The sequence below is a fragment of the Aedes aegypti genome, chromosome 2 (assembly GCF_002204515.2).
Source record: "Aedes aegypti strain LVP_AGWG chromosome 2, AaegL5.0 Primary Assembly, whole genome shotgun sequence".
NCBI classification, from domain to species: Eukaryota; Metazoa; Arthropoda; class Insecta; order Diptera; family Culicidae; genus Aedes; species Aedes aegypti.
The window spans coordinates 29,538,508-30,115,223 of NC_035108.1; the positions used below are offsets into that span (position 1 = coordinate 29,538,508).

The 576,716-nt window shown below is 38.1% G+C and overlaps 4 protein-coding genes across 8 annotated transcripts; 2 read left to right on the plus strand and 2 right to left on the minus strand.

Moving 5' to 3' along the window:
- Positions 1 to 19,147: 19,147 nt before the first annotated feature.
- Positions 19,148 to 32,836, plus strand: LOC5574113. Its single transcript, XM_001661135.2, has 3 exons — positions 19,148 to 19,374; positions 19,434 to 20,672; positions 32,460 to 32,836. The coding sequence occupies exons 1-3, from the start codon at positions 19,283 to 19,285 to the stop codon at positions 32,794 to 32,796; spliced, it is 1,668 nt and encodes a 555-aa protein (XP_001661185.1). The 5' UTR covers positions 19,148 to 19,282; the 3' UTR covers positions 32,797 to 32,836.
- A 70-nt stretch (positions 32,837 to 32,906) lies between these two features.
- Positions 32,907 to 440,755, minus strand: LOC5574115 (fringe glycosyltransferase). The gene is made up of 8 exons (XM_021840394.1): positions 439,784 to 440,755; positions 410,126 to 410,479; positions 301,920 to 301,968; positions 292,918 to 293,020; positions 65,064 to 65,202; positions 40,652 to 40,832; positions 33,844 to 33,938; positions 32,907 to 33,779 (listed from the first exon to the last, which is right to left on the minus strand). Exons 1-8 carry the CDS (start codon positions 439,937 to 439,939, stop codon positions 33,627 to 33,629), a joined length of 1,230 nt encoding a protein of 409 aa, XP_021696086.1. The 5' UTR covers positions 439,940 to 440,755; the 3' UTR covers positions 32,907 to 33,626.
- On the plus strand, positions 354,884 to 356,874 carry LOC5574111 (coagulation factor XI). The gene is made up of 2 exons (XM_001661133.2): positions 354,884 to 355,806; positions 355,865 to 356,874. The coding sequence occupies exons 1-2, from the start codon at positions 355,113 to 355,115 to the stop codon at positions 356,086 to 356,088; spliced, it is 918 nt and encodes a 305-aa protein (XP_001661183.2). The 5' UTR covers positions 354,884 to 355,112; the 3' UTR covers positions 356,089 to 356,874.
- A 51,525-nt stretch (positions 440,756 to 492,280) lies between the features above and the next one.
- LOC5574112 (GTP cyclohydrolase 1) lies at positions 492,281 to 563,632 on the minus strand. Of its 5 annotated transcripts, none has more exons than XM_021840397.1 (7): positions 544,307 to 544,535; positions 533,447 to 533,836; positions 520,583 to 520,716; positions 520,434 to 520,509; positions 501,168 to 501,333; positions 493,121 to 493,237; positions 492,281 to 493,060 (listed from the first exon to the last, which is right to left on the minus strand). In XM_021840397.1, the coding sequence occupies exons 2-7, from the start codon at positions 533,769 to 533,771 to the stop codon at positions 492,931 to 492,933; spliced, it is 948 nt and encodes a 315-aa protein (XP_021696089.1). In that variant the 5' UTR covers positions 533,772 to 533,836; positions 544,307 to 544,535; the 3' UTR covers positions 492,281 to 492,930. The 5 variants fall into 5 exon arrangements, with proteins under 5 accessions (XP_021696089.1, XP_021696090.1, XP_021696091.1 ...); XM_021840398.1 differs by having other exon boundaries at positions 544,353 to 544,532; XM_021840399.1 differs by lacking the exons at positions 533,447 to 533,836; positions 544,307 to 544,535 and adding an exon at positions 562,940 to 563,632.
- Positions 563,633 to 576,716: the final 13,084 nt, after the last annotated feature.

Consider the following 576,716-nt stretch of genomic DNA (forward strand, 5'->3'; position numbering starts at 1 on the left):
TGGTTCGGTGACGACGTCGGCTGGTGTCGGCGAAGGCTCGGTAAAATGCATTGACGGTGAAGGAAAAGTAGTGAACATTCTTTTCAAAGAAGTGCTTTTCATTCCGGCCTTGGAAGGCGGACTGCTATCAGTGCGAAAGCTTACCCAGAAGGGGTTGAGTGTGAACTTTGAAGCGTCACAGTGCAGTGTTGTGAATGAAGAGGGAAAAGTGGTCGCTACGGCTGAGCTGTGTGGCAATTTGTACATCCTGAAGACGGCAGCGGATGCGCGGATGAGCAAGGAGGTTCGGCATCTGCCGGATTGCCAGCATACGTGGCATCGCCGGTTTGGCCACCGGGATCCGGCGGTTTTGGATCGCATTCAGGAGGAGAAACTCTGCGAGGGTTTCAGTATGCACGATTGCGGGATCAGGCATGTATGCGAGCATTGCCTAGCAGGTAAATTATCTAGAATTCCTTTTCCTAAGCAAGCACAGAACCGTGCTGCTCGTATATTGGACGTAGTTCATACGGACGTATGCGGTCCAATGAAGAACGTCACGCCGGGAGGGTGCAGGTACCTGATGACCCTCATTGACGACTACAGTCGCTACACTGTGGTCTGCCTGCTCAGGCAGAAATCGGACGCTGCGGGCTGTATCAAGCGTTATGTGGCCCACGTGAAAACGCGATTCGGTCGAGCGCCCGGTGCTATACGTTCTGATGGTGGGGGCGAATACGCTAATAAGGAGTTGAAGGAGTTTATGAGCGAGAGGGCATCCAGGCCCAATTTACGACCGCGTATTCCCCACAACAAAATGGCGTGGCGGAACGTAAAAACCGATCCCTCCAGGAGATGGCAACGTGCATGTTGTTGGACGCAGGACTTCCCAAGAAGTACTGGGGCGAGGCGATTATGACCGCGGGATATCTCCAGAACCGGTTGCCGTCGCGATCTGTCGATTCGACACCGTTTGAGAAATGGTTCGGCAGAAAGCCTTCGTTGAAGAATCTGCGTGTATTCGGAAGTCCGGCGTACGTCCACGTCCCCGACGTGAAGCGAAGCAAGTTCGACCATAAGGCTCGAAAGTTGTTGTTCGTTGGCTATTGCGATGATAGGAAGGCGTTTCGTTTCCTGAACCCGGAAAATGATGAAATCACGATCAGCCGGGATGCTAGATTCATCGAGTTGGGAGATGGTTCGCTGAACCAGCGTGATCCAGTATCCGACGGTAGCGAACAGTTTGTGGAGCTCGATGTTGACAGCGGTGAAGAGCCAACAGCAGAGGAAGATTCGGCCGAACTGGAGTCACAGGAAGATGAAGCAACACTTCAGGAGGAGTCGTGTTCGGACTATTACGATCCGGATGAGGAAGAAGGTGCAGTCGGCGGAGAACTGCCGGTGCCGAAGCGAAGCACCCGCGGAGTACTTCCGAAGCGATTCGAAGATTACGAAGTGGATGCAGCCATAGCAGTTGAAGGAGAACCGGATACCTACGAAGAGGCAGTGAACAGTTCCGAACTGGATTTGTGGAAGGCCGCAATGGCTGAAGAATACGATGCGTTGATGCGGAATGACACCTGGTCGCTGGTTCAGCTGCCGTCCGGCCGTGTTCCCATCGGCTGTAAGTGGATATATAAGAAGAAGGAAGACAGTTCCGGCAATGTATCGCGATTCAAAGCTCGCCTTGTAGCCCAGGGCTTTTCGCAGCGTTATGGGGTCGATTACGACGCTGTATTCGCCCCGGTTGCCAGCCAGGCAACGTTGCGGATTCTCTTGACAGTGGCTGGGTACAAGAAGATGGCGGTACGTCACTTAGACGTGAAGTCAGCATACCTTCACGGAAAGCTGCAGGACGAAATTTATATGCAGCAGCCGAAGGGGTTTGTGGTGCCTGGAAAAGAGAAGTTCGTATGTCGGTTGAAGCGGAGCCTATACGGCTTGAAGCAGGCTGCAAGGATTTGGAACACCACGATTAGCGAGTTGCTGAAAGGATTGGGCTTCGATCAGTCCCGATCAGATCCTTGTTTGTTCATCAAACGTTCGCCAGGAGGAGGTTTCGTCTACCTGATGTTGCATGTCGATGATATGATTGTCGCCGGCATGACCGAGAAGGAGATTGATGCTGTCGAGTTTGAGCTGCGGAAGAAGATTACCTTGTCGTCGTTGGGAGAGATTGGCCATTTTCTGGGCATCCGGATTACGAAGGACAAGAACGGATTCTACTGTCTGGATCAGGAGAATTACATCAAGAAGGTGGCGTCGCGATTCGGACTCGAACACGCCAAAGGTTCGAGCGTGCCGATCGACGTTGGTTACTTCAGAAGTCGTGAGGGAAGTAAGGAGCAGCCAGACAATGAAAGATATCGTAGCCTTGCCGGTGCGCTACTCTACGTCGCTGTCAATACACGTCCCGACGTAGCAGCAAGTGTGTCGCTATTGTGCAGGAGGATCAGCCAGCCGACAGAGGTGGATTGGAACGAGCTGAAGCGTGTGGTGAAATATCTCATGAAGACCAGCAATAGAAAGCTGCGACTGTGTGCAGAACGTGGCAAACCGCTGCGTTTGAGTGGATACTGTGATGCTGACTGGGGCGGAGACACGGCGGATCGCAAGTCCAACACGGGATACCTGTTCTTACTTGGTGAAGCGTCTGTTAGTTGGGCGAGTCGGAAGCAATCTAGCGTTTCGCTCTCCAGTATGGAAGCGGAGTATATCGCAGTGTCAGAGGCGTGCAAAGAACTTGTGTGGCTACGCCGTATGTTGGATGAGATGGGAGCTGAGCAATGCGGCCCCACCGTGCTGTTTGAAGATAACCGAAGCTGTATGGAGTTTGTCGAGATGGAGCGCGTCTCGCGCAGGTCGAAACACATAGACACTCGTATGTTCTACACGAAGGACATGTGTGAGAAAGGTTTGGTGGAACTACGATTCTGCCCTTCGGAGAACATGACGGCCGATCTTCTCACGAAGCCGTTGGGTCCCGTGAAGCAGAAGAAGTTTGCAGAAGCCATGGGGTTGACGGAAGTTGAGAGTTGGGCCGGAAGAAGAGAAAAATATTGAGGAGGAGTGTTAGCAGTGTATAAGTGGGGGCAATATTTTTACCCGGCGCCACTACACTGCAATCATTACTGCAGTAGAGAAAAAGTGCAATCAAAACTCCTGTGAATTTTCATTCCCGTGTAACAGTCCGATCATTAAACACGTTCTAGAGTAGTCGGTACGAGTTGCGTTTTATTTCCTCGTTATCGCAAGTTCCCCGGGTTAATTCCGTCCGCTTTCGGTGTTGGCCTGTCCACTTCGCTACCTGCTGGGTGTCCGCCGGTGAATCCCACACTTTTAACCAACATCGATAGACGTGTGACCGAAAGCGAAATAATCAGCTTGGTATCCCAGCGTCTCTCTGCTCCTGAGTCTGAATGTATGGATGTAACTAAATTGGTCCCGCTTTGGAAAAACTATGATCATCTGGATTACATCTCAATAGTGCTGGCTCAACGATTAAAACTATTAGCCATGACTGCTGGTTGGAGGGTTCTGTAGGTTACGCTTTCGCTTCATAAGCGGAAGGTCATGGATTCGATTCCCAACCCCTCCACAAAAAAAAACCCGTCCAGCCACCAGAAGACGCCTCACGGAGGACTGTGCTTTGGAGAGCACATCGATCCTCCGTCAGTATCAGATGGTGACTGAGACAAACTGACCCTCTTCGCAGGCAGCAAGCCTCACTAACAGCAGAGCTCTCTCCTATCTGCTCGGTGTGAGAGTAAAAGAGTAGGAGAGAGTGAAAGTATTCGTCATCAAACGTCAACATCCCACCGCAAAATCGCTAGTGTTTAGATGGGAATTTAACCACCAAATTGCCAAATGCGTCGATCTTCGCAAGTTTATCGTTAAACAGTCAATATGTAAATATTGACTGTTTAACGATAAACTTGCGACGATCGACGCGCCACCATATTTCATATAACGGAGGATATTAGAACTAACTTGGAGGTGATGACTTGAAGGTTATTTGGAAATTTGGAGGTTAAAATCCCCTCCAAACACTAGCGATTTTGCGGTGGGATGTTGACGTTTGATGACGAATAGATAAGTTGAAAATACATCTGTATCGGTCAAGAAGCTACAGATCAACTGATTCCGGCACAGTAGTGGCCACGAGCACAGAGTGCCTTAAAAAAAATGACTGCTGGTCCCTGACCGCGTGGGATAACTTTTCGTGAAATTATCAATAGATATTGCGACGGTATATCGACATTTTCAGATAATCGCATTACGTGGATTTATATTGCAGAGCACAATACAAGAATCTGTGGAAACCTTCATCGATGAGAAATGAGACAGTGTAGATCCTAAGAGATACTACCCAAGTAACCACAAGCATTATACCATTGCATTAATTTGGTCGAAAGTCAACATTTTTGCATTAATAATGTTATCATGCATTTATTCAATAACTGTCAAGCAATGATGCATTTGATTAACATTGTAAATGCTTTGTAGCATTATTTTAGTATAGCATTATGCTAAGCGTTTAGAGTGAATATACAGTTATGCTGTCATACAAGATAACATAACCTCATTAAACGCACTCGAATCTGTAATAAATAAGTAAGACGATCGAGCACGTTCGCACTCGCTCATTACGTTTTGTGGAATATGGAAGAATAATGAAATGACTTTCTTTCATCTCGAACTCCCATTTCATGATCTAAGCATATAAGTATTCATTCAAAATTGTTGTATTTTATCTATGAGACTCTTTTATTCATAAGGAGCGAGAAGAAATGTCGATCAATTTCTCTCCCCCGAAATCTGTTTAATGCGCTACGGCTTTGTTTTGTGGATTAAGTTCTGTTATTTCCTCTACGAGAAAGAATGGTGATCAAATTATTTCTATTGTGTTTCATTTGGTGAGGAAAGGAAATTAATCGCCGAAGAGAATTCTTTCTAATCGTAATAACTGGGCGAATAGTAATGTTGACACACACAATGGCTTCCTTTATAAGGAACTTTTATCCTACCTTATTACATCAGCAGCTTTAGCACAGGACACCAACGCGCCAGGCATCCAGCACACCATCATCCTAGTTGTGGGTTCGAATCCTGATTCCAACAAAAAAAAATCATTAAGCTGGTAAAGAAACCCAAAGGTAGTCAATGGATTCATTGTTTTGTTTATTTTTAACGCAAGCCCTAAACATACATTGTTTTAAGCTAATATACATCATGAACCCTAAATATACAAACATAAATGCTTTAGTAGGGCTTGTGCATTAAAACTGCTTTACCAAGTATTGCATTAATTTGGTTTTTGTGGGGCCCTTTCCCACTTTAATTATGCTTTATAAAGCTCTTAAAGGTTATGTCTCTTTAAAACAAAATCTGATAGCATACTATAGAGCAAACATAAAGTATTCATATACAGCTTCTTGGTTACTTGGGTATTTTCTTTGTAATAATTTGTTATAGCTATATGTAATGATATTGTATTTGAGCCTGTTTAGTTTGTTATGTATGTTTTTGTATTTTTTTTTGAATATTGTTTTGAGCGCATCCGCACGAACGAATTTGTCCAATGTTTTTTATGTTTTTGTAATGAATTTTAGTTTTAAGTAAAAGCAGTCTGTACAGTATAACTGAAGACGGTGTAACAAGTATCTAAATAAATAAATGTGTGGGCATTTTTTTCCACTTGCGAGGCCAAAAGCAAAAACCGTTTAACCTTAGTGTTTTTTTTACAAATTCCAATTGTTGACATATATTGGGGGAAAAAATGAGGATATCAATTAATGAAGATAAAGAAAGTACAAGTGTGGACATGAACCCTTCCCAAGTAACCAAGAAGCTGTATATGAATACTTTATGTTTGCTCTATAGTATGCTATCAGATTTTGTTTTAAAGAGACATAACCTTTAAGAGCTTTATAAAGCATAATTAAAGTGGGAAAGGGCCCCACAAAAACCAAATTAATGCAATACTTGGTAAAGCAGTTTTAATGCACAAGCCCTACTAAAGCATTTATGTTTGTATATTTAGGGTTCATGATGTATATTAGCTTAAAACAATGTATGTTTAGGGCTTGCGTTAAAAATAAACAAAACAATGAATCCATTGACTACCTTTGGGTTTCTTTACCAGCTTAATGATTTTTTTTTGTTGGAATCAGGATTCGAACCCACAACTAGGATGATGGTGTGCTGGATGCCTGGCGCGTTGGTGTCCTGTGCTAAAGCTGCTGATGTAATAAGGTAGGATAAAAGTTCCTTATAAAGGAAGCCATTGTGTGTGTCAACATTACTATTCGCCCAGTTATTACGATTAGAAAGAATTCTCTTCGGCGATTAATTTCCTTTCCTCACCAAATGAAACACAATAGAAATAATTTGATCACCATTCTTTCTCGTAGAGGAAATAACAGAACTTAATCCACAAAACAAAGCCGTAGCGCATTAAACAGATTTCGGGGGAGAGAAATTGATCGACATTTCTTCTCGCTCCTTATGAATAAAAGAGTCTCATAGATAAAATACAACAATTTTGAATGAATACTTATATGCTTAGATCATGAAATGGGAGTTCGAGATGAAAGAAAGTCATTTCATTATTCTTCCATATTCCACAAAACGTAATGAGCGAGTGCGAACGTGCTCGATCGTCTTACTTATTTATTACAGATTCGAGTGCGTTTAATGAGGTTATGTTATCTTGTATGACAGCATAACTGTATATTCACTCTAAACGCTTAGCATAATGCTATACTAAAATAATGCTACAAAGCATTTACAATGTTAATCAAATGCATCATTGCTTGACAGTTATTGAATAAATGCATGATAACATTATTAATGCAAAAATGTTGACTTTCGACCAAATTAATGCAATGGTATAATGCTTGTGGTTACTTGGGTTATTTCTGTTTCATATAATTTTAATACAAACTTACCTTCCTTTTTCCTGCATTACTATAAACAAACTTTGGATAGTGCGACATAATGAATGTCGGCTTACTGGATAGTGAGTTTATTATTAATAATAGTAAGGATAGTTTTTTTTATTATTAATGAATATTTGATTTGAATGAATTTAATTTCAATGCATGTTGATGGTACACAAATTATGTCACGCTAAATTTCCACTTTTTAAATGTATATTCTAGAAATATCTCGTTATCCTCCGAATTCGGAAGTATTCACCAACCATTCAAAAATAATCTTGCAAATTCAAAGGTTATTTTGAAGTTCTCTGTAATCCTTAATCAGTTCAGAAACAACTAAGGAATTTCGTTATCATTCCAAATTTGTCCAGCCATTCTACGATGTATCTTTAGATCTTACAATAAACGTTTAATTTTTTTTGCACAAATTTGCTGATTCTCAAGTTAGAGTTATTTGAATAATTCAATATTTTACATTGATTTTGACGCAGCATTCCCAATTGGGTCCTAAAATTTGTAATGAAATCTTGTTTTTATTTAATAACACGAAAAAGCATGTTACTGTAATTACTTTAGCAATTTTTCCCGCTCAAATAATGGCTATATCATGTTTAAACTTTAATTTAAAAATTTAGTCCATAAATGAACCTTGACACTTTTGATCATGTTTGACGTTCGCTTAGTCGACAAAAACACCACAGGGGTTTTAGTTCGACCACTGGGGTTGTTCCTATCTGACATTTCGTAAGGGACACGGAAAACAAAATACACCCAAAATTTGAGTTTAAGCCAAAAGATGTGACAAAATCTAAAAAAAATATTTTTGGGCTTAAACCAATGGAAAACATTAGAAAATTGAGTAAACATGTGTTTTTGGCCTAAACTTAAGCGTTTGGCACTAAAATTGGGACAGGGCTTTAGGACCCAATTTATCCAAAATTTCTTCCAGAGTTCCTTAGTTAATGAACAACAGTTCAGAGTTCTTTGTGAACCTCAATTTCAGAAATATATAATGGAAATTTTTCTTTATCAGCAACATACCATATCTGCCTAGAAATTCTTGCAGAATTTAAAAGTATTTACTAACAATTCAGAAATTATCTCAGAGATTTCTGTAATTCTAAATTAGCTTATAAATATTCTAGATATTCTGATAATTCTAAAATATTCCCAAAATTATTCAGACATTCTCTCAGGATCCCAAAGTATTCATCAGAAATTCAGAAATAATCTTTATTTTTGTGATTTTTAATAAATTTTCAAATATTATAGGAATTTTCAGTACTACTCCAAAATTTGTAATTTGTTCAGATATCTAATTCCAAAATGGTCATCAAAAATTGAAAAATAATCTTGCAAATACAAAAATAATTTTAGAATTCTCTGCTTAGTTCAGAATCAAGTTCCGAATCGTCAACATTTCAAATTCCAGGCATTTTCCATGAATTTAAAAATATTTCAGAAAAAAAAACTTATGGAAAGGATAAAGGAATTTTTGTCCATCCTTCAATATATCAAATTTGTTCAGATTTTTTTTCTCAGAATTCAAAGTATCGTAAAATGGGGTATCTTTGATAATGCGGGTAACTTTGATATTGCGTTACCCATCACATACTAAACAAAATATCATAATTTATGCTGATCGGTTAAGCAAAACGAATGCAAAACTGAAGAATATTAGTATGACACTTCATGTAAGAGCTGTTTTCATTTGAATCGAGAACATTTGAGACTTTATATACGGATATTAAAAATCGATACGATTTTAGCATTTTCGAAACGCTTGCAAACAATCCGGTCTACGATCACTATTTGATGTAGTTTTGAATAGTTGGTCACTTGTATTTGACAGCTTAGTTATCAGAGAACTAGAATATACTTTAAAATAGCTTAGCGAAAAGCATTTTCACAAACTGGGACCATTTTTGTGATCTAAGTCAGAAATTTCCGTATAACGTCAAACGCCTAGAGGTATGCAATGCCCTATAAATGTTGCGTAATTCATTCAATGCTGTTCGATTTATACTCCATTATCAAAGTTACCCCAAAACAGAAAAACGATCTTCGATTCTGTTCCGACGGTAGCTCAGGGAATTTGGGTTTTCTCCGGATTGGATTTAAATTGCACTGTGAACGCGTGGGTTGATTTTCCGAATAACTTTAACTTTATTGACTTGATATCTTCGTGAGAACATAACTGTCGTATCCTGTTGAGGAAGTCAAGCTTCCTCAACCAAACCGTTGCAACGTCTGTTGCTTTCAACTATAACCGATTGACTAACTCATTTTTTTTCCTGTGATCGTTACATAGTCAAACTTCAGATCGGCTCTCTGAGATCGTGACTCGCGCACACACTATCTCGCTCTGTTCTTTACCGAGTGAGAGAGACGGCTTCTTCCAACCTAATGTCTACACAGATTTAAATAACTCTCCCGCTGAAGCCTTTATCTAACGTGATGCTCAACCGAACGCAGCCCAGAGCGTTACTTTTGAAAAGGTCCTACTTTTCAAATGGTGATCATCGATATAATTTATTTAAAGTCAAATTTAAATGTTTATTTATAAATCCATTACCACAATTCCTCTCACCTCTACTCTTAAAAAACGAGTTACTAAAAATTTTGCGATTTTTTTTATGCTCAAAATATCGATTATTTTTCTTTTGCAACTATCTGAACCATGCACTTCCAAATTATAATATTTTTGTTTACTTTTCTGATCCTATGTCTTTACATTGATGCATATCACAAATACAGGAAAAATGTAGTCTTTACCTAAAAAAAAAACTATTAAGTTTCGTCTTATTGCGTTTAAAGGTATGCAAATTGCGCTAATTTCAAGACATGTTGACATTACAAGAAAAAAGGCATTGAGAAATAACATTTAAAAGTTTGACAAATTATCTTTGAAGACACAGAACATTTTACAAATTATATAAGCATTACTATTGCGATGAGTATTTAAAAAACAACTTATTAAAGTAACACTATCGAATCTAAATCCAAATCCCAATCCAAATCCAATACAAATTTAGTCCAAATCCAATCCAAATTTAATGAAAATGTTATCTAAATCAAATTTAAGTCCAACTCAATTCAAATCCAATTCAAATGCAATCCAAATCCAATTCAAATCCAATCCAAAACCAATCCATATCCAATCCAAATCCAATGCAAATCCGAATCGAAATCCAATCCATATACAATCCAAATTTAGTCCAAATACAATCTAAATTCAATGAAAATGCAATCCAAGTCCAACTCAATTCAAACCCAATTCAAATCTAATCCAAATTCAATCCAAATGCAATCCAAATTTAGTCCAAATCAAATTCACCTCCAATAAAATTCAAATCTAATCCAAACCCAATCCAGTTCCAATTCAAATTTAGCCCAAATCCAATCCAAATTCTATGGAAATGCAATCCAAATCCAAATCCAATCCAATCTAAATATAACCCAAATCTCATCCAAATCCAATTCAAATCCAATCCAAATTTAGTCCAAATCCAATTCAATATCTAATTTAAATCCAATCCAAATCCAATGCAAATCCAAATCGAAATCCAATCAAAATTTAGTCCAAATCAAAATCACCTCCATTAAAATCCAAATCCAATCCAAATTTAGTCCAAATCAAATTCACCTTCAATAAAATTCAAATCTAATCCAAACCCAATCCAAATCCAATCCAAAATTAGCCCAAATCCAATCCAAATTCTATGGAAATGCAATTCAAATTCAACTCAATTCAAATCTAATCCAAGGCCAATCTAAATCCAATCTAAATTCAATCCAAATCCAATTCAAATTTAGTCCAAATCTAAACCAATCCAAATCCAATCCAAATCCAATCCAAATCTAATCCAAATCCAATCAAATCTTAATATAACCCAAATCCAATCCAAATTTAGTCCAATTCCAATTCAATATCTAATTTAAATCCAATGCAAATCCAAATCGAAATCCAATCCATATCCAATCCAAATTAAGTCCAAATACAATCTAAATTTAAATGAAAATGCAATCTACGTCCAACTCAATTCAAACCCAATTGCAATCTAATCCAAATCCAATCCAATTTTAGTCCAAATCAAATTCACCTCCAATAAAACCCAAATCCAATCCAAATTTAGTCCAAATTTAATAAAAATGTAATCCAAATCCAACTTAATTCAAAGCCAATTCAAATCTAACTCAAATCCAATTCAAATGCAATCCAAATCCAATTCAAATTCAATCCAAATTCAATTTAAATCTAATCCAAATCCAATGCAAATCCAATTCACATCCAATCCAAATCCAATCCAAATCTAATCCAAATTTAGTCCAAATCCAATTCATATCTAATCCAATCCAAAACCAATCCAAATCCAATCCAAATCCAATTCAAATCCAAATCGAAATCCAATCCATCTTCTTCTTCTTAGCATTTACGTCCTCACTGGGACAGAGCCTGCTTCTCAGCTTAGTGTTCTTATGATCACTTCCACAGTTATTTACTGAGAGCTTTCTTTGCCAAAGTTGCCTTTTTCCCATTCGTATATCGTGTGGCAGGCACGATGATACTCTATGCCCAAGGAAGTCAAGGAAATTTCCATTAGGAAAAGATCCTGGACCGACCGGGATTCGAACCCAGACACCTTCAGCATGGCTTTGCTTTGTAGCCGCGGACTCTAACCACTCGGCTAAGGAAGGCCCTATCCAATCCATATGCAATCCAAATTCAGTCCAAATATTGAAAATTCAATGAAAAAGCAATCCAAGTCTAAATCAATTCAAACCGAATTCAAATCTAATCCAAATTCAATCCAAATGCAATTAAAATACAATCCAAATTTAGTCCACATCAAATTCACCTCCAATAAAATTCAAATTTCATTCAAACCCAATCCAAATCCAATTCAAATTTAGTCCAAATCCAACCCAAATTCTATGGAAATGCAATTCAAATTCAACTCAATTCAAATCTAATCCAAATCCAATCTAAATTCAATCCAAATCCAATTCAAATCCAATTCAAATATAATCCAAATCCAATCCAAATCCAAATCCAAATCCAAATCCAAATCCAATCCAAATCCAATCCAATCCAAATCCAATGAAAATGCAATCCAAATCCAACTCAATTCAAACCCAATTCAAATCTAATCCAAATCCAATCCAAATCCAATCCACATACAATCCGAATTTAATCCAAATCCGATCAAAATCCAATTCAAATCAAATCCAAATCCAATTCAATCCAAACTCCATTATTTTTGGAACATTAAGAACCCAATCCTAATTAAATTCAAACCCATTCTAAATCTAATCCATATCCAAACCAAGTCCAATTCAAATAAAATCCATATCCAATCAAAATCTAAATTCAAATCCAATCTAAATCAAGTACAATCCCCATCTTAGTTCAATCAAATTCTTAGACTACTCCAACGCAAATCAAATCCAAATTTAATATGAATCTTAATCTTATCTTCTTGAATCCAACTGAAATCCAAATCTAGTGCATATCCAATCCAATCCAATTTCAATGCAAATCCAATCCAACTCCAATTCAAATCCAATCTAAATTCAATTGAATACAATCGAAGCCAAATCCAATTCAATTAAAATATGATGCAAACTCAATTCTATTCCCATTCTTTTTAAGCTTCACTAACTCCAATCAAAATTCAACTCAATCAAATTTCAAACCATTTCATATCAAATCCAATCCTCAACCAATTCAAATTCAATCCAAGTCATATCCAGATGTTCTGCCGAATGTCCAAAAGCTCAGTTTACTCCAATAATTATAGACAACTTCGAAGAAACTGTGCTGTTATTATTATTCATAATTATATTTGAGTTCGCAATGTCGTATTTATTTGTGACTTGCATTCCTTGATCGATTCTCGTTTCAAGCTCCTTTTATATTGAATCAAATTTCCGAAGAACCGAATTTTCAACTCGTATTCACGGTTATCTCTCTTTTTTCCATTGCAATTTGTTTCAGCCTCATCATTTATTTAGCACCACAATGTCTGTATTCCCAATTCTTTTTGTTCAGTCACATTTTTTTTTGGCTTCGTATCATGTCTGTTTCGCTCATCCTTTTATTATTTATTTTTTAGCCACATCTATTTTTTTGGCTTCATATCATGTTCGTTCTCATCCTTTTTTCTGTTTGGGCCACATCTGTTTTTTTATTATGTCCGTTTTCATCTATTTTTTTTTAGCCACATTTATTTTTTTCAAGCTCCATATCCATATCAAGCCACCTTTATTTTTTGACTTTTTTTTCTTATCCGTTCTCCTTTTTCTTTTCATAGCCACATATATTTTTTATATTATGTCCGTCTCGATAAGGTTTTTTTTTGGCCAAATCTATTTTTTTTTCTCTCCATCTCATCGATTTGCAAATTTCTAACTATCAAAAAATATACTGGTTCACAGCTACCGGCTGCACCATGTCGTATCCTGTTGAGGAAGTCAAGCTTCCTCAACCAAACCGTTGCAACGTCTGTTGCTTTCAACTATAACCGATTGACTAACTCATTTTTTTTCCTGTGATCGTTACATAGTCAAACTTCAGATCGGCTCTCTGAGATCGTGACTCGCGCACACACTATCTCGCTCTGTTCTTTACCGAGTGAGAGAGACGGCTTCTTCCAACCTAATGTCTACACAGATTTAAATAACTCTCCCGCTGAAGCCTTTATCTAACGTGATGCTCAACCGAACGCAGCCCAGAGCGTTACTTTTGAAAAGGTCCTACTTTTCAAATGGTGATCATCGATATAATTTATTTAAAGTCAAATTTAAATGTTTATTTATAAATCCATTACCACAATAACTTCACGAAGCCTGTTAGTGGACTGTTGCCTGTTCATTCATGCTTGCTCTTCAGTTCCCTTTTTCTTGAATGGACTGTACTTTCACTCTTCTACACATCTTCTGATTAGCTTTCAGCCTAGGCGCGCAAACACTCTACACAGAAAAAGCTCCTACCTATGCCTTCTTGCAATCATGCGGTGCGCCGATACAAAAATGTTCTAATAAAGATCAATGACGGCATCTCAATAACATAATTTATCCTCAGTAATTGCACATCGTTACATTTTTTCGCAAACATACACCCCCCGTTGAGCCCTTTGGCTCAACAAAACAGTAACTACTTCACTCTTGATCGATCGTCCAGGCTGAAGTCGCTCACTCATCCTCGTTACAGTACCTGCCGATGCTGGAAACGGACTATCTTCTACCAACACATTTCGCTTCTCTCGAACCATTTCGTTCATTAATTGTTGCTCTTGTAAATCCCTTCGCGTCACTCCATCTTCAACTAACAACGTTTTCGATTTTGCTGCATCATACGGATTAGCCTTGAATTCATTACACCATATTCGTTTTCCAGGTGATGAAGAGATTGATGGTTCGCAACGGTTCCTCGTCATAACGAAAGAATCACCAAGCTGATACTTTTTGCCGTTGAATGAGAGTTGTTGTACACCACGTCTTCGTCCATTTCTCGCACGCTTTTTGACAGCTGAATCGACCGCTGCTGATTTAATACCGAGAGGATCGTTCTCGATTTCGGAAAACTTTTCCATGATCTTGCCAACTTGTGTGCGATAATTTAGTTGGCACTGTACTGCACGTGGTGCATCCTTTTTCAACTGCGCTGATCCTCCAGCAATCCATCCAAACTCTGTTTCAGCCAACGTAATCGCAGTGTTCTCTATTTTCAGGCGTCCAGCCTTCACCAAGTCGAAGAATATCTCGTTGCCGATAATCATATCCACTTCTCCTGGTACATGGAACGATGGATCTGCTAACTGCAAACCTGTCGGTACCCTGCAAGAACCGGATTTCGGACCTGTGGAAGCCTTGCTGAGATTCTTGGTACGACCAAGAAATTCAAATCACTCGTCGCATACGTATTGATTCTGGAGCGAATTTTCGTCGATACCAGATACTTCACTCTGGTCTGGATGTCGTTGAGACCGCTAATCGGAAAGTCGACGCGTTTCATCTTTAGCCTTAATTTGTTGGCCAATCTCTCCGTAAGAATATGGCTATCGGATCCTGAATCCAACAAGGCACGGCACTTGATGGTGAAACCTCCATGTCCGACCACCAAGACATCTGCCGTTGATAGCAGCACTTGCCGCTTCGTTTTATCAATCCGCGCGCACATCGTTATCGCACGCCGACCATCTGGCTTCTGTTGATTTGACTCGTAATCTTTATCAACTTCTGGCGTCGGAGACCTCTCTACACTATTTTGCCATATCTCAGCCTCGGGATGCAAAAGGCTATGATGCTTACGACCGCAACCTTGCACCTTGCACCGTTGATTGGATTGGCAGTCATTGACTCGATGATTCAATTTCAAACAGTTGTAACACAAGCTCATCCTTGCGGCAACGGACTTGCGCTCCGAGAAATTCATGTCCTGAAATTTCATACATCTGTAGATGGCGTGCTCTTCCGGACAGCATGGACACGCTTCGCTACCCGTTTGCATGAACGATTTCAATGCTTGTGTTGGCGCTTTGATACCAGCAATACGCTGTTTCACTTGGACCGTTGACTGCTGTACCTGCTGCTGTGAGCGGTCCGTACGCTGCAGAACGCGTCCTCGTTCACGAAGGAACTCCATAAACGTTTCGTATTCTGATACCTCTCCTCTGGGTATCTTCATTTCCCATTGCTCTTGCGTCTCCTTGTCAAGCTTTTTGTAGAGGATGTTAAGCAGAATCAACTCCCCTAAACCTTCGACGGGATAGCTGTGACCATCCAAAGCATCAACATGCTTCGAACAAGTTTCAACCAATTGTGAAATCGATTTCCCACGGTTGTCACTGCTGATGACGGCGCAATCCAGAATAGCGTCAATATGCGTATCCATTATCAGCCGCTTATCCTCGTACGCGTCCTCGAGAATCTTCCAGGCCCTCTCGTAATCGTTGTTATTCACGACGTCTTGGTCGATCTTGCACTTCGCATCGCCTTCGAGAGAATTGCGCAAGTGCAAAATCTTCATCGCTGAAGTCTCGTTTGGGTACTTCGCCATAATGCTCTTGAAGAGGCTCTTAAAGCTGTACCAATTCTCCGGTGTCCCATCGAATTTTGGGAACGGAGCGTGTAGTTGCGGGGCAGCTGCTTGCACTACTATCGGTTGCTGGAAACCTGGAATGCTTAAACTACTTGACGTACCTGAAGTTACGCGACATGCTTCTTGCGTTCGTGCAATTCTTGTCTGCAAGTCTACGTAAAGTTTTTTGTGGATATCCTCGAATACCGCGTACTCCTGACGTACTAAGGTTCGCTGTTCTTTCGGCAACAATGCCGAGATTTCGCTATGAATCCTGTCGAATTCATCCGCACATCGTCGCAGTGTTTCAAAGTGAAGGTTGAGCAAATGTATGCTCACACCTTCCCCTCGCAAAGACTCCTTCATTCGTATCAGCTTCTCCGTTATCAGATCTCGCCGGTCTGTCAACATTTCCAACTTGGACTCAATCATCTTCTTCTGCTCGAGTATTTGCTTCGTAATCTTTTGATCTGCCACCGACGGAACTGGCAGCACGTTGTCACTACTCGATTCCGTTAGCTCTTCCAATATGTTTCTTTGCGATACACCTTTTAACACACCACGTGGTGTTTCATTATCGCTCATGTTCTAACTTGTTCACTCCTGTTCAATCGAGCTCGCAAAGCGTCACGGACACATCCACACTCACCACGCGTGTCACGAACCCGATAAACGTTTTGGAACAGTTTCTTCTTTGGCTTCAGCCGAAATACGCAACCGGTGCGCACGAATGTTCACTTACTCGTGTGCCACGGGCACAATCAATTCTTAAACTCAGCCACGGGCTGCACGAAGCACTCGCCGGGCAACACCACGCCACGTACACGCTCACTTATTGTCTTTGGCCACGAGCCACTCCATACAGTGTTTGCTAATAGCCACGGGCTATTCCACTGCACACGGTGCAATTAACTTCCGGAAATTGGTACTACACACACGTAGGATCATGCCACGGACACGATCTCACCCAATCATCGATCACGGATCGATGTAAATTACGAAGGAAATGCGATCATAATCAAAAACGCAATTTGATCACGGGCTACGCTACTGCACACAATACAGTCAATTTTTTCGAACACGCACTATGCCACGGACATGATCGTCTTGTGTCTTTCGGTCACGGACCGCACTTGTGCACTTGGTGCTCTTCTTCCACACACGAAACAGCAACAAAACAACTTCCGGACACAACATCCGGGAAAACCCTCACAACATCCGGCTCGAAGGACCAAAATGTTCCGACGGTAGCTCAGGGGATTTGGTTTTTCTCCGGATTGGATTTAACTTGCACTGAAACGCGTGGGTTGATTTTCAAGATAACTTTAACTTTATTAACTTTGATTTTTCCGCGAGAATATCACTCCGCGAAGTCTGCTAGTGGACTGTTGCCTGTTCATTCATGCTTGCTCTTCAGTTCCCTTTTTCTTGAATGGACTGTACTTTCACTCTTCTACACATCTTCTGATTAGCTTTCAGCTTAGGCGCGCAAACACTCTACACAGAAAAAGCTCCTACCTATGCCTTCTTGCAATCATGCGGTGCGCCGATACAAAAATGTTCTAATAAAGATCAATGACGGCATCTCAATAACATAATTTATCCTCAGTAATTGCACATCGTTACATTTTTTCGCAAACAGATTCTATGAAAAATTATACATCCATTCAAAATATTTTTAAGGCGATCTTTCAACTGCAATCGATAGCTAGGATACTTGTTTTATAATGTTATAATGGATCATTGAAGGTAGTTTTTGCAAGTGTTCACCGCGTCAAAACAAAGGCGCCACTGTATATGGGATTTAACATTGTGACAGCATTGCTGTTCTGTCAAACACACAAGGCTACGGTGGCGCTATCTATGCTTTCCATAGCGGCCGTTTTGGTTATTTTAATGATCCATTCTATGAAACAGCATGTATAAATATTCAAGTTTTCGAAAAAATCTATCAAAGTTACCCCGTTTTACGGTATTCAATAACAATTCAAAAGGAAAATCTTTAAAATAAAAAAAATATAATCTTAGAGTTTCCTGTGATCCTTAATTCTAGTTAATTTTAATTAATTTAATTAATCCTTAATAATTAGTTCAGAATCAACCTAGGAATCTCTAGTTATCCGCCATCATGCCATTTTTTTCTAAGCATTCTCCAAGAATTTTTAAAATACTCACCAATAATTCAGAAATAATCTTATAGTTTTCCGTAATCCTCAATTAACTGCATGAGCAGTTCGTTGTATTCATCGCCATATCTCAGTAATTGTAATTGTCAATTATTTTCATGATTATGAATAAAATCATCATTCTGCAACTTGTTCCGTAAACTACTATTAGATTACATCGGTTTCCTAGTGCATCGCTTAGATTACATCGTCGAATTTATTACATCACACCCAGAAGCTCGACAGTTCATCGCGCTGTGTAAAATGACATAGCTGATGGAATGACTTGGTTGAAGCGGTTTAGATGTAATATTCAACAACTTTTTTTGCTGTGTAGCGTTGATCAACAAAATTGGCTCAAACTTTGGAAGAATTGGGTCCTAAAATGTTTAATAAAATCTTGTTTTTATTTAATAACACGAGAAAGCATGTTACTGTAACTATTTTAGCAATTTTTCCCCGCTCAAATAATGGCTATGTCATGTTTAAACTTTAATTCAAAAATTTGGTCCATAAATGAACCTTGACACTTTTGCTCATGTTTGACGTTCGCTTAGTCGACAAAAACACCACAGGGGTTTTAGTTCGACCACTGGGGTTGTTCTTATCTGACATTTCGTAAGGGACACGGAAAACAAAATACACCCAAAATTTGAGTTTAAGCCAAAGGATGTGACAAAATCTAAAAAAAATGTTTTTTGGGCTTTAACCAACGGAAAACATTAGAAAATTGAGTAAACATGTGTTTTTGGCCTAAACTTAAGCGTTTGGCACTAAAATTGGGACAGGGCTTTAGGACCCTATTATTGTGATGTACGGATTTTGATTCAAAATTCCACGCTTGCACGATGAGAATGTTTTGACCCACCCTAAAGTTTAAGAGTTTCTGCTATCATTCACCAGATAGCGCCTCGTGAATTATCTGTCATCAATCTCTTTGCTTTGTTCTCATTTCTCGCGTTCTCCTCGCGTCATCCCGTTGTTCGCGTGGTGCGCGAGTTCAATTCACGTGCGTGTTGGCAGCGGTTTGAAACGTTAATTTTTGTACATTATTGATTGTAATTTTTGTATATTAGCTTCAATAATTGTGATTCTTCAGTTTTGAACCTTAAATCATGAACGTCGACAACGTGCCGCAGGAATTTCCTCCGAGTGATATCGATTGCAAGCGCAAAGGAATCACCCACATTTCAGCATGGGCAGACAAGTAAGTTCTATTAGTTTGAATGTAGAAACATTGTTAATTAATTCTACGCACAACTCTAGAGATGAATTCCTCACCGTATTCAATCGAATCTTCCAAATGGGTAAATCGCCACTAGAAGCGAAAACGGCCGCTCTCCAAACGCTCAAAGTGTGGAAGATCCGACAGGGCAAGCATACCCCGATCAGTATCCTCTGTACGATTACCATTCTGGAGGCTCAGCTGTACGACGAAAAGAACCGGAACCAGGATGGGACGACGGACATTGCCAATGAGGTGAAGAGCATGTACGCGGGAGCATTCACTCGATTCATCAATCACTTGTCGGAGTATCGTCAGCAGACTGGTGCTGGACGGAAAGGCAGTATGGCCAATCGCGTGAAAGAGATCGGAATCGAAGGATTTTTGGTCGAGCTGCGTCATCTTTGCGCACACAGTTCGATGTCCATCGCTGTGGACGTATTTCGCCGATCAGCGGAATATTGCATGAATTGGCTAAAGGCCAGCTACTGGAAGCGGGAACTGGAACAGATGCAGAGCTGCGAAAAGCAGCAGATCAAAGGGGTGGGATTGGGTGATAAGTTTCGAAACGAGTTGGAGTACATTGCGAAAGTGTACGATATAACGACCAAGGCCATCCACAAGGGAGCCAAGTCTGTGAGTGGGGCTGAAAAGGAACTGACACCTACCCAGTTCCAGATGCTTCAGGAGCACATTCGTGCGAACAAGGTCGATCAGTTGCGAACGGTAGTTTTCGATGTGTGCCGATACCTCTCAGACACAATTCAATTGCCCAAGCATCCTGAAACGGTGCCCACAGTTTGCAACGTGTTTTTGGAATGTTGCCAATACATGTTTGAGGCTCCCGTTACCGGAATCACCCAAGGCCTGGCGAACATCCATCAGCAGTTCTTCCAAACGCTAGTCGCAAAGGGTTACATACAACAGTACTGGGAAAAACTGATGGAAATTTGCGAAGACGAACAGGAGACGCCCGAAAGACGCCAGGGAGCTAAGTTTTGGGCCACGGAAGTTGCACTGGCGTTCCGGTTGTTGAAAAAATTTAAAAAGTTGCTACAGAAGGCGCCAGAACGAACGCTTCAGTTCAATCAGAAGGAACATACGAGGAAGATGAGCAAAACGGTACGGGCAATCTATCAGAACAAATTGAGGGTGGATTTGCACAATACGATTGTGCTGGGGATGTCCGCCAATTGTCCGTGGCATTTGCAGCTTTCGAGGACTTACCTGATGGCAAGGATTATGAACGTCAATGCGTACACCAAGGAAATTTTACCTATGTAAGTATTTTTTGTACATTCTGTTGTAAACAAATTTAAGATTTTATAAGCATTTTGTTAACAACGTATTACGGTAGGGTTCAAGGGTAATTCTTAGGAATCAAGATCCTGGCCAATTCTCCGGAATAAAAGACAGTATTTCTGTGTGACCGTTCACCAGTACGGTAAGAGTAGGAATGCTCACCTAGTTTGTTTATTCATCGTTGCTAAGTACTACATTAAAACATAGCTTACTATATAATATCAATCTCTACAATCCTTCCTTGTTTTTATAGAAATTATATTTCGTTCAGAATTCATTATATTAAAAAATTACAGTTTAGATAATTATTATGTTAATATGGTACATAGTCTTTGAAATGATGTGGCTCCTTGCGTGTTCTGTTTGTTCTATTCTGTTCTGTTAGTGCTTCGTTATTATTTACATTACTTTCGCCTTCTTCATTGCCATACTGTGACACAGATCCCTCATTACTTGTAGTTTTTTCTATTTTCTTAAGATGAGCAACATTACGCCTATATTCTCTTCCGGTTTTGATGGATTTTAATGTGCAGTCTGCTTCCTGTTTCCGCACCACAACAAATTCCTCGTTGATATAGTCTGTATCCAATTTATTATTTTTCTTCATTCTTTTTATCAGTACTTCATCGCCAACTTCAATCTTACTGTGATTTGCTTTCCGTTTCTTATCACTGTACTCTCTTTCTTTTTCCTTTTGTAATCGATCCATATCTCTAACTTCTTCATCATTTGAGTGGTATACTGGAACTTGTGGTAACTTACTTCGGATACGTCTTCCAAACATCAACTCGGATGGTGATTTTCCAGTCGTGGGATGATTAGTTGAATGATATACAAGCAAATACTGACTCAATTCCTTCCTCCAACTTTTTCCTAATTCCTGAGCAATCCGCAATCTTTTAAGTATTGTTCTATTTTGCCGTTCCACTTCTCCATTTTGCTGAGGCCAATATGGTATGGTATTGACCAATTTGATTCCATTCTCCAAACAAAATGTTTTCAATTCATTGCAGTTCTCGCTCAACTGGGGTCCATTATCGGCTCTGAGAGATACTGGAAGCCCATAACGTCCAAAAATGACGCTTAATTCTTCAATCACAGCTTGGACATTGATAGAGATCATCTCCTTTACTTCAACATAGCGACTATAATAGTCAACTACTAATAATAAATATAAACCATCTGGCAATGGACCAAGGAAATCAACTGCAACATCTTCCCAAGGCGCTGAAGGCATCTTTTTTCTTACCATTGGTTCCGGAGCTTCAGGTGCAGATACCAAACAACAACCTCGACAGCTTTTCACAAATCTATCTACATCTTGATCAAGTTTCGGCCACCATACATGTGTTCGTAAATGCGTTTTCATCATTCTGCTACCCGGATGCCCTTCATGCGCCAATGACAGAACCCGATTTCTAAGCCTTCCAGGAATAACTAGACGATCTGTTCGAAGTAGTACATTTCCAACTTGACACAACTCTTTGGCTATAACTCTGTATGTCAACGGAAGTTCCAATTGCTGATCTGTTCTGATCAATTCTTGTACGTTTTGAATTTCTTCATCTTCTATAGACTCCTTTTCAATTTCTTCCCAATTTAACGCCATCGAATTAGCTGCGGATGTCACTATTTCTCGAATTAACAACTCTTCATGAATATCGAAAGGCTTGGGGTCCAACACAGCTAATCTGGACAAAGCATCAGCTGCATTATTTTCGCCAGAAATATGAACCACATTATACTCATACGCTTGTAAACGGAGTACCCATCTTTCTATCCGAGCGCATGGCTTAGAAACAGAAACTGCAATGCTTTGCAATCTGTCACTAGATCAAATGGTTTTCCCAATAGGTACACTTGAAACCTTTCAACTGCCCAGACAAGAGCAAGTGCTTCTTTTTCTGTCTGACAGTATCGTGATTCCGTATCAGTCAATGATTTCGAAGCATAACTAATTATACGTACTTGCCCTTTGCTATCATATTGAGCGAGAATGGCTCCTAGACCAACTGGACTAGCATTCGCCATTACAGCAGTGCGATCGTTTACGTCGTAATACCCCAGCTGTCCAACTCTACTCATAATCTTCTTAATTTCTTCAAAAGCTTCTGCGTGTTGCGGTTTCCACTCGAAAAAGATTCCTTTCTGAGTTAATTTTCGAAGAGGTTCATCGATAGTCGCTAGATTAGGAATAAACTTGTTCATGTAATTAGCGAGACCCAGAAAGCTCCGTATCTCGGCTTCATTCTTTGGATCGCGAAACGAAAGAATAGCGTCTGTCTTAACTTTTGAAGGATGTATACCATCCGCCGTGACATTATGTCCGAGAAATTCCAATTCTTTGACCTTAAACATGCATTTATCCCAATTCAATTCCACATTACGTTCCTTCAAACGGTTAAGAACCTAAATACGACAAATTGATTTATTTAATTATTATTTTCGATTATTAAAAACAAAATAAAAAAACTCAAATAGTACTAAACATTAAACTACCTTATTCACGCGACGATCATGCTCTTCCTCAGTGGATCCTTCAATGATAACATCGTCCAAATACCAATACGTTCCTTCACAGCCAGTGAGTATTTCATCCATGGTTCGTTGAAAAGCTTCAGGGGCAGTAACTAAACCAAACGGTAATCGCTTGAATCTGAATAGCCCTTGACTTGTTATGAAGGTTGTAATATCTCTTGAATCAGGTTCAAGTTCTACTTGCAAAAATGCTTCACGGATGTCTAATTTGCTGCGTATCATATCTTTTCCCAGACGAGCCAAATACTCGTCTACTATTGGCATCGGATGACGCTCCCTCAATACCGCTTCATTAACTCGACGCAGATCCAAGCACAGCCTAACATCGCCGTTTGCCTTCCCCACAACTACCAGTGGAGATACCCAGCTCGTTGGTCCAGTCTTGACTTCGATTATGTCTCTTGCAAGCAATTGTTCCAATTTTGTCTTTACATCAGATTCTAGTGGTATCGGGACCCTTCTCAGTGGTTGGAAAACTGGTTTGACCTCCGGATCGGTGTGAATTTTGATTTGAACTCCAGAAATTTTTGAAAATGGCTTCACTTCTTCCGTTACTTTATTCACATCTAATCCAATCTTGAGTATACCCAACTGCTTAGAGGTTTCATCTCCCAACAAACATTGTTGGCCACCAGTTACCACGAAAAATTCAGCTTCTACACTTTTGTGACCTACTTGAATGTCAGCAACAAATGTACCGGAAACATTCAACAAATTCTCACTTCCATAAGCCTTCAGTTTCCGTGTGCAACCTTTCGTTGAAGAATGAACTTTGATACCAACTTCTTTAAACTTATTCCATGCTTCGGCTGTTATTAAATTGCAATCAGCTCCCGAATCCACCAACATATCCCAGTTGACTCCGCCGATACAACAGGTCATCATGTTTGACTTGTTACCAGAGTAAAATGCATAATAAGTTTTATCTGCCTCAGTTGTCTCTTTTGCTTGATTTTCCAATGGCGTCTCTGTAGATTCAATTAGTCGTATTTTCTTCACTGGCTTGGATTCATTCTCATATGCAGCACGCTTCCTTCCTTTTCGGCACACCGTCTCAAAATGACCCCGCATTTTGCAATTTCTGCATTCCTGGTTACGCGCAGGACAATGTGGAGAATTGGAGAAGTGACCATGCCTTCCACAACTAAAACATGCAGCACGATCTCGCGTATTTTGATTGTTACCGGTACGATTAATCTTTTCAACAGAATCTTAGGTAATTAATAGATACTATCCTAGGAATTTCTTCCGGAATGCTTTTTTGGACTTTCTACGTGTACTGGTATGTTCCGTTTTCATCAACACGATCGGCAATTTTCAGATGACAAAAACGGAACAAAATACTTCACAAATTTGAAAAGAAAATTGCAGTTTTGTTCGGGAAATACACATTTTCATCATATAAATGCACAGTATTGATACTGTGGAGCGTTAAGATTGTTCATTTTTATAGGTTTGTAATCAAAGTTGATTGCGGACTCCTATCAATCAGTATGATTTTGTAATGTACCATTAATAGTTTTAGTTTTCTTAATTAGAATTACAATAGGTAAATGTAATTTAGAATATTAAAACGATAATCACATAAATGTCCTTTGCATCATACAGGTTGCGTCATATTTTTAAAAATAACTAAAAGGACGTGGGTCCAGCTGACCTCTTTTTAAAGATTATTCAAGAAACAATTTTTTTCTACTGTTCATCCACATCCTTCTGCTTATTCTTCTTATGACATTACATCCCAATTGAGAAAAAGCCTTCTTCTAAGCTTAGTGTTTTTATAAACACTTTCGCAGTTATCAACTGAGTGCTTTTTTGCCGCATATTAGTTGGGATTCTTCAAATTCTAGTGATTTTAAATTAAAACAAATGAGGTCGTGTATATTTTTTAGCTTGATTCCCAAGAAATATGAGGAGTATGCTGAAATTGATTTTTATGTAAAATTTAAGAAAAAAGTAAGGTACCGCGGGGTAAGTGGGTAAATGGGGTAAGTGAAAACAATTGATATATTTTACTGAATATTTGAATTAACGTTTTAGACTCATGCGTAAACCTTTGAGGCCATTGAGAACATTACGATAGGTAACAGATTTCTGAGATTTTTCAGCCATTTTTACATAATAGAGCAAAAAATTGTTAACCTGTCAACAGTTACTCCGTAACAAGTTGGCGGCGCACAATCTTATTCTAATATTTTCAGAGGAAAAAAATAGCGGAAAATAATTTCCTGTACCACTTCTTAGTTGTCCTCTGTGACAGTTTCAAACTGCAATAAAAAAGTTTTAGATATAATTCGACGTAGACCTAAAAATAACTAAATTTAAACACCGTGGATTTTCTTATCAGGTGGGGCAAGTGAAAAGTTTATCATTAGAGATTGAATTTGAGTTTTCTCTTTAAGTAGCCATAAGTAAACATGGTTCGCAATTATCATAGAAAAACATAACGTGCTGATAATTCAAGAAACACTATACTCAAGCGTTAAAAGCTATTAGAAATCATGGAACTTCTCTAAAAGATGTTGCTAAACATTACAATATTAATATGTCTACTTCGGGCAGCCATTGACTGAAAAGTTGCAATATTAGCCGTTGACTGAAAAGTTGCAATATTAGAGAACACACGGAAATCTCGTGGAATGTCTATGTAAGCTAGTTCAAAACATAAAAATGGGGTATAGGTCTATCCACATAAAAAAAGATTCTAACTACGTTATTGAAGGATTCCGTTTGATTTCTCCAGAAGAGTTATCCGACGTCATATTCGACTTTCTCAAGAACAAATAACGAGCGGTGGAAATTCTACCGAGCAGAAATGCATTTGCTGTCCTATAATGTAAGAACTAACATTGGAAATGTTGCAGTTATAATGTTGTCGAATCATTTCAACTAACATAACTGAACAGAAGAAAAGACAAGTGAAAAGAATAACATTTTCTTTGTTTACATTTTACTTATGTTATTGTTCATTGGGAAGCCTTAACAAATGTTAAAGCTAATAGAAATCGTGAATATAACTGTTTGTTTTTGAAATTATTGTTCAAAACGGTAAACTTTTCACTTGCCCCACTTTTGGGGCAAGTGAAAAGTAAGGAGACATTTTTCAAAAATTTTTTCTGTATTTTTTTCTTTAATTTTTCACAAAAATCAATTTCAGCATGCTGCTTATATTTGGTGCGAGTCAAGCTAAAAATATACACAACCTCATTTGATTCAATTTAAAGTCTCTAGAATTGGAAGAATCTCAACTATGCGAATTCCATTACCCACTTCAACTTTTCATTTTTTTCAACTGTCAGAGGGGACAACTTAGAAGTGGTATAGAAAATTATTTTCCGCTGAAAATATTAAAGTAAGATGGCATGCCGCCAACTTGTTACGCAGTTATATTTAACAGGTTAACAATCTTTCGCTCTATTATGCAATAATGGTTGAAAAATCTCACGAATATCCCCATCGCAATGTTCTGAATGGCCTCGAAGGTTTACGCATGAGTTTAAAACGTTAATTCACATATTTAGTAAAATATGCAAATTATTTTCACTTACCTCATTTATCCATTTGCCCCGCGGTACCTTACATTTTTTTTGTATTTTGGTCACACCCGATTATCGATTAATGTAGAGTTATGTTGCAAAAGTTTTGTAAACTGAAATTAATATTTTGTGGGCTTCGTGGTCGTGCGGTTAATGTTACCAAGCATTTAGCCACATCGTGTCAAGGAGTGTGGGTTCGATTCCCGCTTCAGTCCGGAAACCTTCCGTTAGGAATGTATTTCGACTGTACCACTGGGCGTTGCATGCTAGTCAATTGTCTAGTGTGGTGCTTCCTTCAAAGGGCAAATCGTCCACTGGAAGCATTAACGTATCTGTGTCTTAATAAAAAAACATTCACGGTTTCCTGTGCTTTGAATTGCCAAAATCTTATCAGTAAAATGATTGTGGTGATCTTTCTTAAAAAGTTATTACTACCAACTTCGACAGGGATGCACTAATCACCAATCTAGAACAGTGCCACGATCGACTTTGAGCTTTACTTTAGATCACGAACAGACTGGCAATAAACTTATCTAAAGTTCTAGTTTTTTGTTAAGTAAAAATAATATAAAATACTAGTGGTTCCGTCAAACTTCGTTTTGCCATCAAGGAGGTTGCTGAAAAATGGCATGCAATCTCCCTTACAAAACGACAGATTTGTTTTCAGTTGTTTTTCCAGTTATTCCAGAGAATTTACCAAATTATTTCCTTAACTCAAACACCTCGGAACACTTGACCAATGCAACATTGAAATAATCGTGTAAGTCTATTAATCCGGTTTTAAGCCATTTCGTGACATACAAACACCATTCGATTTTTATTTATATAGAAGTTTATAAAAAAACACAAAAGTGTACAAACTCTAGAACATCCATCACCAAACTAAAACTTTTTGGCAACAAACTCTTTTGTAAAGTTTTATAAATAAGCGTATGGCTGTTGGTGTAAGACTCATAATTTACCTTTTAATTTCCATGTGGGGAAGAAGTTCATGTCTGCTCCAAGATCGAGATCCCAGCAAATTTTGGATGTCAACGTGCGTGATGTGGGAACGCCCAGTATCAACAGTTTCTCAAAGTGTTCAGCCCTTTACCCTCTTCCTCGATGCAAACTTATTATATTGACACGGTATACCCACTAAGGTAAGCTATATCTGCGTGTATACAACAATTGGTCGGCGTTAAGTCAGAGTGGACCAAGTGACATTTTTCATATTTTGAGAAAAATGGGTTTAAAGTCTAAAGCTCAGTAATTTTTAAACTCGTTAAAATATTGGTTCAATATTTTTACACCTCTTTGTGTTACTTTCAAACAATATAATGTGAAGTGATAATCATGAAAAATCATAATTCAAACCTCTTGTAGAACGATTTTTTGATGGACTATGTGTACTTGGTCCACTCTGACTGAACTAAAGACCACCGTTCAGTGAGTTGGTTCACTCTGACTGAACAATTTCTAGAAAAATAACAATCATTGAATGCTTGCATGGTCAAACTGAGTGCATATCTCTAAGATAAACAGATTATCAAGACCCTTCGACACCAGTATCGTAAATTCTTCAATAATCCATGTAGTCAATACCGCAATCAGTGGCACTACGATAGCTTGAAAATTAAGGTTTTGGAGAGTCAGGGCATTGATGATCATATATATATATATTCAAATATACGTTCAATCAGAGAGGACCAAGTGAAAATCTTGAGTACCGACCAAAATATACTGGTCCAATAAGTGGGTCCTAGGACATTCCATGCATACACCATAGAACTACCTTAACATTCTATAGGGCTCTGAAATTGACTCAAAAAATGCAATAATCAATCAGTTTATTGCTTTTCAACACCTGGTCCGCTCTGTCTGCACAGAAATTGTTGCAATTTCTGACCACCCATCCAAATATGGTAAATGGTCAAAAATCAAAATCAAATGCATCAACCCGCATAAACCAGAACCTTAAAAGAACCACAAGAATAACGGTGTAAATTTCTTTTATAACCGTAATAGGTATGGTACTGTGAACCATAAAAGGAAATTACTGGGATAAAGTTTCGACCTTAGTGAATACAGTTTTCAGACACTCGACCATACGAGAAACGGGTTGTTAAGAATGTTTACCGTTTCAAATTCGTCATTCTCCCATAGTACTTTTGCGTGCTGAGCAAATTAAGAATGTACCTAATACGGTTGTCATGCCAGCATAAGAAATGTATAATATATGGTTGCCAAATATTTTAACCGTAATGAGTAAGAGGAGCGTTTGGGGTGATTGGTATGATTTTTTTTTTATTTAAATCGATATTTCGTAATGGAATATGAACACAATTGAACAAAATGATGATGCACGTCAATTTATTTAGTTCATAAACATTCACCATCTTGATGTTCTCTGTATGTTCATTAATTAGACGTTCCGATGATGATTCCGGTGGTTGATAACCCATTTTGGAGGCCAACTACGCTGATCTGAAAGGTACTGCAAAAGTAGTCTTTAGTCGGTTTTCCATTTGCGCTCAGTAATCAGAACAAGCAAGAACACTTACCTTCATAATTCTAGTATCTGCTGCAAACACTATACGATTATCCTATAGGTGTAGTACACCATTATTTGCGGGATGATAAAGTATTTCAGCATCCTGTAATTCCGACCTAATGATAATAATTCTCTCTCATATTAGAATACTTCGAAAAGAAGCTCAACTTCATGTCGTCTGTATAGCTTTTACCAGCTGATCCTTCATTGCCATCACGAGACAGGGTATCCGAATTTAGGAAGAAAACACCGACAGACGGGAGTGATATCAAAATTATTCAGGTCAAATTGAACGATTCTCTGACGACAATTCTCTTCATATTGGTGCATTTGGTAGGAAACCAATGGAAAAAAAAACACATCTTAGAATCCTATTTTTCTATCAATGGTAATAAGTTCTTATAAAGCTATATTAACGCTCATGGAACTGTATTTTTACCAAGACAATTCGTCACTTTTTTATTTTATGTGTGAGTGGAATATGTTTTAGGAAAACTATTTTATAGCTTTAATATTACAAAAGCTGTTATGGATTTCACCTATAATTCTCCTGTAAAACATTATCTTCTACCTGTTGCGTAGGAAGATGTTTTTGGTGTTACTTGGGTACATTTTTAATCGAGTAAAAACGTTATTACGAACAGACATTTGCGAAATCTGTTTTTGCTTTCAGGTTTGCTGCCAGACTTGAAGTGGGGACGAACATCAATGACTATGGTTCAACTAAGGTTTGTTAATTTCTGCTCATAGTGGGAACATTTCAAATAATAGATGGACAACACTTTTTAAAGTGACAATAATTTCAACTAGACTTTTGATGTTTTATCATATCAAATGAACCATACATGAAATGTATAATAAATAGGTGACAGAAATAGCATTGGTGGCAGTACGGTTTGAACCGTTTCAACTACGGTAAATTTCTATGCGGGAAATTAGGCAATATTTATAAATTTCTATTGATGAATAAGTAGAAGAATCATTCGATGTCGAAAAATCTGATAAATCTCTTGAAAAACATTTCATTTTCTCGCATTCCTCGGCGCGCTGATCGTTTTCGATGTTATGGTAATAAGCTGACTGCACACTTTTACCGGTTTTTATTGATCATACAAAGAAAATTTATTACATCTCTCTCGCAGTATTCATCAAATCTGATCAAAGTGTAACGGAGGTAAGGTAATTTCACATCTAATGAGAGAATAATCCGATTTTCCCAAGTTTTGTACTTGGTCCCCTCTGACTTAACGCCGACCAATTTTGAATCAAAACATGTGTCGTCATTCCTATCGTCAAGTATGAGGCTTGAATTAAAATTAAAAGAGAGCAGGCCTTGCTGTCTCTTGTACTCGTTCGAGTTAACGATAAAAATGATGTCACTACCAAATGTAGCTGATGCTGTGTACGTTAAGCGAGGTTTTTTTATATCACTGTTGTACAAAATACAACAGCGCGACGACTAAAGTGTTAATCATGAAACGACCACCTACTAACAATGATATTCTACACTAATACGCTTTTGCATTTGTTGCCGATTGTGCAGAATCTTTTATAACCAACAATTACGGTATTACGCATACCTCTTTCAAAAATCATCCACAGCAACAAAACTTGTTACTAATTAATCACTCTCAGTTAGCCATTTTTGACAAATTTAATCATCTTTCTTGTGTTGTTTCAAACGGAATCAAAGCCTTTGATCAGCATCGTCTAAGATAGTGGTCCTCAGCCCAAGTGATAAGGCCATACCTCGAAGCTTTTAAAACATGGCGCAGGCCATAAGATACGCAAGAGGTTTTTAACGAATCTTAATTTGATGGTAAGCATCATTCAGATGACATGTCTGAGTTTTTCAAGAAGATCATCTTCGTTAAAAAATCCAGGATTGATTAAAAAAGATTGTCAGAGTAATATCAATCTACACTAGGATTTACATAAATTCCAGTGATAACATGAACTTAGAAAAACTTTTAATATAAAATCAGAAAAACTCTAATATGATAATAAATAGTATCCATTGGAATGGAATTGACAAGACTCTTCACAAGACAAGGACGCTGCTTCTCCAGAACTTAAAATATATCAGCAATGTGGGGCAAGAGATTCTTTTTTAAATTAAGTGAGCTAGATTACCCCTTATAGGTCTGAGTGGAAAGAAAAACAACTAAAACTCTCATCGCTTATCGTATACATAACGAATTTGAAATGTTTTTTGTCTGTATATCGGTACACAGAAAAAAGTGGCTAGAGGATCTCGATAATGTTCCTGTGGCCTGAGTTTTTTCGGTGCGTTTAGGCCCCTGGCCAATTTATATCTGTGCCAATCTTATGGGAACGCATTTCAGTGAACTATTATGTGTATACTTTACTAAGAATTGAAACGGTATAGTATCCAACAAATCTATAGCCGCTCCTTCCGGGCATTACTTAGGCCCGAGTGGCCACATCTGGTACATTCTAAACGGTGCAAAAGAGAATTCTAAACGGTGCGAGAAATTAGTTCATGTGGGCCACATCACATTGATATTCAAATTCCGTTCGCGGCCCCACAAAACAGGGCCGCAATTTGGTGATCACTAGTCTGAAATGTCTTCAGGGTCAAAATCTGTTTTTTTTAACTCAAATAAAAAATGGCCTATTCTGCCCCGTTTGCCTCTTTTCAGATATAAAGAAGGAGCTCCAGAAATGAAGCTTTAAGCAAGAAATGTCCAGAGAAGCTATTTTCAGTATGATTCGAGGAAAATCTAGGTTACTGTCAGGGGCAATTATTTAACCTCAAATCTACTTATTCAATGAGAAAAAAAATATGAATCTTCACATCAAATGCGCAGTAGTGAGTAGAGAATGGTTCATACTTTCCAGATAAGCTTCAAAATAACATTCAACGAAGCTCAGAAAACTGCTAAAAAATTGGAATGAACTGCTCCGTGGAATTTTCGGCAAAACTTTCGAAAAAGCTAGGGTCAGCTTACGCCTTTATTATTAGATTCTGAAGTTACTATGAATCATCTTGCAGAAAAGCTTCAAGAAGTACCAAAAATCATCCAGAGAAGTTTTGTAAGAGCTATCAAATTTGTTCTATTTTTTAGATGACACAACTCCAACTTAAAAATTTGATGAGTTTAGGAAATTAAATTAAATTGTCACTGTCTCTCCAGCATTCTAGCCCTGGCCGAACCCCACCTCAAACTGTCCCAGCGGGAAACGATCGAAGCCGCTGCTGAGAAGTACACCATGAACTATCTGGCCGCGCTGGAGGATGGGGAGCAGGATGCTTCGGCAACTTCTACACCGAAGCGACCCGGTACAGGCGCTGCCGGTCGCCGTCATGACAAGATTTACACCTTGGACGACATTCTTCGGAAGAGGAATACGAACGGTGCGGATGAGGCTACCAGTGCCAAGAAACCGAAACAGCTGGGCGTGTGGAAAACGACGGACAATGAGGACCTCGATTGGGGTAAGTGCCCTCTGGGGAAGCTAGTGTGGGATTGAGAAATGCTGGAATTGTGGCAATAAATGGGCAAACTCTAAATAGTTTTCAAGAAGTTACTGAAACAATCCAAAAATCCTTGATTTCGAAGAAAATATAATACGGGGACATCATTTTTCACATTTAAGATTTATTAACACAATTTCGCTTTATCATTGCTTAAAACAATAGTCAAATTTTTACGTACAACTAACTTGATAAAAACAACTATTTTCATCTTTTCAATATTCTACAATTACACTTGTTCGTCATTTTGCACATATTTACACCCTAAAAGTGATTTGTCTAACGGAAGAACTATACATTATTGCCTTTTTTGTTGCACTATTTCAAGAGCACACTTTTGTTTAGTACGTTACATAACTGTTGAACTATGTTAAGATAGGAAGAACTAATTTTTCGTTACGAACAAATCCTTATTCAGCTGCACATAAGGGACTAGATGGGCTCCTCCAAGGTAGGCCCGCATTACTTCTTCTCGATTTTCGCTTGTTTTCCTAAAACTTATTCGATTCTTCTAGCTGCTGCTTTACAATTAGCTCACGTTAACATTACTGTTGACTGCTCTAACTGCGCTTCTAACACAATTTATTACAAAACAAAATTCAATAGGTTCAATCACAGACAGTGTTGTAGTTTGTTTGCTTCCGCTGTTTCCGGGTTCCCGGTGAAAGCAACGGATTATTGTCAATCATTCACATATTTTTTTTTCAGAGTACTGCTCTCTCTCGCTTTCATCCACGGTGTCGTCTTCGTCGTCGTCATCTTCGGTTTTGGTTTGGTGCTCCTTAGCTGTGTTACAGGTCCTAGTCTCGGAACTAGGGTGCGGTCATCATCTCCGCTTGATCGTCTTGGGGCATATGCTGAAGAACGGATACAAATAGCAGTGCAGCGAGTAGATCCGCTTGGGGTCCGTCTTGAGATCGAACCCGTCCACCTTGACCACGTTCCATTCGTTCTTCATGCGCGCGTAGCTGAAGGAGACCTGTGGGAGAACGGGGACATCGCTTAGGATTCCAGTTGAATTTGGATGATTTTCTGAAATTTACCTGATCGTGGAACGTTTCTGGTCGGATGAATTCCATTGGTTCGAGGTGCGAGTGGAACGCGTCTACCACAGTCAAAGGAACATTGAGGATGTGTTCTGTAATTTGAATAAAAAGAATGATGAGGATAATTACTCATTTTGATGCAAAGTTTGTTTAGCTCTGATTTCATAGAATAATCAGTAAAATGTATTCGTCAGAAAAAGCTTCAAAGAAGATTTTGCAAAAGCATAGAATGAGAAATTTTTAAAAAAGTTCTGGAAAAGTTTCTGAAAAAACTTGAAAAGATTTGGAAAAAAAATTAGAGATGTTTCCAGAAAAGCTTTTATCAGAAGTTCTTAAATGTCTTACTACGAAGCTTCCGAAGTCATCTTTCTGAAAAGATTTAAGGGATGCTCTGCATGAGCTTCTGGAGAGGTTCCGAAAAAGCTTTCAGGAAAGTCTTTATAATAACTTGCCTGAGAAGATTCTAGAGTCTAGACGCTTGAGATTTTCCGAAAAAATAACGAATCTAGTTCAGTTTTTCGTTTTTCAAAGAAGCTTTAAACAGGTTCTTGGAGATGCTCCAGAATGCTTCCAAAAGGCACTGAACATTCTGGAGAAACTGTAAGAGATGCTTCAAAAAATCTCCACGACAAGCTGGGAATAACCTTCACGAGAAGTTTCTGATAACTTCAGATGTGCTTCAGAAAACTTTCTGGATATGCTTCCAGTAAAGCTTCGATGTTTTCTCACAAAATGCAAGAGACAATTCAAGATTAGCTCTGATGGAACTTCTAAAATGGCGTCGAGAAAGCTTCCTGAGAATATCCGGAAATTTCCATGGAAATAATAAAACAACATACAGAAAGCTTTCAGAGAAGCTATGAAAAAAATACATAGAACCCCTGAATATTTCCAGAGAAGCGTTCCTGGAAAGTCTTTAGTGAATATGAGCCAATAAAAGAGAAGAAGTGCTCCGGAAATACCTACATACAGAGAAGCCATGACAATTTTCTTAAGAAAATTCAAGTCTCTAGCATCAGCATCAGATCAGCTTCTGAAGAAATTCCGGAAAATTTATTCCGAAGGACCTTCCACTGAACCTTTGCATAAGTTTCTGTAGATGCTTTGAACTTTCCTGAAGCTTCCAAAGAAGTTACGGTAAAGCTTGTGGAAAGCTGTGACGTAGATTTCTGAAAACCCTCCTTGAGAAACTTTGAAAAAGTCTTCAAGAGAAGCTTTACAAAAAATTCCAGATATGCTCATGAGCAAGTTCAAATTATTTTCCCTGTGAACATGTAAGAGAAACTTTCAAAGAAGTGTCGCAAAAGCTACCTTAAACGCTTCAAACACCTCCACGAGAAGCTTTTGAGCTGCTTGAGGAAAGCCTCTGAAAATTCTTCCCGAATAGATCCGAATGTTGTCTCACAAATGAAAGACTTGCTCCAAATTCAGTAAAGTACATATAATAAAACCTTTTTGAAAGGTTCGGAAAACCTCAGGAGAAAAGCTCCTGATAGCTTCCAGATGTGCTTCTCTGAATGCTCCAAGATATCTTGAGATTCTTTAGAGAATATGAACAAAGAAAAGAGTAGAAATGCTCTGGAAATACATACAGAGAAGTCTTCATGACAATTTTCCTGAGAAGATTACAGACTGTAGAGATGCTACCGAGGAGCTTCTGGAGAAATTCGGGAAACATACTCAGGAAAATTTTCCAGTGAATCTTTAAATAAGCTTCCAAAGATGCATCGAACTTTCCTGAGCGAAGATGCAGCTTTCAGAGAAATTACGGAGAAGCTGTGGCGCAGATTTCTGAAAACCCTTCCTGGATGCTTAGAAAAATTCGAAGCCTTAAAAAAGTTTCCAGATATGCTTGCACATTAGAAAATTAAAAAGTAAGGCTGATACAAATATTAAATTTCTTTTATGTCCGAGACCACTTGGAAGGTACGAGGGGGGGATAAAAATAAATAAGGAACAAAAAAACAAAAATGAAAAAATAAGTATTTTTTCGAATTTTTATTTTTAATGATAGTTGTTAAACTTTTTTTAATCCTCGTCTGAATCATTATTTTACTTGGTTTTTTACTTTACAAATTGAAAAAACCTAACTGATGTCAAAAAAACGGTGAATCTTTTTTTTTTCTCCCCTTCAAAATTTTCGGATTTTCGAAGGGGGGGGGGGTGACATAAAAGAAAATTAATATTTGTATCAGCCTAATTTTCCTGAGAAAATGTGATACTTAGATGAAACTTTGAAAGTGTCGGAAAAGCTTAAAATGCTTCAACGAGAAGTTTTTGGTAGCTCCAGAGGTGCTTCAGGAAAGCTTCTAAAAATTCTTCCCGAATAGCTCAGAATGTTTTCTCCCAAAATGCAAGACATGCTTCAAACCCAGTAAAGTACATTTAAGAAAATCTGCTTGAAAGCTCTAGAAAACCTATCGGTAAAGCTCCTGATAACTTCTAGTGATGTGCTTCAGAAAACTATCTGGAGAAGCTCCTAAAAAAACTATACGTCGAAAAATCATTAAGCTTCATAATTTAGCTTAATAACTCCCATAGAAGTTCCAGAATATCATTCAGAAAGCCACAGTGAGGATACCGAAAAAGCTTTCAGAGAAGCTACGAAAAAAAATGCCTAGCAGCCCTAGAAGATTTCCAGAGAAGGTCTCATAAAAAGTCTCCAGAGAATATGAGCTAGTAAAGAGTAGTCTTCCTTCTCCGAGAATATCTAAAGAGAAGTCTTCATGACAGTCTTCTGGAGAAATTCTGGATAACTTGCTCAGAAAAATTTTCCAGCGAAGCTTTGCATAAGCTTCCAGAGATGCTTCGAACTTCCCTGAGTAAAGATGAAGTTTCCAAAGAAGTTACGGAAACAGTTCTGGAAAGCTGTGGCACAGATTTCTAAAAGAAACATTAGAAGATGTTTCGGAAAAGTCTCCAAGAGAAGCTTCAAAGACGTTTCCAGATGTGCTCATAAGCTAATTAAAAAGTATTTTTTTTTCTGAGAAAATGTAAGAGATACTTCGATGAATCTTTCAGCTTCATAAACCTCCACGAGCAGCTTTTGGTATGTTGAATGTGCTTCAGGAAAGCTTCTTGAGATGCTTCCAGAATAGCTCCGAATGTTTTCTCACAAAATGCAAGATATGCTCCAAATCCAGTAAAGTATAGGAAAACCTTCTTAAAAGCTTATTAGAGAAGTTCCTGATAGCTTCTTGATGTGCTTCTGAAAAGTTTCTGGAGAAGCTCCCGGAAACTTCGAAAATGCCTTCAAAAGAAGCTTTAAAAAGTTTACAGATATACTCATGAGCAAATTTAAAAGTAATTTTCCTGAGAAAATTCTAGAGCTCCGAAAAATCTTTCAGAGAAGTATTCATGCGAACTTGCCTGAGAAGAGTCTAGACTCTAAAGATACTATGGAAAAGCTTCGGGAGGAGTTCCAGGTAATTCTAGTTTAAAACTTTTCAGAAAAACTCCCAGAGATGATCCAGAAACTTCCAAAAACTTAGGTTTTTCAGAAAATATTCGAAATCCTTCCAGATCTGCTTCAGAAAAGTTTCTGGAGAAGCTTTGATAAACTCAAAAGAAAAGAAAAGCGTTAAAAAAGTTGCGGCAAAGCTTCCATATATACTCCAGATTTCGCTTCAGGAAACTTCAAAAACTAACAAGCTCCCAGCTATGTTCCAAAAAACATTCAGAGAAGACCCTTCTAAAGAAACTTCTTTTAGCTTTCAGATTGTGTTTCAAAAACGTATTTGGAGAAGATTTCAGAATGCTCCGATAAAGCTTTTAGAGATGAATAGAGTCCTGAGAAGCTCCGAAAAAGCTTCAAGAGAAGTTACAGACCAGCTTTTGGAAAGCTGTGGCGTGGATTTCTGAAAAGCTTTCAGAGAAGCTTGGAAAATGCTTCCAAATATGCTCCATAACTTGCAAAGCATACAAATAGCTTCCAGAAAAGCCTTCCTGAGATGTTTACACAGAACCCTTCAAGAGTAAAGACGTTACGAAAAAAAAAACATAAGTGTAGAACAGAAAAATCTACCAGAAATTTTTGAAAAAGCTTCCAGGGATGCACCACACATATCCCAAAAAGTTTATTTTTCCTTGAGAAAATGCAAGCAAAGAAGCTTCCAAAGTAGTATCGGAAAAGCTTCCTGAAATGCTTTTAAAATCCATCTAGATAAGTTACAGTACAGCTTCTGGGAAAGCCTTCCTTGAAAGCTTTGGAAAAGTTTTCAGATTTGCTGAATGGTTTAGAGAAATCCTTATAAAAACCTTGAAAGAAGTCCCGGAAAGCTTACGAATAGCTTCCGGATATATGGCTTAGAAAATTTTAGCTTGTAGAATCTTCAGAATCTGAAACGATCACTCTAGATCAGAAAAATCTTCCAGGAGAACTTTGAAAGAGCTTTCACAGAGGCTCCGGAAATGCTTCCAAATAAATTTCAGGAAAATATCCATAGTAGTTCAGTACCAACTTTTCAGAAGCTCTGTAAAAGCATCTGAAAGGATCCGGGAAAGAACTCTGATGGCGATTTCAGAAGCTTCTGAAGATGGTTACGTAGATAGATTCTAGTTTCTAGTTTCCATATATTGGAAGTTTCACTAGATTCACTAGACTTGAATAAGATTAGGATGAAATTGGATTAGATATGAATTGGGTTTGGAATAGATTAGGTTTGTATTGAATTCGGTTGGGACTTTATTTCGATTGGAATAGAATTGGATTTGGATTGTTTTTTGGTTTGGATTTCTATAAGATTTTAAATTGAAAAATTCTCAAAAGCATTCGAAGAAGCTTCTAAATGTTGTACAGAAATGCTGTCTGAGAAGCTTCTGAAAGATTTGGCGAAACTTTCAGAGATAATCCGAAAAAGCTTTTAGTGAACTTGTGAAAAACTTCCATGAAAGGTAGTCCTCCTCGTATTCTCCAGAAAGTTTTACAAGATTCAATATACTTGGATTACATTTGGATGGAATTGGACTGGATTCAATTTGTATTGGGTTTGTTTTGAAATCGGATTGGATTTTGTTTAGATTTTTACAGGATTGGATTTTGATTGTTTTTTGGTTTGGATTTGTATAAAATTTGAAATGTAAAATTCCAGGAAAAATCTTCCTAAGAGGATTTGAAAGAGCTGCTGAGAAAACTTGCTTAGAAAAACCCTTCCCGAGATATTTCGGAAAAGCTTAGGAGCTTTTTCTAAGAAGTTTTGCTTGTGAAGCTTTGGAAAACATTTGGTGAAAGATTTTGGTGAAACTTCCAAAGATAATTCAAAAAATTCAAAAAAGCTTTCAGTGAACTTGTGGAAAACTTCCAGGAAAGGTATCGTTCTCACAAGCTATGGGAAGTTTCTTAAAATTCATCGAGGCTTTCGAATTCAATCCAGAGAATTCTCTCTGAAAAATATCTAGGGTAAGTGTACCAGGAATCACTATGGCCATAACTGGTACACTTTCCCTATAATATTTCAGAGACGGCTACATCAACGTCAGCGAAGTCGCCATGGGAACTTTTCTAAGAATTCTTTAGACTTTAGAGATTCTAGTTAGAATCTTATAGAAAAGTATCGGACACATTTCCTCTAGCTCTAGGGAAATCTCCCAAAAAAGCTTCAAACAAGTCTCCAGAGATGCTCGAGTAAGCCCCGAGCTTTCTTGAGAAAATACAAGAGATGTTCCGATGAAGTTTACAGAAAAGATTTGAAAATCTTTATGAGAAGCTTAGAGAAAACATTCAAAAGAAGCTCCGGCAATCTTCTTGATATGAACTTTCCTAAAGAAGCTGATATGAACTTTCCTAAGAACTTTCCTGAAAAAGCTTCAAAATATGCTCCATAAAGCCATCCAAGAGAAGATTCGGGAAATTTACAAATCACTTTTGGAGAAGCTCCCACGAGAAGTTTCCATCATACCTTTTATAAGCAAATTGAAGAGTAGCCTTCTTAAGCTTTCATTACTTTTTATGAGAGAAGATTCAAGACTGATATGTAGAATGAGGAAGTTATTAGAAAAAGCGTGCTTCTAGCTTATACAAATATTACAAAGAACTTTCATGAGAAGATGCAAAAGAAGCTTCGATGAAGCATTGAAATGCATTTCAGAAGAGCTTCAAAACACGTCCAAATATATTTCAGAAAAGTTTTTAGAAAAACATTCGAGAACCTTCCAAGAGAAAGCTGCAGCGCAAATTCTGGAGCAACCTCCCTTAAAGCTTCCAGAAATGCTCCAGACAGTTTCAGAGCAATCTTGAGAGTTTTCCAGAAAACCCTTATTGAGCTTCCAGAGGAACTTAGGAAAACTTCCAGAAAGGCTCCTGAGAAAATGCAAGACATGAACATATGCAACATGCAAGACAAAGAAATATCGGAAAAGCTCCATGAGAAGCTCCGGAATTCCTCCGTAAATCTTCCGAAGCTTTCAAAGAAGCTTTAGCGAAGAATCCGAAAAAGGTTTTCTGATATGCTTTTTGAAAAACTTCCAGAGAAGCGTTGTTTAGCGGACTCTATCGAACCATCCTGAGAAAATTTTAGATAGGTTCCGAATAAACTTTCTAAGGAGATTTCTAAGAATATCTTTCACTGGAAAATTCCAAAGATATTCTACCTCAGATGATTTCTAAATACAGTCGAATTTCGTTCGTTGCACTACCTTTAGGTGGGCTTCGTTTTAATTGGGCTCCCGTTAGGTGGGCTATAGCCCACTTAAAACTTTAAGTGTTACTAACGAAAAAAGCTTCGGAAAAGAACAGAACTTCCACAGAACACTTATAAGACTTTCGAACAAAATATGACATACTGATGATGGTCCTTCCCAAACTTACCGATGATGAATCCCATCGTCACGTCATCCGGGAAGCGAATCTTATCGCCTATGGCCACAAATTTGCCGCTGCTCGCAATCGGCAGCATTCGGAGCGCCAGCGCCCGGCTAATGCAGAACCCGGCTCCACCGGTGGCGAACCAGAAGGTCACCTTCTTGTTCACCTCGGTCGATGATTTGGTCTGAAAGAAAAGAATGAAGAGAAGAAGAATGGGTAAGCGATTTGGCAACACTGCGCAAAAAGTCCATCGACTTTTGGGGCAAATACGGTGATGGAGACGAAGATCATTTGATTGTCAAGCTAGGTAACTGTCGTTCCATTCAATCAATTGCTGCAGGGATATACAAAGATGGTATCGCGATCGATCACGATTGCCTTTTTCGGGACCTCCGCGGAGATCCTTCCGAGCGTGAAAGCCATCCATGTACAGTATTGGTCAACTTTTTTGATTTTTCATACAAAATGGTCAACTTTAGAGGATTAGATCTGAGTTACTTATGGACCGATTTGAATGAAATTCACACAGCACATCAGACATATCTTGAATTTTAACATATATTTTTGAGTGATTTTTCCAACCAAGAGTTCAAAAGTAATAATGGTTTGACTAAAGTGAAATTTACCTGGAAATATGAGAACTTTACACAAAAAAAACTGTCTTCAAATAACATGTTCAAATCGATCCATAAATAACTCAGACCGTCTAAAGTTGGGCATTTGGAAAATCGATAAAGTTGCAATTGTATTGCCCCATACTGTATATGCGCGATCGAACGGTATCGATCGGTCCGAGTCCAAGTTTGGACATTTTTGCGATAGAGAGATAACGGAAGAGAGTCCATCTTTTGGGTGCCCAAATTCCGGTTTGGAGATGCGTCTTCCTGAATAATTCATCAGTTCGATTCGAAGGACCCCTCGTTCCTCCGTCTCAGCCCCACAAGTATTATTTCGACTGAAAATTTAGTTTATTCATCATATTCGACCGTTCTTGATTTGGACTTTGTTTATTTATTGCTCTGCGATCGGGATGCTGACATAATGTGGTTCACCTTTATTTGGCAATTATATTGCAGTTTTCTGCCGTATTCACGAAACACGACAATGTCGCCGTTGTCATGGCATCTCGCCGGGAAGCCTGGCAGCTGCCCCGTTTTGGCCAGCTTTGATTGGTCAGGCGTTTGGGTCCGAATCTTCGGCATGAATAAATTTCGGATTTGAAAGATTATCGCGAGATCTCCCGCTGCGGTAGACTCTCTCAATCTTTGGGGCGTTTCGTGCAATCCACCGGCCGGCGTTTGACGCCAAAGACACTTTTACTGCTTTTTATGGTGTGACTTTAATTATATTCATAATAGATCAATTAAGGCATCGCACGCGGTTCGACTGCGGCGGCATCTTCTAAAGAAACAATATTTTATTGAAGTTCAACGTAATTTATCAAAAAATCACATGGAAATACAGTCTAATTTCTAAAACTCGATGTTGAAGGAACCATCGAGTTCCAGAGATATTGAGTTGTAGAACACGAAATCAGTGCATCAAACTCGAAACAGATCTATTTTTTGTCTATGACAGCCTGGATGGATAATAATAAAGGAAGAAAGTGCAACTGCGGTTTAAGGGGCCATCAAGGTAGCCACGAAAACCAACTTTTAACATGGTTCTATGAGCCAATGCACGAGTCCACTATTTGACGTTTTAGCGGTGCCGTGTTATTTACGTGACCATGGCAACGAGTGAATTCGGCACCGCTCAAACGTCAAATTAGTGAACTCGTGCATTGGTCCATTGGTGATCTTACGCAAAGCTAAAATGCGTAGATGGCGCTCTTCTAGGATAGGGATTAGACTGGCCCAGCTCAGTATGGGAGAAGAAATTGTACTATTCCACGGGGCACCCCCTAGGATTATTTCTTAGGGTTAGAGGAAAACTTCCTGAAAATTTCAGCTCATTTGGTCGTTTCACGAGCTGGCGTAGTTAAATTGAAGTTAATATGAGATTTTCAGCTCAAACATATGGGAAACAGCACATCATCTCCTGTTTGGGTCAGGGAAATTATTGATCGCGTTCAATTGAACCCAGAATGTCAAAAACACTACTTGATACCATAGCGAACAATATTGTAGAAGGTTGTATGATGCTTAAAATTGAGAAAGTTGGTGTTTTAACTATCTGAAGTAGATTTGCGATGATGCTTAGTATTTCTTCAACATAGTTGGGTGGTAGCCACTAAGCGCATCATAGCCATTTATGACGCTGGGCGAGCTGCGGTACAAGCTGCATGTATATCCCTTTCGGGACGAACCAGCACAATTGTGCTGTTCGGCACCCATGACATTGAATGATTGTTTTAGCCAGTAAATCATTGTTTTACTAAACTTTTTTGATTTCGATTATTGAATTATCATTGATACTTGTAATTAAGCACAAAGGCTTTTGTTTACATCGTGTTTAGAAAACACCAGCTTAGGGTAAACAAAATGTAAACAAACACCATAAGAATTGAAAAAGTTTTATCTGCCGCAACTTTTCAACTATTCGTTTTTTCTAGGTATGCACAGATACGAATCGAAAGTGAAAGAGTCATTCTTTGACATGGCAAAGTCCAAATGTAAATTGATTCACACAGCAAAGATTTCTGGAGGGATAAAGTGGGACCAGCACAATTGTGCTGGTGCCGGCACTTACCCGGCCGATGTTCGTTGTGGGTTACCAATTTTCATTTTCAGTATTTTGATCAAGTTAAGTGGCTGAATCTGGTTCTAATGTCCAAAATAGTGTATCATATTGCATTAAAACATGAATGAGTGATTACATACGAATCAGAAAAAAATATGTAGCGCAAAAAAACTATGTAACAGAAACCCATAGCTTTGGTTTAAAACCTTCTTTTTATAAGTCCATATCTATATAAATAAAAATGGAATGGTGTTCGTATGTCACGAAATGGCTCGAGCACGGATCAACGGATTTGTACAATTCTTTCACTGTCGTATTCATCAGGGGTTCCGATGTGATCGTGCGAAGGAAAAGTTTAGTAAAGTCTCCGGAATAGTCGCAAGAACGGCATTGAAATAATCTGTCATTTTGTATGAGGAGAGTTCATGCCATTTAACAACAGCCTACTTGATGGCAGGACGAAGTTTGCCGGGGCCACTAGTTTGAAATAGATTGGAAATAACATTTATTGTCTTAAATCTCCTATACAAAAGTATAAGAAACAGTAAAATTTTTGGAGAACGTTCAAAAATTACATCAATCAATCATTTACGGGAGTGGGGGTGTACGAAAATGTGACAGTGCATGTACTAGGAGCTTGGAAAAAAGCGTGATAGTGAGCATAAGAAGGATTTAGATAGACTTGAATACAATGGACGTAATATTTGAATGCCCCCTTGCTTTTCATGTTAAACCGATAATCCATTTTGGAGTTCTCCAATGTATGCTGGTTCAATATCTGCTATAATATTTATGAAGTTGGACAACTGGAGCGGAAAACCTTTACTTACTATTTGCTTCTGAACTGCAGAGTCTTTTAAATGACATATTATTGATGTGTGCAGCCCATGCTGGTATTACTCGCAAAAATGTTGTTTATTATGTTGATCTACGAAATGCGTTTTAAACTGAGAAACTTTAAATTTTTGTAATACTACGAAATACTCAACTAAACTATTAAGCAATGTATGAAGTTCTAAAGTCTTTATCATATAAAATCATATAAAAAAAGAAATTGTCGTTTCGTTTCTTTTACCTTAAAAAATATATTGTCCAAATCTTAAATTTTCAGACTGATATTTTAAAAATTTAAATCTGGACTTCATTGCCTTGCGCATTGTGTTGCAAAGTAGCTAGCTGTATCGATCAAAGAAGTGTAGGTTCAATTCCCGCTGCAGGGTTTTTTTTATCGTCATGAACGTATTACGACTATGCCATTTGGCGTTGCATATTATTCCGTTGATTCGTGTGATGCTCCCTCCAAAGGTTATAATCGTACATAATGTTTTCCAGGAAACTTTCCACGGTAGGATTGACAGCTAAAAGTGCCCATGCAACCGAAACGAAATGGGAAACAAATTTATCATTTAGGGGAGAAGCGGGGGGTGGGGGTGGTGGTTCAATGAAAGTGTGACAATGCATGTATTAGGTATTAGAAAAAGCGAGACCGAGGGGGAGGCGGGGTATGGACGTCATATTTGAATCGTCTCTCAGAGCTTTATATTTTCCTTTGTAATCTAACGGTCATACCGATTGCGAAACTTTTTTTTATGGATTGTCTTATTAGAAACATTGTCAGTGTCTTTATTTTCAAATATGAATGTTTTCAAATATTTTAATACATTCGAAAAAAATGATTGTTTTATGTATTTTTTTAAATCGCTGGAATATATGTAACAATTTCAAAAAGCAAATTCATGCTTTAAAATGATAAATGACCTGATTTTGACAATCCGTTTTTGAAAGGGTTTTTAAATTCTCTGTAATATGTAAGTTATCCGTCTAAGTTCTTTCAGTCCTACAAACTACTAAAAAACAATATTATAATGACGTAAATTAAATTTAAAGCAAAATACTCGATGTAAAAAATAAAATAAGGTAAATTTGATATTGGGGGCCAGATAGCCATAACGGTAAACGTGCAGAAGACCACACTGAGGGACGTAAGTTAGAGTCCAGCCGGTTGACTTTTTTCTCGACTTCCCTAAGCGTAGAGTATGATCGTACCTGTCACACGATAAACACATGCAAAATTGGCCGATTGACAAAGAGAGCTCTCAGTTAATAACTATGGAAGTGCTCATGAGAAGTTGAGAAGCAGGCTTCTGTAGCGTCAGAAAGAAGAAGAAGAAATTTGGTGGTAATTATTTGCACTTAAAAATGCGTCATTCCTGGTAATTAACGTCCAAGCTGTCGGGCACATATTAATTTACATTTAAATTTACATGAATTGTAAAGCTGCACACATACGCAAACTGAATGTTTTGACGTTTTCATTTAAATTCTAGGAATAAAATGAATGATTCCAGTTATTGAAAATTATTCAGTTCCATGTTACCAACCTTTACAAAAACATCGTTAAAGTATCATTTGAAAGATGGCTATGTGATTTCAAAAGTGATAATGAATATGTTAGGTAAAGTGAGCGAAAGAGGTTGGAGGGGTCCCTAAAAAATTAACTTAATTTTCGAGTCTATCACATGACTCTGATAACGACTTTATAGTGGAGGTCGAATTACGCGTATCTGTCAAAGGATACAAACTCTAGTGCAAATAAATGGTACAGTACTAATTTCGGTTTTCATTTATTTATGGAATACTTATTAACTTATAAACAATTCGAAGGTTTATTATTATTTTCAATTTTAATTTTATTACATAAATTATTTTGGAGAAAAAATTTTTTATATATTTTTTGAGGATATAAACAAACGTAGCAAAACCAAGATGGTTTGGTTGAGACAATTAGCTTTCAAGTTATTCACACATGTTATTTACCAAATTTTCTATGACGTAGACTAGTTATTAAATTATAGCGATAAACGTCATCGTCACCTAATGCTTTGAATCTAAAAGAGAATAATAAGTAATCTCATCTCTCGTACATTGTTTTCAATACATTTAAAAAAAAAATCATGTATATTAAAGTATATTATAATTTTTGATTCTAATGTACATTAAAAACAAAATTCTGAATTTTTGGGCCATTCTATTCCACGAAAGAGCACCCTAATGACGAAATAAAAAATACGGGTCGAATTTTTTTTAAAAAGGTGTGACTGGAACAATTTTCTAAAAAAAATTAAAAAATATATTTTTTTTTCGAACATCGGCCGCCTTGGGGACGGACCAGTACAATTGTGCTGGTCTGAATTTGACCCTAAAAAGTTCATGGATTGATAGAACAGCCAAAAGAAAGAAAGTTTTGTTCTACGAGATGATAAGTTTATAAGATAAAATTTTTAAATAATCACTCAAATATGGACCGTCCCGAAAGGGATATATGTGATTGTACGGGAGTGCTGATCTAAGCCTAACTTTCAACTACTGAAAGATCAATGAAAATTAGCTTAGAACCAGATACAACCTTCTGCAACTATGTTCATTAGGGTATCAACTAGTGAATTTGTCATTCTGGGCTCAATTGAACGCGATCAACTAGTGTACTGAACGAAACAGTAACATAGGGTCGATTTTCAATATATTTGAAACAAATATTCCATATAAACTTCGAATTGAATACGCCAGCTAGGGGAGCAACCAAATGAGCTGAAATTTTAAGAATCTTTTGTTTTACCCTAAGGCACATATCTAAGGGGTGTTCAGTTTTTGTTTAAGGGCCAGTCTAATAGGGATTAATGCATCGTAATCGAGATTTCTAGTGATAACTTTGGAAGAAAAATCATCACAATAATTTAACTGACAAGATTTTTGAAATTTAAGGCACGGGAAACCGTAAATATTAATTTCAATTTGAAAAACTTTCGCAACTTAACCTCACTTTTGATCGCCAATAACTCGATATTGATTCAAGGAAAGTTGACTGCATGACAAACGTTTATCTAGCTCATTTGGCTCGAATGACAAGGTACAAAATTGGAAAGCAACATAACCTCCAACAAAGTGAAACAAACATGCATGGCGTGGAAGAAAGGACAGATAATTTGTTCGCACGTTCCTCATGTTCTCTCGTTAACCCATCAGAGTAGTGTTTCCAGAACACGTGTTCGGCCTCGTTGTCTCCGATCCAAGGAGGCCCGAATGTGACAACGACCGACTCCATGGCGGTAGCTGATTGCTCACACGCAAATTTTTCAGGCTAAACACGCCCCTACTGTCACGAAGGTATTGTAATTCACCCCGTACGGACGACGGAGAACAGGACAGATCCAAGCTTTTGACAAACGTATAATTTGCCTGCCTTCTCTCGGGTTGTCGTTGCGCCGGTCGTCGGTGCATGCAAACATTCACCCACCACACAGATCCAAGCCAAAACCGTTGTTTATATCTACATTTGGAGATCTTAAACCTACCTCCGTTTTTGGACGGTTTTGCCAAACGGCGGTGGGATCATTTATAATAACTTTTGGTGCAATGTGTGGTGACCAAATGTGATAATCATGCAGCAGCATCGATGCTTTCCCCGCTTCTCAGGGCACTCGTTTGGCCTCTCATTTGGGGATTTCTTGTCTTCATCATCTAGAAGGCCGCGTCATCGACGCGTTTTTTTTTGCTTTCGTTGTTCGGCACGGGTAACAACGGACAACGGAAAAACATGTGTCCACCCAAGTAGCTACATTTTTCATTTTGCGTATTAATATTATTTTTTGTCGCCGAGTGATTCGCGGTTTTTTTGTTCTGCTTGGCGCGACTTGACGGACGCGGTAGCACAAAAAAAAACAGAGAAAACGGGTATCTTTTTTGGCGATTTGTAATTTTGCGTTACAATTTTGATACAGTCAACTCTCTCTTACTCGATATTCCGTATCTCGATATCGAGTTAGAGAACCATAGTAAAAGTTGGCTCTCATGGCTAACTCGATGATCCCTTGGGTCGCAGTTACACTGGTTTTGTGTTATGTAATTGGATACCTCCCCAACTCGATGATCCCTTCAATGTCGAGTTTTGAAGAGTTGAATGTACTACTGACAACACGTGTTTCACATGTCACAAGTGTTTCAGATGTCACAAGTTTTCCAAAGTAATAGGTACATTATTCATGAACTTTAAATACATCTCCATTAGAAACTACCAGAGTATGTTAACTAGGCTTGCATCTGTCTCTTCCTACTACCATGTAGAATAAGAAGATCAGAAACGTTTGCCAACTATTTCTCTAGTTTAGTGCCTTTGAAAATGGCCATTGCCCCGGCCATCTTCGGATTCCAAGATGTTTCACTTTGATTCTTCTGTAAATCGATTCCCTTCTAACTCGATGCAATCTGTTTGAGTTTCCTGTGCAAGTTTACCTCTCTATCAAGATATTTTCACAAACATTTTTAAATATCCTCCGAATAGTAATAAGTTTCATAAATTTGAAGGTTTTGATTACCCATTTCAGAGTGAAACAAATTGCAATATTTTAAGAATATTCACAAACTGCTGCTTTGTTAAATGTGTTAAAATTTTACCGTTTTGTACGTTAAAATTACTGTTTCGAATGTATTTTGTCTAATTAATAAAAAATTCAAAAATATATAGAGTCAGTCTTGTAAACGACACTGAAGATACCATTACGGTTACAGGATACAACGTCTAGTAGAATTAAATTGTATAGTACTGAATTATATATATAATATAATTTTCATTTATTTATAAGTATTCCACTAAACAACTCGAAGATTTATTATGAAAAATATATGTTCTATATCTCGATACCTCCCTTACTCGATACTCCTTGCAATGTCGTATTAGGCAGAGTTGACTGTACTTCGTTTTGGTTAAATGGAGATCAAACCACTTTTCGCTATCTGCCTCTTTAGAAGAACGAATGCCTGCGATTGATTACTATAGGGTCTATATCGCTTGCAAAGTGTCGGTAAATGAACTTTCCTTTCTTGTATCTTCTTCAGAAGCTTTACTGGAGAACCAGTGAATACTATTTGAAGCTTCTCTGAAAGATTTTTGAAGCGGCTCAAAAATATTCTTAGGAGTCATCTTAGCAAAAGCATCTATAGAATATCCTCGAAAAAAATCTGTTCCTTTTTTGCGACAAAAATCTGTGCAACTTTTTCGGAACATTTAATTTTCTTGAATCTTCTTGACTCAGTGGAGTCTAGCCATAAACGTTTCTGCAATTTTCTCATGAAGGTTTTTCAAAGTTTTTCTTGGTTCTTTGGAAACTTTCTGAAGTGTCTCCAGAGCTTTTCAAAGTATCTGTGGATCATGGTAGTTTTCATTAGGCTTTGCTTTTCCGCAGCTTCTCCAGTAAGCTTGTTCTGGAGAATTTCATGGAAGTTTCTCCCGAGTTTCTTAAAGGTTTCTCCGGAGCTTTTTCAGAAGCCCTTTGGACTTGCCAAGTTGGTAGTTCCATGGAGTATCTTTCAAATAGTTTCATAGCTTCTCTAGAATATTTTCTTATCCTAGAATAGCCTTTTTTGGAACTTCTCGAGAAGCCTCTCCGTAGCATCTCCAGACATTGGAATCTTCTCAACAAAATTCTCATCAAAACTTCTTTGAAATTCCTGTACATAGGGCCGGATCCTCGAGTCGTACTGAAGCACTGCTCATTGCAAAGTTTTAGAAAATTCGGTCGAGAAAAACCCCCCATGCCAAAGTGAATCATGGAAGTGCCCAAGTGGTTCTGCACCCTATCTACATTTTTCCAGGAAGGCTCACGATGGGTTCTGTGGAAACCTCCAGAAGTCATTATTTGTAACCATCTCTGAATCTATCTGGAGCTTTCCACTTTCCTGGAAAATTTTCAAGAACTTCTCCAGACTCAACGAGCTTCGCTAAAAGTTTCTCCCGAGTTTCTCCAGAGATTCCTTTGATCAGAAAAAAGCTATGCATTCTTTATAATATTTCCGTAAACTACAATAAGCTTTTCCGGAACTTACGGATATCATCTAACTTTTTCCAGGAAGGCTTATTATGGGTTCTATGGAAACTTCAGGAACTTTTCTCCGGAAGCATTATTTATAAGCTTCTCTGAAATATTCTGGAGCATATGTGGAAGCTTTTTCAAAGCTTCTCAGAAAATCTTTCTCCTCTTCTGGCAAATTTTAGAGAGCTTCTTCAGGCACATTTCTGAAGCTTCCCGAAGGTATTTCCAAGCTGCTTATGAAGATCTTCCAGACATACTTCATCCGAGCATTTCTTGTATTTTATCAGGAAAGCTCTGAGCTTCTTTGAGAGCCTCTAAGTAGCTCTTTGAAAAAATCTTTTGAAGATTTTTTAAGCAGTCTTTTTTGGAACATTTCTAGAGTCTAGTATATAGAAATATATTAACTCATTTGCTTTGGAGGGGTCCCTGGAGATTTCTCTGGTAGCTATATTGAGGCGTTTTTGAATTATTAGCAAATAATTCTGAAGCTTTTATAAAATCTTTCAAGAAGTCTTTTCTCGAAGATTTAGCCGCAGCTTTCCAAAGTTTTAAGTTTTTGAAGCATATCTCGAAGCTCTCTGGAATTCCCGTGGAAAGGTTCTCAAAGCTTTCCAGGAAACTTTTTGGGACCTTCTCTGAACGCTTTATCGAAGCGTCTATTGCAGTTTGTTACTACTTTGTTATCTTTCTGAAGTATCTCTGGAAGCTGAAGATTTCAAATTCACTGAAAGGTTTTGGAGACCTTCTCTAGAATTATTAGTGATGCATGCAGGGGTTTAATTCTGAGAAAGTTAAGAGTATCTCTCACTTTTCGCTACCTGTAACAATCATGATCCGCTACACATCATGAGCGTATGTTCAGCGTCTACTGCTCTTGCTCTGATTATATCGAGTGGGGATTCTACATATTGATGTTCAAAGATTGTTTATCATGCCAGTAAATAAAACACCTTCCCCACATCTTCTAGATGGACGACCAGAAGCTATTTGCGGAAGTTTGGTATTGACAAATACCCATCAACTCATCTACGTCGGGGTCAAGTTATGGATGTTAGCTGTTTCCGCATCAATGAGCAGGAGGAGATTCGGAATATGGATGAGTGCGAAACGAATCAATACCTCGGATTCCTGCAACTTAGATGTATTCGTGTAGATCAAGAAGGAGCTGCAGGAAATGTTCTTGTCTTGTATCAACTGTATTTTGAAGAGCTTTCTGTCTGCCGGCAACAAGGTGAAGGCGATCAACACGTTTGCTGTGCTCTTGTTGACGTTTAGTTTCGGGGTGGTAAAGTGACTTGGAGGCGATAGAACGAGCAGTACGAGTGGCGTTCACCATGCACCGAGAGAGTCACCCTGCCACGTGCAGCAGAAGGAAGAGGCGTCACCGATATCCAGGCACTATGTGTCTCCCAGATCCAGCAGCTACGGGCATATTTCGTAGAAAACCAGAACTGCTACGAAATTCACCGCACTGTATGCGAAGCTGACTACGGTTTCAGCGCCCTGTATCTGGCGCAGCTGAACTGCGACATCAAAACCGTCGATGAGATCGCAACGTGGAAGCAGAAGGAGTTGCATGGAACGCACCATCTACTGAAGCTCGAGTACATCGATAAGGTGGCTGGTGCGGAGTGACCTTTTCACAGAAACAGAAGGTTTCATGGTAGTCATCCAGGACCGGGTAATTGCGACGAAAAACTATTGGCACTACATATTGCACGAAGATGTAGAGGACCGCTGTGGGAAGTGCAATTCAGTAGGAGAGACTATCGAGCATGTCGTTTTCGGTTGCCGGTACTAGCTGGATCAGCCCACCACGATCGTCACAACGAAGTTGTGCACCAATAGCCTGCTCTTAAGCAAAAGCTTGCTCTTAAGTCTACGACAAAAGAATGAAACGAGTTACACTCATCGACATCGCTGTACCAGGTCTGTCACACTTGGGCTCAGATTGGGTACCACTTCTAGTACTGCATTTCGTCCCTCGGTAGTGCAAAAGGTACCCAAGTTTGACAGATCGCAGTACACTTTTCACGGCATTCTAGATTACCTTATGAGCCATAAAATTTTGGGCAACTGCAAGGGACATGGAGGTCTTTAATTTGTCTTTGGCTGTACCGCTGGACCACAATGTTCAATCAACGTTCTCATACAGGATGGTAAAGTGCCATGACTTGGCGGAGGAGTTGAAGCAGATGTGGCACCTAGAGGACGTTCGTATAGTTCCGGTAGTAGGAATTGTCGCGAAATCTCTTCTAAGGTCCCTAAACGAGCTGGAATTGAAGAAGAACCTAGAAGAACCATCCGAAAAGCGGTGATGCTTGGAAGCTGTAGTATAGTGAGACGGTTCCTGAACCACCACAACTGAGAAGCTGATCCAGCAGTCTCATTCACCCCTATTCTTGTTTACGTTCGAATGCGCTTTCGATCGAAAACCGTTTTGCATTCTCGTTTACGCCAGCAAAATCAAATGGGCCATGGATTTGAACGAATAGGATTCGATCGAAAGTTGGATCCGCCGTAAACAAGAATGAGGGTGATTATGATAATTAAAATCGACAAATGAGATCCACAGAGCCTAATGCTAAAGCATTTTTCTGCTGAGAAGTGTCAAAACTCTATACTAAAAATAATAATAGCTTGGAAGTCAATAAAAACTTGCAAATAGCACAAAAAAAATCATCAAAACATTCCATTTCAATTAATATTTTCTAAAATATCATCAACAAAAATGATATTTCTAATGTGCAGAATAGATCATAAGAGTATTCAAAATGAAGATTTTTTGTGTTGGATTGTGTGATAAATCTATAAGCCAATGGACTCATGAATATCGATTTATGGAGAGTCAGTCGGCTATGACTTGCTTGTTCCATTTTTCCACAAGTCCTCTATAATATTTTCTATTTTCAGAGTTTAGGCTAGTTTGCTACTGACAGGAAAAGGAATCGCCTAGCTCGATGCGTGGACAATTTCTTCCCAGGAATAACCCAGAAAATAACATTTTTTTGATCGCAGTACGTAGTTGAGTAGAAATGTCATTTCAAAGGGGGCTCTCTGTAGGAAATTTCTTGACTCATTCAGGCAAGGTATTTCTTTATTTTTCTTAAGTGAAACGGCATACTTAGCTTTTATGTGCAATTTCATAATTGTGTCATCTGGTTTTGGAATTATTCCAATGTTTCTTAAGGGATCTCTAGTCCTCATTCCAAATTTCTGCGACCGGCATTTAGTTGTTAGTTAATTTCACAAGAAACTAAAGTGTTAGCTATACAATGTTGGATATTAGTATGTTTCTCTAAAAAAAACCACGCAAATCGAATGAGTTATACGCAAAAAATCTCGGCTAGAGTGATAGGTACTAGAAACCGAGATGTTCATTAATTAAAAACGCTTGCACCGATTTGCTTTTTTTACAACAGACTCTTACATATTGCCACACAAGGCAAATACCTAAGAAAGACAAATTTTGAAGCCTAAGGTCTATACATTGGTTAATATCCAAGTGGCAGTCCTCTAAGAAACATTGGAATTTTTCTGGAACCAGATGACCTGATGGCAAATTCTGAAAGTAGAGCAGTTTTCGGTAACTCGTTAAAAAATGATGAAAAAACTTAATGTTTAAGGATCTGTCATCGTAATCATCGTCATCATCGAAACTTCAGCAGCAGTTTGTCGGTTCAAAATGTGTTCACTGAGTTTCGGCTGGAGAATAGAATACAGTGAACATATTTTCATGTAAACTCTTATGACTATGAACGAAAAAACGACTTTTGAGAATTCTCAAATTGATGATGAAAACAAGGAAGTTATTTCGGTTTAGTTTATTTTTGAGTAAAAAACAGTAGTTTAGTGTGTAGCCAGTCGATGGTTTGCATAAACAGGCCGTAAGATTTCTAACTTTCAATTCACATATTACTTGGAATACTTGAACAAATCTCAAGTGCCACTCAAAAGATCTGATCTTGCCTCTCAACGTTTTTATTGCCAACGATGTCGTCGTCGGCACCATTCAACATTCATTAAGCCCACCATAAGCCGCTTCCCGTTCACACCAACAGATGTCAACACGATCGATCAACTGACGGCGGCGCCGGCCGACTCAATAAGCAGAATTGGCTCAAAATCTCTGCGTCCGCTCGAGGCCCCAAACCTCCCGAAATCAATTCAACGACTGATGGACAATAAATCTTCTTACCAACCGCACACTACAGATCGTTTCTCCGTTGTTTTTTTTGGAGATCGAGATTTTGGACTTTGGCGGTCACTAATCAGTCACGAACGACGACCCTCCCAATAAATGCCACGCAGCATTAATAGGCTTATATACACGTTTACAATGCGCCAAATCAGTCATTTCCTTTTGCTTCTTTTATTTTTAGTGCCTAGATAGCGCGGCTATTGTGAGAGTCGATTGATTCTTGGAAAGAGGATGCCGCGATCCGCGGGATTTATTTCGTTAATTAGAGAACGATCACCTGACCTGGCCATCACTAATGAGTTCTACGCGCTAGTCACGTCGGCAGGTTCCAAGCTGCATAATTAGATCGACCTACTAGCAGGGTGTCTGATACGAACGGAAGCTAAAATTTGAGCATTTTTCTTTCACATGGACATGATTGAAGAACTCTGAACGAAATAGAGAATCACACACTAGCCGTGCGTCGATGATGAAAAGATCGCAGGTTCCAAAAGCAGGTTGAGGACAAGGCTGTGGATGGCCGGGGAGGAACGGAGGCAATCACGTACAATGACCGAGCGGAAAAGTCGTGAGGAAGGGTCCCAGCAAGCAAGTGACCATAATTTTACCTCGACTTCTGCTGACAATAAGTGACCTCGTGCGCCGCGGTGAATTGGCGAAGGAGGTGGTAGCAATGAGAAAACGATTAAACCTTTTTTCCCTATGCCTTGGAGCAACTAATAATCGTCAACGGGCAACAGCAGTCCAGCAATTGGACAACGGGAATAATGTGGCCGCAGGCCGAGATGAGAAGATTTCTTTAATTCGTCATCGATAATAATCGCTAACTGTCTGCCACCGAATCGAGATGTAGTCACCAAGCGAATAATTCCAATGTTGTTTCCAATTGTCATCATTGCCTTGGGTGAGAGGGGAATTTTTAGGCAATTTTGAATTCCCGTTTATGGGAGACTCGGGTGTGAATCGAACGGTCGTCGTGCAGCAAAGTCACGCGTAGCAATTTGACGATTCTTCAGCACGTCACCGAACGATTTGCCGAACACATACAAATTGATTCACCTCGCGCGATGGGACGCAAACATCTATCAACGAACAACAATTACCGAGCGGAAACGGTTCACTTCAGGTGAATCTGGAATTTCAAGCCATCACCACCGACGTATAATCCTGATTTGGAATCCAAAGTCACCCTCCCTTTCAGCAATAGGCAACGAGCGAGCGGCCACAATCGTAGGAACCTGTCTTTTCTTCTACGCTGAACAAAAGCCGAGCAGCATCTTTCCCCGGTCGCGCAGTAGGCATTGAAATGGTCTGTGGTGACGCAGCTACTTCTCCAAGACGAAGGAGACGACGGTTTAGACCCATTTAAATGAAAATGGCTTCATTTTTCCATTCATTCTGGATCAAGATCTGCTCAGGCGTTCACGAAGGCGCGCAGATGAGCAACGATCTCTGGTTTTCCTAGATAAAACATAAACATGATGATGATGATTGTAGAAAACCACTTTGTCATTGTTATTAGCGACCAAGACGTGCCGGTTGCTCAGATTCCGACATCGATTGCAAAACGGGAGAGATTATTACAGAAATAGGTCGGTTTGCGGAGAATGGCTAAAATGATAAGGGCTCTAAATAGAAGAGTGACAAAACCATGGTCGGTGACAAACGGAAAGCTTGCTTCCATTGAAGGGACGGTCGTCGACACTGCACTGCGGGGGACTCTGGTTTGTTGTTCCGTTATTCTAAGATTCCACAAGAATGGGATGAGGTGGAACCCGGGAACGAAAGCTGATACGATGGCGGTCATAATCGATATATCATCAGAAATTAGGGACCAGTCGGCACGGTGCTGGGCAACTATCATTTCCGATGCAGATGTGTTGGTTGTTTGTGAGTTGGAAAGTATTTGATAGTCAGTTGATTATAACGCACAGGATACAGGAATCCGAAAAATACAAATCAGTATGTCCATTCATCAGTTTCTCAATTCCCTGATTTTCCCGGATACTCAAATATATCGGCATGAAATTTTTACATAATGGTCAGACTTTTATGAATTATTTTGATTTAATACAGAATGCAGTGAGCTTAAAAGGGTTTAAATGTCAAAAGAGTTTTGCCCAAAACTAATATCTCAACCTAGGAGGGAAAAACCGATACGGAACTTATGTACGTCAAGATGAACCGAGATTTTGCTGTCACAAACTGTCACTTTGAGCCCGGATGTTAAGCTAAATATGATAAAAGAGCGTAATTGATCAAAACTAATTTTTACAGAGAAATATTAAAGTGGATATGAGTAACTGACACTAAAGAAGACTACTACAAGTGGTAATCGGAACATGCGTATCTGTCAAAAATAAGCATTTACGGCGGATTCAAAGGGTGCAAGGTATTCCAATCTACTTTTTTGTTTCTCTATTGAGATTCTGAGAGAAATCTATTGCCTTTTTTTCATGTGTCAAAGTTTAATAGCCAACTTATAACATTCTAGGAATGCCTTCGGAACAGAGTTGGGAAAAGTCATGAGATTCACACTACAGTAGCAAAGCCAGTCAGCGAAGCCGCTTATTGTTGCTGTAGAAAAAATGCCTTGAAACACCCGTTTCTAAGGTCAACATAAAATTAGTGTAAAAAAATAATCTATTTTCCGCATTTACAGCGACACTACTAATTTAGTAAATTCATGCTCCCAACAGAGGCTCCTTGATGGGATTCACGTTTTTAAATTACTGTAGTTAGGAGATCCACGTAAGTTTCGCGAAATTCATGCCTACTCTATTATCATTCCCAGCCCTGCTTTGGAATTATGCATTCGAAATGGCTGGTTCCTGGAAAAAAAATCTTGATTTGCTGAAACTCATATTGGATCCAAGGAGAGAACTCTTTAACAGAAACGATACCTCGCCACAAAACATTTTATTGGTCTCCTGTGAAGATGGTTAACATTTTAAATATAACCCAAAAAAAGCAATTAATCGAATACACCCGATTCTGTTTTTGCACGGATTTTTTTTACACGGTCGTGCAAAAAAGTTTCCATGTATTATTTTTTCGCCAAAACCTTATTTTTGCATGAAACATCGAGAAATGTTGTTACTTTTTTGCACGGTTTTTGAAATTTTGAACTGATCTTTGAGGATCGTTTCGTAATCTTGTGAGGGGTTCCATAAGAACTTTGTCATAGATCAAATATTTAGGAAAGGCTTCACCAAGACTCAGTAGCATCAGTAACTCCAGATATCCGTCAAACGAAATTCCAGGATTCTAGTAGATCTTCCAAGAAATTTGCCAAATATGATTTTGGTTCAGCTTTTCGCCGACCTCTACAAATCAACAAAGAATCTCAAGAAAAATCAACCGAGAATCTTTTCTAGAAACCACCAAAAACCTTATTGGCAATTTACTAATAACCTTTTCATTGATCCCTTAAAAAATTGCCCAAAACGATAGAAAGCACAATAGGAATCTGCCAAGATTCTCACATGGAATTGATCAAAGATTTAGATAGAAATTATACTCATCTGCAATCTCAAATAGATTTCACCAAACAATCCGTCGAATCTTATCATCAATCCGCCTAATAATATAGGCCAGGAGAAGTGGATGAACTTGTCATTCATTTTCCTTTCAATTTTCATACAAAATCTACTTTTTCTCTGCTATAAATTCACTCTGGGTGAAACACTTTCCCTGGCCTATTGGTGGATGCGCCAAGCAATTCTCGCTGAACATTACTGAAGGCCCTATGTACTAATGAGAGATTCTCTCCTCTCTCGCTCTCTTTCGATTATAACAATGGAATACTAAAGCTTTTGGGAAATTTTTCACTATAGATCGAAAGGCAATTTCCTTTACTAGCGTTTCATACAAAAATGCAACACAAGAGGTTAATGTGACTTAGTTATTGATTAAAGAGAAAGTAAACAAAGAGAGCCTCTCAATGTTCGATAGGTTCTTTTGTAACGTTGCGCAAGAATTATACAGTTTTGTCCAGTTAGAACAGGGGACTGACACGGCTGTCATCCTGCATACATTTCAGCTCTTCCTCACATCGTTTTGGTACTTCGCGTTTTGGTAGCCACTTTCTGGTCGGTTTTCCCTAACCTTGCTCCTGATTTTCGAGCATACGGCGCATACGCTGCTAGTGCTAGATTCTGGCAATTAAACATATCGCACTGATTCGTCGTATTTGATGACGCTTTTCATTCGTTCATCCTTTTGTTTAATGTTTTACGCATCAGCGAGGTAATATTGATGTCTCCTACCCATAAAACATATGTTTTGTCCCTCCCAAAACAATAAAAACAAGAACACTGGACGCCATGTTGAATTGATGTTGGGATATTTACATATTTGCACATGCCACCCCCGTGAGTTAGAATCAGGAATTATTTATTGTGTTGCAGCGGCACAGAAAGTAACCGCTGTAGGAATTATTTTATAGCGGTTTGCTTACCTAGGCGTCCACTTTCTGTGGTGTAAATTTCACGGTGTTTCGTGCAGTGAGTCAAAAGTTATTCCAGGCAATAAGGCTATCCATGAGGACTTTCCGCGATAGGACTGACAGCTAAAAGTGTGCAAGCAACCGAAACAAAAGGTTAAACCAGGCTATCGACATAATGGAGACACCATCTCCTATGGTGGCAGAGGGCTCGATTGGCTTGTCAGATAGATCGGGCCCGGGACATCATGTCTACTGCAAATCGCTGCAGTTGATATAGGGCATGTCCATTGCCTGAGTTAAACAAAACATGCGAGTGTTACCAGAGCTTTACATTTTCCTTTGTAATTGAACGGTCACTCCGATCGCGAAACGTCAAAATTTCATGATAAACAAAAAACCAGCTGATCGCACCTGTCTCTTGGATTGCCTTATACAAATCGCAAAAACATTGGAAATCGTCAAATCAACCGTGTCTGATGTGCTCAGACGTTACAAGGAGTGAAAGAGTGTGGATCGAGTGCCTCAAAGTAAGCGTCGTAGTGGCACATATGACCGCATGCTGAACCAGAAGGTGTTGGACTATCAGATAATGAAATCGCTGCTGCTCACAGTATCGTCCAAAGAATTCGATTGCGAGCAAGATATAATTCCAGGGTGGCCACCAAATTTCGATTTTGAAATTCCCGCTTTTTTCCCGATTTTCCCGATATTTTTTACATAATTTTCCCGGTGTTTAATCCATCCTTTTCAACAACTTCAATTGACTTTTTTATATGAAGCATCGGTTTAATTTTTTTTCCATAGTATTTTGATTGTTTATCAATAGTTTGGAACAATAAGTTGACTATTAGATTGTTCTAACTATACAGAATCTTATTCTGAAAACTATATAGAATAGTATTCATATGAATCGATTTGTCTCGCGTTCATCGAAAACAAGCTCTGGAGCTCTGGAGCTATCTATCGTGGGAAAGAGATGATTAATTGTGCTAATAAAACAAATCGTACTTTTGACACGACAGGGGTTTAATTTGAATGCTATTTGAACCATATTTACCAGCAATATGCCCTTTAAGCCAAACTTCGAATTAACAAGTTCAACCGTTCGCTTTAAAAATTTGATGGAGTTATACTCTGGTGATGAGAAAACGATCAAAATTTTAGCTCAGAGCTCAGCTTGGTTTTCAAGACTCCTGCTCTTGAAATTTCGAGGTTTGGCTTTGGTTTATAATCATCTTAAGCGCATCTTAATGCTGAATTTCAGATAATTTAGCCGACAAAAGCCCCAGGTGCCTAAGTAAATCATCAAGATGCCAAAGAAGTTCTTCACCGTAATTGAAATTATTTCAATTCTCATTCCTTTGAATTTTCTTCATAAAAATAAAGAGTTCTCTGAAGCAAATAAGTTCAAGGTATGGATGAAACAAGGCCACACATGTAGAAGCACTTACTTAGGGCTCAGTCACAATTTTAATAACATCGAAATATATTATTTTTGACATCCACCCACCCTCTCGTAATGCCTTTTTGTATAGATATTCTACACATTTTATATAAGCTGTAACTTTTTCGTTTAAATAACTAGTGACATATTAAAAGCGTTTATTAATAAAATCTTCTTTTCAAGATTAGTTGTGATATTCAATTAAATTGCTAAACCAATCTGTAATAAATAATTAAACTTTGATTCAAAACGTCGAGTAAAAAAAGCTAGAGAAAAGTTCAAGAAATATTAGCCCTGACAGTGCGAGAACGAAAAATCAAAATAATATTTCGAAACATTGCTAAGAAGAGAGTGAAACAATTTTAAGAAATATGATGTAGCATAGTAGAAATTAAATCATTAATGCTTGAAAGAAATTTCTTCAAAATGGCGGATGCCTCATGGCCATATCGTTAAACATAACTACTTTCTATAACTTATTTTGGAGATTGGTTTGTAGATTTATAGCTTTATGATGTTCGTTCAACTCGATTTTCCCGGTGATCTTCTCAAATTCCCGGGTTTTCCCGTCTTTTTCCCTGTGGATTCAAATTCCCGTCTTTTTCCCGCTTTTCCCGTTTTTCCCGGTTCGGTGGCCACCCTGTAATTCATATCGAGCCAGCAAGTAACCAAACAGAACGTTGAAGCCAAGTTTCGACACAAAAATTCGAGCTTGCAAATTGTACTACCAGGTTTTGACGAAGTACCAAGGATGCCTAGTAGGATTGCCTACTCATCGACTATGAATCCTACGTCAAAATGGATTTCGGACAGCTTTCTGGCCAAAAATTCTACACGGCGACGGCACGAAGAGATGTTCCTGCGAAGTTAAAGTTAGGTTTTATGGACAAATTTTCCTAAAAAAAAACTGATGATTTGGCAAGGGATATGCAGCTGCGGAGCAAAGACCAAAGTGTTCAAAATGAATAAGACGTTGGACTCGAAGCTGTACAGGGAAGAATGCCTCAAAAACCGCGTATTACACAGCGTAACAAAAATGACACTTTTGCGTGTCTCAAGGATCAAATTATGTGTCTCTAGTAAATTTTGGGTCGCTGAATCTGATGCCGTTCTCAGAAATGTTCCAGCACGTCACAATTTTTAGCTACAGGTCGCCAAAGTTGTATAAAACACTGGTTTTATTGATGTTTACATGAAATTTAAAGTATGATTTATCAAACTTTTTTGTAATATAATCTACCAAACATGCTAATTATTTAAACTTAGGACTTGAACCTTCAATTTAGATGCAAATCAGTGGAAATTATACGAGAAAATTTAGGTTAAATCGATTTTTTTCAACATGCTTGCAGTCTTCATATATAATTCTTTATTTCTTTTATATGGCATAATACAATACTTTTCTGAACCACCAAAAAATGACATTTTACCATTGAAAATATTATGAACTTCGTTGATAATTATTGTTCTATACATGAAGTTTGAATTCTGTGACAAATTGAGCAAATCAATTGCCGTACAAGTTGGAAAACTTGCATGCAAGTTGACTGAAACAGTCAAATTTAGCATTTTCAACAGTCAATATCTCAAAAACTAGACTTGCCATGATATTTCTGAAAACGGCAATGGACTCAGCAACCCTTAATTTAATAAATAGCGGTATTTTGGTTCTTTAGACAAAATCGTGTTCCGCAGTGTTACCTTTCATTGAATCCCATAAATTGCCCATATTCACATAACAGTCCAATGTTCTATGGGATTTCCTATAAACATGAGACTGTTATTCAAATATGGGCAGTAAAGGTCCTGTAATGTTTCGGCCAGATTTGGCGAGTTGTCACTACAGCCGGGTAGCCATCCAATGGTACCGAGATAATAACGTAGATTTCATCGATAAAAACACAAATCCACCCAATCGCTAGCAGTTCCGGCCTATCGAGAGATTTTGGGCAGTAATAAAGTGGAAGCTTAAGAATAGTGGAAAAACGGCTCGGTACGCGACTCAGATGACCAAAATGTGGAACAAATGTGCCAAGGTAGTTGACTCTGGAGCTGTACAGCGTTTGATGGGAGGAATAAAGAAGAAAGTGCTAATTTTCATTAGAAACGAGGAGAAATGCATGGATATTTTTTCCTTAAAGTACAATGAATCACCTTGGTTTTGTATTAATTGTATTTGTACTTCAATCCGTTACCGATATACAGATGATTTTATTATTCCGGATTCTAAATGGCTGAAAAAAAAATCGACTAGTATTTCATGAAAAACCTGAGTAATCTGAAAGAATTTTTCAAGAATCCCGAAAGAAATATTTGTTAATGATCTTGAAATTAACTTGTTAAATTATATCACACTTCGAAGAGGGGGGCCATAAGGAAAAATCGGAAAGCATGGAAAGCATTGGGAAATCTCCAGAAATTCCATACAAAAAAGTATGAGTGGGCGTAACGTCATTAGTGTACTACTCTAAAGTACCTCGTCAGAAATCTTGATCGCAATTTGCCTATGAATTCGCAGTAGGAAACCATCAGTGTTTTCTATAGATTATTATTACTATTATTATTATTATTATTATTATTATTATTATTATTATTATTATTATTATTATTATTATTATTATTATTATTATTATTATTATTATTATTATTATTATTATTATTATTATTATTATTATTATTATTATTATTATTATTATAATAGTAGTAGTTATTTATCAAGTCGTCAACTGGAATATGATTTAAATAATCAGTAGCATCAAGTGAAGAACTCAGTATCTGTCAAGTGAAGAACTATTACAAGAGTAATTGTTCATTTAACAGATTGAAATATATTGATCTGTTTGAAAACCCTACTCCGTAATATGCTCAAATACCACAATTCTTAATAAATATTCAATCAAGAAATATTGAACCTTCAATAGGTTATGGGCTCAGCCTTGCACACTGAAGCCACTGAAACAACCAAATTGAAGAACCAAGATCTGACTGATTTGAAGCAGTTTCTCTACCCTGGAGAATTTAAGAAACTTTCAACGAAATAGTGAATCGCAGTTTTCTAGCAGGTTGACCACCAGTGTGAAAATGCCTGGAGTCGTCCAGTTTTCTGGAGTAGTGTTCGATACGTGGAAAAATTAACCACTCGATGCGGAAACCGAAGCTGTGGAAAAGGCGTTCATGGCCAAGAATTTCGACTATTTCTTGAGATTGTGTGGCAACTGAAGAGGGCTGATGCAACTGTGATTAAACTGGATCAAGGTGAGTCAACTTAGGGGAGTCTAGTGTCATGTGTCGAAAAATTCTCACTTTAAATTGATTCATGAAACAGCAGAAGAGAAGCTTAACTTAAGGGTCTATTCTCATTTTGGAAAATATCAATCTGTCCAAATCAATAAGGTCAACTTCATTTCGGTTTTTAATGAAAAGGTCCACTAATTTACTTATAATTTACTGTCGTTCTCCACGCCATGCTCTTTTCCCAATCCCACTCAACAATAGATGGGCGATTCCTCCATTGTGTTCCCCAATTTATTCAATCTCACCGTAATAGGTGTATTCAACGTAAAACAGTTAAAAACCTGACGGGGGTCTCCGGCGACTCGATTACGGGACTGTCCGTCCAGCAGCTCTAAACCAAAAGCCTTTCCCGATAAGCATCTGTTAACTATCATAGTTGGTTGGACACACCCAACCAATAGAGCAGAAACGCAGGGAACACGGCACGGAACGCAAAGATCCGATTACACATGTCCGTTCCGTATACGTTTGTTCCACCTCAGACACGCTCGGGTCATTTTAACGATAATCAAATTATTAATATTGACCGCCAAGCTGATCCCGTTTCTTTTTGTTTATAAGCTCAGCTGGACGTCTGCGGGCTCGGGCGAATTAATTGATGATTGCGACCCGAAATTGACGGAGATTTTGACGCATGGCGACCGGTCTGATCCAGGTCTGATGGGATTGGCCAAACTATCGATAAGGCTTCATTAAAAGGACGTTTCTGGCGATCGTTTTGGTTTTTGCAAAGCTAATGAGGAATGCGACACCCAGCGACACATAAACCCAGCGGGTGGTGCTTGATCGCTTCGTTTCAACCTGAACGGAACACTGCTCATAAAAGTATAACTGTCCCATGTAGACATAGTAGCCATAACACTGAATATTTAATGTTTGTCTTCTCATACAAATATACGTCGTAAGTGTATAATAAAAAATGTATTGATTCGAAAATTCACATGAGACACTCATGCTTTTATTAGCAGAACAGGTTCCACCGGACTTGGGCGACCATAGCTACTTAATAATGATTATTTTAATTATTGTGATTATTCAAATCTTCAACCAGATACGGCGCAAGACGCAGCAACCAACCAGCGATGGAACAAAAAAGTCTCAGCCTTATCTGGGAAACACTTGTCTTAGGTTGTTGCCCCAGGCAACGTAGCCGAGCAACGCCTACTTAGCTGCTGATCATAGAGTCGCTTGCGGACGGACGTGATGAAGATGGTCAAACCAGATCATCTTGCAAGCAGCAGCATCCACCTAATTGATGATAATGCAGACCGAATGTGACACTGCGCAGCGCAGATCCTACACTTGCTGATACGGCCACAGGCGAGAATGTCAAAATTCGATACCTTCGATCATAAATCCCGGCAAGTCGGTAATAAATGACTCATATGGCTGGTTTTGATGATGAAAAGTGGCTTGCAAGGGCCCTTCGTCGAAGGGTGAAAAAAAGCCTAGCTGTGTCTGGCTGGATGATATCAACTTACATTGTCTAGAAAGATCTCCAGCGGCGAGGAGATGCTCGGCTTCCCCAGGTACCAGTCCTGCGTGGGGCTGTATTCGTCCAGCAGTCGCACCAGCCGCGGTACGTTGACGTAGTTGTCGTCGTCGAAATGGCACCACCATCTGGAAGAAAGAAAAAATCAAAATTAGTTACTCTGAATCAGGTTTGTGATATTTAATTGCTTCCCTATCGAAAAATTGATTTCTATCTCTAACAGTCATTCTTGGCGCCTTATTGCTGAACTCGTAAAAATTAACTCTAGATTCAGAACATTCTCATGCCCAAAGGTGATTTATGTCCCGTTGCGTTTCCCGACACGATCGTCGTCATCTAATCATCCAAACCAATAGAGAACTTGCTCGTAATTTCCCAAGAACACTAATCCGGTCCAACTATCTAGATCGGTCCGCGATTATGATGGAGAATATATGTCGAAGCAGGCCGTGACGACGCGGTGTTTTATTGGGGTTGAATGGCGTGCGCGCACGCTCACGGCCTGCTGTACAGTAATTTGACACGTCTCAAAAAACGATAAAAGTAACACGCTTGTTATGCGGTTGTTTTAGGGTTATGTACATGGCCCGGCTTAAGACTTGTGGATTAATTGCTAAAGCGCGCTTCCCACCGTGGAAGCTAGTGGATAAAACTAGTTTTACGTACCATTTTTTTGTGGCAAAGCGTTTTGTAATCTGGGTAGTTTGTTCTCGGGCCTCTCTAACAAGTCGAACATTCAACATCTGAAGATTTGGCCAAGCAGGGCCTTACCATGGTTCTCGGTCCGGGAAAAGCAATAAACTTAATTTGGGTTTATTCTTCCTTCTCAAGTGTAGAGGAGACTTGTGACTAATGAAAAAAGAGAACGCAAAATGCTTCTCAGTAGGATTTTTATTTCCATGGCTAACCACAACTCTTTGGGAACGCACAGAGGCTTAATTTCGGAACGACTGATTTTATTAGTTTTACAGACGTTTATGGGTTAAAGTGTGAGGCATTTACATTGTGCGTACACGCATTTTCAGCTCTTGTTCAGAAATGTTCTCAAGCAATTGGTTCTACATGATTTTTTGTTTCAAATTAAAGCTTTTCAAGCATTATAGTAACGTCCGTGGCTATGGAGCAATGCCATTCTGAAAGTGTGATCGGTGAAGGTGAAAGGAATCGGTCAACAATTCGATTTTTATCACAGTGATCAATTTTCTTAGTAGATCTACCAAAAATTCCTTCTTGCATTCAATAAATTTTGTTCAATCCATCAATAATTATAGAAATTGAAATGAAAATTTTACAAAAGTATCCTTTATAAAGTTTAAAGACTACGTATTCCAAGAGTATTAAAAGAAAATTGATCGGTGAATGTGCCAAATATTCCGCCACTTTTTATATGAAAAAGAAATTACACAATGAGCTGCCATTTTCGGAAAAAAATATCACTTCCAACAGTTTACATTTTCCTCATCTGTAGAGCCTTTTAACCACTGCTTCCATTATTTAGGAATATTGTGGTATGACCCATATTTTATTTGGTGCTCATCAAATATCCTTTCATAATTGAGATCTGATAGATATTGGTTAATGTGTCACACTGTCCCAACTGGGCACAACTCGTTTAATAAAGTCTATTACCCTATTAGGACTACCTTGCCAAATTTTCAAGAGCTCTAATAACCCTTTTCCAAATGTTAACATTCTTTGATCAAGCAATGCTCCGCAGTTGCAGAGTAAATACTCAGCAGTTTCGTTTTCAGCTTGACAAAAATGACACTCAGATGATTAGATTTTTCCTATCTTTTTAAGATGATACCTACTTGGGCAGTGACCAGTCATCAGGCCAGTTATTACCCTAAGATTTCCTTTATTAAGATCCAGTGTAGCCCGGGCTTTAGCTTGACTGAGCTTTATGAATCTTTTCGCTTGCTTGGATGTAGTGGCGTTCCAATTGAACTCATACAATTAGTATGGAATAAAAAATTGCTTTAAAAAACTAAAAGTCAATGTTGTTGAAACTAGGTTTGCTTCTAATCCCCTTACTTGTGCCAATAGGACGGTTTATATTCATGACACTTTTGATTCCCCTGACAGGGTTTGTTTTAAAGCTATCAAGCTCATATTTATCGGTAACTAGCCGTCCCGGTAAACATTGGATTTTCAAAAATATTATTCCACACAAACACGTCGGAGCCTTTGAGAAAACAAACGTGAAAGAATTGTTTAAATCGGTTGTCCCGTTTTCAAGCCAACCGTGACATACAAACATCATTAAATTTTCACTTCTTTTTTGTTGATCTTACAATCTCTTTGGAAGTACCGTAAGTGCATCAGATTCCGCTCATTTAAGGTGAAGATGAATCGAAGCCAAACCTCAAATTTTCAAGAGCACGAATCTGGAGAACCGAACATCCATTTGAGCTGAAAACTTAAGGAAAGTTATACGTGCAAGTGGTTATTACAAAACAACTATGGAGTCGATTAATACCATTTTTATATCACGACGGGGAATTTATTTGAAAAACTTTCAAACAAATAATTGAATTGCGCTTGTTACTGCATCTAAGTGTGCATATTTCCGCTCATGGTTAAAAGATTTCTTGTCGAACATACTAGAAAATGCATTATTTCGAATTTCGTTATTTATCTTGATATATTTTATGGTCAAACCATGGTTGCCATATCAATAAAGAAGATATCCGTGCGGCATTTTATACGTAAAAATCAGTTTTTACACTAGTGAGCGGTAATTGCCCATTGCACGGTGACGTCATCAGAAAATCGCTCTCTTTATCTTCTTTGAGAAATCTGAAAAAAACAACTTTGATAGGTACTGGCAACATTGTTTTCGCTGGCTACAGAGGACAATGCACACACCTTGAAAGAAACTATAGACCAGTTTAAATATAGTTTAATGAATTCTTTAAGGAGAATCTTCAGAGATTCCATCATAGGATTTCACCAGGAATTTCTTCTGTGATTCTGGCACAAATTATTCCAGGGTTATTATTTTGATTTTCCTTGAAGAATTCTTCCAGAGATCTTGGAGATATCTCTGAGAAAATCGCTTCGTGATTCACTCCAAAAAATTCAAGATAATCCTCCAGGAATTCCCCGAGAAAAATTTCCAGAGATTCATTACTGGAAATTTTACTTACAGGAAAAATTCTTCTAGAGATTCCCTCATGAATTCCTCCAAGGATTTAATAAAAAAATACTGTAAGAGTGGCTCCAGGGATTCTTTCAAGATTTTTTTCCAGGAATCAAGTTGTTCAGTGAAGGAAAATTCACGGTTTTTTGTAGCTTAATCGAAAGAGTACAATTTTCTAAGTATAGCACTTCAATATCTCAATGTTGAACAGTTTGAAAAGATTTTAATCTGTTGACTCACTGACATTTCAATTTACACAATGACAGCTCGTCCCGATGTTAGATTTGTCGAGGGTTGATTCAAAAGTGATTTCCATACTAATTTAAAACATCTTTTAAAAATAGTTCCAGGTCACAAAAAATTGTGAAATTTTGGATAATAGTTCATTTTTCAACGTACCAATAAACAAGCCAATTGCTCAAGAAACTCCATAACTGAGAAATTTTTAAAGCTCCTGGAGAAATTCTTGAGGAATCTTCGAGCCATTTCTCGGAGGAATGCTTGCCTAATTCCTGAAGATTCCTTGGAAAATCCTTAGAAACAATGTTTGCTGGAGTTTCTGGATGAATACCCGAGGAAATTTCTGGAGGAATTCCAGAAGAAATCTCTTGGACAATTTTTAGAGGAACCCATGTACAGATTTTATTTGAGTAATTCTTGGAGAAATTCCTGAAGAAATTGCTGGGCAAATCTCTGCAGGAATCCTTGCAGAGATTTTCCTGGAAGATTCCTTGGAAGAGTCTCTGGAGAAATTCCTGTACGAATCTCTGAAGGATCACGTAGTTAAATTTCTGAAGGAATCCCTGGAAACATGTCAGGACGAATCCCTAAAAAAAATCCTGGAAGAATCATTGTGAAGATTATGTGGTAGGAATCCCTGGAGAAATCTCTGCAGATATTTCTGGAGAAATACCTGAATAATCCTTAGAAGAATCCATTGAGAAATATCTGGAGGAATCCATGAAGGGCTTTTTTCCGACAGGAATCTGGGTAGAGATTTTCCTAAGAGAAATTCATAGAGAATTTTTTTATGAAATTCCTGTAGGATGATTCCATAGTCAATCTTTGGAGGAATTTCTACAGAAATTCTTCAAGAGATCCCCGGAGGAATTTTTAGAGAGCCAGCACTAACCTCTGACGAATCTGAGGGAATCTGAAAATTCCTTGGATTAATTCGCGTAGCGATTAACTAGGAGGTATTCCTTAAGAAATTGCTGGAATAATCTTTCAAAACCTTCGTGAAGTATTTTTTTTAGAATACCTGGAGGAATTCCTGGTGGAATCCCAGGAGCGAATCATAGGGGAATCCCTGGAGCGATTCATACAGGAATCCATGGAGCCCTGAAAAGAACTATCTGAGGATATCCCTGCTCCTGATGAAATATCTGGAATAATCTTTCAAGAGGTTGTTCTAGTGTAATCCTTGGAGAAAGACTAGGAGACATCTCTGCAAGGATCCCTGTAGAGTTTTTCCTGGATGAATACTCGAAGGAGTCTGTGGACGTTCTCTGAAAGAATATCAGGATGAATCGCTAAAGAATTCCTAGTGTAATATCTGCAAGGATTACTGGAAAAAAACCCTTGGATAAATTCCTGGATTTTACTTGAGGAATCTATGAAGAATTCATTTGAGGCATTCCTGCAGAAATTCCTTGCGAAATACCTGGAAAAGAATCAATGGAGAAATTTCTGGAGAAATATCTGGAAGAATCCATGGAGGGTTTTTTTCCGAGAGAAATCTAGGTAGAGTTTTTCCAAATGTGATCCCTGGAGGCTTTTTTTCAGGGGAATTCCTCAAGGAATCCCCGGAGGAATTTTTAGAGAGCCAGAGCTTATCTCTGAAGAAACATCTAAGGGAATCGCGAAAATTCCTTGAATTAGTTCACGTAGCGATGAACTAGCAATTTATTAAAAAAATCGTAAAATAGTTTCTTCTAGAATTCCTGCAGGAATTCCTGGATCGATCCATAGAGGAATCCCTGGAGCTCTGAAGAGGACTACCTGATGATATCCCTACATGTATCCTTGGAGGAATCCGTGGAGGAATTTCTGATGAAATATCTGGAATAATTCTTTAACACTTCAGTCGTCGCGCTGTTGTATTTTGTACAACACAGGTGAAAAAAGCTCGCTTTACGCTCACAACAGCAGCGTTGTGGTTCTGACGGTGGCGAACCGCGCGACGACTGAAAGGTTAAGAGGTTGTTCTAGCGTAAACCCTGGAGAAAGACTCGGAGACAGCTCCTGTGGGAACTCCTTGCGAAAGTTCTAGAAGAATCCCTGTAGAGATTTACTACTACTTTCTGGGCATCACAGGGCCTTGGGGTCTGCCTCAGTTACAATTTTCTATAGAGAGATTCTTAGAATTTGTGGATATACTTCAGGATGGCACTCTTCAGCCTTGAATTTTGATAGAAACCTTATCTTGAAGGTCGAAAATTTTGTCCAGGATAATACTTTAGGTGCCTTCCATACTTCTGTTTTTTCTTCCTCTTAGACTTCTCTCTTGCTTATCCTTGCTATCTTCCTTTCTCTCTATTTCAACATTTTAGTCAAATCGCCATTCGTACAGAAATTTCAAATAAAATGAAAGAATAGTTAGAGAAAGTATAAAAGTATCACCACAATGCTTTATAATTGTGAGTTGTAGACGTCAACACTTTTCCATGATTTTAAGTTGATCAGAGGTTCGGTTTAAGGAATAGTACATATAGAACAGGAATTGAATTTTGAGAAAATCTAGAGTATCTCTCACTCTCAGTAACAACCATGACCCACTGCACATCATGAGTACCTGTTTAAACAGTGTTTATCTTCTGCTGCTACAGCTTTGATAAGATCTGAGGATAACCGTGCATGATGAAAGCCATCTAAACAAGCTGCTGGACGACACTATTGCTATCAGAGGTTCGGTCATTGTTTATCATGTCAGTAAAATAAGACGCCTACCCCCCATACCGGTCGGACTCGATTATTCGGAGTATCGATTTTTTTTCACTCCGGATAATCGAATCACTAAAATAAAAATTAAAATCTGCGATAAAAGAACTTAAATATTATCTTTGTTCGTTGTTTTATTTATATGATGCAGTGGCGTAGCCAGAAATTATTTGTAGGAACATTGGAGGTCTTGAGAAGAAAAATAAATGTTTGATCGGCATACACAAAAACCCCTTTTACGAACCCCCCTTTTCTTACCTACGTCCAAAAACTGCTAAACCATTCATATTGTATATTGCAATACTGATTTATCTCAAGATGATGCATACAAACTGAAAAACAAGAGTATCAAAAAATATATATTCCGGATAATCGAGTCTAAAATTCCGGATAATCGAATCCCGGATAATCGAGTCACCGGATAACCGGATAATCGAGTCCGACCTGTAGTAATAAGCGGAGTGGTGAACTCGCCAACGGCGAAAAGCCACTCTAATAAAGATAAATAATAATAATAATAATAAGCGAGAAAATAAGTTTTATCAACGCTCTTTTTGGGGCTCTCGTTCACTGCTGCTATCATGGACCGATACAGATAGGATGTTTTTCTTCACTTGCTTTGATCGTAAAGATTGGACTCGGAAAAAATGCGACACATTGTTTTGGGTGTCGCTTTTTGTCACGTGGGTAAAAATTAATGATATTTTGGGTAATATTGGTTTAGAGTGTTATGTTTATGAGTGCAAAATTTTATCGCGAACTGTCAAGTAGTTTTCAAGATGCATCCGAAACAAGAAGAGCTACGCCAGCAAATTTTGGGCGCGGAAATCGCGTTGTGAAGATGTTCCAGGAGACGAAAACCATCGAGCGGCGCGCTGGAAGCAGGTGTAAACCGAAAACGGAATACCCAGAGAAGTAAGGCAGTACTATAAGAATAAGGCAGTACTATAAGAATAAACCGAACCTTTCCACCCGAGACGTGGCCAAAAAGGTCAATTCGGCGAAGTGGTTCATCCAGAAGACTACGGAGCGGGCTGGACTACGTGTTTACGTAAGGTCAGGAAGGTGCCAAACCGGACTGACAGGAAAAACACGGTGGCCAAATCTCGTGCGCGGAAGCTGTACCGTGAGTGGATGGACAAGCCAGGTTGTCTCGTCATGGACGACGAGACATACATCAAACAGATCCCCGGCTTCGATTTTTTTTGTCGGTACGTCTCGCAGGGAGGTTCCGGAAGAGAAATATGGACAAATTCGCGAAGAAGTACCTGTTGTGGCAGGCGTTCTGCGAGTGCGGACGGTATAGCAAGCCGTTCGTAACAACCGGCACCATAAACGGGCAGAATTATCAAGAAGAATGCTTGCAGAAGCGCTTACAGCTTTTCCTCTGCTCTCGCCGTGGTCCCACGCTGTTCTGGCCGGATCTCGCTTATGGCACGAAGCTACGCCAAGGATTGGTACGAAGCGAAGGTCGTTAATGTGGTCCCGAAGTAGGCGAACCCGCCAAATACACCAGATCTTCACCCAATCGAAAAGTTTTGGGCGATAATCAAGAAGAAGTTGAAGAAAAGCGGAAAAATATTCAAAACTGATGAAGGTTTGAAGAAAAACTGGGAGAAATTGTGTAAGAAAGATGGGCAAAGCCTCGCCTCAAGGTCTCCTGAGCAGTGTTAAGAGAAATGAACGAGCATTCAGCATGAGTGAGGAAATTCAATAAATAAATTATGCCAGAACATAGCTAATACATAGGTTTTGTAATCCCTGAAAATTTGGGAGGTATCCGATTTAAAATTAATTTTCGGTAATCAATTTTGAGGTCAACCGGTAAAATTCATGTCTATTTTTTATGTTCTCTTTTGGATCACAATTCAAAGATGCACAAAAGAATCTGTTTCCGAAATATGTAAAATTTATCTAGAAGAATTGCTTGTAGTGATTTCTTTGTAGAAAGAATGGATGATTTCATTCTTAAATAATGAATTTCCGAACTCCTATAACTCATGGAGAAGTTTTCGACATTTATTTGTAGAAACAATTAAAAAATACATACTGCGATAGATGCCTCAAAACATGAATTAGAAGAAATCGAAGAATATTGTAGTTGCATCTGATTTTTTTTTTTAAGATTTACAGGAGGCTTTAAGTGAAGTGGATTACAAAAACATATTGTCAGGCATTGAACCGATTGAAGAACAACACTTCAACATTTCGACGGCATAGTTTTTACTATGATAACATCTTTTCTCGTGAAACCCTTACGTCGCATTATCCAAGGTAGGTATCTAGAAGATACCTTGGCACTAAATATACTTTATGAGCGCACATCTAACTTGAACTACTTTTTTACTCTATTTTTCTTTTGCCAATGAATCTTCTCCAAATTCGTGTAACCTTTGTCACTACGGTCAATAGGGTCCAAAAGTCCTGTCCCAATTTTAGTACCAAACGCTTAAGTTTAGGTCATAAACACATGTTTACAAAATTTTTAAATGATCATCTTTGGTTTAAGTCCAAAATACTATTTTTTGCGTTTTTTTTTTGAAATTTTGTCACACCCCTTGGTTTAAACTCAAATTTTGGGTATATTTTGTTTTCCGTGTCCCTTCCGAAACGTCAGATAGGAACAACCCCAGTGTTAAAACTAAAAGCCCTGTAGCATTTTTGTCGACAAAGTGAACGTCAAACATGATCAAAAGTAGTGATCCTTTATATGAGAGACAAGCGGAAGTAAAATGGAATGATTTGGCAACAGACCAGCAGTGCTAAGTTTCCTCGGCGTGGAAAATAATATTGTAACACGGATATTACTTCTTCATTGCTAAAAAGTGTATTTTGTTTCGTTATGGATCTTTGAGCTACATTCCCAAACTAATAAACAGTAGAAAAAAATCAACAACTACATTTTGCATTGACAAAAATTCAAAAAAGGAAAATATTTCATATATTTTGCTTCAGGAAAAACAACTTTTACCGAAATAATTTCAAGCGAATTACATTACTTCTCAAGCATGTTCGTTTGGCTCACGCTTTGACAGCTTTCGCTGCTCGATTGGCTCACACTTTGACAGAAATGACAGCTTTCACGTATCTCTCTTATGAAGGATCACTAATCAAAAGTGTCCAGGTTCATATTTGCAACCATTTTTTAAATTGCAATTTAAATATGTTACAGACGTTATTTGAGCTGGAAAAATTGCTGAAGTAGTTATAAGAACATGCTTTTTCGTATTATCAAACAGAAACAAAAAATCATCAAACATTTTAGGACCCAATTATAACAAGGTTGGGGCATTGGGGCAAGATGTTCTACAGCAATGAACTGATCAAGGATGTAGGTATGAACAAAACTGCTTCCATACCGTAACTAATAATGGATTATGAAAAGCGTTGCGTGATCTGCAAGCACACAAAAATCCAATGATGTCGTTTCACGTAACTTCTACTGTCTAATCTATCAGAGGAATTAATTCATATTATTCGAATAGCCTGGGAGCTGACACTTCGCACCATCATCAGTCAGCCATAAATAGAATGAGAACGCAAACGGAGGCAAATTTGAAGCGCAGTCTTGCTCACACTCTCAGCGGATTAGCTTCGAAAAGTATAACATAAAAAAACGGCCAAATGACACTTGGAAGGGAAACGGTGAGACAAGAACCGAGATCCCAGATCAACGTTCTGTCCGGTTCCAGCCTGAGTCAGTTTAAGACAAACATGACATATCGCTTTAATGAACGCACAACAGGAATGGAACGGCTCAATGTTGTTCGACTTTAACACTCCATCGGGTTTGAGTATCAAAATAATGCAGGAGATTTGAATATTTGATTGGTACACTTTTGATGTTCATCATTGATCTAGGTGTCTAGTGAGGGAACCTCGAAAAGTTTGCCGATCGCACTCCAATCAAAACAAGTGGCGCTGTCAATCAAAACACTTCAATATCAATGCCGCCATTTTTTTTTCTTGATTTGTTTGATGGAGATATTAACACAGATAAAGAGACATAACAGTTAAAAACAATTATCTATTTGAAATATAGTACCGCGAACACTACTTCCCAATGCTGTAATTCTGATCTTCGTCTTAAGGAATCTAGGTGGTGGTAGTGCGTAAACGTCAAATTTGAACAAAAGCGATACGAGCGCCGCGAGTGAAAATCTGACACTCTACCCAGTATTAAAATCTAGTGCTATTTTGCTGTACGATAAAATTAATTCAAGTGTTGTCTGCTTATCTGTGATATTAGTTTAAAAAGGTCTTTGTGGAACAACGCCTATTGCCTATTTTTCTACTTACGCACAGACGCACAATTTTGACAATTTTAATCCGCTCATGTCTCGCCGAAGCACACGCACAACCGTCGCAACCCGACGATGGCCTTTTGTTTCGCGACTGCTCGCTCAGTTCCCGTACGGTTTTGTGAGGTCGACAAAGGCGTTGCTCACGAGTTGAGGAGAACGCGAAGGAAATCCCTTCTGTTAAGCAAACATAATAACCTAAGAAGCTTAAATTTTGACTCTCAAGAAGAGTAAAAGAATGTCGATTCAAAAACGGATTTTTTTCTCTAAAGTGACTGGAGGTAAAGCCAGAAGCGCGCAATGTAGTCACAATAACGGCTAACAACATTATTATCACACGTTTCCGTGGCCTCAGCTCGCGCGAGTGTCGTAATCTGCGTCCGCTCACTTTGTCATAGTTTTTTTTTTTGTCAACCAATCTTAGTAGGCGACTATAGTTGGGGTGTTATCTCGAAGAAACGTCGAAATTGGTGTGCTCATTTACCATTATTCAACCGATGAGCGAAACGCAGCAAGCCGAAGGTTATTCAACAGAGATCCTAAGATAAGAAGAGTGTTCACCGCGTGGAAGACTCCCACTCGGTTCGAAATGGGTGATTAATTGAGTTATGATCGTTTATGACGATTAGTTTTCCATAAATACATATTATACATTTGTGAGGGAGATTGAAGAGAGAAAAAAAATGTATCAAGTTTCCCCACACCTTGGCGCGGATCAGATTGAGATTGAACTAAGGTGATGGGACATGAGAAATGACATGGGCATGGCTGCCCGAGAATGTCCCAGGTTGTCTACGGTGTACGGATGATTTATTGATTTGTATTTGTTTGACGTTAATGATCACAGTCGAGTAAGTCCAGTGAAACGGAGGTGTTGTCCTGCTCTGCTAGACTGTCTCTTATTATTTGTTATTTTCTAGTCGTGAGATGTAACACTTTATGATTGAGGTTACAGCGTTGAGGAACAACTTCTGTAAAAGAGTTTAGCAAATGTTAACCTTCAAGGACTGCCATCTCAATTTCAACTCTCCGTATCTAGATATTGAAGGGACTACCGCAATATAGGATATGCACACAGTGCAAATGCGGTTGAAGGGACCATCGAAGCAGCCATGAACTCCAATTTTACTATGATAGTCAGCTCTTCATAACTCGATAGTTGTAGTAGTTGGTTTTCATGGCTACCTTGATGGTACCTTGAATCGCAGCAACACTGATTTTGTGTTGCATAACTCGATATCTTTCTGACTTGATGATCACTTCAATTTCTAGTTATATGGACCATGAATTGATCGAAATGTCTTTGAAAAGCTGTTTTGAGGGGTTCATAGTAACTAGCCGTATTTTTATGATAAAAAGAAGTTAATTATGATTCCATCGATAAATGCACAATTTTCAGATTGGATATCCGCCTTCCTACGTAAACTTTCAATTTGGGCTACTGAGCGGAGATTGTGCAGTGCATATAGGAACGCAAAACTGTTCCCAGCTTCTGGGATCATGTGCTGTAAATTCACTTTCTGCCTTCGATCGAACTCCGTTCGCTCGCCCGTAAGAAGTGTGCACAATGTTTGTGTTTTCGTCACGTTCGCGCGGGAATATAATTTATGAGCGTTAGCCACTGGCAGCGCCATACAAACGAATCCCGCCACATGGGTCTGATTAGGTCCTCGGGGGACCGCTGCAGGAGCATTAGAAAGGCGCTAGATACGAGGAAGCGAACAAAGTTGCGTTGCAAACCGCTCCGAGCTGAAGGCGAAGGTGTTGCTTTTATTTATGGAGGGCCACTTTTTCAAATCCCTTCTCGTGTTTTGACTTGAGTCCCGCGGCTGTTCGGAGGCCGTAAGGTGACGAAAACCAGAAACGTTCCGTGCAGTGAAGGTGCTTGTTTTGGGTTTTGCCTATAGTTTGCAAGTAGCAATCGGGTGTTGAAGAAATCGCGATTGGTGATTGAAACTGGACATAGCTCTACCAAACGGAAAACTACATTATTTTGAAATTATCAAGTTGTTTTCAAGGATCTCTCTATCAATATCTAGAAAAATTGGAAAGAATCCTAGAAAACTTATTGCAAGGATCAGTGGAAGTCCAAAAAACAATTATTCTTACAAACCTCTTCAAGAACTTATAGAAAAAATAGGATTCATTAACATCAATTCAACATGAATCGTTTCGACTTGTCCTTTGACTCTAAATGGCTGAAGTGACCTAATCAAACCTTGCTAGTTTACTAATTAGATCATTGGTTGATTTCTAGTTCTATTTCATTCCAAAGCTAAGTAAAGCAATGTAAAGGGAGAGATGAGAGGGAAATCGCATGAGCCAAATGAGAGCATGTACTTCCACACCACAGCGCCCTAAAAAGGTGCACAAAACGCGCAAAGAGAAGTTCCAGCTCTATACTTCAGCGGGTTAAGAACAACAATCTGGAGATTTAGTCTCCTGAACCATCCGGGAATCAAACCCAGATATGTTCAGCATGACTTTCTTTTGAAGACGCGGACCAGATAGGTGAAAATGGGTGTCAAACTGCCTCGTTACACTGGAAGGTATGCCAAAGGAAGATCTCTCTAATCCTATACCGGAGGCGATCCTTCCAGATCCTTCAATCGAAACTTTGGAATCGACTTGGATTCATTACCATTTGGAATCGACTTGGATACGTGGTACGCTCACACTGAGATTCCACTTCCCATTTCCGTCCTTTGTGTCTGGAAAACCACTCCTCATACGCACCAACCACACCTCTTCTCTGGATGAGGAATTCCAGTTTATTTATCAACAGATTCAACCAGAAATTCCTCAGGGGAAAATCCTTGAAGCATACCTTCAGGTTGCATTCTCCAATAAATTCTTTCAAACGTACCTCTACAAATTATTCAGGATTTCCTCCACTGATTCCTTCAAAAATCAATTCAAAAAATTCCTCAAGTAATCCCAGACAACCAAAATGAACGTATAACGAACTCACCTGGAGGCTTTGTATGTGCAAAATTGCACCTATAGGCCTCTGCACTATTTTGATTTTGTATGGGATTTTGACTTTTACTGGCCTTGTTGTTTACAAATTTCATGAAAGAGTGAAAAGGAGAGGTACATTTTTGTGCAGAGCCCCATAAGATGTCGCGAAAAGGCCTACTATGTACAAAAGTGGAGGCGATATACGTGATTATGTGATGAATAATAGCATACAATGCGAGAGTGTAAATTTTCTACCGAACTAACTTGTGATCTTATGCGACGAATCGTATGATAACAAATGTTGATTTGACAGCTGCTACGGATTGATCCGAATTACTTTGTACGAGTGTACGGGACGAAAACAAAATGTACAAATGAACTCAGAAAAAAAGCGTTTTATGCGAGTAAACTCATCAATCTGACGATTTTATCTACCGTGTTTTTTCCGTTTTGATGTAGTTTGCATGAATAAACGAGTTATTACGTAAACTTTCATGCGACTTCTGATTGTCTGGGATTTCTTCAATAATTCTTCAGGGCTATCATTCTCCAACATAACCGCAAGAATATGTTCGACCCTGGGAGGGAAGCACAGATACTACACACGAAATATAGAACAACGTTTGTTTGAACTGCAAGATAACTCCAGCTTGCCAACAACAATCAAGGCAGGCTTGGGTAAAATCGCTAATTTTCTTTTGTTGTGTACTTTCGATCTTTCCTGACAAACATGGAAAAAGGGCGGCAGTTTTCTATGCACTAAATATTCATTTTCATTGGAAAAAGTAAAACGATGCGTTTCTCAATGCTTTATATTCAATCAGATTGAAAGGTGCTCACGTGACATTACTTGCATTGTGTGCATGAATTGATTTTCATTCGATTTGTGTCACTTTTGATGAAATGCGAAAATGTGTTTTAATCAGTTACGCGCTTTTTCCATGTTAGTCCAATGTTTGAGATCTGGGCTCACAGTGACAGTTTGTGACAGCGGAATTCCGGCTCACTATGACGTACATACATTTTGTATTGGTTTCTCCAAAGACAAATTAAAGACCCCCATGTCCCTTGCAGTTGCCCAAAATTTAATGGCTCATAAGGTAATCTAGAATGCCGTGAAAAGTGTACTGCGATCTGTCAAACTTGGGTACCTTTTGCACTAGCGAGGCACCAAATGCAGTACTAGAAGTGGTACCCAATCTGAGCCCGAGTGGGACGGACCTGGTTTCTCCCTCCCAGGTTCGACCTATCAACTTAACCAGTTGTCCGTTTGACTCTGAGTGGCTGAAGTGTCCTAGTCGAACTTTGCTGGTTTACTAATACAGTCAAACTTCATGAGTCGATATTTGAAGGGACCATCGACTCATGGAAATATCGAAGCATGGAACAGAGATGCTTTGGAAAGCTGTATGAAGGGATCATCATACTGCCTATATTCGCATAGTCGACGTAAGCCCCAACATGACCAAAATGTATTCTTTCATCAATATGCATTCTTTTCCTAGTAATACACTGGTTGGACATGCGATCAGCGCTTATTTGTTGTGATATATATGAACTATAAGAGGAAAAAAGGATTGACATGAGCACATACACCAACTTATCCAAAGAAACACTCGGTTTTCAGAGTATTTATTCGAATAGCTTGGCGTATGAACCAGGTTGCTATGGCAGTATTTGCGTTAATTCAACCATACAAACACTTATCAAACTTTTTGATTGGACGGACAAAACGACGTATGCGTTTGCAAATTACAAAACTAAGAAATTAAAAGTCTTCCCCAGTCAACTTTTGAGTTTAAATCTTTAGCAAATGCACAGATTATTTGACCGAAATTGTGGAAAAATTCTAGAATGCATCTGGGAACATAAAAACGCATTTGCCCAACACGCTCGTTTAAATCTACTCAAAAGAGAGTAACTGTGACTCACTTTTGAACTTTCATACTAGCTGTCAAAAGTGATTAGCTTTATTTTATCAAAGTGAGTAACTTATTACTCAATCTTGAAAGAAAACGACCTCACTCACATTTGAGTAAACACTAACATATTTGACTCACTTTGGAATTGTCAAATACTTTTGAAAATTTCGGCATCCATTAGGAGTAAACATCGTTGTAAGAATATGTAGTTAGTAGTAGCTGCTTAAAATCTGTAGAATTAACTAAAACGAATCATGCAAGTTGTGCAATAGATTGATTAATTGTTACTGTTATTATTAATCCTGGATATCAAATGAAGCGAGATCGGAATTTTTGAAAGTATATACAGTAAGTTTTACCGTCATTTTTTTTTATTGAACTTATCATCAATTCTTTACAGTTTTTCCGGAAATGCTACTGGCTCGGTCAAACATCCGGATCAAAATCCAGTGAATGAATGTTCACCGGATGAACATTGAGTGGAAGAATGCACAGCAAAATTGTTTTTTTTTTTTCCGCTAAACACAGTCCGCTGTTTACTGCGAACCCTTAGGTTTTCTTCCCGCTGGAAGTTGCCGCGTGACGCCATCGTAAATTGATCCCCCAGAGATTTATATCCTCCGGGGATCCATTCCAGAGAAGCGGAAGTTTAGACACAAATATCACAATTTTATTACTTGTAATGTCATGTAGTATTCATATATTTATTCAACAGATTGAGACCGCTTCGTCCTGGCTTCCTTAAGGGCCGATAAACAACAGATCAAATGTTTACCTTGCGACAAATCCTTGATAAGATCCGGGAATACAACTTGCAGCCTCATCATCTGTTTATTGATTTCAAGGCGGCGTACGATTCAGTGGAGAGAAATGAGTTATGGCAGATAATGATAGAACATGGTTTTCCGACGAAACTGATTAGACTGATTCGTGTAACGGTAGATGGATCGAAATCAAGTACCGTTTTGATTCATATTACGGACAGCTTCAAATTCCGGACACTCTACTTTATATGGGAAACATTTCACGCGAAATGTTTCAATTATTGCTGTTCAAAAGTTCTCAATTTCAAGGCTCGTTTTAGTAAACTTTTTCCATAAATATCTTTGAAAATTTATAATGCCCAACTACCTCAGATGTCTCTTTGGTGGTTTAACGATTTCGAATGATGATTTGACTGTTCCATTAATGAGTATCATGAGCTGTCCGGAATTCGATTCAAAGTGTCCGGAATATGAGGCAAAAGTGAGGAAGCGTCCGTAATAAGAATCATGAAAAAGCCACACATTTTGATTTATTTAAAATTATTGAAGTTGCGGAAGCGTATTCTTCACCCACCGTTCGAAAGTAAAGGGCTTCCGACGCTCGATAGCGCTAAGGAATCATACAGAATGATTTATTTTGTATACTCTATGCTGGGTTATATTTCCCTGAGTCCTTAAGTGTCCGTAATATGAATCAAAACGGTATGCGGGTTGCGGATGAGATTTTGACCTCCTTCGTAACCTTAGCTGATCAACATCGCGCTAGAAGGTATCATGCGGAGAGCCGGGTTTAATAACCGAGGTACGATTTTCACAAGATCCAGCCAATTTGTTTGCTTCGCGGATGATATGGATATTGTCGGCAGAACATTTGGAACGGTGGCAGACCTGTACACCCGCCTGAAACGTGAAGCGACAAAAGTCGGCCTGGTGGTGAATGCGTCAAAAACAAAGTACAAGCTGATAGGCGAAATCGAGCGCGACAGAGCCCGCCTGGGAAGCAGTGTTACGATAGATGGGGATACTTTTGAGGTGGTTGATGATTTCGTCCACCTCGGACCCTTGTTAACGGCTGATAACAACGTTAGTCGTGAAATAAGGAGACGCATCATTAGTGGAAGTCGCGCCTACTATGGGCTCCAGAAGAAGCTGCGGTCGAGAAAGATTCACCCCCACACCGAATGTACCATGTACAAAACGCTTATAAGACCGGTGGTTCTCTATGGACATGAAGCATGGACCATGCTGGAAGAGGACCTGCAAGCACTTGGAGTGTTCGAACGAAGGATGCTTAGAACGATCTTTGGCGGAGTGCAGGAGAACGGTGCGAAAGCCGGAAGGGTGCGCTGGGCAGGGCATGTTGCAAGACTACCGGACAACAATCCTGCAAAGATGGTGTTCGCGTCGAATCCGGTTGGCACAAGAAGGCGGGGAGCACAGCGAGCGAGGTGGCTTGATCAGGTGCAACAAGATCTGGAGAACGTGGGCCAAAATCGAAGTTGGAGAAACACAGCCATGGACCGAGTAAATTAACGTAACATCGTTAACGAGGTTTTATCAAATTAATTGATGTAACACCAACTAAATAAATAATAAATAAATAATAATCGTAACCTTGGATTGGAGCAAGGAGATACGCTTTTGAAGCTTTTGTTCAATATTACCTTCGAAGGAGCTATTAGGAGAGCAGGCGTGCAAAGAAGCGGTACTATTTGTCACGCGGTCGCTTATGCTCCTAGGTTTTGTGGACGATATCGATAATAAATATGTGTAGACAAATAAAATTTGAGCCATTTGTAAAGCGTTAGAACACGTAAATGAGATGATTTTTAGGATACTGTTGTACATTTTTTTAATTTTGCTGCTAGAGGATGCTTCGACTGTACTGTTGTCCCCCTGATATAATCTGAGCTGTAGCAGTAGACGATAAATATACTCTCATGATGTGTTGCGGATTATGATTATTACAGAGATCAAGAAGATATGCTCAATTTTCTTAAAATTCAACCCCTGGTTATGAGTAGTTCCCTAAATGGCTAAAACGAATATTTTTAGGACACTGTCGTATCCGGCCGATATGCAAAAGGACAATAAGCGTCCTCAACTACGTTTTGCAACACGTCTGTTGCTCGTGACTATATCCGATAATCTCACGAGACCTTTGTTACATCAATTGCTGCTTAGTCGGATTTCCGATCAGCTCTCTTGCTCACATTCACTCTGTCTCTCTCTAGTCGTTGAGAGAATGACAGTTAGTTTCCGAGACTCGAAAAGTCTACACAAATTCAAATCATTCCAACCCGGTGCTAGGCAGCCATGTTTTCGTGGTCAGCATCAAACTCAAGAGCAACATCGTACATTGGCCTAATCATATTAGGGAATTTTTCCTCCAATACTAAAATGTGTTTAAGCTAATCACATCAACCCAAATTGACTTGCTATACTGCAATCCAATAGTTTGCAACCGTTTGTTTGTGCAAATAACTGTTGTCATGCGAGAAAAGAAATTTTGCGGAGAAAAAGATTTCGCCATCATCGATTGTTATTCCGCAAACGGTTACTTGTTTACAAACATTGAGCTGTCAGTGGGAACCCAACCCCCCGCGAAGTGACAGATAACGCAATTTTCACGTACCTACTTGCAACGTAAACAATGGGGCCATCCACCGCTGCCGGCATGATTTTTCACTATGGCAGATCGGAATTTTGTTTCGTTGTTGACGGATGCAAAACAACGAATGGAATGAAATGAAATAAGGGCAAGTCTGATATTTTCGTCTGCCAATGGAAATGAATTTAATAAATCACCAAGTTTAAGTATCAAATGAACATAAGAGCGCATCAATTCGTTCGGTGAAAAGATTAAATGACCTGTTAGCAGGTTTGATAGAAACTCCTTTCCGATGCAAAGAGGAGGCAATTTTGCCGTATTTCTGAGGAGAAAAAATTGACTCGAAGGATTTGAATGAGAGTGCAAAAAATGCGATGAATTTTTCTGGTACTCTCTTTCTCTTGTTGCGATGCTCACCTTTATTCACGCTTCAAAAGTACTCTTGAGCATCCAGCCCGAACAAGGCAGTCCTACATCTTCCTCGCTCAATTTTCGTTGCCTCTCTGCTTAGCATTTTTTCGCTCCCTCGCAAAGAGGCAAAGGGAGCACGCTACACTAGAGTATGTCACCAAACTCTGATGATGTTGAGTAGTATTATCAAGCCTGCCTGTTAGTGCTTTGTTTAGCCGCTGGAGAATGCTTGTCCGTTGTCTAGTGTTAAATTACAGTTTGTGCAGCTAAATGGTTGAAGACGGTGTCCTTGTCTTTTTATTTGAACGGCTTTCAATAAGATCGAATCAAGTCGAAAAGTGATAATTTTTTTTCTAAGCGGATTTGAATACTTTTCCTCATACTCACCACCAGAGGTCTAAATTTCAATCAAATAATCCTATGAACTTATATACGATGACGTCACGCTGCAACTTCCAGCAAGAAGAAAACCTTTACTGCGGGCGATGTATACAGAAAAATAAACGATTTCGTTGCACATTCATCCACGCATTGTTCATTCGGTGAACATTCGTGTTGGTGCGGATGTCATTTTATGTAAACATATTTAGATCGGAAAAAAATCGACAAGAAAAGAAAACCGTGGATAAGTCCATTTGATGAACTATCCAGCTCTTTTAAAGCGGTAATGGCCGCCAAAAGTTAGCTTACTTTCTGGTAGGGATCCAACATATTGACGTTTGGATTGGGTCTAGTGAATTGACTTGTCCACTGTGTGATAAATTCACTCGGTCCAAGAATGTTGACACTTTAGCGGGTCACGCTTCTCAATGCTCCCCACGTGTTTCAATCAAGTCAATTCTTGGACTAAGTAAATTTAATGCACCGGTGGATAAGTCCATTTCAAGCGACCCAAGTCAAACGTCAGATAGTGAGATTCCTTTTTTGTACAAGTGGGCTAATTTTTGGTGATACTAGCGCTCGTAAAAAGCTATCCAGCTCCATCCAATAAGCTTATCTGATTGAAACTTAGAAATCTGGTGGAGAGTGTGAGAAAAAAAGTGTTCAAATTCGCAAAAGAAAATGTACTGCTAGTTAAAAGCTGAATATGATCTCAGATTGATTTCAAGCTTATAACTACAGTCAATTTCGCATAAGTTAATGATCATCGCAAATATCTAAGGGATGGTTCAAATATTACTGAACGAAGAAATTTGCCAATTTAAACCCCCTCCCTCCCTGAAGTATGGGAAATTTAAAATTATTGTATGGACGGTAACACTACAAAAGACCCCTTCCCTTCCATGTTGTGTTATGTTATATTTGAACGATCCCTAACAAATTTGTCCTGCTTTGAATTGACAAGTGGTCACAACATGATTTCTTAAACAGTCGGTTACTATAAGCAACTTACAGCATGCGGACCACATCACACCATTTTTCAAAACTCGCTCGTGGGCCATACAAAATCTTCCCGATGACCGTACAAATCCTTTCAGAGAATCGCAATTTGGTGATCACTCGTTCATAATGATATTACAAATGCCAAACAAAAATTGTAAAATTTTTCATGTCCGTCAAGCATAATTATAGTTTACGCCCTATTTTGAGCACACTCAATGATTTCATTGAGTTTGACAGTACCACGGACCAAAATTTTTCGGTACACTGACGTTGTACTGCAGCTGTCATGATGCTCCCGGGTTGTGGGAACCAGAGATGTTTGCTCGTTATTTTTCAATGGGGTTGTATAGGCGGTGCCACGAGGTTGAATCATTCAAATTCAAACAACGTTGCGAATCCTCAAGCACAGTACGCAGCCCAATGAGTTAGTTCAGCAAAGGGCCTAAACTGCGAATGGCTTAAATATCAATTTTAATAGGGTAACGACTGTTTATTTCGTTCTTAATCGCAAACAGTTGGCGCCAGCGGCAAAAAATACAGGCAACAACCTTTCGAACATTCAGTTTCTGTCAAAGGCCGCCGAGCGACGACACTGTTGTTTGTATCCCTCTCACTGATCGCGATACGCTGGATTCTCAAGTTTCTCAAACTTTCAACACAAGCGCATGGAAGAATGGTAGTCGGAGAGCTGTCAAAACATATGGAAAATAATGAAAAACGTTAATTACTTGCAATTTGGAAACTGGATCAAAAAAGTAGATATTAGAAATCAAGTGTAAAGTGAATACACAACTTTTTGTGTTTAGTTCATCTTCCGTAGAGCTTTCTTTGCTTCAGGATTTCGTTTTTACTACCACTGAAAAAGAGCCATCTATTGCCTTTTCAGTTTTGAATATCGCCCTATTCTCTACAATTACCAAATATTTTTCACCTCTCATATTGATATCTTGGAAGTTATGCTTATTTAGGATTATCAAGTATCTATCTCCACAGACACCAAAATCAAAATAAAAGAATATGGAATGAAATACGATTGGTCTCGAATTTTAACCATCCAATCATATTACTCGTACTAAAACAACTTACCCAGTAGCTAAACATAACACTCGTGCAAAAAGCTCTATTTTACAACTTTCAAATCTTGTACCCAGAAACCTTACAGCCTTCATCGAGAAATAATAGCAAAAGGGTGTGGTTTTCTAGTTGCCGTTCAGTGTTGAACATTTCAGTATTTGATGAGATCCATAGTAGCTCCCACTAGCAGCAGAGCAAATACAATCGTTGGAGTTGAATTTTCCCGCTCGAACTCCGGAGATTAATTAGTGCTGCGCAAGCAATCGACCGGCTGCAACTCACGCCCAGGGCAGGGCACTTCATAATGTGCTCCCCCGCGAAAGCCAGTTCTTGTTCCAGCGCCCGCGAAGACCTTGCTTTGCTTTGCCTTGCTGACTTCAGAGGAGCATTTGAAATTCAATCTGCGCACCCGTTCTCTTTTTTGCACTCTCCCTGACCAAAGCCACCTCTATCTAGCCGGGTAAATCTCTTGGCTCGGATTTTTTTAGTTATTAAAACAAATATAATCATGCTGCACCCCGGCGCGGATTCCCCTTCTAGTTGTGCCCTTGGCATGAGTGCATGAGCGAGCGATAATTAAACAAAAACTGACTGCCGGCAGAAAGCTGATGCAATATTCCTTGCAGAACTAGATCGACCGGGTTCGATACAGAAGGGGCATAGGAACATCATCCGGACAGCGAAAGGAACCCACCAGAGACCAGAGAAAGAGCCCTTATCGCGATCGCTTCGAACTCGGGAGCTGGCATGCATGTGCATAAAGTACGCATAAATTTAAGCTTTGAGAGCCGGTACAGCTACTCGTATCGGGATGGCCTCTTTATCGGGAGGAATCTCCTCTTCCTTCCACCACCGGCTGGCTATTGGTCAGTTCAGTAGATTCCCAGTGCACCGCCGCTCGGGTTTGCTTTTTATTATAATGTGAGTTTTAACTTTTTGCACGATCTTATGTTTATTGATGTGGACTAATTAGTGGCGCAGAGCTTGTCCGATTCGATAAGCGGTAGATAAGAGCGAAATAAGGGAAAACTGCAAGTCGGTAAGAAATTGAAATTCCAATGAGACGGGATGTGGTACCTATACCGAAGGTAATGGAGCAATATAACTCTGTTTTTTTGTTAAATATCTAGAAACAACATTCAAAAGCGTTCTTCGTTTCAAAGTTGATTCCATTTCAGAGTTTTCAGAAATTTTGAAACTCAGTTTGTCACAATGGCTCCATTGCTTTTTTTTATTTTCTTCAGTATTATGATTTCAAACATTACCTTCATATATCCCTAGTAGCACACATGTTATAATTGAAACAGAATAACTCTTATATAACCAGATCTAGTCATATAAGAGTTATTCTGTATCAATTATTGACAATTCGAGTGACAATTAGAAGTTCGGCAGTCAAAACTTCGGCGAAGTTCGGCGTCGGCATTCTAATTTAGTGCTTCGCCGACGCATAAGGATTGCCTTTGTCGGCGTAGAACTTCGGCGAACTTTCGGTGATATTTAGGGTGCAGAGCTACTTGGGCACTTCCATGATTCACTTTGGCATGTGTGGTTTTTCACGTCCGAATTATCTGAAACTTGGCAAAAAGAAGCACTTCAATACGACGCATATAGTAGCCAAATATGAGCTCAGTGGCTTTCAAAAAACCCCACTGCCGAAGTGAATCAAAAGTGCCAAGAATAGGATCCAGCTCCTAATATCTCTTATGAACTTCGGTCTAAAGATAATCTGAATGCACAATATAACATGTGTGCTACTCGGGATTCTTTTGGAATTTGATTAACGTTAGGAGATCAGTATTCATGAACTCATTTGAAATTTGATCTATATGTTGCCCCAGTAGGCTTCGCGTTCCACGTTATTTTGATCGATAATTTGTCAATTTTTTTTTACGCGCGTATTCAAAATCCTACTCATGGCTTCAAATATGTCCGTTGAAGATCTGGCCCGTCTGGTGGATCTCTCGATCGGAGTTCCGGATGGGATCATCAACTGCAACCAGCTGTACAAGCTGCTGCATCTTCTGGCCGGCGGGGTCCACGACATTCAGGAAGCCCTCGGAGCCAGCGATGAAACGGTGGATGACGCCGATAATCCACTGAATGAACCCGAACAGCTGGAGCAAATCTGCGACACTTTCCGGAGACATTCCACGGCGTTGGAAAACCTGGATGCGCAAATGCAGGCGTTGGCCGATCGTCTTACAAAGTGCTGCGAAGAACGTCAAACCGCGGAAGAACTGACAGATCGGCTAGCTGCCACTGAGGAGCAGACGAAAGCAGCGATCGCCGGATTGGAGGAGCAGATGAAGGCCAACCAGGAAGCGATAGATGAACGGCTGAAGCTACTGGAAGAAATGCTTGCAAATCTCCAACGAACGGTTGACGAAGTCAAGTCGAAAACCGATGGGGTCGATTTGGAACGCTTGCATGAAATGGAGACCAGCTCTCAGGCGCAAAATGAGCTGGCCCAAGATATGGACGCATTGAAGGCGCAAATCGCGGAACTTCTGCGAGAACGCGACGAGATGAACAATATCATCAAGGAGCTTGTCAACGAAAAGGACGAAATGAGCGCAATGATGACCAAATTGTGCTCGGAAAAAGACCAACTGAACGCCATGGTTGACAAACTGGCTGCCAAGGCCGGTCTTGCGGGAGCGATCGAATCAGCCGGCACAACTCATCAAATGATCACGGATTTGAGCTGTATTGCGTGCGACACACCGGTCGTTCAGCGGGATCGAGACGACTTGCCGGTGGCAACGCCCGGTAAGGGTAAACCCAAGAAGGTAGTCCGGAAGCTGCCGAAAAGTGAAGCCTTGACGCGGATCAAAGCACGTCGAGCTGTCGGCGGGTCATTCACGATCACCAAACCGGAAGAACGCATCCTTCGTCCGGTAGCGATGAGCAAAGATCCCTGCGCGTCGTCAACCACCTCATCTAGTAGTCATAGGGATTAGGTGGTGAGCGGCGCTGACAGATTGATTTGTATCGCAGACGAGCAAGATGAGTGGCGTTCGCTTCTCGAATGTTCCGGGGTCCAAGAAGCCGTCAAAAAAGAAAGGAAATCTCAAGGAAACTAATACTAGGGTTCTGCTGGACGGACCGAGCGTGGACATACGAGCCGGAAGATCCTGCGGTGGAATGCACACCGTCGTACAGCCGGGAGAGAAGGTTTTCCGCAACCAGAAGCTTCTCCAGACGCCATTTTTTGTGCCGAAGCAGTTGATGAAGAAACGATAAATTATTTGTGAATAAAATTATCTGTTGAAAACCTTGTGTATCGCTATCTTATTCATTAAAGTGGACGTTATGAAGCCTCAGTAATAATTCATGTCATCAATTTCGACTCATCATGAGCTCTTTGAATTCTTATTGACCCGCTTTCAGTGACCTCTTGCTTGAAAAAAGAGTCACAAATACAAACGCAGAAAAAAACTAAGCCAAATCGAGCGCGTTTTATATTGAACGGACCCAAGCTAAACGTCAAATTGCCCGATCCCTATCAGCAAGGGATCAAACTTTTGGCAGGCATTAGCGCTTACAAAAAGCTGGATTTGGCTGTAAAAAACTGGCTTAGTTGTTGTTTTCTGCGTTAACTCTTGACTCTGTTTTCAAGGAAGAGGTCTCTAAAGCTCTTGGTTTGAAGACACTGTATAGGAACGAGGAGATGAGAGTTTCCTCATACAGGCAAACCTCCATGAGTCAATATGTGAAGGGACCATCGACTCAAAAAAATATATAATTACTGGGAAAGCAGTATGAGCGAAACATCATAGTAAACGTGGAATTTTGATTTTATGACCTTATTTTATAAGTCGAGTCGATTAAAATGACTCGACTGGAGTTACTGTAAACCTAAGACAAGACGTGACAGGTCAAAGTACAAAAATGAAACCAATTGCCTGTCAAAAAAGACCACTTCTCATTGGTCGTTTTGGCAAAGGCCTACTTCCACATCGTTGTGTTTGATTGCAACGTCCTAGATTGCAACAGGGCACTTTGTTGCTAGCCGGACCGTGTTGCTAGTTCATATATTAGAGTTTTTATCAAAAGTTTTGAAATTTTTCATTAAATCTTTTTGTTTCAAATCAATTTATATTTGATGTTGAGTTCAAAGTTTGTGCTTCTACAATGATAAAATAAATAAAAAATACCTAATTGAGGCCAATATGACTGAATTTGTGTCAATTCTTTCTTAAAATATCGTCGGTTTTGAATTTTAACCTGAGTTTCAACAAATATAGCATCCTCTATTGCACTAATGAATGAATGAAGCGTGCACGAAACAATCAAATTACGAGCCTTGATTTTTGATTTTGTTAACAAGATTTGCTTTAAAAGGATGCTGGTAACACTAGCTTTTGTATCGTCAAGGTTATCGACTGAAAAACAACGGGGCAGTCTTAATTGAGCTGTCACGTCCTGTCCCAGCTGTAAATCACTATGGACTCCAGGTGGCATCTGAAATATTTTTAGCATATTATGCATGCTTAATTTGATCGACAGTGACTATAGACGAGTCACATGAATCTGCATGATTTACAAAATAGACCCCTTAAATTATTTCACCGACCTTGGAATCGCCGAGAGCCCAACTAAGAATTCGTTATTTTACAAAAAAAAAACGAATCTCGGTACTCATTTTACTGAAATTTCGAAAATCCAAATATTTTACCGAGTAAAAATATTACCGAGATTTTGCAAATAATAATCGATATATCAGCTTTCAGGTTCTCAGCGAATACGTTTACCGAGGTCGATTTTCAAAATTAAGAGAGGAAGACTGTACCTAAGGTTTTTTTTTTGAAATTCTTCGTTTCTTTCTGCTTAGATTACTGCTAGTATTTTTTCATGATTTTCTCCATGAATTTGATTGCGTCCCCTTCACACTTGAATTCAGAAATCGTTTTTGCTCAACGGATTTTCGAGAATCCAACAACTGAGATGTCGGTAAACAATTGCCGAAACTTGGTTAGACTTTTACCAGGATCTCGGTTAATGTGAACCAAATCTCGGTAACATTCGTCGAGATCTCGGTAAAAAATTTGAATTGAATTGAAATTCTTATTGAAAATTGCCGAATTTTCAGCTGTTTGATTCTCGACGAAAAGTACGGCTGAAGGCGGTGAAATAATTTAAGTTTGTTCATCAGAAATTCAGATATTTGCCCAAAGCTTCGTTCAGATGTTACACGCTATGTCTAAACCAGCAGGTTATGCAAACCAAATGTGCCTTGGATGTTTCATCACTAGAGTTCAGTATTTGGTCTATAATTTCATGATCGGAAGGTTACAAAATATTGTATCGGTGAATTTTTTCCCATACATTTTGGATGGGCTGAAATGTGTAAGAAAACGTGATTTTCATTGATTTCCTACAGACTATGAAAAAATAGCTGAAAAGTAAAAAAAAACATAATTTCACCGATGGAATATTTTAAAACCTTCCGATTGTTAAAATATAACCCAATTACTGAACTCTAGCGAAAAAAAAATCCGAGGTTCATTCGATTTGCATAATCTGCTGGTTTAGACATAGCTTGTGTTACTTAAGTAGAAGATTTCTTCATGAGCTAGATGACCAGAATAATCAAAATTGCACAAGGAAGCAATAGATGTAACAAAATTAAAACCGAATTCAGTACTTGGTGTGGTATCCTGTACCCCACTATGCCGTAACGTAATATATGGTTATACCTGAGGAGAGAAAGAACATTGAGTGTGGAGAGTACGGAGGGCGTGGAGAGAGAGATGAAAAGGGACTTGAAAAAGAAACGTGGACGTGATCGGAGGTAGAAAAGTTACGGCGGAGTTGAAATCGAAATAAAGAAGTTATGAAGTGTGAATAAGTTGTTTTTACTGTTGCATCCAGATATTACAAATTGGCGACGAGCGAGAAAAGTGAAGGTGAGTGATAATGGTGGATAATTTCCGAAAGATATGTTTTGAAAGCGTAATTTCGTGGACGGTCGATTACGCTTGAACCTGAAGAGACATGTTTTGCGCAGTGAGAAAATGGCGTCATGCTTCGTGAAAACGCTTGTATTGGTGCTGCTGTTTTGTTGGGAGTTATTGATTTTCTTCGATAAAGTTCTCTGATAAGATTTCCATTGTTTGTATGTGTATGCTTAATCAAATTGGGATCATCATCATCAATTATGGTTCTGGTGAAGTGAAGTGACGAAAAACCGAGATTAGGTTGCGGTTGCTGCTATCTAACAGCTGTTTGCGATGTGTTTGGGATGTTCAATTTTTGTAGGCAAGTGCAGCAGTCTGGAATGTTGATGCAAAATGTGTGAAAATAAATGGTTTAAACGAATGCTTCAGGCTTAGAGACAGGTAGGAGCTGATTATGGCTCGGGTGGTGTATGAACTGTAGTGTCAGTTTTATATTTGTTTTGTTTTGTGACGTCGATGTAAATGGAATGTCTTCGAAGTCAGTTTGGGAGCTGGCTGGTAGTTTGAACATCGATTTGGGAATCGATACTGTGCACGTCAGTTTGGGAACTGATTAGTTTTCGATTTGGGAATCGACGAAAAAAGCCAGTTTGGGAACTGGATAAAGTATGGTAGTGCATCAGTTGGGGAACTGTTATTATTTTTTTCTCGATTTGGGAATCGAAATCAGTTTGGGAACTGAGTTTTTTTTTCGATTTGGGAGTCGAAAATTACTGGAATAGATTAAATGTCAGTTTGGGAACTGACCAAGTTCTAAGAGTGTAGATCGATTTGGGAATCGACAGTAGTTACATCAATTAGTGAACTGATTAGATTTCGATTTGGGAATCGACAAAAAAAAGCCAGTTTGGGAACTGGATAAAGTATTGTAATGCATCAGTTGGAGAACTGATATTTTTTTTTCCGATTTGGGAATCGAAATCAGTTTGGGAACTGAGTTTTTTTTTCGATTTAGTGAATCGATAATTACTAGAATAGATAAAAAACATCAATTTGGTAACTGATTATGTTTTGAGGGCAATGGACGATTGGGGAATCATTAGTCGCCGTATCAGTATGGTAACTGAATATTACGTAATTGCGTGCGCACAGGAAATATAGAACCACTAAATTTTAGTGCTATATGATTGAATAAAGAGGTACCTATTATTATAGATACTTATGGTGGTTCTTTGTCTCTATTTTTTTTTCTAGATGAATGATTACAGGCCGATCGTCCAGTTCAAATGTAATGAGATTGAAACTGGAAAACTTCATAAAGAATGGGAAATATGGAAGCAATCGCTTGAATGTTACTTTGAGGCAGAAGAGATTACAGATCAGAAGAAAAAACGGGCGAAATTGTTGCACCTAGGCGGGCCACAGTTGCAGACACTCTTCAAAAGTTTGCCCAACAGCGAGAAGTTTTCTTACGTGACACCAGAACGACAGTTTTATGACGTAGCGATCGAAGCGTTCGATCAGTTTTTTAAACCCGGTCGTCAGGATGTTCTGGAACGTCACAAATTGCGCCACTTGAAACAAAGTCAGGGAGAAAGGTTTGCTGAATTTGTCATTCGGGTTCGTCAGTAGATCAAGGAATGTGGATTAGATCGATACCCCGAAGAATGTGGTAAAATGTTGGCAGATATCATGTTGATAGATGCCATCGTTGAGGGTTGTCTTTCAAACGAGCTACGTCGGCAAATACTGCAGAAAGACCGTAATGTAGAGGAAATTGAGGAGATCGGCAAAATGCTGGAGGGCGTAGAAAGGCAAGTCAAGGATTTCGATACAAAGTCCGGTGAAGAAAACAGATATGGTGAGGTTAACAAGATCACACGAAGACCGGCCAGAATGAATTCGTCACCGGTCAGTTCATGGGTACCCCGACTGTCTAAAATGGGAAAAGGTCAAGGAAAGGATGATGTTCGATGTTTCAAATGTGGTTTCAAAGGGCATATTTCGTCCGATGTTAAATGTCCTGCTCGTGGCAAAAAGTGCAACAACTGTAATCGCATTGGGCATTTTGAATCGCAGTGCAGGATTCGGAAATTTCAAGGACAAGATCGTTTTGTAGCACCGGCGGTAGTTAAGAAGGTAAGAGCTGTGCAGGAAATAGAGGAAGTTAAACGTAATACACTAGGACAGCAGGATACTGAGGAAACCGCAAACCAGCAGAATAAGAAGACCTACTACGCCTTCTACGGTGGTAATGAAACGAACATCATGAAGTGCAAAGTGGGCGGCGTTGATTTGGACCTGCTGGTGGACTCTGGTGCGGATGCAAATCTAATTCCGCAAGCGACATGGGAGGATTTGAAGCAGAAAGGGATAACTGTGAAGCATTCCGAAAAAGGCAGCTCGAAGATTTTGAAAGGCTATGCCAGTGAGCAACCTTTGGTTATACTGGGAACATTCATCGCGAATATTGAGGTCGCCGGTAAGACCGAAGAAGCTACATTTTTCGTTGTTCAAGGAGGGCAGCGCTGTCTGTTGGGAGATTTCACAGCCAAACGGCTCGGAGTCCTGAGAGTTGGCGTGAATATCGACCAAGTGGTTTCGAAGACTGAGCCCTTAACAAAAATAAAGGGACTCCAGGTTCACATCCGAATGGACCCGTACGCCAAGCCGGTGTTCCAACCGATGCGACGCCTGCCGGTTGCTCTGGAGAGTGCTGTGAATAGTAAGTTGCAGGATCTGTTGGCTAGAGATGTGATCGAGGAAAAGAAAGGGCCGGCTACGTGGGTTTCACCGCTAGTAGTTGTTGGCAAGGCCAACGGTGAACCCCGTATATGTCTAGATTTGCGCAGAGTGAATGAAGCAGTACAACGTGAACGACACCCGATGCCCCTCATAGACGATTTCTTGGCTCGGGTTGGCAGAGGTATGATCAGAAGCAAGCTCGATATCATGGACTCATTTTTGCAGTTAGAACTAGATGAAGAATCAAGAGACGTTATGGTTTTCATCACGAATCGTGGCATGTTTCGATTCAAAAGAATGCCGTTTGGGCTAGTAACAGCGCCGGAGGTGTTCCAAAGGACCATGGATGAAACATTAGCAGGCTGTGAGGGAACGTGGTGGTACATCGACGATATCTACGTCGAGGGAAAGGATCAAACTGAGCACGATGCTCGCCTAGCAAAGGTAGGCTGAAATGAACAGTTGTTTATTTACGAAACAACTGGTTTTTCATCGTTGTGCAACAATCTTTTCTGAATAAAGGATTTTCAAATTACTTTGTAAAAGTTTGGTTTCATTTTTTTTCTCCTTTGTTTTATTTTTTATTTAGGTTCTAGCAAGACTGAAGGAGCGAAACATTAAACTGAATTGGAAAAAGTGTGTTATAGGGGTAACGGATTTAGAATTTCTGGGTCATTGCATCACTTCAGATGGAATAGTTCCATCCAAAGATAAGGTGGAAGCGTTAATGTCTTTCAGAAAACCGGAAACCTCCAATGAAGTTCGCAGTTTTTTGGGTTTGGCAAATTATCTAAATAGATTTTTGCCAAATTTGTCGACCATGGATGAGCCTTTAAGAGCGCTTACGAAAAAGGGAGCACCTTTCAAATGGACGGCGGAGCATGATCAAGCTTTCGAAGAGATCAAATCTAAAATGGCGAAACCTACGGTTCTGGGGTTCTTTAAGATGGGTGACAGGACACTTTTGATGGCGGATGCTAGTCCTTCTGGCTTAGGAGCTATTTTGATCCAAGTCGACACAAATGGAGATTATCGAATGATCAGTTACGCATCAAAATCGCTAACAGACACAGAAAAACGCTACTGCCAGACAGAGAAGGAGGCACTTTCTCTTGTGTGGGCGGTTGAGAAGTTTTATGTGTATCTCTATGGAAACGAATTTGAGCTGTTGACCGATTGCAAAGCGTTGATCTATCTCTTTACTCATCGCTCTAGGCCTTGCGCCAGAATCGAAAGGTGGGTATTGCGCCTGCAGAGTTTCGACTACAAAATTACACACGTGCCTGGCGACGAAAATCTGGCGGACGTGTTTTCAAGGTTATCGGTGATGCGTCCTATACCATTCGATGAGTTTGAGGAAATGACCATCAGGGAAATAGCATCTTCTTCGGCAAATGCAGTGGCTATTACTTGGGATGAGTTGGTAGAAGCCTCTTTGAATGACACGGAAATCTAACAAATTCTTCAATCTCTACACCAGGGTAAAATTCTACAGCTGCCATTGGAATTCAGAGCCTTCGCAAACGAGCTCTGTGAAGTTGCAGATATCCTTCTACGTACCGACCGTATTGTTGTTCCTGTTAAACTGCGTGACAGAGTACTGCAAATAGCACACGAGGGGCACTTGGGCATGCAGATGATGAAAGCATCATTACGTTCTTCTGTTTGGTGGCCTAAAATTGACAGGGCGGTCGAGGAATTTGTCAAAAAGTGTCGTGGCTGCTCTTTGGTTGCGGCTCCAGATGCTCCGGAGCCAATGACAAGAAAACGTATGCCGACTGGTCCCTGGGAAGATATAGCTGTAGACTTTCTGGGACCTTTGCCAGAGGGTCAGTGGCTTTTTGTAGTTGTGGATTACTATAGTCGATTCATGGAAGTTGTAGAGATGGACAGGATTACAGCAAAGGACACGATTGGGGAATTAGCAACAATTTTCGGTCGTTTTGGTATTCCAAGAACCATGAGAGCAGACAATGGTCCACAGTTGCGGGCAAATTGTGAAGAAATTCAGGATTATTGTCGAGAGCTGGGCATTGAGTTAGTGAACGTTACCCCATATTGGCCCCAGGCTAATGGGGAAGTGGAACGGCAAAACCGGACCATACTGAAGCGACTACGAATAGCACATGAGCTAGGGAAGGATTGGCGACTGGAGCTACGAGCATTCCTGTTGTCGTATCATGCCACGAATCATTCAGTAACTGGGAAATCGCCGTCGGAATTGATGTTTGGGAGGCGAATCAGAGGCAAGCTGCCGGAAGTTCCACGACTAATATATCACGATGGAGAGGAGAGAGATCGAGACAAATTATCAAAAGAAAAGGGGAAGGAATACGCGGACCTGAAGAGGAAAGCTTGTCGAAGCGAGGTGAAAGTAGGAGACAAGGTGTTAATGAAGCGGACAAAGAAGGAGCATAAGCTATCAACGAATTTCTCGCCAGAGTTATTTGTCGTAGTAGAAAGAATAGGATCAGAAGTAACGATCAAATCTTTGACAACGGGGAAGCAGTTTAAGCGCAATGTTAGCCACCTTAAGAAAACGGACTTGGAGAAGCAGATGGAATCGGATACTTCATCTACGGAAGTAAGCACGGATGTTGACAACTCGCTTGATGAAGACAAACAAGAGGATAAATTCTCGGATGATCCCCCAAATATCGACAGACCAGTCGCAGCTAAGCGGAAGCGCACGGAACCAACAAGATATCGCGATTTTGTTCCATATTAATTTGTGTTCATTTAAAAGAAGGGAGGGATGTGGTATCCTGTACCCCACTATGCCGTAACGTAATATATGGTTATACCTGAGGAGAGAAAGAACATTGAGTGTGGAGAGTACGGAGGGCGTGGAGAGAGAGATGAAAAGGGACTTGAAAAAGAAACGTGGACGTGATCGGAGGTAGAAAAGTTACGGCGGAGTTGAAATCGAAATAAAGAAGTTATGAAGTGTGAATAAGTTGTTTTTACTGTTGCATCCAGATATTACACTTGGTGTCTTTTCACAGATAAGCGTATTTCGAATTCAAAAAGGTCATGTTTTTTGATAAGAAAGGATTTATGCCGACGCTTGTAGTAACGAACCATTCATATCTAGTTTAATAAATACCCGAACGTAACGTTGCACAATAAAATGTTATCATAATCGTGAAACGAGCTCACCAGTTGGTAGGCCGCAGAGCTATTTGGGCACTTCCACGATTCACTGTGACATGGGGTTTTTATCTTGGCTGAATTGTCTGAAACTTTACAGTAAGAAGCTTTTCGATACGACGAATATTGTATACCCATATGTTAATGTGCTAAAATTCACCTTAATAAAGAAACAGAAAAAAAAAATATATATAGAAGCTCAGTAGCTTTAAAAAAAAACACTGCCGAAGTGAATCAAAAGTGCCAAGAATAGGATCCGGCTCTCTAATTTATTTTAGCTGTCGCAACTTCATTATCAGCACCCTCAATTCACAATGGTTGGTACATGTACAAAAGCACTTCGATGACATCCCAGAAAACCAGAAGTCGCATAACAACATAACAGATTACAAGCCGTTTATTTTTACAAATTGCATCACATGGACGAAATCACGTATATCATCTCCACCTTTGTACGTATAAGGTTTTTTCGCGACATCTTATACGTGAAACTTTACACATGCTTTGGCCTTCTCAAAGCCCTCATGTTACTCAGAAGATTTCTTCAGGTCACAATTAGTAAGTTTGACTTGCTAGGTAATCGGTTCAAGAATTCAACCTGGAATTTATCTAAGCATAACCACAAAAATCATACAAATTCAAATTCCACCATGATTCCTCCAAAATTCTTTAAATTTTTTTTCAAGTAGGACCTAAGTCTTCTAGGAATTTATTCAGTGATTCTTCTATCGATTTCCCTCTAGATTTATCTTGAAATACCTCCAGGGATTGGAAAAAGGATGCAATGCTAAGGCATTGCCTTCAAAATTGATGTTCAGAATTTATTTGAGATTTAAGTAAGGAAGTTGTCTAAGGATACCTTAAGGAATTACTTGAGTGATTCCTCCTGAGTTGCACTCAGGAATTCATTCAGAAATTATTTGAGAAAGATCCCAAAAGAAGTCTCGATGTTTCCAAGATTCTTCCAGAGATGTTTGCAATAATATCCCAAGGAACTTTAAGAAATTTATTGTTTTTTTTTTAAAGAAGATGTTTTTGAAGAAGATTGTAAAATTAACTCTAATGAAGTTTGTGTAAATTCTAAAGTAACCCTTGATTAACTCCTACAAGGATTTCTGAAAGAAATCTTGGACTCTCGAGGAAGTCTTAGAGGATTTTATACAATATCTCGATGATTTAATGCAGGATTTTTTTTGAAGAAATTTCTTGGAAAACAACGGACAGAATCACTTCAAAAAAATTGGGTTGGAATTACAGAAATAATTTATGTACTCGTAAGGCAACCCAAATGAACTTTGGAAGAATCCAAGGAGATTTTATTTCAAAAAATACATGAGAAATGTTCGACAGAACTGCTGGAGCAGTCCCTGGATGCAATGCTGAAAAAAAAATCGAATTTGAGAAACTTCATCCCAGAATGAATTTATTGAGGAATAGATTGAGGATGGAATTTTAATAGATTTTCTCAAATAATCGTTAGAGGATTTTTGGAGTAATCCCTAGGAGTAACCGTGGACGATTTCTTGGAGGAATCCAATTGAAAATGCATGGAAGGATAACTGAAAAAAATGTGAGACTGTGTAATAACTGTGGAAGTGCTCTTAGAACACTACGCTGAGAGGCAGGCTCTGTCACAGTGAGGAGGTAATTCCAAGAAGAAAAACACAATTTCGGTTAAAATAGAAACTTTAGATACCTTCCATTCTAAATGGAAACTTTTTAGAGACTTGCATTGAACGAGTGACCAAGTCTCTTAAGGTGAAGATGAATCGAAGCCAAAGTTCAAATTTTCAAGAGCACGGATCTGGAGATCCAATCATCCGTTTAAGCTGAAAACTTAATCGATTGGTCACTAGCTGGTGGTGACCAATCGATTAGGTTTTCAGCTCAAACGGATGTTTGGTTCTCCAGATCCGTGCTCTTGAAAATTTGAACTTTGGCTTCGATTCATCTTCACCTTAAAAAGAGAACCTCTACCAGCTCAGCTCGCGCAAACACAGCTCACACGATTAGTGTCCCCGCGAATCCGAAAGCCATCACACAGTATGAAATTTCATACGTATATTTTAAATTGTAGCACCACTCCAAGGAATAAATTACCTTCACCATCCGTCCCGAAGAGCGGACCGCTGCTGGATCGCCATGTAATGCGAATTTAAAATTCATATTTTATAATCTCTGACACATTAAAATGAAACCACCGCCGCCGAAGAGGAGGACGACGGTTCCCATTGCGTTTTTCCTCGACTCGACCGACGTTCGTTCCCTGGAGGGTTCGCCGTAGTCCAGCAGGCTACTGGTCCGTCATAATCACACGAGTCACTCGCTCTCGCTACTAGCTACTGATCATGGCATCTGTCTACTAAACCAAACCCATGCTAGCAGAAACAACCATCTGTTCGTGTGAATGTCGACGGACGGCTTCGGTTTGCTGCACTGCTGAATTGTTAGGGGAACTGGGGGTAATTTACCCATAAGGGGTAAAACGCGCCACCAGAACGGTACATAAAATGGGCATTTTTCTCATTTTACATCACAAAAGTCACGGAAAGTCTAAAAAGGTTTTAAACACGCATTTTTTGAAAACATGTTTGTCTATCAGATCTTGGATTAAAAAGAGCATATAATAAAATATTTCACAGCGAAAATCGCTTTTTTCCTTAAGATGGCCGTTATGCCCCCAGTTCCCCCACTTGGTTGTAACGAGAGTGTGATAGCAATCCCTCGCATCTCGCATGTAATGCGAAAGTGTTTTTGAATGATGACGACGACGACGCACATGCTGATATGGTTGAGAAGGAAAAACCGATGGAAATTATGCATCGTTGCACCGGTAATTTGCGCCTTAATTGCATTCCAAAGAGGAACAACAACAAAGCGTTCCACAATGTGGAATAATTTTGCATTTTGCATTGCGCGCTCGGCCAAACCACATGGGTGTAACGCTAGAGTGGTTCAAAAAATCGTTTTTACTCCACACCGCTCATTCGATTCTAGATCAAATTCTGATTGTCCTCCCAAAATTTGAGCTCATTTGGATGAAAACTGAGACTGCACAAGCCCTTTAAAGTTTATATGGGAATTACTATGAGAAAAGCAACCGATTTATTCAATCGGTCATAGTGTTTGCCCATGTGCTCTTGGGGATTAGAACTATGTTGATACTGTGAGATACAAATATCAGCTACAACTTTGCCAAAGACCGTTTCTAAATCGGACGCCCCATTAATTAGTTATTGATTTTTGAATGAGTTGTAAAACTTTGGATATAATTATTTGGCTGTTCTGCAGGCATCACTGGATATATGCAGTAAAACATAGTAGCCATGATTTGTGCGTGCTATCTTTCGCGCCAGGTGCACCAATGTTGCCTGTTCAGAAGTTAAATGAGCACTGCTGAATAATTTGTGACTGGATATAAATCAGTAACTAATTACTGAGGCGTCCGATTTGAAAACGGTCTTCGGCAAAGTTGTAGCTGATGAATGTATCTCACAGTATCAACGTATTTCAAATCCCCAAGAGCACATGGACAAACACTATGACCGATTGGATGAATTGGTTGCTTTTCTCATAGTAATTCCCATATAAACTTTAAAGGGCTTGTGCAGTCTCAGTTTTCATCCAAATGAGCTCAAATTTTGGGAGGGCACTCAGAATTTGATCTAGAATCGAATGAGCGGTGTGGAGTAAAAACGATTTTTTGAACCACTCTAGTGTAACGCCATGTTATCTTACATATGTACATGGTAGGGGCTGTACCCAGGGCCAAGCTCGGGAAAGCTGACCTAGGTCAGTGTCCAGATCAAGTTCGTTTGTAATGGCTGCCTGGAAAGAAGTATATCAAACAGATTGATTAACAGAACAATATAGAACGGGGTGCAAGATGAACAAGGGATCCACTGACGAATTTCGCACCCCCCCCCCGATAATATCGACCACGGCATAAAAATTAACAAGGCAGGCTCTTTACTGCCGTGAATCGCAAGTCAGTCCCATCTGCACTTTCGTCATAATTTAGTTGAGTTCAGTTTTTAGCATATCTTCCGATGCTCTTTCAGCTGCACTAATGAGATAATATGGTTTGTTCGGAAAAATAAGGAAAAAACAGCAAGTCAAATTGTCCCATAATGAAGAGTAATCGCATATCAGTCCCACTACAGATTTCCGCACAGTGTACCACAAAAATAAACCGTGTTTGATTATCTTTACATTTGATTTGAACATGTTCCAATCCTCTGGATTTTTTTTAAATATTCGTATGGAAAATAAATTTGGAAACTTTTTCTCAATGCCTACTTTTTACAGTTTTTTTACAGATATGAATAATCGTTGCTAGGTATCCTTTGATGAGTTACTCAGGAGTTCGAAAATATTCTCAATCAAGAGAAAGTTTTCGAAAATGCCTGGGAGACTGATTTGGAAGAAGTGAGAACTATTATTAAAAAATTCAAAAATATGAAAGCTCCTGGCGATGATGGAATTTTCTACATCCTCATCAAGAAACTTCCAGAAAGTAGCTTATCATTTTTAGTTGATATATTTAACAAATGTTTTCAATTAGCATATTTTCCTGACAAATGGAAAAAATGCTAAGGTTATCGACAAATGGAAAAATGCTAAGGCTATCGTCCAATCAGTTTGCTTTCCTCCATCAGTAAACTTTTTGAAAAGGTTATTTTGAACAGAATGATGGCCCACATCAACGAAAATTCAATTTTTGCCAATGAACAATTCGGATTCCGCCATGGACATTCGACCACTCATCAACTTTTACGTGTAACAAATTTGATCCGTTCCAACAAATCTGAAGGCTACTCTACTGGTCTTGCTCTTCTAGACATAGAAAAAGCATTCGACAGTGTTTGGCATGAAGGTTTGATTGTAAAATTGAAAAACTTTAATTATCCAACATACATTGTTAGCATAATTCAAAGTTATCTGTCAAATCGTACACTTCAGGTTAATTATCAGAACTCCAGATCTGAAAGACTTCCTGTAAGAGCTGGTGTTCCCCAAGGCAGCATTTTGGGACCAATATTATACAATATTTTCACATCTGACTTACCTGAGTTACCTCAGGGATGTCAAAAATCTTTGTTTGCGGATGACACAGGCCTCTCCGCCAAAGGACGAAGCCTGCGTGTCATCTGTAGTCGATTGCAAAAAAGTTTGGATATTTTTTCTTCATACTTGCAAAAATGGAAGATTTCTCCTAATGCTTCCAAAACTCAACTAATAATATTCCCACATAAACCAAAAGCTCTTTATTTGAAACCTTCAAGTAGACATGTTGTCACGATGTGAGGGGTTCCAATAAATTGGTCAGATGAAGTTAAGTATCTAGGGCTCATGCTAGATAAGAATTTAACTTTCAAAAATCACATTGAGGGCATTCAAGCCAAATGTAATAAATATGTAAAATGTCTCTATCCCCTTATTAATAGAAAATCAAAACTTTGTCTTAAGAACAAGCTGTTGATATTCAAACAAATTTTCAGGCCAGCCATGTTGTATGCTGTACCAATATGGACTAGCTGTTGTAATACCAGGAAGAAAGCTCTGCAGAGAATTCAAAATAAAATTTTGAAAATGATTCTGAGGCTTCCTCCCTGGTATAGTACCAATGAGTTACATAGAATATCCAATGTTGAAACATTGGAACAAATGTCAAATAAAATAATCAATAATTTCAGGCAAAAATCGTTACAATCTTCTATTGCCACGATTAATGCGTTATATTTTTAGGTTAAGTTAGGTTAAATATATTCAAAGCGTTTTTTTTTTCTCTTATAAGCAGGTGAAATCAACTTACCTGTAAAAAATCTGAACTGCTACGGCAAATGAAATGTAATATGTTATTAACAAAATGTTAATAAAATCTTAGATTTGTTTTACCAAATTAGGATGATAGTGTTGTCTAACACAGAACACCTAGATATAAGAAATGAATGTAATGTTTGGAATGATACTAATAAAGAAATTAAAAAAAAGGTATCCTTTGATTGTTTTGTTCTACCGCATTTGACGGACTTTTAGTGAACATTTGCACCTCAAAAGCAAACAGCAATATTTTTCGGACCACTAGATCATTTTTTTAGTAAATTTGTTCGAGGTGGATAGGAATGACGTCGACAAATAGCTGTATGTTTTCGGAATATATCACCTTCTTAATATAGTACACCGTGATATCGACGAGTGTTGCAAAAATCGAGTTCTTCAACCAGTTGTGTACAACATTTTGGCTGTTTTGAATCACGCCAATCTTTCATAAAACGGCTTACTTTCCTGCACTGAATTATGCCGAGTCGTAATAATCATTACGTTACTGATATCTGTTGCATTATGGCTTTTACGCAATACTTTTTCATTACAGTTTGAGTTGTGTAATGAATCATCATGCAACAATTTTCAGAATTTGCAAAATAATGTTGAATGCATCTTGAACAAATGTCTGATACTCTCAAGTGGCCTTTCAGGGAATTGCTAAAATGTTGTATGCAACTCGTTACAGAACTTGATTTTTACAGCACTCATCATAGTACGACTCGTGTTGTAAAAACCATCATTCTGAAATAAGTTGCAAGTGTAAACTACCAATAGTACGTCTAGTGTATGAGCTATTAGGTGTTGAAAATGCATTTTGTAACGATTTCTGCCAAATTTCATGCAAGTTTATCTGCTGTATAGTGATTTATTTGCTTAATTCATCACAGAATTCAAAGTTAATGTGTCAAAGAATACATATCAACATAGTTTATAGTACTTTCGTTGCTCAAAGTTATTTATTGATGCTTTAGAAATGCATTATATCCTTCCATATATAAGAAATGAAGAATTTTGTTTGCTGACTGCAGTCATGTTGAAAAAAATAGGTGTGATCGAAATTTAATCGTACAATGTTAACCAAAAAAATAAATTGTTTTTGGCTCTATTCTGCATGCTTGGTGGATAAGATCACTAAAAAGTTCGATCAATCATAGTTGAAAATTCATGTGAACAATAGAAAAACATTAAATTTGGCAACTTAAAGCACACAATTGTGACGTTCTGGAACATTTCTGGGAGCGGCATCGGATTCAGCAACCCCAAATTTACTAGAGACACATGATTTGATCTTTGAGACACGCAAGAATGTTATTTTTGTTATGCTATATTAAGGATGGTACACATATTATGTCAACTTTTTTGAACCCCTCCCCTCCTTTGTCACGTTTTTTGTATGAGTCCTCTGAAATTTTTGTAAGGCTTGTCACGCTTGTCTTGACCCCCTCCCCCCTCATAGCGTGACGTAATTTGTGCATGACCTCTTATGTTGAAAATCATGTTTACTCTGTAGTCTACTGGAAAAGATTTCTATATTTCACAAGAAGCTTCTAGAAAAAGGGTTGGGCTGCAAAAGTAAAACAATTTGGAGACCTGCTAAAACAGTTCAAGAAATCGTTTCTTTTCATCCTCAATGCTTAAGATGGATATAAAAAAAATCCGATTTGAACAACATATTTTCCCTCAGCGTAGATTTCAATGAGCACTTCCACAGTTATGAACTGAGAGCTTTCTTTGCCTAAAGTGCCATTTTCGCATTCGTATATCGTGTGGCAGGTACGATGATACTTTCTGCCCAGGGAAGTCAAGGAAATTTCCATTACGAAAAGATTCTGGACCGACGGGGATTCGAACCCAGACACCTTCAGCATGGCTTTGCTTTGTAGCCACGGACTATAACCACTCGGCTAAGGAAGGTCCAAACACTTCTGTTCTATCGATACCGTTTTCCAACTCGTGCCTTATGGTTATACTGATACAAATATAATAATGAAATCATGATGCCACATTCCCCCTTTACTTATTATTAGACGCTACTGTTTTAACATAGTCTTGCAAATAGCTGGGAACCCTGAGGTCTCTGCGTTCTCTAGAGTTTATCACCCGATTAGACGATGACAAGTTTCCAGTTGCCACAGTTGATGCACAGACAAACAGACTTATCACTTAGAACAAATCTCGATCAAAATCATAGTCACGAGGACACCCCCAGGAACACACATGTCATAATTGTGTATTATCAACCGATATATGACCAAAATTAGTCATATATTAGTTGATAATACACAATTATAACATGTGTGTTCCTCGGGACATACGCCCAATGCTAAAATCGGTGTGTTTGGCAGACAGGCCAACAGATGGCGGTAGTGTGTAAACGTCAAACACGAACAAAAACGACGCGAGCACTGCAGGTGGCGGATTGGCCACCTACAATTTAAAAGGTGGGCGATGGACAATGATAAGAGTGTGACGTCTGTTTGTCTGTGGTTGATGTTTCTTCACCAGTCGTGCTTTCTCCGTGAGGCTCTGTATCTTCGCTGATTCGTTTTAAATGTGCTACATTCCTTTGATACGTCCGACCTGTTTCCATTGACTTCAGTTCAACCTCCGTACCTGATCTCTTGAGTATCTGGAATCGTTCGTGGTCAAAATTGCCGGAAAGTTTGTTTTCTTTTAGAATCTTTCTAGCAACTACAGTGTCTCCTTCTTTCAGTTCATTCGGTTTTGCTCGACGTTTCCTGTTCTCCGATTCTGCTGCTGTAACTTTTTTAGTCCAGTCACGATCCCTGATGCTTTCTGTTAATTTTTCTGTTGTTTCCTGTGCGCTCGGTAGTTTGTCCCGCAGTACACGTCCAAACATCAACGCCGAAGGAGCAACGCCAGTGATTGCATGGGGCGTCGAATTATACATGAGCAAGAAGTTCCTCAAGTCCCACTTCCAATCAGACGATTCGGGATCCTGGCTTATACGAAGGCGTTTCAAGATTGTATTGTTCATCCTTTCAACTTCTCCGCTGGCTTGCGGCCATTACGGGGTAGTTTTCTGCTGTGTAATACCATATTCACTACAAAACGTTCCGAGGATTCCACTAATGAACTGAGGGCCGTTATCTAACCGCAATACTTCCGGAATACCAAAACGACTGAATGTTTCAAATAATGCTTCAATAGTGCGTCCTGCTGTGAATTGCTTCATCACTACTACCTCAGCAAATCGACTGAAATAATCGATCATCACCAATAATCGATCATCGACTGAAATAATAGATCATGACCACTTGGCAGAGGCCCAAGAACATCTATTGCCACATCCGACCTCGCTCTTGTTGGCATTCTCGACCGCATCATAGACTCTGGAGGTCCTGTTGTTGATACTATTGTGCAGGCGTTGCAGTCTTTAACGTATTTTTCAACTTGCTCGTCGATTTTAGGCCACCATACCTTTTGTCGGAGCCTTCTTTATTTTATACTTTAACTTTTTATTATTTGTCAGCCGAGTTACTTAAAAGCACGTTTACTCCGGCAGCGTACTTCAACACTTCTGTTCTATCGATACCGTTTTCCAACTCGTCCCTTATGTTTACACTGATACAAATATAATCATGAAACTCAGATGCCACAAAGTCTTCCAGGTATTATTTCACGAAATCTATTAGGTACTCTTTCAGGGATCAAAAGAAGTTTCTCCAAGAATTTCCTTTAAAGATTTTTCCAGTATCTCATCCAAGGATTAGCTCAAATATTCATCTCGCGTTTTACATTAGAAAATGCTACAACAATTATTCCTGCAATTCATCCAATAATTGCTACACCAATTTTTTTTCAAGGGTTTATTATATTCATTATAATAAAATTTCATCATTCAAGTTATAGCAGTGTTTATGCAGAGCAAATAATCCCTTTCTATAACATTTTTTTTTTGAATATGATAGACGAGGACCTCTAGGAGGTCGCGATCCACAATTTTTACAACTATGCTTTAGACAAAAATTGATCAGGAAGCGTTTAGTAAAAAGATGCGTGTTCCAATATTGTCTGTTGCATGAGCAACAAAACGCGCCGCCAACTTTCAAACAGACCGAAAAAATCGTCGAAAGCAAACGAATCAAAGGAGGTGATTTGCTTTTGTAACACTGGTGAAATTCACAGCGGCTAGTTGGCTGACGACGATTTTGGCAACCGCACGGTGCTCCAATTACCGTTATTATCAAATAAAATATACCATCCAAACGGCAGTCGGCAATTGATTCCTGATGTTGTTATGACCCCTCTGGGCCGAATTTGAAAAAATCCTTAGTCAGAATTTTCAGTTACAACAAACAACAAACAAATAGATTATAATAAAATTTTGTAGTTTTAATTTTTTAATCTGGTTTCAGATATTGAAAAATACATTTTTCTAAAAAAGTTCTAGACCGACATTTGAAAAGGGCCAATGTTATGTTTAGTTATTACTAATCAGCTAATTCACGAAAAATTATATATACCGTTCTAACGCCTGATAGTGATTTTAGGAAATTGTCCAAAGCATTCAAATGTGTATGAATAATTCTTGGACAGGATATGTAGATACGCCCTTTTGAAAGTTGGATCCACCGTAAACAAGAATGGGGATGATAATGTTGTTTCAATGTAGGGTGGTCCACAATTTCACGGAAATAAAAAATAAACTGTTTTATTTGTGGAAATTATGGTAAGGTGAAAAATTACTTGGGCACTTTCATGATTCACTTTGGCATGAGGGGTTTTCCACTAACTGAGTTCATATTGTGTCCAAATATGAGCTCAGTGTATTGCAATTTTAGAGATAACTTTCCGTTCTATGGATGAACAGAAAGCTACCGCAACTGTCACATTACTGATTTTCACAAAGCATCATCGATCGGCTGCGTTGATACCTTGGAAACCACGATGATGTCTGTTGCTTCCTAATGTTTTTAAAGCTTTGGACTCTACTAGCTGTAGTATGGATCGATGCACGAGTTCACTATCTGACGTTTGAGCGGTGCCGTGTTATTTACGTGGCCATGGCAACTAATGAATTCGGCACCGCTCAGACGTCAAATCAGTGGGCTCGTGCGTTGATCCATAGTGTTGTGTCATGAGATAGAGTAGGCCATGCCCGAGAGATGTGACAGGAGGATTGGTGAATAATAAAGTATTGTGAATGAGTACTGCGTAATAAACTGTTGGTTTATATACTCTGCTACATTGGCGACGAAGATTAAAAAAAGTGTTCCTCGATTTACTTTCATGCGGAAATTGTTGATGAAAAGTACAGGAAACGATGGTAAAAGTGTATACAGTACTACGGGAAGATGTATCCTAATTTAAAGAACAATCAAGAGGACGGTTTTATGGAGAAGAAGGATCAAGCTATGATCGAGTTTAAGTTTTATATCTCGGTTTAAATGGTTCAACAGATCGAACCAAGTGAATCTACAGTTTTGATTAGTTGGAGAGAAGCGTAAGGATTCTGGTAAGATAATGTCAATACAATATGAAGAGAAAATCGTGACAGTACGGAATACAGAAAAACAGAAAAAAAATGGACGCGAGGTTTGATAAAAATGATCTGTTATCCAGCAAGATTTTCATTGACGATATTTAATTAGTAATTTTTAACTAGTGGTCAGCCTAAATTGATTGAATGGATGCTAAATTGTATAATTTATAAGTTGTGTATGAAAAGTCTATACTTTTTGGGCATTATTTATTATCGTGCGTGTCATACATTATCCATATTTATGCAATAGCAGACAAATAGAGCACTGCACTTGCCTAATAAATGAATGTCATTAAGTTGAAGAGACAGGTCAAAGTTAATTGGGAATGCAGAATCACAAATAAGAGTACACAGTAAATCGACTTGTTTGTGATATATTGATAATAATAATTTGTAAATGTCATGGATTTAAAAGCTTTGTAGTCTAACGGACAGATCTCAAATCTTTTATCTTAAATCAAACATTTCAGTTTTTAGGTTTAGTTTTCCTCAGGTATCTGTAGTTTTTGGACTTATAAAATATAAATTTTCTGGAAAGTGGAATAAATGTTTAAAGTTTATTTATTTATTTATTTATTGCCCAATGATGTACAAGCGGAACAAACATTGTATTCTAATGAATTTATGCAAACACATATGTTAAACAAAATTAAATATTAAATCTGAATAGAAAATACAGTGATTCACGGCAGATAAGTCGGATTTAAATGAACAATCTCAAGTTGATCAAAGGAACTATGAAGACAGAGTAGAAAAAGAACATTCGGTCCATTTTTAGAATGAAATGAAGGAATATAATGAACAGTCAACACCTAGAATAATCAACAAGTAATAATTGGTAAAATCCATATGTTTTGGATAGATAAGCGTAGTTCCAGAACCTTGTTGATAAGTAGATAGTAAAGGGAATACATCAAGTAATTCCGGTCTACTTCTCCGTAAGAAACGAAGAGGATAGAAAACCTGGTACGTTTCTGTAACAAGAACGAAGGGAGATTGTGGAAATTCGGCCCATTTCTGAAATGAAATGAAGGAGTAATACAAATCGTCCGGTCCGCTCTTAGAAAAAAGTAGAGAGTAAAGAGAACATTAAAAATGATTCTGGTCTACTTCTCCATAAGAAATGAAGAGGATAAAATAATCCTGGTCCATTTCTGTAAAAAGAACGTAGGGATGTCGTTGAAATTCGGACCTGTTCAAAAGATGACAGAAGGAATAAAACGAATCATCCGGTCCGTTTCTAGAAAAACACGATTGTGTGATAGAGAACGTGGCTCTCAATTAAAATATTATTGGTTCAAATCCTGACGGATATTCAAAGGAAACAAAATGTTTCAGTCTGTTCTATGAAAGACCAGATGTAGGAGATCCATCTCAGTCCATTTGGCAATCCAGTCTACTATGAGATGTAGGAAGAATGTCTTCGGTCCATCTATGGTAAAGGGATGTGCAATGAAAACAAAAGGTTTCATTATACAATAGAAAAGTCCAATTGTAGGTGGCTTGCCTTGGTTCATTTGAAAGTCCAGTATACCACGAAATGAATGAAACTCTTAGTTTTGCAATTTTTAGAAAAAAAAAAAAACCTTGTGATCCTATGGTAGTAGAACTACAGCCACATCCACTATGTCTTTTAACATCATATTTATATCTTTAAATTGTTTTTCTTTAGTTCCTGAAGTTGAATGGAGCATGAAATGTTTAACTTCAATTGAAAGGAATATCATAATATTCAAGAAAGAATAATGGACGAACGCTCAAGAAAGAATCATAGACAGATTGAAGGAAACGTTTGTTTGGTAATATTGATGGTGAATACAATAAGTAAGTTTCACTATTGAATATTTTAAGAAAAAAAGAGATGTCAGAATGTAGCTAAGTATGCTATTGATAACTTAAATATTATTTGAAAACAAATTTTAATGTATTTTTATTTAGGTATCGAACAAACATGAACCGTGTTAAGATACGCCTTAGAAATCAAAGACGATGGAAATATAAGGAAACAGATGAGGATGGTATGATAAGATGTTTCTGGCGGAGATCAACAGTCATTCGAACAACAAATCTTCAAACACAATTCATTACGGATTTTTGTACATTATGAAGAAAATATCACTGAGGACTATTGAAGCTAGCTTGTTCCCATTTTTATCTATTACGTTTTGCTATTGTTTTCAAATTATAGAGAAAAGGAAAGATGTAGTATAGTGTTGTGTCATGAGATAGAGTAGGCCATGCCCGAGAGATGTGACAGGAGGATTGGTGAATAATAAAGTATGGACCGATGCACGAGTTCATTATTTGACGTTTGAGCGGTGCCGTGTTATTTACGTGACCATGGCAACGAGTGAATTCGGCACCGCTCAAACGTCATATAAGTGAACTCGTGCACTGGTCCATGGACCAATGCACGTGTTCACTAATCTGACGTTTGAGCGGTGCCGAATTCACTGGTTTCCATGGTCACATAAATAACACGGCACTGCTCAAACGTCAAATAGTGAACCCGTGCATAGGTCCATTGTGAATGAGTACTGCGTAATAAACTGTTGGTTTCTATACTCTGCTACACTAGCATACTTTGATTAGACGGTTTCGTTCAATGATACAATGATTCTCAAGCCTGCGATAGAACTTTGACAGCTGCGGTAGAACTTGGCGGCTACCGGAGAAAGGAAAATTTTCTAAATAACCGCATTATTAAAAAAAAAAAACAGTTTATTTTGTTGAAATAAGCTGTAACAGCATTTTAGCTGATTCCCAAATTCCCAAACTAATGTAGGGGTGATAGGTTTTCTTGTTTCAGTGTTTCAGATTCTAAAATATCATAAAAATAGCCTATGAATCCCCTTTTAGAAATTTTTTGAGCAAGGAGTATATAAAGCACTGAGAGAAGCATATCCGAATTGGTATGATAGACTGTTTTAGAATCGTTGCAATGCTAACGCTAAAGAACTACAATATCCAGACTTAATTTTGTACAAAGCATTTTATTTCTTCTTCAGGTTCATTTTCGACGATGCATTTCTCATCTTCCGTTTGATGACGCACATACAATCTTGACTGGACACCTGGTTGGCGCTAGTTCCGGCCACGGCCGCATTCTGACAACTCAGACACAGCGGCAACATAGTGCCCGCACTCGAGGCTCCTTTCTGTTCCTTGTACGCACTGCTGATCATAGTCTCGATCATTTTCTGCATATCCGGCACCACGGTGGACTTCATCTTGTCCTTCACCAACTGGTTTATCCGCTCTAGCATTTCGTTGTCCACGTACGGAAGGTCTCGAACCTTCTGATCAACCCATCGCTTCAACTCCGGAATAGGGATGGCCGTTGATTTGGCGGTGCCCGGTTTTGGACGGACATCCATCGTAGACCGTTTTAGTTGCTTTGCATTCCCTGCAGGTGGTCCTTTTCCAGGATGTTTAAAGGTGGTCCATTCGCCTGAGCTTTTTGGACGTCCCATGCAGGATCGTGATCTTGCACTGGTCAGAGACTTTTTCGAACTGCTGCGGCTCGTTGGACGGCTTTTGGATCGTGATCGTGATCGAGATCGCCCTCGACCAGCGGAAGCCTTCTCCAGGCTTTGAACTTTGAGGTGCAACTCGGATATAAGCTTCCGTTGCATTTCTACCATGTTTCTTAGTTCTTTAACCATTTCAGATACGTTTTCTTCCGATGATTTCGTGCCAACGGTGCATTTGAAGTCTGATTTTGGTGGCGTCGGGCAGGCCAGATTCGAAACGATCATGTGCAGAAGTTTGTGTAAAGTCTCGCAGTTGACTGTTCCTCCAGGAGGCACGGCTCTGTCTACTAGCTCTTGCAGTTGGGTGTTATTTACTGCCATTTGTGAAACAGGGCAATTTTGCAGGGCAGGTAAAAAAATCAAAACATTTCAAATCCTGATCTCGGAAGTTCGGTTGACAGATGTTTCCATCGCGGCCTACTTCGATCTTTTGAAGGGGTGTTCAAATTTCCTAATCACTCTATTTTTTCTTAACGGTTGTCTTTCCCAGGGTACCGGTCATCATCTCTTGTTGGCATTGTACACATCGAGGCAACGGAATTGAATCTTTGGCAAGGCTATGCATGGAACGGACATTCATCGTGGATAATTGTGTCTGCTTCGGTTTATCTGCAGTTGGGACCTTTCCAGGGTGCTCAATAACCGTCCATTCGCCCGAACTTTTCGACGGTCCCATGCCAGATCGGGATCTCACGCTGATTAGCGATTTTTTCGAGGTCCCACGACCATTTGAGGTTTTCTCCAAGCTTTGCACTTTCAGGTGTAGCTCGGATATCAGCTTCCGCTGCATATCTACCATATCTCTAAGTTCTTTAACCTTCTCGGAGACGGATTCCACTTTCTGATCAAAGACGCCAGCCGTTTTGGTCCCAATGGTGCATTTGAAGTCCGTTTTTGGCGGATTTGGGCAGTCCAGATTCGAGACGATCACATGGAGCAATTTATGTAAAGCCTCGCAATTGACCATTCCGCCAGGAGGCACGGCCCTGTCCACTAACTCGTGTAGCAGAATGTTATTTAAAGCCATTTTGAAGACGAAGAATTTTGAAGAAAGGCCAAAAATCAAAACATTTCAAGTTCCAATTTGGGAGATCGGTTGACAGATGGTCACACCATGGCCTTCTTCGATCGCTTCGGGTGCCTCCGACGGATCAGCTATCTCATTCCTTCCCGATATTGATTGATTAACTACGATGATCATGCAAAAATGTGCCCCCGAATTATACGGCCTAAGCTGCGAGGCGAATTCCGGGGCTCAAGCCATGGTATAGAATTAATCTAATAATCGACTACTGGAGGGGGTCTCCGCTAGGGAGAAACCGTATCACGGAGAAAATCTCCCAAATTAATTGCCATTACATTGGATTAGAAGCGATTTTTATGGCTTTCGGCGTCTCGCTTCAACCCTCTGCAGCCTTTCCGGGTCTAAGCTAGTTTTCAATAACAGTGATCGATCGACCACATTCGAGGTCTCTCCCTGTCTCCTCGAAGAGGTGAGAATTGTATCGCTGCGTGGAGAATCGATAAATCAAGCCCGGGATCCGGCGGACACCTCTGGATCCGTTTCGCTTCAAGCCCGGACGACGTCGACGACGATCAAGATTTATGCGGGTGTCGTGTTTGGAAGCGATCGAGATTTTTTTGGGGAGGGCAGCCATTGATCGACCCCTGCGACAACTAGTGCTGGTGGGGATGTCCGTGACATTCTGCGGGGACGCGAACTCGGCGTCAATTAAGCCAGCAACCACGCCAGAAGAAATGTTTTAGTTAATCAAAAACACGCTGCTGCTGATCGCGCGGAATGATCGGAGGACGAGTGCCGAAACAAAGAGAAGGCGAAAAATTTGCATTAATTAAAACGAATTTATTCGCGATCCGGACCCAAGCGGCGCACAGTGGCCGCGCTCCGTACAAATGCTGGTCAAAACTCAAACCGTTGAAAACTTCAGGTGACATGAATATGACATGAAAAGGTTTTATGACGGAGAAAAGAGAAGATTTGACCAATGGACGAGTTCACTAATTTGACGTTTGAGTGGTGCCGAATTCACTGGTTTCCATGGCCACATAAATAACACGGCACCGCTAAAACGTCAGATAAGGACTGTTCATTTTCTAAAGTGGACACTTTGGACATGCAATATCTTTTTAATTTATCATTGAAATCGAAATCGGTTTTCTGTACATCGTTCGAATAATATTGTACAATGCTGTGGTAATAAAAAAGTTACCAAAATAATATGATTTCACACTAATAAGGCACAACGTTTATAAACGGTCGATTTTTGGAGGTTATCAAAATCAAGGATTATTAAAAATCGGCAGGAAAATTCGACAATTTATATTTTTTATTTTCAAAAAATGGTTGTATTTAGAAAGCATCATCAATTAGAAGCTTGCTAAAAAATATCAAGTTATTTTTGGAGAAGCAATTTTGCAGATATCATAAAATCATTTTTCATCAATTTTTTTTAAAGAAAAATATCTTAAATTTAAATGGAACTGATATGAGTAGAATTTTAAGGTTTAAAGTACGTCCAGACGGAAGTAATAATATAGTATTTATAATAAAAATAACTTACGCCTTCATAGAGTTGCTGATCTAGTCCTCACGTCATATTTTAAGCACAATAGAAAAACAAATAATTTATTTTCAAAAGACCACTCAAAGCACAATGACAATCATCAAGATTGGGAACACTGCTTGAATTAAATCAAATTTATTTTGCATGTATTGTTTTCAGAATGTGTTATTCTGAGACTACCTATCAACATATTTTGAGAAAAACGCTTACAGTTTGCTCTAGATCGATAAACATGCGTATATAATTTTAAAAGTATGGGATTTTTCAATAAAACGACCATAAAGAGTAAATTTGGTACCCAAGAATGCGGTTAAAACTCAAGATTTTGCTGTTTTTTTATACATATATAGTTTCTGTAGTAATCTAAACCAGTTTTGAACACGCTTATTACTTTACTTTTTTGCTGGTAGTAAAAAGATGGTGTATCAGCAAATTTGACCATAAGGAATAGATCACTAAAGTGACTCAGCGTCAGGAACTGATGGAATATTATTGATGTTTTTAAAAGCTCTACCTTAAGTTGAATAGTAAAGGATACCAACATAATACAATTTGTTCATTAAATTTAGGATTTTTTTCATGCGAAAAATAATGCTTAAACTTGACGAACAGTTTTTCTTAGGAGTTTTTGCAAAAACTATTTAGTTCTTCAACCGAAAGCATTTTGTAAGTTTCTGTATTTTCATAACATTGTAGAATAATAGTTGAACGATACACAGAAAACCGTTTACGATTTCATCAATAAATAAAAAAGATATAGCATAAACAAGGTGTCCACTTTATAAAATGAACAGTCCTTAATGAATTCCTGCATTGGTCCATTCCCAAAAACCGGACGAAAACAACTGACGTTTCTCACGTGGTCTTATATCAGCATCAGTGGTGCAGAGAAGTACGGTTATATCATCACTTTATAATGGCACGTTATTTTGCCTTTTCTGACATTATAATAGCATTGCATATATAAAGCTGACATGCATCAAAAGACTACCCTATATGCGCATATAATGCTGTTAACAAGCCACATCATCGTGCTTACTGATAACTTTGGTAGGTACTCTCCTATTTCTTTCAGAATGAGAAAAGTGGAACCCGTATAGCGTCTTGGTTCAATTTGTTGTTAAGTAATATGTTCATTTGACGCCTAGGAAAATTTCAGATTGAAGAAAAACTGAAGATTCGATTGGTAGATTTCCTTTTCATAGCAATTTTAGTCCAGTCACCCGTAAGAAAATGTCAAGATATGCCTGAGTTTTTTTCATTGCTCCTCCGATTAATTTTCACCCACAGAAATCCTGCCATTATTTCCTCGATGTATTCTATCAAATAGATTGCTATAAATTGAATTCCATCAGGAATTCCATTTGGAAATTTTCTAAGAATTGATTTAAGGATACTGTCAATAGATTTTCAGGAGTAAATTCAAGGTTTTTTAAGCAATTAGTTTAAATTTCATCTATCTTTTTTTACTATTTTCTTCAAGATATTCCTGAGGACATTACTCCGGGTAATTTTTCTGGGACTCTGGCATACATTTTGCATGAATTTCATCTCCCTTATGAGGAATTTTCCAGTAAGTTCCTAATTAACCCGTATAGGCCTGAGTGAGAGCAAAAATTCGAAAATCCTCGCCGCTCAGCGAATTCTAAATAGATTCAAATGATTTTTTGTCAGTATACTGGCACACATATCTAGTTTCTAGAAGTGGACAGAGGAACACAGAAATATTCCTGTGGCCGGAGTTATTCTGGTGGATCAATGGGTCAGGTCGGATGAGAAGAGTACTGTGCGTTTGTGCCCCTGAAGGTAGGCAAATTTCAAGTCACAGATAGTTTCCGGAATCGGCTATAATGTAGCCACTAATTGGCGGAATTTTGAGAAAATTGCATAAGTGTAAATCTTTTAAGAAACGATTGAATTGGATAACTATGAGTTTTGCATTTAATTAATCCTACAAATGACCATTTTCGGGTCCCATGACGCCTCAAATTTACGATAAAGTGGCAAATTTGTATCTGAACATCTGTGCCAAGCTTATGGGAACGCATTTCAGTGCACAATTATGTTTGATTTCTACTTTTAGAGAATTGAAACGGTTTAGTATCCAACAAATCTATAGCCGGTTCTTCCGGGTATTACGTCCAATTGGCCACATCCGGAATATTTCAAACGATGCAAAACTCTTAATTTATAATGTTGAATATCAAATTTTAATGATATATGCAAATTTAAATGATTGTCATTGCAAATATATAAAGGTAACTTGGCATGTCCCAAAACATAGCCCTTTTTTACCCGACTTGACCCAGTGACCCACCGGAATAACTCAAGCCACAGAAATATTTCCGAGTTCCTCTGGCCACTTCTAGAAACATGATATGTGGGCCAGTGAACTGACCAAAAATCATTTGAATCCGTTAAGAATTCGCTGAGCGCTGAGGGTTTCAGTATTTTAGCTTTCACTCAGGCATATACGGGTTAAATTAATACAAGGCACAATGGTCCGAATCGACATTTTAGCCGGAAAAAAAGTATTTTCTTTGTTCTCGTTGATTTTAGACGTTTGATGGCTTCAGAGAGAGTAATTGAGTAATTGAGTTGTGCATCTTCTAAGAAAAAAGTTGAATAGGGTGGCCCTTATTTAAGTTTAAATTTTAATTCAAACTTTTTTGTTTGATGAAATTTGTGGCTGTGCTCTTCTGCAAACTTTTATAAAATGTTGTTTTGAACAACTTTGTTGAAAAAACTTTTGATCTTCATTTGAGCTAAGTAAATTGATTTTGAAAGTTTTAACTTAGGGTGGACCCAAAAAATTAGTTATTTTGTTTAACTTTTTATTTTCAGTTTGACGTGAAGAAGAGTTGCAAAGAAAGTAAAGATACACGGATAAAAATCTGATCCTCACACCATGATTTACAAATCATGAAATTCATAAATTGATTAGTTCATGATATCAGGATCATAAATCATGGTTCCTGGAGTCATAATCATGATTCCTCATAAGCGTAACATCCAGTGTGAAAACACTAAGCGGCGCACTTTGCTTCGTCTCATTCGTATTGATCACTCCTAATTCAAAATGACGAAGCGGTTACGTGGTACAGTACGTGGCTTACAATCGGAAGGTTCTTGGCTCGAATCTCAATATATGCTATTTTTAACTTTTTTTTTATTTTGTCGATCATAAACAGATGCGCGACTCAGCATTTTTGGCATTTGAATCATGATTCCGAGCAATCAGCTACAAAAACCTAACGCGTGTGTTGCGTTACGGCAATCTGATTCATGATATCATGAGTCCAAATCATGGTGTATTTTCATAAGATGAAAACATACTAGAATCATGATATCATGAGTCATAATCTTGTTTTTGGATTCTGATTTCTACCCGTGTACACATTTTTGCTGAACATCGCAAGTTTGTAATTCTTGTGATTTTGAAATTTTAAGCAAATTTAAGTGAAAAACTATGAAATATTTAGATGCCCATCACTCATGGAGTTGGTTCGATAAAATTTTTCTTCGACCGGCATCCGAAAGGCCATATCATAGGTAACCTTCGCTGCAGAAACTGTGAGAAAAATTGAGAAAATTCACTTCAAACATACACTTAAAAAACTCGAAATTCGCCTGTAACTCACAAGATTTTTAAGTTAACGGCGTGCTGTCTTCAACAAAGTTTTAGGCTAGATCTACAACTTTTTCATATCGAACCTTGAGGAGAAATGAACAGAGAAAATACTTTTTTTTTGGCTGAATTGCCGATTCGGACCATTGTGCAAGGGTTTTATCGAAAGTTCTAAAAAATTAGAAGCAGGTTAACGTAGTTTTACATGCAGAAATGCCTAGAAAGTCAGAAGCAATTTCTAAAAATAAATATTCTGAGAAACACTTTAAAAAATTTTGAGGAGTTTTTCAAGGAATAATAGAAACAAAAAATTCTTCATGTGATTTCTATGGATGTATAATTCCTAAAGCGATTTCAGAGTGTAACTCCTGACCGAGTGTAGCTCCTGCGGATGAATTTCAGAAGGTGCAATCCTAGACGAATACTTGGAGAATTCCCTATGAACTTCTTAGTAAATTCTGTGCTAGAGCTCTTGAATTCAGTAGATTTTTGTATTTAAAGAAATGCTTCGTTGAAGAAATTCGTGATTTTTCGAGTAACGATTTCTGGAAATAAACCTTCAATAACACAGCGTAACAAAAATGACATTTTTGCGTGTCTCAAGGATCAAATTATGTGTCACTAGTAGATTTGGGGTCGCTGAATCTGATGCCGTTTTCGGAAATGTCCCTGCACGTCACAATTTTTAGCTACAGGTCTCCAAACTTCTATACAACACTAGTTTATTTGATGTTTGCATAAAATTAAAAGTATGATTTATCAAACTTTTTAGTGATCTAATTCAGCAAACATGCAAAATAGGACTTCAACTTTCATTTCAGATAAAATTTGGTTGAAATTGCACGATAAAATTTAGATTAAATCGATTTTTACAACATGCTTGCAGTCTCCATACAAAACATTTCGTTTCTCTTATATGGCAAAGTACAATACGTTTCTAATACACAAAAAAAAAAATACTTTTGAGCATTGATAATATTATGAACTTTGCTGATAAGTATTCTTACACACATAAAGTTTGGAATCTGTAGCAAATTAAGCAAATAAATTGCCTTACAAGTTGGCAAACTTGAAAATATCTTTAACAAGAGTTGGATTGGAAAAAAAAAATCATGACGTTATTTTGTATAAATATGAATGCTAAAAACAATTTTTGAAAAATCTTGAACAATATATTAACCTTTAACTTATAATGTGCCAGGTCCGTCTTCGCATTTATCTACATCGGTGGAGCACCGGCGCAAGCACGGAGCTGTCATCCCGATAGAAGAACTGTCAAAGTGCTTCAAAATCAGCTGATTTGAAACATCTCGTGAAAAGCCTATCAGAAGAAAATTGCTTTTTCAGTTTTGACAAAAAGTTCGATGTTTACTAGATCCTTAAAAAGTAGATTTTGTATCCGGCGACGGACCTCGTGTAGCGGTTAGAACACATGTCTCTCACGCTGAGGACCTGGGATCGAAAACCATCCCCGAAATAGTCACTTAAAAATGTTATAGAGACCGTTTCCTTCGAAAGGGAAGTAAAGCCGTTGGTCCCGAGATGAGCCTAGCCCAGGGCTTAAAATCTCGTTAATAAAGACAGAAAAAAAATGTATCCATATAGTTTATGGATAAATATCAAAATCAAATTGTACTGAAATGTAATTATTTATGGTATCAATCGAAGAAGAGCATCGTGCGTAAAAAGTTTCCGATTCTTGAATTTGTTTATTCCTGTTATCAGGTACGAGTAACTGACACTGAAGAAGACTGCAAGTGGTAGTCGAAATACGCGTATCTGTCAAAGATAAGCATTTAGGGGTGGAATTAAAAGGTACAAGGTACTCCATCTACTTTTAAGATTCTCAATTTTTCCTGTTTAAAGGCCGGTTTGCTACTGACAAGAAAAGGAATCGCCTATCTCGATGCGTGGAAAATTTCTCCCAAGAAATGGTCAAGAAAATCACTTTTTTCTGATCGCAGTACGCAGTTGAGAAGAAATGTCACTTCAAAGGGGGCTCTCTGTAGGAAATTTCTTGACCCTTTCAGTCAAGGAATTTCTTTACTTTTCTTGAGCGAAACAGCATACTTAGCTTAAATCAGAAAGTTCGCATATAATTTGAATAGATAGGAATATTTTACACTTGCATCAACCATTTGTGAATGGGAAAAGTCTTTATTCTGACTGAAATCAATAAAATTTAATCGATTGATCCATGCAACCATTACAACGTACGCAAAAATTTAAGCCACCCCAATTTTTTCGAATGTAAAGCTAAGTATGCTGTTTCGCTGAAGAAAAGTAAAGAAATTCCTTGACTGAAAGGGTCAAGAAATTTCCTACAGAGAGCCCCCTTTGAAGTGACATTTCTTCTCAACTGCGTACTGCGATCAGAAAAAAGTGATTTTCTTGACCATTTCTTGGGAGAAATTTTCCACGCATCGAGATAGGCGATTCCTTTTCTTGTCAGTAGCAAACCGGCCTTAAACAAAAACTTTTTTAAATTTTCTTCGGTTTTCCATTTTACGCCTGATTTGCTGCTGACAAGTAATTTCTTGGCCTATCTTGATGCATGGGAAATTCCTGTAGGGAATCGATCAAGGAAGCGCTTTTTTCTGATCGCAGTACGCAGTTGAAAAGAAATGTCAGTTCAAATGGGAGTCGCTGTAGAAAATTTATGCAAGGAATTTCTTTAGCGATTCCTTTTCAGTAGCAAATCAGGCTTTAATTGATTATTTGGACCATGTGGAAGCATATTAAACATAGAGTATCTCAGGTTTCGTCTCCAATCGATTGTAAATGGCGGGGGTCCATTTTGGCATGTTGCACCAATCTTTGGAGAGTTACTAATCAATACTGAATAAAGCAAACAAAAATATCAGTAAAAGGATTGGAAAGTATTATTTTTATTTTATTTTGCAAACTTTGAGCCACTGTGCGGCGGCGCGGAAACGGAGACGTCGCCGCGCACAAATTTTGCGCTTTTAATTGGGTGTACGTACGCAGACACTCTTTATTCCCTGGATTTTCATTTGGCGATTATGGGGGTGGTCGATGGCGCGGAGGATTTGTGTGTGCTGCTGATCGTGTAGTTTCTTGCATATTTTAACGCGTTCCAGTGGAGGTCTCCGTCGCTGAGGATGAAGTAACATATGGACGGACGGAGCGTTATCATCAGAGCCCTGAGGTCGCAAGGGACAAAGAACAACGCTTCTTCCCGGTAGCTCGGAAAAGGCTTAGTCAGCGAATTGTGTGTCTACTGGCAACGGCATGGACAGGAATTTGCGGTATTCACTAATTAAGATCAATTTAATCCATTAGGCGATGAAGTTGGGTCGGGATTGGTTGCGAGAAAGTGACTGTGTTTTCGATGGAAATCTTGGTTTCTTGGAAATTTGCATCGATGGAATGAGATATTTGTTATAAGAAATGAAATGAAGTATGGATCTGATTTATCAATCTCTTCTTGTAATGGTCTTATTGTTGCCATTACTTCACAATCAAACTGTCTGCAAAAATATTTTATTTTTTGCGATTTTCTTTGGTGAAAATGCCTTGGATGTAAAACGAATTTAATAAACCTGTAGAAAATGTGTAAAATAACTTGACGAAACGTTACAATATTTCCTGGTGAAATTTTTGAAACAAAAATCCAAGATTTCTGGTGTTTCTCGACAAATTCTAGAGGGTTTCGTAGAGAACGAACCCTCAAGAATTCGTTGAGAAATTGTACCAGAGATCTTGGGTTTTTTGTTTCAAAAATTTTACTAGGATATTTTGTAACGTTTCTTCAAGATATTTTACAGAATTAAATTCAGCAGCTCCACTAAGGAAGCTATTAAGCAAAGAATTTCTTTTCGAATTACTTCAAGGATTATTTCAGGCTTGGGTATTTCTCTAATGTTTATCCAGATTTTTAGTGGAATGCCCACATATTGGGTCTTGCACGATTGTTTAGATTTCTGTGATAATTTCGACATCACTCCAAGCACGATTTCGCTGCGACATTTTCTTCTGATTAGACTCAACGATTACCACAGTAAGATTTATTGCGCACAAATCACACAATCGCGCACAGCAAAATCTGTTTAACTAGGTAGGCCAACTGTCCAGCTGTCAAAAAGCTGAAACAACCTATCTCATGACAGACCTTGCTTGTATACATTTGCACTGCAAAATTTTATGCGAGATTCGACTGTGATAATAAGAAATTTGGGGTAAGTCTAAATGGGTGCAAAAGTAGCAATATTATCCTAAAAATGCTGTCTTGCAGGCTAACTACCAACCTGAACTCCAGCGCGATTATCATAACTGTGGCTTACCTGTAAAGAAAAAAGCAGAAGAATGAAAGATTAGTAAAAATTATTTATTTTATTTATTTCATGTCGTCAATCAGAAGAAGACCATTTTATTACAATTTTACACTTAATATTATATAGTTTGAAAACGTTATTTTCTTAATCTAGTTCGAATTTTGATATGACATAAATTTTTGTTTTAGTTCCGATTTCGTCATAGTAAAGTAAATGGTTTCGCAATGTTTATTGTATACAGACATTATTTGATTTAAAGGTTCAAATTTGGCATAATTTGTGCGGTGATGGTTTGTATAAAAAATACTACGACTTCGCAGTTGTCTTGAAGGAGCATAAAAATTTAATTTTGATAAAAGTGTCATCGAGTCAATACGATGCGAAACTATATCGTTTTGCAAATTCGCGACGTTTCTTCAATGTTTGAATATTAATGAGCATGCATCGTGCTTCATAAGATGGCAGAGGTAACCTTGTCCAACCTAATTTTCGAAGTGCGAACAACAGAAATTGTTTTTGAACTGATTCTATACGATTTTCATGGGTTGATGAAAAAGGTGACCAAACTATGCTACAGTATTCTAAAATTGAACGCACATAGGTTATGTATAATGTTTTTATAGTGTATGGATCGTGAAAATTATAGCTAAATTGTTTTATAAATGCTAACATCTTGTTTGCCTTGTTGATAATTGTATTATAGTGATCTATAAAAGTAACTTTGGAATCTAAAATCACTCCTAAATCTCTTATTCTTACGCATTTTTCTACTAGTTGATTCAATAGGTAGACTGTTGTGTTAGGTATACTACGCTTTCTGCTAAAGGATATTGAATTACATTTTTTCACGTTCAATTGAAGAAAGCTTTTATTGCACCATTTGTAAAGTATGTATATCTTCATCGTTTACTATTTCAAGAAACAGTTTCATGTCATCAGCATATATGAGAGCTTTCACTTTTTTCAAAATGAAGGAAATGTCGTTAACGTATAAAATAAAGAATAATGGCCCTAAATGAGACCCTTGAGGAACTCCCGATGTAACTTTAATTGGAATAGATTTTACTCCTTTGTATCTAACTATTTGTTGACGATTAGTAAGATAAGACTCTACCCATTTAAGAAGGTCCGGTTGAAATCCTATTTTTACTAACTTAAAAAGCAACATTGGTATGTCAATGCGATCGAAAGCTTTACTGAAATCTGTATATAGAGCTTCCACGTGATTACCATTATCCATGGCTGTCAAAGAATAATGAATGAACTCCAGCAAGTTTGTGCATGTTGAGCGTCCCTTAAAAAAACCATGCTGAGTATGAGTTATTCTGTTTTTAACCATATCGAATAAAATTTTATTTATTATTGCCTCGAAAATCTTAGGAATACAAGAGATAATGGATGTCCCACGATAATTACGTATGTCAGATTTTTTGCCACTTTTAAAGATCGGCACTAAAAATGAGCTTTTCCATGTTTCAGGGAAACTACCTGATTGCAGAGACATATTGTAGAGCCAAAATAGCGGAGATGCAAGTTCGATTGATAACATTTTCAAAAATACAGGTGGAATCCCGTCAGGTCCAGCACCTTTGGAGACATCTAGACTTTTTAGTGCATCTACAATATCATGTACTTTGATTTGATTGACGCAAATGTCATTTGGGATTTCCGGAAGAAATGAGAAATATTCACGATCTCGATTATGTTCCGAATAAGTAGTGTAAACGTCTTGAAAAAATGTTGCAAACAGATTGCAGTTTTCTTCAGGGTTCACACCAATTTTATCATCAAGGTGCATTTCAGATGAAAAATTGTTAGATTTGGTTTTTGTTTTAACGTAATTAAAGAAATTTTTAGGACATGATTTCAATTCACGCTCAGTTCGTTCATTATACTCTTCAAATGCGGTATCAATGGCAAGATTTAATTGATCGCAAATATTTAAATAGTTAATTAAATTTGCATCATTTTTACATTTTTTGTATATTTTATGTGCCTTTTGCTTACGATTCTTTAAATTTTTGATTTCTTTACTAAACCATATAGGATACTTTGAGTTATGATTCCTTCTTCTTTTTATTAAGGGTATATCGTCGTGTATTATGTCGTTTAAAATTTTGTAAAACATTTTAACGGCAGATTCAATATTTTCTTCGTTTCTTAACACATTTTGCCAACTTACTTGATTGATTTTCTGTCTTATATTGTCATAATTTGCTGAACGATAATCATGAACTTCTTCAAAGTCGCAATCTTTAGGTCTGTTATTTCCATGCACGAATAAAGAAAACTCAATAGCTGTATGAAAAAGTTCGTTTTTCCATAAGGGAGTCAATGATTCTACCACACAGAAATCTTCATCAGTATTCGTCATTAAGAGATCTAAATAACAGTTCTGCTGATTTTTAACGTGGTTAATATGATTTAGACCTAGACTTGCCGATGTATCACATATAAATTGCAAAGCCTCATTTTCTCCAAATATTGGCAGCAGGATGCTCTCGTTGTCGACGTCTGGGAAGAAATCAATATCACGTTGATTGAAATCTCCATATATATGCACTTTTGTTTCGGGAGGAAATCCGCCAATAACATGTTCAACAATATTGTAAAATTTCTCATAAACTATTTTACGAGCGTTTTTCGGCGGAAAATACACAGACACAAACACATGCGTTTCGCCTGTTATGTGTACTTTCACCCATACATGCTCGAACTCTTTAAATTTAGTGGTTTCTATGATTTCTGCACTAAACAATGTAGAAACAGCAATTAAGACTCCTCCTCCTGACTTCTTCTCAGACGTTTGACAGTCACGATCATTCCTAAAAACATCATAATTATTTCCAAAAACTTCTTCACTATTCACAGTTTCATCCCAGCTAGTTTCTGTTGCCAAAATAACTGTGTAAGGACATGTTAAAATTCTACTATGGATTTCTTTCATCTTAGAAGCGCTTTTCATACGGTTAAAGTTTTGGCAATAAACCAAAACTTCTGTACCTAACTGTGAAGAAGTTTTAAAAGTAGTAGAACAATCTGATTTACTTAGATTAGTTACCTCTTCATCTTGCAATTCGATACTTGTTAAATTTGAAGATATATTTAGATCTAACACGTCATTGTTGTTTTTTTCATCTAGGGAGAGCGTCAGTTTCGTTGAAAACACGAGTACCTAGTACATCCACACGATTTGCATGATGCAATTGATGTTGAAGGACAGCTCGGCTCCATCCAGTTTGTTGGTTGGTTGGTGGCGGGAACGTGACGTTGTTGGCCATTGCAGATTGGAAAGGGGTTTAGAGTTTCCCCCCTTTGGAATTGTATAGGTGGGTAGTTTGTTGGCGGTCTCGAGTATCGATCCTTTGCTACAGCCAGAAGCTCCCTGTCAGGTGGAAGGAAATTGTTTCCTTTTCGACATCTGTTTATGAACACCTTTGGTTTTTGGCTGTTGTCATGATCACATTTTCCGTTACTTCTGCCCCTGAAGTGACTGTCGTTATAGTTCATTAAGTTTGGTAAAACATTTAATGGCTTTTCTTTGTTGTTCATATTAGTATTTGTGGTGCTCTTAGAAGTGTTGAAGCTTTTCTTTGCTTTCTTCCGCTTTTGAGCCTTTTCTTTGGCTTTTTGCTGTAGTTCACGGCGTTTCTGACATTTGTCATATTCCGTCCAGTCCGAACGCCAAACTTTTTTAGTTCCAAGTAAACGCCAACCTGCGGTACCAGAGTTCAAATCAGCAGTATCAGCCAACTCTTGTAATAGGCTTGGCGGTGACTCATTTTCCACAAATCGGGCAGTACCAATGCTAGCGTTATGCTCATTGCAATGAGCAGCCATTTCAATGGTTAGGCTGCTCAACGACTGATCCTCGGTACAGATCTTTTTCAATTCATCAGTCAGATCCACCGTTAACGCCTCAACAAAATCTTCAATATGTTGTTTTGAAGATTTCATTGAAATATCTAAAAGGCCAGTTAAATGGTTTTTTAGAGCAATCAAATCGTTGCTGGGCATATCATTTGTATTTCCTGAATATTTTTCGGCCACACGCGATAATGCCGATACAGCATTTGATACGCTCGACGATGTGCTGCTGTTAATGCACAGCACCGATTGCTTGAGCTGAAGCTCAATTTGGTCAAATAATTCACCCATTGCGCTGAGCTTTTTCAGATCAGCAGCTATTCGAAGATTGGCGTCAGTTTGCGCCCTAATTGAATTAATTAGCTGCTGCTGTTGATGCAGCACTTTGCGGGTGTCAATGCCGGTTTTCAAATTATGTTGACAATCGTCACATAGAGGTACCATGTAGGACAAGATAAAACACTCTTGGTGCCGTTGTACTCCAATGCACGCCACGTGGTAGTTTTTAGAGTAAAACTCGCACTTCCATAGGAACCGATCGTCACTGATATTACAGGTTTTCACACTACACTAAATTTTTGCCGGTCGCGCGCGATGTTTGTCAATAAAAAAAAATAAGTAAAAATAATTACGGAGAACTTAAAAAACGCGTCTACCTCCGACGAATAACTAACTAAACTGTTATGTTATAATAATATTCATATGTTTAACTGAAGGTATGCTGCTTAATTTCGAAATAAATGATAAGAGCTGATACAAAGGTAGGCACAGGAACTATGGAGTAAGAATAATGTTAAGATTTTGGTAACAATTTACAGTCAATAGTAAACAGTTTTCTGATGACTTTCAGCGTATTTCAAACATTGGCATTCAACAAAACCTCAACATTCCCACCACACAGTCGCTTGGCCTCATTCCCATTGATTTCTCAACTGTCACGTACGACCAATTTACTCACGCGTTCTACCTCAGCGTGGAATGCGCAATGTGCGTCTGGACGATCGCATCTCTGCAAATACCTGTGCCGTCAAATCAAGACCAAACCATTTCGAAGAAAGCAGTTTACTGCAAATGACGAGCGGCTCCCCATTCGCATAGGTAGACAGAAATCTGCTCATTGCACCATGCGTGAATGAAAAGTAATTAGTTCAGCCCTGTGCGATGCAATTATGTTCCGCTCACCACACGCGGCGGTCAAGGGCCTGACATAACCTCTTCCTGTTGCCCGTTGTCCGTCGTCATAAAGCAACGAACGAGCAAGCATCACTTCTTGAACCGTGCACGGATTGCTGCGATCAGGGATGCCAAGTTATTTTTCTCAAGAATCAGAATGAAAAAACAAATCTTGGAAACGTTTGTATCCTTACAAATTTACTTCAAAGTTTTATCTGGATCTTCCAGATTTTGTAGAATGGTGCCTCAATTCCAGACAAATCTGGAAGGTTGGCAACGCTGGCTACGATTGTGCACGAATCTTCCACACTGTAGCGAAGTAGGCCTTGTTTGTTTTGATTTCCACGCTTCTTCCTACGCAGGCATGTGGATGACGGACCCTGTCAAGCCAATCGGTTGCTTGGATATGTGCAACTGCTGCAAGGTCTCTTGTAAGATCGCCCCTCGAAAAAGGCGAGCGTTGCAGCAGAAGGTGCCTTTTTTATCAAATGATTGGGGTCAACTTCGGACTTCGGTAACGGAGCGCAAAAGAGAGTCCGCAAAAAATGATTAAATGATTGCAATAAGCCATTTTACGAGACGTTCGAATGACGTTTTCTGGCGGGCCGCTCATTGTTGTTGTTCAAAAAACTAGCCTGATATCTGAATGGCGCTGGTCACATTTTTGTTGGCGATGACGTCCCCGTCTCTTTCAGCGCATGTTTCTATTCGGTTTACATGTATTATGTTACCTGTAAATGACAAATATTTTCTCTGCCTGCTGATTTTAATTTTACATGCGAAAATTAAAAACTTTGTTACACTGCCACCAGCGCCATTGTTGAATCAGCTCCTTCCAAATGTAGCGCTAGAAGAAACGTAAATAAATCGGCCCGCCAGAAACTTTCAAAGCTGGTAAACAAACGGAAACCATATGATTCGAAACGTCTCATAAAATGGCTTATTTCGTCGATAATGATAGAGAGCGTTTGCGGAGTGGACCTAGGGTCGTATGTATGCAACCGAGGGCGGATCGTAGCAGCGAAAGTGATGATCAGGTTTGCCGAAGGAGTTGTATTGATCACATGGTTCATCATTGGTTCGATGTTCGATGCGTCGTCGTCTCGCCAGGGGTGAATATGGGTTAGCGAAAGCTTGATTACGGGGTCCCCTCGGCAGGTCCTCACATACGACCGTTTAACGGTCCTTCGGGCTTCGAGGAAAGCTATTTTGATTTTCAGTTTCACCGGAATAGCAAGGCAGTGATTGCAAAACTTCCACCTTCTTCTCAATCGATGTTAGTGCCACACCAATTCTCGGTACCTGCTTTGAAGTGGAGTCTTATCCAAACGCACTAATTACTGCTCATCACGCGATAAAAAAATGCGATCGTCCGGTTTATCGACGAGCGACGCAGATAAGCGACAGGTATAACAGCGATGCGAAACAGCGGTTTCCACATAGTGCTCCCCGGAGCACATGGTAACTGTTTCGTAACTATAATTCTATCGCTTGACATTCAGAGGTCCACCGCGTAACAAGTTAACTAAAAACAGTGCTCTTAGTATCAAAGAGTCTGAAGACCCCTGCGATAGAAGACAAGCGGATTACCAATGCAGATCATGGTGCATCGATAACAGGTTGTCGCTTGCGTTGATCACGCACAACAAGTCGTAAAAACGCAAACTACAAGTTCGATAATTAACGAACTTCGGTGGCACTTGCAAAAATGCGAGATGGGAATAACGATCGCTTATATTAACGATGGCCACGGCGGCGATCCGGTTAGATCATCACTGATAGCCGATACTTGGAAATGGGGCAACTATCGGAGCAATGGTAAACTGACCTCCGAATGCTGTGTGATTGACATTTTGGATTATCCAAGCCATGTAAAGGCGTCCGGTGGTCGCACAGCTGCCATTATGTTTCAACCGGGACCGCCGTCGCCGAAGAAAAAGATTGGGTAACCGAAAAACGCAATCGAGCGTGCAAAACGGTCCGACACTCCAACTCCATTCCGTCGCTCGTCTAATCTAATCCGACAAGAACATGCATGCACAATTTTTATGAACCCGACCACCACCGACTGCTGCTCCGAGAAAGGGGAACGACACACACAAACGAAATCAAAGTCAATAGATCACCACATGCGGCGCGACGTTGCATGCTTGTTTTTTCTCCAGTCGCCAGTCACCACTGACAGATCGCCGGTCGCCATGTTGGGTAACTTGGTAGAAGGCGAGGTGAACAGGAAAGCAATTTACTCCGCGTGCAATTTGATCGGGTTTTCTTGGTCCGCCCGCGCCCAGAAATCCGATAGTGTCTTTTCCATCTGGGGGCTGCGTCTTGCCTCTCGGTGTGCCCCTTCCGAATCTTGAGCTGACTACTCTTTAATGTCAAAACTGCGTCGTTCTAGAGTCGGCTGCAACCCGGATGGACTCCGCTGACGGACAGCCGCGAAACACAAGAAGCTGTTGAGTGGTTGCCCGGCAACCATAACGGCAGCGATGCCAGATTTTTGCAACATTGATCCCGTAGATTTGATATACATGATTGAAAAAATATTATAAAGAATGAGACGCTACACAAAAATATTGCTCTCTCTTCTATTCTCACATGAAATGTTTAAGCAACAAGGTCAGTAAAAGTCAAAATCCCATATAAAATCAAAAGTGTGATGCCCTATACTGCCGTTATACGCATAATTGTCCCATGTTCCAAAATATGCAATCGAAAAAACGCGTTTAAAGATTTCAACACATTTAGGCCTCGTATTGACCAGGTGTGTGGTAAGTTAAATTAAAATCTTCACAATAGTATAAAGAATAGCGTGTTTATTAGAGTCAAGTTACACGTCTTCTCGGTGAGAATCGAACTCACGACTCCCTGATCTCTAGTTGAGACGTGTAACTTTTTCGCAAATCTTCACATCAATTTGTCCATCTAATCCAATTGCAAATTATATGTAATGTTTAGCTTTTCGGTAGTTGTTATCACAAATTAAGTTTTACAACCACCAACATATTTGCAACTTGCAACGAAGAGCCAACTATGCGGAATAATCCAGTATTAGAGTGGTTCAAAAAATCGTTTTTGCTCTACACCGCTCATTCGATTTTAGATCAAATTCTGAGTGTCCTCCTGAAATTTGAGCTCATTTGGATGAAAACTGAGACTGCACAAGCCCTTTAAAGTTTATATGGGATATACTATTGGAAAAGTAAGCAATTCATTCAATCGGTCATAGTGTTTGCCCATGTGCTCTTGAGGATTAGAACTATGTTGATACTGTGAGATATAATAATCAGCTACAACTTTGCCGAAGACCGTTTTTAAATCGGACGCTCCAGTAATAAGTTATTGATTTTTGAATGAGTTGTAAAACTTTGGCTATAATTAATGGGCTGTTCTGCAGGCATCACTGGATATATGCAGTCAAACATAGTAGCCATGATTTGCGCGTGCTATCTTTCGCGCCAGGTGCAGCAATGCTGCCTGTTCAGAAGTTAAATGAGCACTGCTGAATAATTTGTGACTGGATATAAATCAGTAACTAATTACTGAGGCGTCCGATTTGAAAACGGTCTTAGGCAAAGTTGTAGCTGATAAATGTATCTCACAGTATCAACGTAGCTTTAATCCCCAAGAGCACATGGGCAAACACTATGACCGATTGAATGAATTGGTTGCTTTTCTCATAATAATTCCCATATAAACTTTAAAGAGCTTGTGCAGTCTCAGTTTCCATCCAAATGAGCTCATACTTTGGGAGGACACTCTGAATTTGATCTAGAATCGAATGAGCGGTGTGGAGCAAAAACGATTTTTTGAACCAATCTACCCAGTATGTGGCCAGGTCATCCTATTCTTCTTTTGACTTCATCAAGTTTGATATGTCGCAAGATAGGTCTCAAGACTGCCAATATAATGGCCACTTCCTCTGGGCAACAGGGTATCCAAAACAACAAGTCATCCAGGAACCTTTGAATTACCCTTCTTTGTGAATTTAGGAAGTTTGGTGTTGCCAGCTAGGTTTCAGAACCGACAGTTTAGAGGCCATTTCACTCAGGAAACCGGGAATTCAGAACAATCCGACATGTGGTCAAGTCATTCAAATACATTTGAACCACCTGTAGACTTGATTTGCAAATTCATGAAAATTGATATGTCGCAAGCCAGGTTTTAGATTCACCAATATAATGGCCACTTCCACCAGTGAACCGGTATTCGGAACAACCCAGTATATGGCGAAGTCATCCAAAAACGATCGAACTACTTTTATTTGGATTTACTTTGCTAAATCATGAAGTTGATTTGTCGCAAGCCATGGACTCGAAATTATAGTGGTTACTGATTCTTCAAGTGGGATTATTTCAGTACTCTTCGTATGGGAATAATAGAATGATATTGAAAATTTCAATCAAATTTGACGTCAGACTCGCATGAATGACGAATGCATCCCGATAATACTAACGCATAAAACAGGTTGTGTTTCACATGGGATGTAAAGCCAAGATAAGAAAATGTTCAAAACGGTTTCCCAAACACCAGCTCATTCAAAACTGACAACTGAATATTCTGTTCAAAATTAGTGCAGCGAATTGTATAGTGTGACAGTTATGCGTAGAAATACAGTAGTGGGACAGTTATGCGTGGAAATTCAACAATGGGACAAATTGACTTGGCTTGCCTTTCATTGAGTTTCCGAACAAAGTTAATTTTTGGTTAGTGTTTTCTAAAACTATACTTAAAAATAAACTGTTTGATGGCAAAAAGTCAAAATGCACAAAAAGTAACATGGGACAATTATGCGTATAACGGCAGTATAGTGTACAGTGAATAGTAGTGGATAACCTACAAATATGGATTAGTGCTATATTAAATTTGTGACCAAACAGAATTCTAATCACGCAAAAAGAATATTTTATGTATGTGAATTATTCCTTTACAGCTTCGCAATCAATGATAATGGGATTTGTTTTACCTTTTTCTGTCATTAGAAAATTCAACCATAGTTTTAGTAAAGTTGATTCAAAGACACATTTGTGGGGTACGGAATACCAAGAAACGCCAAAACGAGTTACTAATGCATTGTTCATTCATCTCACACAGATAAAATGCTATTGCAGTGTTCCCATCCATCAGAATATGGGTCGATTTATTTCATAATAAGGGTCTTCCTCTATCATCATGGGAAGGGCAAATTATCTTAAATTTTCATTCACGAATTCCACTCAAAACCATTACTACACACAACTTCTGCATTCTTTCAGCATGAAACGTTAACATATTATGGACATTAACAGTGGGAGGGGTGAAATAAAATTGCCTGAATTCAGATTGCAGGAATTCCAAAGATTTTATTGGTATAGTTCCTATTGATCGGCAATTGCAGCCTAACCAGTTATTGAAACGGGATATAAGAATTTTATTCTGAGAAGAACACCACAAATTTCTACAAATATCTAGCAGGTAGTACTCCAAGCTCTTTCAAGAACTAAACAATGCGTTCTATCAAATTTATGGCTCTAAATACACAATGCACGAGTTATCACTTATTGTAGACATTTCTTTGTAAACTACTCCAAAGATTCATAATTTTCCTATATATGACACATTTTTTTTTTTAAAAGTGCTACTAATGATGCATCAAATTTCTCAACATTCCTTTTGAACTTCTTCAAAAATTACTATCGTAATTCCTCTAATGATTGATTCAGGAATACTTTAAATGTATTTGCAGGAATCAAACCAAGTTTGTTTTAGGAAGTCTTTCAATTTACATTTAACTTTCTTCTGGAGATACTCTCACGATATTTTTTTGGAAATGGTAAAAACTTGAGAAAATTCGTGATATTACGATATTGATATAAGTACTCATCTAGGAGCTTATTCAGCGATACCTTCAGAAATTCTCAGAGGATTTTTTCTCAAATTATTGGAAATTCTGCATTACTCAACACAACAAAGTCCTATCTTTAAAGGAATAAATAGATTTGTGATCATTTCAGCGTTTTCTCTGTGGAAATCAAAATCAACCCATCCAAAAATATCCCCATGCAATAATTCAGCAATTTATTTTTGAATTCCTACTACCAAAGTTTCTCCAAGAATTTCTTCATAATTTTACTCAGGAAATCGTTAAGAACTTCTTTCAAAAAATTGTACTGGACATCGTCAAGGGTTTTTCCCAGAGATTTATTCGTAGATCTCTCCAGGAAATTCCTCCGAAAATTGCGTGGGTTCCTTTAGAATTTTCCTTGAGTATTAATGTGAATGAGTCCTTCTTTACTATGATATATAGGAATATTTCCAAAAACTTTCAACTGCATACTGACGACTGTTTGAAAGAATAAGCTAATGCCGAATCTTTGAGAGTATCCACGTATTATTCCTTGCAGTAAAAGATCCATGGATAAAATTAGAATACTTGAAATAATTCCTGGTAGATCCCTAAAGAATTTATTGGATAACTATCTGAAAAAAAAGATATTCGGTCAGATTATAGGATATCTCTGAATAATTCTCAGGGTGATTTTATGGAGAAGTTCTTAAAGGTGATGTGGAAATCTTCGTGGATTTTTTTTGAAAAAAAAAAATATATCAATGCTCCTTGGAGTAATTTTAATAATAATTCTTGAAGAACTCTTTAGGTCAATTTTTTGGAAGGTTCTTGATGCAATATCTAGAAAATTATTTTCAATCTTCTTCTATAAATATAAAAGAATCTTGCATAGAGGAATTGATGTTTTTTTTGTACAAAATTTCGACGACAAATTGAAATAGTGAGAATTTAAATAGGAATCCCAGGAAAAATACTGCTGGAATTGAAAAAATCGATGGTGTTCCTGCAAGATTCCAAAGAAAATCCTTAAGAGAACCATGGCTTTTGTTTTTAAGAATATCCTTTGAGAAACCCTCAGAAAATTGATAATTGAATGTTTGGTGAAAACATGGATGAATTCGAGAAACAAAACAAGAAGATTAGAGTACCTTGTACCTTTCGATTCCGCCCTAACTGCTTATCTTTGACATATATGCGTATTTCGACTACGAGTAGCAGTCTTCTTCAGTGTCAGTTACTCGTATCCACAGGGATGGATGAATTCGTGAAAAATGTGTATGAACTCCTGGAGGATTTCGTAGACGGTTTTTAAATAAGTGTTTTATACGGTTAACTCTCCCTTAAGCCTGATTTGCTACTGAAAAGGAATCGCTAAAGAAATTTCGCCGATTCCTTGCAGAAATTTTCTACAGCGACTCCCATTTGAACTGGCATTTATTTCAACTGCGTACTGCGATCAGAAAAAAGCGCATTCTTGATGTACTCTTTGCAGAAATTTCCCATGCATCAAGATAGGCCGAGAAATTACTTGTCAGCATCGAATTAGGCTTTACTCGATATTCCGTATCTCGATATCGAGTTAGAGAACCATAGTTAAAGTTGGTTTTCATGGCTAACTCGATGGTGCCTTGGATCGCAGTTGCATTGGTTTTGTGTTCTGTAACTCGATACCTCCCTAACTCGATAGTCTCTTCAATATCGAGTAAGTGAGAGTTGACTGTAGAATACTTTGAAAAGTTCTCAGAGGAATCTTAGTTCATGACAGAATTATTAGGGAATGTATAGATGAAACTGTAGCAAACTATAAGTAGGTTTCCGTCGTTTTGTCTACGCAATCCGTAAATCCGTAGAAAATCCTCTTCCGTAGATCTACAAACATTTCCCATAGATCTGGCATCGCTGCATGACGGCAACCGCAGCCCGCCCTCAATTGACAGCTAGAGCTGGCTGCGTGCCGTATGCATACGTTCACGGTGCATTCGCGCGCATTGTGGTCCTACTAAATCACAATCAGGCGGTGCTTAATCCCCATTTTGCACGGATGTCGCGACGACGTCTGAGCCGCACCGCAGCCCAGCTCACGGCCAATCCATGTGACATAATAAATTCCATTGACCTCGTCGGCTGATACGGAGGAGCTGGATGTCAGCGAACCGCATGATTCATCCGGAATTAATGCTCATTAAAACTGACATGACTTACAATTACAAATTGTCTTCGATAAATCTCTTCCCGCTGGAACGCGCATTCGTGGTTCGGAGAGCGATCCGCGCCCGAATCGAAAAGGATCACGATCGATTTCCGAACCGGCTCCTGCCGCACTACACACTGAAATTATTTTACTGATCTCAGCCAAAATCTCATGTATCAAGATATTGGCAGACTAAATGTTTTAACGAGATTTCTGCGAATATTATCGAGATTAGGTTAATATTTACCGAGATCTCGGTAAAAAGCTTACCGAAAATCGGTAACATACTTACCGAGAATTTTTTCAATTCAATTCAATTCGTTTACCGAGATCGATCACAGAATTTTAGTGTGTACCTGTGCAGCGTGCAGAGTGGGAAGCTCGCCCATACAATAGGCCGGCCAACAGATTGATGAAACCCGATAATTGTGAATGAGATTGATGAGCGCTGGGTGGAGAAATAAACAAACCTTCCGTAAGGAGAACCCATTTCGCTCGATCAGCAGCGGATGTCACGCGGGATGATCTTCAAGAGCCGATAAGTGTGTCGCCAGCTACAATGGGATCCGACGGACTCTAGGCCTTTGCCTTTGCGTCGGCAAAATCCCTCAAGGGATGCTCATAATTACATCAATGAATGACGTCTCAGTCTTCCAAGACGACGGATGGCGAGGTGATTTCTGAGCGAGTCTGCCCATCGGTAGCTGTACCGCCGTAAGCAGACCGTGATTTACGATTAGCCTCGGGGGGTCCACCAATGGGATAGTGGTTGAGTGTTCTGCGATGGCGAAATGTTGGGGCTCGTTAATTAGCAAGAGACTGGCTGGTTAAAGATTTGTATGTTTGTGTCATAATCTGGAATGCAGAAAACTCGGTTTTGCAAAAAACGAATTGCATGGTTAAGCCTTGCTAGTTGATCTGGATCGTTCAAGAGTATGATGAGCCTCAATAGTGTGGCATTTTTGCACAACAGATTTCTCCAAACTTTTGAGAAGCCTTTCAAGGATATAAGCTTCTCAATAAGACACACATAAGCTTGTGGGAAGCTTCCAAAAGACTTGCGGGAAGCTTCCGAAAGGCTTGCGGGAAGATTTCGAGAAGCTTGTAGAATGCTTACCAGAAGCTTGCGGAAGCTTCCCTGGAGCTTGCGTAAAGCTTCTTAGAAGCCTACGGAAAGCTTCTCAGAAGGTTACGAAAAGCATAATAGAAGCTTGCGGAAAGCTTCCTTGGAAGCCTTTCCAAGATTTCTTTGCATGCTTTTATTAAGCTTCTCTCCGAGCTTTTCCAAAGCTTTCTTCCAAGCTTTTTTAAAACTATATCTTTATCCTTCTGGAGAAGCCTTTTCAAAACTTCTGGAGGAACCTGTCCGAAGTTCCTATTCCAACCTTTCCAAAGCTTTTAGTGAAGTCTTTCCCATGCTTCTGGTGATGACTTTCTAATGGTGAAGCCTTTCCAAAGCTTCTGGTGAAGCCTTTCCAAAGCTTCTAGTGAAGCCTTTCCAAACCTTCTGGTGAAGCCTTTCCAAAGCTTCTGGTGAAACCTTTCCAAAGCTTCTGTTGAAGCCTTTCCAAAGCTTCTGTTGAAGCCTTTCCAAAGCTTCTGGTGAAGCCTTTCCAAAGCTTCTGGTGAAGCCTTCCAAAGCTTCTGGTGAAGCCTTTCCAAAGCTTCTGTTGAAGCCTTTCCAAAGCTTCTGGTGAAGCCTTTCCAAAGCTTCTGATGAAGCCTTTCCAAAGCTTCTGGTGAAGCCTTTCCAAAGCTTCTGGTGAAGCCTTTCCAAAGCTTCTGTTGAAGCCTTTCCAAAGCTTCTGGTGAAGCCTTTCCAAAGCTTCTGGTGAAGCCTTTCCAAAGCTTCTGGTGAAGCCTTTCCAAAGCTTCTGGTGAAGCCTTTCCAAAGCTTCTGGTGAAGCCTTTCCAAAGCTTCTGGTGAAGCCTTTCCAAAGCTTCTGGTGAAGCCTTTCCAAAGCTTCTGGTGAAGCCTTTCCAAAGCTTCTGGTGAAGCCTTTCCAAAGCTTCTGGTGAAGCCTTTCCAAAGCTTCTGGTGAAGCTTTTCCAAAGCTTCTGTTGAAGCCTTTCCAATGCTTCTGGTGAAGCCTTCCAAAGCTTCTGTTGAAGCCTTGCCACAGCTACTGTTGAAGCCTTGCCAAAGCTTCTGGTGAAGCCTTTCCAAAGCTTCTGGTGAAGCCTTTCCAAAGCTTCTGGTGAAGCTTTTCCAAAGCTTCTGTTGAAGCCTTTCCAATGCTTCTGGTGAAGCCTTCCAAAGCTTCTGTTGAAGCCTTGCCACAGCTACTGTTGAAGCCTTGTCAAAGGATCTGTTGAAGCCTTGCCAAAGCTTCTGTTGAAGCCTTTCTAAAGCTTTTGGTGAAGCCTTTTTTAAGCTTCATGTGAAGCCTTTCCAAAGCTTCTGGTGAAGCCTTTCCAAAGCTTCTGTTGAAGCCTTTCTGGGGAAACCGTTCCAAAGCTTCTGGTGAAGCCTTTCCAAAGCTTCTTGTGAAGCCTTTCCAAAGCTTCTGGTGAAGCCTTTCCAAAGCTTCTTGTGAAGCCATTCCAAAGCTTCTTGTGAAGCATTTCCAAATCTTCTTGTGAAGCCTTTCCAAAGTTTCTTAAGCTTCTGGTGAAGTCTTTCCAAAGATTCTGGCGAAGCCTTCCTATAGCTTCTGTTGAAGCCTTTCTATAGCTTCTGGTGAAGCCGTTCCAAAGCTTCAGGTGAAGCCTTTCCTAAGCTAAACCTGGTTTTAAAAATATTAAGGTAGGAACATCAGATTTATGTTTGAAGACATGAAATCATCGGAATATAAGTCCAATGCTACCCAAAGTTATCCTAATACTGTTAATTTATGTTTGAATTACAAGTTGATTTTGAAACTTAAACACTCAGTATTTTGAAAGACTCTGTATAATAATTTTTACGAAAATTCAGCGGAAAGACTACTTTTCTTGCCGGGTGCTTTGCTAAAAATCTCAATTTAACACTGTTTCCCATGATTGCAGTCCCTCAATCGATGATCCTGTTTCGAACCCTTAAAATTACGCCTCACTTTGAGTATCCATCAAATTTAATTTAGAACAACGAACCAAATCGGCCGTTCTGTGATAGCCATCAATTTCCAGGTCTTAATTTGATGATTGTCATTTGGTGATCGGTTGCGCCGCCACCCGAACATTCGAAATTCAAATGAGATTTTTTTTACCCTTTGGTTCCAGAATTCATCCTCGATTTAATCGAATTTTATACCAATCGATTCGAAGGGAGTGAGAAAAGGATTCCAGGAACACACGGACATGATTGAACGACCCCGATCATCAATTGATCGTTTTGGGAAATCGGTTGATCGGTAGTCGCGGCGCAGCGGATGGGACTGCTAGGGAGCATAAAAATTGATTGGAACTGTTCGAATCCTGTTTGGAATTTGCTGTTAAGATTTTAGGGCTTCGGACTGGCAGGCACTTTACTTCGTAATGATACACCTTCCGAATTTGTTTTATAAGCCATTTTCCGCAATTTATGCAAATTCTGAGTCATTTCGAAGCTGCAGGTCTGCCAAAAGGCTTACGGAGGGTATTTTTTTACGATCAAATACGGCCGTTTTGAATGCATTGAATATTCATCAGACAGAGACACAGAAGCGGTCCAAATGCGTCGATCCAAATCTTGTTGGGACTCTGCTCCAGATCTACCTGGAAAGAGAGGAACGACGATCGTTTCGTTCGGGACCTCGCACTTGAACTCGAAAATGGGAATAGATTTGTTTGTTCTGGACTAGAGCTTGAACAAACAAATCGCAAGCTCCGTGTTTTTGTTTACTTTGCTGAGACTCTTTTGGAATGGCAAGCGATCGAGGCGAGAAGGCTCTCGCTAGAAGTGGGAAGTGGATCACTCCAGCTTGTAGAACTACGATCAACATGGGCGACTCAGGCGACCTAAGATGACGGTTATAAAGTTCCACTTGAACTCTGGCGGCCACGAGGTGATGATTAAACTTTTGGATAATAATGTTTTCTCTGCGGTGATTGTTGTTCTTGTTGCGATCCAGGAGGTAGCTCTCGATCTAGGCCGGGCGATTATGAAAGGAAGTCATTTTTCTATTGACGCTTACCTTGCGCCTAGGTACAACTTAAGCAAGCAAGCAAGCAGCTTATAACGAACCAACAGAATGGAAAGAAGATCATCAGACCAGAAATGGGATCAGCCAAGCCGAAGACGAAGACAGACGTTGTTCTGTGTGCTTTTGATTGATCGAAATGTGTTTACTTTTCCGCGTTGATTGGAGCAAGAAAGGGCACTGGGGTTCAAGTATCCGGGGTGCGGTCAAGAGGGTGAACACTTGGAAGCGGTCTTTCCGGGGAACTTTTTGAATGATTCGCCTATTCAGTAATATGAAAATAGTCGATCAGTCTGTTTGAGTTACTTTTATGTAAAATTAAGAAACGAACGAAAAGTGGTGCCCAAAATGGTTATTTTGGTGACAAGGTTTGAGAAAATAGTGACCAAATAATGGCTTACGGTTTCAAAAAAGGTGACTAAAAGTGATTTGAAAGTCTTGACGAAATCAGATTAATTTCGCTATATTGTATTCTCAACATTTCAAAGCATTGCTTATTAATTGCTTATAATGTGGGGTGGAAACAAAACTGAAATCCAGTACCTCAAATGCCATTAACCCGTATGCTATGACTCCGAATTTGATTTCCCCGAATGTAACATTACCCCAAACTACATAAACTTGAAACCTGAACCCGGGGAAATATCATGCGAAATAATTGTGCATCTTTAGTAACAGCTTTCGGGGTTATAAAATTCGGGGTAATGATACATTCAAGACGATTAACTTAATGTATTTAGGTGTGAATTTTGGTTGTATGACATTTGCCAGAAAACCACTTGCCAGAAAGTCGTTTGCCAGAATCAATTTGCCAGAATGGATCACTTGCCAGAAAACCATTTGCCAGAATGGACCATTCCCCAGAAAGACCATTTCCCAGAAAAAAAAAAAATACTTCATTACCATTACCATTAGCAATACTTAGGCGTGTCAAATCCTTCGAATGATTATGCTTTTGAGTATACGATATATATGGAAATTGTTGTTATATATTTTGCCTTATATAGAAAATAATTGTGTTCTTAGATGAGTTTTTCGTTTAAAAACATATTTTTAACTAATAGTATTATAGACTACGGGGGGCAGATACAGTATTGGACAAAACATTTGCAACTTTTTCGATTTTCCATACAAAATGACCAACTTTGGTAAGCTAGATCTCAGTTATTTATGGACCGATTCGAATGAAACTTTCACAGAACATCAGATATAACTTGAGTTTTAACATATATTTTTGAATAATTTTTCCAATCACAAGTTTAAAAGTAATAACGGTTTGACTAAAGTGTAATTTTCGACGAAAAATTCAAAACTTTTTATCTCAAATTCTGATAGCCCTACACAAAAACTGTCTTCAGCAAACTTATTCATCTCGTCAAAATCTACAACTTTGCTGAAGATACCATGAAGCTATTCCTTCAATATATTAAGTTATGTCAATTATAAAAAATCGTCAAAAAATACACTTTAGTCAAACCGTTACTGCTTTTCAACTTATGATTGGAAAAATATATGTTAAAATTCAAGTTATGTCTGATGTTCTGTGAAAATTTCATTCAAATCGGTCCATAAATAACTGAGATATAATTAATCAAAGTTGGTCATTTTGTATGGAAAACCGAAAAAGTTGCAAATGTTTTGTCCAATACTGTAGCTGTAGCGGTAAACTAACAGCTATTCAACAAGACCAAGCTTTGGGAAGTAGGTTCGAATCTCGTCGGTCAAAGATCTTTTCGGATTGGAAATTTTCTTGATTCCCATTCGAAGTATCTTCGTACCTGCAATACGATAAGCACATGAAAAATGATTAATTGGCAATAAAAGTTCAGTTAATAACTGTGGAAGTGCTCATAGGAACACTTAGCTGAGAAGTAGGCTCTGTCCCAGTTGGGACGTAACGCCAGGTAAGAAGTTTAACTTCTGAAGTGTTCATAGTTTCTAAGAAATAACTATTTTTACAATGTTCTGATGATCATCTTCCAGACTATTTTATTCAAGCTATTATAGGCAACTGTATTTTCAACATTTTCATAATGATTTTCCCTTCTTTAAATGTTAAGCTATTCTTCAGGGCTAACAAATACAAGGACTTACCCTTCTTTATATCATTGGCTGTTCTTCATAATTGTACTGAAAAGGTGTTTTGCTGCATGCAACTAACAAAAGCAATGGAAGTTATATTAACAATACTGTCTCATTTCAATTTTCAATAATAAGAGTATTCAGGAACAAATCAGAAATAGACTGGTAACAATGAACAAAGAGAATTTAAGTGAAATGAAAAAAAAAAAAAATGCAAAAATCGGAAAAAAGAGTCACTGACAATCCTAAAAAAGGAGCTGTATTGAAAGTGAGTCGATCATGGAATGCTAACAATGACCTTTATCCAATCTGTAATCTTCAATGGCTCAAGTCATTTCTAAAAAATCAATCTTCATAACCAACTTGTTTCGTACAGAAAGTGACTGAATATAAAAAAAATCTATGAGTTTTTCGGTTTCCACCGTGTATCATGTCCACGCGGCAGTCCTCCAAGGGATTTCTAAATATCTCTGGTACCAGATAGCAGAAACAAAAAATCAGGGTCAATACTGAATATTGAAGAGTTTTTCGGTAGCCTGTCACAAATTGTGTAAAATTATTTTAAAACAAAAAAACACGTTTTTCAAATTTAAGACTTAAATAATGTTTATAAATTTATTATCATTATAGTTATACTGTTAAAATAATTATTCGCGCTAAACTTATCATATTTCAAGCATAATTTTCCCTTCTTTCAATGAAAGATTGTTCTTTTTAAATGTTAAATGTGTTCTTTTTAAATGTTCGCAAAAATATACTATTCAGCAATAAATCCATTCAACTAAACTAATTCGTGCCAAACGTCTCAGCTTTTTTTCCTCAGGTCAGCTATATAGCAAAAAAAGTTAATCTTACGCCAGTTCTGCCACACATCTTTCACGTTGAAAATTGTTTGCGAAGGAATGTAACAAAATAGCCTAAATTACACGGATCGATCAATTGCTTTGTTTTATATGCTTTTATGTAGTGCTAATAGTCCAATTCTCTTGATGAAATAATCTGAAAGTTGGCTTTACAATGTTTTATGATCTAAGTACAAATAATATGAGTAAATTCAAGATACTAACATAGCAAGTATCGGAAAATTGGGTAGCCTTAAATTTTCTATAAGTTTGTCGATCAATAGATATAAAGGTTAAAAATAAATTACAAAAAAATGATTCTGGGGAATGGTTTTCTGGCAAATGGTCCATTCTGGGGAATGGCTTTCTGGCGAATAGTACATTCTGGGGAATGGTTTTCTGGCAAAAATCATTCTGGCGAATTGATTCTGGCAAATGGTTTTCTGGCAAATGTCATACAATCGTGAATTTTAATTGCTTTTGAACTTTTTGAACATATGAGAAGATGAAAGAAGTACAAGTTGATAAAAAACTAAGACTTGGAATAAGATAGCGTTCTATTGAAATTCAACCAATCATTCAATTCAATTCACAGGAGAAAATAAACGCGTACTGCAAATGCCGACAAATGGATAACAGACGGCTGACTTATGTCTAAGTGAAATTGAAAGTTTCCTTCAGTAGATTCTATAAATAATCACATTTTTTTAAATAAGACAGATACATTTCCGGTTGTTCATTTGAAATAAAACGCATGATATAACCTATTTTCGAATTTGGTGTAAATTATCTGGAAACAATGCTTTTAACTTTTGCAAATTAAGCTCAAGTTTCGTAATTTTGGTTTATTATTGCACTAAATATTTTGCGCTTCACGCTTAAAAATTGATCAACACTTTTTTCCCATACATTCCACTAACGCTCATTAATTTACAGCCAATCAATACTAATCTCTATCAAATATATAAGTTTAAGATAAGATTTGGAAAAAGTTTGTATGATTTCATGAGCGTTGAAATAAATACGTAGCATTTTTTGCATTTTGCTGTGACTAACTACAAATTACATCAATTTTTGATAACTATTGACAAAGTTGAGTGAAAACTATTGATTCAGAAGGTTGAGTTTTGACAAAAAAATGCACCAAGACACAAGGTGATGTAGTAAAATAACTACGATCCCAATCATCGTGATGCCTTCAGTGCATTTGATCATCGAGTGATTAGGACCAAATGTGCTGAAGATATCCAAATGATAGGACGTGTAGTTTGTTTGCTACATCAATTTTTGTCTAGGTGCATTTTTTTTTGCAAAATTCCACCTATCTGTAACTTCTAAATCTACAGTTTTTACACAACTATTTTATAGTTTTGAAAAATTTAGGTAATTTTTACTTCGTCACAGCAAAAATAAAAAAATCGGTTAAGAATCGGCGGAGATATAAGCTTTCTGAAGTTAACCATTTCGTATGGGGAAGCGCCTTTGCTGCATTTTATATGTCCTATACTGTATATTATACCAAAAACTTAATAACTCATGAATATAGTTTTTGGAATCATTCTCAAAATGATTTAGAAAATATTTTTCGCAATTTATTTTTGGAAACTATTGATAAAATATATTATTTCTATGATTCACACTATTACTCCAAAAGCCATTACCCCGGATGGATCATTACCCTGAACGCCTCTACCCGAGAGCAGACCGTTAGGCCGTATGCCATTCGGCCAAAGTCGTTAGGCCAAAGGACATAAGGTCGAAGGCCCAAAGGGTCGTAAGGCCGAAAGGGTCGTAAGGCCGAAAGGGTCGTAAGGCCGAAAGGGTCGTTAGGCCGATATTATATTTGGCCATTTAACGTGAGAAATACTTACTACTATTTCAAATGGCTTCTGTAAAACACAGTCATCAGTGTTATCCCTTCTTTTGAACAAATACCCCAAATAATCACCAAGCTATATATGAATGCTTTATGTTTGCTCTATAATGTGCTACCAGATTTTGTTTTAAAGTGACATAATCTTTAAGAGCTTTATAAAGCATAATTAAAGTGGGAAAGGGCCCCACAACAACTAAATTAATGCAATACTTGGTAAAGCAGTTTTAATGCACAAGCCCTACTAAAGCAATTTAGGGTTCATGATGTATATTAGCTTAAATAATGTATATTTAGGGCTTGCGTCAAAAATAAACAAAACAATGAGTCAATTGGATTTGAACCCACAACTAGGATGATGGTTTGCTGGATGCCTGGCGAGTTGGTTTCCTGTGCTAAAGCTGCTGATGTGATACGGTAGGATAAAAGTTCTTTATAAACGAAGACAATGTGTGCGTGAACCATTACTATTCGCCCAGTTATTACGAATAGGAGGAATTCTGTTCGGCGATTGCACAACAGTGATTTCCTTTCCACAAAAAATGAAACATCAATAGAAATAATTTGATTCTTTCTCGTAGAGGAAGTAATAGAACTTAACGCACAAAACAATGCCCTAGCGCATTGAAAATATTTCAGGGAAGAGAAATTGATCGACATTTCTTCTCGCTCCATATGAATAAAAGAGTCTCGTCATAGATAAAAATACAATATAATTCTGAATGAATAGATATATTTTTAGATCATGAAAACGGGGTTCGAGATGGAAGAAAGTAACGTTCGCACTCGCTCGATTGTCTTACTTATTTATTACAGATTCAAGTGCGTTTAATGAGGTTACGTAATCTTGTATGACAGCATAACTGTATATTCACACTAAACGCTTAGCATAATGCTGAATTAACCCCTCTACCGGCAGCTTCATTTTTTACCGCAAGAAAAAAATTCAAATCGCGATAACTTTTTTGTTTCTCGGTATTTTTGCACCATTTTTTCACAAGTTCTCAAAAAACTCTTCTAGTTTGAGGATCCGTGTCGATATTGATGATTGGTGATCTGGTTTTAAAGATATTCCAATGTTCCTTGGGGGACCGACATTTTCCATACAAAATGTCTTAGGCGGCCATTTTTTTTACGTCAACTTATCGAAAAAGTAAAATGTGGGCTATACAATGCCATGTAATAAGGAGCTACTCTGAAAAAATCATACATATTGGTTATGGATTCTTAGAGATATCTGAAACTCATATCGTAAGAGTTTTTTTTGAAGTTTTCAAGATCTTTTTTTGGTCAGCTTGGTACCAGCAACAAAAATGCTCATTACTCAAAGACGGCTGCTCCAAATTGCTTCATTTTTTCACAACATACTCTCATTAATGTATTGTTCCAAAGAGTGAACATCTGAATACGTTAAAAAATCTGTAGCCTAAGATATATACGTGGGTTATGATTAAGCGTCGGTCCCCCAAGGAATTTTGGAATATCTCTGGATCCAGATGACCAATGATCAATATCGACACGGATCCTCAAACTAGAAGAGTTTTTTGGTAACTTGTGAAAAAATGGTGCAAAAATACCGAGAAACAAAAAAGTTATCGCGATTTGAATTTTTTTCCTGCGGTAAAAAATGAAGCTGCCGGTAGAGGGGTTAAAATAATGCTTGTGGTTTTTTGGGACTGTTCTTTTTAGTTATATTTCACAGTGGATATTATGGGCTTTTAAGTAATGCAAATTATCCTGAACTAACGAATAACAACCCAATCAATCTAAAAATGCTTTCGGCGGCTTCTAGCTAATGCAAACTATCCTAAACTAACAACAAATAACCCGTCATATGTAAAAGTTCATGCGCCTTACGATCCATCAGAATTATCGGCCATTTTCGGTGAAATGACCCTTTCGGCCTAACGGCATTCGGCCTAATGGCATTCGACCTAACGGGATAGAACCCCTCGAATGTCATCACACCGAAAGGCATTACTCAGAATGCCATTACTCTGAATGGGTCATTATTCCAAACGCCACTACCCCGAACGCCATTTTCTCGAATGAATAACATTTCGAGATTTACTCTGATTAGAAGTTGAGAAGATAATTGTACGGATCCTTATGAGTATCAAACGGCTTTTGCTTAACAATGTTTTTGTCAAATATCTGATGCGGCATTCCAAGCACAAGGCAGTTTTTCAAAAACTTTGAAGATTTTGAAAATTTTTCTGGAAAAGTCTACATTTCCTATGTCGTAAATAGAGAAGCTTGCAAATTAATTACAAAACCTTACAAATTCATTACAAATTTTATCTAAATCTTCCAGATTTTGTAAAATTGGGCCTCAAAATCTGGAATATTCCAGGCAAATCTGGAAGGTTGGCAACGCTGATTCGAAGCCAAAAGATATTGTTACTTTGCAAAGAATTTCAAGAAATATGAACGCATGGCCCACTTAGTAAAGGAACAAACTTTTTAGTTTACTACAGCGCTCTGGACGGTTTTAGAAGCTTTTTACGTTTATTTGTTGACAATTGGCTGTCTAACGATAAACTTACGACGATCGACGCGCCAGCGTATTTCATATAACGGAGGGTATTAGAACTAACTTGGAGGTGATGATTTGGAGGTTATTTGGCAATTTGGAGGTTAAAATCCCCTCCAAACACTGGCGTGGGATGTTGACGTTTGATGACGAATAACAATAGCAATAACAGTGATTTTTTCCTGTTCATAAAACGCTCTTGCTTCGGAGGCAACCACCATGCAAGAGGAGCGCAGAAATAAAATAGTGTGCATTGCACTCACCTGGAAAATCCAAAGCGTTAAGGCTAAGTAGCTCGTCAATCGTTTTGGCAACAATGATGACTTTTCAGCTTGCATTTCAAAGTGATAAAACTCAATTTTGATAGTTTATATTGACTTGAAAAAGTATCACTGTACGTGCTTACATGCATAAAGTATGCTGATACTTTTCCAGCTGTGTCAGTGCAAAACCAACTGATTTTCTTTGATTAGAAATCGTGAGATGAATTAGCAACAATCATCAACGACGCGTACAAATTTCAATGACGGCCTACTTCGCCTAAAATTTTCCTAGAAACACGGGTGCGGGCCTCGAAGTAAACGCCGAACGAGAATTAGCTGTTCCATATGAACATATAAGTGACTAGCAACGATAACTCGAAAAAAAAACAGCCAAAACAGTAAAAAGGACAAATTTCTTATAAAATGCTTGCAGCTATAACGTGAATAATCACTGTATCAACGTGATTCTATGACACAATCTATGTTCATATGAAGGGAAAATCTTTTTTTTTTGAAAAATAATCACTACCATGGAGCCCAAATAGTGGTGAACGCGCAAGACCATATTGTAGTTGTAAGTGATCTGTAACCGTAGAGTATCCCCCACCGAGCAGGAGCACTGCCTCTCGGTGAAGGCAATAAATCAGTAATTATCGTAAAACTTACTGTCGTTCATTCGTCTGCCCCTTCGGGACCACATCAAATAACACAACGTAGGGCCTAGTCAACCCTGGACGAAACATTGAATTGAATGAAACTTTAGAACTCTTCCGGTCTTTGGTCTTATTGCTTCTGCAATTGTGTTGAATTCCTTGGACATAGAGTCCCAAAAAATCTTCAATTGATAAGGAAGGCTCTTAGTCAATGACTCCCAAAGTGCTTACATGATGATGCTCACATTTTTTTAGTGCCCGCAAAACAATATACTGCACTATATCTCATACTGTTCGGGGTAATGGGATAGAGCCTCTTTATATGATGACTCAACACATATTTTAAGAAAAATGTAGTAAGTTGTAGGTCTATCCGACCATTTTTGAAGATTATTTTGGAGGTAATCTAAAATGAAACTTTGCTCAACTCCAATAATTATCTATCGAAATTTTTGCCCAAAATTGTTGAATGTAGTGATTTATTGTCGAATGCATAAAAACCAAATGCCTTCAGAAATGAAATTTATAGTGAATGGCTTCAAAAAAGTCACCAAATCACTAAAAAGTGACTCGCTACCAGCCCTGGTCGATGCTTCAAAAGTTTCCTCAGATGCGTTGAAGAAAGTCTTTCCAAAAGCATTGAAAAACCTCAATTGTTTTAAATAGGCTCCCAAGAAGCCTGGGAAAGGCTTTTTTGTCAGTGATTCGCAGAATCTTTACCGAGGTTTGGAACTTGCTTTGTAAAGGCTTCATATAGAAGCTTTGGAAAGGTTTTACTGGTGTTTTTAAAATGCTTCTCAAATAAGCCTCAAATGCTTTGAAAAGTTCATAGGAAGCTTTTAAAAGTTTCATAAGAAGAATAGTGACGTTTTTTAGGATTATCAGAATATACAGATGTTTTTGAAAATATTCTCCAGTGGTTAGTGAAGGCTTTTCAAAAGCTTTGGAAGGCTACTCAGAACATTTGGAAAGGTCAGGTAATTGACAAAGCTTTCTTTAAACTTTGTCAGAGCTTTATGAAAGTGTTACATAAGATTTCCAGAAATTCTGAAAGTAGTCAAATGAGGAATTTATAAGAGCTTTGTATTTCAGAAAGCTTGTTTGACAAAAAGACAGATGAAAACCTCGAAAAAGACTTATTAAAATAGAATCTGAAAGTCCAATAAATTGCCCAGTCCATAACGCTGTGCTCCCTGTGTCTCATTAGGTATACACTCACCATTACATGGCTTAAGCATCTTCATCCAATCGATCGCAATCTCGCTGAAGCCAGCAGCCCCTACTACTGCACCCAGGAAACGGGAGGTGGCTCTCGTAAAACAAAATTATGGCATTTGGTTTTTATGCCCTCACTCACCTGCGTAGAGTTGCGGACCGTAATGGACTTGCAATACACCCCGAAGGACTCCACTTACTGCTCCTCAGTGAACACTGGACACTCCGGTGTACGGGAAGGATAATTTATGGGCTTCGCGCAGTGCAGCTTAAGTTAACCTGTTGCATCTCGCATTAAGCTTTACGTCTACGGATTCGCTCCAGAAAAAAACACTAACGATTGCTGGTGGTACCACCGTTGCCACCGTACCTCTCGTCGTCCATATTATGGCATTCGGTGCTGATGAGGTTGGAAAGATATTCCAGTGCACAGGACGATCGATAAGAATCCAGAATCATTCATTTTTTTTTTTGCTGTTTGGGAAGTAGAAATTGAACTTTGAAAAAATGAGACGAATGATGTGAAGCGAACAAATGAAGGAAGGGATAGTTTTTGGTAGATGGCTTTTCGAAATAACGGTTGCAAGCAGATGTGCTACCGTGACCTTAATGGCAGTGCTGATGGGAAACTCGATTCTAAAGCTGGGAAAAAGCTTTCCTGATGCTTCCTAGGAAGCTCTCCGTATATTCCAGTAGGTCGTTATGAAATGGTCTACAATGATTACTGAGTTCAGTTTCAAATGCTGCTTCCTCTGATTCGCTTATCGAGTTATGGAAGATAACTGTACCTCGAAAATCCAATTCACAATCGTTCTCCATAAAAACCTGCACCTGTTTCCAGCTCTCATTGTGCCCAACGATCTTTCCATATCGGAAAATGTGACCCGGAAATTGCAAACATTTCACGCTTTCATCGTTTGTTGGGCAGAGTTTCTTTCTGGATTGCAGCTGCAACACCTTGAGTATAAGACCTCGTCGTCTCAGCCGTCGACGCCCCAGTCGCAACCATTCGAAACTCGCCGCACTAGGAGCTGTTCTGGGATGAAATAATGCGCCATTGTGCAAAGTGCGCGGTGTCTCGAATGCAATTAATTCCAAACAGAGCGCGCGCGAACAGTTGCCCCATTGCTTAAACGGGGATTGCGTTGTTACCTTTAGGGGGAGATGGGGTAATATGAACCTCCTAAGGAAAAACTCAATTTTAATGGGGAAATTGGTAGAAAACGTTATTCGAAATGGGTTTAAAAGATGCTCACTTAAATAAGCTTGCAATTACTAAAATGTATGGTGCATTTTGCCCCACGTCATTTTGCTACAATGATTGCCAAAATCGTTTTTAATTTTTATTCATCTATATTAGGGTGCCAATGGAATGCATGGGAAAAATTTTACCATCGAATTTCAAAAAATGGTAGGGCTCAAAAGTTTTGTCTCCTCGAAAAAAGTCCCCATGCAAAATTTGAGGTCAATCGGACTTCATTAAGTGGACCCCCAAAGCGGTGAAAGTTTGGCTTTTTTGACCCATGAAAAATTTCCGAAATCGAAATTTTTTTTTGATGCCAGATGTCTTAGAAATGCATGAAACGTCGAGATCCGGTGTTATTTAGAAATTTTTTTTTTGAAAAAATCGACCTTTTGGGACTTAGTAATTTTTTTAGTTGGGGGAGTGAATTGAATTTGAAATGAACGATTTGAATTCAATTGCTGAGAAATTCAAGGCAATAGTATTGAAACATATCCTATATCATTGTTGACAACTGAAAGCATATTATATATGATATTTCATTAGGGTGGTTCATTTACTTTCCATTAGGGTGGTCCTTTTTGTTAAAAAATAAAAAAAAAATAAAAAATAGAATTTTAATTGAATATTGAAGACAATAGAATTGAAACATCTCTCACATTATCTTAAGCCATTTTCTACATTTAATATGCGGTACTTTATTAGAGTGGTTCCCTTATTTTCCATTACGGTGGGCCTTTCTGTCGAAAAATCACAATTTGAATGGGATATTAAAAACAATAGTATTTTATCACCTCTTCTATCATCGTAGGCCATTTCTTTCATTAGATTCGTGATATTTCACTGGGAAGGCTTGAGAATTTGAATGGAATAGAAAATACAAGAGTAATTAAACATCTCCTATGTCATCGTAGGCCACTGTTAACATATAATATGTGATATTCCATTGCGGCTATTGTCCTCAGTTTTGCATAAGGGTGATCATTTAATTTGTAAATTAAAAAAAAATCTCAACAGATCTAAAAAATCAACTTTGTTTGTATAGTTTTGAATCATGATTCTTCATTGGCATGCAACTCTTCGTTAAGATATTTTCATTGAGGTTTTCTTTTGAATAGTTAAAATAAAACGTTCCAATAACAATAATCAGTGAATTCAGTGAAGCACAACTCTAACTGCCATAATCAAAATACAGATAAAAAAGGAATAAAATAATTTTTGACACATTCAAATAAGCTCGACAATAGCTTGATGGGCGACGATGAAGGGCAACAAAAGTGTTTAGTTTATATTTTCAAAAGAGATTCTCAGCCTTGGGCTCCTTCATTCCCGAAACAAAAGTACGTTGCCTTCTGCTTGCTATAGTACACGCAATTCGGTTGTGACAACGTAGGCAATTCCAGTTTTAACAATCATTTCTCGTTTATTCTTCAAAGATGTAACAAACTTCCTTATAGAAATTTCGTTGGAATTTCATATGGATTTTTTCGTTGGAGTTTTCAACGGAACTTTCTTTGGAATTTTAATAGGAATTTCCTTCGAAATTCCTTTTAAAAAATTTTATTGGACTTTTCTACGAAATTTCCTTTGAAATTTTCTACGGAATTTTCATCACATTTGGAAATTTATCCTGAATTTGCTTCAGAATATCCTGTGGAATTTTCTTCGGTATCTTTCGAAGTGCCCTTTTGAATTTTCTGTGGTATTTCCTTCGAAATTTCCTATGAAGTGTCCTTCGGAATTTCATTCTGAACTTTTCATTGGAATTTTATTCGGAGTTTCTTTTTGAGTTTCCTTTGAAATTTGCTTTGGAATTTTCTTTGGAGTTTCCTTCCGAATTTCTTCTAGAGTTTGTTTCGGAATTTCCTGTGTAATTATCTTTGGAGCTTCCTTCAGAATTGTATTCGAAATATTATTTGGAATTTCTTTCGAAGCATTGGAATTTACTTTGGAATTTCCTTCGATATTTTCTTTGGAGCTTTCTTCGGAATTTCATTTGGGATTTCTTTTGGACCTTTGAAATTTAATGCGGAATATTCTTAGAAATTTCCTTTACAATTTTCTTTGGAATTTCTACAGAGTTTTCTTGAGAATTTCCTTACAAATTTGCTTTGGATATTCCATAGAAAATTCCTTAGAAATTTTCTACGAAATTTCCTTTTAACTTCCTTTTTTCATTGCAATTTGCTTCGGGATTTGCTTGGAATTTTGTTTGGAATTTCCTTAGAAATTCCCTTTTGAATATGCTTTGGATATTTTTCAGAATTGTCGTCGGAATGTCCTTTGAAATGTGCTTCAGAATTTCTTTTAGAATTTTATTCAGTTAGTTTTTTTTTTTCGGGATTTTCCTTATATTTTGAAAGTTTCCATCGAAGTTTCCTTTGAAATTTCTTCAGGAGCTGTGATTTTTTCTTCGAAATTCCTTTTTGAATTCCATTCGGAATTTGTTTTAAATTTTTTTTATGGAATTTCCTATGGAGTTTTCGGAATTACCTTTGGAATTTTCCACGGAATTTTCTTCGGAATTTCCTTTGGATTTTTTTCGGAATTTGCTTTGGAATTTTCTACGCAATTTTCGTCAGAATTTCCTCTGAAATTTGCTTCGGAAATTCCGTTGGATTTTTTTTTAGTTTCCTTCGGAATTAACTTTGGAATTTCCGTATACTTTAAAATTCTTTTGCAGTTTTCTTTGAGGCTACTTATCAAATTTTCTTCAGAATTTCCTTTGGAATTCCTTTATTACTTCCTTCAAAATTCTCTTTGAAATTTCTTTCGGAATTTCGTTTGAAATGTACTTCCAAATTTGTTATAGAGTTTCCTCGGAATTTCCTTTGGAATAACCTTTGAAATTTCCTTTGGAGATTTCCTTTGGAATTTGTTCATGAATTTCTTTCAGTAAGTTGCTTCAGGAAGTTATTTTGGATTTCTTTGGAATTACTTTCGGAATTTCCTTCTTCAGTTTTTCAAAAAAAATTTCGGCGTTTCCTTTGGAATTTCTTTCGGAATTTCTTCTGGAATTGCCTTCGGAATTTCCTTTGGAATTCGCTTCGGAAGTGCCTTTGAAATTTCTTATGGAATTTCCTTTGCAATTTCTTTTAGAGCTGGCTTCGGAATTATATTTGGAATTTTCTGCTCAATTTTCTTCCGAGTTTTCTTTGGAATTTGCTTCGAAACATCCTTCAAAAATTTATTCGGCTTTATTTTTATGGAATTTCCTTTTGAATTTGCTTTGGAATTTCTTTCGGGATTTGCTTTGGAATTTCGTTTGGAATTTCTTTTGAAGCTACCTTCGGGATTGGATTTGGATTTCGTCGAAATTTACTTTGCAATTTGCTTCGGAATTTCTTCTGGAGTTTCCTTCGGAATTCCTTTTGGAGCTTCATGCTAAATTTGATTCGGAATTTTATTTGGAATTTCTTTTGAAGCTTTGATATTATTTCGGAATTTTCTTCGGAAGTACCTCTATAATTTTCGTTTCCTCTGGAATTTCCTTCGGTATTTCCTTCGGAATTTTCTCTGGAATTTCCTTCGGAATTTTCTCTGGAATTTCCTTCGGAATATGTTCTGGAATTTCCTTCTGAATTTCCTTCGGAACTTCCTCTGGAATTTCATTCGGAATTTCCTTTGGAATTTCATTCGGAATTTCCTTTGGAATTTCCTTCCGTATTTCCCCTAGAATTTTCTTCGAAATTATCTCTGAAATTTCCTTTGGAATTTCCTCTGGAATTTCTTTCGGGATTTTCTCTGGAATTTCCTTCCGAATTTTCTCTGGAATTTCCTTCAGAATTTTCTCTAGAATTTCCTCTGGAATTTCTTTCGGAATTTCCTCTAGAATTTCCTGCGAAATTTCCTCTGGAATTTCCTGAGAAATTTCGTCTGGAATTTCCGTTGGAATTTTCTCTGGAATTTCTTTTGGAATTTCCATTGGAATTTCCTTCAGAATTTCCACTGGAATTTCCTTCAGAATTTCCACTGGAATTTCCTTCAGAATTTCCACTGGAATTTCCTTCGCAATTCCCTCTGGAATTTCCTTTGGAATTTCCTTCGGTATTTCCTCTAGAATTTCCTTCAGAATTTTCTCTACAATTTCCTTCAGAATTTTCTCTACAATTTCCTTCGGAATTTGCAAAACTAAATTGGAAAGGTCATTGAGACTCAATGCTTGATCTCTGAGATGAGTGCATCTGAAATCACGAAGTAGCAAGCGGATTTTGTATGAGACGAGGACTCCGAACTGGTTCAGCTTAGTGAAGTGTTGCATTCCGAATGAAAATCACGCAAAACTTTTCAAAATGACCTTTCTAACAATGAGAGGCTTTCTAGAAAAGTCTTTTGTTGTTAACTAAGTTACCTTTACATTTTTCGTCGAACATTACGCAAATATTATGTAGTAGTCCACACCATAATCTTTCGGTCTGTAGATATTAAGGTTGAAATTTTTACAATGACACCTTAATTAAGGAAAGTGGACGAGACTTTTGCGAGAAATCATGGTTTCAAACTATACGAAAAATGATGCACCCTAATGGAAAATGAGACAAACTCCCTAATGAAATATGTCAACAGTGTCCAAATGGAACTAGAGGCGCATGAATTCAGAGGAATTTAAAGCCTCTCAAAATAAAAATGAAGACAATGGCCTACGATTATAAAAGAGGTGTTAAAATACTATTGTGCTAAAAATAAAGGATCAAATTCAAAATTTCTTGATTTTTTTTTAATTTTCGGCAAACACCAATGGAAAATAAGTGAGCCACCCTAATAAAATATCACGAATGTAATGAAGGAAATGCCCTACGATGATGAAAGAGGTGAAAATGGTGAAAATACTATTGTTTTTAATATCCCATTCAAATTATGATTTTTCGACAGAAAGGCCCACCCTAATGGAAAATAAGTGAACCACCCTAATAAAGTACCACATATTTAATGTACAAAATGGCTTGCGATAATGTGAGAGATGTTCCAATACTATTGTCTTCAATATTCAATTAAAACTCTATTTTTTATTTTTTAACAAAAGGACCACCCTAATGGAAAGTAAATGAACCACCCTAATGAAATATCACATATAATGGGGGTCCACTTAATGAAGTCCAATTGAGCTCAAATTTTGCCTGGGGACTTTTTTCGAGGAGACAAAACTTTTAAGCACTACCATTTTTTGAAATTCGAAAAATCGATTTTCATTGGCACCCTAATCTATATAAATAAAAATGGAGTGGTGTTTGTATGTCACGAAATGGCTCACGAACGGGTCAACGCATTTGAATGATTCTTTTTCCGTTTCATTCGTCAAGGGTTACGACGTGTTCGTGTGTATTAAAATCCCAGGATATTCACCGGGAAAGTTTAAAAAACGAGAGTGCACGGAACTGTCATTTTGTATGGGACGATCCTTAGCGTTTTTCAACAGCCTACTTGATGGCAAGACGAAGTTTGCCGGGACCACTAGTTATTTATATTTTTTAATGTGTTAATTGGATTTTTTCCCTAAGAGGCGGAAATGGTCGAATTTGACTAGAATATATTGGATACTAGTGGCCCCGGCAAACTTCGTCTTGCCATCAAGTAGGCTGTTAAAAAACGCTATGGATAGTCCCATTCAAAATGACAGTTCCGTTTACTCTCATTTTTCACGATTTCCCGGTGAATTGCCTGGGAGTTTTATACATACAAACACGTCGCAACCCTTGAGGAACAAAACGGAGGAATAATCATTCAAATATGTTGACCCGTTAGTAAATTATTTCGTGACATACAAACACCATTCCATTTTTATTTATATAGATATTGCAATGGCGCGTTTTACCCCGAAGGCGCATTTTATACCAAGTTCCCCTACTACCGAAGGAAAGGGTGATTAAATATATGAACCTAGGCTAACCGAGTTGTGGCGAGCTCAGCCCCACTGATAAACACACTGCACCGCGAGAGCACTTTTAATGGGTCGTTTCAAGCCGAGCCGAGACTTCAAGAGACAGATTGAGGTATGGGTAATTTGCCGGAGAGCTAGGTTGTTATTGGGGCCGCTGATCCTGTTGTAACAACTAGGGGCTGGTACCGTTCCATTCAGTGGTGACTTTGCTGCGTTGAAAAGGGTAAGGTTGCAGAAATATGAACTGGACGGGCTGCTAATTGCTACCGCATTTATAATCAGTTGTCAAGTTGCGAAGACAACTGTTGGGGGTCAACTTGGAGCGATTACCATTCGTGGAAGTGGCTATTGAAAGATAGGTGAATTACAGAACAACTTGAGCGGTTTTACTAAGAATATTTCCTTTTTGATCCTGGACGAAAACGAATTGAAAATAGAAGGAATGTGGTTGGTGGGATTTGAACCCACTACGCATCGGTAGCAACCTGCACCTCTAACCACAGAACCATTACTGCAATTGATGAAAAAGCGCTTTTTCGTTTTTTTTATTCTCGAACTGAAACATTGTCCAGAAATTATCCACAATTTTCTCTTTTTCATGCTACATTAGCTGACATCCAATTTCCGTACATAATCTGCGGAATTTGGCATCAACACCACGTCGCATTGTGCTCGCACAATTTAACGGCAATCAAAACTCGATTCCCTGGCTCGTTTCTAACCGAATTTTCCTGCTCCTACAACAAAAGCCCACAAAGTGTTTACCCAACCGCGCCAAATGGCCAACAATCAAAAGAAGATTTCCCCCACTTATGACTGCCAAGTGGTTCTAAATCATACGTTTTAAGAAACTGACTTGGCCCAGCCGAAAAAAGTGAATGCTCACATACCTTAATTAATTAAGGCAAACTTCGCGAAGCTCGTCATTTGCTTGATGGAATCAGATCGCCGTCATCGCGCATCGAATTGCAAGTCAAAGATGTCTTTGAACCCGGCAAGAAAAGGGCAAAATGTTGCGAACGATGGAAAAAAGTGGTCTCAATTTCGCGTTGGTTGCAATACACCAACCATTAAGCGATCTCCCACTCTCTTTTCTGCATTCATTTGGGCCGTTTTCCTCCGGGAATGGCTCAATCTCGAGCGAGCGTTGACACTGAGGTGATAAAATGAAACTTTCGCCCGTTGTTGTCCAGAAAAATTAAAATTCATCTCAGCGCAAATGCGCTGCTCGACCGGAGATAAAACTGTAGAGAGTAGTCAACCCCTCAAGCCAGCATCTGCAGCAAATCCCGACTGAAAGAATAAAATATGCATTTAATGACGGTGGGATTATGTGATTGAAATTTTTATGGTTTCGGACGCTGGATGCGATACTGTGGCGTCGCGGATTCGATGCATTTAGTTCGTGGGTTGCGCGGATTTTCGGTGCAATAAAAGGTGCGTGGGTGACGACGCGAATCGACAGGTCTTTGAACGCGGGAAACATGTGTTTTCGATGGCATTAAGCGGCGAATCGATGCAGTTTGGCCAAAACGATTCGAATTTATGGGTTTTGCTTTCATATATTACAACAAAATTCTACAGAAAAACTTTAGCATGGCTTCAAACATGAGCTAGTTTATTAGAATATTTTATGTAATGGTTTCGCAGTTTTGGAAAGGTTTCACCAGAAGCTCTGGAAAGGCTTCATTAAGAAAGACCGCGGCATGGAACTGCTTATCTGAAGCTATTATAAGGCTATCCAAAAGCTAGGAAAAGGCCTTCCAGTCGTTCGTCTAGTATCGTCTAGTTTGAAGGTGCATTGTGCTAAGAAATTTGGGTTCGATTCCTACCTTAGTCTAGATGGACTTTTCGTAAGATAAGTGGTGCTACCTATACTAGTCGTTTTCTAGTGTGATAGTTCCTTAAAAAGACAAAACGTTCACTGGAATCATCAACGTGCCAAAAATCGAATTCATAGCCATCTTGTAATAAAGACTGTGTGACAAAATTTAACGTGTGATTCTTCAACTAAATCTCCGATCAGTTCATTCCATGAATTATACTGGGTTTAGGGAAAATTATCGACAGACAAAGCGTCGAAAAGACAAATTTCTTTACAGTTTACTCAACCAGGATAATTTTAACTTTTGAAATTGTCACTGTTTTATTGTGAAACAAAACGATACCCAGATAAACATTATTCAAAAAATATGGTGAGCTCGTTTTATAGTATTATTTTACGTATTCTACGATTCTCGCATAACAAGCAAAACAAAATTACGGATATTTTTTTCTTTTTCCGTGAATAAACATTAATTTTCAATACCCACTACATGCATGCTTCTGCGGAAAAGCTACTCACTGCACATTGCAGTTGTGCCAGTTTTCTTGGGGCGATTGCCATTTGATAGCCCACTTTCTTCGCATCGTCTCAGCGCCATTAGGACGATATAGGTACCTAAGTGGTATGGTACTGTTGCGCTCAAAGAAAAGCGCAATCCAGACGAAATGGAGCAACCAAGATGAAATAAATTTAATTCAAATCAATCTAGATAAGGCGGCAAAATTGGAAGCCTGTTGCACTTTTCACCGGCATAGGAAACGAATCGAGTGCTTCCGAGCGCATGTTTGCAGATATCGCTTATCTACGGAAAAGAGTAATTAAATTCTAGCGGCTTCACACCTTGCCCCAGCAAGGAATGTTTTAATTAGGCTCCGTTCAGGGCGATTCGGATTTAACGTCACTTTGATTGCATTTGTTTCCTAACAACCAATAAAGAAAACTTCCATTCTTCCGAGAATCCAGTCCGCCTTGAGCTTCGGGCCACGCCCTCTGCTTGCTCGCTTCGAAATCTTTACCTTCGATTTGGTTCCAGTGATTCATTTGCATGGTTCGCTCGATTGGAGATTTTGCATAAATTTACAATCATCTGCGATCTGCGCTCTGTTCACGCGCGCGCGCCTTCGGATACTGCAGAAATCAATCGGATTAAAAAAAAATAATTTGTATCCGCCACGCTGGCCATAGAAGCATAATTGTCCTATTTGGAAAAGTAGACTTTGAGGAAATAATGCTGAAAAAATTGAAGTTTGTGGCCTATATTTTTAATAAAATCTTGTTTTTATTTAATAACACGATAAAGCATGTTCTTACAAATACGTTGCCTATTTTTCTTGCTCAAATAACAGCTAATTCAAAATTAAATTTCAATTTAAAAATGTGATGAAACTTCAACTTTGGAACTTTTGATCATCTTTGAAGTTCATTTCGATGATAAAATCCACTGGGTTTTGCTTTTTAACACTGGGGTTGTTCCTATCTGACATTTCGGAAGATACACGGAAAACATACTCCACTCAAAATCTGCGTTAAAATCTAGGAGTGCGGCATGGGCTCCAAAACAATTTTTTTTTTTTTAAATTAAAGTAGAAAATTGAGTAAACATGTATTTCTGAGATACGCTCAAGCGTTCAGTACAAAACTTGAGATAGGACTTTGGTATCCTATTTTTCAGTACATCTACATTGCTTCTATCGATCAGCTAAAACATAACTTTGAACACAATTTACATTTTGCGCTGAAAGTTCATATAGAAACTGTTACGTCTTTATCTTTTAACATGGATCAGTTTCGTATTTTCCCACAATATTTTCAAGTAGAGTGTGTTTATTTCTATATGCGTAGTAAAGTTATATGAATGTTGCGATAAAAAAAGGTGTTGGTTCGAAAATTCATATGGGCCACTTGTGCTTTTATGGGCAGCGCAATTCGAAGAGTAAACCAATTACCTCCACCGTGTTGTTCTGGTAGTGCGCAATTGAATTGTTTCGCAATTGAACTGCGCACAAACCTTTCTGGCTAAGGCGGGGACGACCGTCAGAGATTGCGGATTACTGATAAGCATCAAGTTTTATGCTCAGGTGACGGTTTGGCGGGGTTTGTTTCGGGATTCTGTGGGGAGATCTCTCAATCGAACGGTTACTCAGAAAAAGAGGGCGGTTTTTGGAATGTCACGTTGAACGTCGATCGATAGCGGTAGAAGCAGAATCGAGCGATCGAGGTTTGTTCGGATTCCGTGTATCTTGATCGGAAAACAGGAGATTTGAATACTTTTATGAAAATGAACTGAATCGAACGTTTTTGTTGTGGTGGATATTTTTTGTGGCCCTCTCTTAAGGTATTCCCAGATTTTGAACAGTTCTGTAGTAATTTTCGAATTCCAAATCGTTGGTAGAGTTCTGATGAGACCTTTGGACCTTTGGATTTTCAGCAAGATATATACTTAAATACTACTATAATTACCCTAAAAAAACGAAGGCTCCGGAATTTCTACCGTCATGGAAATCAACCTGATATATTCGAGGCTGAAGAGATCTTCAAACAATCTTAGTCTCTTAAACAGGAAACAGAAATGCAGAGCGCGTTTGATTTCCGTCAAATATCTTGGTAGATTCCATAGCGATTGCACAAGATTTGCCAATGCATTCGTTGAAATGCTTGGAAGTTCGGGCAATTGTCTCAGATTTAAAAGAAAATCTCGTTAGAAATCGTTTGAGGATGTCATCCGGAACCGACAGGGAATCTTTCAAGCAGGCATTGCAGAATTCGTTCAATTTGGAAGCTGCTTTGATCGTAGCAGGCGAAGAAAAACATCCAATCTGTACCGGCCCATGATCGGCAGTGTATCGCAAGTTGTAACAAGTTTGATAAGTGAGAGCATCGAAGAGAGCCCCAAAGAGAGAGCGGTGATATATTGATTAACATGGGCGCTGGCCAAATCCATACATTCAGTTGGGATGGGACCGAAAATACCTCTGCATCTCCACAATCACAACGGGAAGGGTGTTTGTTAATGAGGGAGGAAAAAAGTCCGGGTTGGTGATGCGATCCATGGATAAGAAGGAAATATATTACTCTTACTTGAAACTAGTTTTGAATTGTTGTATCGCAGTGAAAGGATTTTGGAAAAAGATTGAAACTAATCATAACAAATGGGAAAAACGATTGAGTTAGTAAGCGAGCATTGATACACTCAACAACAGTTTCTTAGCTGTATAATAAATTTTCCGTGTTATTTTTAGAAATATTAAACTATTCGTTTCAATAGTACACTCCAACCTCTTTTTACGATGTTTTTTACGATCACTTTTTTTACGACCGAAATTTAGAATAACGACCGTTTTTATGAATGATCAATATCTTGAAAAGTAATCGAAATAGAAGGTCATGAAGTTCAGCAAAATCGTACAGTAGATTAAGGGCTAACATTCGGCTAACCAGGCGATGCTACTGGGCATCGAAATTTTGGATTTCTGATATCTCAGGATCCTGACCACTTAGAAAGATGGTGTTTTTGACAAAGTTGTTCAGTATAGTAGTCACTTTTGTTGCATTTGTTTCATAGACAACTAGAAAAACTTATATTTGACTGAAAATAAACATAATTTGTTTATTCAGAACATGTTTGAAAAGAGTATATCCCTTTCGGGACGAACCAGCACAATTGTGCTGTTCGGCACCCTTGACATCGAATGACTATTTCAGCCAATAAATCATTGTTTTACTAAACTTTTTCGATTTCGATTACTGATTTATCATTAATACTTGTAATCAAGCACAACAGCTTTTTTTACATCGTGTTTAGAAAACACCAGCTCAGGGTAAACAAAAAGTAAACAAACACCGTAAGAATTGAAAAAGTTTTATCTGTCGCAACTTTTCAACTATTCGTTATTTCTAGGTATGCACAGATACGAATCGAGAGTGAAAGAGTCATTCTTTGAAATGGTGAAGACCAAATGAGAATTGATTCACACAGCAAATATTTCTGGAGGGACAAAGTGGGACCAGCACAATTGTGCTGGTGCCGGCACTTACCCGGTCGATGTTCGTTGTAGACTACCAATTTTCATTTTCAGTATTTTGATCGAATTAAGTGGCTGAATCTGGTTCTAATGTCCACAATAGTGCATAATATTGGCATTAAAACATGAATGAGTGATTTCATACGAATCATAAGGATGATGTACCGTTCGAAAACTATGTAACAGAAACTCATAGCTTTGGTTTAAAAACTTTTATTTTTTATACGTCCATATTTGAAATAGATTGGGAATCACATTTAATGTTTAAATCTCCTTTAGCAAAGTTTAAGACAAAGTAAAAGTTTAGGGGAACGTTCAAAAATTACGTCATTAATTTAGGGGAGTAGAGGTGTATGAAAGTGCGACAGTGCATGTGGGCTAAAGCGTGATAGTGGACATGGGAGGATTTAGATTGGCTTAAAAACAATGGACGTAATTTTTGAATTTTCCCTTGCTTTGATAATTGATCAATACCATGTTGACGCGATAATCCATTTTGGTGTTCTACAATGTATGCCGGTTCAATTTCTGCCATAATATTTATGAAATTTGACAACTGAAGCTGAAAACGTGTTTGAGGTTATGGCTTTCAGTCTTAAATAAAACTCAAAAACGGATTTTTGCTTACATCCGACGTTTCGGACACATGTATTGTGCCTTTTTCAAGGATTAGCTGTAATCCTTGAAAAAGGCACAATACATGTGTCCGAAAACGTCGGATGTAAGCAAAAATCCGTTTTTGAGTTTTATTTAAGACTGAAAGCCCATAACCTCAAACATCAACATAACAGTCGTACCTCCAAGGAAGCTGAAAAACCTTTACTTACTATTTGCTTCCAAACCACAGAGTCCTTTGAATGGCATACTATTGATGTATGCAGCCCATGCTAGTCTTCTTCTTCTTGGCATTACATCCTCACTGGGACAGAGCCTGCTTCTCAGCTTAGTGTTCAATGAGCACTTCCATAGTTATTACCTGAGAGCTTCCATTGCCAAAGTTGCCATTTTCACATTCGTATATTATGTGGCAAGTACGATGAAACTCTATGCCCAGGGAAGTCAAAAAAATTTCCATTACGAAAAGATCCTGGACTGACCGGGAATCGAACCCAGACATCTTCAGCATGGCTTTGCTTTTTAGTCGTGGACTCTAATCACTCGGCTAAGAAAGGCCCCTGCTGGTATTACTCGCAAATATGTTGTTTATGATGTATGAAATGCGTTTGAAATAGTTTACTTAACTATTAAACAATGTATGATGTTATGGAGTCTAGATTATCCGCTCATATAAAAAATATCGTTTCATTCCTTTTACGTTTAAAAATATATTGTCTAAATCTGGAATTTTGAGACTTAGATAAGCTGATGTATTAAAAATAAAAATCTGTACTTTATTGCCGTGCGTATAGTGTTGCAAAGTAACTAGCAGTATCGATCAAAGAAGTTTAGGTTCAATTCCCGCTGCAGTATTTTTTTCGTCAGATCCGTATTACGATTGTGCCATTTAGCGTTGCATGCTAGTCCGTTGATTCGTGTGATGCTTCCTTTAACAGCCATAGTCGTACATAATGCTTTCAAGGAAACTTTCCACGGTAGGATTGACAGCTAAAAAATGTACATGCAACCGAAACGAAAGGGAAAACAAAACTTACGAGTATGGTCGAGCTTTACATTTTCCTTAGTAATCTAACGGTCACACCGATTGCGAAACTTTAAAAGCTCATGAAAAATCAAAAAAGTCTACTGTTTGCAGCTGTCTAGCTGTAAGAAAAATGCTTAGATAATTCAACGGTTAGGTAGAACTAAGATTCAGATTGATGCCGGTTGTATTACAGGCCAGAGCAAAATTGCCGATCAAAGGGATCCTTTGGCGTGAAATTTGAGAATGAAATTGTGAGGGCCGCTTTTCTCCCCTGATAAACAAAAAAAAAAACCTGACTACGCACATGTCCCTCGCCCCCTTTAAAAGCTTTGTAGGTCGTAAGCGTAGTTCATAAGCAAATATTAACATGTTAAAATTTGAAAAAAAACAGAAACAAAACATATGTCCCGATTTTGTCAGGTTCCCCATTTTGTCAGCCTAAAATTCATCGGGGGGCTGACAAAATCACTAAACAATTCGAAGGTTTATTATTATTTTCAATTTTAATTTTTATTGCATAATTATTTTTGAGGAAAAATCCCACATAATTTGGGTAGATATAAACAAACATAGCAAAACAAAGACGATTTGATTGAGCCAATTAGTTTTCAAGTTATTCACACATGTATTTTTACCTTTATATGACGTAGACTAGTTCTTGAATAATCTCGATAAACGTCATCGTCACGTGATGCTTTGAATCTTAGAGAGAATATGAAGTATTTTTATCTCTCGTACATTGTTCTCGTTCCATTTATAAAAAAATCATATTAATTAAAATACATTATTTTTTTTTAAATTTCAATGTGCATAAAAAAAAACATAATTATTTCTGAATTTTTGGGTCACCCTATCTCACGAAAGAGCACCCTAATGACGAAATAAAAAAATACGAGTCCAAAATTTTTTAAAAAGGCATGACTTAAACAACTTTCTAAAAAAATAAAAAAATTTTTTTTTTTCGAACATCGACCGCCTTGGGGACGGACCAGCACAATTGTGCTGGTCTGAATTTGACCCTAAAAAGTTCATGGAGTGATAGAATAGCCAAAATAAAGAATGTTTTGTTCTACGAGATGATGAGTTTATAAGGTAAATTTTGAAATAATCACTCAAATATGGTCCGTCCCGAAATGGATATATTAAGACATATGTAACATGAATAGGACATATTGAGACTGTTTATTTGTCGTACATGTCTTAAACAACCGAAATAAGACATAAAACCAAACACATGTTTTGATAAACATAAGAAGACAAATATAAAACATAATATGGTTGATACATAGTAAACATAATTAGAACATTTTCAGCAAAATGGTAAATTTGTATTGCAAAACAAATTATATGCTTTAGTAGAACATCTCCTCCATTCAAGTTCAATATTGAAAGGTTCAACACAACAAAATAGCGACTTACGTGAGGAGGACAAACTGTGTATTTTTAAATTTGGATTTATGTTTTCGGTGTTACTTGGGTAGCTCAAAGGCAATCTTTATTTGAGCCAAAACGTTCGAGATTTATCCAGCAGTTGGCGGTTGTGAGCAGAAAACTGTTTTTTTTCGCGGATATTTCAGGATCCTTACTGTGTGAAAACGTGGCGTTTTTGGTGGAGTTGTTAAGTTGGCTATAAACTATCTTTATTTTAGCCAGTAGATTTGAAAAACACAAGAGATATCCGCAAAACAAAAAATCCATGCTCAATAGTGCCACCTCTTGAAAAAATCTCGAATCTCTTGACTAGAATAATGTAGTCCTGAACAACTTTGTCGAAGACGTCTTCTTTCTAAGTGGTCTGGATTCTAAGATATCGGAAAAACAAAAATATCATGCACACTAGTATTACCTGGTTACCGAATCCCGTTGCTCAATGGATCATTGAATGTAATTTTTGCATGTGTTCACCGCATCAAAACAAAGGCGCCACTGTATATGGGATTTAACATTGTGACAGCATTGCTGTTCTGTCAAACACACGAGGCTACGGTGGCGCTATCTATGCTTTCCATAGCGGCCGTTTTGGTTATTTTAATGATCCATTATCACCGTATGTAAGCTCTTTAGCTATTGAACAACTTTTCTCAAGATACCAACCTTCCAAATCATCAGGATCTAGAGATATCATATGTTCCAAAGGTTACATTCTCATACCTTAAGCACAGACAAACAGACGTAACACTTAGAACAAATTTCTTCAAAATCCATCGCCCAGTGGTGCAATCATCAACTGGTGAGCATGGCGGTAGTGTGAAACGTCAAATGCGAAGAAAAAACGATACGCGCGCCTCTGGTTGTGAGATTTGTAACATAACTAATTTGCAATCATCGTTAAATGAGTGGTCGATGAAAATTTCGTCAGTGTTGCGCCTGTTTGTCTGCGCCGCAAAGTTCATGTAGTGCAAATTCAAAAAAGCGCCCCTACCGGCCCAGTTTTCAACTAAAAGGATGATGCTCAACTCCTAAAATAGATCGTAATGAGTACTGAAACTGTGCTATCTAACATACGAAATATTCAACAACACCCCCAAATTAATGAAATCTTAAAAGCTCTGTGTCTCTTATAACGTCCCTCATCCCTGTGTCTTATAGGAGACCTGACTGTATTTAGCTTATTCGAACCATTTTATCAGTGCTGCCAGCGTAAAAAAAACTGATTGTATTTCGCTTTCCCGAACGCAATGTGTAACACAAAATACATACCTAAACTTTGCTTAAGATTCGACTTAAAAAACATATATGATATATTGAGTTTTATAAATTTCACTTGAGCAGTCTTGCCAACCACGACGAAATTTTGAACTCTTCATGAAAAACATGATTTCAGTTGAAGAGTATTCCTATGTAGCTAAGCATTATATTTTTATATTCTGCTTAAGTTTTATGATATTGATCTTTTCTCAATTCTTCTTAAACAGTGTTGTCAGCCACATGAACATTTTTGCTTCGGCCAACTGTATGGCATGCAGCACTTTTTTTTAACTTTGGTGAACATTCGGTATCGACTTTTAGTACATAACAAAATTATATCACTTTTAGTACATAACAAGATTTATCGAAAATAGGTTGATACTATTTTGATGCAGGATGTGTTAAAATAACTAAAATTATAACAAAAAAATATATGAGTTGTATAATAAATATAATTAAATGTGTTCTAAATCTATGAAAAACATATCATTCTCGGTTATATTTGTTTATAATTATAATACTGTGTAACATACGGGGTAACTCATTTAGTTACGAGTTTCATCAATTATAAGAAAGTTCTAATAAAACATGATGAAAAACGCGCAATAAACACAAAAAAATGATGTTTTGCTATAAAACAAGCAATTTAATATTGGAATTGTGTAGTTAGTTTTTAATCACTTGCAATTAGTCAATTATTAAATGATGATCATAAAATTTTGTTAACAAATTCAAGAGATTCTTCCTTTATTCTCCCCAAATGAAAACAAAGTAACTCATTTTTATCATAAGTTAGTTTATATTTACAAAAAAATGATATGATTAATTACACATTTTGTTTAAATGTTGAAACTATAAAGAATAGGATTGAAATGAAATGGTTGAAAAAACTTAAAACCAAACAATCGTAAGTCTAGAAAAAGAAGTAAATTTACAAATATTATAACTTATTGTCTCAACTAACGTCTTAAGTATCAAATTATGTGTCTCTAGTAGATTTGGGGCTGCTGAATCTGATGACTTTCTCAGAAATGCTCCTGCACGTCACAATTTTTAGCTACATGTCATTAAAGTTGCATAAAACACTGGTTTTGTTAATGTTTACATGAAATTCAAACAATGATTAATAAAAAAAGATTGTAATCTTATCCACCAAGCATGCAAAATAGGACTTTAACTTTCATTTTAGATATAATTTGGTTGAAATTGTACGGTTAAATTTGGGTTAAATCGGTTTTTTCAACATGCTTGCAGTCTCCACACAGAGTTCTTCATTTCTTTTATATGGCAAAATACAATACTTTTCTAAACCAACAAAAAATACTTTTAAACATCGGAAGTATTATGGTAAGTATTGTTATACACATGAAGTTTGAGTTCTGAGACAAATTAAGCGAATAAATTGCCACATAAGTTGGAAAACTTGCATGCAAGTTGGCTGACATAGTGAAATTTAACATTTTCAACAGCCAATATCTCATAGACTAGACGTGCTATGATTTTTTCTGAGAATGGCAATGGATTCAGCAACACCTAGTTTAGTAAATAGCGGTATTTTGGTGCTTGAGACAAGACCGTGTTCCACAGTGTTATCAGCAGAGGCGCATCCACGTTCGAAACCATGGGTAGGACAAACGTTGGCAAACATTTTGTCCACAATGAAGCTAAGAAACTTTTAAACCCTATGGAATCCTAGGCTGGAAATTAAAGGTGATTGTATTTGAGGGGCCCAAAAGTGGTGTAAGTAACATTTTGATCGGTTTTCAGTTGAATATACTATAACAATACATTTTCTAAGTTTTCCAACGGTATTTTCAGCTGATTTTTCTGTCCGTTTTTTTGGCTCTCATACATTTTGATGGAATGATATAGCTGAAAAAAAAAATGCAAAATCAATTTTCTCGAAACAGATTTTTGTCGCTTACACCTCTTTGCTTCTAATGCTTATTTTAATGTCACGTCACAACCACATGCACCGAAGTGATAGAGTTCAGAGTTGGGAAGATATGAAAGCTTCCATTGCCAGCCACGCCCATCTTCTCCGTTACTGAGATATATCTTCCTATAGGAAAGGATCATGATGATATTATATCTACTTAGCAAGAGACCAGCGACTCATCCACGCCCTCATAGATATGAAGGATTAGAAGTCAGTGATACGACCGGAATATGACTGTTGGAGGTGGTATTACTAGGAATTGTTATATTCACTTGATAGTTATCCGATGGTCTAGGGATTGAAACATCGAATTTCTCCCTAGAGTTCTAGTTCTTATTAAAGCCAAGGCTTAAGCGCCACTACTCGCTCTCTGGAACGATAATATGAAAAGAGGGATAGTTTTATATAAAATTGTAACCCTCAATACTTATTATCATTTAACATCATTCCGATAGTTTATATACGATATAAGAATATTGTTCTTTAGGTATCATCGTATACAGCAAGAAGTCAATGACTCTATGACACCAATATCTATATAAAACGTAAGATAAGTGAGGAGGTATTGGCTAGTATACGTTATTATCGAGTGATAATTTTAGATCACAATCTTCGAGGGTGAAGTTGTTTCTACTTAATGATTTTTCGATGATCCTTGATCAAATCATTTTTCAGGAATCAACTAAGAACTAGTTCCATAAATTCCTACGCAATTCCGAATTAGCCAAGAACTTCTAGGAAGTGTGCGGTGGGAGCTCTATAGCAATTGTTCTAAAAATCGTCAAGTGATTGAGCAATGCTTGGGTAGATTATATAAGGAGTGATCGCTCGTTTGAAATTGCTAGCACCACCACACACATGGCGTGTATACTACGATGCAATCGGTCTTAGATTAATCCATTACTTCTTCTAATCTTCAGATGATTCTTTAAGGATGTTCCAGATATTTATCAAGAATTACTTCCTTAGCAATCCTTTCAATTTATTGCAATTAATTTCAGAACATATACAAGGTTGATCGTAGATTTTTTTTAGAAACCATACATTGATTCATTCAGAAATGTCATAGAGAATGATTGCATTATGTAGTATTTCTAACGGTTTAAGAAGTTTCGTGTAACAATTCTTACAGTTAGTTTCCCAGGATTTTCACTATAGATATTCTCAAGCCTTCTTCAAACTTGTGAGAACTTTAGGGGTCATGCACAAACCATGTCACGCTTCAAGTATATTGAACAGATGATAAATAGTTTCTAATGATCTTTGTTTTTTTTGTTTGGTGAATCATGGGTAGGACAATCCTTTGACTGTCCTACCCAATTATTTTTGTGCGTAGTACATGTCCTGATTATCATCATATGAAAACTTAAATGGCCACATTAAAAAGACCTCAATCCATGCTTCAACTTTGCCGAATATCTCTGATCAGTATTTCCACATCTAGACGTTGCATTCAGTGATAGTTTTTAACCTACATAAATTCATTTGAGCCATAACAACAACCATAACTTTTATTTCTGAACAAAAAATCTCAAAAAGATACTTTTGTTTCACATTAACGCATCTAAGCCAAAATTTGTACAAAACGAGCTTGTTAAGTAAGTCTTATAAAGAACTAAAAAACAACGAAGTATAAGTGGACTTTCATCTGCTGGATTCATTAAGTTTCAATGATTATTTTGGAAGTTAGATCAAAATTAACGATTTTCCCGTCAAGAACATGCAAATAGCGATAATTTTTTTCTAAATCCCAATCGATTCCTATAACTGTTGAAGTTATCGATCTTTAAGTATAGCATAGCATTAACGACTGTACAAATCGTGGGTGGCTGTACAATGCTCAACTCTATCGGTTTTGAGAAATCTATATGTGGTGTCGCAAAAAAAAAACTTCTGGGTTGAACTCTTTTTCTACAAAACAGAAATAAACGAAACAAGCATCACATTGTACACCTGGCCACGTCTTTAAAATCGCTAGGGGAAGGGAAGAAATGTTAGTTCTATGTCTACTTAAGAAGATAGATGGAACCCAAACTATCTTCATAGAAGTAACGGGATAGGGAGATTGTGTTAATAGGGTAGGGTGTATAAGAGGATAAGCTCAATTCGACAATTTAGAGCATTATTGGTAATAAAAAAAATAATATGTATTACAATTGATTTGAAATTTACCTGATCACTTCCGAAAAAAACATTTGTCTCGCATAACTCTAAGCCGAAATTTGCATAATACGAGACTGTTAAGTTAAACTTATTGAAGAACTTAATAATCATCAAAACATTGTTTTCCCTAACATTGAATTTGTCAATAAATATTGAACAAGAAATTGGGACAAAATAGACATAATTTGAAGTTGTTCAAATGATATGCTTAAAGCAATTATCATGAAGATGTTGTCTAAAAGACCAGTAATTAATGATGGCTATCTCCTGAAGCAAAATTATCCCCATCAGATTCGCAAAATCAATTAAACCAAAATAAACCAACAAACAAAAACATATCTTAAGATGACTTTTATGACGTGCTCCACTTACAAAACACAATATTATTAGTTGTTCCAAATGAATCAAAAATCACATGTCGCCCTCGGGGCAACATGCAGCAACGACCCCCCTTCTCATCTGTCAATGGCGACCCTCGATCGATCGGATCACACGCGGAATGTCCGATGACTGATCACTTTTCTCGAGCTGAAGTTTTACGACTCGGGAACTCTTCTTCTACCGAGTCTTTCATTGCGGTGCTCCACTTGTTCAATGATTATTGACTTTTGTTTCGGCTTCTCTTCATCCGTCGTCGTCGTCGTCATCGTCTTTTTAAGGAGGTCCTAATGAGCGAACAAAGTTTGAAAATCTATTAAAAAATAACCACCGATCGGCGACGCCATCTTGACGGGACCAAAATCAATTTCCGTTCGTTCGTAAAGCGGATTGATTGGTTTTTAATTGTTATTCAAATCCTCCGATCGCCGATCATCGTCTTATAAGCGTCATTAATTTCTTTCTCCTCCGCCTGGGGAGGTGATTAATCGGCTTTGGGCTAAGCTAATAGATTAATGGGCCACCTACGAGTGGATAAAGGTCGGCTTCCGTTCAAAGAAATGTCACATCTCGCTAGGTTGTCTGCGGTTCTCTGCACGCGATTTGTCCAAGTGACAGCTTTCGAGCGGTTTTACGACGATTCAAATGCCGCTTTCGCAGTCGGTAGCGCTATTTAGTGCGTAATTTCAGCTATTTATTCTAATTTGTCCAACCGATTGGAGTTCTTTCCACGCTCATCCCGCTAGGCTAATTATCTTATAGTTTTGCGCTATGCCTCTTGTTGGGCTCGTTCGGCGGACTTTTGCAATGTGTCCCTTGAAGACAACTTCTGCCCATAACGAGCTAATAGTGGAGCAAAATGGACTAAAGCAGTAGTTTCAGACGAAGCGGAAAGCACTCACGACAAGAGCTGAACGTCTTTTTATTTTAAATTATATCGCTGAGATGTATTTATTTGCGCTACGGTTGGGGTCTCGAATGCACGGACGGACGAGGCATTCATAAATTTTGCAGCAACTTGCATTTATGTTGTCGGGCTTCCGCTGGCTGGTTCCAGTGCAGAAGCCGAGATTAAGTGCAATAAGACATCTTTCTCGGTGCATCAGCCGTAGCGCGAGCAGTACATGAACAACCTGCTGTTTTACCTGTTGTTGCCGATGCTGCTCCGGATTGGGGACCATGGGATGAGCCATATTTTATCGGAACGAGGGGTTCGGGGCGATGTCCAAGAGGGTGAGATGGAATTTCGCTTCGAAAGCATCAGTAACTTTGACTTAGGCATTGGTTTATGCTTCATGCTGAGACGGGAGGTTATTGCAGTAAATCTAATGTCTGCAGACGTGCAGAGAAAATTCAATGGACAGGGCATAGAACGGTGCACTATTCAATCATTTTCTTTTGTCTCGAATTGCTGATGCAGAATACGGACGCTTTCAAAAGCACTGCGCTAGATTTAGACAAGCTTCATAGAGTTTCCAGGTATTTTTCAGAAGCTTGCAAGAAGCTTCCCAGTAGCTTGAGAGAAGTACTCCAGCAGTGCACGGGAAACTTTTGTACAGCTTCCCAGAAGCTAGCTAGAAGCTTGCGAGTAGCTTTCCACAAACTTGCAAGAAGTTTCCCAGAAGCTTGCCAGAAGTTTGATGGACTTTTATTAGAAGTTTTTAAGAAGGCTGTGAGTGTAAAACATTCATTTAAAAAAAAAATATTGGCAATCATTTTCATTCGTGTTCGTTAGTAAATGTCACTGAAAGAGCTTCACCAGCACACAAACCATCCATCAATCAGCGAGGCCATTGGAAATGCCATTATTCTTCATTTACCCTGCACTCACTACGCATAGTCATTTCCAATCGAATCCACCAGAACCAGACCATTTCCACTCTAGGCAAGTCCCGAATGATTAAGGATCTCGCTATTTTTCAGTTTAGGCCACTGCCATGGTCGTGGCACCCTTCGAAGGCAATTTCCTCTTTCATTATCCGGCCAGTGAGGGGGTAGGGTGTTATCGATTTCCATGCGTAGGAATCAAGGTGGCGGACTCTCGAACCTGGTGCCAGAAGCAGTGCGCGCTTCATTTGCGCTGTCGATGCCAAGATTTATGGTCAGCAGCCACCATCAGGTACATCGTCGTCGCCGTCTTCGTCATCAGTGGGTCCAAGACCTGTGGCTCTCTGAGCTGGAAAAGAGTTTGATGCTTCTCGATCGGTTTGCGACGGAAGACGGCTTGTGGGTAATTTAACACCTGCAATTCTGCTCAAGTTCCGATGAACGGCAAGCGATGCCATTTAGTCGTTGGGCGGCGGCTGCTGGTAAGAGTTGGAAGTGATGGAATCCTGTCCGTTTTTTCTACTTTCGTTTTTTTTTAATTTTTTTGCCTTTATTATTATTTTTAGAAAAGTTTCCTTAATTTCACAATTTTAAAGTTTCTTTAATTTCTATTTTTTACAATTTTTAAATGAAATATTTTTGAAATTTTAAAGTTTTATAATTATAATGGCTCTATATTAATATGAAATATTGTTGATATGATATGAATATTGAAAGTATTTTAAAATATTGCAGATCGGATTGTATAGGTCCAAAACATTCATTCGTCAAAACGTAGAAATAATATTGAGAAATTTATGCAAGTCACGTAGCAGATAAGTATATTTGGTTTAGATCCTCAGGCAGACACAAAATTTTGGTAGTTTTATCTAAGTTTTGATTTCCAATTATTTTTTATGGGAAATGTCTCTTTTACTAAGGGGTTTTAAGTAGAGCTGGGTAGAACGGTTCTTTTTGGTGAACGGATCTTTTGAACGGTTCAGTGGCTCAGCGGCTCGCAAAAGAAGAGCGAACTGAACCGAGTGAACGGAAGGAGGGTGGTTCACTCCATGTAGCGCGACAAGTGTCAAACCTTTCATATCTTTCACTCTCTCATTCTTCGTACATTCTTCCCCAAAAACTCTCGATTACTCGGCTGATTTCCCCTACCCGCACCAAAAGGAAGAAGCAAAATGTGCTTTTCTATTCAAGTGAGGAATTTTTCTCTTCATCGTTCATCTGCCTGTATGCCTGTATGGGTGGGGCAAAGTAGTTGTTTGGCAGTGTATGTGAGAGTGCGGAGAATGCATGCGTGCCGTGGCGCGCAAAGCAGGGCACGTGTCAAGCGTTTTAATGAAGACGAGAAACGAACGAACGAGAATAGAGGGAAACAAATTAACCAACTCACGCCAAAAAAGAGCCTCGGATAACTCGTTCTTTTGAGTGATCCGGATCTTTTGAACGGCTCTGATTCTTTTCGCTCATCTCTAGTTTTAACGGATTTTCTCGGTGACTTTTTCTAAGTTATTAAACTCATTCGATCTTTGCCGTCAATGTCTATTATCAATCTGCTTTTGGCTTGTTCCGTTAAGTCGAACTGCATTATGAAAGATAAGGCCTTTAATTTGTGAGTCACTGAAAATACCTCAATTATTCGAAAAGGCGGCGACATGACGCGACAAGTTAAAAATAATTCAAATTACATAAGTATAATATTGAATAGTACTAAATATATTTTTTTCCATCCTCATGCTCGATAAAACCATAAGCTTTCAGATAGTTCATAACAATAGGGAAATATTGCTTTCCTAAAATATGAATTTTGTGCTTTATTTTATTATTTTATTTTTCAATTTTTAGACTTCAGCCAATTTGACGGCATAAAAGTCCAAGGAATTTAAATTTTAGTTGAATCCCAATCAATGATCATAATAATATGAAGCATTAGGTATATTTTAAAATGATAAAAAGCATAAAAATCTCAGAATCATTTTAGTAGTTTTGGCCGCTTTCGAAGTTCAACCATTGTGTACCTTGAACAAGTTTGGGTTCACCCTCTAAATAACATACAAAAATGTTTTGTCCATATCTTTCTGATTGCACGTCTAATTGGAACTCTCTATGGCTTATTCCAAAGTCAATGAGTTAATCATATTTCGTAGGTACCTATTTTAATAAGAACATTTTTCGAAATTTGTTTACTAAATTTATACCTGAAGTTGTGACATTTTCCGAAAATTACATTCAAACATGAATTATTTTTTCAGCATTGGATCGACCAATATTTTGAACCGGTAATGTATTAGAATTGAAATCTAATAATCATTGAAAAAACTTGCAAAATTTTGACGGAAAAAAATAAAACTTTACCCAATCATAAAAACAGACATTGAAATCATCGTGCAAAAGTTGGGGTTCACCCCTCAGTCCAAATTTTTGAGGTCACTATAACTTTCCTAAGGTGAAAATGAACCAAACCTCAAATTTTCAAGAGCACAAATCTGGAGAACCGAACATCCGTTTGAGCTGAAAACTTGATCAATTGGTCATCACCTACTAGTGCCCAACCGATAAATGTTTTAGCTTGGACGGATGTTTTGTTCTCAGATTTGTGCTCTTGAAAATTTGAGGTTTGGCTTCAAATCATCTTCACTTTGACCCTTAAAATCTCGGGACAAATCTTGAATTTTCAAATGGCTACCATTTAGAAACATTAGAAAAATTAGTTTGAAATATTTTTTTGTAGTAAATGCGGTTAGTAGGTCTTACAATTTTTGAGTAAGTCACCCTGCCAGATGCCACCTCCTTTTCTGGGAAGCGAAAAAAGTGTGGATACGACGGATCCAAAACTATTCATTATCATCAGTTCAAGGGATATCGCAAGATCTAGAAAAGATAGAAGGTTGATATCTCCGAAAAAGCTGTTCAGCAGATCAGAAACTATGTATCTCGCAAAGATCGTGATCAGCTAGAAGGTTTCCAACCAGTGGATTACAACAAAATGTTATCACAGATATTTCAAGGTTTGTTACAATCAACAAGTTTTATTCTATTTTGTTAGAAGCAATTTGAGTTGATAGAGAAACTAATAACACAATTAAAATGAAATCAGTTATAATAACAAAGACTGTTATCAATTTGCTTTAATTTGATACATGATTGTAACAAAATTGGTTATAAAAATCTGTGAGGCTTTATTTCAGGTAAAGAAAATAACAAATTTCGTTATAATTCAGTAAAGAAAAATAACAGTATGAGTTGTATTTCTGTTAGATTTGAAACATAATGAGTTATATTCTTGTTTAAATTATAACATATTTTGTTTCAATATTGCTTAGAGTAGTGGAAATTGTGTAAAATTTTAGTTATTTTAGCTATTAACCAGCCAAAATTATAACAAATTTTGTTAGAAAAAGCTTGCAAACTGAGTAACAAAATCTGTTACAACTCTGATGTAATTCACTTGTCGGGTTTTTTTTTATCTAGTAGGCTCAATCGCGTTTAACGCTTTACGGAGCCGAAATCCCTTTTTTTTGTATTATTTACAAATAATTCTCTTTTTCATACCAAAATTAGTATGGGATGGAGCCAGGGTACTCGTGGCAACTCGAGGTTAATGGTCACAATTTTTGGAAGGAAGGACATGGTGAGGATTGGGTTTAGGGTTTTCTGCAGCTCATCCGGGAGGTATATCGTGGTAACTCGTGGTAACGTGTAATGGCGTTGGTACCAATTTCTTGCCGGTATTCGTCTGCCGGATGGCCAGGATCCTCAATCCAACATAAAGGGGACAAAACACAGAGAAAAAAAAAACTGGAGAAGAGAACACAAGAGAATTAAACTTTTATACAGGACAAGCGAAGAAAATCGTAAATTGCGACCATATAAATGAGATCGCGAGTGCCCAACACATCTCTAACAGGAACATAGGGTTGTCTACCTCGGGCCGCAAGGGTATCCAAAAGTTGCGCTCTGGAGGCGTCCATATCCGGGCATTTCCAAACTACGTGATCGATGTCATCATAACCATAACCACACCTATTACAAATATTGCTCAGCGCGAGGTTAATCCTGTGCAAATGTGCATCTAGCGAGTAATGGTTGGACATAAGTCTTGACATCACGCGAATGAAATCTCGACTTAGATCCAAACCTTTCCACCACGCTCGCAAGGAAACTCTAGGAATTATGGAATGTAACCACCGTCCCAGTTGGCCATTCAGCCAATCGCTTTGCCAACCGTGAAGAGAACTTTGACGTACTAAATGAAACAATTCATCGTGTGAAATTCTTCTATCATATATCTCACCTTCCTCAGCGCCCACCTTTGCGAGAGAGTCCGCCTTCTCATTGCCATAAATTAAGCAATGTGAGGGGACCCATACAAAGGTAATCTTATATGATCTTTCGACCAGTGCACACATCTGCTCTCTTATTTTTGTAAGAAAGTAAGATGCATGCTTTACAGGTTTCATCGATCGGAGTGCCTCAATAGAACTGAGGCTATCCGAGAAGATGAAGAAGTGGTCTGTGGGCATGTTTGAGATCATCCCCAAAGCGAAGTTGATTGCTGCCAGCTCAGCAACGTAAACCGTGCAAGGTTCCTGAAGTTTTCGGAAGGCGGAAGAGTTTTCATTGAAGACACCGAAGCCAGTGGATCCATTGATACGGGACCCGTCTGTGAAATATCTCCTGTAGGAATCGACATTTTGGTACTTTGCGTTAAAAATACGTGGAATAGTTAAACATCGAAGTTGATCTGGAATTCCATGAACAGCTAGTTTCATGGTCAGATCGTATTCAACAGAGGAACTGTCATTGGTGAAGCGTACACGTGGAGGTTTATAACATGAAAGACTTATGTCAGATGACATGTAGTAGAGATAAACTCTCATGAATTTTGACTGAGTATTCAGTTTGAGCAATTCTTCGAAGTTTTCAATGACGAGTGTGTTGCTCACTCCACACTTAATAAGTATTCTTAGCGAGAGCTCCCAGAATCGGTTCTGTAGCGGTAAAACCCCTGCCAGTACCTCCAGGCTCGCATTATGTGTTGAGTGCATACACCCTAAGGCGATACGCAAGCAACGATATTGAATTCGTTCCAATTTAATCAAGTGGCAGTTTGCTGCTGAGAGAAAACAGAAAGAGCCATACTCTAGAACAGAGAGAATGGTTGTTTTATAGAGTTTTATGAGGTCTTCCGGATGAGCACCCCACCATGTTCCGGTAATTGTTCGTAAGAAATTGATCCTTTGTTGGCATTTTTCCATTAAACACTTGTCGGGTTGGAGTCTTCGGCAAAGTGTGCACTAGATCAGGGGTTTTCAGCCTTTTCGGCTTATAAAAAGAATGTTGCGCGGAGCACCTGTTTTTCTTCTCAACTCAGTTTGAAATCTAGACTTTTTACATGCTTAAATCGACCTTATAATTCGTATGAAAATCGCGAAGTAAGATGTTTATTGGGCAATCATTCATTAACCCTCTAATACCTAAAATTTTCGATCTTAACACATTTTGTACAATGATTTATTTTTATTCGCAAATTTATCAATTTTGGTTTTTAATTTTTCTTATTTTTTTGAGCATCCCAAAATGCAAAAGTTCATTTTTTATTGAAGCCTTCTCTGGGTACCGATTTTAAACAATAATGAAAATTTGATTTTTGGTAGTACTTCTGAAAATATAAAATTTCTTATTTTTTCAGCCACATAGTTTGTTTTCCGTGTAACTAACGGAAAAATGGATTTGATATTATTTAATTTCCACCAGGCTCTTCTTCTGTAGTTGATGGTAGAAAAACATAAAATGTACAAATTTTTGTATTTCACGTTGAATTAGACCCAGGCATTTGTACATTATAAATTACTAATATTTTTCAAACATTTTACAAAAATACAAAAATGTTTCAAAAGACGTATACAATTCTCGTAATATGCTTGTTATGACCTATGGTATAAGTCAAAAATAACATCATTTTGATTTCAGAGCTAAGAAAAAATACACAAATTTCCAAAGTGTACCCCGTCTAAAGGTGGTGTAGAGGGCTAAGATGAAGATGATTCGAAGCCAAACCTGAAAACTCAAGTCAGGAGAACCAAACTTCCATTTCTGCAGAAAGCTTGATCGATTGATGAATATAAATTGAATCGAGAAAACTTGAGGTTAGGCTTTGATCCATCTTCACTTTAGTTTATATTTTTTTGAACTTTTAATTCTAGTCTAAAAAGATTTATTTTACTTGGTTGAGGACATGTTTTTGCTTCAGGCTTAAACTGTAACAATTAGGCGTCTAAATATAATTTAATTTAGTTTTTCTTCAAATATTATAAAAATTGTGGTTTGAAAACGGCAGAATTGCTTTGGTTGAGAAATTTTCAAACTTTAGTTGTTAGTTTGAACTTTCCTGCAATGCAAAAATGAGGCTAATTTGAGGGTTTTCTGAGGAGTAAAAATTTACTAAATACAACATTTGCTTTTATGCTCACTGTTACTCACACTTTAAAAGAACTCTGAAGTGACCCGTCTGAACAAAACAAGCCTCGCAGCGTTGAGATGACACTCTTTTTTGATGGATTTTTTTTCCGTTGTGTTTTGTGTCGCATCTTCTTTGCTCATTTTTCGTTGCCTCTCTGCCTAGTATTTTTTCGCTTCCTCATAAAAAGGCAGATTAAGCTACCGAACTTTGGTGATGTTAAGGAGTACTTTCAAGCCTGGTTTGAACAACAGTGCGAGTTTTTCTAGCGAAATGTTTTCTTTTTTAAATCTATGTTGTGTTGTGTTCGAGGAAGACCACGAATACGCTGGCTGTACGCAGTGGAAGAGAATTTGGCGAACTTAAACGTTCGGGGCAACTGGAGAAGTTTTGCCTGCATCTTCATGGTTGTCACGGGAAGGAGTTTTGTTAGGGGGTGGGCTTGAAAGCTACATAATCAGGATTCTCCTTGGTAAGTGATGCGATTCATGTAACCTCTGTTTAAAAAGTTATCTATCAATGCGTCGACATCTTAAACAACACTTTAAGTGTCGAACCATCCATAGTTTGTTCAACAAACACATAAAAAATACATGTCATGATACAAATGTGCTATTACAAGCATGAAACGAGCTCACCAGTTGGTAATCTATCCTCGACTGAACGGTCACACTCTCAGCGTCAACACTTGCAGTGATACAAAGTCACTCCGTTGCACAGTGCGCCATAGACAAAAATCAAATGCCAAGTTATTTTATCCGACGATAATAAGTATCCACAAATGTTTATAGATAACATCCGTTATTGAAACAAGTATTTATTAGCTATACAAAGCACTAACACTACTACAACAAGCGTCGAAAGTGACAGTTGTCGGAGTAGCAGAAAAACTAATCTTTGTCGCATGTTTCCAGCATTCTCTTCAACTCGTACGGAGAGTTTCGAAACAAATCTATTCAATCAAAATGTATAAAAGAACATGGTTGAAGGTTGGTAAAGTATATTTGATGGGATAACAACACCCATATCAACTTTGAATATGATAAATCGGCACGTTAAGTAGGCTATGAAATCAAACTTATGAAATACTAACATGTAACTTTGATTATCGATTCTAAAAAAGTTCCACCGAGTTCCGCCCTAAATCACGCACATACATATTCCTTAGAGCAGTGGTCACCAAACTGCGGCCCGCGGGCCGCATGCGGCCCTCGAGAGCGTTTTGTGCGGCCCGCGAACAAATTTTGAATGGCAATGTGAAGTGGCCCGCAAGCAGTGAATTATTGATGACAACGGTTAAATTCTTAAGTTCTTGCAAATGATTACAAAAATTACGGGCTTTTTGCCTGCTTCTCTACATGACCAACAATTGAATGCCTAACAAGAAATAATGAGGTATAAACTGTGTTTAGTTCTTCAGAAATAGCTTGTCATCCCAAGGTTCCCCAAATCTTACAGTTATTTCGATTCCAAAAAAAAAATGTACCGGCAGACTAGTGGCATCAAAATTTCCTCATGCTTTCAAAAATGTCTTCACTCCTCAGTAACGTTCAGCGTTCATGGTCATAAAATGTGTTCAAGTCTTCAAAGAAAGACCGGATACCTCAGAATTTTTTCATAAATGTATTTTGAATTTTTACTTGGTTGAAAATATTTCAAAGATTTACAAATTTAAATGTACATGTAAATCTAGATATTTCATGTCATCAACGTTTCTTTAAATTCCATAAATCTCATCTTCAAAAAGAGATCTTTGTAGTCAAATGAAAAGTCGTTAAAATGAATCCTCACGAAGGCTGATAATCGTGACGAAATAAAAAAAATCGTCATCCAGAATAGTTACTCCTATTTTTGTTTATGTTCGAATTATCTTCGATCGAATACCGTTTAGCATTTACGTTTACGCCAGCAAAATAAAGTGGACCATGGAGTCTAACGAATAGGATTCAACCGAAAGTTGTATCCACGGTAAACAAGAATAAGTGTGTTCAACTCAGGCAGGTCGGTGACACCGACTCTGTGTTTCGTCATCATCGACGAAAGATTCCATGACTAACTTCAATCCAAAATAGTTAACGAAGTTTGTTTCTTTTAATATTATTTCTTAAAAAAGGGGTTGTATGTTGTATATTTGCTTGTTAAGCATCAAACGACGAATACCATCACAGAATTGCTTGTATTGGCTATTGAACCCGCTTTCCACATTGTTCTCTCCTCATTTCTCTCTTTGTTTGTGCTTTATTTATATATTTTTTTATTTTTTTTCAAAGCCCGTAATCTGTGGCCTACACGATTGATATTTTGGTCAGCTCAGAGATCCCGAACGAAGATTCTACCAATGCGAAAGAAGCTTATTAGTTCGTCATGACGCAGAGCCTATGTGACGGATCACTATAGGTTTTTGCCTCAGTATACAGCAAATAGTTATACAACGGTTGACTATTCTTTCGTTAGTTTCGTTGCTGACATTTTCCATTTGACGACGAAGATTGTCTACCCTGATCCTCACATAACTTGCGGCCCGTGTCATGCTTTGAAACCATTGAAGTGGCCCGTACAAGCAGTTAGGCTGAGGACCACTGCCTTAGAGTGTCCTCTAAAATGTCTGAAAGATTCAGCTGCAACTCCCTGCAACTCTTCAAGATTTTTGTTTTAGGTATACTCCTTAACCAGCACAAATATGAAAATGAATTGTTTGTAATAAAAAATCCGAAAATCTTGCAATGCTATGTAATCTTGGCTCATCCAGATATTGAAACAGAGCAAGTTTATGCTTATAATTATATAGTTTAGTTGTAGTTTACAAGATTTTATTCAAAATTAAAAACTGAAGAATTAGGAAAAAATGCGATTTTTTTTTGCATAAAGGCGTATAAGTCACTTTTGCAGCTACGAGTGAGAAGAGACATATATGCAAATGACTTCTTACATTATTATGGGCAGTACAAGTACAAATTGCAAAGATTTCCTGGGAAAATAATGAAAATGGTGCCTGGGACTGTTTTGCGGTTATGCGTATATTATATGTAATTTGAGCAAATTGTAGCTCTTTTGACCAGAAACAACTTTCCCTTCTATACCAAGGTGCTCAAATGACTTGATCTTCCAGATTTGATTTATGTCCCGCATCCCCATACATTCAACGCACTGTGCGATGACACGCGAATGAAGTGCTAACTGGAAAAAAATCACTTCGAGCGCGCGAAAACTGAATCTGACAGCTTGGGCCTTCGCAAAGCACTACCCTAGCGAACGAAGCCAACCGAAAAAACATTCCGAGCGCGAAAACTGAATCGGAAAGCCTGTGCCTTCGCAAAGCACTTATAACGCTAAAAACAACATATAGTGAAGATGAATTAAGATCACCTCTAAATTTTCAGAAGCACAAATCCATGAACCAAAATAGTAGTCTTAAATGAAAATTTGATCTCGGGTTGGTATAATTAAAATCGTATTTGAAAGCAAAAAGTTAAGATATTTCAGGGTATTAGTACTAATTTTCAAAAACTGTCGCGGAGCACGACATGAAAACCGCTGCACTAGATGAAGGGCTATCTGGCGATGAGGAGTCTGATTGAGAATTCATTCGCTAGGTAGCGCTAGTAACAAGTTCTTTTAAATCGCCTATATCTCAAGGTTCTCATCAGCTGGAAGGTTGTTGTCTTCGGCAAGGATGTTCAGCTCAATAGGTGTTGACTTCGGCAAAGTCGTTCAGCAGATTAAGAGCTATTAGCTAGAATGCAGAGCTGTCCAGCTATCTGGCGGCTAAAAATGTAATTGAGAATTCAGCCACTAGGTGACACTAGAACATTTTGTTTCAATCATTTGTATCTCCAGATCCTGAACAGCCGGAACGTTGGTGTTTTCGGCAAAGATGTACAGTAAATCAAGAGCTATCGGGAGGTAGAAAATCTAATCGAAAATTCATCCACAAGGTGATGCCGATAGCATTTATTTCAACATTCTGTATTTCAAGATCTTTATGTGTCTCAAGCAGGGTTTGAATTCTGGGAAAATTGAGAGCATCTTTTCATTATCGCTCTCTGTAACAGTTATGATCCGCAACACACCAGGAGAGTCTGTTTATTGTCTACTGGTAAAGCTCTGATAAAACCCACCTAAATATGGTCCAAACCTGAAGGGCACTATTGCTGTAGGATGTTCGGGGATTGTTTATCATGCCAGCAAACAACTCCTACACTAAAAACAAGCAAAAAAAAGGTTTTATCATCCTCTCTCTTTGAGGCTCTCCTTTGCAGCTGCTATTTATCATGCTTGTTACAACTTGCGAAACATTGCTGATCATGGACTTATACAAACGGGATGTTTTTCTTCACTTGCTTTGACCGTGCTTCGAAATAAATTCTTCATTGCCTGATCGCAAGACAAAATTAAAAAAAAAAATGCCTAATTTCATAAATCTTCGAAACTTGTAAATTTTTAAAAACTTATTTTACTCGATAAATTTTATTAATTCTTAAAATTTCCTTATTCTTTGAAAGATTTTAAATGTTGAATATGATTTAAATTTTGTAACTTCGGTGTGGATTTTTGGCAGCACTGCATCCGTGCAAAAGACTGAACGGCTACGGGGACGACGACGACGTTGAACTAATAAATCGTAAATCCACGCGCGGTCACTAGCCTGGTGTCCACCAATGCAATGGTAGGGGGATTCGAAGGAAAGGGGGATCCAGTTTTTACTTCTCTTCAAATCCAAGATGGAAGGAAGAGGGAGTAAATGAAGGTAGTACTTACGGTCTAATCGATATTGAGCTACTTCTACCGTTAGCCATGGAAGCACTCCTGATATCGAGAGGCAAACATATCGCAGCGAGATGAAATGTGACCACTTACCTGGAAAAATAGAGAAGAAGAAAAACGGATCGAATTAGATTAGGGTGATCTTTGGTCATGGGGGATGTAAGGGGAGCGGGGTCTACTAAGTTATCATTTTGCAATACGAACAGACTCCGGCAGCCACCTCTGGATCCGAAGTGAGCATAAATTAATTGTACATTTATGATGATAATTCCGAACTCGGCCAACCGGTACTATTAGTGTTAAATTGCAAAATGTTCCCGAGCGCTATTTAAACTGTTCCCTGGCAAATGTAGTCCAGTCAGCAGCAGTTGGTGTGCGATTGGGGTCTGGTTTGCTTGCGTGGGGCTTCCTTCGGCTTTGGAACTCGACCCCTGCGCTCCGTTATGATGCATTGATGCCAGGGTTTGGTTGGATGTCGAGTGAGAATCCAGGACGTTCAGCAGTACCGAACGCACAGTGGCGGGCTTTCATATGAAAGTAGGATGATGAATCAATTTTTGTTCAATTGAGTTGAAAAATTGGCTTTTTCTTAGTTGAAGTATTTGAAAAACAAGAAAAATATTTTGAGTATAAAATTTCCATATCAATTTTTGAGGTTTTGTCCGGTTTTTCGCCACTGTGGAACGGTTTGGATTTAATATTTTTGCGCCTGGACGTCGTCGTCCGCAATCGAAAGATGCTGAATCGTTGGAAACTGTTGTAATCTGCTCCAATGTATACACCGACAGGGGGTTAAAGCTTGTCCGTTCTCCGAGCCGAGCATATCGGGTTGGTCGGGTGTGAAGGACGGAATGGACCACCCGGGAAGTGGAAATTATTGCACGCCCTGGATTGAGTTCGTTATGAATCGGAGAAAGGAAGATGCGATTGCAAGTTCAGCGTTCCGGAGAAGTCTGTGGTGGAATATCGTCCGGGCAGTGCGCGATCTGATACAATTTGGAAAGTGCACGGTGAAAGTAATGTTTTTTTTTTCGAAAGAATTCTGAGGCGGTGCTTCTGGGGTCAAACTTGTCAATCAACGCCAGAATTTATGTTTATGTTGAATACTTTTCTGCTTTTGATAATTAGGAGAAGCTTAAAAAATCTGGTATGATGTGAACCATATCAAGACCAACAAATCAAAAGCACGGAACAACCTTTGCGAATCAATTCACATATTCCTTTATCAATCAGTCACGTAGGTATTTCTTCATCATTAGTAAGGGAAGCAGATTGATCGAACTGATGGGAATACTTATGTGGTAAACCTTTAGTTGTTCGACCTTTTCCTTCGACCACCTTCCTTACAAATTTCTCTCTGACATTAGAAGCATTCACTATCAGTCTTAATCTTGCGCGGCTGTGTCATTTCGCATACCGGAATTTAACATAATGATAATTTGAAATATGTTGAAGAAGTTGAAGAATATCAAGCGTATAAAACACGGCAAGCACTGCAGAAGAATAATCTATTCGACGTAGATTACATGAAGCCATGAGATCCTTCAAGTACCGAGTTGATATTTCAAGTGCTTTAGCTACTTACTTAGTCACGTTGTGAAATAATCAATATCTGAGTAATAACACATTTATATCTTAAGAAAGATCTGAAGTTCTTGGTTGTTCTGATATTTGTACGGCTTATATAACGAGCTTCAAATCAACCAATAATGTAGGTACCAAAGCATGAATACTTCTTCAGAGTACATATTGAATGCCCTCCAGACGATCGCATATGTGCATGATTTGTAACAGCGATCCATGCTATGATATATGATCGTAACCCTACAAGCCCATATATCTTGAAACTAGTCGCAGTGCGAATGAGTCATGAGTCTCGCCTCGAACGGGAAATTCACACCCGATCAATTGAATTCGAACCGCACTTTGACCGCGGCGAACACAATCCGCCTATTTCGCGACCAAATGGTGATTAATGGTCGCGCTTGCCCAACTGATCCCGTACCTATATCTACTGGCCCAAGTCGGTCACCACCCGTGTTCCAACCGCATGTATCGCTGTTCTGACAGTCATGTTCTCCTATTCGGGCTCTCTAGGAGGTTGTTTGCCAGTTTCAACATGCCTTCATATTGAAATATCCCTTTCGCCGGATCGAGCCACATTTGTACCATATGACCGCGCGGATCGAGCGCCCGAATTCGTCATTAGATATGCAACACGACGACAATTCCCTTTCCACCTTGTGTGGCTGGTTGGTGCCGGGTTGAGCCGGGTCGCAGTTTTGTCCGGCTGCTCGCGACTTAGCATAATTGTTATCGCGATCTGGGGCCATTCGCGGCTGCTGCTGCTGCTGCTGCTGGATGTCTCGGTGAAACATGGGCCATGTGGCGTACAAGCACTAGACCAGAGCACGAAACCTCACGGTCTCCCGTCATGGGCGTAGCCAGAGTTTTTACATCAACAGACTTCAAAAGACAAAAACCCTGAAATTCCCTAGGCATCTCTTGAAGATTTTTTTTTTTCGAAATATTCCTTCAATAAATCCAATAGAAATTCCCCTAGAAGTTTGTTTCGAAATTTCTGTACATCTGTTCCTCCGAAATTTTTTCAGTTATTCCTTTGGGTATTTTATACTCTTTATGGATTTTTTCGGGAGATTTTTTTTAAACAAGCTGACATCTGCGTCTGATTTTCCCGTCTCGTCGGTCTACTTCTCCACCTTGCGTCCCCATGAAAACCGTCTTGTTGTATCGTTTCAAGTTGTCATTGTTCACCGTTCGACCAGCAGCTGAGCAAACATGTCACAACTGAATGCTGCTGAACGTCAACGAAAAGATTCCATTATCCTATCCCATCCTTTAAAAATATTATTACCCCTAACCTCGACCAAACCGCGAGTTTTACAGTTCCCCAATATAGAACACTAAGAAGTTAACAAGAATTTCTTAAAGCACTTGAATCTGGATTCATATCTTATATTTTGTGTATGTCTAATAACGATAATATTCACTGATCCGTACACTACCCACCAAAAGTAAAAAATCGCATCACCTAGTATTGCAAAAACCTATTAGAATCCTCAAAAAAGCTTAGCATCATCTAAAAACTATAATATTCATGATTAGGCTGACCATAAACCAATCGGATAAAAACGGGACAAATGAGATAAAAAAACGGGACAACCTTAAAAGACTTTATTAAGGTGAAGATGAGGGGGGCAGATAGCCGTAGCGGTAAACGCACAGCTATTCAGCATGACCAAGCTGAGGGTCGTGGGTTCGAATCCCACCGGTCGAGGATCTTTTCGGGTTGGAAATTTTCTCGACTTCCCAGGGCATAGAGTATCTTCGTACCTGCCACACGATATACACATGCAAAAATGGTCATTGGCATAGTAAGCTCTCAGTGAATAACTGTGGAAGTGCTCATAAAAACACTAAGCTGAGAAGCAGGCTCTGTCCCAGTGAGGACGTAATGCCAGAAAGAAGAAGAAGGTGAAGATGAATCGAAGCCAAACTTCAAATTTTCAAGAGCACGGATCTGGAGAACCAAACACCCGTTTGAGCTGAAAACTTAATCGATTGGGCACCACCAGCGAGTGAGGTTTATATGATATTTTTATGTAATACACCATACAGATGAATGACCTCGTAATTTAAACGAAAGCTGGATAAGAAGTTTTTATTAGTTTCGTTTATTTCAAATACGGAAGGAGATTGAATGTAGGCTCAATTGCTGGTTTCATCTCCGAAATTGGTCTAGTTAAGTTCGAGAAAACCATCATATTTTTTAGGAAAATATTGCGATTTCATATAACACTTCAATCCTCGCGCTGTTGTATTTTGTACAACACTGTTGAAAAAACCTCGCTTTTCGTTCACAACAGCAGCGTGGTGGTTCTAATGGTGGCAAACCGCGCGACGACTGGAAGGTTAAAATTCTCATTAACAATGTTTTTCAAAAATATTTCAATTGAATCTGGATTATTTCAGCTACCATATGAAGTTTTTATCTGTCTTTTTCGATGAGATTTTACCCCTCCGCTAGGTCACCATGCAACCAACTGTTTTACTTCCCTTCCGAAGGTGGTTGTTACCATAACGTTAAGATTATATATTATTTTCAATAGAAAGGGATTCGATTCCAGGTCCTCAAAGTAAGAGGAATTTGTTTTATCTACTCACCTGGCCAATCCCCTAAAATCCATAAAAATATATTTAAAAAAGGCCTAAATTTTGAAAAAAATGATAACAAATTTCATAAATATGGGTTTAAAATCAAAAAAAGATTATCAGAAACATATGCAATATCTATGCATCAAACTCAGATCTGAATGATGAATTGATAGCTAGAAAAAATATGAGAAAGATATTAAAATTCATTAACAACTGTTCACTAGACTGATTTGTTTGTATTTTTATTGTATATGCAGTGCCTATTCTCCATTTCCAAAATTACGGGACAATTTGAGCATGTTTAATGAAACAACGGGACAGCTCGTCAAGGTTGTAAAAACGGTACTGTCCCGTTAAATACGGTACGTATGTTCAGCCTATTCATGATGTAATATCTCAGGACCCATACTATCTACAAAGTTGCGATCTTCATCGGAATTGTTCAGCAGCTTTATGGCGTTCATGGGGTGAAAATTACAATACGCAATTCAGCACTAGTGAGACTGTGATATGATCATATTTTACCAGGCTCTATCTCATTATTCTGGCCATCTAGAAAGTTCATGTCTTCAGCAAAGTTGTTCAGAAGCTTGAAAGCAACACTGAGGCGACCACTTAGGAAATTCGTGACTTCAGCAAACTTGTTCCGAATCTTGGAAGCAATTCGAAGTATCGGTGTGTGGATAGAATTTGTGTCGCTACTTGGTGCTACTAATGCGGGTAAATTTGGTCATGATTCCAAAAACCTAGGAAGTTTGAGACTTCAACATAATTGTTCAGAAGCTTGAAACAATTTGAGCAAACAATTCTATTATTATTTTGTAGTAGGTTAAATTCTATTATATTCCAAAAAGTTTTGTGTTTAGTCTAAATAAACAATCATGTATATTTTGCTAAAACTTCTGAACAACTTTGCTGAAGACTCGAACTTTCTAGGTGGTCAGGATCATAGGCTAGAGCCTGTTTGATTATGACCATTAAAGTGGTTAAAAAAACGTTTTTTTTTTTTCAAACATCTCATTCGATTCGACTGAGACTAAGACTGCTCAATTTGAAGGGATTTGTACGAGAATTACTAAGGAAAAGCCAAAAAATTACTGAGGCGTCCGATTTGAAAACGGTCTCAAAGTCAGAGCTGATGAATGTATCTAGTATCAGCGTTGCTCTAATCTACAAAAGCACATAGGCAAACACAAAAGAACTGTCTTGATTTTCTCAACGACGTGTTCCATTAGACTGTGTGAGTCTAGTGTTGAGTAAAATTGATTTTTTTTTGTATATTGGATGATCATGGTTCGCTAAATTATCTGAAAGTTCATGTTTAGCGATCTGATATATCAATCAGGAATTTGATGATGTCCTGAATCATAGTAAATGTTTAATTGGTCGGTGTTCAGACAGATCGAACCAAGTGTTTTTTGGTACTTTCATAAAATTTTTAGTTTTAGTTTAGTTTTTTTTAGTCTTCATAGATGTACACACATTGGGGTGTGGCTTATTATTCGAAATGTCTCAAAACCTAAAATTCGTGTGCTCTTCTGAATTCAAATCACATAAAATGGAAAATCTCCAATTTTGAGCCAAAAATATTAAGATTTAGAGGTGGCACAAGCGACTTGAAGGTGAGTTTTCAAGTTTTGAAATACGACCTCTAGTGAAGTCGTTATAACTTTGTTATTTCCCAACCAATTGTGAAGCTCTCAGCATCATTCTATTCAAAAATAATTTTTTGAAAATTTTGTAGAATATCAAATTTGTCGAAAACCAAAGTCTTAGTAAAAAGTAGTTTTCTCTCATTTTTTTCTCTTTTTATCAATAAAATATTTTTTGTTTGACCATAACTTCTTGAATACTCATCCGATTCCAGATCTTTTCACATGCTTTTGAAGCTAAGTTAGTTGTTTTTATACTGCGTATACAACGAATTTGATTATAAAATGTTTTGACTTAGATATTTAAAAAAAAAACTACTCAAAAACGTGATTTTTTAATGAAAAAAATCACATTTTCCTAATTGTTGATTATTTTTCGCCGGAAATTACATTCTTACTGATTAACAAAAGTTTATAGAGCATCTTGTTATAACTTCAAGTTGAAATATGCGCATTTTTAAAAATTTCAACAATATTTTTTGTTAAAAAATTTGTGAAAAATTGTTTCTAAGACCTTTTTTATGGTTTGACAAATAAGAAAACCCAGTTTCAGCTTAAGTATTGACGTTTAACTGGCAAAAATTGAAACATATAATATTTTCCGTTTAAAATTCATGTTTTTGTTAAATATGTAAGTCAAAATAATTTTTAAATTAATTTACGCATTTTTAATTAACCTACTTAATTTGCTTCAAAAGCATGGAAAAGATTTCGAATCGGTTAAGTGTTCACTTACTAAGTTTGCTTCAAAAGCATGTTCATGCAGCTTGGTAAAAATGGCTTTCTTAGTAAAAAAAGGAAAAATTTGGAGCACACTACTTTCAACTAAGACTGGTTGTGATTTTAGACAAGTTTGATATTCCACATATATTTTTATAAATTTAATTTTAAATAGAATGATGCTAAGAGCTTCCCAATTAGTTGGAAAATAACAAAGTTATGACGACTTCACTAATGGTCGTATATCATAACTTGAAAATTCACCTTCTAGTCGCTTGCGCCACATCTGAATCTTAATATTTTTGGCTTAAAATTGGAGGTTTCCCTTTTTATGTGATTTGAATTCAGAAGAGCACACGAATTTTTGGAACTTTCGTAGAATAAGCCGCACCTTGATACACATATATGTTGCATTGGTTCACGAAGTTCTTAGTGTAATAAATCATCTAAGAATTAAAAATTAAACAATTAACATTAACATCCAGGCTTCTCTTTAAAATAAAGCACATGCAACTAAGCTATATATACCACCTACACTCCGTCCAGTTAGGTTAAGGTGAAGATGAATCGAAGCCAAACTTCAAATTTTCAAGAGCACGGATCTGGAGAACCAAACACCCGTTTAAGCTGAAAACTTAATCGATTGGTCACCATCAGCTAGTGACCAATCGATTAAGTTTTCAGCTTAAACGGATGTTTGGTTCTCCAGATCCGTGCTCTTGAAAATTTGAAGTTTGGCTTCGATTCATCTTCACCTTAACTTACGACCATTCGTGTTTTTCTTAAGTTTCAAGTTTTTTGTTCACCAATCGATCATTATGTCGAAGGGAAAATCTCTTTTAGATAAAGAGAAAAGCCAAATTGAAGCCAAATTTCGTCGAAAAAACGCAGGGATCTCAACAATAGCACGCCGTATTGGTCGATCCCATCAAGTTGTGTGATCGTACTTGAAGAATCCCGCAGAATATGGCAAGAAATTGACTAAACCACGTACCGTTTTGACTCATATTCCGAACACTTAAGGCCAACAGTGACTTTGAATGTATCTGATAGGCATAAATTAGCTGATATCTGTGAAAATTATGTTGGGTGTACCGATAATAATGTGGATTTAATTAATTTTAGCATTGTTTTTACGTAAAAGCATCTAACAACATTTAAATTCAAATGCCGAACACTGTGCTAATTCTGTCTCATATTCCGAACACCTTGATTCAAATTCCGAACAGCATGAATAAATCGAATTCAAGTGAATAATTTCGTAAACAAAATTATCTGAGCTGATTGATTTTACTGGTCTCGAACTAGGGAACCATCACTACTCCCGAAGTATAAAATCGATTGGAATAAGTTATAATTGAATTGAAATTGACTGCCATTTCCTTGTAATTTGATGACATATTTCAGTGAAACATTTCAGTCAAACCGCCATACAAAAATCGAGTGTTCAGAATATGAGTCTGTTCGGAATTTGAGACAAAACGGTAAATCTAAGCTTTCCGCTCGTGACAAACATGAAGTTGTTAGAATTGCTTCACATTCCATGACATCCTTGAAGCAGATGAAACAGTAACTCAATTTGGAGGTTAGTCGGGAGGCAGCTCGTCAGGTTTTGGTCAAAAGTCCGCGCATCAAATGGGTCAAGAAGGTGAACACTCTAAACTTGACTGCTTCTCACTTTGAGAGTCGGCTAAACTTGCAAAATTAACATCAATCGGCAGTGGGATACCGTAAGTTACACTGCGGGATATGTTTTTGTGTCAAGCACCAAAATACCGCTATAGAGGAACTGGGTGTAAAATACGCCTTTGAGGTAAAACGCGCCACCATTGTTTTGAACGAACGACGTGCTTTGGTACGCTGTTTTTCACCCAAGTTAATAGAAAATTCGTTGTAATTTTGTGTTAATTTCTAGATCGTTTTTCAGGTCGATAAACAACAAAACTTTTGAAACTATCACCGAGAATCGGCTTGTGCACATCCATAGTGCGAAAAAATTGTTGAATTTATCCTTAAGAAGCGTATTGAAGGACTTGAACTTTAATCAACTCGTGGAGCAAAACGGCCAATCCTATTTCAAAACATAAAACAGCAAACATGCAAATTCCAGCAAAAGTAATACCAAGCCGATGTGGGGTATTTAGAGGTGCGAGCGAACATCAAATCAGTATTTGTGATAACATCAGTTTTGAAGTGGTAGTTGTGCAATGCCAACTTCGGCGAGCCGAAGGTTCACGAAGCAGCCGAAGATGACGTCACGTTGAGGAAACTGCGAACAAAATTTTTCGCAGCCTTGTCGTCACCACCAGCTGATCGTTTATTTACATCTTTTTCGTGACTAATACAAGCAAACACATACTAAGAGCCGGACCTGTTATATATGACATTGATACCAAGCTGTAGTTACGAGCCAATTTGAACCTTACAAATGCACATTTATCGAATTTGCAATTTATACTTTGACTTAACAATAACATCTGATCAAATGCCTTTATGTATGCAACGTATATGCAAGCATGATTGCGCAGGCGCACATGCTTACGGCTAACGCCGCAAAAAATAGAAATGCAGATAAGCAAGCATTTTATAAAAAATGATTTATTAACTCCAGAAATAAGAAAATGGATGGCTGTTTCTACTATTTGATAGAAAACATGTTTGTCTATGAGATAATGATTAAAAAAGAGCTTATAATAATGTCCTTCATAGCTAAAAACACTTCCTTCCTTAGAGGGCGCGTTTAGCCTTTAGTTACCCTGCACTCAATTAAGGGGTGCTGAATCTATTGCCGTTTCCAAAAATGTCATAGCACGTCTATTTTTTGAGGTATTGGCTGTTGAAAATGCAAAATTTGACTATTTTAGCCAACTTGCATGACAGTTTGTCTGCTTGTAAGGCAATTTATTTGCATAATTTGCCACAGTATTTAAACTTTATGTGTAAAATAATACTAATCATCAAAGTTTATACTACTTTCGGTAGTTTGAAAAAGTATTGTATTTTCCCATATTGGAGAAACGAAGAATTTTTTATGAAGACAGCAAGCATGTTAAAAATATCGGTTAAATCTAAATTTAATCGAGCAATTTCAACCAATCTTATCTTAGATTAAATTTATAGTCCTATCATGCATGCTTGTTGGATTAGATGACAAAAAAGTTTGGCAAATTATACTATAAATTTTAATAAACATCAATAAAATCAGTGTTTATTGCAACTTTGGCGACCTGTAGGAAAAAATTGTGACGTGCTAGAACATTTCTGGGAATGGCATCAGATTCAGCAACCTCGAATCTACAAGAGACATAATTTGATCCTTGAGACATGCAAACATGTCATTTTTGTTATGTGTGTTACGCTGTGTTACTAGAAGTCACTAATATGGTCCAATATCCATGCAGACGATTTTCAGCGATGAAAAGATGTTCAAGCTGGATGACTCCCATGGATTTACTGGATATTGGCGTAATTTGAGGAAAGACGAGCAATACTTCACGACTCGAAACTTTGGTGGAGGCTCTTGCATGGTGTGGGCGCAAGATTTCGTGTATCTGGGAAACTAGACCTCGCATTCACGTAGTTCAAAATGATAAAGGCTGAATAAAACAACCGAAAACGTCGGATGTAAAGGCAAACTTGTTTTCGCCGTTATTCAAGACTGCTAAGGCCGAAAAATATCCTCAGATAGCTAAATTGTCCAGTCGAAAAACTACCATTCCGCAAATATATATCTTTAATGGGGTTTATGGCAAAAGGTCGAAAGACAAAACGTCAAAATGATAGAAGGTCGAAAGACAAAAGGTCGAAAGGACAAAATGTCGAAAATGATTTGCACGATGGGATTTTTTCCTTCTTTAGAAATAGATTTTAGACCTTTTGCCCACCCCCTCTTTTTGTTCTCCGACCTTTTCTCTTTTCGACCGTTTGTCTTTTAGACGTTTTGTCTTTTAGACCTTTTGTCTTTCGACCTTCTGTGCTTTCGACCTTTTGTCATAGATTCCTGTATTGGTTATCGTACATCCCATTTTGTTGTTTTTTTTTTTTTAATTTTATTACTTTTAGTAGTAGCGTAAAACCTATTTGTTGTGTCTAGGAAGTTTGAGGCCACCTTCACGTCATCGATGCCTACTGTTTGCTCGTGCCCAAACTGGGGCCAGACGTTTCGCATAAGGACATTTGGCATAATCAGACTTATATGCCTTTTTTGCAAAACTACCTGTTCTTGTATGAAACTGCTTTAAGCGAAACGACCATTATGCCAAATGTCATTATTTGAAATGGGTCAGCGCCGGCCCAAGCCATCTGACAAGCTGATTTGGGTCATCTGGTGTGTCTACATTTATTTTGATAGCATGGGCCCCTTGGACATTATAGATTGTTTTCAAAACTTCACAACAGCTTCTGGAAATTCAGAAAATTGTTCTCAAGTGTAATGAACTTTGTATGCTTCCTGAAGTAAGGTTCAATCAATGGGTATTATAGCGAGAACAATTCTAAAAATCGCTTTTTGGACAATTTGCGGCAAAGCAACATATATTTCAAACCATGAACAGAAGCTTTATGTAAATTTTTATATTTCAATTTATATTCATCCAGCGACTTTTGAAACAGTTCTATCAAAACCAAATTCGGTTGATCACAAAGTCCTCCAGGCTTTGGAATCCAAACCAAGCTTACTGTAATTCCGGATATATTGCGGAGACTAAAAGGGAAATCGTCTCCCTCCTCCTAACAGATTCAGTAGCTTTTTTTAATGTCGTGTCCTATATATGGCTTTTTAGGTATCAAATTTAATGTTTATTGAAAAAAAAAATTGATGCTTCAAGAGATTTTAGATAATATTGACCCAGTTTAAGGTGAAGATGAATCGAAGCCAAAGTTCAAATTTTCAAGGTCACGGATCTGGAGAACCAAACATCCGTTTGAGATGAAAACCTGATCGATTGTTCACCACCAGCTAGTGACCAATCGATTAGGTTTTCAGCTTAAACGGAAGTTTGGTTCTCCAGATTCGTGCTCTTTAAAATTTGAAGTTTGTAAAAATTATAAAAATAATGAAATTTGTTTCTATCAATTTCGAAGTAAACTAAGATAAACTAAGCCAATATACACTGGAAAAGTAGTTTTTTAGACCTGATAGACCTACTTAGACATATTTATTATGATTCAATGGAATATCTTTTAAGTCTTGGTTGCGCTGGTAGATTGATTTCTAGGACCGTTACAGTATTACAGGTCGTATAATGACATAATGATATTCAATAACATTGTTTTTCAACTAGACACAAACCTTTGTTTTTCTGCTAGAAATATAACACATTTTTCTAATGTAAACAATAATATTGGGTTTTGACCAGTGATTCAATTGTCATCCAACATGCAGCAACAAAAACATTGTCACCTCCTATTCTTCCTTCAATATTATTCCACAACATCAGTTTATCATCACTTGAACAGAATATGACAAAGATTGATCACCACGTGGATTTTCTAGGCTTCGCAGCGATTTTCTAGGCTTCGCATTGCAATTTTCGAGTACTTTCTCCGTGTTGGTAAACATTGACACATTATAAAACAGCATCCATAAAACAAATTTGGTTTTGTGTTTAAAATAACTGATTAATCGCGAGTTGAAAAGGTTGCAACAATGTTGCGCTCTGTGATTGTCATGACAATTTTGCTTTTGATTGTGTCTTTATCCGCAACAGTTGCGACAAACGGTTGTGAGCGAGCTTGCTTTGTTGTTTGTTTTTCGTCTTTTTTATGACAATTTGATTCACTGGTTTTGACACATTTTCGATAAGTTTTATGATTGAATCATTTTTGACGACCATGCCCTTAAGCAAGTGATTTTGTTTCAAAATTTCATGGATGAGTTTGCTTTAGCGGGAGAACTCAATGAATGAGCTTTGAGTGTGAGTCTACCAACACTGCTCTAGCTACGCCCATGCCTCCCGTTGCTATCGGGGTCCAACTCAGACCCTGGGCCCAGCCCTCTGTTTAATATTCAAATATGATATTGTTTTCGCGACGTCGACACAGCCGACTGGATTCGGAACGCGAGCACGAGCGAGTGCCCCAAAGCGGGAAGCGGTCGATTCTTATCTGGATCCGTTTTCTCGTAAAAAAAAGACCCGAGTCTTGCATTTCCGCGCAGCGTTTACTTTCCGATAAAAGTTATTGTCGTCGTAGTCGTCTTGGCGTTATGACAATTGTTTGCATTTCGCCGCGTGGGTTCACCCGCAAGGGCATCAATCCGGTGCACGCCGAACAAATTTTCCGCGTATTTTCATTCGGGAGTGATAGCTATCTTGGGTTGAAATTCACGTCGGGGCGCAAAGGTGAAGAAATATTGGTGTTTCGTAGCGCCCTCTGAATTTCAGGGCTGGTAATAGGTCTCTTTTCTGAGACTTGGTCACTATTCTAGCAAGTTTTTAAAAAGTCTCTATTTTGATTTTTTTTCCTAAAGCTAAAGCTCATCTTAGGCTTTCCTACACTATTTTTCCAACAATTTCTCAGGTTTTCAATCTAGGAGATCTTGATTCCTATTTCATCTGTTTGGCTTTTTTACAAACCAAAAACCTATAAAGTTCCTATTTTCACGTTACTAAATCGCCACCGCCCCTGCTATTCACATCACAAATCGCAAAACAGGCAATCAGTGCCTCAAATTCGGTCCCATTTAGGCGGTTAAACGTTTCCCATTTGTCCAGGATGGGGCGCTCAATTTCGCGGAGAGGTTCGAGAGAAGCGCAGCGATCAAGACATTTGTAATTCAAAAGGTTCCGACTCCGGGGAGGAAAAACGAAATCATTCGTCACAACGTCGGAGAACTGATTCCCTCGAGGACCGGACAAGGCTCGTTTTGCGTTGATGGCGGCAGCGGCAGCGACGATGATGTGTAGCAAAAGAGGCAAAAATTAAATCAAACTTGATATACTTCATTAAGGTGCACACACTGCCGCCGCTGCCAGCGATTGACGGACGAACGGATCGACAGTTAGCACACAGCGGAGACTGGGCGAGATCGATATCTGCCGCGGGCTTCGAGACTTTGACAGAGAAAGAGTGTTTGTTTGCGTTGAATGGGATCTTCCGGCGATAAATTCGACAGGAGAAAATGGTAAACGGGCACTGATAGTTTTCTGATACATTCGAAATCAATGAATGAGACATAAGTAGCATTAATGTTGGGAGGAACCTGTGTCTATACCCTGAGATCTTTTGCTATTGCTGAATGTTAAAAAAATCATTCAGGAAAATATTGAACAAGTTTGCGCGCGCTTCTGAAAAACTTTTCTGAGAGAGATTTCACAAGCTTCTGTGATGCTTTCGACATGCTTTTAAGAAGCCTTCTGACAAATTCTTCGTTATCTTCTGAGAAGCATTTAGTTAGCTTCTGAAAAGCTTTCAACAAGCTACTGAATAGTCATCCCGAGCACCTAAGACGCTTATCCTTAGCTTCAGGGATGCTATTTCTCAGATTCAGGGAAGCTTTCTTTAAGCTTTTTGTTAGCTTTCCTGAGCTTCTGGGAAGATTTTTACAAGTAATTGGGAAATTTTTTCACATTTTTTTTGCTCCAATGCAGGGTTTTGATAACTCCACTATTTTGTTATGATTTTTCTATATTAGTGAATTTTTTGAAAGAATATGACCTTTGAGAAATTTTAATTGTATGAATCTCTTTAGGAGCTTATGAGAGAGTTCTTTGGTCCCAAAGAGATTTTCCAGAGCTTTTGACATTTCTCGGACATCTTTTCTTCTTCTTCGGAAGGTTTTTTCTGGGATGCTTTTCAAATTCTCAGAGGAGTTTTGTGATACTCAATGTTTTTGAAATGTTTTGGAAAGCTTTTTGCTTTCTAAAATTCCTTAAAAAAATTCCAAGGCTTTCTAAAGTCGGTTTTGAAATTTCAAAGCAGCTTTTACCATGAGTGCATACCAATGGATTACTTTAAAGTGTATGAGAAGTTTCTCTTATTAAACCTTGCGACTCTTCGTCAGCCGAAACCTCTTACTGAATGAAGTACAGTCAAGTTTGATCATTTCAAACTATACAGTCAAACATCGTGCTCTTCGAACCTACCAATGGCGCACTGATCATGTTGAGAGCGCAGAGGAGCCGGCGCGGAGCAAACTCCAAACCATAAACCAATATTATTATTTACCAACAAAGTGATCATAATTCCTCCTGTCAACGGTCGATACGTGTCCGCACTTTCAATCAACTTCCCCGCTTCAGTGAGCCAAAGACCCGTGCGGTCATCGTGTTTGTTCTTCGCGCCACTTCCACCGCCTCCCAGTGCCCATCTTGGAGGACTTTTCGCTTTCGACAAACACACAAAGCTCCAAACTGCGTTCTGCATTACGATCACGTGTCGCATATTAACTAAACAATGACCGCGCGCGATCGCCGCTGCCTTTGACCAATCGATCGTCAACCGAACCGATGTTGAGTGGCCGACCGGAGACAACTTCGGTAAACAGAGCCCGGACGCTTCCGAACCGTCGACATCGAGTGGTTTTCTAATGAGCGCTCGATTGTCGTCGTGTGAGTAACTGGGTCGGAAGTCCTTCTCCGGAAGAATTACCTGAATCGGTTGTCAGTTTTTCGGCTTGATTGGCTTCGGACTGCCGAGTGGTTGAAATTAATTGGGAAACTTTTCTCCAGTCGTCAATCGACGGGGACCGGAAATGATCGATCCGTTCGCTGCGATCGCCACCGAGTATGTCTTGTTCGGTCGGTCGGTGAAGATCAAGTGCTGGAGATCGCGTCGCGTTGTAAATTAACTTTTCCACACAGCCTTTCGCTCGGTTTGTACGAGAAGGTTTCTTGGTGCTAGATTACAGCTTCCCATAGCATCACGTTTTGCCGGAGTTGCGCACCAATCAACAGCGCGAGGTCCGGGAGTTCGATCGCAGTCGGTAGTAGATTCACGTCCACACGATCGCGTCTTGGTCGGTAGAAGTACCTGTCGATTCGGCCGGCGAAGGGCCGACCAACAACTGAAGGCTTCCCATCCGTGACGGTTGGCTCGAAAAGATCGTTTAAGAAAGATGTGTTTTTGTTTCGCTGTGTTGTTTTGCTGAGTTCCCTCCCTTGCTCCCCCTGCGCCTTCGATGTACGTGAGGGAGGGGAACTCGAAGAAAGAAGCCAACCGTTTTCATGGATCGAACGCGATCGTAATTGAAATTTTAAAATTAAAAACGTGTTTGCCCGAACACTTGGCCGTCGTCGTCGTAGTCGTCGGCTTCGGTGCCCATTCGAAGCCGGCTCGGTTGAAGGTAATTTAGGCCTCGATTAAATCGCAATTTTCTGGAAGTCACACAGCGGCCACCTTTTGCCGTACAATGGAACCTCAACTTGCGTAACTTCAACTTTTGCGCTGCAGCTTGTGCAAAACCAAAGAAATATCCTAATGGTAACTTTATCCTCCGTGATGATCTAAGGTATGTCTTCTTGAACTCACTAATTCTTTAGAGTAAAGGTATATAAACGTAACCGGTGATCATTGGGAGTTTTTTCATTGTAGTTCTACTCACGCAGGATCAAACAACTGTAATTAATGTGTTATGAGTTCAAAGCTAATCTAAGGTTAGTCAAGTACTCATTTTGGACATAGGACTTCAGATTTCCACGAATAACCAGTAACCTTTCTGACTGTTCATGAAATCGATTTACACTCAAACAGGCTCAATAGAATATGTACTATCAAATTTCGAATTCAATAACGTTTGCGGTGATCCAAAAACTACTTCGAGTACTTAAAGGCCTTCAAATCTACAAGGCTAATCAGAGATCTGTCGGAGGTTTATGAATGAGGTACAGACTCAAGCAAACATAATCTATCCAGTTTTGAGTCCAACGGCTGACTAGAGTTATTCAAGAACTCCGTTGAATACAGTACTTCGGATCAGCAAACGTAGCTAGTGATCTCTTGAAGATAAATAGATAAGGTTTAAATTCATGTGGGTGAATACCATCATGTTGGATCAGGTTTTATTTCCGACTACGCTTATTGGTTGTTATTGAACTCCTTTGAGTAAAGTTGAAGGCCTTTCCTACAAGCATAACTGATGATGATCTCTGTTTTGTTGAGTATTGAATAATGATTTATTGATTATTGAATAATGTCCATACTCAAGTAAGCTCAATTAAACATAATTATGATAGTTTTGAGTCAAATGAATGTGGTCAAACTGATGATACTGAATATGATTTACATCCAAATAGGCTCAACAAATTATGTCATATCATGTTTTGAATTTACGCTTATTCAAAAACTCTTTTGGGTTTAGGCCTTCAAATCTGCAGGCGGAAGCAAAAACCTCCTGGAAATTAAAGAATGAGCATTATACTCGAGTAGGGCCCAAATGGATTTACATGTTGTTCATAACCCTTAGAAGACATATGGATGGAGTCATTGCATCTCCTTAAGGTGGAACACTTCGGAAGATGGCCGACTGGTGCACCTACTCTCGTTTTCAATGACACTAAGTCTGTCAGTGGGCAAACGTTCCTTAAGTTTTCTGCAATGTACAAAAACAAAATGAAAAGCTGAACTGTTGTTGAATGTTTCCTTCGCGAGATTAGTGCCTTTGAATATTTTAGTACAATCTTGAAAGTTGGATTCTAAGCTGTTGCTCGTAACCTATCGTTTGTTTGTTCATAAGTAAGTTGCTTAAATAGAATGATGTTTACCATAAAGTAGAGAAAAAGTCCGACTCAAACTTGTGCTGAACTTTCTAGTTGTTGATAAGTAATTATACTTTGGAGAATCAAGTTCTGATAGTATCCGTTATGTTCTCTTATTCAGCGATATATTTTCAATTGGAATACTAGAGGAGATTTTAATATTAGAAATGAACTTGAGTTCACTGCTTAAGTAAAGTCCAATTTTTTGATGGTTTCGCTTGTGGATCTGAAGGCATAGACTAAAAACTGAACTACTTGTTGACCCCAAAGCGTGATAGAATATATTTTCATGAGCCTATACAGATACATATGTTATTCATAAAGCTTTGGGAGATCACTGGTTACCAGAGGTGCGTCCACGTTCCAAACCATTGCTAAGACAAACGTTGGAAAATGTTTTAAGAACAGTGAAGCTAAGAAAACTTGTGGACTGGAAATTGAAAGTTACAACTTTAAAAAATAACATAATTCTTAGAAGACTGGCTTGTTTTTTGACTCCCTTACGATTTTCATAGAATGAAAAATTGCTGATAAAACTTCAAAGTCGATTGTCTACGTTTTTGTCACTGACATCCCTACTACCTCATTTTCGTCGCAGTCGATATCACAAGACTAAGAAAGCTCTACAGGGCTGGTAGCGACCGCTTTACTACTTTAAAAAAGGAAATTAAAGCTCTCTTGCTAAAAATAGACCTAAAAGGAACCAAAAGAAAGCCGAAATAAGACCAAATAGGAAACAAAACGAAACCTAAGGGATGGTACACAAATTATGTCACGTCAAATTTTAATTTTTTCGACCCCCTCCCCCCCCCCTTTGTCACACTTTTTGTATGAGTCCTCCGAAAATTTTGTAGGGCTTGTCACACTTGGCTTGACCTCCTCCCCCCCTTGGAGCGTGACGTAATTTGTGCATGACCCCTAAGAGGAGCCAAGAGATAAGAGTTTGATTCTTCATAGCATCAGAGCAGACTATTTTCTAAGATCTAAGACTTTTTTTGAGAATTCCTCGTAACATCACGATACATGTTTGTGTTTTTCTATAATTTTCTCTAGAAATTTCATCATAAGTTTATTCGGGTATTTACCCAGGTATTACTACGGAAATTTTTGAAGGAGTTCTTTTAGTTATTATTTCCCAAGGAATTTCTCCACAAATTTTCCTAGGGAATTCCTCCAAGAAATTTCAAGAATTCAACCTCCAAGAAACCTCAAGAATTCAACCTGGATTTTCCAAAGGATAACCGTATAAATGGAATTTTCCAGAAATCCAAAAATCCCTACTAAGATTCTACGGATATTCCTCCAGTAATTCTTTGAGATTCTCTCAAGTAAGCCTTGAAAGTTTTTTTTTTACGGAAATTCTTCCAGCAATGTCTCCAGAAAAATGGCAAGGAATTTTTTTTTCTGAAAAATAAAATTCTGAAAAATAAACATCTAAATTTCTAAAAAACATCCTAAAACTTTGGGTAAGTTTTAAAGTCACCCTTAACGAACAAGCATCTCCCTTCTCTTTACAGTCACCCTCAATGAACAAGCAATCTCCTGAACTCTCGAGGAAGTTCGAAAAGACTTCCTAGATAATTTGCTAAGATAATCGAAAAAAATCAATCAAATCTCAAGATAGTATTCCGCAGGAGTCTCTAAAGATTTTTTTTTCGAAAAACATTGGACAGAACCTTCATAGAAATTTGTGTAGAAATGATAGGAGAAATTGTTGGAAAAAATGATATAGTATAAACTGGTGTGAAAACCTAAGTAAACTTTTGAATATTGGATGGGATTTTTTAAGAAACTTTTTTAGAAATTTTTTTCTGCTCAACGATGCCTCAAAACGCGCAGGAATGGAGTTTTTACTACGGACCGAAAATGAAACGTGACCGTCGTGAATAATGCCTTTTTATTAACTGACTTTTTCTCGATACAGTGCACTATGGTCCAGGAATCGTCAAAGCGGTCTATGAACGACTTTAAGAACTTAACAAAACACAAATTTTCATGAAAAAATATTTATGATATCTATTTTAGTTTAAAAGTTATTAAAGTTTTTCTGCTTAAAATCCTTTGTTTTTCAGGACATTTTATTATAGTTACAAAAATAACACATCTGTAATTTTTTAATATAATAAATAATTTTATTTTGTCTTTCGAATGCCGTCAAAAGATATTTTTTATGTTTGCCACAATCAGAGATATTCACAATCAAAGTTGGCATGTTTTTGAGATAAAAACAACATTAACTCCCAAACGAAAAGAGATAGCGAATTTCTTCACTCACCAAACTACGCATTTTTCATAGCTCTAAAAGTGTTTCATAGACTACTTTGATGAGAAATTTGAATTGAAAACTCTAGAGCCAGAAAACCAGTTTTGTTCGGACCACCCTATGTCACCGTAGGAAAATAGCACTAAATCGATCAATTTAAGAGCTTAGCTTAGCTTAGATTGACTACACATATCAATGGTTGCTATTCCGTGATTGACCGAAGTCAGTGAAAATGCACAAAGAATCAACTAGAAGTTCAGCTGGGATTGGCCATAATCTTCTTCAGTGTGCATAATTCAGTGCCTCTATTTATACAAGGTCAATAACGGCGCCGGCCACGTCCTTGCAGTCAGGTGGGATTGAGGGAAGGAATGTTAGTGTGTAACCTTTGCTATTTGGAGACCGTGTTTGCCTCTGCATCTCCACAAAGGTTACTGGGAGGGATGTTTGTTAATGGGGAGGATCGTTGGGTCAAAGGATTCACTTTGATAAGCGATTAGACCATGATAAACAATGATTTGTGAGATATATACATGCTTATACGTAAATATAATTGTTCATATAATTTCTATGTAGAGGAAAATTATGCCGACACTTGAGGTGACGAACCATTCAAAGTTTGTTGAACAAATACCTAAATGTAACATTCCTACAGCTGTCAGTACGAAAGCATGTGTTATTATATTTTACTCATTTGAAAAGAAACTAAAGACTCAATTGGTTGGGACATCATAGAACACTCTTATTCTTATGCCGACACTTACAGTGGCGAATCATCCAAAGTTTGTTGAATAAAGTGAACCTTTTGCAAGTCTACACTTGTAGTGTCGAACCATTCAAAGTTTTTTTAATTACAAAAATAAAGGTATATAAGGGGTGTTCTGAAAAAAAATGTTAAACATAAATAAATCATGAATCAGAGTTTGTGTCGACACTCACAGTGACGAACCATCCATAGTTTGTTGAAACATCATATTTACATCCCACCATTGTAACGATTAAATGTGCAGTCATACATATTTTATAGATTAGAAATAGTAGCATGAAACGAGCTCACCAATTGATCCGTTATCCTTGACTGAGCAGCCACAATCCACTTTCAGCTTCACTCGTTTGCTCGGCTAGCACTCAGAACAAAAAAATAGGCGCGCGACCCGAAAAAAAAACACGGACGACAGCTCGGGCTTTCTTGACGCACTGCCCAGGAGCAAGCGTCAAGGTCGTCGAAAGATCAAAAAGAACGAACCGATCGCGGCACTTTTTAACTTACTCCAACCGAACTCCCCGATCACGCCACTTTTTCACTTACGAGATCGACGCGTGACATGTTTGATCCTACCCTCGTCGCTCGCTCCGGCAAAAGCAAGCGTCAAGGTCGAAAGATCAAACAGAACTCCACTAAATCGATCAATTTAAGAGATACAAAAACACTTTTTTTGGCAAAGTTGATTCAAATCGAATTGTCCACAGTTTTGCTGAAGCATGTATTTTATAATTTCTACCAATAAGAAAGTTAGTTACACAATTTCTATGAAAATGTGGCCCACCTAAATTTTCAATAACACCAAACAAAGGGCTTAACTAATACAAACAATTTTTTAAAAGACCGTTTGCGTCTAATGTTTCATTCTAAAGCTCAAAATGCATCATGCCGCGTAAAACTGATTCCTGGACCACTGTGCAGTGGGGCCAAGATTATTACCTTACTACACTGAGGCAAATGCTAATTCTAATAACAGTGATTTATTTTGATATTATCCTCAGGTGTTCAAAAACAAATCAAATCGTTTAAATTGTTTGGTAAAACTAATGCTTGGATGAAATGCTGGAAAAAATAATAGAAAAAAATGGATGTGTGCAAAAAAACAAGGATTTTTTTATTTCTGGGAGAACACGAGGATGAGTTCTTGAAGAAATCCACATTAACATACGGAGAAGTTCTTGCTGGGTTTCTTAAAAAAAAACCCTTAATATATATTTTCAATACTCTGGAACAATCCTTTGTGGATTTACTCGGAGCAAATTCTGTAGAAATCATTGGATGATCTCCTAGAGTAACAACTGGAGAATTCGGTTGCATATTAGGATTAGGGAAACATATCTGGAGGAATTTTAAGGATAGGTTTGGAAATAAAAATCGAAGTAATACCTGTAAATAAATTGCTGGAGGTAGCAACTTTGGAGTTCTCAAGGATTTCCTGGAACAAAATTTAAGGAAATTCTTTTAGGCGTCCTTTGAAAAATCACTGGAAGGATTTCTGGGAAATTTGGTTGAGAAATCTCTAGAAGAATTTCTGAAGAGATTCATGTAGGAGACCCTGAGGGTATTCTTAATAAATTTTACTATGATAATTCTTGAAGGTTGCTTAAAAAGTATTGATTAGATGCTTGAAAAAGGTTTCATCGCGCAGAAACTCCATCAAATATTTCGCTGGAATTTCTTAAACAATTCTGCCAAAAAAAAAACTTTGCAGAAACCGTCTTTGCATATTTTCCTGAATGATGTCACAAAATATCAGTAGCAATTTGATGAAATATTTTTCCAGGAATTAAACGAGAACTTCTTCCAGAAATTTCTACGGCAATTCTAATTCAGCCTGTACCGTGGGAGAATAGCTCTGAAAATTGCGAAGAGATTCAGAAATGCTGTTATAGATTTTATCAAAATTGATCGCACGTTCAGAAATCGTTAGCACTACGTTGTGTGTATAACATAATGCGACTGGTATTAAACTTATCTCTCACTTCATCCAAAGACTCTTCAATAATCATCTGATAATGCACGATGGATGTTCCAAAAACTTCTCAAAAATTACTTCAAGAAATGCTCACGGCAATTTGTCCCAAAACATATACAAGGTTGGCTGAAGAAACAATCTATTAATTCATTCAGAAATGCCATAGAGGTTTGCTCAATTTGTTTAACTAACGATAGAAAAAGTTTCTTGTTTCCATTATTTTCACTATAGACATTCTCAATCGTTCTTTTCCAGATCCAGAACTTTTGGGAGTCATGCACAAATTATGTTACACTTTACTAGGCACCCTCCATAAGAGTAATAACGACGTTGGTCGAGTTTGTAAGTACAGTGAACAGATAATGAATAGTTTAATTAATTTTCAGGCTTTCTGCCAACCTGGTTTCTTCTTTTGATCATGGTTACAATCCTTTGACTGAGACATCGCAGCAGGCCATGCGCGTGTATGGCTGCTTTTTCTCGTTTGCTGTCACGTTCATATCGAATCCGCGTAATTTGGCCGGCGAAATTTTTCCAACGGCTGGTGGTGCTGTACCACCCAGAAGATACTGAAAAAACAATGAAGTGATTCCTGTGATTCAGTTGTGAAATTTCGGGAAATTGACATTAGTCTAGGTGCCAAAATTGACTGTGAATTATTCAATTTCGAAACAAAGAATACTCAGTTTTACGATTTGTTCGTGTGGAAATGTGAAGAAAAGAAGTGCTATTTGAATGAATTGACAGGAAAAGAAAAACGCAACGTGTGTACAGCAGAAAAAAAAACGTAAAAGATAAAAATTCTACCAGTTGTGCTCGATATAGTGTTGGATATATTATCAAAGTGCGACAATCATCAATCAACGGTATCTGAACACACAGGAATAAGAAATTTGCACGCATTAGAGAAACGGGTAAGATCCCTCCGAAATAGATACTAATTTAAAATTTAATTTGAATAGCTGTGTACAAATTTGATGCACATTGATGTATTCAAGGGGGTAAATATTTGCTGCGCAACGGGCGAGGGATCCATTTCTTTTCGTTTCAGAGAGCGAGCAATGGCGCTATAGCCAAAGCTTTTTTAGCCAGGACATGAGGGGTAAACCTATGTCCCATCATTTGAAAGAAGCAAAAAAGAAGTGTGCATTAACATTAGCAACGCCACTTCCAACGATTTTACTCACCTCCCCTTAAATGAAACTGTTGGTACGATTGTCCCCGTTTCTTCTCTCATACAAATTCAAAATTTTCGTGTATCACGTAATTCATACGTCTTCAAACCCAAGTCTGCACAGTGGGCCTGGCCATTTTAATATTTGTAACATATTGACGATATGCTGCAAATATTAATTTTGACCAGAAAATACTAGAATAATTTTCGGTATTTCCAGGATGCTTTTCGATATTGGCTGTGCAAGGGCTTAATAGAATAGAATAGAATAGAATAGAATAGAATGGTTAGGACAATCCTTTGACTATCCTACCCAGTTGTTTTTGTGCGTAGTACATGTAAGACAGGTTACCTGTTCCCGCGTCACTAGTGGTTACGCTTGTAGATCTGAGGAACTGTATTCCAAGGATATATTGGATAAACTTAAATAGCCGTTGAACTAAACACATGATAGAACTAGATTATATGAGCATGTACGGGTATAATCAATGTTTGCAATGTACGGAAAGGTCACTCAATAGCTTGTAGGTCTCCAAACCCGTTTTCCAGAGAATTATTGGAGTATCTTGAATAGTAGTAGTGCCTAAATCTTGGTACAATGTTATTAAAGAAGTCCGTATGCGTATCAAACTTGTTCATAGTCCTTTAAAAGACCACTGGTTAAGCTTGTAGATATGAAGGTCTATACTCAAAAGTATAGATATGGAAGTCTAACTCCGGTCGTTCAACTCAAAACATGACAGTATATGTTTTCATTCGCCTACATGTGTATAAAAGTTGATCGGAAACCTTAAAGAGATCACTGGACACGCTTGTAGACCTGAAGGCCTGTTTGCCAAGAAGTATATGGCTGATCTAAAATACCAAGGCAAATCAGCATATATCTTACAAATTTTGTTACACAAGTCTCATGTTTAATCTATATGATGTTAACTTACAAAAGTATGTATGAAAACTGAATTTCGAGGATGAGAGTTCGATTTAAGTGAAACAAAACAAACAAAACTACTTATGTATCCCCGACCCATCACGTGAATGGAGATTCCAGTGTACTGAATCACAATCAGCAATTCAAGGAGGGTTCCTAAAGTGCGATCCCCACTGCCATTATTCGGTTGGGATTCAATCTCGGTGTGCGAGGCGGAAAATGGTGAAAACGAACAAATGTGCATTCTCGGTGAGTCTTGTTTCAATTTTCCCGATACAAGCTTTTAATTTAAATGAAACGATAGGGTTACCATGGCGATGGATTGCAAACGTTCCCAAAAATGGTCGTATCGAAGCCATTAGCATTAACAAAACGATTTTCGGGACCGTTGGCGCCCGACGTTTTTTTTTTGGTTAGATCATGATTCGAGGATCGAAAACATAAATGATCTACATATCGACTGGTACGGAAACATCGTGTTCTGGCGATTTGCTCGTTTGAGCTCGCGGTCATTAATCTTGTGTCGTGCGTGTCCCAAACACGATCCTCGGCTATTTGCACGCTCTCATCGATCGTCACTGACGGTTGGTGGCTGCGAACAGGTTGCTCGCAAATTTGTTATCCGCCACACAGTCCACGATCCACGGTTGCTCCGGAAAGGACGCCAAAATTGCATGATCCAAGGTGATACATTTGCCATTTGTCTTCGAGTCGGTTGGTGGAATTCGCGTCTCCGGCGAAGACGATCACCCAAGTGCTGCCGATCCTTTAGTTGGTTAATTCCAGTTCCAAGATTGCGTGCCTAAGACACCAGATTTGAACACCTTGCAGCAAAAGCGGTAGCAGCAGCAGTAACAGCAATGGCAACAACATCCCGTGCTTGTACTCACCGACTGGCCAGTCGGTGTTTGCATGCAGGCAATGAATGTTTTCGGAGGGATAGAACCCAATTCCGTGCCTCATGAATCGATGTTCGATTGGGGATGGTAAAGTGAAACGCAGGAGAAAAAAAAATGATTAAGTGAATTTGATTTCAGAAACACGATCACAACGGCAGCTGCCTTTCGAGATTTAGGGTTACCAAAGTATTTTTAAGCAACTTGCAACCTGCTCTCGCGAAACCTCCTCGTAAGCTTAGACAAGCTTAGAAAGCTTCCCAGAAGTTTGCAATAAGCTTCTCTGAGGCTTACGGAAACCATCTAGTGAAATCCTTCCTATAAGGTTCCGAAATAGTTTCCTAAAGATAGCATAACCCTTCAAAATAGCTCCTCAGGAAGCTTCGATGATTTTTTAAAGAACATTTCAGGTTGAAACAAGTTTTTTAAGGAGTAGTTTTGAAAGCGTCATCACCGGAGACGATAAAAGCTTTTCAAAAGTTCTAAAAATCTTGTGTAAGCTTTGGGTGTTCTGGAGCTCCAAAATAGCTTTCCAAAAAGAACTACCTGGAAAACTTTACTCAAGAACTTGGGAGTGCAGATACTCATGAATAGCTTGGAAACAGTTAGGCAAAAGCTTTTAAAAAGTTTGACAAACGCCTCTCATAAACTTGTGGAGAAATTAGATACTGGGGATAAGATTTGTAGAACGTTGTAGAAATCAAGCGATGATTCTTTTAAAACTTTGCAGTGAATACTGAGCGGTTCCACGCCAAATCGGTAAACGATGAAACTCGACTACCTTGGATTCAAATGGAATTTTGCACATAGTTTCGATATAACAGAATAAGTTTTTTCCACTGGTGGAGAGACCATTTAAAATCAAGAGTAATTTCTGATAAGGGCGTAAGTATTTTTAGCATTTAAAAAAAATGTACCTCGGAAACCGTTTGTTATAGAGAAAAAGTGTCTGAGGAGGGATGGTAGATGGCTTTGTAAAAAAAATATACACTGAAAAAAATACTTTTATTTTCATGAAAAAAATCGAAATTAAACCTTAAAACACAAATTGCAAAAAATAGGTATCTTCGATTTTTTTCAAATTTTTTCTGTAAAATTTCAATGTAAAACCAGATGTTTTAAGCACAGTTTCAACATGGTGCAATCTAAAATAAAAAAGTTTTTCTAAGAGCAACTTTTGGTGCATTTCTGAAAATTCAATTTCTGGCCGTAGAAAAGACGTTTTAATGCTGTAATATGATTCTTCATCCAAAAACAATTCAAAATGCTGATAACAATTATCTTCCTAAAGCTAGCCGTTTTCAAGATATTTAGGATTCAATTATATTAATATCATAAAACTTAAGAAAATACGCCCGTTTCATAAGTTACTCCAGATGCTCCACCAACAATGTTACGTTTATCTCTTTCCACATTAATATCCCATGTTTTAAGGGCAGTTTCAACATGGTGCAATTTAAAATAAAAAAGTTTTTCTAAGGGCAATTTTTGGTGTATTTCTGAAAATTCAATTTCTGGTTATAGAAAAGGCGTTTTGATGCTGCAATATGATTCTTTATCCAAAAACAATTCAAAATTCTAATATTCTAATGATCTTCCTATAAGTAACCGCTTCAAGATATTTGGGATTGAATTATATTAATATCATAAAACTTAAGAAAATACGCCCGTTTCTTGCATTATTCCAGATGCTCCATCAACAATGTTACGTTAATCTCTTCCCACATTATTGGGTATTTCGTTCACCACTGGACTGCGCAGTCAGTTTTTATAAGTGCGTGAATGTAAATAAAAGTGCGATCCTGCATCAAATCTTGTTGGTGTCTTCAGCGCACTTATTCTACGATTTATAATGAATGAGTGCGCTGAAGACATCAACAAGATTGGATGCAGAATCGCACTTTTATTTTCCTTCCCTCACTTATAAAAACTAACTGGGGAGTTCAGTGGTGAATGAAATGCACAATAATATCCCATCAACTTTATCTTTGACACTTACACAAATAAACGAATTGTTGAGAAGTAACAATAACAATGTGTAACAATATTATTAGCCGCCACCAATCCCTCCAAAATGATCCGTCAAACAAACCAAGACAAATACGGAGGCAATGAAAACAATAGTTGATCAAGCGCTCGGCTCGCTCGGGGCACTTTCTCTGTTTCGCTCGAAACACTAGCGGGTACATAGCGATACATACATACTTCAACGAATTCTTTGTTCTCTTAGTGCTTGAACTAGATTTTTTATATGCGTTTCCTATCTAGGTGTCGTGACCGTACGTCACATCTCGACCACAATCTACACAAGAATGCCCAGAGCCTGATCGTTCCCTTTTATAGCGAATTCTATCGAACTTTTCTATCTATCCACTCTCAATTTTCTCTTACCCATTTTGCTTACCCGTACAAGCGTATACCTGGCCATGCTGGCAAATCACGACCGTACAAATTTACAAATATTCCCTACACTAGGTACCTAGTTATAGCATATAGAAGCCATTAACAGTTAAACAGAAAAACAGTTAACGTTCAATATTAGAGCAAAATGGATCTCACAAAAGTGTACAAGTGCTGTAGACCGTTCCCGAAGAGTAACAAAAATGTTCATCATCGAAACGTTTTTTAATTGAAGAAATGATTCAAAAACTACAGTCACCCCACGCAGTTGAATCACCCACAATTTATGAATCAGCTGACTTCATAAGACAAAATTATTATCAAACTCGTCACAAAACATCACAGAATTATTTTTACTGATAATAAACTATGTGTAAAAATAATTCTATGATGTTTTGTGACAAGTTTGATAATAATTTTGTCTTTTGAAATCAGCTGATTCATAAATTGTGGGTGATTCAACTGCGTGGGGTCACTGTAGGTGCCATGCAATGTGAAGTTCCTCTTAATACGTCGTTGAAGATTTGCGGCTCATGCCGTGTGTCTATGTATCGTTTTAATCCGCAAATCAACAATCGTGAGGACCAACCTGCAACGTCGAATGTTAATCAACCGTTACCATCACAGGATGGTTTAGAGGAGATACCATCAGCAAGCTCGATAGTGTCAGCATCATCTAAAAACAGTGATGTACCAGACTACTCCAGAATTCATAACATCGAGCTCTTCAACATGGGAATTTCTGGTATCAGCGTGTCACCGGTTTCGTTGAGAAAAATCGAACAGATCAGTTACCCCCAACAAAAATTCAAGGAAATCACAAACGGTATGCGAAGAAGCATTTTCAACTTTCCTGAGGAAGAAGATGAGGCAGCAGTCCGCGAACAAAAATCCAAGGATTATGACGAGATGATCAACCAACTGAAGGAAAAATTTTCCGACGCTGAGACAACAAGGCCCGAGAAGTTCCGTATTTTGACAGTTTTGCCGAAGTCGTGGTCTGTCCAAAAATGGTTACAGAGTTTGGCATCAACAAGTACATGGCGATGGAAGCCAAAAAATTGGCTGAACAAAAAGGAGTATTGTCTACACCAGATAGCAAATGTGGACAAAGTTTGAATAATGAAGTCAAACATAAAGTTCTTGAATAATTTAACGACGAAACCCGGCGAAAGAGACTTTGTTTCCATGGTAAAGGATGGTAAGCGTCAGCGTATCCAAAAAAGATTATTAATGATGACACTGCGAGAAACTTACTTCAGATTTATTGAAATCAATCCTAATTCAAAAATTGGATTTAGTTCGTTTGCATCCCTCAGCCCCAAAAATTGTAAATCATTGAGTACCTCTGGTTCACATAACGTGTGCGTTTGCACATTTCACGAAAATGTGAATTTAATGCTTCACAGGCTGAAGAAATATTCGTTGGACTTTGAATACGATAATTACATGGAAAAAATTGTATGTAGCTTATCAACCAGATCAAAATATTGCTTTCTTCGTGAATGCAATAAATGTCCAAAATTAGATGATTTTGAAAAATGGATTTTAGACGAACTAGAAAAACGCAATTTGATTGAAATTAGTTTTGAACAGTGGATTTCTACAGATAGATGCGATTTGGAAGCATAAGTAAAACCAGTGGATGAATTTGTGTCATATTTTAGTGAAAAATTAGAGAAATTAGTAACTCACGATTACATTAAAAAGCAACAATCTTTATTTCTTAAAGATAGAAAAGCAACATTGCAAGAAAATGAAGTTGTCGTCATATTTGACTTTTCTCGGAAACCGTTTGTCTATTTCTCTATAACAAACGGTTTCCGAGGTACATTTTTTTTAAATGGTGGTGCCAAAAATACATACGCCCTTATCAGAAGTTACTCTCGATTCTAAACGATCCCCAATTATATGAGATAATTTTCGTCTCATATACTTAATACATCTGCGCAGTTTTATCCAAATCGGAATGGTACATGTCAGATTTCAGCATTTTATGGACGATTTCGCGTGGAACCGCTCTACTCTCTCAAGTACAAACTTGGTAAATTATGAGAATATATTCAAAAGATATTGAGGAAATTTTATTGAACATCTGGAAAAATATCAACATCAAGAGCTTATGAAAAGTCCCAAATAAGTTTGCTACCTGGAAACATTAGTAAAACTTTTCCGAAGCTGTTCTCACCAGACAAGTGAAAAGCTCCCAAAAAGTTTGTCCAGAAGCTCGATGAATGTTTTCAAGAACCATGACGAAAGCTTTCCAAGAAGCTTTGTAAAGCTTCACCAACGCTTGGAAGCAGCTTTCCAGATGCTCAAGAATAGCTTTCGAGAAACTAAAAGTAGCATTCCAATGGCTTGGCAAAAGCTTCTTGGCAACTCACTGAAAGCTTGTTGAAAGTTTTCATACATTCCGTAGTAAAGCTGATTCCATATAACTTACAGAAAATGGCAATAAAGCCACAAACAGTTGGATGAAGTTTCCTAAAAGTTTTTGAAATGCTTCCTAAAACCTTGGCAAGGGAAATCTCAGAATCGTGCCGAAACCTTGGCTAGGAGTATTCGAAGTTTCCCAAATTTGCGAGAAAATTTTTCAGAACATGTGAACAACTTTTCACGATCCCATAGAAAGCTTAATAAAAGCATGTAGAAGTTTCCTATAGGTACTATAGAAAAATGCTTTATAGTTATGAAAAGCTTTATCAAAAGATTTCAGAAAAGTTTGCTAAATCTCCTAATTGACGGATTTCACGCCAACTCGACAAAGGGATTGGCAGCACCCCTTCAGAATTCAATGAAACTTTCTGGGTGTGAAGACTATGTGAAACTAAGATACTTTGCATACTGAGCGGTTCCACAGAAAATGACGACTTTTTTCCCAAATTTCATTTTTATATTTTTTGATTTGGATGAAATTTTGCACATGCTTTCTTTATGCCCAAAAATGCCTTTTTGCATCATCGGCTCGCCATTTTGACTCTAGCCTTACTTTTGAGAAGGGCTTAAGAAAAAAATCCTTAATAATTTTCAAAAAATTATAACTTAGAAACGGTTTGTCCGATCAGGTTGGTGTCTTCCCTAATCTAAAACAACTGATCGGATAAACCGTTTCTAAGTTATATTATAATGATCGAAAATTGAAAATTATATCATAATTTTGTATTAAAAGCGCTGTATCTTTAAAACGGTAAAAGTTAGCCTGATTTTTCCGTATACCTTTTTTGTTGTAAATTTTGCGTACTTTCATAAAATCGAGTTTAAAAATATTTAAAAAGTTTATTATGACCATTTTCAAAAATTCACCTTTTTTCAAAAAATCATAACTTTTTTGTCCATGATTTCTCCATCTTGACTCACTGTGCAAAAGACTTCATATTTTGTCTAATTTAACATATAAAAAAATAAAAAAAATCAAAAATACGATTTTTGAGAAAAATGATTTTTAAGCTTTATTTTCGATATATAAAATATTACAACATTTTTTTTACAGTGTATATTTTTTTCCAGATAGTCCCAACAATAACCTAAAACATTGCGGAAGACACCAAACTGATCGGACAAATAGTTTCTGAGTTTTAATTTTTTTTGAAAATTGTTAAGGCTTTTTTCTTAGGCCCTTCTCAAAAGTAACGCTAGGGTAAAAATGGCGAACCGATGATGCAAATAGGCATTTTTGGGTATAAAGAAAGCATATGCCAAATTTTAGCCAAATCAAAAAATACAAAAGTAAACCGACATTCGAATTCAAATGGAACCGCTCTACTTTGTTTTTTCAAAATAGATCTAGACTAACATTTGGAAAGGGTCAAAGTTTTTTTATAAACCCGTATAACTCGAAAACGTTAAGACCTACAAAAAAGTGTTGTATGAGGGACTGTCGTGAAATTTCCTGGCGTTGTAGTAAAAAATATTAAAAAAATAAAAACACATTTTCTACACTGAAAAAAAAAAATATATTCAAAACTTCAAAGTCGATTTAAAAAAACGGCCACTTCTGATTGTGATCATCCTTAAGCAAAAAGTTTCGTAATTAAATTTACTAAAAGTCGTCCATACATTGCAAATTGGGCATATTTTAGAGAAAAAAGTTTTTCTAACATCGAAACTTTCAAGTCCCAAAGATTTTTTTTACTTTTTTTTCTATAAATCCGTATAACTCGAAAACGGCAAGACCTACAAAAAAGTGTTGTATGGGAGACTGTCATGAAATTTCCTGACGTTTTAGAAAAAATATTAAAAAAATAAAAACACATTTTCTACACTAAAAAAAAAAAAAAATATTCAAAACTTTAAAGTCGATATAAAAAAACGGCCACTTCTGATTGTGATCATCCTTAAGCAAAAAGTTTCGTAATTAAATTTACTAAAAGTCGTCCATACATTGCAAATTGGGCATATTTTAGTGAAAAAAGTTTTTCTAACATCGAATTTTTTAAGTCCAAAATGAACTTTTTATTTAATTTTTATTTCGCTTCAAATCGTCTAGTATGATCATATTTTCAAGTGATAAATGAGTTTTAATCACAAAATAGATTATATTTGTTTTATTGGGAGTAGTTAAAAGAAATAAAACGGAATTATACAGTTTTTTTTTAATTAAATTCAACTGATCTCGCACCATACCGCTTATGAGAAAATCAACTCCTTCTAACAATCCGATGGGTTTTTTATGGTTGGAAAGATATCACAATAATATTTAATTTCTTATTTGGTCAAAGCCAATCTTAGCAGGTTACTGGAAATATTATGCTTATGGAAAAAGTCGTGGTTTGTTTTTATTTTTATTAATGCTATATATCCTAAAACGTAGTATCTGCACATGAATATTTACATTATTTTTGGGCTTTACTGAATAAATTGAATATTTTTGGTTCATCCTCTGAATTGGTATACCGTTTGGCTGCAATTTGTGTATCACTAGTAGGCATAAAACAACGATATTTTTGGGTACCAGGGACAGTTTTAACCTTATCAAACAATTCCACCAATTCCTCTGACATTTTAACATATTGTTCATTAGATATATAACAGAAATTTAATTTGGTGATACATGTATCAGTTTGTTTCACTGCCCAGTCGAATAGTTCTCGCGGAGTTGCGATTGAGTTTCCATAGTATTTTGCAAGACTTGCTTTTTTTGCCATTCGCTTGAGAGTGCCACCAATAGCGTCACAGGGGCCTTTGCCGTGGGATGTGGCAAAAAAGTGCCACTCTGCTTCCAATCCATGTATTTTCTTGAAATTACATAAGCTGGCATTTTTTTTCTTTCTATTTTTATAATGAGCTGCAGCTAACAAAATTTATCAATTTTGAAATAAACAGCTGAACTGCTACTGTGTCATGGGTCTGATATTATAATAAAACTAACATTTTCCAATTTATTATCTTTTTTATGATAAATTTAGAATTGGGAATTATTCCAGTGATATCCTTGAGCAGCGTTATAATTTTCAGAAAAGTCGCTAATTACCAGTATTTAACCTTGTTTTAAGGAGTCTTTTTTGTTTCGTGAAAAAGAAGACTGTTATTTGCAAATAAAATCATGAGTTATGAGCTTATCAACTTTTTTTTAGGTAGATAACAATACAAACATATTCATTATTTCTTATTCATCTGGCGTTTAACGCAGGTACGTTTAGTAAGTTATTTTTCACAAAACTTTTTCTAGAAGAGAATTTAATGGGATATGGATAAGGTTGTAACTTTTCAATGTTTGCAATACTGTTGTGATACCTTTAGAACCATAAAAATCCGTCGGATTGTTAGACGGAGTTGATTTCCTCATAGGCAGAGGCGAAGTCCATTGATTGCTTTCATTTAAAAAACATAATCACTGTATAATTCCGTTTTTTTAACTATTCTCAATAAAAAATACAATCTTTTTTCTGATTCAAACTCATTTATCACTTGAAAACACGATCATATTTGACGGTTTAAAACAAAATCTTTGAAAAGAAAAATTCAGTTTTGGACTTAAAAAATTCGAAGTTAGAAAAACTTTTTCCCCTAAAATTTGCCCAATTTGCAATGTATGGACGACTTTTAGTAAATTTATTTACGAAACTTTTTGCTTACGGATAATCACAATCTGAAATGGCAGTTTTTTTTTTTAAATCGACTTTAAAGTTTTGAATTTTTTTTTCAGTGTAGAAAATGTGTTTTTATTTTTTCAATATTTTTTTCTCAAACTTCAGGAAATTTCACGACAGTCCCCCATACAACACTTTTTTGTAGGTCTTGCCATTTTCGAGTTATACGGGTTTATAAAAAAAAGTTAAAAAAAAACTTTGGGACTTAAAAAATTCGATGTTAGAAAAACTTTTTTCTCTAAAATATGCCCAATTTGCAATGTATGGGCGACTTTTAGTAAATTTAATTACGAAACTTTTTGCTTAAGGATGATCAAAATCTGAAGTGGCCGTTATTTTAAATCGACTCTAGAGTTTTGAATAATTTTTTTTTCAGTGTAGAAAATGTGTTTTTTTTTTAACATTTTTCTCTAAAACGTCAGGAAATTTTACGACAGTACCCCATACAACACTTTTTCGTAGGTCTTACCGTTTTTGAGTTATACGGGTTTATAAAAAAAGTAAAAAAAACTTTGACCCTTTCCAAATGTTAGTCTAGATCGATTTTGAAAAAACAAAGTATGCAAAGTATCTTAGTTTCACATACTTTTGACATCCAGAAAGTTTCATTGAATTCTGAAGGGGTGCTGCCAATCGCGTGTCGAGTTGGCGTGAAATCCGTCAATTGTCTGGAAAGTCACAAACTGCTATCAGAAACTGAAAACGAACCAGAATTCATCGGAAACAGTTCTCTTCAGTTCACATTTGATAGCCCACCGTAGGGATGCCAAGTCCCACCGAGTGAACATCGATCAACCAGAACTAATCAATTTTAACCCGACTCTAATCCGGTTGGATTAGAGTCGATAGATCCAGCCTCCCAAAGTACGACGGCAGCCGCCTTCAGTAGACACCGAGACAGACAGATGACGAACGGATGCGAACGAAATTGAACCTGGGGCCTGGTAAACTAATTAACATGAGCAGCGAGTGGCCTCAGCAGCCAGCGGAGGCGGCGGCGGCGGGTGTCCAGCAAGGTGCGATGATCTAGTCAAAAATAACCTGGATGGAGTCGGCGGCAGTGCGGCTAGAACTCATGCCGAGATAATTAGAAATTAAAGCGTAAAATCACGTCAGCTGCGTTGGTCGTCATCCGTTGCTGCCCGCTAGCAAGTGGAATAGAACTGGAAATGGATCGTTACGGGACGAGCGAATGGCCAATTTGAAACCGCTCTATTGTGTGACGCGGGACCCGTGCTAAATGCAAATTAGGTTCGTCGCTTAATCAGGATTCTTCTTCGGCATAACGCGCAGTGACCAATCAAGCAGGGAGTCGCAATAAATCATATTTTATGCAAAATGTGTTGGAATGAGCTGCAACTGCCTTGAAGGTGGAAGAGATTTGCAGAGAAAGACTTAAACGGGTTTTAAGTGACGAACCTGCGGTTTAGCGTTGACAAACATTCGGTTCAACGACATTTGTACCGTTTTCGGTTAGAGCTCAACAATTGCGGCCCTGCTTTTTGGACGTTTCAAGGCACTAATGAGGTTTGAGTCGATGATGTGAGCTGGCAACTGGATCAGATGAGGAGAAGCAGGAGGAACAGGAGGCGAAGGAAGTAATCATGTCAATCGCAGTTGAAGAGAGATACTATCTCGTTTGTCAGTAAAAGACCAAGATCGTCGACGCGATAAGTCCGAAATCGGGTAAACTGGAGGTTGCAAGTTCAGACAAAAAATGGTCTTTCGAAGCCTGGCGATGAAGAACGATCGAGAGGCAGCTGAGGGAAATAATTACATTTCATTAGGTACGGGTAGGCTTTGGGTAGTGATTTTGGTTCGATCGTTGGATAGATCGATCGATCGATCGATAGTTGTTACTCAATCGCTACGAAACTCGGCCCATGCTCTTCAATGTAGTCATTAGGTGGTTTTTCAATTTCTGCGCTGGTCGAGGCTGCTGTGCTTCCACATCGCGTAGGTCTTTTGACGGGAGCCTATGACTTTGAGCCCGTACGGACCGCGTTTGCTTTATTGGCCTGTCCGGGAAAAAGGGCAATAATTAGGCAGCCTAAGCATAAAGGCAGAACGCGGGTCTCGTTCGAACCGAACTAATGATTGACGGGGGCTTTTCTTCTTCTGCCAATAAACTGCTTCAAGTCGCGCGCGAGCATAACGGTTCAACGACTGACTCTACAACACAACTAGACATATTGGCAGGTTCGGGTTTGGTACACACAATCAATGTTATGCAAGACGGGCGCACAAAACGGCTCTCTGACTCCGATGGTCCGATTCTGATTGATCGTCGGGAGGCTTTTGTGTGGACGTGTCAAGATTGAGATGATTTGCAGCTGGGCTGGGCAGGGCCGGCACTACAATGTTGGCTTTGCGAGGATTGAATAGTTTACTGAGCAGGCTTTCATATCAGTTCAGTGTTGGTGAGAAAATGGGCTTCATGAGTTTACTCAGATGTTTATGAGCACAATAGAACAGGGAATGATTACAAATGAAGCCTTCTGATGGTAGATGTTGGCAATTAGAAAGTTGAAACTTTTGTTAGATCTGTATGGAACATTTAGAAATAAAGTTTGAAAGGGTTAGGCGAAACAGCCTCGAAGATCTCACAAAAGCAGAAAATAAAACATCTCTGAAATCTAGTGAAACTAACTTACAATGTTCTAAACAGCTTTTTAGTTGCTTTGTAAACTTCTTGGAAAGTTTCTCAGAATCATTAGGCAAGCCTTTTGGAAGATTTCCGCAGGCTACTGAGAAGCTTTTATCAAGCTTCTGAGAAGCTTTTCTCAAGCTGTTGGGAATCTTTCCATAAGTTTCTGAGAAGTTAAGCTTCGTAAGCTTCTAGAAATCTTTTCCGAAGCTTCTGGGAAGCTATCTTAAGCTTCTAGGAAACTTTTCCTAAGCTCACGGGAAGCTTTTGTTAAGCTTCTGAAGCTTTTCCTGAGCTTCTGAAGTTTTGCATAAGCTTCTGGGAACCTTTGCCAAGCTTAGAGAAAGTTTTTTTTAAGTTTTTCTAAGCTTCAGGAAACGATTGTGCTATTTTTCCCCAAATGTCATTCCCCCAATGCCAGTTCCCCGAATGATCCTTTTTCCTAAAAAGTGGTGCATTTCAAAAAGGTATGAAAATCATGAGTTCTAAAAACTTTTCGGGACTATTCGGGGAAACGACATTCGGGGAACACATTTTCTACAAACATCATCACGAGGTTCTGGGAAGCTTTTGACAGGCTTTTGGGAAGCTTTTGGCAATCTAATGGGAAGCTTTGGAAAACTGCAAGCTTCTGGGCTGCTCTCGCCAAACTTCTGGGCCGTTTTTGGCAATTCTCAGGAATGGATTCGGAAAACTTTTGGGAAGTTTTCGACAAGCTTCTGGAGAATTTTTGGCAATCTCCTGGGAAACATTCTGCTACCATTGCGGAGGCGTTTCCTTTTTTTTTTTTGAAGCATCTGAGAAGTTGCTTGCGAGCTTATGGAACCCTTTATCCAAATCTTTTTCAAAGTTTCTGGAAAAAATTCCAAGCTTCAGAAAGGACTTCAAAGCTTCATTGTTCTGGGGGATTTTCCCGCCCTTCTGGGATGACTTCCGGATTTTCGCTGCTTCTGGAAAGACTTTCGTTTTTAGAGAAGTTTGTAAATTTCTTCTCTTCTTTGTGGCATTATTTAACCACTTAACCAACTGTTACCACCACACTATTTTCATTTGTACTTTCTTTACGAAAGATCCTCGAGCAACCATCTAGAAAGACTATTATGGTGATTATAAAGCAAAGCCAAACTTTGAATTTTCAAGTGTACAAGACTGGAGAATCTGGCAACAGATCGCGTGGAAAATCAAATCAACTTGCTTGCTTGCTAGTGGTGATAAATGAGATACATTTTCAATGGGAAGCGCTGTTTGGTTCTCAAGACTTGTGCTCTTGAAAATTTGAGGTGTGGTTTCGTTCTATAATCATCTTAAAAGTTACAGAGAAGCTTTTCGTATTTTTTTAGAAGTTTCTGGCATTATTCTGAAAAGTCTTTCGCGAGCTTATAAGAAGCTCTTTTCAAGCTTTTGAGAAGCTTTTCGCGAGCTGCAAAACGGTGAGTCAACAATCAGGAAGGAGCAACCAACACAGCTCTGGTCCTCACAAGTTTCTACCTCACGCTTCCACGGGTTAAATGATGACAAAGACCGCCAGCTAAGGGTTGCGTGCTTAACAGGTAGTGCAGCCTGGGCACTGTTGTCCTTCTGACATCAGCTAGAGTGAGGAGGTATGTACGTTCTGAGCTCAAACAGCGTCTTTACTGGCTGAGAAAGTAATGCTGTATCACGTCAGCTACTCCTAAGGTGGCAGTCCCATCAACGTGATGTAGGTAGCGCAACCCCGATTAGGTAGCATACCGAATTTCTCACCTACCAGGAAAAATGGAGAAAGAAGAAATAACGAACGATATTTTCGGTTACCCACCTGGCAACGAAATAAGGACTATGATTGGAAACTCGGTACCTAAAATAACATCAGGACCTAAAATGAACCTGAACGAGTGAGCCTGTTTGCCCGTGAATTACGAAAAGTAGGTTCGTGCGTGGCAGTTATTCAGGAAGTCCGTTGGATTCGGCTTCATAGTGATCGGGAAGCAGCGTTATTAGGTGGAAGCCGATCAACGAGCGGATCTGCGTATTGAGAATTCGGGGAAAGTTCTTCAACTACAGCCTGATCAGTGTCTATGCAGCGATAAACTACAAACCCGATGATGTGAAGGATGCGTTTTACGAATGTTTCGACAAGACCTATGGAGAATGCCCAAAACACGACGTGAAAATTGTCATCGGCGACGCTAATGGCCAGCCAAGCAAAATTCGAGAGCAGTTACCGTTTCGAGGTTTAGAACGCGACAATCGTTGCGTATTTATATCCAACGCCTGCCAGCAGATGGTGTAGTAGTGGACTACTAGTGGAAGCGAAATCAACGAGAGCATCAACCTCAGCGATCTGTGGGAGTCAGTCCACGGAGCGGTGAGCACAGTAGCGCGAGAAGTGGTTGGTACTGCTCAACGAAGTCCAAGGAACGGTTGGTTTGACGAGGAGTGCCAGAGAACGACGAACGAGAAGAACGTGGCTAAAAGCCGTCAGAGCAGACAGCGGTACAAGGGAGCAAAGGCAGCCAGGTGGAAAGAGTACATCGAGACCTTGTTGAACGGAGATAACGGAAGTGGATCTGGTAGCACAATTCAAATCGATGACGATGGACAGACTGTGAAACCTTCAACGCTAGATGAGGTAAAGAAAGCTATCAATGGGCTGAAGAACGACAAGGCTGCTGGGAAGGACGAACTCCCGGCCGAACTTCTCAAACACGGAAGTGAGCAGCTGCACGGAGTCCTCCAGCGTATCATATCGAGGATATGGGAGAAAGAACAAATGCCTACTAGTTGGTTGGATGGTCTCATTAGCTCTTTGTACTAGAAAGAGCATCGACTGGAATGCGCCAATAACCGAGGGATAACACTCCTTAATTCAGCGTACAAAATCAGGTCTGGAATTCGGTTTAACAGACTGAGACCGCATGAGAAGTACTTTGTCTGAGAATACTAAGCTGGTTTTCGAGAGGGCCGATCAACGACGGATCAAATGTTTGCCCTGCGTCAAATCCTAGATAAACTCCGGGAGTACAACTTGCAGACTCATCATCTGTTTGTAGATTTCAAAGCAGCGTACGATTCAGTGAAGAGAAACGAGTTGTGACAAATTATGTCCGAACATGGCTTTCCGGCGAAGCTGATTAGACTGATTCGTGCAACGCTTGATGGATCAAAATCATGTGTGCGGGTCGTGGACGAGATTTCGTCATCGTTCGTTGCGAGTCGGGCTTTCTACGGGCTCCGTAACCAGTCGAAGTTCCGTAGCTTGCAAACAGAAACACAACTCGTTATACAAGACACTGATTCTTCCGGTTGTCCTATATAGCCATGAATCATTGACATTGAAGGAAGTCGACCAGATAGCTTTCGGGGTTTTTGAACGTAAAGTGCTGCGAACAATATTCGGCGATAAACTAGAAAATGGCATCTGGCGGCGTCGCATGAATCACGAGTTGTACCAAGTGTATAAAGAGGTGGATATTGTCAAGCGCATAAAACACGGCAGGCTGCGTTGGACTGGTCACGTTGCTCGTATGCCGGAAGAACGACAAGCAAAGATAATATTCAACAGACGGACGAGGTCGCCGACTTCGTGGTAGACCGCGCACACGCTGGCTTCTTGCAGTTGAGGGCCTAAGGGCACTTAACGTTCAGGGCGACTGGAAACCATTGAACCAGGACCGAGCCCAGTGGAGAAGACTCATCCATTCGGCGCATATTCATCGTTGCGAATTGTAGCCCATCAAGTATCAAGTAAGTAAGAAGCTTTTCGCCAGCTTCTGGGGAGTTTTGTTGCAAGTTTCTTGGAAGCAGTTTGCACACCTCTTGAAATCGCTTTGCCAGTTTATGGTAAGTGTTTTACAAGCTACTGTAAAACTATTTGCAAGCTTTTGGGCCGTGCGCAAGCTAATGATAGGCTTCTCGCACACTTTCGAGCTTGTGCTTTTGGGAAACTTTTGGGAAAACTTATCGCAATCCTCTGAGATGCTCTTTGCGATCCTCTGGGAAGCTATTCTTGAATTTCTGAGATTTTTTTCGCTAGCTTTTTGGAAGCTTTCCGCAGGCTACTGAGAAGCTTTTATCAAGCTTCCGAGAAGCTTTTCTCAAGCTGTTGCGAATCTTTACAGTTTCTGAGAAGTCACTCCTAAGCTTCTAGAAAGTTTTTCCGAAGCTTCTGGAAAGCTATCTTAAGCTTCTAGAAAACTTTTCCTAAGCTTATGGGAAGCTTTTGCTAAGATTCTGAATCTTTTCCTGAGCTTCTAAAGCTTTGAATAAGCTTCTGGAGCTTTGAATAAGCTTCTGGAAAGCATTTTCCAAGCTTAGAGAAAGTTTTTTCAAACGACATTCGGGGAAAAGTAGCACATTCTTTGCAAATATCATCACGAGGTTCTGGAAAGCTTTCGACAGGCTTTTGGGAAGCTTTTGGTAATCTAATGGGAAGCTTACGGCATATTTTTGAAAAACTACAAGCTTTTGGGAATCTTTCGCCAAGCTTTTGAGATGCTTTTGGCAATCCTCTGGAATGGTTTCGGAAAGCTTTTGGAAAGCTTTTAGCAAGCTTCTTGAGAACTTTTGGCAACCTCCTGGGAAACATTCTAGTTGCATTAGGGAGGCTTTCCCCAAGCTTCTAAAAAGTTTTTTCCAAGCATCTGGTAAGTTTCTTACAAGCTCATGAAAACCTTTATCCAAGCTTTTCGAAATCTTTTCCAAAGTTTCTGAAAATATTTTACAAGCTTCAAAAAGACCTTCAACATGCTTCTAATAAGGCTCCCATTCTTTTAGGAAACTTTTCTCGTTCTTCTAGGAAGACTTTTGGACTTTCAAAGCTTCTGGGAAGACTTTTGAAAAGACTTCTCAATCATCTGGGTTATCTCGCAAGTGTTTGGAAACTCTTTTGCAAATTTCTTCCTCTTCTTTGTGGCATTATGTAACCACTGTACCACCTGTTTCTGAGCTTAGTGTCCTGTAGTTATTACTGAGAGTTATTTTTGCTTATTGACTATTTTATTATTATAGATTTTTTATTTCAGACATTCTTCAGAAATGTCTTTTGCAAGCTTATAAGAAGTTGTTTACGAGCTTTTGCGAAGCTTTTTGTATGCTTTTGGGGAGTTTTTTTGCAAGTTTCTTGGAAGCAGTTTGTAAGACTCTTGAAGTCTCTTTGCCAGTTTCTGGTGTTTGAAAGCTTCTGTGAAGCTTTTTGTAGGCTTTTTGCAGCTTTTTTAAGTTTCTCACATTCTTCTGGGAAGCCGTGTGTGTTCCTAGGAAGCTTTTCGAAAACTTTCAGGAAGCTTGTCCCAAGTTTACGAAATGCTCTTCACGAGCCTCTGGGAAGCTATTTTTGAATTTCTGAGAATTTTTCGCTAGCTTTCGAGAAGTTTTGGGCAAGTTTATCCTAATAAACATTCACAAGCTTCTGCGAAGCTTTAACCGAGCTGCAGAGTAGCTTTTCACATTGGAAAGCTGTTTGCAAGTTTCTAGTAAATCGTTTCCCAAACTTGGGTTTCGCGACCCCCCAACGTCTCGTCAGCTCGCTTTTCATGGTACAGACGAAGCGAGGCGCTGACAGGCTGGGGGGTCGCGAAACCCAAGTTTGGAAAACAATGTTCGTGTAAGTTTTCCGGAAGATTGAAGCTTTTGAAATTTTTTTTTTTAGGATTCTCAGTGCTTCTCGCAATCTTTCAATGTATTTTTTTTTCAAAAACCTGAAAACTTTTTCTCAGACTTCTGATTTGCTTTTCCACAAGCTTCTAAGAAAGCTTTCTTAGTATTGAATACAGCTTCTTGGAGGTATCAGCATGCATTAAGGAAGCGCAGGCTTCCAAGTTTCTGTTAAATTTTGAGAAACTCTCAATTTTAGGGAATTTTTCCAGAAGTCAAATGTGAAGCTTTTTGAAGATCATCGAAAGTATTTCCTGAAGCTTCACGGAGGCTGAGGTTTTGAAGAAGGTTTTCAAAAGCTTTTAGAAGAATAGAGAGGACTTTACAGAAGCTTAAAAACATAAATATTCAACAAGCGGACGATCAAAAAATTCTTCGCAAAAACTTTCAACTAGCTTGAGTAAATTCCCAGAATTCTGGGTAGCTTAAAGGCTTCCGCAAATTTAAAAGCTTACCAGCAGCTTTCGAAATTCTTACAAGAGGCGAACATAAAGCTCACCAGAACGCAAAAATTTGACCAGAGATTTGTGGAAAGCTTACCAGAAGCTTGCAAAAAACTTATCAAAAGCATGAGAAAAGCTTCCCTGAAGCCTGGAAAACCTTCCCAGTAGATTGTGAAAAGCTTCTTACATGCTTGCGAAAAGCTTTCCAAGAGCATGGTAAACGCTTCCCAGAAGCTTGCCGAAAGCTTGACAGAAGCTTAATAGAAACTCGCGAAAAGCTTCCGAAAAGCTTGGAAAGCTCTTACTAGAAGTTCAGGAAATGTTTCCAGGTAGCTTTGGAAATGTTACAAGCCAAATCTCTATTCCGATTAGAGCGTTCATCTGAAGCAAAAACCCTGAACTTGCCCATCACCTTCAAATCATAAACAAACGGCTCAGAGTGGCAAAACAAATTTGTCTCTGGCAGCGATTCGCGATCCGGATTTGCTCTCGCTACCCACTGGTTTCGTCGTATTAATCCGTCAACTGTCAACCTGTCCATCTGAACGGTGATCGGTCTCATTTTTGGATGCCCAGCTTCCAAATCTCTGATCGCGGGGGTCTAAGAAGAAGGTGTTCCGAAAAACTCGCACCAAAACAAGCAGCTTGAACCTTGCTGCCTTCGAATTTGAAGTGGAGTTCTCGCTGGTGTTGATCCACATTAAAATACCAAAGCATTTCCACATTTCTCAGACCGTGGTTGGTTCACCACATATGCTAATGACCTCTGACAGTTTCACGAGCCCCTTCGCGCACGGTTGGGTAGAAATAAAATTATTAAATTGATAGCTCCCTCTGACTTGCTCTGGTCTCGCGAAAGGCACAGGAGAAGGAAGTTTCGTTCCACGGACGGTTGGTCCACACAAATTTGGGGTCGCCCACCTGGAAGATCATAGATGCCCTCTCCTACTGGGAGCAGATCGAGACGATGGGTAAAGGGCGAAGAAGGCGGAAGGTGACTATGAATGACTGATTGCCACTGTCGCTGTCACGCTTTTTTGAGGGTTTGGACGAAAAAGTCTAGTGAGGTTTGAGTTTTTTCGGGGATAGAAAAGACGACAAATAAGAAGCTGACAAGTTGTGTTACTGTTTGTGAACAAAAGAAAAGAGATCGATTCTCAATTATATTTTTTCGTCATTTAACAACAAAAGGTTTACAATTCACGAAAATTCAAAATCTAAATACCTCGATTGCTTGACCGTTTAAAAGAAAAAAAAACAGAACGGGATTCAAACCAAGAGTTTTCTGAATGAGAGCCACGTACTTATACCACGCAATCACTTATTCCACTAGAATACAGCTGATCGATTCGAATTAATTAATGAAAAGTTCATCGCTTAGTGTTTTCCTCCTGAAATCATGATTTGTAATCATGATACCATATCCCAACCAATTTATTAGCAACATGACTCGTAGATCATAATTTTGCAAGCAGATTTTTAACCGTGCGTTATCCCGAAATCATACATAATTGAATTTAGTTTCGAAAAAGAAAAAAAAAATGCAATAAAATCGAATACCTTTCGAAGTTATCAAGAAAGGATCGATCTCTCCAAAAGTGGATCATTTCGTGTTTATTTCTCTGAGAGCGATCGGTGGGTGGATAAATCTGCCTGACACTGATGAGAGCTTCTGAATAATTTGAATGGACCATTAGAGGCAGATTTGGGCAATGATTGGGATGCTAAATCATTACCCAGTGCTTTGTGTTGGTATTGAGTTGTTGAGGCTCAGCTCTGAAATCGCTGCTAATATTTTACCAGCTCAAAACCCATATGGCACCTTTTTCCCATGAGAAGCAAGAATGACATTCGAGCCACCACCTATGGAGCGAAAGCAATTCAGTGCCGATGTCGTGATGAAATTTGAAACCAACTCTTCAACGCTCTCGGCTGTAGAAAGATTCATCCGATTGTGAGGCTTCCCTAGGCCATCTCTAATGAAGCCAATCAGTTGGGCTATTTATTTTTTCCGGAATAATGAACGACCAGCTCTCGGACTTCGACTCGCCCCCACAACTCGCAGATCGACTGTGCTTCGCATCTGACGTAAGATTAATTGCTCCAAAATGGTTCCCAATCATCATTAGCGTCCGTCTCTATTAGCCCAGGCAGGGTGAGTTCCATCACCTAGGAAGCCCCCCTGTGGCTAGATTTGCCAGCCAGCCGGAGCGAAATCAATCCCGACACTGTCAAATGGCTCATTTTTCTTAATAGATCCGGCCGGACCGAATTGGCTTGGCTCAAACTCAACGCACTGGACGAGTCGAACCTGCGTATTCAAATTAATCATCTTCCGACCTGATGCCTGGCTACCAATAGGCTTTCAGTCAAAATACTCGCCGTGAATTAATCGACGCGATTCGTAGCATTGGGCACTCACACGTGTGATCACCGAAATCGATGTTTTGTCTAAGGAGATCGATGTTTCGATCGAACTACACAATCATTCAAATCTTTGCGTTTTCGTAATGTTGAGAGTCGATTTCGTTACCTCAATTACTCTTTGTAGCATCAAAACCATCCAAATCGCCCAATGCTACGATCCGTGCGTCGATCAATCGATTTGACGAGCGGAGAGCTTAGCCACCCCCGTTCAGGACACCGTGTCTTCGATCGATGATAATGATCGCCCGGCGATGAGTAGGGCAAAAGTCGCACTGAGTGCTAATGATCGCGATTGCGAGAGCGCGAGTGAGGGGTGCTGAAAGCGAGGAATGTGCTGGCTGCTCGTTTCAGAGCAAAACGATTGATTTTCTGAACCGATCTTCGTAGTAGGGGTGCTGGGGTATTATGCACTATTGAGGCAAAACACACCTTGTCAATTTATATGAGATAAGAGCAATTCTCGCTGAAACCAGGCCACAATCGGCGAACATCGTTAGGATGCCAATTTTTTGTCGCTGATTCGGTTTTCTCAAATTGATGGACCCCTCGTATGCCAGTTAGCTAAACAGTTTACGAAAAACAAAACAATTTTTTAATAAATCTTAGATATTTTTTCACAAGATATGTCTTACTTTTTTTAATCCGTTTGTAGAATGTTGTAGGTTATTCAATGATGTTTATTATGTGTTTGATTTTAATGTTAGAAAAACTATGTTTAAGGATAGAATAAGGAATAATGCGCAGTCTGAGCGATAGAAATATCTTAGATGATGATCAATAATTAATATTTTCCTTGGAAAACATATCAAATCTAGTGGCATCGTATAGAGGAAGGATGTGACTTTCATTTGAAGCTAAACAATGTTGGCGGCCATTTTGAATTTGGTCGCAATCTTGAATTTCGTCAGAAAAAGTGTATTTTCAGCATTAGCTCACCGTTGGTTTCGAGTTCTGAGATCACCAACAAAAAGCTTAAAAAAAAACTGAGTAAGATAGGCCACAAAAAAAAAAGCAAGGCGAGCAATGGTATCTACTCTATGAAATGAACGATTTTGTAAATCATGTTCTACGATTTTGACGTTTATGGCGAGTACAATTAATGTAAACATCATTTTTTGTACAACAGAGAAACAACTTTTCAAACGTTCGTTTTGTCTTCGTGTCAACTAAAGAATTTGAGTATTATTTTGGTTGAAAAATGTATGGCGGCCATCTTGGATTTTGACGCCATCTTGGTTTTAAGAAGTAGAATGAGGTTACGCTTCTTATTCTTATTTTTTCCTGACGTTACATCCTTACTGGAACAAAGCCTGATTTTCAGCTTCTTCTTCTTTCTGGCGTTACGTCCCAACTGGGACAAAGCCTGCTTCTCAGATTAGTGTTCTTATGAGCACTTGCACAGTTATTAACTGAGAGCTTTCTTTGCCGATTGACCATTTTTGCATGTGTATATCGTGTGGCAGGTACGAAGATACTCTATGCCCTGGGAATCGAGAAAATTTCCTTTACGAAAAGATCCTCGACCAGCGGGATTCGAACCCGCGACACTCAGCATGGTCATGCTGAATAGCTACGCGTTTACCGCTACGGCTATCTGGGCCCCAGCTTAATCGGTTATAAAAACAGGATGTTAAATAGGAATCTTCTTTTATAATGCTTATTTGATATCGAACTAATTCTTCGACGCATTTCACACCAGGTCCCCCTATCTGAAGCGGCGGCGGCTAGCAGGTGAAGATCCACGGGGGAAAAGTGGTCATTTATTTTTGATGTGGTGGCGGTGGAGGGAGAAAGCTAAGCGCAGGGAAGGTTTCGATCTTCGTTGGTTGCTCGGCTGTCGGCTAATGATTCTAAATGGATTGGATCTGGAGCGAAGAGCGCGGTTCCGGATGATCTTGGGGTGGTTTCGGTGGGCTAGAGGGGCAACCTTTGGGACGGTTTTTTGGGTGATCATAAGGTAGAAAATCGGATTTTGTATGCGTGTTAAGGGACTACAATGGATGTTCCTCATTAGGATGGGCACTCGGGTGGGGTTATCACGGTACGGGACTGGTTTAAGCGGTGGAATTGGTTGGACGAAGATAGATAGATAGATATCTTTATTTAAGAGATTTGCAGCCCGAGGCTGACAGGGGTTGGACGAAAATTTCTTCAGAAAAATCATCAACATTTTTTGTTTGTAACGAAGATGTGTTGATTTTTTTTTTGCGAAATGGTTAAGAAAAGTTAAAAATTTGCAAAGAGCATGTTAAAAGCGTTCGAGTAGCTGGTCTAAAGATTTCTGGAAATTGGCCAAAAGCTTCTCAGAAGCTTGTCAAAAGCTTCTCAGAAACTTGTCAAAAGCTTCTCAGAAGCTAGTCAAAAGCTTCTCAGAAGCTTGTCAAAAGCTTCTCAGAAGCTTGTCAAAAGCTTTTAAGAAGCTTGTCGAAAGCTTCGCAGGAGGTTGTCAAAAACTTCTCAAAAGCTTGTCAAAAGCTATTCAGAAATTACTCGAAAGCTTCTCAGGAGTTTCTCAAAAGCTTCTCAGAAGCTTCTCTAAGGCTTCTCAGAAGCTTCTCTAAAGCTTCTCAGAAGCTTTTCAGAAGCTTCTCAGAAGCTTTTCAGAAGCTTCTCAGAAGCTTGTCAAAAGCCTCTCAGAAGCTCGTCAAAGGCTTCTCAGAAGCTTATCAAAAACTTGTCAAAAACTTCTCAGAAGCTTGTCCAAATTTTCTCAGATGCTTGTCAAAAGCTTATCAGAAACTAGTCAGAAACTCCCAGATGCTTGTCAAAAGCTTCTCAGAAACTTGTCAACAGCTTCCCAGAAGCTTGTCAAAAGCTTCCCAGAAGTTTGTCAAAAGCTTCCCAGAAGCTTGTCAAAAGCTTCCCAGAAGCTTGTCAAAAGCTTCCCAGAAGCTTGTCAGAAGCTTCCCAGAAGCTTGTCAAAAGCTTCCCAGAAGCTTGTCAAAAGCTTCCCAGAAGATTGTCAAAATCTTCCCAGAAGCTTGTCAAAAGCTTGCCAGAAGCTTGTCAAAAGCTTCCCAGAAGCTTGTCAAAAGCTTCCCAGAAGCTTGTCAAAAGCTTCCCAGAAGCTTGTCAAAAGCTTCCCAGAAGCTTGTCAAAAGCTTCCCAGAAGCTTGTCAAAAGCTTCCCAGAAGCTTGTCATAAGCTTCCCAGAAGCTTGTCAAAAGCTTCCCAGAAGCTTGTCATAAGCATCCCAGAAGCTAGTAAAGAGTTTCCCAGAAGCTTGTAAAAAGCTTCTCAGAAGCTTGTCAAAAGCATCCCAGAAGCTTGTCAATAGCTTCTCAAAAGCTTGTCAAAATTTTCTCAGATGCTTGTCAAAAGCTTCTCAGAAGCTAGTCAAAAGTGTCTCAGAAGCTTATCAAAAGCTTCTCAAAAGCTTGTCAAAATCTTCTCTGAAGGTTGTCAAAAGCTCCTCAGAAGCTTGTCAAATGCTCCTCAGAAGCTTGTCAAAAGATTTTCAGAAGCTTGTCAAAAGCTTCTCAGAAGCTTGTCAAAAGCTTCTCAAAAGCTGCCCAGAAGCTTTTCTAAAGCTTCTTAGAAGATTGTCAAAAGCTTCCCAGAAGCTTGTCAAAAGTTTCCCAGAAGCTTGTCAAAAGTTTCCCAGAAGCTTGTCAAAAGCTTCCCAGAAGCTTGTCAAAAGCTAATCAGAAGCTTGTCAAAAGCTTCTCAGAAGCTTGTCAAAAGCCTCTCAGAAGCTTATCAAAATCTTCGCAGAAGCTTGGCAAAAACTTCTCAGAAGCTTATCAAAAGCTTCCAGAAGCTTACCAAAAGCTTCTTAGATGTTTAATCAAAGCTTCTAAAGACTCTCTAAAGAAACCCCAAAAGCTATCCATTGACATTCTAAAGCCTTGAAAACATTTGAGATTTATTAAACTTTATCACCAATCAACTCTAAAACGCTTGTTGATTGCTGTTCATAAGCTAAATGACAACCTAGCAGAAATATCCTCGAGCTTCTAATGCCATGCCGAAACTTGTAAATTTTGTTCAAAAGAATGCAGAAAGCTTAACGAAAATTTTCTAGACCTAAGAAAATGTTTTCTAGTAATGCATTCCAGAAGTTTATCAAAAGACTCCAAAATTTTTCAAAGGCTCATCGAAAACTTATCAAATTTAAAGTGATAAAAATTTGTGTGTCCAAAACTTCTCGAACTTTCGCTAAAGTTTCTCAAAACTTTCAAAACGCTTTCTCATGGTTTTGTGAAAGATACATAAGACCTGGAAGAGAACATTCTTGAGCTTGGGTGCAGGATGATGCTTTTCAGGAAGCATTTTTCCCGAAATCTTTGCATAAAGTTTCTCGAATCTTCCCAGGAACTGTTCAACAGCTTACAAGAAGCTAGTTTGAAGCTTACCGAAAACTGTTTGCGATATCAATAATCATTCAGAAGCTTGTTTAACTCATTGGAAGCTTTGCTAGTAAACCAGATTGCAAACAAGCTGGATATCGAGTTAATGCGTTAGTATGATGCCTATAAGTAATTATGCAGCACTATAACAGTTACATGAGGATGGATTTGGTTCGATATACGGCTAATTAATACCTAGGTTGGAAAAGTATCCTAAAAGCCTATTAGAAGAAAAAGCAGAAACCTGTTAAGTTCTCAATAAAAGTTTCTAGAAACGTTCTAGTCAAAACTGATTTCGAAACTTGCTTAAAGTTTTTCTTAAGCATGGGAAAATTTTGGCAAGCTTATGGGAAAATTTTAGCAAGCTTTTATCATGCTTCTGGGAAGCTTTTCCCAAGCTTCTGGAAAGCTTTTGGCAAGCTTCTGAGAAGCTTTTGACAAGCTTCTGGAAAGCTTTTGACAAGCTTCTGGGAAGCTTTTGACAAGCTTATGTGAAGCTTTTAGCAAGCTTCTGGGAAGCTTTTAGCAAGCTACTGCGAAGCTTTTAGCAAGCTTCTGGAAAGCTTTGAGCAATCTTTGAGTGAGCTTCTGGGTAACTTTTAGCAAGCTTCTGGGAAAATTTTGGGAAGCTTTAAGTAAGCTTTTGGGAAGCTTTGAGCAATCTATGAGTGAGCTTCTGGGTAACTTTTAGCAAGCTTCTGGGAAGATTTTGGGAAGCTTTAAGTAAGCTTTTGGGAAGCTTTAAGTAAGCTTTTGGGAAGCTTTAAGTAAGCTTCTGGGAAGCTTTAAGTAAGCTTCTGGGAAGCTTTGAGCAAGCTTCGGGAAAGCTTTGAGCAACCTTCTGGAAAGATTTTAGAAAGCTTCTGGGAAGCTTTTAGCAAGCTTGTGGGACGCTTTGAGCAAGCTTCCGGAAAGATTCGAGCAACCTTCTGGGAAGCTTTTGGGAAGCTTTGAGCAAGCTTCTGGGAAGCTTTGAGCAAGCTTCTGGGAAGCTTTGAGCAAGCTTCCTGGTAAGCTTTGAGCAAACTTCTGGGAAGCTTTGAGCAAGCTTCTGGGAAGCTTCGAGCAAGCTTCTGGGAAGCTTTGAGCAAGCTTTTGGGAAGCTTTGAACAAGCATCTGGGAAGCTTTGAGCAAGCTTCTGGGAAGCTTTTGGCAAGCTTCTGGGAAGCTTTTGGCAAGCTTCTGGGAAGCTTTTGGCAAGCTTCTGGGAAGCTTTTGGCAAGCTTCTGGGAAGCTTTTGGCAAGCTTCTGGGAAGCTTTTGGCAAGCTTCTGGGAAGCTTTTGGAAAGCTTCTGGGAAGCTTTTGGCAAGCTTTTGGGAAGCTTTTGGCAAGCTTCTGGGAAGCTTTTGGCAAGCTCCTGGGAAGCTTTTGGCAAGCTCCTGGGAAGCTTTTGGCAAGCTTCTGGGAAGCTTTTGGCAAGCTTCTGGGAAGCTTTTGGCAAGCTTCTGGGAAGCTTTTGGCAAGCTTCTGGGAAGCTTTGGGCAAGCTTTTGGGAAGCTTTTGGCAAGCTTATGGGAAGCTTTTGGCAAGCTTATGGGAAGCTTTTGGCAAGCTTCTGGGAAGCTTTTTGAAAGCTTCTGGGAAGCTTTTTGAAAGCTTCTGGGAAACTTTTGCAAGCTTCTGGGAAACTTTTGCAAGCTTCTGGGAAGATTTTGGCAAGCTTCTGGGAAGGTTTTTGAAAGCTTCTGGGAAGGTTTTTGAAAGATTATGGGAAGCTTTTAGCAAGCTTCTAAGAAGCTTTGAGCAAGCTTCTGTCAAAAAAAAATCAAGGAGCATTCATAATGTGGTCTACCGGAAATCTAAGCCTTTCTTATGCCTTTTCAAAAAAGAACAAAAAAGAATTCTTAGCTGTAGCTACAAGCCTCATAGAATTTTAAAGAAAACGTTCAGCTTAGCAAAGTTTCCCGAAAGCTTGGGAGCAGCTTTAGAAACCTTATCTGAACTTTTTCAGATGCTTGTCAAAAGCGCTTTGCTCAAGGGTTTACAAAAATGTTAAAAAAAATCTCTCTTACGGGTAACTTGAAAACAGGGCGCACAGTAAAAGTCAAACGTTTTAGGGCGCGGCCAGGGTAGACGCGAACTGCGAAGTGAAGCGAAAATAGCATGGGAAGGAATAACAATTATTAATAATGAAATGTCAAGCTCTAAAGGATTTTCGCGTCGCTTCGCGTGACGCGTCTACCCTGGCCGACAACTTATTGCATGCATACTCTCATAAGCGCGAACTACGGTTAGAACTTCATCGCGTGATTGAAAAGTCAGTTTAATGAGTGATTTTGAGGCAGACGGATTGGCTGGTTTGAATCCAGCTCATGTACATTCAGCCGATGGCGGAATTGGTCGGTAGTGAAGTGTTTTGTAGATCCAGACACTACAGCTCGATGTACGGTTTATAGATACACGAAAGCCTAGTAGAAGCCTTTTATTAGTCTAGCAAAAACTTCCGGGAATCTTGACATGAATTTCCTAAAAGCTTGTAAAAGGAATTCCTGATGTTTCATAGAAAATTGAGAAATGTTTTCTGGAAATTTGTTTGCAGCTCATTGAACGCTTCCATAAATCCTGATTAATGATGCTTTCCAGAGTCTTGTCCGAAGCATCTCATAAACTTATCCAAAAGTTTCAAGAAGCTTGTAAAAACTTTCCTAGGATTCCAATAAAAAGTTTAAGAGCTAATGAAATTCTCAAAAAAAAAAAATGATATTCTGCTAAGGCCTACCGAATGTTTTCCAAATATTGACCAACATTTTCGAGGAGTTTCCGGAAATTCTCAAAAAAAAAAAAATGTTTCATAAACTACACAGAAGCTTTTCTTAAGCTACTTTGCATCCCAGAGACATGCATCGGAAAGTTTGGAAAGCTGATTTTCCATATCGGTAAAATGCAAGCTTAGATCCTGCAGCATATTTCAACTTACTTGACAGTCAGTAATAACTAGCTCAGAGTGTTGGTACATACCTGTAAAAGAGAAAAAATATTGAGAAATTAGTATTAATCAATTTGGTTTAGAAGATGAAATCGCACGAAAAAAGAATCCGTGGACATTTGTCTAAGAGCAAGAGTAAAATCTCCCGTCAACAATTTTTCATTGTGAACGACAGGTTGAAATGACTGTGCCCTCTGCTCGTATAAGGTCTAATGTAGTCCGTGTCCGATCAAACATTCCTCCCGTCAGATCAGAGTCATAACTTTGTACTACAACATTCTACGATAGCCACAAAGACCTACAACGCAACCGGGGGAGAATGTTACTAATGTTGAATAATTGCGCCTGGAAATTGATGCTTTTGCATGGTTTTGTGTGTTTTGTTCCTGCCCGTAAATGGATCAGCCAAGAGCTAGGTACTAGAGATGGTCGGGTCTCGGGTTTTCAAACCCGAAACCCGACCCGAACCCGAACCCGACGGGTTCGGGTCGGGTTCGGGTTTGAAAATTTTTATTTTTTCGGGTTCGGGTTCGGGTCGGGTTTGAAGGTTAAAAAAATATCGGGTGCGGGTCGGGTTCGGGCTTGAAAAAAGTCGGGTTTAGCCGGGTTTAGGTCGGGTTTGGGGATAATTGTTCACAAAGTAACAACCGGAAAGCTTCCCTATGCATCAGAAACGATGAATTTATCATCTTTTCGAACTCGGGTTCTATTCGGGTTTTTCTTAGAAAACTTTCTCGGGTTTCGGGTCGGGTTCGGGTTTGAACAGCGAAAATTTTTCGGGTTCGGGTCGGGTCCGGGTTTGCTTTTAAATTTTTGTCTCGGGTTCGGGTCGGGTCCGGGTTTGAAGGAATAAAATAAGTCGGGTACGGGTCGGGTTCGGGTTTGAAAAATGTGAAACCCGACCATCTCTACTAGGTACGTTTTGTTCGCTGCAGGTACCTCCGCTACGAGTGGTGGTGCCCTCGAAGAGCGAGAGTGAGCTATCAGGTTGAAGGTTCATCACCATCATCATCGCCGTTTAGGAGCAGGTTCGCTCGGTGGTATGGGGACCACCAAACAATGACTTGCGCTTATCGACAGTTTGTGGGTACCTCCGCGTTTTGGATTTAATTGCCCACAATTAGTGTACGCTAAAAGCTTCTACAAATAGAGCGGCGAATTGGGCAGTCATTTGCGTGAGAGGGGTATCGATGGGCTGTTTAGGCATTTGGGCACGTGTTCTATCGAAGTGGATAATGCAGCTTCAAGGGAATCCTTCGAATTCTTAATCTGCATGGTTCTTTGGCGTTGGAGAATGCAGCAAATGCTATTTTGTGACTCTCCGACAAGCAAATATTTGAAGAGTAATTTCCATGAATCCTTCAATATCTCAGATCAAAAATCATCATTGCTAATTTTTTAGTTAGAATGCAATTTAAAAGTTGGTAGTTTTTTTCGTATAACCCAATAAATATTTCGACAAAACTCAATTGCTCTTCGTTGATATGAACCGCAACAAGGCCAATGCGACCTTCAATATCTCAAGGCTTGAAGCACATTACAAATCTTTCAAATTACTTGAATTTATCATCGAAATATCCGAATACAATTACCATAATCAAACAAGGCAAATTTCAATGAATCAAAAGAAGAAAGATGTCACATTGGACGTTCTATAATATGTTCTATAAAAAGTGATGTTTTGAAGAATCTACCTCGTTTTACGTCAAAAGATTCCCACATTGATCGCAAATCACAATTCTACTCCTTAATAGACGATCGTTCGCATCCAATTCTTGAACTTTCCCCAAACACGTGAAGCTTTGGCACGTACACCATATGTCTCGACGATCATTAATCTTCGACGGCCTGCCAAACAACGGTCATCGTTGAAATCTCGTCAGCGCTGTCGAACATCGATTCAAAAACATTAAAAACTTTCAATAGCGCGTATATTTGGTGGCTAATCGTTTTCTCAAAACAGGCACCACACGTCACACTCCGTAAACCGCTGCCGCCGCCGTCGTGATTAGACCCGAGAAGGGGCAGATAATTAATGATGGCTATGCGCAATGGGTCTATTACTGTCAAGCTGTTCGCAAGGCCCGCAGCAACGGGACCACTGGGGTGGTAACACTTTTCGTCTAATAGCTTTTCATGTGGGGCTGAAAGCGGTGGTCCTCGGGTGTGATGGGAGACTTAGTGATAATGGGTTGGAGTTTGTTTCGACGGTGGGAGAAATCGAGAGATGGCCCAGGTGGAGTCCATTGATCAATAGCAGAGATCTTAAGATGGCAAACAACACAGAAAATTTATTGACTCTAAAGAATTGCAACCAACAAAATGGGATGATCTTCAGCAGTATCTGTCATTTTCACCGGGATCATTAATCTGTAGATCATCTGCACAAAATCCGTATTTCTCGTTTCGTTCACGTCCAGATTGCTTCATCAGGTTTTCTACCTTCAAGATCTTCCGTTTCTGAACTCTATCCCACATCTTTTCACCGACAAACACCGCCAAAGCTAGCCCCCATCCAACCGCGCAGACCATCCACAAAGATTTGAAATCACTAGATTCGATCAAGTACTCGTTCGGAGTCACCAACGGTTGGAACTGTTGCTCCTTCCTGGCGTACTGATCGTAGATCTTGCGCCAGATGCCCGTTTCGAACACCCAACCTAACATACGCTCGAAGCGCTCCCTCAATGGATGACCCCTCGCAAATCCGAAGCTCGTAGGATAAGGCGATATACGTTCCGGCAACAAGATCGCCAAGCGATCGTTCGTCCGCGGATTGTAGTTCAACTCCGAGTTGTAGAATGCTTCGGCTGATCCACAGTAGTACAGCATGGCCATCTTCCCGATAAAGGAATCCTTAGCGGCTCTGACCACTTGAACTTTGGCTCCAGCTCCGTAGGTCCGCATCATTTCAACTTCTGGAGCGCCCACAACGAAACGTTCGCCACGGTTGATCAGGTCGGCCATCGTTCGCGGATTGGGAGCATACCGCAGCGAAGCCATGTATTGGATCACCTTAACTTCGTAGCCTGCGGTGAGCACGAACTCGATCAGGACTACGGTCAGCAGCAGTAGGCGCCATCGATCGAATCGGATGAAGAATCGCATGATCAAGAAGATGCAAACGAAAATCCACACTCCAAGCTGAAAAGGTTTGGTGAACTGAAGCAGAATCAGATGCTCGTGTCGTTTGGGCACCACTACGCAGACTGCATCCCATTGCGGAAGATAGAGCCGATCGGCGGAGATCAGAAGGCAAGCCATTCGTCGGATATTGAAGTCAACCCAAGAGTCCATCGGAGGACACCTTTCGGACGATTTGGGATCAAATTGGTAGGTGATTGTGGCGTTCTGGTAGCTTGCGATGGTTTCGATAAGCTCCTGATCAAGTCCTGCAATTCTGTGCGGCTTGTCGGTGAATTTCATGTGGTAGATGAATGGGAAGAGTTTCGTATACTGAACCTTGTAGACGTAACCATTCAGGTTGGTGGACGCAGCAGGAGTCAGCAGTCTGGCGATAGATCGAGGTTCATCGGATCGTAGAAATCCGTACGGAATGAGCGTTAGGTTCATGCTGAGTGGATCGTAGATTACGTGGATCGCTTTGGCTACTTTGAGTGTCCGCAGTAAGGAGGATGAGTGTTGTACGACTGTTGTGGGATCTGGAGAATTGCGTAGGAATATTATTGGGAGGATGTGGGACTTAACGAAGGCCGTGAAATTCTTGGTTGTATCCGTGATATTCTCCGAAAAGTACAAGACTCTGTCTCTTCTGAAAGAAGCGCATGAAGAATTGTAGATGGTTTTTGGGATTTGTAGATGTTGAACCAAAAGCTCCAGAAGGGGTTCCTTTACGTCAGCTAAGACCGCATCGTAATTGCTGAGCAGGGCGTTTTCGGTGAGTTCTTCACTGAATTGTTCTATGCTGAGTGACTCTACAGCTGAACTGTACAGCATGACAACTATGATGAACCTCATTCCGACGTACAATGAATGGAATCTTAGTGGAAACATAGTTTAAATTGGTATTGAAAAGGCTTTCAAATTTTGAATTGTAGTTGTTGAATCCTAATTGCAGCTTTGGCAAATGGATTCGTTTGCGTCATTCATTTGTTAAAGATTAATTTGAGAAGAATCTATAAATCATGAGAAATATTGTAGAACTCAATAATTATCAAACAAAAAACTTCAAACCATTTTGGAGTTTTGAAACCCGAATCTACGGCTAGCAGAGTTGTTTTTTCGATAAGCTTTACATAAAATTGGGAATTGCTTCTTACGAGCGTCCAAGTTTGTGAGAAGTTTTTTTTCTAGCTTCCAAAATGATTTTTTAAGTTTTTGTGAAACTTCTTTCAAGATTCTTAAAAGCTTCTTCCAAGCTTCTCATTACCTTTTCGTAGCTTCTCAGTACCTTTTTCTAGCTTCTCAGGTGCTTTCTTCAAATCTTCTTGAATGATTTTGCCCAATTTCTGGGAAGCTTGTTTTCAAAAGTCAGGAAAGCTTTTTACAATCTTTTAGGAAGCTTTTCTCACGCATCTAGGAAGCTTTTTTAAAGATTCTTGTTCCAAATTTCTTTCTTCAAATCTTCTTGAATGATTTTGCCAAGTTTCTGGGAAGCTTTTTTCAAGATTTAGGAAAGCCTCTAAGAAGCTTTTTTTACGCTTTATAGGAAGTTTTTTTTCAAGCTTCTAGTAATCTTTCTTCAAGCTTCTAGGATGCTTTTTCAAGCTTCAAGGAAGCTTTCTTCAAGCTTCTAGGAAACTTCTTCCAAACCTCTAGGAAGCTTTTTTCAAGCTTCTAAGAAACTTTTTTCAAGCCACTAGGAAGCTTTGCTTTTTCAATTTTTTGTGAAACTTCTATTTTCAAGCTTCTAGGAAGCTTTTTTCAAACTTCTAGGAAGCTTTTTTCAAGCTTCTAGGAAGCTCTTTTCAAGCTTCTAGGGAGCTTTTTTTAAGCTTCTAGGAAGGTTTTTTCAAGCTGCTAGGAAGCTTTTTTCAAGCTTCTAGGTAGCTTTTTTTAAGCTTCTGGAAGGACTTTTCCAAATTTATTTCTTCAAATCTTTTTGAATGATTTTGCAAAGTTTCTGGAAAGTTTTTTTTTTTTCAATATTCAGGAAAGCTTTTAACAAGCTTCTGGGAAGCTTTTTTCACACCTTTAGGAAGCTTTTTTCAAGCTTCTAGGAAGCTTTTTTCGAGCTTAGAGAAATTTTTTTTTCAAGATTCTAAGAAGCTATTTTCCAGTTTCTATGAAGCTTCTTACAAGCTTCGAGGAAGCTTTTTTCAAACTTCAAGGAAGCTTTTTTCAAGATTCTAGGAAGATTTTTTCAAGCTACAAGATTTTTTTTTCAAGCTTCTAAGAGGACTTTTCCAAATTTCTTTCTTCAAATCTTGTTGAATTATTTTGCTAAGCTTCTGGGAAGCTTTTTTCAATATTCAGGAAAGCTTTTCACAAGCTTCTAGGAACGCTTCTAGGAAGTTTTTTTCAAGCTTCTAGGAAGCTTTTTTCGAGCTGCTAGGAAGCTTTTTTTCAAGCTTCTTTAAAGCTTTTTTCAAGCTTATAGGAAGCTAATTTAAAGCTTCTAGGAAGCTTTTTTCAAGCTACTAGGAAGCTTTTTTCAAGCTTCTAGCAAGCTTTCTCAAGCTGCTTGGAAGCTTTTTTCAAGCTTTTAGGAAGCTTTTTTCAAGCTTCTAGGAAAATTTTTTTCAAGCTTCTGGGAGGATTTTTCCAAATGTATTTCTTCAAATCTTCAAAGCTTTTTTTCAAGATTCAGAAAAGCTTTCAATATGCTCGGAAGCTTTTTTCACACCTCTAGGAAGCTTTTTTAAGCTTTGAGAAAGCTTTTCCAAGCTTCGAGGAAGCCATTTTTTTCAAGCTTCTAGGAGGACTTTTCCAAATTTGTTTTTTCAACTCTTCAAAGCTTTTTTTCAATATTCAGGAAAGCTTCTAATAAGCTTCTGAGAAGCTTTTTTCACACCTCTAGGAAGCTTTTTTCAAGCTTTGAGGAAGCTTTTTTCAAGCTTCTAGGAAGCTTTTTTCAAGCTTCTAGGAAGCTTTCTTTACAAGCTTCTAGGAGGACTTTTCCAATTTTATTTCTACAAATCTTCAAAGCTTTTTTTCAATTTTCAAAGCTTTCATGCTTTTAATAAGCTTCTGGGATGTTTTTTTTCACACCTCTAGGAAACCTTTTTCAAGCTTCGAGGAAGCTTTTTCAAGCTTCTAGGATGCTTTTTTCAAGCTCCTAGTAAGCTTTTTTCAAGCTTCTAGGAAGCTTTTTTCAAGCTTCGAGGCAGCTTTTTTCAAGTTTCTAGGAAGCTTTTTTCAAGCTTCTAGGAAGCTTTTTTTTCAAGCTTCTGGGAGGATTTTTCCAAATTTATTTCTTCAAATCTTCAAAGCTTTTTTTCAAGATTCAGGAAAGCTTTTAATATGCTCGGAAGCTTTTTTCACACCTCTAGGAAGCTTTTTCAAGCTTCGAGGAAGCTTTTTCAAGCTTCGAGGAAGCTATTTTCAAGCTAGTAGGAAGTTTTTTTTTCAAGCTTCTAGGAGGACTTTTCCAAATTTCTTTTTTCAAATCTTCAAAGCTTTTTTTCAAGATTCAGGAAAGCTTCTAATAAGCTTCTGAGAAGCTTTTTTCACACCTCTAATAAGCTTTTTTCAAGCTTTGAGGAAGCTTTTTTTTACAAACTTCTAGGAGGACTTTTCCAATTTTATTTCTACAAATCTTCAAAGCTTTTTTTCAATTTTCAAAGCTTTCAAGCTTTTAATAAGCTTCTGGGATGTTTTTTTTTTCATACCTCTAGGAAACCTTTTTCAAGCTTCGAGGAAGCTTTTTCAAGCTTCTAGGATGCTTTTTTCAAGCTCCTAGTAAGCTTTTTCCAAGCTCCTAGGAAGATTTTTTCAAGCTTCGAGGCAGCTTTTTTCAAGTTTCTAGGAAGCTTTTTTCAAGCAAGCAAGCTTTCAAGAAGCTTTTTTCAAGCCTCTAGGATTTTCAAGCTTCTAGGAAGCTTTTTCATGCTTCTAGGAAGCTTTCTCAAGCTTCTAGGAAGGTTTTTCAAGCTTCTAGGAAGCTTTTTTAAGTTTCTAGGAATTTTTTTAAAGCTTCTAGGAAGCTTTTTCGAGCTTATAGGAAGCTTTCTCAAGCTTCTAGGAAGCTTTTTTCAAGCTTCTAGGAAGCTTTTTTCAAGCCACTAGGAAGCTTTGGTGTTTTTAAAGTTTTTGTCAAACTTCTTTCAAGCTTTTTAGAAGTTTTTTCCAAGCTTCTCGTGTTCCCTTCAAATCTTCTTGTATGATTTTGCCAAGTTTCTGGGAAGCTCTTTTTAAGATTCAGGAAGGTTTTTTCGAGCTTCTAGGTAACTTTTCCAAGCTTCTAGGAAGCATTTTTCAAGCTTCTAGGAAGCCTTTTCAAGCTTCTAGGAAGTTTTTTTTTCAAGCTTCTAGAAAGCTTTTTTCATGCATCTTGGAAGAATTTTCCTAGCTCCTTGGAAGCTTTTCAAACCTTCTGTGAAGCCTTTTCGAACTTTCTGGGAAGCTTTTTCCAAGCTTCTGGCTAATTCTTTTACCATCTTCTGAGAAGCCCTTTCTTAGCACTGGGAAGCTTTTCGAAGTTTTTGGGAAGTTTTTCCAAGTTACTGGGACGTTTTACCCAAGCTTTTGAAAATTTTTCCCAAGCTTCTGGGACTTCTTCTTTATCCAAGCTTTTGAAAGCTTTTTCTAAGCTTCTGGAACTTTTTCTTATTTTATCGTAAGCTTTTTCTGAGGTTCTGTAAATCTTCGATGAGCTTTCCAATCTTCGATGATATTTTTTAATTTCCAGATGCTTTTGCCAGGGTTTGAGAAGCCAATGACCAATGACGAAAACTGAAAAACGAATACTGTTTATTGCACAAACACTCGGATGTACTTAAATGTCCAAACAACTCTAAACACAGTGTCCTGGTTAATACAAAAACAACGTTACTATCATATCCTCAATGAATTCCTTCGCCAACTCAGAATTTCCGAATCACATCCCAGCTCAACGGTTCTAAGGCCTCGCCCAATACTTCTCCACCACGAACGTCCCCAGCGCCAGACCCCATCCGACCCCGCAAACCATCCACAACGGTTCAAAATCGCCGAACTCGATCAGGTATTCGTTGGGAGCCACCAACGGTTGAAACTTCTGCTCCTCCGTGGCGTACTGATCGTAGATCTTGCGCCAGATGCCGCTCTCGAACGCCCAGCCCAGCATACGCTCGAACCGTTCCCTCAGCGGATGACCATCTGCGAAGCCAAAACTCGTAGGATACGGAGATAGCCGTTCCGGCAGCAGGATCATGATACGATCGTTCGTCAACGGATTGTAGTTCATCTTCGTATTGATCAACGATTCAGCCGTCAGGCAGAAGTACAACATTGCGGCCTTACCGAGATAGGTGTCCTTGGCGAGATCTGTCACTTTGATCTTGATTCTTGTCCCGAATGACAGCAAGAACTCCACTTCAGCAGGTCCAACGACGAACTGTTCCCCGCGGTCGATCAGCTCGATCATGGTCCGTGGATTAGGAGCATAGCGTAGCGTAGCCATGTACTCGATCACCTTTACTTCGTAGCTGGCGGTGAGCATAAACTCGATCAAGACCACGGCTAGGAGTAGCAGGCGCCATCGGTTGAACCGGAAGAAAAATCTCGCTACAAGGAAAGACAGGACCATAATCCAGACGCTGGGAAGGAAAGGTTTGGTGAACTGAAGCATAACTGGGCGCTCGTGTCGCTTGGGCACCACTACGCAGACGCTGTCCCAGTTCGGCAGGTAGAGCCGATCCGGGGATATCACCGGATTACCTGATCGTCGTATGTTGAAGTCAACGGACGCTTCGATGCTCGGATACCATTCGTGGGATCTGGGATCGATTCCGTAGAGGATGGTGGCATTCTGGTGGATGGCGATGGTTTGGATCAGTTGATGATCGAGGCCACCGATTGCGTAGGATCCGTCTTCGGCATATTTGTGGTACGAGAAGGGGTAGAGCTTGGTGTAGTGGACTTTGTAGACGTGGCCGTGCAGGTTTGTGGATGCGCTGTGGGTCACGAGGTTTGCGATGGAGTTGGGTTCATCGATTGGTAGATATCCATAAGGGATGAGGGTAAGGTTTGGACTGAGTGGATGATAGATTATGTGAATCGCCTTGGCGATCCTCAGTTTTCTTAGTTGAGTAAACGTGCGTTGAACGGCTTTTATGGTGTTTGAAGAGTTGCGATGGAAGATAATCGGGAGAACGTGGGATTTGAGGCAAGCGGTGAAGTTCTGAAACGACCGAATGATATTGAATAACGCAAGATCGAAGATCAGTATGTCACCTCAGTGGAGTCCGTAATGTTCTGCAAAAAGTACAAAACGCGACTTCTTCCGAATGCACCGCATGACGAGCTGTAAATAGTTTTGGGCAGCTTGACATTCTTGATCAGCTTGTCAAGAAAAGGTTGGGTCCAGTCCTTGAAGGCCACGTCATAGTTATTGATCGGAGCGTATTGTACAAGTTCATCGCTGAACTGCTCTAAGTTGATCAGCTCTACCGCTGTGATGCACAGCGTAATGACTGCGATGGACTTCATTTTGATTGACAGTGAATAGAGTGATTGTTTGAATATGGCTTAAATTTGTACTGATGGGGTTTCAACATTGTGACAGGCCACTCTTAATTGCTATGAAAATGGACATTTTAGTCCTGAATCGTTATCTTTTTATTTTGCTTTTAGCGATAACTTGAGGTATAAACGATCTAGCTGGAGGCAGATAACCTCAAAATACGATCTGGTCAAAGTCATCACTTGAAGGAAGCTTATTGTTAAGTTCTTTGAAAAATTCATGGGAGGATTCTGTTACACCAATTTACTCGGTCCATTGCTGTGTCCCTCCAACTTCAATTTAGGCCTACCCTCTCCAGATCCTGTTGCGCACCTGATCAAGCCACCTCGATCGCCGTGCTCCCCGCCTTTTTGTACTAACCGGATTCGATGCGAACACCATTTTTGCAGGGTTGTTGTCCGGTAGTCTTGCAACATGCCCTGCCCAACACACCCTTCCGGCTTTCGCCACTTTCTGGATACTGGGTTCACCATAGAGCCTAGCGGTCCTAAGCACCCTTCGTTCGAACACTCCAAGCGTTTGCAGGTCCTCTGCCAGCATGGTCCAGGCTTCAGCACCACCGGTCTTATTAGCGTTTTGTACATGGTACATTTGGTGCGGGGATGAATCTTTCTCAATCGCTGCTTCTTCTGAAGTCCATAGAAGGCGCGACTTCCACTGATGATGCGTCTCCGTATTTCACGACTAACGTTGTTATCAGTCATTAACAAGGATCCGAGGTAGACGAACTCATCAACCACCTCAAAAGTATCCACGTCTACCGTAACACTGCTTCCTAGGTGGGCTCTGTCACGCTTGGTTCCGCCTATCAGCCTGTACTTTGTTTTTGACGTATTCACCACAAAGCCGACTTTTGTCGTTTTACGTTTCAGGCGGGTGTACAGGTCTGCCAACGTTCCAAATGTTCTGCCGACAATATCCATATCAACCGCGAAGCAAACAAATTGACTGGATCTTGTGAAAATCGTACCTCGGTTATTGAACCCGGCTCTCCGCACGAAAGTCCATCACCCTGTCGAAGTCCCCGGCGGGATTTGAACGAACTGGAATGTTCGCCCGAAATATTCACGCTATTCTGTACACCGTCCATCGTTGCTCTCAATAGTCTTGTGAGCTTCCCGGGAAAGCTGTACTCGTCCATGATTTTCCATAGATCTTCGCGGTCTATGCTATCATAAGCCGTTTCCCAGATTCTAACAATCAGCCGGCCTTACCAACGACCTTGTCGTTCTTGAGCTGGTTGATGACATCCTTAACTTCCCTCAATGTGGGAACAGGCTGGTTTCCTTCGTCCGTCGTGCTGATGTAGTCACTTCCTCCACTGTCGTGACCCTCTGCGCCTGTGCTCTCAGTGCCATTCAGGTGCTCATGGTAGTGCTGCTTTTACCTTTCAATCACATCACGTCCGTCCGTCAAGATGCTTCCATCCTCATTCATAATAAAATAACTTCGAACACAATTTTATTTCTTAAAAATAAGGTAACAAAGAAATTTTGTGCAGCGTTTAATTAATCCGTATTTGTATGGATCTAATCCTAACTCATCGAACATATACCTTAATCAATTCGAAGCATCACAACCCTTGACAAATTCTTGCGATTTTGAGCCTGCTCCCAAACCATTTCACCTATGAAAACCAAAAACGATAGTACCCACCCAATCCCGCAGATCATCCACAACGGTACAAAATCGCCAAACTCGATCAGGTGTTCGTTCGGCGCCACTAACAGCTGAAACTGCTGTTCCTCCTTGAGAAACTGGTCGTAGATCTTACGCCAAATTCCGGTTTCGAACACCCAGCTCAACATACGCTCGAAACGCTCCCGCAATGGATGGCTCCGCACAAAACCGAAGCTTGTCGGGTGCGGCCTTAGACGTTCCGGCAGCAAGATCATGATGCGATCATTCGTCTCTTCGTTGTAGTTGTACTTTGTATGAATAAGACCTTCGGCCGTTCGACAGAAGTACAACATCGCCGCCTTACCCATGTAGACTTCTTTGGAGGTACCAACCACATGCATTTTCAAAGCTTTAGCGTAGGTCTTGAGGAAATCCACTTCCGGAGGACCTACAGCGAACCACTCTCCGCGGTTGATCAAGTCGACGATGGTCCGTGGATTCGGAGCGTACCGTAGCGTGGCCATGTATTGGATCACTTTAACCTCGTAGCTTGCGGTGAGCATGAACTCGATCAGAACTACGCCTAGCAGCAGTTGACGCCAGCGGTCGAATCGGAAGAAGAACCGTGCGATCAGGAACGCTATGACTAGGATCCAGACTTCGGTTTGGAACGGCTTGGTGAACTGCTGCGTGATGAGCCGTTCGTGACGCTTGGGCGCCACTACACAGATGGCGTCCCACTCCGGCAGATGAACTCGATCAGCGGAGATCATGTCGCAACCCGATCGTCGAGTATTGAAGTCTATAGAGAAGTTGGTTGCCGGGCATAGTTTATAAAACTCGGGATCAAGCTCGAAGCGTATGGAGGCGTTCTGATGGATTGCGATGGTTTCGGTCAGCTGTTGATCAAGACCAACAATTTGGCGAATGCCGTTGGATTTCTTGTGGTAGAAAAATGGGAAGAGTATCTTGTAGTGGACTTTGTAGAGATAGCCGTGCAACTTGGTAGTACTGTTGGGAGTAATGAATGCCGCGATGGACTGGGGTTCATCGATTCGTAGATAGGCGTATGGGATGAGGGTGAAGTTGGTGTTGGAGGGACTGTAGATTACGTGGAGTGCCTTGTTGATTTTCAGCTTCCGAAGAATGGCGGATGACTGTTGAACGAGTGTCGTGGAGCTTGAAGAGCTACGAAGGAATATTATTGGCAAAGTATCAGACTCAATGCAAGCGTTGAGGTTCTGGAAGAAGCGCTATTATGATAACTTGGTCATGACGACGAAGGAATGGCTTACCTTGGGTAGATCCGTAACATTCTCCATAAAGAGCAAAACTCGACTCCTACTGAATCCATCGCACACCGATCGATTGTAGATAGTTTTGGGAAGCCTGTGTTCTTTGAACAAAATATTATGAAGGTATTCGTTCAGGTTCACAAAAACTGCGTCATAGTTATTGACTATGGCGTTTTCCGAGACTTCATTGCTGAACTGCTCCAAGCTTATGAGTTCAACTGCTGTAATGCACAACACTACACCTACGACGAACTTCATTGTGCTGAGCAAATTGATGAACTGTATAAAGTTGATTGGCTCTACCGCTGTAATCTACAGCGTAATGACTGCTATAGACTTCATTCTGATTTTTAATGAATAAAGTGGTTGTTGGAATATACCTTAGGTTGATAACTCTTAATTGCTGTGAAATAATTGATTCAAAGTGAATCTTTGCTAACATGTTAGGTAAATTTTATTAAAATCAAAGGATCGAATCTTGTTGGATTTTTGAACTTCTGTTGATATTTATGGTAGATTTCTGGTAAGATACTTTGATGGTTCAAGCATTTTTTATACTCACTATCCTACTTATTAAAACAAATGGTGATTCTTGTCGAAAAGCCATGAAACCATCTTCCGGGTTTGAACCTGCACCGAAACCTTTTCGCCAACGAATACCAAGAACGAAAAAATCCACCCGACTCCACAGATCATCCACAACGGTACAAAATCGCCATACTCGATCAAATGCTCGTTCGGTGCCACTAACAGCTGAAACTGCTGATCCTCCTTAAGGAACTGATCGTAGATCTTACGCCAAATCCCGGTTTCGAAGACCCAACTCAACATGCGCTCGAAACGCTCCCGTAACGGATGACTTCTTACAAAACCGAAGCTTGTCGGGTGCGGCCTAAGACGTTCCGGCAGCAAGATCATGATACGATCGTTCGTCGCCCGGTTGTAGTTTAACTTCGTATGAACTAAGGCTTCGGCCGTTCGACAGAAGTACAGCATTGCTGCCTTACCGATGTAGATTTCCTTGGTTGTATCAATCACATGCATCTTCAAAGTTTTACCGTAGGTCTTGAGGAAATCCACTTCCGGAGGACCTACAGCGAACCACTCCCCGCGGTTGATCAAGTCGAGGATGGCCCGTGGATTCGGAGCGTATCGTAACGTAGTCATGTATTGAATTACTTTGACCTCATAGCTCGCTGTGAGCATGAACTCGATCAGAACTACGGCTAGCAGTAGTTGACGCCAGCGATCGAATCGGAAGAAGAACCGTGCGATCAGGAAGGCTATGACCAGGATCCAGACTTCGGTTTGAAAGGGTTTGGTGAACTGCTGCATGATGAGTCGCTCGTGACGCTTGGGCGCTACAACGCAGATGGCGTCCCATTCTGGCAGATGAACTCGATCAGCGGAGATCATGTCACAGCCCGAACGCCGAGTATTGAAGTCTATAGAGAAGTTGGTGGCCGGGCATAGATCATAGTATTTGGGATCAAGCTCGAAGCGTATTGAGGCATTCTGATGGGTTGCGATGGTTTCGGTCAGCTGTTGATCAAGGCCTACTACTTGCCGTATGCCGTTGGATTTCTTGTGGTAGAAAAACGGGAAGAGCACCTTGTAGTGGGCTTTGTAGAGATAGCCGTTCAACTTCGTAGATGTGCTGGGAGTGACAAACGTCTCGATAGATTGGGGTTCATCGAATCGTAGATAAGCGTATGGGATGAGCGTAATGTTCGGGTTGAACGGATCGTAGACTACATGGATTGCCTTGTAGATTTTCAGCTTCCGAAGAATGGTGGATGACTGTTGAACGGGTATGCTGAAGTTCGAAGAGTTGCGAAGGAATATCATCGGCAAAGTATCAGATTCAATGCAAGTTTGGATGTTCTGTAAGAAGTGCTATGATGACAACTATGTTGACGTTGAAGGAATAGATCACCTTGGACAAATCTGTTACATTCTCTAAGAAGAGCAAAACTCGGCTCCTACTGAATGCATCGCACATCGATCGAATGTAGATTGTTTTGGGAAGTTTCAGTTCTCTGATCAAGATGTTCTGCAGGTGATCACTCAGGCCGACAAATACTGCGTCGTAGTTATTGATCATGGCGTTTTCCGAGACTTCATTGCTGAACTGATTCCAGCTAATCAGCTCAACTGAGGTAATGCTCAGCAAAACACCTATGACGCTTCGCATTCTGATCAACACTGAGCAAATTGGTTTTACAACACCAGTTTTGTTTGATTCTGAGAAGGGTTTAACATTCTGAAAGGTGATAGTTAAGCCTGATTGGTATTGTGATCAATTATGGCTTATGACTAATGAATACGTCAGCATCATGCTGTAGATTGCATTAGGAAAGGTTGTATGGACAGTTCAGGGGTTTTCCGTGTGTTAAAAAGTAAGTTAAGGACAATAATTTCAAAGCTCTCCAAATTACTCCACAATTTTGAACACTTAATCTACAGCTTTCACATCAGAATTTCATGCCAACGCTTTTTCCATGAATGTCCTTGAAGAAGGTGGAAGCAAATTGAGACAAAAATTCCAAAGATCTCCAAATTGTTCCTCAACTTTGAACACTGAATCTACAGCTCCTGTGACAGAATTTCGTGAAAATATTTTTAAGGTAGATGTCCTCATGCTTGTATTAATTGATTATATGATAAATCGTTTGATTCAGAACGAAATTTACTCTGTGAAACTCACTCATCCTTGACGAAGTTCTTCTTCTCACAATGTAATAAATTTATCTCCGCCAAGAATATGACCTTAAAGAGTGTAAAAGTATCCAGTCATTGTAACAAAAAATCCCTCCCCTCTGATCAAGCTACACAACAAAAAACGCGATACCCCAACCGACGATTATTTATTACTTATAAACATGTTTCAGTTTCAATTACATCCGACAATCAAGCATAGGATGTATGATGCTCTCATCTCATCGCTTCCATCGTCGAGCGCGCAGAAAAAAAAACTGCACCTACAAAGAAAGGATGAACGAGACTGGCTATTCCCCAGGCCGAGAGCTAATTGATTATAAAATATGATCCGACTCGGTGCCCGTTTTTTTTGCCCATCGCTCATTTCTCACTCCGGAGAAACGTTCTACGGTTCAAATTTCTTCGAGGAAGTGACTAGAATCTCGCTCCTTCCTAGGCAAACGAACGGCAGCAGCCAACAATCACAAGCTTTTAATCTCGATTTCAATTAAAAACTTCCCGTATCGATCGACGGTTGGTTGCCCGAGACGAATCGGATTCGGCTTTCAACAAGATTGTTATAGATCGGTCATGTCTCAGGCCGAATAGCCTCCGCGAGAAGGGGCGAAAATTGGCACAAGATTACAGCGAGTCTCTGAAACAAATTGCCACATATTATGGACCCGCACTCTAGTTGCTGTTAGGTATTTTTTTTGCTTCAACTCTCGGCCAACTTGGATGAATCATTTGCTGAAGTTGAACGTCGTCGTCATCGCAGTTAGCCATGGCTGCACGGATCGATGCAAATATTGAATATAGATTACACTGTATGGTTATAAAATCGATGCGATTAATTCACTTTGAGGCGGGGACACTTTTGATACAGGCTGAAATTTTTTAGACTAAATTTATGATCTTAAAGTCTTACTGTCATTTCTAGAATGTTTGAGTGCCAATCAGTGATGGAAAGTGGCGAACATGTCTACTGAACCAGAACAAAAACAAAACGCTCGCGAGTGTCTGAGTGCTGATTTACTCGCATTTGTTGTGCTCGCGAGTAAATGAAGCTGAAGTGATTCGTGAACGTATTTGGAGCTGTTCAACTGTTGCTCTTGAGAAAAAGGCCATTTTCCCTCCGAGATTTCTAGTTTATGAGGGTTTTTGACCACAAATTGGTAGTTTACTGTCGATTTGATGATAATACAATTGTCTAAATCATAAATCACACCTCGTTCGAATACTTACGAATAAACGTTCACGAACTTTTTGCTATTTCTTTTTTTTGAATTTATTCACATCAAGTCTGTTCACGAGCCCTTTCATGTTCGTTATGCGTTGGTTTACACTTGTGAGGTGCTTCGTGATGCGAACATTTCCACCACTGCTGCGAAAGAGCGAAAAGAGTGTTGTTTCTTCTATTAAAAAGTTTTTGAAAATCATTCAGCGATATTCAATACTTTTCCACATACCGCACTTCCCGAAGAAAAGCAATCTGAAAACCTATCGCGATTTATAGATCCATGGAAATAAATCGTATCGGTAAATAGAACGTATCTGCCGTGTCCGAGCCTAGGTCTGAACGGGGGTCTGACTAATGTGTGCTGCAACCTGAGACCTCCGCGGTCGTCGTCGTTGTCGTCATCTGGCGTCTTGCTGGTTTTGATTAAAATCACTCACTACGAAGCGTGTCGTTTCGTTGGTAGGTCCACAAAAGAAAGCACAACATCTGCAAGCTTGCGCTTCGGTACAAACCCATGGCCAATGGCTAATGATGGGTGATCATCGTTGTCGCTGTGAAAATTACTCTCGGGATCTAGTTTCCCGCATCGGGTCGCTTTGTTCACCGGTGACTTCCGAGCGAAATGCATTTATTGTGGACCCTTTTGGAGACACTGAGCTTGGGGAAGTGACAGCGTTCGAGGGGGGCATCATTTGTCCCCTGACGACCGGTCATAAATATTTTTGAATGTGAGGCCATTCGTGGAGTGGAAAATTTTCCGGTTAGATTTCAGGGCGGCTGTAGGTTCAGTGTTCAAAATTGCCGAATAGTTTGTAGGTCTTCACGGATTTATATAAACTTGAACGAAGTGCTTCAAATTTTCGTAGTTTTTTAGCTCACATTTCCGGAGTGCAATACAGTAACTAACTCAGTGATCAAAATTACTACCTTCTCGATCAACACTCGAGAACTTACGATTACGCAAACAAAAACAGATATATCGAAGAGCTCGATACATAGATACATTGTCACCAGCAAATCTGAGTTTTTTAGAAGAATCTCTGAGGAATTTTGGATTTCTGGGAAGAACTGTGGATGAATTTATGAAGGAATCCATATGAACAGGGTTTCTTTAAAAAGCTCTCAGCTTTTTTTTCAAAAGCTCTGTGGAAATTACTGGAGGTAATTGCTTTGGAGTGTTCAAAGATTTTCTGTAGCGAATTCTGGAGAAATTCTTCTAAACATCCTTTGAAAAATCTTTGGAATCATTTCTGGGAGAATTGGTAGAGTAATCTTTAGAAGAATTTCTGGAGAGATCCCTGACAAAGTTCTTCATAAAATCACTATAATAATTCCTAAAGGCGAAATTCTGGAAGAGACTGTTGGACCCGTTATAGTCTTCGAAAGTTTCTCTGGGGACTGTGAAATTTTGCATCAGAATTCAATGCAAGCAGAATTAAGAGAGGGAGGCGCCCAGGAAGGCTCTCCAAAAGCTTCCCAAGAAGCCTCTTCAGGAGCTCCCCAATCCCCAAGAAGGAGCTCCCAAAAGCCTCTCGAGATGTTTCCCAAAGCCTCTTTAGGAGCTTCCCAAAAGCCTCTCAAAGAGCTTCCCAGAAGACTCTCCATGAGCTTCCCAGAAGTCTCTCCATGAGCTTCCCTGAAACCGCTACATGAGATACCCAGTAGACTCCCCAAGAGCTTCTTTGAAGTCTCTCCAAGAGCTTCCTTGAAAACCTCTCCAGAAGTGTCCCAAGAAGCCTCTCCAGGAGCTTCCCAGGAGCTTCCCAGAAGTTCCCGAAAAGCTTCCCAAAAGCCTACCAGGGACTTCCTAGAAGCCTCTCCAGGAGCTTCCCATGAAGCATCTCACGAGCTTCCCAAGAAGCCTCTAGAAGAGCTTACCAAAAGGCTCACGAGGAGCTTCTCAAAACCCTCTCGAGGAGCTTCCCAGAAATCTCTACATGAGATTCCCTGTAGACTCCCCAAGAGCTTCTATGAAGTCTCTCCATTAGATTCCTAAGAGGCCTCTCCAGAAGCTTCTCAAGAATCCTCCCATGAGCTCCCCAGAAGCCTCTCCTGGAGCTTCCAAAAAAGCCTCTTCAGGGGCCTCCCGGAAGCCTCTCCAGAAGCTACCCAAGAAGCCTCTCCAGGAGCTTCCCAAGAAGCCTTTCCAGGAGCTTCCCAAGCCTTTTAAGAAGCCTCTCCAGCAACTTCCCAAGAAGCCTTTTCAAAAGTTTTCCAACAAGCCTTTCAAGCAGCTTCCCAGAAGACTCTCCAGGAGCTTCCCAGAAGCCTCTCGGCGAGCTACCCAAGCAGCCTCTCCTGGAGCTTCCCAAATACTCAGGAAATTCCCAGAAGCCTCTCGAGGAGCTTCCCAGAAGCCTCTCCATGAGCTTCTCAGAAACCTCTACATGAGATTCCCTGTAGCCTCCCCAAGAGCTTTCTTGAAGTCTCTCCAGAAGCTTCCCAAGAAGCCACTCCAGGAGCTTCTCAAGAATCCTCCCATGAGCTTCCCAGAAGTTTCTCGGAAAGCTTCCCAGAAGCCTCCCAGGTGCTTCCTAGAAGCCACTCCTGGAGCTTCCCAAGAAGCCTCTCCAAGGGCTTCCCAGAAGCCTCTCCAGCAGCTATCCGAAAGCCTTCCAGTTAGTCTCTCCAGGAGCTATCCGGAAGCCTCTCCAGGAACCTCAGGAGCTACCGAAGAAGCCTCTCCGTAAGCTTCCCAAAAAGCCTCCCCAGGAGCTTCCCAAGAAGCCTCTCCAGGAGCCTTTTAAGAAGCCTCTCAACGGGCTTTTTAAGAAGCTTCTTCTGGAGCTTCCCAACAAGCCTCTCAAGCAATTTCCCAGAAGACTCTTCAGGAGCTTCCCAGAAGCCTCTTCAGGAACTACCCGAGAAGCCTCTGAGGGAGCTTCCCAAGAAGGCTTTCCAAGAGTTTCCAAAAAGCCTCTCCAGGAACTCCCTGGAAACCTCTCCAGGAGCTACCCAAGAAGCCTCTGAATAAATAATTCCTAAAGCTTTTTCTCGAACCTGAGAACGAAATTCTTGAAGAGATTATTAGACCCTTATAATCTCTAAAGGTTTCTATGGAGTCTGTGAAATTTTGCATTGGGATTCAATGAAAAAAAAAAGACTTTGGAGATCATTTTGGTTAAAATTGAGACTAAAGATACCTACCATTAAAAATAGAGACTTTTCAATGACTTGCATTAAAATAGGGACCAAGTATCTAAAAAGAAACTTGCTATCAACTTGTATTGTCATTCATATTAAAATATATGAATATCCTTTTTAAATGAGTTTTATCAAACAATTTTGACAAAAAATAGTCCAAACTGCATGTCTTTACAACCAGTGAGTTTGTTCTAATTTCCTAGGTAACGACTTGATAAACAGTTAAAATTCTGTTAATTTTTATAGTTTTTTTCCACCGTACTGACCCGGCTAAAAGCAAAAGTTCTCAGAAGACACTGAAGATCCTCGGAAAATGTTTCATCGCCTAGAGACTCCATCTAATATTTCACTGGAATTTCTTCACCAATCTAGCAAAATAAGTAAATCGTCATAACCTGTTCTAAACATTTTTTTTTATAAATGATGCAACAAATATCCTATCTTTCCTACCCACTTCCCGCGCCACTGGCCTGCATTCTTACTGGAATATCGGCTTCCACACTAGAATTACAGAATCCTCACTGGAATCCCAAAATCCACATAAGAAATCCAGGATCCGTACTGTGATTTAAGGTTCCACACTGAAATCCCATAGAATATTATGGGACTGGAACCACGATCTCCACCCTGGAATCCCGGGATCCACATTGGAAACCCAGGATCCACATTGAAATACCTAAATCCATTCAAGGATTTACACTGGATCCAGGATCCATACTGGGATCCCAGGATCCACACTAGAGTCCCGGGATCCTAAATGGAATCATAAGATCTACAATGGAATATTTACAAACTAAATTTACACTGGAAACCCGATATCCACACTGGAATCGCAATATCCACACTAAAATACCAAAATCCACACTATAATCTTAGGATTATCAATGAAATGACACCGGAGTCTCGGGATCCACACTGGAGCTCCAGGATCCGCTCTCGAGTTACAGGATCCACGCTAGAGTCCCAGTATCCCCACTGCATTTCCAGGATCCACATTGGAAACCCAAGATTCATACTGAAATCCAAGGATCCACACTGGAAATTCAAAATTCCCGTTGATATCTCAATATCCTAGGATCCACAACGGAGATCCTAGGATCCATACTGGAATCCCAGGATTAACCTTGGAAACCAAGGACCTATGCTCCGATTCCAGGATCTACATTGAAACCGCAAGATCTACACTGAAATTCCAAGATCCACCCTTTAGTCCCAGGATCCACACTGGAGATTCAAGATACCCACTGGAGTCCCAGGATTCACACTGGAGCCACAGGATGCAGAATGAATTGTCAGGATCCACAATGGAATCCCAGTATTCACACTGCAATCCCAGGATTTACACTGGACACCCAGCATACTGGATTTCAAAGATCCACAAAACAATCCCACGATCCGTAGATACAATCTCAAATTTACACTGGAACACCAGATCCACACCCGAGTACCAAAATCCACACTGGAAGCCCAGAATCTACAATGAAATCCCAGAATCTATATGGGCTCCCTAGGATCCATATTAAAATTTTAGAATCCACACTGCAATCCCAGAATCCATACATGCCTGGATCCACACTGATACCCTAGGATCCACACTGTAATCTCACAATCCACACAGGAATCCTCGATTACACACTGGAATCTCAACATCTACACTTGCAATACCAGGATCCACACTAGAATACCAGGATTTACATTGGAATACGAGGAACCACACTGGAATCCCAGAATTCAAACTGGAATCCCAGGATCCACACTAAAATACCAAAACCTATCCAAGGATTGCGACTGAAACCCCAATTCCACACTGCAATCCCAGGACCCGCATTGAAAACCCAGGTTCTATACTGGAATACAAAGATCAATAATGGAATCAAAGGATCCAATATCCTAGGATCCACACCGGGATTCTTTTTTTTTTTTTTTTTTTTTTTGTATGGTATTCAGTTGGAGCTGCCTGACAGCTTAAAATGTCAAGGCTGAACCCTCGGTCTGGCTTTTGCCAAGTTTCCCCTCTACCAGGACCAATACTCAGACGGACTAGGCAATGGCGCCCACATGAACACTGTTTTTTATTAGTATTGTGACGTGGTAGTTTTTGAAAAGTACCCATATTCCCTTGCTTCTGAGAAAAGGAAGCATTATGAAAATCAGCAGCTCCATTAGAATTTGTTTGAAATAGTAGTGTAGAATTTGTTTGAAATAGTAGTGCATTACTAATACTGTCAAGTCGAAATGGTTTTAAATAATTTGTCATTCAAGTGCTATTCTGATTACTATTGTCTTTTACGTAAGATAAGAGTCTTAAATGTCAAGTGTCGTCAAGTCTTAACAAAATTAGGCTGTTTAGTAGTAATTCTAGTTAATTTCATTTTTTGTTGTTAAAAGTATTTATTGGTCATTACGTTCATAAATCCTTAAAGAAAAAAGTCGCTTTCCTTGTCTTTTCAACAATTTTTCGAAACTAGCAAGTGTACCTCAATGATCGATCTCAACGTCTTACTTTCCATAGTCATTTTTATAGTGAATATTGAAGAGTGAGGTTACCTTAGGCTTCTATTACAGTCTCCTACAAGATTCACTTTTCGGTGGCAAATGCAATGCTTCACAACGCCTACTTTCTACTTGTAAATTTTGCGAAAATGAAGCTGGAATTAAATTATTTATACCGCTGTTACAAAAGAGGTATTTCTTATTATGGCAATGTAAAAACCATATTAAAATAAAATTGTCGCCACTCATTTCTACTCAGTGAATCTACTAGTCATTTTCCTAAGAGTTCCTAAGTATTCCCTACGTCGTATATGATAACGATGTATCTAGCTAGCTAATAGTAAGAGTGGCTACGGATCATTCTGGTTAGCAAAAGGCAAACTGAACGTCACCAATAGTATTAATGTCCACTTCGAATAGACTAATTATTTGAAATGGGCATCAATTCTATCAATGACGCAGAATGTCCGTTGGATCGCATCCGAGATATTATTGCGTCTATGCCATATGAATTATGACGCGGCTTTAAGCAAAAAATGCCAAAATGTGATACCACCACTACAGGTTACGCCTTTGGTTTCCATCATATGGGCTAATGGATTATGCCCTCCCATCGCGGCAAGGTCGCATAACCAAGGGGAGGGAATATCCTAGGATCCACACCGGGATTCTTGGACACATACTGGTATCCAAGGATTCACCTTGGAAACCAGAAACTTTCCAGGATTCACATTAAAATGGCAAGATCCACACTAAAATTCCAAGATCCACTCTAGAATCTCAGGATCTACACTGGAGTTCCAAGATTTACACTAGAGTCCCAAGACTTACACTGGAAACCCAGGATCAATACTGGAATTCAAAGATCGACACAAGAATCCCACGATCTACGATACATTCTTAAAATTTACACTGGAACTCCAAGATCACTCTAGAATCCCAGATCAGAATCCACACTGGAAACCCAAAATATATACAGGAATCCTAGTACTCACACTCCACATTGAAAGCCGAGGATCCACACTGAAATATCAGTATCGACACTGGAATCACAGGATCTGCACTGAAATCCTAGGATCCACACTAGAATCCTAGGATCCACACTGAAATACCAGCATTCATACTGGAAACTCATGATCCACACTGGAATCACAGTATCCACTCTACAAACTCAGGATCCTCACTAGATGGCTAAAAATTCGGAGACCAGAAGATAAATTAATTTGAAATAAATTTTGAAGTAAATGCGGTTAGTTGGTCTTACAATCCTTGAGAGGGACATCCCCCCGGACCCCTCCCCCTTTCTAGGTAACAGAAAAAGCGTGGACACGAGGGGTCCAAAATTAACCTCAACATCCAAACGAACTAGAAGGTTGTTGTCATTCAGCAAAATTATTCAGCAGATCAAGGGCTATCTGGCGATTAATAATCTGATTGAGAATTTATCCGCTAGGTGGTGCTAGTGACAAATGTTCTTCAATCATCTGTATCTAAAGATCATTATGTCCTCGGTAAAGCTATTCAGCAGATCAAGGGCAATCTGTCGACAAAAAGCGTCTGATTAGAAATTTATCCACTAGGTGGTGCTAGTAAAAAGAAATTTTCAATTTTATTTATCTAAATATTCAGAAGATTTAGGACTATCTGGAAGTGAATAATCACATTAAGAATTTATCCGCTAGGTGGCGCTGGAAACAAATGTTCCTCAATCGTCTGTAGCTTATCAGGCCTTATCAGCTAGAAGGTTGGGGTCTTCGGTACAGCTGTTCAGCAGATCAAGGGCCATCTGGTGGTGAAGAGTCTGATTGGGAATTCATCCGCTAGGTGGTACTAAAAAACAAGAAATCTTCAATCTCAAGATCCTTCTCAGCTAGGAGGTTGGTGTCTTCAGCCAAGCCGTTCAACAGATTAACCCCTCTACCGGCAGCTATATATTTTACCGCTAATTCAAATCGCGATAACTTTTCTGTTTGTCGATATTTTTGCACCATTTTTTCACAAGATCTCAAAAATCTCTTCTAGTTTAAGAATCCAGGTCGATGATCAATATTAGTGATCTAGTTTTGAAGATATTCCGTTGTTCTTTGGGGGACCGACATTCTCCATATAAAATATCTTTAGCGGCCATTTTGCTTTTGGTCAATTCATCAAAAAAATAAAATGCCAGGTAATAATGAGCTTCTCTGAAAAAATCATACAAATCGATTAAATATTATTGGAGAAACCTAAAAATTACGATATGAGGTTTTTTAGAATTTTCAATATTCTGTTGAACAGCTTTGCCCAAGACACCAATCTTCTAAGGAATAAAGATCTTGAGATACATACAATTGAAGAAAAATGGTTACTAGCGCCACATAGCAGATGAATGCTCAAATAGGTTTTTACCTCTAGTTAGCTCTCAGCTCAATTAGCTCAATATCTTTGCCGAAGACACCAACCTTCTAGCTGATAAGGGTCTTAAGATAGAGAAGATTGAAGATTTATTTTTACTAGCGTTACCAAGGGGATGAATTCCCAAACAGACTCTTCATCGCCAGATGGCCATTGATCTGCTGAACAGCTTTGCAGAAAACACCAACCTTCTGGCTGATAAGGACTTAAGATACAGACGATAGGAGAACATTTGTCACTAGCGTCACCTAGCGCATGAATTCTCAATTGAATTATTCATCTGCTGAATAATTTTGCCGAAAACTCTAACCTTCTAGCTCATTTAGATGTTGAGATATCCGTTTGAGGCCAATTTTGAACCACTCGTGTCCAGGCTTTTTCCTTTCACTCGAGAGTTGTTAGACCAAATAACCACATTAACCTTAAATTTTATTTGAGATTAATTGATCTACTGGTTTTCGAAGTGTGACAATTTAAAAATTCAAGGTTCATCTCGGGCTTTTAAAGGTTAAGTTAAGGTAAGTTTACATCAGCAATACCTTTGAATTTACTGATGAGATCATTGTCAGGTAACTGATTCAAAAGTAAATTGTGTTTTTCGAAGTTAGTCATTTAAATTCGCTTTGTAGAAAGCTATTACTCTTGAATACTTAATTACACCTTTTCGTATCTATTATATAGACAAAAAGCCACCTTTATCATGTTTGTCCAATACTATTCTCATACAGGATACAAAAATGAGGTCTGTGACTGCCTTTTTGTTCTGTTTTGTCGCTGTCTGCAGTGAACTGTTCGATTCAAAACAGTTCATCGACGAAGTCTCAATCGCTGGCACCATCCACAACTTTGACGCATGTTTTGTTGATTTAAACGTCGTTCTCTTGAGTGAACTGACGCAGAAGATAACGCTTCCCAAACAAATTCTTCAACCGACGAGAGCCAACGGTCGAATCCGTCTTTTGTGCTTTACAGAGCTATCTGCAAGTTCATACTACGTAAGATGTTTCATTAGACCATCAAGGGTCTGTTCTTAATAGCCCTCTTTTCCAGAACATCTCGATGTGTTTCAACCGCCTTTCGATTCCGATAATGTTCTACCACAATTCGTCATCTACGGCGGAAACCATCCGTCGAACTACCGAAATTCTTCGGGAAAGGAAGATTGCAAAAGCCGTTCACGTAGTGTACAATTCTTCGAAGTTCGACGTCAGTTTCTACACATACCTTCCACTGGATCGACCGCCATCGCTCACCAACCTGATCACCCCTAGTGCATCGACCAACCTGCATGGCCATCAGTATAAAATCTACTACAAACGACTTTATCCGTATTTCTACATCCAGAACTCAAAAACCGACTTTCACGGTCTTGACCGGCAGCTTATCGAAACCATTGCAACCTACCAGAATGCAACCGTCCACTTCGAGCACGACAACGATACCGTCCACACTTGTCCGCAGATACCCACCAACATCGACATCAACATTCGTCGGTCCGCGTGCAACCTGATCTCCGCCGATCGTATTTATCTGCCGGAGTGGCACGCTACATGCGTTGTGGTCCCGAAGTGGCATGAACGGCTGGTCCTACTTCAGTTCACCAAACCGTTCCAACCGAACGCGTGGATCCTGAGCACGATCTACATGATCGCGCGGTTCTTCATCAACTTCAACCGGTGCCGTGTGCTTCTGATGGCCGTACTGTTGATCGAGTTCGCGCTTACCGCAGGCTACGAAGTCAAGGTCATCCAGTACATGACTACGCTGCGATATGCTCCCAACCCGCGGACGATGGCAGATCTGATTGCGCGCAGAGAACGTTTCGCTGTAGGACGTTCGGAACTTGAATTCCTTGAAAGCTACGGCACTGAGATCAACATGGACGTGGTGAAGCACTCCAAGGAACGCTTCCTGGGTCGACGAGCGATGTTGTACTTCTGCAAAACGGCCGAGGGGTACATCAACTCCGGCAAAAACTACAATCCGCATACGAACGATCGGCTCATGATCATATTGCGCGAACGGTTGAGATCGCATCCGTCCAGCTATGGCTTCGCGAGCGATCACCCGTTACGGGAGCGGTTCGAGCGAATGCTACGCTGGGTGTTCGAGAGCGGGATTTGGCGCAAGATCTACGATCAGTACACGAGGGAAGATGAACAGTTTCGACCTTTGATGGCCTCCGAAGAATACTTGGTCGAGTTTGGAGACTTGGTCGCGCTCTGGGTTGTCTGTGGACTTGGCTGGCTAGGGGCTTTTGGGGTGTTTGCGGTTGAATTGGCTTGGAAGAGGATCACTCGGCAAAGCCGATAATAACCCGAAGAGTAATGCTTCGTTCTTAATGATCTTCGATAGCTCTTCAAAAATAAGAGTTCATCGAAAGAATATCGATATTCTTTGATAAAGATCAAAAATCCTGCTCTGCACTCAGAGATAATGAAGCCTACTTTGTCTTAGTCTCCAACAGTAGCCTACTTGGGTCCTTGTTTACATCTCGTTCCAGCCCTGGTACAAAGTTTCAACATTACCCCCTCATACCATTTAGCAACTAAATCCCCTAACAAATTCTCCTCGTTCAATTAACTCGCCGGAAATGGTAATCGTTTCGATTGTAAATGTTTCTCACCTTAGCTGCCCTGGTTTTCCCTCCGTAGATAACCACATTCAGAAGCCGCCCCAATCGGAGCCCATAAATTCTAATTACTCCCAAGCCCCGCAACCATTAATCGAGCCTCGGTTGCTAATCCAGTTTCCCAGACCTTCACCGCGCAACTTTGCTGTTTTAATTAACCTCGCCAGACCACGCCTCCACCCCCGAAAGCCATTTTGCGCTAGACTAGACGACACAGCCCTCGTAAATAGACCCGAACTGCTACAGTTGCAGAAAATTGACCATCATTATTCGCCTCAATCGAAGAGGCAAATTTGCATCGATGCGTCTCCGGTCAGCCGGCGAACGTCCACTCCGCCGGACTCCGGTAGTTTGTTCAAATATTTTATTATTCTTGAGATTGGATTTAATTAAATCCGTTCGGCCGACTCAACCGGTTTCCATTACGCGAAGTTCGACGTCACTTTCTACACATACGTTCCACTGGATCGACCGGCATCGTTCACCAACCTGATCACCCCTAGTGCATCGACCAACCTGCATGGCCATCAGTATAAAATCTACTACAAACGACTTTATCCGTATTTCTACATCCAGAACTCAAAAACCGACTTTCACGGTCTTGACCGGCAGCTTATCGAAACCATTGCAACCTACCAGAATGCGACCGTCCACTTCGAGCACGACAACGATACCATCCACACTTGTCCGCAGTTACCCACCAACATCGACATCAACATTCGTCGGTCCGCGTGCAACCTGATCTCCGCCGATCGTGTTCATCTGCCGGAGTGGGACGCTACATGCGTTGTGGTCCCGAAGCGGCATGAACGGCTGGTCCTACTTCAGTTCACCAAACCGTTCCAACCGAACGCGTGGATCCTGAGCACGATCTACATGATCGCGCGGTTCTTCATCAACTTCAACCGGTGCCGTGTGCTTCTGATGGCCGTACTGTTGATCGAGTTCGCGCTTACCGCAGGCTACGAAGTCAAGGTCATCCAGTACATGACTACGCTGCGATATGCTCCCAACCCGCGGACAATGGCAGATCTAATCGCCCGCAGAGAACGTTTCGTCGTAGGACGTTCGGAACTTGAATTCCTTGAAAGCTACGGCACTGAGATCAACTTGGAAGTGGTAAAGCACTCCAAAGAACGCTTCCTGGGTCGGCGAGCGATGTTGTACTTCTGCAAGACGGCCGAGGGGTACATCAACTCCGGCAAGAACTACAATCCGGATACGAACGATCGGCTCATGATCATATTGCGCGAACGGTTGAGATCGCATCCGTCCAGCTATGGCTTCGCGAGCGATCACCCGTTACGGGAGCGGTTCGAGCGAATGCTACGCTGGGTGTTCGAGAGCGGGATTTGGCGCAAGATCTACGATCAGTACACGAGGGAAGATGAACAGTTTCGACCTTTGATGGCCTCCGAAGAATACTTGGTCGAGTTTGGAGACTTGGTCGCGCTCTGGGTTGTCTGTGGACTTGGCTGGCTAGGGGCTTTTGGGGTGTTTGCGGTTGAATTGGCTTGGAAGAGGATCACTCGGCAAAGCCGAGAATAACCCGAAAAGTAATGATTCGATCTTAATAATCTTCGATAGCTCTTCAAAATTAAGCGCTCATCGAAAAAATATCGATATTCTTTGATAAAGATCAAAAAGCCTGCTCTGCACTCAGAGATAATGAAGCCTACTTTGTCTTAGTCTCCAACAGTAGCCTACTTGGGTCCTTGTCTACATCTCGTTCCAGCTCTGGTACAAAGTTTCAACATTACCCCCTCATACCATTTAGCAACTAAATCCTCTAACAAATTCTCCTCGTTCAATTAACTCGCCGGAAATGGTAATCGTTTCGATTGTAAATGTTTCTCACCTTAGCTGCCCTGGTTTTCCCTCCGTAGATAACCACATTCAGAAGCCGCCCCAATCGGAGCCCATAAATTCTAATTACTCCCAAGCCCCGCAACCATTAATCGAGCCTCGGTTGCTAATCCAGTTTCCCAGACCTTCACCGCGCAACTTTGCTGTTTTAATTAACCTCGCCAGACCACGCCTCCACCCCCGAAAGCCATTTTGCGCTAGGCTAGACGAGACAGCCCTCGTAAATAGACCCGAACTGCTACAGTTGCAGAAAATTGACCATCATTATTCGCTGCGATCGAAGAGGCAAATTTGCATCGATGCATCTCCGGCCGGTCCGCGAACGTCCACTCCACCGGACTCCGGTAGTTTGTTCAAATATTTTATTATTCTTGAGATTGGATTTAATTAAATCCGTTCGGCCGACTCAACCGGTTTCCATTACGCGATCATCAGCGCGAATGAAACGATCGAGCGAAAAAATTGGATCGAACGTGGTGAAAAATATGCTTCCACTGCAATATCTGGACATTTATTGATATTACACTCTGCGGCGCGTCCCGGCTACCGAGTTGCTACTGGCCATGTTCTGTCCGAAGCCTTTCTAATCCTGATGGCCTGCTCTCAGCTTTGTACTCATTTGTCACCTGTAAGAGCGTTACTTTGTGGACGATAATCGCGGGTGATAAAATGAGTCAGATATCTTCGGGCGAAAACATAAAATTCGAGTGCAGCACATTTTGAAATAAATCAGATCTTTAATGAAGCTGTGTCGAAGAGTTTATGGTTGGGGACATTGCTGAGAAGCGAAGTTTATTGAAAGTTCGCGTTGGTGGATGGAGATAACATGTTCAAGATTAGCCAATGGTTTGGAGGCCTTAACTGATTTTGATTCAAATGTAAGATTCATTCGTTTTTTATTTGTTCCATTCGTTCAATTTTATTCATTTCTTTTATTCGCTACATTCGTTTTACTTGTTTCTATGTTCCTATCAGTTTATTATTTCATGCGATTCATTTGTTTCATTCGTTTTAATTACATCATTCGTTTCATTTGTTTCAATCGTTTTATTCGTTTCATTTGTTTCATACTTTTTTTTTCGTTTTATTAGTTTAATTTGTTCCATTCGTCTCATTTGCTTTATTCGTTTCATTCGTTCATTTATTTAATTTGTTTTATTCTTTCATTGTGTCATTCGTTTCATTTCTTCTTCTTTCTGGCGTTATGTCCCCACTGGGACAGAGTCTGCTTCTCAGCATAGTGTTCTTATGAGCACTTCCACAGTTATTAACTGAGAGCTTACTATGCTAACGACCATTTTTACATGCGTATATCGTGTGGCAGATACGAAGATACTCTATGCCCTGTGAAGTCGAGAAAATTTCCATTGCGAAAAGATCCTCGACCGGTGGGATTCGAACCCACGACCCTCAGCTTGGTATTGCTGAATAACTGCGCGTTTACCACTACGATTATCTGGGCCCCTCGTTTCATTTTTTTCATTCGGTTCATTCGTCTCGTTTGTTAATTCTTTAATTGGTTTCATAAGTTAGATTCCTTTTATCAGATTCATTCGTTCCTATTTGTTTTATATGTTTCATTTCAAGCATGTGAGAAGCTTTTCCGAGTTTCTGAAAAGCTTTTTCTAAACTTTTGCAAACTCAATGTATAATCGCGCTCAACTTCTACCAAGATTACACAGCCGGAAAACAAATTTTACGAAATTATACTTTATAACTGAGCTACCTGAAAATTGGTTTTCGTATATCGAGATTGGCACAGCCAAGCTCGAAAAACAAATTACACTGAAGCTGAGAAACTTCCCAAAGCTTTTTTTTCAGGTTTTTGGGAAGCAAGTTGTGAAAAGATTGTGTAAAGTTATTATTCCAACTTCTTAGGATTTTTTTTTAGGTTTCTCACATGTTTTTCTCGTCTTCCCAAGATGTTTGTTTTTTTTTCTTCTAGCTTTTGAGAAGCTGTACCCAAGCTTCTGTAAAGCTTTTCCCAAGCTTCTGGGAAGCTTTTCCCAAGCTTCTGGGAAGCTTTTCCCAAGCTTCTGGAATGCTTCTCCCAATCTTCTGGAAAGCTTTTTCCAAGCTTCTGGGAAACTTTTTCCCAAGCTTCTGGGAAGCTTTTCCTAAGCTTCTGGGAAGGTTTTCCCAAGCTTCCGAGAAGCTTCTGCCAAGCTTCTTGAAAGCTTTTTCAAGCTTCTGGGAAGCTTTTTCCAAGCTTGTGGGAAGGTTTTTCCAAGCTTGTGGGAAGGTTTTTCCCAAGCTTCTGGATAGATTTTTCCAAGTTTCTGGAAACTGTTCTCAGGCTTCTGGGAAGCTTTTCCCAAGCTTCTGGGAAGCTTTTCCCAAGCTTCTGGAATGCTTTTCCCAATCTTCTGGAAAGCTTTTTCCAAGCTTCTGGGAAACTTTCTGGGAAGTTTTTTCCAAGCTTGTTTGAAGGTTTTTCCAAGCTTCTGGGTAGATTTTTCCAAGCTTCTGGAAACTGTTCCCAAGCTTCTGGGAAGCTTTTCCAAGCATTTTCCAAGCTTCTAGGAAGCTTTTCCCAAGCTTCTGGGTAGATTTTTCCAAGCTTCTGGAAACTGTTCCCAAGCTTCTGGGAAGCTTTTCCCAAGCTTCTGGAAGCTTTTCTCAATCTCCTGGAAAGCTTTTTCCAAGCTTCTGGGAAGCTTTTCCTTAGCTTCTTTTCCCAAGCTTCCGGGAAGCTTTTGCCAAGCTTCTAGGAAGCTTTTCCCAAGCTTCTGGGAAGCTTTTTCCAAGCTTGTGGGAAGGTTTTCCCAAGCTTCTGTGTAGCTTTTCGCAAGCATTTTCCAAGCTTCTGGGAAGCTTTTCCCAAGCTTCTGGGTAGATTTTTCCAAGCTTCTGGAAACTGTTTCCAGGCTTCTGGGAAGCTTTTGCCAAGTTTTTCCCAAGCTTCTGGGAAGCTTCTGGAAAGCTTTTTCCAAGCTTCCGGGAAACTTTTTCCCAAGCTTCTGGGAAGCTTTTCCTAAGCTTCTGGGAAGGTTTTCCCAAGCTTCCGGGAAGTTTTTGTCAAGCTTCTGGGAAGCTTTTCCCAAGCTTCTGGAAGCTTTTTCCAAGCTTTTGGGAAAGTTTTTCCAAGCTTCTGTGAAGCTCTTCGCAACCATTTTCCAAACTTCTGGGAAGCTTTTCCCAAGCTTCTGGGTAGCTTTTTCCAAGCTTCTGGAAACTGTTCCCAGGCATCTGGGCATCTTCTGGGAAGCTTTTTTAAGCTTCTGGGAGGCTTTTCACAAGCTTCCTCATGCTTCTGGAAAGCTTTTTCCAAGCTTCTGGGAAACTTTTTTCTAAGCTTCTGGGAAGGTTTTCCCAAGCCTCCGGAAAGCTTTTGCCAAGGTTCTGGGAAGCTTTTCCCAAGGCTCTGGGAAGCTTTTTCCCAAGGTTCTTGGAAGCTTTTCCCAAGGTTCTGGGAAGCTTTTTCCAAGCTTGTGGGAAGGTTTTCCCAAGCCTCCGGAAAGCTTTTGCCAAGGTTCTGGGAAGCTTTTCCCAAGGTTCTTGGAAGCTTTTCCCAAGGTTCTGGGAAGCTTTTTCCAAGCTTGTGGGAAGGTTTTTCCAAGCTTCTGTGAAGCTTTTCGCAAGCATTTTCCAAGCTTCTGGGAAGCTTTTCCCAAGCTTCTGGGTAGTTTTATCCAAGCTTCTGGAAATTGTTCCCAGGCTTCTGGGAAGCTTTTCCCAAGTTTCTGGGAAGCTCTTTCCAAGCTCCTGGGAAGCTATTTCCAAGCATCTGGGAAGCTTTTCATAAGCTTCTGGGAAGCTTTTCCCAAGCTTTTGGTAAGCTTTCCGCAAGCTTCTGGTGAGCTTTCCGCAAGCTTCTGGTGAGCATTTCCCAAGTTTCTGGGATGCTTTTCTCAAGCTTCAGGGATGATTTTTCCGAGCTTCTGGCAAGCTTTCCCAAGCTTCTGGGAAGCTTTTCCGCAAGCTTCTGGAAAGCTTTTTCCAAGTTTCTCGGATGCTTTTCTCAAGCTTCTGGGATGCCTTTCCCAAGCTTCTGGGAAGCTTTTCTCAAGCTTCTGGGAAGCTTTTTCCAAGATTCTTGGAAGCTTTTCCCAAACTTCTCGGATGCTTTTCCCAAGCTTCTGGGAAGCTTTTCTCAAGCTCCTGGGAAGCTTTTTTTGCAAGATCCTGGGAATATTTTCCCAAGCTTCTGGGAAGCTTTTTCCAAGCTTCTGGGTAGCTTCTCGCAAGCTTTTCGGAAGTTTCCCCTATACTGTAGAATTTTTTTGCATGTTTTAGGTGAGCTTTCTCGTTTTCCAAAGCTTGTGGAAAGCTATTTCCAAGTATGTGGGAAGCTTTCTGCAAGCTTGTAAAAACTTTTATCAATTTTTTAGGATGCTTTTACAAAAGTTTTAATTGTTTCTCCTTAGCCTCTGAGGAACTTCTCCCATCTTATGGAAACCTTTCTTTTCAAGCTTTAGAAGTATGCTTTACCTTCAAAGCTTTTCATCTTTGAAGATTTTGTGAAGAACTATACCTAGTGGTACTAAACTGCTTTTGACCAATAAATATGTTCGATTGTCAAAACTCAACCAATGTTAAATCGCTGTAGATCGTCCGATCGCATTTTCTAGCTGTCATATTTATCCCTACAACAATGAAAGTACGACCAAACACCGCCCCATCACTAGTTGCTGCCACCATTGCCTATTTGGAAACGATTGACGCCCTACCCCCGGTGCGATCAGATCAATCTCGCCCAGCTCGATCAATCGCCACAATTGATTGCGGAAAAAGTTTTCCTTTCTTGGGCGGACACGATCGCACTAACAACGGGTCATGTTCGGCTTGTTTACATTCCTCGGTTGAACTTATCAAATGGCTGAAATCTCAACGCGTCTTGAGCCGAGTGATCGCTTGCTCTATTTGGCCACGAATCGAACAGTTCGTAACGTGGCGATCACTGATCGATGACAACTTATGTCGTGCGATACATGCCTTTCGTGACCCAGCGTGAAAACGAAAGCGGTGTGAGTAAAAGCTGTGTCCTAGTTATTGGAGACTATGAAAGTTAGATTTGTGATGGTAAGGACGTGGCCAGCGTCGCTGTTTACTTCGCATAAAGGTTGAATTTCATATAACTTTTTTGGTTAAATTTCTTCATAAACATAATGTTTAATGTTATTAATTTCATATAACTAGGTGTTCTTTGTAAGACTACACTTAGGCTTATTGCAAGTAAATTTTAAATTTTTATGGAATGATTTGTACGAAGTGTTTACAAAAAAGTGTTTTTATTATGACATAATTTTCTGCTCGGGTCAACCGCTCTTTGTTTTAGGTTACCCATTGTCAACTTGAAGTGCGGTGACCAATTTGAGTTTTCAAATTCAAAATAATGGTGAATTAACCATTCCCCAAAGGCTGCTCGAATGAAAATTTGACTTAAAGTGGTAACTATTACGACGGAGCGATACCATTCATAGACGCTGGGAAACCGGTCGACGACCGAAGAATGGTTGCATTGCTCCATCATCGTCGTGGGATTCCGTCTTGATCCGAGCAATTTTCGGGGCGTGATAAATGACATCTCAACTCGACACCACTTGGGCCGCTGGCTGGGAAGCTGGATAAATCATCAAACACTTGAGCGAACGTCCGGAGTGTTGATCCGAAACCGGAAAACACATGTGAGCAATGTTACTCTTTTTTTTTTCAATTCCATTCCCGCGTGTTTTGCTGAGTTGGGGCAGCGCAGCACTATGGGCAGTCTTCTGAGAGTCTGGTGGCCAAAAAATTATTTGTCATCTAATATCATACTTATGAAGTTTGGGATACAAATTTGATTTGAATTGTTTTTAAACGAGAGTTTTCAAACGAATAACGAGTTGTGTAACTAATGATGCATATAGGCCACTTGTACGATTGACGATGTAATAACCAGATCTTTCAGAGTTATGACAATATGAACCGTTTTGTTTTGTTTTATTCGAATATGCCTTTAAATAGTTTTGAGTTGTTATTAAAGAAACATTGTTAAACATATTGGTAAAACGTCAACAAGCACAACAATTTTACATAGTTTAATCAACAAATTGGTTTGTTGAATTTAAGGCTCAAGAATCCATCATTCAATTATCAACATTCATCAAAAACTTAAAACCAGTTTTAGGAATGAAGGAATCCTCTTGAAAATTTATCATTGTGTAATGCAATCTGCAATGCAATGCAATGGTAGATTTTCATGAACATTGCTTCGATTCTGAGCAAAAAACAAAAAAAAAAAACTGGTTGCTTTATCAAATCCATACATGGTTTCAAAACACTCGAAACAAAATATTCATCCTTACTACTTAAATGAAGAATAGAATTTTATGAGATCCAATTGTAGAACATTATAGCTGAAAAGCTCCAAGACATTATTCATTCAAGCGTAAATATCGCTCATGAAACTAACATCAAATAGTTTGGTTTTCTAGCGCCTTTATAACTAGTGTGTTTATCAGCCGGACTTTAATTTATAATGCAGAATACAGATAAAGGACATTTTTAGCTTTTTCACTTAACTAAACTATTTTATCCCATGTGATGGATGCGTAAAAAGTCAAATCTCTCATCAATTAACTACACTGAAAATAATCCGCATGCTTTTCAACGTGGAGTTGTCCCGTCGATTGGCAAGGTCAAATAACGTGTAAAGCCTATAATTCCGTTAGAAATTGACTGTGGTTCGATAACGAATAGATTTGTCTTCAACAGTTTTCTCTTTAGCTAATATTGTCTGTTTCATGGACGAAAAAAGCACGGCCAACACAGACCTGCAAAATCGTCGCCAGCAAACGAATCAAAGGAGGCGATTTGCCTTTGTGTTGGTAACACTGGTGAAACGTCTAATTTGCATCCACGCTCGTTCTAATCTACTCAAAAGAGAGTAAGTTTGACTCACTTTTGAAGTTTCAAGTAAGCTGTCAAAAGTGAGTAACTTTATTTTATCAAAGTGAGTAAATTTTTACTCAATCATGAAAGAAAACGACCTTACTCACTTTTGAGTAAACACAAACATATTTGACTCACTTTGTAAACGTCAAAGACTTGTGAAAATTTCGGCTTCTAAGTTTAGGAGTAAACATCGCTGTTAAACAAGTGCCTCAAAACGAATCATGCAAGTTGTGAATATATATGGGCAATTGTTACTGGTATCATTCATCCTGTGGATGAATTCCTTCGCGTATTTTCTTCGAAGAAAAGACAATTTTCTTGCTAGTCAGTAATGGAAGAGAATTTCTTCCCTTCGAAGAAAATACGCGCCGGAATTCGCCTACTGTAGGCGGCGTGTGTAATGGAAGAAAATTTATTCTCTTCGAAGAAATTGTTCGCCGGAATATCAAGTGAAGCGAGGTCGGAGTGAAAATGACCAAGTCCTGGTTTTGATCGAACAACCGCAAGAAAAAAAAAATATAAACAGTAAGTTTTACCGTCGTACTTTTTATTGGACTAATTATCAATTCTTTACAGTCTAACCGGGAAGGCTACTCGTTCCGTCAAACTACATCCTCCATTACTTTCATCAATCCCCCAGAGATTCACAACATCCGGGGATACATTCCAGAGCAGCGAAAATTTCGACACAAACACCGCAATATTTACTTGCAATATCATGTACTATCCATATATTTATGTTTGAGATAATAAAATAAATGTTATCCTTTTGTATATTTTTCTCTTGATTTTATAAATATAATAATAAATTAATTTCCATAAAGATTATTTCTGAAGTGAGTGACATCTACTCACTTTCGCAAATCCCAGATTAAGCGAAGTGAGTAAGTGTTACTCTAATATTGACATTTGACAACGTTACTCTAAAGTGAGTAACGATGGTGTTACTTACTTGTGAGCAGTTCCACTTTGTTCCGAAGTGAGTCGAATTCTACTCACTTTTGAGTAGATCTGAACGAGCGTGTCGGGTGGATGGCTGGCGAAGATTTTTTGCGACGTTTTCATCGCGTCCGATAAGGTGCAAAATCTGCTATAACCTGTGTCTGCATATTCCAATATACAGTCAACAACGCCGACCCTCTCAGGGATGGTACACAAATTATGTCACGCTAAATGTGGACTTTTTTGACCCCCTCCCCCCCCTTTTGTCACGTTTTTGTACGAGTCCTTCGAAAATTTTGTAAGGCTTGTCACGCTTGGCTTGACCCCCTCCCCCCCCTTGAAGCGTGACGTAATTTGTGCATGACCCCTCAGGTGGGATCCAACATAGTTAATTTCTTCTTTGTGTGAATGATTTTAGACACTACATGCAGGAATCCGATAGAGCGTGCATTTAGTTTCCCAATTACTTTTCCTGCACTGATTCTCATCCATCTACTGACATTCGGTAGCAGTAAATTCAATTTCCGCTGTGAAAATAATCATTTTCGTCCAAAAAACACCCGCAAATTGCAAAAGTTGTACTTTTTTCTTAAAGAACAATCATGATTCATCAAATGCAGCCATCACGCAGATTTCTTACACCAATAATTTAAATTTGTAATTTTTATATTCAATTATCAATGTCAGCGCCTCTAGGTAAAATTGAATATTGAAATGACACCAACACTGGGTGAAACTGAATGCGAAAGAGTACAATTGGCGTTTCGGAATCACTAGTTAGCATACACATCTTTACAATAAGGCTAAGTAGTCCGTCATTCGTTTTGGCAACAATGATGACTTTTCAGCTTGCATTTCAAAGTGATATAACTCAGTCATCAACGATGCGTACAAATTTCAATGACGGCCTACTTCGCCTTAACACTGAATGTTAATCTTTATTTGACTCTCGGTTGAAGAGATGAGAACATTTGATCATCTCTACTCTCACGTACAAACTTTTAAAAATAACGGATTTCGCTGAAGATTCAGTGAAAAATCACCGAATAATCTGTAAAACCGTCGAAAAAAATCATGAAGGAAATCTCGAAAACGGTCGGCCGGATAACGAACTCCCGACCTACCGCAGGCTTGCTACCACCAGGTCAGCTTCCACTGCTCGTTAGTGGTATACAAAAACTGCCTACAAAAACAAAAGAAGCTCGAGCCTGTCAGATGATTTCGGCTGTCAAATGATTTCACAGAAGTTTGGTGAAAATAATGCTGTTACCGAACTCCCAACAAGCATTTTTGCTGAATAAGAGTTGAACAAACCACTCTCAATCGAACTTCAGTGGAGTAAACAGTTATTCAACTACTAATGTTACTTGGGCTGTTTATTAGTAGGTATTTCACAGGGTTACATTTTTTTTTGTTTCACGGATATTTTTCCGGTAAAACAGTGTATATCGCAGATTTTAGGCGGTAGTAGATTTACCCGAATTTTGTCAATAAAATAGTATATTTCACAGAAAAAGCTGTATTTTCTTGTTTACAGTTCAAATTCGGCGATTTATACCATAGAATACTGCGATTCTAAGTAGATTATTCTAATCAGGGTAGGCAATCGTCGTCGTCAAATGGAAAAAGTCTACGACGGAACTAAAAGAAGAATCGTCTTCGTCATTCAACCAGCGCACAAAATTCTATTTGGGGTTCTACAGTCAAGGTACCTTCGAATTAGAGAGGAATCGAGTTATAAAACACAAAACCAGTGCAAATGCGTTCGAAGGGAGCATCGAGTTAGCCATGAAAACCAACTTTCATTATGGTTCTTTAAGGTTGAACGGGACATCATCATAATCACCCTATCCATTTGAAGAAGCAAATCTCAAGTACTACAACATATATCGATACGAAAAATTTATTACTATATGCTTTGTAGTAGAGTGGTTCAAAAAATCGTTTTTGCTCCACACCGCTCATTCGATTCTAGATCAAATTCTGAGTGTCCTCCCAAAATTTGAGCTCATTTGGATAAAAACTGAAACTGCACAAGCCCTTCAAAGTTTCTATGGGAATTAATATGGGAAAAGCAAGCAATTCATTCAATCGGTCATAGTGTTTACCCATGTGCTCTTGGCGATTAGAACTATGTTGATACTGTGAGATATAATAATCAGCTACAACTTTGCCGAAGACCGTTTTTCAATCGGACGCCCCAGTATTTAGTTATTGATTTTGGAATGAGTTGTAAAACTTTGGCTATAATTATTGGGCTGTTCTGCAGCCATTACTGGATATATGCAGTAAAACATAGTAGCCATGACTGTGCGTGCTATCTTTCGCGCCAGGTGCAGCAATGTTGCCTGTTCGGAAGTTAAATGAGCACTGCTGAAGAATTTGTGACTGGATATAAATCAGTAACTAATTACTGGGGCGTTCGATTTGAAAACGGTCTTCGGCAAAGTTGTAGCTGATGAATGCATCTCACAGTATCAGCGTAGCTCTAATCCCCAAGAGTACATGGGCAAACACTATGACCGATCAAATGAATTGGTTGCTTTTCTCATAGTAATTCCCATATAAACTTTGAAGGGCTTGTGCAGTCTCAGTTTTGATCCAAATGAGCTCAAATTTTGGGAGGACACTCAGAATTTGATCTAGAATCGGATGAGCGGTGTGGAGCAAAAACGATTTTTTTGTAGTGCACAACTCATAAAATTTTCATTAGTCCACTAAAACTCGAGATTTACTTCTGCAATGTTTTGATGATAATTGTGATGTGAGAGTGAGACAAAAGATAGCGAAATTAACACAGTCTCTCGTGTCACCTTAACTTTATATGTATATAGGAAATATCGAGTAAGGGAGAATTGACTGTAATAGAATTCTTAACAGCAAAACACTAGACAATGTTCTCTAAGATTCCTTGACTAGATTACCAATCAAATCTCAATCCCTCGTCTAGCAGCATCATTTTATCACCACAAAAAATATTGAAATCAAGATAACTATGTCGATTTAAGATGTCGATTTCAATCATTGGTTATCTGGATCCGAAGATATTCTGGGATTCCTTGGGGGACCGACGCGTTTCCATAACCTACTTATATATCTCAGGCTACATAACTTTTCTCATGTTCGGTTATTTGCTAACGAAACAATACTTTGAGTAGAGTCTGTTGTCAAAAATGAAGCAATTTGATGCAACCATTTTTGAGATATGAGCATTTATGTTTAGAACTTCAAAAAACATAATATTATAATTTAAATTGTTTTTTTTTAGATAACTCAACCAATTTGTATGATTTTATCAGGGATATTCTTAAATAACTAACATTGTATAGCCCATATTTTATTTTTTGATATATTGACTAAACACAAAATGGCGGTCAAAGGAATTTTATATGGGAAATATCGGTTCTCCAAGAAACATTGGAATATCTTAAAAACCAGATGACCAATAATCAATATCGATGCAGATTCTGAAAATAGAGTTTTTTGAGAATTTGGTAAAAAATAAGAAACAGAAAAGTTATCGCGATCTGAATATTTTTTTTTGTGGTGAGAAAATGAAGCTACTGGTAGAGGGGGTAAGCGAGATTTTGACACAATGCGATGCAACATTTTCACAGAATCCTGCACATCTTGAACAGATTTCCCAAAACAATTCAAGACATCCCTGTTTTAGATGTCTGAACAGGACTATCAGGAACAGGTTGGATTCTGAAAGAATTCTGAGTCGTTGTAGCTTAGCTTAGATAACATTAACTTTTCTACCATTGGGTGAAAATCAACCAAATTTTGCACACTTTCTCATTGATGTGTATTGTTTACATGCTGTCAAACTCGAAGTCGTGTTTTTCGATTTAACGAAAAGGGAGGTGAATCAACGTGAGTCGAGAGAACAAATTCTTTCCACACACCTGGAATTTCCTGACCTGTCGCACCGGCAGTTGGGAAAAATGTTGAACATTCACCATTCAATCGTGTCCAGAGTGTTGAAGCGGTTCCAGGAGCGGTTGACCACGGCAAAGGAGCTGGAAGAAAACCGGGACCGGAGAACAAAAAAACGGACGGAAAGGTGAAGCGGATGATCAAAGCAAATCCCAACGTCTCAAGCCGTGATTTGGCTAAAAAGATCGGCATGTCGCAGAGCTACGTCCAGAATGTAAAGAAGAGAGCTGGACTACAAACATACAAGGTACAGAACATCTCAAACCGCGATGAGCGGCTAAAACTCGGACACGAAAGCTCTACGAGAAGATGCTGACAAAATATGGCTGCTGTGTGATGGACGACGAAACGTATATAAAAGCCGATTTTAAGCAAATTCCGGGGTTGGAGTTTTTCACCGGCAAGAGCAAGTTCGATGTGGACGACAAATTTAAGAAGAAGAAAATGTCGAAGTACGCCTCCAAATATCTCATTTGGCAGGCCATCTGCTCTTGCGGACTGAGGAGTGACAAAGGGCACAGTAAATGGCGAGATCTTCAAACCTGAGTGCCTAAGCGCCTTTTGCCGTTCTTGCAGCAGCACGATGAAGCTCCGCTATTTTGGCCAGATTTGGCATCATGCCACTATTCTAAAAGTGGCCTGGAGTGGTATGAGGCCAATTCTGTCCATTTTGTTTCAAAGGACATGAATCCGCCAAACTACCCGGAGCTGCGCCCGGTGGAGCAGTATTGGGCAATAATGAATCGGGAACTTCGGAAGAGCAAGAAGACAGTCAAAGACGAGAAGGACATGTTAAGAAAATGGAAAAAAAATGAGAAACTGGTACCGGATGACACTGTAAAGACTTTGTTGGAGGGCATCAAGCGAAAATGCCTTCAATTTTACACTCAAGGCTCAATCGATTAACTTTTCTTTTGATTTTTAAGTAAATATATGTATAAAACTACCCTAAAATTTTGGTTTGATTCTAAACATTATAAGAAAATTGGCATGACATTTTCGGTGTCGCAATAACTTCGTGTTCGCCCAAAGGTTGCTATTCCGTGATTGATCGAAGTCAGTGAAGATGCACAAAGAATCAGCTAGAAGTTGGGCTGGGATCGGCCATAATCTTTTTAGTGTGAATAATTCAGTGCCTCTATTTTTACAAGGTCAATAACGACGTCCGCCACGTCCTTGCAGTCAGGTGGGATTGGGGAAAGGAAATTAAGAATGTAACTTTTGCTATTTGGAGACCGTGTTTACCTCTGCATCTCCACAAAAGTTACTGGGTACCTTTCATAAGCGGTTAGATCATGATTAACAATTATTTGTATAAATAATATGTTGATATAAACATGCCTATAAATATAATATTTTAAATTGTTATGAAAGCTTTCCAAGTGGAAGAAAATATTGTCGACACTTGAAGTGACGAACCATTGAAAGTTTGTTGAACAAATAGCTAAACGCAACATTCTTACAGCTGTCAGAACGAAAACATGTGTTATCATATTTTACTGAAATGAAAAAAAAAATCAATCAAAACACTCTTATGCCGACACTTACAGTGGATTCTACCCCATTACCCTGAATGCCATCAACCCAAATTCCAACACCTCGAATGCGATTTCCCCGAATTTATAATTGGCATGATGATATTGATGACATTTCCCCATGATATTGGAATTCGGGGTAAAGTCATTCAGGGTGATGGGTTTTGGAATTCGGGGTAGTGGCATTCGGATTAATGGCGTTTAGAATAATGGGGTAGAATCCCAAAGTTTGAACTACAAAAAAGTACAAGAAAAGAGGTGTTTAAAAAATAAAACATAAATAATTTATGAATAAGAGTTTATGCCGACACTCACAGTGACGAACCCTTCATTATTTGATGAAAAATCATATTTACGGCCTACCGTTGTAACGATTAAATGTGCTGGCAGACATATTTTGTAGATTTGAAATAAAAGCATGAAATGAGCCCATCAATTGATCCTTCATCCCCGACTGAGCAGCTACAATTCACTTTTAGTTTCACTTAACCCTCTAATACCCAAATTTTTATTTTCGATTTAAGTATTATTTTTCGTTATCTAAAATCGTTCTAAACACGTTTTGGGCATTTATTTATTTTTATTCGCAAATTTTTAAATTTTGGTTTTTGATTTTTATAATTTTTATTTTTGAACATCCCTAGCTTTTTTCATTTTTTCTTGAAGCCTTTTCTAGTTGTTGATTTTTGGGAATAATACAAATTTAAATTGTTACGGTATTTTTAAAAATACTTAATTTTTAATTTTTTTTCGGAGCGTATTTTATTTTCCGTGTAACTAACGGAAAAACAGGTTTGAAATGATTTTAATACCACCAGGCTCTTCGTTTGTGATAGGTCAATCGTAGAAAAATATAAAAGGTACGATTTTTTATATTACACGTTAAATGAAGCCCAGGCATTTGTAGGTTATATAAGAATGCAATTTTTCAAACAATTTCTAAAAATACAAAAAAGTTTCAAAAGTCATAAAAAACTTTTCTTATATGCGTGTTATGAGTCAAGGTATAAGCCAAAAATAAAATCATTTTGATTTCCGAGCTACGAAAAATTACACAAAATTACAAAGTGTACCCCGTCTAAAGGCGGGGTTGGGTATTAGAGGGTTTACCGCATACAGACTGGTTGAGAAAAAAATCACTCTGTAGACGAGAGAAAAATAACACTTTTGCTATACATGCAAAACATCACATTGATGACACAAAACACGAATGCTTGGGCTTTCACGAAGCAATCCTAGCAAAACGCGAAAACCGAAAAACAAACAAACCTTCACTCCGGCGGTGAAAAACGAAACCGCACTCTTTAAAAGAATTCTGAGCCGTTTTCTTATACAAACTTGGACTTAATTTTCATAACCTATCCTACTTGGGAGAGGTGCTAAAAAGCAAGTATCTTTTTCAAGTTTCCAAAAACATTTTTTTTAATAAACGGAAAAGCAAATTTAGTACTATAACATTTAATTCCGCTAGAGTTTGTATCCTTAAGCGAAGTATGCACTTCAACAGAAAAGTAATCGCCTATCTCGATGTGTGAAAAATTTCTTACAAGAAATGCTCAAGAAAACCATTTTTCTTTGATCGCAGTACGCAGTTGAAAAGAAATGTCAATTCAAATGGAGCTCACTGTAGGAAATTTCTTTACCACTTCTTGAGCAGAAATTTTTACTTTTCTTGAGCGGAACAGCATACTTAGCTTTAGAAAGATACACGTATTTAAACCTCTACTGTAAAGCCGTCTTCAGTGTCGTGTACTAGATTCGACTTGATTTTTTTTATTCACTAAATTTTGTTTAATTTTATGGAAACAGATTTATTTGAAGACTGAGAAAATTTTGGCCCGCCGCCAAATCGTGATGCTGTGATTTGCCCCAAACTTAGAAAAGGTTAACAAATACCTTGCGTTTTTATTTTTTTTTCAAACTTTAAATTTTGCATACTGTATCAATAAAACTACGAAAAGCTTTGCTGCTATATTTCAAGAATACTTTAATAGAACTATGGAATGATAAAAAAGATAATCCTACCAGAACAAGCCATATTTTTAGATTTTTGTCCACCTGATCGCCCACAGTGCGCAAATGAGATGGGAAAATGATGCCCGGATGGATTCGCTGGGAAACGGGGGGAGCAAAAATTGGAAGATCAGCAGCATGCTCGGAAGAATGGGATGAAATGTGAGAAAATAAGCGCTCTAATAAGCACATGGCGCAGAGTCCAACAATGTCGACGAGGCGAGGGAAGGCAATTCCGGCATGCCTTCATACAATGTGGCTTACTAGGATCGGTTATTATCGACGGAATGAGAACCAGATCTCTCGTTTGGAGGGCCGACCGTGGCAAACTAGATTGCGTCGTCGACGACAGGCGAGCTCCACATTTATCACAAACTCATTAAAGTGAGGAAACACCGGTGCTGGATCACACGATCGAACTCGCGGGGAGGAATGTCGACTGGATCACACTACTTTACATAGTAGACCGATTAGAATAAGTAATGAGGGCCATCAGCAGCAAGGTTTGGTTCGAAAAGTAAATTTACGACCGCATCAGTGAGTTTGCATTTGCATTTTAAAAGATTGAGAAATGACAAGTTGTACGATTTCGCGATCGAAATAAACTCTCCAAACAAACGAACCAATCGCAGAGAAATCGAAAGATTTGCATACGCTGACTGACTTGTGCTGGATGCATTCAAGTGTCGTGTCCGCTCCCTACAAGGTGTTCAGGTAAAGCACTGTAGTGGAGCCATACAAGGAACTCACGCAAATTGCCATGTGTATTGAACGGGGAATTTTGCCATCGAAGTGCTACGACGTAAGCAGATCGATACTTTTTTGAGCGTTCTATTCAGTAGGTATGTCATTCCAAATAATTAGTTCACTCCTAAGCTATGCCACATTCAACGCCATTCTACAGGGCTGGTAACAGATCTCTGTGTATTTTAATGCAAGTCTCAACTGTATTTTTAATATTTCGCACCATAATAAGGATGAAAGTGACTTAGAGGCCAGTTTATTTAGAGATCTCAAACTCCTGACGATTTTTTTCTGTAAGAAAAACTATTTTTTCACTATTAGCGCACCGCTAATTGTGAATTCTAAGATCACCATCAGAAAGCAAAAGCTAATAGAGAAAGAATGTAGCTTTATTTTTGGAGGAATTCTTGAAAATATCCCCGATGGAATCTTTGGAGCAATTTCTGTAGTTGTCCTTTGGAAAAAATCCTGGTAGTTCGTAAAAAAAACTCACTGAACCCCTGAAGAAATCTACGGAATAACATTCAAAGCAAACTTTTGTTCATGTTCGTTTCCTTTTTTAGACAAGAGTTCTCTAAAGCTCCTATTTCAAACACACACAGTTGCGACCAGCCCTGCATCCAGCAGCTGAATCTTTTCCAAGAAGCAGCGCCAACTCTAGTCTCTCCAAAGTCCTCAATCAAACGTCATTCGCTGCTTTATTCCCCAAAACCCGACAGGCTCTAATTCAGCCGGCCGATCACGTCCCGACACAATGCCGTCCATTCAATGGAATCGATCACTCGATCAACCCCGGACAATAGCCACCTCAACAGCCTGCCCAGCTAGACATCCACCCAAAGGTTGAACTTTTGCACACGAACCCCATAATCGACACCATTGTTCCGCTGCCGAAGTCCGCCGTGGTCGTCTAGGATAATTTGTACCCCGAGCCTAATCAAATCAATCCTGCCCGATGACGACGACGACGAAGACCCAAGATCTGCGGAGCAAGCTGCAGCTCAAACAATGGGTGAAGATCCGAAGTCCAGAAATCCCGAACGCTGCTGCATGTTATTATCTTAATTAATCGCTTGCGTCCGCCCCCAATTTTGGACGATGAAATCGGACAAATGATCGGTCGGTCGGTCGACCGAAGCCGCCGCCGCCGCCGCCGCCGAGCCAGAACGAAGTAGCTGAATCATTACCCTTTCTTTCGGTGCCTCAGGAATGAATGGGGACTGCCAGAGTTGGTCGGTTGGTCCCGGGACTCGGGATGACTCGGGTCACCTTTGGATGGAGCGGGCAGCGAAACGTAAAATATGAAAAATTGAACTGTAATGCTGGTTAATGAAGCTGGTATTCTGAGCGCAGGATGTTAGGGAACGGTGAGTCAGGCTAATGGCGTGTGCATATTTTACCGATTACGGCGATTGCATAGGTAAGTTCTCCTCTGAGCAACATGCAAATTTTCTTTTAAACCTGGATTTTGAGAAATAAAGCTTAATTGAGGTTCAATTTTTTTAGCAGCAGCAACAGAATCAGATTAATACCAATTGAGAGATGTCAACAGCGAATTAGCACAGAATACACTGTGAGTGTCGCGTGATGCGATTCCATTAAGATAATAGTTTAAGTAAACATATCAATAATTCGTCTCTTCGTGAAGGCAGCTGATTATCTCGGAGAGATACCTGTATTCCGAGCAGCAAGGTTAAAGATTGAGAGACTAGAAACTAGAAAACCGCATGTACGTAATCAAAGTCGTGCTAAAAAAAACTTGACTTCAATCTGTCGTACTAAAAAAAACTTGTAGAGTAAAGTGGGGCAAGAATTTCTTTTCATAATTTCTAACTCAATTCAAAACAAAACTTATGAATGTTATGGTGGTTCGAATGCTACTCAAGACTCAAGTAACACACTTAAATCAGAATGCCGATCTCAGCTGTGCAAATTTCGGTTAAAGTTCGTTTGCTGACATCTCAGCAAAAGTGACGTTTGATGTTAGCGGCACCCACAGGTGCTGCTATGAATATACTTGATTTTTTGCTGACATCTCAGCTAAAACTCAGTTGCTGACCGCTCGGCTGTGCGAATCTCGGCAAAAGAATGAAAATTAGCCGAGCTCAACTGAGTGTGAAGAGGTATCAGGTATCAGAAGGCCGGCTCCAGAGGCACGTTCCCCGCCATTTTGGAGATTTGTGCCATCGCCATATTTGAGCCTATTTCATCATCTACCCGATGGGAGAGGAAAGGGAAGGGAAAGATGGGAGGAAATAGGAGTGGGGTTCCTTGAAGAGGGAAAATCGCATAAGCGAATTGAGAGCATGTAGCTCCATACCACAATGGGTTCGAACAGCGCCCTAAAAAGGACACTGCAAAACGCATGAGCGTAAAGAGAGCCTATAGCTCATTACCCCAGCGGGTTAAGAATAACAGAATGTCCTGAAGATTCAGGTTTCTAAAATCAGTTTCACTTAATAAGTGTTAACCAAGTAATTGGAATCGCAATTACGCGAAGATTGCATAGTTACATATGAGGTGATAAGAAGTTCCATAATCGGAATCACAACTATCACACACAAATGTATCAACACACTGAATATTTGCCATGTAATAGTTGAGTCGGCAGTGACCAGTCAAGGTTGTTACCAAGAGACTGCAATTCTGCTTTGGCAGATTTGTTAAATACTTAGCCACCTTTGGGATGGCTCAGTAATGTACAATTTTGTTTGACGACATGACTCATATTATTCCAATATTGCTAGTGCTGAGTTGGCGCCCAAGAATTTCTGAAGCTTTACCCAGCACTTCGAAATTGGAATACCTGCCTGAGGGCCAATGAAGTCATGCGATGCTAATTCATAAGCCAATTCATTCCCAGTAATGGAAGAATAGCAAGGACCCATATAAGTTTTACAGAGTTCACTGAAGTCAGTTCCTCAAATTGAGTTCGACGTGCGATAACAAGCTTAGACCTTGAGTTGGCCTAAGCAAGAGCTTTAAAAGCAGCCTGACTATCTGACATACTCCTTTACAAATAGCCAGACTCGTCCCGCGAAGGGAGTTGTGAGGAACAAAGTGACAAGCAATTGTGGAATTCACTCGAAGCAAGGACAATTGTGTCCCAATTCACCGGAAGTGGAAACATTCAAATCACTAGGATTTCCAATGGACGGAGAGAATTCATAGAATTTGATCACAACCAATTCCCAGTTTGTGGAGTATATGTTCATATAGAGATGTAGCGATGATCAGATAATGATTCATCATCTGATACATGCCAATTCGTCAACTCGTGACTGATTCTGTTCAAGTAGAGCATTATGTCTAACACTTCTTCTCTAGCAGATACCATGAAGGTTGGGCGATTCCCTAAAATAAGTAATTCAAGATTTGAACTACTTAAGCATTCCATCAGACTGGAGCTTCTCAAATTGATATTTGAGCTACTTCAGATGATGTAATGAGTATCAGCATCACTACCCACAGATCAGCAGAAGGCCTTTTAATAGGCAGTGAACGACAACTCGTTTGAAATCATCCATTGGGGACGGTTCATCATGTGGTAAATACACCACAAAACTAAAGACGTATTTCCTATTGAGGTCATCAGCAGAAACATCAATTGTGGTATAACCTACATCTCTGGTTGTTAACTCAGAAATGAGTGTAGCAACGTCAGCGCTATTTACGAGCACGCATGCACGAGGTATAGCACGCGAGTTTGCCATTTCATGTTTATGAATGTAACAAAAACTGGGTCCACAAGGTTACCTAGATAAAAGTTCACAAAAGTAAGGTTTTTGAGCCATTTGAACTGTACCATTTGCATGTGTCTACAAAGATTGATCGTTGCTGATATTTTATGCTGAAGATTGGTCTAACTAAGCTATCCTAACCGCAGAGGCGTCGCGTGGCCTAATTATCAACCTATGCACTTTTAATTTATGTCGAATTCGTTTTTGAACCTAGGTTGGAACTGGCGCAACCTGTTCTGAACCACAGTTTCAACCCCAACCCGATTCAAGTTCGACCGAAGTACAATTTGCTTGACGTTGGTTTATTTATGTGCTGATACCCGATCCAGTTTCTAAAAACGGAAACAACATTAGTGTCATTTTATATATGTCCAATATTATATATTGGTTTCAAACCTTTTTTTTCTAAGGTAATAAAATGTATAATCAATCTTTACTAACCTTCGTTTTCAAATATAATTTTTCTCTAGTCTTTCAGTTGATTAAAAACATTTATGATTGCAGATGCTATTCGGGTTGTTTAGTTTTATTGTTTCACTTTTTCAATTTTAACGATTAGTCATCATTATGGGGAAATTGTAAAATTGCATATGAAAATAATTCAAATTATGCGGGGCAACAGTTTCGATTTATAAAGCACTGGATTCTAACTAATATTGCAATATAGAGTTAGTGATCATAACCCACATATTTTTACATAGAATTAATACAAGATCGTTCGCTTCGTGTACTTGGTGCACGCATCAAGAAAATTGCTCGCTTTTAAACCACACCACAAGCGTTATACTGACGATGACGGTACGGAGGGTACGACCGCTTTTGAATTCATTTTCTGATTGTCTTCTGATTGAGCATCACAAGTACCACCGCGCTAATATTGTATGCTGGAAGCGAGGTCCTTAACCAGTATTGTACAAAAAAAAAAACGCGCGGGCCCTGAGTCTCAAACTTACAGAAACTTCTTACCGTCAGCCGTCTAAAAAATCACGCCAGTACTCCACACCACAAGCGTGGTGATGTTGAAAGCGCGAAGGAAAAAAGAGAGCAAGCAAAATGGATCTCTCTCGTGGATTGATTTGTCTCTTGTCTCCCCACCGCACGCTCGCACAGATTGATGTGGCAAGACTGTGCACCGGCCAGAGTTGACGCTTTGGCTACTTACACACTGGCATTTGTAGTGCAAAAAACATTATACCACGTATACAGAATTGTGTGTACGACGAAAGTCAACGCGTCTCCCGATGAGAGTGCACACGTTGGGTTTCATTGTCACAGCAGCAACGTGTAGCGTGGAACAAAGTGTTGCGTAGCATGCATCGCACTGAGCGCGTAGGGAAAATTAGGGCACAGATCTTGCGCCTCACCAAACAGCTTTTGCATTTAATTTGAATAGCAAAAATATAACAACAAATATTTTGAAAGGTGAAAATTGCGATGATCAATGATAAAGATAATTGAAATAGGCTAAATTGTATTGAGAGAATTAAAGAATCGTACTTCAATAATAGTAGAAATCGTAGGTTTTTATGATGAACGATTTGCCACCTGTGCAGTGCACATGTTGCACATGTGGACGCGACGCCTCTGCCTAACCGTAGCCACTACCCAAACTAGGCAGGATTAAGCTTTTCGCAATCTCAGAACGAAAAAGACGAGCAGCGAAAAAACCAGATCGGTATCTCTTAAAAGTCGTCAAAGGCGAAAAGCACAGACTACACTGTGTAATACGCATAATGCGAAACCATAGAAGTGAAAATTGAAACTAAATTACAACGTATCAATAATCCCACCCTTATTTAGCCTCAGGATTGAGACTGAAGAAGGGCAGCCGATTATCTCGGAGAAACACAAGGTCACCTGCACTATTGTTCCGGGTAGCACAGGAAGGGCATAATACTGTAGAGGGCGCCCTGGTACTCCACAGGTTCCGTTTGCGGTTAGGTTTTATTTAGACCCCCCTAACCATTCATTCTTAGGCACGGTAAGCTTAAATCCGCATACATTAGGGGTCACCTGTTAGGTGGATTTTTACCACCGGAACAGGTAGTCCGTAGTGTTAATTCTTAGCCAATTGAAACAACCGCTACCGACACTACGCGGCTATCTAGGCTGCTCGGGAAAATGAGGTTAATATTGATGATTAGTCGAGCTCAACTGAGTGTGAAGAGAATTTTACTCCAAATTTCATCAAAATCGATTGAGATTAGGAAAAATTATGACTATTTGTTTTTTTTTCGACTTCAATATTGTAATTTTTGGTCAAAATTTTGTAGCATGGAACGAAATAAAGATAAAATCTTTTTTAATATTTTATGTAAGGGCGATTCTAGGCCTACCATAAGGATGCTTTGAGGTGTATTAGTTTTTGCATAAATGCTTGGAAACAATTCTTGGCTCATAGTGGGGCAAAAGTTCGACCCATGTATAAACTCACGGAAAAATATGCAAATTGCCTATAATCCACATATTATCTTCAAATTTAACAAAAATTGCCTGATCGTGCAAAAAATGTTACCAAAATTTTACATTTTCACTCAGTTTTGCGAAAACTGCTATTTTTGGATATACAATAATGTCCCGATATTGTCATGCTGCATTTAGGGTTGACAAAATTGGGAAAGAGCTGAAAGCGGGATAACATTTTTCGACTGGTTTCAAGTTTTATTTTAACTTAAGGACTTAGTTTTATGATTTTGTTAATATAAACATTGTTTTTTTTTTTACTTCCATTTTATATGTACCGTAATCTAAGGTACACACTAAGCTCTTACGGTGTATTTCACGGTAATCTCAACAGCTGAACAGTTCGGTGAAATTAAACACACACTTAAAAAAAATTACGGATTACGGTGAAATTTCACCGTAATCTCAACAGCTGAACAATCTGTAAAATCATTGATCAACATAATAAAGAAAAACAAGAAAATGGCGCGAACGGGAACCGAACTCCCGACCTTCCGATCAGGAAGCAGGCTTGCTACCACTAAGCCAGCATTCACTGCTTGTTAATGGTGTGCAAAAACAAAAACAAAAGGAAGCTCTTGCCTTCCAGAGCGGCTTTCACACGATTTCACCGAAGTTCGGTGAAAATAATGCTGTTTCCTAACTGTTCGTTAGTATTTCACAGATTTGCAGTAAAATTGTTTGTTTCACGGATTTCACGGATAGAAGATTTCACGGATTTTGTCCGGTAAAATAGTTGATTTCACGGATTTTGTCGGTAAAATAGTAGATTTCACAGGAAAATCTGTATTTTTGTTGTTTACAGTTCAAATTCGGTGATTTATTTCACAGGATACTGTGATTTATTTTAAGTGTGCACCGTAATTTCGTCGGAATTTTACGGATTCCGGTGAATTTTTACCGAATACTGTGAAAATTTACCGTACTCCGTTAATTTATTTTACCGAACCGTTCAGCTGTTGAGATTTCACAGGAATCCGTAAAATAATTTAACTGCGTAACATTGATAAGTTTCTTGGATAATCATTAAGAATTACAAATTTCAAAAAATCGATCTTTCGATGTTTGTTAGGTGTGGCCAAAGTCATATTTGACTTTATGCACCCAATATTGCCAATATAGACGTGTTTAGTCTAATTAAAATAAATATAAATTTTAGGCTGACAAAATCGGGAACAAAGGATGCTAAAATCGGGGGTAGATAAAATCGGGGGTAGACAAAATTGGGGGCTGACAAAATCGGGTCATTACTGTTTAACAAATAACCCAATTTTTAGCAATTTTTTAATGAAAATTTAGTGTGTATTTTTCGGCAAACGTAAGTTTACGGCTGGTAGAAAGTATGCCTGTAATGAAAGTATCAAAATTTTGTGTTGTTGCCAGCGAACTTTTGCCCACACTAGATTCGAACTCTTGCCCCACCGGTGGGGCAAAAGTTCGTTTAAGACAATCAATTTTGAAACTGTTATAACTAAAAGTGGGTAAATATTTTGACATTTATGTTGAAGGTTTACTCTATGGTATTTATTTTGTTTCAACTGCTATTGTTTGTCTGGAAACAAAGATGATACCACTAAGGTCGAACTTTTGCCCCACCTTACTCTACGCATCAATGTGTGCGTGATGTACGGCGTAGAAAACGATTCCTTCGATTGTGGTTTGCACAGTGAGCCGTCATGAATTTGTTTGGTCAAGAGTAATTGTGTATATATGTTTGGGCTGCATATAAGGGATTCAATTTTAAAGGAGATCCATATATTTCATCATCCTGAAGGAATGTAGGAAGTAGCTCACAGAGAGTTTGCTGAAGAACTTTTGATGAATCTGGGCCAGAAAACCATCAAGCATCGTGCTTTGAATATATAATCAGCTTCATTTGGAACCTGAGCAAAAACAATCAATGTAGTTAGTATCTTTGAAAAATACTATTAAAAATTCGTCAAGGATCTCCAACGCCAATTCATTGGAAATTTTCACCAACTGATTTGGAGAAGAGATTCACAATTGAGATATATTTTTAGAATTTCAAGTATTTGAGAATCCATAGAAATGAATATCTAAAAATTTTCTAGGATCACAGTGATCCAAATCCTGTTCTTGGCACTTTTGATTCACTTTGGCAGGGGTTTTAAAGCTACTGAGCTCATATTTGGATTAAATATGCTTCTGATTGCAAAGTTTCAGACAATTTAGCCGAAAATAACCCCTCAAAGTGAATCATGGAAGTGTCCAAGTAGTTCTTCACCCTATCAAAAGAGATTAAGAGTTGCAATCAATATATGAATCTAAACATCTTGTATTAAATTGGTGCAGGATTTCGGAGGACATTCCAAAAAAATAATCGCAACCTCTGGTCATCAGCAATATTTCGCTATAACATTAAACGGGAATCTCATCATTAAGACCATTGTAGTATAATTAATGTTGGGAAGATTTTGTAAAAGAGGTCATTTAGACAAATACCATCTTAAATCACGGCAAGTGTCCGTAACCAGAAAAAAAAGAATCTTGGTTTCAGAATCTGATGCAGTGCAGTGCAGTAGCAAAGTGTTTTAATTATGATTGAATAAAAGATCAGAAGATAAAATAAATTTCAACAAACATTGATATTTCAATCATTTAAATCAGAAAACATGTAGTTCTGGAAGCTAAAAGATTTTTTATTTCCAACCGGTTTGCCTCTCAATGATGCGTCATAGATCGTACATCGTAGATAGTAAAAACATACATTTGTATACCCGGTAGTCATTGCAATCAACACAAAACAGCTAAAACATTAAATTGGGCATGGAATATAAGAATCCAACTGACATTTGTCATCACCTGTGTATAATTAATGTACCTTGAGCCATTCAATCGATTTGACGTCTTAACACGATGAAGGCAAAACAGGGTGATTCGCTATTGTTGAACGGCTAAAAATCTATTCTGTTGTTGAACATTCCGTGTATTCCTTATGGCGCGTTCAACAGTTCGCAAGCAGTTTAGCCGTTCAACATTTGGTGAATTACCGAAAGTATAAAACTTTTCATGATCTCGACTAGCTCCTTTCCTGCCGTCACGCTAATGCCCTCAGAAGCTGTTGACAGGATAGACGAGTGCATCGATGAACTCGGAGTTCACTAATTTAACGTTTGAGCCGTTGCCAAATTCACTCGTTGTCATGGTCACGCAAATAGCACGACACCGCTCGAACGTCAACGAGTGAACTCGTGCATTGATCCATGGATCAATAGATCCGCACTCACCGTTATGGGATTTGAAATTGTGACAGCATTGCTGTTCTGCCAAACACACAAAACGACTTAAATCAGTTGATTCTGAAGCTGTTTGACAGTTTTCCTATGGAAATGACAGGCCCGTGTATGCATCGCTCTTTGGAAGATGTAAACAAATGCATACACGGAGTTGGAGTCACATGGAAAGGCATATGGACCGATGAACGAGTTGACTATTTGACGTTTGAGCGGTGCAGTGTTATTTACTTGACCATTGGGCATAAATTTGCTGATGGAAAATACTCCCATTTGATAAACCTAATCTAATCTTTGTTAATATTTTCTACCATAACTTTTAAGTAGTGTTGGTGACAAACACGCGAGAGCTTTCAAAGCGTGAGTCAAACGAACATGCGTTATGTTTGTTTTGAACTTTTTCTTGTGGAGTAATGTAATCCTCTTGAAATTATTTCGGTAAAAATGGTTTTGCGTAGAGAAAAAAAATGAAATATTTGCCTCTTTAAATTAGGGATGGTACACAAATTATGTCACGCTAAATTTCAACTTTTTTGCCCCCCCCCCTTGTCACGTTTTTTGTATGGGTCCTCCGAAATTTTTGTAAGGCTTGTCACGCTTGGCGTGACCTCCTCCCCCCCTCGGAGCGTGACGTAATTTGTGCATGACCCCTTATTGCTTATGTGATATAAGGTTGTTGTCTGCTGTTTATTAGTTTGAAATGTAGCTCAATGATCTACTATAATGAAACCAAATACATTTCAAGCAATGTTGCCAAATACATTTCAAGCAAAATCGGCCCTGCTGGTCTGTTGCCAAATCATTCCATTTTTCTTCCTAATCTAATCTAATCTAATCTAATTTAATTATCTATAATAATCGCTAATCTCTCATATAAAGGATCCCTAATTTAAAACAAATGAATGTTGTGAGATCGTAATAACATCAAATCAACAGCTCTTTTGCTCATTCTACTGTAAAAATAAAAGATCATTGAATCTCTTCATTGAGTTCATAAAAAAAATATGAGTTAGGAGATCTCATATTGCATTTTGTATGTACTTACTTTTTGGCACTGTCGAGAAAGAACTCGAACTCCTTTCCCATTTTGCAGCAGAGCGCTTTCCTAAAGTGTCCTTGCGAACAGTTGGTGTTGACCATGTGACCATCTGGAAAAATAAGGAAAAAACGACAATCAGAGGGGGAAATATGTAAGAATGGATGCATAGTTTTTTGCTCCGATTCAATTTTTTTTCCTGAAAATTGAATCCGATCCGACCGAAAATCCGGGGAAACGCGACGGAATCGAGCTAATCAAAATGTTCAAAATATTTTCATATCGAGCTGGACTGGTGAATGTTCCGGTGTCTGAGGAGAACAACGAGAGTGAATTGGAAGAAAAAAGATGCGCCGAAAGAGGGCGACGGTTAATTAGCGACGACGACGGCGTGTAGTAAAAGCTGTGAATTCGATGAGTGGGCACCAGACCAGAGGTCAGTTTGAGGGAGTGAAGAAGGTACGTCGTAGAACGACAAAGCGTAGTTTATTCGGTAAATTATTCCGACATTTATGGCGCTTTTTGGGGCTTGTTCCTTTGATTTGGGAATTGGGATCAGTAGCAACAGCAGCAGCAACAGTAGAACGTCGAGCTTCGAGGTCAGATTTTCAATTAGGGGGAAGACATGCAATAAACGGTCATCATTAGAGTTATGGTTTTTATAACGTCGTAGGCGAATGGTAGATAGATGGTATTAGAGGGAAAATGGTAAATGAATTGCAGTGCTTGAATCAATGTTTATGACAATATTGAAGAGAGAAGGAAGTATAATAGATATTCCCTGTCTAACCTTACCTTTATGTTGTCGTTTGCTGTTCAAGATATTAGTTATTACTAAAAACGTATTCTTCAATTCAAGCGTGAGCTAGAATTAGAGCGAATGTAACAATCATGATCAATTCGACATAATCGATGCTCTCTTCTGTGAATAAAGGTGACAAGATGCAAGTTTCTTAAAACTTTTTCACTTCAGGCGCGAAGCATCTTGAGGTGCAAACATGCCAACAAACTTGCATCTTGTAACCTTCATTCACAAAAGAGAGGATAGATGAAGAGTGATCGATAATGTTACATTTGTCCTTATTCTAGCGCATTAGATTTTGTCGCTTGACAGTTGATCGACGCATCATATCGTTTAACTGTCAAACGACATAAGCGAGGATTCAACTCCTTCAAAAAGAATAATCAATATTATATACAGCGGGGATTCGCTAGTTGGAACACGACTGCCTTGCATCTAGCGAATCCGACCCGTTAGTTGGAATGACTGACAGCTGGTGAAAATGCTCCACACTAACGCATCAGCAGTGCAAAATTTGCTCGTCACAAACGCACATATACATACGCATTTGTTCTATATATGGAGACTTCTATGCGATGGTATCAGAAGGCCGGCTCCAAAGGCACGTTCCCCAATATACCTTCAATAACGAAGTTCGTTCGAAATTCGCCCTTCAAACTATGTAAACCATCAAGTCACCATTGAGTTATTAAATCTCAATTAAATTAATAGTCATCGTCCACCCCTCCTTCACGCTTCGGTCCACGACTAATATTTTACGAGCTGCTCGTGCTCGTGTTTGTTTTGCGACGAAGGTCGCCGGCCACGTCCAGGCAAGCTCCGTCGATAAACATATTTCTTCGCCAAACGACAAGCACTGACGCCCACTCCTGCGCGCTGCATGTATTTTGCATAATGAAACAAGCTCGAAATTTGATTTCGCGCATGTTTTCTGTTTTCGACGAGGAGAAACGATTTCGTCACCGTCGTCTGACTGTTGCTTTGCGCCTAACAGTCGGTGACGAACTTTTGACCGGTGAAGAACCGCCACGAAAGAAGCAAATCGAATAGCCAAGTGCCAATTAACACCCAGTTTTTGGCAAATGTTCGATGTGTGTCCGATGGGTATATCTGATTACCATAAAACAAAGCACATTGGATAGAGCATCGGTCAAAGCCGCGGAATGTTCCCATCGATTCCGTCCCACGGTGTCCGGCTTCTCATGCGTGAATGTGTGTTTTATGGCGTTCCGAATTTATGCGAGTGTGAATCTTCGAGCTCATCCTCTAGTCATAGACAAACAGACGCAACACTTCTAACAACTTTCTTTATAATTCATCTAGTATTTCCACAATCAGGATCTGGCAGTCATGCAGCACGAAATGAAGATGGCGCTAGTGTGAAACGTCAAACATGAAGGAAAACGATCTGCGCGCCTCTGGTTGCGAAGCATGGAACTAACAAAATTTGAAAAGATAGTTCGAAGCATGACCGATAGTAATTTAATTAGTGTTAGGTCTGTTTGTCTGTGCTCTAAATCTCTTGCGGTTACCCAAAGCTAGATAAGCGAAAAATGTCGCCTTCAGGCTCCGGATCCGATCGAGGCTGAGTGATTCCAGGAACCTTTAAATTAGAAAAAAATCAAAATAATTGATAGTGACAGCAACAAAAAAGCTTTTCTGCGTACCCACTTTCCGTCCTTATTCACGTCAGCTGAGTCAATCGAATAAATTGTCACCCTATTAGTTGGTAACCCAAGCGCCGTGGATCGATCGTTTATCGATCACTTCTGGTGGCCTTTTGTTGTTTTACGACAACGGCAGACCACGCAAAAGCCGAAAAAAAGAGTCAATAATGGCGACCGGCAGCGACAAATTATTAATCTATTCCGCGCGATCGCTATTCATTAATTTTTTACGACATTTTAAATAATAAACGACATTATGGTATTCATCGCAGCAACGGTGTTTATCGAGATTTAATGGGCGCTGGGTTGCAGCTTGAATTGGAAATTAGAGACAAAATAAGTCTTTGTTGTTTTAATTATTGCCTATAGATTACTTCAAATTGACTTTTTTGTATAGATTTTCGATAAAAATGACGAAAATTGACATTTAAACGATACATTTCTATCGTTTGTTACAGTGATGTCGGAAAACGAACAACTTGAGGTTGGTTTTCCATAATCTATCATTAAAACGATCAAATTTTATCGTTTTCATGTCAAATATTATCGGTTGATTGATTTCTTTCGTGTTATTCTTTGAAACAATGATGATCAAATGATCAGTGATCAGTGATCAATTTCTCTGTTGGGATTGTGGCGCAAATTACGAAGAAAGGCAATGAGAACTCAAGTTCTAGTGCTAAAACAAAAATAACAGTCGATAAGTATGTCTGGCAAAGTTATCAGCGAAAAAGAAAATCGATGATCATGAAATCGATAACTGCAGATACGCCCTTATGATACGCAAGATTTGAACTGTTTTGAGAAATAGATTAAAATATTGAGAATACTTTTGAAACGAACAGCTACCCCACTAGGAAAGCATTCCAGTTATCCAAGAGAGCAGCCCAATTTCAGCCTACAGCCCCTCTTGATTGCGTTTTATGGTGGAATTTTACGCTTCCGCGCTTAACTCGATCGCGGCTCTAGCTAGGCGACGTCATATTCCAAGCCGCGAACCGCAGTAGAAAATGGATCGCGCAAATGTTTGAAATAGCTCCGGCTAGGACCCCGACTGTGTCCAAGGGGGACCCAAGAGGCATGATTTACGACTGCCATCGTATCGGTTGGCTGGTTATTTTCCTTCTTCTTCTGGAATTGTGTTCCAGGGCGTTATTTGTTCCGAATGTAAACAATGTTACGACCTGCGAGATGCGTTCGGGATGAACGGTAAAAAGTGACATTTATGGGATGGTTTCCGTTCGTGTGCACGGGGCCGCTGATTATAAAGCGGCCAAAGCCGTGGGGGCAATTATGAAATGTTTATGTAAGTCGCCTAATTGCAGATAGGCCTTTTTCTTTCGAGTTCCGTTAGACTAATGAGGAGTGATCTACGATCTTTTTAAATGTCTCTTTCACAAAAACGATCAAAACTTATCGTTTTACTGTCAAAGATCAGTATTTCGTTAAAAAGACTGCATACCTCCAACATCTTCACTGCAGTTATGACTTTGACTCATATTTGCTTAATCAGGCAGAGCGACGAGTTTCTAAAAAGATTTCCAGACAGGATTCTGTAAAGAACCCAAGACGGTATTCAGAAGAAAATCCAATCCAAACGAAAAATCCTAGACGGGATTCTGAGAAAAACTCCAACGAGATTTTTAGATAATGCTGAACGAGATTCTGATAGAATCCAAAACTGGATTCAGGAAGAGTTCCAGGCGGGATTCTCTGAGAATTCCTGATAGAATCAGGAAAGAATCGCAGACGTGATTCTGAGAGAATCCCAGACCGGATTCTAAGACAATCTCAGACGGGATTCTCAGAGAATCTCAGGCGTGATTTTTTAGAGAATCCCAGACAGGTTTCTGAAGAGAATCCCGGACGGGATTTTGCGAGAATCTTAGACGGGATGCTGAGAGAATCCCAGACGATAATCTGATGAAAATCCAGATGGAATCCTGAGAGAATCCCAGACCGAATAGTAAGAGAATCCCAAACAGGTGTTCGAGAGAATCCCAGACGGGATTTTGAGAGAATCTCAGACGGGATTCTGAGAGAATCTCAGATGGGATCCTGAGAGAATCTCAGACTGGATTCTGAGAGAATCCTACACGGTATTTTGAAAGAATCCCAGACGAGATTCTGAGAGAAGCCCAGACGAGATTCTGAGGAAATTCCAGATGGGATTCTGATAGAATCCCACATGGGATTCGGAGAAAATTCCACATGAAATTTTGAGAAGATCCCAGACGGGATTTTGAGATAATCCCAAACGGTTTTCTGAGAGAATCCAGAACGGGATTCTAAAGAGAATCCCAGATGGGATTCTCAGAGAATCCCACATGAGATTCTGAGAGAATCTCAGACGGAATTCTGAGAGAATCACAGATGGGATTCTGAGAGAATCTCATACGAGATTCTGAGAGAAATCCGAACGGGATTCTGAGAAAATCCCAGACGGGATTCTGAGAGAATCCCAGACGGGATTCTGAGAGAATCCCAGACGGAATTCTGAGAGAATCCCAGACGGGGTCTGAGGGAAACCCATACGGGATTTTGAGAGTTGCCAGACCGGATTCTAAAAGAATCCCAGACCGGATGCTAAGAGAATCCCAAACAGGATTTCAAGAGAATCCCAGACGGGATTTTGAAAGAATATCAGACGGGATTTTGAGAGAATCTCAGATGGGATCCTGAGAGAATCTCAGACTGGATTCTGAGAGAATCCCACATGGGATTCTGAGAAAGTTCCACATAAAATTTTGAGAGGATCCCAGACGGGATTCTGAGATAATCCTAAATGATTTTCTGAGAGAATCCAGAACGGGATTCTAGTGAGAATCCCAGATGGGATTCTAAGAGAATCCCACATGAGATTCCGAGAGTATCTCAGACGGGATTCTGAGAGAATCTCAGGATTCTGAGAGAATCACAAGCGGGATTCTGAGAGAGTCACAAGCGAGATTCTGGGAGAAGCATGAGCGGGATTCTGAGAGAGTCACGAGTGGGATTCAGAAAGAATCACGAGATGGACTCTGAAAGAATTACGAGCGGGATTCTGAGAAATTCGCGAGCCTGAGAGAATCCCAGGCGGGATTCTAGAGAGAATCACGAGCGAGATTCTGAGGAAAACACCAGCGGAATTCTTAGAGGATCCCGAGCGAGGTTATGAGAATATCCCGAGCGTGATTATTAGGGAATCCCGAGCGGGGTTATGAGAGAATTCCGATTGGGATTGTGAGAGAATCACGAGCGGGATTCTGAGAGAATCACGAGCGCAATTCTGAGAGAATATCGAGCGGAATTCTGAGAGAATCACGAGCAGAATTTTGAGAGAATCCCTAGCGAGTTGGAATCTCAACTCTGAAAAAATCCCAGACAGAATTCTGAGGAAATCCCAGACGGGATTCTGAGAGAACCCTGAGCGGGATTCTAAGAGAATCCCAGACAGGTTTCTGAGCGAATCCCGATCTGGATTCCGAGAGAATCACTAGCGGGATTCTGCGAGAATCACGTGTGGGATTCTCTCAGAATAACGCTCAGGACTCTCTCAGAATCCCGTCTGGGATTTCCTCAGAATTCTGTCTGGGATTTTTTCAGAGTTGAGATTCCAACTCGCTAGGGAAAAATTCTAAGCGGGATTCTGAGAGAATCTTAGATGGAATTTTGAGAGAATCTCAGACGGGATTTTGGGAGAATCCCAGATGGGATTTTGAAAGAATTTTAGCCGAAAATTCGTAGAACACTAGGTGATTAATTTGTATCATAGAAGTTTCATGAAGATTTTCGTAGCTGCTGGCTATCACATTTAGCTAAGTTCTCTGATATCTTCAATCTCGATCCCACAAATTTCACCCAAAAATCCCACGCTTTCCCACTAACGACCCGAGTGATGTGCTTCATCAAAACCAATTAAGCACCCGAGAGGATCCCCGAAAGTCAACAACGGTAGCCGCACAGCAGAGTCCCTTTCTCGCTACTCCGAAACGCTACGCGAAACCTCCTCAACTTCCAATCTAAATATATTTCAGCTTGTTAGCGAATTCTGATCCCGAATACCTCCTAATGATGTGAAATTCCTCAAATGGTCAATGTTTTTGTTGCGTTATTTTTTGCATTTCGAAAGACCCGAAAAATTTCCCAAAACCTGTTCCTACGCGCGCGGCAGAATAATCGAAAAGAATCGCGTTCGCTTTTTTCGATCGAGCTCTTGTTGTCCTGCCGTCAACAGTCCCCGGGGTTATTTATTTCCGTGTTATTCCGCCAAACGAACTCCTCTTGGGTAGGGGAAGAAGATGCGCGACTTCGAAGACTTCCAACGTATTCAACGTCAACGCCGGGATTAGGATCGTAAAAATGTCAACTCGGAGCTCCAGAAATTTGATTATTGTTCGGAATCGGTTGTTCGCTCGCGCGGTTTCTTGGTGATTGATGATCAAGCCGTGGAAGGGGTTTCTGTCAGCAATTTGGACAATTTTATAATGACGGCTGGGGAGGTTGCCAGTGTGGGCACTGAATACGTCACTAATGAGGTGATTTTTTGTGAGGAGATTTTTGCAGTCGGCAAAAATCTAAAGTCAACAGATTTCGAATGACATGAAGAGGTGGAACATGCAACATTTAAATCTGACGCAATATCAGGAATATTATCAAAAACGACCAATAGTTTCGATAACAGATTTCGCCAATAAATATATGTAGCACCTTTCGTCTGCCGACGATATTTGGAAGAAGTTAGCATAGACGGCTTCAAAGGCAGGTGTGAGAAAGCCATAAACTTTCCGATCGAGGGGATGGGACCGATTTGATTTAGTCCATAAATTATACCGCTGTCAAAGTTTTTCGCCAAGATCGTTGTTGCCATAATGTAGTCAATTTATTCGAAACGTTATTTTAAATAGTTTTTGGGTGTGATTCCGAGCAGAACATTTAAATCGCGCTACATTTTATTTGTGGCAAGAAATTTATTCACAATTTACCGTTTCTTAAATTGGTTCAGGCAAACACAATGTTGCCGTTCCGAAAAAAGGTGTATTATGTCTCTTCTAAGAGCATCAAAGTACAAAAGCGCGATAGCCCGAAGGCTAAAATTTACGAACTACTAAACGCACCCCGCGGTCCAATGCAAGATCGAACCGATCGTAAATTTTCAATTAAATTTTATTGGTTTTGTGCAACCTAGACCAAAAAAAAACGCGATGACTACGTATCCGACTACAGCCGAAATAGTAAGCTTCCAAATGGTTCTTCCCATACAACATTTTAATGTGCACCCAGGAAGAACCATCCCAATGAAAAAAAAACACACTATGAAACAGCGGAGAACCTCACAAATAAACAGAAAATCCAATCGAAACTTCTAGTTTTATGGACCTCTCCATAATAGATATCAATCACCCAATCGCTCCGGGACAAAGTTACGACTTTGGCGCTCCCGAAGACGAAGCACACAGACGAAAAATCGGACTGCGCCGGAGTGAGCCATCATAAAACGAACTTCTTTTCGGAAATGGGAAGGTTCGTCACTTCGTGAGAGAGACTTGCTTTTCGTTGACATCTGCTTTCTTGTACACATGTCATTAAATTCGAATAAAAATCACTGTTTGTGGTACAGAGGTACCAGTGCTACCGCGCGGACACAGTTTGTTGTCGTTGTGTGGGACGTTTTTTTTGTGGTCGAGTTGATTAATGATCGACTCAGGGAAGTTTTGATAGATTGGAAGAACGTTTCACGAAGCACAGCACAGTGTTTGTTTTATTCCGGGAAATTTCAATAGACTGGTGTGTGATAGATTTTAGAGGACGTACTTAAATTTTATCTTAAATCGATAGAAGGAGGTCCGGAGGTTCCGTGAACTATCGCTTAAGGTTCGTCAAAGTGTTCAAATGGAGGTCCATCAATCGGTAGTTTATGGCTTGCGGAGAAAAAGATTGATATCTTTTTTGGACGAACTTAACTGCGCCCATCAAGTACTAAACGCACCTCACTTGTCGTGTCGTTCTTCTTCTTCCCGGCGTTACGATCCCAACTGAATCTTCTTATGAGCACTTTCAAAGATATTAACTAAGAGCTTTCTTTGCCAATTGACGTTGATAGTCTATGTCCTGAAAGTCGAGAAAATGTCCAACCAGAAAAAAATCCTCGACTGGTGGGATTCGAACCCACAACCCTTGGCTTGGTCTTGTTGAATAGCGGCGCGTTTCCGCTACGGCTATCTGGCTATCCCTACGAGCCATTTAAGTATTCCAGTCGAATTGCTGAATGGCTACCGCCGACGGCCAGAATGACGCTCTTCCCCAATCCATCTAAAAAGCCATAAAAATCCGATCGTTCTTCTCTAGTAACCACCATTCCAGAGTACACGCACAGCACTTCTATCGTCATCGACGAGTGATTAATTCTTTCTCGGAAGAAATCATCTGCCGCATTAGAGCTGACAGTTCTCTCTAGGCGCGGTCCCCAAAGACCGTGGGACCGAAGTTTCTACGAAACTTTCCTTAATCGATCGATGGTACAAAAACCCTACAATCCCAGAATCCTCCCGATCAATACTTACTCGTCAGCTTCTGGTAGTGCTGGTCGTCGGTGTCGGTGAAGAACCACGTCTGGAAAAAAGCAAGAAACAAGACAAGACATTAAAACTCCATTCGCCGAGGCAATAAAAACTTAATCAGCTTAATCATTCTAATTAAAAAATCGATTTCCCCTTTGGTCGGCGACGAATTCCCCCATCGACTGACGGATCGATCGGCCGGCGACTGATCCCGATCTGTCAACTTCATCGTCGATCGAGGGGACCTGATGAGAAGAAAATTGCACTGAAGGGGGACATCATCATTATTCGCAGCGTCCAACAACAGCTGGGATTCGATCCAAATATGGCACGACAGTCATTGGCGACAACGATCACAATCGATCGATCGACCAAGGAGACGTTGTGGTCAATTTCTTAAAAGGGAAAACTTGTTCGGCGGCAGCGATTCAACCACTTTTTCACTCTCTTGCGACTTGGAGGTGATCGATTTCGATAAGGATTTACAAATATCGAGAGTTTTGATCGATCATTTTAAGCGAAAATTCGTTCTATTCTATATGATTCTGAAGATGATCGACTTTTTCAAACCCACTTATCTTTAACTACTAAACGCACTACATGCTTAGAATCAGTTACGCAGCGCTCGTTTAAGTTTTACGCAATTATCGGAAAACCTTTGGTCTTTTTACGCAATTTTGCGTAAAAATACAACATATTTTTCGACCATTGCATCAAATTTAGTCATGCACTGTGTAACTGATTGCAAGCGTGTGAATGATGAGTGCGTTGAGTCGTTCATGATTGATCGACTAAATAAAAGTTACACTTGTAACATCCCTAAGTCCCGACAAGAGTAAATCATCGTCACGTTGTGCCGCGGTCCGGTCTCTTCAATGGCCACGCCATTGGCGGGAAGAACCGGTCAATGTCAATTCCGTCCGTCGTCGGTGTCGGAACGAAACACAGTGGGACGGAATCAAAAAAAGTGGGACATGTGGGTTTGTGCCAAAACTATCGGTTTTAGCGTTTTGGTGTCTTCTGCAATGTTTCTTCTTTTTAAAAGTACTTTATTATAGAAATAAAAAAAAATCGTTTTCAATTGTATACACTGAGAAAAAAAATTAACTTTTTTATTTTTTCTCAAAATTGAAAACTACCTAAGGAAGTATTGTAGGTAACGTCATTTGAAGAAACTTTGTCGAAGACGAAAAAATTCTAGCTCTCATACTTACTAAGTTATATGGTAAAAATGATGTTAACCCCCTTAAAAATGATTTTTTTACAATATCTTTTTTATATGATTTTTTAATTTTTACAATGTTCTACAATGTTGTAGATACTCCAAAAATACACATTTTTGCTGAAGAGACTAAAGCGCTATCTCTTATTTTGAAAGAGCTATGAACTATTTCTTCTTTTTTATACGTCACCTTTAAGGGTTAACAGCTTGCAAAGTTGCAGGTAGTAGCAGTTAATTTTGACGTTATACTGTTCAGTAACTTACACACTTTCAAAACATATATGAACCAGAGCGGGATCCAATGGGATCAATAATGTTTTTTAAGTTTAACGATCTTGATGTTATAACATAATATTGCAGTTTTCAACAATTATGATGGACATATTATGCTTCTGAATAATTTTATATTGCTTTTGAGGTTCATATGTATTGCAAAACAATAGTAAGCAATTGGTTTCAATATTGGAGTACCTTTTTTAACTCATGTTAGAATATTGATTTATTTTCGGAGATGTTTCCTTCATCCAAATTTAGTTCATATTTGTTCAACAAATTCATCGAATTCTAATATTTTCTTCTGCTGGAGTTATAATTAAAGCTCATTTAAATCATTTTCTTCCCAATCTTCATCGTCGGAGGAATTTGACCAATCGTTGTGAGAAACATCTGGTTCTTTCAAACATTCCAATACTTCTTTTCGAAACGGAATACTTTTCCTCTTTGGAATTTTTCGCATGGATGAAATCAGCGGATCCGAAGATACCATGAGGCGGTTGAAAATGTCCTGATTGGTTGCTACACTGTTAAAAAGAAAAGTATGCTTTATTATTTGAGAAGACATAAATATTTGAAAAGTTTACCGTGAGCATTTCCTTGATCAATTTTCGCGAAAACTTTTGATGTCCTTATTTCGACATTCTTGAGGTTCTTCAGATAAAGTTCCGACTGGAACGATGCAATGTCTGACTATTTCAGCGCCATGAATCAGAACACGGTGAACACTGGATGGCATTTTGTACCAGTCGTAATGCTTTACATATAGCTGAGCAGATGTTTCTCACAACGATTGGTCAAATTCCTCCGACGATGAAGATTGGGAAGAAAATGATTTAAATAAGCTTTAATTATAACTCCAGCAGAAGAAAATATTAGAATTCGATGAATTTGTTGAACAAATATGAACTAAATTTGGATGAAGGAAACATCTCCGAAAATAAATCAATATTCTAACATGAGTTAAAAAAGGTACTCCAATATTGAAACCAATTGCTTACTATTGTTTTGCAATACATATGAACCTCAAAAGCAATATAAAATTATTCAGAAGCATAATATGTCCATCATAATTGTTGAAAACTGCAATATTATGTTATAACATCAAGATCGTTAAACTTAAAAAACATTATTGATCCCATTGGATCCCGCTCTGGTTCATATATGTTTTGAAAGTGTGTAAGTTACTGAACAGTATAACGTCAAAATTAACTGCTACTACCTGCAACTTTGCAAGCTGTTAACCCTTAAAGGTGACGTATAAAAAAGAAGAAATAGTTCATAGCTCTTTCAAAATAAGAGATAGCGCTTTAGTCTCTTCAGCAAAAATGTGTATTTTTGGAGTATCTACAACATTGTAGAACATTGTAAAAATTAAAAAAATCATATAAAAAAGATATTGTAAAAAAATCATTTTTAAGGGGGTTAACATCATTTTTACCATATAACTTAGTAAGTATGAGAGCTAGAATTTTTTCGTCTTCGACAAAGATTCTTCAAATGACGTTACCTACAATACTTCCTTAGGTAGTTTTCAATTTTGAGAAAAAATAAAAAAGGTAATTTTTTTTCTCAGTGTATACAATTGAAAACGATTTTTTTTTATTTCTATAATAAAGTACTTTTAAAAAGAAGAAACATTGCAGAAGACACCAAAACGCTAAAACCGATAGTTTTGGCGCAAACCCACATGTCCCACTTTTTTTGATTCCGTCCCACTGTGCGAAAGCGGTATTTATGGGTCCTTGCCATTTGCTGAAAAAGGGCTGGCGATGCTGGTCGGGGAAAAACGATTCGAATTATTGGCGTTGTTTACGTGGTTTTATGCTAAATTTGGCCAACGGTGGGCAGATCGGAGGCAAATTTTTCGATTAATTATTGCCGAGTGGGACAAGTAACGGGTCAATTAGTTTCGATGACGGTTGAGGGGAGTTGGTAGAATTTTCAAACGATATTTTCCATAAATTATAGTTGTACTTGACACAAAAGATTTGCAGCAGGATTCTTGAGAATCACAGGCGGGATTCTAAGAGAATCCCAGTCGGGATTCCGAGAGAATCCCATACGGGAGTTTGATCATATTCCAGACGAGATACTGAGAAAATCCCAGCCGGGATTCTGAGAGAATCCCGGTCGAGATTCTGAGAGAATTCCAGACGGGATCCTGAGAGAATCCCAGACGGGATTCTGAGAGAATTCCAGACGGGATTCTGAGAGAATCCCAGACGGAATTCTGAGAGAATCCCAGACGGGATTCTGAGAGAATCCCAGACGGGATTCTGAGAGAATCCCAGACGGGATTCTGAGAGAATCCCAGATGGGATTCTGAGAGAATCCCAGACAATCCCTGACGGGATTCTGAGAGAATCCCAGACGGGATTCTGAGAGAATCCCAGACGGGATTCTGAGAGAATCCCAGACGGGATTCTGAGAGAATCCCAGACGGGATTCTGAGAGAATCCCAGACGGGATTCTGAGAGAATCCCAGACGGGATTCTGAGAGAATCCCAGACGGGATTCTGAGAGAATCCCAGACGGGATTCTGAGAGAATCCCAGACGGGATTCTGAGAGAATCCCAGACGGGATTCTGAGAGAATCCCAGACGGGATTCTGAGAGAATCCCAGACGGGATTCTGAGAGAATCCCAGACGGGATTCTGAGAGAATCCCAGACGGGATTCTGAGAGAATCCCAGACGGGATTCTGAGAATCCCAGGGATTCTGAGAATCCCAGACGGGATTCTGAGAGAATCCCAGACGGGATTCTGAGAGAATCCCAGACGGGATTCTGAGAGAATCCCAGATGGGATTCTGAGAGAATCCCAGACGGGATTCTGAGAGAATCCCAGACGGGATTCTGAGAGAATCCCAGACGGGATTCTGAGAGAATCCCAGACGGGATTCTGAGAGAATCCCAGACGGGATTCTGAGAGAATCCCAGACGGGATTCTGAGAGAATCCCAGACGGGATTCTGAGAGAATCCCAGACGGGATTCTGAGAGAATCCCAGACGGGATTCTGAGAGAATCCCAGACGGGATTCTGAGAGAATCCCAGACGGGATTCTGAGAGAATCCCAGACGGGATTCTGAGAGAATCCCAGACGGATTCTGAGAGAATCCCAGACGGGATTCTGAGAGAATCCCAGACGGGATTCTGAGAGAATCCCAGACGGGATTTGGAGAAAATCCCAGACGGGATTCGGAGAGAATCCCAGGTGGGATTCGGAGAGAATCCCAGGTGGGATTCGGAGAGAATCCCAGGTGGGATTCGGAGAGAATCCCAGGTGGGATTCGGAGAGAATCCCAGACGGGATTCGGAGAGAATCCCAGACGGGATTCGGAGAGAATCCCAGTCTGGTATTCGGAGAGAATCCCAGTCTGGGATTCGGAGAGTCCCAGATGAGATTCGGTGAGTATCCCAGACGGGATTTGGAGAGAATCCCAGACGGGATTCTGAGAGAATCCCAGACGGGATTCTGAGAGAATCCCAGACGGGATTCTGAGAGAATCCCAGACGGGATTCTGAGAGAATCCCAGACGGGATTCGGAGAGAATCCCAGACGGGATTTGGAGAGAATCCCAGACGGGATTCGGAGAGAATCCCAGACGGGATTCTGAGAGAATCCCAGACGGGATTCTAAGAAAATCCCAGACGGGATTCTGAGAGAATCCCAGACGGGATTCTGAGAGAATCCCAGAAGGGATTCTGTGAGAAACCCAGACGGGATTCTAAGAAAATCCCAGACGGGATTCTGAGAGAATCCCAGACGGGATTCTGAGAGAATCCCAGACGGGATTCGGAGAGAATCCCAGACGGGATTCGGAGAGAATCCCAGACGGGATTCGGAGAGAATCCCAGACGGGATTTGGAGAGAATCCCAGACGGGATTTGGAGAGAATCCCAGACGGGATTTGGAGAGAATCCCAGACGGGATTTGGAGAAAATCCCAGACGGGATTCTGAGAGAATCCCAGACGGGATTTGGAGAAAATCCCAGACGGGATTCGGAGAGAATCCCAGGTGGGATTCGGAGAGAATCCCAGGTGGGATTCGGAGAGAATCCCAGACGGGATTCGGAGAGAATCCCAGACGGGATTCGGAGAGAATCCCAGACGGGATTCGGAGAGAATCCCAGACGGGATTCGGAGAGAATCCCAGACGGGATTTGGAGAGAATCCCAGACGGGATTTGGAGAGAATCCCAGACGGGATTTGGAGAGAATCCCAGACGGGATTTGGAGAGAATCCCAGACGGGATTTGGAGAAAATCCCAGACGGGATTCTGAGAGAATCCCAGACGGGATTTGGAGAAAATCCCAGACGGGATTCGGAGAGAATCCCAGGTGGGATTCGGAGAGAATCCCAGGTGGGATTCGGAGAGAATCCCAGACGGGATTCGGAGAGAATCCCAGACGGGATTCGGAGAGAATCCCAGACGGGATTCGGAGAGAATCCCAGACGGGATTCGGAGAGAATCCCAGACGGGATTTGGAGAGAATCCCAGACGGGATTTGGAGAGAATCCCAGACGGGATTTGGAGAGAATCCCAGACGGGATTTGGAGAGAATCCCAGACGGGATTTGGAGAAAATCCCAGACGGGATTCGGAGAGAATCCCAGGTGGGATTCGGAGAGAATCCCAGGTGGGATTTGGAGAGAATCCCAGGTGGGATTTGGAGAGAATCCCAGACGGGATTCGGAGAGAATCCCAGACGGGATTCGGAGAGAATCCCAGACGGGATTCGGAGAGAATCCCAGTCTGGTATTCGGAGAGAATCCCAGTCTGGGATTCGGAGAGTCCCAGATGAGATTCGGTGAGTATCCCAGACGGGATTCTGAGAGAATCCCAGACGGGATTTGGAGAAAATCCCAGACGGGATTCGGAGAGAATCCCAGGTGGGATTCGGAGAGAATCCCAGACGGGATTCGGAGAGAATCCCAGACGGGATTCGGAGAGAATCCCAGACGGGATTCGGAGAGAATCCCAGACGGGATTCGGAGAGAATCCCAGACGGGATTTGGAGAGAATCCCAGACGGGATTTGGAGAGAATCCCAGACGGGATTTGGAGAGAATCCCAGACGGGATTTGGAGAAAATCCCAGACGGGATTCGGAGAGAATCCCAGGTGGGATTCGGAGAGAATCCCAGGTGGGATTTGGAGAGAATCCCAGGTGGGATTTGGAGAGAATCCCAGACGGGATTCGGAGAGAATCCCAGACGGGATTCGGAGAGAATCCCAGACGGGATTTGGAGAGAATCCCAGACGGGATTTGGAGAGAATCCCAGACGGGATTTGGAGAGAATCCCACACGGGATTCGGAGAGAATCCCAGTTGGGATTCGGAGAGAATCCCAGGTGGGATTCGGAGAGAATCCCAGACGGGATTCGGAGAGAATCCCAGACGGGATTCGGAGAGAATCCCAGACGGGATTCGGAGAGAATCCCAGACGGGATTCGGAGAGAATCCCAGACGGGATTCGGAGAGAATCCCAGACGGGATTCGGAGAGAATCCCAGACGGGATTCGGAGAGAATCCCAGACGGGATTCGGAGAGAATCCCAGACGGGATTCGGAGAGAATCCCAGACGGGATTCGGAGAGAATCCCAGTCTGGTATTCGGAGAGAATCCCAGTCTGGGATTCGGAGAGTCCCAGATGAGATACGGTGAGTATCCCAGACGGGATTTGAAGAAAATCCCAGACGGAATTCGAAGAGAATCCCAGACGGGATTCGGATAGAATCCCACAGGGGATTCGGAGAGAATCCCAGAGGGGATTCGGAAAGAATCCCAGAAGGGATTCGGAGAGAATCCCAGAGGGGATTCGGAGAGAATCCCAGAGGGGATTCGGAGAGAATCCCAGTCGGGATACGGAGAGAATCTCAGTCGGGATTCGGAGAGAATCTCAGTCGGGGTTCGGAGAGAATCCCAGTCGGGATTCTGAGAGAATCCCAGTCGGGATTCTGAGAGAAACCCAGTCGGGATTCTGAGAGAAACCCAGTCGGGATTTTGAGAGAATCCCAGTCGGGATTCTGAGAGAATCCCAGTCAGGGTTCTGAGAGAATCCTAGTCGGGATTCTGAGAGAATCGCAGTCGGGATTCTGAGAGAATCCCAGTCGGGATTCTGAGAGAAACCCAGTCGGGATTTTGAGAGAATCCCAGTCGGGATTCTGAGAGAATCCTAGTCGGGATTCTGAGAGAATCGCAGTCGGGATTCTGAGAGAATCCCAGTCGGGATTCTGAGAGAATCCCAGTCGGGATTCTGAGAGAATCCCAGTCGGGATTCTGAGAGAATCCCAGTCGGGATTCTAAGTGAACCCCAGGCAGGATTTTAAGAGAATCCCAGGTGATATTTTGAGTGAATTCCAGGCTGGATTCTGAGATAATTCCAGACGGGATTCTGAGAGAATTTCAGGCGGGATTATGAGAGAATCTCAGACGGGTTACTGAGAGAGTCACAAACGGGATTCTAAGAAAACTTGAAGCATGATTCCAGGCGTTAATCCTAGAAAATCCCAGGCGGGATTCTAATAGAATCTTATGGGCGTTTTGAAAGAATTCTAGGCGGAAACCTTAAGAGAATCCCAGGTGCAATACTGAGAGAATCCCAGGTGGAATTCTGTGATAATCTTAGGAGGGATTCTGAGAGAATTTCAGACAGGATTTTGAGAGAATCCCAACCGAGAAAATGTTAACCAGTAATCTGTTAGTTTTAAAAAATGTAATAATTAAGATTATTATCTGTATTAGCGAGACTTTTAAGACAATGAATGCTTTACACGTGCTAGTGAGATCCGAACCTACGACTCTTTTACGCTAAACGAGCAATTTCCCGACCAAACTACCACTTGGTCACTCAGTATCCTAGTTGATAAAGCACTCGTCTAGCATGCAGAGATCGTGGCATCGAATCCCAAGCACGTGAATATTTTTTCGTACATATTAACACACGCGCGAGAATTTAAATATGTTTATTCGTTTTTTTTTGTTATTTTGTGTTTAAATCAATAATTAATTAAAATTGTGTACGAATACGCGAAGAACAATTTTAAGTGGTTCAGATACTTCAGAGACTGGAATATGTGGTAAAAAATCGTCAAAAAATCCCTCACAATAACCCATTATCCTAAAACTGTACTCAATTCCGCCGAACTGGACCGACCGCCATAAACCGATCTTGGCCATTGTTTCTCCGATCACGTCGTGTGCGGTGGTGACCGCAGCTCCATACCACCCGCATCAATACTCATTGCGCACGTGCTCAGCCCGAGGAAGCTCTCTTCTGTAAGCTCATCCCATTTCCACCCGATATATGCACAAGAAGTCCAGGCTCCAACAGAAAAGAACCAGTCCCCGTCTTGTGTCGGCTTTATGGCACTTCTTAGCCATTCGCCCGTCGTCATCTCTCTCTCGGTAACTTTTCCAACCACTTTATGAGCGTACAAAATTTATGTAAATTTTTATTTCTTCACTTGGTGGCTGTTTTGAGGTGGCTCTGGTTGGATGCTGCCACCGTCACAGTCGTCCAAATTTTTTTTAATACTTTTTCGGTGGAAAAACAATAAAAATTTGGTCAAACGGTTCGAATCGAGAGTTCATAAAACCCTTAGGGCAAATGTACCATTTAAGGAGCATCTAAGGGAACCTTGCACGATTAATTGGAATTAGAGTGTCCATCCCGGGACATCCCGGGACAAAAAATCCCGGGATTTGATAAATTTCGGGATTTCCCTTTTCCCGGGATTCTATTTCTGAAATCCCGGGAATCCCGGGATTCCCGAAATGCATGTAGAATTTGATGAAAATCACTTAATTTCATTGATGAACAATTACATTTTTCCTCACTATTAACTTATTTGAAAAAATAGAAAAGCATAATGAAAAAGAGTATAAACGAGTAATTATTTTCATGAAAAGATCAATTTACCGAGTCAGAAACACATATTTGTATTTGTCTAGTTGCAAAGTTTTAATGCTTTTCTTTTCAAGATTAGCCGTTTTTATAAGCCAATGCTGAGATAACAAATTTGAAAGTACACCTGAACTGCCGCTAGTCGCAAGTCAGTACCATCTGTAAAAAGTAGGCATTGAGTAAATTTACTGAGAAGTTTTCAGTCTCGTTTTCCATACAAATATTCAAGAAATTCCAGGAGATTGGAACATGTTTCAACCTTGATGAAACTTCCATAATTTGCTTTTCACTCCGTTACCTCTTCAAGAAAAATATAAAGATGATCAAATAACAATTCCTTTTTGGTGTTACACGATACAAAAATCTGCAGTGCGACTGACATGCGTTTACTTTTCATTATGGGACAATATGGGTTTTTTCCTAATTTTACTGAACAAAAAGTGATTTCTCGTTAGTGCAACTTGAAGATCATTGGAAGATATAATGAAAACTGATATCAACTCAATTTTGACCAAAATGCAGATGGGACTGACTTGTGATTTACGGCAGTATACTTCAGTCAATAATTTTCAGTAATTAACTTTTAGCATGATCTACAACACCTTCAATGTTCTTAATCGTTTCTTTTGTTCTGAAGTTTTTATTACTTTTCAAATGTTTGGAGTAAAATGCTTTAAAATTGTGGCATAAGTTTTCATCATACTTCCATTCATAAGTGTTATAGATAATATGAAAAAAAAACATAGCTAACCCGTAATTAGTCAAGCTAAGTCTTGATATTTGTTAGGTTACTTCATTCGGAAAATAAAATCTTATCTGAAATGTGATTTGCTATAATTAACATATTATTTTGAAAAGTTACATTATCTGTTCATTTCATTGAAAAAAAAAGGTATTGTTAAATTTGTACTTTCATTTCAAACGAAATGCTAGTTTTATTGAAAATTTGATAAATCCCGGGATCTCGGGATTTCCCGGGACAAGCATAGATTTTTGTCCCGAATCCCGGGACGAGCAAAATGGCCGGGAAATGGACACTCTAATTGGAATATTAGCGTTAGCGTTAGCGTAGTTACGGTATACTTCGTAGATTGGATACTAGCAACATTCATGTTTCTTTTTAATAATCTCATCCTGACTACTTTCGAGAACAAGGCAGGGGAGTATACCTTGTTCAAATCATAAACAAGAATACTAAAAGCATGAATATCGCTATTCCCGGCCACGCCCATCTTTACCGTAACTTGGGATAGGGGAAGGAAATGTTGATGTAGCACTTACTTTGCACGATTAATTGGAATATTGTTCCTTTAGTGGAGAAATCACTCATTTTGAGCCGCCCGATTCTGAGCGACTTTACCTCCGCTGAGGGAGCGTTAACCCTAACCTCACCAGCAATGATATGTCAATCACCCATCGGTTGACTGTGGCGTGGCTCATCGTAGTTGGCGTTGATTACTCGACTTTCGGAGTAGAAGCATTAACCTAAGAATGCTAATGTCGCTGCTGTTCGTGTTACCAACATCTAGTTTGCCACGCGCTGACAGCTTGAGTACCGGTCCTCAAAGTGTCAAATAAATTTCGAAATCATCCACTACAACATGGCATCGAACAAACAATGAAAATTTACCGTTAAAGGTGATAATAAACTAATTCAGTTTTCTGAGAACAGCGCCATTAGCGTTCTACTACTAATATTTCTATTACTTTCGGTGAAGGGACGATGTACCGAACCCTAAAGCACCCCAAAAGGGTCAACCAGGTGGTGATTTATGAAAGTTGTTCCAGCGAAAGTCCGAAGAGAAGGGCGCTGGACCCTAACGGATTTCACGGTTCGGGATCGGAGGAGTCGGGAGGCTGCTCTACAGTTTGCAAATAATTGTTAATACCGGTCAACTCCCACTCGTGGTCTTCGTCGTCCGTCTGTCCGTTGGTCGAAGGCGAGTAAGACACTCTTCAAGTTCTTGAACAGCACTCTTCGCAACGGGGACAAACCTGGAGGAGCTTTGTTTTTTTTTTTCGAGCGGGAGATAAATATTAATGCATTATAAATAAAACATTAAATTTACTGGTGGTTGGACCGAGTGAGAGTCGCAGCTTCTTGGACATCATGTGGGTTCAGTAAGTAGTGCGGGGACGGATGGGTTAGGACAGAGGCTTGACCGGGAGCAATAAGCGAATAAAAATCCAGAGCAGAACTGGACGCGTAGGATGCTGTGTAAGATGTGTGGTTGACGGCCGATGTGGGTTGCCTGAAGAGGAAATAATTTCCTAATAAAAGTATCAGGGCTTATTTTTCTTCTACTCCTCCTTGCTGAAACTCATAAAGATAGTGAACTACTTTTGAAATTAAACTAAATTAAATCAATGTAATGTTTAAAATAATACTTTTAAAAAATGTAGGCTGCCAGAGATTCAGAGTAGTAACAGAACTCACGATAGAATCTATAGTTTGTATTCAAAAACTCTGCACCATGATTTTTTTTTGCAGATTTAACTTTTCAGTCGTTTCTAATGATCCATCTATCTTCTCCCTACGGTTGTTGGCATGTCAGAAGAACAGAAGATTGCTTTTCACTCCAATTGTGACCTCTCCCGTTCCCGAATGGGAAACAAAAAACGGAACCCTCCCAGCGTGGTGGCCCCCTTCCACCCTAAACCAGAGAATTTACTTGCCAAACAAAATAATCATAAATCTCCGAGCTGCGACTGGCGAGAGTTTCCCCAAAACACGCCGGGGCGGTAATTTGAATGTGATTTTAATTTTCGATAACCGAGTCTCCGCGCTATTGAAGGAACAACCGAACGAACCAACGAGTTCCCAACAGCGTGGCGAGGACATGTAAAACATGAGACTTTGGGGGGAAACTTTTTTGAACTATTTTCCATCCACGGAGCGATCCGATGAGCGGGGGGAGACCACCAGATCTAACATGGCTGATAACAATCAACAACGGTCCCAAATGAGGCTGGAGAGACAATGAACCGGGTCTCTGTTCGCGTCGCTGGCTGGTCTGGTACAACACACTCTTCTACACTGTAGTTTAGGGGGGATGATGTGATGATTTTCTCTTTTTTCTAGATTTAGAAGAGAAATTGCGGTAAACGGTCGACATCATGCGACCAAGCTGAACCGACATCATCACCATCATCGCTGAGGTGAGCCGAATAAAAATATACAATGATTTAATAGTTAAATTTTTTTAAACACCGTACAAGCTATGATGCCCCTATAATTTATTTGTTGTTGATATTTTGCAGTGAAATTGAAACATTTTTTTGTACAAAAAAGAAACAAAATATGCTCAATAACAGCTACTTCATAAGCAGCTTAAATCCAATTTAGTACGATTGAATTCTAATTAAAGTTTGTATCCAGATATGCTTATTTCAACATCGACTGTAAGGCCGTCTTCAGTGTCGTGTACTATACAAGTTGATTCTAGTACACGACACTGAAGATGGCCTTATAGTTGAGGTCGAAATACGGGTAACTGTCAAAAGATACAATCTCTAGTTGGAATTAAATGGTATAGTACCTAATTCGGTTTTCATTTATTTATAGGTAGGTATGCAAGTAAACACCTTTTGAAAATGCGTTAAACTCCAACCTTTGACACTTTTGAACATCTATGACGATCAGTACGTCGACAAATCATTGGGATTTTGATTTTTGACACTGGGCTTGTTCCTAACTGACATTTTGGAAGATACACGGAAAACATAAATGGCCAAATATCCGAGTTTAAATCTTGAGTTGTGGCATAAATTCAACAAACAAAAGAATTTGGTTCAATTCGTTATAAGCATTTTGAACCAGTTACAATTAAGCCTACTGTATTTCAATAATATTTTTATCAGGGAATCTAGGAAACTGGGAACGACTCTGGCTTCAACTCGGTATACAATAAACAACAATTGAATTAATTTCGCATTTAAATGTTTAGCATTTTTCTGCACTTGTTGAGGCGCTTTTTGTTTCCACTCTGCTAGCTGGTCACACAACACAGCATCAACCAGCAGCTCTGGGACGGGAGAAGATCACGCTTCATGCCGCAGCCGCTGAAGCATTGCCAATGAGGGAACTTTTGCGCGCCGGAATGAAATTCTGATCATGTCCACTCCGTTGTAAACGATGTGCCATCATGGAATGACGATGACAACGGCCAGCTACCGGTTACCCGGTTCATTCAACGATTGGCTTACTTGAGATGTTGCGAGAAGTATCCACAACAAAGTCAAGTTACGTTGTAGCATAAAGTTTTCATTGAAATAAGTTATTAGGTAAATTATTTTTGATTTACAACAATCAGAAGAATCTCTTTCGCAAATTTCATAACGCTAAAAATGGCATATTGTTACTATGGGTCAGTAGGGCGATTCGAATTTTAGAAATGTTTGTTAATCCAGTCTTCCTTGCAATCATTACCATAAAAAAACAGTATGCTGTGAAATTTTTAGATTTTATTTAAAGGTGGCCCAAAGATGATGTAGGTTTGCATGGAAATTACTATGGAGAATTTTTGAAAAATGTTCTTAACATGCTAGTATTGAAATGTAAGTACAAACTTATCATTCCATGGTGAAAACTCATTCTTCAAATCTTAATGAAGGATGTTGCTGAAGAAACAAATCCCTTTTGAACTAATTTTGTATGGGATTTTTGTACATGTTTGTAGGGCTATAATCCCATATAAAGCTGAATAAATCCCATATAAGCTTAAATTTTACTGTGGATTGATGAATTTGTACTTACATTCCAGTACTAACGTGTTTGGAACATTTTTCACAACTTCTCCATAGCAATTTCCATATAAGTGCGGTTCCACAGAAAATGACGACTTTTTTTCCCAAATTTCATTTTTATATTTTTTGATTTGGATGAAATTTTGCACATGCTTTCTTTATGCCCAAAAATGCCGTATTTTTTATTTTTTATATGTTAAAGTAGACAAAAAATGTAGTCTTTTGCTCAGTGGGTCAAGATGGAGAAATCATGGACAAAAAAGTTATGATATTTTGAAAAAAGGTGAATTTTTGAAAATGGTCATAATAAACTTTTTAAATACGATTTTTGAGAAAATTGATTTTTAAGCTTTATTTTCGATGTATAAAAAATTACAACATTTTTTTTACAGTGTATATTTTTTTCCAGATGGTCCCAACAATAACCTAAAACATTGCGGAAGACACCAAACTGATCGGACAAACCGTTTCTAAGTTATATTATAATGACCGAAAATTGAAAATTTTATCATAATTTTGTATTAAAATCGCTGTATCCTTAAAACGGTAAAAGTTAGCCTGATTTTTCCGTAAACCTTTTTTGTTGTAAATTTTGCGTTCTTTCATAAAATCGAGTTGAAAAATATTTAAAAAGTTTATAATGACCATTTTCAAAAATCACCTTTTTTCAAAATATCATAACTTTTTTGTCCATGATTTCTCCATCTTGACCCACTGTGCAAAAGACTCCATTTTTTGTCTACTTTCAAGTATGAAAAAAATAAAAAAAATCAAGAAAACGATTTTTGTGAAAATGGATTTTTAGGCTTTATTTTCGAAATAAAAGAAAATACAATTTTTTTTACTGTGTATATTTTTTTCCAGATAGTTCCAACAATAACCTAAAACTTTGCGGAAGACACCAAACCGATCAGACAAACAGTTTCTGAGTTTTATTTTTTTGAAAATTGTTAAGGCTTTTTTTCTTAGGCCCTTCTCAAAAGTAACGCTAGGGTAAAAATGGCGAACCGATAATGCAAATAGACATTTTTGGGTATAAAGAAAGCATATGCCAAATTTCAGCCAAATCAAAAAATACAAAAGTAAACCGACATTCGAATTCAAATGGAACCGCTCATAAACCTTCATCGTCTTTGGGCCACCTTTAAATCACCACCTAGAAAGCTGAAAATTTCACAGAACACTATTTTTATGGTAAGGAAAATACAGAAGATATGGGAGATAAGATTCTCAAACTTCTTTTAGTTTTTAACAGCCCTAATGGGCCAGATATCAAAATTTAACGACAAAATTTCAGAATTGTGACTTAGATTCAACATAACAAATTCTAATAAGTGTTAACCAGTGGGCATCGGTAGAATCATTGGGTATTTACAAGAAAACGCCTAATCAATTTTGCTGAAGAATTATTTTTTTCTATGAAATCAACAGATCGTCGTCACTTGGTAAATTTTCCGAAGACAAACCCATTTTATATCATGAGAAACAAACATTCAGAATAAAAAACACTCACAAGCACTACTTTACGATAAACTTTACCCAAAAGATCATTATCGCCGAAGACAGCTCTCTTCTATCGAGACTTGAGATGCAAATATTTAGGGGCTGTCCATTAACTACGTGGACAGTTTTTTGGGACTCCAGACCACCCTCCTCCCCCATCGTGGTCATCCACGCAAAAATTTTAAAATTTGTATAAACCGTGGTCTTTGGACAGACCCTCCCTCCTGCCATAAATGACCTCGTGGTATATGGACGACTCCTTAAAATATCGAACAGTTATAGGGTAACGACTGTTTACATCGTTCCTAAATACAAATAGCTGGCGACAGCGGCAAAATGTACATACAAAATCCTTTCAAACATTAGGTTTCTCTCATTGGCCGCCGAGTGACGACACTGATGTTTGTGTTCACTGATCGCTCGGTTCTCAAATTTCTCAAACTTCCAACACAAGCACATGGAAAATTGGTAGTTGAGAACTTTAAAAACTTATGGAAAATACATAAAAACGTAAATTACTTGCAATTAGGAAACTAGATCGAAAAAAGCAATGATTATAAATCAAGCGTAATGTGAGTATATAACTTTTTGTGTTTAGTTTATTTTCCGTGATGATTTTGGGAAAAAGCCATCCCTCGAAAACATATTCAAACAGTCTTAAGTCAGAAAAGTAAACAAACTTACTTTATCGATCTTATGTTTCGCAGACGCAAATCTACACCTTCTGCTTCAAACCAACTCAATTTTTACATTTATCACGTTTATTTTCCGGATTTCCAAAACGGCGTAAGTAAGATTTTTAACTATCGCAACCTAACCGCTGGAGAGACAGAGTGACTTAACCATGAATCAAAACAAAACACTACTTGAGTCGATTTTACACTGGTACAAAAACGTCGTAAGTAACTGAGTGAAACAACTTATTATTTTGTTATTTTTTTTATATAATAGAAACTACCTAGTTTTTTGACGCGAGCTGATTTTGTGCAAAATTTAAGAGATGTGCACGACAAAAAAATGTTAAACAGTTGATTCATTTCAATACAGTTTTGGAAGACAGTTTGTGATTATTCTTAATTAATTTTCTCCAAACCGTATGAAAGTTACTTCTTCCCCAGCGACCTCTATGATGGTGGCGCATTATATTTGCCTATAAAATGAACGCTCACTAGCGTCACTCAGCGGAAAATTTCAGAAACAATTGAGTGTGCACTGGAAAGGAAACTTGTATCTTGTCAAGAGAGGATCAAATAAGAGAAATTGATTATGCGACCTACGCCCTTATTTTAGCACACGCTTGGAATACTCATTAGCGTCACCTAGCAAAGAACCAATCAAGTGTCTACCGAACAGTATTTGTTCTCCTGATTATCAGCTTTGCCTAAATACTTCTATTTATGCTATTAATCCTAATACAGTATTGGAGAAAACATTTGCAACTTTTTCGATTTTCCATACAAAATGACCAACTTTGGTATGCTAGATCTCAGTTATTTATGGACCGATTCAAATGAAACTTTCACAGAACATCAGATATAACTTGAATTTGAACATATATTTTTTAATATTTTTTCCAGTCACGAGTAGATAAGTAATAACGGTTAGACTAAAGAGTAATTTTCGACGAGAAATTAAAAACTTTTTATCTCAAATTCCGATAGCCCTACACAAAAACTGTCTTCAGCAAACTTATTCATCTCGTCAAAATCTACAACTTTGCTCAAGATACCATGAAGCTTTTCCTTCAATATGATTGGTTATGTCAATTATAAAAAATCGTCAAAAAATTCACTTAAATCTAACCGTTACTGCTTTTCAACTTGCGATTGGAAAAATCACTCAAAAATATATGTTAAAATTCAAGTTATGTCTGATATTCTGTGAAAATTTCATTCAAATCGGTCCATAAATAACTGAGATATAGTTTATCACCCTAAACGTTCGGGGCAACTGGAGAAGTTTCGCCCAAGACCGACGAAGATGGAGCTCTTTAATACGCCCGGCAATGGCGTGATGCTACGCTGTAGCCATCAAGGTATCAAGGTAGGTATAGTTTACCAAGTTGGTCATTTTGTATGGAAAATCGAAAAAGTTGCAAATGTTTTGTCCAATACTGTATAAGAAAATCAAAATAATGAACGCACACAAGCGACACCTCGCGAAAAAATTCAGAACCAATCGAGTGTGTACAAGACAGTAAACGAACTCCTGATTAAGTTTTCCGTACAAAACCTCTCTCCTGTCTATTCAGAAACTTTAGATACAATTCTACACTGCTCAATAGGGCCAAATTGACATGAGTGATTTCTCTTCATTGATCCGCTCCTTAGCTACACAATTAAAAATAATAATGATTACACGTCATGTAAACTTCATTTATGCGATGTAAACATGACATCATGTAGATTTAATTCTGGAATCATGTAAATTTGTGTTATATGTCACGTAATCACACAGGATCCTGCTAAATTACATGACATATAATTGAAGTTTACATGACATATCATGTAAATATCCATTATATACTACGCTCCAATTATGTGCATTATATGTCTCAGAAATTTACACGTTTCGTTCGAACTGTGTAATAACTTAGCTAAATTAGATAAATCTGAAATTTTTCTTGTTAATGATGCAAGATATAATGATTCTTCATCGTACAGCACAAATATATGAAAAGAGAATCATTTTTCGGCAATAACGCAAAGAGAGCAACAATGAAGAGGAATCGATGGAAGCAGATAAGCCCTTATGAAAAAAAAAAACAATGCTAAATTATTTAAAGTTACGAAAGCTAAACATAGCGCCTAGCAGAAACCAATTGGTTGTTCCCCGAACTTTGCTGCAGATATGAATGGTTTTAGGACATTTTGTCGAATGACATTTGGTCGAAAGTACATTTGGTCGAAGGGACATTTGGTCGAATGCTCTTAGAACATTTTTTTGGGCTTTAGGACATTTCGTCGAATGACATTTGGTCGAATAACGTTTGGTCGAATGACATTTGGTCGAAAGTACATTTGGTCGAAAGGCCATTTGGAAAATTTATTTTGGTCGAATGATGTTTAGTTGAACGGAATAATTTGATAAAAGTGATTATTATTTCCTAAGTTTTGTAAAGTTGATGAGATAACGTATTCTTTTGAATAATCTTAATCATTAACTGTTATTGAATAAATAATGGGACATTTTATGTAGTCTTATTTTTAAATTCAATACACCTTTCTATTTGTAATTTGAAGTTATGCCAAAATTTAGGATTTCAATGATTATTCAAATGTACTTTATAGTAGTTTTTTTGTAAATTGACTGAAACATTTAACTCTAGTGAATTTATTATTCTTTTAAAATATCATCATTCTTTGAAAAACTGCTCAATAAGTTATGTTATTATTCAACGATGTGAACATAATATTTTCTTAATTTATTATTCTTTTGAAATATCATCGTTCTTCGTAATTAAGATCAGCTCATCTGATGAAAGCATTCGGAGAGAGTGCTTGGGATCTTTCTTTGAATTCCGGGGCTTGCAGCTCACGATTGTGGGTAAGAATTTTGAATGCGGAAATCAGAACTCTACTTATGGCCAATTGGCTTATTGTGACTTCCAGCTTAATAACAATCCTCAAGCAAATATTGCTGTGTGGGTTAGAAATGCAAATATCAAATGCAGGAACACCAAATGCGGTAAGATTTTTAACAAGGAAGGCGAAGTTAAAATTTGATTTTCATTGCTTGGTTGGCGGCGATATACATCATGGTTGCTAAGTATCCTTTGGCTACTTTGTGTTACCGCATTTGAAGCTCAGTTAGACTGGATTTGCACGTCAAACGCAAACAGCAATATATGGCTTTGCTGACTCTGATATGACCTCGGGTGAAAAACAGTTGTTTGCAGTAGAAGTTTGGATTATTGAAAATGAAAACTGTGCTATGTATCGGGTAAAGGAAGACGAGTTGACTGAAGTGAAAACAGTTGGCTTATTCCCACTGAGGATCAGCTTATCTCGAATCTCAGAACATGCCTGAACGAAAAAGCAGCATGAAACATAAAAAAACCGCAAGAGGTAGATTGGTCGGTTCGACCAAATATCATATGCTTTCTGTTTCAACTAAACCTTTTCGACCAAATGTCCATTCGACGAAATGTCCATTCAACCAAATGTACTTTCGACCAAACGTCATTCGACTAAATGTCATTCGACCAAATGTCTTTCGACCAAATGTCATAGATTCTTTTGTCGAATGAGGTTTAGTTGTACGGAAATTTAGTCGAATGCTTGATTTGAAATGTTTTTTTGATAGATTGTTTGATAAAATTAATTATTGTTTTCTGAGCTTTGTTAAGTTAGTTAGATAACGAACTTCTTTTTTTAATCTGAGGTATCAACTGTTGTTGAATTAATAACAGGACACTTTATGTAGTCTTATATACAAATTTCATACATCTATTTCTTTGTGATTAGAAGTTACACCAATATGTAGGATTTCGATGATTAGTCATGATTTTTTTATTAGCTCTAGTGAATTTATTATTCTTTTTAAATTATCATCATTCTTCGAAAAACTGCTCAACAATTTATTTTATTACTCAACGATGTGAACATGTCGATTTATTGAGTTCATTGCTCTTTGGAAATGTCATCACTCTTCGTAATGAACTGCTGAACTTCATCTGATAAAAGTATTCGGAGAGATAGGTCGGGATCTTTCTTTGAATTCCGGGTCTTGCAGCCCAAGTCAGAAAAGCAGGAAAAATTTGCTTAAGAAAATACTATATTATGAAGTGAATGTTAAGTGAATGCGTCGGTAACAGGATAAGTTATTTTATTTATGCTTATTCTGGCTTCCAGCTTAATAACATTCTTCAAGCAAATATATGGCTTTCCTTGCGTTGATGACCTGAATAACAGAGTTTGCTTTAGAAGCTCATAAATACTTTAACAAGAAAATTGTTTTTATTCTATGTAACGAGTATGGGAATACGGGCAGTGCTTCGAAAAGCCCAAACAAAACGGTACGTTTTCGGGACGCCGTGAGTTGTGTTTCGTTTCGCGTGTCTGCTAGGCAGTGCTTCGAAAAGCCCAAACTAGACGGTACGTTTTCGGGACGCCGGGAATTGTGTTTCGTTTCGCGTGCCTGCTGGGCAGTGCTTCGGAGAGCCCAAACAAGACGATTCGTTTTCGGGACGCTGAGAAGTTCTACGGTTTGCGTTGTGTGAGTGCGAAAAGATACCCGTGTTAAGTCGAGGATGGATTACCAACTGGTGAGCTCGTTTCATGCTTATAATGACACATTTTCCCAAGACAGCGTTAATTTTATGTAATATTGAAACAAACTTTGTATGGTTCATCACTGCAAGTGTCGGCATTATGCCTGTTTTATATAATTCCAATCAACATATATTTTCTCTCTTTAACATTACTAAAAACATCTTTTGAATGGTTCGACATTATGGATGTTGACGTATATTTTAAAACTCCTATCAAAAACTTTTCATCTCGAGACAAAAATGTACAGCGTTATTTTTCTGTAATTTTCAAACAAAATATGTATGGTTCGTCATTACAAGTGTCGGCATCATTCCTGTTTCATATTATTTAAAATATATACATATATTTTTCTCTTTTCGCTATTACTAAAAACATCTTTTGAATGGTTCGGCATTATGGATGCTGACGTATTTTTTTAAATCTTCTACCAAAAACTTCTCGAGACAAAATGCAAAACTAGCTTAAAATTGTATTTTTCCTCCTTATCCATGGATCGCATCACTGACCATTGGTGACTCCCAGATCTTTTCCTCCCTCACTATTAAATACCCTTCCCGTAGTGATTGTGGAGATGCAGAGGTATTCTCGGTCTCTAGAAGCAACAATCATTACACCCTAACATTCCTTCTCCATCCCAACTGACTGTAAGGACTTGGCCGGCGCCGTTATTGATCAATAATATTAGAGCTGCTAAAATTGTACTTCGAGAATAAGCGGACACTCCCATCCCTTATTCATTTGGATCGTAGTGCAATTCTTACCAGTTCCGATCAATCACGGAGTAGCAACCATTGACATGTACAGTCAGTCTATGCTATGCTATGCTATGCTATGTAACGAGTATGGGAATACGTGACTAAGGCGACAAGAGTTAGTTTGATTCCATTAAAGATTAGTTTATCTCGACTCGTAGAATAAGCCTGAATGAAAAAGCAGCATGAAACGTCAAAACGCAAGAGGTTGATCACTATGTTGGGAAAGTAGGGACCATCAAATTGAATAGCAAAATTTTACTTACCGCATATAAATTGTTGGTAGAATGGCTGATACTTTTTTCAATTATTCAATCACTTTGTGTATTACCGACAAAATGCTATTCTCGACTCTTTGCCACGAAATTTCAGAATCTATGACATTTGGTCGAATGACATTTAGCCGAATGACGTTTGGTCGAATGACAGTTAGTCGAAAGTGCATTTGGTCGAATGGACATTTTGTCGAATGGACATTTGGTCGAAAATAATTCAATTGTTTTAAGAAGCATAATCTATTTTGCTGATAGGATTTTTAGTCGAAAATTTTGTCGAATAGGGATTTTTAAGATTATTTAACAGAGTGCCGGTTAAAACATTAAAAAGAGTTGCGATGACACACAGTGATAGAGTTATTGGAAAAGTGGAAAGCATAGAGGTTGAATATGCTAGAACAACATGATAGAGTGCAAGAAATTTGCATTGGTGTACTGGTTTTGTTTGGACAAACTTCAGGACTTCAATATGCGACGAGTGATGTTTTTTGATTTCAGTTGATCACCCAAACTCACGCACAAAACTGATTGACTGCTTGCGTAGTTGATGTTACCTGATGTCTTTTTTATCATTCAGGCTTGTTTTGCGGGTCGGTTGAATCGCGACGAGCTGATCTTGAATGGAAGCAAATCAACTCTTGTCATTTAAATTCTCTCGTCTCACCTCACGCGATATCCAGGATAACACAATTATCTTATTTGACTGCTTTGGATTGCAACAATTATCAACTTCTCATCAATCATCGACTCTGTTATCAAAGCCAAGGAATGTAATTTAGCTGAAAGTCCTACAGATAATAATTTTAATGCACTTTATCACACATCACTTCATCTCAATGACAAAAGCCATGGGCATTGAAATTGGGCATTTTATTCTACTTATAAGAGTACATTATGCGCAGACAATTCAGGATGACCTCATTGCTATATTCCCAACTGTATCAGGTCTAGTCTTCTTCTTCTTCTTGGCATTAACGTCCCCACTGGGACAGAGCCGGCTACTCAGCGTAGTGTTCTTATGAGCACTTCCACAGTTATAAACTGAGAGCTTTCTTTGCCTAAGTTGCCATTTTTCGCATTCGTATATCGTGTGGCAGGTACGATGATACTCTATGCCCAGGGAAGTCAAGGAAATTTCCATTACGAAAAGATCCTGGACCGACCGGGAATCGAACCCAGACACCTTCAGCATGGCTTTGCTTTGTAGCCGCGGACTCTAACCACTCGGCTAAGGAAGGCCCCATCAGGTCTAGTCCTACATTCTAAATTTTCATCCTTGATAATGCTGTTAAACCTAATAGGTAATAAATTTTCTTAGCACTTACACTAGAAGTTGCCAATGGACAAAGATTATACATAAAGAACGATGGCATTTTAAAAGAATAATAAATTCAACAATTTTTAATATCTCAATAAATAAGCGACGAAAATATTGAGGATAATTTTGATACAAAGAATGATGATATTTTGAAAGAATAAAAATTCAACGTATGTAAGGATCCAACGTTGAGCAATAAATAGGCACAATTATTTATAAGCTTACAAAATTGGGTACAATAAAACGTCTCCTCTTCCGATTCAAAAAAGCTGCAGAATAAGTACGTTTTCAAGAATAACTTATTATATATAGACGCTAGTACATACACCAACCACGTTGCTAATCGTAGGCAATAATTATCATAAAGATAGATTCGTTATTCATTTCTGATAAAAAACATGTTTGCCCATAATAAACTTAGATCATTTAACTAATCGATTTTTCGATCAACAATCTTTCGACGAAATATTTCAAAGTTCGACCAAATGTCCATTCGACCAAATGTACTTTCGACCAAATGTCATTTGACTAAACGTCATTCGACCAAATTTCTTTCGACCAAATGTCCTAAAGCCGAAATTTCAATATGCTATGGACCGATACAAGAGTTCACTATCTGACGTTAGAGCGGTGCCGTGTTATTTACGTGACTATGGCAACGAGTGAATTCGGCACCGCTCAAACGTCAAAATCGTGAACTCGTGCATTGGCGATCAAAAGTGAGGTTAAATCGCGAAAGTTTTTCAAATTGAAATGAATATTTACGGTTTCCTGTGCCTTAAATTGCAATAATCTTGTTAGTTAAATGATTGTGGTGATTTTTCTTCCAAAGTTATCACATAAAATTTCGATAAAGATGCACTAATCCCTATTCTAGAAGAGCGCCATCTACGCATTTTAGCTTTGCGTTAGAATACCAATTGATCCATTGCAATTGAACATTTTCGACTAAATGTCCATTCGACGAAATGTCCGTTCGACCAAATCTCGCGTTGAGTATCATATAGGCGTATCTGCAGTGATCGATTTCTCTTCGTCGATTTTCTTTTTGCATTATTACACGAAATTCAATCGATTTTCGAAACATTTTACGGTCCAGTACGATGAAGGACGATTAATACTTTCTACTGAGTCAAAAACAGTCACCCGGCAGTCAGTAATAAGCTTAAGAGAAAATCGATGAAGAGAAATCGATCACTGCAGTTACGCCCTTATGATACTGAACGCGAGAAATGTACTTTCAACCAAATGTCATTCGACTAAATGTCATTCGACTAAATGTCATTCGACGAAATGTCTTTCGAACAAATGTTGAAGATTCGATATGAATCATACTAAGGAGCGCAGAATACACCATCCGGCTTGAAATACACTTTTTTCACAGGAGTAACTGATCGCAAAATAGATCACTTTGCATTAAGGTGTTAATCAATGCCTTCTTAGATGATCGATTGAGAAGAATGCTTGCTCATTAGTTTTCGATATTTCTTCACGTAGTTGACAAAGATTGACCTATATCACGGAGAAAAAACATCCTAGGTTGAAACAAACAAAATTTTTGAATTCGATTATTTTTGATCAGAGATTAGTTGTTTCAAACTTCTTGTTTGGTTTGAAACTAGTTTGTTTTATAGGCTGTTTTAATGTTAAATCTCCATTATTTAAAATCTGTGTAATAGTTGTTTTAAACTAAGATTTAAGGTGATTTTCACAAACAACGAGTTTGTATTTACCAAAATGTAGGTAGTTTATTTCTCTGATGAGCTAGTTCATTTTCTCAAACGGATATTGTCGGCGTAATTGTCGAAGTTATTTAACGATGGGTGAGATTTACATTCCTTCGATTTGAATCTGCTTTTTTAGATTGCAAATCTTCGGAAATTATCTGTTTTTGGAGAAATATTTGGTTATCGAACTTCTCTGTGTATTGGTTTCATTCTTTAATGCCTGCTTCAATTTTGACTAAATAATTGGGTCTAGGTTACTGAGCAGAAGGTCACGAGTTCAATTCCGGATGCGTCTGCTTAGATTATTCTAAAATATCAGATTTTGGCGGAAATTTTATGTTACAGCAACAAACTTTTTGAATTTGTCCAACGTTTCGACAACAGCGTTCAGTGTCTTCCTCAGGGTAAAAATTAACTTTCTGAATTGTTATGAATGAAATGTATCGATGATGAACAATCGATAATTATTAATTTATTCCGATGCAAGATAACGCTGGAATGCTTACGTATGAATTTTCGAATGACTTGTTTCATGAGCAAAATATCCCCGTCGCGACGATAGAAACATCGAAAAATACAACATTTTCCATACACAATAAAAAAAAACGAAAGATTCCACCAGAGCAAAAGTGACATTTTGACGAGTGGTTTTTCCCGTTTTCCTTCTCCGATCCGCTCCTCTCCAATTCAGCTTCCAACAACTTTTCTCTCATCTGTCACGATTTTTTTTACAAAAGTTGAAACAAAGCAAGCGACGATAAAACTCATCTTTTCGCACTGCTGTCGTTTCTTCCATCGGAACCGGAGGAAATTGTTCCCAGCTTTTCTAAACACATTGCCGTTGGATCGGTTCTGGGCCCGGACCGAAAACTGGGACGAGGGGGTACAACATGTAATTATAAACAAGATCGTGGGAAATGTTAATTTAATTCTGTTCGCGTACTCGTCGTCTTCGTCTTTGCGCAAAGCGTTTTCCACTTGAATGAAGATGACCGGACTTGGGAAAACTGCTTCCGTTGCTCGCTTGCTCGCTGTCACTGTGGTGGTGGTGGCGTTCGTCATCCATATTGACAATGCTTCGAAACTGGAGTCGAACGAACGGAATCCATCTCGATTAATTGAAACTTGATAGCTCGCTCGCAGCTACCGAAGCAGGCCATCACACGCTTGGCTAAGCAACCCGCTCGCCTACTGCGCTGCGCTCCGAACGGGACTGGCGAGGTGGACGGACATACGGCACAAGGCTCGCTTTTGTGATGGGTTCGGTTGATGCGTTTGTGCTCGCAACAGCGATCGCGACAAAATTCCGGGAAAAAGTTGTGAATAAATAATTAATGACAGACGGAACGCGAGGCGCTTAGCCGTCATTTGATCCAGATTCTGGTCCGTACTGGCGAGTGGCGACCGTCTGTTCGACGAACGGTTCTTTCGATCCCGCTCGCTAATGAGACCGCTGAATGAATGCGCTGGTCCAACTGGTCCAACTGAGGCCTAATGTCAATAGAGCTAATTGTGTGGGCCGCATACCTTTGTGGGACACTGTGATTGATTGGAATCGGGAGATAACAATTGTCTATTAGGTTGATTTGGGTTGAAATGATGGGCCGAGCATGGCATTGTTTTGAAAGTTAATTATGTGACCACCGGAATGAGGTGTTTTGACGGGAAAGTGAAGGGCGGCGGACGGAAGCCATTCATTTGAAATTATGTCAACGCTTGTTGGGTTCGAGTGAATGCAATAAATGTGGGAAATGTTTCGAAGTGAGTTACTTCAAAATCGAAAACACCACGAACCACAGAAAACGATTGAAAGTAGGCAATAAATCTTCTATATAAAAAATGGAACGGTGTTTGTATGTCACGAAATGGCTTGAAAACGAGTTTTTGGATTTTGCTTTTTTTGTTCAGAGAGACTTTACCCAGAAGGGGCATTCGTCTCTAATTTTGAAAATACTTCCATAGTTATGTTCCTAAAGTGTTCCGACGTGTTTGTGTATATAAAAAGCACGGAACATTAAAAGGTAATTGGAATAAAAAACTGGAGTGAACGGAACTGTCAGTTTTTTACGGGATGTTTTATGGCGTATTTCAACAGCCTACTTGATGGTAAGATAAAGTTTGTCGGGAGCACCAGTTGGAAATATTTATTAAATGGAAATAAAAATTATTAGCATATTTCTTACGAGAATACTGAATTTTTTGCAGTACTATACGAGAAAAATCTCAATAAAAAAAAGAAAATATATTGTTTATTTTATACGATATAAATAAACTTATGCAAATTTTGACTACTGACTCATTTTTAACTACTCAATATTAGGTAAAACCAACAATTCCTTTGGGTATGTCATTTACGAAACTAGTATGAGACATGAGTATTCAATAAAATCATTTATAATCAATGTAAATCATTATTTTGAGAAATTGGAAACTTTTTTGTAAAAGTCTGTGACTTGAATCAACGTAGAGTATATTGTTCATCATTCACGATGCCTCAAACTATGATATCATAAAAACAATGTATTGTGTATCATACTCATAAAAACACATTGCGTCATATGTTTCTCGTATCAAAAGACAAACATGTTCGCTATGAACTCCTCTTCCTTGTATCAATCTTGAACACTCACATAACACTTCCCATTGTCAGTTTGAAAAAAAAAACTCCGTCTGACATGTTCCGTTCCATCTTTCCCCGCGGCTGGCGGCGATGTCTCGTTACCAAGGAGGATCGCCACCACCCCGCACTCATTAACTTCCCAGCGAAACAAGATCGACGAAGCCCGTTATGAGTTGTACAATATCCATGTCTGGGCACATTCTCCGTCTCTACATATATGTGTATCATATTCGGGCCGGAACGACACATATGCGCGACATATCGCGGCGCGACATTAAAAAGCCCTTGAACGATCATTTCTCGCAATTCAAGTCGGGACTACACGCACGGGTGACATGTTTCAGTTTACAAGTTCATAAAAATTAAGCTATTATTCATCGCCTTGCTTCCTCCGGCTGTTCCGAGACTTCAGACCTCGGAGTTGCATTTCGCTGGTGGTGCATTCTTGTTGTGTTGTGATCACTGTTTGTTGAGTAATTCCCTTTTATGGCGCGCACTGTTTCGTTTGTTTTGTGTTCTATCCCATAACCCTTCAATGCGGTAAAGCGGCGGCGGCGGCGACGATGCATTCGAAGAACGAGTAGCGTAAACAATGAGACCCAGGAAAACAGAAACAGAACACTTTTACCTCGAAACAATGTCCATTTCTAGGAAAAATGATGCGCTCTTTTCTTACAGTGTTTCCAAAATTGTGAACTGTCAAAATTGATGGCTGAAGCTACACGGGAAAAAAATATGTGGTAACAATTACTATTTCAGCTGACTACGCCCATTCTTGAAACTACCATGGAATTTCAGACCAATTTACTATGTTTACGGTACACCCCACCATATTACTGATACATTTGACAGAAATAATTTACAACAATCTGATTTCGACAACAGACATAGTAAAATCAAGCGCATTTCTGGTCTGCTAAAAATTGCCGGTGCGAGCGCTTAAGTTAACCCCCTAAAATGGTAGTTTTTACCGCACAATTTCTTTGCGTGTAGATGAATAAAATAAATGGAGCAATACTTTACATTCAACTGTAACATCATCATTTGTAACCATATGTATACCAATTCTGGAAAACTGTGGTAGAAAAACCATTGAACGCAACGTTTCGGACCATATAGGCAATGGTAAATAAAGTTTTTACCGTAGATCGGATAGGTTGTTAAGAATCGTAAGCATTAAACCAAAAGGACTTATTCCATCTTTTTTTACAAAACGATACATCAAAACGTAAATTGAAAAAAGTTTATAATGATGCTAGATTCTTATATACCATAGTTCATTTAGTACCATACAGATACTAATGCGCTGCATTCAATACTTTAAACTGTAACTTGATTGCTGTTCATATAATTTAATTAGAATGAAATTCTAATTAAATTCTTAGCTGTTTCAACCTAGGACAGGACGGATTGTACCCCGTTTGGCATAAAGTCGTTTGGCATAAGGTCGATTGGCATAAGGCCGTTTGGCATAAAGTCGTTTGGCATAATGGCTGTTTGGCATAATGGCTGTTTGGCATAATGGTCATTGGCATAATGGCCGTTTGGCATAATGATTGACTTAGAATGAATATCGGCATTTTTTAAGCTTTTACCGAGATCAACACCACTGAGCCCATCGCAATAATTTTTGGTAGGTTCTGAACAAGCGTTGTGTTCGTTCAGAAATTTTCCATGCTATCAATGTCAAAAATTGTTGTGACATTCGAGAGCACTACTAAATAAAACTCGTGACGGGTCTGGTGGAAGATCTTTTTGGAATAATATTTTTTTCTACATCCCAGAACATAGAGTATCTTTGAGCTTGTTGTGATATATATATTTGAGAATAGTTAATTGTCAAAGAAAGTTCGCAATTAATAATAAAGGGAATGCTTATAGAATATTTCGCTGCAGATCAAGCTCTGTCCCAGTTTGGACGTGACACTTGACGAAAATCATTTGATAAAGGAAGGGAAATTTATTTGCAAAATATTAAAAGGTCTAATCTTAAAATCTATTACTGCATCATTATTCAAAAACAGCCTATATACGAGAGCAGATTATTTTTCGTCTAAAATGTTTAAGGCTCTAACGCAAAAAATCTTCTCACAGCATAACTCAAAGGAACAACACATTTTTAAAGAAAATATTTGTGGCAAAACTTTTCAACGATTCATCATAAACCTTAATTTTAGAAGTGTAGATCAAAAACACCGTCTTTTATCGAAAGAAGGGAAAATTTGTGATTGATATAAAATTTTTGCCAGTATATCTCGAAAGGAGATCATGCGTCTGCAAAAAAAAGTTGAATATTGACAGGTTCTAAAGTGCAGTTAACTCTCCCTTACTCGATATTCCGTATCTCGATATCGAGTTAGAGAACCATAGTAAAAGTTGGTTTTCATGGCTAACTCGATGGTCCCTTGGATCGCAGTTACACTGGATTTGTGTTCTGTAACTCGTTACCTCCCTAACTCGATGGTCCCTTCAATATCGAGTAAGGGAGAGATGACTGTAATTATCATTATAACAGCACGTCTTGTAAGAATTGATTAAACAGCAAAATATAAAAATGGTTGACATTTAGCTTTACTAAATATTAAAATTGAAAACAGTTTAGATATAAAGAACAGCCTATTTTTAAAAGAAGGAAAAATTTATTATTAAACCAATAATAGATTAGACGCCAAAAACTATTGCGGAAAAGACATTAACAATTGCGTTCAGAATCATCGCAGTGATTGTGATACTTTTCCCCGAATTTCGTTTCTCCAAATGACGGTTCCCCGAATGCCAGACCTCGAATGACCGGTTTCCCCGAAAAGTTGTGCAGTTTAAATAGATGCTATAATAATCTTCAGTGGCTGGATAGTGAACGATAAGCAATCAAAAGAAGGAGTTCTTCTGTCATTCTCGGCTATACACATTTTGGCAAAAAAGCTAAGGATGGTAAAACTCGAAAGAACCGCCAATTAAATAAAAAAGGGTGCATATTAGATGGCCAGTTCTTTCACAACCCTGACATGTATAAAGTTACGACAGTTATGAGTGCTATGAGTGGCGTTCGGGGAAACAACATTCGGGGAACCGACATTCGATGAAAAGTAGGACAACCCATCGAAGTAACTGCAGTAATCGATGCCTCTTTTCGCTGATAACTTGAGCAGATCAATGTTATTGAATGCCGCCATTTTTTCAGTTAGGAATATAGCTCCAAAGAACAACCTATGTATAAAAGAAGGTGAAAATTATTTAAATTTTAAATCAACAGTTTCTATACCTATAATTATGATTATATCGTATTTAGAAAAAAAATATAACGTTTGGAAGAATGGTAAATTTGTGCTAAATATATCAAAATCTCCAGTGCATAAATTTATTCCAATAGCGAAAGTCAAAAGAAGAATTAATATTTGAAAGCAATAACTATAACAATAAGTAATAAAATACTATTGGCAATAACTTTCCTAATATGCTTTGGTTTATTCAAGAGCATAAAATTATTGAACAAAGTGTCATTTTATGTCAATTGACTCCAAAACAAGCCTGATGTCATCAGATATATTCAATAGAAACGTAAAAACGAACATCTTAAGATATTCTTGGTTTCAGACTCATTATGCCAAACGACTATTATGCCAAACGACCGTTATGTCAAACGACTTAATGCCAAATGACCATTATGCCAAACGACTTTATGCCAAATGACCTACCACCGACAGGACGTGACAGATCAACTAAGACTGCCCCGTTATGTTTCAGTCGTTAACCTTGACGATACAAAAGCCAGTGTTACCAGTATCCTTTTGAAGTAAATCTTGTGAACAAATTCAAATATAAAGGCTCATAATTTGATTGTTTCTTGTGCGATTCATTCATTTAGTGCATTAAGGATGCTATATTAAAAAACAAATCAGGTGTTAATTCAAGACCGACGATATTTTAGAGAGAATTGACACAATTTCCATTATATTGGTCTCAATTAGGCATTTTTATGTATTTTAACATTGAAGGAGCACATGCTTTGAACCTAACATCGAATATGAATAGATTTGTAACAAAAAGATTTCATTTGAAATTTCCAAATTTTTGATGAAAACTTTAACAAATGAACTAGCAACACGGCCGGGCTAGCAACAAAGTGCCCTGTTGTAATTAAACTCAACGATGTGAAAGTAGGCCTTTGCCAAAACGACCAATGAGAAGTGGTCTTTTTTGACAGGCAATTGGTTTCATTTTTATACTTTGATCTGTCCGGTCTTGTCTTAGGTTTCAACTATTTAATAAGTGGTTCAATCATGGTTTTCCATTGTAACTATATGGTTTTACCATCCATACAATGCACAGTATTATAAAGACTATCCAGATCTAATTTGAATTTTACACATCCTTCAACAGGTAATTGAAACAGAATAGAATTATCTTGGCTTGTGCTTGAAATTTAATTTGTTTGCTCATTAAACTAATTTTAAACGATACCTCATGCAAACCATCATGGTTCGTTTGAATATAGCCACCCTACAAGCGTTTTTCTGGTTAACTCTTAGGCTGGTTTGATTTGATTCTGTATTTCGTTTTAGTATATTCATTTTGCTATACTGCTAGAAATTTGGATCAGAGATCACTGCGCCGTTTTTTGTTTGTTTCGTCATCGATGGCTCCACTTCATACACACTTGTAAAAATCTACACGGCGACACTCTAATCTTTTTCGAATGAGTTTATAACACTTTAAATAGGTGATCAGCAGTATGTAAAGTTAGGGCAACTTCACCGGTGGTCCATTTTTTGGTCCAAATTTGTGCCAAAAATGGACCTGTCGAAATTTCATTCACATTAATTTCGAATGTGATCAACAAACTTAAACAAATAGTGGAAAGAAGCAGCAGAATTCTTAAGTTTATTGCAAAAAACAATTCCGAAGAAGTATCTGGGTGAACTTTAAAGGGAGGAGTTCCGAAGGAATTCGCGGCGGAACTCAGAAGGAATTCCCGGCAGTACTCCGAAGGAATTCTCCATGGAGCTCCAGAGACTTTTCTGTGAGAACTGCCGACAAATTCGCGGTGGACCTCCAGAGGATCCATGCGGAGTAATTCCTGGAGGAACTCCCAGATCAACTCTGGAGTATTTCCCGGAAGAAATCTTAAGGAATTCTCAGAGAAACTTCTAGAAGAACCCCGTTAAGGAGGAATCTCGGAAGAATTCTTGGAGGAACTTCGAGGAAATGCTGACAAAATGCTTCAAAGGACTTCCCGGAGGAACTCTGAAGGAATTCCTGCCAGAACTCCGAAGGATTTGTTGGTGGACCTATGGAATATTTTTTAGAGAAACAACGGAATTCCTAAAAAAAATCCTAGAGGAACTTCGGATGACTTGGAGGAGAACTCTGGAGCGATTATTAGAGGAGCTCCGGAGCCATTGCTGTGAAAACTCCAAGGTAATTTAAAAAGAGAGACACTGACACGTTAATGCTTCCAGTGGGCATTTATGCCCTTTGAAGGAAGCACCACACTAGACAACGGACTAGCATGCAACGCCCAGTGGCACAGTCGGAAAACATTCCTCACGAAAAGTTTACCGGCCTGAGGCGGGAATCGAACCCACACTCCCTAGCACGATGCGGCTAAATGCCTGGTGACGCTAACCGCACGGCTACGAAGCCCACAAAGAAATTGCTTGAGCAATTATTGGAGCTCCAGAGATTTTTCAAGAAAAATGGTTGACAAATTCCTGGTGGACCTCCAGAAGATCTTCGCGGAAGAATTCCTGGAAGAACTCCCAGATTAACTCTGGAGGATTTACCGGAGAAACTCTGGAGTTCTGGCCGGAGGAAATCAGAAGGAATTCTCAGAAAAACTACTGGAGGAAACCTGAAAAAATGTCTTGAGGAACCCCGGAAGAATTCTTGGAGGAATTGCTGGTAGAAAATCTGAAGGTCTCCACCTAAGGACTTCCCGAAGGAACTCTGAAGGAATTCCTGTAGGACCTCCAAATGAATTCCTGGAAGAACTCCGAAGGATTTGTTGGTGGAATTTCGGAATATTTCTTAAAGAAACTTCGGAATTCCTAAACAGAATCCTAGAGGAATTTTGGATGACTCGGTGAGGGAACTCCGGAGTGATTATTAGAGGAGCTCCGGAGGCGTTCCTGTAGGAACTCCAAGGTCATTGCTTAAAGAACGTCGGAGATACTATGGAGGAAATTCGAAGGAATTCTCCGTGGAGGTCAAGAGACTTTTCAGGAAGTACTGCCGACAAATTCCTGGTGGATCTCCAGATGATATTCGCGGAGGAATTCCTAGAGGAACTCCCAGATCAACTCTGGAGGATTTTCCGGAGGAACTCTGAAATATTTCCCGGAGAAAATCTGGAGGAATTTTCAGAGAAACTCCTGGAAGAACCCCAGAAATTCGGATGAATTCTAGGAGCAACTTTCGAGGAACTGCTGGAAGAAAATCTGATGGAATTATCTGAAGATGGAGCTCCGAAGGACTTCCTGGAAGAACTCTGATGATGGACCTCCAAAGGAATTTCTGGAAGAACTGCGAAGGATTTGTTGGTGGAACAGCGGGATATTTTTTAGAGAAACTCCGGAGTTCCTAAAAAAATCCAAGAGGAACTTCGCGTGATTCATTGAGGAACTCCGGAGGAACGCCAGGATTCTAAAGTAATTACTTTTGCAACTCCGGAAAAATTATGGAGGAAATCTGAAGGAATTCTCCGTGAAGCTCCAGAGAATTTTCAGGAAGAACTGCAAACAAATTTCCGGTGGACCTCCAGAGGATCTTCGCGGAGTAATTTCTGGAGGAACTTCCAGATCGACTCTGGAGTATTTCCCGGAGGAAATCTTAAGGAACTCTCAGAGAAACTCCTGGAGGAACCCCGGAAAAAATGCTTGATGAACCCTGGAAGAATTCTTGGAGGAATTTCCGAGGAATTGCTGAAAGAAAATCTGAAGGAATTATCCAAAGGACTTCTGGAGGAACTTCCAGATCGACTCTGGAGTATTTCCCGGAGGAAATCTTAAGGAACTCTCAGAGAAACTCCTGGAGGAACCCCGGAAAAAATGCTTGATGAACCCTGGAAGAATTCTTGGAGGAATTTCCGAGGAATTGCTGAAAGAAAATCTGAAGGAATTATCCAAAGGACTTCCCGGAGGAACTCTGAAGTAATTTCTGAAAGAACACTGAAGAATTTATTGGTGGGACTGCGGAATATGTTTTGGAGGAACTCCGGAATTCCTAAAAAAATAGACGAACTTCGGATGATTCGGTGAGGACACTCCGTAGCGATTATGAGAGGAGCTCCGTAGGCGTTCCTGTAGGAACTCCAAGGTAATTGCTTGAGCAAATCCAGAGTAACTGTGGAGGAGTAATTCCAGCACGAACTCCTAGATCAACTCTGGAGGATGTCCCGGACGAAATCTGAAGGAATTATCAGAACTCCTGGAGAAACCCCGGAAAAATTTCTTGAGGAATCCTGAAAGAGTACTTGGATGAACTCCCGAGGAATTGCTGGAAGAAAATCTGAAGAAATTATAGAAATATGAGCTCCATAGGACTTCCCGAAAAAACTCTGAAGAAATTTCTGGAGGACCTTCTGAAGGACTGGTTGGTGGAACTGCGGAATATTTTTTAGAGAAACTCTGGTATTCCTGAAAAAACTAAGGGAACTTCGGATGATTCGCTGAGGGAACTCCGAACCGATTATTAGAGGAGTTCCGGAGACGTTCCTATAGGAACTCTAAGGTAATTGTTTGAGCAACTCCGGAGAAAGTATGAAGGAAATCCGAAGGCATTCTCGGTGGACCTCCTGAGACTTCTCAGGAATAACTGCTGTCAAATTCCTGGTGGACCGCAAGTGGATCTCCGCGGAGGAATTCCTGGAGGAACTCCCAGATCAACTCTGAAGGATTTCTCAGAGGAACTCTGGAGTTCTGCCCAGAGGAAATCTGAAGGAATTCTTAGAGAAACTCCTGGAGGAAACCCGGAAAAATTCCTTGAGGAATTCCGAAAGAGTTCTTGGAGGAAAGTCCGAGGAATTACTGGAAGAAAATCTGAAGGTGAAGCTCCGAAGGACTTCCCGGAGGAATTCTGAAGCAATTCCTGGAGGACCTCCAAAGGAATTCCTGGAAGAACTCCGAAGGAACTGCGGAATATTGTTTAGAAAAACTGCCGGAAAAAAATCCTAGAGGAACTTCGGATGATTCGGAGAGGGAACTCCGGGGCGATTATCAGACGAGCTCCGGAGGCGTTCCTGCAGGAACCCCAAGGTAATTGCTTGTGCAACTCCGAAGAAATCCGAAGGAATTCTTGGTGGAGCCCTAAAGGATCTACAGAGGAATTGCTGGAACAAATCCAGAGTAATTGCTGTAAGAACTCTGGAAGAATATATGAAAAAACTTCGGAGCAATTCTCGGTGAACGTCCGGAGGAACTTGCGAGGAATTGCTGGAGGAACTCCAAAATCAATTTCTGGACGAAAGGAATTCCTCGAGGAGCTCCGGAGGGATTCTAGGAGGAAATCCCCGGAGCAGTTCTTGGGGGATATCCCCTGGAGGAATATTTGGAAAATACCTCTGGGGATGATCGCAAGAGGAATTTTTGGAGAAATTCCTTGACGGAATTCCCGGAAGAATTGCTGGAAGAAATCACTGGAGCAATTTCTGAAGGAAAACCCCCGAATTTATGGACGAAATACCGAGAGGAATTTTTTGGAGAAAATTCCCATAGGAGTTCTTGGGGGATATCTCCGGAGGAATCCTTGAAATTCCCGGAGAAATACCTGGAGGAAATTCCCGGAGAAATTCCTGGAGTAAATCTCCGGAGAAATTCCTGTTGCAATTCCCCAGAAAAATTTCTGGAGGAAATCTCTGGAAGAGTTCTCTGCAAAAATCCCCAGAAGAATTCTCTAATTAAATCCCTGGAGGAAATCCTCGAAAGAATTTTTGGACAAAATCCCCTCATGAATTCCTGGACGAAATCACCGCAGGAATTCTTGGAGGAAATTCTCAAAGGGATTCTTGGAAAAAAAAAAATCCGGCGTAATCTCCGGAAGAATATTTGGAAGTTACGGAGACAGTTTTGGAGGAATTCCTAGAGGAAAGCCCCGGAATAATTTCTGGAGAAATCCCTGGGAGAATTCTTGGAAAAAAAGTATTTAGGGGATATCCTCGCGGAAAACCTTGAAATTCCCGGAGGAAATTTAAGGACCAATTTCTGGACGAAATCTCCTAAGAAAGGTGCAATTTCCAGAGAAATTCCTTGAGGAATTCTCTGGATGAGTTCTATGTAAAAAAACCCCGGGAGAATTCCTGGACAAAATCCCCACAGGAATTGATTGGAAATCCTCATAGAAATTTCTGTAGAAAATCTCCGGAGGAAATCCTTAAAATCCTTGAAGGAAACCTCCGGAGAAACTCCTTGTGCAAATCCCCAGAGAAATTCCCGGGGGAAATCTCCGAATGAATTCTCTGAAAAAAATCCCTTCAGGAATTTCTTAATGAAATCCCCGGGAGAATTTCTGGACGAAATTCCCAGAGGAATTCCTGGACGAAATCCACACAGGAATTGCTTTTGGAAATCCCCTGAGAAATTTCTGGAGAAAATACTAGTAGAAGTTTTTGCGGGATATCCCGGATGAACCCTCGAAATACATGGAGCAATTTTTTTAGGAAATCTGGTGCAAATCTCCAGAAAAAAATCTGGAGGATATCTCCGGATAAAATCTGAAAAAATCCCTAAAGGAATTTATGGAGAAAATCCGCGGAGAATTTTTTTAATGAATTTCGTGACGAAATCTCCCGAAGAATGCCTTGATGAAATCCATGGAGAAATAACTAGTGCAAATCCTGGAGGAAATTTTCGGATGAATTCTGTGAAAATATTCTTCAAGGAATTTCTGGAGAATATGCCTGGAGGAATTTCATAACTAAATCCCTGGAGGAGTTTCTGATGAAAATCTCCAGAGAAACTCCTAGACTAAATCTGCGGAGGAATTCCTGGAGGAAAACCATAAAGAAATTCCTGGAGGAAATCCAAAAAGGAATTCCTGGTGTTAGACACGCCTAGAAAGCTTTTGCACCCTCACTTCCAAGACTACCAAGCTCAGGGATAAAAACCCGAACTTGTAAACAAACGTGTACCAAATCAGATTTGGAGCAGCTCAAATCTTGTTCCAAATCCGACCAAAAATGGAAAAAAATACACCAGAAAACTGGTATAAAAAAGATTGGAACATCATTTGCAACACCCCTTAACCCTCTAATACCTAACCCCGCCTTTAGATAGGGTACACTTTGGAATTTTGTTTATTTTTTCAAAGCTCGGAAAACAAAATGATTTTATTTTTGGCTTAAACCTTGACACGCATATGACTTTTGAAACTTTTTTGTATTTTTGAAAATTGTTTATGAAATTGTATTTTTATATAACCTATAAATGCATGGGGTTCATTTAACGTGTAATATATAAAATCGTACCTTTCATATTTTTCTACGATCAACCTATCACAGAAGAAGATTTTGTTTGGTGGTATGAAAATAATTTCAAACCTGTTTTTCCGTTAATTACACCGAAAATAAAAAATATTCAAGAAAAAAAATTAAAAATTTAATATTTTTACAAGTACTATAAAAACTTGAACTTTTACTGTTGCTAAAAATCAGTAACTAGAAGAGGCTTCAAGAAAAAATGAAAAAGGATAGGGATGTTCAAAAATGAAAGTTATAAAAATCAAAAACCAAAATTCTTAGATTTGCGACCAAAAATAAATCATTGCCCAAAACGTGTTTGAAACGGTTTTAGATAACTGAAAAGCATATTGAGGTCGAAAATAAAAATCTAGGTATTAGAGGGTTAATACTTAAAAGATACCATTTCTCACCTAACCTCAAACGCTTTAAATCTTCCTTTCATATGAGCCATGTTGTGACTCCAAGAACTCGCGAGAACAAGCACTAACCTCCCGAACCACAACTATTTGCGGCAAACTGGACCGCTCGGGTATTGTCAAAGTAAATAATAGCAAAAAACCAAAACCCTTCTGAACTGTGCCAAGAAGAAATTCGATTACATTGGCGGGGCCGGTGACATTCAATCAAGTTCTTCCTTCCCTACAAAAAAAAAAAAAAAAAACAAGAAAAAGCCAGACAGTTTGTAGAGCAACACAACGACTGGACTGTCTCGGTCGGTCACCGGACCGAGAAAACGGACTCGGTACAAATTAAAATTCAATCCCTTTTGCGGTCGATGGCAACTGGTCCATGACTCGGGAGTGCAAGGCAGGGAAGATCGATCGACCGAGATGGAATAGTTGGACGTGATTCACATCCTTTTTTTTGTTCTTTTTCCTTACCAGAAAGCAACCAACTTCGGTTTTATCCTGATTGATTCGAAACGACTCGAATCTGTTTCACAATGATCAACACTAGCGCCACCGACCGCCATTAAACCGGTGGCAGATGGCACAACTAAACATCGGAAAACGAAGATGACACTTGTCGATCGCCGCCATCCCACGGCCCTAAGAAGGCACTGTAGTGTGGCATCGATCGCTATCATCACGATCTTGTCATTAAATAATCATTTGTCCGGGAAAATTCCATCTGCAGCTGCTACCGATGGTTCTCACCTCTGATGTAAGTGTGGAAAACTGGTGGTAACTTTGCCTCTTTCGTTTTAAGTTGGGAGTCACGTTCTTGGATCCGTTCGACGTCGACAAAAACAGAAGCCTACTGCTAGCTATATGATGACGAAGACGATGGAGCATTATCGTGATGAAGAGTGCGGTATTGCACATTCCGCACCAGGTTTACGCGACACGTTGTCAGTTCGAAGATGTTTGCACTTTGGAAAGAACCGATTATAACCTAGGGAGCTGTCCCGCAGCAGGAAATGGACAATTTCGGATCGTTCCCGGACTAATTACTGATTGGACAAATTCGCAGTTTGGTTGATCTCGAAGTATGTAATATGTATTGCTCTAAACATGTAATGCGGTACCTCCATGTCAACCTACTTTGGCTTTAATGGAGTTCTGAACTCGTTTTTTATTAGTTCATGGAGATCAATATACGATTTCGAAAGACGAAGACTTCTGAGCTGAACTTCTGTAAAGACATCTGTGAAGACTCTTGTAATAATCACTTTGAAGACCCCATGAAATTCTTTGTACCCGCTGGCAACACTGTTCAAGCAAAATAAAATAAAGATGATATGTCTCGAATTTTACACAAAATAGAGTGTTTTGGAAAGCCCAAGCAAGACGCATCGTTTTAGGGACGCCGGGAGTTTGGTTTTCAGTTCGTGGGTTTTGCTGGGCAGTGTTTTGGAAAGCCCAAGCGAGACGCTTCGTTTTCGGGACGCCGGGAGTTCGGTTTTCGGTTCGTGGGTTTTGCTGGGCAGTGTTTTGGAAAGCCCAAACAAGACGCTTCGTTTTCGGGACGCCGGGAGTTCAGTTTTCGGTTCGCGGGTTTTGCTGGGCAGTGTTTTGGAAAGCCCAAACAAGACGCTTCGTTTTAGGGACGCCGGGAGTTTGGTTTTTATTTCGCGGGTTTTGATGGGCAGTGTTTTGGAAAGCCCAAACAAGACGCTTTGTTTTCGGGACACCGGGAGTTCGGTTTTCGGTTCGTGGGTTTTGCTGGGCAGTGTTTTGGAAAGCCCAAACAAGACGCTTCGTTTTAGGGACGCCGGGAGTTTGGTTTTTGGTTCGCGGGTTTTGCTGGGCAGTGTTTTAGAAAGCCCAAGCAAGACGCTTCGTTTTAAGGACGCCGGGAGTTTGGTTTTCAGTTCGCGGGTTTTGCTGGGCAGTGTTTTGGAAAGCCCAAACAAAACGCTTCGTTTTCGGGACGCCGGGAGTTTGGTTTTTGTTTCGCGGGTTTTGATGGGCAGTGTTTTGGAAAGCCCAAACAAGACGGTCGTTTTCGGGACACCGGGAGTTCGGTTTTCGGTTCGCGTGTTTTGGAAAGCCCAAGCAAGACGGTTCGTTTTCGAGGCGCCGAAAAGTTTTGCTGTTCGCGCTGTGTGAGTGCGAAAAGATATTCGTGTTCAGTCGAGGATGGATTACCATCTGGTGAGATCTTTTCATGCTTATGATAACACATTTTTTCATGTAAACGTTACTTTTTTGTAATATTCAATCAAACTTTGTATGGTTCGTCACTACAAGTGTCGGCATTATGCCTGTTTTATACAATTCTAATAAGCATAGAAACTTTTTGACATTACTTAAAATATTTTTTGAATAGTTCGACATTGTGAATGTCGACGTTTATTTTGAAACTTCTACCAAAGACTTTTCTTCTTGAGGCAATAAATGTTCAGTAAAACTTTGATGAAATTTTCAAACAAACTATGTATGGTTCTTCACTACAAGTGTCGGCATTATTCCTGTTTGATATAATTTAAAATATACGCATATATTTTTTTTCTTTTCGCCATTAATAAAAACTTCTTTTGAATGGTTCGACATTAAAGATGTTGACGTTTATTTCAAATCTTCTACCAACAACTTTTTGAGACAAAACTAAAAACTAGCTTTAAGTATAAACCGTATTTTTCCTCCTTATCCATGGATCGCATCACCGACCAAAGGTGACTCCCAGATCTTTTCCTCCCTCACTAATAAACACCCTTCCCGTGGTGATTGTGGAGATGCAGAGGTATTCTCGGTCTCTAGAAGCAACAATCATTACACCCTAACATTCCTTCCCCATCCCAACTGACTGTAAGGACTTGGCCGGCGCCGTTATTGATCAATAATATTAGATCTGCTAAAATTGCACTCCGAGAGTAAGCGGAAACTCCCATCCCTTATTCATTTGGATCGCAGTGCAATTATTACCAGTTCCGATCAATCACGGAGTAGCAACCATTGACATGTACAGTCAGTCTATGCTATGCTATGCTATGCTATGTCTCGAATTTTACACAAAATAATCAATTTGAATGATTAGATAAGTTAAAGTAGACGTTAAATTCTAACCAGGCTCAGAATGAGTGGGAACCAATTATAGTTTTCTTATTGTTCTACTAGAATATAACGGTTGATATTTACAGCAATGATAATGCCATTTATTTTTGATGATTACTGGATCTCGATAAGAACATTCGTGCAATACACTTAGGAAAATAAACATTTGAAAATCTTACCTCAAACATACCTATTGCACATTTTATCATTTCATAAAATTTTTGATTACTTCCATGTCCATGTAATGGTGACAAATGTGTATTGTAACTCTCATCCATTGGCGAAGTTGTTCTTCCGAATAGGAAAAGTAAGACCTTAAGCAGAAACACACAAAAAAAAGCATCTCACGACATTTCCAACCCGTTTCGAGCCAATTTTGACACTTGACATTTCCTCTGTCCTCTGTGCGTGTTCTGTGCAATGTTTTGCCCACCACTTCCCCTTCTTCCTATATGCAATTGCAGCAATGGCGAATGTTCCTGCCAATTACTATTCTGTCACCGCCGCGCAGTGCCGTCACTGACTGGTGCGCACAGCAGAACCCGTTCCATTTCCCCGACAATTGTCGTCCCATGGCAGAAGTCAATTGTTTTAACAACATCTCTCATCTGTCACCATTAGTCTCGTGTTTTTCTCGGGCGCGGAGACAAACCACTTGAAAATGTTTATCACGTTTCTGCGTGTTGACTTTGGGAACTGAAACGAGAATGTTTCGTAGAAGAATAAAAGACAACTACGAAGAGTGGTCCTCTCCTCCAGGTCCATCAGGTAGGTAGTTTTTGACAGGTTGCTTTATTTGCGGGATCGGAAGCGTCGTGCCTTAAAAGTTCTTTGCAGGTAGATCGAGATAAGAGAATATACGAAAACCATATAATTTAATTCAACAATACTATTCAATACAATACATCATATTGTGAAATAACAATAGAATTACATTATAATATATTGTTTTGAACAATTCAGTGTATGATAGTAAAACATAACCATAACTGAACCATTAAACATATTGTAAATGAATTTACAATATCTTAAATGATGCAGTTATGGTTTGTTTGAAATTCTGATTGTTCTGCATTATAAAATCAATTCAACAACACTGTTTTGCACGAAAAAAAAAACTGAAAGTGTAATAAATAAAAGCATGGACAAATAATTCAGTGTTTTGATACAACACTTGAAATGGTTTATTTTTATTTAACTATGAACAAGAATAATGTCGCTTTAACATTCAACTACAACATGTTTTATGGTAACCCATATGTCATATGGTACACTTATGGTTTATCCTATTAACTGAATGGTACGTTTCAATCCGGGCGGTACCGAGGCCGATCCGAGTAGATCTCCGATCAAAATGTAAACAAATCGAGTCGAGTTCATCATCATATGCTGCAATATGCACCGGGATGCAGTGAGGGAAGCAAACGGAAATTTGCATACCGTTGCAGTGCAGTGCGCAGCTCGTTTGTTTTCGTTCGCCATGGGTGTCACAAACAAAAACAAAAATATTTGAAGCATAGCACACGTAAAGTATGTGCCGTTTGTGTGTAGGAGGGGAGACAAAGTGACAGAGAGAGCATTCCGACAGTGTCTCAGGGTTTGAATTTATCTCATGTATGGGATTGTTCTGGTTGTGTGGGTGGCTCTTGAGCGATGGAATGCGGCTGAGTCGAGCGCGGTGAAAACAATAACGGAGTTTAAGCGATCGATGCAAGATGCAAGAAATTCGAAATTTTAAGGAGATGGTAGAGATTTGAAATTTAACATAGATATACACTGCCCTTCTACGCCTACTTGTCCCATGTTGTATGTAAACTTTATGGATCGCGGGACAAATATGCGTAGAACGGCAGTACATATCACATACACCCAATTTTTTTTTTGCACGGGGGATGCGTACCGTGCAAAAAAAGTTTTCAGTTCCAAATTTCAAAAACCGTGCAAAACAAGTAACACCAGTTCTCGACGTTTCATGCGAAAATAAGGTTTTGGTGGAAAAAAATGTATGGAAACTTTTTTTGCACGGCCGTTTCAAAAAATCCGTGCAAAAACAGAATCGGGTGTAGTTTTATTCTTGCTGAAATTAGAAAAAAAAAATCCTGAAAGTATTTAAACGAAAAAACAAAAAAAACGTGTTATTAGGCTCAGGTAACATTTGAGGTTTTGTCATGGTTTTCTAACTGACCTAAAGCCAAAAGCTCCACCAAGAAAGAATCAAGTGATTCCTTTGATTAGTTCTTCAAAAATTTCTGAAGTAATTTTCTAAAATTATTTTCAAAATGTTATTTTGATTGGAAACATTCAAAAGGAAATCATCACGCAAATTTCTCATCAAAATAATTGTTTATGGTTTCTTTTTGCAATGTCTTCGTTGAAAGGTATGTTTCAAGAAGTTTTTCATAGATTTTTCTGGAATTGTTTTACTAATAACTCTAAGAATCCCAAGTAACTTCTTGTTAAATCAGTTCAGTTTCAAGGTAATTAACAGAATCTCAAGTTCACGCTTCTTATTCTTGAACAGTGAGCAAAACACCGAGCAACAGATACAGTTAACGGTTGAAATCATTCCTGATTTAAAAATTTGCTGGATCGAATGCCAGTGGTCATATTGACCGCCATTATTTTTTTCATGCACGATTTTTTCTAATGACACGTACATTTTCTCAGGCAGTTAGTCCTTAAACACCCAGGAGAATTTCACGACAAATCTCGTCAAATAAAAAAAAAAAAAAAAATAATTTCCACGGTCTTTTTGCATCTGCAATAATTCTTATTAAATATCTCCAGATTAACTACCTAGAATTCCACAATGAAATTGCATTGCAGAAATTTCTCTGGAGGTTCCTCATGAAATAAATTCAAAGATTCCTGCAAAAATCTTTGATAAAAACTTTAAAAAGCTTCCAATATTTTTTTAGGGATAACTTCAGAATTTTAGATGACTTCCTTCAAGAGCTCCTAATTTTCACACCAACAAATGCTCCAAGAATTTTTCAAGCGATTCCTAAAACAATCGCTCTAGTGTTTCCTGAGCAATTTAATTCCCAGACAACTAAAATGTACGTACAACGAAATCACCTGGAGGCTTTGTATGTGCAAAAATTTCACTTATAGAATGACGAGAAAAGGCTTTCTATGTACAAAAGTGGAGGCGATATGCGTGCATACATTATGTGATGAATAACAACATACATTGCGAGTGTATAAATATTCTACTGTAATCTTATGCGGCTTAACATATGATAATAAATGTTGATTTGACAGCTGCTACGGATTGATTCGACTTACTTTGTACAAGTGTACGGGACGAAGCAAAATATACAAATGAACTCAGAAAAAAGTGTTTTAGGCGAGGAAACTCATCAATCTGACGAGTTTATCCACGGTGTTTTGCGAGTTTGATGTAATTAGTATGAATAAACGAGTTATAACGTGAATTTTTATGCGATTTCTGGTTGTCTGGGTTGGAATTCTTCCAGAACCACTTAAAAAGAATTTCCACGGATTTTGTAATTAGTTTATTGAAATCACAGAATTTTGATTTCTAGATTTTCAGAGATAGCCGTACGAAATAATCAAAAATTTGGTATCTTTATAGAACGTTACCAAAAGTCATGTAAGTATGACTAGAGGAATTTCTCCGGAGATTCCTTAAATATTTTTTGAATTCTTCAGAAATCCTCGAAAAAAAAGTGGACTTGGAGTGGTGCTGAGATTATTTAATTTTCAGATTCTTCCTTCGAAACTGACTGCAAAACCAAATCTTCAATAAATTTTAAGTTTGGGAAGTTTTAAAAAAACATTTGAAAATTTAGAAAAAAAAAAGAACTCACATGACATAGCATTGAGAAACTGGAGATTATATTGCAAAGTTCTTCCATGTGTTCGTTTAGACAACCTGTTTTCATTCTCGCACCATGACCTTCTTACCTATTTGTAAACAAACTGTGTACGATGAACTAAAACTACTCAAACTAAGGACTGTTCATTTTATAAAGTGGACAATTTGTTTATGCTTTATCTTTTTTATTTATGAATGAAATTGTAATCGGTTTTCTGTGCATCGTTTAACTATTATTCTACAATGCTATGAAAATACAAGATCATAGAAAATGCTTTTGGTTGAAGAGCTAAATAGTTTTTCCAAAAACTCCTTAAAGTTCAACATTATTTTTAGCAAAACAGAAATCCTCATTTTAATAAACAAATTCTATGTTTATATCCTTCACTATTCTACTAAACTTCCGTGAATCGCAAGTCAGTCCCATCTGTAAAAAGTAGGCATTGAGAAAATGGGCTGTGAAGTTTCCAAACTTGTTTTTCATACGAATATTCAAAAAATTCTAGAGGATTGGAACATGTTCAAATCTTTATGAATCTTTCAGGATTTGCTTTTAACTACGATATCTTTTCGAGAAAAATATAAAGATGATCAAAACATGGTTCATTTTTGTGTTACAAGGTGCAGAAATCTGTAGTGGGACTGATATGCGGTTACTTTTCATTATGGGACAATTTGACTTGCTGTTTTTTCCGAACAATTCATATTATCTTATCGGTGCAGCTGAAAAAGTATTGAAAGGGATGTTGAAAACTGAGCTCAACTCAATTTTGCCGAAAATACAGATGGGACTGACTTGCGATTCACGGCAGTAAAGGTATAGCTTAAAAAAATGATTTTTATTCCACCATTCTCTGACATTAGGTAACCTTAGTGATTTATCCATTTATGACCAAATTTGCTGATACGCCTTCCTTTCACTCCCAGCAAAAAAAAAGCGTATTCAAAACTAGTTTAGATTACTAAAGAAATTATATTCGAGTAAACGAGAGCTAAATCTTGAGTTTGAACCACAGTCTTAAGTATAAATTTTACTCTTTATAGTAAGTTTACTAAAAAGTCTCATACTTTTAAAATCATGTACGCATATTTATCGATCTACAGCAAATTGTAAACGGGTTTCTCCGAATATTCCAATTGGTAATCTTAGAATAACATATAATGAAAATAATATGTGGAAAATAAAATCGATTTCATTACAGCAGTGTTGCCAATTTTGATGATTGTCAATGTGCTTTGAAAGGTCTTCTAAGAATAAAGCTATTGTGTTTCTGTTGTGCTTTAAATGTGACGTGGGGACTAAATAAGTAACTCTATGAAGGCGTAAGTTATTTTTCATACAAATACTATATTAGCACTTCCGTCGGGACGTACTTTAAACCAAAAAAATGTACTCATTTCAGTTTCCTTCAAATTTAAAATATTTTTCTCTAAAAATATACGGGAAAAATGATTTTATTATATCTGTAAAATTGTTGCTTCAAAAATAACTTGATTTTTTGCTTCAGGCTTCTGATTGATGATGCTTTGGAAGGACAAGCCTTTTATGAAAAAAAAAAAATATAAATCGTCGAATTTTCCAGCCAGTTTCTAGCAATCATTGATTTTGATAACCTCCAAAAATCGATCGTTCTAGTCGTTGTTCCATATTCGTGTGAAATTTAATTATTTTGGAGAATTTTTATTATCAAAACATTGTACAATACTAATTGAACGATGATAAATTAAAAAAAAATACAGCATGCACAAGGTGTCCAGTCCATTTTATTAAATGACAGTCCTTAAACTAAAAGGCGAGCTGTCATTATGTTATCCGTCTTTTAATAAGCAAAATTTTATGTTTGTAATTTTCATCGATTTCTCGTGATGTATATGTGCGAAAGACATTGCGAAAACTAATCAATTTTACCCCAAAATACAGTACTCAAGAAGGTTATGTGTTCCATATTAAAATTAAGGATTAACACCCAGAATTCCTGTGATAGTCAATGCTCCATTTTTGTTATCCTGTCAAAAGAAGTTTAGTAGTTTCTTTAAGTATTATCGTTCTAGGAAATCTTTCAGGCATTATTATTGTGCATATTCTATTAAAAATCCTGGACGAGTCCTTAGAGGAAATTAGACTTGAGTCAAAAATAAAATATTGTAGATATTTTCAAATAATTTCATTAAAAAAGAATAGACGAGCAAAAATTTAAAAAAAAAATGTGCTCACAAAACGTTAAGCATGTGGAAGCAAGCTTTGGAAACTTTTAGGAAAATTCGAAACAAAAATCCAAAACTTTTAGAAAAACCAAACATTCTTGCTATTGTATGTTCTAGAAGAAATCTATCAGAAGTACTTGGAAGAATTCTAAGAGAATTTCCTGAAAGAATTATTGGAGGATTTTTATCTCAATGCAATCCCTGTCCGGATTTTTGGATCATTCCAAGGTTATAATTGATTTAATATTCTTTGTTAAAGTTTGGCAAAATCTCAGAGAATTTATTAGGAGTTATTGATTAATAAATTTTGTGAGAAAATAATGGTCATCAAGAAAAAACAAATTGAGATTAAGTTTGGAGATATTCCTATGATTTTTTGAGGAAATCGCAGAGAGTCTGTTGTTTTTTGTTTTTTTTTTATATTATAAGATGATTTTTTTTACATTGAAATAACTCGTTGTATATTTTCATTAGTGAAAAAGTTTTTAAAAACATAATTTGAGCAATAAGAGTACTTTTGATTGATCCGGAGTTTTCATGTGAGTACCACTTTGTATTCTAATTATTTTTGTTCTATGGCTGTATCGGTCATGTGACTCAAAGGTAAAGGGAGTCTATAGAAGCAAATGATGGAAACGAATAGGTGCATAGGCGTCGCAAGGGAGCGACAAGATTGAAATTTAATTAGGTGGTGAAAATTGAGCAAGCCATTTTAAAGTCAGTAAGCATCGAAGCGTCCTGTATTTTGCCTAGCTTCTCTACTGGAAAAGGGTTGGCTCAAAGCTTTGAGCTTTGCTACCAACACAGGCCTGAGCATTCTGGTAAGAATTTCTTTAAGGATTATATTTGAAATTCTTTCAAAGAATTATTTGTGCAAAATTTTCCCAAGGATTGCTTTAATCAGATTCTTTCAAAAATATTTAAATACTAGTGGTCCCGGCAAACTTCGTCTTGCCATCAAGACAGATTAGTTTTCTCCTGTTTTCCCTATTATTCAGGAGACTTACAAACTTTTTCTTCAAACCAACACGTTGGAACTCTGGGCAAATGCAACAGAGGAATAATCATGTAAATCCACTCATCCATTCTCAAGCCACTTCGTGGCATACAAACACCATTCCATTTTTATTTATATAGATAGGGTCAGGCGGGGCAAGATGAGCACCCTAAGGATAAGCGCGATTTAAAAGGTTCTTATTTTGGTAAAATTGGAAACCATCCTTATCTTTTACATTATTACTTTTATCTCCTACAATTTGAAATAAGTGATAAATACTTTTCCAAATATTACATTAAAAATAGCTTTTTTTATCATCGGTCAAAACCAATCCGGGGCAAGATGGCTACCCTCATAAAAAGATTAAATTTACCAAAGAGAGCTATTATTTTCAATGCTTGTTATATCCGAAGATATTATCTTTATTTTCAGATGGTATTTATCACCAACTAATTTTACATGTTTTTATCAAACAAAAAATAAATTTTAATAAATTCCTAAGATTTTACTTAAAACACGAATATTAAACACATTTAGCCCACAGCTAAATGTGGTTCTATAATTTTAAATGATAAAATCTTATATGAAAGGTTAAATTTTTGGATTACTATGTATTTTTGACCATATTTACGTTGTGTTTTTGACTTTTTAGTTGAAATTCAGAGCCGTTATATCAATTTAATGATGTTCATCAGAACCGCAAATAATTGATTGAAAAACTTCGGTAAGATCGACACAAACAATATCAATATCTGGATTAATAAAAAAGCTTGATACCCCACAATATTCAAAAAGAAATTTGAAGTAGCTCCATAGAAATAAATTTGGGATATTTCCGAACACATTTTAATAAATATTTCTAAACGACTTTTTAAGGAATCCCGGATTTTTTGGAAGTATCTATGGAGAAGTTTCAGCAGAAATCATTGGAAAAAGTTTAAAAACAATCTTTCGTAAATACTCTGGTAAAAAGTTAAGAAATCCTGAGAAAGTTTATGGAAGAATTTGAAAGGATTTTTTTTCTAAATATCTCAGGAGAAACTGTGTAGAAATTCTTTGCTAAAATCCTAGAAAAAAAAATCTAAAATAATCACTGATGGGTATTCAAGAAGAAACATTTTTATAATCCACAAAATGATTGCTTTGAGAAGCCATTAAAGTAATCTTATAAAGTGCTACTAGAAAATATTCTTGAAAATCCGTGCAAGAATTCTTAGAAAAAAAATCGAAGAAATCCAAGAAAGAACTCTTTGATAAATATCTCAAAGCAATATAACAGATGGAATTTGCGAAGAGATTGCTAGCTAAACCACTTCACAAGTTCTGCTAGAGAACTGTTGCTGTAATGGACAACTCATTCATTTATCTTAACCCGGGTTTTCCATTCTGCAGTCCGCGAACCCGTAGGGGGCAGTGAAGACATCTAAGGGGGTCCACGAAACCGTTGTAATAAGTGCCATTTTTCTATTGATGAATAAGGAGTGTATCGAAAAGTAGTCGCAAACATTCAAAACGGAATACCTCAGAGCATAGTTGATCTTTTTGAAACTTTTTTTTTTTCAAGCAATTAATCATTATGTCATGTCAAGTGTGGAAGAATCTAAAAAAAATACTGATAACTATGTGTAGGATCTCAGTATGCTAGGTTAATCTTAGTAGCCTTGACTAGCTGTAGAAATTAATGACAGAGAATAAATATTCATTCTTATTCAAACCACCATACAATCAAGACTGGTTTTCCCTCCTACACTATGCGGTCCTAATAATTACAAGGTTTCTTAAGCATTAAAAACAAAATCTTGCACAAAATGACATTTTTAAAGTGTTTTCTGGAAATTAGACGGTTTGTATTGAACAATTTGCTTGAATTCTATGGGAAAACTGTTCGCTTCATACACAACGTTAACCCGTATCCACCCAGCAAATGTAAAAAAGTTCAAAATGCTGCCATTTTGTCTATTTTTGACGGATTTCCTTCGTTCTAACTCCAATGAAATGTTCACTGGTCCGGAGTTTCTCCGGACTGTCACTGGGTCAAATCGGTTAAAAATGAACCCAACTTCCTTTTTCGTCAAATTTTACCCAGTTTATTGGTATAAATCTGACTTCAATTCAACTTGTTTCTAGAGTTTCGACTAAGAATGTCGAAGGAAATCCGGAAAAATTGACGAAATGGCAGTATTTTGAACTTTTTTCCATTTGCTGCGCGGATACGGGTTAAACGGATAAAAAAAATGTTGCTCTAAACAACTAAATTATTGGAATAGGGTCCATTTTTTAAAGTAAAGCTCGGCCATATACAGCTGCAATTAAATAGAGTACGACTTTTTGCTTATTTACTTCCTTGTTATTTATAGAAACTTTATGTAAAATTTTGAGCATTTTTTTGTTTAGTTTCAGTAGATTAATACCCTAAAAATCCCACTTTTCAACTTTTGAATTTGTTCTCAAATTAAATGATATTTCATATTATTTTATATATTTTTGTCAACAAGTATAATTTTACCTCACCATATATTGGCGGAGTTTCTTGCTGGATATCTGACATATTTTGAAGTGTTATTAGTGAAATTGCAACAAATTTTTGTGCAACGTATTGCAAGTTTAATTGAAAAGTTTAAAGATTATTCAAAGCAGCTTACAGAGGTGGAATTCTTGCATACTTTAAAATCGCAGATTCTGGTGAAAGCCATGGGTATACCCCATGAAATTTTTCAAATCGTATACAAAAAATTAACGACGTTTCTCTGATATGGCTTGATAATAGGTACTTCAGCAGTTAATTTTAAAAAAAAATTCTAGTTGAATTTTTAGTTGAAATTTTGTCCACTAACAGATTTTTTTTTATTTTTGTATGATGTTTTAGAGATTCCAGATACTTGAGACACCTAGGATACTTGTTCATTCTTAATGAATCTTGGAAAAGTTTTCATAGGTTTTCACTTTTAGAGATCCCTGAGAAGCTTGCATAACTTCAAAGGGGGTTTTAACTTCAAAAGGTTGAGAACCCCTGCACTATGCCAGGGACGCAATCTGGCGGGACAAAATCATTCCCGGCATATGGTGTTTTAGGCAAAAATTTTCTAATAACGAGGACTATCTACTGAAATAAATGGATAGTTCGTTAATCGTCCGCATAGGGTGCGCCACAATATAACTTTTTACTGTGACGCTCTAGAGACATGGCATACTTTGTAGAGTTGTTCATTTTGATAAAATAAACAACTCGCTCGAAGACGTCCAAATTCCACAGCCTACTGTTTTCGAGTTATTGGCAAAATAAGACCAAATTAGTGAAAAAACGGGGTTTTCACCGAGGTTGACATTTATTGAGAAACATGTAGTATATTTTTTTTGCTGGTAAAACTATAAAAAAAAAAAACTTTATTCAAAAAACTGCAATAATACGACGCTTATAAATTAGGAAATAATGAAAAAGCTTGAAAAATAGAGCAATTTTTGAACCTTAATTTCTGTCAAAGCGCAAAAAATCGCAAACAAATTTTCATGTAACATAGAAAAACACTAAATAAAGTGGATGTCAAAATTTCAGAGAGGTATATTTTGGTGTTTTTGGGTATTTTGCACTGATCCTAACCTAGAAATAAATTAGCTGTTTCAGTCAGTCTTTCAAACAATCTAGGATTTGTTCAAACATTTGTAACAAATCCAGAATTTTCTTACAAATTTGGTATCCCTGTGCTGACGTTTACATGATTTCTACCGTAACATTTTAATAGAACTTATCTAACATTAAGAGTCTCTCTTTGTTCACTTTCTCTTTAATCAATAACTGAGTCACATTAACCTCTTCTGTAGCGTTTTTTTTTGTATGAATGCTAGCCAAGAACATTTTTTTTCGATCTTTAATAAAAAAAAACTTCCTAAAAGCTTTTGTATTGAATCGAAAGAAAGCGAGTGAGACGAGAATCTTCCATTGTTACATAGGTCCTTTGGTAAAATTCAGCGAGAAATACTTTCAATGAATTTCAAATGAAACCGAGAGAGAAAGACGATCCCAACCGACTGCGGAGTGGATTCAGTCGCCCGATTTCCATTGCAAATGCAATGATCCTCGCGCCGGATTAATTTTATGTTTATGTTCTCGGGAATAAACACGAACGATGGAACGCGCGAGCAAGCGAACGATGCCAGCACAACATCGTCGTCAGCAGGTTTCGTTAATGTTACGGAGGATTGTCGTATGTTTCCGTCGCTTCCCCGAGCTCTGCTCGGGCAGTTGCACGCGAGATGATTGCATTCGGAGAATGATGACTGGACATTATGGGTCTCCTCTTTTAGTTTTATCGGTGGGCTTCCGTAGGACTTCGCGTGTGGTCTCCCGGTGGCGGTGATTAATTTTAAGCACTGGAACTAACGAGTTGAACTCTGCGGTCCGGGGAGTTCGCGCGCAGATCGCGATTGAATTGCAAAGTGTGCCATTATGGGGTTGAACGCGCAATACTACAACCTACTGTACTGTGTTATCAAGTGGTGACCTAAGCTGGGCTTATCAGCTTGAAGGCTTGAGCGTTCTGTCGTATTCTAACATTACCGCGATCAGTTGCATTCGATCACGAAATTATGAAGGGCGTTGTTCTAGTTTTGGCACTGCTTTTGCCGATTGTTTGTCCACACTACGCAGCACTGGTGCGCACGAGGAAGCCGCATAAACATAAGGAATGTGGAATACGGAAGATATCCACGCAGGCACTGATCGTGCAAGGTTCTGACACGGTCCCGGGAGAGTGGCCTTGGCATGTGGCTGTCTATCACGTCAGCGATCGAGGTCGAACGAGAGAGTACAAATGTGGAGGTACGTTGATCAACAGAAGCTTTGTGCTGACAACGGCTTCTTGTGCAAGATACGGTGTTGACAAGCCTGAAGGGGCTATTCTGGTAGAACTTGGTCAGCACAATTTGCGGGAATCGTTCGCTCAGACGCAGCAATTCCCGGTTATCCGTGCGATCGTGCACGAAAGCTACCAGCAAGGAGAGCACAAATACGATATCGGAGTATTACAGTTGAAGACTCTGGCGAACTACTCGGACTACGTTCAACCAGTATGTATGCCCAGACCCAGCGAGAAAATAGAAGACTACGAGGATACGCTGGGAACAATAGTCGGTTGGGGATTCTTCGAAGCTGGCAAAATCTCAGACAAACTGCAGAGTGCTCAAGTTCCGGTCATTTCGATTATCACATGTCTTCAGAGTGAGCGGGACTTTTTCGTTCGGGAGATCTACGACGGAATGTTCTGCGCAGGGCGACAAAACGGTAAGCTAATTTGAGTGGCTCACCTTTCATCGATCATAACCACAATCTTTCCCTCCAGGAACGACTCCTTGCTTCGGCGACGCCGGTGGCGGAATGTTCTTCCGCACCGGTCGAACCTGGACCCTGCGTGGGATTATCTCGTTCACCAGCCAAGTCTACACGGAGACGGCCGGCTGCAATACGAGCAGCTACTTCGGTCTGGTTAACGTGGGTCACTTTCTACCCTGGATCGAAACTACGATCGCGAGCCTCCGAAGCGGCGACCGACGGACAACGAAATAATGATCGATCGGTCGATCGTATGTTTTGACGGTGCCGGCAACCACCACCAACCGCGCCACGACGAACTCTCGGATAAGATCGCGCGCTGTCCGTTGTTGCCTCGAAGAGAGAGAGAGGGGACCTTTTGTTCTCTCTGCACTCCTTTTTACTCTAATAACAACAATATTTTGATTACAATCCATTTTGGAAGCAAAATCCAAGATTTAAAGCGAATTATTGATATTTATCCGCTTTCAGCATTCTTCTGTTTCCTCGATTTTTTCGCTTTGGTTCCGTCTTCGAGCGGTTGCCGTCAGCGGCGTTGCTAGGATTGCTCTGAGGGGGGGTGAAGTCATTGAAAGATTTTTTACATATTTACTCAAAAACTACCGTTGTTGACAGCCTCCGCACTTGCTTTGTGTGGTTAATCAAAACAAATTTGAATGAAACGTCAGACCCAGAGGCGCGTCCACGTTCGGAACCATGGGTAGGACAAACGTTGGCAAATATTTTGTGCACAGTGAAACTGAGAAAAATTTCAACCCTATGGAATCCTAGACTGGGGATTTAAATTGACTATATTAGAGGGGCTCAAACACAAAGGGGTGTTAGTGTCAACACAAGAAATAACATAATTCTTGACTTATTTTGACTTTCATACAATTAGTATAGAATGAAAACTTCAAAGAGGATTTTCTCAAAACAAGGGGCATTCGTTTCTGCTGAAAAGTAGATCCATGAGGCACTTTTGAAGAATCCTGAAGTAACCTCATATGAAACAAGTGAAATCTTTAATGTCACTCTGTATGAACAATGATCTCTGAAATAACGCCAGTACTCTTGAGAAAGTTTTAGAAGATTTCCTAGATAATTTGCTAAGATAATCTAAATAATCAATCGAGTCACGGGATAGTATTTCACAGGGTTTTCTAAAGGAATTTCTCGGCATTGGACAGAATCTTCAAAGAGATTTAATGTAGGAACGATTGGAGGAATTATTGGAAAACTTGTTGGAGTATTGGCTGATGTGAAATCTAAAATAACCTTGTGAAATTGCAAGGGAATTTTTTGGGAAACTTTTTAAAAAATGATTAGAAAAACTGTACGAGTAATATTTGGATGAATTGCTAGAGAAATTCCTAGAAAACAATAGATTTTGTTAGATAGAACCTCTTGAAGAATATTGGATTTCTGGGAGGAATTGTGGATGAATACTTGATGGAATTCACATGAACCTGCGGAGAAATTCTTGCAGGGTTTTTGAAAAAACCCACAGCTTTTTTTAATCTCTGAAATAAACTTTTGAAGATTTCCTCGGGAAAAATTCCGTAGAAATCTTAGGAACATCTTCTGGAGTAACAACTGGAAAATTCAGTTAAAGGATTAGTAAAAAATTATCTGGTGAAAATTCTAAGATAGTTTTGGGAAAGAAAATCAAGGTAATACATTAGAAACTTACTGGAGGTAATAGCTTTGGAGTTCTCAAGGATTTCCTGGAGCAAATTCTGGAGATTTTTTTCTGAACATCCTTTGGAAAATCTCTGGAAGAATTTCTGGGAGAATTGATAGAGAAATATCTAGAAGAGTTTCTGGAGAGATCCCTGTGCGAGACCCTGAAAAAAATCTAAATAAAATCACTATGATAATTCCTGAAGCTTTTCCTTGAAGAATCGGAGACAAAATTCTTTAAGAGCCTGTTGAAACCGTTATAGTCTGTGAAGGTTTCTTAGTAGCCTGTGCAATTTTGCATTAGAATTCAATGCGAGCAGAATTAGCAATGTACAAAACAAATTTGACAAAAATAGATAAAAGCAATTGACAAAAATAGATCAAACTGCTCATCATTACAACCAGTAAGGTTGTTCTAATTTCCTAGATTACAAATTGATGAACAGCCAAAATTCTGTGAATTTGTGTAGTTTTTTTTCTTTGCTCCGAATCAGAAGAAAATGAATATTCTTGAAAAATATTTCATCATGCAGAAATTCAATCAAATATTTAACTGGAACTTCTTTAACGATCCTGAAAAAAAACTTTCAGAAATCGTCATAATCTGCTTTGAATATTTTTTATGAATAATGCCACAAATATAAGTAGGAATTTCATCAAATCGTTTTTCAGAAACTAACTGTGGGAGTTCTATAGAAATAGTTTTGAAAACCGTCAAGAAATTCAGCAATACTTTGATAGAATATAGCAAGAATGGTCGCACTTTCAGAACGGGACTCTCATGGCAATTTGTCTCAGATCATTTTCAGGGTTTTCCGTAGATATTTTTAAGAAACCATTTATTTATTCATTCAAAAATGCCATGATGGATTGCTTCATTTGTTCTTCTAACTGTTAAAGAAGTTTCTTGCAACAATTCTTACAGTTAGTTTCCTATTGATATTCTCAATCGTTCTTCAGACAAATTCAAGCTTTCTGATGATTTTGTTTTTTTTTGTTGATCGTGGGTAGGACAATCCTTTGACTGTCCTACTCAGGTCTTTTTGTGCGTAGTACATGTCCTACCTGTCCTACCCACTTCCCGCGCCACTGGTCAGACCATTTCTCTAGACTTAAAAAACGGTCAAATACGATCAAAAACAGCCAAAGAAGGTCGTAAACGATAAAAAACGATCAAAACATCCAAACAATAAAAAAGTAAAAAACACCATTGTATAATTTTTAGATTGTATGATTTTTTTTAGAGAAGTTCCTTAATATTTGGCATTGTGCAGCTTATTATTTTTTTTTATATATGGCCTCAAAAAACAAGATGGCTCCCTAACAAATTTTATATAGAGACTGTCGGTCTTGGCTACGTCCATGCGCACCGTCGATTCGTTTATTTTCTTTGGCTTTCTACCGACCGATCGAGCCGCGGTCAGTACTTGAGAAGCGCCCCCAACTCAACAGGCGAAAACCTCTCATTCAAATGAGAACAACAACCGCCGCGCTCTGAAGTGGACCCACTCGGCTGTTCCAAAGTGTGTTTCGAAAACCCTTTCTGGTCCACTTTTTAGTACTCGCATTGATGCGACAACACGCACAAGATAACCTCAATTTCAGCGGCGGATGCGAACCGGTTCATCGCCGATGCGCCCTTTTCCGGAAGACAATGCAATGCGATCGCAGCAACCATTGGCGGCCCTTGTTACAGTTTTACGCCCTCGCTTATGGCTGGCAACCACACTGACCGGTGTCGCCGCCGCCTACGCATGTAATTGAGTTTCGCAACACGTTTTGCACCGCCCTCGCAGAGTCCCGAGTCGCGATTCGAGATGACGCAGCGCTCGTGCCCATAACCTCAACTGTGCTGTTTCTGCTCCCGCCCGGTGCCTTCGGGGCAAAAGTCCATAAATAATGGGCCGATTTCTGTGTTTCTGCGCACACGAGGAGTGCACAATAGTCGGGATCCATAAAAAAGAGGTCAAAACTGCTGATTTATATAATCTCGCGTAACTTTTCAAAAGGATCTATCTAACATTGAGAGACTTTCTTTGTTTACTCTGTCTCTAATCAATAAGTGAGCCACATAAACTTCTTCTGTTGCGTTTTTTATATGAAACGCTAGCCAAGGACGTTGTTATGATCGAAAGAGAGCGAGAGAGGAAATAATCTCTCATTGTAACAAAGGTCCTTTTGTGAAGTTCAGCGATTTGCCAAACGTCAAATCGTTTGATCCCTACCAGACAATAGGCCTTTTCATGTGGCAGGTCCGTCTATGCATTTGTTTACATCGGTGGAAGACCAGTGCTAATACGGGCCTGTCATTTTCATAGAAAAACTGTCAAAGAGCTTCCGGATTAGCTGATTTGAAACGTCATGTGGAAAGGCCTATAGTGCTCATAAAAAGCTGGATTTAAGGCATTCTTTATTTATTTTTGACAAAAAATAATTTTATTTTCAACCATTGTGGAGCGTGGAGTTTTGCGCAGAAACCAGACAAAACTGACCAATACGTGACCTATGCTCTCCGGTTGGTGGCTGTTTTTCTGAATTATCATAAAATCTCAATTGCGGCGTTTTGAGTGTCGCCGCGGCCAAATCTTCGCCGAAAAAAAAATGAGCGTTGATGGCTTACAATCGATTCGAGTATGTTAATTTTTGTCAGTGGTTGCAATTGTTTCGGACAAGACACGATGGATGATTAGCAGTTTTTTTGATTGCGGATTGAAGGGCTCAAAATGTGGGTAATTTTGATCAAATCGCGGCTTGAGTGACGCGTGAATGAGCCGAGAAGTGGCACTCAGTGTGTAAGTTTGTTGGATAAATGATTACACAGTTAAGATTTATCAATAGGGTTCTAGAACCTTGTCGCAATTTTAGTACCAAACGCTTAAGGTGATTATAAAACGAAGCCAAACTTTGAATTTTCATGTGCACAAGACGAGAGAATCTGACAATAGTTCGCGTTGAAAACCAATCAAATTGCTTGCTTGCTGGTGGTGACCAATGGGATAGATTTTCTACGCGGAGCGCTGTTTCGTTCTCAAGTCTTGTGCTCTTGAAAATTTGAGGTTTGGCTTCGTTCTATAATCACCTTAACCTCAAATTTGTTCCAGATTCCATATTCTTCCTACCATTCATTTCGCTAAAACACATGTTTTGATCGACATTTCCTCACCTCGTTGTTGGATTTGAACCAAAAGCAATTCCCTCGGTAGAAAATCTCAATTAACATCTTGTAACGCCCCCAGACAATGTGTGTGTGCTGTACGCGCCTCATTCAAGTCGCAAGTTGTCGGGCTCATTCTTCGGCGCAAATGGATAAAAACTCACGCAAACCGAGTGCTACTACACGGCACGGAAAAGCATCGACGCAACAAAACACGCCTTGTGTCTGCGGCTACATGATTGATTCGAGCTGCCTCATTTTCAATTCCATGCGACGTTGATGCCGCCACAATCGCGCCGGGCCTGTAGTTCACACAACGATAATGATCTCATAATTTTCTCTATTGTGTAAAACCAGAGACATTTGTCATTTGTGCGTGGCAGTGTTGCTGGAAAGTTCCATTGCGATCGGTATTCAAAAGTGTTGCCAGTTTTAATAAGCTTGAACATTATTCTTCGTTTTCCGTGTAGGAAAGCGTTGCCAGTTATGCGAAAATGGAAATTAATGCTCAAAATTATTGAACACTTTTCAAAATTATTAAAACTGGCAACACATCACAACACATAAGATAAGTCAAATGCATTGTAAATATTGTCTGGACGTCCAGATTTTTGTAAAAGGAGTTACAAAAATTCGGAAAATAAGGCCAAATCATAAAAGTTGGCAACGCCGATTTCAATCGGTGTTGGGAAGAGTTGCCAGTTTGAAGGATGAGTTATCAGAAATGAAATTTCTGAACCATTTAGATCATTATTCCTCATCTTCGTGAAACCAGCAACAATGCCTTCCCGCTGAAATATATGAGTGACACTTTATTAGTGTCCATTATTGGTCGTAAGCGGGTGCGCGATCAACCAACCGTTGGAAATCTTTTTCCGACGACCGACCATTTAGTTGTGCTTACTTTGGTTATTAATTTTGCGATTCCCAATAATTTATCGGATCTTCCTCGGGGAGAAAAAAAATGAGAGGGAGGACACCTCATCTCGTGGTTCGGTTTCATCGGATCCGTTGTTCAAGGACTGCCACCAGCGGTGATTGTAATTTATGCAAAATCGTCGCAATTTTTTTCTGCACTCCGTATGGAACTTCTTCGGACCAAAGCAAGGTGGGGTGATGCAGGTATTGGAAGATGAAAAATGACCTTGTGCTGGTTTTTGTGGTGCAAATTTTTAATTTATTGCAGAGGTAGGGGGTTTGGGGATCGAATCCTTTCACGCTGTCGATTCGATTTCGGCGAGGGAGAAATTATGAGATGACTAGCACTATTTTTATCTCTCCTTAACGTTCAAGGATACATCATCGCAATCCTCGTCAACATCGAAATTACAAAAGCAGTTTTTCTGATCAAAGCTATTTTTTTTTCTCTGAAAATATGTTCACTTTTTTTAGGAAGGATAATAGAATACTGTGAACATATTTCCATGTAAGCTTTGTTGATTTTGAACGAAAACACTGCTCTTAAAAATTCTGAAATTTATGACAGAGACTGTCCCCTTTAAGAAGTCAATTTTTTTATTTGTATGGAAATGTTAGTTTCTGCACAAGTTCATTTCAATACACATTACATCCGTTGTTCAGAGGATCACCTTAAAAGAAGAACAATGAACTTATCGATTTAAGTGAATTTTCTTTTTTTTTATCTCTATTGACGAGATTTTTAGCCCTGGGCTAGTTTATCTCGGGACCAACGGCTTTACTTCCCTTCCAAAGGAAGTTGCCACTGAATTTTATAGTAACTATCTCGGGGATGGGATTCGATCCCAGGTCCTCGGCGTGAGAGGCGTGTGTTCTAACCACTATACCAGGTCCGTCCCCAATTTTTTCTGGTTGAATTTTTCTGGTAATTATAAAATTCTTCTTAAAAAAATTCCCATTGCTTTTCAAAATAAATAGATCGATTAGAATCATGTGTAAAGCATTAGATGCTCTTTGGCTAGATTATCACTACAAAATTAAATGAAGATCAAAAAATATCAATCAATAAATTAAAAACAAACAATATAATCAGATTTTCTATAGGATTGTATAACTCACAGACCAGTCTATGCAAGCCGCACTCCCAAGTGGTACATACCTGAAAATAGAGAAAAAGTGAAAATTAAAATACGATGCCATATAAACTTTTAAGCAAATCTCTAAATACAGTCGACTCTCTATAACTCCATATTGAAGGGACCATGTAGTTGAAGATATAAAAAAACAAGGCAACTGTGGTTCAAAGAACTGTCGATATGGCCATATCATCTGTCATAAGTATCTCATATTTCTTAAGAGTGTGTGGTCTTTTGATTCTGTAGCATGTTCCTGTGGTGGGGGCGAAGGAATCAAGATCAATCGTGTCCAGTTCGCGTTGTGCGAGTGCGAAAAGATATTCGTGTTCAGTCGAGAATGGATTGCCGGCTGGTGAGCTCGTTTCATGCTTATACAATATTTTCTATGGCCGACCCAATTATTTTTACAGAAAAAAATGTTTGTTCGATCTAAAATATTGATTTTCATGAAGCATTTAAAAACAGTACCTATTCAAAATGCCAAATGAACGGGACAGAACGAACCAAATAATCCTACCCCAAAATTGAAGTAAGACGCACCAAAATATTGATGTACGCGCAAACAAATTTTGTTGTTTAATTTACCGAATCCATGGTACCTGCCCTAAAGATTTTCAACCGACTACAAAAATCTGTTAAGTTTACTATAATCTGGTACAAATCACTGAGCAGTGCAGTATATTAGACCATGTCCATAGTAGCCTCCACTTCAAAGCATTGTATTTCAATCCGTGACACTCACCGTACAACACAGTATGGTCAAAAATATAATGCCAAACTTGTCAAATCAAGAATGTATTTAACTACTAGTGGTCCCGACAAACTTCGTCTTGCCATCAAGTAGGCTGTTGTATACGCTATGGGTCGTCCCATACAAAATGACAGTTCCGTCCACTCTCGTTTTTTCGACTTTCCCGTTGAATATCCTGGAATTGTTATACGCACAAACACGTCGGAACCCTTGACGAACAAAACGGAGAAATAATCATTCAAATCCGTTAACCCATTCGTAAGCCATTTCGTGACATACAAACCCCATTCCATTTTTATTTATATAGAAGATAAATACTACAACTATGGTTAAATAAACCGAACATAATATCTTATCTAGTGATGTTGACTATGTTTTGGTAGATTAATATAGTCGGTTGAAAATCGTTGGTGCAGTTCTTAATTTTACCTTGGATTCAGTTTCTACAATAAAATTCATTTCAGTGTAGAATGCACTGCACATTGGTCCCGAAGCTTTATCTAGGAAGACAAAAATGATTGCGCCTAAAGCGTCAAATATCTCATTATTCGTTTTCTTTACCATATAAATTTCGCTTCATTGTGAATATATTTTAAGGAGTTGATTTTTTATGAATACTTAGTATGAAACACTTTCAGAACTTTCAATTTTGCACATTTTTGCAGAAGGCACCAAAGAGCTATCTCGATTATTTTTCAACTCATGGACGATTTTCGTTTAAAAACATATTGTTTTCAAAATTTTGTTAATCTTTTCCAACAAAAAACGTCCTTACAGTTTTTTTCACCATAAGCAGAGAAAAAGATAATCTTTCTAATAGTAACAAAAGATTGAGAATACGTTTGCGCCTTTCAGAGATATCGGCATTTGAAAACAACCATTTTTTCGAAGATAACTCCACAGACAAACAGACGTCACACTCTCACCATTGCCCATCGACCACCTTTTAAACGGTCGATACAAAAATATGCTAGGTGGCCAATCCGCCACCCGCAGCGCTTGCATCGTTTTAGTTCGCGTTTGACGTTTACACACTACCGCCATCTGTTGGTTCGTCGGCCAAACACACTAATTTTAGCATTGGGCGTACATGTCCTAGTGACTTTGATTTTGATCGACATTTGTTCTAAGTGTTACGTCTGTTTGTCTGTGATAACTCTGTAACCATAAGAGATGGAACATGCAATATAAGTTTCGTTGGCAAAAAGTTGCGCAATAAAAAGTTCTAAAAGTGCTCGGAACAAAGTTTTTGCGAGAAATTATTGTATAAAAAGTTATCAAGGAAAAACTGATTTTTCAGTACCACCCTAACTAAAAAAATCATAACTCTCGAACCATAAGAGGTAGAAATTGGGGTTCATCGGAAAAGTTGCTCCAAATTGGTTGTTCCTAAATATTGTAGAAAATTGTATAGGCCTAAATGCGTCAGCAAAAAAGTTTAAGGTTCGATGTTGTAAACCATGAGAGCCACCCTAATTTCACATCACTAAAAAAAATGTCTAAAAAATGTTGAGAAATTTTGCCGAAGACACCGTATATCTAAAATTGACGGTTTAGGCGCAATCATTTTTGTCTTCCTAGATGTGGCTCTGGGACCAATGTGCACTGTTAGATTGTCATCGTACTGTGGAGGTGCTCTGATGCTTGAAATTTTTCGATATTTTAGTTGATGACATAGGCAGAAAAGTCGGTTCATCTGACTATAAATATTGGACTATTGGTATAGAAAATTAACTTAATTCTTAATTTAGTAATTCAAGATGGCGATCTCCAATTTGAGACAATCATTGAAAACCCATGTAATGTAATTTTTGGAACGGGCACGACGAGAAAATGATGAAAATCGATAAAGGGCGCCATTTTGAAATCCAAGATGGCAACCTTCGGTTTGGGAAAATCCCCTTGCAATATGGCTATTTTCGGAACGAGCACGACGAGGGGATGACGAAAATGGATGTTCGACGCCATTTTGAAATCTGAGATGGCGTCGTTCGGTATGGGAAAATCGTTGAAAACCCATGCAATATGAGTATTTTTGGAACGATCACGACTAAGGGATGACGAAAATCTAGGTCCGACGCCATTTTGAAACCCAAGATAACGACCTCCGGTTTGGGAAATTCTTTGAAAACCCAGGCAATATGGGTAGGAGTTCCTGGAGTAATATGCACTGTCGAGGCAAAACGCACCTAGCCTGGAAAAACAGTTTTGATTGAAAAACGCTATGCAGATTTATGAAATGCTGCAAATAGTGGACACCCTGAGAATTTGATATCGCTTGAATAACTTAACAGGGAGATTCAACAATAAATTCAAACAGCATGGTTCTGATGTAGCTTTTCCGATCATTTCGGGTGCAATTTCGAAACCTTTAACCATAGAACAGTTGATGATGAAATGATTTTTCGAAATTGCTCGATGATTTATATTTTACATAACATTTTATATTAAGCTCCCGGTTGGGGCATATGCACTCAATTGGTCGGGGCAGAACGATTCATTCCAAAATAAACTAAAATTATAAAAGTAAGGTCATTTCAAGTCTTTTCTCACTTTATTAGACACAATTTTTCCATTTCGTTGGTATTGGTGTTGGTAAAAAGTCATTTTTCTCTAAGGATCTATTATTATTAGGATAAAACCCCACTTAACACTATGCAGGGTGGACACTAGAGTGATGCAAATTTTGAAATGTTTGCTCCCCTATGCTTAAACGATTTAAGTTATGGTAAATAGCATCCTCCCAAAGTTTGAAGTGATTCGGAAGAAATTTGACTGTGCACACGCCATTTGAAGTTTATATGGAGATTACTATGTAAAGCGCCAATCATTTGTGTTCAGCCCTCTATCTCTTCGTCATAATATTTTAAGGAAAAGTGAACAAATTCTTCTAATGTGAAATCCTCCCAGCTACAACTTTGCCGAAGACCACTTGATTGGACCTCAGGATAAATTGTTATTCATCATCATAAAGTTGGTTTGCATGTAGTATGCTTCATCAACTGTTCGGCAGGCAACAGTGGTGCTCCTGGCGGGAAGAATAGATCAAAGTAATCCAGGCTACTATGTTCTACAGCAAAAAAGCAGTGTTGCTCTGAAAGTAATTGAATGATCATCTCAGCATGATTTAGACTTTGTTATCAAAAATAACAAATTATCCTTACGTCCAATCGAAATGTGGTTTTCGGCAAAGTTGTAGCTGGGAAGTTTTCACATGAGATGAGTGTATTCACTTTTCCATAGATTATTATGACGAGCAGTTAAAGGGCTGAACACAAAAGGTTTGCATTTTCCATAGTAATTTCCATATAAACTTCAAATAGCGTGTGCACAACCAAATTTCTTCCGAATCACTTCAAATTTTGGGAAGATCATTTTCATCATAATTGACATCGTTTAAGCATAGGGGAGCAAAAACTTCAAAATTTGCATCAGTCTAGTGGACACAAACCAACTAAATTAGTTTATTAAAAGATTACACGCATGTCGGACACATCTTCCTTGAGTTCCTCATCTTACCCCAGGTGCCCCTTGCTGAAGCCGATCCAAAGTGTTAAGTTAACACTTATTAGAGCAAGATGTTGCAGTGTATGAATATATTTGAGCAGTTATATGACACTCTTATTTTGAAATCTAAATGTGATACGGGTTCACGAAAAGCTACCAATTTGTATAATAAATCTCTGTTACAGTGGAAAATCAAGCGACCATAGTACTATGAATAATACTACCAAAGGAGTGATTTTAAGCAGTTCCTATCCGGTAAGTACTATTATTATTATTTATTTCATTAAAATGTAAACCGAATCATTTTATCCCAAGAGTGCATTTTGGACCACTTGGCCCTAAGAGTCGTATTTTTCCTCCTTATCCATGGATCGCATCATCGACCAAAGGTGACTCCCAGATCTTTTTCCTCTATCACTGATCCACATCATTCCCGCGATGATTGTGGAGATGCAGAGGTATTCTTGACAGTTCAATAAATTTTGTTTATTGTTGTAAATATGATAAATTTTACTTATTCGATCGAGGAAAGCTCTTCAAGCGCACTTCTTCGAAGACGCCTCTAAGACACCCCTCCATGCCCCACGAAATGATCGCGAGCGGCATTCTGCGCGCAATGCTTCCCCATCCATTACCATTGTCATTGTCGTCGGGGTAATTGTGTCGCTCTAACTAATTGAACTTCTGCAACCCCGCTTGAATGGGATTATAAATCGATCACTTGCCCACCCTCGGCTGCGGCTTGTTCCTTCTCTAGGCAATGCGTACTTTGAATGCTAAAACTAGACTGGAATCGAGCGTAGAGCCGCCTCCATCGCCCACGTCGCGCAGAAATTATGAGACATTCAAGCTGAGTAATGTGCTTGCGACTTAGCGACTTTGCGAGGTAGTGGGTGATGACGGAGACAAATTTTAATTGGATGAGAACGAACCCTTTCTGCAGGCTTGTTGCCTTTGGGCTATGAATCGGTTGATCATTCGTATGTTATTTAGATTTTGTCGATTGAGATTAACTCACAGATTGCTATGCCGTTACGATCTTTTTAAACTTAGCAATACTTACTACAAATACTGATTGTATACCTTCAGGCACAATTTGAACAACGTGGCTTTTGCCGCCCGAAGATTTTTTGTTTTCTGCAGTTTTATTAGTTTCATGAAATCAATTTTCGAAATAAAATTTAATCTCTAAATCAAGACAAATAATTGTTATACCGTACTAAACATTTTGTAATCGAAATATTTCAATTTCATAGTCAGAACCAACAATGAAACACAATTTACGAATCATTTGTAGAAACAGTATGAAATTTTAATTAACTATTGTCATCCAAAGCGAGTAGGTTTAGATTAAAACAATCACAAAAAAAAAAGAAAATGCTCTTCTACGAATTGTGAAATGTGATTTTTACGAATATTTCATAAAGTTGCTAAATCACGAGATTCTGTTGAGTACAAATATGTTAGGAATGTTAGTGTGTAATGATTTTGCTTATATAGACCGAAAATACCTCTGCATCTCCACAATCACTATGGAAAATGTGTTGTTTAGTGAGGGAGGAAAGAGATCTAGGAGTCTTTGGTCGGTGATGCGATCAAAGTATAAGAGGAAAAAACGACTCTCGTTATGCATAACATCATTCTGTGGCATAATTTCATTTGTTTGAATTTCCTTCCAATTAGTTCAAACATAAGAAAAACTGAATGTCGTTGCTTTTGAAGTCAAAGCTGACGTAGCAATTCAATTTGGACCCACAAAAAAAAAACATCAAACACAAGAAGCCATTCGCACTAAATCCCCATAAAGATCGTCAGCAGTGCCAGTAGTGGCGACAATCAATTGCCGAAAAAGCCGTACCCTGATGGCCCGAAAGGAAACATCGTCTCAAATTTCCGCCGACAAACGTAAACCTAGAGCATGCGGGGCATCGAAAGCAACGGCGACAGTTGGTACGCGGCTGCAACGAATTTTGCTGAAATTTTTTTGTCCTTCATGCGGGGGTCTCGTTACTCATTTCGCAACATGACCAATCGAGTGTAAATAAGTCGATTTTCGGCCGTTCACATGTGGTATTGGCAGTTTTTTTTTCTTTCCAGTGCAAACATGGCTTGATTTTTTCGGATACAAATTATAAGTCAAGCGTGCAAAATTTCTGGGTGATGATTAATTCCCCTAGTGACCGATAGAATCATACTCAGTCGTCCTTTAGCAATAGAGTGAGCTAGATTGAAATTATAAAAGGTTTCTGTCGAAAGCCTGAACAGTATTCTGTTGGAATCCTGAGCAGGATTCTGTCGGAATTCTGAGCGGAATTCAGTCGGATTCCTGAAAAAGATCCTATCGGAATCCTGTACAGGAATCTTTCGTAATACCGTACAGGAATCATTCTGAACAGGATTGTGTCGGAATCCTGAACAGGATTGTGTTTGAATTCTGAGAAGGATTCTGTCGGAATCCAAAGCAGGATTCTGTCGGAATTTTGAGCAGGATTCTGTCGAAATCCTGAGCAGGATTCTATCGGAATCCTGAGCAAGATTCCGTTGGAATGCTGACCAGAATTCCGTTAGAATCCTGGGCAGGATTCGGTTGAATTCCTAAGCAGGAATCAAGAATCCTGAGCAGGATTCTGTTGGAATCCTAAGCAGGATTCAATAAGGATTCAATAAGAATTCTGAGCAGGATTCAATAAGAATCCTGAGCAGGATTCAGTCGAAATCCTGAGCAGGATTCAACCAGAATCCTGAGCAGGATTTAGTCAGAATACTGAGCTGGATTCAATCAGAATCCTGAACAGGATTCAGTCACTCGAAATCCTGAGCAGGATTCACTTGAAACCCTGAGCAGGATTCACTCGAAATCCTGAGCAGGATTCAGTCAGAATCCTAAGCAGGATTCAGCCGGAATCCTAAGAAGAATTCTGTCGGAATCCTAAGTAGGATTCTGACGGAATCCTGAGTAGGATTTTGTCGGAATCCTGAGCAGGATTGTGTCGGAATCCTGAGCAGAATTAACTCGGAATCCTGAGCAGGATTCACTCGCAATCATGAGCAGGATTCACTCGAAATCCTGAGCAGGGTTCACTCGGAATCCTAAGAAGGATTCTGTCGGAATCCTAAGAAGGATTCTGTCGGAATCCTAAGTAGGATTCTGACGAAATCCTGAGTAGGATTCTGACGGAATCCTGAGTAGGATTCTGTCGGAATCCTGAGCAGGATTGTGTCGGAATCCTGAGAAAAATTCTGTCGGAATCCTGGCCAGGATTCTGTTGGAATCCTGAGCAGGATTCTGTCGGAATCCTGAGTAGGATACTGTCGGAATACTGAGTAGGATTCTGTAGGAATTCTTAGCAGGATTATATCGGAATCCTGACCAGAATTCTGTCGGGATCCTGAGAAGGATTCTGTCGGAATCCTGAGTAGCATTCTGTCGGAATCCTGAGCAGGAATCTGTCGGAATCCTGAACAGGAATGTCGGAATCCTGAACAGGATTCGGTCGGAATCCTAACAGGATTCGGTCGGAATCCTGAACAGGATTCGGTCGGAATCCTGAACAGGATTCGGTCGGAATCCTGAACAGGATTCGGTCGGAATCCTGAACAGGATTCGGTCGGAATCCTGAGCAGGAATCTGTCGGAATCCTGAGCAGGATTCTATCGGAATCCTGAACAGGATTCGGTCGGAATCCTGAACAGGATTCGGTCGGAATCCTGAACAGGATTCTATCGAAATCCTAAACAGAGTTCTTTCCAAACCCTGAACAGGATTTTGTCAGAATCCTGGAAAGGATTCCGTTGAAATCCGTAAAAGGATTCTGTCGGAAACTTTAACAAGTTTCTGTCGGAATTCTGAAGAAGATTGTAAGGAATCTTGAACAGCGACACAAACGTCAATATACGGAACATTTCCCAAGGAAAACTTTCCGATTTTCCCACGAAATGAACATATTTCAAGAAAGGGTTAGACACGTAACCACCGCTTTCCCAAACAATTGCCTCCATCCATCATCGGTAACAGGCCATTACTGTCTGGCGCTGTTCTCGCTGGTACATAAACTGTCCCCGGTGACGATCGGTTCCCAAAACAAACACCCTCTAATTGTTCCCCGGAGTGCAGTTCCACAACGGTGACTGTCAACGCGATTACACGCCGCATTACATCTGTTTTTCTCTCGAGACAGACGAATCTGGTGGTGGGCGATGAGAAATTTTAAACAAATCTATTAATATTCCAACTCTGAACAATGCGGGTCGAAGTCCTCGTTAGCGCACTTCGGCTACTCTCGTCCCGCCTTCTCCGCATCATGTAGGGTACTTGACGACTGGTGACAAAAGGCACTTCCCCTGAGGCCAGACCCGATCCCATTTTCATCCTGATTCTCCCTCGTTTTCTCTGCTTCCTATAGATTTTCTACACTCGCTCCCTAGCATCCACCTAGTTAAAAGTGTTCCCAATGAAGCCCGTAGCAAGATGCGCGATCATCCATAAACCGTAACCGATTGAGTTATGATTCTTTGATCTTTTACCCCTCCGCCCGAACATAATTTCCCCACTAGTCGTCGTCGTCGACTTTGTAGATCGATAAATCAAATCGGCTGCGGTTTCTCTCCCGTCCCGTATGGGCGCGAGCTCTTCGGGCGATCGGTCGGAAGAGCTGAAATATATGAGAGTCATTATCGATTTCAGATCGGGGCTTTGTTCGGCTGACTTTCCGCACCACGGTTCGTTCCGAGAGCCTAGGAAATTAATAGAACTGCAGCGAGTCCTCTGAGCGCTCTCTCTATCGCTCACTTGGTGCTAAATTGGAATCAGCTGGAGATCGCGCAGATCTGCGATGGGGTTCAGGAGGTTCAGGTTCGTTCCGCTGGCGAACACTTTGTATGCCTCTGGGTTGCAGAGGAGGAGGGCGAGTGGGAGGTGTTTGGGACCGCAAGCTAATTGATTCATTTCGCTGTCATCAATCTCGTTGGTGTTGATGCTGCTGGAGGTTCAGCTCAGTTCCGCGAAAATCTCCGTTATTCCGCGCCGCTGCCCATGGGATCACGATAAATGGATATTGGCCGCCCTGCTGGGTGATCGTAATTTTTCATCCCACAGGAGGGGGACTTCTAATCTGCTCGCGTTTCGAGTTTAAGAGCTCCTCGTAAACATTAGCCAAGGCCAGAGCATTTGCCGTTGATGCAACGTTGTTATCTGGTGGAGATCGACCCTAGAACATGGCATAACGAATGAGTGGAAATATCGGATGTATTCAAAGACAATTATGCTTTGGATTTGACGCATATTCTACTCTTCGGAAAGGATCTTGTTCAAGATTCGGAGCGAATCCTGCTCAGGTTGCAGAGAGAATCCTGCCCGGAAAGAATCCTATTCAGATTTTCGGAGAGAATTCTGTTCAGGATTCGCAGCGAATCCATACCTGGTCATCATCATTCGGAAAAATTTTTGATCAGAATTCGGAGAAATTCCTTCTCAAGATTCGGAGAAGATCGTGCTCAGGAATCGTAGCGAATCTTACTTTTTACTTGGAGTAGATCTTTCTCAAAATTGAGAGTGAGTTCTGCTCAAGATTTGGAACGAATCCCTTTCAAGATTCGGAGCAATTCCTGGTATCAGGAGGGGATCAGAATTCAGTGATCACTCTTTGAAATTCGGGGAGATCCTTGCATAGCGTTTTCTATACAGTATTAGAAGAGAATCCCTCTAATGAGTTGGACAGCATCTTGCTACCGATTCCGATAACATTTTTGCGAAACTTTTCAAAAGGACCTACGTGTGTAATAATTAGAGATTCTCTCCTCAGTGCAATGTGCAATGCACTGCTAAAACTTTTGAGAAGTTTTTCATTATGGATCGAAATACAATGTTTGTGGCTACCATTTCATACAAAAAAAAAACGCTCCGTTATTGATTGAAGAAAAAGTAACAAAAAGATCCTCTTGATATTAGGTATGTCTTTTTGAAAAGTTATGCAAGATTCCTGATCAAGTTTCAGAGCAAAGCCTATTCAGGATATCTTGCTCAGGATTAAGAGACAATTGTGCTCAGCATTCCGGACAGAATTCTGTCCAGGGTTCGAAGGGAATCATGCTTAGGATTCGCAGCGAGTAATGTTCAGGATTTTGAGCATATTTTGCTCAGGCCTTAGAGCAAGTAATGCTCAGGATTCCGCAGCGAATCATGCTCATGCATCGGAGAGCATACTATCCAGGAATATGAGAGCACGCTGCTTAGAATCCAGAGAGAATTCTGCTGTTCAGCATTCGAAGAGAATTTTGCTCAAGATCCGAATCCTGCTAAGGATTATGTGAGAATCCTGCGCAGGAATAGCACGAATTCTACTCAATACTGGAAGCGTTCTAGCTCAAAATGGAGAGTGAACTCTGCTCAAGATTCGGAACGAATCATTTTCAAGATTAGGAGCAAATTCTGTTGGGTATTAAGAAAGAAGCTTGCTTAGAATCCAGGGAAACTCTGATTGCATTCTTAAAATCTATTACACGGACCATGTGTTAAAGTTACCTACAAAGTTTTTAAAGAGTTTTAAGATCGGGGCGAAAGTTGTTTAGCATTTGGAACGAATCCTGCACATGATTTGATCGAGATTAAGAGAGAACCCTGCTCAGAATGGACTCTTTTCTAGGAATTAGCGAAACATTTGCAGGATAAAAAGTGAATCATCCTCAGGACATGGAATGAATCCTTATTAGAACTGGGGAAAGAATTCTGCTCAGGATTCCGGAGATGAACATGCGCAATGTTTGGACAGAATTTTATAGAGAGCTTATTTCTATATCAGGATATTATATTGCTCAATGTTAGCAAGCAAAGTGATATTTTGGAATGCCTAAAGCTTTGATTACACAGTGCGTGCAATGCGCGAACATTTGTGCAAGTTGCACGAATGTTTGCGCGAACTGTGTAGTATGTGCACAAACTACTAGCAGACATTTTGTAGGAACATATTCGTGCATTCAAACATGTTGGTTCGTCGAACTTGCGTTGCATAGCAACCGTAGAAAATTGTGTGGTAGGAAAGGAAAACAAAACATTCTCTCGTCCTGGCCATATTGAGATTGAAAACATTGGTGTTGGAAGAAAATTTCTCCACAGGATCTTACAGATCTTCCTCTTTTTATGAAAATTTGTCCAGGGATTTTACCACATTTTTTTTTCTAGATAATTTCTACATACAACAATTTCGACGGAGATTTCTTCACGAAGAAGTTTCAATCGCAACCAGATATTTAAGGACCAGATCAGATCAGGGCAGCAGGAGCACCTTCAACAGTTCCTCCAGAAATTCCTCCAGGGATTATCCCAGTGTTTTCTCCAAGGAATATTCCAAAAATTCTTCAAGAAAAATCTACAGGAATTCCTCTAGAGATTTCGCAACGAGTTCTTTAAAGAATAGTAACAGGAATAACATTTTTAATAAGATTCCACCAGGATTATCTCCAAGAATTTCTACATGAACTTTTTTTTAAGAACTGGTGCAGGGATTCCTCCAGAGATTCTTCCAGGTATTTTTCGGCGATTCCTCATGATGTTTATTCAGATATTTTTCCAGAGACTTTTCCAAGCATTCCTCCAGAAAAAAATCTACTGGGATTCTTGCAGAGATGTCTCAGGGATTCCTCCAGGGGTTACACTAGGATAACTTCTTTTAAGATTATTCCCAGAAATTTCTCCAGAAATTCCTTCGAGGATGCATATAGTCTATACCCCAGGTAGTTCTCTCAAAATTCCTCCAGGAATTATTCCGGAGATTTTTTCAGGGGTTCTCAACGGATTTATCCAGTGATTATATCTGGAATTTCTGTAGGGATTCCACAAGGAATTTCTCCTGGGATTCTACAAGTAATTATTTCACGAATTCCTAAAATTTTTCTCCAGAATCTCTCCTAGAGATAGTTTTAGCAAAATCACTAAAGGAAAGAATTTAAGGATTTTTATAATTACACAACTATTTTAACAAATCCTGCAAGGATTTACCAAAAAGTTTATTTTAGAGTTTTGGACTTTAAAAAATACCCTCGGGGATCTTTCCACGAATTTCTCTAGAAATTCTTCCAGAGATGCATTCCTCCAGAAATTTCATCAGATATAATCCTTTTTAGGGATTCTTTCGAGAATGTTTGTAGAAACTCTTTCCATGAATATTTTTTTAGAAATCCGTAGATAAATTCCTGAAAAAATACTTCGTAGGAGCAATTTCAAGAAGAACCTGAAGAAACATTATTTAGAACGTTCTGTAGGATTTACGGAGGAATTCCTAAAAGAACTTCAGGGAGAAATTCTGGAGTAATCTCTGGAGAAAATCCTGAAGAAATAGCAGGAAAAATTTCAGAAGGATTACCTGGGTAAATTGCTTAAAGAATTCTTGGATCTTTGGAGAAATACTTTCTGGAGTATCCTTGGAAAAAAATCCGGAAGAATTACTGTAGAGATTTTGCTAGAGAAATCTTTGACTATATTTTTCTGGAAAAATCCATAGAATAATCCTTGGACAAATTTCCAAATTTATGGAGAATTACCTGGAAAAGTCTGGAAGAATCACCGGTGAAGTCTCTGGAAGCAGTCTCTAGAGAAATCCCTGGAGTAATGAAATATAGCTTTTTCGGAACTGGTGTAGAAAATATGGTTGTGATAAAAAGTTTTTCCCAAGAAAATCCTAAGATATATTCTTTGGAGATTTTTTTTTGAAAATTTGTTTGAAGAATTTGTAGTGAAATAGATACTATAGAGATTTGGAAATAAAACGACCACCCAGTAGGTCGTTTTATTTCCAAATCTCTATAGTATCTATTTCACTACAAATTCTTCAAACAAATACAACGTTAGTCAAGTCAACTAACTGAAAATGAAATCCCCAGAGGTTTGTTTTTTGAAAGTACTAAATAAATTTCTGAATTTCTGGAATGGATCTGAAAGTGTTCCAGAAAAAACCCCTGCAGGAATTATTCCTTCCATTAAGCCTGATTTGCTGCTGAACAGGAATCGCTAAACAAATTTCTCGTCGATTCCTTGCAGAAATTTTCTACAGCGACTCCCGTTTAAACTGACATCTCTTTTCAACTGCGTACTGCGATCAGAAAAAAAGCGCTTCCTTGATCGATTCCTTGCAGGAATTTTCCATGCATCAAGATAGGCCAAGAAATTACTTGTCAGCAGCGAATCAGGCTTTAAGAAAAAAATACACATTATAAATTAAGGGTAAAAAATGACCCATGCTTTGGAAACGCTTTCAAAAAAGCATTTTGGAAACGATATTCGTTCGTTTTTTTATATGAAATATATGGATCCCTAGAATAGCACCCTGGACAGTTTTTGTGGGTATGGCCATTCTGAGCACAATGGCACAAGGACACCTGGAACCTGTTTCACAAGGAAATGGCACATTCAGTAGTTTATACGCATGTATGATACGACAGTTCGGTTCCAGTAGGGTATGGTGTAAACATTTTCAGACCATCATATAGTTCCATCATGAAATCGGTATCATTCGACAAGTAATTATTATCTATGAGTAAAACGACATTTTATCTGCTGAGGAATTATATATTTTCACACCAATCAAATGATCAATTCATATGGTGGTCTAGGTGTTCCTTCAGGAAAACCTCCAGGGATTTCGTCAAAATTCCTCCCGAAATATCTCCATAGGCCATTGCCATAGGCTCTTCCAGATATGTCACCAGGAATTCATTCGGAGATTCTTCCAGGGAATTTATCAGAAACCCTTCAAGATAATCTATCCCGTAATCTCTATAGGGATTTTTCCAACTATTCTACCAGGTCTTTTGCCGGAGATTTCCCCATAAGACATTTTAGACCATTTCTGATAGGGCTCCAGGAATACCTCCAGCAGTATCTTCAAGAATTTCACTAAGGACAATTCAAGGGTTTTTTGCAGGGATATTTAAACGGGGGTTCCTTTATTTAAAGATTTCACAAGGAGGTTCTGCAGGAATGTCTCCAGGAATTCCTTACTCCAGTAAAATCGTTACTGGTATTCTTCCAGGAATTTCTCCAAGGATTTGTTTCAGGAGTACTCCTGAATTTTAGGAGTTCCTCTTGGAATTCTTCCAGAGATTCTCCCAGGAATTTCATCAGAAATTATCCTAACAATTTCTCCAGGAATTACATTAGGAAAATGCAAACAAAAATTCCTCCAGTAAAGTCTATACTTCAAATCCTTTTGGAAAATCTCTTCATGGATCCGAAGATTTCACATAATATTTCTTCAAAAAAAAGGTTCCCTCTAAGAATATTTCCAGGGATTTCTACAGACAAATCTCTACATAGAGTTTAGGGATTTAGGGAAAATGTACCAGTTATGGCCACAATGGTTCCCTATTTGGCCATATGTGAAATTTTGAGAATTTTCACATTTCAAATCTTTTTTAATCTTTTAACATCAAGATATATCTTTAATCTAACTATTACAACACACAAAAATTTAAAAATTTGAAGACATTAATGTTATCACGTATGGCGAAATAGGGAATCACTATGTTCATTACTGGTGCACCTACCATATATAGGATACCTCCAAGGATTCTCCAGGGATGCCTCCAGGAGTCTTTCATTAACTTAGAAAATTCTTCCTACAGGAGTTTCTCTAGAGACTCCTCCAGATATTACTCTAGCAAAATCTCTTAAAAGATCCCCGCTGAGATTTCTCCAGTTTGTTTTTCATGAATTCCTCCAAGGCTTCAGAAAATCTCTAATGCTTAACCCAAAAATGTTCCAGGAAAGGGATTTCTCTAAATCCTTCTTCAGAAAAAATGTTCCAGGAAGAATCTCTTTAAAAAAAACTGAGGCTTCAGAAAATCTCTAATGCCTAATCCTTCCAGGAACTTATCCAGGGATTTCTCACAAACCCTTCTTCAGAAAAAATGTTCCAGGAAGAATCTCTTAAAAAAATGGATTGAAACTTGGAGGACTACTTATTCTACTTGATGAAATCCTTGGAGGAATTCATGGGTGAATCTCAGTAGGAATTTACAGAGGAATCGCCGGAGGATTTTTTGGAGACACAGAACGAATCTCTGGAAATATTTCAAAGGGAATCCCTGATGGATTGCCTAAAAAAATCATAAAAATAATTTATGTAGTCAATTTCCTTGAAGAATTCCCGAAGGAAACTTTTGAGGAATCTCTATAAGAATATATGAAGTATTTCTTGAAGAATCCTCAGATTAATTTTTGGTGGAATCTTCAGAAGAATTCCTCGAGCGATCTCTGAAGAAAATATCAGAAATAGTTCGTAGAAAAATATCGAGAAGACTCCTTGAGGAACTTATGAAGAAATATCTATAGTAATCCATCAAAAAATTGTCGTAGTGTAACCTGGAGAAAGCCTTGAGAACATCTCTGCATAAATCCCTATAGTGATTTTCCTGGAAGAATTCTTATTGGTATTTCGAAGAACTTTTGGAGAAGTATAAGGAGAAATCGCTTGAAGAAACTTTGGAAGAATCTCTGAAGGAGTAATAATTCCTGGAAAATTTTCCTAAATAATCCTTTGGTGTGATAAAAATTTTATTGGATGGTAAATCTATTTGAATCTATGGTGAAATCACTCAAAGCATTCCAGCTGACACTTCTGGCAAAATCGCTATAGGAATCCCTGTAGAAATACATATTCTTGCAAAAATTCCTGGAATAATCCTTGGAGGAACTCCTGGAAAAATTCCTGAACGAGTTGCTGGAGGTATTTCAGGAGCCCCTATCGGAACCGGTCTAGAAAATCTGTGTCCGAACAAAAGTTCTTCCTGGAGGTATCTAATGGCTTCTCGAAGGAAATGATAAAACATTCAATAAACGATATCTTGGGGAAAAATTCTAAAAATTCGGACGAAATTTCCAAACGATTTTGTCGACATTTTTATTGGTTCATTCCCGATGACAATTCTTAACAATCTTGCACTGATGTTTACAAGGGTTTCTGAAGGAAACATAGGAGAATTTCAAATTATTAAGCGAAGTATGCACTTCAACAGAAAAGTAATCGCCTATCCCGATGCGTGGAAAATTTCTTGCAAGAAATGGTCAAGAAAAGCATTTTTCTTTGATCGCAATACGCAGTTGGAAATAAATGTCATTTCAAATGGAGCTCACAGTAGAAAATTTCTTGACCATTTCTTCCGCAGAAATTGTTACTTTACTTAGCTTTATCTGGAAGTAAAGAAAGATTAGTTAAGGGAAATCGTATGTTAATAATATACTTTGATAACAGCAACAGCAGCAGTGACATTTTGACGAACAATGAATACACCACACATTGGTTGCTACGACCAACAATCATGGAACCAAAGACGTGTTTGCTCGAGCTTGGGCGAGCAGTTGGTACAGTAGAAGCATTAACCTACTCATATTTCTATTGTTCGTACATACAGAACCTCGAACAGTTCGCGCGAATATTGAACGAATATTTTAGAACGAACGTTCGTGCATTGCGCGTGTAGTGTAATCAAGGCTTAACGGGTCATTCAAAAATTACGTCCATCATTTGGGGGAGGGTCTATGAAAGTGTGTCAGTGTATGTACTAGGTATTGGATAAAGCGTGACTGAGGGGGGAGAGGGGTGGTTCTAGAAAACACGAAAAACATACACAAAAAAAACCTTTTTCGAACCCCTCTTTTCTTTACTATGTCCAGAACTGCTAAACGATTCATGCTATACATGAATAATCTAAATTATATCAAAATTATGCATAAAAACTGGAACACAAGAATATAAAAAAATATATTCCGGATAATCGAGTCTAAAATTCCGGATAATCGAATCACGGATAATCGAGTCCCCGGATAATCGAGTCCGACCTGTATATTATTTCGTAGATATCGACTTTATTTCAACAAAATCTTATTTGAAACAACCAAAAAATTTGTTGTTTTATTTGACAGTTTAGAAAACAGCCAAATTTCTAGTTTGTTAAAACTGATAAACATTGTTTAAAACAAAGCCTTTTTTCGAGAAAATTTACGAGCGAGCAAAGGCGCTTAAACCAAGGTTTTAGAGCCAGGACATGAGGAAGAAATGTCTATATCCCAGCCCAGGAGAACAACAATGGAATGTGCACTAACTTTCTTGGCAACGCCACTCCCAACGATTTTACCTTTAACCCTGAATCGAAACGGTTGGTACGGTTGTCCCCGTTTCTTCCTTTCCGAATTGAACATATTTTGGCTATCAGTTTATTCATGCGTGAATAACCTGATCGTTATGATTTTTATCAATTATCTTCAACCCCAAAGTCTGCACAGTGGGCCTGGCCATTTTAATATTTGTATCATATCGCTGATATTCTGCAAATATTAATGCTGACAAGAAAATACCTGAATAAATTTAGGTATTTCCAGGATGCTTTTCAATATTGGCATTTTCGAGGAAATTTATTGTTTAAATTCAACAATCTCGTGGTTATCTGTCTCATTTATATATAATTTATTTCTATTATTACTATTTGAAATAGACAAACTATTTAATTTAAAATTGAATTTTAAATGTTACATAATATGTGTAAATGTAAATTCAACCATTCCAGAAGCAACAAGCACAATTTACACAATTTGCGCGTCCAGACATTTAGATAAAAAGATTTTTCGTCTTCCGTTTTAATAATAAAAATCGATGATTCACTGAAGTTTTCTACATGCATTCAGTATATATTTTGAGCACAACCAATTCTGTCGAGTAAGGCCGCTGCAGAAACATCCAACGCAAAGCATGAACTGAAATTCAACATCGAGTTAATTTTATTGCTAATATTGAGTCTATTAACATACATGTAGGCCTGTTTATCACGATTTTTTAACGCACAAAACATTCAATGCTGATTTTGTTCAGTAATGCGCGGAATGGTTGAATATTACCAAAACAAAGATGGCTGGAAGGTGCCAAACTATGGAGTATCTTTGCAAACGTGCACGACTTTGATGAGATATAAACATCCAAGAAATCTAATTTGTTTTAAACTAGCATTCAGGTTGATTTCTGTTCCAACTAAAGCTATAGTTTGATCCAACAGGACCTTTTCGTTAGTTTTAACAAAACTTTGATTTAAAATTCTAAATATTCGCCAACTTGAATATTTGTTGAATAAACTCAACTTTAGCTAAAAAAGTAAAGAAAAAGTTGCTTTGGATTTCTCGTAATCAATTTTGGAATAAACTGATATTTTTGCCTGCAAACAACCAGATTAAACAAACTGCTACAAGTAAAAATGCAGTTTTGAAACAACAAATTTGAGCTTTGAAATAACAAAACCTGTTCAAGATTCTGAAAAATCCTTTTTGCAATTTCTCATCGTAATAGGCTGTTTTTCATCACGTCAATCTGTCATGAAACGGCCTACTTTCCTGCACTGAAGTATGCAGTGCGGGAATTGACATTACCTAACTGTAATCAGTGCTGTAATGATTAATTACGCAACGCTTTTTCATTACGCAACTGTTTTGAGTTGCGTAATGAATCATAACACAACACTTTTTCAGAAATTGTAAAACAATGGTGAATGCATTCCGATATAATTTCTGATACCCTCAAATGGTCTTCTACGAAATTGCAAAAAATGTTGTACGTAACTCGTTGCAGAACTCGATTTTTACAGCACTTGTCGTTATTATCCTACTCGGCAAGCCTCGTAGGATAACTTTACGACTCGTGCTGTAAAAATCATCATTCTGCAACTTGTTCCGTAAACTACTATATCAGTATTGTTCTCTAGTATTAGACTGCACAGGATTTCAGCCAATTAAGATTGTTTACTCCGACACAATCCTGTTCAGTATTACCACAGAATTCGGGATTCAGGATCCCATCAACACTTTTCTAACATAATCCTGTACTGCATTACGAAATAATCCTGGTTAAATCCGAAAACATCCCTTATGTTCAGGATCACACAGTAAAAGATAATGAAGATTACACGTCATGTAAACTTCATTTATGCGATGTAAACATGACGTCATGTAAATTTAAGTCTGAAATCATGTAAAAATGTGTTATATGTCATGTAATCACATAGAATCCTGCTGGGTTAGATGACATATAATTGAAGTTTACATGACACATCATGTAAATATCCATGATATTCCACGCTCCAATTATGTGCATTATATGTCTCAGAAATTTACACGTTTCGTTCGAACTGTGCAGTGTCGTAAAAAATCCAGCCAAATGATTCCCGATCAGTGCGAAAACGAACAAAAACAAACTCCGCTAGCACGAAGCCAATCTGAGTATGAGAGCGAATGCGACGAGAAAGAGAGTGGGTGCAACACGCTCACGCATTCAGTTTCACCTATGTCTACCTTGGTGTCATTTCGAAATTCAATTTCACCTAGAGGCACTGAAGCTGAAAATTTAATATAAAAACTAATATATAAAATTAATTTCATATTACTGGTGTAAGAAAACGGCAATGTGATGCCTCCAGTTGATGTATCATGATTGTCTTTTAAGCAAAAAAAAATACAACTTTTACAATTTGCAAACCATCCGCAGGGGCATTTTGATGCAAATGATTTTTTTCACAAGCAAAATTGAATTTGCTGCCACTGAATGACAGTAGGTGAGTGAGAATCAGTGTAGAAAAAGTAATGTGCTGCTTGACAGTTTGTTTCAACTCAAGGATAAAATTATCTCTTGAAACTAATCAGAGTTGTCAATAGCACTGGATAGCAAAGCAAAAAGCGCAAGAGGCGGAGTCTGTTTGCAACACATTAAAGTTATATCGAAATTGCTTATTTGTTGCAAAATACTTAAAAGAAAAAAAAGAAATCAAAAATATGAACGATAATCGAACTTCCGACCTCAAGATCACCAATCTTCTCCTCTACTCACTACTCCACCAGCTCTTCGATCAATTGCTCCGCCAATGCAGTATAAAAGCGACCACGTTGCCCATTAATCAAAGATTGTTGCTTATAACTTTACTGCACCCTTCGGAATTCTATGAAACATTTTAGGATCCTATTGGTAATAGTAATAGAATTCACCTCGCGATTCTCTCATTATCAATCTTAGGATCCTAATTAAGAACTTGAATGGAATCCTTCCCAGTATTACGACAGATTAGGGCAACGGTCGTATTTTGGACCCTCTGAGAAAGTGATTTAGGAATTTTGTACCAATTAATTATTTAAACAGCGTTACCAAGTCAATGAACATGCCAACATGTTGAGAAAAGCTATCTCTGTGAAATAATTATGCTCACACGGTCATATATAGTCCAAAACATATCTAAAGTAGTTCAATTATGGAGCACTTTTAATCTTTTTACACTTGAATACATTTTAGACCCTTTAAGTATATATTGTGGACCCCAGCGTTTTTATTTGGTTGACTCAAGCGTTACGGCTAGTTCAGGAATTTGATTTTTCGATACAAAAAGCGTTACGAACGGGGGAGGGGGTCGAAAATTGTCAATTTTAGCGTTACGTAATAAATGGACGCTGTCTTAGAAGCATTCCAAAGGAGACCATTTTCATTACAAAACAAATCTAAGAACGACCGGGTATCGAACCCAGACGATTGTACCCCGTTTGGCATAAAGTCGTTTGGCATAATGGCCGTTTGGCATAATGATTGACTTAGAATGTATATTGGCATTTTGAAGTTTGTGCCGAGATCAACACCACCGAGCCCATAGCAAAATTTTTGGTAGGTTCTCAACAAGTGTGGTGTTTGTTCAGAGATTTTCCAAGTAATGAATGCCAAAAAATTTTGTGACATTAGAGAGCATAACTAAATAAAACTCGTGACGGGTCTGGTGGAAGATCTTTTCGGAATAATAATTTTCCCTACATCTCAGAACGCAGAATATCTTTGAGCTTGTTGTGATATACATATTTGAAAAAATTAAATTGTCACATTTTGGACGTAACACTTGATGAAAATTACTCGATAAAAGAAGAAAAAAATTATTTCCAAAATACTTAACGCTCTAATCCAAAGATCTATCAATGCAACGTAATGCAAAAATATCTTATATACGAATGCACATTATTTCTCGTTTAAAATGTTTAAGGCATTAACGCAAAAAAAGGTCTTCTCACAGCATAATTCAAATGAACAACACATTTTTAAAAGAAAACATTTAGCTTTACTAAATAATTAAATTTAAAACAGTATAAATATAAAGAACAGCCTATTTTTAAAAGATGGCAAAATTTATGATTAAACCAATAGAAGATTGGACGCCAAAAAATATTGCGATAAATTAAAACGCAAAGACATCATAGTTTGCGTTCAGAATCATAGAAGTGATTGTGCTACTTTTCCCTAATGTCGTTTCTCTGAATGTCGGTTCCCCGAATGCCAGTTCCCACAATGACCCTTTTCCCCGAATTCCATTTCCGCGAATGACCGGTTTCCCCAAAAAGTGGTGCAGTTTAAATATGTACTGTAATAGTCTTCAGTGGCTGGATAGTGAACGAGAAAGAACGATAAGCAATCAAAAGAAGGAGGTATTCGGTCATTGTTGGCTATACACATGTTGGAAAAAATGCTGAGGACGGTAAAACTCGAAAGAACCGCCATTTAAATAAAGAAGGGTGCATATTAGATGGCCAGTTCGTTCACCACCCTGAAATGTATAAAGTTACGACAATTATGAGAGCTTAAAACTTTTCGGGGAAGTGGGTTAATCGGGGAAACGGGATATTCGGGGAAACGACATTCGGGGAAAAGTAGCACAACCCATCGAATTAACTGCAGAAAAAGATTTCTCTTTTCGCTGATCAGATCAATGTTATTGAGCGTTAATCTTTTGTCAGTCTGAAAGAAGGGTAAATTTGTGCTAAATATATCAAAATCTTCAGTGCAAAAATTTATTCCAATATTTAATCCAATAATTCCAATATTCAAAAAAATATTCCAATTTATTGCAAATTAATCCAAGATTCAATATTTGAAAGAAAGGTAATTTCCGGATAAATAATAATATACTATAAGCAATAACTTTCCTAATATGCTTTAGTTTATTCAAGAGCATATGACTGTTGAAAGTGTCATTTTGTATTAATTGACTCCAAAACAAGCCTGATGTCATTAGAAAGATTTAACAGAAACGTAAAAACGAATGTCATCTTGAGAAATCCTTGGTTCCAGATTCATTATGCCAAACGACTATTATGCCAAACGACCATTATGCCAAACGGCCATTATGCCAAACGACTTTATGCCAAATGACCATTATGCCAAACGACTTTATGCCAAACGGCTTTATGCCAAACGACTTTATGCCAAATGACCTACCACCAACCCAGACACCTACAGCACGACTCTGATTTGTATTCGCGGACGTTACCACAAGTCTTTGAAAGACCCCAATGTAGTTCATACTATACTTTCAATCCAAAATCAGGGCAGAAAAGCCTCTTCAGTGAACCGTGAACCATTCACCACCATAACTTTCCCGTCCCTCCTCGGGTCTCCCCTTCCACCTCAAACTCTACTCAGCCGCGCACTTCGCTCTATTCAAATATCAATTTAATTTACTGACTCATTGTCCATTGATGCATAAATCAGTTTTCTCGCGATCTGCGTTCGTTCGCTCACTCGCTCGCGAGGAGCCTCCTTTCCGAATCGCACTCGTATCTGAGCTCGGAGCACATATTGTAGGCTCTTTACAGCGATCTTCGCGCAGCTTCATTTGTTAGCCGTATTTGTTGATTGTACATTTTAACACTCCCCCCCACCTCCTCGGTGCCTCCTTCGAGCTGCAGCGATCCTTAGTACCCGAATGGAAAAATACTGTTGGAAAACAATATGTTCGAATGTTAGAGTACCATTTCGTATGTATTTCATAGTAATCATGATAAGAATGCCGCTAGATAAATCATTAAATTAAACGTTATGAGCCATACAACGTTTGGTATATGGGCATTCTGACGTGGATCGAATTGATTGTTAATTATCGTAACCATTAGCTAGATACCTGGATTCAGATATACCATACACTCTAAAGTATTTATATTATATTTAAACAATTTCATGTAATGTGAATGTATCGTTCTGAACTGTTATTTCATTGCTGTTTTTACCGTTCAACTATTGGTGCAATGATGGTATTTCATTATAACTATATGGTTTTATAATACATTAACGGTACAGTGTTGTATATAGTTCATCCAGGTTTCAGATATATCATACAGTATTTGTGTATAATTCAACCCATTTAATGTAATGTAATCGTTTTTTTTAATGTATTATTATATACTATTATATATTATATGGTCACGCAATGGTTAAAACCTCCATCCAATGGTTTATTTTTTTCCGGGCAACCTGCAATTGCATTCGAGCCGCGATGCTATGGTGGGTGAAACCGAAAGTGCTTCTTGTTGTTTGGAGTGAAAAGAGAATAGCAGCCGCAGCCCCGCAAAGATGATCTTGATAACCAGAGGATGGGAGAATCCAAAGACGACGGAGATTGCGATATCAGCTGGAACACAAGGGACGACGGCCGGTGGGAGGTAGCAGATCTCAAAATTAAGATTTATGTCCTCATTGAAATTTCGCATTATTTGTATATAACTCATGTTTCTGGTTGTAAAAGCGAGTGTAAAAGCACTCGTTTCGGTGTTCGGTCGAGACAGAGCGAGAGTGGTGGGATCGACCTCCGTCTGCCACCGGCAGCAGCCGAGGTTGAGTGTCACGATTCCCGGTGCATTCTTTTTCCGTTGACTTTCGGCAGGGGTTCCCAGGTCGAGCAGAACTTCTGAAGAAAGGGTAGTATACAAACAAACTTCTTTCTCAGTCGTACGAATCCTCAAGTTGGGAACCCCTGAACATCATGAGCTGTTGAGAACATCGTTGGATGATGACACCACGGTGCAGCTTGTGGTTGTGAACATGGAATTTTCTTGTAACAAAGCACCACTGCGCGGAACTGATGGCGGAGGTGTCACTTTGCATGATTAAGGTGCTGTCGTCGACGTTGAGGATAGCAGCAGCAGCCTTTAGCACTGGATTCACGTCGGACGAAAAAGGGTAGCATGGCGATGATGATGATGATGAATGATCCCTAAATACCGCCGGCCATAGATCTAGAGCATGGCGAATTGATGAAAGCTGTGGACTGTGCGGATAAAGAATGCAACTGCCACTGCTCTCTGAGTTATCTCCCGAAGCAGGAATCAATCCTTTGCGAAAGTCTGGACACGGACTGGTTTCTCGATGGCTACGATTATGAAAGGGACCCAAGGGGCTGCCATTAGCGAGATAATTCCAGACCGTACGTACGTGCTCGGGTCGAAATGTGCACTCAATTCGATCCGCTGCGGGTAAGTAGGAAATGGGACTAGCTCCATCGGTAGGGGTGATCGATAAATTTAGAATCCAACACGCCGAAGCATTCCAGAACAAAACACTTTCGAATAATGTTCTGAATGTTTTGTCAAGTTCTTGTTTTCATTAAATAAACACGATAAAGCGTGTTTTTGCTACTACTTTGGCAAATTGTTCCTGAAATAACGGCTGATGAGATAGTGAGAATTCTGAGATTGAGGAAATCCTATAAGCATTATGTGATTGAGGATGAAATTCTTTCATTAGGATAGACATTCTCTGAGTTCTCTATAGATTTAATGAGATTTTCAAGGGAGGATTCTGAACTCCCAAATTTCCGGTTGTAATATTTGAATATCGATAAAATTCTTGGATTCTTTCAGGGATTTTTTCGGTATAATTTCAGGAATTCCAATATATGGTGCAGGTATCGATGGAAAACTCGAATAATAATAAAAAATGTCAAGAAAAAAATATGAAATACCTCATAAGTTCTAGCATTCCGAAAGAAACACTTGAAACTTTGGTGGGAATTTTGAATGCATTGGCAGGTATATTTTAGATGTCAGATGGCATATGAAATTTGGCTTATGACTATAGTAAGAGAAACGGTTGAAATTCTGGAATTCCGATTGGAATTTAGAAAAGATCTCCAGGAATCCAAGAATTTCCACCAAAAAAAAAACTCCAATAATCGTTATTGTTTGGAATACAAAAATCCAATCCACGAGATTTTTCTTGAATCCCTGTATCTCTAAATTTCTGTATAGAAATCCTACAACCATTATCATTTGTTTTTTAATTTCTTCGGAAAATTTAGCCGAAATTTTTGTACACACAATATAAACCTGAACTTCCAATGCAGTTTCAATCGCCTTCTCATCGAAATCTCACAACTATAGTTCTCCCTATCTATCACTATCAAAATCCTAGGATTCCTACCACAACACCAGATATGATATTATATTCACTATTTATCTGAATTCCATCATATATATTATTTCCAAATTCTAGTAATAATCGGAGTTCCAGTATTCCAGCTTATGTCACAATACCCATTATAAAACTTCCATTTATTTCCACCGAAATTGAAGATTGAAATCACACATTGAAAACCCAGGATTTCTCCCTTAATACCAGGATTCCTACTGAAATGGCTGAATTCTCCTTGTAATGTTAGTAATTCCCCCATAATCCCTAGATGCTGATCAGGATAATAAAATACCCTAAAAAATCCAGATTGCCATTTTTACAGGAACTATACCATAAAACTAACATTTTCGCTTTCGGAATCTGAGAATTCGTATTGAAAACTTAGGATTCTTCTCAAATTCCTTAACATTCTCACCGAAATTCTTGAAAACCTACACTACAACTCTAAATTTCAGTGTAGTTCAACTGAATCCCTTGACGTCATACGGGAATCCCAGAATCTCTATTGACATCTCAAAATTTCTTTCAGATTCCAAGAGCTTTCATGGTATTGAATAAAGACTCCCAAGAGCTCCACCATAAATTGCAAGAAATTATACCGAAATGCAAGAAATGATACTGAAATCGTGGAATTTCCTACAGAAATCCAAAAATTTCCATCTAAATACCAATACTTCAGAAATCGAAAGATTTGTTTTCAAATTCCATCATTCCTTCCAAAATTTCCAGATAGGATTCTCTCCGGAATCACAAGATTCTCTCCAATGTTCCAGGATGATCTTCGGAATTCTAGAATTACCACCAAAACACCCAAATTCTTACCGAAATCTACGAATTTTCTAAAACTTTAGAAACCTCTTAAATCTTAATAGGTACTTCAGAATTCGCAATTTCCACTGAAATCCCAGAACTCCCATCAAAATCGCAGAATTCTTACAGGAATCCAAAGATTTCAACTAGATGCTCAGAACTAATAATAAATAATCTATGTAAAACAATACTATTTATAATTAATTAAATTATATAAATAAATTCTAAATTTATTGCACTAATCTGCCAAAATAGTTTAAAACCTGCAGGGTTTCTGTAGGTTCCTATAAATCCCGGATTTTATACTAAAAACCCATAACTTTCATCGAAAACCCAGATTTTATATAAGAATCCTGAGATTTCCTACAGGATTTGCAGAAATCCTTGCAAAATTTAAAAATTCCCACCCATAGAAATCTCAGAATGGCTTTCAGGGCCTAAGAACTCCCACCAGAAGCACAGATTTCCAATTGGAGTCCCAGAAAACTTTACATGAAATCTCAAGGGAATTGTCATTGAAATCATGAATTTCAACCGGAACTCAACGCTGCCCCTCATAATTTCTTCCGGAATCGTAGATAATCTTCAATATATCTTAGGGTTCATTGGAATTTCAGAGTTACCATAGGTATTTTAGAATTCTTATTGGAATCATAAAAAACTCTATAAATCTTCGGATTTCTAGCCTTAATCTTAGAATACCAACAATTTCAACTGAAATCTCAGAACAAAGAAGTTTTGATAACTTAGAACTTCCGTTGCAATCTCAAAATTCATACCGGTGCCTTGAAGCATGCTCCAAGATTTTTGAACACCAATTGGGATCCAAAATCAAAAAATGTAGAACATGCACCATAAACCTCTAGAATTCCTAACTCCCACTTAAACTAACTCCTATCGAAAGTCCAAAATTTCTTTTAATTGTAATATTTCTTACTAGAATCGAAGAGCACCCTGGAATACCTACATGCATGCAAGAAATATTCCTACTGAAATCCCAGGATTTCGTAATCCAAGAATTTCCAGAAATTCGTATAGTAACTCTAAAAGCTTCTACCGGATTCTTGGTAATCTCTTCAACATATCAGGACTCAACTAATTTGAAATCATAGATTTGCCAACGGATGTGATACTTCCTATTGAATCGCGATCTTCAAAAAGTAGACTTACAATGCACCTATCGAATGCTTTTTGGACTGACGTATGGCCAATATTTTTCCATCTATAAAAGTCCTTCCAAAAATTCGTACTCACTGCTGTCCAGATCAGTTTCAGAAGGGCCAGAAAGGTCATTGTAAGCCAGGAAGGAATTCTGCCATCATTGTGATATATGTGGAAGATATTAACTGCTTTGAAAACAGCCTCTTTGCGGTAGTAAGCAAAATTTCTATAGTTTTGCATAAAAATCAAACTAAACATCGAGGGGGATGGGCTAGGGGGGATGCGTTTACTTCCAGCGCCACCAAAAACATAAGCCTAAGGGTTTGCTGCCGAATGCTGGCTACAGAATGCGATTTGATTCGTATATGACTGAGATACAGCCATTTTCACATGAACACTCCTATATAAATCCGGATTCACCGGTGTCCTCTTCCGAGAGGACCATAATGGTCCAAAATGCCTACGTTGGTCTGAATTCATCATTTTGACCAGTTTTGAGAACGAAAATCTGCATGGCATTTTTGTTTTCATGATGCTTAGTAAAATTGCTATAGAAAAACACTAAAGAGCCAAGGTTTTTCGAGTCAAACAAAAGCGAGGAGGGGTATGGAGGGATGGGTCACCCCCCAAAATGTAGGTACACTAATCCCGTTTCCATAACTTTTTGAAGAATTGGATTCGGATGACTATTGACTGAGATTGAAGCATTTTTGTGCACTAAGGTCCGTCCTGCCACTTTACGGGTTAAATAACACGATAAAGCGTGTTCTTGCTACTACTTTGGCAAATTATCCCTGAAATAACGGCTTTATCATATTTAAACTGGGTCCAAATTTGAATATTGACACTTTTAATCATGTTTGACGTTCACTTTGTCGCCAAAAGTGCCACAGGGGTTCAACTTTTTAACACTGGGGTTGTTCCTATCTGACATTTCGGAAGGGACACGGAAAACAAAATATACACAAATCTTGAGTTTAAACCAAGAGGTGTGACAAAATTAAAAAAACTGAAAAAATTTGGTAAACATGTGTTTGTAGCCTAAACTTAAACTAAAAAGTACTAAAATTGGGAAAGGGATTTAGGACCCTATCTCGACATATTCAGCATGATTATTTTAAATTAGTCAGAGTTCTTAAAAAGATTTCTTAGCTTAATTAACCCGTATAGGCCTGAGTGAAAGCAAAAATACTAAAACCCTTACCACTAAGCGAATACTTAACGGATTCGAATATTTTTTTGTCAGTATACTGGCCCACATATCTAGTTTCTAGAAGTGGCCAGAGGAACTCGGAAATACTTCTGTAGCCGGAGTTATTGCGGTGGGTTACTGGGTCAAGTCGGGTAGAAAAAGGCGATTTTTTGGGACATGCAAAGTTAACTTTATTTATTTCCACTAGCAATCATTTTAATTTGCATAAATCATTAAAATCTGATATTCAACATTACAAATGAATAGTTTTGCACCGTTTAGAGTGTACCAGATGCGGCCACTCGGGCTTAACGCCCTGAAGAACCGGCTCTAGATTTGTTAGTTATTAAACCGTTTCAAATCTCTAAAAGTATAGATTGAACATAATAGTTCACTAAAATGCGTTATCATAAGCTTGAAACAGATGCTAAGATACAAATTGTGCATTTTATCATAAATTTGAGGCATCCTGGAGACCCGAAAATGGTCACTTGTAGGATCAATCAAATACAGTTGACATAATTATTGAATTTAATCGATTATCAGAAGGTTTACGCAGATGCGTTTTTCTTAAAACTTCTTGATATAGTGGCCACATTATAGCCAATTCTGGAAATTATCTGTGACTTGAAATTTGCCTACCTCCAGGGGCAAAGCAGCTCATAACCTTTGTCACCCGACCTGACCCAGTAATCAACCACAATAACTCCGGCCACATGAACATCCCCGAGATCATTTGATCGCTTTTAGAAACTAAATATGTGTACGAGTATACTGACCAAAAATAATTGAAATCCGTTAAGTAGTCGCTGAGCGGTGAGAGTTTTAGTATTTTTTCTTTCACTCAGGCCTATACGGGTTAAACCAGTATTTGGTATTCAAATATGTGCCGGACGCAAGATTGGATCGTTGCCTAGCATCCTGAAATGAAAAAATGGTATCAAACCGGCATCTTGTCACCGAAAAGAGGATCGATGGAAATCGATCATGAGACTAACGCCCTTATTCTAGCACACGCTTGAAATGACCCAAGCCAAACGTCAAATCAACAGATTCCTACCAGAAAGCAAGCCTGCTTGCGGTTGCCATTTTTCGGTTTAAAATAGCTGGATTTCGACTACCACTAGTAGCCTTCTTCAGTGTCAGTCACTTGTTTCCGCTGAAGAAGAGATGCGACTACTTCTTCAGTGGATACGAGAACTGACACTGAAGAATGCTACAAGTGCTCAACGTATTTTGACAGCTACTAAAGGTACGCTGCATTTTTGTTTATCTTACACGAAAATACTCACACAGATAAAATAGTTATGAAAATTCTTCAGATTTGTACTGAAATCGGAATATAAATTCAATTTATTCAATCGGATTGTTTAGGGGTATCCAGGTTTTTACATAGCATGATTCTACGTTAAAAATTGATCCAGAATCCAAAATTTCATATTCTTCCGTGCCCTGGAACTACTTTTAAAATACATTTGAAGTTAGTATGGAAATCGCTTTTGAATCATTGCTCGGCAAATGTTACTACGGTACGAGCTGTCATTATGTAAATTGAAATGCCATTGAGTCTACAGATTTAAATCTTCATTAATAATTTATAACGTCGCTTAAATTTCACCATCAAAATGTCGAATTGTCATGTTCCGACATGCAGGAGCAAATTATATTCGAAGAAACCCTAAAACAGAACCATGTAAACCGGTTACGTTCCATAGATTTCCAACGATCAATGTGCAGAGAAACCGATGGCTAACATTTTTGGGCTTAAACTTGAAAACAAATACCACGAATCTTTTCGTTTGTTCCAAGCACTTCTGAGAATTAGATAGCAGGACCATAGCGGAAGAAAATAAAGAAAATCCTAATGTAAGATTTGAACAACTATCGAAAGTTAAATTACACTGAACAATAAACAACAAGCAAATGCACCTTGTGTTATTTATTTTATCATACCTATCTAAAATATCGAAAGGGTCGATCGAAAATCTTCCAAAAACACTTTTGTACAGCTTTAAACTTTTCAGTATACTCAACTCAAATCCGATCTCAATGCCACTCCCACTCTTTGTATTTGGGCCCCTTATGTGAACTAGACATTCGGTCAAATTTCAGAAATTATGTCGGATTCAATTCCTGCATTCCGTACAATAAGGCCTTTCTATGTACATCTAGTAAATATATTATTGTATGTAAAATAAAAAACAAATTGCACGGCTAGTTATTTCTGAAGGAGGTAATGGGTTTGATGAGAAACATGGAAAATACTCATCATAAATAGAACAAATGCATTGAATAACCTTCCAATCGGATACGTTACAAATTATTCTGCTAAGCCATCAATATTTTGTTATCCTAAATACCTAAATTTACTTAAATTGCGTTAAAATATAACAAACGTTATGCAAATCCAGAAAAAGTTCATAACTATCTACTAATACTAATGCACAGTCGTGAATAGCATACCTTCTATAGCTGTCAATATACTTCGACAAGTGCTAGTCGAAATACGCGTATCTGTCAAAAGATAATGCGATAGGGAAATGTTTTGATAAAACCTTCATTTTATTAAATAACACAACAGAGCGTGTCCTTGCTACAGCTTTACTTTTTAGAAAGTGCTAACACTGGGGTTATTCCTATATGACATTTCGGTAGGTACACGGAAAACAAAATACACTCTAGCTTTGTTTAAACCAAGGGGTGTAACAAAATCTCAAGAACCAGAAAAAAATTTCTTAAAATTTTATTAACCATGTGTTTCTAGCCTAAACTTAAGTGTTTGGTACTAAAACTGGGACAGGGCTTTAGGACCCTAAATTATTCATTTAGAATTTCAAATCTCCATTTGGACTTTGGATCTTTAATCACTTTTATCTCGAATCTGGAAAAAAAATAATTAAAATCAATAAGTTCATTTCAAACCCTGAACAAAATTCTATACGATTTTAAGCTGAATGATGTTCAAATCTTTAGCAGGCTTTACTCGGAAATGTTCAGCAACCGATCGAAACGAGCAGGTCATCAAAATATGAGCAGGTTTCTCTTCCACTTCTTAGGATAACTACTCTGCAAACCCTTGAAATTAATCTTTCAAAATCCAGAGTTGGGTTCTTTCAAATCTCGAATAGAACTCGCTAAGCGGGATTTTCTCTCGGATTCAGAAGCAGAGTACGCTCTAAAGTCCGGTTGTTTGCAAATCCTGTGAGAAATTATCTACCAATTCTCTCCTAATCCTGAGCAGGATAGCTTCAGAATGCTGAGCAGGGTTCTCCTCAAATTTTGCAATGAGCGAGGTTGTTTCCGAACCCTGAGACAGATTCTCCCCGAATCTTGAACAGATTTTTTTGCAAATCTTCCGCAGGACTCTCTACGCAACCAAAGCAGGATCCCGAGAAAGAATCTCACAAAATCTTGAGAAACATTCTCACAAAACCCTCAGCAAGCTGCTCGAAATTCTGAGCAATATTTTCTTCGAACCCTGACTAGGATTTTTTTGGAATCATGAAACGGATTCTTTCCGAATCTAATTTTGGTCAAGATTTTGTATCAATCCTGAGCAAAATTCCGTCGAAATTCTGAGCTTTAAACTGTCAGTATCCAGAACAGGATTCAGTTGGAATCCTGCTCTGAATTGTGTCGGAATCCTGGGCAAAATTCTGTCGGAATCTTGAGCAAGGTTCTGCCGAAATTTCAAGCAATATTTTGCTGGAATCCTGATCAGCATTGTATCGCAATCCTGAATCTGCATTCTAGGATCTGTTGGAATCCTGAGCAGAATTCTTTCGAAATCCTGAGCAGGATTTCATCGGCAGGATTTCATCAGCAGGATTCTGTTTTAATCTAAAGTGAGATACTGTCGAAATCATGAGCAGGATTGATGTGGAAATCTGGATCAAGATTCTGCCGAAAATCTAAACAGCTTTGTTGTCAGAATCGTGAGGATGATTTGGTCGGAATCTTTGGTGTGATTCTGTCGGAGTTCTGCGCAGTATTCCATCGGTATCCTAAGCAAGGTTGTGCCGGAGTTCTAAGCAGGATTTTGTCGGAATTCTGAGCAGAATTTTGTCGGAATCCTGAGCAGGAATCTGTGGGAGTTCTAGGCAGAATTCTATTGAAAATCTGAGCGAGATTCAATCATGAGCATGATTCTGTTGCAGGATCATTTCGGAATCTTGAGCTGGATTCCGTCGGAATTCGGTACGGGATTCAATCAGAATCCAGAAGGGGATCCTTTTGAAATACTGAGTTGGAAACCAGAGTAGGATTTTCCCGGGACCCCGAGCAGGATTCTGTCAGAATCTTTAGTAAGATCTCGTCATACGCAGAATTACATTGATATCTATAGCAGGATTCTTCTGGAATATTGACCAGAGTTCTGTCAGAATCTGTACCAAGATTTTGCTTAAAGAATAGATATGATTTTGTGAGAATCCTGAGCATATCAGAATCTTCAGCATGATTCTGATGGAAACTTCAGCAGGATTTTGTCGGTATCCTGAACAAGATTGAGTCGGATTCCGTAGCAGGATTTTGTCAGAATTATAAGCAGTATTATTGCGGAATCCTGGTCAAAATCCATACGGAATGCCTATTAGGTTTCTGTCTAAATCCTGTGAAGGATTCTGTTGAAATACTGAGGATTCTGTTACATTTCTGAGCTTGATTTTGTCGGAGTTTTAGGCGAGATTCTATCGTAATTTATTAGCAAGATTCTGTCCAAGTCTTAAGCAAGATTTTGTTGCAATCCTGAGAGTAAGATCGGAATCATAAATAGTATTATGTCGGAATCCTCGTCAGGATCTCGTTAGACGCAGAATTATATTGAAATACTTAGCAGGAGTCTTTCGGAATCTCGACGGAATCTATACCATCATTTTATTTGAAACCTAGATGGGATTTTGTCAGAACTCTGAGCATGATTTTGTCAAAAACTCTTAGCATTATTCTGCCGGAATATTAAGCAGAATTCTGTCGAAATCCTAAACTGGTATGTGTCAGAAAATTGGAAAAGGATTCTGCCAGAAAGATCCACTTCTTAAACATGATTGTGTAGGAATCTTTTGAACATTTTTCAGTCAGACTAGATTGAATTGCTGAACATTTTTCCGTCAAAATCTTTCTACCAATCTTCCATGAGATTCCTAAGCAAACATCTTTCATAAAACTGAGGAGAAGACTCTTTTTAATGTGTTCGAATCCTCTGAGCAGAATCTCAATAGAGAAACAAAAAAGAGGATTGGAGTAGGGTAAAAGCACCGGTTTAGGCCAGTCTAAGAGAAAATGTCAATAAAAATTATATGGAAAGCCGTATTTATACTACAAATATGTCAAATGCAAGCTTTCAATCTATATTATGATGTAAATATCGAAACTGAGCTAATCTCGTCGGTCAGCCTAGAACCAGTTTCGGCCAGAGATTTAACTTCGGTTCCTCAATTGGCCAATCGCATCAATTTCTTATAAGAGTGGCCAAATTAGGAGTACCCTGGCTAAATTAGATGTATGGGCGTTAAAATTATAAGGAAAATGAGTGGTTTTCCTAATGTTTTGAATCAATTTGCACAACGAAAGCCGAATCCTATTTCTATTTTTAATAATCTGAAGAGGATTTTGTCGGAATCCTGAGCACTGGTCCTTAAGGATTTAAGACTTATCAGAATGTGAACACTAGACTGATGCAAATTTTGAAGTTTTTGCTCCCCTATGCTTAAACGATGGTTATTATGGTGAAAATGAGCCTCCCAAAATTTGAAGTGATTCGGAAGAAATTTGGTTGTGCACACGCTATTTGAAGTTTACATGGAAATTACTATGGGAGAGGCAAACCTTTTGTGTTCAGTCCTCTAACTGCTCGTCATAATAATCTATGGAAAAGTGAACACACTCATCTCATGTGAAAACTTCCCAGCTACAACTTTGCTGAAGACCACATTTTGATGGGACATAAGGATAATTTGTTAATATTGATAACAAAGTCTAAATCATGCTGAGATGATCATTCAATTACATTCATAGCAACACTGCTTTTTTGCTGTAGAACATAGTAGCCTGGATTACTTTGATCTATTCTTCCCTCCAGGAGCACCACTGTTGCCTGCCGAACAGTTGGTGAAGCATGCTACATGCAAACCAACTTTATGATGATGAATAACAATTTATTCTGACGTCCAATCAAAAAGTGGTCTTCGGCAAAGTTGTAGCTAGGAAGATTTCACATAAGAAGCATTTGTTCACTTTTCCATAAAATATTATGACGAAGAGATAGAGAGCTGAACACAAAAGATTGGCGTATTCCATAGTAATCTCCATACAAACTTCAAATGGCGTGTGCACAGCCAAAATTCTTCCGAATCACCTCAAACTTTGGGAGGATGCTATTTACTATAATTAAAATCGTTTAAGCATAGGGGAGCAAACATTTCAAAATTTGCATCACTCTAGTGAACACTGTTTGTAGGGTTTGTGAAGAGTTGAACATTGTTTTAAGTATTGTATTTTTTTTTCTAGATTTTAAACATGTAGTATACATAGATTTTTTCTTTGAGTTTAGTAAATTTAGTAAGTGTAGTAAATTTAACGGTAAATTTGACAAATTTATTCATCATTTTGGAATTATAAAAAAGTCCCTTTTTAAGTTTTGTAAAATTTGATTTTTTTTAACTTTTCTTTTAAATTTTATAGGTAAATTGCGTTAAATTTGTAAATTTTATAACGATGTAACTACGGTGGGCTTGATGTGCTCTGTTATTTGGACAAAATTTATTAAAAAATCTACAAATTATTAGTTATTAGTTTAGATCTCAAACTCAAGTCACAATGTTTTCTTTGCTGATAATTTTTTTCGTGATCGTTTCGGATTGCTTTCATTCAAATGCGAAAAAGTTCTTTTTTCAACAAATAACATACGAATTGAGTAGGCAGTAGCTCTTCCGTTCCGTTCCGGCGCTGAGCTTGATCACACCGCACCGTAATCAGAACCAGTTCGGACGCCCTCGGGGATCAAGCGAAAGAAGAGTCCGCCGCAAAAATCGCGCACCTTGTTGGGAGGGCTTGTAAATTGCATTTTTGCTTTCGTTTAACGACACTGCACTATGGTCCAGGAATCAGTTTTACGCGGAAAGATGCATTTTGAGCTTTAGAATGAAACATTAGACAAAAACGGTCTTCTACAAAGTTGTTTGTATTAGTAAGGCCCTTTGTTTGGTGTTATTTAAAATTAGGGTGGACCACATTTTCATAGAAATTGTGTAACTAACATTCTTATTTGTAGAAATTATACTATACATGCTTCAGCAAAGTTGTAGACCATTAAATTTCAAGCAACTTTGCCAAAAAAAGTTTTTTTCTATCTCTTAAATTGACCGATTTAGAGCTATTTTACTACGGTGACATAGGGTGGTCCGAACAAAACTGGTTTTCCTGCTCTAGAGTTTTCAATTCAAATTTCTCATCAAAGTAGTCTATGAAACACTTTTAGAGCTTTGAAAAATGCGTTGTTTGGTGAGTGAAGAAACTCGTTATCTCTTTCCGTTTGGAAGTTATTGTTGTTTTTCTCTCAAAAACATGCCTACTTCGATTGTGAATATTTCTGATTGGGGCAAACATAAAAAATATCTTTTGAAGGCATTCAAAAGACAAAAAAAAATTGTAAATTATATCAAAAAATTACAGATGTGTTATTTTTGTAACTCTAATAAAACACCTTGAAAATTAAATATTTTTTATCACAAAAACTTTAATAACTTTTGAACTAAAATAGATATCAGCAATATTTTTGCATGAAATTTTGCGTTTTGTTAAGTTCTAAAAGTCGTTCATAGACGACTTTGACGAGAAACTAATATTAAAAACACTAGAATTGAAAAACTGATTTTTGTTGGACCACCCTTTGATGATTAGGAAAAAATGCTCTAGATTGGTCAAATTTTGAGCTACAGAAAAACTTTTTTTGGCAAAGTTGGTCAAAATTCTAAGTTCTACCGCTTTGCCTAAGAGTATATACCAGTATTTTTGCAAATAAAAAAGTTGATTATATGATTTGTGTAAAATTGTGGACCACCCTAGTTTTGAATGACTCAGTATGAAAACCTACATTTTTATAAACAATTTTGTAGAAGATCATTTTTGTCTAAAATTTTATTTTCATGCTCAAAATGCAAAATAATAAAGAAATACATACTATGAAAATCTTCAAAATAGTTTTAAAGCCCTATCTTTCTTATTTCAGATTTCTGGTCAAAGCAGTCTATGAACGACTTTTAGAACTTAACAAAACGCAAATTTTCATGCAAAAAGATTGATGATATCTTTTTTAGTTCAAAAGTTATTAAAGTTTTTCTGCTTAAAATCATTTGTTTTTAAGGGCATTTTATTAGAGTTACAAAAATAACACATCTGTAATTTTTTGATATAATATACAATTTTATTTTGTCTTTTGAATGCCGTCAAAAGATATTTTTTATGTTTGCCCCAATCAAAAATATTCACAATCAAAGTAGGCATGTTTTTGAGAGAAAAACAACAATAACTCCCAAACGGAAAGAGATAACGAGTTTCTTCACTCACCAAACAACGCATTTTTCAAAGCTCTAAAAGTGTTTCATAGACTACTTTGATGAGAAATTTGAATTGAAAACTCTAGAGCAGGAAAACCAGTTTTGTTCGGACCACCCTATGTCACCGTAGTAAAATAGCTCTAAATCGGTCAATTTAAGAGATAGAAAAAAACTTTTTTTGGCAAAGTTGCTTGAAATTTAATGGTCTACAACTTTGCTCAAGCATGTATAGTATAATTTCTACAAATAAGAAAGTTAGTTACACAATTTCTATGAAAATGTGGTCCACCCTAATTTTCAATAACACCAAACAAAGGACCTTACTAATACAAACAACTTTGTAGAAGACCGTTTTTGTCTAATGTTTCATTCTAAAGCTCAAAATGCATCTTTCCGCATAAAACTGATTCCTGGACCACTGTGCACTGGCGAAGAACGGAACGACGGAATGCAAATTCCAACACCCGTGGAAATTTGTTTTTATTTGAAATAATTTGAATAATTCATGTTTTTAGAAATCGAGTTATCCACTAATGGCACTTCTTTATCGACATTTTTGACGCTTGACACCTACACTAAAAAACGAAAATTTAAGATTTTTCCTCCGGTGTGAAAATTAATACATATATCAGGTTTTTTTTTAATTTTTTCTTCTTATGTAAAATGATTTATTAGAAATCAGTATCGAAAATATTAGAAATCCAAGTACTCACGACTGGCATTTTCTTATCGACATGTTTAACGTTAGACACCTTTGGGGCTCAGCACTATTTTTTGTTTTGGTATGGGATTTTGACGTTTACTGGCTTTGTTATTTACGAATTTCATGGAAGAGTAAAAGAGAGGGGCTGACTTTTGAGCAGAACCTCATACTGAAAAAAAAACATGACGATTTGTTTCTTCCATTGTCGTATCCAATATTTGTGAATTAGTGTTCTGACTGATCATTTTAGAAAAGATTTAAATAATTCAAATTTTTTGGAAGCCGAATTGGTTATGGATGGCGCTTCTTTATCGACATTATTGACGTTTGACACCTACACTGAAAAACAAAAGTTGACGGTTTTTTCTTCCGGTGTCCAATCCGTTGTTTGAGGCCAACCCAGCCTTCACTTTCAGTGACCACGCGGAAACGAAGTGCAATGATGTGTAGCACCATCCGAAAAAAAATAATTACCTCTTTCGGGAGTCCTTTATTCTGCGCGAACGAACGCGTCGGTGCCCAAATGCGGGCTTCGAGTCCAAGATTTCTGCCGAGGAAGTGTTCCTTCGTCTTCGTCTTATTTTGGGCTACACACAGGTTAAGGCCGTCATGTTTGAATATGCTCAGCCGTCAGCCCGGGCCATTCAGCGAAGATAATGAGGCAAATTATAGTGTGCAGCATTCGCGCCGAGCAAGAAGCAAGAAGGTCTGTCAAAATTAATAAGTCCCCTTTGTGGCGTGGACATTGTGCCAGAGTATTTGTGCGTTTGGTCCAAAATCCGTGCGCAACCAGATCGAAATAAGCGACCAATTCGGATTCGGAATCGTCGAAATTGAATCGTCACTCCGGTTAATGATAGAGGGCAGCACTGTTTTTTTTTTGTACTGCCTTCCTTCAATTCGGTGGCTGAATCGTAAAATCTATGAGAACGCACAGCCTAGTAGCCAGACAGTGGGCGGAGATCCAAGTAAGCCTCCGCGAGAATGTGCGTGAAGGAGAACGCAAATGACTCTCCGCCGGGTAACAAAGCTCTCTTCTAATTGGCCGTCCGAAAATTGCCACCACCAAACTAATCTTGGCGGCCGGTCGGATGAATCTAGTTTTGGGTACCGACTAGTTGTAGCTTTCGTTTACATTTTGGGCCGCAATTCGCTCGTTAGAATCTCCTTCCACATCGAGCGAACCTTGAGCGAGCCAATCGCTTCGAGCAAGAAGCCAATCTCCGAAACTACTTAGTAGCACAGATAAACAGACGTAGTTCTGGCGAAGTTGCCATCGATCACTCATTTTATAACGACATTAAATTGGCTTTGTTACAAACTTCACAACCAGAGGCGCTCGCATCGTTGTTCTTCGTGTTTGACGTTTCACACTATCGCCATCTTCATCACATGCTCACTGGATGATGATGGTGTGAACTAGATTTTTCTTCGTCTATCAGTGCCAGTAGCAAGTAGTAATCCCGTTAAGGCACAACGCCGAATGCCGAAAAGTCTCTCACGCCAAATTTTCGCCAATGGAGCGTCCCAAATCGGAATCGATTAATTACTGCACGAGTATCGAATGAAAAATCGAAAATCGCTTCTAATCTTCGGCTGTCATATGTCAGGCTTCTCTGTGTAAGACGATTTGATTCGATTCGAAACTACAAAAAAAATGTGGGATGAGATTACCGATCGCGAAAGCTCATCTTTTATTCAATTAAGTTTTGGGCTGAGGATGAAAAATCTATTCCAGATTGGTATTCAAAATCGGTCGAATGGTTGTTTTTTTTTGGAGATAATCAAGCGGAACCGTGTCGTCGGCAGCTGGTGACAACTTGAAAGGAAACCGGTAGCCGCGATAGAGCGGTATATTTTCGACAAAGTCGGTTTGGTTCAGTGCCGTTATGGCAAATTTTAATGTAATAAAATGGTGAATTAGGTAAATTTTGACCGTTTCCGTGGAGGCTTATGTTGAAAATAGTTATTCGAGTTTGATATCCACGCAGACCAAAATTGAGATTCATCAGAGAGTTTTGATCCATATTGTCACTGAAAATTTTAATCAGATCGGAAACTGCATTGGATTTCATTCACAATCCTGCTCAAAATGATAACCTCCACTAGATTTCGTTCAGATTTGCAATTTTCAATGATGCTTCTTGCAGATATTATGAAATGCTATAGAAGTCAGGGATCTATACTGGATTCTGTTCGAAATAGATTGAGTTTAGGATATTCCCGTCTGCCCGGGTATGATTTTGAATGTTTCCCTACATTGTGTAGTCAACAAATGAAGAAATTGTGGTTTATTAAAAGACACACATAAAGGAAAAAGAAACAATAAAATTGATTGCGGTCCAAGTCCAAGAGAATCCGCATGACCACAACATTTTGCAGCGAACGCCCATCATTCCAGATCAAATGACCGCATGCGTTCTCTTAATCAGTTCTGCTTCGCCCCGCATTCCCTCTCAATCAACCGTTACTCCATCGCACCCCACTCTCTCACTCTAAAACAGAGCCCCTCATAGACTTCACCCCGAGCACTAACTTTTATTGGCTGAATTGTTGCTTCCATCGGGGACCAGCGCAGTGCCTACTAATCCTACAAAACCATAACCGCAAAAGTGTCCCACAGCATCGACATCGAACCGGTCCACATGCGTCACTTTTCCGGCTTCCGATTCGTCGTCGTTTAAGTCGCCATCAAGCCAATTGAACACAGAAACCGCCAGACCCGTGTGCGCACCAATTCTGCGCTCGTTTATTTGCATTCATTGGATCGCGCACGCTACTGCCGCAAGCTGGCGAGACGAAGTCCATCCACAGACAAACAGACATAGCAGCTAGATCAACGCCCAATGCTAAAAAGGCCGTGTTTGTCCATCTGAAATCTAGGTGGCGCTAGTGCGCAAACATCAAACTCGTGAACAAAAGCGATACGAGCGCCACGAGTGAGTAGTTTATCGATTATCAAATAAAAAAATAATTCGAATGTTACGTCCGTTTATCTGTGCCCCATCGTCTGTTGGTTGGTTTGCGTATATGTGCGCACTACTCTGGTTATTATTTAAGGAGAACAGTCAACCGCAAAGCGTTGGGACAATGGAAGTCGGTAGGGATGTTCAGGTTCGACGGAATTGCCAATGAATAAAAGTGATTTAAGTTTTGATTTGGCTTCAAAATTTACTAAGGAACACGTTCCTAACCATTTTTGAATCCTCTAATATGGATTCCGTTCACAATCCTTACACAAATCAGTTAAAAATTCTCACTAGAGATAAAAATATCTTAATAATTTTAAATGGATTTCGTTCGAGATGTATACTGGATTCCGTTCGAAATCCTCACTGGACTCTGTTTTGAATCTTCATTAAAGTCTGTTCTGAATTTTTACTGGACTCCGATCGGAATCTCTCTGGATTCCGTTAGGTATCCTCAAAGGATTTCCACCGGGAATTTCGTTCAAAATTCTCTCTGGATTTCATTTTAAATCTTTTTTTCTGGATTCCGTTTGGTTTCCTCATCTGGGTTCCGTTCAGAATACAAATTTGGATTTTGTTTTAAACTCATTCAGTATCCTCATCTTGATTCAGTTCATGTTTCTCATTTGAATTCTGGCATTCCCACCGGGATTCCGTTCAGAATTCTCATTGAGATTGAACACGCTGTGCATCCCACTATTCATACATGGTGGCGTTTCTTAAAACGCGCCCTTACCATATTGTCCGCTTTTAACGGTCCTCTCAACTCGCCATCAATTTTTTTTAGCGGTCCTCTTAACTCACTGTGTACTACTATATCATTAATCAAGTATGGCAGTCCTCAAAAAGCGCACTCACCTTATTTTTACAATATACATTTAAGGTGGTGGTTTTCATAGCACGCACTCCGATCTCAGCGGTCTCCACTACTCGCTACTAATTAATTTACAAGTGGTCCCCCATACTCGCTAATATTCAAAGGTCCACACAATGCGCTTTTACCCTATTTACTGATTTCTGCGGTCCTCTTAATTCGCTACAAATCTTTTCAAAAGCGGTCCTCTCAACTCGCTCTACAATATAAGTGAAAGGTGGCGGTCCTCACAACGCGCACTTGCTCTATTTTCCGATCTCAGCGGTCCTTTCACATCGCTATTAATCAAGTTACAAGCGGTCCTCTCAACTCGCTATTATTTCAAGGTGGCGGTCCTCACAACGCGCTCTTACCCTGTTTACTGATTTTTTCGGTCCTCTTAACTTGCTACACATATCTTCGCATGCGGCTCTCTCAACTCGCATTGCAATATAAGTGAGAGGTGGCGGTACTAACAACGCGCATTTACCCTATTTTCCTATATTATCTCGCTTTTTGTTTGTTTGCAAGCTGTAGCGGCTCTCTCAACTTGCTCCAACATGATTGAATATAGGAAAAGGTCCATTTGAAATTAGAACATACACACATTAGAATAATTTGTATATAATTCAACAAAATGAATTCTGTTTTAACTCAAATGTTGCATTGCTTGCAAGCTTCAAAGAAAAATGAAGTTCAGTCCGAAATTTTGAACTGGATTTAGTTCAGAATCCTGGTTTGGATTTCGTTCGTAATCCTCTCCGGATTTCATTCGAAAACTTTTTCGGATTTCATTCAAATTTTCTCCGAATATCACTCGAAATTCTCACCATATATCACTCGAAATCTCTCTACAGGCTTCATCCAAATTTCTCTCCGGATTTCATCCAAATTTCTCTCCAGATTTTATTTGAAACCTCTTCGGATTTCATCCAATATTCTCTCCGGATTTTATCCGAAACTTTCTCCGGATTCCATCCGAAAACTTCTCCGAAATGCATTCGAAATCCTCTCCGGCTTTCATTGAAATCCTCTCCAGATTTCATTCGAAATACTCCGGATTACATTCTAAATCCTCTTTGGATTTCTTTCAAAATCTTCTCAGAATTCCTTTCGAAATCTTCTCCGGATTTCTTTCGAAATCTCCTCCGGATTTTTTTCGAAATCGTTTATGGATTTCGTTCGAAATCCTATCGGCATTTCGTTTGAAATCGTCTCCGGGTTTCGTATAAAATCCTCTCCGAATTTCGTTTGAAATCCTCACCGGATTTCGTTTAAAATCCTCTCTGGATTTTGTTAGAAATCCTCTCCGGATTTAGTTTGGAATCCTTTCCGTTTTTCGTTTGATATCCTCTCCGGATTTCATTCAAAATCCTCTCCAGATTTCATTCAGAATCAGATGAACTGCTTCTAGATTTCGTACGAAATCCTCTCCGGAATTCAGTCAAATTCCTCTCTGGATTTCAGTCGAGATTCTTTGCGGATTTCATTCGAAATCCTCTCCGGATTTCAGTCGAAATCCTCTCCGGATTTCAGTCGAAATCCGCTCCTGATTTCATTCAGAATCAGTTGAAATCATCCTAGACAGTTATCGAAAGCCTCTCCAGATTTCATTTGAAATCCTCTTCGAATTTCATTCGAAATCCTCTTCGGATTTCTTTAGAAATCTTCTCGAAATTTCTCCGGAATTTTTTGAAATCCTTTATGGATTTCGTTCGAAATCCTATCGGCATTTCGATTGAAATCGTCTCCGGGTTTCGTATGAAATCTTCTCCGAGTTTCGTTTGAAATCCACCGGATTTTGTTTAATGATTGTAATCCTCTCCGGGTTTTGTTTGAAATCCTCTCCGTATTACGTTTGAAATCTTCTCCGGATTCCATTCAAAATCCTCTCCGTATTTCGTTTGATATTCTCTCCGGATTTCATTCAAAATCAGTTAAAATGCTACTAGATAACGTTCGAAATCCTCTCCGGATGTCATTCGAAATCCTCTCCGGAATTCAGACAAAATCCTCTCCGGATTTCAGTCGCGATCCTCTTCGGAATTCATTCGAAATCCTCTCCGGATTTCAGTCGAAATCCTCTCCGGATTTCAGTCGAAATCCGCTCCTGATTTCATTCAAAATCAGTTGAAATCCTTTTAGATTTTGTTCGAAATCCTCTCCGGATTTCATTAGAAATCCTCTTCGAAATTCAGTCAAAATTCTCTCCGGATTTCTGATGAAATCCTCTACGAATTTCAGTCGAAATCTTCTCCAGAATTCTTTCGAAATCCTCTCCAGATTTTATTCAGAATCAGTCGAAATCCTCTCCATATTTCATTCGAAATCCTCTTCGGAATTCAGTCGAAATCCTCTCCAAAATTCAGTCGTAATCCTCTCTGGATTTCAGTCGAACCTCTCCAGATTTCGTTCGAAATCCTCTCCGGATTTCATTCGAATCCTCTCCGTATTTCATTCGAAATCCTCTCCGAATTTCGTACGAAATCCTCTCCGGATTTCATTCGAAATCCTCTCCGTATTTCATTCGAAATCCTCTCCGGATTTCATTCAAAAACCTCTCCGGATTTCATTCGAAATCCTCTCCGGATTTTGTTGGAGATCCTCTCCGGATTTCAATCGAAATCCTCTCCAGATTCCATTCAAAATCCTCTCCATATTTCGTTCTGAATCCTTTCCGGATTTCGTTCGAAAACCTCTCTGGATTTCGGCCGAAAACCTCTTCAGAGTTCGTTCGAAAACCTCTCTGGATTGTGTTCGAAAACCTCTCCGGATTTCATTCGAAAACCTCCTTCGGATTTCATTCGAAACCATCCCCGGATTTCGTTCAAAATTCTCTTCATATTCCATTTGAAATCTTCTCTGGATTATATTCGAAATCATCTCCAGATTTCATTCGAAATTCGCTCTGGATTTCGTTCAAAATCATCTCCGGAATTCGTTCGAAAACCTCTCCAGATTTCGTTCGAAATCCTCTCCAGATTTCGTTCGAAATCCTCTCCGGATTTCGATTGAAATCCTATCTGAATTTCGTACGAATACCTCTCTAGATTTCGTTCGAAAATCTCTCCGGATTACGTTCGAAAACCTCTTCGGATTTCATTCGAAATCCTCTCCAGATTTCGTTTGAAATTCTCTTAGAATTCCATTTGAAATCTTCTCTGGATTATATCCGAAATCCTCTCCAGATTTCATTCGAAATCCGCTCTGGATTTCGTTCAAAATCCTCTTCGGAATTCGTTCGAAAACCTCTCTGGATTTTGTCCACAATTCTCCGGATACTCTGCGGATTTCGTTCGAAATCCTCTCTGGATTCCGTTCGAAATCCTCTCCGGATTTCATTCGAAATTCTCTCCAAAAATCGTCTCGAAATTCTCTCCGAATTTAGCTCGAAATCCTCTAGAGATTTCGTTTAAAATTCTATCCAAATTTCGTTCGAAATCCTCACCAGATTTCGGTCGAAATCCTCTGGGAATTTCGTTCAAAATTCTCTCCGGATTCCATTTAGAATCCTCTCCGGTTTTCATTCGAAACCCGCTCCTGATTTCGTTCGAAATTCCCTTCAGATTCCTTTTGAAATCTTCTCCGGATTTCGTTCGAAATCCGCCTTTCTATTTTGCTTCGAAACCTTCTTTGGGTTCCGTGAGAAATCCTCTCCGGATTTCGTTCGAAATCTTTCATGGATGCCATTTTGAATCCTTCCTGGATTTTGTTTTTGAAATCCTTATCAGTATTCGAAACAATTATGGTTTACGATTGAATTTCACATTGAATTTCATTTGAAATTTCTATTTCGAAATATCATACATGTAATGGTTTTTTATGGTTATCCATGAAAGATTTTTATCGGAATAATTGATTTCCAGGAAGCAAATCCTGCACCATTTCTTCGGCTCACTTCCATCGAAAGCCCTCTCTCATCGTTGATCCATTTCGCTCTGTAACTGGTTATGGAAAGTAAGCACTCTGAATCTCGTTTTCGTTGTTTTAGTTTTATCCAACTTCCCCAAGCCACATAGCCCTTCCTTACCCAAACTAGATGCACTATGCAGATACGACCGACTCGGTAAAAGGGGCAATTTAGAATTCGAAGCGCTATTTATTCATAATACAATTGCATATTGATGATTACAAGATTTCCTCCAGCCAGCCAGCCTACTGGGGCCGTCGCGTCGTAATCCGGTAGTAAAGGCCTACTGCGATGCGATGAAATGTCTCAATGCACCACGGATCCAATGTTCCAATGTTAGCATATGAGGATATATGCTGCATTGCATGCATGATCGATGGGTCTCAGCTTGTATGGGGATTTTGTGTGGGGGGGATTTTATCGATTGTGGTCGCTGCCTATGGTGAACATATGCAGATTTGAGAAAGAGCTTGTCAATTGACGGTACCGGTTGACAGTGGAATGGTGTTTTCGCTACACAAAGGCCCGTCCGTAACTGGGCTGACTGAATGGAGAACTATGATTGAACGGTGACCATAGTTTGCTCGAAGGCTGCTGAAATGATAACTTTATTGTTCTGGAATGATTGGAAGCGATTCCGATGCGAAAATTCGTTAAACCATAGAACGTATGGTAAATGTGTGGTTACGTATCGAAACGTATCAACGGGATGATTGATCCGTCAGCAATCTGTCAAACAACAAAGGGCGGCAAATCGGGAGCAGCAAAAACCGGCAACCTGCATTAATTGCAGTGGGATGAAGTTGCACAATTTGCCGAAAGCTGCCCTGCACGGTGCAACAAAGTATTTCGCAACCATCATGAAGAGGTTTTAATTGAAATGTCATCATTGCAGCTAGAAACTGGAACCATGCCACAGCCTACTGTTGTTCCGACGGACCAGTTGGAAGATCAATCATTTCAAGAAAGCAGTCTGAAAACGAGGGCACAAGTAGGCTGGGTTATAATTAAATACTCTTTCGCTTTGTGTGCCTACAAGTGCTGTTCAAGAAATTCAAGAAGCATCATGTAGAAAAAAAATGGTCGCAATTATGTCCTTTTGCTGGCAAAAGGAAAAACACACTCAAGAGGCTTAGGTTAAATACTGATGGAGAGCGGAGTGAAATTAATCCCATTCGCTTATGTGCACGAGTTGTTAATTAGAATGTGAAGGAGACAAAAGCCGGCAGACTGCCTGAAAGAAACGGGAGCCCATAAATATAGGGGTAGGTCTTGTCTTGTGAAGGTCAAGAGCATGGTTCGGTGGTGAGTAAAAATAAACTAGGGGACTTGAATTTGAATGTGTTTGATGTAGGAAATTTTGGCGTGAATCAAATTAAATTTGTAAAAACAGAAGGATTTTATTTGGATAACGACCATTGTGTGTATCATCCTGACTATGTACAGTATAATTCTCAATTTTGTTATTGCTTAAATTTACTTAAAAGGTTAATCACCCATTGAAAATTATGTACTTAATGGTTAATCAATCATCCACAATGGTAACATTACTATAATTAAAATGAATCATTTGTCTTTGTAATGTTCCATAAAGGAAAACGCATTAAATCACTCATTCGTTCAGTTCGACCACACAATAAAGTAGGAAACCTCAACAAAGACCCGCATAAACCCGACCTTCTCGGTTCCCCACCCTGCTATTTAAACTTTCCGCTCGACGGCGCGTAACCGAAGCGATAGTGAAGTGTTCTTACCTGTTCCTTCGCCAGCTGGTACCACGTCTTGGTGATCATCTCCAACCTCGTATCGTGGTAGCCTTTGGTCGTCTTGACACTGATCAGAAGATCGTCCAGTTCGGTCGTCGGAGGCTTCGGTGTCCCCGTGACCGACTGCTGCCCATTCGGGTACGAATCGTAGTAGTCCGATCGGGTCGGTTTGCTGTTCCTAAGCCTACTATTGCCACTGCCCAACTTCATAACACTAGCGCTACCATTTGGGCTATCTTCCACACCACTATTCGCACCGTTATCCCGTTTGGCTATCACATTTTCTGGTGCGGCAAGGGCCGCCGTTGCCGCCGCCGAATCCAGCGAGTTGTATTGCAGTTCCTGTAATGGAGCGGAAAAGAAAAGATCGCAAATCTATCAGTTGGGTACGGGTAATCGAATTTTCGAACGCGGCAGGAAGCCGCCCGCCGCGTGACAGATACGATGATGACAAACACGAACCGAACACGGCCGATGATAACAAGCGTGATATTGGGAATTGCGGGTTATGTTTCTTCCCGGGTTGGGATTCGGGTTAGCAAAGATTGGTTGTGCTGCGGAGACAGCGGAACAAAACACAGCAGGTGCGCTCGACTGTCACGATCTGTGCCGACGACGACGACAACGACGACTGCAAATTCGTTAATGCTGCCGCCATTTGTATTGTCGTTTTGCGAGGTTGAATGGTCGATCGCAGTAGGTGGCGGATGAAAATGACGAGAACAACCGTTGGTTGGGGGGAAAGATCGTGGTTGGGAGTTTGAGACAGTAAATTGGATGGTTACTTTGACAGAAACAGGAGTAAACGTCGAGATTTGAGAAGTCAATAGTAGTGTTTGAGAGCAAAAGAAATGCCTGACTAATGAGAAGTCCAAACATGAACAGTGCCGAAAAAGTTACCTTCAATGATTCATTAAAAGAATTGAAACAAGTGTGCTGAACACACCAACTCTCTATATGGAAATCCTTCCGGAATACATTGACATTTTATTAAAACTTGAAGTTTGTGAAGAATCATCAGTCATCAGTTTTCGAGATGATGATGGTTGATGATTATGCTCATTTCTAACGTAGCTTTTCATACAGGCGAAAACTTAAATGGAGAACAATTATTAAAATATTTCTGATCACAAAAGTGCTTTTTAGGTGAAATATGGATAACCAAGAGGTAGCTGATACAATAACTAGGTGCAAAGTTGCTGTAACGGACATTTTTGGATCTCTGTTTTGTCATTTTCTCCATGTCCCTGTGTGGTCAGATGAGACGTTGTTAAAAATCACGCTGGATTTAATCCCAGGTTTCCTGTCAATTGACGACGATGCGGCGATCAGCTGTTTCGAAACGTCTCGTAAAATGGCTCATATTTTGTAGAACATTATTCATTCAAAGTACACAACTTTTTTGAAGTGAATAGGGTCCTAAAATGCAAACAAGAAAAAATATTGTCACTGTTTGGTGAAGAAAATGGCCATTTCTCATGATGTTTTCAGAGAGACAAATGAATGCAGATAAAACCCTTCTGAGTTCAAAGTACATCAAACTAAAGTTGCATATTTCAATGCTTTCATATGTACTCATGAGTATCTAAAAGAGGAAACCTCAATATTATTCGACATTATTTTAATCCGGAGAGGATCTCGAAAAAAATCGGAGAGGATTTTGAATGAAATCTGTAGAGGATTTAGAAAAAAAAAATCCAGAGAGGATTTAGAAAGAAATCCAGAGAGGATTTTGAAACAAGTCAGGACAGGATTTCGAATGAAAATTCTCCGGAAAAATTCCAGGAACGTATTATAGTTTATTACATTTTTCTATGAGGAGTGAGATCTTTTAATTAACTATGAACAAATCATTATCTTCCTTTAAAAACAATATTTTTTCCAAGGTTAGATTTATGGTGGGTACACTCTTTGTTCATATGATGTAAATAGTAAAACTACATTATTTTTCCAAAGACAATGGGATTCTAAATGAAGAAAAAACAGATGCGGTCATATTAGAGGTTAAAACAGTAACCAATACAATTCAAGCTTCCTCGTTGGGATATTCATGGAAACAGGTAAAAACTTCAAAATTTGCAACTGTTTATGATGTAGTTTGAACACATGGAGATTATATCTGCATCCATTTGCCTCCCTTATAACAACAAAACCAACATTTATTACCAAACACATAATTTTGTAGAACTATATTTTGAGGTCTTTCTATATAAAATTGTATTTCGGTAGGATGATCAGCTAGAGAGTTGGCGTATTCAACAAATTTGTTTCAATTTTAATAATTTACAACTTTGTCAAACACACCATATTTGAAAACCGTCAACCGATATGGCCAGAATCAATAAGAAACAATACATTCGACCTTCTGGAAATATTTTACTTATCTAAAGTACACAATGCATAAAATATAACCGGCCAAGCTATGATTTTTTAAAGTTAATTTTTAAGAAAAAGTCAGGATATGTTGGGGGTTGAAAGTTAATTACTGTCAAATTTGTAATAGTCAAAATCACATATGAAATCAAACCAGTGCAGAGTCATACTAAAAACAATAATTCTTGAAACTTGCGATGGATCCTTCAAATAGCTCTCGAAAGAATATCTGTTTCATGACTGGTTATTTCCTTGAGTAGCAGAATATGGAGATTTGACATATCAAACATTTTCAAAAATAATGCTTTGAGATTGTTTCCTAAATACTAGAGCTGATATTACGTAATATTAGCTCTCTTGATATTAGAAATGTAAGGTTTCTAATATCAAGAGAGCCTATATTACGTAATATCAGCTCTAGTCTGAACATGGCATAACTAATCATATGAGCCGAGAAATATCATATGATTAAAATGTACAAAAACTTTAATTTGATCAAATGTTTTGCAAATTTTTAGAATTATTAAACATTTTTAAATAAACAATAGAGTACAGTATTGGTACACTAACGGAATTTTATGCAAAATAAACGAAAAGCATCGAAATACTGAGAGGAGTAACATAGGAACTCAGGTAAGAGGAACGTACGGCAAAGAAAAAGTCTGTTTAAATTTTTTAAGATTTTGAGCACGATCTCGTAGGACTTTTAATGGCGTCCAGAGAGTATTTCTATTGTAATCCAGAAAGTATTCGGAATGAAATGAGAGGATTGTATACCCGAATAAAAACGTACCATTCAGTAAATGATATCAACCATTAAGGTAAAATATAACGTGTTGGATACAATACAGCGTATCTAGCTTTTTACGCTAGCTTGCCATTAATTTTGATTCACCCCCTTTTGACATTTCTTGCCTACACTATAAATTTTAAAGTTCAATCAAAGCAAGCTGTGTGCTGAAAAAAAATCAAAGTTTACAAAGTTGTGTCACAACTTCTCGCTCTAGGTTCACAGGGTATAACAATTATAATATGATTTCTCACCTTTTTAATACTTATTATATCTTTTTAGGTGAGCATGTTGCGCTGAGATGTTTCTTAATTGGAATAATTTTGAACAAAAAACAACCACTTGGAGATGGCAAGTCAAACACCGCTTAACAATCATGCTTGTTGCAGAAAATAATTATGCCAAATTGTGATTTTCAAATTCATGATGCTACTCAAAATGTGAATGTTTCCTTTCGATACCATTTATTAGGATCCGTCAGAAGGCATCCGATGTAAACGAATTTCAGTAAATTATTGGATAACGGGATTAAAGTGGACGCGCAAGATAACATCGTCACTATCAAGTTAAATAAGGTCATATAACTATTCTTCAGCCATTCGTTTCCGATAATCGGTTTTGTGGAAAAGCTAATTCAGGAAAATCTACAAAAGCGGATAATTTCACTTTTTTGAACAGAAGCAATGTGCTTTGAGATAGCAATCGAATTGTATACCGCACGTTTTTCTCTTTTCTTCCGAAATAATACATTTAGATAAATATAAATAGGTATTTGCTAGAGACTGTAACTAACTCAGAGCTTTGAAGAGAAACTAATGAAATATCCTAGTAAGGAAATATACTTCTGCCTTGCATTACCAATTCCGAAGGTCCATGGAAATTGGCCGTACATTACGACCTCAGGACCTTAATCTCCTTTGTCAAATGACCCTACCCCACATCCAGGGATGCCAAGTCGATTTTACAAAAATCTGGAAGATTTTGGAAATTTGTCTGGAAAAGTCTGGATCGCTTATGTCGTATATGGAGAACCTTACAAATTATTTACAGAACCTTACAAATTCATTTCAAATTTTATCTGGATCTTCCAGATTTTTGTAAAATGGGGCCTCAAAAAACTGGAATATTCCAGACAAACCTGGAAGGTTGGCAACGCTGCCCACATCGCTATTCTGCCCACTTTTATCGTAACCAAGGACAAATCGAATCGTTTTTTCTTGTCAATTCACTGGCATATACTTAGGTTGACTCTATGACACAACCCCGAATCCATAACATTTTAAGACTAACTCTAATTAGAAAATGGGGATAAAATTGTACGATTTATTAAGAGTATAAAACAAGTTTTGCTTAACAATGATTTCTTTATATATTAGGAGATAAAAAGGAGCTAGATTTTCATTAAACAACTTTTACATACTAAGTTTTGTTTGAGTTTGTCCTCTAATTTTGATGAGATCAACACAGCTTCACTGCAATGCTCTGAAGAACAGTCTATTTTAAAAAAGGGTGAATTTACTATGAAAAGGATAGCAGTAATATCCACAAAATATGGATGTAGTTAAGTATTGTTTTAGACGCTGCTACCCACTTCTTTCACTCAATTTTTTTTAGATGTCGACTACAAGCACTCAGATCTTCTAGAAGATTTTGTTATATAAACGATGATAATAGAAGATCACCCTGACCCTGATCGCTGCTAGTGTTATTCTATGGAACCCGTTCAAAGACCAACCTGATAGACAATCGTTCCGCGGTGGCATAGAAACGCTAATACACTTGTTAGAAAAACCACGGCCTCTGATCACCGTTACAGTAAAAACTTTCGTTAGTTTGTGGGATCATTCAGTTGAATTTTAATGAGATAGGGAAAGTGTACCAGTTATGGCCATAGTGGTTCCCTATTTGGCCATATGCAAAATATGGATAACTTTTACATTTTTAATCTTTCTGTATGTTTTAACATCAAGATTTATCCTTTATCTTACTGCTAAAACACAAAAGATTTTTTAAAATGTGAAGGCATTCAAGATACCACGTATGGCGAAATAGGGAACCACTATGGCCATAACTGGTACACCTACCCTAACTACAAAAATAATTGGGCTTGATTCAAAACAATGAATGATGATGGCAGAAAATTGGTGAGCAGTTCTATAAGAGACCTGACTGTTTCAATGCAAGGAGATAAAAGAAGGGGGAATTTCTGATTAGAATAAGCAGGATTGACTTCAATGAATGCCTTGAGAATATCCTGCTTTAAAAAAAATAGCGGTTCTATATGAAAACATTAGTGCCTAGCTTACCAACAAAAATTTAGATGGAGAGCCTATTTAAGAAAGAACGAATAATTTCTGGAGAAATGCTTGCAGCTATGGCGTGAATAATCACTGTAACAACGTGATGCTATCGCAAAACCTGTATTTATAAGAAAGGAAATCTTTGTTGAAAACAAAATTGAAATATTAACACCATCAAGAAGTCCAAATACCGGCGAGCACGCAGCTGTTCAGCAAGACCATATTGAGGGTATGGGTTCAAATTCTTCCGATCTCATTGAATTGAAGAGTTCCTTGACATCCCTGGGCTTAGAGGCACATTTACAAAAGTGGTTAATTGACAATGAAAGCTCTCAGTCAATTAAAGGCTTGTTTTTTTGAAAGCCCGTTTACAAATTTCATAACGCTGAAGGGGGTTGTCATCGGAATATTACACCTCATACAAAATTTGTAGAGCTCCCATACAAAATGGTTACGAGGGGTGTCACAAATGGCATTTTTTTGGTTATGAAATTTGTGAATGAGCCCTTGAACTGCGGCAGTGCCGACTGAGGTAAGAAACAGGCACTGTCCCAGAAAGAAAAAAAAAAAAAGAAAATAGTTGCCAACAAGATATTTCGAAGGAATAGCTGACACATGAAAGAAGAACAACATTTTATCGACGAATTTTACACACCATTGATTACCAGTTTACATTAGAGACGCATACATGAATGGTCAATCCTCTACAACAGTATAGTCATCATTTTTGCACGCAAAACAAGATACTGCATAGTATCTCATACTATTCGGGTTAATGGCTCATTCGGGGTAATGGCTTTCGGGGTAGTGGCATTCGGGGTAATGGGTCGAGCCACTTAGGTACAAACGGGACATCGTATTTTGTTATTTGAAATGCCTCTTCAGTTTGTGAATTTAGCTACAACCCAGTTTGATCCACCTAAAATAAATAAGTATTATTGCAAACAAAAAAATCATGGAAGAATACAACATCTGAAGTATTTTTTAGTTTTGGTCTCCTGGAAACACGAATGAAAATTTTTGGTTTTCGTCAGCATGAAAATTTGCTCCAGTACAAAGATTGCTATGATCCAACTATAAAATATTATAGTGTAGGCAAGAAATGTCAGAGAGGAGTGATTCAAAATTTTTGGCATGCTAATAGGCTGGAAAGTATAACACCATTCTTCCCGCAACAGTTTAGGGTGGTTTTACCGAAATCTATGTCTATGAATCATTCATTGAGTGTCCTCTGTATTTTTTTTTTTCAAGATTCCTTCTCAAATATAGTTTTGAATGTATGCTGTATTTGAGGAGATCTGAGGTGAGCCAAGTTTGCGACCTCCAGGTTCTCCTGGCATTATTTCGGTAATATATTGATATCGGTTCGAGTCGATTCGTTTAAAACCTAAGTAACTCCACAGAAATTGATATTAGATTGGCTTTGGAATTTGATAGGACTGCAGCGTAAGATACATTGACCGTTCAGGTGAGTGCTAAATAGAGCGTCCACTGGATGTTTTCCATCCGGTGGATAATGATAAATCAGCCGTTCGATTCATACATCCATAATTAGGTGCACATTAACTGAAACTAACACCAGCCAGCAAATATTTTTCTAACGCTTCTTTGTCAACAACTCTCAAGTGAATCTCCTCCATTGAGCAGTGAAGGGTTCTGTCGGAATCCCGAAAAGATGTCTATCAGAATCTTTACCTGGAATCTACCGGAATCTTGAGCAAGATTCTGTCGAAATCCTGAACAAGATTTTGTCGGAAACTTGAACAAAATTATGTCTGAATCCTAAACAGAGCTCTATCGGAATTCGGGACAGGATTCGGTAGTAGTCCTGAACAGTATTCTGTCGGACTCCTGTATATGATTCTATCGAAATCCTGAACAGAGTTTTATCATCCCGAACAGGATTCTATCGGAACCGTGAGGAAGAATCTGTCGGAATCTTAAACAAGATTCTGTCGGAATTCTGATCAGGATTCTGTTGGAATTCTGCATAGAATACTTTCGGAATGCTGAACAAGATTCTGTCGAAGTCCTGAACAGGATTTTGTCGGAAACCTTAACAGGATTTGTTGCAATCCAGAACAGGATTCTGCTGGAATTCTGAACAGGATTCTGTTGGAATCCTGAACAGATTTCTGTCAGAGTCCTGAACAGGATACTGTTAGAGTTTGGGACAGGATTCTGTCGGAATCCTGACCTGGATTCTATTGGAATCCTGAACAAGTGCTGTCGGAATCTTGAACAAGATGACATAATTTTGAACAGGATTCTGTTGGAATCCTGAACAGAATTCTGTCGGAATCCTGAACAGAATTCTGTCGGAATCATCTACAGGATTCTGTCGGAAACCTGAACAGAATTCTGTCGGAATCCTGACCTGGATTCTATCGGAAACCTTGAACAAGATTCTGTCGGAATTTCGAACAAGATTCTGTCGGAATCCTGAACAGGGTTCTGTCGGAGTTCTGAACAGGATTCTGTCGGAATCCTGACATGTAAGGGAAAATATCAATATTTGTATCATTACGATACTTAACAACCAATACATTATAGTGAATTGCACAGAAAAATATTTTGAATTTTACTTCTTAAACTCTGAAAACTTTAGTCGCCCCGAGAAAAAAAATCAATAGTTTATAAAAAGCTTTCTACGCATAATATGAAACGTAAAACCAGCCAAAATGGGCAATCCGTGTCAAATGAGCATGATAACTATAGGTACGACAGTTTGAATTCCTTCACTCACTAGCTTAGACTGTTGTTGCTTCTAAAATTGTTGGAAAAAGTATTATTCGAATAGTGCATAATAAGCTTCCTTGCACATAATTTGGAAAATCCTATCGGAAGCAAAAAAGAATTCGTACGCTAAGTTTGGATTCTTACTTTAACTTCTATATCAAACAGGCAAACAGTCTCGTTTTCTGGTAGGGATCAGTCGATATGACGTTTGGCTCGAGTCGTTTTATATAAGTCTTTTCGTGTGACAGATCCGTCTATGCATTTGTTTACGTCGGTGGAGGACCGGTGCAAATACAGGACTGTCATCTACTTAAAAGAACTGCCAAAATGCTTCAAAATCAGCTGATTCGAAACGTCTCGTGGAAAGCCCTATTGAACGGAACGAATCCAAACATCAAATCGTTTATTCCCTAACAGAAGCGAGCCTGTTTCAGCAACCATTAGCGCTCGTAGAATTCTGGATAGTGCTGTGACATTGAAAACATTATTTCAAAAGATCATAATGAATCTTTTCACACATAATTTGAGGAATCCTATCAAAATCCTAATGAAACAAGGAATATGATGGATTCCCGTTGTTGCTTTGAAAGCATTACTTCAATTGCTCATGATAAGTTTTCTAACACATAGTTCGTATCAATAACAAGAAATCTTGGATGATCGAAATATAGAGAGACTTTTGAACAGAATTCAAATAGTGTTTTGATCAGAATTCAAAGAGTTTTTGAATAACATTTAATAAGAATCATATATTGAAAGTGGAATGATTTTGAAACGATACAAGATGATTCAAGCTATGGTTATTCAAACATACTGAGAATTTTTTAAACTGTAGTGTTGAATCACGCAAATCCTTCATTCCTTTCAAGGTAACACTAGCTCCACACCAAATGTTTTCTGGCAGCGATGAATTCTAAGCCCTTTTTAATAACCAAAACACCAGCTGATATTACCTGTCAGACCATTTCCTTTCAACATTCAGTAGATCATCCTCTTTCCCTCCTTCCCCCGAATATTTGCCATACTGTTCCCAGTAGGTACCGAATCCCAAAAACGGGGGCAGCAGGCGGCATTCGCACGCCCATGACCTGCCACGACCTTCGGTCTGTATTTCAATTTCGCTGCTACACTGTATCGCTCCTCTTGCAGGACTGGAGTTCGATCGCAGCACGCACATCTCATCTAACCCCGAAGAGGCGGTACCCTCATCAACCTGGCTTTTCGCGTTCCCTTCTCTGGATCTGGAAGCCTTCCACCGTAAAGCAGGTTTTCGATTTCTTCGATTTTGGGCTTTATCGCTTCGCTGTCGTTTTCGATCCAAAGGGGGGCCTCGAATTGATTAAGTTCGGAAACTTGTCCCTCTTCCGTCGAGAGGCGGCGCGGGAAGATCTTGCGAGGACCGCGCGGGACTTCATCGTCATCATCATCACCGAACCTGGCTGTCTGTAGTCGTGATGATACTGGCTCGCATTAATTTCGTTCCAACCACCTGTCTTCGGGTTGTTGGTCAGTTTCCTTCATTCGTCCGGGGGCTTTGGATGGATTTTTACGAAAATACACTTCGCACAGCATCGGAGTGAATGAGTACACGGTGGGTTGTTTTCGTCTGGGCACGATTTTTTGGCCTTCGACAGATCAATAGTACACGATATGGGCTGGTACGCTACTACTGATGGGCGAGAGGGCAATTGCTTTACCGGGCGAAAGGTGGATCCTCATGAACGAGCAATGGCCAACAGCTCTGGAATGGAGAATGATGGTCATCAATCTGAACGGAGTTGGCACTTTCGATTTACGGGCGTGTGTTGATCGTGTAGGGTTGAAATAAGAGGATTTTATTGGGCTTTTGAGTCAAAACTATTTAGTAACTATTGGAAAACGATAGAAGATGATTGAAATATTATACACCATATGGTTAATCGTTTTCAGAAAATCTTTAGTATTCATAAATATTTTGCAAGTTTGTCATAACGTCATGAACTTTCAAAATTATTCATGAAATCTTGAGTGAAAACCATTCGAAAACTATAGTGTGAATCATCCATTTGATACTGATAATAAAAAATAAATAATAAAATTTTCAAACGCCATTGAGAAACATTCTTTGAACATACGACAACCATTTTTGAACCAGTTCATAACAAAATATATAATAACGATACAGTGTATGGTTAGCAAGCTTCAACCCTGGCACTGGAAGACCAGCCCAAAATTTCCTTTCATATTTCGCGCCAACAGAACTCATTTGCCCGCAACCTTTCAGCGACGTAACCGATCGGGATTGAAACTTTTAAGAAATTGAAACAACTCAACTTCCAGTTCAGTTATTGAACCTTAAAATAAATGAAAGGCAAGCATAAGCGGCCTAAGACTTTTCCGACCAAACAAGTCCAAGCAAAAAAAAAACTCGACACAGAATTCGTCGCGACCTGGGCCTCCTCAAGAAGGCGACAAAGTGCAAGTGCAAGCAGGAAGTGAAGTTAATTACTTTAACAGTTAGTATTCAGTGTGTCTCGGGGAGTCGAAGTTTCTGTTGTTCGTCCAGCAGTTGGAGAGTTTTTTCGTTCGTTCGTTCGTTCACTTGCGGACCGCTGCACTCATTAGGAGTCCGGGAAAAGGCGAGCAAAGTTAAATGGAAAGGAATAAATGTCCTGGCCGTGGTAAGTTTTTGTCCGAGTGCACCACTCGCTTTTCTTGTTTCGTAATATTTCTTTTTCACTGTTGCGAAAGATGCTGGTAATTAAATTGTAAGAAACTGATGGCACAGCTGCCGGACGGGGGATGAAGTACGGAAAAAGGATACTTGATGTAATAAATCGTTGGACTGATTAAAGCAAATGGTTTACTTTTAAATGATGCTTGTTGAACAGAATTTTGCACTTGTGTGCCAAATCGGGAGTAAGCGTTCTATTCTCAGGATTGAATTTCTGCATCTATTTGAATGATTTAAGATTTAAAATAAAATAATGAAAAAAGAGATTTTTTTGCTTAAACTATACAATAACCATTTTATAACAATTCAAGAAGATTAAGGAATTATACACCAAAAAAATTACTAATGCTCAAATTTAAAGTCTGTTTCTAGACCATTAAAAACAATAAATGAAATCTTCAATTCAAACTATTAGTTTACAATTAAGTTTATCATCTTTGTAGTGATTTCTATGGTTTCTACATTTTTACCTACCTACCTTTATATATTATCTATTATGTAACAGCATAATAACCAACAATTTTTTTTCTAAAATATTGAAAATGTGCCAAATCCAATCCAAATCCAATCCAAATCCAATCCAAATCCAATCCAAATCCAATCCAAATCCAATCCAACCAATCCAATCCAAAATCCAATCCAAATCCAATCCAAATCCAATCCAAATCCAATCCAAATCCAATCCAAATCCAATCCAAATCCAATCCAAATCCAATCCAAATCCAATCCAAATCCAATCCAAATCCAATCCAAATCCAATCCAAATCCAATCCAAATCCAATCCAAATCCAATCCAAATCCAATCCAAATCCAATCCAAATCCAATCCAAATCCAATCCAAATCCAATCCAAATCCAATCCAAATCCAATCCAAATCCAATCCAAATCCAATCCAAATCCAATCCAAATCCAATCCAAATCCAATCCAAATCCAATCCAAATCCAATCCAATCCAAATCCAATCCAAATCCAATCCAAATCCAATCCAAATCCAATCCAAATCCAATCCAAATCCAATCCAAATCCAATCCAAATCCAATCCCAAATCCAATCCAAATCCAATCCAAATCCAATCCAAATCCAATCCAAATCCAATCCAAATCCAATCCAAATCCAATCCAAATCCAATCCAAATCCAATCCAAATCCAATCCAAATCCAATCCAAATCCAATCCAAATCCAATCCAAATCCAATCCAATCCAAATCCAATCCAAATCCAATCCAAATCCAATCCAAATCCAATCCAAATCCAATCCAAATCCAATCCAATCCAAATCCAATCCAAATCCAATCCAAATCCAATCAAATCCAATCCAAATCCAATCCAAATCCAATCCAATCCAATCCAAATCCAACCAAATCCATCCAAATCCAATCCAAATTCCAATCCAAATCCAATCCAATCCAATCCAAATCCATCCAAATCCAATCCAAATCCAATCCAAATTCCAATCCAAATCCAATCCAAATCCAAAATCCAATCCAAATCCAATCCAAATCAATCCAAATCCAATCCAAATCCAATCCAAATCCAATCCAAATCCAATCCAATCCAAATCCAATCCAAATCCAATCCAAATCCAATCCAAATCCAATCCAAATCCAATCCAAATCCAATCCAAATCCAATCCAAATCCAATCCAAATCCAATCCAAATCCAATCCAAATCCAATCCAAATCCAATCCAAATCCAATCCAAATCCAATCCAAATCCAATCCAAATCCAATCCAAATCCAATCCAAATCCAATCCAAATCCAATCCAAATCCAATCCAAATCCAATCCAAATCCAATCCAAATCCAATCCAAATCCAATCCAAATCCAATCCAAATCCAATCCAAATCCAATCCAAATCCAATCCAAATCCAATCCAAATCCAATCCAAATCCAATCCAATCCAATCCAATCCAAATCCAATCCAAATCCAATCCAAATCCAATCCAAATCCAATCCAAATCCAATCCAAATCCAATCCAAATCCAATCCAAATCCAATCCAAATCCAATCCAAATCCAATCCAAATCCAATCCAAATCCAATCCAAATCCAATCCAAATCCAATCCAAATCCATCCAAATCCAATCCAAATCGCAATCCATAATCCAATCCCAATCCAGATCTCAAATCCAATCCAAAATCCAATCCAAATCCAATCCAATCCAATCAAATCCAATCCAATCCAACCAAATCCCAATCCAAATCCCACTCCACCAAATCCAACCAAACCAATCCAAATCCAATCCAAAATCCCAATCCAAATCCAATCCAACATCCAATCCAAGTCCAATCCAAATCCAATCCAAATCCAATCCAAACCAATCCCAAATCCAATCCAATCCCAATCCAAATCCAATTCCAAATACAATCCAAATCCAGATTCCAATCCAATCCAAATCCAATCCAAATTCCAATCCCAAATCCAATCCAAATCCAATCCAAATCCATCCAAATCCAATCCCAAATCCAATCCAAAATCCAATCCCATAATCCAATCCAAACCAATCCAAATCCAATCCAAATCCAATCCAAAATCTAAATCCCAAAAGCCAAATCCAATCCTGTTCTATCCAGTATCTCGGTAACACTCCAAATTCTCTGGAGATTATGAAACATTATGGATTACTTCATACTGTATAGTTTATGTAGCATTGAACGATACAATTTTAATGAAAAACATTATAGAACCGTATAATATATGGTATATTTGACGTCTGGATAAATTAATTTATTGCTTTTCTTCCGTTATTTTATTTATCATGGTTTCTATGGTACACACATTGCTAGAAATAGTTCTGGTACAGTAGAATGTATGATTTTCAACGGTTTTTCAATTCTCAAAAGGTTGCAGAGCCGAAACATTCCCGAATCAACAAATTTGATTGTTCCAGAAGCAAAATCTTCGTTCTTTGTTGCAAAATCATTGTTGCTAACGAATGCATCCTTGCAGGAAGTTAAAAAGATGTTCCCGACGTTTAGATTGCTTCTGTTGAAGCAATCATCACAGTTTGACACATTTCCTTTCGCATTTCAGAAGCGTAATCTTTTAAAATCCGAATCCCACCCAAAAGCAGTAAATTATTGCAAGTGCAACTCTTATTCACAGCTGCGGCAACACTCAATTGTTCCGCCGCAAAAGATCCGCCAGTGGCTTCACGTGGCGATAATTAGGCCGGACTGGACTACCATTCTTTGGCTATTCTCTCCCAGTTTTTCTCTCTCTTTACTTTCGATAGATGATTGTTTATCAACAAAGAAGACGGTGCAAGCGGGCGGTCCAAACAGGTGTCACCGCAAGAAAAAAAAACTGCAATAATGACCAGACGATTGGATGCAACATTGTTGTATCCCTGCAAAAAAAAATCCGGTTTCGGTAACCTTCAAGTGGCACTTGACGTGAATATTTTATGGTGCCACGATAGTTCCAATTATGGAATTTCTTAAAAAGTGAAAGAATGACAGATAATGAGCTATGCATCTCATTTGCAGTTCTGTTTGTCATGCGATGAAAAGGAATCTCAACGAAAGTTGCTAAAATCATGACCAAGTAGGCAAGTTTTCTCCAACTGACAGTTAGATGACAAAGTTGACAGTTGGATTTGTAAACTGACAGTTGGATGAGTAAACTGACAGTTAGACGAGTAAATGTCAACTCATTTACAGGTTTTTTTTTTGTAGGATCTGTAGCAGGGCATAAAATTCTCTTATTCGTTCCCTTCTCAAAAATCAGTTATTTTTGTAGGGACAAAAGCCAGACCATATATTTAAGATACATACGATGATATATAAGATACATAACGATAGGAAAACGGTCAAGATCAAAGAAATTTAGTAAGTTGGCCAACGAAACTAAACCCAAACTACTTCCATTTAAACAAAACAATATCAATCAAACCAAGTACCCTACCGGAATAAAAAGAGAACCATTTGAAAACACCTGTGATTGACCTTTTACCCGTCCGATAAATGGTTTTCCAATCGTCGTCTTCCCTCTTTTCCCTATCCTTAGTTCGTGGGCTTGCTCTTCTTGCGAGCAACCGCCACCGCCACTCTTTAGAGGAGGTAATGGATCTAATTACCAGCGCGAGCCCGTATCGAATCATTCGTAGGTATGTTTTTTCTCCTCTTCCGTCGAACCTCAAAACAAAAGCGAAAAACGAAAATGTAAACAAACACTTTCCGGGATGCCGCAGTCAGTTCGAACCTCAGTAAGCGACGCATTGATTTCTATTGGAGTAGGCTATGATGTGCGGTCAGAGTGAGAAGTGATTCAAGCGAAGTGGAAACGTCAAATAATTAAGATTTCAACTAGCTAAACACGTAACTTGCAACAACAATTGTAACACAGTTGAAGTTTTGACAATTCGGATTACTTTCCGACAAATTTGGCATCCCTGTCAGTGGTTGCCAGCCAGTAGATGTCAGTTGTTTGCACGCAGTCGGTGTTGGTGTGTGAGTCGAGGTAAACAAAAGGCAGAAAAGGTTCTCCTCAAACAAATCGGTCCAATTTTTCATTCATCTGCGTTGGATTTGTTTTTCGTTTGTTTCGTTGCTGATGCTGTAGCTGTTAGCTACTGCCTGCCTGTCTGCTTCAGATTTCAGTATCTCTTGCGCCACATACCTACAGAGGTTATGTAGCTATATGCACAGTGCACACGCAGTGAGTTCTACTGAAGTGGGCTTGATTGGAAAATTAGCGGAAGCTTTTAGGAGAACCATTTTGGACAAGTCTCTTGGCTGGCGCTGCGGTGGATAGCTCGTTGGATTTCGAGCTGGACGTGCGGAGAGATAATCGGTATCACGAGAAACCGAGAGGGCTAATTGGCGTTCTTGTTTTTTTTTGGAGTGGCTGTGATGCTGTTTCGGAACATTCCGGTCAGAATCGCAGTGGAATTTTTATATTTTGCGGTAAGTACATTGATTTCATATTTTTAAGTCTGTCATTCTGTCAAACTCTGTCAATGTCAATGCGAAATCATTTTCTATCAATGATGGAAGCATGACTTTCCAAAATAACCGCCACGCGGAAACATCCGCCTAGATTCGGATTCGACCTCAACCTCGTGGCCGCTCGATTCCACCAGTGTCAAGCCGCACTCGAACGCGACTGGTTGACTGTTTCTTCAGTCCGGCGGACAAACAGACGGACCATTGTTTTCATTGTACTCCAGTCAACTGCGATGACACTTAACCGATTTGGCCGCTCATCGTCATCAGCGCACTTCACGCTCGCTCAAGTTCCCTACCCCGAAAAGAAAAAGAAAAAAAATGTGACTCGCGCGCACAGGTTCGTTATCATAAACAAACAGAGCTCTGTGGAGTTGTGGAACGCACGAAAAAAAAAATGCTGGCGTATGAACTGGAACGTCACTGAGCCGCCGTCAAATTAGTTTTCGATGAATCTCTTCAAACGAGTGAGTTCATGGTTTATTGGGAATGTTTGATCAAGATTAGACTACCGAGATAAAGGCACGTGGTATCTTCCAGCCTACTGCGAACCCGTGGGAACTGTCAACAAACGTCACTTTTGCAGTGTACCTTTTTATCAGCCACTTTGTCACTTGTCAAACAATTCCTCAATGGAGTAAACAGTCTGTGACAAGTCCATGGTAATCGGATATCTTCACCTCTGCTGGGTGCAATCGAGAGCGAATTGTTGCAACCGTTTGGATTCCACGTAGGAATCAGATTGAATTTTATGCCAGTTGCCATTGTTTTTGTTGCGGTTTCACCATTTCACTACAATTCCCAGTATTGTTTTGATGAACCCCTCTGCAGTTTAGTTCCCACAAGTCGACGACGCGATGCAACAGTCGCACTCATCCATCATCATCGTCGTCGTCGTTGAAACAATTGCACGTGTAGAGAGTGCAACCCGAAACTTTTCAGTGGAATGCAGTTCGATGCAATCCCGTTTCAAATGGCACACAGCCACTGAGTGCGATGTTTCAATTGAAACATGGACATTTGGATAGCCGGACGTCGCTGTCAGTCTTCGTTTGGTGAGAGAAAATCTGACTGATGGAAACGAATTTGATGCGATGAAATCTAGAAGAAGGCACTTTTAACTACGTTTAATGGAATCGTTTAATCATAAGTCCTAACCGAATTTAGTACTATACCATTTAAACAGCTCGAAGATTTATTATCATAAGTCCTAATTGAGAAATATGATTGGAAAACTATTCTTGCAATCATATCATGAATGATAACAAGTATGAGATCTCTAATTTACAAGCGGGCTGCGTCATCAAATATAAAATCAACATTAAATCGAATGATACGTACTATTACATATATTCAGTTAATGATATATTTCTCGCGTAACTTTTCAGAAGGCCCAAGTAGTAATGAGAGATGCTCTTTTCTCTTTTGATTATAACAGTGCAATACTAAAGCTTGTGAGAAGTTCTTCACTATAGTTCAAAAGACAGTGTCCTTGGTTAGCGTTTTGCCTAAAAAACGCAACAGAAGAGGTTAATGTCGATCAGTTATTGATTAAAGAGAAAGTAAACAAAGAGAGTCTCTCAATGTTAGGTAGGTCCTTTTGAAAAGTTACCTGAGATTTTTACTCTGTATTCCGTTTGACCATTCTCTATATATCTTTCCTTATCTATTTTTTGCTTCAAAATCCGCTCTGAATATTCACAGATACCTTTACAGCAATTCGTTTAGGATCTATACTGAAGTCTTCTTTCAATCATTACTGAATACCGTTAAGATTTGTCAATGGTCTCCATGTCGATTGACATCTAGATTACTCTCGAAATTTTGAAACACACTCCGCTTGTAATCTTCTTCCGACTCCATTCGGGAGCCATTCCTGATTTTGATTGGAACCCTCTCTGGATTTATCCTGAGACGAGACTCGCGAAGACGGTCTTCTCTTTCTGTGATTGCTGAATTTTTCTCTTATTCCACTTTGTGTTTATACCAATTATGCGCAAGCCGTTCAAATCCTCACATGAACCTCTCAGCAAAAAATGATTGAGTTTGCATCACATCGAATCATAAATAGCCGTTTGAGTGAAATTTCATGCCAGCAAACGTAGCAGACATTAGAAATAATTGATCTTCTGCTTAGATTTATCAGCAACTTTGGAAAAAACTGCTCCGCTGACTGAGGTTTTCAATAACAATTTACTTTGAACACAATACTTTTCACTTTTTCAGCCATAAAAACGGTGGGATGCATTTGACTTTTCGTGAGAGGGGAATCTGGGCTGCATATGACGTTGATATTTTTTCTCTTCGCGAGTCTCTCTCAGGATTTATCTACTCTTAAGCTATCAGTACCAAGGATGGAAATCTAGTGATCATGATAAAACAAATGATGCATCGCGGTTGTTCTTTGTCGTGCGATCCTAGCAACAACGATAAACCCTTAGTCGTCAAGCCATCACAACAAACTCCGCTCCGCGAAAAATGAATCGCTCGGCATGTGAGCTGACGATAAATTTTTCGCAAATCAAAGTCATAATTCTGGAGGATTTTTCTGATTGCACTCCACGATTTGTCACCTAGCTTGTCGTTTTTAAATTGAAAGTCAATGATGCATGAAATGTGAGAAAATTTATCCTTGAATTTTAAATTGATTCGCATTAATCGCAACATGTTACAATATCCGACAAACCCTTTGTCTTACGACAAACAGTTCATCGGATGCACGATATATCTATGATTAGCGCGCGTGGTGAGGTGTTGAAATCATGTTGCTGCAAGAGAGACGGCCCTCTTGGACCATTCGAATACCGTGTTGTTTGTCGTTAGAGCTGATTTTTTTTCCATCCTTAATCAGTACACTATGGCATTTGGGTTGGATTGATACAGAGCCAAACCAAAATCAAACATGGCAAAGATTTTGCCAGTGTTGACATAGATGTTTGTCTGGTGGTTTATGACTAGAGGGTCTTGCCCGGGAAATCCCGGGATATCCCGGGAAGTAAATAAAAACGGATCCCGGTAGTTTCAAGCAATTTTTAACTTATTATTTCCCGCAATTTTTAACTTATTATCTAACATATTACTTTGTTTGCAGACTAATAGATTTTATGGAATTAAGCTCAACGCTGCAAACATTGTTATTGATTACCACATAACCGTATGCAGTAATTTACTTCTGGTCAGTGTTTCAATTCCCAAATTTGGCGAGTGCCTGATTTGTTTTCGTGTTCAATCGGAATAAAGTTATCCTTGTATCGAGTGTTATAATCAGTGGTTCGAAGAAGGTTTGTCAAATCTCAAAAGTTTAATTATGAACAGCGTATTTACGGCAGCAATGGCAGATATTTGGAAAGAGTTTAAAAAACTTCCTGAAGAGCATGCTCAGTGTTTGAAATGTCCAAAAATCATTTCGAGCAAAGGTGGATCGACCAGTGGATTGTGGCGGCTTTTGAGAAACAAATATAATCTACAAAATCAGCAAGGATCCAACGCAGTACCAACAAAACAATCTAAACTTGTGACTGTTTCAGCAACGGTGTCCACTGCTAAACAATTGATGCACCTTCCATTTCTGAAACGGAGATTCCTCAGCGAAATTGTTGCTCGGCTGGCAGCAGTTGATGGGATTTCGATCTCGGCCATTACCAAGAATCAATTCACCCGGCAGTCAGTGTCAGATCGACGATACACTCTACCAAAAACAAAAACCACGGTGATGCAACTTATCCATGATTACTATAACGTTGCCAAAAATTCTGACTATTCAGGAACTGAATCAGAGAATCCGCATGAACAAGGAGTTTGTCAGCATAACAACAGACGAGTGGAAAAGTGTTGCTAACAAACGCTATTTGAATGTTAATTTGCATTTTGCGGATGGCGCATTTTACAACTTAGGGTTGGCTCGAATTCACGGGTCATACCCTGCAGAGAAAATAAAGCAAGTAGTGACCACGGATTACACCTGGCCGTTCAAGACGTGCTCTATCGAAGCGAATCTCCGCTGGAAGAGAGTACAATGTCGGAGTCAGAATTTTCCGAGGACGACGATGATGATGAAAATGACGAATTTTGTGATGACGACACTGATGGAAAGGAAGACGTTGCAGACAATGACGAGAACCTGTACCCATCAGGTCATTCGCATGGCATTAGTATTTTTCAATATCCTTTCACTTAAATCATATTACGATGTTAGCCGTATACAAAACGGAACAATTTGGGAATATCCTCAAACATATCCGAAGAATTAGCACTGTGTTTCATCGGTCGCCAGTAAAAAATTCGGTCCTGTAAAATAAAAACGAAAATCTTTTTAAATCGCCCCAGCTTTTGCATGATGTCAAAACTCGCTGGAACAGTACTGAGAATATGCTAGAGCGCTACAGCAAGCTCCATGACTGTGTACTTTATAGAAGCACTTAAAGAAATCGGTGAAGATCAATCATTGTCTATAACTGCTGATTAACTGGATTTGGTGAAATCACTTTAATATGCCCTACAACTCGTTTAATTGGTGTCCGAAGCTTTGGGACGTTGTGATGCCACTTTGATGACAGCTGAGGGAAGTCTGAATTTGTTGAATCAAATTTCCATACATCGTGCTCTCCATAAGTCGATATATTTTTAATTCGATGTTACGTGAGAGGCGAAATTCCCTACATTATAAATCTATACAGTTAACTCTCCCTTACTCGATATTCCGTATCTCGATATCGAGTTAGAGAACCATAGTAAAAGTTGGTTTTCATGGCTAACTCGCTGGTCCCTTGGAACGCAGTTGCACTGCTTTTGTGTTCTGTAACTCGATACCTCCCTAACTCGATGGTCCCTTCAATATCGAGAAAGGGAGAGATGACTGTATCTATTTTTAAATACTTCTTATTTGGGGAATCTTGGTCTAATTATTGTTTGGAGGTGGCCAAATACTTGCAAGTAGTTAAAAAAGTAGAAACAAACATGAAGATAAAAAAATATTGTCAGTAAAATTAACGTGATTTTTCGAGCTTTTCAAAAAATAATATCAAATAATAGTTTGTAAAATACTATCAAAAGAATAATATTGCTTTATCACAAAAGTTATCATATTTGAATTGGATATATAAAAATTTCTTTCTTAGATTTTGTTATATTTTGTTCGGTATATTCTACGACTCGATAATTCTATAAGTCGATGGACCCGTGAATATCGAGTTAAGAAAACTCGACTTTATCTGTTCTACGACCCTGAAAATGACTAATTAAACATACTTAAACCTGATTTGCTTTTGCCAAGTAATTTATTGGTCTATCTTGATGTATGGGAAATTTCAGCAAGGAATCGCCAAAGAAAACGTTTATTTCTGATCGCAGTACACAGTTTATATTTATATTTATTTAGCGTTAGCGTTAGCGTTAGCGTTAGCGTAGTTACGGTATACTTCGTAGATTGGATACTAGCAACATTCATGTTTCTTTTTAATAATCTCATCCTGACTACTTTCAAGAACAAGGCAGGGGAGTATACCTTGTTCAAGTCATAAACAAGAATACTAAAAGCATGAATATCGCTATTCCCGGCCACGCCCATCTTTACCGTAACTTGGGATAGGGGAAGGAAATGTTGATGTAGCACTTACTTAATGAGAGGCCACCGACTCAGCGACACCCTCATAAGTGCTACGGAGTTGGAGGTTGGGGAAGGTATATTGTCAGGATTCGCCTAGAAAGCTGGCGATAGACCATAAATATTTGTTGTTTAAGCGTTTTCATATTAATCTTTTGAATGCCGACAATCAAAAGAGAAAACAATAGCTTATTTATAGTATAAATAGTATTTCGCGAAATGCTTGTCGATTGTGCAGTAATATTTTTGCTCAATAACCAGTAAAAAGCAAAACCGATCCCTCCAGGGTCATCGGATTGTATAAAATAACGATACGCGTAAAAAAAAAATCACGCCTATTGAAAAACTGTACTGGGTGGTACTGTATTTTTAGATAATCAAAAAACGAAAGGAAGCGCGTTCGAACTAAACACCCTAGGATAACACAGTCGGTTTTTCTGCTCAAAATTATACGAAAAGCAGAATCGATCCCTCCAGGGTCATCGAACGGTTAAAAAGCATCCACAACCGATTGTTAGTTGCGTAACACCCGCCCGGACAGTCCAGGGCTAGTAGCAAAAAGTGATGCCGAAAAAAGTTATTTCAGTGACCAGATTTGAGAAATAAGTGACTGAATAGGAAAAAATGACTCAAAGTGACTTGAAAATCAAAACGCAATTAATTTTTTTCAGTTCTACAACACTGTTTTACGATGAAGAAAGGAATACCCAATATGATCTACTGTAGGTAGTAGGTCTAGTAGAGTAGATACCAAATTTGGTTATTTCCAAAATTTCAAGATATTGCCACCAATTTGTTTAAAAAGAAAAATTAGCATTAACACAAATAATTCTTTTTTATCAGATTTCCAAACTTTTCAATATTTTAGAAACATGTTTTGAAGAAGATCACCGTTTGTGTTTTTATATCACCAAAATATTTTATTTAATAATATAAAATTTTTAAAAACAACTCGGCATACCTATTTGTTAAATCAAATGTTTTGTCATTTTATATTTATATTCAAACTCTCAAAAAATGACTTCTTTAAAAACCGCTAAAATTGAATTCATTGTAAACTGTATAGATCTCAATTTTTTTTCCATTACTCCAAGATTTGGTATGTATCATAGATGCGTCCTACGAACGCAGAGCGAAATTGAAATTTTCCATCAGCAAGTTTGATGGGAGGTACGTTTGGCCGAAATGACATTTAGCATAAAGACGATAGGTTTGTGAGGGCGTTCATCTGGGTTATGCTTTTAAAAAAAGTTATTAGCACAAAGCTTCTGATATTTTAATCAAAATTACTAAGACACGTTCATGATTCACTTGGTATTGGTGGTTATAGTTGGTCGAATAGTTATAAACTGTATAATTAAAAATACTTTAATACCGCGCATATTATTGTCAAACATAAACTGCGTGGTTTTCTAAAAACCTCCCGAAGAAGTGAATCAAAATTACCAAGAAGAAGATCCGACTCCCCACATTTCTTTGAAGAAAACATGCATGATTTCATGAGCGATTCAATGAAAACGATAAATTCTCAGAAGCATTTTTGTATTATGTATTAATCCATTCTCAAACAGCTTCGAAAGAGGTTCTTTCAAAATTAATTCCTAGAAAGAATAGATAATATACTTTCCTGAAAGATGCTTAAATATATGCATAAGAAAAACAGAGGAAGAAAAATGCTTATTCTCTACCCAAGGTCTATCCGGCCATTTTTAAAGGTTTGGTTTGTAAATAAAGACTATCCTAAGAAGTATGGATAAGTTTCTAATCCAAAACAGAACATTAAATAATTATTCTTTGTTTTGTGTTTTAGTGTTAAATATTTATAAAATAGATTTTGTAAAATTTAAAAAAGATAATATGGTTTCGTTAAAAAAGACGAATTTCAAAGACAAAGAGAATAATTTGGATGCATATTTTAAAGCGTAGTGTTCGATAGTAGAAGACAAATATCTAATAATACACCACAAGAGTTTTTCAGAGATTTTCAAAAAGAATACTTAACATTTCAACCTGAACTTAAACCATACTAATGATAACTTAGATACTCTTATGAATTACGTGGAATTCTATGAAAAATAAACTTTTTTTACAAGAAAACCATGAACTAAAGTTTTGAACTGACAGGAAGTTAAATTAAAACTTAGCCTAAATAGAAAGAAAGCCGATTCGTAATTTTCTCTCGAAAATTTAGCTCAAAATAGTTGAGAAAAGTGACTTTTGACGAAAAAAGTGACTTTAGTTGAAATGGCTTCAAAAAAGAGACTTTAAAGTGACTGGCTTAAAAAAAGTGACCAAGTCACTAAAAAGTGACTCGCTACCAGCCTTGCGGACAGAATGCGTAATCTGAACATAAATATCAAACTCCGAAAATAACATTTTCCGTTCAAGAAACGATCAGAAGTTCCACGACGCGGACAAAAACGATCCGGAAGGCTCACAAAAGAAAAAAGTATCATACTGGAACAAACTCACCGGATTGATTCTCTAAATTTATGTGCTGCCTGTCACTTCCGGATGGTTCGGTGAACTTAGGGCAGCCAAAAACCAACAGTACTGAGGACACAAATCAAACAAATCACTTTTTCATTTTTCAATTTTCACTATTCCATTTCTGAATGTAAAAACTGTCCTGCTTGGGCTTCACGAAGCACTACCCAGCAAAACGCTCCAAAACAGGAAAAAAAAAAAATCTCCGGCGACGAAAACATGCGCAAAACCGTGAGCCAAATCTATCGGACAACGCAAAACCGAACTGTCCTGCTTGGGCTTCATGAAGCACTATCACAGTTTATATTTATATTTATTTCCAACTGCGTAAATAAACGATTAGAAAAAAGCGCTTTCTTGATCGATTCCTTGCAGGAATTTCCAATGTATCAGGATAGGCCAAGAATAGTAGTTAACGCAAGTTTCAGAATATTTTTAAGCACTACTCATACATTAGTCCAACGAGACTTGCCAAGTTGGATAACTACGACGAGTGCTGTTAAAATTGAGTCCTGCATTTCGCAAAATAACAGTTGGGGGTATCAGAAATCATATCGAGATGCGGTTATTTTGCAATTAAAAACAAGGTTATGAAATGACCCATTATGTAACTTTAAACAATTACGTAACGAAAAAGCGTTACTATTACGTAACTGAAATCAGTTGCATAATGACTCTTACGGCACCACATAATTCAGTGCAGGATTGTAGGCTGTTTCATGACAGATTGGCGTGACTAAATTGCAAAAAAAAATACTTTTCAGCATCAAATCAGGCATAATATTGTAAAGCAAACAATAAAAATGAGTTGAAATCGTCCTTTTAAGGAAGTTTGTATTTATTATATGCATATTTGCTGCTGAAATTCAAGAACAGGTGTATTTGACGTTTGGGAATCGGCACTGATATAACTATTGATTATAAATTATTGTTGAACAATGTTCAAGCATCAATTAAGAAACGTGTTTTTTGTACAAAAAAAGTTGACTAAAGTAGTGGAAAATAGTATCAAGGGATAATCTATGAAAACATATGTAACTTATACGTTGGAATTTCTAATGTACTTTCTGAAAAGATTTCTAGCAAAATTAGTACTCGCTTTTGAAGTCCTGGACGAGTTTCTGACTAACTCTTCAAATTTTTTTAGTTGTTATTCCTAATCGTCTTCTTCTTCTTGGCATTAACGTCCTCACTGGTACAGAGCCTACTTCTCAGCTTAGTGTTCAATGACCACCTCCATAGTTATTAACTGAGAGCTTTCTTTGCCAAAGTTGTTATTTTCGCATTCCTATATCGTGTGGCAGGTACGGTTATACTCTTTGCCAAGGGAAATCAAGGAAATTTCCGGGAATTGACGAGGTTCTCCAGAAGGCATGTTGAGATTCATTATATAGTCGCAGATTACTGCAGAAAGTTCACTAGTAATTTATTCAGCAAGTCTGTCAGATATTGATCCTGGTTACAGTCAAAATTTATTCACATATTCTTTCTAATATTGTTTTCTAAGTTTTGCTAAAATCTTCTCTGAAAGATCCACCAGATTTTTTTGCATTTTCCGTTGGAAATGTCTACGAAAAATTCACCTGAATCCTCCCAGAAAGTAAGCCAGGAATCCCTATCTTTCCTGATACTTTGATCACTATATATTTGTCTTTGTAGGCATATTGTCAGAATTGTTGTACGGTGTATTTAGATATTTATATATAAGCTACTTGAAGTCGGACTTAGTTTTGAAAGATATCTACTTGCTGTGTCCAGAATCGCCAAGAACGCTGTGAAAATCGATTGAAGCTCCTAGACTATCTGGAGAAATTACCTACGAGCTTCTTACGATCATGCCAAGGATCTCACTAAGAGTTCGTTAAAGAACTTCCCAAACATCTTGTTCGGCAAGAATATGTCAAATATCAGCGTAGGAATAGTTCCAAAATCTGCACAATATCTGGTATTAGCTTTCAAGGTTATATAAGATACTCGTTTGATTACATAGTATTATCGTAAGTATCTGCGCATGATTTCTACAGAAATTCGTGAAGTATAACCGATCAATCCGTGAAAGGTTCCTTCTAAGAATCGAGCAACAAATCTGTGATAATTATTACAAATTATTATTCTTGGATCTTGAGGCAAATCCGAAAAAAATATCTTTTCTCGATTTTGCGTGTCTCAAGGATCAAACTATGGGTCTCCAGTGGATTCGGGGTTGCTGAATCTAAAGCAATTCTCAGAAATTTTCCAGCACCTTACAATTTTGAGGTACAAGTCGTTGAAGTTGTAAAAACTCTGGTATTATTTATGTGTATATGAATTTTAAGGTTTATCCAACTTTTTAGTGATCTAATCCATCAATCATGCAAAATAGAACTTCAATATACGATATAATTTGGGTAAAATTGCACGATAAAATTTAGATTAAATCGACTTTTTCAACATGATTGCTGTCTCCACATTTTTTTGTTTCTTTTATATGGCAAGATATTTTACTTTCCTAATCCACCAAAACTAATTTTTAAGCATTGAAATTATTATGAATTTTGTTGATATGTACTGTTGAACACATGATGTTTAAACTCTGTGGCAAATTGAGCAATTAAATTACCATATAAGCTGGTAAACTTGCATACAAGTTGTCTGAATAAGTGAAATTAGGCATTTTCAACAGTCAATATCTCAAAACTAGATGTGATCTCTTATGAAAATAATAATGAGTTTTCCCAGACATTGGTCAATAATATCTCCTGAAATATGTACATCAACGGATTTATTTTTTGAAATTCTGCCACAGGTTCTTAATGATCAAGAATATTTCCAATTCAACGATGTTCACAAGAATTTCACTGGAAACGCACTAAGGATCTTACAAATATCTCAGAAGGAATCCAACAAAGTCACGCTTTTGGGGGGAGCAAGAAAAAAACTTGACAACCCGACAACATAAAAAGTGTAAGGAAACGATTTCAATTGGAATATTTCAATACATTAATCATTCCCAAAGCTTCTAAAGAGACAAAAGTAAAGGATTTTTAAAGTTTTGGAAGATCTTACGAAGGAATTCACCAATAATCTTACAAGGAAAATTAGTGTAAGTTCAAAATGTCTTCCATTGACCAACAGTGCTGAAATAGTGAAACGGAAGGAAAGTGTGCACAGTGTCCGTTTTCAACTATCTGTTTTCATAGTTTCGAACGTTGGAAGGTAATAGATAATAATGTATAATAGAATATCCGAAGAATTTTTTTAAGTTTCTAGGACTCATGTCAAAGGTATTTCAAGAGTCATATTTAAAATGCATCAGAAATCTTGTAGAAATCTGCTAATAACTTCTTCATGAATCTATCGAAAGAAATGAAACAAGCATTTAAAATTAAATCTCTTAATTGCAAGTGAATCGCACCAACAAAAAGACAATTTACACTGTCTTCAGCCAAAGGCTACACAGACTGAACAATCACGAACATTAGGCGAAGGACAACACGGAACAACCAGTAGCCCAGTGATGAATTTTTCGTTTGACGAAAAGTTTCCACCGACTGGAGCGGGAATCGAACCCACGCTTAGTAGCACAATACGTCTAAACGACTGACGCCGCTAACCGCACGGTCACGAAGCCCATAATAAGAAAGCTAAAAAACCTTGTTTGGAAAAGGGTTTGTTGAAAAAGTACCTTTTGGCAATTTTTCATAGTTATAGGCTGTTTTTGATTACGCCAATCTGTCATAAAACGGGCTGCGATCCTGCAGTGCTGTAAGAGTAATTACGAAAATGATTTTAGTTGTTTAAGTCATATTACGTAACACTTTTTAATTAGGGGGGTCCGTAGCCTAGAGGTTACGCTTCCGCTTCATAAGCGGAAGGTCATGGGTTCAATTCCCAGCCCCTCCACAAAAAAACCCGTCCAGTCACCAGAAGACGCCGCACGGAGGACCGTGCTTTGGGGAACACATCCATCATCCGTCAGTATCAGATGGTGACTGAGACAAACTGACCCTCTTCGCAGGCAGCTAGCCTCAAACGACTTAGGATCACGGCAAAATGAACCCCACCGCGCAAGAGCAAAGGACTATGGCATATGGAAATCGATTGGACTGAACAGCAGAGCTCTCTCCTACCTGCTCGGTGCGAGAGTAAAAGAGTAGAAGAGAGTGAAAGCAGATGTAAATATAGATTAGTTAAAAATAGATCTGTATCGGTATAGTGGATACAGATGAACTGATTCCGGCACAGTAGTGGCCATGAGCACGGAGTGCCTTAAAAAAAAAAAAAAAAAAAAAAAAAAAAAAAAAAAAAAACACTTTTTAATTATGCTGCAGAGTTGATATTTCGTGTACCAGCTCTAGAACAGCAACCTCGGACGCTGATCCTTGTCTGAATGCAACTTAATCTTTATACAGCATTCAGGTGATCTCGAGGATCTAGGAATCATGTGTAGAAAACCATATCAAAAACCGCGGGATAGCTAGGATGAGTCTATGGTAGTTAATAGACAAACTTTTCAAATGTGCTTATGTTGCATTAACGAATTAAAACGAAAATTAGATTCAGTCATCTCACCTTTACTCGATATTTCGTATCTCGATATTGAATTAAAAAACCATAATAAAATATTGTTTTCATGGCTACCTCGATGGTCCGTTGGATCGCAGTTGCACTGATTTTGTATTCTGTAACTCGATATCTCTTTAACTAGATGATACCTTCAATATCGAGTTATGGAGAGTTGACTGTAATCAAAAATCGTTTGTCGAATGGTTAAATCAATTACAAAAAGAAAAGATCAAACATTGATTTTGGAAATTTCCTATTTGAAATTGGCGGGTTGTACTGTAGTGTGCTGCCCTGTTCCGCCTTTTTGGTTTTTCCAGCATGACACAAATTTTGCCCTCCTGTCGAAGCTAATAGTTTTGCTATTTTTTTCCAGCATCGTGGAAACAGTGAGTAGGTAAATACACGCCTACCAACTTTGACAGGGACTGCAAACGATCCAAAAAAGTAAACTAGGTTCATTGAAAGTCCACATGGCCAGAACATTTCAGTCTTTCTGAAAATCACTCAATTGTCCATCGTCGTCCTCCTCCGTCAAAGTGAACCCCGAGCGACGACGATCATCCCCTCGATCGCAAAAAAAAGCGAGACACCCAAGCTTCGATCAAGTGCATTGATCTCCCCGTCACTTTCAATAAAACGCAATCCGCCACAAAACCGCAAAACTCCACCGCAGTGGCCTATAGTTGCCACTGCCGCCGCCGGCCAGAACCGTCTTGGTGTTTCGGTTCTGGTCATCTTCTTAGCTCGTCCTCGTATTAATATATGCAAGAGTGACGGACCAGTGCACGCTGATCGCGCTCCGTCCTGCTTTCCTCCCCTTGAGCCCGACCATCGCCACCAGAATCGGACCGAAGAAAACCAAAACACCGACGGCACCGTGTTGCGTTTTGTTTTTGCTCTTCGTTTCGAGCCGGACCGAGAATTTTTGCGTGATCCGGGATTGTTAGTTCAGCCTGTCTACCCGTATCGATAAGGCCGGACGAACCGTGGGTAGACTACGGTGCGGGGAAAAATGTTTTGCAAATTTTTGCCTGACACTCGATTCGAGTTTGGACTTTTGCCCGGAATCCAGCGAGGGAATTTGGTTTTTACGGCTAATTAAATTGTTCATGATCCGTAACAATTTAGGAAATTCTGCCCTGGGATGCGTACCTGTACACTATTGCCGCCGCCGTAGCCGTAGACGTTCTGGTACAAAACCAGTGTCATGTAGATGAGGAAGGTGCCGGCCGCCATTGCTTGCAGGGTCCGTTTGTATCGATGGGTCAACGAGAAGACCTGGCTCATCTTCTTCCTAAGACACCTCATAGAAGCTGCTTCGTGCTGCCCGTCCTCCACAGGGACAGTAGCATTTTGATGTGCAGCAACGAGGAGCGGAACGACAAGCTTGGCGGACGCCAGACTGGGAACTCTCTTCGTGCGATCCCTAAGTTTTCAATCCACTGTATTGATCCTGTATCGTTCACCGCAATCACTTGTCACTGATATCCCTTCTCATTCCACGTAATCAGCATGCGATCCAAAAACTTTCAATCCCCCTTACACAACGATTATCACTTCATCAAAAACCACTGTCAGCTATCATCACAGCACTTCTGCTTTTTTCCGAAATCCCACAAACAGATTCTCCGCAAACTTCGAACTGTGTACCAACTATACGAATCACCACTTTATTCCATTAAGATAAATGAACCCTCTTCGATCCGCCCGTATGATAACGATATTAAGACATTCCAAGCCGCCGCCGCCGCCGCACACAAACCGCCTTTTATTCAAATATTGAACGTTGTTGTCGCTTCACGCTTCGCGTCACACCATCATAACTTCAACGGAACGTAAACAAGCCACAAAACGCGTCGCCGGCAATCACGAACGTAAACAAACGCCAAATACGCGCTGCTTGTGTCAAGCTCAAAAATCATGAGCACTTCTATTGTTATCACGATCACAATTGAGCGAACGCTCCATCCAAAATGTTACACTTTGTAGATTTCTTCTGGTCATTGAAAGAACCCCTCAAGCATGCGATCTTCGATCAGCTTGATCGCCAATAGAGGCTGGTTAAAACACGCGACAACACACCCTTCCGCAAGCAACGTCAAATCGAGACTGATCGTTTCGTTCGTTTGTTGTTTTTTCATCCGGCAGCGGATCGCTTCTCTCACCGGAGTGGCTCTCTCGATTCAAATTCAACTTTATCAGCTTCGGGTATCCGTTCGTTTCGCGCCACCATTCTACCAGGATAAGCAGTCTGCGGGCACGGAACATTCAAAACTGGATCAACCGGTGGTCGCTTTCCGTCGTGCACCCTCGGCCCGCTCGCCCACACCCATACGGGAAGATAAACAAAAATTGATCGTTCAGCAATTTAAAGATTCTCTCTCACCGCTCGGCTCTCGTCGGTCGCTCTCAGATCGGCGGAGCAGTGTTGCCACATTTGTATCTGTACCGAAGGCTCAAAAATCGTTTTTATCTGTACCAGACATTCTGAAAATCTGTACCCAAAATCTGTACCACACAAGACATAAATTGTTGTAAGAAACTCTTAAAATCCTAATATATGGAATTTTAGCATAGTTTTAATTGACATTGTTTCACTTATAAAATTGAATTCTATGGAAATAGTATCTTTCAATAATAGTTTTGTGGAAATTAGTTCCAAATTTCAAGCATCTTTTGGATTTTGTGTTACAAAAATCGCCGATTCCAAAAATCTGTACCAATCTTACTTTTAAGTTAAAATCTGTAATCTGTACCGTACAGAATCTGTACCAAAAGCTATCAGAAAATCTGTACTATTCCAGATAAATCTGTACTTGTGGCAACACTGCGGCGGAGTAGCCTTTGCTATTTCGGCTGTTATCGTTTTGAACGATGATCGGCCATCATAGCAGGCCATTATCATTCGCACGCTGTTGCTTTTGGCTGATCGCGTGCTTCGCTCCTTCGCTGCGGTGGTGGTGCTGGTGACTTGGATGCCGGCTCAGGTTGGTAACCCTATAGCCAACAGATGAGGCAATGTGGTTTAGCGTTTATTTTTTATGTTTTGCGTTGCTAGACTACTGGTTGGATTGAGAATGCTTCTATGTTTTTATGCTTTATGCTCTCGTTCTTTATGGTGTGTGGTTTATCGCGTGCATATGGTTGAGGAGGAAAGTGGAGGAACAGATAAATAAAGAGTATCGTTCGACTGATTGATTGGTTTACTTCTACTGAGATTGGAAAAGCATATTAAGCAAATGTATTCACTGTAGATGTACATAGATGACATCAATTATTATGACAGATACACGAAAGTCTCAAAAGTCCAAACTTCTTTTTTCTGAGATTTGTATTACGTCTTTCAATATTATGGTTGTTAATAACAATTTTCAGTTTTAAGGCTGGTATGCTGCTGAGCAGAAAGGTAATCGATATAGGGGTGCACGAGAAATTACTCAACAGCAATGCTTAAGAAAATCAGTTTTTTTAATCGCAGTATGCAGTTGAAAAGAAATTTCATTTCATTTTTCTCGGTTGAAAATTTCTTGACCTATTCGGACAAGAAATGTTTGTAGTTTTCTTGAGCGAAACAACATACTTACACACTTAGATTTTTTCTCGTTGTTCGGTAATTTTTTTTTACCGGAAACGTACTGTAAATATTTTTTTAACTAAAGTTTCGGTATTACAAACGAGATTTACCGAACACCCTTGAATATATAAAAAAAAATCAAAACAATATTCGTCCACTTTTACCGAAATCGTCTATTTATTTACCGAAAAATCTGTATATCGATTAGATTCGCCGTAGTCTGTAACTTTTTACCGTACTTCAGTTCATAGTGCTACAATGGTTTACCGAACAAAATGTAATTTGATATTTTTGAGGCCGCCATGTTTGTTTCGATGTGCTAGTCAACACGATAGTATCGCAACCAATACAATTTGAAAAAAAAACTACGATGGCAGGATGAGCGGAACTACTTTTCCGTAAGAACAACCTGAAGAATTCTATGAAAAAAACTATTTTTAAGGTTGAACACAATATTTTCGTTGTAGTATCCAACTGCCCAATTACGTTTCCGGATAATATCGTGACATTAACGAGCATAACCACCCATGACGGAATCGGTGGCGGTTTTGTGCAAAAGGGGTGAACAGCTGCTAATGAGCCAGGATTGTAGCTCAAGATTTGAAGCACGCGTTCGAGATGTTGGTGGTGCCGCTGGTAGTGTCCCATCTTCATAAACAGACAAACAGTTCAACTTCAAACGGTTAAAAACGAAAACACGAAATAAATCGATGAATATTTGATATCAATATGAAATGTATTGTTTTTATTTTGTTTTGATCATCCTATTCTATTCTGACTGCCTGCTGTTACGAACAATTCGTTCGGTAATAATTCACGAGCATATTATATTTTTTTGACAGCTGCGTGTCGATTGAAATTACAGATTGTTCGGTAATCCTTAACATTACCGAAAGCATTACCGAGCGCTCAGCGGTTTATATTTCGGTAAAAAATTACCGGAGTCGATGATATTTTCTAAGTGTGTAGCTTTATGGCAGAGCGTTAATGATTAACGGGTCGCAATGATTGATTAATTGACTAATGATTAAATTCAAGTGTATCATGATTAATGATTATGATTAATGATTAAATTTTGTGAAGTCATGATTAATGATTGTGATGGATGATTTTGCTAAAGTATGATTAATGATTATGATCAATGATTAAATTTCAATTTTAGATGATTAATGAATATGATTAGTGATTGTGATTAATGATTTAGATTAACCCTTACGTGAATAATGTCAAATTTGATCAAAATTTTCAATTTCAAAATAATACTTTTTTAAATTATCATTTATCGTATTTATATTGAGAACGTCGCGACCAATTGTGCGCCTGCACTATACAAATGTCATCCAGCACATCATTGGCGAGTAGTACCGTTTTGTCTCAAATTCCAAACAGACTCATATTCCGAACACTCGCTTTTTGTATGACGATTTGGTTGAAATATTTCGCTGAAATATGTCATAAAGTTACAAGGAAATGGCAGTCAATTGGAATTAAGTTTTAACATCTTCCAAACTATTTTATAGCTCGGGAGTAGTGATGATTATTTAGTTCGAGACCAGTAGAACTAGCTCAGATAAACTTATTTGCGAAATAACTTATTTTAATACGATTTATTCGTGCTGTTTGGAATTTGAGTCAAGGAATATGAGACAGAATGAACACTGTGTTCGGCATTTGAATCAAAATGTTGTTCCATACTTTTACGTCAAAACAATACTAGACAAGTTAAAATAATATTTTTATCAATACACCTAACAGCTAACAGTTAGACTTTGCGAAGAAATTAAAATTTTCACAAATATCAGGTTATTTAAGCCTATCAGATGCATTTAAAGTGACTGTTTTCCTTAAGTGTTCGGAATATGAGTCAAAACGGTATGTGGTCTTTCTATACCTAATAACTATTGCACTCTCGGCTTAGGCATTCAACAGCTAAGATAAGATCGGACAACTGGCTTCTTTTAGTTGTTCTTCTTTTCATCCATGAGCCCAATTGTAAATTTTTCACCCTTGCGGGTTACGTTAAAACAGTGTTGCCATTTGTATGGATTTTGTACACTATTTCATTCGCAATTTCGGCTCTTTCGATAAAAATGATTATCCGGATGCGATTTACTGCTCCGTACACAATTAAAGGCTTTGCATTTTTTACTTACACACTTAGATCAAATCACCGAATTCGGTAATCTCATTACCAAAATCTCAACAGCTGAACAATCGGTAATCATTTCGGTAAACGAACCGATTACTGACCATGACCGACCATCTGTAGTTACAGTGCTAGCGCTCTCCCCAGGAAAACCACCTTCTTGTTTGTAAAAAGTACAACGTATTTCCAAATGCCCTAAAAGATGCACTAAACGACTTAAAGTATACAACCAATGGGTTATACACTAAGACTAGATAATGATATTGATATTACTTAACAAACAATCCTATATATAAATCTTTTGAACTTCGTTATGTGAAATTAATCACAGTTTTAATCACAAATCGTTATTGATTGCTCTGGTTTATATTAGCCTTTTGAAGCGTAGCTTGCGACACATTCATGAATTGGGTCCTAAAATTTTTAATGAAATCTTGTTTTTATTCAATAATACGAAAGAGCATTTTACTGCAACTACTTTAGCAATATTTCCCGCTCAAATAACGGCTAGGGAAAGTGTAACAGTTATGGCCATAGTGGTTCCCTATTTGGCCATATGTAATATTTCGATTAGTTTAACATTTTTAATATTTTTGAATGTTTCAACATCAAGATACATTCTTTATCTTACTCCTAAAACACACAAAAATTTCCAAAATGTGAATAAATTCAAGTTATCGCGTATGGCGATATAAGGAACCACTATGGCCATAACTGGTACACCTACCCTATATAATGTTTAAACTTTAATTTAAAAATTGGGTCCATAAATGAACCTTGACGCTTAAGATCATGTTTGACGTTCGCTTAGTCGACAAGAACACCACAGGGGTTTTAGTTTTACCACTGGGGTTGTTCCTATCTGACATTTCGGAAGGAACACGGAAAACAAAATACACCCAAAATTTGAGTTTAAGCCAAGGAGTGTGACAAAATCTAAAAAAAAATGTTTTTTTGGACTCAAACCAACGGAAAACATTAGTTGATTAGTTGAAATTGAGTAAACATGTGTTATTGGCCTAAACTTAAGCGTTTGGCACTAAAATTGGGACATGGCTTTAGGACCCTGTTATCAAGTTTTAAGTGGATGTTATTGATGTACTTGAATGAATATATGTCGGGGTGTTAAGGTTTGTTGATTTCCCGGGGAAAGTATTCAAAATATTGGTAAAAAACTATTCGGATTTCAACACTTCACTTTATAAAAGAAAGAAGAGTGTAGAAAAAATCATTAGTAAGGCGAGCAAACTCCGGTAAACTCTAATATGCTGTTTATCTTGTGATTATTACATTATTATAATAAGTTAAATGGTATTTGCTCGCCTTTCTAGTGATTTTTAGTATTTTTTTTTTGTTAAAATTCAATTAGTTGTTTATTTATACTCCAATAATTCCTCCGAAGTGAAAGTGAAGCTTTATATTGGTAGTTCTGAAACCTAGCTTTCCATCTTAAACTTCAAGAATTTTGCAAACGAAGCCATTGATTTCATTCTCAAGAGAATTATTGAAGTATAAGATATCAGATTTTGTTTATATTTTCTGAATCTACGTAAAAGTTTGAACGAGAACCCAAAGTTTGTGTTTTTATTTTTTTTAAATTTGTCGATTCTAACAGCGAAAACTACTTTTTCACTTTTGACATTTGCTCCATTTTTACTTGGACCTCAAGATATTTGAGTGCAATAAAATTGTTATATACTTAGAAAAAATGTGATCTTTCGAACAAGCTACAAAATACTGCAAATATTCCATCACTAACCAACCCCATTCTTGGAGAAATGTTGAGTGAAATCAGTTTGAACATTTGGTTGGAATTCCCTAACGAGATCTTTATGAGAAATTGGATATATATTGTTTCTAACAATGTTTTGAAGGATTTTTGCCCTTCCTTGATCTGATTCTAGATTTCAGTAAAAACGGACAGAAATACCACCTACTAGTGGAAAAGGACTAATTTTCGATCATGAAAATTTTGTGAAAATTTTCGGATTTTTATACAGAGTATACAAACATCTTATGAACGGCTAGAAAACTGGTGCTTGGTCGAAATTTGGTGATCTGCGCCTATAAGCAGCAATCCTTCATGTAGAATGGTACCACTCACAAGCGTCCAACTGGATCTTTGGATTCGAATCAAATACAACTGAGAAAATGCACCGTCTTATATGAAGGATATATTTAAGGGTCTTTTTTAGTCTTATGGTAACGTCCGCAGATATAAAACAAAGCCATGCTGTACTTGGTTGAATTTGGAACTTCCTTGGGCGTAAGCTATCATTGCTCTTGTCACACGATATAAGAGATGCTAAATTTATTTATACATTAGAAGGCAATCTTGTAAAATTTGTCGAATTTTGTTCACTGATTGATTGATAATTGATTAAATGTTTGATTAATGATTAAGATTATGATTACTGAATACAATTCGCGATCTTTATGATTATGATTAATGATTAATGATTAAAACATAATATTGCAATGATTATGATTAGTGATTAATGATTAACTCTTGATTTTTTGTGATTAATGATTAGAATTTTTGATTAATCATAACCATTAATCATTAATCATGATTAAATTTATGATTAATCATTAACGCTCTGCTTTATGGTAGCCACCGAGTTCTAACGCAGGCTTCGAAATCATTCTATCATTGGAGCAAACTTTTTATTCGTAGTATGCTTGAAAGAGAAAAAGCAAAGAAAAATAGCAACAAAAAATAAGTAGATGAAAAAACCGAATTTAGTACTATACCCTTTAATTCCACTAGAGTTTGTATCCTTTGACAGATACGCGTATTTGACCTCAACTGTAAGGCCGTCTTCAGTGTCGTGTACTAGACTCGACTCAACGGTGTCCAAGGTATCATTGAAGCCTACTGATGATTCACCAGTGCAAATCAGTGGTGTGACAGCTGCGGTAGCTTTTCGTTGAACTGTTAAACGGAAAGTTTTCTAAAAAAAAAATGCAATATTGATCAAATACTAAACTATAAATTACAAGTAATTAATATATCGGCTGTTAAATATTGCGGCTATGTCGTTGATCTAAAACTGATTTTAAATAGTTGTACTGATGACAACTTCAAAACTGCAATTTGAAACTGCTAATTCAAATGGTGAAGAACACACTACAATCCAAATAACTTATTTCTTGATGGATTTTGTTTCTAGTTGAGGGACCAAAAAAAAAAAGATCCCAGTGGTGTCAGGTAGATCTTAAACACATAAGCTTAAGCAAATTACCACAAGCGCCATCTATCGAGAGAAATTTGAATCCATTTGATTTCTATCATGTTAGTTTGAGCCGTTTGCACAATTCTATATCTTCTTCTGTTTGCACTACATTCAAATTTAAACAATTTTTATCTGTGTAGGAATCATATTTAAAAGAAATTGAAGCATTATTTCTAGAACGAGATGTCCTTATTTTAAATCAATTTGTATTTATTTGAATTTATGAAGTTTTGAACAATGATTACGCATTGGTTTTTACAAGAGACTTATTAATTCAGTATAACCCTAAATGAAGTACAGTTTCAATGTATTTCAATCTGTTTTTGTGTTCAATCTAACACTAAGTCAGTATTCCTTAATAAAAAAGTTTAGCTAAAATGTATGTGTTGCTTGAAAAGCAGTCTACTTCTTATAGGTCAATTTCAAAGTAGTCGGAGAAAAAGCTCGCTATAATGTCATTTGAATGGTGCTTTTCTTTCAACTTCTAAAAATAAATCATTCCTAAGATCTACAAAAATTAAACGCTCTTGAGCTCTTTGTAAGACTGCAAGCCAGAAACTATTTTCCATGAATATTAATTCAGTTAAATATCATAAGACATAAATGATACAAACGCATTTTTTTAACTGGAATCCAGGAATAAAAGTTTTACATCAATTCAAATATCGCGCCACCGGCTACCAGCAGCTTCATTTTTTACCGCTAAAAAAAATATTTAAATCACGCTTACTTTTTTGTTTGTCAACATTTTTGCATTATTTTTTCACAAGCCCTTAAAAAACTCGTCTAGTTCAAGAATATGTGTCGATATTGATAACACTGCGGAACACGTTTTGTCTCTAGCACCAAAATACCGTTATTTACTAATTAAGGGTTGCTGAATCCATTGCCGTTTTCAAAAATATCATAGCACGTCTAGTTTTTGAGATAATGACTGTTGAAAATGCTAAATTTTACTATTTCAGCCAACTTGAATGCAAGTTTGCCAGCTTGTATGGCAATTTATTCGCTAAATTTGCCAAAGAATTCAAACTTCATGTGTATTATCAACAAAATTCGTAATACTTTCGATGCTCAAAAGTTATTTTTTGATTTTGTGGTAAAGTATTATATTTTGCCATACAAGAAAAACGAAGAATTTTGTATGAAACTGTAAACATGTTGGAAAAATCGATTTAAACTAAATTTAATCGTGCAATTTCAACCAAATTATATCACAAATGAAAGTTAAAGCCATATATTGCATGCTAAGTGGATTTGAATTTCATGTAAACATCAATGAAAACAGTGTTTCATACAACTTTGACGACCTGTAGCTAAAAATTGTGACGTGCTGCAACATTTCTGAGAACGACATCAGATACATCAACCCCAAATCTACTAGAGACACATAATTTGATCCTTGAGACACGCAAAAATGTAAATTTTGTTACGCTGTGTAATTGGTCGTTTGGATCCGGAGATATTCCAAAATTCCTTGGGGACCAACGCGTAGCCATAACTCACGTAAATATCTCAGGCTACAGAATTTTTATCGAATTCGATATTCATTACACGGAATAATACATTAATGCGAGTATGTTGTGAAAAAATGAAGTAACTTGGTGCAGTCGTCTTTAAATAATGAGCATTTTTGTTTTTGGTACCGTTTTGATGCATTTTACGGACAGTTTCAAATTCCGGACACTCTACTTTGTTGTTGTTGTTTGAATTTTTGCCGTTCAAAAGTTTTCACTTTCGAGGCTCGTTTTAAGGAATATTTCCCATTAATATCTATGAACATTTATAATGCCCAACTGCCTTAGACGTCTCTTTAGTGGTTTGACGATTTCAATTGATGATTTTACTTCTCTATTTATGATTTTCTTGAGCTGTCTGGAATTCAAATCAAAATGCATTTCTATTTATTTAAAATTATTCATGTTGCGGAATCAAAATCTTCACTCATTATTCAATATTCAAATATTTTGAAGGCTCGATAACGCCAAAGAATGATACAGTATGAATCAACACGGTACTACGCTGGACAAATCTTCAAGATCTTGAAAACTCTAAAAAACCTCATATCGTAATTTTCAAATTTCTCCAAGAATACTGAATCGATTTGTATATTTTTTCAGAGTAGCTCCTTATTACCTAGCATTGTATAGTACATATTTTATTTTTTTAGTGTCCGGCCATTTGGCCGAACGCCGTTTGGCCGAACGCCATTTGGCCGAATGCCATTTGGCCGAACGGGTCGTTTGGCCGAATTACGAACAAAAGAATTATCAAATTACTATAACACTTATGTGTAAGATTCTTGGGTGTTGCCAAATAATTGATCAGCTAATTAATTGACACTGAGGATGTGACGGGATGTCATGTTTCACGGTGTCTCTGGTAGAAAACATTAATATAAAAAAATCAGTATCGCTGAAAGCTTAGGCTTTCCCCTTTCATTTGAGACCGGTTTGAAAATGTTCTATCGGGGGGTCCTGAACATTTTTTTTTATTTTAGTAAGAGATACGTACCATAGGTGATCTTCTTCCATCAATAGTATGATACAATGAATCGCTTGTACCATATGATGAAAACTCAATCGAACCGTAGAAGGCCATGACAAAGATTTCTGAACAAACATTTCAAAAGGGCACATCGACATTGGTAAACAACGGCTTTGCAAGACGCTGTGGGGCTCAATTCAACTCGATCACACTCACCAATACCACTATCAGGAAGAGCTAACACTAATCTTCTTGATAGTGGTGTTAGTTCACGTGGGCGGGCTAAAATGGGCTCAACAGCAACGTTTCCGAAAAAAGGCTCAAGACCTCTTGAGCCCTTTTCAAATGTTTGTCCAGATTTGATAAGGACTCGAGAGGTCTTGAGCCTTTTTTCAGAAACGTTGCTGTTGAGCCCTTTTTAGCTCGCCCATGCAAACTAACACCACTATCAGAAATATCAGTGTTGTTTATGACAAAATGTCGAAAGGACTTCTGATCGAAAGACAAAAGGTCGAAAAGACAAAAGGTCGAAGAACAAAAATGGAGGAACAAAAGGTCGAAAATCCCACCAAGCAAATCACTTTCGACGTTTTGTCTTTCGACCTTTTGTCCATAAACCGTGTTAGCTCTTCCTGATAGTGGTATTGGTGAGTATAATCGAGTTGAACTGGGCTCATCAGCGTCTTACAAAGCCATTGTTTACCAATGTCGATGTGCCCTTTTTAAATGTTTGTCTAGATTTCCATAAAACATGCTTGTTTTTGTTTTGGCAGTGTTGCTTTTCAGCTGATTATAAGTTCAGTAAATAGTGAAATTGCATATTTTTAATCAAAATATAATTATTTATACAAAACTTAAATGTTTGTAAATAGTATTTGAAATTTTACATGAAAAAAATATTGTTTAGAAATATAAAAGATTTTCAATAAATAACCCTTATTAAGATTCAGTTGTATGCTATCGTCTTAAAACTCAAATATATTTTCATAAGATATTGCTTTTAACGATAAGTAATAAACAAAGCGTTTGAGAAAACATTTACTCATGGATAATTAAATTACAAATGTTTCACAGATTGCACTAACAACTAAATTGGCATCAACGGTAGGGAAATCGGCAGAAAAGTAATAACGCTGCATTGCTTAAGTTGTCGCGTTCTAAGGTGGTATAGCGAAAAATTGGTGCTTGTGTCGCGTGATAAATTTATATATTTATTGTTTTGGGTCAACATTTTGGTTTGCTGATAAGAGGTATGCCTGTTAATAATTACAACAATTTCACACATATTAAAAAATATTTATTTACACTACACTCTGTCAGAAGACCTGAAACATAAAATCGAAATGCCACGAAGACAATCGTTCGAAGATTTGCGTATTGTGTTTAAAGAATATGTGTCTGCAACCGTTATCAGCAATAGTGGTTGATATTCTTAAACAGCACATTCTTCGCGACATCATGGTTAAAGTCTGGTATAGTCCTACAAAAATATGTCGAGCTTGCACGTTTATTCGTTCAGTAACCAATTTAAACTTTTGAATATAGCACTGTATAAATATAAATACAATTTGAAACCTACCACTCGAAGCATGTAATGATGTGAGAACAACAATCTCACCAAAACTAAGGGAAAACGTGGTAGACACAGTAATGCAGTAGACAAGTAAGTGCCAATTGAATTGGTTGCATATTGCACGAGAGCTGCAACGCAACGCAACTTGGTCAGCATTATCCAGACTACTCGCGCCGGAGAATCCGCGGTTGCCAAATATTTGAGACACAAACCGACAGATGAAGAAAGCCAGGTGCAGCTGTCGAATCTACACGGTTTACCACCCAATTGAGAATCGCATTCAACATCTGTGCAAGCTAAAATAAAAACCCATTTGTTCGATGATGACTCATTTTTGATTAAAAAATGGGATTTGAGCACCAGATGAACGTTGCAGTTGAGCAGCTGTCCAAGGTGTTTGGATGTTGCAATCGCCCCAAATATCGCTTTCAAAATCAGCAGACTTAATCATCAGTTCATGGGTTTTTAAAGGTAACACATCTATACATTAATTTGAACGATAATGCAGAAACTGTATTAAAACCTGTAATATACTGTAATAACGTTCAGGGGTTAGTTGATTATGTGACGTCCAAAAGGGGTTGACATGGGCAGTTCGTTCTGCAAGATTGGTGTCGATGGAGGAGGAGGGTCCTTTAAGGTTACCCTATCGATTATCGAGCATAATTCCGACGTCATCGTCACTCAAGGCTGATGTAAGGATACTGGCGTAAAAATACTATTGCTGCTTGCTGTTGCTTCTGGCGTTCCAGAAAAATATGGCAATATTGAGAAAATTTGGAAAACATTTGCTTTTAAATAATTTTAGGTGCTTCATTGCTGCAGGCTTGAAAATCTTCAATCTGTTTTGCGTAATAATGGAAGATATTTCAACATTTCCTTGCCCATACTGTACCACACAAAAAAAGATTTATCCAATGTAGCTGGTCATCCACGAATACTTGGTCACATACGCGTCCGCGAAATGGAAAAGTCTCTGCTCGGACCATAAACTGACGGAGCACCCAAGAAACCACTGGCTAATTTGCCTTATTGGCCTTGTTGTTAATCCAATTTACAAAAAAAGTATAGTTCATTGATCCAAATAATGTCGAGGAATGGGTAAGCATCAGCAGTTTGATTGTGTGATTCATAATGATGACCTTAAAATTAATTCTTTCATCGCAGGTGAGGATCATCATCTGCCAACGCCACAGTAAATGTGGATTCACCAGCTTAAACTGTCAGAAACTTTTGAAAAATCGGCATTTTTTAGAAGTGAAGTGGGATCAAAATTTGCTAGCAACTGTAATTTATCGTACTGTTCTGTCAATTAGCTCTTTTCAATGATAAAATGTATTTCAGGCGCTTGATCATTTTGATCAGGTACATAAAAGTTGTTCTCAAACGAGTTTGGCTGATGATTTTGCAGAAAAGGTTTTTTTTTTCTAAAACGGGGATTGCTTACCCATTAGCTCGAAGTTCCATATTTGCGCAAACACAATGCAAAAACTTCTGCTGGCAGCTATTACCGCTAGCATAGAATTGAATATTTGCTTTCATGAGGGATGTTCTTCTTTCAGCACTGACTGTTTGTTGAACTAACATCAAAGAGCCAATTATGTGCATATCAATGATGATTAACCTTTTTTAAAAATAAGCTGAACAAGTTCTTCGAAATTCAGCATCGAAACTCACTGCAATAATATGTTAGCTATAATTCCCTATAATTTCCAATTTCGGCCAAACGGCATTCGGCCAAATGGCATTCGGCCAAATGGCATTCGGCCAAACGGCATTCGGCCAAATGGCATTCGGCCAACTGACCCGGAACCATTTTTTTGTATGGAGAATATCGATCCCCCAAGGAACATCGGAATATTTTCAAAACTAGATCAGCAATAATTAATGTCGACACGGATTCTTAAGCTAGAAGAGTTTTTTGAGATCTTGTGAAAAAAATGGTGCAAAAATATCGAGAACGAAAAAAGTTATAGCGATTTGAATATTTTTTGGCAGTAAAAAATGAAGCTGCCGTTAGAGGAGTTAAGGCAGAATTTAAAGTTCCTCACAAACTGTAGTCATGTTTTGATCTCCAATTCTCAATTATTGAGCTCCCAGCCATAGCAAAATCATCTGAAATATTACTCACAATACACGTTTCAGATTTTCAACAAGAATCTAATCGTTTCTTACTGATGATTCAGCTTCTTAGGTATTATGATTCAACTGGAAACCCACCGAAACACAAAAATTGAAATGTGATTATTCTAACAAACAACATCAATTATAATAGAGAAAAATGCAACACAAAACGAAAAGTGTATGTGTGGAGATGATTATCTTTTATTGACAGCTAAATTTGCAGCGTAAAATTTTACAATAGGGTCTGAAAGCCCTGTCTCAATTTTAGTACCGAACGCTTAAGTTTGGGCCAGAAACATATGTTTACTAAATTATCAAATGATTTTTGTTGATTTAAGTCCAAAAAGACATTTTTACAGTTATTTAGATTTTGTCACACTCCTTGGTTTAAACTCAAATTTTGGATATATTTTGTTTTCCGCGTCCCTTTTGAACAACCCAAGTGTTGAAACTGAAAGCCCTGTGGCATTTTTTTCGATTAAGTGAATGTCAAACATGATCAAGTGTCAAGGTTCATACTTGGAATCATTTTTAATATTAAAGTTTAAATGTGTTATGGCCGTTATTTGAGCTGAAAAAATTGCTAAAGTAGTTGAAAGAATATGCTTTTTTGTGTTGATAAATAATAACAAAAATTCATAACATTTATACCAAGAAGTAGTGAAACGATGTAGTTGAACTTCGAGCAAGACGTCCCTATGATTCACTACGCTACAAACTGAGAAGAAGAGTTCATGTTCGAAAAAAGGTGTAATTTGTAAAAAAAGGTTTTTTTCAAGACAAACGGTTAAATGGAAAATTAATTTAAAAAAAATTATAGTGTATTATAGAGATGTAACTGAACAATACTACAATAGTTCTAAATAATGGACGCAGTAGTTTCAATCCCCCATCAAAAAAAAAAAAACTGAACAAAACTCAAAGCTTATCATAGAGAAATTAACAAATTCTTTATTATAGAAGGAAGCACCCAATTTGATCCAGAAAATTTAAAACTTCATTTCAATAGAAACGTTTTAAAATAATTGAAGATAGTACCTTCAAGGTACAGTAGAACATACTAAAAAATCACACGAGGAACTCACCCAATTGCAGCCCCTAATACGACTCACACTGCCTACGGCACTGAAAGAAAGAGAGTTCCCACATCGAGCGAGAGTGCCATAAGTGAGCGTCCCGTGAAATCCGTATCCGATGAAAAATATTTCACAACTAAGCAAGCAAGCTCCCATAAGAAACCGTGTAAATCAGTGACGTAGTTGTGTTTGATTACGTTTTCTCTCTTCAAAAAACATTGCTTCTTCTTCCACACTTTGTATATATGGTGGTAGGTCATTTGGCATAAAGCCGTTTGGCATAAAGCCGTTTGGCATAAAGTCGTTTGGCATAATGGTCATTTGGCATAAAGTCGTTTGGCATAACGGTCGTTTGGCATAATGGTCGTTTGGCATAATAGTCGTTTGGCAAAATGAGTCTGAAACAAAGAATTTCTCATTTTTTCGTTTTTACCTTTCTATTGAATCTTTCTGATGACATCAGGCTTGTTTTGGATTCAATTGATACAAAATGACACTTTATTAAACAATCATTCGCTCCTGAATTAATTTAAGCATATTAGGAAAGTTATTGTCAATAGTTTTTTATTATTTATCCAGAAATAACCCTTCTTTCAAAAATTAATTCTTCACACTCAGATTTTTTTCCCGAGCTCGGCTGTGCGAATCTCAGTTTCCAGATTTTAACCGAGACTCAGCTAACAAATTGTCCGGTTGCTTAGCAACGCAGCATGATTTACTGAACTCGGTTCTTATTTGCTGAGATCCCAGGAAATTGGTTTGCCGATTACTCGGTACTGCGGATCTCTGTTAAAATTAGACGAGATTTGGCATTTTAAACTAAGTGTGTTTTTTTGAGTTTCGCTATTGGAACAAATTTTTGCACTGAAGATTTTTTTATATTTAGCACAAATTTAACCTTCTTTTAATTGTTCTATTTTTTTCTAAATATGATGCAACCATAATTATAGGTATGAAAATTGTTAATTAAAAATTTCAATAAATATCTCCTTCTTTGATGCATAGGCTGTTCTTTGAAGCTACATTTTTTAAGTATTTTTTTGTTTCCAACTGACAAAAGGGCGGCATTCGATAACATTGATCTGCTCTAATTATCAGCGAAAAGAGAAATCGATTACTGCAGTTACTATGATGGGTTGTGCTACTTTTCCCCAAATGTCGGTTCCCCGAATGCCAGTTCCCCGAATGCCAGTTCCCCGAATATCCCGTTTTCCCGACTAGCCTACTTCCCCGAAAAGTTTTTAGCACTCATAATTGTCGCAACATTATACATTCCATGGTGGTGAACGAACTGACCATCTAATATCCACCCTTCTTTATATAATTGGCGGTTCTTTCGAATTTTACCGTCCTCAGCATTTTAACCAACATGTGTATAGCCGAGAATAACAGAATACTTCCTTCTTTTGAATGTTTATCGTTCTTTCTTGTCACCACTTTTCGGGGAAACCAGTCATTCGAGGAAATGGTAATCGGGGAAAAGTAGCACAACCACTTCGATGATTCTGTACGCATTTTTTTATGTCTTTTCGTTTTATTATGCCGAAATATTTTTTGCGTCCATTCTTCTAATGGTTTAATTATAAATTTTGCCTTCTTTTAAAAATAAGCTGTTCTTTATTTTTAGACTGTTTTAAATTTAATATTTAGTTAACCTAAATGTTAACTATTTTATCAATTCTTGCCAGATGTTTTTTTAGAATGATAATTACTTTAGATCCTGCCAATTTTCAACATATACTATTTTTGGGGCAAACGCGTGATCTCCTTCCAAGGTATGCCGGAAAAAAATATTATTTCAATCACGAATTTTCCCTTCTCTCGATAATAGACGGTGTTTTTGATGTACACTTTCAAAATAAGAATTTACTTTGAACCGTTGAAAAGTTTCGCCACAACTATTTTCTTTTAGAGATGTGTTGTTCATTTGACCTATGCTGTGAACAGACTTTTTTGCGTTAGAGCCGTAAACATTTTAAACGAAAAATAATCTGCTCTCGTATATAGGAAATTTTCGCATTAAGTCTCATTGATAGATCTTTGGACTAAAGCTTTAGATATTTTGCAAAAAAAAACCATTCTTTTATCAAGTAATTTCATCGAGTGTTACGTCCAAACTGGGACAGAGCTTGATCTGCAGTGAAATATTCTATGAGCGTTCCCTTGATGAATAACTGCGAACTTTCTTTGCCAATTTACTATTTCAAATTTGTTTATCGCAACAAGCTCAAAGATACTCTATGTTCTAAGATGTAGAGACCCGTCACGAGTTTGATTTAGTAATGCTCTCTAATGTCACAATATTTTTTGAAATTCTTAGCTTGGAATATCTCTGAACGAACACCACGCTTGTTTAGAACCTACCAACATTTTTTGCTATGGGCTCGGTGGTGATCTCGGTAAAAGCTTAAAAAATGCCGATATTTATTTTAAGTCAATCATTATGCCAAACGACCATTATGCCAAACGACCATTATGCCAAATGACCATTATGCCAAACGGCCATTATGCCAAACGACCATTATGCCAAATGACTTTATGCCAAACGGCTTTATGCCAAACGGGGTACAATCGTATATATACTCATTGGCCCACAATCAGCGTCATCGTCATCGTGTGGTTCATCCGAGAGTTCATTGTGCAGTGGCAGTGACGATAGCAGCACACGTTTCCACGCGCTTCTAGAAGCTTCCACGTGTTTCTAGACCGCGTGCGTGGTGCTATAAATACGCGAGCCATTCGCGTAGCAAATTAGTATTGTTTTATCCACCGCGTGATTATAACCTGAAACAAAAGTGAAAAGTGTTCCAATAGTGAAGTAATAGTAATATTACTATTGAAAGTGAAGTAGTGCAATGAAAGTGTGTAGTGATTAGTAAACCAGTGGTGTCGAATTCTACGGGTAACGCGCCAACAAGATGCTTTCAGCGACATCTAGGAGTGGCGCTACAAAAAAGTGACATTTTATGCAGTAAGGGTCAAAATGACCCATGACTTTGAAACGCTCTCAAAAATATATGCTTGTAGTGATCTTCGCTACACGATATCCAGAGATTTTGTTTATTATAGAGAAGCGCGAATTCTGAAACCAAAGGTTCCAATTGAACCGTCAAACGTGGTTCCAATCGAGCAAATTCAATGAGACTCAATAAGAAGTTACACAAAAGAGAGGATGGATGTGTGTTAGTGAAACCGATACGTAAGTGACGTCATTGATAAGCTTGGTTTCTTACGGCGACTGACAGGATGACACACACACTAAAATATTGTTTGAATGACCTCAATTATCGATAGTCATTGCAAATGTTGTTTATAAACAAAGTCAAAATCCTCTCCGCGTTTCTCTACTATAATCATATTCTCTGACGATACCGAATCCAATTTGCGACTACGAAACTGCTGATGTTTTCTTCGGTTTTCGGTGAGAAAAACAAGGGGAGATATATTTTTGGCTTTTTTTTCACGCACACGATGACAGTTCCCTATGAGGTTTTCCATGAGTGCGAGTGCTTTGTAAATCTCTTTTTGTTTCGCAGTCGATCGATAAATGTCGGTTTCACACACTCATACAACACACTCAGCCGATGGACTCCGAAAGAAATTGAAATAAAATAGATGATCATTCTATTCTGGTACTTCGAACTAAGCATCTCAGTTTCATCTCATTATAATTATAATCACACCACTTTCACGGTAAAATCAATACTTTATAAAAGTATCAAAACACGAAATCGCGTATATAAAAATGCTTAAACCGATTTTTATTATTTAAACTATATATGAAAGATATGGAGTATGGCCATTCCTGGCATAAGGGCATCTGGAACCTATTTCAGAAGAAACTGGCACATATCATATTCAGAAGTTCATACGCATGTATGGTACGAAGGTTCAAATTTATGGTTATTCCATAGAACATGGAACAAGTAGGCATATAAGGTAGAGATCAAGAGGACCCACACATAGATATGGCCGGCTTTGGTCGGAGTATTTCGGAACCGGTTCCGGTAGGGTATGATGTGGATAATTTGCAATTTCAAACATTATTCAATTGAAGGAATTCAAAAATCATATGGAATTGGGCGATATTCAAAACTGAAAAGGCAATAGATGGCTCTTTTCAGTGGTAGTAAAAACAAAACCCTGAAGCAAAGAAAACACCATGAACTAAAAACAAAAAGTTATCTTTTCACATTACGCTTGATTTCTAATCACTACTTTTTCGATCCAGTTTCCTGATTGCAAGTTATTTGCGTTTTTTCATGATTTCCCATACGTTTTGGCAGCTCTCGACTACCATTCTTCCATGCGCTTGTGTTGGCAGTTTGAGAAATTTGAGAACCCAACGTAGTGGAATACAAACATCAGTGTCGCTGCTCGGCGGCCAGTGAGAGAAACTGAATGTTCCAAAGGTTGTTGCCTGTACTTTTTGCCGCTGGCGCCAACTGTTAGCGATTATGAACGAAACAAACAGTCGTTACCCTATTGCATTCGAGCTTGTGTTTTTGTCAATTTTCATATGAGTTTAAAAATCGAATCGATTCAAAACGTCGATTAAAATGATCCGATTAAATCGGTGAATCGATTCGACATATTGAATTTGAATCGTTCGAGTAACATCGAAATTCTGGTCAAATTTGCCCAACGCTAGATGTGGACATTTGTAAACCATCCTATAGTTTCATCTTGCGACAGCTCAAACGTCATGATTTTTCATCTAGATCTAAAAGGGCACCATGGCAAAAATCAAACAAAAAGTTCTTCTTTATGTTTCTGGCGTTACGTCTCAACCGAGATAGAGCGTGTTTCTCAACTGGTGAAATTCTTCCACCAGAAATTCATCTAATGGTTCTACAAGAAATTACTTCATGAATTCATATAGGAATACCTCGAGAGTATTTTACAAGAATTCTCCCAGGGACACCTCCAGGAAAATCGCTACATGTATTATTCTAAGAATTTTCCAGGTAATTCCCCAACAATTCCCCTTGAAATTTCGTTTTGGACCCCACAAAATCCTGCATCAAGAACTCCTCTTGAAATTCCAACAGAGATTACCTCATGAATTCGTAAAAGGATTTCATAAAAAAAGAATTGCTCAAAAAAAAATTTTCGCGTTTATTTCTTAGGATTTTTTCCAGAAACGCCTTTCCTAATGAAGTTTTTTTTGTAAAATCTCAAGATTCCTGATTTCTAGAATATTGTATTTTTTAGATGGACGAATGGAAGGATTTTGGAAGGCAAAAGCTTTTTTACGTTATGAAATAGGAAGTATTTTAATAGAAAATAATATTTTCTAAAAGATCACATTCTGTGGTTATGAAACATGAATATTGGAGAGTATGACATAAAACAATTACATTTTATGAAAAAATAATTTTGTTTTATCTTCAGGCTTTGCTTCCCAACGTTGTCGAACATCCCCCGATCCTTATGTCTGCAATCTTTGCAGCAACTGGTCTACTGCTCGAATCATATGGTTTTTGTTTACCATTTGCAATGACAGTTCGATGTCTTCTATGCTAGATATACCCCTTGCAAGCAGCTGGAAGTGGGTATAACTTTTCAACTCGCTTTCACTTCTAAGTTCCACATATGTTATGTGCTTAAGGACTTAGCGAGTTGTACAATATCTGGAGGAATTCCTGGTAGAATGAAATAGATGTGATCCGTAGAGGAGTCCCGGAAAAAATCTCCGGAATAACACCTGGACGAATCTCGAGAGGACTACTTGGGAATATCTTTATATTTGTCCATGGAGGAATCTTCGGAGGAAATTCTGGAGAAATCACTAGAGGCATATCTTAAGTAATCCTTGAAGAAAATGTCCCATTAGGAGGAATTCCTGGAGAAAGCCTTGAAGATGGAGGCCTTCCTTAGCCGAGTGGTTAGAGTCCGCGGCTACGAAGCAAAGCCATGCTGAAGGTGTCTGGGTTCGATTCCCAGTGGATCCAGGATCTCTTTTTTCGTGGAAATTTCTTTGTCTTTCCTGGGCATAGAATATCATCGTACCTGACACACGATATACGAGTGCGAAAATAGCAAATTTTGGTAAAGAAAGCTCTCAGTCAATAACTGTGGAAGTGCTCATAAGAACACTAACATGAGAAGCAGGCTGTGTCCCAGTGAGGACATCATGCCAAAAAGAAGTTGAAGAAGAAGATATATCTATACTTGTAAAGAATTTCCTAGAGGAATCCTTGAAGAAGTTTTTGGAAGATTTTCTTGGGGAATATCTGAAGACATACTTGAAAAATCCCTGTAGAAATCTCCGGAGAAATACCGGAATACTCTTGCAAAAAAAAAAACCTGTAGCAGATCGGTGGAGAAATTCCTGAAAGAATTGTTGGAAAGATTTTACTATAGGAATCTATGAAGAATCGCTGTAGACATTGCTACAGGAACTTCTGACAAGAGATCAAAAAGCTGCTGAAAAGTAGCACTTTTCCGTTATGTTTCGGGGGTTCATCGAATTAAATATCTGTGTCTATTCATACGCCATTCATTTGATTTCTCATTAATTGTTCGGAACGTTCAGCGGACTTAGATGAGGCGATAAAGTCAGCTACTTTTCTTCCTTTTAGGACCAATTTTTCACGCGACGATTCGCTTAGCATTTTGCCACATGATGAGCACTTGCACAATATGGTTAAAAATTGCTCGCAGCATCTTGCTTGTCTGCTCTCGAATACAGAATATACCTAGATCGGTACTTATCGATGATAAACTGAAAATTTTTGACAGGCGTACTTCTGTAGCACAGCCAACCTGATAGAAAAACATGGAGTCAATACTACGGAAAGATGTCCACGTGGATGCTCTTGAAAAACGTTTGTGCGAATAAAAATGTTATATGCAACTCGTTGCAAAACTTGTTTTTTCAGCATTCGTCGGATTTATCCAACTCAACTAGCCTCGTTGGACTCGTGCTGAAAAAATCGTAATTTTGCAACATGTTGCAGTATGCAGATAAGTTCTTATGAAAAAAACAATTCCGATTCGATATTTTCACAGTCTGAAGAGCAAGAGCGATAATTCAAAAACCCGTAGCACGCAAAAGGAAGAAAGAATTGAAGTTACAGAAAACATGAATTATTCAAAGGTACACCGAAAGCTTGTTATTTTCTAACAGATAGCGAAAAATATTTTTTTTTGTGGAAAAACTTTGATATACTTGAAATGTGAATAAAAACAGTATGTGTTCATAACATCATTCCACATTTTGGCACTTTGACATGCATCAATGAAAGTTAAAGAAAAAAAAAATCATCGGTGAAACTTTGGGAGTTTTTTTTTTTTATTTTTTTGTTGTAAATTGAATTTTACGCCACAAAATCATGTTGAGTATCTCAAGACAGAGATTTTCATAATATTAAGTCAAAAATAGAATAGTAAGTGAAAACAACTTACACACATGGTGCAATAATGTTGAAGCATATAGTCAATAAAAATTCAAAGAGTGGATCCAAAGCTACACGTAGGAAAAATTGTACCTAAATTTTGAGTTTAATTTACCCAAAATAAGGTCAAATTTCAGGTCATTTTTAACGAAAATGATGTCATTGATATGTCATTTGTTCCCATATGTTCCATATCATTTTGTAATGTCACAAGAAAAAAAAACGTTGTGAAAGGCAAGTGGTCGTTTGGTTGAACTGTGACTCAAGCATTCCTTTTTTCGTCACATTTGACGTCTGTGTTCCGATCCGCCTATAATCGAAACAGAGCTCAAGCGAGACGCCTCCGTCGCATCTGTTTTACTTTGGGTGTTACCTTTCAACCCGACTTTTTAATAACTTCGAGGAAAATGCCTAACAGATGTCCTTTCCCCGGGGTGTCATTGAACTTGATGTGTATTCATGTAATGGTCGGGTCGTCGTGTTCATCGAAGCAGAACGATCAGGGACATTGCGTTTGCTTGTTGTTACTTTAGCTTCTGCTGGTGCTGGTCGATAAAGACTACAATTAGGCCCAATTTGCGATCCGGGTGTCCCCCAGAATTCCTCAGCGAATCTTCGCGTTTGAAACAGTAGTTGAGGGACCGAAAAAGCTGAAGCAGACGAGGGGCGATTTCCATCCAGTTTGGCACGAGGGCAAAATCATTGCCGCTGTCTGTCATTATTCTTGCTCGGCGATGTTGTTACTGTCTGGCCGAGGCTCTTTGCATCAGAATGGGAGAGAAGAAAGGTCCCTCGATTGGACCCCATTGCCATCATTGGTTGCACTGTAGGGCAGGCAAACAAGCTCGATCATTTGCACATTACATATACAGTGTTGGACAATACTTTGGATTTCCATACAAAATGATCAACTTTGGTGGGCTACACTCAGTAATTTTAAAAGCGATTCAAATGAAGTTTTCGCATCACGTCAGATATAACTTGAGTTCTAACAAATGTTTTGGATTATTTCTTCATCTACGATTGCAAATATAATACCGATTTGACTGAGACCCAGTATTTAATAAAAAAATCGATTTTTTTGTTTCCTGAAATATGAGAGACTGTGTCTTAATTTTAAATACGGGGAAGAAAAGATATATGTTAAAATTCAAGTTATGTTTGAAATTCTGTGAAAATTTTATACAAACCTGTCCATGAATAGCTTTGATCAAACCTTCCAAAAATGAAAATATTATGTGAAAATTGGAAAAGTTGCAAATGTATTGTCCAATGCTGTAGGTACTTTGATTGGCGAGAAGCAAAGGCGAATCGGCTGAGGGGTGTCCTCGTGTTGGAATAATTCCTGTGCAGCCGCAATCAGCTCGTGTCAAGAATCTTGTCCTGCCGCAGGGTGCCATCGAGGAATCAAGATTGGTTGGTGGGTTTGGGTTGTTCCTGTGTTCTGTTTAACAAGATGTACTTGATTAAAACTCTTTTTAATAGTCAAAAATATGTCATCTTCTCAATTCAATGGTTCCAATAGTTTGGATGGATTTCAACTCGCAAGACTATTATTCAATGACATGTTTCGCTTTTTTTTGTGACAATAGAAGGCTGCAACGATTTTCGTTACATATTATTAGACTTGGCATTATCTCCAATGTTTTAACACTTGATATTTATTCCATGTAACGCATTAGTACTCCACCAGAGAGATAGAGAGCTTCATCTTCAAAATTTGATATTGAATCCTCTGTAGAGGTTTCTATTGGTATTACAACAGCTAGTTGATACAGCATAAAATATGACTGTTTTGGAAATTTGTTCGTAGATGAATGCTTGTTTTTAAGATAAAGTTTTGAATTTCTGTTGATATGTGAATACAGATCATTTTTTTTTTTGTTAAATTTGTCAAATGTTTATCTAGCATTAGTCTCAACATCATCTGACCATCGTTGCCAGAACATAATTTCCTTGCCAATTGATTATTTTTCGTGTGGCAGGTACGAAGATACCTTATGCACTGAAAAGTAGAGAAAATTTCCTTCACGAAAAGACCCTCGACCGGTGGGATTCGAATTCACGACCCTCAGCTTGGTCTTGCTTAATAGTTGAGCGTTTATCGCTACGGCTATCTTGGTCTCAAACCTATTTGCTTGAACGATTCAAAAAAAGAGCTTCTAATTTATCTGGGAATATTATAAGTTGAGTTTTGTAAGCAATAGGACAAATCTTAGCATTTTTGAAAATCCAAAAAAAAAACAAATATTATACTAAAGATGATACGCAGGCATCGTCCTTTGCCGGAGAGGCCTGTTTCATCCACAAACAAACAGTTTTGATATCCCTGAGGTAACTCAGGAATGTCATATGTCAAAATATTGTTTAATACTCCAACACCAGATCTTACAGAAAGTCTATCATATTTGGAGTTGTGATAGTTAACATGATGTGATAGGGGTTTGAATTATTAAAAAAAAAAAAAAAAATTAATTAATTTTAAAATTAAAATTAAAGTTTTTTTAATTTTAAAATCGAACCTTCTTGCTAAACACTGTCGATTTTTTTCCATGTCTAATATCTATCTGGTAAAAATTACTTTTTCAAAAAGTTTATTCATAGAGTAAAGCAAGCTGATTGGGTGATAGTTCGAATCTTCGGCAGAATTTTAGACCGCATTCGTAATTGGTACAAATTTGGTATTTTCCCATTTGTCAGAAAAATATACCAACTGAAAACATTTGTTTAATACACCAACCAATAATGATAAGCTATTTTCCGAATGTTTCTTTTTAAGAATGTAACAAATTCCGTTATCACCAAGGGATTTCATGGGACATGGTCAGAATCAAAGTCAGCGTGAGTACTAGGCGGTTCAATTTTCAGCTTTCAAGGTGACAAAGGTGGCCCACAGACGATGTAGATTTATGGTGAAGATGAATCGAAGCCAAAGTTCACCAGCTAGTGACCAATTGATTAAGTTTTCAACTCAATCGGATGTTTGCATCTCCAGATCCGTGCTCTTGGAAATTTGAGCTTTGGCTTCGATTCATCTTCACCTTATATGAAAATTACTATGGAGAAATTAAAAAAAAGGCTCCAAACACGTTAGTACTGGAATCTATTGTGCAGTTCCCACCTTACTGGGACCCCGCAATTCATAAATGCGGGCGGGTTCACAAGTGCGAAAACGTCAAACGTATTGTTTTCGCCGGTTGCCGAGCAAGAAAAGGCAATGAATCGGTTTCGCGCCAATGAAAATTGTTTACGTTTTAACAAACCCATGTGCTTTCAGCAGAGTTGCTAGTCTGTTTGTTTCATTTGTTTTACGAAAAAAAAACTTTTTTGTAAATCATTTGTAAAAGTTTTTCTGCTACTTATAATAGGCTTGTTCGACTTCAATTAATTGTGACAATGATGCAGCCAACTTATTATCTGCATTTGGATAGAAAAGCTCCGTAATTTGTCGCGCAAATGTACACGTGAAAGATTTTGGGTATGGATTCATATGAATGGAAAAATATTTGGAGCCACTGTTTGGTGACCTTCGAAGTGCAATACACAACTTGCCCAATAATCCACCTATCACAGCAAATCACAATGAGAATAAACTTATCATCCCATATTACGTAAATAAAAGCCTCTGAGTACGAGTATAAGGTCGCCCTTGAACAGCGGTAAGGCCCCAAGCACAATGTGAACGGCAACGCGGCACAACGGCAAAACGGCATGCCCATCTTGATCTACACTTTACTTATCAATCCAGTGTTGACTAAATCCTTTTCAACATTGACTTGACAAGTAGAGTGTAGCTCAAGATGGGCTTGCCGTTTTGCCGTTGTACCGCGCTGCCGCTCACATTGTGCTTGGGGCTTAACACTCTCAGTATGCCAGTCCATTATTAGACTGAATCCAGCTGAAATCTAAAAATCGGAACGTGTTTCTTTCAAAAGAGGTTCTGAGCTTTTGTAGAAAATAATCCCTTTTGTTCAGGTTAAGAATATACAATTAATGTTCCACACTAACGCATCTGGAGAGCAAATCGTCACGAAACGCACTTATACATACGCATTTGTTCTATGGATGGAGACTTCAATGCAACAATATTCAGACGTTAAAGTCAGTTTGACATTTTTTGTTGACATTTGAGTGCTTTTTAGTTGGAATATTTTCCAACCATCGAGTCATTCCATGTAGCGGACCACCAACGAGCGAATCCCCACTGTATTCCATGGCATGCTTGTTAAAATGCTGACTTTACTGCGGGAATATTAGCAAGTTGCTAATAGCAACATGCAAAGGATTAATCCCGATATCTGCCAGTGTCTTGCCCCTAGGTGAAAAAGACATGTTTGGCCTAAGCAGCTTTTGAGTAATGAACAGAACTTAAGTTCACATTAAGTTCATTTACGTTGCATAAATGTTCACCATACAGTAAGAAAAATGTTCGATTCAAACGTGTTCTGAACTTTCTAGTTGTTGATAAGTATCAAGTACTGTTATTAACCGTTATGGTCTATTATTCAGCGATACAGTTTCAATGAAACTCAAAATCTACTAGAAGCAAATTTTTGAGTTCATTGCAAAGTTTAATCCGAACTTTCGGTTGCTAAGTCTTTTAAGACTAAATCAATTGTAGTAGGATTTTTATAAAAGAAAAAGAAACAAATAGGGCTATTAGGGTATTCAGATGAGAAATATCTTGAAGAATACTCATCAAATAATGTCCTACCTTTGGCACTGCTTCGAGAATTTTTCCACACGCAACGTTTGGCATTCAGACTTGAATGCCGAACGTTGCTGCCAAAAGTAATAAACGCCTATTTTCACAAGTACGAGAAATTTTCACAAATCTGTTTGAAGTAGATGATTTGATGTCCCGGCTTCTGGAAATGTTACTATGTAGTATATTGAAGTTCAGGAAACCCTAAACTTCATAGAAATTGGGACGGCATGTATGATTTCATGCCCTTACCGACAGATGTCAACTTCATGTTGAGATGTTCTAGCAATCGACAAATATAATCATTATGAGTTATGAATGGCCAACTGGCTACAATTTTCCAACAAATTTTGCAGTTTAAATAAAAAAATAACTCAATTTTCTCATCATTTGGATAAATAGGACTGCATGGAAATAGTCTTTATTTCGCTGAAATTAATTGAATTCAGTCGGTTCCATGGAATCCATGGTTCCATCCATGCAACCGTTTCAACATGCTATGCATCGTTATTGGTGTCGTAAAAAGCTTTTGGAATGTAAACTATTCTATTTATTTTTCCAAATTTTTGGGTCAGAAGCGTAAAATTCTTTCGGTTTTCCATTGCTAAACAATTGATTAGACTATCCAGCTTTTTACACTGTAAGCTCAAAGTACCCTTTAAAGGGTAAAAAAGTACCCTCTATGAGAGAAACTAGTTTAACTCATAAAAAGAGTAAAGGGCCCGTACTCTTTAAAGAGTAAACGGCTTGTACGTCAAACCAACGAGTAAATTTTACCCACTTTCTGAAATACATCATTTTGAAAACAGGGTAAAATTTACTCTATTTTTTATGCGATTTCTGAATTGAATTTCAAAGTAATATTCAACAAATGGTACAGAATAAAATATCGATTGATTGACACGTAATTTAACTTTATTCATCAATGAAAATAATAATACTCGAAACAAACACACCATCTCGGGGCGGGAGAACTTTGACGACATTGGCTGGATCCTAATAGACATCGTTTCTCCCTGGAAAATCATGGCGCAGTAGTTTCATCCTTCATTCGAGTTGTTCGGGAATCAGGCGTCCGGCCGTTATTTTAAGTTGATTATACACAGCCTACAATTACACCACAAAGTTAAGCTTGTGTTTAAATCATTATTTAAATCAGATTAATTTATAGTACTTACTCGTTTTTAATGATTCGCACCATCTCTCCACATAAACAAACTGCTTCAGGTTACACTGATGCTGGTTTTATGAATAATCATGCGTAAGACAATTTTCACCCATTAAAGGGTAACCTCAGCATACTTGTAAATGGGCACATATTACCCTTTATTGAAAATTTTTAATTACCCGTTATTTTGACAGCTGCATATATCAGGAAAAAGTGGGTATTTTTTACTCTTTAAAGGGTAATGGCGAGTTTACAGTGTACGAGCGCCAATGGCTGCCGCAAATAGTCTCGCTTTCTGGTAGGAATAAGACGATATGACGTTTGGCTTGGGTCCGTTCAATAGAAACGACCCAAGCCAAACGTGAAATTTCCCGATCCCTACTAGAAAGCGAGCTTTCTTGCGGCAGCCATTAGCGGTTTCAAAAAGCTGGATACGGAAGCATATTAAACAAACACTATCTCATGCTTCGCCTCCATTCGAATGTTTATGTCAGAGGTCCAAAATTTATACTTTGAGGGCCCAAAATAAATTGAGGTGCCCAAAGTAAAGAAAAATAGTACTTTACAATTGAATTATCATTTTGTTTACAATCCCGAACATGGTTCATATTCCAAACACTCGACGTTAAACAGTGATTTTCATTAAAATTTTCAGAATTTCTGCTCAAAATGATCAACTTATGTATCATTTAAGTCCTCCATATTAAAAAGTAATAAAAATATTAGTTTTAGTCTTTTAAACCGCCACTGTTCGGAACATGAGCCATGTGTGAAATTTGAGACAAAACGGTATTTTCAACGTATTTTGTACTACAGTCGCCTCTCCACATCTCGATATCGAAGGGACCATCGAGATAGGGAGAGATCGAGACAAAGAACAATTTTTTTATGAATACTAGATTGAAAAACACTCCGTTGCCAAGAAAGTAATACACAAGCAGACGTCATTTTGCGATCCTAATTTGTTTTGAATCCCAAAACTTTGGTCTAGTAACCTTCGATATTGGTCATATCGACATACGGAGAGAAAATTGAGAACGAAGTACCAACAGAACAACATCGAGATATGGAGATATTGAGATATGGAGGATATCGAGATATGGAGAGTGAAAATGTATGCAGACTGAAGGGACTTATGAAATCATCGACATAGGGAGAGATATCGAGATGTAGAATATCGAGATGTGGAGAGTCGACTGTATACATGGCCATTTGAGCATTTTTATCTCATAATGAAAGTTTTTCTTTACATAGTGTTTATTGACATGATTACGCAGTGCAATGAATAGATTGGAATAAAAACCCAAAACCACTTCAAAAGGGTAAACAATACGACATTTACCCTAATTGTCACTTGTCTGGCGTACCAAAATATCACGTTGTTAGAAATTCACCACAGATAATGTAAAGGTTCTGTTAATATTTTGTAGTTGTTTAGCGTAGCGTCCATTTATTACGTACCGTAAAACGGGGTAACTTTGATAGTTTTTTCGAAGAAAACTTGAATATTTTTGCATGCTGTTTCAAAGATTTACAATTTATATTTTTAAAACAAGTACTGGCATCCTAGCTATCGATTACAGTCGATAAATTGGCAAAAGATTCATTATGAATGGATATATAATTTTTCATATAATCGAAAGTTGGTTTTCTGTTTTGGGGTAACTTTGATAATGGAGTATGATTCGAACAAAATTGAATGAATAACGAACATTTGTAGGGCATTGCATACCTCTAGGCGTTTAACGTTATATGGAAAATTCTGACTTAAATTACAAAAATGGTCCCAGTTTGAGAATATGCTTTTCGCTAAGAGATTTGAGACCGTATTCAAGTTCTATGATAACTAGGCTATCAAAGATAAGTGGCCAACTATTCAAAACTACATCAAATAGTGATCGTAGAACAGATTGTTTGTAAGCGTTTTGAAAATGCTAAAATTGTGTAAATTTTTTAAATTCGTATAAAAAGCCTAAAATGTTCTTGATTCAAATGAAAACCGCTCTTACATGAAGTGTCATACTAATATTCTTTACTTATGCATTCGTTTTACTTAACTGATTAACATAAATTATGATATTTCATTTACTATGCGGTGGGTTACGCACTATCAAAGTTACCCGCATTATCAAAGTTACCCCGTTTTACGGTAACTCTGAAAATGGAAATTTTGACCCCCTCTTCCCTCCGTAACGCTTTTTGTATGAAAAATTTAAATTTTTTGTCCTCCATTATTCATTTTGACATTGGGGGTTTTCTAAGTAAAATAGTTTGAAATAGTAGAAATATGAGCCCCCCAGATAATCAGAAGTTGCATAACAGTTGACGAACAAAGTCGTTTATTTATACAAATTGCACCACTACATGGTGGATGAAGTCGTTTATTGGATGAGCTTCTTCGCATAAAACGGCATTTTATGAGTTCATATGTACATTTGATTTCGTCCCATATACTCGTACAAAGTAACTCAGAACAATTCGTAGTAGCTGTCAAATCATTTGTTATCATAAATAAGGTCACATGAGGGTACAGATTAGTTCACAGTGCATGCTATTTCGCATCATATAAAATATTAACGTATATCGCCTCCTATTTTGTACGTTTATGTTCTTATTACGACATATTATACGAGAAACTTTTCATGTACCTATACGATGTATCGCATTACGCAACAGGTGATTTTGTATATTCGGGTTGTCTGAACTTGTGGTAGGCTCGATGATACTTTACGCCCAGGGAAGTCAAGGAAATTTCCTGGATCGACCGGGAATCGAACCCAGGCACCTTCAGCATGGCTTTGCTTTATAGCCGCGGACTCTAACCACTCGGCTAAGGAAGGCCCCATTGGCTTCTCATGAGCAATTTATCGGCCGTGGGTAAGTTCGTTAAAAATTGTTCCATGAATTCTAGTAATTTCGAAGAAATCTACCAATGATCACTTCTGCAAATAGTCACCGAAATAGTTTGAAAGCAAGCAAATGGTTGCTATTTCAAACCTGCCGATAACTGCCAGGGGACAAAGGAATTTTTCGAAGATCTCACCAGCAAACTTGCTATATATCAATTTACATTGATTAAGTTTTACATATTTCAAAAATTTCCTATGGATACCTGCCGGCTCCACTTTGAAACATGAGTAACGTCTAAAATATAGAATTGGAACGACTGCGTACAGAATAATTAATTCTCGTGTGCAGTTTATTATTGATAATAAGACATCAAAAGTAGTTTATCAATATTTGCGTAATTATCAAAGGAAAAATAAAATAATGTTGTTATTGTTCGAATGTTATTGAATTCGAATCTTCAAATGCTTTCTTGTAACAAACTTTGTATGAGTTATCAATACGACGATTTTTTGTTTATCGTGTTTTGTTTTGCTAAACTGGATACATGACACTTATATAGTTATCTACCAGCATCTAGTCGCGAATTTGGGGATCATTCATAAATAACGTACATCATCTGGGGAAGAGGAGGGTTCTAAGAAAGAGTGACAGTGCATATATTAGGTAGAGTCTAGTACACGATACTGAAGACGGCCTTACAGTTGAGGTCGAAATACGCGTATCTGTCAAAGGATACAAACTCTAGTGGTATTAAATGGTATAGTACCAAATTCGGGTTTTCATCTACTTATTTTTTTTATTCTTCAACCTGCTTTTCTATATGATGCTTAATTTCGTCCCAGGGCGTCATTTTTAATACCGTAAAATGGGCTGAAGTTGATCACTTATGAGTGCTTCTGTTTAATAAGATCTGTGGGATGCATGAATTTTCATTGAAATATTTTTGAAACCAGTATTTTTGAAATCATACAGCATTTTATTGGGAGCCGGATCCTATCTTGGCCTTTTTTATTCACTTCGGCAGTGGGTTTTTTGAAAGCTACTAAGCTCATATTTGGCTACAATAATCGTTGTATTGAAATGCTTCTGCTTGATAAGTTTCAGGCAATTCGGCCGAGAAAACTTTCCACGCCAAAATGAATCATGGAAGTGCCCAAATAGGGTAAATTATGTATTTTGGACAGGCTTAGGATATGTCTGCGAACGGCGATTGAATAACTGCATTAGATAATAATATTTTATTACCTTATGTTACTTATATGTTTAATGTCCCATTGTACTTTGAGTTTCTAGGGAGCAAAAGCTTACAAACTGTAGTATTAGCTACCAAAATAGCATTTTTTTGGCGGCCTGTCTGTTATACATTTCGGACACCAAATATACATTTTGGACACCCTCACGTGAATATAATTTGGACATGGACGATATCTCAATATCCATGCAATGATTTCTTAAGAAGACGATTATATCATAAAATTTTGAGAGTTTACTTGTGACTTATGCATTTTTTCGCTTAACGGATGTGTATTTTAGTCATAATCAATCATTTCATTTAATGCAAGCAAATACCATCAGATCCACTAAAAACGCCTGCAAGTATGCATGTATACGACATTCCAGTGTGTTTCATCAGATGGCTAAATTATATCAACTGAACAAAAACCATAATCTATTTTGGACATCATCTGATTTATGCCTTATATACTCATGTTAAGATTTTAGATGAACTTGGCATAAATTTTAGACATATTTTATCATGTTGCCACGTTTAAACTTTTTATGAATGCCAATTCTGAGTGCTATTATTGCATTAAATGTATGTTCTTGAAATGCATATCCTCTTGCATTCGTAGGTTTCACAGATGTTCTGTTGATACAATTTACAATTTTGATATTTTTGAAGCCAATTTGTAATTGTTATGAAAAAGGTCTTCTTTAATAAGCAGCATAGTGTATTATTAATGCGATATATGATTTCCCTTACATATATTCCTCACCATCTCATTAGAAATGGACATAGAACGACTACCCTGTCCAAATTATATGCATGTCCAAGTTATATACGTTACCCTAGCTCTGCATCCTACATAGACTTTCAATCCTGAAACCTAAATTTTGGAATGTTAGGCTGATTCCAAAGTTAAATATTGCAATAGTATGGTCAAACACAAGAGTTTAAAACATTTCGACATAGTTTTTCAGATTTAGGGGACCCCGCTCTAGTATTACACCCGATTCTGTTTTTGCGTACCTGGCAAAAAAAGTTTTCAGTTCAAAAGATTTATGTATACCGTGCAAAAAAATAAAAATAAATACCATTTCTCGACGTCAATGTTGCTGAACAACGCACAATGGTCGGAAAAAAGTGAAGTTTGGCCAAAACTATTTTTATCGCCTTAATCGATGAAATATGTAATCTGAATATGTTATTTGGCGTTTTTGTTGTTTCAGTAGGGGTAATTCACAAATTACGTAACTTTGAAAAAAAGATTTTTTTAAATTAAAATTGTTATCAAACTGGGCTGAAAGCACAAATTTTGTTTATATTTGATTGAGTTTGGTCAAAATGTGTATGAATAGTGGTAAAATATATTTTAAATAAACTTTGTATGAAAAATATCATCAAAATATATGTAAAATATTGAATTACTCAAATGGCTCTAACTTGCAAATCAGCAAATTTCTGCAAAAATTTCAAAGGTTTTTTGTAAGATCTAAGGATGCTTTTTGATGTGCAATATTCGAAATGGCGGCGACATGACGCGACAAGAGTTGTTTTTCATATTCAAAATCACCAAAATTACTAAAGTGTAATATTGAATAGTATTAAAACTTAAACCAAATATTTTTTTCCATCCTTATGCTCGATAAAAGTGTTGAACCATAAGCTTTCAAATAGTGGGTAACTTTGGGGAAATATTGCATTCCTAAATTATAAATTTTGTGCTTTATTTTATTGTTACATTTTTAAATTTTTTGACTTCAGCTGGTTTGCCGTCATAAAAATGATAGAAATTTAAATTTTAGTTCAATTTCAATTAAGGATCATAATAATATAACACATGAGGTATATTTTAAAACTAAAAAAATCATAAAAATCTCAAAAAAGTTTTTGGTAGTTTTGGCCGCCCCTTTATATGGACCATTGTGCAACGATCGGAAACGCGAGGCACGATGAATTTTCGTAGGCATCAAAACAGAATCTGCGAATAAACACAAACAACCGTTCGGGCGCTTCATTCGTTCGTGTTTCATTTTTGGATCGCTGTTTCTCCCGACGCTATCATCGGGTGATTTTCCATCGCTCGGTAATGTGAACGGTACGATCCACGCTGCCTGTTCTTCGCGAAGAGCAGGAAAATATTCATTTCGATCATCTTCATACGGGCTCGCAACAATCACGCTAAACTTGCACCGCTCAAAAATGAGTGCCGAGCGCACAAAGTTGGCCTTATTATCGTTCAGCACAGATTCTGTGCAAAGGGGCTGTACACAGTTTTGTGCAAACGGTGGTAAACAAAACTGAATGAGTGAAATGAGCACAGAGGAGGAACGATTGGAATGCGGAATTCACTTCCAATTTTAAAGTTTTTCAGAGATTTTTTCATCTTCATCTTCTTTTCATCTTCCGGCTTTTCGCTAGAAAACATCTCAGAGAACTCCCCAACTGTTTGCTGCCGCGCGGGAGATCATTGACAGTTCCGTTTCCATCGATCCCCGCACAGCCGAAGGCCAATACGTCGGCAACTCACAGAATGAGTGCGACCTACACAGAATTTTCACTCAGTCAGCCAGTTCTGCATTGGTTGCCTCGTTCTGTGCAGTTTTAATACATGCGCTGCGTGGAGCTGGCTTAGCGTGGAGTGTTTGCTTGACATTACGAGAAGAAGCAACCTTGCAATGAACTAATCTACGATGACGTCACGCTGCAACTTCCAGCGGGAAGAAACCCTTTACTGCGGGCCGTGTTTACAAAAAATGAACGATTTCGTTGTACATTCATCCACTTCGTGTTCATTCGCTGAACATTCGTTGTCCGGATGTTGGTCCGGATGTCATTTAATGTAAACATTGCCCGCATTTAGAGCAGAAAAGAAAAAGAAAGTCGAGGATAAAAGAAGACCGTGGATAAGTCCATGAATCACCAGAATGAACAACGCGTGGATAAATGAATCCTACGAGTGGAAAGGCTTCGCGAACCACTTATCGGTGTGTTCATTTTGCTTCTTCGGCGTTGCATCCGTTCGCTTTTTGCGATGCTCTTCGTGACGCAAAAATGAAAAAGGGATTTTGGCGAATGTTGGATCGCGAAGATGCGTCGATCATTGTTCACGAAGAAGATCCACCGCAACACTGCTCGACGTTTCATACAAAAATAAGGTTTTGTCGGAAAAAAGGAAGAAAATTAAATGAAAATGCACGGCCGTGTAAAAAAATCCGTGCAAAAACAGAATCGGGTGTATATGTGGATTGTTATTCAAACCTGTTTGGTTATATTATGATCAATTTAGTACACTGATAGAGATCAATGAAGTACTGATTTCGCAGATTTGTTTGTTGTAATATTTGGATTCCTGGGAAAATATATAGTATCGGACATATAAAATGCACCAAAGCCATTTTCCTATACAAAATGCTCAACTTCAGATAGATATATAACCACCATTTCTCATTCGATTCTTTTCATTTTTCTGTGATGAACAAGAAATTACCAAAAGTTTTGATAACTATTGAAAAAGTTGTTTGAAAACTATTGATTCAAAAGTTACAGATAAGTTGAATTTTGACAAGGAATATGCACCAGTGCTGGAAAAGTTCGCATCACGAAGCAGCTCACGAGTGCATACAAACGCATAACAAACATCACAGACTCGGGAACTGCCTAAGTGTGAGTAAGTCCGCACCCGTCTACTCGGGAGAACATGTCAAAAGAAGTAGCAACAAGCTCGGGAGCGTTTACTCGCGAGTAACCGAGCTAGGTGTGAATTATTATGGTTTTGACAGACAAATTAATTGTATAACCATCATATCGACAGTAAACTACTAGTTTGTAGTCAAATGCCCTTGAAAACCATAAATATCGGAGGGGAAGAAGCTTTTTTCCCAAAAGCACAATATGACTCTGAACAGCTCTGAACACGTTCGCGAATCACTTTTAGCTTCGGTTACTCGGGAGCCGACAGATGCGAGTAAACCAGCGCTCTGACGCTCGGGAGCGTTTGGTTTTGTTTTTGTTCCAGTTCAGAAGAAGAGTTCGCCACTTTCCATCACTGGTCGTATCCTGAGAGAGAGGAGACAGCTGGCTTAGATTGCGAGCTCCCAAAAGTCATGGGAACCTGTCATCAACTGTCACTGGAAAACCGCACATTCGAAGGGCAGAACGTGAAAAACCGTCAAAATTTAACCAAACTAAAACTGGATGTAATTGCAAATTTAGGTTGGTTTCCTGTGCTATCGCATTTAAAATAGTTGAATATTTGAATATTGTCGATTGGACTCCAATTGGTATTGAAAATTTTAAATTTTATGATCTTTTTGATATCAAATGGGATGTGAAAATGGTTTTGACCCAGTTTGTGCTCTCCGAACCATTGTGCACAACCCAAACATGAGAAGAAGAAATCAAAGAAGCCAAGAAAACAAGCCAGTTGTCAGTGAGCTGTCTCCTCTCTCTCATGTCGTATCAACGTGGTGGGTAACGACGTATTTGTTCTCTATAACTTAATGGACAAATGTCCATGCAACATTTTTTGTCTTGGTGCATATTATGCATAAGTGATTGCCGAGGAAATCAAAGTGCATTAATTTTAATTTGTGATTTGAAGCATACAAATTAAGTACCGTAAAACGGGGTAACTTTGATAATGCGGGTAACTTTGATAGTGCGTAACCCACCGCATAGTAAATGAAATATCATAATTTATGTTAATCAGTTAAGTAAAACGAATGCATAAGTAAAGAATATTAGTATGACACTTCATGTAAGAGCGGTTTTCATTTGAATCAAGAACATTTTAGGCTTTTTATACGAATTTAAAAAATTTACACAATTTTAGCATTTTCAAAACGCTTACAAACAATCTGTTCTACGATCACTATTTGATGTAGTTTTGAATAGTTGGCCACTTATCTTTGATAGCCTAGTTATCATAGAACTTGAATACGGTCTCAAATCTCTTAGCGAAAAGCATATTCTCAAACTGGGACCATTTTTGTAATTTAAGTCAGAATTTTCCATATAACGTTAAACGCCTAGAGGTATGCAATGCCCTACAAATGTTCGTTATTCATTCAATTTTGTTCGAATCATACTCCATTATCAAAGTTACCCCAAAACAGAAAACCAACTTTCGATTATATGAAAAATTATATATCCATTCATAATGAATCTTTTGCCAATTTATCGACTGTAATCGATAGCTAGGATGCCAGTACTTGTTTTAAAAATATAAATTGTAAATCTTTGAAACAGCATGCAAAAATATTCAAGTTTTCTTCGAAAAAACTATCAAAGTTACCCCGTTTTACGGTATTATTGAGTGCTTTATATACAAATCAAAAGTTCAATAGTGCATAAGTGATCGGTGCGTAGCTTTTGTAAAAAATTGGCACTGGAACGGAGAATTGAACTTTTTAAAGTGGTAAGTTTTTGTAAGCTGTTCTTGTGTTGTTTTATTTGGCAGCTCATGAATGACGATAATTTCTTAAGCATTTATTTCATTTAATGATAAAACCCATGCTATATAATATTTTTGTGTAAGATGTGATTTACATGTAAGATTATAGTTCAAGGAATATATTGAGTACATTGAAATTAACTCTTGTTCCGTAGATAAATTTAAACAAGGACGATAAGTTAGTGCTGCCGAAAATACCCTCAGGGTGCCGCAGTCATTATTTACCCTAGTTATATGTGTACAACAACACAAAAAGTGGGCAGTAGGGAGATTCATAATTTATAAATGATTGAAAATCAAGATATGGGATTGCAATCTTCACCATAAAAATAGTGTTTAATGAAAACTTTGTCGATGATGATTTAAAGGTGGCCCAATGACGATATATGTTTATATGGGATTTACTTTTGAGAAGGAGGAGAAATTTTGAAAAAAAGTTCCAAACACGTAAGTATTGTAGGGGGTGGGACATTTCGCATAAAGACGTTTTGCATAAGGATGTTTCGCAAACGGACGTTTGGCATAATGGACATTTCGCATAATCAGAATTATATGCCTTCTTTAAAATGCTACCTGTTCTTGTATGAAACTGCTTTCTGCGAAACGTCCATTATGCCAAACGTCTTTATGCGAAAAAGGTCACATTTTTGAGAACTTTATCTGTGTTGTTGCAAACATTAACACATTGTTGAACAACATCCATAAAAGAAATTAAGCTTTGTGTTTAAAATAACTAATTATTATGAGATGAACCAGCCCAGGGCTGAAAATCTCAATAATAATGAAAAAAAAAACTAATTATTCGCGTGTTGAAAAGGTTGCAATAATGTTGCGCCCTGTGATTGTCATGATAGTTTGGCTTTTGATTGTATCCTAATCCACAATTGACAAACGGTTGTGAGCCAGCTCACTTTGTTGTTTGTTTTAATGACAATTTGATTCACTGGCCTACATGCAAACTTTGAGTGTTTGCGATATTATGTAAGCTTAAGATTCATCTACTGAACTTATTTTTGAAATTATACAGCATTCTAAGCATCAATTTTCAATTATGAACAGTTTATTATCCAAATACGTGCTTATTTTATGGGAAATTGTCTACATTTAGGCGCCGTTATTCAATTTCCGAAGATAACTTTTGCAATAATATGGTCAAATATACGCATCGAAAGAAATTTGACATAATTTTCAGATTCATGGGACTCAGATTTAGTAGATTTATTATTCTAAAACCTGATCAATTTCAACCCATTGTGTCATTTTCGATTATTAATGTGCAATCCATTTTTTTGTAATGTTGAATGTTAATTCACAATAAACCAGTTACAAAGATTGAGATTAATGAAGTACAGATCTTATAGAATTTTTTTCGGTAATATTTGAATTACAAGGAATAATAACCAATAACAAGTTTTTAAAATAACGATTATTTTGCTCCTAGTTTACGGTAAAACTATTAAGATAAAATCAATTAGTTAAGCGAATGTTTGATTCGAAACGAGTAGAAAAAACGGACAAAGGTAACGAACGAAATTCGAATCCGCAAAAATCAACAGCTCGTACAAATCGTACAATCCATCGATTCAGCGCCACTCACCCGCCATCGACAAGACGTATGATACAAAGTGAAAGATTTGCTAGGCCCCGTTCACCCACCACTTCCAACAAAGCGCAGATTAGTACAGGAATCGGATCGGAAAGCTTGTCCAGCCAGGGGCTAGTTATCCAAGTCTAATTTCATTACTATTATTGACTCACTTCTCGGCGGCCATACACATAAGCGTGGGCTCAGGCAGACCATGTGCTCTGGTTCACCGTTGGTCTCTCCTATCGCCAGCGAAGTGCACTGTACTGCATGGCACACGTCCTAAAGTAAGGAACGTTACAATCAGTGCCGGAGCGAGCGTCTGGGGATCAACTTCAAGTAAGTACTTGGCTCGTGAAACAAAATGACAAGGGCGTTGTCAGAAGCGGGAGGCTGAGAGGCGCACTTTCGATCGATAATAGCCACGGCCAAAGAACAAGAAGAAGGAATCGACGAGAGGTCGAGCCAGATTTCAACACTTGGAGGCATTTCGAGGCCCACCCGCACCACCAGACGTTCCTCACCTGCTCCCACCACAGTATTGTGCAATGCTGCAGAATGATCGCACGATGTGTCTGAGAACGATATTAACCTTAAAATGTATTACATCAATTATCAATAAAAAAGATTCATATTACAAAACTAAACGCCTAAATGTTGGCAATATCCCTTGGGTTTTTTGAAAATCTCCTATTCGTGTATTTTAACTAAACGTACACATTGATACTACTTCTAATGACGAAATCAGCAACAGAGGATTTCTTTTAAGCTTTTGCTAAAACCGTCTGGCTACCACCATGTATAAAACAATAATTAGAATTAAAAGCTTATGACTGCTTTTCAATACTGTATTAACCCTCTAAAACCCAATCCCGTATTAATACGGGGTACCTTTTGGAATTATGTGTATTTTTCCTGATTATCATTTTTTTCGCTTATAACGGTTATAGACACACCGTGATCCGGTTGGTCGGTGGATTAAACCGACTTGATCGTTTCCGATTGAACTCTGGGGCGCGTGCTGCTGCTTTATGTTGCTTTTATTTTACGTTTTTTTGTTGCAGCGTTGAATTGAAGCGAACTGGGTCCATTCCTTACGGGCATTCGTGGCGAGAAGGCCGGAGTTCGATTCGGGGGAGTGTTGTACCAGGAATAAGACCAGCATTTGAGGAGAAGTGTGGTGAAGTGCGAGATCCAATGATGATTGTGGCTAGTTCCTTTCTTTCTCTTTGGAGCTGTGGATATGAAAAATAGCTTGATTTGCGGGGGTGCAATCGAAGGTAGTTCAAGCACTGGCTGCCTGGAAAGAAGTGGTCAGATTAGCGGTACTCGTTGAGAATGAGAGCATTTCCTTTTTGCTGGAATTGTTCTTCTCTGTGGCATTACGTTCCAACTGGGTGTGAGACTTTTTTATTTTTATGTGGTACAATTGCATTTTTTAAACATATTTATGTGATACATGAGAAAAATGTGTTTTTGAAACCGAATGTCTTGGAGGTGCTTTGAGTTTATATGAACAACGGTCAAAAAAAAAATCCCTGAAGGTTTCAAATAAACGGCTTTTGATTTATATGGGAATATTATTGGTTGAATTTTGGAAGCATTAGGAGTCATCTTCCAGTTTTGCAAGCATAAAGAAAAAATATCCAAACTTTTTTGCAATCGAATTAGTAGGCATTGAGAAAACAGCGCTCAAAGTTTGAGTTTTTTATTCTCATACAAATGTTCATAATTTTCTAGTGCATTTCTACATGCAATATTCATTTAACACAATCGCACAGATGATTCATTTTGCTTATATTGATCAGCAAAAAACATAAATTTGAACACAATTCACGGTTTTGCAGTTGCTATTTGAGTCATTAGTTCATATAGAGACTGATATGCCTTTATTTTTCAATATGGAACTGCACCAAATTCATATTTTTCCACAACATTTTCAAACAAAGTGTGTTAATTTTCATATACATTGTAAAGTATATATTAAAATATGCATGTTGCGACGAAAAAAGGTGTTGGTTCGAAAATCCATATGGGACAGTTATGCTTTTATGGGCAAGATGACACGCAGGCTTCGTTTTTTGGCCCTAATGTCGCTGCTGTTCGTGTTACCAACATCTAGTTTGCCACGAGCTGACAGCGTGAGTACCAGGCACCAAAGTGTCAATTTAATTTCAAAAACCAAAACAAATCATCCTCTACGACAATGAAAAATCATAATTAAAGGTAAGAATAAATAAAATAAGTTTAGTGACAACAGCGCCACTAGCTTTCTACTACCAATATTTCTTTTTTGGTAAGTCAGATGTGAAAATATTGTATAATATTGGTCCCAAAATGCTGCCTTGAGGAACACCAGCTCTTACACGATGTCTTCCAGACCTGGAGTTCTGATAATTAACCTGAAGTGTACGATTTGACAGATAACTTTAAATTATTCTAACAATGCATGTTGGAAAATTAAAGTTTTTTAATTTTACAATCAAACCTTCATGCCAAACACTGTTGAAAGCTTTTTCTATGTCTAGAAGAGCAAGACCTGAGACGAGACTCGCGAAGTCGGTCTTCTTTTTCTACGGTTGCTAAGATTTTCTTCTTCGATTCTGTGTTTACACAAATTTGTGAGCAAGATGTTCAAGCTTTTACATGAACTCAATGGCAAAGATGAATTGCGATTGCATCGTTCCAAGTTCAGAAAACCTTTTCAAGTTAAATTTCACATCCGCAAACGCAGTAAACATTGCAATAACAAATGTTTTGCTTGTTTCGATTTAGTTTCGTCAGCGCAAATCAAATGGAATATTTCGCTGAATTATTTTTTTTATTAATGATTCCAATACTCTCCACATATTCGCCCACAAAATCAACTGGCTGCATCTGACAGCGAAATCTGGGCTGCATATGACGTTGCTTTTTTTCCTCTTCGCGAGTCTCGTCTCAGAGCAAGACCAGTAGAATAGCTTTCAGATTTGTTGGAACGGATCAAATATATCACACATAAAAGTTGATGAGTGGTCGAATGTCCATTGCGGAATCCGAACTGTTCGCGGGGAGGGTTTGGTCGTCACAACTTCGAAGGACATTTACTAATCTTCTACTCTTCCTCAATAATACTAAACAACAAGGACGTAAAAATCCCATACAAAATCAAAACAGTGTAGAGCCCTGTACGTCGATTTTGCGGTTGTTTGATCATGTATCAAGGTCTAGTTTTTCCTAAAGTGATCATGTCGTATACGCAGCCAAATTAAGATCATACACTATAGCCATCTTGTGATCAATAGCAGTATCTTTGTAATTCGTCTGAATCAGACGATCACAGTAGGAATGTTGGGAAATACGCCTCCATACGCGAAACGCAACATACTGTTAGCCATCTATACTTAGGTAGCGCAACTAGTCAGTGGATGAGAGATTTGATTTTTCACGCATTCATCACATGCCTCTGTGGGGGAAAATGTATTTTCTTGATAAAAGACGGTCAACAGTGAAACGGTTAAGTGGAAAAGGTAGAAATATCCATGCTCTATGTGCTACATTCGTTAGTTTTTTGTATTATTCCACTACTTTCATGAAAATTGAGAACCGGCTGGTAGGAGCACTAGTTTGAGGTTGGAAAACCAGAATATGTGAGGTTAGTTTCAATTTCGCCTGAGCAATTTTTGCACTTGAATAAAACACGTTTCGAACATTTTCCGCTGCCTCTAAAAATACCATTGGGTAGAGAAATGAATTCTCTACCATTGGATTTCATTCAATTTCCTAAAATACATTACTTAAGAGGTAAAAATAAATATTTTGTTTCGAATGTTTTGAAACCATGAATGGGTTTGACATTGCAGTCGTGAACCATCATCATCAGCACACCCCTGCGGACGAATTGTCGTCTTGGGAGCGAATTCTCCTTTGACACGTTCCTACAACGCTGTGGACTTTTTTCACTCAAAAGGGCTTTTCCTTATTTCAAAATTTTAGCTAACATAAAAAATACAAATAAAAAAAACCATAAACACATGATTTTTGGCATTCTGATAATGAATTGTGAAGAGTGATATTTTCATCAAATTTTTCATAACAATACCAAAATCAAAGTTTCTCGATATTGAATTTGATCTAAATTTAACAGATGCTCACTTAAGCATTTCGGAAGAGATATTTTTGTAAAAACATAACTAATTACCCGTCCATACTTTAACAGAAATGTGAAATGTGCTTCAGTGAAATGAAATATGAATTGTAAATATTTACCTTTCAAATAAGGTCATAGTAGTGAATATTGCACAAACGTGGTAAAACCAACCACTGTTGATGGGGTAAGACCGCCACCCCATATTTATAGCAAATAAAATGTCTTAACCATTTGTACCATTTGTAACTATGATGTACAATACTATTCAAGTATAAATAAATCAATTTTGTTAAAAATACAAGCCAAATCCGCATAATTTTCCAATATATGAGTGCTTTAAGGTGATGATAAGTGTATATCTAAGTTTTTTTTTTAAATTAATTAGGGTTATTAAAATGATTCAATATCCACATTAATCAATGTACAATTCATAAAACATTAGGGGGAGATCCCCCAGTGCCGGACAGCACCCAATACCGGACAAAGTCGAAACATTGAGAAATCATGGTCCAATCAAGATGGTGTATTAGTAGAAAAGAAAGCTATTATGGAGACTAATGTTTGCGTAGAATAACACATCCTTGAAATATGCATGCCTTTTTAAAAAAGTAGAAAAGTTTGAAAATCTTTAAAAAATTGACGTATCCCTTTAATTTTGAGCCTATTTAGTAATTATTTTGAATAAGAAAAAATACTTTGGATCACGCAAGCATGATCGAACATAATCCTAATTTGATAGTATGAATGTATTTTGTACCATAATCGAACTAAATATGGACAAATTACAATTTTCGTTAAGTACCTCCTGTCCCTCAGTTTCGAACAGCTTGATTTGTTATATGATATCTTTGTAATTATTGCGTCAGTGTCTCAAAATACTTTCATTTTTCATGGGTTCTGTCTATCATGGTATCAAACATGCAATAAAATTAGTAAGAATGAACATTAAGAACAACATCGTAAAATGTGCTATTTTTCATCATATAGAGTAAGGTGGGGCAAAAGTTCGACCTTAGTAGTATGATCAAAGTTTCCAGAAAAACAATAGCAGTTGAAACAAAATAAATACCCTACAGTGAACATTCAGCATATTGGCTATAATTTTGCTGAACAAACTTGTGTCAAAATATTTACCCATTTTTAGTTATAACAGTAACTGTTTCAAAATTGATTGTCCCTCCGGTGGGGCAAGAGTTCGAATCAAATGTGGGGCAAAAGTTCGCTGGCTAAAACACAAAATGTCTATACTTTTATGACAGGCATGCTTCATACCAATCGTAAACTTAAATTTAACGATAAATACACACTAAATTTTCATCAAAAAAATAAATACCCAAAACAGGGTTAATTGCAATATACCCAATAATAGCAATTTTTCGAAAAACTAAGTGAACATGAAACATTTTGGTGACATTTTCCACAAGATCAGGCATATTTCGCTAAATTTGAAGATACCATGTGGATTTTAGGCAATTTGCAATTTTTTCCGTGATTTTATACATGGGTCGAACTTTTGCCCCGCAGATTCGAACTTTTGCCTCACTATGGGCCAAAAATTGTTTCCAAGCATTTATACAAAAACTAATACACCTCAAAACATCCTTATGATAGGCCTAGAAACGCCCATACATAAAATATTGAAAAAGATTTTATCTTTCTTTGGTTCCATGCAACGAAAGATTGACCGAAAATTACAATATTCACGTCGAAAAAGCCATAACTTTCCCAAATCTCAATCGATTTCTATGATATTTGGAGTGAAAGTCTCTTACTTGAATAACATTTGAACCTCCATGACATTTGAAAGTTTAGTTTTGAACTGAGCTAGAAATCTTAAAAAGAAACTCTTGTCCCACTCGAACTTTTGCCCCACTTTACTCTATGGAAGATGTTTTGATAGGCATCTTGCAAACTAAGAAAAACTCAAATTATTCTTGTAAATGATGCAAATGCATTGAATTGGTAATTATAAACTATTCCTATAGTATACACATTCAATGATGTTCAAATTTCCAGATTTCGAGTCATTTCTAGATCGTGTCCGGTATTGGGTGCCACCTTTCAAGATCGATCAACTTGGTACTAAAATAATCATCAAAATGTAATGTCAAAATTCATGTTTATATTTTCAAATTTATTTTTGTACTTAAGCGTCCGGTACTGGGGGATCTCCCCCTATACTTTTTGGAATCAATGGGAACTGATATATTTTTTCGCAAAATTGTGTACAAAAATTGTGGTGGTCGCTTTTATTCCGTGGGTGGGCGATTCCCGTCGCCTTGCTGCGTCGAGAAAGGATTTATTGGTTCTTGGTTTTGACATATGAATAGAACTGCTTAGGCGGGCGCTAAGGTGTGAGGTCTACCCCTACATCGATTATCAATCTTAGCAGCTCTGACGACTTATCTTGGGGCGCCATGGCATGGTCTTAGCCATTACCACTCTGTAAGCCCCAAGAACTCGAGATGGCACTCCGACATAGACTACACTGAGGAACACGTTTTTGTCTCAAGCACCAAAATACCACTATTTACTCAATTAGGGGTTGCTGAATCCATTGCCGTTTTCAAAAATACCATAGCACGTCTAGTTTTTGAGATATTGAATGTTTAAAATGCTAAATTTGACGATTTCAGCCAACTTGCATACAAGTTTTCCAACTTGTATGGCAATTTACTCGCTTAATTTGTCCCAAAATTCAAACTTCAAGTGTTAAACAATACTTTTCAACAAAGTTCATAATTCTTCCGCTGGTAAAATGTTGTTTTTTGGTGGTTCTGAAAAGTATTGTCTTATGACATATAAGAGAAACGAAGAATTTTATATGGAGTCTGCAAGCATGTTGAAAAAATCGATTTAAACCGAATTTAATGGTAAAATTTACAATCAAATTATATCTAAATTGAAAGTTCAAGTCCTATTTTGCATAATTGGTGGATTAAATCACAAACAAAATTGATAAAAACTACTTTAAATCTCATGTAAACATTAATGAAACCTGTGTTTTATACAACTTTGGCGACCAGTAGCTGAAAATTGTGACGTGCTGGAACATTTCTGAGAACGGCATCAAATTTAGCGATCCAAAATCTACTAGACACATAATTTGATCCTTGAGACACGCAAAAATGTCACTTCTGTTACGCTGTGCTATCAAAGCATGCCCGTTTGCAACTCTTAGGGGTCTATTTTATAAGTCGAGTCGATCAAAATGACTCGACTGGGGTCACTGTCGACCGAAAAATTCGCTCGACTCAGCTCTGTCACTCGAGTTTTTCGACAATTGTCACTCTATGTGACTGGATTACTATGGGAGTCGACGGGTGACATCTGAAAATTACATGTTTGCTTTGATCGACAATGAATACAGACGAGTCACATGAATCTGCTCGATTTACAAAATAGGCCCCTTAATTTCCTTTTTGGGAGCTAACTTTGCCTCTCTGAATGCTGCACCGTGTTCTTCTCTTTGGACTTTTGTGCATACCGTAAAATGGGGTGTTAAGGGATGAAAAAAAAATTTCAACTCTAATTTCAAGCAACTTCTAGTATGTAAATAATTGAACAAAGAACAGCCCTACCATTCTCTCGTCGTGTATATCAAATGCCAAATACAATTATGAGGATCCTATGAAAGATTTCTGAGATAATCATGAAAATGTGCGTTTTTTGACGGAAATGCAAAATGGGGTGTTAAGGAATTTGAGGCTCGTAAATAAAGGCATATTTTGCCAACATCAAAACATAATCTTATTGGTCAATAACGTTGATGCTTTCATTCATTTCATAGGTTATGTTCAACCTTAATCAAAACTTGGAACTCCTGTAAACGCAATCTGTCTTATACCGTTAAGTCACCAGTCACCGTGCGGCCTCCATTCACCGTGCACATATACAAATTCATACAGAATATTCATACAACTTTCACAAATTATTCTTTTGTCAGTAAAATAAGATAAAACTGATGAAATAAAGTAGTTTTTGTCATAAAGCATTTTAAAAAACCTAGTTTATGTAGTCAATATCATGTGAATTCTGTTCGATAATGAGATTTTTCAACATTCTTAGTAGGAACGCCATAAAATCACATTTTTCATTTTAACGTTAGAGTATGAAATTTTTCAAAATTTCAAATAGTTTTCACTGTGGATACTACTAATAAGATATATTTCATCGTATGAGCAATGAGATTTTATGCAATTTAGAATTTTTTATTGTGTTTCAGTCAAAACTCAAATGCACGGTAAATGGACCCTTTTCAATATGCATGGTTCCTATTACCGTGCATTACTGTAAAAAGCATGAAATTATTCGGTAATATTAGATTTATTGATATGTCGTGATTAAAATACGTCATATTGTGTTTTTGAGTGAATATGGAATGGTTTGGCCAATACAGTCAAACCTCCTATGACGATTTTAATGAAAAAATAATTATTTAGCAAATTTTTAAACTTTTTATTATATTTATTGCAAATGAAGTTTTGAATACTCTTAAAAATGAGTGCACACACTACTAGCAACATAGTTGCTTCATCAACAACGTATCTTCAAGATACAAAATTAAATCATTATGAAAACTATACGCACGATGAATGGTGCACTAGTGTGCACGGTAAATAGTGACATAGAACGGTAAGAGGCAACCTTAACATGCAATTTTCAAACATAATTTTTGAGTAGTTCTTTTGTTATGCATCACTAGTTTCAGATTTTTCCCTGAATTATGATATAAATGCACGCTACGTAGTGGTATTCTAGTACGCTTCAAATTATTAGGAAAAGTATAATAATTTTTTGAAAGGCAAATTTTTCTTAAATGCACGGTGAATGGTAGCTTGACGGTATTACTGCTGCTAAATTTTTCATAGTCATTAATCCTATTTGGGAACTATCAATACATTGTAAATTATTATGAAATGATTTTATATTTATATGCAACAGGATCACAACCTATAAATTTGCAGTTCACGAATCCTATAAGCTACGCAGAGCAACTTTGTTAATAACCTATCATATAAGGATGATTTCAACAAGCTCATAGTTTTAATAGGGGAAATGGGGAAATGGCCAATTTGGCCTGTAAATAAAACACTACACTAAACATCGTATTTGCATGCAACACCCAATGGCATGGGTAAAAAAATACTGGAGAAAAGTGTTCCAGTATGGAGCGGAACAGGGTGGCCACCGAACCGGGAAAAACGGGAAAAGCGGGAAAAAGACGGGAATTTAAATCCATCGGGAAAAAGACGGGAAAAAACGGAAATTTGAGATGGTCATCGGGAAAATAATTTTGAACGAACATCTTCAACCTCTAAATCTACAAACCATCAAAAATAAGTTTTAGAAAGTTGATATGGTTGATCATATTGCCATCTGTAATCTTGGATAAATAGGTTTCAAACATGATTTTCTTGTAGAAATAGTCTAGTTTGCTACACTAATGTTGGTTGGTAATGTTTCGAATTATTTTATGATTTTCTTCTCTTACTAACAGGGCTCAATTTTTACTTTAACTTATCTGACTCAGAGTTCTAAAACTTTTAACAGAAGGTTTAAGCACTCAAACATATTTGATTCTTAGTTTTCTTTAGTTATTTTAGTACATATTTTAGTTTAGAGCGGCTTTGTTCCATCATCACCTTAAACATATTTTTTTTAGTGAACTCTTCATATTTATGAATAAATAAAAGAAAAAACACTAAAAATTTAAATACTTTAAATAAGGAAGTAGGATGCACAAAAGGGACATATCTAGGTTTTTAAATTAAAAATGGAATGGTGTTTGTATGTCATGAGTTGGCTTGAGAACGGGACGACTGATTTGAACAATTCTTTCACTTTTGTTTTCCTCAAGGGTTCCGACGTGTTTGAGTGGAAGAACATTTTTCAAAATCCTCCAAGAAAGTTGAGAAATGTGAATTTGACATAAAATTCGGGAATTTTACGACATTTGCCGGGACACTAAATATTTAAGTGAATCATAAGTGCCAAGAATAGCAGCAATGGGGTGTGAGTGATAGAATCCCACTTTTAAGAAAAACGACTTTTAAGTTTTTTCAAAAAATTTTCATTCCATACTAATTGTACGAGAGCCAAAAAAAAACACATGCCAATCTTCTACGAATATTATTTGCTTCTTATTGGACGGAAAAATCACCTAAAAATACCGTTTAAAAGCTTAAAGTACAATTTTTTGGTATGTTCAACTAAAAAACCGATTAATGGGTTATTTTTTTGTGTTCTGGCCCATCAATAAGAAACCGAGAAAATTTTTTGAAATTATACCGGGAAAAAAGCGAGAATTCCATAACAGATTTTTGGTGGCCACCCTGGGAAATATAACGCACACTTTATAACACTGCGCTTAGTGCCCGACGAGGCCGCGAAGTTTCTCAAAAAGAGCTCAGAAATGACAAAATATTATTATTGCTTACCATTTCATAGGATTACCACTAAAAGGATTACAATCCTCCGAACAAATGATGCATTTCGGATGGCTGATTTATCGACTTTCGACATTTTAGTGATTTGTCAAACTTGATAGAGAAGTTCAATCCCTTAAAACCCCACGAGTCCTTAACACCCCATTTTACGGTACGCGTTACATTCTTCGTCTTGCCCGAAGGAAGATTACTTGAAGATTTGCTCCCAATCAACCCCCTGAAGAAAGCGCTAGTTCTTGAAGCCTACCACCATCTGTGTGGCGCTAGTGCTGGAGTAAACAAATTTAGGCTTTGCCCTCATCAAACCCCGTGCGGAAGCGACAAATGTCGTATGAGAAAAACATTATACTATTGATAATCGTTTTACGTTGTGCCTAATAAAATGTGGCTAAATTATCTAGCAGTTACAGAAAAACTGGATAAAGTAATACGCACTCAACACCAGATTCATAGGTAAAATATGAATGTCGCATTCGAAAACGAGTGTGTCTCGTGCCTAAAACGGTATTTTTGGTCGAGCTGTCAAATCAGCACCTTCTCCAGCACCAAATTTTTGGCTTCAATTCAGTTGTTCGTAGATGACAGCCGTTTCAGTCCTGTGCTCCCAATACGACAATTCGTCCGGTGGGGTGTGCTGCTGTCGTCATGATGATGGTTGACGAAAGCAATGTCAAACTCATTCATGGTTTCAAAACATTCGGAACAAAATATTTATTTTCACCGCTTACTTCACTTATGTATGAAATTGAATGAGATCCAATAGTAGAGAATTCATTTATCTACCCAATGATATTTTTAGGGGCAGCGCAGAATGTCCCGAAGCGTGTTTAATTCAAGCGCAAAAATCGCTCAGGCGAATGTTCCAATGAAACTTACCTCACATATCCTGTTTTTCCAACCTCAAACTAGTGCTCCTAACAGCCAGATCTCAATTTTTATGAAAGTAGTGCAATAATACAAAAAACAAACGTATGTAGAACATAGAGAATGGATATTCCTACCTTTTCCGCCTAACTGTTTCACTGTGAACCGTCTTATATCAGGAAAATAAAACATTTTTCCCCACAGCGGCATGTGATGGATGCGTGAAAAATCAAATCTCTCATCATCTGACTAGTTGCGCTACCAAAGTATGGATGGCTAACAGTATGTTGCGTTTTGCGATTGGAAGCGTATTGATTCGCACCCTTCGCACCACCAGTACACCGGCGACCTGTTCTCTCTGGGAGGGGCTTTTCTCGGCATGGTTGGGTGACAAAACGTCGAAAGACAAACCGTCGAATGCCAAAACGTCGAAAGGACAAAGCGTCGAAGGGACAAAACGTCGAAAAGTAAAAATATGAAAGAAACGAAATTTTTTGGAAGAATGATTCTTTTCCAAAGGAATAAATTATTCATTATGTGCCAAACCTTATTCATAGCACATTTAATCGACCCCGATATGAACAAATTAAGTCTGGCAAACAATGTTAAAAAAATCATCGCATTCGACGTTTTGTCCCTTTCGACGTTTTGGCATTCGATGTTTTGTCTTTCGACATTTTGTCCCTAAGCCCCTCGGCATGGAAGTATAACACGCTCGTGATATCACAGCTACTAGCTCTTCACCGTTTAGTTCCAGAGTGTTCCGTTTGCACCTCAGGGCTTAAGTCCACCTAGTAAAACACATGCGCTAGTGTATATGAAAGCTAAAATTGGGAAAACATTTTTATGACGAAATGAATCTAACGAGTTATTTCTCAACATTGGCAACAAAAAAATATTCGGTTCCAGTTGTAACTTATGATGATGGCTATCACGCCTACCATTTTGTTTTCGATTAAAGCTTTCATTCCTAAGAAATTTGAAGCTAGATGCCTTTCCCAATACAAAATAAAATGAGCGAACTTCTGCTGATCAACTGCGGATAAGAGCAAAGCAGGTAATCTATTGAGCTATCCGTATTAAGGCCCAAGTAAAAATGGTGCAAAAGTCGAAACTGAAAAAAGCAGTTTTCTCCTTTTAAATAGACAAATCGAAGAAAATAAAAACACACAGCTCTTTTATTTTTATCAATTTGTTGTTTTAAAAGGAGAAAACTGCTTTTTCAGTTCTGATTTTTGTGCCATTTTCTCTTGCGCCTTAAGGCTTTTATAAGCTATTTTTTTTTTCTTAATACGAAATTTCAAGCATGTCTCAGTCTGCTGTGCTATTTGTCACAATAAGACGACTAATAACGCCAGCTCGATCAGGTGATCATTTATCTGTTATGCAAGGGAACTGTGGTAAAGAGAACGAAAACGCCTTTGGTTATGCATTTGCTGTTAGGCTTAACATTTATTTACGATATCATGCGCGCGCATAGGCGCTTACAAACTAAAGTGATCTAAAACAAAATTAGGATGAGAAACGGTCTAAAACGGATTCAAAACCGATAATCAACGATTCACGATTTGTCGTGATATGACATTTCAATGATAAAATCAGAATGTAACAAACATATTTTTTTTATTTTGTAAAACGTATCTCCGATCAACAATATCAACCTTAACAAAGTATTCAAATTTTTTCGCTTAATCTTTTTGTGAGTAACAACAAGTACAACTGGGCTAGTGTGTGTAAAATACTTCCTCTAAAATACGTGATGCTATTGCTGCGTTTCGCTAAAATCGTATTTCTCGTTCGCCTAGAGTTAAAATGTCCCTTGTATGCTTACACGCCTAAGGTATTTAAAATTATTGGCAATTTTCGTTGAGAGTATGATTGTTTCCGCGATCGCTACTTGGTAAGAGCTTGGCCCCTCGGAAAACTGGTTCTATCATGTGTTTCATATATTTTGTAAATTTTTGTATGCTTTACTCACTCGTTCTCAATCTCTCGTTATCTCATTTGATTAATTTTACTTTCTTTTGACAACATCAACAATTAATATTTTCCAGGAAATAACAGTTTTTACACACGCACACATATTTGGACTTCCGATAACAGAGTTTCCAGTTGCTTTCGACTTAGACACCTAATAGCTGGGTTATACACATTACACTAGAAGAGAGTTAAACGGATAAAAGGTATGCCAGCAGAATTATCGCTGCCCTCGTGGCACCATTCATGCGGGATTCGATTAAGTTGCTCGCACTTTTCCTACTTGTTGTTACACAGCGTAAGGAATTCCTCGCGGGTCTTCGGATCGTCCCGGAAGACGCCCAACATCGTCGAGGTGACGGTTTTACTGTTGATCTTCTGCACGCCTCGCATCACCATGCACATGTGCCTGTAATGGAACATTAGATTATAATTGCAATTCAAGTCAAGAGTCAGGTGTGAAACTTACACTCCCTCAATGATGACGGCCACACCGGCGGGTTGAACGGCTTGCGTAACGGCCACGGCGATCTGTTTGGTGAGGCGTTCCTGGACCTGCAGCCGGCGGGAGAAGATTTCCACAATTCTGCGAAAAGGTAAAAACGAAAGAAAAGGTCAGTTTTGTTAGTGGTTTTCGCTTATCAGGAGTTACCTAGCAAGGACGTGATTGTTCCCATCACTGCGGCCAGAACGGCAGTGAAGGTATGGGTTAGTAAAAGGAAAAGGAAAGTTAATTGGATTAAAAAAAGTTTCATTGAGTCGTTCAGCATGGGAGAAAAATTTTGATAACAAAAACTGGATAACTGAAATATTGTAGTAGTAATGTTTCGATAAAAAAAGCAATCATTCAGGCAAAAACTCGTATCCTAAGAGGAGAAAGTTCAAAATGCTGCCATTTCGACCATTTCCTTTACTTTAGCTCCAATGGATTCGTGTCTAAAAAAGGCCTGTACTCAAAAAAAAAATGCACCATTTTAATCCGTGCGTAACTTTTTTGTCCATGGGTAAAAATTGATGAAAATCTGGGTATAACTAGATCCGAGTGTATTGTTTACATAACAATCAGTTTAGGTTCTTTAAGGATTTCGTCAGCAAGGGTGGAGGGCGGCTGTCAACTGGGAGTAAAATTGAAAAGCCGCCAACCTAAGTCCAGAACCAATTTTAAGGCTTAACGCGGAGAAGTAAAAATCATTCCTCGCAAAATTACAGGTAATCAATGCGCTTGAAAGAAATTGTTAGCCAGCAGTTATTTGCTACGTGCTACTGCAGTACGCTGTTGGCAATTTAATCAGAAAATTCTGCTAAATCCCCGAAATAGATGTTTGCGAGAAAATTAATTACGCCTTCACCATTGCTTGGTCGTTATTTTGTATGGTTGTTTACATTTTAGAACCACCGACACGTTGGGGTAGCAATAAAGAGCCGCCAGTACCACCCTTGTTCGTCAGGAGGGGATTCCATCAGGAGTAATTATAGGGATTCAATTTAGGGTTACCAGACGTACTCTTTTTAGAGTACATGTACTCTTTTTTGCCTTAAAAAATTGTGTACTATTTCTTTTTGCTAAATGGGCCCAAGTGTACTCTTTTTCAAATATTACTGACGAAAATTTTGAAGAATGCTGATTTTTGTCGCTTAATATTGAAATAATAAAATAATGATAAAATTGTAATTTTCAGCTTTATATTAATGTGATTTTGAATAAATAACCCTGTTTGCTACAACTTTTGTTCAAGCACTATGTATAGTTTTCAATAAGTCTATAACAAGCAAAACTTAATTTGAAGAAAATGCTAGAGTTTCTTTTCAGATTTAAAGTTTGGAAATCATTCATATCACTTCCAGTTTATAAAAGGACAAATATTGTTCCACATTTTGTGAAGAACTTTCTTGCTAGATACTAAAAAAACTATTTTGGGAAGATAATGATATAACAAAAAGTCGATTAAATTTATAATGAAAAGTTAAAAATAGTGTCTCCCTGACAAATTGAAATTTGAATACAATTTAGGAAAAGTGGCTGTAATTATGAATCTGACAATTGTTTGCATTATTCAGACGAGAAAAAGTCATAATAACTAATTATTTCTATTATTTTTCCGAAATCTAATTTTTGATCGTCAATAAAATTAATGCTTCCATTTAAGAATTGAAAACAAATATAAATAATGAAAACAAGAGTTTGGACAAACACAATAATACAAAATGCATTATCAATTTTTCAGACTAGTGTACTCTTTAGTACTCTTTTACAGAGTTGAACAAAATGTACTCTTTTCAGTGAGAGGTAATATGGTAATTCTAATTCAATTAGAAATTCCTTCAGCGATTCCATCAGGATTCCATTGGGAGATCTTCCAAGGATTACAATTGGAATTCATCCAGAGAAGTTATTTTGAGGATTACATCAGGAGTTCCTTCAGAGATTCCACCTGGAATTCCTACAGGGGTTCTTTCAGAAGATCATCCAGGGATTCCATCTAGAATTCCTCCAGGGACTCCATCAGAAGTTCTTCTAGCAATTCCATCAGAACGTTCAGGGGTTTCTTCAGAGATCCCACCTCGGATTCCTGCAGAGGAATCCATCAGGACTTCCTCTAGGGATTCCATCAAGAGTTCCTTCAAAGATTCAACCTGGAATTCCTCCAGGGATTCTATAAGGAGTTCCTCTAGGCATTTCATCAGTAGATCTTCTAGGGATCACATAAGGAGTTCCTCCAATTATTCCATCAGGAGTTCCTTCAAGAATATTTTAAACAATTTCTCCAAGGATTCCATCAGCAGTTGCTCAAGGGGTTCCATCAAGAGTTTCTTCAGAGATTCCACATGGAGTTCTTCCAAAGACTATAACAGGAGTTCTTCAAAAGAATGCATCAGAAGTTCCTCAAGGAATCCGGATTTTTTCCAGAGATAATACAAGGAGTTCCTCTAGGGATTCTGTCAGGAATTCCTACAGGGATTACAACAGTTCCTCTAGAGACAACAGTTCCTCTAGAGATATCATAAGAAGTTTCTTCAGAGATTGCACCTGGAATTCATCTAGAGATTATATCAGGTGTTTCATTCAGTGATTTGATAAGGAGTTCCTTCAGAGATTTCATCAGAAATTCCTCCAGAGTTTTCAATAGGGTTCCATTTGGAACTCTAGGAATTACATCAAAAGTTATTCTAGGGATTACAACAAGAGCTCCTCCAAGGATTCCAATACGAGTTCCTTCAGAGAAATTTTTCTAGGGATTACAACAGGAGTTCCTCTAGGCATTCAGAGGTTCCGCCTGGAATTCCTTCAGGGCTACATTCAGAAGATCTTCTAGGGATTCCATCAGGAATTCCTCCAGGGATTCTTTCTAGAATTCTTCCAGGGATAACATCATAAGTTCCTTCAGGGGTTTCATCGGGAGTTTCTCTAGCAATTTCATCACCTAGAATTCCTTCAGAGATTATATCAGAAGTTCTTCAAAAAATTGCATCAAGGAGTTCCTTAAGGAATTCCATCCGGATTTCTTCTAGAGATATCATAAGGAGATCCTATAAGGATTCAATAAGGAATTATATCAGGAATTACATCAGGAGTTCTTCTAGAGATATCATAAGAATTTTCTTCAGAGACTGCACCTAGAATTCCTCCAGAGATTATATCAGGAGTTCCTCAAGGAAATGCCTCAGAATTTTTTTTCAGGGATTTAATAAGAAGTTCTTCAAGAGATTTCATCAGGAATCTTATCAAGAATTAATTTTCAATAGGAGTTCCTATAGGGATTCCAACAGGAGTTCCGCTAGAGATTTCATTTGGAACTCCAGGAATTACATCAATAGTTCTTTTTGATAATACATCAGGAGGTCTTCTGGGGATTACAACAGGAGTTCATTGGAAAACCTCTAGGGATTCGAATAGGAGTTCCTTCAGATAAACTTTTCTAGGGATTACATCAGTAGTTTCCCTAGGAATTCCATCAGGAGTTCATTCAGAGATTCCGCCAAAAATTCCAAAAGGGGCTCTTTCAGAAGATCTTCTAGGGATTCCATCAGGAATTCCTTCAGGGATTCCATCTACAATTCTTCCTGGGATTACATAAGAAGTTCCTCCAGGGCATCCACCTGGCACTCCTCTAGGGATTCCATCATAAATTCCTCTAGCCCTTCCGTCAGAAGTTTCTCCTGGGATTCCATCAGGAGTTTCTTAAGAGATCCCACCTGGAACTCCTAAAGAGATTATATCAGAAGTTTTTCAAAAGAATAAATCAGAAATTTCTTAGGGAATTCCATCCGGATTTCTTCTAGATATATCATAAGGAGTTCCTCTAGGGATTCTATCAGAAATTTCATGAGGAATTCCTTCAGGGATATCATCAGGAGTTCCTCTAGAGATATCATAAGAAGTTTTTTTTTCAGAGATTGCACCTGGAATTGGAATGCATCTGGATTTCTTTTAGGGATTTGATGAGGAATGTCTCCAGAGATTTCTTCAGCGATTTCTTCAGGAATCTTATCAGGACTCCTCCAGTGTGTTCTATAGGATTTCCTATAGTGATTCCATCAGGGGTTCTTTTAGAGATTCCATCTGAAACTTCAGGAATCACATCAGAAGTTCTTCTAGGGATTACATCAGGAGTTCTTTTGAGAATTACAACAGGAGATCCTCCAGGGATTCCATTGGAAGTTCCTCAAGGGATTAAATCTGAAGTTCTTCTAGGGATTCCACCTGAAACTTCTCTAGGGATTTCATCAGAAGCTTCTCCTGGGATTCTATCAGGAGTTTCTTCAGAGATTCCATCTAAAATTCCTGCAGAGGATTCTATCAGGAGTTCCTCTAGGGATTTCATGAAGAGATCTTCTAGAGAATACATAAGGAGTTCCTCCAATGAATACATCAGCAGTTCCTCAAGGGGTTCCATCAAGAGTTCCTTCAGAGGTTCCACCTGAAATTCCTCCAGTGATTATATCAGGAGTTCTTCAAAAGATTAAATCAGGAGTTCCTCAAGGAATTCCATCCGGATTTCTTCTAGATATATCATAAGGAGTTCCTCTTGGGATTCTATCAGGAATTTCTCCAGGGATTTCATCAGGAGTTCCTATAGGAATCACATGAGGAGTACCTCTTGAGATATCATAAGAAGTTTCTTCAGAGATTTTACCTGGCATTGCAGGTTTCCTCATGAAAATGCGTCACAATTTCTTTTAGGGATTTGATACATAGTTCTTTCAGAGATTTTATCAGGAATTCCTCCAGAATTTTTAATAGGAGTTCCTATAGGGATTAAATTAGGAGTTCCCCTAGAGATTCCATCTGGAACTCCAATCATTACATAAAAAGTTCTTCTAGGGATTACAACAGGAGTTCTTCTGAGGATTATAACAGGAGTTCTTCCATGGATTGCAACAGGAGTTCCTTCAGAGAAGTTTTTCTAGGGATTACATCAGGAGTTCCTCTAGACAATCCATCAGGAGTTGCTTCAGAGATTCGACCTGGAATTCCTACAGGAATTCCTACAGGGATTCCATCTAGAATTCCTCCAGGGATTACATCAGAAGTTCCTTCAGGGAGGGATTCCACCTGGAACTCTTCTAGGGATTCAATCAGAAGTTCCTCTAGCAATTCCTTCAGAAGTTTCTCCGGGATTCCATTCCTCTGATTTCTTCAGAGAACCCACCTGGAATTCCTCCAGAGGTTTTATCAGAAGTTCTTCAAAAGATTACATCAGGAGTTCCTCAAGGAATTCCATCCGGATTTATTCTAGAGATATCATAAGGAGTTCCTCCAGGGATTCTATTAGTTCCATCAGGAATTGCTCCATAGGTTTCGTTAGAAGTTCCTATATGGATTACACCAGGAGTCTCTCTTTAGATATCATAAAAAGTTTCTTCAGAGATGGCAGGAGTTCTTCATTAGATTACATCAGGAGTTCCTTCAGAGATTGCATCCGGATTTCTTCCAGAGATATCATATGGAGTTCCTCTAGGGATTCTATCAGGAATTTCTCCAGGGATTTCATCAGGAGTTCCTCTAGAGATATCATTAGAAGTTCTTTCAGAGATTGCCCCTGGAACTCCTACAGAGATTATATTATGAGTTCTTCAAGGAAATGCATCGGTGCTTCCAGAGAATTCATCAGGAATTCCTCAAGGAATCTTATCAGGCATTCTTCCAGAATTTTCAATTGGGATTTAATCAGGAGTTCTTCTAGAGATTCCATCTGGACCTCCAGGAGTTCCATCAGAAGTTCCTCCAGGGATTCCAATAGGTTTTCTTACAGAAATAACATCAAAAGTTCTTCTAGGGATTCCAGCAGGAGTTCCCCAGAGATTTGACCTGGAACTTCCATCAGATGATCCACTAGCAATTCTATCAGAAGTTTCTCCTGGGGTTCAGGTTCAGGTTCAGGTTCAGGAGTTCCTTCAGAAATTCTACCTGGAATTCCTCCAGAGATTATATCAAAAGATTACTTCAAGAATTTCTCAAGGAAATCCATGCATCGTCTGCAGCATTTCTTGTGGAATCCCTGAAGGCTTCTGGTTGGAACTCTTGGAGAAATCCTTAGTGGAGTCCTTGGAGGAATAATTTGAAGAATCCTTAGAGTAAGGAAAGAATCACTGTAAGAATTCCTGGAGTAAATCTCTGTATGTATTTTTGCAGGAATATTTGATGAAATTTCTAGAGAAAATCGAGTAGGAATCTCTACAGCAATTCTTGAAAAAATGTTTGGACTAATTACAGGATTTTCTGTAGGAATACTTGGAGTGATCATAGGAAGATTTTTGTTTGATAAGAGGAATTCCAGGTAGAATTATTGATGGAATCCTTGTAGAATTTTTTTGGGAGGAATTCCTTGAGCAATCTCCTTGAAATTTGTTAGAGGAATTCCTGATTGAATCACAGGAAAAGAATCCTGAAAGAATCTGTCTAGGAATTCCTGAAGTTTAGTTGGATAAAATCTTAAATAAATCTTTGGGTTTTTTTTGCTGGAATTCTTGAAACAAGAATTAGAAGAATTACTTCAGAAATACCGTGGAGAGTTTTTGGCAAATCCCTGAGGGAATCTTGATTTAATGATGAAAATCCTGGTGGAATTTAAAGAAGAAAAAATTAAATGAAGTCCTGATAAAATTCCAGATGAAATCCTAAAATATTATTTAGTTCACTTTAACAAAAGTGATACAATTAATATTAAAGCTTCAGAAAAAGGGCGAACACGAAATTATTGAGACACATTCAACGGGGCATAACTTTTCTACAATTGGGTAAAAATCAATCAAATTTTGCATTACCATTAAATTAAATTTTACATTACCGCATGGCTGCTAATTGCATGATTTGCGGAGGTGCTTCTCACGCTAAGGATCTCTGTCCTGTAAAAAGAGATACCAAAAAGTTTGTATGTGCAAATTGCATAGGCAACTACAAGTCTAATTTATGGGATTGCCCTTCGCGCAAACTAATCGTTGGGGCTAGTACCAGGCAAATGAACGGCAACAGCAATTCCTCGGGCAGAAACTCCAACAATTCCCATTGTTGGATCGTTAACGATCGTTTGCTTAGCAATCATACCCTTCTTCTTCTTCTTGGCATTAACGTCCTCACTGGGACAGAGCCTGCTTCTCAGCTTTGTGTTCTTATGAGCACTTCCACAGTTATTAACTGAGAGCTTTCTTTGCCAAAGTTGCTATTTTCGCATTCGAATATCGTGTGGCAGGTACGATGATACTCTATGCCCAGGGAAGTCAAGGAAATTTCCATTACGAAAAGATCCTGGACCAATCGGGAATCGAACCCAGACACCTTCAGCATGGCTTTGCTTTGTAGACGCGAACGCTAACCAGCCGGCTAAGGAAGCCCCTAACAATCATACCCACGAGGTAAAATATAAACATGCTCATCATACACAAGCTAATTTTTCGTTCGAATGTTTTCAAATAAAATGGAAATATCCATGCATATGCCGCCGCAGGTAACTTCTATGCCGTGTATCCATCATTGGAAATCCCAACAGAAAATCAACAGAAAAAGTACCTACTTCTAGAAAAATGTCTCTCTCTGATTTTGATTTTTTTTCTCAACTGAACAATTGAATTTGATGATTGATGCAATGTTTAAAACCACCACTATGGCTGAAGCAGTCCAATTTGGTGTAAAAATTACTTATAAAATTGTTATTGCATTACGTTTCTCTAATCAATCCAAATATTTTTTTAAATATTTTGAATCAGAACATAGAGCAGTTATAACTGAAACTTATTTGAAACCTGGATCTAAACTCAGAAGCGATCTAAAGTTAATTGTTTATCGTAATGATCAAATGGATAGAGCTTGTGGTGGAGTTGCTATTATCATTCATAGGCGTATGAAACGTCGACTTTTTTCATCTTTTGAAGCCAAAGTTTTTGAAACTTTGGGCGTTTCTATTGAAACACGCTCGATATAAGAAATGTTTGCAATGATACTAATAAAGAATATATGAAAAAAGGTTTAATGAAAAACACAGAATAAAATTTCTTTTCACTATTCATTTCCAACTCACCTGGCCAGCTTGCTGAGTCCGAGAATCTTCTTGCAGGGCAGATAGCCGATCGACACCTTGCCATAGAACGGCACCAGGTGATGTTCGCACATGGAGAACATTTCGATGTCCTTCACCACCACCATCTCGTCGTGGTCCTCATCGAAGACGGCACCGTTGAGAGCCTCTGTGGAAGAGATATTGATTGAGAGACAAACAGACAGAGACAGAGTAAGGGATTTGTTTACTGCCATCAGCTTCCGGGGACAGAGGTTCTGTTCGGGTTGCTTTCAAGTGGCTGCGGTAGAATGTGAAAGTACTCAGGACAACCGACCTACACTGATTTGATTATCTGCCGTATTTCAGGTCTGGTCATGTTGGAAGAATGTGAGACAGTAGGGTGGTTTGAAATTCAGAAAAAGTTCGGAAATTCGATTTCCCATATCTTTCTTGTCATCCTTACGATAAAAATAGTATTCTGTGAAATTTTCATCATTTTCGGTGGTGATTTAAAGATGTTTCATAGATGATGTAAGTTTATATGGAATACTATGGAGAAATTTTGAAAAATGTTTCAAAGCCGTAACTTCTGTAATGTAAGCCCCCTAACCCATCATCTCATAGTGGAAGAAGATTAGGCTTAAGATGGAGGTAGGAACTCAAACTTGTTTGAGTTATGAACCACCCTAAAAAAACCTGAGTACAGGTACAGGTTAAACAAATGAAGACAATTGTGTTTGAACTAGATACGTAGCTCTATGGGCAGTGATGGGGTTCCTAGAACAGGAAGTTCAATAATTGCTAAACGTTCCGAGCAGAGACAATGTTTGGTTTCGACACAAGAGAGGTGCAATGATGGCGTTGATGCAACCAGATACCAACATAGTCATCATCGTCATTGCCCTGTTAACAGCACATTGCGAGTAGGTAATTGTTTGAAGTGCGTCATTCATCCACATGGAAACTTCCTTTGAGGTACAGCTATTTGCCGATGTAGGACGTACTTCATTAAGGCGGTTTTCATGTAGAACAAAATTTCGATTGATTGGTTCCAATGTAATTTTACCTTACGATAAAGAAGGTTTATGTCTTCGACAAAGTTGTTTAATGGTTTGAAAGAGTTATGGTATCCTATGATATCTTGAAATCCAAGATTCTGGGCTGTAGCAAGATGAGTACTTCTGTTGTGTGTTTTGAAATTCATGTACATTATAAATCAAATATGTGTTCATTTTTATCTCGATACATGTCGTCATTCCGCCACACGTTTCTGATAAAAATTGAACCAAAAGAAAAGAAATCATGCAAACTCTCACCGGAAATCAAGTTAGTCCTTCAACAGTCTATCGAGTGAACGACTCACCTGTTGAGCGTTCGATTCCAGCTGCTGAAGAGCTTTCAAACCTCCAATCAACCATACCACCGCTGTCTGGGCTGTACACCTATTCATGACAAGAGCAAAGGTGGTGGCGATGTTCCATAAGCATCACATTTAACACACTTTGTCCTTTTCCCTGGGAGGGGTACGGATGTGACAATGAGCGAAAATAGTTACTCAGACGATCGGTGTTCTCAATGGCGCCAAATAACGACGACGACCATGATGATAGCGAAACTTTCTAGAAGACGACAACCGAAGCTTGTCTGCGTCCTTGTCGAGCAACACCAATTCCGATAACGAAGTCAATTTGCCCCAAATCAAATTGAAGCTGCGAAACTTGGTTTCGCCAGCATGGAAATCGACTCTTGCTACCAATGTTTCCATTTTCAGAACGAGGAAAAGTTTTCCTTCATCGGTGAAGTTTGGATTGTTGTCGCTGATGGCTGAAAAAGATGGAGGTGAGAATTGACCTTTTTTTTCGTTCATATTCAAAAAGTAGCAACTGCATGATGGGAAAAGTTACCCTTTTGGAGGAATTTTAATAACGCGTTCGGTGCAGCACGCTACTCGAAGACTACTCGCTCGGTGCTCAACTGGCACAAGCTTCATGAATATTTTTTCCACTTTCAAATACTCTCGAACTTCCAAACAAAGGCAATCCATATTTTGAAGAGGAAAACTCAATCTGAGTAAGAAATGTGGTAGGTAGTCAAGTACATAAATCTACTTGAGGAGCGTAATGAAATTTGCGAACTCCTTCTTATCAATTTCCATTACCTAGATGGCATTACCATGGCAAATACGATGGACTTTATGCAGAAAGCAGAAGGACAATGAACTTTTCCTGGAAATCATTTTCACCTTTTTCTGATAGAATTTTCCTCCGATATGAAACTACTACAGCTATCCTTCAGTGTAGGATAGTACGCGTGGTAAACACCAAGCATATCCACACGACCACGAAGCCGTTTAAGGACTCAAAATATTTTCCAAGGATTTTTTTCCGTAATGGATTACATGCATGGCCTGATCGCTACTCACTGCACAGTAATGCACATGCGCTAGTGTCTATGCACGAAAATCGCTAAAAGTAACGCGAAAAATATTTGTATGGCGAAATGCATCTAACGAATTCAGTGGCGATTCCCTAACCTCAAAGCTACCTGTTCCACGAATAGATATTCTTGACTTTACGCAACCAATTTGCATCTATCAAGTGAAGATACGCTAGAAATGAAGATTCCAATCATTTACAATTTGCTTTATGATCTCAATTTGTTGAAAAAAGCATTTTTAGATGCGTAGAACAGGTAAAAAGTGTGGTTACGAGTCGCCTCTGAACGAATTATTTCTCAAAATTGGGAACTTTTTTCGAAAAATTATTATTATTATTATTATTTTTTTCATTTATTTTACCACATTTTTACAAACTTAACCTAGGGTTGCATATATTTTTGTATTATTGTTTAATACAATCACAATGTCTGTTAAGCTCACTTGCTATTCCCTGTTTTGTCATTCTTAACAAATATTAAGACAATTGTCAAAATGTTTCTTAAACAATATTCTGTTATTCCATCTACTTTCTCTTATGTGCTTTTTGAAACAAAACAGATTAATGGTTTTCAAGATAATCATCTTGTAAGCTATTACTTCTGATACTAACCAAAGTGCACTTTTTGCTTTGACGTTTTTGTCACTGATTGCCTTATAAAATATATCTTCTGGTGTTTTAATCTTCTGATTCAATTTAGATTTCAATATAGTTGTAACCCAGTCCCAAACTGGTTTTGAATGTTCACATTGTTTTATTTTACGTATATTAGTCTGGCTTTTAACAGAATTCACAGAGATTATTATCAACTTGGGAAAAATTGTGTTTGTACATTTTTACCTTATTTGGATACGCATCATTGAAAACTTCAAACAAAATTGATTGTGCAAAGCTAGAAACATACTATTCCGCTATATTATCCCATATTATTTCCCAAGGGAGACTTGGATGTTTCTGCACAACCTTAACTTCAAATTTCTTTTTTGCTAGCAAGTAGTTGTAAATTTGCTTATTCGTTACCAAATAGTCTAATGGAAGTATGGACTGAGCAAGATTGAACATTTTTTTGTATTATTCGTAACGTCTTTGAAACTACTTTTCACTAGAGGATGATTTCTTTTCTTTTCATTTTTATACAGTAAATTTCTAATAAACAGTGATTGGCATTGTGATTCCGGATCAATCAACTCTAAACCACCCTGAGCTCTATCTAAATACAACTGATCACGATTAACCCTAACCATTGTATGATGACTCCACAAAAACTGACCGGTTATCATTTTTATCTCTGCTACATGTTTATTATTCGGCGGTATAATTTGTGCTGCATACCAGAGCTTTGACAACATGAAGGTGTTTAAAACTGTTACTTTATCGATCAAATTCATCCGCCTAGATGAAAATAACTGCGCCGTATATTTAAAACTGTCTATTAACATTTTGAAGTTTTCGTTCACCATATTTTTCCAAACGTTTGAAACCATCAAGCCTAATATTTTCATTTCATTTTTCACTGATATCATTTGAGAGCCAATTCTACAACTATTAAACCTGATGAAGCCAGATTTTTTGAAATTCAGTTTTATACCTGCACTCAATGCAAAATCGTCAACTATCTTTAAAACGTTATCAAACTCCAAGTCACTTCTGATTACTATTGTGATGTCGTCAGCAAATGCTTTGATTTTGATGAAGTGATTATCAATTAAAATACCTTTCAATTCAGCATAAATTTGCCTGATCAACGCCTCTATGTACATCCCAAACAGCACCATCGAGAGCGAACATCCTTGCCTCACTGATCTGCCAATTTTGATGAAACTGGTAAGACTTCCATTAACCAACACCTGGGAGGCTGCCTCAGAGTACAATCTTTGTATCGCATTAATTATTTCTTGTGGTAATCCAAATTTTCCTAAAATTTCCCACAAACGATCATGGTCGATTACATCAAATGCCTTTTCCAAATCCAGACTTAATAAAGCGAATTTCATTGTTTTCGATTGTTGAGCTTTCAAAATCAGTGTTCGTACAACATCTAAATTATCTACACAAGACTTTCCAGGAATTACCGCTGATTGACCTTCATCTATTACTTCTTCGATGCATTCCGAAATGCGATTAGCAATTAATTTCGTGAATAGCTTGTAATCCGTATTTAACATACTAATCGGCCTGAAATCTTTCAAATCCTTCGACTTTCCCTTTTTCGGTATTAACGTTACAATTCCGTTTGAAAAACTTTCCATCGGCACAATTGTGTTGTCTAGAAACCCATTAAACAGTTTGAGAAGGTCCTCCTTCAGAAAATCAAAATGAACCAAATAAAATTCATAAGTGATTCCATCCGGTCCTGGTGATTTCTTCTTCTTAGCATTGCTGATCGTGTTGAATAGCTCTTCTTCCATAATTGGACTTTTTAGTTTGTCCCTCGCATTTGCACTAAATGACTTTTTTATGTAATTCAATGCAGCGTACTCCGTTCGATTTGACGACTTTCTTTCGAATAACGTTCTGTAATGTTCACTTACCATCTTTTTGACTTCATCTCTGTTCGTTATCAACCCACTTTCTCCTCTAAGCGTAAGTGTTGAAGAATTTACTTTCCTTTTAAGCATTTTCGCTACATGATACACTCCAAATTTCTCACTTTCCAGGAGGGTCGAAGGATGCAATCTGTTAGCATAACTTTTCATTCTGCTGATTTCGATGTCCAAAATTCGCAATTTAACAATACTCATTTCATCAGACACATTTTCACCGCTTCTCTGCTTCTGCCACAAATCACTTAATTTTTGCCTCCAACAATCTTTCTTCCGTCTGATAGCATCATTCAATTCAAATGAGTTTCGGTTATAGAACTGTTTAATTTTTCGTTTCACGTCAAAGGACCACTAAATCTATCAGAATATTTTCTTCTTTAGTTCTCTGTACTCGTTTCGAAACTCTTCTTGAACACAAGCATCACTCAACAAATAGTCATTAATCTTCCAGTAACCACTTTTACCGTTCACGTCGGATTGCTGATCGGGTGAGATTTTGTAATCTACCATAACCGCATGGTGATCTGAGAACACGACTGGCACTGTAACACAGCTTCTCACTTCCGAAATAAAGCTTTTGGTCACATAAACACGATCAAGCCTTGAGGCAGATTCTCCGCGAAAGAACGTAAAATCTCTTATTGCACTTTTAAGCACAACCGCAACATCTTGAAGCTCAAGCAGATCTACGGCAGACTTCAACCCACTTGAAAAATTTTACATTTTTCCTTTGCAATCCTTAGCATCAAGGACACAATTGAAGTCCCCCGCCAGGATATTGACTTTGATTCCCGGCTTATTGAAATGCACAGCTATCGTATCCGAAAACAACACATCTCTTTCAGTCTTGTAATGTGCACCGGAATGCCCATATACATTCACGAGGCTTTGAATAAACGAAAAGTCTTCAAACTGAACTTCTTGTAAAAATGCTATATCCACGTCATTCTTCACTAGAAACTCTTTTAGAAGCATTTTTTTTCGCTAGAACCGCAATCGCGTTGATATTAATCGTCACAAAGTACAAGGACGCTGGAATAACCTTCTTGATATCCACGTACGCTCCTCGTACGCCGGTAAACATATTCAAACCGAGATCTGATGGGAATTTTTCTCTGACCATTCGTTTTACAACTCCGTACCTACCAAGTACCGCTGCGATTTCGGAATCCGGAACCTCCGGGGGCAAATCGAAGATTCGCACATATCTTGTACAGCATCCCGCAATGGTCGTTTTGACCTCCACTTTTTCTCCATTCGAATAACGAAAAACACAGATTTCAGGGATTTGAGCCTGCGCCTCTTTCATCGCTTCGAGCGATTTGAATTTCACACAAACACATTTTTCTTCCGACAATTTGTAACCGGTTTCCATTGAATCAAGATCTGCATCAAGATTTTTCACAAATCTTGCTACTTCCACCAGCGTCGGCGCCGGCGCATCCGGTGGGAACCGAAAAGCTAGTGTGTTTTTCACAAGCCCGTCTTCCATGATTAGAACGGATAGAAAGCACAAATCGACAGCCACGTGATCGGGCAACGATAATAGGGTCCTAAAGCCATGTGGGCTTCGTAGCCGTGCGGTTAGCGGCGTCAGTCGTTTAGGCGTATTGCGCTACGGAGTGTGGGTTCGATTCCCGCCCCAGTCGGAGAAAACTTTTCGTCAAACGAAAAACGAATTCACTGGTCCACTAGGGTGGGGCTTATTTCCAAAAATCTTCCGTAGTCAGGATTTACAAAGTGGAAAATGATCATCGGTCCCAAAATAACATCCTGTGAAAAAATGAGAATTTTTGGTGAAGGTTTAGAGGTGGCGCAAAGGGCGTATGTGCAGTTTTCCCATTTTAGTGAACTCTGAAAAATTTTGGTATGCTTTTTAGCTTGTTTTGGTGATTTTAGGACCCTTAAGGGCAAAAAATCACCTCAAAATTGCGATATCTCCACTCCTTTAGATGATATTTGACGAAATATATATTATGCATGCGATTTTTGGCCCTTGAATAGGTTACGCTGACTGATTAATATGAACCCGAATAAGCATATAAATAGCTGGGAAGAATTCCTATGCTAGTAGAATGGAACAAGAAGCAAAGAAGAATGAGAGAAATAACCAAGAACACAAAAGAAAGTAAGGTGGGGTGGGTTAAACAGGTGGGAGGGTGAAACTAGCAATGTCTTGAGCTTAACTGAGGAATCTAGAAAACGATGATTATATTTATTGACTTCATTTTTTTAAATCTCTATTAACGAGATTTTTAGCTCTTTAGCTATGGGCTAGTTCATCTCGGGACTAAAGGGTTTACTTTCCTTCCGAAGGATGTCGCCACTGAAATTTTTAGTGACTATCTCGGGGATGAAATTCGATCCCAGATCCTCAGCGTGAAAGGTGTGTGTTCTAACCACTACACCAGGTCCGACCCCTTGATTTCTATTTAATATTACCCACTTCAGAAATATTTCGAGCAATTTTTCTTCAAGTAGGGGAAGAGCACCAATTTTTTAACCATCTCTAGTTTTCGACCCATGTACACGATTTTATTGGAACTTATTGCAACTTTATAGGACTTTACGGAAAAATTTCAATAACGGCTAAAATGTCCTTAATTCCATGCGAAGTTTCATCATTATTCTCCTGGTAGATATAGATGCACGTCACTTTACTGCTTTAGCTCAATAATCGTTTGGTTGTTTTTTTTTCTGAATGATGATAGCAATTTATTGGAAGGGACCGTGGCAAAATTTACATCCTGGAAATTCAGCCTCACGCAGTATCTATTAAATTCATAACTAATTAATATAATTATTTATATATACATACGACATCCTGTGAAAATTCCTTCATGTAACTCTGTCCTAAAAAATATGTTTCAGAACTGTGACGACTTAATTTTGGTTTTATTTGAGAGGTTTTCAACCTGAAGTGCTTTATCTCTTGCACCCTATAGAAGCTCGTGTACTAATTTGAATTTTGACTACCGATTTTTTTCCTTCTGCTGTTGTTTATACACATCGATTTCAAATACAGATGTAGAACGATGTATTGAACTTCATCTGCATTTTCGTTTGTCCGAAGTTATGTTGAAGGTGTTGTGGCGAAAGTGAAGTATTGGTACCCCAAACGCAATTAATTGCTGAAATGGCATCATAATCCAGAAATTCATGTTGAAATTCTAACAAGAAGTGTTATTGCTGGAAAGCAAAAATCGTTTATGGATTTACCTAATAAGGATATATCGTGTGGGATCAAAATCCGAACACCTAAGAAATGAATCTAAACCCTTAACTTCATATAAAACTCCTTCTATTTGTATGAAGTGTACGAATTTTTAACCCTGTATGGATTTGGGCCCCTCTGTAATTTCTTTCAGATTATAAAAGCAATTGCTGGAGTTATATCAAACAGACATTCTAAAATACTAAATGAGTGTTAAACTTGCAATCATATCTCATACATCCAACCGAGATATTTTCACGGCTCCATAGTTGATTCTAATATAATATCATCAGTTACACTCTCCCCCCTGTTTAACCCACCCCACCTTACATTCTTATGTGTTCTTTGTTCTTTCTATCATTCTTCTTTGCTCTTCGTTCCATTCCACAAGCATAGGAATCCTCCCCAGCTATTCTTATTCGGGTTCATATTAATCAGTCATTGTAACCTATTCAAGGGCCAAAAATCGCATGCATAATATATATTTCGTCAAATATCATCTAAAGGAGTGGAGATATCGCAATTTTGAGGTGATTTTTTGCCCTTAAGGGTCCTAAAATCACCAAAACAAGCTAAAAAGCATACCAAAATTTTTCAGAGTTCACTAAAATGGGAAAACTGCACATACGCCCTTTGCGCCACCTCTAAACCTTCACCAAAAATTCTCATTTTTTCACAGGATGTTATTTTGGGACCGATGATCATTTTCCACTTTGTAAATCCTGACTACGAAAGATTTTTGGAAATAAGCCCCACCCTACTGGTCCACTGGTCGTTCCATGTGTCCGTTGTCTAATGTTAGTAATGTTCAGTCTGTGTAGCCTTTGGCTGAAGACGGTGTCAATTGTCTTTTTTTTTTTTTTCTTTTTTAAAGCCATGTCCCAATTTTAGTGCCAAATGCTTAAAATTAGGCCAAGAACACATATTTACTCAATTTTTTAATGTTTTCTGGTAGTTTTAAGTCCAAAATACATTTTTTATGCTTATTTTAGACTTTGTCACACCCCTTGGCTTAAACTCAAATTTTGGGTGTATATTGTTTTCCGTGTCCCTTCCGAAATGTCAGATAGGAACAACCCCAGTGTTAAAACTAAAAGCCCTGTGGTGTTTTGGTCAACTTAGCGAACGTCAAACATGATCTTTTTGGACCCAATTTTTTAATTAAAGATTAAATATGATATAGCCGTTATTTGAGCGGGAAAAATTGCTAAAGTAGTCGCAGTAACATGCTCTTTCATGTTATTGAATAAAAACAAGATTTCATTAAACATTTTAGGACCCCATTGAGGTTATAGACAATGCGATCACAGAGAGTATTAACACGTCCTCGCACCATGAAGTCTGATTGTCAACTGATATTATTTGGTACCGGTTGTACGTAATGGTAATGACTATCACACCTACCAAACATTTTTTCGATTAATGCTTTCATTTACGAGAAATTTGAAGTTAGATGCCTTTCCCCACACAAAATAAAACGAGAAAACTTCTGCTGATCAACTGTGAACAGGAGCAAAGCAGGTTATCCATTACTGCATGTAGTTTTTTTTATAATGCAGAAAGAAATCGAGAAGATTTTCTACCAAAAAAGCACTGCCAAGTAGCTGTACCAAAAATCTTGTCGAGGAGATTTTTGACTTTTTGCCTTCCCCGGGGTGAAGAAATAGACGTCATGATAAAATATCACACAATTGTTGTGACTTCGTCGATTTTCGAACTTCGTGATCGTATCCAATAATCCAAATTTACAATTCTTAAACATTTCGTAAATCCGTTGACCAGTTTTCAAGTCAACTCGTCTTCCAGGGATTTTCTTTCAAAATATATTCAAAGATTTTTTTCAAATTCCTTTCAGAGACTTCCGCGGAACTTTTTTCTTCTACAGGGGTTTCTTCTCCTCCATGAGTTCTTCCAAGCTTTACTACAATAATTACTTCGGGAGTTCCTATAGAAATCGTCCTATGGAGTCTATCAGAAAGACACAACTTCACGAAACAATTATTAGGATCAGGTTCTATAGAGGCACATTCTGGCGCTTTTTTACAGATAGCTCTAGGAAGCCATTCAGTAATCCTTCAATAGACTCAGTGGATTACATCAAAACATGCTCCACCGAAGACATCCCAGACAACCAAAATGTACGTATAACGAAATCATCTGGAGGCTTTGTATGTGCAAAATTTCACTTATAAGATGTCGCGAAAAGGCCTTCTACGTACAAAAGTGGAGGCGATATACGTGCATATATTATGTGATGAACGATAGCATACAATGCGAGTGTATTAATTTTCTACCGAAATAACCTGTAATATTATGCGACTTTACGTATGATAACAAATGTTGGTTTGACAGCTGCTACGAATTGATTCGACTTACTTTGTACGAGTGTACGAGACGAAACAAAATGTACAAATGAACTCAGAAAAAAGCGTTTTATGCGAGGAAACTCATCAATCTGACGATTTTATTTACCGTGTTTTGCGGATTTGATGTGATTTGCATGAATAAACAAGTTATTACGTGAATATTTTTGCGACTTCTGGTTGTCTGGGATTTTTAGAGATTTCTAGAAGAACCCTTCCTGGAGTTTCCTAAGAAATGCTTCAGAAATACTTTAAGGTATAGCTCCAGATTTTTTAGGGTACCTCCTAAAATTTCATTGTAGATATGTGTGTATATTTTTTTTTTAAATAGCAGGATTTCTTTAGAAATATTTGAATGGATTCTTTTCAAAATTCTATCTCTATTCTATCCTCCAGAGATAATTCTAGAAATAGGGTTTGGACCTTCTAAGGAAGTGATTTATGATTTTTGTACCATTTTATTACTTGCACTGCGTAACTGTAACCAGTGTCAGTGTGATGTCTGGTGTTGATAAGATTTGTCGCGTTCAGTTACGTAAATGTATTGTAAAAAAAGAAAACGTTTGTAGATAGGTTGGAGGAAGATGTCCCGAAAGATCCAACGAACACAGCCAACATTGCTCCATCCTATATCAGAACGACAGTAGTACCTCTAGTCACCACCAGGGCTGCGTTAAACCACACGAATGGGCGACCATAGGGGTGGCGAAATGGGTGGCCATGATGAGGCGGATTACGTCATAGAAGGACATGGGTCAATGGCCAATGGTTCGGAGTCAACGTTCACCAGAAGACACTTCATAAGTCTGGTGATCTTTGAAGACAGCAGTCGTGCTCTACAGTTGCATAAGAAGTTTAGAAAAGTTTTATGAAAGATCACGTAGTGAAAAACGAAATCAATTGCAAAGATATTTCAAAGCAAGGAGAAAGGAATTGAGTGTAAAACTGGACATCCAGCTAAATTTCCATTCCCAAATAACCCCGAACCTAGCCGCTCACGGTTTTTATTCTAGATCGCCATTGCGGATTGCGTTGAGATAGCCAACCCCTTCTACGTCGACCCTACTGGCTAATTAGTAGTATGTCCTAGAAATCCCTGAGCCCAATACGACAACCGAGTGCGCAAGGAAATCCATGGATCACTTAAACCTCGAGTCCGTCATCATACTCGAGGGGCGCACGGGACAGGCAGGAGATCCACGAGAGGCTGCTGCCGAAGTAGGAGAGAAGTGAAGAAGCATTCATCCGCCCCCAGTGCGCATCGTACCTTCGTGCTGTGCGTACACGAATTTTCTCTATTCTTGAAGGTTTTTTTTTAAACTACCTAAAGCAATAATAAAACAGTACTTTTCAGTGCTAAAATTAAAAACGGTACTTTTCAGTGTACTAAAACAGTATTTTTCTGTACTATTTTATCTACTATTGATCCCTTTACGATCCTTGTTTGGACCCGTGCCTTCGATTTTTCGTTGGACCCGTTGGCGAAAGCTAGCGGTGGTAATCCTTCCTGGACACCGTCTTGGGAAAAAACCTCTCGAAGGTCACGTCTTCTTTCGTTTATTAACTAAACAGAGCGGTTCCACGCGAAATCGTCCATAAAATGCTGAATTCTGACATGTACCATTCCGCTTTGGATGAAACTGCGCAGATGTATTAAGTATATGAGACGAAAATTATCTCATATAATTGGGGATCGTTTAGAATCGAAAGTAACTTCTGATAAGGAAGTATGTATTTTTGGCACGACCATTTAAAAAAAATTGTACCTCGGAAACCGTTTGTTATAGAGAAATAGTGTCTGAGGAGGGATGGTTGACAATCAAATAGGCTTTGTAAAAAAAATATACACTGAAAAAAAAATACTCTTATTTTCATGAAAAAATTAAACCTTAAAACACAAATTGCAAAAAAAACGGTATCTTCGATTTTTTTCAAATTTTTTCTGCAAAATTTCAATGTAAAACCAGATGTTTTAAGCACAGTTTCAACATGGTGCAATCTAAAATAAAAAAGTTTTTCTAAGAGCAACTTTTGGTGCATTTCTGAACATTCAATTTCTGGCCGTAGAAAAGACGTTTTGATGCTGTAATATGATTCTTCATCCAAAAACAATTCAAAATGCCCATAACAATGATCTTCCTAAAACTAGCCGTTTTCAAGATATTTAGGATTCAGTTATATTAATATCATTAAACTTAAGAAAATACGCCCGTTTCATAAGTTACTCCAGATGCTCCACCAACAATGTTACGTTTATCTCTTTCCACATTAATATCCCATGTTTTAAGGACAGTTTCAACATGGTGCAATTTAAAATAATTTTTTTTTTCTAAGGGCAACTTTTGGTGTATTTCTGAAAATTCAATTTCTGGTTATAGAAAATGCGTTTTGATGCTGCAATATGATTTTTTATCCAAAAACAATTCAAAGTTCTAATATCAATGATCTTCCTATAAGTAACCGCTTCAAGATATTTGGGATTGAATTATATTAATATCATAAAACTTAAGAAAATACGCCCGTTTATTACATTATTCCAGATGCTCCATCAACAATGTTACGTTAATCTTCCCACATTAATATCCCATCTACTTTTTCTTTGACATTTAGATGGTTGGATGAACTGTTCGAAAGATACAGGATGATTGTTGGAATATTGTTGAGAATTAATATAAGTATTACCACAGACAAACAGACGTAACACTGGATAAATTTCCATCGCCCACGAATTTAACGATCAGTTTAAAATACAACAGTTTTCAAGTTCACAACCAGAGGCGCGCGCGTCGCTTTCCTTCGTGTTTGACATTTCACACTATCGCCACCTGTTGAACATGTGGCACAAAAAGTTATTTCGTTCAATAAGCTCACTAGATGGTGGTAGTATTTGTGGTCGAGAGAATTTTGTGAAAAATGTTCTAGGTGTTACTTCTGTTTGTCTGTGGTATTACGATGGAAGATGATAATATGAATGATGTTGAGGAGGGGAAGAAGGAAAAACGCCTTTAAACTTCTTAACCTTATTTATTTATTCTCACGATTATTGTACATAATTTTAATATTTTTATTTGTTTTAATATATATTGGTATACAACAGATATTAAATGTCAACTTATTTGATTATGTTTTTACTTTTCTATAAACATTATAATAGCTTACTGCCTCATCACTTGAATACAGTTTTGCTGCGATTTTGTTTTCGAAAATGGGTACAAAGCAATGGTATTTCTGTGTTCCTGGAATTAGCTTTGCTTGTTGATGTATTAGTTCTTCTGATCCTTGTTCGTAATCTTCCTGTGTCACAAAACAAAATGACAATTTTGTCAGGTATTCTTCTCTCCGCTTACTAGCCCACTCATACAAAGCTTTTGCATTAGTGATTGGATGCTCATGCTGTCTTGCCAGACTAGCTCTAGTAGCCATCCTTTTCAATGTGCCACCAATGGCATCACATGGCCCTTTACCATGTGCAGTGGCCGAGCGCTTGATCAACTATTGTTTTCATTGCCTCCGTATTTGTCTTGGTTTGTTTGACGGATCATTTTGGAGGGATTGGTGGCGGCTAATAATATTGTTACATATTGTTATTGTTACTTCTCAACAATTCGTTTATTTGTGTAAGTGTCAAAGATAAAATTGATGGGATATTATTGCGCATTTCATTCACCACTGGACTCCGCAGTTAGTTTTTATAAGTGAGGGAAGGAAAATAAAAGTGCGATTCTGCATCCAATCTTGTTGATGTCTTCAGCGCACTCATTCATTATAAATAGTAGAATAAGTGCGCTGAAGACACCAACAAGATTTGATGCAGGATCGCACTTTTAATTACATTCTCGCACTTATGAAAACTGGCTGCGCAGTCCAGTGGTGAACGAAATACCCAATAATGTGGGAAGAGATTAACGTAACATTGTTGATGGAGCATCTGGAATAATGCAAGAAACGGGCGTATTTTCTTAAGTTTTATGATATTAATATAATTCAATCCCAAATATCTTGAAGCGGTTACTTATAGGAAGATCATTGATATTAGAATTTTGAATTGTTTTTGGATAAAGAATCATATTGCAGCATCAAAACGCCTTTTCTTTAATCAGAAATTGAATTTTCAGAAATACACCCAAAGTTGCCCATAGAAAAACTAATTTATTTTAAATTGCACCATGTTGAAACTGTCCTTAAAACATGGGATATTAATGTGGAAAGAGATAAACGTAACATTGTTGGTGGAGCATCTGGAGTAACTTATGAAACGGGCGTATTTTCTTAAGTTTAATGATATTAATATAACTGAATCCTAAATATCTTGAAAACGGCTAGTTTTAGGAAGATCATTGTTATCAGCATTTCGAATTGTTTTTGGATGAAGAATCATATTACAGCATCAAAACGTCTTTCCTACGGCCAGAAATTGAATTTTCAGAAATGCACCAAAAGTTGCTCTTAAAAAAACTTTTTATTTTAGATTGCACCATGTTGAAACTGTGCCTCAAACATCTGGTTTTACATTGAAATTTTACAGAAATAATTTGAAAAAAATCGAAGATACCTATTTTTTGCAATTTTAGTTTTAAGGTTTAATTTTGTTTTTTTCATGAAAATAAGAGTATATTTTTTCAGTGTATATTTTTTTTACAAAGACTATTTGCTTGTCTACCATCTCTCCTCAGACACTATTTCTCTATAACAAACGGTTTCCGAGGTACAATTTTTTTTAAATGGTGGTGCCAAAAATACATACGCCCTTATCAAAAGTTACTCTCGATTCTTAACGATCCCCAATTATATGAGATAATTTTCGTCTCATATACTTAATACATCTGCGCAGTTTCATCCAAATCGGAATGGTACATGTCAGATTTCAGCATTTTATGGACGATTTCGCGTGGAACCGCTCCCTTCTGTTTAAGGATTGTGTCATGATTTTCTCCAGGAACTCCTTTTCAATTCATCTAAGGATGATTGCAAGGTACTAAGCTAGGAATATCTTCAGAAGCAATGTCGTGGATTCCATGGTGAATCTTTCTGAATATAGTATTGTATCTTCCGAGATTTTTTCGAGAATTCCTCAAAGGGTTATTATTTTAGTAGATTTTCCAAAGAAAACGTTTACAATTTTTCCCAGTAGATTATACAGGGCTCCCCCAAGGATTCTAGTAAGGGTTTATGAGATGTCTTACAAGAGTAAATAGATTTTTAAAAGTATTCGTTTGATGAAAAATAATTCCTCCTCCTGCGGAATAGAACTAGATTTTTTTTTTCTTGGAATTCTTCCAGTAGTGTTGTCTTAGTGGATTTCTTCTAGGTTTTCTCCAGATCTACGTAACTGGGTTTTTGTTTTCATAAAATTGTACAATAAAAATCATGAGATCCAGAGGCGCATCCACATTTAAAACCATAGGTAGGATAAACGTTGGCAAAATCTTTATGTTCACGCGAGTCCAGGTTTTTTTTTCAATTTTTGAAAAATTGAAAGTGACTACTTCCATGCTGGTCGTTTACACAAAAACTGAAAAAGCTTCAAGATCATTGGTAAGATCAACTTTATCAGAGATATATTATTTCATCAAAATTCAAACCCAATTTCGGACCAGTTCACCTAGACAGATTTTGATCAAAACTGGAATACCTAAAGGCAAATGATATAATTCTGTAATTCTTACTAAAATATCAAAATGCTGTGAATATGTCTTTTTTCATTAGATTCTTCGCAGAATTCAAACAAAGAACAAATAATGTTTGGACTGTCGTGAATCGCAAGCCAGTCCCTTACAAAAATGTTGGCATTGGAAAAATGTGCTGAGAAGTTTTTGCGCTTTTTTGCCCAATTTAAAAAAAAAGAAGCCGTGCGTAAAATTTCTAATTATCCCGAAATTTGATTTCTCGGGCAACGGTAAATACAATTGCATTTTTCCAAAAATTTCCGTTTTACTGGGAAATTTTCAAAAACCAGAAAATAAAACAAACTTCAAAGCTATTTTCAATGCTTCGTATTCTATATATGTTAGATTTTAATCCAGTAAATCTGTATGGTTCTACGTATTGTTAGTAGTTAACTTATTTTTCCAAAACAAAATTCTGCTGGCTTCATTTTTAATGCTATGCTTAAGCACGAAAATATTGATAACATTAACCAAAAGTCAATGTAATAAAAAGATAAAGTTTAACCTTTATCGTATAGAGCCCAAATCATGTTTACCAACATTGAATGGAACTTCCAGAGCACTGAACTTAAAGTGTCTTTCGTTGAAATTCTGGCTGTTATATTGAACGAAATCCATTAATATTTTTTCAGTATTCATAATTCTCAATTCGAAATTGATCCTTTAAAGATCCTTTATCATGCCTTGCATAAAATCTTTCTTGAACATGCATCTATAGTCTAAACGATATATTTTTAAACAGTATCTTTTTGATTTCTGAAAAAAAAAAATAAACAAATAAATTGGTTGTTAAATAAATTGATCTAGTGAGATTATTGGTTTATATGACATGTTAAGTAAATTGTATGATAGCTTAATTTGTAATAATTGAATTATTCTTCAATTGAAATAGAACTTTCCGTGAAATACGGGAATTCCGGGAAACAGAAAATTATTTCCCAAGAAACGGAAATTCTGGGATATCTCATTTCCCGGCTTGAAAAGCGTGTTGTATGATTAATGCAACGTTCAGCGTGTAGTTTCCTTTAAATTTTTCGCTGGAATTCATTTAAAAATTCTGCAAGTATTTTTGGTATTTTCTTCAAGAATTCTTCGAGAAATTCTCCAGAATATGTTTTTTGAATCATGGGAAATATTATCTAATCCATCGTTTCCCAAATTTAGGTTTCGCGACCCCTAACATTTCCTCAGCACGCTTTTTATTGAACAGACAAGCGAGGTGCTGAGAGCTCGGGAGTCACGACAGCCATGTTTAGGAAACTATTCTAATAATTTTCTATGAATTAATCAAGGAATATTTTGCAGAAATGTTTAGTCAAGGACTTCTAGAAAGAGTGCTTCGAGAGTTCTGTAGAAATTGCTCCAAACATCGTCAACACATTCTTCCAGGAATACCTTGAGAAATCAGAGCATCATCGGTCATCACCAGCAGCACTATGCTCGTGCTGTTTAAAACATGCGAGCTTTGTTTCATAAGCGTTTATTCAGTACACGATGCTATCGGTCTTGGGTTAATCCATGAATTGTTCAGATTCTTTAGGAATTTCTCGATAGTTCTCCATGCATATTCTAGTTATTTGTCAAGAAATACTTCCACGAAAGCTCAAGGAATTTAATACAAGAATTGAGTAATTCAACATCTAGTTGTAGAAACTCTGTAGGAATGATGTCACTTTGTGTTGAATCATGTGTAGGACAATGCTTTGACTGTCCTATCATAATTATTGCGCGTAGGACATGTCCTACGTGGATAGGACACTTCCCGCGCCACGATAATAATGAGAACTAATCACGTGAATTTAGCTTTAGTCATCACCTTTGGACCTAACTCTGAGAATTCGAATCTTTCTTCAACATTTTATCGGTATAAGCCTATTTTATACTTCAATTGAATTTTGACATTTGACTCTTTTTTTTTCAGCCTCAAATTGGTACCGTGCACCCCCGCTAATTTGAACGGTAACTCATGCAAACCATCGGGATTCATTTTTAAATTGTTTAGCCTTACGAACTACAGAAAATCGTTTTTATGGTTACCCCTTTCGCTGTTTTGTTTCGATTCTGCGTCCCGTTCCACAGTGTTCCATTTCACTTTATTCCGTTCCATGTGCTAAATGACGTTTGAACCATTTTCAATATGAACTATGTGCAAATTAGTGGGGTACAAATTAAAAAGTGTTCAGATTAAATGTGGTCATACCAGCGAGGGTACCCGGTATATGTATAAGCAAGGCGATGGAAGAATGTATTTTTTTTTACAAAGTATCAAACCCAGTGAAGCTGTTTTTTCGCTATTGTGGTTAAAGAAGAGCGTTCAACACTCATTAATAATATTGTATTAATTAAATTCCACGAAAGTAATCATTTTGTTCCAATACTCCTTTACCAATCTGGTTTCCGACCAAATTTTCTTTCTCGGTTTTTTTTATAAAAGTCGATATGATTTTTGTCACCATGAATGAATGCAGCAAATCATACTTATATCAAATTTGGATAATAGCCGAGAGTAACTGAAAAGTATTGTCATTGTTGGGCTTAAAATGCGCATTTGCTTAATGTGTCCATTAAGCCCTTAATCCCCCTCTTCAAGTTTGAAATTATTTCGTGAACAACAGCAGGAGTCTTTTTGAAACACTAAGAAGCAAATTCTGCACCAGCTGGGATTGAATTCCGAGAAAGGTATCTTTTTTAACAGATCCAGACAGTGTTGTCACCATGGCAAATCTCCGATTCATCGCTCCCAGAAGAGTATTATTACAGCCATGGAACAAGATTCCCTTTTTACCATTGTGGACATTCGGAAGTCGAAACCGGAGTGCTTCGGGGAATGTCATTGTGTAGTTATGTTTCAACTATGTATGCATTTTGAAAGCATTGGCCCCTCATGGCAGTCCATACTCTTCTTTCCGGTTCATAATGCATCAAAATGCATCGCAAGGACATCGTAAAAGGAAACCTGCATTGTGGGATCCGGGGATTTCCCTCAAGCGGACAAAGAAAATTTCACAATCGATTTGTGTCGGAACCGGAAGAACGTGCCTGTCCGAGTTCGAGTCCTTCACTTACCTTCCAAGCTTTGGTCGTATCCTTTGGTGAAGAACAGCATCGCTTTGGCAGCTCGCTCTGGCGTTTTGAGCAGTCCCTGTCGAATGGAAGGGAAGATTTCAACTTTAAATATATGTGTTTCAGCGGGTTTGGAGTTCGGGGGGTCTCACCTGTCGCTCGGGATCCTCCCCCAGGCTGCTCAGCAACATGCGGTACGATTTGGACATGAACGGCAGCAGGTCCTCCCGGGTCGATGGTTTGTGGTCCAGTTCCAGATCGTGATGGAATGTGCATTTTTCGTGACCTGTGGGTGCAAACGTAAATGAAAATGAAATTTTAATTAGTGGAATGTTCAATTGATGGGATGGGCGATTGATGAATCATGCAAATACAATGTGCTATGTGACACCACGAGCAGATGTAATCAAATCAAACTGGATGATGTGCGGTGACATGCAACTTACACTGAAACATTCATTTACGTAATGGTTCGGGGGTTCATAAACGTAGCAATAGTGCTCCTAGGTTTGGAGCTTGTTTTGATGGGTTTAATCATGCACTGTTATCCCCCGACATCATCAGAGCTGTAGCAGTAGACAATAAACAGACTCTCATTATGTGTTGCGGTTCATGATTGTTACAGAGAGTGATAAATGAGAGATACTCTCAATTTTCTCAGAATTCAACCCCAAGTCGTTATATCTTCGATCATCATGAAGGATATTATATCTTTAAGGCTCAAGAATCCATCATTCAATCATCAGCAATTGTCAAAACTTAAAAATCAGTTTTTTTGTTCAAATTTAAAAAAAATCTTCATGGAAATCTATCATCGCATCACGGAAAGCAAGTGCAATGATTTTCTTGAGTGTTCCTTGAATTTTGAGCAAAAAAAACTGGTTTTGAAAATTTGGAAAACGATGATGGTTATTTGCCTCTTAAGGTGTTCCTTTGGTTCTAAACGAACGCCATGTGGTCTCAAATTAAAACGAATTGTATTAACTTTAGATAATGTAATTGGAATTTACGTAAACAGAAGTCTCCTAAGCGGACGTTTTAGTGTACTAAATAATGAATGAGTCAAAGTCGAATCGGGAAAACCGTTTCGCTTGTGGTTTTTAAAATGTGGTCAGTGACATAATCAAACGAAATTTGATTAATATGTGATACAATTCAAATATAGTTCAAGTATAGCTACAACAAGAGCTAGTCAATAGCCAGTCAAGAGTCCTCCGCGGAATGTTCTACGCTATTTATTACCTCAAATTAAATACCCTGCTGGATGTCAAACAGTGTACCAGTCGATGTTAAACCGAACTAATTAAATTTCAAATCAGTTCCCAGCCGGGCAAACATATTCAGGAGAACCGCGCGCACCTGTCACCGAGTGACTCTCCCGGTAAAGCACACTCTACACGGCAGCCTGCAGCCACTAATAAGCCGTCGATAATCACCGTATAATTACCGGACCCAGAAGTGCCCTCCGGTGCCGGCACAGAACATGGAATTCCACTTCCCCCCACGCTAACCAGTCGAATCCCATTCAATCCAAATCAAAGCCACTTCATATTCAGCAGTCATGCGATTTGCTCATGACTCGCGTTTTGTTTGTAACAGAGTGGGGAGGACTTAACGCATTAATCCGGCGACCTGTTTTCGATCCGGCCGGTGCACAGTGGTACTGGCCAAAGGCCAAAAATCCAAACTTAGTTATCGTAATGATCGACTGGATGGAGTATGTGGTGGAGTTGCTATCATCACTACATCATTTTGTTTCGTCATTCGAAACCAAAGTTTTTGACACTTTGGGTGCTTCTGTTGAAACACAGCTTGGTAAATATCATTGGCGTAGAAACAGGGGGGGGCCAGGGAGGCCTGGCCCCCTCCAGAACCATCCAGGCCCCCCCCCAGAATTTTTGATGATAATAAAATTAAAAAAATTAAAAACAAACAAACAATTTAACATGCAGCAAAATCTTCGGAATCCAATGTACAAGACTCTTGTTATAGACAAACATTTCTTCAGTAGCTACATTATTGTAGTTGTAGAATACTATAGCGAGAAAACCTCGCTTGTCATATACAGCATCAGCGTGGTGGTTCTGACTTTGGTGAATCACGCGATAAACGAGAGCTTATCTGTCCGGCTGTCGATCGATTGGTTACTGTTAGAACTAGCTTCTTGTTGTATGTGGTAAGCGAAATTTTTCGACATATCCATTGTAAAAAATACCGTGGTACAAAAAAATGGAAGTTTGATTCCAAAAACTCGCTTTTTTAATAATCCAAATAATTCTGTTTCAGCATAGAGCAGCACCGCATTCTGATTTCTCATGTTTTTGGAGGATACCCTACTCGAGGTATGTGGTTATGATGATTACCCTTATGAGAATCCTCTAAATAAATCCATACATTAACTTCAACTCGTATAATGTCCGAAAAAAATAATTGAAAAAATAGACAAAGTTACTATAGGAATTTCTCAGGCTATACATAGCGGGAAAAATCGAAAAATAAGGCTTTACTTTCAAGGAATTTCGGCATGGCCAAGTTTTCTTGAAATGAATGGTAGAAATTTAACATGACGTGAAAAAAATGTAACAAAATCGACCATAGCTTTCTTTGATTTTGATTAATTTTTTTAAGTAGATTTGCATGAATAAATTTATTGCTTGAATTATATTTTTTCGAGAAAGATTATTATTTCAAAAATTATTTGATTAATATTCTATAGATTTGTAGCACAATTTTTCAAAAAGCTTTTCGATATGCATTAAGGTACACCGAGGCAAGTTGAAACGGGTGGGGTAATATGAAATGCCATGTTTTGAATATGATGACAAAAAATATCGGCAGATTTTTCTACCCTAAACGTTTGGACCATTTATCAACTTAATGTTTTTGTGTTAATGTTTCTTATCATACTACCATTTCACTATGATACCTTTCCATTTGATCTTACACCAGCCATTTCAACTTGCTCCGGTGTACCTTATAAAATTTTAGTATAATCAAACACCTCAAGGAATATTTAAGGGTGGCTTCAGAACTTTTGCAAATCTTTTCGTAATTAGTCAATATTGTGGGATTTGTTCATACTTTCAAAGCATTCATCCTGGTGGACACTTTGGGGCCTTCCTTAGCCGAGTGGTTAGAGTCTGCGGCTACAAAGAAAAGCCATGCTGAAGGTGTCTGGGTTCAATTCCCGGTCGGTCCAGGATCTTTTCGTAATGAAAATTTCCTTGACTTCCCTGGGCATAAAGTATCATCGTACCTGTCACACGATATACGAATGCGAAAATGGCAACTTTGGCAAAGAAAGCTCTCAGTTAACAACTGTGGAATTGCTCATTGAACACTATGCTGAGAAGCAGGCTTTGTCCCTGTGAGGACGTAATGCCAAGAAGAAAAAGATCCTGGTGGACATCCACTTCTATGTCTACTTTTTATTATCTATTTGATTTCAGAAAATGTTCCCGGATTTACCTTAAAAATGTTACTTAATCCTTCAAAAATTCAGTTTTCGCTCGCAATTCCCTTGAAAAATCATTAATTCTGTCAAATCTAATTCATAGATATTTCACTGAAAGTTCTATTACAAATTCTTCTTTGAATTGCTTTAAATAGTTTTCCCAAAATTTTCATTACAAATTCTTCCGCAAATTTCATCAAAAGTCCTTAAGAAATATTTCCAAAATATTGCACATATTGCGTCAAAATGTTTTCTTTGTTTTCTTTTTTAGAAATTCCCGGATAATTCAAGAATTGGAAAAAAAATTGTCTTGCCCTCGAATATTTTGAGGAAATTTGTTGAAAACCTCCAGGAAAATTTTGCTTTCGAAATTAGCACAGCGGTAGAAGAGTCTGTAGCAAAATAACTGGGAAGGGGAAAATTTATGAAGATATTCATAAACAAATTTTTATCGATTTTCCTTAAACCACTTCATTAGAAATTGGTTCTTGGTTTGACTTTTTGTGCGATAAGAAAGCTGAATTTCTAAAGGCTTTCTGGCAGAATTCTAGAAAACCAGAAATCAAGGAAGGATAGCTTTTAAGGATAATTTCTAAAGAAGATTTTGATGGACCTGTTTTATTTGTTAATCCATTATATAACTTTTTACTATCCTGTAATTTACCTGTGGAAAAAATATTAGAAACTATCTTTCATTGTACCATTGCCCACCTATTGTTCGACTGTCCATACTCCAAAAAACAACGTTTTAAAGAATCTAATAAAGGTAAATTAAACAAGTTTTGAAAAATTACAGAATTTTTATGCATATGGTCTCTGATTCCTGAAAATCCATTAGGAATTCCTCAACAAATTTTAAAAGTAATGCAAAAGTTTCCACTAAGATTTAAATAAGAATCTCACATTTTCGCATTGAACTTCTACAGTACTAAAAAATAGCCAATAGTAAAACCTTCAAAATAGTTTATTTGAAAATTATAGAGGTAGGAAAAAATGGTTTCTACATCATATTATCATGAATCTTTAAAGTTCATACTAAATATTATATAAAATTCTAGTTACAAATACTTTCAGTAAAAATTCCATACGTTTTAATACGGATCATTTTCTATTATTATATAAATATTAAGTTATTCCAGGAGTAGTTTTTGAACCAAAAAATGGAGAGTGTTCAAATTTTTATACGTTTTTTTTATTGAAGAGTCCTGAGATTTATATTCGCAAAAAAATGAATTATTTCGAGAACCTGAAAGAATACTTGATGGAACTTCTGGAGATTTTTTTTAGAAGTTTATGAATGAATTGCAAGTGCTCAGCGAATCTGATGAAAAATTTCTTCTAATGAAATCCCAAAAGAATCGTTAGTGCGGTTTTAAGAAAAAAAAAAAAAGAAAATGCTTAGATGAATCTTTGGTACTTTTTTTTCAGATGAATCTACGAGATTAATTCTCTAAGCAATCTCTGAACAGAGATTGGATTTTTGATTATTTTCACGGGAAAGTTTTTGGAAGTATTGCTTAGTTAGGAATTTTTGAAAAAATAAATAACAAATAAAAATTTTCAAGAGATTTTTAAAGGAATGCAAGATGCTGCACCTTGATTTTAGATAAATCAAAAAATAATTATCTGTAAAAAAAATATAGATTTATTGCGGAAAGCTTCTCTGAGCAATCTTGAATAACATTTTCCATTTTTTTTAAAGTGCTCATAAAATTGTTGTGGAATATTACTAAGAATCCGATTTTTTAAGCGGTTCGATAGAGATTCTTCGAGAAATTTTCTGATGAGATCAAAAAGTCTGAGAATAATTCTCTTGGGGAATCCCAGGACGAACTCAATGAAAACTAGTAAGGAGTTCTTGAAAAAAGCGCTGCAAAGTACGAACATTATTCATGAATAAATTCCTGTAGGAATTCTCAGAGGAAACTCTTCAAACCACATGATTTAATACCTGAAAAGATCAAAAAAGAAACACAGAAGACAATCCTTGTGAACTTTTTGCTAGAATTCTTTAAAGAGTTTTGACTGGATACAACAAGAATGAATCTTTTTCGTAGCGATAATTGAAATTTACAAATATCACTGATATGCCGCGAAATGAGACAAAATAAGAAATAAATGAAATCGATACAAATCTGTAAAAACTACGAAATTTGTGAAAATCGTGATTATTGCGACCGTCATTTCTTCTGTAAAACAAATATTTGCTAGGCCCCCCCTAGGCCCCCTCCAGAAAAAAATGCTAGCTACGCCAATGGTAAATATACTTTCATAGCTGCCTTCTTACCTTTCCAATGCACTGGTCAGCAAGTTAAATTATTTCAAACTGAATAGAGGAAATTGACTCGCAATAAGTCAAAATGTTTTGTCATTGCCAACCATCGCTCATGGAATAATTCGCAAAGTACTTCCAACGGCCGAATTTTATTTCACGAGTGCTCTTCAGGAGTTTCTCAATTCATTACTATGATAGCCCTACTGGTTTTTCCTCTTTTAGAAACTTTTCTACGATTGATTTGGTCTTAACCGACTCTAATCACCTTTGTAGCCAACTGGTTACTCATGCTGATTTTGATTCTGATTATGTCCCTGTCGATTCTCAATCCTATCAGCTCCATTTTTAATTGTTTACGAGCCGACTTGAATACATATGAAACATACATCGATAGTAACCTTGATGTCAACATTTCTTTGCAAACAAAACTTGATATTGACAATGCTCTCGAAACTTTAAACAAATTCCATTGTTGAAGCAAGGTGCAATACCAAAATAAGAAGTTAAATTTGAACCCGTGATTATAGACGATGTTTTTAAACACTTGAGCCGTCTTAAAACGAAAGGAATAGAAAATAGTATGGCAGAATCTGCAAAAATAAATTAAAAAACGTTTTACTCAATTAAGGAACAAAAAAAAAACAAAAATTATATACCCTAATTAGTCCCTGGTTTTAAGCACTTTTAGTAATTATGTTATATTTTGTAAAACTATGAAGCCAGATCTGGCATTAAAATAGGAAAAAAAAAATAAAAACCCTGCTATGGGTGCATAGTTTAATTGAAAATCAAATTGCTCAGAATTTTTAGAGCATTCTCAACATGTAGAAACGTAGAACGTTTTTTTTTTAATTTTCTGGTGCGTATTCTTAACTATCTGAACTGAAAACCATGTATGAAAATTATGTTTTTACCAGGATTATAAAAAACTGAACCTCTGTGCGCCGCGTGGTAACCGGGAGACTCCTGTTCCGGCAACAGACACAACCGGGCTCCCCTAATGGAATATAATTTGCCGGGCGGCACACTGATCTACAGCAAAATATTCATACATAACAATCGCTGGAGGAATTGTGGCAGGTGTCCGCCGAGTCCAGAGAGAGAGAGGTAAGTACACGTCGATGCCACAGCGTATTATTCCGGCGACCGCAAATCTGCACCGAAGCGCGTGGGGTCAACATGTTACCCTGTCAACTGAGCAATTTGACCACTTTCATCTCACTGACTGCCTGACCGGTAAATGAATATTTAATCCCTGCTCGGAGCATAAAATGCTGCTTAATCAAAGCCTATTACACTCCTGCCCGCCGCCGTATGCTTTCGTTTGATAGTGAACACCGCTCAACCGTGCACATAATCCAATTAGCTTGATGACTTTGAAAATGAGTCATGGTTTCGGGTACGGTGAAATCTAGTAGGTTATGAAATTAAAGACTTTCACAGTAGGTATTACGAAGCTGCTTGTACTCCGTGACCTAACGGCCATCTCTTCTGATTGCTAAGCAGACCATGGGTTCTGTATTAGCTTTAAGGTGAAACATCTCGGAATCCAAAGATGGCCGTCACAATGGCCGACGCGTTTTCAAAGGCACCAAACTAGAGAAACAGCCGACGAACGTTCCTAATCTTCATATTTAAGGCTTTTAGCATGATAAAAAGAAACAAGGTATTATATTCCGAAAAATGACATTTGGTAGTGACGTCATTCCTATCGCAATCTCGAACGAGTACAAGAGAAAGCAAAGCCTGCTCTCTTTTACTATCCTTCTAGCCCCATGCTTGACGATAGGAATGACGACACATGTTTTTATTGAAAATCGTTGTTTACACGTGGGAATAGCTTACTTTGTTGTGTATACCGTGGGCTTTTAGCAAGTGCACAAAGCCAACATAAAAAGTGTACTGTGTTGCTTCCTTCGCGAGATTAGTGCCTTTTATGTTTTAGTGCAATCTTAGAAGTTAGATTCCAAACTGTATCACCTTAACCTTGGCTTTAAAAAGCTGAAACGTAGATGAATACAATGACTACAAAACTTATACTTTCATGCAGATGTCCATGTTGCTTATGAAATAATGATCACGGAAACTCTCTTTAATAGCTATTTATCATCTTACTTTACCAAGATGCCACAAGGACGTGGCCAATGCAGCTCACCACTGATGGAGAATCTGTCAATCTTGTTTAAGAGATCTAGAGATCAATTCCGGATCCTAGTCCTTGGATAACGAACAATACAATGCTCTAGGGCTATACCACATTAGAGTTCATGTAACTGATTCTAAGCTAACACTAATATCAATGAGTTCAATCTACGGAGAATATTCAAAACAAGATCATCGAAACAACAAGGTATTTTCAAGGGTTTTCGGCTCTTTCAGTCTAGACAAGCAGCTAAAACGCCTTTTTCATCTCTACAGAGCTTTCTTGCTGGTATTATAACAGCTAGTCCATATTGGTACAGCATACAACATGGCTGGCCTGTTTGAATATCGAAAGCTTGTTCTTAAAACAAAGTTTTGATATTAATAAGGAGATAAAGACATTTTATATTTGACTTGAATGCCCTCAATGTGATTTTTGAAAGTTAAATTCTTATCTAGCATGAGCCCTAGATACTTACTTCATCTTACCAATTTATTGGAACCCCTCTCATCGTGACAACATATCTACTCGAAAGTTTCAAATAAAGAGTTTTTGGTTTATGTGGGAATATTATTAGTTGAGTTTTGGAACCATTAGGAGAAATCTTCCACTTTTGCAAGTATGAAGAAAATATATACGAACTTATTTGCAATCGACTACAGATGACACGCAGGCCTCGTCCTTTGGCGGAAAGGCCTGTGTCATCTGCAAACAAGGATTTTTGACATCCCTGAGGTAACTCAGGTAAGGCAGATGTGAAAATATTGTATAATATTGGTCCCAAAATGCTGCCTTGAGGAACACCAGCTCTTACAGGAAGTCTTTCAGACCTGGAGTTCTGATAATTAACCTAAAGTGTACGATTTGACAGATAACTTTGAATTATTCTAACAATGTATGTTGGAAAATTAAAGTTTTTTTTTTTAATTTTACAATCAAGCCTTCATGCCAAACACTGTCGAATGCTTTTTCTATGTCTAGAAGAGCAAGACCAGTAGAATAGCCTTCAGATTTGTTGGAACGGATCAAATTTGTTACACGTAAAAGTTGATGAGTGGTCGAATGGCCATGGCGGAATCCGAACTATTCATTGGCAAAAATTTCATTTCGTTGATGTTGACCATCATTCTGTTCAAAATTACCTTTTCAAAAAGTTTACTGATGGAGGAAAGCAAACTGATTGGACGATAGCTAGAAGCTTCTGCAGGTTTTTTGTCAGATTTAAAAAATTACAATTTTTCTATTTGTCAGGAAAATATGCCAACTGAAAACATTTGCTAAATATATCAATTATGAATGATAAGCTGCTTTCTGGAAGTTTCTTGATGAGGATGTAGAAAATTCCATCATCGTTATAATTTTCTAACAATAGTTCTCACTTCTTACACATCAGTCTCCCAGGAATTTTCGAAAACGTTCTCTTGATTGAGAATATTTTCGAAGTCCTGAGTAACTTGATTTTCAATTGGACTAGTAAGTCCTAAATTAAAATTGTGCGCGCTTTCAAACTGCATAGCAAGTTTTTGAACTTTTTCGCAATTCGTTAGTAATAATTTGTTTTCCTCTTTCAATGCCGGTATTGGCTTCTGAGGTTTTTTCAAGATTTTAGATAATTTCCAAAAGGGCATAGAGCCAAGGTCCAATTGAGAAATCTTATTTTCAAAATTTTTGTTTCTTAATTGTGCAAAACGTTTCTTGATTTCTTTCTGCAAATCCTGCCATATAATTTTCATAGCAGGATCGCGAGTGCGTTGAAATTGCCTTCTCCTCACGTTTTTAAGACGGTTCAAGAGTTTAAGATCATCGTCTATAATCACGGATTCAAATTTTACTTCACATGTCTATAAGCGTCTTTGCATGGGTTTTTACTATCGAACAAATAAGCCTTATTAAAACGAATTCGACTGATAATTAGTTTACTTTAAGAGATAGAGAAGAACAATGTTCAGCAAAAACACGCGTTTAAGATGTTTAACAACTTTGTTGAAGACATGGAAAATGTTAAAAATATTGTAAAAGAGTTACGATTTCTTTTTTAACTTAAAGTACACAAATTTGTATGAAAAAAATTGTTTAATATCATTATAAATTTTTACTTAAATTTTTAAAAATTTTCATGTCTTCTACAAAGTTATTAAACATCTTAAAACGCGTGTTTTTGCTGAACAATTCTCTATCTCTTAAAGTAAAATAATTATCAGTCGAATTCGTTTTAATAAGGCTTATTTGTTTGATAGTAGAAACCCATGCAAAGACGCTTATAGACAAAAGTTTTATCAACTGCCGAAAGGGGAGATATGGTACTTTCATGATTTGTAAAAGTTGTCTGCGCCATTTTGCGCCGAAACCAGTTATAGAGGCCAAACTACCCCTTGAAAACAGAGTAATTCATGAATAACTTTGTTACTTCAAAAGATAGGGTGATGATATGTTCAGCAAAAACACGGGCTTTTCTATGACAAACAACTTTGTAGAAAACACAAAAAATGTTAAAAATCTTGGTTAAAAGTTGTGATAAAAAATATGATTTTTAGGGGCCATTCACATACAACTGCATATATCTCAAAAAGTATAAGAGATAGAAAAATTGTGTCTTCAGCAAAGTTGTTTCAAATTGACAATTTTACAACTTTGCTAAAGACACCATATTTCTATCTAAATGTTTTGAAAAAAGAGTTTTTCTATCTCATTGCTAGGTGGTTTGATCACAAAACCTTTTTCGTCAAAAGTTGCGCTTTAATATACCAAGAAACTTCTCCGAACAAACTATATCGCTAAAATCAACGGTTTGGGCGCTATTCAAAAAGCGCATGAAAACGAGAAAATATAGCACAGTGCGGTGGAAGAATCTAGTTCTTGATCAACGTAACTAACCTAGAGAAGTTTTTTCTTTCTAATGAGATAGAGGGAGATTCCTTGTACCTATTAGAACGTTTGACACCGAATAAAAATAAAGTTACAGTCATCCCTCCATGAGTTGATATTGAAGGGACCATCGACGCATGGAAATATCGAGTCATGGAACAGCATTGCTATGGAAAGCTGTTTGAGGGGACCATCATAGTAATCATGAAATTAGGTTTTTAGTATGGTTCCATGAGTCGATATCGTGTAATGGAACATCGACTCATGGAGGTTTAACTGTATTACTAAATTTCAAGGAATTGCTCATTTTGCCCCGATATCTTTTTATCAGTCTTGTTTTCCACCCAATTTTCGATATCGTTTTTTCGACATTTGATATGACTTTTCTCACCATGTATGAATGCAGCATGTCGTACTAATTTGGAATTTGGAAACAAGCTGAGAGTAACTGAAAATTTTTGCCATTTTCTGGGATTCAAATAAGCATTTGATTAATGTGTCCATTATGCCCCTAATCCCCCTACTAGAATATTCTTCCGTTTCAGGTACGCCTTGGTGCACAAAAAATTTGCACACAGATTGACGGATTTAGCATTCGATACTTCCAATCGGAATGTTTTCGGAAAAGGCTGGCGAATCTCGAGACTTGCGTATTCTAAAGTTTAAAAAGAGACAAGACACAAAATTCAACCTTGAAATAAATTTGAAAGATGTCTTCAGAAGACTGTTTTCATTCAGAATCCAAAAGAAAACTATCGTCATGCTAAAATTATGTTATTGTTTGCCTCAACTATACGTACATGTGGAAAAATGATATTTTTTCTTGCAAAAGAATCTATTACTCTTCTACGGAAAAAATGTATCGAGCTACGGGCTTATGCGTTTCAATTAGCTCTAGAGGAAGACAACTTTGCTGAAATACTTGAAACGAGATAATGCTGATGCTCTAAAACTATCAATATCACTTGCAAACTATCCATATCACTTTGATTTGACAACCAACAGCAGTGATGCGACATCGCACTCTAGATCATAATCACTGCAGAATCAGTGATCACGTGGTAATTATTTATGCTATTAATGTTTTTCAGTGACCAACACATAGTTTCAAACTATTTGCAGCACTGTCAAAAATATCGTACTGATAAATTGCCATTTAATTTGCTTAATTTAAGGCTACCCATCAGTGATATCCACAGTCTATGGCCATCGATGCACTGGTGATGGAGTAGACAGCATGATGTTGGTATGATATAGATTGATCCGAATCCTATCGCAATCGGCCTGTACAAATCCGCAAATTTTAAGCATTGATACTGATAACGAGCAACTCTGCTTCCCAGGATATATAATATCTTTGTGCTCGCCACACAATAGGTATACAAATGCAAAAATGGTCAATAAGCAAAAAAAAGCTTTTAGATAATAACTGCGTAGCTGATCGTAAATGGATTTATCTGAAAGATGGGCTTTATTGTAGTAGTGACGTAACACGAGAAAAAAGGAGAATATGAATATTTCAAGAAATATTTTCATTTTCTTGCAGTTACTCACTGTCGCGAAGTGAACCCATCCATTAACCAAATAATTGGTTCGATAACCTTTAATATGGTACAAATCGATAGGCAGTCCGGAATAAATGTCTTCAAATGGCTAATGAAACGAAACAAGAAACCACCAAGCGTAAAAATAAAGCAAAACATTGCTGATAATAATCCATCGAAGTGTTTTTCTCTCTCTTTATAAGACATCCCATTGAATAGCACATGTAGACAACAAAAATATGGAGGTGATTGAGAGCGACTCTAGTTCGGTGCGTCAAAATATTTTCAAGCGTGATAACGAAAGTCTCGACGTTAAGGAAGCGGAAGCGTTACGGAGTATGTATTTTTTCTACTGAATTTGTTCATATGTGGATCACAGTCAACTATCTCTTACTCGATTCTTCGATATCGAGTTATGGAGAGTTATCTGTAGTGCGATCATCAAAACAGATGCTTGTTAATCTTGTTAACATTCTTTCCGATAATGAAGCAGTCGCTAAAGAATTTCGAACATTTTTTACAGCAAAAAAACAGTTTGTTTGGGTAAACTTATTCAAAGAGTTTAGACAAAGCTGGTGAAAATAAATCGCTTCCGCGTCCAACATGCTTCGACTCTAAAGCTAGAACAAAGCCTTCTACACACAACATTCAGGTCATGAACCCGCCCCTCCAAAATACCTGGCGTCAGTATGGTGCGTGGCGTACTCGGAACTGCCCCACCTTCGAATACCTCACCTGAAAAGCTGGATGTCCTCAACGGTACCGGGTGGGCCCTGTTAATACCGGACCCGATGCTGGCCACCGAGCACTCCGCATCATCCGTAGATTCCTCCTTGCGAAAACTGCTCGATCGACGCCGCGCGGCAAACGAAGTCGTGCCTCCCCCTGCGGGGGCACTGGAAGTGGTAGACGTACTCACATTGGGGCCATGACCGTTCAACTCCGGTAGCGATGCGTTCCCGTTAGAGATCGAGTTGCTCCGGGGGAAGTTGGTGTCGTCGATCTCCTGGTTGAGCTCATCCGCGTCGTCGGATATCTCGAACCGGTTGGATTGATTCATCGTTGGCGAGGACACTTTTTCACACTCACTTTTTGAATAAATAGACGGGACAATTTTTCCTAGCACTTTCAACAAGGGCTGAGACAATGAGGTTCTGCAGAAAAGGCGCTGTTGCTGGATGGATGATGACGATCTAGCTGTGCGAAGCCGACGACGAAGACGACGATCGAATCGGATCGGAGTGCGGTCAAGAGTGTACTAAAAGCTCGACAACAGTAGGCGAGGAGCGTAACTCAAGTAGGCTATGCATGGCTAAGAGGTAAAGTTCGGAGCGACGATGGCGATCGGACGGACTCGATCACTCGTTTTTGCGGTCGGTTGGTCTTCGATCGGGTGGCAAAGTGAGTGGTCATATCAATGCTGCACGGTATGTATAAATGGCGTTGTTATGGAAATTTCAAGTACATCAGTTATTTTTTCACAGGAAGTTGCCCTTGATATAGCTTGTGAAAACCGTCAAATATTCTTGATTTTTTTTTTTTAAAGCGTCTTTTAAAGTTTTTTAGAGAAGCTTATGTCTGGAGGACAATGAATGGAGTGGCTGATGTAATAGTAGCGTGTGTCCAGTAATAGTGGTAATGCGGTTTATAGCGCGTTGTACACAGATAAAAATATTTAAATTTCTATATAGCGTAAAAGTAAAAAAAGTAAACCAAATTCATTTATTGTTACAGCATCACGTTGGATTTTCAACTAAAGATGCTTGAATGTTACATGGATATGTTACAAATAAGATGAAAATGAATCAAAGCCAAACCTCAAATTTTTGAGAGCGTAAATCTGAAAAACCGAACATCCGTTTCATCTGAATTCTTCATCGAATAATTCTCGCATACTCTGAGATGACGCCCTAAAAGCCATTGGTAACCATGTGTGTAGCTCGTTGTTTCTGAGCAAGTGAAGGAATAAACATCCAAACCAGCATCACTGGTAGGTAGATAATGATCCTTTCTTCACCATAGAGTTGTTAAACAACGTGTAAATCTATTCAAATGCTCAGAAACAATGAGCTACACACATGGTTACCAATGGCTTTTAGGGCGAGATTATAAGTTATGCGAGAATTACCGCCAGCAAGTTACCCAAAGGATTAAGTTTTCAGCCTAAATGAATGTTTTATTCTGCAGATTTATGCACTTGAAATTTCGAGGTTCGGCTTCGATTCATCTTCACTATGAGCTTCTATGGGTCACTTTGAAATACTTCAAAAGACGATTTTATGATCAAAAGCACCTTCCTGTGAAAGAAAATCTGAGATACATGAAACTTGCATAATAACCCCATTTGGTCACAGCGTGCGCTGTAGCACTGCTGCTGTCCAACGAGGATAGTGATTAAATGCCATGAGTTTGGATTTAGTGAAGCAGAGCAAAGTGGAACGTTTTTTTTTGTTGTTGATATTTTATGGCGATGGTTGTTTTGATTATGATCGTACCTCGGAGATTGTGTTGCGTTTCGTACCTCTAGCTACTGACAAAACAATTTCAGGATGTTGTTTTGTGCGACTTGACCAGTCGGGAAGGAATGCGGTTGGAATGGTTGGGTTTTATGGATCGACACGTGTTTCAATCAAGGCTACTATTCTGGTTATTGGTTTTTATTGGGAGATATTTCCGTTCTAAAAGTAAGTTACACGATGGAGAGTTTTTCTGGATCAACACAGTGTAGGGTAATTCGCTAATTGTTGAACGCTACCCAAATGTTGAACGATCTGTAGAAACCATGTTAAAACAGGAAATTGAACCATTTTCAAACAGTTTCAATAAATTATACAGATTATTTTGTAAGTTAGCTGTACTATTGGACACAATAAATTTAATTAGCACATTAATTTCTTAAACGAAATATTTATTGAAAATTTTTATCGGTAGGTGAAACGAAAATTTCAATTCTCTTAGAAAAAAAACTTAAGCTGGGGCTGCTATGAAATAAACTGTGTAGTAAAACATACTACGTATATTGGGTTAAGCACCTATTCACGATATCAGTAAAAGTCTGCTTTAGTTATTTTCTAAACATCCGTACAATTTACTCGTACCTATTAATTACATAAAATCTTTATCAATTGCACTTTCGTTTCACGTACATTTTCCATTTGTTGAACACTAGCATAACATGACAGTCTTGGTTTCATCGACAGTATTGCCAGATTTTTTATTTTCGTAGTAAACACCTATATTGAAATGGAATATTGCATTACACAATATAGTATTGTTTATTGCTTCAAATATCTGTTGATTAATTATTATTAAAAAATCCTATAATGGTGTCTGTTGCAATGATGAAAAACGCGATTCAGTAAAGTATAATTAATTGCAACCCTGGCTATATCCTGAATCATTCTTCGAATTTCAATATCTTCACTATGGCATCAATGCCATCACCGTTTGTTTGTTTACATCATGATTGAAATTGCGCATCGGCTGCCGATTTATCCGGAGTATAACCTCAATCTCGCGATTGATGCTGTAATATCGAAGGTAATGTACATTAGCAGAAGCCGCTAAAGTCTATGGCGTGCCACAGGGGACGATCCACTTCCGTCTCAGCCCAGAGTGGTCAGGGAAAGTGGTTCGCGGACCTTACCCTGTCCTCACAACCGACGAGGAGCGCGAATTTACAAGTTGAATGAACGCGGGAGTAAAGTCAACATTTAGCGACAATCGTTCAACATTAGGATAAGATGGGTTATGTATGTGTTCAACAATTGAGTGTAGACCTATATTTTTAAATATATATTTTTTTATTTCAAAATAAACATTACAGTACCAAAAATGTAACAGGAATAATGTTAAACAATCGCTTACGGTGTTGAATGCTTTTTTTAGCAACCTTTCTATCAGAATTTCCATTAAAATCAAATAACATAAAAACGTCTATCTTAACCGTTCAACATTTGGCGATTCACCCTAATTTTTACTCATCGTGCAAATTCGTATTGATTTATGAGCAATTCCACCGAACATGACGATTTTTTTTTAAATTTAATTTTTGTATTTTTTGAATTGTCTGAAAATTTGCATACAGATTCTTTATGACCAAAAATGCCATTTTGCACCTTCAGACCGCCATTTTGAACCTCGCCTTATTTTTGAGAAGGGCGTATCGGAAAATGAATAGCAAATCTTTAAAAAACTGCAACTCGAAAACGGTTTGTCCGATCGATTTGAGATCTTCTACAAAGTTATAGGTATTGCTTAGGACTATATGGAAAAAATATGCACGGTAAAAAAAGTTACACATTATTTTTTATTTCAAAAACAAAATTTTAAAATCGATTTTCTCCAGAAACGCAGTTTCGATTTTTTTATTTTATTTTTGGATGTGTTTCAGGGGACAACTTATGTGATTTATTGCACAATGTTTCAAAATGGAAGAATTATGGACAAAAAAGTTGTGATATTTTAAAAAAATACAGATTTTGAAAAAAAAATCGAAATAGAGGAAAACAATATTTTTTTATGTGATTATTTGAAAGTACAGAAAAATTGCAATCGAAAAGTACTTAAGTAAATTTTTTCTAGGTTGCATCAATTTCGAGATATACTCATATTTATATAAAATTTTCATATAAAAAAGTAAAATAGGCCCTTTTCAAACATATTTCGTGTTTCTCTATTACAGAAAAAATATATTTTGATTGAGTGAATCGTAGCTTAATTGTTTATTGTTTGATCAAAACCTATATACTTAAGTATTTAAAAAAGTATGCACGGTAAAAAAATATAAACGAAATTTTCAAATGAAAATTTGAAGTTTATTGTTCTTAAAAACGGCAAAATTGATGTTTTTAATTTTTGGATATGTTTTGCAGCATATTGTTTGTAATTTCTTGCACAATGCCTCAAAAAGGAAAATTTTTGGATAAAAAATAAACTATTTAAAAAAAATAATTAGAACGAATTTATGTAAAACGATATTTTTGGTGCGTTTATTTTGAGTACAGAAAAATAACTATATACAGGTCGGACTCGATTATCCGGAGTATCGATTTTTTTTTCACTCCGGATAATCGAATCCTCCGGATAATCAAATCACTAAGAAAAAAATTGAAATCTTCGATAAAAGAACTTAAATATTATCTTTTTTTGTTGTTATCATATAAAATGCGGTGGCGTAGCCAGAAATTATTTCTAGGAACAGTAGGGGTCTTTACAAGAAAAAAAAATGTTTAGACCAGCATACACAAAAAACACTTTTTCAAACCCCCATGTTCTTAAATACGTTCAGAACTGCAAAACCATTCATGTTGTTTATTGCAATACCAAATTATCTCAGATTTATACAAAAAATTGAAAAAAAAGAACATCAAAAATCAAGTTCCGGATAATCGAGTCTAAAATTCCGGATAATCGAATCCCGGATAATCGAAACCCCGGATAATCGAGTCTCCGGATAATCGAGTCCGACCTGTATTTTTAAATATAAAAAATTTCTATCGAAAAATGCTCAAGTAAAATTAAGCTGAGATGCATCACTTCCGAGATATACATGGTAAATCTAAAAGTGGCATTGAAAATGTGATTCTACCACAATGGTGTATCTTTAGTCCCCAGGGCTAAGCAAGTGATGATCCCTGCTCGATGAGTCATCGCTACTAGATAGTTGAGTACAATTAGACAGTTTTAAACAACAAGAATCACAAATTTTAAGCTTACTATTTAATTTATTCTGTTCAGCAAATCCCAACAAAACCAATTTCTGAATATTATCTTCCGTAAGATTTCGACAATGTTTATAACAACTTTGTTTGAACACTTTAATACATCTTGAACTGATATAACTCATTGCGAAAAAATGATATTTGTACAGCTTCACGCACAACAAAAATAAATACCTCTGTAAAACGCCTCCTTAATCCAAAATATAATGCTGTATCTTCTTTCGTAGCACGTCAATTTCACAGGCAAATAAACGTCACCTACAATCACTGAACAATCACTGTTGATACAACACTAATGCTCTCACGGTTTCAGACTTACCTTATATACTACATAGGTACTTCACACCACGAAGTTTTTGTACCGCATTTTTTTCAATGATGATTGCTACAGTGATAAAACTTTACAACATAGCGCACTATTTTTGTACTCATGAAGTACGTTTGAAAAAAAGCATCGTTTTTCTCTTATTCATTTACCATGTCCAAATGTATGGGTATGAGAAAAACGTGTTTGTTCATCATACCTACTAACACAGGCAAAAGTGATGAAAACGCTTGTGGGGCCTGTTTAGTACAATGCCTGTAAATATACAAAAAGATGAGTAGTACTGTTCCTTTTAATTCTACTATTGTATCCTTCGACAGATACGCATATTTCAACCTCAACTGTAAAGCCGTCTTCAGTGTTGTGTACTTGACTTGATTTGGTTTGTGTTGTTGAAATCAAAATAAAATTTTCCGGAATGGAGAAACACGAAATATGTTTGAAAAGGGCCTATTTTTCTTTTTTTATTTGAATTTTTTTTATATAAGTATGAGTGTCCGTGTCTTTTTTCTTTATAAATGCATTTTCTGTACTATCAAATAAACACATAAAAAATATTGTTTTCCTTTATTTCGATTTTTTTCAAAATTTGTAATGTTTTATAAAATTATAACTTTTTTGTCCATAATTCTTCCATTATGAAACATTGTGCAATAAATCACATAAGTTGTCCCCTAAAACATGTCCAAAAATAATAAAAATCACAGATGCATTTTCATAGAAAATCGATTTTAATTTTTTTATTAAAATAATCTGTAACATTTTTTTACCGTGCATATTTTTTTCCAAACAGTCCTAAACAATACCTACAACAACCTCAAAATATATCCAAAAATTAAAAACATCAATGGTGCGGTTTTTAAGAACTATTAGCTTCAAATTTTCATTTGAAAATATCGTTTATATTTTTTACCGTGCACTCTTTTTTCATTACTTAAGCATAAATGTTTTGATCAAACGATAAACGATTTAGCTACGATTCGCTCAATCATAATATTTTTTTTCTGGAATGGAGAAACACGAAATAAGCTTGAAAAGGGCCTATTTTTCTTTTTTTAATTAAAAATTTTATATATATGTGAGTATATCTCGAAATTGATGCAACCTAGAAAAAAATTACCTAGGTACTTTTCGATTGCAATTTTTCTGTACTTTCAAATAATCACATAAAAAATTATTGTTTTCCTCTATTTCGATTTTTTTTTCAAAATCTGTAATTTTTTAAAATATCACAACTTTTTTGTCCATAATTCTTCCATTTTGAAACATTGTGTAATAAATCACATAAAACATATCCAAAAATAAAAAAAATCAAAACTGCGTTTCTGGAGAAAATCGATTTTAAAATTTTGTTTTTGAAATAAAAAATAATCTGTAACTTTTTTTACTGTGCATATTTTTCTCCATATAGTCCTAAGCAATACCTACAACTTTGTAAAAGATCTCAAATCGATCGGACAATCCGTTTTCGAATTACAGATTTTTAAAGATTTGCCATGCATTTTCCGATACGCCCTTCTCAAAAATAAGGCGAGGTTCAAAATGGCGGTCTGAAAGTGCATAATGGCATTTTTGGTCATAAAGAATCTGTATGCAAATTTTCAGACGATTCAAAAAATACAGAAATAATCGGGTTTGCGAAACGGCGTGGAACCGCTCAACTGTTTGTCTTCCGGATGTCCTTGACCTTCTGAACAACTTTGCCGAAGACCTTAACTTTTTATCTCATGTGGATCAGAAACTGGAACTAGTTTAAAATGCTCAATTTTACATGCTCACTAGCGTCACCTAGCGGCAAAACTAAACTGTTTGCTCTCCAGATGTCCTTGAACCCCTGAACAACTTTGCCGAAGACCCGAACTTTCTATCTCTTAGGGATCACAAGCTAGAACTAGTTTAAAATGCTCAATATTACATGCTCACTAGCGCCACCAAGCGGCAAAATCGCGAACCAAACTATTTGCTTTCCGGATGTCCTTGATCCTCTGAACAACTTTGCTGAAGATCGCTTCTTTGCAAGTCGTAAGGATCTCGAGATATAGCAATGTAAATTTACCTGTTTTGAGGTGATGCTAAACTTTTCAGGCTGAGTGTTGCAATACTTATTTCAGTGAGTCCGTATTTATGACGGGTAGTGTAGGTTAAGTGATCCATTAGTTGTGGGTGCTCCTATAGTTGCGGTAGTGCCATTTATACTGATTTCATTGAATCATTCACCTAATCGACACTGCCCATCGACGTGTTGGCTTATTGATATCCGAAATAGTTGAAAGCTTCGTTTAAGTTGCTTCAAAATTGATGAAATACCACTACAACTGCTCATTTTTTTTCTCACTTGTACCTATAGTTGCGGTAAAATGTTCCTACAATGGAGGATCCTATAATAAAAAAAATAGATGCCGCGACTATAGGAACACAAATTCAAAAAAATATACTGCAACTGAAGGAGCAGTGTACCAATAGTGCATGTATTATTTTTCACTGACATGGCGTAAGTTAGTGCGATGATATCATTTATTTTATTGAGTAGATGGTCGTTACTTCCCGTTACAAGAATAGTATGTACACTGACAAACCGACGTCACACTCTCATCGCTGTCCATCGACCACCTCTTTAACGATCGCTTCAAATATATGTTAGGTGGTCAATCGCCCAATTGTAGCGCTCGCGTCGTTTTTGTTCGAGTTTGACGTTTACACACTACCGCCACCTGTTCGGCCAAACACAGCCATTTTAGCATTGAGCGTACATGTTCTCGCGACTATGATTTTGATTGCGATTCGTTCTAAGTGTTACGTCTGTTTGTCTGTGGTATGTACATTAATTGCGTTTTTTGAATTTTGAGCGATTAAATGAAGTTGAATCGTGCTTAGTACCTCCACTATTGGACCATTTATCCTATCATCGAAAAAAGCTGGGCCTTATGTCTTTTTGAATTGCTTATTTTAGGCTATTATTAAACATCTAATTTTATAAGAACTAACATTATTTTTTCCAAATAAACGAAAACCCGAATTTAGTACTTTACCATTAAATCCACTAGAGTTTCTTGCTGTGGTTTTGATCACCGTTCTCTTAATCGTTTCCACATTATTGGTATTTTTCAGTGACGGGTAATTAATTCCGATATAGAAATTTTACGTTTCAACCTACTTTATTTCGGTCATCTTCAGAAAAAATTCCGCCAACCGTTCGTCCGTCTCGGCGGTATACCTAATTCTGAAGATGACCGAAATAAAGTAGGTTGAAACGTAAAATTTCTATATCGGAAATCATTACCCGTCACCAAAAAATACCAATAAAGTGGAAACGATCCACTAGAGTTTGTATCCTTTGACAGATAAGCGTATTTCGACCACAACTGTAAGACCGTCTTCAGTGTCGTGTACTAGATTCGTAATATTATTTTATACAGTCGACTCTCCACATCTCGATATTTTACATCTCGATATCTCTCCCTATGTCGATGATTTCATAAGTCCCTTCAATTTACATACATTTCACTCTCCATATCTCGATATCCTCCTTATCTCGATATCTCCATGTGGTTCTGTGTCGATGTGTTTCTGTTGATTTTTCGTTCTCGATTTTCTCTCCGTATGTCGATATGACCAATATCGAAAGCTACTAGACCGAAGTTTTGGGATTCAAAACAAATTAGGAGCGCAAAATGACGTCTGTTTGTGTATTACTTTCTTGGCAACGGAGTGTTTTTCAATCTAGTATTCATCAAAAATGTGTTCTTTGTCTCGATCTCTCCTTTTCTCGATGATGTCCCTTCGTTATCGAGATGTGCAGAGGCGACTGTATTTTAGAATCATTAAGCTTACTAAAACGCCATACTTTACAATTGATTTTGAATAAGGGGTCCAAAGGCATGTAAGTGACAACGTCGGTTTTCCTAAAACTAGTTTTTTGTCTTTTACTCCCCTTTGCTTCAAACTCAGTCAAATAATTTGAAAAATTGTCAACTTTCAAGTTTTCAACAAATAGCCAATATGCTAAAAGTACACACTTAAAAAAATTACGGATTACGGTGAAATTTCACCGTAATCTCAACAGCTGAAGGTTCGGTGAAAAATCACCGAACAGTCTTGTAAAATCGACCGGGATCAAACTCCTGACCTACCGATCAGGAAGCAGGCTTTCTACCACTAAGCCAGCTTTCACTGCTTGTTAGTGGTGTGCAAAAACTGAAACAAAAGGAAGTTCATGCCTGCCAGAGCGGCTGTCACAGGATTTCACAGAAGTTCGGTGAAAAATATGCTTTTACCGAACTGTTCGTTAGTATTTCACAGGGTTACAGTAAAATGGTTTGTTTCATTTTTTCCGTTAAAATAGTAGATTTCACCGATTTTCTCTGGTAAAATAGCTGATTTCACGGATTTTGTCGGTAAAATAGTAGATTTCACAGGAAAATCTGTGTTTTTATTGTTTACAGTTCATATTCGGTGATTTATTTCACAGGATACTGCGATTTATTTTAAGTGTGTACCCATTCAATTCACAAACAACATTGTCACTAATTGTACCAGTTCCACGAGTAATCCACTCGACCATGAGTTCAGAAAAAAATCACATATCCTCACCCCCATACATTAGCAGCAATTAAGCGAAATCGATTCTTCAATAGCAAACAACTCATGCCGTCCTTCCTTGCACTCCTCCCCTGCTCAGCCCCATAATCCATCATCAATGACATATCATCAGAATTTCAAATGCAACAGGTTTTCCTCACTTAGTGCCTCTCGTCAGTCAACCAGATGGGGATTTTCTCGCTACCATTGCTAGCGAACTGCGAGAAGCGGGGGAGAACACTCCACTTGGTACAAACCAACCAACTGTTGCTTCCATCCGACACAGTAACTTTTTACGTCGACACCTGTTGATTCCGGTTGGCCATCGATTGGATTTCGAATCGCAATTTACAACCCTCCCGGGCGAATTACAGTAGTCGACCATACGATTGCTACATATTAGATTTCCCGTACAAAAAAGTCAACTTGAAAGTGTTAGGAATTACTTATGAATCGATTTAACTGAAATTTTCACTATTTTTCAGATATAATATAAATTTTAACATATTTTTTTAATGTTCTTTTGACCATGAGATCAAAAACTTATTGTTAATGTAAAGTTAATTTATAAACAAAATTTAATAATTGACTCAAAAGATAATGGAATAGCTTCATGGTATCTTCAGCTAAGTTGTTGATTGAGACAGACTGAACAAGTTCGCTAAAGATAATTATTATGTAGAACTCTCATATTTTCAATTCAAGTTAAAGCTGAGTTAGCTCATACGAATCAGTATGAGTAACTGAGATTTAGCCAACCAAAATTGTTTATTTTGTATGTACAATCGAAAAAGTAGCAAATGTTTTGTCCAACGCTGTTGGGTCACTGCTCTTGTCCGTCAAATTTCAAGGACCCTTCATCCATCCATCCATCCAGCAACGGGTTGATCCACTTCTTCCTGGTTTGAAACGAGTTTCCCCTTTGTCCTCTTTGTATTCGGAGAGTCAAAACACTATCGAATTAATTACCCAACACCAATCAGCTATCCGTATCCTTCGGAATCGCTCTCGTTACCACCGAATCGAATAGTCGTCACGAGCTCACCGAACGATTCCTTCCTCACAAACGCGTGTGCTATCGATCGATCCAAATCTCCTCCGCGAGTCTACAATATGGCTAAAGACACGATGGAAAGCTACGCGGATTTCACAGAGGAGCGCACACACATCCAAGCCCACGAGTCCAAGTCCAACTGAAAAGTCACTGCTCGGGGCGCCCGTATTTATGGGGTGTGCATGTGTCTGTGCGTGTCCGCAGCCCTCCAACCCAACCCAACCGGCATGAAACCGAGTGAGGAGCTTTAATGCCTTCGTCAGAGCATGCAGTCAGGAATCACGGCGCGAGATTCTTAGAGCATCATTACTAGGGTGGCCCAGAAAAACAAAACCAATGCTCGAAAAGTTCTCAATCCTAGATTTGAAGATATGCTATTTGTTGTATACCATCATTAGAAAAATAAGTTTAGAAAAATCGAGGGCATTTTTCGTACATAGCATGTATAGCATAGCATAGCATACACAGTTAAAAATAATGAAGATTACACGTCATGTAAACTTCATTTATGCGATGTAAACATAATGTCATGTAAATTTCAGTTTGAAATCATGTAAAATTGTGTTATATGTCATGTAATCACTCAGGATCCTGCTCGATTACATGACATATAATTGAAGTTTACATGACATATCATGTAAATATCCATGATATTCCACGCTCCAATTATGTGCATTATATGTCTCAGAAATTTACACTTTTCGTTCGAACTGTGTAGAATGACTGTACATGATAAGATTGATCAGAACAGGTAAGAATTGCGGTTCGATCCAAATGAATAAGGGATGGGATTTGCTGCATATTCTCGAAGTGAAATTTTAGCAGCTCTCATATTATTAATCAATAACGGCGCCGGCCAAGTCCTTACAGTCAGTTAGGAAGGGTAAGGAACGTTATTGTGTAATGATCGTTGCCTCTAGAGATCGAGAATACCTCTGCATCTCCACAATTATGACGGGAAAGGTGTGGTTAGAAAGGAAGTAAAAAGATCTGGGAGTCACCTTTCGTCGGTGATGCGATCCATGATGTCCAACTATTCAAAGGTTAGTTTTAGTAATGACGTAAACAGAAAGGTATATTAAAATTAAATGAAACAGGAAAAAGTTGACGCTTGTAGTGAAGAACCTTTCAAAGTTTGCTTGAAAATAAAAGTAGCTTTGCAACGACAAAAATGAATTATCATAAGCATCAAACGATCTCACCAGTTGACAATTCATCCTCGGCTGCACATGAAGCATTTTGCACTCGAACAACACGAACCGAATACGATTGGTCTTGATTCCGTCGCTCGTCCCACCGGAACATGCAACCAAATAAAAAGATCACGCACTACTGACGATTCTTTTTGTTCCGCACTAGAAAAACACGAATTAGTCTTGACTTCGTCACTTGTACCGCAGAAACATGCAACCGAATAAAAAAAAACACGTGCTACTTTCAAGGGCATTTTTCGGCTGTACAGGTAACAAACCTTGTATTGATTCTTTCAAATCTTCGACAACGTTTAGGTCTTTTTTGGGACCTTCTACAGGGATCGATTTAAAGCAATAAGTATAGAAATCCAGCCACAAGGAAGGCCACAACAAAGACCGAAACGTTGACAAAAATTTACAAGAATGAAAGCAAGGTTTTTAGGCTATGCAACCCAGCTTTCTAGAATGAGTCGTTTATTCTGAAATGTGTGTAAGTATCCAAAGCTCCAGATATAAGTCCATTATATAATTTGATTCTGGAGAATGTTGGAGACAAAGTTTGCGAAGAATCTCACCCCATCGTTGACGCTTTGAAAGCTTTCATCGTATAGATATTGAGATCGCTGACTGCATGATATAATTTGAAGGTATGCTTTCAATTCCTCTCTAGTGAGGAGAAAATAACAGATAAAAATCATTTCTAAAGCTAAAAACAAGGTCTGAACAGTTAAACCTTTACGCCCCCGACCTCCAACAAGGCAAATAGCTGCCATTTCGTCAATTTCAATTCATTTTTCTTAAATCACTCTCAGTTGACTTCAAAAAAGTACCAGTAATTTGACTTTAATGGACAATGCTGAATTCGGAACCAACCATGCCGGAGATATTCCGGGTTGTATTGCGGTCACGATGGTTATTGTAATGTTTTTATAAGGTTTTCATTACCAGAGTCAAACTATTTTATAACGTTAAAAATACTTCAAACTGCCTATGAACGTGAACCAATTTGAAATTTAAATTAATGTAGGTAATGTTTTTTTTTTATTCAATACATCTTAGTAGATTTTATAATTCAATGTTTTTTTTGACAATGTCAATGAATATCAGTGTCTTAATACATGGAACCTTGAATGTTTCTTAACTTCTTTGCAAAACTTCCGCATTGAATTATGTCCTTTGTCTGCCATGAAGACAGATTTCATTTCGCGTTCAATTTTCTGCTCGCATGGGTTCAAATTTTTGAACTGCTCAATGTTCAAGCCTACTTGAACGCGTTTAAATGCAACACTGGAACCAACCGCTCTCAAACATATTTCAGCTGAAAGAACTGTTATTCAGTTAGTATTGTTTCTGGGTACGTCTCTATTTTAATGAAAGTATCTAAATAGTCTTTTTTAAATATAAGATCTCTAAGATCTCTTTTTTATTAAAAATGTCCTATAGTGTCTATTTTTCCCTTATTAGGATTGCAGTGAATCCTGATGCAAAATTCTACGGGCTCCATAGAAAAAAAATCAAAGACTTTAATAAAACTTTTCAGCAGATTCATTAAGAATTTCCTCTCACATATTTTATGAAAAAACTTCAAGAAATCTTCTAGTGCATCGTTTCCCAATATGTTGTAATATGAAAAGCGAACTGTCGAGACTTTGGGGGGTCACGAAACCCAAGTATGGGAAACGATGTTCTAGTGGTTTTCCAGAGATTTCATTTGAAATACTTTCAGGGACTCATACTGGGATCCCTCTAGATTTTTTTCTAGAAATTCCTATACCAATACTCCCAGAAATTCTTCTAGCGATTTTGTACAGGTATATTTTCACTAATCCTTCAACCGAATTCTACAGTTGCTACAGAGGAAATCGATGGAAGAATCACCTGATACAATCATGGAGGACGTAGGCCTTCATTGAAAAATATCTAAAAGAATCTTTGGAGAAATTCCTTGATCATTTCTATTGTTATCCTTGTTAAAATCCAGGTTATATTCTTGAGATATCCAAAACAAAATTCTTGAAGAAATTCCTTAAAAAAATCTTGGAGGAATTCCACAGGAAATAATAACTTAATCTTCGGTATTATCTCTGAATCTTTAGGAAAAAAAAATTCCTGTCTGGTCTCTTATTGGTCCATTTTATCAAGCTAGAGTTGTATAAAGCACTTATATTCAAGGCACTTAAACGCTATGAAAAATGCTTGGAAACAATTTTTGGCCCATAGTGGGGCAAAAGTTCGACCCATGTATTAACTAATGAAAAAAAGTGCAAATTGCCTAAAGTCCACATACTATCTTTAAATTTATCTAAATTTGCCTCATCGTGCAAAAAATGTTACCAAAATTTAACATTTTCACTTGGTTTTATGAAAAACTGCTATTTTTTGGTATATTATGATTAACCCGGTTTTGGGCAATTTTTTGATGAACATTTAGTGTGTATTTTTCAGCAAAGATAATTTTACGGCTGATATAAAGTATGCCTGTCAAACATATTGAATGCCAAAACGTTGAAATGACAAAACGTCGAAAGGACAAAACGTCGAAAATGAAGATATTAAAGAAACAAAATATCTTGGAAGAATGGTTCGTTTCCGATAGAAAAAACAATAAATTATGTGCCAAACGTTACTCTTAGCATATATAATTGATTTCGATGTGGTAAAACGAACTTTAGCTAACAATGACGTTTTGACATTCGACGTTTTGTCTTCCCGACTAAGGTTACATAACAAAATTATATCAGCACATGTTATTATATTATAAGGTTTTTTCGAACATAGCCCGACTAGAAGCTAGTAACAAAAATATAATACAATTTTATCAGAATATGATATGCATATCATATTATGATATAATTTTGTTAGGCTCCGTTATCCACAGAACATAATAAAACAAAAATATAACATAATGTGTTTTATTTCCCTTTAAGTTATATTTTTGGTCATTTTTAACAACTTTATAACAAAATAAATAGATAGTTATGCATCTCAAAAATATAAAATATTATCGTATATCGAACAGTATTATAATTTTGATACTTTGTATCAAACATTATAACTTGATTTGATATGTTTTTGATAGAATTAAACCTCTGTGAATTCGAATGAATATGTTAATTAATGAAGAGCTTTTTTTGGTGAAATTTCAGCTTCATGTCCAAACCCTATTATGGAACGTTTCTATCTTCGTGAATTCGTCTGAACATGTCAATAAATAAGGAAGAGACCCTATGTAAACATATGTTGCCACTCCTGAGCACCTCACACAGCTTCCAGGAGGGCCTATTTTGTCAATAAATGAAGAAAAATGTGCGAAACACTCACTCGATTGTTCACGCCAAGCTTGCTCAACGCAGCACATGTGTTAGAACTACACAGAATGAGGCAACCAATGCAGGACTCGCTGGCTGAGTGAAAATTCTGTGTAAGTCGCACTCATGCTAAGGACTGTGCATTTTATAAAGTGGACACCTTGTGCATGCTGTATCTTTTTAATTTATCAATGAAATTTCAATCGGTTTTCTGCACATCGTTCGACTAGTATTGTACAATGTTGTAAAAATACAAATTCTCCAAAATAATGAAATTTCACACAAATGTGTAACAACGATTAGAACGGTCGATTTTTGGAGGTTATCAAAATCAATGATTGTTAGAAATTGGCTGGAAATTTCGATAATTCATATTTTTTATTTTCAAAAAAGGCTTGTTCTTCGAAAGCATCATCAATCAGAATCCTGATGGAAAAAATCAAGTTATTTTTGGAGTATACTTTTGAAGAAAAATATTTTAAATTTGAAGGGAATTGATATGAGTAGAATGTGTTTTTAACCAACACGTCCTGACGGAAGTACTAATATAGTATTAATATGGAAAATAACTTACGCCTTCATAGAGTTACTTATTAAGTCCCCACGTCACATTTAAAGCACAATAGAAACACGATTGCTTAATTCCTAGAAGACCTATCAAAGTACATTGACAATCATCAAAATTGGCAACACTGCTGTAATAAAATCCATTTTTATTATCCATATATCATTTTCATAATATGTTATTCTGAGATTACCAATTGAAAAAATCGGAGAAAACCGTTTACAATTTGCTGTAGAATGATGAATATGCGTACATGATTTTAAAAGTATGAGACTTTTTAGTAAAACTACCATAAACAGTAAAATTTATACTTAAGACTGTGGTTTAAACTCACGATTTAGCTCTCTTTAATACAAATATAGTTTCTTTAGTAATCCAAACTAGTTTTGAACACGCTTTTCACTTTTCTCTGTTGCTGAGAGTGAAAGGATGGTGTATCAGCAAACTTGGCCATAAATGGATAAATCACAAAAGTTACCTAATGTCAGAGAATGGTGGAATATAACTGATTTTTTTAAAGCTATACCTTTAGTCGAATAGTAAAGGATACAAACATACAATTTGTTCATAAAAATTAGGATTTTTGTTTTGCGAAAAATAATGTTAAACTTTGACGAACAGCTTTTGTTAGGAGTTTTTTGAAAAACTATTTTGCTCTTCAACCAAAAGCATTTTCTAAGATTTTATATTTTCATAGTACTATAGAATAATAGTTCAACGGTACACAGAAAACCGATTACGATTTTATCAATAAATAAAAAAGATATAGCATAAACAAAGTGTCCACTTTATAAAATGAACAGTCCTTATGTGTAACCGATGTGTTGGCCATTGGCTGTTCGCGGATTGATGGAAATGGAATTGTCAGTCATCTCTCGCGCGGCAGCAAACATTGGTAGAAAGCGAAGTTTTCCGGTATTTTTTCAGGCGAAAAGTTGGAAACTTATCGCAAATGTGAAAGTTTTTTCCCCATTTGCTTCCGCTTCGGCTATTCGCTTAGCTTAGCTTAGCTTAGACTGACTACACATATCAATGGTTGCTATTCCGTGATTGACCGAAGTCAGTGAAAATGCACAAAGAATCAACTAGAAGTTCGACTGGGATTGGCCATAATCTTCTTCAATGTGCATAATTCAGTGCCTCTATTTGAACAAGGTCAATAACGGCGCCGGCCACGTCCTTGCAGTCAGGTGGGATTGGGGGAAGGAATGTTAGTGTGTAACCTTTGCTATTTGGAGACCGTGTTTGACTCTGCATCTCCACAAAGGTTACTGGGAGGGATGTTTGTTAATGGGAAGGATCGTTGGGTCACAGGATTCACTTTGATAAGCGATTAGACCATGATAAATAATGATTTGTGAGATATATACATGCTTATACGTAAATATAATATTTTCATTTGATATGAACAATTTCTATATAGTGGAAAATTTTGCCGACACTTGAGGTGACGAACCATTCAAAGTTTGTTGAGCAAATACCTAAATGTAACATTCCTACAGCTGTCAGGACGAAAGCATGTGTTATTATATTTTACTCATTTGAAAAGAAACAAAAAACTCGATTGGTTGGGACATCACAGAACACTCTTATTCTTATGCCGACACTTACAGTTGCGAATCATCCAAAGTTTGTTGAATAAAGTGAACCTTTCGCAAGTCTACACTTGTAGTGTCGAACCAAATTCAACCAAAATTCAAAGTTTTTTTAATTACAAAAATAAAGGTATATAAGAGGCGTTCTGAAAAAAAAAAAATGTTAAACATAAATAAATCATGAATCAGAGTTTGTGGCGACACTAACAGTGACGAACCATCCATAGTTTGTTGAAAAATCATATTTACATCCCACCATTGTAACGATTAAATGTGCAGTCATACATATTTTATAGATTAGAAATAGTAGCATGAAACGAGCTCACCAATTGATCTGTTATCCTTAACTGAGCAGCCACAATCCACTTTCAGCTTCACTCGTTTGCTCGCCTATAAAAAAGCAATCAGAAAAAAAGGCGCGCGACCCGAAAAGGAAAAAAAAACGACGCACTGCCCAGGAGCAAGTGTCAAGGTCGAAGGATCAAAAAGAACGAACCGATCGCGGCACTTTTTCACTTACTTTAACCGAACTCACCGATCACGCCACTTTTTCACTTACTAGACCGACGCGCGACATGTTTGATCCTGCCCTAGTTGCTCGCCTCGGCAAAAGCAGGTCGCCCCGGCAAAAGCAAGGTCGAGAGATCAAACAGAACTCAAAACTCTTTGCTTCCGCTTCGGCTATTCGAATGAAAAAATCTCTGAAAACTAGAAAATTTGAATGTTTTTTTTTAATGTTTTCAGAAGCAAAACAAAAATGGAAGCGAATTCCGCATTCCAAGCGTTTCTCCTCTGTGCGCATTTCACTCATTCGGTTTGTTTACCACCGTTTACACAAAACTGTGTACAGCCCCCTTTGCACAGAATCTGTGCTGCATGAAGAGAGGCCGATTTTGTGTACTCGTCATTCATTTTTGAGCGGATGAAGTTTAGCGTGTTGCGTTTTTGGAAATCTTAAATTCACTTGTCTTCACATACTAAAACCAAAATACAATCGGTATTTCAGGTCATTTTCTGGTCAATATTCAATTTGAAATATACATATGATATATAATTTTCCATATCAAAACTAGAAACATGTCCCCGATACTATTATTTTGGTGATTTTTTTTTGTTGAAAACATCTAACAAGTATTGTCAAGGGGCTGAGGTATTGCCGTTTGTGTGGATTGTGTTACTTTTCTACAAATGTCGTTTCCTCAATCTTCAGTTCCCTAAAAGACCCGTTTTCCCGAAAAGTGCTGCAATTTACCCTTTTCATGAGGATTAGTCTTCAGTGCCAGGCTAATGAACTAGAAAGAACGAGAACCAATCAAAACAAGGAGATAATTGGACTAAGAACATAAAGTAAAGTGGGGCAAAAGTTTGAGTGGAGTAAAAGTTTCTTTTGGAGATTTGTAGCTCAATTCGAAACAAATGTTCGAATGCTATTCAAGTAAGATGCACTTCAAATATTACAGAAATCGACTGCGATTTGGAAAAGTTAGGTTTCTTTGTTGTTTCACGTATAAGAACATTTTAATTTACGGTCAATTTTCCATCACATGAAACATAATAAAAATAAAATATTCCCCGATTTTTTTTTGTAAGGACGTTTCTAGGCTGATTATAAGGATGCTTTGAGGTGACTTTAGTTTTGCATTAATGCTTGGATATCATTCTTGGCCCATATTGTGGCGAAAGTTATATCAGTGGGGCAGAAGTTCGAGATATACATACATTATCGCGCAGAAAAAATCGCAAGTTGCCTGACATACACATATCATCTTCAAATTTGGAGATTTTTAGCTGATCGGGTGGAAAAAGGCACCGAAATTTCACGTTATACTTAGTTATTTTTTTTTTTCAAATAACGGCTATTTTTGGTATATAACCCTATTTTGGGCAATTTTTAATGAATATTTAGTGCGTATTTTTCTGCAAAAGTTTGGTTGACAAAATGTCGAAATTTTAAATATTGAATGCCAAAAGGTTGAAATGATAAAACGTCGAAAGGACAAAACGTCGAAAATGAAGATATTAAAGAAACAAAATATCTTGGAAGAATAGTTCGTTTCCGATAGAATAAACAATAAATTATGAGCCAAACGTTACTCTTAGCATATATAATTGATTTTGATGTGAAAAAAACGAACTTTAGCTAACAATGACCTTTTGACATTCGAAGTTTTGTCTTTCGATGTTTCATTTTTCGACAGTTTGTCCCAAAACATACTATCGATATTTTGTGTTTCGGCCATCAAACTGTTGTCCCACACTTTGTTTGAACTCTTGCTCCACCTTTGTGCCTTTGTTCCTTGAAGACAATTAGTTTTGAAGGTTGAGGAACAAAATGCCGAAAAACAAAACGTCGAAAATACAAAGCGTCCAAAGCGGTGAATTTTTAACATTGTTAGCTAGACTTCTTTTTTTCACATCAAAATTGATAAAATATGCTATGAATACCGTTTGGCACATAACTGATTATTTATTTTTTCGAAAATGAATCATTCTTCCGAGAAGTTTCGTTTCCTGCAATTTCTTTATTTTCGACGTGTTGTCCATTCGACATTTTGTCCCTTCGCCTTTTTGTCATTTCGACGTTTTGGGATTTGATGGTTTGTCTTTCGTTGTTTCATCACACCACCAGCAAGGTTTTGGAACAAAGAGACAAAACGTTGAATGCCAAAATATCGAATCTCAAAACGTCGAAAGGATAAAACGATGTTACGATACAAATTAGCCACTTTATCATAAATTTGAGGCATCCCGGGGACCCAACAATGGTCATCAATCAAATGTAGGACACATGGTTATCTAGTTTGATCGTTTATTAGAAGATTTGCGCGGATGCATTTTTCATAAAACTCATTGATAAAGTGGCCACATTACAGCCGATTCTGGAAATTATTTGTAATTTGAAATTGCCTACTTCCAGGGACACATAAACACAGAACTTTTGTCACCCAACCTGACCCAGTTACCCACCGCAGTAACTCCGGCCATAGGTACATTCCCGAGATAGTTTGACCACTTTTAGAAACAAGATATGTACATTGTACAAGTATGTACGAGTATACTGTCAAAAAATAATGGAAATCCGCTAGGTATTCACTAAGCGGTTTAGTTTTTTTTTTGTTTAACTCAGGCCTATACGGCTTAAACAAATCACAAACTGTACGATCCTCACTGATAATTCTAGTAATCCATAGTACGGTGTAGTACTCAAGGCTAAAATGTTGATTAATAGAGAAATTGAAAAACAAGTTTTATATTTTTCATTTATTCAAACGGCAATATCCTTTTTGCCAATCTTTTTTCTCGAAAATATAATTTAAAATAGTGTTAACGAAAAGTTATTCCAAGTTTTGGAATATAAAATTTTTCATAATTTATTAATTGAATAATAACGAACAATTTCAAATAGAATAGAATGAAAAAAAAAATAAATTGAACAAAAATTGTAAATTGCATAAAAAATTGGATTGAGCACCATGACATTTCAAACATTGATGTTTTTTCTGCGACACCCTAATCATCTCTGATGATGGAGTTTGAGGACGAGATTTGAGAGAAGACTTTCTACCAACAGACGGTCGGTCGGTCAGTTCACTCACAATAAGCAAAATCAGAAAAGCGCTGAAGTGGGGTCCACTTGGATGCGTCATCTTCCGTGAAGATGTGGAGGATTCTGGAGAGGGGTGGATCAGTGTTGTCGTTAACGGTGGTAACGATTTTGAATAGCATCAGATGTGCTTTCGTTTCTTCGCCTTTTAAATGTCTACTGATCAGAGTCTCAGTGATACTGATAACAAGATGAAGTGAATTGAATTGAACGATTGAACGAAAAAAATTGCCTTACAAACTTTAAGTTTGGCAGCACTGAGTGGTATTTGAAAAATCACAGAATCATACAGGCATCATCCTTAAGAAAGCTCTTCACTTTGTATGATAAATATTCTTATCGCTCCACAATGGTCGCCATTACTTTAAAATACGGCTAACATTTCATATTTCTTAGTTAGCCGAGTGGTTAGAGTCCGCGGCTACAAAGCAAAGCCATGTCTGGGTTCGATTCCCGGTCGGTCCAGGATCTTTTCGTAATGTAAATTTTCTTGACTTATCTGGGTATAGATTATCATCGTACCTGCCACACGATATACGAATGCGAAAATGGCAGTTTTGGCAAAGAAACCTCTCAGTTAATAACTGGGGAAGTGCTCATAAGAACACTAAGCTGAGAAGCAAGTTCTGTCCCAGTGAGGACGTTAATGCCAAGAAGAAGAAAAAGAAGAAGAAGGATGTGCTTCGGCTTCTTCGTCTTTTAAATGTCAACTGTTCGGAGTCTCAGTGATAGAGAAATTAAGTGAATTGAACGGTTGAACCAATAACATTTGAAATATAAACTTGAAGTTTGGCAGCACTGACTGGTCTTCGAAAAATCACTGCTTCATACAGGCATCATCCTTAAGAAAACTCTCCACATTTTTATTGCTTCACAATGGTCCCCATTGGTATAAAATACGGCCAAAATTTTTTATTCATGAAATAGTAGAATAATTATGAAAAAATATTATAATGAAAGGAATCCTGGGAGGATTCTGGACGGAAACCTGACAGGAATGATACCGGAATATTGAAAGAATCAATGCTGGAACTCTGAATGTACTCAAAACAGAATTATGAAAGGATTAAAAACGGAATGCTGGAATGGTTCTCAGAATGCTGTGAAGTATCTTGAAAGGAGTCTTCTCAAATTTTATTGAGGATTCTTCGCAAATTTGCTTCAAAGTTTCTCTCAATATCTTTTTTCTTTTCAGAATCTTGTGAGGATTCTTTTCAGAATCATGTTTGGATTATTTCCAAAATAAATCCTGTTTGAATTTTTTTCAATATCCTGTGAGAATTCTGAGAAGATATCCGCGGAACATTTTTTCAGAATCCTTCGAGGATTCTTGTCAGAATCCTTTGAGGATTCTTCTCAGAATCCTTGGAGCATTCTTCTCAGAATCCTTGGAGGATTCTTCTCAGAATCCTTTGAGGATTCTTCTCAGAATCCTTTGAGGATTCTTCTCAGAATCCTTTGAGGATTCTTCTCAGAATCCTTTGAGGATTCTTCTCAGAATCCTTTGAGGATTCTTCTCAGAATCCTTTGAGGATTCTTCTCAGAATCCTTTGAGGATTCTTCTCAGAATCCTTTGAGGATTCTTCTCAGAATCCTTTGAGGATTCTTCTCAGAATCCTTTGAGGATTCTTCTCAGAATCCTATGAGGATTCTTCTCAGAATCTTTTGAGGATTCTTTTTAGAGTCCTACAAGGATTCTTCTCATAAATCCAATGAGGATTCTTCTCAGAATCCTATGAGGATGCTTCTAAGAAACCAATGAAAATTCTTCTCAGAATCCTTTGAGGATTTTTCTCAGAATCCTTTGAGGATTCAGAAAACTTGATTATTTGCTTATTAGCTACTGATAACCATCGATCAAACTGTTAATGCAACAATGATGTTATCTTATTCTCTACATTTGTGTTCTTAAAAATTCATAGTCTCAATTCATCTTTACCTTAACAAATATTGACGGAGCAAGGACAGCATGGGTACTCCATCAAGATAGTAAACACTTCTCATTTGATGCATGTTGACCAAAGGCAAGGATGTGTAACCACTGATCAACACAGACTGTCGTCTTTGAACTCGTATCGGTACTACAGTCAACTCTCCCATATTCGATATTCCATATCTCGATATCGAGTTACAAAACCATAGAATTTGGATCTCATTTACTTGTTTTTTTTTTGTTCTGTAATTCGATACCTCCTTAACTCGATGGTCCTTTTAACATCGAGTAATCGAGAGTTGTCTGTACTTGCCATGTTCTGAGAAAGAATCACAATGGAACGTTCTTCAAAGCAGTCAGTAAAGGAATAGCAAACGGATGGGAAGAAACTTGAAAGCTTTATAATCACTTCTCGGGAACCTTTCATCTCAGTAATAGTCACCATAAATTACATTGAATCAACTGCTACATTCAGTAGGCTTAATTATATACTATTTGAACCATCGTGTTGAAGCAACTCAAAACTGCCTAACAGTTGTCAATTTAACCACTCAGAATCATCATTCCAACGATTTACACTTTCAGTCGAAAGGAGGTCGATTTGCTACTCGCTGACACTGAATGAAAGGCTGAGGATGTGTGAATGAAATTGCGTGGGTGAGCGACCACTTTGATTGTGAGGGGTGATGTGCTACGGGGGGTGATGACACAAATCAAAGCAAACTGGTGAGAATCACAGGGAACTACATTGTACGGAGTGGGAGCCAAAGAAAACATTTCCGTGCGATTCGATGCGTAAATAAGAGTGCGAGGGAGAGTCAAATGAATCGGGAAAATCCCACACCGGAAAGTGATGGAAAGTACGTGGCCTACTGCGGCTCTCAAGCCATCATGATTGTGAATCAGGATGGGGAAGAACACTGGTAACGAAAAGTGGCAAAAATTCTAAAACGAAGAGAGAATTGAGAAAGGTTTTCAATGAACTGCGCTCAGTGTACAACAGTTCTCTTTCGTTGCTGAGAATCCTCTTGAAGTATAGCTACACACAATCTCAGCATCGCATCAATCGTGCTGTGATATGACAATCGATTCAGAGCGCTCACTGTGAGAATTCTTCTCATCCACCCACACGCCAGCTTCTTGGGCGAAATGTATGCTGTTCGACAACTCCGTGCTTGGGAATTCACACCGAGAATCGTCTCTGGTAGGTAGTAGCCAATCAAGCAAGTGCAGAAAGGACGAGACGTAGACTGGATGATGACCCGCTGAATTGCCAATGCATGCAATGAATAAAGAGCAGTCAGTGGGTTCAGAAATGTGGATCGTGTAACGATTCTTGGAAGCTTTGCCCATTCAAAAGTGGGAAGTGGAAATTTTCGAAGATGTTGAGTGGACACATTTCCGTTCTACCGAGAAAGAGGCGTAGGAAACAGTCCAGCAAAGGAAATTCATGGGTTGTCATAAAATTTTATAACCCACGTCATTCGCGTCGGATTTTGAAAATGAGTACATTTTTATATGATTGCAAGCTGGGACTGAGGATTTCAAAGAAATGATATTCTTCGTTTGATTATGTTAATGTGCTTCTATCTAGATTTTATATGTGAATATTGTTCAAGTCTTTGACAAGCAAATAATTGATAATGGAAATGATTCATTGATTATAATATACATTCAATAAATACTACAGCTTTGAACATGCCTCAAGATATTTGATTGCAGCGTTATAAATATAACGCTGACCACGAAGGTGTAAAACACTGAATCGGTTGTTGTTGATCACCTATGGAAAGTCACTAATTTATCCGAGTGGGGATTCACGCATGATGCAATCAAGAAGATACAAATGTTGAGCAATGTTGTCCGGGTGACAATTAATTGATCGCCGTACCGGGTTTTACCAACAACGAATGTCGGACATGGCGGTTTATTTTCGCGAAAGCGAGAACAACACGCTTGAATGACGATATCCATGGGAGAAGTGGTGGCGAACGATTTAAAAAGTTCATTTATTTATTTATATTTATTCATGCTTAAATGACCTATCATGGCACCTTGCGAGTCATTTAATCATACATGTCCTTATACAGCCATTCCATGAAAAACCGATCTAGTGGGTCTCCGAATTCCGTGCAAATTTGCTATTTTGTTCCTTATCCGAAATAAGAATACACATATTTTTGGATTTTTTGATTAGGGTGACCATTTCCGAAATAAAGTGACCAGAAAAATCGCGATTTTGCAAAATTTCTATTTTTAAAAAAATTATAACTTTTGAACCGTTTGACCGATTTTCAATCTTTTTGGACGAAATGAAGGCTAAAGATTTTGACTTTTTGGGAAAAATATAAAATTTCACAAAACTTGTGTTTTTTACATGAAAAAACTCAATAGTTTCCGTTTTTTCGTGTTTTGAAGGCTTCGGGACCAAAGGGGCTATTGTTGCTCTCATTTTTTCTTAAAAGTTCAGAAAATTTTACGTAAACTGTCAAATTTTCAGCGATATATGCTTTTTAGTTTTTGAGATATATTTTTATGAAAATAAAAAATCAGTCATTTTTCATCGGCACACACTGTAGATCTCAGCGCATTAGATTTGTAATGTTTAAAAAAAATCTTAACTTTTGAACAGCTCAACCGATTTCCAATCTTTTTTATGGAATGAAAGCTTAAGGTCTCAACTTTTCAGAAAAAATAGAAAAAATGGAAAACTTTGAAAAAAATTTTTTTTTCGCATTAAAGTACAGTAATACCTCGATATAACGTAACCTCGATATAACGTAACCTCTTTATAACGTAACTCGATATAACGTAATTTTTACCTCGATATAACGTAACTTTTTTTTGACCCCATTTATTTTCACAATTTTTATCAAAAACATGGTTTATGAACTGCTATAAACATTTTTCAAGATTCAAACACCAACCAATACTAAATCAAAGCAATTCAAGCGTTTACCACAGACAAACAGACGTAACACTTATAACAAATAGCGATCAAAATCATAGTCGAGAGAGCATGTACGCCCAATGCTAAAATTGATGTATTTGGCCGGTAGACCAACAGATGGCGGTAGTGTGTAAACGTCAAACACGAACAAAAACTATGCGAGCGCTGCCGGTGGTGGACTTACCACCTACAATATATTTGAATCGACCGTTAAAAAGGTGGTCTATGGACAACGATAAGAGTGTGACGTCTGTTTGTCTGTGCGTTTACTATCACTGAATACAGTCATAAATCGATATCGAAATTTCTCGACGGATTCTGAGGATGCCTCCAGATATTCCGACAATAATTGCTCCATGGACTTATCTTAAACTGTCCTGGTATTCATGTTTAAACTTAAAACCTATTCTTAAAATAATTCCGACAGGGATATTCCAGAAATTCCACAAGTTGACCCTCCAGATATTCATTTGTTATTTCTCCAGGATACAAAGTGGATTCAACTATGCATTCTACAAACAATTCCACATATGATACCTTATATTTTTCCGGAGTCTAGAAATTTATAAATTATTTCAGCATTTTTTCATGAATTCTTCCAGCGGCCTTTTTAAATAACAATCCAGTTATAATTCTTGGAATGCTCTACAAATTATTCAAAAAACCGTACAGGTATTCGTCCAAAAACCTGAAGAACAATTTTCTTGGCATTTCTCCGCCAATTTAATTATGATTTTCTGCAGAACTTTTTACAAATATTTATGCAGAAACCATTCTATATACTACTTTAGGTTCTTCAAGAATTCTATGTGAAATGAAATCTTTCATTGATTCTAACACGAATTTCTAAAGAAAGATTCCAATGATTTCTTTGGGTTCTTCAAGTAATTCTTGAAGACGATAAGTCTAGAAATTTTTCTTTGGATTTTTTTTTTATTACTAAAATATATTCAGGGATTCCAAAAACTGAGCATTCTCCTCCGGAGATCCTCCAGAAATCTCTCCTAAAATACTACCGAAAATTCACAACGTATTCGTTCTGAAACTTTCGCATGAAAAATTACTCGAAGATAGTTCTTGTTTTTGGCAGTTTTCTAGTGATTTCTTCATGAATTCTAAAAAAAAACATTTTTCAAAGAATTCTTGGGACATTCATTCTAAAATTCTGTCCAGAAATTACAAAAAGATTTGCTTTAAGAGTTTTACCACGAGTTCCTCATAACAAAATTCTTGAAATTCCATAACTGCTTGCTAGAAATGTTCAGGGATTGCTCAACATTAACATTTTTAAAGATTTCTGAAAGATCTCATTTATTTATGAATTTATTGTATAGTTTCTCCGAGTGTTCAAGGATTCCTCCAAAGTTTTTTCCTGAATACATTTCATTAGGAAATACTGAAATAAAAAGGTAAAAGTAAAATTAAAACAAAACGAAAAATATAAGAAAATTTCATACGGAAAAATATTTTAAAAAAATATGTGAGATAAACTGAAAATGCCTGCTAGTTCAATAATATCAATGTAAGACCCATTTTCTCACCAAACAATACATGATGAACGAAATTTAGAAAAAAAATTTTTGCTTCGATACAACGTAACCTCGATATAACGTAACGAAAATAAAAATCGAGTTACGTTATATCGAGGTATTACTGTATATGAAAATTTCTAAATAAAAAAATAAATTTTTATATATTTTCACGTTTAAACATATTTTTATCAGATTTTTCAATTTTGTCTGAATAGTTGAAATTTTAAGCTTTCATTCCATACAAAAAGATTGGAAATCGGTTAAGCTGTTCAAAAGTTATAATTTTTTTTAAACATTACAAATCTAATGCGCTGAGACCTACAGTGTGTGCCGATAAAAAATGACTGATTTTTTATTTTCAAAAAAATATATCTCAAAAACTAAAAAACATACATCGCTGAAAATTTGACAGTATACGTAAAATTTTCTGAACTTTCAAGAAAAAATGAGAACAGCGATAGCCCCTTTGGTCCCGAGGCCTTCAAAACACGAAAAAACGGAAACTATTGAGTTTTTTCATGTAAAAAACACAAGTTTTGTGAAATTTTATATTTTTCCTGAAAAGTCAAAATCTTCAGCCTTCATTTCGTCTAAAAAGATTGAAAATCGGTCGAATGGTTCAAAAGTTATAATTTTTTTAAAAATAAAAATTTTGCAAAATCGCGATTTTTCTGGTCACCCTTTTTCGGAAATGGTCACCCTAATCAAAAAATCCAAAAATACGTGTATTTTTATTTCGGATAAGGAACAAAATAGCAAATTTTCACGGAATTCGGAGACCCACTAGATCGGTTTTTCATGGAATGGCTGTATAATCAAATGTTTCACTATGAAGAGAATTCACACAGTTTACGAATTCTTTCAAAATGGTCAAAAGGGTTGACATACAGGATAGTTTGAGAAATATCCCAAAGTTTTTCATCGGCAGACATGCAGGATTTTTCAGGTACATAATCTTAAAGAAATAATTTTGGATGTTTCTTCATAAATTCCTGTCGAAATTGTACTCGAAATCTTGAAGCAATCATTTCAGGAATATTACCATTCATTTCATGGGGATCTGTCTCGATATATTCCAAAATGTTTCTTTTAAAATTATTCCCAGCAGCTTTGTTAGTATTCTACCATAAATTTCATCAGCAATTCTTGCATTGAATTCTTTCTGAGGTATTTTTCAGGGCATGATTTATTTCTACTGGGAGGTGATTCTCTATTTTCCTGCGATTTTCGCGTAAATGTCTCTGTTTACGGGCCTGCTGCCCTCTTCTTGGTTCTTCATATAACGGTATGTTGAGTTCAGATCGGAATAATTGAAATTGGCGTTTTCCATTATATCCCATATATTGAAAGTTCACTGTATGGTATTTATTGTATTTCAACTGCTATTCTTTTTTCTGGATACTTTGATTATACCACTAAGGTTGAACTTTTGCCCCACCTACAATGCTTTGATGTTTATTTCCAAACTCAGTAATAAGCTATTTTCGTCTCTTCGGATGTAGTCAACAACATGTGTATGTTTAACCTCTGTGTATTCTTCGTCAAAATTGTCTGTCGTGTTTTGCCGTCCGTATTGTCTGAAATTCAACCTAAAGTTGTGCTCTATGCTAAAAACATGGATGCAAATTTTGAGTACCATAGGTTGAAAGCCCACCATGACAAAGAAAATAATACTGCCGAAAATGCAAGTCACTCCAAAATATCAATCTAAGTTCCAATACTTGATATGCCATTCTTCGCAATTTTATGCCTATTCCAGAGTATGAGTAACATTTCTGTGCTTCTCAGTGCATTTACACTTATTTATTACGATATTTGAGCATGACCCCTATGAATTGATTCCAAGAGAACAAAAATCAACCACTCACCCTTATTGTTGTTGCTGTCGCTGTTCCCCACGGAACCATTTTTGCAGGTGCATTTCATCGGCATTAGTGCATTTCCATTTCCGTTCATGTGATGATGCCCATTAACGCCATTCGTCATCGCAGTCGAGTATCCATTTCCGTTACTAACTCCATTGCTGGTTGGGCCGCTTCCGTTCAGGTGGAGCTCCTGCATGGCACTGGCATTCGGCATGATTGCAGCAGCAGTAGTTCCTTTGTTCCTTCTTCCAAAATCACTTCAAGCTGCACACTTGACACCTTCTCTGAGTAGATATGTACTGTTAAGACAGATTCCCCGAGCAGGTTCTGCTTCCACTCTTGGCCTCTTACTGTTGACAATCGAAAATCTTGAACCGCACTTTCTTCGTGTCAAAAACTTTCCGCCTCGTCCCCCTCCAAACTTTGCGCGTAACCTTCCACTCGTCGAACCACACGCACTTCCAAAACTGAAACTTCACACTCTTAGCTAACTCTTAATCCCAATCGCGTGGTTGACAAAAAATAAGAAATCAAATGTAGTTCACTTGATCACTCGTTTCTCGGATTATCGGTCGCTCGAGGTTGAACACCCGTAACGACGCACACTTCGCACTTTTGGGACACGTGAAGATCGCGCAAAACACCCGGAGAGAGAGACAGAAGACGACCTGCTCGGACAAACGCACGGCTTGAACTGAAGTTCGTTGGTTGGGGTTCGCGACTAGCTAAAGTCCCGTCAGGATCTCCCGATGCCGCGATGCGATGCGATGTGCGAATTCGTCGCGATCGACGTCGTTAACGATCCACAGCGAATGGCGGCGGCGGCGGCATGCGCGCGTGATGATTGATTGTGTGTTGAGTTGATCGGTCGGATAGTTGTGACCAGTGTTGCCACATTTCTATCTGTACCGAAGGCTCAAAAATCTTTTTTATCTGTACCAGAGATTCTAAAAATCTGTACCCAAAATCTGTACCACAAACAACAAAAAAAATGCAAAGAAACCCTAAAAATCCTAAATAATTTGGGAATTTAGCATAGTTTATATTGAAATAATTTCACCTATTATATAATTATTTTTAAGTTCTATGGAAACAGTATATCTCAACAATAGTTTTGTGAAAATAAGTTCACGCATCTCTTCAATTTTGTGTTACGAAAATCGCCAATTCTGAAAAATCTGTACCAATCTGTACTTTTTCGTGAAAATCTGTAATCTGTACCGTACAGAATCTGTACCAAAAACTATCAAAAAATCTGTACCTTTCCAGATAAATCTGTACTTGTGGCAACACTGGTTGTGACGCGACGAGCGCCCAGAAACAGAGGCAGTTTTTTCCGCACACAGGTGTTAGCTTATGACCTATGGCAATCAGCAGACGGTAGCACATCCAGCGGTGTGCGTTGCACGGTGCGACTGAAATCGTCGTTAACAAAAATAAGCGACTGCCAATTCTGTACTCTTCATTTCATATTGGGCCAGATCACAAAATTGCATAACATTGTGGAACACTTTTTTGTCTCAAACTCCAAAATATCACTATTTACTTCATTTTGGGATGCTGAATCCATTGTAGAGACGTTTCGATACTTCCGATATATCGGAATATCGATTCTCGATATTTTAGTATCGATATTTCCCATTCAATATATCGGTGGTATCGATATTTCCTTTCGATATACACAGATAAAAATATTCAACTTTCAATGTGGCGTAAACAGAAAAGTATAGTAAAAGTAAATCAAACTAATCTATTGTTATTGAATAACGTTTAATTTTCAACTTAAGATGCTTGAATGTTACATGATTGTGTAAATTTAGAGAGTATTCGATTGAAAAATGAGCGATTTATCGTTGACATTTCAGTTTATTTTGATGCTCCAAATATGTGCATGAAAATAAAATGAAAATTACAACATATTTTTAGCTGTGTATCGTTAATTAGTATTTGGATAACAATTGGGTCCTAAAATTTTTAATGAAATCTTGTTTTTATTTAATAACACGAAAAAACATGTTACTGTAACTACTTTAGCAGTTTTTCCCGCTAAAATAATGGCTATATCATGGTTAAACTTTAATTTAAAAATTTGGTCCATAAATGAACCTTGACACTTTTGATCATGTTTGACGTTCGCTTAGTCGACAAAAACACCACAGGGGTTTTAGTTCGACCACTGGGGTTGTTTCTATCTGACATTTCGTAAGGGACACGAAAAACAAAATACACCCAAAATTTGAGTTTAAGCCAAAGGATGTGACAAAATCTAAAAAAAAGTTATTTGGGCTTAAACCAACGGAAAACATTAGAAAATTGAGTAAACATGTGTTTTTGGCCTAAACTTAAGCGTTTGGCACTAAAATTGGGACAGGGCTTTAGGACCCTATTGTAGGGTTTTCTCGTAAAACAATTGATTTTAAAATATATGAAAGCAGTTCACATACCAATTGTTATATCATGTATCATAAAACAAGATATTCATGGCCATATCGGTCAAAATGCCGGTATTATTGAGGGTTTAAAGAATAACTTGCAAATCGTAGGCAACTCAACGTCAGGTAACTAAGTGATACAAGAAATAGGCGCCCTTCAAATATATCAAATGATATTGCGATATATCGATATATTGATTCAATATATCGGTGGTATCGATACTTCGATTCGATAATCGTATCGAATCAAATATCGATACTTAGCAATATCGATACGTCCCTAATCCATTGCGGATTAACCCCTCTACCGACAGATTCATTTTTTACATCTAAAAAAATATTCAAATCACGATTGCCTTTTTGTTTCTCGATATTTTTGCTCCATTTTTTCACAAGCTCTCAAAAACTCTTCTAGTTTAAGAATATGTGTCGATATTGATAATTGGTCATCTGGATTCGAAGATATTCCGAAATTCCTTGGGGGACCGATTCGTCGCCATAACCCAAGTAGATATCTCAGCCAGCAGAATTTTTATCGTATTCGGATATTCACTCCTTGGGAAAATACCTTAATTTGAGTATGTTGTGAAAAAATAAAAAAAACTGTTTGGTGCAGCCGTCTTTGAGTAATGAGCATTTGTGTTTCTGGTACCACGCTGGACAAGTAAAGATCTTGAAAACTCTAAAAAGCCTCGTATCGTAATTTTCAGATTTCTCCAGGAATACTTAACCGATTTTTATGATTTTTTTTCAGAGTAGCTCCTTATTACCTGGCATTGTATAGTACACAATTTTAACATTTTGATAGATTGACCAAAACAAAATGGCCGCCAAAGACATTTTATATGGAGAATGTCGGTCCCCCAAGGAACATTGGAATATCTTCAAAACCGGATCACCAATGATTGATATCGACACGGATTTTTAAACTAGAAGAAGAAAAAACCGAATTTAGTACTATACCATTTAATTCCACTAGAGTTTGTATCCTTTGACAGATACGCGTATTTCGACCTTAACTGTAACAAACTCTAGTGGAATTAATTGGTATAGTACTAAATTTGGCTTTTTCATCTACTTAGGATTTATTATCAAACTAGAAGAGTTTTTTGAGATCTTGTGAAAAAATCGTGCATAAATATCGAGAAACAAAAAAGTTATCGCAATTAGAATATTTTTAGGGGTGAAAAATGAAGCTGGTAGAGGGGTTAATAAATATCATAGCACGTCTGCTCTTTTGGATTCAGTGGCTCAATTCCATATTCGTACAGGTTACTGTTATCAAATTAAATTGGTAAAAAAAAACGACTAAATGATATAATGAATTAAATAGTAGTTTACGCAACAAGTTGCAGAATGATGCATCTTATTTAGATGTCAGGCCATTTACCTTATTTGGATACACACTCCGAAAAAATCTTGTGATTTTACGTCTTTTGGATGCACATAAAAGAAGCGAGCCGAACAACATGAATTTATGTCACATTTTAAATACCATAGCGTCTGATTCGGGAAAGACCGGTCATAGTGACATCGTTTTCGTGTCCTTTAACGTGTAAAATTACATTTTCGGTTAAATACATCTTCAAGGACACACATATTTGTGTTGTTTTATCATTTACATCATGTGTCATTCAGTCATACCATGAATTACGTCCATGGAAATGGAAATTACTCCATTATTTTTGAGAGTGTAGGTGGTCAGAAATTGCAACAATTTATGTGCAGACAGAGTGGAACAAGTTCCAAAAAGCAATGAACTGATTGCCTATTTCATTGAAACCAGAGTCCGATAGGAATTATTTTGTATGGAATATCCTATAATTCGTCTTTTGAACCATTTTTTTTTCACAGTTAAAATAATAATGTAAATTTAAGTTCATTTTCATGCACATATTTGGAGCATGGAAATAAACATAAAATTAAACCAAGTTTGAAATTTACATTACTTGAAAAATAAAGCAAATCATGTAAATTTAAACGACGTTGAGTTTTACATGAAGCATCAAATGTGTTTTGTTTCTTTTCCATTTGTTCCCTTGATTTCTCCCTGCTATCGAAGGCACAAAACCAATTTATTACAATACACAAAATTACTGATTAACACATTTATTTCACTAATTCGATGATTTGATACATTATTGTCTGAACAGCACACGATCTCTCTCATAAAATAGATACAGGCTGGCTACTGGTCTGCAGGCGCGCACTTGGTTGAACTTTGTCGTATCCCGAAACTGCTGGTTGCCGCACGAGCCTAGAACGAGAAGTGCGATTGGGAAATGGTAATATCAAGAAGTATTAGGTTTCAGCTTACAAATAATGTTTACATCATATGCTCAGAGGATCTTACCTGCTATTGCCAATTGGTTATCTTGAATCCACATGATACAAACAAAATTTCCAATTTCTAGTTGCTCCTAACAAACAGTGCACCTCAAAACATCAGCCATATTGATTTTCGACTCAGAGCAGAGTGATCAAGTAATTTTACACGTTGATTGAAATTTAAGTCTTTTTAAATTCAAAAATCAATGTTTAATAGTTTATTTTTGTGGGAGGAGTTTAAAATTACATTGAACAGTAATATTTTGCGTAAAATAATGTAAAAATGAATGTGCATTTATTTAAACTGAAATTTAAATGGTATTTCATTTTCAACTCGTTGAAAATTACTGCCTTCGTATATTGCATGGCGTTTAATTTTCAATATTTTTAGCTGTATTGAGCGGTACTCAAGATATTTACTTGGTCCACTCTAAATGAACTCAAATTTGAATATTGCTGGTCCGGTGCTCTTTAGTTTAGTCAGAGTGGACCAAGAGCGCTTAGTCCAACAATAAATCGTTCTATTAGAGGTTTGGTTTATGTTTTTCAACAATTATTGTTATATTGTTTGAAAGTAACACATAGATGTGTGGGAATATTGAACCAAAATGTTCACGAGTTAAAAAATTGCGATTTTGAGTAAAATTTTCTAAACATATAAAACATGTCTGACCTAATGCCGTCAGACATGTTTCATATGTTTAGATTCGTCTGCAGTTTATACAATTATCATGAAATAATAACTACTTATACAAATTACCTGAAAACTGGATACAAACTCGATCGTCAGCTGTGTACCTTGACATTTGCGCCATCTTTGAAATGATACATCAACATTTTAGTGCCGAATATAAATCTCTTCAAGCTGAAAACTGATCACGATTGAGCTTCTTTTCAGCAATGCCTAATCATCGGCTGTTTTAAGGTGACACGGTTTGGAATCAACTTCTAAGATTGCACAGACACTTCAAAGGCACAAATCTCGCGAAGAAAGCATCCAACAACAGTGATCTTTTTATTTTGGCTTTGTGCACTAGCAGAAACCTTAAAATAAGAAGATAAGAAACGTTTGCGAACTATTTCTCCAGTTTAGTGCCTTTGAAAACGTGAGTAGGGGCACAAGTCGGCCATTGTGACGGCCATCTTTGGACTCCAAGATGTTTCACCTTAAGCGCATAGTAAGAAAATGTATGTTCAAATAAAAAGTTCATTCACACAAAGCTTAATAAGTCCCAAATATTTGTTTTAAATTTCGGAATAAGTTTTATTTCTTCTTCAAAACTTTATTTTAATTGAATTAATAACTTATATTAAAACTCATGTTGAGGCCACCAGCAAGCTCCCGGGAGATTTCAACCGGCAGATGATCATGCCTCATGCCAGCAGCCCAACAAACAATCAACACGGCATACTCATCATCCTTTCACCTGGATCTTTCTCGAATATACCTAAAATAGAAGAAAAAACAATTATAACTAATGTGTCAGTGAATCATCGATTTGTTTTCGGCGAGAATTAACGTACAAATAAATTGCCAGATTGTCCGGACGTTTCGGTCGTTTTACTGGCCTACGACCATCTTCTGCGGACTCTAAAATATATTTTTTAACATTTTGAACACATCAAAATAATAGAGTTGTACGCCGTCTTAAAATTGGCAGAGTCTTTCTGTTTGTTTACAACATTATCATCGCCTCGTATCTTAATGTGAAAAGTTTCTGTTATTAATCTAGTGTAGCTATTTGTAACTTTGTCAAGTATTTTTGTCTTGTCAAAGTCGAAAATATGTCCTTCTTCTATAGTGTGTTGTGACAATCCTGTACCAGATATGTTTTTTGTTTTTACATTATACTTATGTTGACTTAGACGTTTACACAAAAATTGACTTGTTTCACCAACGTACGATTTTTCACATGCACCACAAGGAATCTCATATACTACATTTATGTTTTTGTCTTTAGATATTTTGTCTTTAGTTTTTGTAAATAGTACATCTTTAATTTTGTCAACTGGTTTATTCTGCGGCGCCAGGACCACGTGATTATTGAGCTGAAATCGAATTCAGGTTAACTTTTGCGTTCATGAGTCCTCTCATGGCGTAGTGGTAACGCGCCCCAACTAGAGATCGGGGAGTCGTGAGTTCGATTCTCACTGAGAAGACGTGTTACTTTTTCGCAAATCTTTACATCAATTTGTCTATCTAATCCAATTGCAAATTATATGTAATGTTTAGCTTTTCGGTAGTTGTATTTAAATTAGTTGTATTTTTTATCCACTTTCTTCTTCTTTCTGGTGTTACGTCCCCACTGGGACAGAGCTTGCTTCTGAGCTTAGTGTTCTTATGAGCACTTCCACAGTTATTAACTGAGAGCTTACTTTGCCAATGACCATTTTTTCATATGTATATCGTGTGGCAGGTACGAAGGTACTTTATGCCCTGGGAAGTCGAGAACATTACTCGAACCCGAGAAGATCCTCGACCGGTGGGATTCGAACCCCCGACCATCAACTTGGTCTTGCTGAATAGCTGCGCGTTTATCGCCACGGCTATCTGCCCCCCACATATTATGCATGAAAGAAATAGTTCTCTGTATGTTTATTTTTAAATCATTTAAAGGGTACTGAGGACTTGCACCTGAAAAGAAAAGAAATTATCATGATGCATGGGAAATTTATTTTTAGAAATGGTCAAGTCGATTCATTCAGAAAAACTGCTTTTGAAGTTTCGATGATGACGATGATTATAATGACGTAGCGTTGATCGTTAAGAGGACAACGGATTAACATGAGCACATACACTAACTTATCCGAAGAAATACCCTGTTTGCAGAGAGTTTATTCGGATAGTTTAGCGTTTAAACCAAGTTACTATGAAAGTGACCTTGTGTTAAGTCAATTTATCCATATAATCGTTCATCAAACTCACTGATTAGACGAATAAAACTATAGTATACGCAAGAATTTTCCAAGTATCACAGAACAAATTTCACCGAAATTTTCAGGGAAAAATATTTTAAATTTGAAGGGAACTGTAATTAATAGAATTTTTAGGTTTAAAGTACTTCCATATCTATATGAAAAATAACCAACGTTTTAGAATGCGATAAAAAAACTCACGATTTAGCTGTTTATTAAACAAATACAGTTATTTCAGTAGTCTCTACCAATTTAGAACACGCTTTTTACTTTACTTTTTTTTTTACCGTGAGTAAAAGGATGGTATTTTAGCAAATTTGGCCAAAACTGGATCAATGACTAGAGAGATTGGTAAAATATTATTGGCAATTTTAAAGCTCAGTAGAGTAATAAATGATACCAACAAACAATTTGTTCATAAAAATGAAGATATTTGTTATGCGAAAAATAGTTTTACTTTGAAGAACAGCTCTTTGGAGTTTTTGGAAGAACTATTTAGTTCTTCAACCAAGAACACGTTATTAGGTCTTATAATTTCATAACATCGTAGAGTACTAGTTGAACGATGCACCGAAAACCGATTACTATTTCACTAATAAATAAAAAAAACAAACAAATTATCTACATAATAAAATAAACAGTCCTTATCTTTCATTTCGTTCAATGCAACATTTTGAATTTTACGGAGAGGATCCTAAGATACCTTGTCAGATTAATGGTGTTGCCGAATTGCTCTCATTTTTCCTTCAAAATCGGTTTTAGACACACCGTGGTTGTGTTCTAAGTTCCTTGATTCGATCAACTGCTACAGATACAGACTAGGTATAGTGTTCGACGCTCAACTGGTATACCGCATCGGTATGTGGTTCAGTGAAGTGAAGGTTTTTCAATTCGCAACTTGTTCCGCGCTCGTTTCCTCAAAGTTCCGCAGCGAACGAATGCAAGCCTTAAGCTTGAACCCTGAACGCTGCAAGTTCATGAATCGTGCGAATTTAATAGCAGTGACGAGTTGACGATGGCTGGTGGTTGGATGGCTTTGGAAGCATGGATCCGTTGCGTCGAGGGTGTGTGACTCATTTGACGGCGGATGGGTGTTTTTTACTTTATCGGAAATGCAATGGGGGTTTTTTGACTGATGAAAGGATTTCCTATCAATTTGTCTGTAGAATAGCCGATTCAAGTCATATTTCAAATGATTAATATATTTGCTCCCATAATTTAGAGCAGGGTTGCTCAACGCACGGTCTGTGGCTTCATTTCATTCATCTCGCGAAGATTTTGAAGATTCTCTATCAACTCAAAGTAAGGACATATCAAGGATTATTTCAACTTATGATTTGAATTCAAGCTAAAAGGTATTTCATTTCTGATATTCTTCACATTACGTAGAAAATTCTTCTCAATTTACTTGATAAATTATTCAATTAAAAAAAAAAAAAATAAAAATGAAATAACGAGCGTTTAATAAAAAAAAGGGTTTTCAGTCATATAGTAAAACACATGTATTTTTTCAACGAATTCAGTTTAATTTTTTTTATTGAAAAAGTAATGTTTATTCTTCAAAAAACGTCAATGAATATTGGAAAAGCGACCCCGATCAGCCATATGACGCAACTTAGTGGCGATGCTCTCACAAGAGCGCAGGATGGCACTGACGTCCATCTTTCGGATACAATTCTGGATCCTCGTGCTTCGTATCCTTGGTCAGCCAATTATATTTGTACACAAGGGCACTGAGGGAGCCGAAAAAATCCTCAATTGGACGGCACTGGGGAAGGTTGGACGGGTTGCTTTCTTTCGGCACGTACGGTAAAACCGTACAACACGCTCGCGGAGTGCTTGCTGTTTCGACGCCATCTTTGATTGAACTGACAGCACCCGAGCGAAGAGAAACATGCCAAGAAAGTCCAGAGAGCAATTTACCTCTTTACCTTAATTACAGAAAAGTATTGAAACCATTATCAATTTTACTGAACACCCGTTAGATGCCGAGGTTATTTTGGAACCACTTGTTTTATTTCAGTTTTCCAAATGTAATCATGACACCAGCATGGAGCAGTTTCAAGATGGATACAGTTTTGATACTGTTAAACTGTTTGTTTTCATACAAACAACTTGATAACTTTGGCCATATTCTAGATGTTTTCCGAGAACATTCATAATACTTTAAATGATAATGAAATTATTTTTTTTTCGCACGCAATATGTTCTTGTGTTTTACCTTAGTATTTTGTTGTGTTAATGATTATATTTATCGATGAGTGAAAAGTATGATAACGTTATAATAAAGACATGGCCCATAAAAGGAGAACACATCTAATCTGCGGATTTCAATCAATCCATTTCTAAACCAACCCAAAAATGATGGTTCAATACCTGTGAGATATTGCATCAGATGCTTTGTTCATTTGATGACGTGACATTCGTCAAACACTTGTCATGTGTCAAACCTAATTAGGCCTAAAAGCCATCAACTGGTATTTACATGTAAGCTGAATATCTTGTTAGAGTACCCGGAAAAATTCCGAAGGCAGCAGTAATCAATCCAGAAGTTTCTTGTTTGATGCTAACGGTTACTTATATGTTTTTGTAATTACGTTTGCTGTGGGATCTACATCTACTATAGTTAACATTCAACTCGTGGTAATGTTACGGTTAAATTCTATCAATTTTTTTTTCGAGAAGCTTTTTATTAGAAGATAAGAATTTCAAGTGTATTCCTTTGGCTGGTTTTAATAGTCGTTGGCTAGTTTTTAATAGGCTAGTTTTAAAATCGATACAAAATAATAAACACCTGCTGCTTTATGTAACACTACGTCTGCGAACGCAGTGCCAATGGAGAACCTTCCTTCTTGTGGTTATATGCCTGATCGATAGCAGTTGAAGCAATTCAACGAACCGTGCAGCTCCAACGTTTGGCACTAGGTCAGTGGATCAGTGCTCTCTGATCGATAGCGATTAGATTGAATCGAACGCACTCTGTCTAATCGTGCAGCCGCGTGGATTATTCAGTCTAATTATATGGTCGTTGATTCGTCCTTGGGTAAGGCTTGGCGATGGCTTAGTCGTGCAGCTGTATCATTCGACTAACGACATCGCAAAAATCGCCGCAGACTAAGTAACCCCCACTAGCTAGCCACGGGGAGGACTTAGTCTCGGTGTTCAGCGTTTCCTGATTCTAATCTAATTGATGCACTTTTCTGACGCATTTAGAAGCCCAAATGGACTGCGCACGAGCCGAAGCAGAACCTTCGGGGGTAGATAAACGTAGTTGGAGTTCAAGCCGTCGCAGCTTTGCGTCATGTCCTACAAATGGAGCGTTAGCAATGGGAGTGACACTGCGAAAATCTAGAGAATGAGAAGGTGAAAGATAATAGAGAGCACTTTTAAATGCTGCTTGATTGCCCGGTGGCCCTTTAGTGGCAAGATTGCGGAAAAGTGAATGTAGCAATGATTTCCGGCAAGTAAACTATCCGCGCGTGTGCCAAGCCGGGAATGTTAGACTACTACTGGGTTTGGATCGCCAAGATCACGTCAGAATGTTGTAGATTCACTCACAACACCACTCTGTTATTTTCAAGTAAGGGAATAAATTTAAATTAACCCAGAGTTCAATGCTTTTTAATATTTTATTCGTTTTTCATCAATTCATCAAGAAATATTTATAGATTTCAACAAATTGAATCGAATCAAGAAATCGAATGAAGAAAATCTTTTTTTACCCAATTTGTGATGCTCACAACATTGATTAAAAAATCTATTGATAAAATATCGGTTTTCGGAATATCGATTCAAAATCGACCAACACTACTGCAGTTTCTCACGAAAGTTATCAAAAATAGAGAGAACTGCATCTCCCCCATGGGGGAGTACTTTGGTCCAATAAGCCATATTTGCTTAAATGCCACTTTTCCAATGTTTGGGATGGGTGTACTCAATTTTGCGTTAAATCAGCACAAACTTTAGTATATATTTCTAATAAAATGCAAGGCAAACAACCTAGTGAGAACTTTGGAAATTTATCCAAAATTGAGTCATTGGGCTCAATTACAGAACTGCATTGAAACAAACCAAAATTGTGTTGAGCCGCGTGTTCATGTAGCTTTGCGGTAGTTTGATATTGAGAATATTTACCTAACAATGTACAAGTTCTTCTGACGTTTCAAGTTTTACATTCTACGAAACATTCACGAGTTTCCCAGTAACTCTCACGATACATACCTACCAACCGTCAGCCGTCAACAATTATTCAATCATAAAACGGGCAAAACACAATGCTATTGTTTGCATTATAAAGTTTTGATTAGAGATAAAAATCTTTAAACAAATTTTAAGGCCGGCCATGGCACATGCCAAACCAATAAGGTAATAGAGTGGGATTCCGTTTTTGCAAACAAAGTTGGAATTTTCAATTGCCAAAACGGAACCCTTTTTTCTTTTTCCATTTTTTTTTATAGAATATTATTATGATGTTATAACATCGTTCTTATGCAACCATATGCCAGCCAGACTTCGAAATGGTTTATTAAAAGCAGTTTCCGTAGAGTAGAATTATGCTATGATTCTTCTGATCCGTAATTTTATTTGTGACCGACGTACTGCATGCTTCAAATGTCTTCAATGATTTTTTATAAGCTTTATTTGTGTAAGGGGCCGTCCATAAATTACGTAGCATATCTTTACCGATTGTTTACACCCCCCTTCTCCCTCGTAGCGTTTAGTCACAAATTATGATACAACCCTCCCTCCCCTTGGAAAATACTTAACATATCAAGCACCCCTCATTTTTGTATTGTTGTGCTTAGCGATCTGGCTTAAACGAAACATTAAAATCCAAAAATTTAAAACAAAGTTTGATATTATGTGATATTATTTACTGATTAAAACGTTAGGATAATCTAAAATTTTGTTACATTACAGGATTTTTTTTAATTACTCGTGATTAAGAAACAAATTTCGGTGAATATGAACCTCTTTCGCTGAATTACCGTGTGATTGAGAAAACTGAATGATAAGATAATTTCAATAAGACTCGAATTTGATAACCCCATTATTATCCAGGCTTGATTTATCAAAACAAACCGACTAGTTAACTGAATGAAGATTTTCTGCAATATTTAACGCACTTAGTCAATATTTTGTTTTACTACAATAACGTTAATATTTGCCCAAATAAGCATATTGTATTCTTTTGAAGAATTAAACCGGTTGATTCTATGTATTGTCAACAAATGGAAAAACAATATCTTCCAAGTCGATAAGGCATTTATTTTTATTAAACTCATTAAACTTTTAATTTATTTATTGAAACATTAAATAGTTTAGACACGGAAACAATATAATATTCACATAACTATTCAAAGCTTAGTAAAATTTGTTTAATTGTATTTGTCAGGAAAAATTAAAATTTCTTAGAAACATTTCATTCTTACCATATTAATATTTTACAGCTAACTCATCATTTTATAACCCAAGTTCAATGAGTCAGACGAAAAAGTTTGATAAAAAACTATTTGTCATTTTTTTTTCAGCGCTATTCTTTTCTACCAAAATTATTCAAAATGCTACGTCCACTAAGTGGGACCCCTCCCTCCCCCTCGTCACACATCGTCACAAATTCGTTAAGACCCCCCTTCTCCCTAAAATGCTACGTCATTTATGGACGACCCCTAACTTGTATATATGGGAAATCTAGGAACAATGATCGAATCAGTGACCTCTATTAAAAAAATGGACAATCCCTCAAAAATTTTTACCACAGAAACAATCTAGGACTCTGCAGCATCTTGCTAGGAATCAGCGAGATCCCGCCTACAAGTATCAGAAACTAGCATAGGATTCCGATTGAACTCGACATATGCCCAAGTGCTCACTCACAGTTCTGTGGCTATCGCTTAGACTCTTAAGATTCCGCTGCGGTATTGCTGGAAATTTTCAAGAATCCGATGGAAATTCCCTGAAGTCTATTATTCCCCACTTGCAATCCTCAAATTCACAGAACGTCTTAAAAATCTCAGTAGTTTACTTGCTTCAATTTAGTTTCACGCAGCACCCCAGTATCCAATTGTACATTCTAAGAATCCCACAATATCCGCTAGAAATCC

Bases quoted from the DNA above. Each gene is read 5' to 3' on its own strand.
- LOC5574113 (XM_001661135.2), top strand. From the start codon at position 19,283: ATGAACGTCGACAACGTGCCGCAGGAATTTCCTCCGAGTGATATCGAT. The intron at 19,375-19,433 runs GTAAGTTCTATT...GCACAACTCTAG, and splicing joins ATTTCAGCATGGGCAGACAA to AGATGAATTCCTCACCGTAT. The intron at 20,673-32,459 runs GTAAGTATTTTT...CTGTCTCTCCAG, and splicing joins ACCAAGGAAATTTTACCTAT to CATTCTAGCCCTGGCCGAAC.
- LOC5574111 (XM_001661133.2), top strand. From the start codon at position 355,113: ATGAAGGGCGTTGTTCTAGTTTTGGCACTGCTTTTGCCGATTGTTTGT. The intron at 355,807-355,864 runs GTAAGCTAATTT...CTTTCCCTCCAG, and splicing joins CTGCGCAGGGCGACAAAACG to GAACGACTCCTTGCTTCGGC.
- LOC5574115 (XM_021840394.1), bottom strand. From the start codon at position 439,939: ATGAGGTGTCTTAGGAAGAAGATGAGCCAGGTCTTCTCGTTGACCCAT. The intron at 301,969-410,125 runs GTAAGAACACTT...GCTTTTTTCCAG, and splicing joins ACCAGCTGGCGAAGGAACAG to ACGTGGTTCTTCACCGACAC. The intron at 293,021-301,919 runs GTAAGTATTGAT...TTATTTTTCCAG, and splicing joins GCACTACCAGAAGCTGACGA to ATGGTCACATGGTCAACACC.
- LOC5574112 (XM_021840396.1), bottom strand. From the start codon at position 533,771: ATGAATCAATCCAACCGGTTCGAGATATCCGACGACGCGGATGAGCTC. The intron at 520,510-520,582 runs GTGAGACCCCCC...TCCATTCGACAG, and splicing joins GGGAGGATCCCGAGCGACAG to GGACTGCTCAAAACGCCAGA. The intron at 501,334-520,433 runs GTAAGTGAAGGA...TCTCTTCCACAG, and splicing joins ATACGACCAAAGCTTGGAAG to AGGCTCTCAACGGTGCCGTC.